This window comes from Cynocephalus volans, chromosome 3, assembly GCF_027409185.1.
Source record: "Cynocephalus volans isolate mCynVol1 chromosome 3, mCynVol1.pri, whole genome shotgun sequence".
Taxonomy (NCBI): Eukaryota; Metazoa; Chordata; class Mammalia; order Dermoptera; family Cynocephalidae; genus Cynocephalus; species Cynocephalus volans.
This window is the reverse complement of record NC_084462.1, coordinates 35,106,680-35,529,108: the sequence shown is the minus strand read 5'-3', so window position 1 is coordinate 35,529,108 and position 422,429 is coordinate 35,106,680. Positions and strand designations below refer to the sequence as shown.

At 41.3% G+C, this 422,429-nt stretch overlaps 1 protein-coding gene and 1 pseudogene across 1 annotated transcript; one reads left to right on the top strand and one right to left on the bottom strand.

The window, feature by feature from the left end:
• Window positions 1–95,700: 95,700 nt before the first annotated feature.
• Window positions 95,701–405,435, bottom strand: OCA2 (OCA2 melanosomal transmembrane protein). The gene is made up of 23 exons (XM_063091522.1): window positions 405,248–405,435; window positions 377,595–377,693; window positions 373,865–374,026; window positions 370,953–371,031; window positions 364,665–364,737; window positions 358,100–358,260; window positions 356,033–356,115; window positions 354,754–354,907; window positions 332,109–332,180; window positions 330,482–330,547; window positions 327,596–327,652; window positions 326,407–326,531; window positions 324,279–324,417; window positions 297,157–297,289; window positions 281,066–281,213; window positions 279,041–279,098; window positions 276,742–276,850; window positions 257,909–258,036; window positions 212,606–212,665; window positions 211,869–211,973; window positions 196,293–196,386; window positions 190,650–190,743; window positions 95,701–95,785 (listed from the first exon to the last, which is right to left on the bottom strand). Exons 1-23 carry the CDS (start codon window positions 405,433–405,435, stop codon window positions 95,701–95,703), a joined length of 2,472 nt encoding a protein of 823 aa, XP_062947592.1.
• LOC134373872 (serine/arginine-rich splicing factor 12-like) lies at window positions 283,464–284,246 on the top strand (annotated as a pseudogene).
• Window positions 405,436–422,429: the final 16,994 nt, after the last annotated feature.

The following is a 422,429-nucleotide window of genomic DNA, read 5'->3' as shown; positions in this document are numbered from 1 at the left end:
AGTGTTGGTGAGGATGTGGAAATACTGGAGCCCTTGTACACTGCTAGATGTAAAATGGTGTGGCTGCCGTGGAAAACTGCGGTGGTGCCTCCAAAAATTAAAAAAGAGTTACATATAATCCAGCAATTTCACTTCTGGCCATGTGCCCAAAAGAAATGAAAGCAGGGACATGAAGAGACATTTGTTCACCCATATTCATAGCAGCATTATTCACAACAGCCAAAAGGTAGAAGCAACCCAAGTGTCCGTCTACGGATGAGTGGATAAACAGAATGTGGTTTAAACATCCAGTGGAATATTATTTGGCTTAAAAGGGAAGGAAATTCTGACACGTGCCACAACAGGGATGAACCTTGAAGACATTATGCAAAATGAAATGAGCCAGTCACAAAAGGACAAATACTGAATGGTTCCCCTTATATGAGAGACCCACAGTGATCACATTCACAGAGACAGAAAGTAGAGTGGTGGCTGCCAGGGGCCGGAGGAGGGGGACTGGAGAGTGAGTGTCTAATGGGGTCAGAGTTTCAGGCTGGGGTGACAAGAGTCCTGGAGACAGTAGCACAACAACGTGAATATACTTAATGCCACTGAACCACACATGCACTTAAAAATGGTGAAGATGGTAAATTTTATCACAATTTTAAAAAATGATATATTTTATAATATAAAATAGAGAAAATTAACTAATAATTGTCTTTAATAAAGGTAAATTATATATATATATTAGAAATAGCAGAAATGATGTATATTTTCACAAATATTACATTATATGATAAACTATGTACACATAATTAGGGGCCCCAAACCACCGATCCTCAGTGCTATATAATTTATACATTATGTCAGTTATCATAATCCTGATAGACGATAAAATTGATGTATAAAGAATACGCTTTCAAAATCCAAACACACTGGGGCTGTCCAGTTAGCTCATTTGGTTAGAACACAGCGTTGTAACATCAAGGTCAAGGGTTTGGATCACCATACAGGCCAGCCACCAAAAACAAAAACAAAATCCAAGCATGGGCAATAAATATAGTTTGAGAAAAAAGTTAACAAAAAAAAATTGTCTTCCTAGCATTTATATTGTTTACAATTTCTTTTTTTTTTTTTTTGTCGTTTTTTCGTGACGGGCACTCAGCCAGTGAGTGCACCGGTCAGTCCTATATAGGATCCGAACCCGCGGTGGGAGCGTCGCCGCACTGCCAGCGCAGCACTCTACCAAGTGCGCCACGGGCTCGGCCCTATATTGTTTACAATTTCTGAATATGTTCAGTTTCCTTCTCCACAGTGAAAATTCCTTTCTAAGTGTACCTTCCTTGGACTCCACATGACACTGATTTTGACCATTTCCCTTCATTAATCTCCTCTTCTGACATTTTTAACATAAATGAAGAAAACTTCCCCCAAATCCTTGTAACTTATCAGTATGTGTTGGTTATGCTTTTCTTATTTTGCGTTTATCTCATTCTGTCTTGAAACCTCATTTATCTCCATGGAATACAAATAGATCTCCTCATCTAACTTGGGCAGCTGTTTAGTCTTTCAGAGATAACAGTTGTGGTTGTAGAGCAAAGAGGCTGGCTTGGATCTGTGTCTTGATCTCTTCCAGCTGTAAGAGCCACAATATACTCTTCTATTGTATAAATGAAAAGGTAATTCTTGGGCCTTTCCACGTACTCGGGCATCTTCCTGAGTGGTGGATTTCAGGGACCCAGAGAGCACATGTAGTCAATAACAGCCCGGAGGAGGAGGAAGCCTGCTGGGTCTGGAGCCTGACTTCGGGTTTCTGTCTGTGTGACACTAAGCCAGTTATTAAAGCACTCCAGCTTCAGGTGTCTCATTTGTAAAACAGAGATAATAAAAGCACTTGCCTCCCAAGGTGTTTTAAGGATGAAATGAGTTCTTGTATATTTTACAACACTCAGAATTAGTGTCTGGCACATAAGTGCTTATAAGTTTATTAAGTAAATTTCTCATTTATGGAACTTAACCCAGCAGAAGTATTCTACACATCATTCATTTTTTAAAGGAAAAAAAAGGACATAGGACCACTCTTTGGGAAAGTGTCATCAAAGCCAACATAGATTGTGAAAAAGATACAAATGAAATGTTCTTGTTAGATTCCATTTGCACGGAAATTACCAAGTGCGATACACATACTTGAGGATGGCCTCAACATTAGGTTGGGAAGTTTTGTCTCTTAAATGAACGAACAGGATCTCTTTCCTAGGAAGATGTTAGGTAACACATTATGAATGGTTAAACATTTTCACTCCTCAAGTTGAAGATGAATTATCCTTCAAGAATACCCACTAATACAGCATGCTCACCCTTTACTTGTTTAAATTGCCAAAGCTAAGCACACTGGCATGTTTAGTTGTGTCACTTGCATATGAAAACATATTTTATTAATGACTTCTTAAGACTTCATCCATCCTTCCCAGGATGTCAAGAATTTTATGGAGAAAATTATAAAACCTTACTAAAAGACAGGTATGAATAACTGAATGAACGGAGCAAGTGATTACGTTCATGGGCAGGAAGAGGCAAGATAGGGAAAGAGGTCATTTCTGCAAACTCAATGTAATTCCAATTAAAATCCCTACAGGGTCTTTAGTAGAAATTGATAAACTAGTTCTAAAACAGTTATGAACAGGATGTAGTCTGGAATACTAAAACAATGGTAGGGTGGACTTAACTTCCCAGTATGGAAATGGATTATAAAGCTATGGGGATTAAACAATATAGTATTGACACAGAATCATCAGATCAGTGGAATGCATGGCCCCCCAAATAGAATTATGATTAATTTGGGAATTTGATACAGGATATGAAAAAGATGTCATTTAAAATCACAAAGAAATGAGAGATCATTCAGTAGAGTTAGTTAAATTGGCTACCCATTGGGAAAGAAAATGAAATGACATTCCTAACACATCATCTATGAGATGAATTATAGAGTTAATGTGAAAATAAAAGCTACTTAGAAGGGAAGGTGGGCGACTGTCTGTATTAGTTTGAGGAAAGCAAGGCCTTCATATTAAAGTAGCACTAATCTTAGATGAGAAAGTATGACTTCTTCAAAACCAAAAACTTACACATGAATTAAGGCACCATGAATACATAATAATCAGATTACACCTAAAAGAAAAATTTTTAAATTAAAAAAAAATTAATTAATTTAAAATAATAAATAAATAAATAAATAATTTGAAAATTTTAAAATATGGAAAAACAAAATCAATCCAACAGGAAAATCTGCCAAAAGAGAGCCAGAGGCAGATCATAGCAGAGAAGACGAAAATGGCAGATAAGCTCATGGACATATTGAGACTGTGAACTGTCAATGGGATGTAAGAACAGGGACATCTAGGCTGGTCAGCTGGCACGTTCTCCTCCCATCACCTCAAAGGCCAAACCATGCCACAGGGTAGGAAGTGGAGCCAGGCACACCTCTTGGCTCTACCTTTAACAGCAGCCACATGGTGATAATTGTCGGCATGCTCCTATGGCTTTGCTTTGACAAAACACAGCAGATGTAAATATGTTTACCCAAAAGAATAAACAGGTTATCGAATGTTCATATGCAGGTGATTGTGAGGAGGGAGAATAAGGGTGTGACTGTCCCTTTCCACTTCAACAGGCTGTGAGCAGAGAGCATGTGGTGCTGCTGTGGTGAATACGGAGGTCAGTGTTTGTAACGCCAGGGCGCCAGTGACTGTCTCAGCCAGGACAGCTGCAGGAAGTACACTACTACAAACTGAAGCCTCTTATTTCACACTGGACAGGCAGTGTGCAATGCCCTACATTGATGAAGCAGTGGCATACACACAACACCAGAGCTGAGAAGGCTGCAAGCAGACACACTGGAACATTAACAGTGGCTCCTCTGGGAACAGCATAAGAGCAGGGCAGCTCACTAGGAGCCCTTTACTGCTCAACACAGGTCCCTTCTATCCTGTTACCTCTGCCAGGAGAACCTGTTATTCAGCTAAGCAAAATAAATTGATTTTTTAAAATATGAAATAAAATAAAACAAAATGAAAGGATTGCAAGCCAACAGTAAGGCAAAATCTCCAAAAAGACAATTTTCAAAAAGTTTTTAATAGTTAGTTCTAAAATTCACGTGGGTTTACTTACATAATAATATTAGTTAGGACTCTCATTTCATTTGCTTCCAGAGTGGATAGCCAATTATTACACATTGTGTGTCTATTTTTGGAAGTAACCTTAATCTTTTGCAGGTGCTGTCCAACTGACGTCTTGCAGTCAAAGAGTTAGAGCACACAGGGCACCCCGAACCAGGCACCAACCCAGCAATCTGTGTCACCCTCTGCGCTCTCTCTACTTGTACCCCTTTTTCTTATGTTTATGTGACTTGGTATTAAACATGCAGAAAAAAATTAATGCATTTAAAAATATTGTTCCTAAAGGAAATAAAGAAACAATGATATCTCTCTGGTGTTAAAAGGTATTGTAAAGTTATACATAGCAGCAAGACAAAGATCTGGGTCTGATAAATCCTGAAACCATCAAGGCAAGTGGAAAGTGGGATTGGGGTCTACTCAGTCCCAGAGGTCAAAGTTGACAGCTAGAGACACGGGGACAACTTAGGAACCAACTTTACCACAGAAGAGCAAACAAGCAGACCTTCCTCTGCAGTCAAGCTGGTCAAATAACCTGGAAAACAGCACACACAAAAAAATTGTTGCTTGATGTCAGGGATACACCTTGAGAAATGTGTCATTAGGCCATTTCATCACTATGAGAACATCATAGAGCTCTCACACAAGCTTAGATAGCATGGTCTACTACACACCTAGGCTATACGGTATGGCTGCTATAGTCTTCTGGGTCCACCATCGTATATGCAGTCAGTCATTAATGGAAACATGAATATGCAGCACATAACTGTATTATATACAGAGAGAGAGAGTCATTTTGTGGCAAGGAGTTACCTAAATCTAATCTTCATGCATCAGACAGGACCCCAAGCTGTCTCTTTGTAAGGTGATTTCTGCTTAGGGAAACTCGGGGTGGGGCAGGGATACTTAAGTCAGGCTCCAGTCACATCCATGTTTCTAAAGGAAAAGTTGTGTTTCCTCTCACATCACAGGCACCAAGCAATCTTTCTAGGACAAGAAGTCAGATAATGTCACTCATTATTTGTCTGACCAAAAATTTATGAGTGCATTAGTATGATTCTTTAAATGAGGATATCCACCCCAAAGACAGACCAGAACCATAATGGATTTACAAAAGAGCAGATATGGGAACAGAAACTAAAAGTGATTCTTTATGCAGGTCTCAAAGGATTTATTTAAGCATCACCCATTTCCTGTCAATCGACTCTGATCAGTTAGTAAGAGTTTAATTAGCCAATTAAGGATAAAATTATAGGTGCAATTCTTTTTCCAAAACTAATAAACATGGTTCCAATTTGGATTTTAAAGGAAACCACATTCATATCCAACAAACCATGGTAGCAATTACTGCTAAATTTTAATTAGTTTTTTCCTTATTGGATGCCCAACCAAGGGGAATGATTCATATTGAGCTCATTCGATTTACTCCATGAAGACAGAGGTGCACTGCCAGGAAGACGGTCACCACTTCCAAGGACGTGGGGCACTTCCAGATTAGCCAGGGCAGGGAACTGAACAGGTTAGGGTAGGTACTGGGGTAGTCTGCTGGCTCCAAATAAAATTTAACCTGCTAACCAATATTCCCCAGCATGGGTGGCAATAATAGCTCTCTCCTTATAGACAACTTTGAGATTGGGGATGCTATTGACCCTCCACCAGTATAAGGCCATCTGAAGCTGCACCTGCCTTCTCTAGATTCTGCCCTTGCTTTCCCCCAAATCTCAGAAGGGATGCTTCCTGTGGCATGCTGCCTTTCCTTATACTGTTGCAATCCCATGAAAGGCCTTCCCAGCCTCCCCCACACAGCTGAGATGATGCCTCCTCCAGAATTCACCTTCCTGATCACTTGAATGCTGGCATCCCATAGCACTGAGTGAGACCAGAGTGATCTCCATCCTCTATCCCACCAGCATGACCTTGTGTATCAGTGGGAGGTACGAAGATAGCTAGAGCTCTTGGCGTTTGTCATGTAAGTTCTCAGTCCCTCATTCCCCCAGCATCTCCTCATTAAGGCCTCCACAACCCCTTGACCACACTCAGTCCAGTGGTGAACAGGCCAGCTGCTGAGCTGGAGGCAGAGGCAGCACTGCAGATTCCAGTTGGCCCACGGCTGCCACTGCTGTTGTCCCCTGCTCATCCACATCACCTGCTAAGGACCGGCATGCACAGCCACATGTGATGCCTGCTGGCCCACGTGCCAAGCACCACATGCCTGCCCCTAAGATGACCACATTTTCAGTTCCATACCCATGTGAGAACATTAGTACAAAACGCACAACTCCTCTGCCAGGGGACAGGGTCTGGAGAGGCATCCGGCCACAGGTATGTTGTGCCAAAACTGGATCTGTCCCACAAATCTTTCACGTCAACAGATGAGACCAAGTTTCCAGCCCAAACCTTCCTGCCTCCTGAGGAATTTCCCTTCAAGTTCCTTGAGCTCCTTTCTTGCCTGCAGAATCTGCTCAGAACCACTTGGGATCCTCTCTCATGGGTTTCCCTAATTTTGATTCTTATGTAAGAAAACTGGAGTATCCTATAAAAGCTTTTTCTCCAAAAGGCTCTGAACTTTTTTTGGTCAACTCCCACCACTCACCCCCCTTCCCACATCCCTCATGCCAAGGAAAAAGACAACTCTGTCTAAGCCACTCAAAGCCTGAGCGAGCACACACACACGTGCACACACACACACACACACACACACACACACACACACACACACACAGTAGGGCCTGCCTCTGCCTAGGTGAGTTTCTAACCTCTCTTGCTGACATGGGAGAAACTGGCACAATTTCCAGTCCACCCTCACAGGGAAGCAGCTACAGTTCAACATTATATTCTAGAAATGCTCACTTTCTCACCCCTACCAGACTCAGTAATCTGCAAGGCTGGCCTGGGTCTTGCTCATCTCTGTATCTCCAGAATTGAGTGCATTTCTTGAAACAGCAATTGCTTGATAAACATTCGTTAACATGAACTGATCAATGTTCAATGGGAACATAATTAAACTGTGTGTATATTATTAGTTTTCAACACGTATTTGTGTTCACAATCTGAGTTACATCACTTGGATTTCCTCATTTTTACACAATCTTAGCAGACTGATGTCACTGTCCTCTTTCTCACAGACTCAAATGAAAAAGAACCTAGAATTTCTCTGGTCCAAGCCCTGTTTCTCCCTCTGATCCCGGAGTCACTGACACCCTATTGGCTGTCCCTGGCATCTACAGCAGATTACACCAATTACTTACTATAAGTAAACAATGTGGTTTTTATTTCCAAGTATTCCTGTAACCTTTTTAGGAAGCCAGTATATTTAAACTTAACTTTTTAAAATACTCCAACTTTTAAAAAATCTAAGTGGTTTTTTCAAGAAGAGACAAATAATGTAAAGATATCCCATGTTCATGGATTTGAAGAATTAATATTGATAAAATGTCCATACTACCCAAAGTGATCTACAGATTCAATGCAATCCTTATCAAAATTCCAACAATATTCATCACAGATACAGAAAACAATGCATATGGAACCACAAGAGATTCCAAATAGCCAAAGCAATGCTGAGCAAAAAGAACAAAACTAGAGGCATCACACTACCTTACTTAAAAATATACTACAAAGCTACAGTGATCAAAATAGCATGGTACCAGCATAAAAACAGACACTTAGACAATGGAAAGGATGGGGATCCCAGAAATAAATCCATGCATTTACAGGCAATAAATTTTCAGCAAAGGTGCCAAGAACACACAACGAGGAAAGAACAGTTTCTTCAAAAAATGGTTCTGGAACAACTGGATATCCACATGCAGAAGAATTAAATCAAACCTTTATCTCACACCATATACAAAAATCAACTAAAAATGTACGAAAGACTTAAATGTAAGACCTAAAGCTATAAAACTACTAGAAAAAAAACCACAGAGAAAAAACAATATGACATTGGTCTGGGCATGCTTATGATTTTTTAGATATGACCCCAAAAGCACAGGCAACAAAAGCAAAAATAGACAAATGAGATTACATCAAACTACAAATCTTCTGCACAGGCATTGGGGGGCCAAGGGCCTCAGCCACATCCTCTTGACACCTGCACCCAGCCCAGTAATGACCACTGAGCTGCCACAGAAAGTGCCCCAGGCTCCCAAGCCAGGGTGGTGGGGGGCCAAGGGCTACAGCCACACACCCCTGACATTTGCATCCTGCCCAGAAATGACTGAGCCACCCCTGGAAGTCCCTTGGTCTCCCCTGCTGGAATGAGGGGTGTGCCACAGGCCTCAATCATGTCCCCCTCCTTACTCCTCTTTCCATCCTATTTCCCTCCAAGCCCTTCTCCTCTCCTTCTCCTCCTCAACTGCTCCACAACAACATCTTAGAATGAGACATGGAGCCAGGAGAAGCTGAACCCAACCAAAATTAGGCAAGGCGCTGCCACCACCCCGGGGCCCCACTGGGGTCCTGAGATATGGAACTGGGGGAAGCCAAACCCATCTGCAACCAGGCAAAGAGCATACTAAAAACACCATTTCCACATGGGTAGCCCACATAGCACTGCAGTTGCCATGGCTGCCACAAAAGCAGCCAGTCTCTATAGCAGCAGTACAGCCGCCATGCAGATGTCACACCAGATTCTCAGCTGCATTGACACAAGGAGAGGCACCAGCAGAGACCAAAAGGTAAAAGAGAAGAGGTCCTCTTCTCCACAAAGCACACTCCAGAGTAATAGAAGAAGCATCTAATTTACGATAATAGAAGAGGACTTGATCACACCTGTCTCATACTGGGCAGATCATGTAGGCAACAAACAAACGGAGGAACAGTTAATCTATCAGTTGTAGAGAGCAAATCTATGGTTATTAGAGGGGGAGGGAGAAGGGAAAAAAGAAGGGGAAGGGGAGAGATTGGATAAGGAGCATAAAGAATAAGTATGATTTGGAATACTGTGGTAGCAAAAAATTAGAAACAACCCAAATGTATATCAACAAAATAGATAGATAGATTGTAATGAGAGAGAAACTCATACAATGAAATACTTCACAGAAGTGAAAAAGAAAGAACATCAACAGATAAACATTGAAAACACAATGCAGAGCCAAAAGTGTTTACAAATACTATCATCCCCAAAATATATAGGAATATCATTCCATTGATGTGAACAAACTTCACATAAAACAAAATTTTTATATTTGTCAGTCCAAGCAAAAATTCTGCCATATAAGATAGACAGAAGTTTACTTTTATGACCATCATTGTAATGCCAGGAAAAGAAATTCTCTTTTAATTGACAGATTAAATACATCAAAACAAAAATACAGAGAATATTATATAGTACCTTATATTGAGAAATTGACCTATCGTCCTTACAAAACAGAGAATGTGTTTTTCCTGGGTAAAAAATGGTTCTGAAGACATAGACCAAAGAATCAGTATAACTGAATACCTCATATGAAGGAAACCACATGTTATCAAGCTATGGAAGTCTACTGAAAAATGAACAGGTGTCTTTTTTTTTTTTAAGAAGATTAACACACCAATCATCAGGAATCAGCACCCCGGGTAACTGAATATCGTTGCCTGACTTTGGTTCATACTTTCCAACTATAGTTGTCCTTTCTTTTATCAAATACAGTAGCATTTCTGATAGCTGTGGATCTTCATTGAGATTAACAAGATTTGGCAAATGGTTGTCCATTTGAAATGTAATTCCTGCTTTCTGTTAGAAGTAAAAGGAAATCTGATCTTAACCACACAGATGAGATTGTTAAATTCACCTAAAATGAATAGTCTATGTTAAATATTGAATCATTCTATGTGAAGTCTCAATAAGTTAAATGTTTCTTAGAAAAAAAAAATCTTCTGCACAGCCAAGGAAACAGTAAAGAGAAAAACTACAGAAAGGCAGACAATATCTGCAAACATACATCAGATAAGGGATTCCTTAAATATATAAGGAACTCAAACAGCTCACTAACAAGGAAACAAACTAATTTAAAAATGGGCAAAGGAGCTGAATAGACATTTCTCAAAGAAGACATACAAATGGCCAACAGGTATATGAAAAAATGCTCAACATCACTAATCATCAGAGAAATGCAAATTCCAACCGCAATGAGATATCATCTCGCACCTGTTAGAAAGGCCACTATCAACAAGTCAAAAGATAACAAGCATTGCTGAGGATGTGGAGATATGGGGACCCTTGTGCACTGTTGATGGAAATGCAAGTTAGTACAGCCATTTTGGAAAGCAGTATGGAGGTTCCTCAAAAAATTAAAATAGAACTACTCTATGGTCCAGCAATCCCACTACTGGGTATATATCCAAAAATACAATCAGTACATCGAAAAGGTAGCTGCAGTCCCATGATTAATGCAGCATTATTCACAATAGCTGAGATACAGAATCAACCTAAGTGTAATGTAATATATACACAATGGAATACCATTCAGCCTTTAAAAAAAAAAAAAAGGAAATCCTGTCATTTGTGACAATATTGATGAACTTGGAGGACACTATGTTGAATGAAACAAGCCAGGCACAGAAAAACAGATAAGTGAAATCCAAAAAGGTGAACTCAAAGAAGTGGAGAGTAGAATGGGGTTGGGGAGATGTTGGTGAAAGAATACAAAATTTCAGTTCAACAGGGCAATAAGTTCAAGAGACCTATTGTGCAACGTGGTGACTACAGTTAATAACAATCACTAAGAGATTAAATTTTAAGTGCTCTCACCACAAAAAAATGTAAGTATGCGAGGTAATACATATGTTAATTAGATTGATTTAGCCATTTCACAATGTTATGCATATTTTAAAACATCTTCTAGTACACAATAAATATATACAATAAAAGAAGAAAACAAAAAGGAACAAAAAGTGATTCAGAAAAACAAACAAGTAAATTTAAAATGGCCTCTTCTGATATAGGACAGAAAAGCAAGCCTTACAATTGATTAATTGTAAATAAGTTCTCTGAAAGTAAAGATTGTGGCCTTTCTTTTCTTTTATAATTTCCCCAAGCCCTTAGAGCGGTGATATATGCTTCTGTAAAGCAGTCCCGCAATAATTTGTTGAGAAAAATTACTAGAGTAGAAAATTAAAGATTGTCAAATATTTTCAATAAAATGGAAAACTTCAGCTACCTTAGGCTGTTGGTATCCTAATTATTCTTCCCAGCTCCTTCCTTCCGTTCCCTTTTTCTGTCTAAACCCTGCATTCTTGCTTTCTTCCCCAGCCACATCTGGCTCTAACAGGTGCGAGGAATGTAAGACAGCAGCTTACATTGAGGGTGAGCAGCTGAATTGGAGGGTATATTCCTGACCAAAACCATTTTTAGCCAAATTATTGAGGTTCACGAACTGGTACTTTTGAGGGAAATTTGGCAAAAAAGCTATAGCAAAGCCTTTGGCAATAAAGCAGTGCTAAATAACGCAACAGTGCAGAGAGCAGATATCAGGTCATTCGGTTTGTTTATGGACCTTGCTTATTCAGAAGAGTGAGTACATTCCTTGTAAAAAGTGAAAACTGTGTGCCTCAGTGAGCCTCGGACCACCTGTGCCTCACTGCTGGCCAGCATGTTTCTGCTCTGAGTTTTTACTGATCACCCCTGCACCCCTTTTTCAGAGAGCATAAGGAAAAAGAAATGTCTTATGTGACCTCCCCCATGCTATGAGGTAAAATTACTTAGTTCCAGGAACCAAATTATTCACCGTAGGAAGACACATTTTATTTTTACAAATGAGCTTATTTTACCATAACTTCATTTCATAACTCATCACAACGTAACTTCTGAGTTATTGCTGAACCGAATGCATGCTGAGTTCTGTAACAAATGGAATAATCAAATTGTCAACTTGCTACAGCTCTAAGGTAGCATCATTTTAAACAAAACAAAACAAACTCTTGACCTACGCCTGTGTGCGTGTATAATTTCTCTGCACATAAATTTCCTCTACGTTCCATACAGTGAACAGATGACTAATTAATTATGCGTAATGATTACTATTGCTATTTCTCCTAACTCTGTATTTGAAGAGGGCTTTCATGATTTTTAGTTTCCTTCACTTTGACATTCTTTCAGAGTGTTCTTGCTTCCCCCAACACTGCAGATGCCAACAGTCTGAATCGAATGTCTGCTGCTAGGATACCCCAGGTATAAGAAGTATCTCTGTATTTCCTCAGCCCCCTCTTTCACTCGAGAGGGCTCAGAAGTGAGGCTTCCCTCTGCCTTGCGTCCTAAACGCCCTCTGGCAGCTCATCCCAGATGAGCAAGCGAGGAAAAGGCCCAGCTGGTTTCCAGGTGTGGCTCCAGAGCCAGGCTCCCAGAGCACAGCAACATTACAGGGAAGATCATTGCCCTGGATATATATATATCATATATATCTCAAAGAAATTAAATTTGTACTCCAAAAAAAACCTTCCATAAAGAAATCTCTGGGACTGGAAGAATTTCCCAGTGAATTCTACCAAATACCTAAGGAAGTCGTAATACCAACCTTACACAATCCCTTCCAGAAAATAGAAAAGGAAGAAAGTACTTCTCAACTCAGATTATGGGGCCAGCATTACTTTAATACAAGAACGCAAAAAAGACATTAGTGGATAAACTGGTGAAATTCAAATGATGTATGAAGTTTAGTTAGTAATATTGTACCAACGATAATTTTTTAGTTTTGATAAACATACATGGTTAAGTAAGATATCAACATTAAAGGAAACTGCACAAAGGGCATTGAAAAACTCTGTTCTCTCTTTATAAATATCCTCTAAGTCTAAAATTATTTCAAAATTAGAATAAAAAGTTTTTTTAAACACTCTTTGGGGTAGGCATATCCATCACTGTTTTTCAGACAGAGGAGTTACATCTTAAATGATTAAGCAATTCATGTAAGGCAGACCCAATATTTAAATCCAATTGTCTGACTCCTAAACCTACGCATGTAAATCTGCTATTTTCCCTAGAGCTACCAAAAACACCTTACATTTTATAGATCAAAAGAGGTTAAAACATTTTATAAAGTTTATTGCATTTGATGGTAGTGATTAACCTTGTTGGTGCTGACCTGTAATGCGAAGTGTTGCTGTAGTCTAATGGCTTGTCCACTATTATCATCTTAATTTTTAGGTGAGAACCAGTCGAGGCCATGCAGCAAGAAATTAGGACAGTTAGCTAGGCTTAGAATTGAAGCCCCTGATTCCAGAACCCGAGCTTGCTTTGGTTTATTATTCCAGGTATTTGGGTATTCTGAAGGTTAATTATATGTGTCAACTTGGCAAGGCTATGGTGCCCAGATATTTGGTCAAACACCAGTCTACATACCACTGTGAGGGTGTTTTTTAGATGAGACTAATATTTAAGTTGGTGGACTTTGAGTAAAGCAGATTTCCTGCCATAATGTGGGAGGGCCTCATCCAACCCATTGAAGCCTTATGAGAAAACAGGCTAAGATCCTTGGAGGAAGAAGAAATTCTGCCTCCAGACCACCTTTGGACCCAAGCTGCAGCATCACCTCTTCCCTGGGTCTCCAGCCTTCCTGTCTGCCCTGCAATTTTTGCATTTTCCAGACTACATAATTCACTAGGCCAATTCTTTAAAATGAATCAATATAACTATACACACACACACACACATGGATATACACATACACATGCATATGTGTGTACATTTTGTATACAGATATGTATATGTATGGATATAGATTTATTTTAAGGAACTGACTTACAATTATGGAGACTGGCAAGTCCATATTTTGTGTATATATACGTATATGTACACGTGTATGTATATGCATGTATGTACATCCTATTGGTTCTGTTTCTCTGGAAAACCCTAATACAGATTTCCATAGTAATTCTAACTGGGAAGAAAGCCAAACATCATTATTTCCACCTCTCCCAGTAAAGATTCTAACACCCACCAGCAAACAACCTTTGGCTCAGGCAAGCAAAGCCAGAGCAGTGGGAGGGCAGGACAGGGAAGAGCTTGCTGTGATCAAATGCGGGTTTGTACACATGTGGCATGTGAAGGGCACATTGTGGTAAAGAGGGTGCAGGGAAGCAGATAGGAACGAGGTGCCAGGCTGAGCCCAATGCGGCAACTGCCTCAGGTGCAGTTGGAAAGACTATCTAATGCAGGGCCAGGGCAGTGGAGTTGAATAGACTAAGAGAACTAGCCCTAAACAGAGGGACTAAATCCAACAGGCATGTTTCAGACTCCAATCCTCTCCTCTAAGCACAAGACTTACATATCAGTTTGCCCACAGCCCTCTCTACAAGATATCTTGCAGGCACCTCAAACCCAGAAACTCCAAAACCACAATTTATCTACAACCCTTTTTGCTTTCCTCCACAAGTGTCAAAGTCTCAGTAAACGGCCCTTCCACCACTCACATCCAGAGCCAGAAAGGTGGGTGTCCCCTTTACTCTTCCCTCAGCTCCTTTGTAAGTTTCTTCTGAAATGAGCACATTTTCCCACCTCCACGGCCCCAGCCAGCATGAGCCTCAGTCTTGTCCCCAGCACAGGAGGACACTAGACTGTATGCATACAAAAAATTAACAGATAATTAGACAATACTTACATAGTGATTAATAAATATAATTAATATTAACATGTAATATAATAATATGATTATATAGAACATTAATTCCTTCCATTTTTCCTTTAGGATAAATCTAATATGTTTAACATGCTCCAATGTGAAGGCCACTTCATCTCTTCAGCGTCATCTCTTCTAGATCTTTCCTTTGTTCTGGACATTCCAGACACCTTTTTTTTTAGTGAACACACACACACACACACACACACACACACACACACACCTTTTTCTACATAAATGCAATAATACTGTTTTGTACCTTGTTTCTTTTTTTTCCTATTTTTTTTCAATTTTATTTATATTCACTTTTGTGGGGTACAGTGTGTTGTTTCAGCACATGCATATACTGCACAATGATTCACTTAGGGTAGATAGCATAGTTTTGTGCCTATTAGTCTACCCCTTCTTCTCCTCCCCACCCACCCTCTCCTCCTGGTCTCTAGTAAACATTATTTTACTTACTACTTCTATGAGAACCACTTTTTTTTAGAATCCACATATGAGTGAGACCATGTGGTATTTCTTTCTGTGCCTGACTTACTTCACTTAACATGATGGTTTACAGTTCCATCCACATTGCTGCAAAGGACAGGATATCATTTCTTTTTATAGCTGAATTGTGTATATATCACAGGTTTTTTTTTATCCATTTATCTATCGATGTACATTTAGGTTGATTGCATCTTTCAGCTATGTGAGTAGCATTGCAATGGACATGGGAGTGCAGTTGTCCTTTTGATATACTGATTGCACTTTCTTCTGGTATATTATACCCAGTAGTGGGAGAGCTGGGTTGTAAGGTAGATATATTTTCAATATTCTGAGGAAACTCCATACTGTTTTCCACAATGACTGTACCAATTTACATTCCCACCAACAATGTAGGAGAGTCCCCTTTTCTCCAAATCCTTGCCAGCATTTGTTATTTTCTGTATTATTGACAATAGCAATTCTAGCTGGGGTGAGATGATATCTCATTGTGGTTTTAATTTTCACTTTCTTAATAATTAGTGAGCTGAGCATTTTTTCATGTCCTTGTTGGCCATTTGTGTGTCTTTCAAGAAATGTCTATTCAGGTCCTGTGCCCATTTTGTAATTGGGTTTTTTTTTTTTTTTTTTTGCTGTTGAGTTATTTGCATTCCTTACAAGTTCTGCCTACTAGCCTTTTGTCTGATGTGTAGTTTGCAAACACTTTCTCCCACTCTGTAGGCTGCCTCTTCACTTTGTTGGTCATGTCTCTTGCTGTGTAGAAGCTTTCGTGTATTTTTGCTTTAGCTCCCTGTGTCTTTGTAGTCTCATTCAAAAGAGTGCTGCCCACTCCCATTTTGTGTAGTATTTCCTCCATGTTTTCATCTAGTAGTTTCATAGTTTGGGGTCTTAAATTTAGGTCTTTAATCCATTTTGAGTTTTTTTATCTGTATGGTGAAAGATACGAGTCTAGTTTCAATCTTCTGCATGTGGATACCCAGTTTTCCCAGCACCTTCTGTTGAAGAGGCTGTCCTTTCCCCACTGTATATTCTTCGCACCTTTGTTGGAAACCAGTTGGCTGTAAGTGTGTGGGTCAGATGCCTTTTGTACTAACCCTAGTCCTTGACCTTAGCACGATGGTTTACTCGAACAAAATGTCTTTTCCCAAATCTTCAGCTAGCTTCATCCTACTCATTGTTCAAGTTTCCAAGAGGCATCATTGGCTCCCTTTTCTAGTGGTGTCTGCTTATGATTTACTCTGGTAGAAAACTGCACTTCATTATGACACTCACCTCTGTTATTAGTGGATCAGTGTCATTACTCTTCCCTGATGGTCTGTCATGTCTTTCAAAACAGAAAACAACAACAGTAACAAGCACAATGTCTCACACAGAGTAGATACTCAATAGGCATGTATTCAGAAAAACAAATTGAATTATTGAACAGGTGGATTACATAACATGTGATTATGAAGTTTTATAAATTGGGTTTGTACATTTAAGATGAGTTAAAGAAAAGATAACCAGTTTCAACTTAAAGTTAATGTATAATAACAAGTAAATAGTATATAGTACATTTGTATAACTGTATAATACATGCATAATTTGTATAGTACATTTGTGTAACTGTGAGTCACAGCTTTGTCCCAGCATTCCACACATGAGAAACAATGGATAGGTGTTATGAATTTTCCTATCTGAAAAATAAAGAAAGTAAATACCAATTAAAATGAGGATTGCAGGCACATGTTCATTATGCTAGATCATGTGGATTGGAATTTTGCCTGACATAATATTTTATACTAAGCATCTTCTCCTTGAATAGTAATATCATTTAAGTAACAGTAAAATATATGCATAGCACTTGTCAGTATTCGTTGGATTTTAATTCATGCTTGTATACAGAATAATTAACAGGCAATTAAGAAGATACTATGAAAATAAAGATAATATAACCCAAAATCATTACGGCAGATATGTTTTACTCCAGGTCACAAGCACCAAGTCAGACCCATAGTCACAGGTACTTTGACTCTCTGACCATATTTCTTTTGAGGTAAATAGATTACAAGCAATAACATAATTTGTATTTGGACTAGGTGATTGGGTTGATTTTATGATTAAACATGTGTTCCCTGTGGGACTATAAATTCTATAAAGACAGAAACTCTGTACACTTCCCTCATCATGGAGTCCCCAGGGCCTAGCACAGTGCCTAGCACATTGAAGGGTTTAATAAATTACTAGTTAAATACATGAAGAATAGTTTTCAGGTTTTTTGTTTGTGTGTGTGTATATGTGTGTGATAATTTAAAAATTTCACAATAAAACCCCATTTGCTCAATACCTAATTGCCAAGATTAGCAAAGCTAAGCAGAGTAGTTTGCAGAGAATATGGAGCTAGTGCTCATGCTCATGGAGCAAATATCTTTAAAAAATAGTAAGACCATTCTACCAAACCTTTAAAGAAGAATTACCACCAAATCCTCCTCAAATTATTCCAAAAAAATTTAAACAGAGGCCATTCTCAAAAATTCATTCTATGAGGCCAGCATCACCCTCATACCAAAACCAAAGACACAACAAAAAAAGCTACAAGCCAATCTCCTTGATTAACATAGACACAAAAATCCTCAGCAAAATATTAGCAAACAGAATACAACAGCACATCAAAAAAAGGTATACAACATGATCAAGTGGGATTCCTCCCAGGGATGCAAGGATGGTTCAACATATGCAAGTCAATAAATGTGATACACCACATCAACAAAATCAAGGACAAAAACCATAAGATCATCTCATTACACATAGAAAAAGATTAGGCAAAATTCAATATCCCTTCATGATAATGACTCTCAACGAATTAGATACAGAAGAAAGTATCTCAACACAATAAAAGCCATATATGACAAAACCATCACCAGTATCATCCTAAATGGGGAAGAACTGAAAACTTTTTCTTTAAGAACAGGAGCAAACAAAGATGCCCACTCTCAACATTCCTATTAAACATAGTATTTGAAGCATTAGCCAGAGCAATCAGGCAAGAGAGGGAAATAAAGGGCATCCAGATTGGAAAAGACAAAGTCAAACTGTCCCTGTTCACCCCATGGATGACATGTTCCTATATATAGAAAAACCCATAACCTCTACCAAAAAACTCCTAGAGTGCATAAACGAATTCAGTAAAGTTGCAGGATACAAAATCAATATACAAAAATCAGTAGCATTCTTATACACCACCAACAAACAAACAGAAAAAGAAATGAAGAAAGAAAGCCATTTACAAAAGCTACCAAAAGAATAAAATACCTAGGAATAAATTTAACCAAAGAGGTGAAAGACTGCTACAATGAGAACTACAAAATTCTGCTGAAAGAAATTAAAGAAGACAACAAAAGATGGAAAGATGCTCTTTGTTCATGTATTGAAAGAATTAACGTTGTGAACATCTCCATACTACCCAAGTGATCTACAGATTCAATGCAATCCCCATCAAAATGCCAATGACATTTTTCATGAAAATAGAAAAAACAATCCTAAAATTCATATGGAATAACAAAAGACTCCAAATAGCCAAAGCAATTCTAAGCATAAATAAATAAAAAATAAAACCAGAGGCATTACACTACATGACTCCAAACTCTACTGTAAGTCTATAGTAACCAAAACAGAACAGTGCTGGCATGAAAACAGACACAAGTACCAATGGAACAGAATAGAGAAGACAGAAATAAGCCCACATACTTACAGCCAACTGATCTTTGACAAAGGCACCAAGGACATACATTGGGGAAAGGACTCCTTCTTCAGTAAATGGTGCTGGGAAAGCTGAATATCAGTGTGTAGAAGAATAGAACTCGAACCATACCTCTTACCATATACCAAAATCAATTCAAAATGGATTAAAGACTTAAGTATAAGACCTGAAACATATGAGAGAAAACATATGAGAAACACTTCAGGATGTAGGATTGGGCAAAGATTTTATGAATAAGACCCCCAAAACACAAGCAACAAAAGAGAAAATAAACAAATAGGATCATATCAAACTTAAAAGCTCCTGCACAACACAAAAGAGTGAAAAGACAATCTATAGAATGAGAGAAAATGTTTGTAAACTGTACATTTGGCAAGGGACTAATATCCAGAATATACAAGGAGCTCAAACAACTTTATAGTAAAAAAGCAAATAATCCAATTAAAAAATGGGCAAAGGTTCCAAATAGATATCTTTCAAAGGAAGACATACTAATGACCAACAGGTACACGAAAAAATGCTCAACCTCACTAATCATCAGGGAAATGCAAATCAAAACCACATTGAGATATCACCTCATGCCAGTTAAACTGGTTTTTATCAAGAAGAATGAGAATAACAAATGCTGATGAGGGTGTGGAGAAAGGGGATCCCTCCTACACTGTTGGTGGGACCGTAAACTAGCACAGCCATTATGGAAAACAGTATGGAGGTTTCTCAAACAACTACAGATAGAACTACCACACCATCCAACAATCCCACTTCTGGGTATATACCCAAAGGAATGGAAATCATCATGTTGAAGGGATACCTGCACTCCCATGTTCATCACAGTTTTATTTACAATAACCAAGATATGAAACCAACCTAAATGTCCATCAACAGATGACTGAATCAGGAAAATGTATATCTACACAATGGATACTATTCAGCAATAAAAAAGAATGAAATTCTGCCATTTGCAACAAAATGGATCTTGGAGAAAATTATGTTAAGTGAAATAAGCAAGACACAGAAAGAGAAATACTGCATATCCTCATTCATAACTGGGAGCTAAGAACGAAAGAAAGAAAGACCGCAATAAAATGTTGAACTTTCAGAAGGAGAGAACAGACCTATAGTTATTAGAGGTGGGAAAGGGGGAGGAATTTAGGGAGCAATTGAGTAAGGGACACAAAAAGTAATTTGTATTACAATTTGTAATGCCAAACACATTAATAATATCTATTTGATCACATACTGTACATAAATACTGATAGTCAACTCTGTACCCCATAAATATGTATAATCAAACAGAAATAAATAAATAAATAAATAACAATAGGACCACAACCTACCAGGATACTCTGTTTCTCTTCTTGTCTCTCCTGGGCTTCTTAGCTTCTTTTTCTTCTTCAGGTACAGTGGCCACCAGTAGCCTCCAATTTGGCATTAGGCAAAAGGCAAGTCTCATTTTCTCTCTTGAATTTGAAAAACCCTATCAAAACTCTGATAAGCTGACTTACACACACCTCAATGAACCACATTGGCCATAGGAATGGGGCACTCTGATTGGCCCGGTGGAGGCATGGCACTGTGATGGCAGACCCAACATAACCAAAGAAAATAAAATTTTCCAGAGGAGATGAGGTGCAGGACACAGCCCAAAGTCAATGTCCACTACATCCCTTCTTTGCAGTGCCTGAGTGAGACCCAGGGTAATGACAACAGATTGAAATGCAAAATTCAATCAGGTAAGAAGGGCAAATGTTTGTAGAGTAAGCTACAATGGGTAGCTGATCTAAACACAGTGATGTGCATTGTCTTAATGAATGCATGGCACTCTGACCATTCATAGTCCTCACCTAGTCCTACACCAAGGAAGTGAGAAAACCTAATTATTCTCTTTGTGTCAGCATTATTATTCCAGCCAGCCACATGTCTGGACAGAAAGCTCATTGTGGAAAATACTTGTGATCATTTATTCTGCAGCCCTTAATTTTCATCTGACTTAAGTGGGATGTGGTCTCCCTGAAGCTGCTCTTGACACTGAGCAAACCTTGAACCCCAAAGATGGGATTCACACAGGCAGGTCCCCACTTTCTTCCAATGAAGGCAGAGATGCATTTGGACTTGGGCACACAGATGAGAGATAGTCTAAGAAGGTTGACAGCCTCCAAAATGAGAAATTCACTGAGGCAATGTCTGATCATGAAAATGAATTTTAATGGGCTTATAATTTTGATTAAAAGATTCCATCTTATCAAGTGTGACTTAATCAGAAAATTCTTTTTAGAAAAATGAAAATATGGAGAGGACAATTTTAAGATATAAGATAAGATATATTATTAAGATAATTAAATAATTAAAATAATTAAGATATTTTATATCTTAAAATAAGATTAAAATTAAGATTAATTAAAAGAGGGGAGATTTAATCCAGGACTATATGAGAAAGTATGGCTTCAGAAAAACAATGGAAATTTCATCAGCTAGTAGGCATTCAGAAAAGCAAAAACTAACCAAAGAACTTGAATGCCAAATATTGTGATTTAGTAATTTATTAAGAAGCACACGTGTTTAAATTATATAGTAGAAGTGGTCCCCCATTAGTGAATGTGCTATGTTCTATTTGTAACTTCAGATATCTAATGCTTAAAATTTATAAGGAAAGTGTTTATTACAATCTTGAGATCCTCAAGTCAGTGCATAAAAGCATAGTTTGGCTGACACTACATGTCCATAATGTCATGAAAGCCCAGACATCACGTATGAGTCACTGCATAATGGATTGTCCAAGCTAGAATCCTTCTGAGAGTGAAAGGAGCTGTTCATAATCATGTCCAGACAGCAGACTCTCCCAGGAAAACAGGGATATGTGGCCAATTTTCTTGGAATCAGAAAGCTTGGGAACACTGACCACTCTGTCCTCAGATTGGACACTCCTAACGCCCCCAAGCATATCGAAGAATCAGATGCATTCCACAGTGAGGAATGTGTTTAATCATAATAAACCTAACATTCCAGATCTGCTTGATGACGAAAACTTCATTTCCATTTAGGAGATATTCACATCTTCAAGGCACTCGTGCCCATCAGAACACAATTTCACAAACATGGCATGAGATGTCCATCAGGAGGATCCAGCCAGAGCAGAGTGGGACTGGGAGTAGAGAAAGGACTGGCAGTTAACTCAGAATGGAGCATTGAACCTAAATGTAAAATGCGACACTATAAGGCTCCTGGAAGTAAACATTGAAGAAAAATCTAGAAGACCGTGTGTTTGTCAAAGAGATATTAGATACTGTAGGAGAGGAAAATTTTCCCCTGTACCTTTTTAGGGTCTCTGGTTGTGCCTAAGAGTTAAACTGACATAGACAGATTAACAGGAGAAAAGCATACAAATTTTAATTTTTTTATGTGTACATCGGAGTCTTCACAAGGAAAATGAAAACCCAAAGAAGCAGTGAGAGTTGAATGCTTACTAGTAGTAAAAGAGTAGCAGGACAAAGAGTCACAAATTATGAAAACATGGCAAGACAAAAAGGGGCTTGGGCAAAGGCAGTGAATGGTGGAAAAGTGACTAGGAAGATAAGGGTTAGCTCAACAGGTTTGTTTCTACAGATTTTCCCTGTCTTTGGTGATAAGAATGTTACTTTTCTTTCTGGTATAGGAAGGACATCTTCCATATAGAAGTTATACCTTCTGCTTTTAGGAAGAAAAGGGGGAGTCAGAGACCCTTCTTGTACCTGCTGTTTTCCAAGTGCCTTTAACTCAAAATAAACCTTATGCAGAAGTGGCACATTTAGGGTGACAAAATATGCCACCCTTCAATACAACTGCAATCCATGATCCATGAAAGAATAAACTATAAGAAGGACTTCATTAAAATTAGAAACTTTTATTCTGTAAAACACTGTTAAAAGAATTAAAAGACAAGCCATAGACTGGAGAAAATATTTGAAAAACACATACCTGATTTGTATCCAAAATATAAAAGAAAACCTCAACTCTTAAAACTTCACAACAACAACAACAACAAAATCCAATTTATTAGTCAGGATTCTCTAGAGAAACAGAACCTATGGGATATATACAGGTATACAGAAAGAGATTTATTATGAGGGATTGGCTCATGTGATTATGGAGGCCGAGAAGTCCCATAATCTGCTGTCTAATGCCAATGGTGTAGTCCAAACCCAAAGGCCTGAGAACCAGGGAAGCTGCTAGGCCCAGCCTGAATTTGAAGGCCTGAGAAACAGAAGCTCTGATGTCCAAGGGTAAGAGAAGATAGGGTCCCTGCTCAGAGAAAATGAATCTTCCCTTCTTCCACTCTTTTGTTCTATTTATTCCCTCAATGGATTGGATGATGTCCACCCACACTGGAGAGGGTTATCTTCTATACTCAGCCTACCAATTCAAATGCTAATCTATTCCAAAAACACCCTCACAAACACACCCAGAAATAATGTCTTACCAGCTACCTTGCCCCAGTCAAGTTGACACATAAAATTAACCATCACACCCAATTAAATCATAGGTAAAAGATCTGAAAAGACACCTCACTAAAGACAAACAAGTGAAAATAACCTTATAAAAGATGCTCAATATTGTTTGTCATTAGGTAATTCCATACTAAAACAACAATGAGATAACACTACACACCTGTTAGAATGACCCAAATCCAATATTAATTGCTTAGGAGGATGCAAAATGGAGCAGCCACACTGAAAGACAGTTAGGCAGTCTCTTACCAAGCTAAACATATACTTACCACTATTTCTATCAATTGAACTTCTAGGTATTTATCCAAGTGGTTTGAAAACTTATGCCCTCATAAAAACCTGCACATGAATGTTTATACCAACTTTATTCATAACTGCTGGAAACTGAAAGTATCCAAGAGGTCTTTTAATAGATGAATGGATAAACAACCTGTATTCCATCCATATAATTAAATATCATTTAGCAATGAAAATAATAAGCTATCAAGCCATGAAAAAAAAAATGGATGAACTTTAAGAGTGTATTGGTAAGTGAAAGAAGCCAATCTAAAAAAGGTTACATACAAGAGTACTTTGAAAAGTTCATGGAAAAATAGAATTAAAAGATAATTCTAATCTTTCCACGAACTTTTTGAAGACCCCTCATACTGTGTGATTCCAATTATATGACTTTAGGGATAAAGCAAAGACAGTAAAAAGATTGTTAGGACAGGAAAAAGATCATTGGTTGCCAGGAGTTGGGGATGAGGTGTTGAATAGGTGAAGCACAGGGCATTTTTAGGGCGCTATTCTGTATGATACTGTGATGGTGGGTACATGACATTATGCATCTGTCAACACCCCATTAATTGTAAAGCACAAAGAATGAACGTCAATTGTGCAAACTTAAAAAAACATTTTAGGAGGTTGTGGAATCCCAGGATGGAATCCAGAACTTGGAAAAACAATCTAAATGTTACAAATGTATGAAACAACTTCACTGAAGAGGGTAGGAAGAAAAAGTGTGGGCCTAATTAACTTTGGAAATCTTAGACTAAACGCAAAAGGAAACTGCATATGAGCACTGTTACAACCCACAGAAGCACAGGGTAACAACTCTAATACTGCACTGCATGTGCACCAGTACTAAACAATTAGGAAAATGGGTGGCAGATGGTGGGAGCCAGGATTCTCCCTGTTGGAGTGGGAGGTTACCAATCAGCAAGGGGAGGAGGGCTAGGAGGTCCATGTAGGTAGAACTGGGTTAGAGTTATAGACATCAGTATTAACTCATGTTTAGCTTAGTATAGATATCAATGGTTGTGGAAGTATATACATGGGTTAGTACACACACAAGTATTTCTTCACTCTGTCAGCTGATAGGGCCTAAAATCAATGACACTCGGTAGCAATGAGCACACCTGATACCCAGATCTTGGTTTCTATTATCATTCTGCAATAAAAGGAACAGGACTCCTTAGAGAAATGGCTTGTTCTAGGCATGGGGCAGGAAACAGAGATGATGAGTCTGGAGAATCTTTTAGTGCCAGAAACTAAAAAAAAGCGAACAAAATAATGGGGTATGTCAAAGAGACACAGCATCCAACTGCAAGACCTGCCAATGTCCAAAGCTGGAACAATTTTCACAATAAAATAGTGTTAGATTGCATTTAAAATCAATATCCATGAGCCATAGTGATATAAAGGGTGAATAGGTAAATTAATGATGGGGAAAACACAAATCCCCTATGCAAATACAATCGCTAGAAATATAAGCAGACACTCCACCCTCAAGAATGTGGTGCATAACTCTCCACTCTTTAAGTGTGGGTCACATGTAGTGACACAGTTGGAAAGATTATAGTATGGAAATGGGGCAGGGAAGACTAACTTTTCAGTGGAGAAAACTGACGGTACTTGAGCCAGATAATCAATGTCAACATCAACAGTGGAAGTTTATGTGAAAGGCCCCGAGAACAACAGACAGTTTCAGGGACTTGTTCCAAACCAGCAGGTGTCCTCAACAAGGACAATGTGGAGCTACAAGGCTTTATGAGATTCTGGCTTCTTTTCTTCCATTGACCTTCTAAGGAAATGTGTTACCAATACACACAAACTATTAGGAAAGCTAGACCCTACCCAGAGAACAAAATGATCTCCAGTGTCTTTGAGACTTGCCTGGCTTCCCACGGACACAGATAAGTGATCCCACACAGTGACAGCACCTGTGTCTGCAAACAACATGTAGCCCACTTGTTGGAGCCATCTTGCTGCTCTTGCCCACTAAATAGAATGCATCTGCATATCAGAATCCAGGTCGGAAGAGGATCTTGGAAGAGCCTGCACCCAAAGTCCAGCATGACATCATTACCCCCTGTAACCTCCAGGCATTCCAGAGGTGAACAATCACTGCTAAATGGGCCTGAAAGGATTTTCAGTTTTGCAAATTGTAAAACATCCTGATGTTATTGTTTCTCAGACCATGCAAAAAAAGAAAGCAAAATCCCAAAATTGCATCCCATCAAAAATAAAAACAAAAAGACAAAGGGCATCAATTCATGGTAGAACAGGCAAGGCATCCAGCAGCAGGTCACGATGTGCTCACACTATGGTGATGATAGTAACAGCCCTGAATATTTACTGTTATTACACCAAGTGTTCTTTACGTATTATCAACTCCACTTTGAGTTAATCCTCACAAAGACCACACAAAGGAGGCCCACTTTATATGCACATTTACAGATAAGGAAGTAGAATTACAGAGGGTAAGAAATGTCAGCTGGTGGGCTGCGAGGCCAGGACTCAGGTCTGACATCTTTGATTCTTTCTGCAGATGCTGGAGTCTCAGCCACTGCTCTCCAGTTTTCCCAGCTGTTCCAGCCTGTCATCAGTTGTTGGCAGTAGGATATTTTGTCTCCTCAATGTTACAAATATCATTGTACATACTTGGCTGAAAATAATCAGAAACCAAACAATAAAATACATTCTAATGCACTGATAAAAAAATAAAGATGCAGATTGAAAATTCACTCCATGCTGCACCAAAATTATCAATAGTTGTATAACAAGTGATTGGAACTTTTTATTAGACAAATCATTTTCTACAAATTTTTGGTAGCCAAATCCTTAGTGCCAGACTTTCCAAACCAAAAGCTTCTAACTGTTTCTCTATCAGAGAATAATGCACTTCAGCACCCTTCCAAAGTTGAGACCGGAATCCTATAGGTGTTCAGAATCAGTCCTGTCTCTGCTACAAACCCCATCCTGACCCTTCTTGGGTTATATGCACATCTAATTCAAAAGACTTAGTGGGATCAGCCACTTGTAAAGCCTGTCCTTACTGTATTGCCCTCTTTGTAGCATGGTAGGCCCATTCACTTCCTCAGTCCAATCCCAGGGGGCTCCTTTCTTTGTCAATGCATACAATGGGCATGCCATTTGGGCCATATGGGATACAAAAGCTCTCCAATACCCCAAAAGTCCCAAATATGTCTGTAGCTGAGCTACTGTTGTGGGTTGAGGGTATGCCTATATCTTGTCTATAATAGCTTCTGGGATGACTCTTGTCTTACCTGATCAAACAACTCCCAATAATTTGACAGACAGCCCAGGTCCTTGCACTTTGGTTGTGTTCATGTTCCACTTACATTGTTCTAAATGGCCTAGCAGCACTGGAACTGCTCCAGTTAAATTTTCAAGAGAATCAGAGGTTAGTAACACATCATCAATATAATGAAACATTGAAACTGTGCAAGGCCTAGTCCACTTGGCAAAGTCCCCAGCCACTAAGCCATAACAGATTATTGGGGTACACGGGTAACCTTGAGGCAACACTTGAAAGGCCCTTTGTCTTCCTTCCCAGGTGAAGACAAATTGATCTTGACTATAAGCTGAGATAGAGATAGAGAAAAAAGCATTTGCAGGGTCCAATACATAACGATAAGTTCCCAGCTGATTTGTCAGCTGATCCATTAAATCATGAACCAAAGGCACAGCTGCGTGCAGAGGAGGCAGTACTTTGTTCAGTTCTTGACAATCCAGTCATCCTCCAGGTTCCATCAGGTTTTTCACTGGTCACACCGGGGTATTAAAGGAGATACGTGCAGGATGAATGATGCCAACTTTTTCTAACTCCAAGATAGTGGCACCTGTCACTGCATGTCCTCCCGGCAGGCGATACTGTTTCACATTGACTACACATCTTGGCTTAGGTAATACCTGTGGGTCATGTTTCACATTTCCCTGCAACACAGGCTTTACTGTATGGATCTGCAGCCAGAATTCTCCAACTGTTGTTTGCAGATGCAACCCATATAGTACATCTATACCCAAGATGTATTCAGCTACTGGGGACATATACACAGTATATACACAAGGGGGCAATCTATGCCCAGTGGCAAAGACACAGCTTTGACTTTAATAGTCTGTCCTCCATAGCCATCAACATTCTCTGTAGCCCCCAGAAACTAATCTGGGTTGTCATGTATCAAGCTACATTCTGTGCTGGTATCCACCAATGCTAACACACACTGCACATTATGTCATCTACCTCTAGGTCCCACAACCGTAGGAGCCAAGCAGCTAGGGGTTTGGCCTGTTTCTGCTGACACTGTTTCCCCAGGTCAACTAGTGGGTTGCCTACCGGTACTCCACCTGGTCCCATGGGCGGCTCACGTTTCATTTTCTGATGAACAACAGGTCATGCTAGGAGACACACAGGTTCTCCCAACTCACCCTAGATTCATCATAGTCCTCAGCTTCAGGAATGGGGGTGACCCGTTGCTGTACTGCAGTCTGCAGCATGTCTGCCTTTTGTTTCAACTCTCAAAGCTGTGCCACATCACGGAGGGCCTGGTCCACACTGGCTCACAGTGCAGTGACCCACAGCCAGCCCGTCCTGCCAGCTGCTCTCCAGGACTCCTCATCTTTCACCATGGAGCCCAATAGCTTGAGAGCTTTTGCTATGCTCTCAGGGACCCGTGCACTTGGTCCCATGTTTCCAGTGGAGCCCAAGTCCACAGGAACATGGCCTCCACGTACCACAGGCTTGAGGGTAGCCACATTTCTTCCCCCTCCCAAGGGGCTTGTGGCTCCCTTACCTGCTCAGAATGCTGCTAAATATGCCAGTTGTCAGGCTGGATCACAGATCCTTCTGCCTCTTCCTGTGCAGGTCCGTGAGTCAGGTAATTGAAAGAAGATTCTGACAGCTTTAGTCATGGTATACACACTTTATTTCAGATGTAATCTACACAGACATGCTTTATTCTCAGACACAAGCTCTGCTGGCCAGCGGTTCGGAGCAGTTGTCTCTTTTTTAGTTTACAAGTACACAGTAGTGGCCATGAGCCAAAAATTACATAAGCACACATGTGCAGTTACACTACTCATATAACCAATTCAGTTTACATGCTAAAATGTGCTGAATCATGTCCTGCCTGATAAGAGGTGAGGAAGCCTGACTAAACTGTTTCTATTTTCCTTACAGTGACATAACACCTGGCTTGCACTGACCCGGCCACATGTAAGCACATGTCTCATTCACAGCACGATGAAAGTGGGAGCCACTGTATCCAGGAGAGCTGGGAGGCCTAAAATTCTACATGGATATTTGTAATACAATGCAGTGTAAACCAGGAAAATACCACTCACCATTCTGGTTTGGTGTGAGGACAGAAATAATAAATATGATGTCCTACAGCTGTTCTTGGCACCCAGAACACAATCAATAAATAGTGGTAATGTTATTTTCCTCTCCATTTGCTCAACTGTCAAATTCTCCTCTGTTATATATCCCTACTCTACATATATTATAGAGCTCTCGTGAAGATAAAATAGCATGCCAAGCCTCAGAAGGCTCAGCAAAGCTCCTCACATTTAGGAAGGTAAAGCACTATCCCTATGACCATCACTCAGAGCTCATGTCTTCAACACTCAGGGACCATTACTGTTGGAAGGCAGCCTTGTAGCAGACACACAGAGCAGCCACCAACAGGTAATGGAGGAAACCTGTGCACTCCCAGGCTCATGCACAAAATGAGCACGTTGGAATTGTACTTGTGAAGGAGCTTCCAGCATGAACATTTCATACTCCACATGCACATTACATACTAAGTGAAGTAGTAAGCATGTCGATGCTGATAGCAAACGCTCCAGCCCAAGACAAGCACACAGAGCCTGTGTAAGCAAGTTCTCAGTGGTCAGCACAGGAAGAACCATGGTATGCCTGTCGACCCACAGCTTCTGCCCTGGGGACACTGAGACCTGGTGACAGGCTGCCAGCTTGGACTGCCAGAAACCGAGGTTGTATAATTCCAGCCTTTCCCAGAGCCTAGGCTGGATGTGCTCCCATGGGAAAGAGAAGCTGGACAGGGCAGTCTGTCACTTGACAGCCACAGAATTAAGAAGTGGCCCTTTATTCTCCTGGAATTCAGAGCAAATACCAAGTACACCCATTGGCTCAGTGTGGCGGGGGCTGCCCCTCCTGGGGTCTCCCAAAGTTTCTGAGATGCTTCTATGGGCCACTGTGGTCCCCAGACCCCATCAGTGCAGCTTCCTCCACCCCTCCGAGGCCCAGATCCCACAGGGCACTCTGCTCTGAGAAGTCATGTGGGGTGGCCTGAAGAATGAGTATTAAAACGTCTGTTAAGGTCATTGCACCTGGGCCACAGAGAGCTGCTCCCAGGCTCACAGGAACTCAGCTCCTCTCCCTCCCGGGATGCCTCCCGCATTCCCCTGCCCTATGGTGTCCACCCCTACCTAGATGGAGAGGGACTGTGAGGAGCCTGTGCAGGTCAGCGCAGCCTGACAACAAGCCTGCCATGTTCCCCTGTGCTGATGGGCTCTGTGAATCAGGAGCGAGAAGCCTACACCAGCATGCATCCCACTGCAGAACGCGTGGATGCCCCGTAACATGCACTGGGCACCACAACATTTCCCTGGATTCTTCCTGGTCTTCTTCCTGTGTTTTCTCTTAGCCTGATTTGCTCACTTCCTTTTCCTCATTCCTCAAAGTTCTATGCATTGATGACAACTGTTCCAAATGTGATTGTTCAGTGAGGCCATATAGCAACAGGCAGACATTTCACAATCAGGCAAAAGAGAACATTGCTCCAGCCCTCAGAAGCTTCCTCTCCTCCAACTCCTTGAAAAATGTGTTGCTGAAAGTAATTTGATCCTCCTGCCTTCTGTCGTTGGGTGGCCGTTACCCATGCTGGGTCTTAACTTGAGGTTAAGAACAGAGTCCAGGAGTCTCTACTTTTTTCCCCTTTGTCCACAGTCAAACTGGCTGCACACACTGTGCACCCCGGGTGCTCTGGGAGGGGCACCAGGACATGAACTCTCATCGTCACAAATGCCCACGAGAGAGTGACAGCACCCCATGCAGAAGAGGAGGACACAGACTCTCAGACTGAAGGCTCAGCCAAAGGCCCAGGCTCCAAAGCCCATGCCTTCCACTAACTGGAGTAGAGGCAACCACTGTGAACACAGGGTCATCCTCACTGGGGAGACCCTAGTGGGTGTCTCAGCCAGGAGACCAGGAAACCTGGCCCAGCCGAGAGCCCTGGAAAGCCATTTGCCCTGCTCCCTGGGGCCTACCAAGAAAACAAGTCTCATCAAAACCCAAGCACAACTATGAGATGTGTTTCCTTAATCTTATAAAAATCACATACGTTTGGAACTGAATGCAGGTCCAATCACATAGACTATTTGTGAACCTGGGTCTGTTTCAGCAGTTTGATCATGGTTGTTTTCTTGAGTCCTCATCCCCACTTCCTCCCATCTCATCACTGAGATGCACACATTGAATGTGACATTCTAAGCTGCTGAATGCTGGCCCATAATGACTTGAATTGGTGCAGTGACAAATAATGGGAATCTCTCCTGAAGTCTTGACTGACCAATAAGGAGATAGACTTGTGTAGACTTGTTCTAGTGGGTCCAGGAAGAGTACTGCTGGGTCCTGGGGCATTGTTAAAAACTAACTTTCATAAAAAGGCAAAATCATGATTCTCATACATTCATAAAATGACCACATTAAGGAATTTATTTAACTCATTATCAATGAGGGAACTAGTAAGATGTTATAACCAAGGAGAATCCAAGAACACATGCATGCATAGATCAGGAATGTTGACAGGAGTGTGCCAGTAGGGCCAAATGGCCTCCCCATTGTGGAGAAGAAGTCCACCACTGAACCTCCACAGGACTAAGTTCACATGGCTGCAGACAGGATGTGCTTTGCATTGCTATCAGTAGTCTACAACTTACCGAATTGTGAAATAGTTCCTTAGGAGCAGGACCAGATACCCTGGAAGAGTGAGCCATAGACAGGGCACAGTTTCCCCGAAGCAAATCAAGGTCATAGTGTCAGTGTTGAGATCTGTCTCAAAGCCCCAGGCCTGCCTCCATATGTGGCAGGGGCTATGATTAGGAGTCTTTGCCTTTATATTTTAAAAAACAATCCTCCACATGATTTGGATGCACATTTATGGGGGAAGAACTGACCTGCAACTTACATTCTTTACAGTCTCTCTTCCAATGTCCCTCTGTCTATAACCACAGCTGCCTCTCTGAGGCCAGGTTTATAGTGTTTGATAAACTAAAAAACAACGTCTCTGACCAGGTTAGCTAAATTGCTTTTTTTTTTTCTTTTTTCTTTTGGTTATGAATATTTGGGGGATACAAAGCTGATTGTCACCACTCGTGCCCAAGATGTGATGGCCAGATCCATACTGGCACATGCCCATTGCCACAAATTGTGATTATACCCATGTCCCCCACCCCGATCTCCCTCCCCAATTCCCTTTCCCCCACTCCACTTTATATCCCTATGTATGTTCTCTCCCTCTGCAAGTCCAACACACCACTGTGGTCTTTCTTTCCTTCCTTCTTTCTCTCTTAGCTCCCACTTATAACTGAGCACATGCGGTATTTATCCCTCTGTGCTTTGCTTATTTCACTCAACATAAGTTTCTCAGGTCAGCTAAATTGTAGTACCTTGGGAAATTTGGGATAAGTGAGCAGTCATATCCACATGTCCTGAAAAACGTTATCATGAGGCCATTTTAAGTTAAGAAGCCAAACATGCAGGCACCAGAAGAATGCTGACCCAGAATGCTTCTTGTAACCCTTACTCCAGATTCTTACATGTAGGATGTAACCAGTAACAATCCAAAAATCTATATATGTGTACTAGCCAATAAAAAAAAATGATGTAATGATTAGGGTGCTGTCCTCCTCTCTTTCTCCTTTGATTCTCCCCCTCCTTGTGATTAAAAAATGCTGAGCTCTGCTGGCCCCTTTGGAGTGCATTTCTCAGGGCAACCTGACCTATGCATTTTCCACCTACAATTGTTCTATTGCCTCAGTAAACTCTATGCTTACATATTCAGACCTCAGTTTCTTTTAGGTCAACATATTCTACATATGGTGATAAGAGGGACATCTGGGATACTATACCACTGCTCAAAATTGAATTTGATCTTAAGTCATGCAGTTCCATCAGCAGAGATTAATCTGCCACACCTCTATAGCAGTCCACTTGGAAACATCCATGGGATATATTACTTTAGTCAATAATGTGAGTAACTAACATTTAATGGTGGCTTACTATATGCTACACACTTTACAGCTATTATCTCATTAAATAATCATAACACTCCTAAGAAGTGGTTATTATTATGATTATTCCCATTTTACAGATTATGAAACTGAGACACTGTGAGAAAAGACACATAGCCAACATAAAACTGTGAATTCTACAGCACCAGTACTTGTGGTGTGATTTCTTATTTAGACTGCGTTTCTCTTGGGTAGAAAGAGCCTCGTAAGAAGATGCATTTGTGCTGGGGAGAAGAAAAAGGAAGAGACAGAAATGCACAATTCCCCAAAGACAAGCCTTCCATGCTCCTTAGAGCAAGACGGCCACGAAACCAATGGCCCAAACAGCAATCAGGCTGTCCCATGCATGTGCAATCAGAGAGAGAGCAACACTCCAGTGGCAGATCAAAGCCCAAGCAGCAAGCACCTGAAACACTGCCTGCCTGCCAGGCCGTTTGATCATCAAAGACCAAAGACTTGAAAAGGCTGCAGGTTTTAGCTATGTCTGTGTTTCAAAACAAATGTTCTTCTCGAAAGTATGTCTTAAAATGACCTTCAGCTCACAGAGTGATTCAGAAGAGAGGAAATGAAAGGTGGTCACGTAAGCAAAAGAAAATAAAGTAAAATAAAAGCACTGATTTATCCAAGCTAATACTATCCTTCTGAGAAACCTAGGAGCATTATTAACAGAAGCATGTTACAAAAGCCTCCCCAGACCTGTGCTTCTCTAAGGAGCTGCTGTGCCTCTGTCTAAATGAAGCTGCCAAATGAAGACTGTTATGTGCTAAATATAGCACCAGACAGAGAAGGGAAGGGAGGAAGTGTTGGCCACAAAAAAGCCACTCAACAAATTTCTGTTGGAGTAGTAGGAATGTATGATAATTGCACCTCCAGGCTAATCTTTATCCTACGGGAATTGAATGAATTATCCTATTACTTTCGTATGAATGAATAAAAGCCTTTTTTTAGTTGAAAATTTGAGCTCTTAGTTCAGGGCTAAGAGCTCAAATAGACTACTGTAACTCAAACTAAAGTCAAATCACCTCTGCACACAGCATTTTCATGGTGTGTTCTTTGAAAATGATGTTAAATTCCAGGCATTCTGTCCATCATCCCTCAAAATGAAATGCTATTAGAAGAAAATATCGTGAGTTTTCAGCACTTTCCTTCCCAGTTTGAGCAAAGATATATTTTTAGTAGACACGATGAGTACTTTAAATGAGCTTTAATCATAGAAATGACTTGTAGGTGCCCTCACCAAACTGCTACCTGTCACCTGCTTCTCTCCCCCCACCCTATACACAGCACGTTGACAAGGGTGGGAGTCTGAGAAAAGGGATGGGCAGCGGGCAAACTGCAATGGATTTAGGAACATACTAATGAGCAGGCTTTGTCCAATGGGGTCTGTTCACAAACACCTCCTTTCAGATCACCTTTAGTGAATGCCCAGCACCACCCCCACCAGGCGGGGTCACTTCCTACCACCAGGGCACTGTTCCCTTTGAAATCATTCATCTACATGTGCCTCCAGTTGCCTAACCCTGCATTTCCCCAAAAAGCAATAGTTTGGCATTTGCTGATACAGCACCTGCAGTAACATCATAGACCATAACTACTGCCAAGAACAGGAATCGACTGTATGCTGTGTGTTACTTCTGCTTTATGAATTTCAAGGTAACTGCAAGTTTGTTACTTTCAGACTACCAAGCCTGCTGTTTGTGTGGGGGAGAGGGAGGCTTTAAAAAGAGGTGGTAGAACTTTGGAAGCAAGTAGATTAGCAATGTGCAAACCATTTCCAAATAATGCAACATTGTTCATTTTGATGTTTTGACTTCTGTTCTGAGAAAGAACAGCAGGTAAACACAGGCGAGAAAGGAAATTCTCACTGTGACACAGCCCCAGTTTTTTACTTTGCGGTTAATGCTGCATATTCGTAGAAACTAAGTTACTTGCAAGAAACTCAGGTTCAGGATATAAGCTCCTTGTGCACCTGCATGCCCACCTGCTGGCTGAGATGCCCTGTCACGCCCTGGCCCAGGCTGCTGGAGCTATGTGAAGCCCACAAGCACTGCTCAGGCTTAAGATACATTTGCAAAGCCCTCACTGGTACCCTCTGCCTGCCCATCTTTCATTTGTGCCTACTTCCATCCATCCCTCCCCCGGTATGCACACTCTCTGTCCCATAAATGTGGTTTTCCTCCTGGCAGCAGCTTCAAAGCCAGCATTCCCACCCGTTCCCACCTGACCTAGCATACCCCGTTGTTGGCCATATCCTAGTCAAGCTGCAGGCCCCTTGGACACTGTGAAAAAGATTTTGTTGTGTGAGATGTAAGAAATAGCAGCAGCATTAGAGTAACAGTTATGCATTAGATCAAATTTTCTGCATATATGCTTTTTACTAAATCCCATCTGTAAAGCTAGATCTTGTCCTCAGAAGACGGAATGATGTCCATACATGTCAACCCCACCTAAGCCTTCACAGCACAAGTTTGAAAACTTTTCTATCAAACATAATTTTTACTTGTGTTTATCTGGTCCTGTTATGCTTAACATTTGTTTCAAAGCAACTAGAGCCATTCGGGGTTCAAAACATATTCATTTGTACTCTTGTTTGTAAAGAAATAAGAGAAAAATAATCTTCTGTAGACAGGAAAGAGAAACAGAAACTGCAGATACTATATTTTCAGGTAGCAAAGGGAAGGATGCCGACATTTCCAGAACGTCACTAAATACTGAGGAGACACAAACCTCCCCCTGCACAGGCCCGTCACTGCACACACCACAGTCAGATTCCAGTGGAATAATTTGCACCAGAGGCTTATTTTTCAGATTACGTCAACAGCAAATTCACCCTTCGTGGCATTTTGGATAATCTCCCGTTAGTGGCATTCAGTCTTAGCTAAAAAGGAGAATCGGAACGTGAAGCGTATGTGCTGTTTTTCATCCGTGCAGACAAGTGGAAGCAATAAATGTCTGGGAAATGCAATGTGAATTTCATAGGAAAGACCAGTGAGGACCAAATCCAAAATTCCAACTTGAAATGATTTAACTGCCAATCCAGCAGATACCACTTTCTCATATGAGCCTGCTAGCTGTCCATAAGAAATTCTTCATCATGGGATGAAAGCAGCTGGCACCAGGACAGGGGACTCTAATTTCCTGCACTGTCCTGTGGTGGCCCCCTAAGACTGGCCCACTGTGGGGCTTCTCTGTGCATTTCCAACATGTTTTCAGATGCTAGTCTTAGAGGGTCCTGAACCATAAGATGCAAAGGAGCTGCTTAGAAGCAGAGCTGGAATGTCCTTCAAGATGAATGTTCAGGACATGGGGCAGCACCGGGTCCTGCCCCACGTGGAGGGCATGTGGCCATCAGGGAGGGTCTGCATTGCCCTGGTTTCCCTGGAAGAGCACCAGTGCTGGGCCTTGTATCTGACTCTACCACCTGTGGTCCAGTGTTCATGCCAAAGCCTTTGAGCTTAGAATCAGAAAACTGGAGTGATGAACATTCCTACCCCACACCACCACAAGGTTCCATCAGATCCCTCAAAGTGCTTTGTGAGTTGTGCAAACTTGGAAGGGCTGCAGAGGCCGGTGGTGGACATGAGGGCAGCCACAGGGCTGGGACTGTGGGCCCTAAACTGTGCTTAGCCCCAGAGCCCTTTGCTCAAATGAAAGCAAATGCAGAAGCACAATGTGTAAGATAAGCACCCCAGCTTGTGGTGGGAAGAGTGGGGGCTGGCTGCTCACCTGCCTGGCCACTCCCTGGCTCTCTGCAGTGCCCCAGGGTCCTCAGTACACCAGGTCACCCCTATATTCCCACTTGGCCAGCAGAGTGGCCTTGGGCCTCACGTCCATTCTTACATTTGCTCTTTGGCCATGTGAATCTGGTTGTCCTTCTTTTCCTGGCCAGTCCAGTGTCCTGAGAGCCCCCAGCTAACATGGGTCGGGGTTAGGGTTAGTGACTGAGGAAGGTCTGTGTTCCAGATGATGCCACTACGGGCCAGGTCACTGAGTCTCTACAGGCAAGAAGGCATCTTAGGGACCACATGAGCCCAAACAACTTTTGTTTGGCTGAGAAATGACTGTTTCATTAAGCCACTGGGTTTGAGGTTGCCTGTGGCCACAGTATTACCAATTTCATAGCAACTGACGGACAGGATATGTGGCACATGACTTACCATCCACTGTGGTCACCTTGCTCCTTCCCAGCCTCCCAGTCTTTCATTCGCTTGACGGCAACTACCCACTCAGACTCAAGTGGGCATCTGCAATATCAGATGCACCGTCCCTACTCTCATCTGTGAACTTTGAGTAGAAAACTTAATTGGAGTGCTTGAAGAAAAGAGATGTTTCAAAACAATGTTACCCATTTAAGTATCATTAAGTGCCAAAGTACAAAGTAAACATCAGAGCTACTCACACAAATTCACCTTGTAACAACCTAGTGCGTCACTACACCTAAACCAGCATGGACAGAATACGGCTGGGAAGGGAGGCCTGCTATGAACTGGTCCCTACAGCTTATCAGAAAGTACATACTGCAATTGCACAGTCACCTAGAGCTGCTCGAGGACACAGCTTTTCCAAAGTGTGTATTTACACACTGCTACGTAAGTTTCTTGAAATATCTGAAGGAACCAAGTTGAAGCTGGGAGGACAGAGACCATCCCTGGGGATGGTCGCCGTGGGCTCCATCTCTGCGCTGACATCAGACTTGTTCCAGAAGTCTTCTCCTTTGCTCATCTGCTGCCAAGCAGACCCCACGGGAATTCTGACAACTCTGCAGCGTTCTCTCCAGTACTCCAAGACCTTTCACGTCATCTTCTCACAACGTATATGACAGAAGATCTTATTACTTTTCTTAAACACCTCCAGACCTCCCTTTGAGCTGAATTGCTCTGTGGGGCTCGCTCTTGCCACTCTTTAACTTATTTGCTCCACCCCATCGTGGATTTGAACAGCCCTTCGTCCTTTTCGTCCATGTTATGCCCTTCAAATAGCTGAGAATGGTTTTTCATGTGTACCCCTGCTCCTCTTCCTCTACTCAGGCTGAATTCTTCTTGGTCAGGAGCTTCCTTAAAACCTAGCTGACCTCAGACACTGAACACAAAAGTTACAGCTGCTGGAATCCTCACAGCTGTAGGGAAGTTCAGGCCCGTCCCCAGGAGGGAGCCCGCTGGCTCTATGCCTGTGCCCAGTGTCCCTCAGTCCAGCTGCTCCCTGCTAGCCTGGCAGTACACAGCCTGGCCCTGCTGCAAGACAGCAGCCTGGGGGTCAAACCCAGAAAGTAAGGAAGTGGGGCAGACAGGGAGGTAATGGGCCCAGCCCAATAGTGACGTCAACTCCTGTCTTATTGGGGACAACAGCTTCAGACAGCTAAGCCCGACCCTTCATGGAGGGGGACAGATGATGCTTCCCATGAAGGAGAGAGGCTCTCAAAGCTCAGCCCAGCAAAGGCCCAGCCACAGGAGAGAGGCAGAGGCCCCCACCCACCCCGCTGCAGGGGAAAGGCCACCCCTGTCCTCCCAAGAGAGCCCGGCTCTGCCCGGCCTCAGCAAGCACGTGGCCTCTGCACCCCTTCCCCCATTAGCCACGATGTGTGCACCCTGCTTGCCACTCCCCTTCTGACTCCTGCTGGCTCAGCCACCACAGATGCCCTCTTTTCTGTTCTGTGTCAACTAGACACAGCATGCTATCCCTTCCCTTGATTTAATTTCCCCTTAATTAATTAACCACCACACACAAAAATCACCCAAAGCCTTGATGTGTGGAGCCAACTTTTATACTTCACGGAAGATCTGGGGAGTTGGAGATCATTAACAGTGATCTACCTAAAATCACAACTGGCCACACTTAGTCCAAATGCCATTTCCATCTTCTTTCTCCTCTCTCTTCCCTTCCTCCCTCCCTCCCACTGTCTCCAATTACTGATTTATGTTAGAGGACATCAGTTCTGCGACCCCCTCCCCATAAATTTTTTGTTCCTCTCTTGCTGACCAACCTTCGCACCTCACCTGCGTCCAAGCATTCCCACAGTGTTTTCCTAAGAGGAACTGGGCTATGTATAAGGAAAATACTCGACACCCTCTGGAAACACAAACAACTGATAAAAAAAAATAAGCTGACTTAGAAATGGAAGTAGGACAATACATTAAAACAAGTGCCCGCAAGCTGACTGTGCCACACTTTGCACCAAGGGACTGGCAATTTCTCACGTGACGAATGCAACACTCTTGACCCCTGAGTTAAAAGGCAGAGTGCTGCTTCCATCCCACACGTGGTGCACAGAGGAGAGTGCCACGGTGCTGAGGTGGACGCTGCATGTCCTCTGCATCCCGTTTTCTCTAGGAGAATCATCGTGGTGGTGGGAATCAAAGAAGAATCACCTGAAAACACTGTTTGGCTCATTTGAGTGCGAGTGCTCCTTCCATGTGCAGACAGCGCCTTTCACTGGATCAGTGACATGTGCAGAGTGTGCGTTAGGACAGGGCTGAGCACTGTGCATGGGGCGCTGGTGCTCCGAGGACCCTGCACATGGCTTGAATTATCTGGGGGATTTGGTCAAATATTCACAATAAAATCTATGCTCCTCAAATCTATTGCAGCACAATGGGATATGCCGTTTCCTGGCGGCACAAATAAAGATGGCCTCTAATTTGCCTCTGGTTTTTCACTTTGCTGTCAGCCAGCTGGTAGAGGAGCATTGAACCGAGTTTAACAGCTGAAAGAGCTTATCTTTCTAGAAGCCGAAGCAGGTACCTGAGCGGCTCACTTTTGTAAGGGAGAATACAGCTATCAGACCCCTGTCTCCAGTGTGAAGGCCCGGAAGACTAGTGCTAATGTGCAAACGTTACCCGAGCAAGTGTAACTTGGTTTCCACAGCTGGGTTGAGGCGGGCAAGACTAACTTCACCAAAGTTTTCCGCTAGGCTGAAACCACAGTAGATGAGCAGTCCACTGAGTATAAATCCAGCCCCCATCTGTCCACTACAGCTGCAAGCTAAGAACGGTTTTCACATTTCCAAACGGTTAAAAAATATCAAAAGAATAATATTTTGTGACACATAAAAATGACATGAAATTCAAATTTCAGTGTCGAATAGAGTTTTACACAGGAACACAGCCACACCCAGTGCTTCACATGCACAAATGCTTCTGCAGAGCAACGCAGAGTCCACTGGTCACCACAGAGAGCCGCGTGGCCCACAGGCTTAAAAGACCTACCATCTGGTCCATCACCGGAAGAGCGCACCCTCCTTGCCCGAGGCTGTCCTCTGAACGGCGTTCACCTCTGTCCACAGCAGGTGGACATTCTGGCTGCGCCCCGGAGCTCCACCTGCGTGTCCAGTGGCACCTGCACCTCTGCGGCACTTTTTCTCACTGGTCCATCCAAATGAGAGGGAGCAAAGAAAAAGGAAGGGCTGACGCTGAACCACAGTTCTCATCAACATGATGAGATTGTGACCGAGATCGAAGGCTTTCAGCCACAAGCAGGCCAGACAGGCCCACCAGACGCCGTGGGGTGGAGGCCAGCACGGCGACACAGAGGGCCCAGCGCTGAAGGCACAGGTGCAGGGTGGGCCCACAGAGGGAAGGGGACTCCAGGAAAACAAGAACGCACTGCTGGAGTCATGGAAAGTGCCGCTGACTTCAAATGGAAACCAGAGATTTTACTTTAAAATGTCAGATACATAATTCCCCATTTTTTGATTTGCTATTTTGGCTAATCCCAATCTCTTACAGTCATTTCAACTCCACATTTATTTTTCTTCACCTTTTCTTGCTTTGAAGGTGCCTACGTGTTTGGTTGGCTTTGAAAGGGCTATTCGAAGAGGAGAGAGAAAGTAAAGTAACTCACTGAAGATAGTGTGAGGATTTTACAGGACAGAAAAAGAAAATGCTTCAAAACAATCTCCTCAAATGGAGTTGTTCCTGCCCAACAACTGCCTTCAGAGTGTGTGTTTTTTCTTCTAAGCTTTCTAAATGTTTAAAGAAACCTACTCAGTCAGTCACTGCTGCCATTTGGAAATGTCAGAATGTCTCGCGCTTGTTTTCCCTGACCCCAGCAACAAGAAATACCACACGCACACCACACATTACACACACAGACACACACCATACCACACACCATGTTTACATCACATACAACACACACTCACACTACACATACATACAACACACAAACCTCACATACACATACACTGCTCTTACATACCCTGCACACTCATGCGTGCACATTACATGCACACAGCCTGTATACTATGGCACACCACACATATACTCTTTGGTCTCTATAAAATAAAAATAATCCTAAGAGCATTTCCCCTGCTGATATAGAAAGAGGCACAGCAATGACCCATGGTGACAAGAAAAGATTTGCAATTTTGGCTTGTCATGACGAAAGTGAGAGCGTGTGCTGAATCCTTTTTTGAAGATGCTGGCTTATCTCACAGCATTAAGTGCCTTTCTTGTGCTTTTGAGAAGAGCACTGAGCACAGAAGTGTGACAAAGGGAGGGGCACTGGCAGGTACCCAGAGGTGACCAGGCTCCTGAGAAGGGGGCACTTCTGAAGGCAGCTCTGTCTTGGTTTACTCGTCCTGGGTTGGTCAGCTACAGAATCACCATGGTCTAAGACAGGAGCCTATCAGTTCAGGTATCCATCCCCTGGGGCCAGAGCTGCCTCCAGGGCCAAAATGTCCCTGCATTCTAAGGGGCCTCCAGGAGAAGGAAGGCTGCGCCTACCCCGCCCTCAAATTGCTTTGACCCGCTTGGCACTCGACAAGGGAGACCTGGCCAGGCAGCGAGGTGGGGGGCTGCAGGAGTGTGGGCACCAGGTGGCCCCGAGGAGGGCAACCTCCATCTCCTAGAAATAAATGCAGTGCCAGGAGTTACTGCAGAGTAAGTAAGAGGTCTTTGCACATTATAAATCACCTGGAGATGTAGTCAACTTTTATTCCCCTTTGCCCCTTCCCAGCTGTGTTTTGGGTTTGTTGGGGTTTTTTTTGTCCCCATAAATATCCCGTGTAATCTTCATGTGTTTATTATCTATTACATTCTCCTGCAGCAGAACATAAACCCCGCAAGAGCAGCGTTTCCTCTTCTGTGTACCCAGATCCCAGAACTGTGCTTGATATTCAATAGATGCTTAATGAATACTTATTGAGAGAAAGAGAAGAGGGTGTTATACGTTATAATAGGAGAAAATGTCCAGATGAAAAACAAAAGCTCTAGAGAGGCCGAGCTTCCTCCCCCCAGCAGGCTCTGGGAGCCCCCAGACAGGCCCTGGGGAGCCTGGTGTGCGGTTGCCAGGGCAACACCCCAGGCCACAGGCAAAGGCAGCTGACATCTCCTGGGGGCCGAGCAGCCACAGCATTTGCAAGAGGACCGCAGGAAACTCTTCTCAAAAATCTCCAGGCAAAAGAAACACCGAGAACTGCTTTGATTCTTTTGCCCCTCTGATGTTGCCATATCTGCATGACTTTTGCTGGTGCTTAAAGATCTGCGGGCTGAGAGCCCAGCTGCTTTTCCTGGTCTGTTCAAAAGCCTCAGACCCAGCCATCTGTCTGACACCACCACCACTAGTAGAATGCAGACCTCCATCCCATAGGTGGTTGGGTTTGCAATACAGCACAACATATGAATGGTGAGGTGTTTGGATGGCCTGGAAGACTGGGTGTGGTGGGCAGAGCCCTGCTCCCCTCAATGGCCGGGTCCACCAGCATCTGATGTCACTGGGCATTGTCTGCAAGACCAGCCTGATGATGCCAGAGGATGGATATGTGCCCTCCATCCCAGGGATGGGGCCAGAAAGTGAATGGGAGAAGCTCTTGGAAGGTCCTGCTAGAGAGAAGAGGAGACGCAGGTGCAGCCACCATCTTCCACTCCATTGGCTTTCTTCTCCAAACTGTTCTGTTCTTGCTTTGCACCATTTGTTCAGTATTGGTTAGGTGCGACTCTGGGTGCTCAGACGCAAAGAGGAGCCACGGACGTGCATCCCAGCTGGCTGTGGGGCCAGGCAGGAGCACGTGTCGTGGCAAGGACACCAGGGAAGGAACCCACACAGCCTCTCAGAGAGCAGGATGCCTGCGCCAAATCTTGAGAGAGGAAGAGGACCTGGCCAGACAACCACACATGAGGACTTCTGCAAGCATTCTTCTATCCATTAACTACTAACCTCTCTATCCCACTCCTCTCACCCTTTCCAGACCTCTAGTAACCACTATTCTACTTTCTATTTCTATGCAACCAACTTTCTTAGCTTCCACATATGAGTGAAGACATGCAGTATTTCTCTTTCTGTGCCTAGTTCCTTTCACTTAATGTCCTCCAAGCTCATCTGTGTTGGTGCAAATGACAGAATTTCATTCTTTTTTTATCGCTTTCCACTGGCTGAAAGCATGCTGAAAACAAAGTCAACTGGGAAATGCAGAATCAAACAGAATTCAGCAGGTTTCCTTCTGACAGGACTTCCTTATACTCTCAGTATAAGTGACATGGAATACCATGTCACTGGAACTCTCAAAGGGGGACCTATATCTCACATTGGACTTGCACACCATTGGCCCAGCACTCCTATCCACTCTAGGAATAGCTACTGAAACGTGCCCTTTGCTAAGGAGACTGGCTTCAGAGGGACACCAGAGAATGAAATGACATTGCAGTGGATCAGAGCGACTGGGTATAGACCGTTGGTTTTTGAATCTCATTGTTGGTGAAGGGACAGAGAGATTGCTAGTTTTGGGTTGGGTGGCTGGATTATGAATGTCTGTGGAGATGATGGATCTGGGAGAAAGGAGGGATGAAAGAAGACCAGAGATGGAAGACAGCAGAGGGATAGCTTAGTAGGGTATGCACCCAGAGGGGTGGAGACCAGTGGGACAGACTTTGGGACCAGAGGGGTTGAAATGCCGCTCTGATTCCCCCCAAAACCATGGACAGGGTGGCCAAGTTCTTGGTGGCTGGAGAGCCACTGGTTGACAACGTGGCTGCATAGACAAGTTATGAGGATAAAGGTGTCAACAGAATTCACGTGCTCAAAGCAATGTCTAGGCCCCAGGTTGGCAGAGGCAGACTGTAAGGATGGGTGGTCAGCCTGCAGCGGGAGGCTGTGGGAGCTGGGGTCCACAACAGAGTGTCCCTAGCGCATCAGGGAGATGGAAGGGTGAGCTCTGAATGCAAGCAGGCTTTGACAAATGGCAGGCGCCAGCCACAGAGGGGGAGGCTGCCGGACCCATGCACTGTCTCTTGAGGAAGGGGGCTTGCTGCCGTGGGAGGTGATCAAAAGGTACCAAATGACTGTCCACCTGGAGTAGCAGTGAGGGAATTCTTACACTGGATGGGGCTGTCTACTCTGATGACAGTATTAATGTAGAGATATTTCTGATACATTTTCTACCCAAATAAAGACATGAGTTTATTGTAAAAATATAAGATCTGTGTGATCACACATCTCAACAATTAGAAGGGAATTCATAAAGTTCATGAAAAAAATGGAATTAAAAGATAAAATGAAAAACATAAAGTTGATTTCTCAGCATAAGCTCCATCAAGTTCAAGACACTTTAGTAAGTGATGATACCAGCCATTTAGTCCATCCATAAAGAACTGAGGGTCCTGGGAATTTAACCATGTCAATACAGTCTTTTTTACATTATTAACTGAAGAAAAATAGGTGCCTCTTAAAGACTTTTTACGATTAGGAAACAAAAGGAAGCCAGACAGAGCCAAATCAGGATTGTAAGATGGATGCTGTATTAGTCCGTTTTTGTTGCTTATAACAAAATACATGGAACTGGGTGATTTATAAAGAAAATGAAATTTATTGCTTACAGTTTCTGAGGCTGAGAAGTCCAAAGTCCATCTGGTGCTGGTGACAGTGACCCAGGGGTCTCACATTGCAAGATGGTGGAAGCAGAGAGAGCAGAGAAAGACAGACTCTCCTCTTTTAAAGGCCTCAGAATCACACCCCTGACCACTATTTTAATCCATTCACTATGGTATGGTCCTGCAATCCAATCACCTTTTCAAGGCTCCACCTTTCAATTACCATAATAGGATTTCCCACCCTCTTAACAGTCATAGTGGGGGCTAAGATTCTAATACATAGAACTTGGGAGGACATAATTCAAGCTCCAGTGAGTTTTGGGGGGACATCATTCAGTCCACTACAGACGCTTAATGATTTCCCATAGAAACTCTTACAAAATTGCCCATTTGATGAAAGGAATGAGCAGGAGCATTGTCGTGGTGGAGAAAGACTCTATGATGAAGGCTTCTCAGGGGTTTTTATGCTAACACTTTAGCTAAATTTCTCAAAACACTCTCATAATAATCAGAATAATATCGTTCTTTGGCTTTCCAGAAAGTCAACAAACAAAATACCCTGAACATCAAAAAAAAAAAAAAAACCACCAAAAACTGTTGTGATGATCTTTGCTCTTGACTGGTCCATTTTTGCTTTGACTAGACCACTTCCATCTCCTGGTAGCCATCATTTTGATTGTGCTTTGTCTCCAGGATAGTACTGGTAAAACTGTGTTTCATCTTCTGTTATAATTCTTCAAAGAAATGCTTCAGGATCTTGATCCTACTTGTTTAGAATTTCCATTGAAAGCTCCTTCTTGTCTGCAGCTGAGCTGGGCACAATAGTTTTGGCACCCATTAAGCAGAAAGTTTGCTCCAGTTAAATTTTTCCATCAGAATTATGTAAGCTGAACCAGCTGAGATGTCTGTGGGGTTCGCTATTGTATCTGCTGTTTCATCCCCAGTCCTCTTCAATTAGGGCATGAACATGATTAATTTCTTCCTCACAAATTGATGTGGATGGTCTGCCACTGCAGGCTCCATCTTCAACATCATCTCATTCCTTCTCAAAACAAATTATACATTTGGAAACGGCTGATTTCTTTGGTGCATTGTCCTCACAAACTTTTGGTAAAGCGTCAGTGATTTCATCATCTTCCACCCAAGCTTCACCATAAATTTGATATTTGTTCTAGCTTCAATTTTAGCAGAATTTATGTTACTCTAATGGGGGAGTTCTCAAGCTGATATCTTGTCCTTCCTAGTACCTCAAATTAGATCCTGTTCAGGCACATATAACAAGTTAGTACAAGTTTATTTTGTTGCAAAAAAAAGTTTTGCAATCCATGCATAGGTTTTTCATAATACATATTTTTCATGAACTTTTTGAAGACCCCTTCTACTAATATATCCAGGTATATCATTTTAGAATTTGTTTTGAAAATATTAAGTTGTACTGTTATTATTTTCATCCTTTCTTTACTCACTACATTAAAAACGTCTTTTCCTTTCAATGGGCACTTACTTTAAGGGTTGCTTATGAGTCAACTGCATACACACAATAACTTTTCTGTCAGATATGTTATTCCTAGATTTTCCCTATTATAGACATGTGGGGGTGAGCAATTTTGTTCAGAATTCCTTGATTGTTTACTGCTAGAAGTTCAGAAGTGGTTAGCTGGGTCAAAGAAGATGCATATTTCAATGTATTCAATACTTTTTTCTTTTCCTATTTATTTTTATTAAATCATAATTGATTATACATATTTGGGGGGTTCAACATTGATGTATGTTGATCAAATCAATATTATAAAGCATATACATTATTACAAACATACTTATTCTTTATGCCCCTTATCCAATCTCTCCTTATCCCCCTCTCACTATCTCCTCCCCCCTCTGATAACCCTAGATTTCTTCTCCCCTTCTGAAAGAGTAATGGTTACTCGGTTGATTTGTTACCTAGATGATCTGTCCAGTGCTGAGAGAGATGTGTTCAGGTCCCCCACTATTATCATAAAACAGATGCTTCTTCTATCACTCAGGAATGGGCTTTGTGGAAAGAGATATCCTCTTGTTTTTTCTGGTCTCTGCTGGTGACTGTCCTTGTGTCATTGCACTCAAGTGGCTGGTGGGCCATCTGCATGGTAGTTGTGGCATCTAGCTGCTTTTGCAGCAGCCATGGCTATTGTGGTGGCTGTGGTGGGCCACCCACATGGAAGTGGTGTTTTTGGCGTGCTCCTTGCCTGGTTGCAGGAGGAGGGGTCGATCCCTGGTTCATGCTTCAGGATCCTGGCCAGACCCCATGGCAGTGGTGGCATGCCTGGTTGCAGGAGGCAGGGTCAGCCCGCAGCTCCAAGCCTCAGGGCCTCAGGTGGGCCCCATGGCAGTGGAAGCATGCCTGGATGCAGGAGGAGGGGTCAGTCCCCGGCTCCATCTGTTTTTACATTCTAAGTTGTTGCTGTGGAGCAGTTCGGTGGGAGGAGGAGAGGGGAAGGGGGAAGGAAATAGGGTGGGAGAAGGAGGAAGAAGAGGGGGCATGATTGAAGCCTGTGGCACTCCCCTCATTCCTGCAGGAGAGACCAGAGGACTTCCAGTGGTGCCTTGGTCATTGTTGGGCTGAATGCAGAAGTCAGGGGGCTGTGGATGAAGCCTTCAGTCCCCCACCATCCTGGCTTAAGAGACCAGGGGGCTCCCAGTGGTGGTTCAGTGGTCATTACTGGTCTGGTTGCAGGTGTTTGTGGGGCAAGGCCAAGGCCCAAGGCCCCCTACCATCCAGCTCTGGAGCCCAGAGTGCTTCCTGCAGTGGCTTGGTGGTCATCACTGGGCTGGTTGTGGGCATTGAGGGGCATGGTTGAGGCCTTCAGCCTTCCCCGCTCTCTGGCTTAGGGGCCCAGGGGGCTTCCAGTCCTTCTAAGTTTTATAGGTGTTCTTTGGTGAAGTGAGACCTTTCCTAGTTAATGTCAAACTTTGTCTCTGGTCTGTGGGTATTTTGATTTTTCTTTCAGTTCTGTGTTGGATTATTTGCTGTTCCCACCACTTAAACTCTGTGCTGGAAGTAATTTTTTGTCCTTTGCTTACTTCTAAGATGGGGGAACTTCCTGTGGGGACCAGCACTTGAGTTCTATGGTTGAACTAAATTGCTGTTTTGCTGATGATTCTCTGGGGAAGGCTTTTTGTGCAGTTCAGGTTCTAATGGTTGACTTCGTAGGTACTTCCAGGTCTTGTGAGATCTGGTACACCTGTATTGTATGGAAACTGTGGTCTGGACCTGAGTCTTTTCAGCAAACTGCACCCCCTTCAGTTCTACATTCCTGATGAGTCTACACAGAGTGGGCCTGTGCTGACTGGGGGGTAGATTAGCTGTCCTTGCTGTGCCCCAGTGTTTCCCTGGTGGACCCGTCTCCCCTCCCACCTGCACTCCAAACACTTCCAATGGGACAGGCCATGTGCTAGTCCCTTGCAATGACTCACTGGCCTCTGTGTGGCTCCTTCCTTCTATTTCTGTAGCTCCTCAGCCCTACGTGGGTCCATGGGAACCCTGGTAGTCGTCCTGCTGGCATGAGGGCCACCAAGGCTCTCCTCTCCGCTGCCACCTCCAAGCAACTTCATAGGAAGAGCACAGCTGTGGCTTTTTCTAGCTACTGTCTGTGCACTCACCAGCTCCAGCCTTGAAATGGCCAGGATTCAAAATGGTGGGAGCGATCCTTTCTTTCTCTCATCATGGCTTCTCCCACCTTCATGCACCTGTAGGTCTCTCCTCCTCTTCCCCTGAGCTCTAGCAACCCCAGGTTGGCTGTAGTTGCTTTTTAATAGTTGTAAATTTGTTGATTTGTGGGAAAGAGTGATGCTGGCAACCATCTATTCTGCCATCTTGACCAAAAGCCTGTATTCAACATCTTTTAATATATTTTGCCAAGTTGTCATTTAGAAAGCATGTAATTACTTGCCCTCCCAACCACAGATTCCTCGTCATCTCTGCCAATTTCATAAAATAAAAAAGGGGGGGCATCTCAGAATAGCTGTGTGAAACATACTGTACAGATACTATTATTATCCTTTTCAGAAAGAAGAAAAACAAGAAGCCTAGAGAGGATGAGTGACTTTACAACTGTCACACAGCTCTAAATCCATTCAAGCTTTGTTCTTTTCACTGGGCCTTGAGCTTGTGACAAAACCAAGGCAGTTTCTTCACGTTTGGATTTTAGCTTTTTTAACATTGACAAGTACCCCACACTTCCCCTGATTCTAGTGGGGAACTGTCCCATCTTTTTTTCCCTCTTCTATTGCCTCCTCGGCCTTTCCCTTCTTCCCTTCACGTTCTCTCTCACTTAGATTATTCCAGAACATTTCAGTTGGTAGAAATAATAAAAGAATCTGGCATTTAATAAGTGCTTTCTATGTGTCAGGTACTGTGCTGATAAGAGACACCTTCCCCTTTTCTATTTGGAGTGGAATTGAGCACATTTTTTCACCTAATTATCAGATATTGATGCCTTTTATGAAGGATCTTCCGGCTCTCGCACTTTGTCTATCTGACTCTCAACACAGCTCTGTTGTGGGGATGCTGTCCACACCATGCTGAGGATGGGCTGGGGTCCCTCAGGTCAGGCCCCCAGCTCCATGTGCATAGGGTGAGGGGAAGAAACTCTGCAGTGCCCTTGTTTGCCTCCATCACAGCTACAGGGGTTTAAACTACATTTGGGGGCCAAGTGAAAAATAGAATCTTTCTTCCAAGGCCTGTCCAAGCCAACGTAAGACATAACCTTTCCTCTTAAGGACTTGCAGTCTTGTCCTGGGAGCAAGACTTGACTCCACCTGAACTCAGGTTATAAGAGAGATGTTACCGCATTGAGAAGCCACATGCAAGCATGCATAGTCAGTGTCGCAGAGGGACAGGGAGATGGGCTGAGAGTGGAGGGAGGCTGGCCTCTGGAGCCCTCAGGGAATACTCCAGGATGGGGGCTTTTCCAGGGAGAGCAGAGACAGCTCAGCACAGGCCTGGACAGGGATGGCTTCTGGAGGACCATACAGCCTTTCATGCAGGTAAGGGAAATATTGATACTGTGGACCGAAATTAAAGTTGTTGAGGCAGAAATAATTTCATGAAGATTTATTGAGAACCAAATGTGAAGATCATCCCGGGAAACACAAACCAACAAAGTTGGGAAGTGCTGCAGGAATCTGTTACAAGCACCAAAGATTATACGGGGATGGTTACCAAGGGGAGGGGACCACCATAGAGTGGAGTTACTCCATGCTCATTGGTGGGTCTATATGGAAGTTACAGTCATTGGCTGCAAGTCACATCAGGAAGTTAAAAATGTCTTGTGCAGAGTCAAGCAAAAAGTCTTCATGTGTCAGCTATTTACAACATTTATGTGACTGCTTTCAGTCAGCACGTCATACAGTAATCAGTGCGTTCCAGCTCCCGCCACATTCTGTCCTTACCTTAAGAACAAGACGTCCACCTTGAGATCCTGAGACTTGACCCAGGGCAGAGACAGGTTGGGAATCTGCTTCAATTCCCTCATCACAAGCAAATATGTCTGTGTGTGGCAAGTGTCTACATGTGAGACGTCTACATGTAAGATGCTCTGGCTAATCTTAGAGATAACTTGGAAGTGACATGAATTCTTTGTTTAAGAACAGGATGTCTCACCAAATCACGAGCCTTCTGAGGCAACTGATATTTTTAGAGAACTGCTACATAGCTCAGTCAGCTATAAGTCGTCAGCATCAGCCTCTGGGAATCCCACGAGCCCAGCCATTCATGCCTAAACAGCAACCCCGCAGAGCATGTCCAAGCTCCCTTCTGCCTGCATGAAACCTCACACTCTCCTCGAGAGAGTCACAAGGCCAGGAGGTGGACTAACTCTAACTCCTTATCCCCAGCACCGGCATGTTCCTTGCCAGATGCTTGGTGAGAAACCCCAGCACTCTGTGGCTGGCTCAGGGAGGACAGAGCCGCCAATGCCAGCCACAGAGAAAGGAGCTATCTGCATTGTCACCTGGCATGAGGAGAGACCAAGGAGGAGTATGTGGCCGCAGAAGCTGCCCGCTCCCATGGCAACCCAGCTTCCTGCCAGCCTTCAGTTTAGCTGCGTTCACTATGACTGAAGAACTGAGAAACCAACCAGCCAACATTAACAGTTCTTGAGACCAGGTTGTGTTTTTGTTGCAGGAAGTGACAGCTAAGGTGTGAGGATGACCCACCCACCGCATGTGCCCCTGGCCACCTGCTGAAGCTCCTCAGTTACCTGTGATGATTTCCATGGCAACCGTGTTCTGAAAACTCTTTTTTTCTTTTAATTATCTATTTCTCTCAACTAAAATAAAAAAATAAACAAAATCTATGTCTGCTGTTACTGCAGTTTATTGAAATTCTTCTTCCTAAAAACTGCACAGGTTTAGTGAAAAGCACCAGTGGCTATCTGGGAACTTCAATCCACAGACATCGGCTTTGATAATTAATTCAGAATAATTTGTAGATAAAACATACACAGAGGTTATTTGTGAGCTGGCAACATTTTCTTCAATTATTTCAACCTTCCTTGCAGTCCTCCCTCCTTCATGAACACCTCCACAAATACCCACTCTATGTGAGCTGGAGAATGAACGGACACGTGCATGAATGAATGCTCTCAATTGCACTCCAAGAGACTTACCTTTGAGTACCTCCTGGTGGGCTGCTGAGATCACCAGGGGAGTATATAACACAGCTGTAGAAACTGTCTTCAGAGTTCCAAGCTGGAAAGATGGCAGCGTTCTGAAGGTGGAGGGTCGTAATGATCACACAACACTGTGGATGGATTTAATGCCCCTGAACTGTACACTGAAAAACGGTTAAGTAGGTAAATTTTATGTTACGTGTATTTTACCAAAATTTTTTTTAAAAGAATGCTTTTCTTCTCAAAGTTCAACACACTTCATTTTCTTCTAAGTTTGGAAACTGAAACTTCTCAGTCTGCTCTAAACCTGTCTTTAATTACTCTCAGTTGGACCCGATGCCAGTTGTAGCTTTTCCGCAGTAACATTTTAATTTGTGGAGCGTTAAACTTGGGAAGAACAGCCAAAATTCCCATCCCGCAGTGCTGCCCCCCTGAGGCATTTCTAACATCAGATCTTCTTTTTCAGTCAATTCTCAGTTAACTGACATGCATTTCAGTGTGACCGATGGAGACCACAGGAGACAGAAGTCTCTGACACGGGGAGACCAGGCACTCACCACCGCAGGGGCTGTTGCGCTCCTTGCTTGCAGGCGCTCTGCTCCCCCTGCTGCCTGGCCTCAGGGGACACTCACTAGCCTGCAGGCAGCTGCCTACACCTGCCCAGCTGGGCAGGACACACGTGGGAGGCACAGGTCCCCTCAGACAGCTCCACGCAGATCACAGAGCCCATCATGCAGCAGACACCATCCTGTCTGCGCCTCTCTTGACCTGATCGGCCAGGCCCGTTTTCATACTCGACATGAATGGAATCACACTCTAGGTGCTCTTTGTGTCTGGAGACTCATCTGTGTTGGTGTGTGTCCATGTGGGTCATTTATTCTCATTGCTTGGCACTGTTGCATTGTGTGAAAGTTTCTACTCCACTCTATTTGGACATGAGGGAAACTTCCCGCTGGGGCTATGATGTGCGGTGCTGCTTTGAACAACTCTACACGTCTTGGGAGAATATACACACATACGACCTCTTGTAATATTGGTAGGTAATAAGTTAAACCTCCCCTCCTTGGTTTTGTTTTGTTTTGTGTGTGTGTGAACACTCTGGGAACTTCAATGCACAGTTATCGGCTTTGATAATTAATTCAGAATAATTTGTAGATAAAACATACACAGAGGTTATTTGTGAGCTGGCAACATTTTCTTTCGATTATTTTTTTTCGATAATTTTATTTCGATAATTTTCCTTAATGTTCTAGGCAGCTATGGCTTGATTTTATCTTTTTTGGTTTCCCACAGTTACCAAAAAAAAAAAAAAAAAAAAAAGCTTGCCTTGAAATAGCATTTTTACAAGTGTATTTCGAGCAGTTCAATATTATATGTAATTATTAATTTCTGACACATAGAAGCCAATTTCTACTCTAGCAAATCGTGACAATCCATTTTCCCAGAGCATCTTCATTAGAATGCTGTTCCCAAACGCTTGTTGAGGTCACCCAGAGACGCTGTCCGGTGAGTGGCGAGTGAGTTAGACCGGTCAGTGGGTGATTCCGTGGCCGCTGCTGATCAGCGGGCATCAGTGGACGGCCCGTCCCAGCGGGCCTGTGTGGTCGATCACAGTTGCCCAGCGGCTGCAGGGAAGTAGGGTTCGGGCCTCCAGGGTAATCGTGACTCGCTCCCCGCTCCTCCTCCGACTGGGGATGAGGTGCAAGGCCGTGTCCTTCTCAGGGAGGAGCTGCCCCGTCAAGGCTCCAGAGCACAGAGACCCACTCCGTGCCTCAGCAGCCCCGCAGTTCACTCCTGGTGCGGGGAGGCCCCTGCAGCTCTTCAGCTTCCAGAAACGCAGGCTCCGGGGGGGAGGCTGCAGGGTCCTTGGGAGAGGTAGAGGGGCAGTACAGGAGCGGGGTGCCCGCGCCCGCCACCCAGCCCGCCCAGCCCGGCGTTCTCCACCTCCCGTCCGCAGCTGGCCGCCCCGACCCCAGCCTTTGCAACCTGGCCAGTCATGAGAGCGGACCAGCCCGCACCGCCTCTTTGCTGCAACTCTGCGCAAGCCCCATCCGAGCGAGGTGAAGGCATCACACACGGCCTGAAACGGCCCTCAGTACCCTCAACTCGTCCAGCTGATCACCCCCTCCTGACGTGCTCTGCACTGGCTCGCCCCAGCACTGAAAACTCTCTGGCTCTGTGCGTCGTGGAGCCGACAACTGACACACGACATGCAACAGCCTGTGTTCGTCTTCGCCTTTTGAACTCTGGTCCACATTTTGCCTTGACAGCGTCATAAGCTGCATATCCTGAAAGAGACCCCAAACACCCTCTCTGCCTTGTTATTTCATCAAACTATCACCCCTGTGAGTCTGAAAAGCTTGCAGTTTTGTCCTGAACCTTATTAAATGCGGCCCTTCAGCGTCTATCAGCCCACCTGCTCGTCCCCTTTGTGCTGTCACGGTCGTCGCACGGTCTATGCGCTGTTGCACCCATTAACGGGTTGGTAAGCACTGCTTTACAAATTTCTCTTTTAAATCATGTAGGAAACAAAAAGAGGAGCTACAATTCAGAAATACAATAATATTGGCATTCATATTACCTGTGTAGTTACCCTCGCCAGACTTTTTTGCTTCTTCGCATGAATCTGAGTTACTGTCCCAGCAACTTAGGTGTCCACTAACTCACGGGCTTCCACTGCAGCCTGAAGCACCGCCACCAGCATATCCTGCCAGACAGGTGCAATAGCAACAAACTCCCGCTGCTTTGTTCTCCTGAAATAGTATTTATTTCTTCTTCGTTTTTGAAGTACACTCTTGCCAGATGTAACATTCTTCGTTAACAAGTTTTTTTCTCAGAGCTTTGCATGTAACATCCCATTATCATCTGGCTTCCACGGTTTTCTCTGATGATCTTACTGAGGATCCTCAGTATGAAACAGGTCACTTCTCTCATGTGACATTTAAAATTCTCTTTGTCTTTTGCTTTTGACAGGATTATAACATGTCCAGTTGTGGATCTTTTTGAGTTAATCATTCTTTTTCTACTTCAATTTATTTTTAATTGTATGTATTGGTGGGGTACAGTGTGTTGATTCAAAACATGCATATATTGTACAATGATTTACTTAGGGAAGACAGCATATCCATTACATAAACATTTATCATATCTTTGTGGGGATTACAGTCAAGATCCTCTTTTTTACCTATTTAGAATTATGCGATATAATTTTACTAGCTCTAGTCAGCCTGAAACACCAGGACTTATTCTTCCTATCTACCCACAACTTTGTACCTGTTAATCCACCTCTTCACCTCCCTCCACCCGCCTCACCTCCCAAACTCTGGTAGCCATTGTTCTACTCTCTACTTCTACGAGGACCTCTTTTTTAGATTCCACATGTGAGTGAGAATGTGTATTTATCTTTCTGTGCCTGACTTACTTCATTTAACATGATGGTTTCCAGCTCCATCCATGTTGCTGCAAATGATAGGATATAATTTTTTTTTATGGCTGAATAGTATTCCATTGTGTATACATACCAGTTTTGTAATCCATTCATTCATTGATGGGCATTCAGGTTGATTCCATCTCTTAGTTATTGTGAATGGTGCTGCAGTGAACATGGGAGTGCAGGTGTCTTTTCAGTATATTGATTTCATTTCCTTTCGGCATATGGCTGTAGGATGGCTGGATCATAAGGTGGATCTATTTAGTTCTTCGAGGAACCTCCATTACTGTTTTTCACAATGGCTGTACCAATTTACGTTCCCACCAACAACGTGGGAGGGTTCCCTTGTCTCCACATCTTCACCATCATTTGTTATTTTCTGTCTTTTTGATAATAGCCATTCTAACTGGAGTCAGGTTATATCTGATTGTGGTTTTAATTTGCATTTCCCTTATGATTAGTGATCTTGAGCATTTTTTCACATGCCTATTGGCCATTTGTATGTCTTCTTTTGAAAAATGTCTCTTCAGGTCCATTGCCCATTTTTTAATTGGGTTATTTGTTTTTCTGCTGTTGAGTTGTTTGACTTCCTTGTATATTCTGGATATTAACCCCTTGTCTGACGTGTAGTTTGCAAACACTTTCTCCCATTCTGTAGGTTGTCTCTTCACTTGGTTGATTGTGTCCTTTGCTGTGCTGAAGCTTTTTAGTTTGATGTAATCCCATTTGTATATTTTTTCTTTAGTTGCCTGTGCCTTTGTGGTCTTGTTCAAAAAAATGCTGCCCACTCCCATTTTGTGTAGTGTTTCCCCCATGTTTTCTTCTAGTAGTTTCATAGTTTGGGGTCTTAAATTTAGGTCTTTAATCCATTTTGAGTTGATTTTGTGTATGGTGAGAGAAAGGAGTCTAGTTTTAGTCTTCCACACGTGGATATGCAGTTTTCCCAGAACCATTTGCTGAAGAGGCTGTCCTTTCCTCAGTGTATATTTTTGGCACCTTTCTCAAAAATCAGTTGGTTGAAAATGTGTGGGTTTATTTCTGGGCTCTCTATTGTGTTCCATTGCTCTATGTGTCTTTTAATGCCAGTACCATGCTGTTTTGGTTACTATAGTTTTATAGCATACTTTGAGTCAGGTAATTTAATGCCTCCAACTTTGTTCTTTTTGATTAAGATAGCTTCAGCTAAATGGAGTCTTTTTGGTTCCATGCACATTTTAAGACAGTTTTTTCTATTTTAGTGAAAAATGTCATTGGTATTTTGTTAGGGATTGTGTTGAATCTATAGATTGCAATGGGTAGTATGGACATTCTGATGATATTAATTCTTCCAACCCATGAGCACAGAATATCTTTCTAGTTTCTTTTACCAATGTTTTATAGTTTTCATTATAGAAATCTTTCACCTCCTGGATTAAATTTCCTCCTAGGTATTTCATTTTCTTGCTAGCTATTATAAATGAAATTACTTTTTCTTTTTTTGACTGGTAAGGTGATCGCAACCCTCAGCACAGTGTGGTCTGCACCACACTCAGTCAGTGAGTGCACCGGCCATCCCTATATAGGATCCAAACCCATGCCCTCGGCACTACCAGCACCGCACTCCCCCGAGTGAGCCACGGGGCCAGCCTGGAATTACTTTCTTGATTTCCTTTTCAGATGTTTCATTATTGGGGCATAAAAATGCTGTTGATTTTTCTATGTTGATTTTGTATCCCACAATTTTACTGAATTCATTTATGTGTTCTAACAATTTTTTTTTATAGCATCTTTAGGGCATTCTGTATATGTGATCATGTCATCTGAAAATAAGGGTAAATTGACCCCCTCTTTTCCAATTTGCATGCTTTCTTGCCTCATTGCTCTGACTAGAACTTCCAGTACTATGTTGAATAAGACTGGGGAAAGTGGGCATCCTTGTCTTGTTCCAGATCTTACAGGAAAAGCCTTCAACTTTGTCCATTCAGTAGGATATTAGCTGTTCATTTGTTATATATGGCCTTTATTATGTTGAGGTACATTCCTTATACACCTAAATCTTTGAGTGTTTTTATCATGAAGTGATGCTGGATGTTATCAAATGCTTTTTCTGCATCTACTGAAATGGTCACCTGGTTTATGTCCTTCATTCTATTGATGTGATGTATCATATTTATCGACTTGTGTATGTTGAACTATCCTTGCATCCCTGGGATAAGTCCCACTTGATCATGGTGAATTATGTCTTTAATGTGTTGCTGGATTTGGTTTGCTAATATTTTGTTGAGTATTTTCACATCTATGTTCTTTAGGGATGTTGGTCTGTAGTTTGTTTGTTTTTATTTTTCTTGTGTCCTTTTTCAGTTTTGATATGAGGGAAATACTGGCCTCATAGAATAGAAGTTTGGAAGTATTCCCTCCTCTTCAATTTAGAAGAGTTTGAGAAGAATTTGTTTTAGTTCTTTAAGTATTTGGTAGAACTTGGCAGTGAAGCCATCTGGTCCTGAGCTGTTTTTTGTTGGGAGACTTTTTATTACTACTTCAATCTCATCATTCAGTATTGATCTGTTTAAGTTTTTGTATTCTTCATGGTTCAACCTTGGTAAGTTGTATGTGTCCAGAAATTTATCCATTTCTTTGAGTTTTTTCAGTTTGTTCATAATAATTTCATGATCATTTGTATTTCTGATATTACTTGAGTCTTCTCTTTTTTTCTTCATCAATCTAGCTAAAGGTTTATTGATCATCCTTTTGAAAAACCAACTCTTCACTTCATTGATCTTTCATATTGTTTTTTAAATCTCTAATTCATTTATTTGTGCTCTGATATTTGTTGTTTCTCTCCTTCTGCTAACTTTGGGTTTGACTTGTTCTTGTTTCTCTAGTTCCTTGAACTGTAATGTTAGGTTGTTTCTTTGGAGTCTTTCTACTTTTGTGATGTAGGCATTTATTGCTATAACCTTCCCTCTTAAAACTGCTTTTGCTGTATCCCGTAGGTTATGGTATGTTGTGTTTTCATTTTTAATTGTCTTCAGGAATTTTTTAATTTCATTTTTTATTTCCTCCTTGACCTATTCTTTATTCAGGAGCATGTTGTTTAATTTCCAGGTATTTTTTTACAGTTTCTAATGTTCCTTTAGTTACTGATTTCTAGTTTTATTCTGTTGTGGTCTGAAAAGATAGCTGATAGGATTTCAATTTTTTTTTTTTTGAGACTTGTTTTGTGGCCTACTGTACGGTCTATTCTAGATAATGCTGAGAAGAATGTGAATTCTGCAGCTGTTGGATGGGATGTTCTATAAATGTCTGTTAGGTCCAATTGGTTTAAAGTGGAGATTAACTATGATGCACTTGGTTAATTTTGTGTCTGGATGATCTTTTCCTTGTGGAAAGTGGAACCTATGTCTCCTGTTGGGCCTACTAATATTTGCTTTTATATATCTGCATGTTCCAGTGTTGGGTGCCTATATATTTAAAATTGTTATATCTTTGTGTTGAATTGATCCCTTTATCACTATATAATGACCTTCCTTATCTTTTTTTACTTTTCTCAGCTTGAAGTCTATCTTATCTGATACAAGGATAGAATATAGGTAGTATATAATATATATTACATATTTATATAATATGTGAATATAATATATAATAGTATATTATATTATAATAATAGTATATTATATTAATAGTATATAATAGTATATTATACTATATAATAGTATATTATACAATAGTAGTATATAGTATATATAATATATAAATATAATACATATCACATTATTTATATTTTTGTATATTATATTATATGTATTAATATTATATATATAATACATAGTAGTATATACTATGTATTATAGTGTAATAATGTATACTATAGTTATAATTACATTAAAGAATAATAATTTATAGTATATTATATAAAATATAGTATATATCATATGTACTGTATATAAGTATAGCTCTTTCTGTGTTCCTATTTGCTTGAAATATCTTTTCCACCCCTTCACTTTCAGTCTATGTGTGTTTTTCTAGATGAAGTGAAATTCTTATGCAGAACATATTGTCAGTTCATGTGTTTTATAATCCATTCAGCCACTCTGTGTCTTTTAATTGGGAAATTTAATCCATTTATGTTTAAAGCTATTATTGGTATACAGGGACTTATTATTTCCATGTTGTCACTTTCTCCTGGTTGTTTTGTAGATTTTTTTTCCCTGTCTTGCTGATTTCATGATTCCTTTATATTTTGATTTCACTCATTTTTAGTATATTTATTACAGTTACTGTTACCATGAAGCTTACAAAAAACATGTTATTGTTATAACAGATTATTTTAAACTAATAGCAACTTAACTTTGATCACTAAGGGAAAACAAAAGAAAGCAGACTATGCTTTGGCATCATTCTCCCCACTTTTTGACATTTTGTTGTTTCAGCTTACATTTTTAATATTTCCTCTTAGACAGTTGTTGTATTTGTTACTATATTTAATAGGTTTGTCTGTTCATACTAAAGATATAAGTGGTTTATTCACCACCCTTACAGCATTAGAATATTCTGAATTTGTCTGTGTACTTACTTTACTAGTGAGTTGTATACCTTCAGATGTTTTGTTATACTTAGTATCATTTTCTTTCAGATTGAAGAGCTCTCTTTAACATTTCTTGTAAAGCACATGTAGTTTGATGAATACCCTTAGCTTCCATTGGTCTAGGAAAGTCTTTATTTCTCCTTCATATTTGAAGGTTAGTTTTGCTGGATACAAAATTCTTGGTTGACAGTCTTTTTCTTTTAGCACTTTGAAGATATCATCCCACTCTCTCCTGGACTGTAGAGTTTCTTCTGAGAAATCCACTGAAAGCCATGTTAGGGCTCCATTGAAATTACGTGTTTCTCTTCTCTTGCTGCTTACTTTCTTTGTCTTTCTTTTATGATAATTTCATTATAATTGCCTTGATGTATTCCTCTTTGGATTGAATTTCGTTGGCAACCTCTGAGCTTCCTGTACCTGGATGCTGTAAACTTTCTTCATACTTGAGAAATTTTCAGCCATTATTTCCTCAAATATGCTTTCTAAATCTCTTCTTCTTTTGTCTCTTTCAGGCTGATATGGATTGTGTCCCCCAAGTTTTATGTATTAGTAGCTTGATCCCACTGTGACTGTTAAGAGGGTGGGAAATCCTATTATGGTAATTGGAAGGTGATTAGATTGTAGGACCATGCCTAGTGAATGGATTAAAAATGGTGGTCATAGGCATAGCTCTGAAGGCTTTAAAAGAGTGCATAAGGAACTATCTCTCTCTCTGCTCTGCCATTCTCTCCACCTGACAGTCTGCATTGCTGCAGAGTCACCTCACCAGGTGTGTTCCCTGTACTGTGGACTTCCATGCCTCTGAAACTGTAACCAATGAATTTCATTTTCTTACAAATCACCCAGTTCCAGGTATTTTGTTAGAAGCAACAGAAACAGACTAACACACAGGCACTCCAATTACATGAAGGTCATTTCACTTGATGGTGTCCCATAACTGCTGTGGTCCTGCTTTATTTTTTCTTATTCTTTTTTCTTTTTGCTCCTCTGTGTAATTTTGTATATTCTGTTTTTGAATTCACTGATTCTTTCCGCTGTTTGGCCAAGTCAGCTTTTGCAGTTTTCTATTGTGTTCTTCAGTTCAGATAGCATTTCTTTATTTCTAGAATTTCTATTTGTTATTTTTAGATAGGATGTATTCCTTTATCAAGTTTCTTGTTCTGCTCCTGGATTATTTTCCAAATATCATTTAATTTTCTATTTGCATTTTCTTTCAACTCCCTGAACACCTTTAAGAAGATTCATCTAAATTCTCTAACAGACATTTCTTAAATCCACTGTTATTCTTGTTCCATTGTTGGAGCTTGTTGGCTTCTTTGATGGTAACATATTTCTCTGTTTTTTCTCAATTTTTGTATCTTTACATTGATTCCTGCACATTTGAGGATACAACTACCTCTTCCAGGTAGTGGAACACCTTTGTGTAGGTGTTCTTTGGTGGTATTAGACCTTTACTGCTGAATATCAGAAATTTATCTCTGGCCTGCAGTTTTGGGTTTTTTTTTCTGTTCTATGGTGGAATTACAGCAACCACCATCACTTAAACACTGCACTGAACCTCATTTGCAATTAATTCCCAGGTTGAGGATGACTTACTGCAGAGACCAAAACTTGAACACTGTGCCTGAGCTAAATTGCTACCTTGTCATTGTTTATCAGTCTGGGTAAGACTTTTTTGTGCAGATAGGATTTTAATTTTTGGCCTTCTAGTCACTTTTGGATCATGGGAAGATTCCACAAGAGCAACTGGACTGTGTGGAAAATCCAGCCCAGGACTGAGTCTTTCTCATGCATTGTACTCCCTCAGGAACTATCACACTGGCTATTCTCCACTCTGTAGTGCCTGTGCTGATCAAGATGCAGATTAATTGTCATTATTGTGCCTCAGTGCACCCCTGGTGGATCAGAATCCCCTGGCACTCCAAATGCTTCTCATGGGGCAAGCACTAAATCAATCCCTCATGAAGACTCACACACTACTGGGCAAATGAAATACCCACCTCTTACTCCCTTCTCTCACCTCTGAGACAGCAGGTCCAGTGGCCCTCTCTGTACAGTGCTATGCTGGTTTGGGAGTGCAGTGTAGCCTTCCATAGTGATCCCTTTCTCCCACCGATTGTGTCCCCTTCCTCCTATGCAGGTGCAGGGGAACTACCTGGGCTGAAGAAATGGGATGGGGTTTTCTAAAGTGATATTTTTTTTCCAGTGGTCACAGCATTCATCTCCCCTGTAGGCTCCAAGTAGCTTCAGGGAAAAAAGCACTGTAGTGGTTTGCAGACTCAAGGGAGCTGCTTTGTGCACTGTGCCATGCTGGCCTGGGGAGCAGCCAGGGACTTTTGGAAGTGACCTTCCTCCCACCCACTGTGGCTTTCCACACCTTTGTGGACTCAGCAGGCCTCTTCTCTTCTCCCAGTTTCTAGTGACCTCAGGATGACAATTCTGTGCTTCAATTGTTGCTAGTTGATTTCTTGTTGAGGGGAGTTGGCATTAGCCAGGGATTCTCTGGGCAGCCATCTTAATGATGTCATCTGAAGTTTATTATTCTTGAAGTTTGTTGAGCTTCTTGGATGTGTACATTTACATCTTTTATTAAATTTAGAAAATTTTGAACATTATTTGTTCAAATGTTCTCTCTTTCCCTTTTTTTTCTTGCCTTCTGGAACTCCCATTACATGTATGTAGTGGATTTTCTCTTTCAGTTATTAGACTTTTCAGCTCCAGAATTTCTGATTGCTCCTTTTCACCATCATTTGTCTTTATTAACAATGTCTATCTGTTGAGAAATTATTCTCCTGATTTCCATTATCTCTTTGTCCATGATTTTGTTATATCTTTGAGCATATTTAAGGCAGCTGATTTAAAGTCTTTGCTCAGTAAGTCCAATTTCTGTGCTTCCTCAGGACAAATTCTTTTCATTTCTCCTGTGAATTTCTTGTTTCTTTGTATGCTTCATAATTTTTGCTAAAAACTGGACTTTCTAAATGCTGTAATATGAGGAGAGAGACCCCATAGGAGGCTGTCATGGTAATCAAGGCAAAAGGCGAGGCCTGAAGTAGGTCAGTGGGCTGGAGAGAGGGGAGAGAATGGATGTGGTATGTAAATGGGTCATTGGAGGGTAAAGAAAAAAGAGTCTAGAATAAATCAATTAAGATTGGGTAGTGGGGGCTTCTGGTCAAGATGACAGAATAGACAGTCACCAGTGTCACTCTCTCCCACAAATCAACAAATTTACAACTATTAAAAAACAACTACAGCCAAGTTGGGGCTGCTAGAGCTCAGGGGAAGAGGAAGAGCGACCTACAGAGTGCATGAAAGCAGGAGAAGCCACAATGAGAGAAAGAAAGGACCACTCCCACCATTTTGAATCCTGGCCACTTCAAGTTTGGAGCTGGTGACTGCATGGAGCAGGAGCTAGAAAAAGCCTCAGCTGTGCTTTTCCTATGAAGTTGCTTGGAGGTGGCAGGGGAGAGGAGGGCCTTGGTGGCCCTCATGCCAGGGGGATGACTACCAGGGTTTCTGTGGACCCACATAGGAACGATGAGCCACAGCAACATAAGGAAAGAGCCACACAGAGGCCAGTGAGTTATCGCAAGGGACTAGCACATCACCCATCCCATGGGAAGTGTTTGGAATGTGGGTGGAAGAGGAGACAAGTCCATCAGGGGAACACTGGGGCACAGCAAGGACAGCTAATCTGCCCCCCTGTCGGCACAGGCCCACTCTGTGTAGACAGGTCAGGAATATAGAATCACAGGGGGTGCAGTTTGCTAAAAGACTCAGGTCCAGACCACAGTTTCCATACAATCCAGGTGTACTGGATCTCACAAGACCTGGTACCTACAAAGTCAACCATTAAAACCTGAGCTGCACAAAAAGCCTTCTCCAGGGAATCAGCAGCAAAGCAGCAATTTAGCTCAGCCACAGGACTCAAGTGGTGGTCCCCACAGGAAGTTCCCCCATTTTAGAAGTAAGCAAAGGACAAAAAATTAGTTCCAGCACAGAGTTTAAGTGGTGGGAACAGTGAATAATCCAACACAGAAATGAAAGAAAAAACAAAATACCCACAGATCAGAGACAAAATTTGACATTAACTAGTAAAGGTCTCACTTCACCAAAGAGCACCTATAACACCTAGAAAGACCAGAAGCCCCCTCGGCCTCCAAGCCAGGGAGTGGGGATGGCCAGGGCTTCAGCCATGCCCTGCAACCTCCACAACCAGCCCAGCAATGACCACTGAGCCACCACAGGAAACACCCCGGGCTCCCGAGCCTGAGCAGTTGGGGGCCGAGTACTTCAGCCACACCCCCTGACATCTGCATTTAGCCCAGCAGCAAACAAGTCACTACTGAAAGCCCCCGTTCTCCCCTGCAGGAATGAGGGGGGTGCTACAGGCTTCAACCACACCCCACTTTCCTTCTTCTCCCACCCTGTTTCCTTCTCCCTTCCCCTCTCCTCCTCCCACACAATTGCTCCATAACAACATCTTAAAATGTAAAAGCAGATGGAGCCAGGGACCCACCCCTCCTCCGGCAACCAGGCAAGGAACAAGCCAAAAACACCACCTCCATGTGTGTGGCTCACTACAGCCACCACAATAGCTATGGCTGCCACAAGAGGAGCTAGATGCTAGAACCACCATGCAGATGGCCCACCAGCCACTCAAGTGTATTGATACAAGGAGAGTCACCAGCAGAGACCAAAGAAAAGAAGATGATGTCTCTCTCCACAAAGCCCATTCCAGAGTGATAGAAGAAGCATCTGCTCTACAATAACAGTGGTGGAGCTGAACACACCTCTCTCAGCACTGGACAGGTCATCTAGGCAACAAATCAACAGAGTAACCATTACTCTTTCAGAAGGAGAGAAGCAATCTAGGGTTATCAGAGGTGGGACAGGGGAGGGGGACAGGGATGGAGAGAGATTGAATAAGAGGCATAAAGAATAAGTATGATTTGTAATAATACATATTCTAATAATATTGATTTGATCAACATATGTCAACATTGAACCACAAAAATATGTATAATCAATTATAATTTGACAAAAATAATAAAATAAAATAAAACAATCAAAAATAAATAAATGAGTATTACCATAAATAAGCTTCTTCTCCCTCCTCAGGGTTTTTGTTGTTGTTGTTGCCTGCTGATATGGGTTGAATGTTTGTCCCCTCCAAAGCTCAAGTGTAAGATTGATCCACAATGTGACAGTGTTAAAAGGTGGGGCCTTTAGGAGGTGATTGGATCATGAGGGCCTTGCCCTCATGAACGGATTAATCCATTAAGGGATAAATGGGTTATCATGGATGTGAAGTGGTAGCTTTATAAAATGAGCACATGAAAATGCTCTTGCCATCCTAAGCCATGTGATAACCTGCATCACTTACAGACTTGTAGAGAGTTCCCAGCAAGAAGAAGGCCTCCACTGGATGCATCTTCTGGATGATGAACTTCTCAGCCTTCTAAACTGTAGGAAATAATTTATTTTTTCTTATAAATTACCCAGTTTCAGGTATTTTGTTATAAGCAACAGGAAACAGATGAATACACCTGCTCTGGGTTGTAATTGATAACTTTTCTAAAGTATTTTTGTAAAGGCTATATTCTTTGTCATGTGTGGTCTCTGACATTTCTGTTCCTTTAGCTAATAGTCAGTGTTTTGGACAGAGATTTCCTCAAATGCCTAAAGCCCAAAAACAGAAACAAAAAGCCACTCCTGAACTTTGCAGAATGGCTCTGTGTTGAACGCTTTGTCAATGCTCAGCTCAGCCATTTACAGCTCTGTCTTAGCCTTCCTTACCTGCTCACACTGACCTTAAACGTAAGCCAGAAGTGGATGCTTAGAGTCTTTTTGAGTTTTCTCTAAGCTTGTGTCCTGACCTGGGCATGCATGTGGCTTTCTAAAGCTACTGGGATATGTGGGTGCTTTTCAATATCCTAATTGACCAAAGAATCTCTCTTTCAAGCTTTACATCCCTCACTTTTGGTATGTCTTTTTTTTTTTTTTTTTTTTTGGCTGACTAGAAGGGGGATCTGAACCCTTGACTGGTAAGTCTTTCTTTTTGCCTAAACTATAGTATTTTTTGCCTTGAGGGAGTTAATGGAAAGAAAGAGAAGCACCTTGCATCAGTCCTTCAGGTAGCCCCTAGACAGATCAAAACAGAGAAAGATAATTCTTTGAGAAAGTTCTTTTGTATTCCCTCTGGAACCCATGACCAGAGTCCCACACTGGAACATGAGCTGCCACCTTTACAAGCACTGCCAAACTGTGGAGGAAGGTAAGGCAAGGGAGAGTAAAAATACAACAAAGCTCTTCTCCTGTTTTTATGTGCCCCGCCCCCTTAATTTTTTCTATTCAGTTTCACTTGCTTGGTGTAGATTTTTGACAGTTTCCTAGAATTCAGACAAGGTAGATTCTAACAGTTTTTCTTATTATTTCAGTATTTCTGTGGAGGGTTAAGCCCTTAGAGTTACACACGCTACCATTTTTGCTAACATCACTCCAGAAGTGAAATCTTATTGGAGGAATGTCTGCTGCTTACCTAGTGCATTGTGTTAGGCAATATAATGGGCACTTAAATATTTCCATACACCAATACCCAAAACCTGTGAATGTTGTTACATGATAAAAGGGATTTGCAGATGAGATTAAGATTACTAATCGTTATGCGGGGGAAATTTTTCTGGGTTATCTGGATGGGACCAATCTAATCACATAAAGCCTCTAGAAACTGAGAATGGCCCTCAGCTCACAGCCAGCACAAAAAAGGATTGCCTTCATCCAATACCCATCTCAATACTACAATTTCTGGTAACTGAATTCTGCCAAGAAACCAAATAATCAAGGAAATGCATCTTCCCTGAGAGCCTCCAGAAATTAATGTGGCTGCCAATACATGGATTTTAGTTTAGTGGGACCAGTGCTGGACTTCCGATCACAGGACAAAAAGATAAAGAATTTGTGTTGTTTTAAGCCATTAAGTTTGTGGTGATTTTTTAGGGCAACAAGAAACAACTCATACAGATTTTTGGTACCTGGAACTAACAAATACTTAAAAGTGCAGAAGTGAATTTTAAATTGGGTAATGGTCAGAGGTTAGAAGAATTTTGAGAAAGATGATAGAAAATGCCTTGATTGTCTTAAACAGACTGTTAGTAGAAATATGAATGTTAAATACTTCCAATGAGGGTTAGAAAATTAAACCACATTGGAGAATACCTAAATCCTCATGAATAGACTGTTTATAGAAATATGGACATTAAATGTACTGGTGATGAAAGCTTGGAAGGAAGTAAGGAACATGTATTATGAATTGGATGAAAGGCAATCCTTGTTACACAGTGGAAGAAAGCCTACCTGAATCGGGTCTTACAGCTTTATGTAAAGTAGAACCTGTAAACAATGCAACTGGATATTTAGCAGCTAATATTTCCAAGCAAAATGTTGAAAGTGTAGTCTGATATCTTTTTGCTGCTCATAGTAAAATGCAAGAGGAAACATAAATTGAGGGGAGAACTGTTAAACAAACAAACCAAAAAACTAGCACTTGATGAATTGGGAAGTTCTCAGCCTATCTGGATAGTGAAAGACATTAAAATTAAGGGATTTACTATCAGGAAACCATGCTCTAGCAAGATGACTGAAGGTAAACACCTTAGACAGATCAAAAGGTCAACATTTTTAGTCACATGAAGGCTCTTTCAAAACAAGAAGAGTGTGACTCACAGATCCTCTCAATCAAGAAAGAGAGCATCTATGAAGCTTAAGGACATTGTCCCCAGCCCTCTCAACAAAAGTCAAAAATTGAGGTGAGATTATTTAGAAAATATCTGTGGAAAAGCCTCTTATCTAATGGAATGAATTCCCATGGCATGCACAGGAGACCCACAAGATTCTTGAGAATTCCACATCAGCAGAAACAGTGACAATTTCTATTGAAGGAGATGAAGAGAGTATAAAATTAAAGAAGCCTGTTGAATTGAAAGAAGCATTTGGACTCCCCAGATCCCACACACAGTAAACTGGATGATAAAATTACTCAGCTGAACACAGAAGCTACTTTTCATGAAAAAGGAAGTATGAATCAGAGGGGAGAGCTCAGAGTGTAGAGGGTTGAGTCACAGGCCCAGAAGGTGGAGCAACAGAGGATTATTTTCAAGCCTTGACACTTAATGGGGTATGCCCTGGTTGGATTTCAAAGTCATATGGGACCAGTGACTCCTTCCTTCTTTCCATTTTTTCCCTCTTTGAATGAGGATGTCCATAACCATTATCCTATGCCTGTCCCACAACTATATCTTCAGAGCAGATAACTTGTTTCTTTATCTACACTGGTTCACAGATGGACAGGAATTTTGTCCTAAGATAGAGCATACCAGATATTTACCCAAACATAATTTTGATAATGACATCTGAGACTTCTGAGCTCATATATTTAGACAATATTTTTAGATTTTGAGTTGACTTTATAATAAACTTGAGAGAAAATTAGAACAGGATGAATGTACTTTGCAATTGCGATGGGTGTGAATCTTTGGGATCTAGAGGACATACTGTGGTTGATATACTAATAGTCCCCCAATGGGCTCCGTGACTTAGTCTTGGACCTTGTGAATATGTTATCTTACATGGCAAAGGGATTTTCAGGTGTGATTGAGTTAAGGGTCCTGAGGCGGGATATTATCTTGGATTTTTTGGTGGGCCCAATCTAATCACATGGGTCATTTTCCCAGCAATGATCAAAATGAGGTGTAATGGGAAAAGGACGCAGATGCTGTTGCTGGTTGTAAAGAGGAGGAGGGACCATGAACCAAGGAGAGGGAGAGACTTTAAAAGCTGGGACTGGCCCCCAGCTCTCAGACAGCGTGAAAACTGGGATCTAAATTCCACAACCACGAGAAACTGAATTCTGCTAACAAACTAAATAAGCCAGGAAATAGATTCTTCCCTAGAGCCCCCAGAAAGGAATGCACCTCTACCAAGGCCTTGATTTTAGACTGATGCAACCAGTGTTGGACTTCTGATCTACATGACTTTAAGATAATACATCTGAATTGTTTAAGCCACTAAGGTTGTGGTTGTTTATTATGGCAGCAATAAAATGTTAATGCACATATTTTCAGTAGGACAAGTAATAAAAACTTTTAGGCGATTATTTGTACTGGGTGTGTATATAAAACCTTCTACCATCCCCATAAAATAAAAGATGGAACACAGATGTTTTCTTTTCTTAGACTTACAAATGCTCAAAATTCATGGCCATACATTGCTGATTATCTCTCTGATAAGACACAAAAACGTACTTTTCTAGTCTCCTGTTTCATCCATCCATCGAACATATTATTGAGTGCCCACTAAATGCCAGGCAGTGTGCTGAGTGCTACGGAGACTGCAATCAACAGTATCAATGTGGTTTTGCCACCTTTGATGTCACAGACTCACAAGAGGATAGATAACACATTGAGCAGTGATAAATATTTTTTTTCAATATTCTCATCCACTCTCTTCAAAAAATCTTGATTTTATTGACCTTTGAATTTCCATACTTTTAAAGACTCCTTCCACTTAATTCCTACAAACCTGAATCTACATTTGCCCTAATATTTCCCTGCATGATTCCTTTGCAATTATAGTGGATCTCGAATTTTAGCGTGAATTAGAATCACCTGGAGAGCTTGGAGAAATTCCAGCCTCACTCCCAGACTTTCTTATTCAGCATATCTGGGCAAGGGGAGAGGAGATTCTAGCAATCTATATTTCTAATAGTCCCTCAATGCTGCTAATGCTGAAGGTGGAAACCACACTCTGAGAACCACTGTTCCCATCAAAAGCAACTGAACCAAAAAGGCCACATACTTGCCTATCCACATGAACATGGTAGATAGACTGGAGGCAGCTTTCTTGTTACTGAACTTGGGATGGATTCAGCAAACCTGAGCACTCGGTGTGCACCGTGCATTCCATTTGCTGGGTGGCAGAGTGCTGGTGAGCTCCACCCATCTTTTTTATTCATAGCAATAGGATTTCCTGTTTTTAGCTGTATGCACCACCAGCCACCATAATGATGCTATTTTCCAGAATCCCTTGAAAGCTTGGTAAGTCCATGTGACTAAATTCTGAGCAATGGAAAGAGCCATATCCTTGGGGGGACTAATGCTAGCCCATGTTGGATCCTTTCCTTCTCCCTGCTGGCTGGAGTATGGGCATTGTAGAAAGTCATCTTAAGGGTGGCACAGGAGGAAGCCAGACACTGTCATGTCAGCACAGCCACCACACCAGCCCAGCATGACCTGCATGAAAGATAAACCAATTTCTGTTTTGTCCAGCCTCTGAGATGTTGGGTCTCTGTTACAGGTAGCGTAGTCCAATTTAATCTCTCTACATAATGGAAACCAGGCAAGAGTGAAAGAAATCTGACAACGCACAGAACCCAATTCAAACTTATTTTCTTTATACTTCTCGCCTTGTTTCCAGGAATCTGGGAAAGACAAACAACTTTTACTTTGGTACTTAGCAAAAAGGAAGATTAAGAAGGACTATAGAAATGAAGATTTTAGCAGTATCCACTGGGTCTTTGTGGGATTAATTTTTGTCCAAGGTGTGAGGTAAGGGTCCAGTTTCCTTCTCATTCCCAATGAGGAGCCGATGGACCCAACATCACTTGCTGAATGTCAGCGTGCAACGGCAGCTCTGTCTTGTTGCTAGCTGATCATTGTGGGCCTGCCTCTGAACTTTCCACTCTGTTCCTGTCTCTCTACTGAATCACACTAATTTAATATTTTTTCAACTTTTTATTTTGAAATTATTATACATTAAGAGGAAGTAGCAAAAATAGTACAGGAATGCCTAGATACCCTTTTCCCCATTTCTCGAGGGTAACATCTTACATAAATATACTGCAATTTCAAAACCAAGACAATCCACAGATCTTATTCAGATTTTACTAGCTTTATATGCATTAATTTCTGGGTGTATAATTAATTCTACGTAAATGTAATCACATGTGCAGACTTGCATAACCAGTACCACAGTCAGGTTACAGGTCTGACCAAGCCCACGTGGTTTCCTTGCACAAGTGCCCTATAGACACCTCTCTCCTCTGTCCTCAGCCCTGGACAACCACTGATCTGTTCTCCATTTCCACAGTAGCATGTCTCTCCATACGTTTAAGTGATCTTTGATGTCTTTCATCATCAATTTGAAGGTTTCAACATACAGATTCTGTACATGTTATATTTGTATTTGAGTATTTCGTTTTCTGTGGAGCAATTTTAATGGTAATGTATTATTAATTTCAATTTCCACATGTTTATTACTCATATATAGGAATGCAATTAACCTTTTTATTTATCATGAATCTTGCAACCTTGTTAAACTCACTTATTATTTAAGGGTTTTTTTGTTTGTTTGTTTATTTGTTTGCAGGTTGCTTAGGATTTTCTACAGAACCTCATGTCATTTGTAAAGAGGAACAGTTTAATTTCTTTTTTTTCCATTCTATATGAACTTTATTTCTTTTTCTTGTCTTATTTCACTGCCTAGAACTTTCAGGACAAGGTTGAATAGGAGTGATGGCAGACAGCAAACACCTTGCTTTCTTCTTGATCTTAGGAGGAAATTACTCAGTCTTGCAATATTAAGTATGTTAACTGCAGGTTTTTTGTAGATTCTCTTTACGAAGTTGAGGAAGTTCCCCTCTATTACTACTTTGCTGAGAGATTTTATCATGAATGGGTGTTGCATTTTATCATATACTTTTCTGCATCAATTTCTATGATCACATTATTTTTCTTCTTTAGACTTTTGATATCATGGACAACACTGATTATAAAATTGAACAAACTAGCTTTTCATCTCTGGAATAAATCCCACTTGATCATGGTGTATAACTATATATTGCTGCATTATATTTGCTAATCTTTACTTGAGGATTTTTATGTTTTAGATTCATAGAGATATCAGTCGATAGTTTTCTTTTCTTGTACTGTCTTTATCTGGTTTTGGTATTATGCTAATAACCAGCCTTGTAATATGGTTGGGAATAATTCCCTCCTCTTCTGTTGTCATAAAAGAGACTGTGTATAGTTGATGTTCATTATTCATTAATTATTTGGCAGAAATCTCCAGTGAAATCATCAGGGTCAGATGGTTTCTTTTTCTATGAGCCTTTTAATTACAAATATAATTTCTTTAATATTATCATAAGGCTATTCAAATGATCTATTTCACGCTTTTTGAATTTTGGTAGTTTTTGCTTTTGAAGGAACTGGTTCACTTCTTTAAAGTTGCTGAATTTACGAGTGAAGGTTGTTTATGGTGTTCTCTTATTGTCCTCTGAATGGCTGTAGGGTCTGTCGTGCTTACTCTACTGTAATTCCAGATACTTGTGATTTGTGTCTTCTCTCTTTTTATCTGTGTCAACCTTGCTAGAAGTTCATCAATTGTATCGGTATTTTTTGAAGGCCAGCTTTTTGTTTCATTGATTTCCTCTATCATTTTTCTGTTTTCAATTTTGTTGATATTTTCTCTGATTTTTATTATTTATTTACTTCTGCTTGCTTTGAATTTGCTCTTCTTTTTCTAGTTTCTTGAGGTTGGAATTTAGATGATTGACTTGAGACCTGTTTTCTTTTCTAATGTAGGCCTTTAGTGCTATAATTTTCATCTCAGTAATGCTTTAGCTGCATCCCAAATATTTTGATATGTTATACTTTCACTTTCATTCAGTTAAAATTTCCTCTTTAAAACAAGCAAAGAAACATTTAGTCTTCACAAGTCAGTCCTGAAGACAAAAATACAGCTCCAGGTCTCTGATCATCTATCTCCTGGCTCTAGTCTGGCATCTCAGTTTCGGTAAAAACAGTTCAAGGATACCTGTCCAGATGTTGTCTTTGATCCTTAAAGCCTAATGCCCCTGATTTATGTCTGTTCTTATTGCTTAAGTTACAGCTCATGCTTGCTCAGCTGATTCTTTGTACTCACTTCCTTAATTGTTAGTTGTCGAGCTGGCTCCCAGAGTCGGAATCACTCTACATTCGAGGGCCAAGGCAGCAGCTCCCTTTTATCTAAAGTACCTGCTCGGCTTCAATAGCAGGCCCCGAGGGACTTTACATCAATTTTGTTGGCCATATTGCTACACTCTACCCTCCTGGCTATCCTAAGCTCCTGGAAACCTTGATCAGATACTGGAACCCTGATTTCTTTAGTGCCTTAGTCTTGCAATGACTACAAGGAAGGGGAAATTTTTGTTTCTTAATTTTTAGAGATATTATATATCTTATCCCTCTCCTCCCTCACACACAAAAAAAGCACAGCTCTGTGAGACAGGAATTTTCCTAATATGCATAGGAAAAAACTAGGGCTCAGGTAAAGTCAATCAGGAGCTCAGTATTACCCTAAAAATGGCGCCCAGTTTTCCAGGTTCTGTAAGTTAATGTCAGCTCCACTCTGTAAATTAGAATATGCCCACAAATCTCCAAAATATGGAGAACAACAATGAAGGCACATAAAATCCTCCAGAGCTCAGGCTAGCAGCTTGACTACTAGTAGCTTGACTAGAAGACAAAGAATACTGTGAAATGAACTCATATGTAGACAGTGAGATAAATACCCTGAGCTAACAGAGCCTGCCATGAAACCACACTGGGGCAGTGTCCTTCAGGGACTCCATGGAGGGGGAGAATTGAGTGGGGTTTTAGTGGGAACAGAACCCACAAAGGATACAACTCAGGCAAATGGAAGATATACACAGAGCAAGGTGTGGGGGGAGTTGGGTACACAGAGCCTGCATGTCCTCTGCAGGCACACCGCCCTCCAGCAGCTGGAAGCTCTTCAAACCCCATTGCTTAGGGGTGTTTTATGGAGGCCTCACTAGGTGGGCATGATTGATTAAATCATTGGCCATTGGTAATGAGCTCAATCTCCAACCCCTCTTCCCTCCCCTGAGGTCTTGGGTGGGCCTGAAATTTCCAACCTATAATCATGCCTTAGCCTTTCTGGCATTCAGCCCTACCCTAAAGCTATCCAGGGGTCCCAGCTTCTGTCTCCTCAGTAGCATGTAAAAGACTGTTATGACTCTAGAGATTCCAAGTTTTTAGGAGCAGTGTGCCAGGAAACAGGGACAAAGTGCAAATATTTATTTTTATACTATATCACAGGGATGTTGGGAGCTGAACTATGGCAGCAGCAACAACTACCACCTGAGTCTAAAACACACAGCAGAAAATTGACACAGAGGACGGACAGTATGAGTGAGCACTAGAATGTTTTTGAGCCATGCATAGCTCAGCCAATTCTAAAGCCCATGCTTTCTCAGCATTTTTATTAATATGAATTCATAAATTTCCTACTTTTGAAATCAAACTTCAATTTTCTATTATGTCCAGCCAAAGTTATCCTAAATGTATCCACAGTCCCTGTAACTTGATCCTGTGTCACTACACTGTGATTATGCTGGCTGGAAGGTAGCCTCAAATTCCTTATGTGCATTTTGCATTTTCACCTGATTTTGCATTTGATTATAACATTATCCTAAAATTCTAAAAGCAATGATGGCTTTTTAAGCAATGTCTTCAAAAATAGTCTCATAAAACTCATATACTTTGTCATAAAATTACAGTGGATCTCTGAGCTTACAGTACCTGTTAGTTTTTAGTGGTGAGAAAATTATTTGTGTGAAAATATTATTAAGCAAGAATAGCTATTCTAGCTGTACCATGTATACATAACTTTCGAATTACATGTCTCTTTTAGAGAAGGAAATGTTAATGGTATTTTATTTTGTGGCAGGTGTAGAGATTTCTTCTATGAGGGATTTGGCCTCAGCCTGCAAGTAAAAGGAGAAAAAGAACTCAAAGGAAATGAATATATTGTGATGTTAATGTAAAGGTATTTATAGATAAACATGCTGAACTACTATTTCTGTCCTCTCATTCTCCACTCCCTTGTGCCTGCTGCATCAGAGACGCTTCCCGTCTCCTTAAACGTCCCCAGCTGAATTCACCATCCTCAGTTCTGGGTGTGGGGCAGGGCACAGGTAGCACAGCACATACCATGTGCTTTTTCTGGGGACAGAAAAAAGTGATCCTTTAAATAGATGGAGAGAATTCTGAAGGCCTATTTAAATATTATATATATGCTAACACCATTTAATATAACAGGATCCCTATTGTGAGTTCTTACTTTCAATCATGTTTATTCCATCAATAAACATTCCAGTACCAAGAGGGTTAGTCACTTTTGGCTCGGCTTTTGGCTGGAGTGTCATCTACACAGTTCAGCGTCTGGCAGGACTCCGGGACAGGGGCCCTGCATCATGGAAGGATGGGCTCGTTGATGAGCAGTGGGCTCCATGACAAGAGCCGATCCTATTCCAAATGCCAGGAGGTTAGGTTGTTCACAACAATCACGTTCCACTTCTGAATGAAAAGAGCTTCCTCCCCCAATAAGTGAGAACATGTGGTATTTCTCTTTCTGTGCCTGACTTGTTTCACTTAATATAATTCTCTCAAGGTCCAACCATGTTGTTGCAAATGGCAGTATTTTCATTCGTTTTTATAGCTGAGTAGTATTCCATTGTGTAGATGTACCACATTTTCCGTATCCACTCATCTGATGATGGGCATTTGGGCTGGTTCCAACTCTTGGCTATTGTAAAGAGTGTTGTGATGAACATTGGGGAACAGGTGTACCTTCGACTTGATGATTTCCATTCCTCTGGGTATATTCCCAACAGTGGGATAGCTGGGTCGTATGGCAAATCTATCTGCAATTGTTTGAGGAACCTCCATACCATTTTCCATAGAGGCTGCACCATTTTGCAGTCCCACCAACAATGTATGAGAGTTCCTTTTTCTCCGCAACCTCGCCAGCATTTATCGTTCAGGGTGTTTTGGATTTTAGCCATCCTAATATATAAATTCACACACACACACACACACACACACAAAAAGAAAAAAAAACGGGGGGGGGAAAGAAGATATAACAACCACAATTACTTGAAGTTGATTCGACAAGCAAACAGAAAGGACATTGTTGGGGGGGAGGGGGGAGGGAGGAGGGAGGGAGGTTTTGGTGATGGGGAGCAATAATCAGCCACAATGTATGTCGACAAAATAAAATTTAAAAAAAAAAAAAAGAAATTAACGAAATAAAGATCAGAAATAAAATAGAAAAAAGAAAACAAAGAAAAGAAAAGAGCTTCCTCTAGAACTTATACTTGAAAACAATGGCTATAAACCTGACTTTAAGGACAATGAATTCCACTGTGCATGGAAGTGTATGAAAATGGTAGGGAATGAAGATCTGGCTCTTTTCACACTGGAGGGACGGAAGGAACAAAAGCACTGTATACTGATGTGGGGATGGTTTCCTACCTTCAACCCCCGTCGTGTACTGGACACTGAGGGACAGGGACCGTAGAGAGTCCCCTGCGGGGGAGGCGTGGTCCGAGCAGGACCGAGGGGGCAGCCCGTCACACGCACGTGTTTGAAAGCAGAGACGGAAGACCCGGGCAGGTGACGGCAGGGGGGTGGCTCCTGAAATGAGACTCCACGTTGGGAAGGAAGGAGAGAGTCGAGCATCCCCGCCCCCCAGGGAAGAGCGCGCTGGCGGGCGGCGGCTCGGCTGCACTTGCCCTTCCTGCCGGCGTCTGCGACGGGCCACGCGCGGCTGCTCTCTTCCCTCAGAGGTCCTGGTGCACTAAAATCTCACCCACGGTTTGGGGGGATGATAATAGTCATTGACTGTTTAGGTTTTGCCCAACCTGAAGAACGCACTGTGATTGGCATTTCTATTTTCAAATTGATCACCTGCAGCGCTCTTCTCTGCTCACCACAGAAAACTGGAGCAGGATATAATCACGACTGTGCACGGAAAAGCAAAAAACGTGGGGGAAGCACCCTCAGCAGGGAACCCCAGAATCCACGAGCGCATCTTAAAGGACTGGTTGCTAACCGATCTGATTTGGTTAAAATATCTTCAGAATACCTAAGAAGTTTTTGCTTTACCTAGACTTTCAAAAGACACAAGATATGGTTAAATTCGGAGGTTTAGTTTTCAAAAATTTCTTCATATTTTCTTCTACACGGAACTTTTTCCCCTTTGAAAACGGAAGTGGGATGGAGCGGCGCCCGTCCGTCCCCAGCCCGCTGGGCGGCGCCTCCGTCTTCCTCGCGACCCCCCGCCTCCCCCTCCACCCCCGACCCCTGCCCTCCCAGCACTTCCCAGGACGGAAGCCCCGGGTGGGGTCTTCGCGCTGTTCACTGATGTGTTCTCAGCACTAAGCGCTAAAACTGCCTGGCACGTGGTAAGTGTTCACTACGCATTTATTGAATGATTTTTAATTCATTAATAATGAGAACCGTGCATAAAAGCAAACATCTCCATATTGATTCATCACGTTTTTATGCATCTTTAACATCACTTAAAGCATTAATATATTATAAAAATATTGTTTAGAATATTACATATTTAAGTGTCTTATTACAGTTATAAATATACATGTTATATTCATAAAATGTTAAAATTATAATTTTAAAATGGTGTATCACGTGTAAAATTTGCGTTTTCAAAAGAATTTACTTCTGCTTCTTGCAATAGAGTTGTTTCTGATGGAAACAACTGGAGGACAATATAAAGGCTGGACGAGATATTTTTGCTAAGAAGCAGCAGGACAACATGAATTCAGAGAGCTGAATCCCAAGAGAAGGGGAGGCATGTGGGGGTGAGAGCAGGGCTTCCAGCAGTTGTTCCTCAATTCATTGCAGATTCTAAAGTGGCCTCTGAAAGGCAGGAAGGAACAGAAGGGAGTGGCTGAAAGGTGGAGAGGCCCAGTGTATTTTTCTGGAGCCTCATGGGGCTAGGAAGATAAGCAGGTCTATCCTGCTAAAATCATTCTTATATAAGAACTTACTACATAACATCCCTTGAGCACCCCTGGTTATCTTCCAATTAGCAAATCCCATCAGCTTGTTTACAAAGCAGTCTGGTTGGAATAAAGAAATAATGGCCCCAAGTGTCCTCAGAGAAAGCAGGGAGCAAGTTCCCACCTTCTGTGAAATCCTCCCCAGAGGGAACTTTCCTATCCATTAAAGTTACAAAAATTCACAGCCAACATCATATTTAACTGTGAATATTGAAAGCTTTTCCCTGAATTTGGGAATGAGATAGGGATGCCTGGGCCTAACCAGTGCAACAGTTTAAAAAGTGGAATAAGAGGATAAGATTGGAAAGAAATTTAAAATGCCATTATCTGTGAGTGGCACACTTATGTAGAAAACACAAGAACTCATTCAGATATATTATTAGAATTATTCGTTAAATTCAGCAAAGTTGCTAGATAGAAGGCCAACATACTAAAAAATCAAATAATTCTGTTTATATCAGAGTATTAGTCCATTTCTGTTGCTTATAACAAAATACTTGGAACCAGGTAATTAATAAAGAAACAGCATTTATTGCTTACAGTTTCGGAGGCTAGGAGGTCCAAGTCAGGAATACATCTGATGCGGGCTTTCTTTTCAAGAAGAGCAGAGAGAGAGCTAACTCCTCACTCCTCCTTCTAAAGCCCTCGGATCCATATCCACACCCAGCATTAAACCATCAATGGATCAATCCATTTACTAGGGCAGGGTCCTCACAATCTAATCACCTCTTCAAGGGCCCACCTTTCAATTATCATAATAGGATTTCCCACCCTCTTAACATTGTCACACTGGGGGTTAAGTTTCTAATACATGGACTTTGGGGACACAATTCAACCCACAGCAACCAGCAATAATTAGAAAAGGAAATTTTAAATGAATACCATTTACAATGGCATCAAAGAACATCAAGTTATTAGTAACAAATCTACAGAAAGATATGCAAAACCTCTCCACAACAACTATACAAATCATTCTTCAAAGAAATTAAAGAAAACCTAAATAAATGGAGGGATGTATAATGCTCATGAGTATGAGTCTTTCAAAATTTATTTATAGATTCCACACAGTCCCAATCAAAATCATAGAGGATATTTTTGTGGAAATTAATAAGCAATATCAAAAATTTATGATTTTGTTTATGAAAATGACAAAGGCAAATAGTCAAGACAACCTCGAGAGAGAAGGACAAAGTTGGAAGACATACATCAGCACATCTGGACTCACTATAAAACTACAGATATTAAAACAGGTGGTTGTGTGTTGCTTTGCCTCCAATGGATTTGTCACCCCTCTTCCCCCGGGTGACGGAGCCACAAAGGATTACTCAAAGCCCATCTCTTCCAAACAGTGAGAAGCCCCAAAGGGGTTAATCTCCCAGAACCCTCAAGAGTGAGGCATTCCTTCCTTGGGAAATTAACCAAGAACTGCAGTTCTAGCCCCGCATTTATTCTCGAGACCAGGAAGTTACAGGAAAAGAACATAGGTGGGGTTATAGTTTAACAATATAGGCTGGTAGCATTCAGTAAAATAAGCAAGGCAACATTCCATAATGCAATTTGCAAGAGGTTAAGTTGATCCACCAACAAAAGCTTGATCATAGCAAACATTCTCTCTTCTTACAGCAATTTCCCAGTATCTTTACATATCAATCAGTAACTTGTCTCTTCGTTAGCCAGCGACCTTGCTGTGTTACAATTCTTTATCTTACAACAGAGACTATAGCCTGGGGAAAACTTCCTGTCTTTTAAAAGGTCAACATTTTATATGTACTTTTAAGAAGTTAGGTTAAACCTGAAACTGCAAGGGTTTGGAAAACCAGTCCCTGTGAAATACATTTGCTTTATGTATACTCCACAGTGTTGGTTTGAGGATAGCAAAATATATCATTGGCACAGAATAGTCCAGAAACAGGAAGAGGAAAGACAGTCTTTCAATAAAAGGTCAACCAAATACTAATGTCAAAAAAAATTATATATATACACACACATATATGCATATATATATATATATATATATATATATTTCCTTGAGTCCTACTCACATACTCACACCACACATTAAAAAAAATCCTAAGTGGATTGTACAACTAAACGTGAAAGGTAAAACAATAAAATTGCTAGCAGATACAATGGGAAATTATCATGAGAGTGGTGAGCAAATATTTCTTACTTTGGACACAAAAAGCACTAAGCATAAGGAAAAAGATTCATAAATTGGACAGAATTAAAACTAGGAACTCGTGTTATGTTTGCATACGCCCTTGAAAGAGTAACAAGGTGGTCACAAGGGCACAAGATAAAGCAAATATCCAACACAGGTCTCAGATCCAGAGTACTTAAAGACTGCAGATTAGTATGAAAAAGACAGACAACATAACAGAGAATGGGCAAAAGGCTTGAACAGATACCAAAAGAGGATGTGCTCAACATCATTAGTCATCAGAAAAATGCAAATTAAAACCACAGTGAAGTACCATTACACACTCACCAGAATATCAGGATGTTTAATAAGAAAACCCAAACACCATCACATACTTCACAGAACAAGGAGCAAGTGGAATCTAATATTCTGCTGGTGAGAGTGTAAAGTAGCATAATCACTTTGGAAAACTACCTGCTAACATTGAACATATGCTCACCGTAGGGCTGGGAAAACTCATTCTTAGGTATATACCAGCCAGAATATGTACATATGTACACCAAAAACAAAACTAAAAGCTATGCAAGAGAACATTCCTGATATAATTATTAGTAAAACCTGAACACCCAGCAATAGTAGAATGGGTAAATGAACCGTGGCATCTCCCACAATGGAATACTCTGCAGAAACAAAATGAGAAAACTCTGCTACATGCTAATACATCGACCAGCCTCACTGGTAGCATTGGCTGAGGTTTCCAGTCAAATTGGAAGAATCGAGGGTCCTCAGAGTCACTCTCTCCTACAAATCAACCAATTTATAACTATTAAAAAGCAACAACAGCCTAGCTGGGGCCATTAGAGCTCAGGGGAAGAGGAGGAGAGACCTACGGAGTTCATGAAGGTGGGAGAAGCCATGATAAGAGAAAAAAATGATTGCTCTGACCATTTTGAGCCCTGGCTACTTTAAGTCTGGCCCTCGTGATCACACAGAGCAAGAGCTGTCAAAAGCCACTGCTGTGCCCTTCGTATGAAGTTGCTTGGAGGTGGCAGGGGAGAAGAGAGTCTTGGTGGTCCCCAAGCCAGCAAGAGCACTAACAGGGTTCCCGTGGATCAACATAGGAGCAAGGAGCCACAACAACAACAAAAAGGAGCCACTCAGAGACTGGTGAGTCATCGCAAGGGACTGGCACACAGCCCGTCCCTTTTGGAAGGGGTGCGGGGGCTGGGGGAGATGGGCCCACCAGGGGAACATTGGGGCACAGCATGGACAGCTGATCTCCCTCCAATCAGCACAGGACCACTCAGTGGAGAGTAGTCAGGAATGTAGGGGGTGCAGTTTGCTTAAAAGACTCAGGCCCAGACCAGAGTTTCCACACAACACAGGTGTACTGGACCTCATGAGACCTGGAAGTGCTTACAAGGTCAACAATTAAAACCTGAAGTGCACAAAAAGCCTTCCCCAGAGAATCAGCAGCAAAGCAGCAATATAGCTCAACCACAGGGCTCAAGTGCTGGTCCCCAATGGAAGACTCCCCATTTTAGAAGTAAGCAAATGACAAAAAATTAGTTCCAGCACAGAGTTTATGTAGTGGGAACAGTGAACAATCCAACACAGAACCAAAACAAAAAACAAAATACCCACAGATCAGAGACAAAGTTTGATATTAACTAGTAAAGGTCTCACTTCACCAAAGAACACCTGTAAAACCTAGAAGAACCAGAAGCCCCCTGGGCTCCCAAGCCAGGGAGGGGAGACGACCATGGGCCTCAGCCAAATCCCGCTACCGACTTCTGCACTAAGCCCAGCAATGACCACCAAGCCACCACTGGAAATGCCCTGGGATCCCTAGTCAGGGTGGTGGGGGCAGAGAGCCTTAGCCACTGCCCCCCAATATCCGCAACCAGCCCAGTGATGACCATCAAGCACCACCAGAAACACCCTGAGCCAGCAAGCCAGGGTGGTTGGGGGCCAAGAGTTTCAGCCACACCCCCCTGATATCTGCATCCAGCCCAGCAACTACCAAGCTGCCACTAGAAGCCCCCTGGTCTCCCCTGCAGGAATGAGGGGGGTGCCACAGGCCTCATCCATGACCCCCCTTACTCCTACTCCCACCCTATTTCTCTCCCCCTTTCCTTCTCCCCCTCCCCACCAACTACTCTGCAACAACATCTTAGAATGAGGCATGGAGCTAGGGAAAGCTGAACTCAGCCACAACTAGACAAGCTGCCACCACTGCCCTAGGCCCCGCTGGGGCCCTGGGGTCTGGAGCTGGAGGAAGCTGAACCCAGCTGAAACCAGGTAAAGAGACCCCCAAAACACCATTTTCACACGGGTAGCCCACCATAGCCAACGCAATTGCCATGGCTGCCGCAAAAGCGGCTAGTCTCTATAGCAGCAGTCACAGCCACCATGCAGATGTCACACCAGACTCTCAACTGCACCTACACAAGGAGAAGCACCAGCAGAGACCAAAAAAGAAAAAGAAGAGGTGTTCTTTCTCCACAAAGCACTCTCCAGATGAATAGAAGCATCTGATTTATGATAATGGGGCAGACTTGATCACACCTGTCTCAGTACTGGACAGATCATCTAGGCAACAAATCAACAGAGGAACAGTTGATCTATCAGATGGAGAGAGCAAATCTATGGTTATGGGGAGAGGAGAAAGAGGGGAGGGGGGAGAGGGGAAGGGGAGAGATTGGATAAGGGGCATAAAGAATAAGTATGATTTGTAATAATGAATATGCTAATAAAAAATAAATTTAAAAAATAGTGTTGGCTGAAGGTCAACAGATATGAAAATGACACAGTTCACAGACAAAACTAATCTACCATCTTAGAAGTCAGTGGTTTCCAGAGGACACAGAGGGAATGGGGCTTCTGGGTAATGAGATTTTTTGAAAATTCATCAAGCTGTATATTGTGTTTTTTCATATGCATGTTATACATCCATATAAAAGTTTATTTAAAGTTATTACATCATCAGAGTGAAACATCTAATTGTATATTGCTTAGGATCTGGAAGAAGAGACAAGCAGTGTCTTGTCCAATTCCTCTGGTCTACAGGTCCAGACAGTGAAGCATAGACACTAAGCGGCATGTCCAAGGCTGACTCGGCGGCAGAGCTGGCGTATGAGGAGGTCCCAGTGTTTTGTGGTACGTGGAACCCTGTCCCCTTTTGCTGCCTTCTTGAACCACCAGTGCTCTCTTCAGTTTTACATGCCTTAGCCATAAAGGATGAAAAGTAGTAAATCCTAGAAATAGATATAGAAAGGAAATTCCTTAAAGAAATGTGCCAGCCTCTGCTGTCCTTGAAGGAAAAGACTAAAAGAGAGCTAGCTCACGGTTCCTTCTACTCCAGTGCTATGCAGGACCCTGTGATGTGATTCAACCTCCCAGATCTAAGCTGTTCCTTGGAGAAGCAGTGATGACATGACTGCACATTGACCATCACACTCACCAATGACACCACCATGATGCTCTGCATGGAGCCTACCTCATGCATAAGTGCCCTGATGAAGAGCATTGTCATCTCAGTTAAGGAGGCCGCCTCTTCCAGAGAGCTGGTGAGTGTCACAGACATCACGGCCAGCTGAGGACATGACTCAGGAGCACAGAGGCACAGGTGAGATTTGCATTTCCGGTGGTTTCCCTTAGCACGTTAATGTGTAAGGTGTACATTGAATTGTGTGGTCATTCTCTTTTGTGCTTGAGTAACGAGAAAGTGAACTGGACTCTGTCTTCTACCTTCCTGTCCTGAGACACTGCACTTCTGCCTACATCTGCTTTCACAAACGCAGCTTGCAGCACCCAGTGTGCTGTGGCTGGACGTCTCTTATGGAAATGTTCAAAATCAAAGGCCAGTAAGGGTGGCATTTTCTGAGCTCTGTGGCCCTGTGCTTGGCTGTGACTCCTTCTGCTTCCAGCAGGACCGGCTGTGAGTGTTCTTAGGTGTGGAAAGACAAGAAAGGATCAGGAGGCCCTGCCCACCAGTGCAGAAGCAGCCAAGGAGGCAGGGCCACATCCGGACCCTCACCCTGGAGGGAAGGTCAAGAGCATAACTGTTCTAGCCCACTTGTCCAGCTGGTCACATCTGCTCTCACAAGGCCACACAGGGCTGTCCCACAGGCTGCCATCTTTTTCCCTCCTCCCCTAGGAGAGTAGGAGGAGAGTGGAGGGCGATTTGATCCCACTCATCAATTAGAATAACATGTGCAGTGCCAAGGGTGTCCCGGACATTTTGTCGTGTGCTGGTGATGCAAAGGTGACTTAAACACAGTCCTGGCTTTTCGGCCCACAGCTCAGGGAGAGCACAAACTGGTGGACACTTGTTTTACTCAGTGTTAGTCATGGCAAGGGGAACCAGCAGATGATTCAGATCCTGCTGAGAAGCAGCACCCTCCTCCCGAGTGTCAGCACAGCGTGCAGCTGGCTGCAATGAGGCCTCGGTGCACCCCTCTCGGTCTCTGTCCCTGCTCAGTCAGCAAGTGCGAGAGATGCTCTCATCCTCGACCTATGTGTCTCCAGCCTCTGCTTCCCTCGTCATCCCATTTGTAATCACAGAGCAGAGGACCTGGAAGAGGCCCTGGAGCTCACTCAGCTAGTCATATGCTAAGCAGCAACAGAGGACGTGGGCAGCTAAAGACTACGGCAGCTCTGGGTGTGGCTCCCAGCGGGGCACAGGAGAGAAGGCTCCCACCAGCCTTGTTCACAGCCCAGCTGGCATCTCAGCCCTCCTTATGTCTGAGCCTCTGACCCTCGCCAAGATGGAAAATCTCTATTTTAGGTTGTGTGAAATATAATTACTGCTTTGCCAGCTCAATCCTTCTAAACGGAGATGTTTGAGAAACACGACCCTTACAAACAAAAACAATTCCTACTGTCAAATTGAAAACAAACCCAAACTTGGATAAGGAGAGACTTTACCCAAAGGATTATTGCCCTAGAGGAGGGGGCTGCTGCTGTAAGGGGAGCACTTTGGCCGTCAGATCTGCAAGCATCTCAAAGGCCAGACAGAAAGGGACTTTCTTCTATAGGGAGAGGTGGACATGGCTAGAAAGAACAGGGTGTGGAAGAGAGAGGTGAGTGGGTGTCGTGACCCCACAGTTGCGCAGGAAATGTCCACGGGCAGGCACAAAGGGGGTGGTTCGCATCTGCAGGGAGAGAGAATCCTGACTAGACTGGCTGAGTTATTGGGCATTTTGTCCAGATTGGTGAGTGGGGACAAAGTCCAGCTAAGCATTTATGGGGGTCTGTGTCTGGCCTTACCCCAGATAACGGCGGGGGGTGGGGGAGGGGATTTGGGAGTCTTATCCAAGTCACATGGTGGAGGGTGGTTCTTTGCAGAAAGCCATTTCCCAGAGCACAAAAGGGCAGTTGGGGCACAAGGGCTTCTTAACCATCTTTATTTCCAGGGCACAGGGTTCAGGGCAAGTGTAATAGCATCACTGTGAATTGTTTCAAATTGCTTTTTTCAAATGTCTCACATGAATTGTTCTGAATAACATATTGTTCATTATTGTTATGTGCTAAGTGTTAATCATCCTGCAAAGCAGCTCAGAGCAACAGCAGCAGCATCTTAACCAAGCTGCTTTTTCTAAGCAACTGGACACTTAGATAATGATTCAAACATCCTCCTATTGACTTTTTCTTTTGCTGAAAATGATGATTTTAAGAATTCCACATTGAAGACTTAGCTGGGCTGCTGATGATATGTGTTTGCCTGGAGGCGGTGGCTTGGGCAAGGTGGAGGCAGAGGGGACAACGCACCTCCTGCCCCCTGGTGGAGCAGGGCTTGCTAGACAAGGGTGACAGCCGGCGCTGCCAAGGCAGCCAGGAGCAGCAGGAATGGAAGCTGCAGCCTCTCGGGCTGCATGTTGCTAGTCAAAGTCACTCTCAACTGCTTGAAGCATGGTGCTGACAAATTGCAAAGTGGCTATGCCACTGCAAGACCAAGAGCACGCCTGGGGAAGGTCTGTTGTCAACACTTTTGTCCAAAAGCTGGATCAGCACAGCCCAACTGTGCCTGTGCAAGGGGCAGGGCTGAGGAGGAGGGGAAAAAAGCCAGTTATCTCCCACCCCTAGAGTCCCACCCCAGGCTGCACCCTGAGAGAAGGAAATGAACATGGTGATGTGGCTGAGGCCACCGAGGTTCACACACACAGACGAGGCAGAGCCAGGCCACATCTGCACTGTCTGCAGAAGCACAAGGGACGGGCCACAGAGAGCAGAGCAGGGGGACAGCTCGAGCCGACCGCTCACCATCTGGCTTGGTCACTGCAAGAGTCCTTTCGGCATCTAAAACTCTCCTTGCACGTGTGACAGAATCTGTAACAATCTTTATTAAGTTGTCTCCATACCTAAGGCTCTCGGAGGAGTCTGGATTAAGGACAGTGATGGCTCACGTGGCTGCGGCTTCAGGGAGTGAGGAGGTGGAGTAAGTGATGAAGGATGGGATGCTTCTCAGAGGCCCCTGGAGGATGAGATGTCCTCATGAGGCTGTGTTAGATCAGGCACTTAATTAGAAAGCTCATTTTTAACTCATCCACAGCATAAAATGCCATCAAGGTAGACATTCTGAAAGACTTCAGTCGACGTTTCAGCCTCTGCTGCCCTGCGTCATTCCATGAAACTCACTGCAGGGTGACAGCAGTGCACCCAGCACACTCTGGACACTGGTCTGTTCTTGTCATACACGGTCTGCCCACATGTCAGGTATGGAAATACTGTGGGGTCCCAGACAGGCCATGAATTGGCGAGTTCATCAACTAAAGGTCTGCTGTCCCTAGGCCAGGAGTCCCATCATCACACGACAAGTGGACAGCATGTGACAGTGAGTTCCATTAGCCACAGCAGGGCAGGAGGCTGCCCTCCCCCTGCTCTCGGCAGCCTCCCCCAAGACAGCTCACCTGCCCCCTCACCCGGCATCACTCCTCCAGCCATCGCTGAGCACACTGCTGACTTCACACCTGCACATCCCAACCAGTTGCTTCCTTTAAGAAACGCTTCCCTAAATCCATTTTCCCACATGAAAGTTCTCGTCAATTTCCTGCCACTGCAGGACCCATAAAAGACTGTGAGAAAGAGGTTGAAGGTCAACAAAGCCAGTCCTCAGCAGGTGGCCAAGCCCACTCACGCAGCAACCTCTGCCTCATTTCAGTGTCTCTTGGTGCTGAGGAAATGCTGGGGTACTGGGGCAGGAAAGTTAAAAACAATGACTGAGATCTGGGTGCCCTGGCTCTCTCCCCCTCAACCTGGGCATCCCAGAGGTTTGCATCACTCAGGGCGGGGCCACGGAGGGAGAAGGAGCTCTCTGCATAAGTTGAATTCATTAAAACAAGATGTGAAAACAAAACAATACTGAGTTTAAAGTGAGCAAAGGCAGGACTGTGGGCACGTTATGCTGACAGTGGAGACTGGTGGGAGCAGGCCTGGTGAGAGCAGGGAGGGAGGGGGAAGAGGACGGGAGGGGGAGGGGAGGGGAGGGACGGAGGAGGGCTGCACTGAGCGTGGGAGGAAGACAAGCCAAAGGGCCGGGAGAGGGTGGAGAAAAGGATTCACCTTCCCCGGTTTTGCTGAGGGTTTTGCATTGGATCCTTTTGTTTTTCTCTCAGGATGCCAATAAAGATTTACATTTCATATTCAATTATTCTCAGTTGCTGGATGAGTTTTACTTGAATGTTGCTCTGTTGAAACAGGATGACCAGGGGTGTCCTGTCCACACAATTGCAGCTGACAAGGCCAAACACACACCCTTCAAACTCCTGTTGTTCTGCTCATGACTGATGAGCTAAAGTTAAAACTGTTCCCCGTGATTGAATAGCTAATAGTAGAACTCTTTGTCCCACTAAGGCTGGCTACCTACAGAGAGAAAAACATTCCCTGTTCAGATAAGTGGGGAGACTTCCCCTTTTGCAGAACAGCCTTAACTGTAAATCACCCCCTGCACCGTGTACCCTCCCTGTGATTGTCTGAGGCAAAGCTGCCCTCTGCAACACTCCCTACCACGTGGCCCCCATGCAGCCAGCCTCCTTCCTTGCCCAACCTTTGTCCTGTGCAGCCACGAAGACAGCAGTGTGTTCCAGAACAGCTGAGATGTGACCAGCCCCTTTCCACATCCCCATTCATTCACCCAGCTTTTCTTCCAATCAGCAAATATCTAGAGTCCCCTCTGGGCCTACAGTCCTACAGGATCAGACCCCAGGCTGCTCCCTTGCCCATTCTGCTTGGGCAACACTGACCTCCTTGAAGTGACAAGACCCCACCTCAGAGCCCCATGTCCTGAGCACTCTGCCGAGCTGGTGCACTCTCCAGATTTCCTCCTGGCTTCCCCCGTCGCTTGACATTTCTGCTTGGATGTTCCCCTCGACCAGCCTACCTGAAATGGCTGACTGTGTTTTCTTCCCAGAACCTACCACTCCTCGACGTATTTATTTAACTTACTGTCTCTTCTGCTTGAAGATAAACACCATCAGTTCAGGTGTCTAGAAAACCATCTGGCACAGGGGCAGACTCAGTAGGTGTCCCCCCCACCCCCAACTAACCACACTGTGAGGAAGGGTCTCTGCCCTGCCTGCACAGCAGCACAGGTGAGGCACTACAGTGGCAGTGGCAGTGGCACTGGCACAGGGCCAGGACTCCTGCTGGGAGTGATGACAAGGAGAGAATTTTGATAATATAAAGTGCAGCAAACGTTCCACAGAAAAAGTCAGAAACATGAGTAAGCATTCAATTGGCACTCCTTATCCTAGACAAGGCTACTCTGCGAAAAGGTAGAAAGCTGCTGAATCATGACATCTGAATTTATAATAGCCAGTTCTGGGCATATTTAGCCAAAGGTTTCAAGACCCAGGTGACCATGTGCTCACTGGGGAGCAAGTGTCCAGATGATGTGGGCCACCTGGTGGGCAGCAGGCCTGGGACCTGTTGGGAGGAGCCGGGAGCTGTGTTCTCAGTGTAGGGAACATGGGGCAGCCAGTGTCTATGCCAATAACCCACAGAGGAATGAATAGGGGGTTCATCTAAAACCTGGTTACCTAGAATTGACTTTCTTCCATTTGAAATCAAAGAATAAAACTATGGTTACCTTAACCTAGCTTTGCCATTTGATTTTTTTTTTTTTAAGAGTATTTTATTTTGATCATGTGGATTCTTTCTCAACAGTAAATGAGGATTTTGGTCTGGACAAGATGGGGTAAATTTGTTTCTGCCTGGTCCTCCCCACGCACTACAAGTACCCAATTATGAATATTGGAAACAACTTGAGATGGCCTAAGGAGAACTCTGAAAGGAGGACAGAGGAGGGTGAACTGTTTTGGGAACCAGGATGGAAGGAACACCAGAGTGGTGGGGGCAGCCACACTCTCCACCCAGCAGAAGAAAGCAGCCCAGGCACAGTACTTTCTGGCCCAGCCCAGGTGGGCCCTCTCCTCTGTCAGTTTGAACAAGACCTACCTGTAACACCAGGTGAGCCTGGAAGAACCTACCAGGAAAATCAACCTAAATCCTCACTAACAATAAGTGCCCTCTTTCCTCGCCAAACCTGAAAAATCCCCTCCCCAGCCCAGAGACACTGTGAGGCCGGGGGCACCTGCAAGGGGGATCCTGCCCTCAACTCACCTCATCTAGGAAATGCTCATAGTCTGGAATGCTCCCCAAACAGGGAGAACAACATGAAAGCAAGTCAGAAAACCCATTCCTCCATCTTTAGGTACAAGGTGCCAGCCAGGGAGACCTTCTTCCATGTCCTGAGCAGCAGCTGCTGGGATGAGTGAGGGCACTGATATCACCAGGCAAAGCAAGCAGACCAGATGACATCACTCTGGACCACAGATGGCCACAGACCACAGCTCACAGATGTATGCCAGGACCCTCAGGCCAAACTGAGCAAGAGTGGGCACACACTAGACAGAAATGCTAAATGGGGTCCATAGTCTCCTAATGTAATAGCCAACATTTCTATTATATAATTGGGAATCATGTGTCATACAATGAACCAGAAAATCTGAACTTAGATGAGAAAAGACAATCAACTGATGACAGCACCAGGAGAAACCAATTGTTCAAGTTGTATGACAAGGATTTTAAAGCACATTTTACAAAATGAACTCAATTAGCAATTACAAATATATAAATCAAACTGAAATTCAAGGACCGAAGATATAATAATAAAATACTTGCTTAATGGGTTCAACAGTACAGTGGAGATGACAGAGTATAGAATCAGTGAACTTGAGGACAATCAATAAAATTCATCTAATATGAACAACGAAGAGAGAGCAGACTGAAAAAAAATGAACAGAGCCTCAGGGACCTGTGATCCAACATTTGTGTCATTGGAGTTCCAGAAAGAGAAGAAAGAGCAAATGGCACTGAAGGAGTATTTGGAGAAATAATGACTGAAAACTTCTCAAATTTGGTAAAAGAAATAAATCTAAAGATCCAAGAAGCTGAGCAAACCTCAAAAAGAATAAACAAAAAGAAATCCACACTAAGCCACAACATAACCAAACTCCAAAAACTAAAGAAAAAGAAAAAAAATACTCTTGAAAGCAGCAAGAATTTCTCTTTTCCTATGGGGGAAAACCAATTTGAATGACAGATGATTCCTCACCAAAAACCATACAGGCAGAAGGAAGCAACTCAGCATTCTTCAAGTGCTGAAAGAACTGCCTACCAGAATCCTATATCCAATCAAACTTTCCTTTAAGAAAAACGGGAAATAACACTATTCTAAAATGAAGAAAAACAAAAAGATTTTGGTGAAAGCAAATCTGCCTTAAAGAATGACTAGAAATTCCTTCTCATGAGTTCTAGCTACTGCAACAAGGCAAGAAAAAGTTAAGGACATAAAAATTGGGAAGGCAGAAATGAAAATGTCCCTATTTGTAGATGACATGATAATCTACATAGAAAATACCAAGGAATTTGCCAAAAAAATCCTAGAACTGTAAGAGTTCAGCAAGGTCATAAGATACAAGATCTACACACACAAATTAATCACATTTCTACATACTAAGAACATATGGAAGTCAAAGTTAAAAACACAACACCTTTCACTTCAAAAAAATATTTAATTATAAATCTAACAAAACTTGTCCAGAAATTATATGCTGAAAACTATAAGATGTTGATAAAAGAAACCAAAAAGGACATAAATAAATGGAGAGACATACTATGTCCATGGCATGGAAGACTCAAAGTAAAAATATCCATTCTCCCCAACTTTATTCACAGGTTTAACGCAATTTCTACCACAATCAGAGCAAGGTTTTCTTATAGGCATAGACAAGCTTATCCTAAACTGTATGTGAAAAAGCAAATCTGACAATAGCAAAGCAAATCTTAACCAAGAGTTAAGGGGGAAGAATCATCCCTCCTTTCTTCAACATTTAGTGACTGCCCCTGGGCCAGGTGCCTCACAAGCTGATATTTATTTGCCTCAAGACTCATCCCAATGCCCCGCCCTTTCTCCAGGGCTCTTACAAGATACCAACACATCCTGGATAGAGAAGTAGAAGATCTGCTTCAAGACATTATCCTGTCTATTGACAAAGTTACAGAACTCCACCACTCTGTCTGGAAGCTCATAAGGAATTGGAGTCTAAGGATATTACACTATGGAGGATAAAATATAAGGCTTGAATAGGCCAAGTTCAAGGATGGGTGCACTGAATTGAAATTTGAGATCCAACATGTTGCCTTGAGCACTTGGAAGAGTATGTATGGTTGGTTAATTCTTGACACATAGAGAAAGGAGACCAGAAGCTCAGACTGACTGTGGGCAGCTGGCTCAGCTGCCCTCTGGCATTCTCTGCAAGAGACTCCCCTTGGCATTTCCTTCATCTAGGCATTGAGAAATGTGTTGTTGGGGCTTGGGGGATCAGTGTCCTTGGACATTTCTGTGATGGCTGTCCCCTGGAGACACTTGATGACAGTAGGGGGTGCAGAATTGTGTTCTCTTTTTTCATGGGGCATAATGGGATCCCAAGGAGGCACAGGCCAGGGAAATCACAGTCAAGGTGGGCAAAATTGCCACCACAAGCTTCAGAGATCTATGCCAAAATATAAATTGATTACGGAGTTTATAGTAATGAATTATATGGGCAGTTTGACATATAAAGCTGGAAAGAATCTGGTTCTAGTGAAAAGAAGTCTAACTTGTCATCATAAGAAGGATGAATGACCTAAGCCACATCCCAGACCTACACATGTTCCTATCCTCACAGGCCTTTGATTGAAAGGGGCCAAGTGCCTGTGAGGAAGAGTCTTGAGACATGCTGAGGACACCCCCTCAGAAATTTCAGAGATTAGTGCCAGTGACTTAGAATTATCCCTCAAAGTGAGAGACAAATTGTTGTACGTGGTACTCATCACCAAGAGAATAAAAAGATTTCAAATAAGCAACTTAATGATGCACCTCAAAGAACTAGAAAAACAAGAACAATCCAATCCCAAAATTAGTAAATGGAAAGAAATTATTAAGATCAGAACAGAGCTAAATGAAATAGAGACACCCAAAATAATAGAAAAGATCAATGAAACAAAATGTTGATCTTTTGAGAAGATAAACAAAATAGACAAACTAAATAGGCTGACTAAAAAAAGAAGAGAGAAGACTCAAATCACAAAAATCAGAAATGAAAGAAGAGACGCTACAACCAATACCACAGAAATACAAAGAATCATTAGAGACTATTACAAACAATTATATGCCAACAAATTTGAAAACCTGGAGGAAATGGATAAATTTCTGGATACTAACTCATCACCAAAAGACTGGATTAGCTGCTCTGACCCATCACCAGGTAACCTCGTAAGGCTGCAGGTTTGGGGGCCGCAGCAAGCAGAGGCTCCTCACAAGTCCAGGCTGCTATGCAGGCCTTATGGAACAGCACAGCACACCTGCAGGGGCCCCATGTGTCTGCAGCAGACACAGACACTGCAGGGAGAGGTTGGCAAGCCTCAACAGGAGAATCATATCCAGACCTCAGGATTTGGATAAAGTCCGTGCCTTCATGTTCTGACTACCTGTCTCCACTTTACAAGCAGCTCCTGGCTCCAACTGGGCCCTGGTACAGATTGAAGATCTGACTGTGGGAAATGGAGAGACTAAGTAACTTGAACTGTGTGTCATAAACTAAGTGCTGTCTGTCTTACTCACTGAACCATTGAGCTGGACGTATGCATTGATCTTCTCTTACGAAGAGTGTCGTGCTTATGAGACTGGGCCCACGCAGGTCAGGAAGGTGCACAGTAGCTGGGAGGAAATGGCCTGCTTCCCGTGGCAGCTGTTTCTGCTGCTCTGCCACCTCTCCCTCCAGCCCCGCCTGCGTGGGGCCACGTGTCAAAGAGACGCACAGCCACTGACACAAGCTCAGGGAGAAAAGGACCCTTGTGTGAGAAAGAGAGCAAACGGACTCTTCATCTGGACTTTCACATGAATTCAGACTATAGATGTACGTCCTCACAGGGCTTGTGGCATCAGGCACTCCTGCATGGGGAGTCAGGAAAACTGCTGCAGGAATGACAGACTGTGGTAGCCTGACATTCATGGCAAAGCCACCCTCTGTCTCCTCAATGTTGTCTTTTTCTATCGTTGTGAAACAGCTTTAATAAGCACTGGATTGTGCCCCTACTAATTGTAGAGACGGTGTCAGGAGGGAGTATGGACGAGTCTCCCCATCCCCTGAACAGGAAGGCTGATGGCACGTCCTAGGACTCCTTTATGCAGATGTGACCTTTTCATGTATCGAGGAGCAAGCATGGTGGATGGAGCTGAGCAACTTCCGACCGCTCCTCCTGACCCACTTCCAGCCACCTCTTCCTGCTCTGTGTCCAAACAATCTACTTACGTGGTCAGCACCAGCAGTTGCTCTTGCACTGTGGCTCTGGCGAGTCCGCCAGTGGGAAGGACGGGGAGGAAAGGAGCAAACTCAAGACGATTCCCACAACCCCCTCCCTGAACGACCCTCAGCAGGTGACTGCGCTCCTGCGTGGTCCCTCTCCACACAGCTCCCTGCCTCTCCAGGTCCTCCTGCGCCTCCTCTCCCTAGCCCCGAAGGACTGCCCCATGCCTGGCTAAATTCCCTTTCAGCTCTTGCTCCTGCACTAGGGAAACATAAGAGAGCCAGGCAGGGCCGAGGGCCGTCTGATGTGTGTGATCTTTATTTTAAAGTAAAACCCATCAGCCCAGAGGAATGATTTACCTCAGCAACATTCAAGCGCTTAGATGAAGGGACAGAAGCGGCAGAGTGGCACCTGTGTGTAGGCAGATGTTTTAAGAGCAGAAACAGAAAGCTAAGTTAGGAGGAAATTGACATGGGAAGTTAGAAAAAGAGGAGCGGCCAATAAAGTGGAGGGCTGGGGGGGCAGGTATTCTAGACGGTAACCTGGAGCAAATGCCTGCAGAGCGGGAAGCATCAGAGAGTGGAGATGAGGGACTCCCGCACGCGCAGTGACTGCGGACAAGCTCGGGCTGGACTGCGGAAGGGCGTGGAGACGAGGAAAGACGGGAGGAAGGAATCAAACAGCGACGAGGCTGAACGTCAGGAAGGCTGCGGGGTGTGAGGGAGAGGGAACGAAGAGGACCCAGGAGTGGAGGGGAGAGGCGAGGTGACGCCTTATAGGAGAGGAGATGCGGACGGAGAGAGCACAGTCGCGTGCTGGAAGCGGCACTGCCACCAGGCAGGCGCCAGCGCCTCCTCCGGGCGGGCAGGGAAACGCGGAGGTGTGGGCGGTGCCCCGCGGTGGAGAGCAGCGGGCGGGCGTCGGTGAAGGGGCAGGGCAGGGCCGCTGTTGGCGCCTCCCCGCACACGTTGGCGCAGCGGCACACGCTGGCTTCTGTGGGAGGCTGTCCACCACCAGATTTGAAGATAAAATAGGGTTGCTTGGCACCTGTGTTGTCAAGGAATCCAAAGACGGCTTATAAATCCGAACAGCTCCGCATTCTGATAAGCTCTCCCAACCTTTCAAGAAGGAAGCAGGTTGCCATTTACAAAGGCCAACTCTAAACTGTAGAAAGGGCGCACCTACCCCGGGGGTGCCAGTGACAAGAACGGGACTAGAAAGGTCTCTTACTTTCCTGTGCTTGGTGCCTTGAGCATCTTAAGCCTTTTGAAGTCAGATACTTCATACAATAATCACTTCTGAGCAGAGTCCCTGGTAAACACTTTCATTTCACGTGTCACACACAGAAGATGGGATCTGGAGGAGAGGTTCTTCCTCTGAGGCCCCCCATGATATGGAGGCGGCGGAGCAGACCAGACCTCAGCTGCGGCGCAGGGCTCCCTCTTGCTCTGCTCTCACCGTCCTTTCCTCGCACGGAATGCTCCGCAAAGGAACCACATTTAATAGACATTGACGGAACCACCAGAGTCCCGCGGGGAGAGAGGCTGAGTGACTGACCACACTTCCGTGCGCATGCACCACCTTCACTGTGCAAATTATTACTCTAGGCTGCTAAATATGTAAAATATTTAAAAGACTCTTATGATCTTCTGCAAGTCAAACTTCTGGACTTCTAATTAATAACTTAAAAACTCCAGAGAAAGTTTAAATGGATAAAATGTAATTTTACACAATGTGAACTACTGAAAACTGACACAAATAAATTCCAAAATGTTTTGCCAAGGAAAAGTTTGTTTTTAAAATATATAAAATGTTTCTATACAAGCAGTATATGTTTTCCCAGAAAGAGACTATATATTCAGAGGGCATACACTTTGAATGATTATTTTAACGTGAAATGCAATTACATAAAGGAAAACTGTATATAGTCTCAGAGATGACAATTAAATAGCACAAGCTATTTGGGGTGGATCTATGTCTTTTTCTACACAGAGTAGCAAGAAGTGTCTTGAACTATACATATTTCCTATAGGGGAATCTTGGGTAGGCTATCTTGTATGTCCTGTGTTTTGTCCTTGGGAAGAAGGGACATATAGAGGAGGCCACGATTCTCCAGCTTTTACCCAAACAAGAGTGTGAGCACCAGAGCTCTACTCCAGGGCATCTCCATTCCCTAGCATCCCCAGGGTAAGCACCTTTTCTTTCTGTGGAGTAATCTTGAGATAGTTTTTTGACTGATGTTGGTTATGCTTCAAGTTTCCCTTAGTCTTCAAACGATGGTTTCTATTAATTCCATCCCACCACAACATGCGCAACAAGGAGATAACACATCCCGACTGTGCAGGACACAACCATCATTGGGAAGCCCAACCTGAAATACAAAGAGAAATGGGTTATGGCATCTGGTATCCACTGAATACTGTGAAATATGAACTCATTATTATACTATGTTATTGCAAAAAAATATGGCCTTAGGATCTTTATAATTCATGAAGTTCATAACCTTTTATTTCTAGAAATTGAAAATTTAGTTTAGCCTAGACTATGTGGATACATGCTTCTATTAGATATTCCTCATTGTGTGCAATTTTATTTGAAACCAGCTTAAAGTTTTTTCTGAATTTTTACTGGACATTTGGAGCCTCAGCTTGTTCACCTATAACATTAGATGGCTGGTCTTTCATTTACACTGGCAATGTGGTGCACTGGGCTACTATTTAAATCTCAGGATGTTTTCTCCAACTTTGTCAACTTCCAACTATCCTTCTCTGGAGATTTCCCAGAGAGGCCATATTCCCATAGCCTCCCAAAGTCTTTCACACATAAAGCTGGGCAGAGTTTGAAAGGTAGGATGGGAAAATAAGGAAGGGAAGAGGGGAGAGCAGGATTTTCTGCTGTGTTTGATGATGTGTGAGATGACTGGATAGGCACACGAAATACAAAAACAGCCATAAGAAGATGAAGGTGCCCCTCACTGTATGCCTCCTTCAATGCACCTGTTTCCATGAATTCAATCCTAACTTACAAATACTGATGGATTCCCGTTTGGCTTTTGGAATCCATGCTCTGTAGCCTTTGCTTAGTGCTGCTTTGTCACTAAGATAAGTCTCTGCAAAGGTTACAGTTGTGGTTTCAAAAGTCTTAAAAAGTCAGCAGCAAGAGCCTAGTGTGTGATAATTGCAATAATAAGGATTATGACATTCTTCCTTCCCTCGACATGGGTGTGGGAGGAAGCTACTCCAAAAGAGCCGCAGCAAGGTTCTACCCACAAAGCTATAATTACGCACAGAAACTGCATCCAATAGTGGAATGGCTCCCTAAATTCTTCAGTGGATTTGGACATTTCAAGAAGATGGTAGGATTCTCTTAGCTTCTCTTCTGACACATTCCTTTTTACAAAAAAAATAATAATAAAGGATAAATAAATGAAAGATTTCAGGAAAACTAAGTTTCTTGAGATTTATCAACTTTGTTTTTGAACACAGCTGAACATGTTTGCAAAATGTCAGCCCTGGTTGTTGAACTCTGGAAAAACACAACCCATGACAGACAGCATCTGGTCAACTCCAGGCATCACAGACATCACAAATCTTCATAGAAATACGAAGCAAAGGCTTTGTTCCACTGACACGGATTGTGTGGGATGAGTCGATGTCAGGCAAGATGCTGAATATCTCAACTGGGCTCTGAGACACTGGCCATATTTTGGAGCGAATCTGCCTTGCCGATGGATGGAGCCCATAGGAAGCAGACCTTGCTCTTGGGGAGCCCATGCCCAGAGGAAGTTCCTCGCGGGTTGTGCTGCCATGCTCCCAAGTGAGAGCCTCAGTATCTCAGGGATGGCACCACCCTGAGAGGGGCACGGCCTGGGGTGATGAAAATAAAATAGCAAATATAAGCCCTAACATCAATAATTACATTTAATATGGAAGGCTTAAATATGACAACTAAAAACAGAGATTATAGAATACATTTAAAATACAACAACTCCCAATCCAACTATGTATTTCAGAGCAAAGAAAATTTCCAGGGCAGAGAGGGACATTGCATATTGATAAAAGAGTTAATCCACCAGAGACTATAGTAATCCTAAATGTATATTTGCCAAACAAATGAGCTGAAAAATACAAGAAACAGGAACCAACAAAACTGATGGGAGAAATTGGCAAATGGACAAAATAGAATGTCGATGACAAATCCACAATTAGAGATGAGACTTTTACTCTCCTCTCAACAACTGATAGAATAAGTGGAAAACAAATTCAGCAAGGATAGCAGAGAACTCAACGATATCTTCTAACACTTGAATCTCACTGACATTATACAACACCCCATCCAACACCAGCAGAACCCACATTCTTTTCAGCATCTGGGAAACATTTAGCAAGATAGATCATATATATCCCAGGTAATAAAACCTCAACAGATTTAAAGTAATCAAAATCATGGAATTTATTTTTTTGACCATATGTAATCAAACTAGAAATTGATTATATAAAAGTACAGAAAAATACCTGAGTATTTCAAACTTAAGTAACATACTCCAAGTAATTCAAAGATCCAAGTTATTGTCACAAGGGAAATAGAAAAATATGTAAAATTGAATAAAACTGAAAATACAACATGTCACATGTTGAGAAGGAAATTCATAGCATTAAATGTTTGCAGAGAAAATATCTTAAATCAATAATTTAAGCTCCCACCTTAAGGAAATAGAAAAAGAATATAAAAATAAACCCAAAAGAAGCAGAAGAAAGGAACCAGTAAAGATAAGGGCATAAATTCATGAAATCAAAAACAAAAAACAGTAGAGAAAATCAATGAAACGAAGAGCTGATTTTTTTAAAAAGATACATAAAATTAACCAACTTCTAGAAAGCCTGACAAAGCAAAAAGAGAGAAAAGACATAAATGATCAATATCAATGAAACAGAGGATGTCATTATATCCCTGGCAGGTAGCAAAGGGATAGAAGAGGGTACAATGAACAACTCTACACATATAAAATTAACAAGGATGAACCAGGAGGAGGTGAGAAAGCCCTGGTGCTAGGAGGGCCACTGGAGTACAGGCTGACCAGACACCCCTGTGTGTCCTCTCAACAAGGCACAGAGTCTCGGGCAGGCTGTCCAGGGCAGCCAGGGAGCATTTACTGTTCACTGAGCTTCAGAGGAACTGATCAGCCCTGGCCAATGCCAACACTGACCACAGAGTTCTCACTAAGGAACCCCAGGATACAAACTCCAACCTAGCCAGTGGGAAGAGAGACTATGTGTGTGTGTCTGTGTTGGGGAGAGAGAGAGAGAAATGGGGTGGGGCGGATTTACATCAAATGCCAGCTGTAGAGTTTTAGATCCTGGCTTCATCATCTGCTAGTTGGGTTCTGACATGCCAACAAAGAATACTTACATTCAAAGACATTCGCACATATAGTAAGATCCCTGAAAGAGCCCCTAACTCATAAAGAAGCACACAGTAGGAGTTTCCTGAATGCAAAACATGCTTTTCCAGTCCAGGAAGAATTCATCTAGGTAAACTGCCCCCTTATTTTAGAACAGGAGGCAAGGAATTACAGTTGCCAGGCCAAATCTGGCCCACCATGTGTTTCCATAAAAAAGGTTGTATTGGAACACAGCCTCTTCCATTCATTTACTCACTGTCTGTGGTTGCTCTGAGTTAGCATGGCAGAGAAGAACTGAGCAGGTGCCACAGGGACCATGTGGTCCACAGAGCCTGACGTGTGTACTGTCACCCTTCACAGAAGACATCTGCTGCCCCTAAGAACATCAAGTCCCGTGAAGGTGAAGATACTTGTTGGCTTCTTATGAGCACCACCCAAAATACAACGAAGTCCAGACCGTTCAGCCAATAGAAACATACTGTAAACTACTATGTGGTCTCAAATTTTCTAATTCCACATTTTAAAAATAGTAAGAAGGTGAAATTAAGTTTAATAATATTTTTTCATTTAACCCAACATGTCCAAAACATTATTTTTCCATATAATCAACATAAAATTTTAATGAAATATTTTAATTCCTTTTTTATTCCAAATCTTCAAAATCCAGTGTAGTTTCTAATCACAGCATGCTTCAGTTTGGACTTGCCACATTTCAAGGCTTGGTGGCCACAGGGGTTGGGTGCTGTCCTACCGCACAGTACCTCTAGGAGGGCCAGTGTCCCACTGAAAGCATTTGGAAAGGCAGGTGTACAGCTGAGAGCCGACACACGGCACACTCTTGGGGTGGATACCCAGGGAAGCCTCTGTGAGCAGGTGGGTCTGAGATAGGCCAACTTGGGGAGCAAACACAGCCAGGCCAGGAGGGCTCCCCACCTGACACACCTCTGCCAGGCAGGAAAGTGCACTGGGGCGGCCTCTGCCTTCTACACTTCAGAAGTCTGAAAAAATTCCTCTAATATTAGGGTCCAGACAAGTGATGAAGGTGTTTACTGTCCACAAGTTGGTATGCACCTGAGAATTGCGTGTTGGAGGGGCCTGCTGCTCCCTGCTGGATGAGCTGCGCCTCCACCCAGCCAGAAGCCAGCTAAAGGAGATTTATTTCGAAAGAGGAAGTAATGACTTCCTGTCGCTGCCATATGACACTGATGCTCCAAGTTAATTAGGAGCCTTCCATTCCTTGGATGATCCATTTGTTACACTCCTCGAACCTCCCAGAAAAGCAATGCCTTCCCCAGGATGCTTAGGAAAGCATATTTGCTCACTATCCCACATCGCATCCTGCTGTCCTTCCCTCTGGCATTATTTCCAGTCCATCCTGGCTCTAACATTACACTGGTTACAGAAAACAGACAGAAACACTTGAGTGTCCAAGCATAAATCAAGACGGGAAATGTCAGATGTCCAGACATACCCTGCATTGCATGTGTGGTATTTAGTTTTAAGTTAATAATATGCCTGAGCTGACACATACTTCTCCAAGGAACAAAACCTTCCAGTTCGCTGGGAAATGGGCTGTCCTGAACCATCCCCGGAGCATTTCCACAGGTGCTTGGCACACTCAAGAGAGACCTGCTTTTTAAAAGGAGATGTTTGGTGATGAAGTCTCCCACTTGAGTTTTAGACAGAAACGATTCTTCCTGATTATTTTTCCTTTCCAAAAGGCTTTTATAACTTAATCAAAAAGCCATTTTGCTGTTGGCTTTCTGTAAAGGTGAGGCCTGCTTCTGCGCAGGAGGACAGTTTCTGCATCTAAAGGCCCATGGAGGCTGATCCCAGCTCACACAGGTTGCCCTACTTCCTGCAGCTGATGGGCCCCTGGAGATCTGCACTTCTCAGCTCTTTGGCTTGTCCTTGGTCCCTTAGGCCTCAGGAAAGAGGTCCCTTTCTCATCTTGAGCCCCATTTGAATGGCCTTATGACTCATCTCCTGGGTTTCCTTTTCATGAGGAAAGGCTGGAGAAGTCTCCTGCCTCGTGGGAGCAAAGCCCCATCACTGTGCCTCTCACAGAAAGAGAAAGAGGCCTCCTCCAGTGGGCAGGAGTGAGGCAAACTTGCGCGGGGGCCACAGAAGAAAAGCACATTCAGGGTGGGGGGGTGTAAGGGGGGCTTTTCCGTGTCTGCAGGGCCCTCCCCATCACATTAGTTAGTGACTGGCTGCCAGCATCAGTCTCCAGAGCAAGGGCTGGGGAGGGTGCCAAGAAGCAGTCACAGAAACCATGCAAGGAGCAATGCCTCAAGGTGAAGCAGCCAAGGGGAAAAGGAAAGACGCCCGAGGGTGAAAGGCTAGTGTTTGCTTCCGTTCCATCAGGACAGACACCTGCTGGGGTGGTTTCTTTTTTACTCATTCAGAGTTATGAAATGTACCTGTCTTCCTTAGCCAATGAAAGAGAAAGACATTGAGCACACCATCTGTCTTGGTGATCCACTTCCTAAGAAAAGGCTCTCTGCTTTCTCAGGACTCACTGGGTGCCCTCGCAGCCCCCCACCCCCACCCCCGGGCTCCCAACCAGCTCCATCTTAGGCCATCCTCTGGGCTGCGACTCTCACCTCTCCTCCATCAGCCCCGCAGTCGGCCAGCCTCTCACTTCTTTAAACAGTTCCCCATGTTGGGGAAGCCCTGTTACTCCTGCTGAAGGTCCCCACTGAACATGGATAGAGTCACCCAGCCCCGTGGACACCTGGCACCATGTGTAGGTACCCACAAGTTTCTGTCCTCGTCTAAAGCTTCCCAGCCCCTTCTGCCATATTCCCATCTCCAGAATGTGACCTTCCTTCTTCACACTTTTTGAAGAACATTATGCTTATCCAAGTTGACCAGCAGCGACTATGGTCATCTCCACGTGGTGAGCTCTTTCTCCTTACCTTTCTGTCCTTCTTTCACGAGTTAAGCGCAAACTCTGGGTCACATCTCCTCAGCCCTTCTCTAAGAACCTTCTCCACCAAATGCCTTGTTCTCTCACACCTTTGATGCCTCCCAGTTGACGGGCTTCTCCTACTGGCCTATAAATACCACCAAGTCTTCCTTTGTCACAGTAGATCGTCCCTCACTCCAACCCCTCTCAGATCACCTACACCTTCATCATTTACACAGCACTGTGTGGGGGATAATATGTTGATAAGGTAAAGAAAGGATCACTTGGTCCCTGCCTGCAAGAAGCCCACAGTGAGAAAGGCAGATATAAAACCAAATTAGCGCTACACTGTAATGAGGGCCACACGGAGGCCTGTGCTCCACACTGCAGGGAGCTCCAGAAACAAGCAGTGCTCCCGCCAGGCAGTCCCCACCGGCAGACACGGGGCTGAGCAGAGCGGAAAAGGTTTTCATGACAAACAACTTTGAGTTTGGTGTTCAACAGCGAATAGAAACTTCATAGGCGAAGAAGAGAACAGGCATGGGAAAAATCAAGAGAGTATTCATTTGTTCTACTACTTTCTAAAATAATTTTAATGATTTATATTTTTCCAGAAAAGCAACCATTTTACTAAAATTCTAATTTTAATTAGCAAATATATATAATATTCTAATATAACTTCACTCTTCTTTCCCTCTGCTGCTATGGTCCCTTTTTACACACTTTTTAACACACTTTTGCTTTTCCATTCTTTTTCTCAATTGATGCCCAAGCTTCATTTACACTATCAGTAATGTTTACCCTTAAAATCACCTCCTGCCTATTTCCACTATTTTTAGTCTTCTACTTCAGTAAGCTTGGCTTTATGTTGTTTGGCTCTTAGCTCCTTTTCTCCTGTGTTACTTTGTTCATGTATTATTTTCCCTCAGTTTAAGAATAATTAAAATAACTAAGGCCAGACTTTATTCCTAAGTACAGCTCCAAGGCCTGCCGTTAACTCTGCAGTGGTGCTGTGGCTCCTGGGATCTGAATGAGCTGCCCGTACACCCTAGAGGGTGGGCAGAGCAAGGCCTCGAGTGTGAGTCATGTTTTGCTGTGTATCCTGAACAAGTAGTCAACCTCTCTGAGCCTAACCTTCCTGTAAAGTAGCATTTTCTGCAAAGGAACTAAGAAATAAAGTGCATAAAGTGGTGCTTTAGTACCTTGTAGTGCTAGTACTTCATAAATGTTCTTGAAATGATGTACATTATCACTGTTTTTCTTACTGCTACTGCAAACTCTATTAATACTACAATTACTATTCTACTACTACTATTATAACTTATTTTGATTTATTTTCTGGAAAGTGGATCACTTGTTTCCTCTTATTTTTAATTTGCAATTAATGCACTGTAGTCAGAGACCAGCTTGAAAAGAATCTGTTATGAAATCATTGTCTTCATAGCTTAATATATGATGAACTTTTATAGCTGTTTTGTGGACTCTTGAAAAGAAGGCATATTCTCCATAGAAAATAAAGAAGACTATATATCTAATAATTCAGTTCTCAGAGGAAGAGCATGTCATATGAAAGTCTTCCATTGCAATGAAGTTTATATTCATTTCTCCTTTTATTTTCTGACTGAATTTATTTTATATATTTTGACGCTTTATTTTTGGCAATTAAAATATTGACTCCGTCCAGTTGAATTTTTTAATATGAAGTCTAATTTATATAATATTATATATATTTCTACCTTTTCTATTATATCATTTCAATTGTATTGGCCAGACATATTTTTACTCATAATTTTATTTTTGCCTCATATATTACTCTAATTTCTGTTTTTAAAGCAGAATCCACCTATAAATTGATTGTTAATCCCTACTTTTGATTAATCACTTTTTAATGCTGTTTGGCTTTCCTTATATAATCTTAATTTATGTTTTGTGCTTTTTTATTTTTCCTTTGTTTTGTTCTTTAAAATTTTTATTTATAAATTTGCTTTTATCAATAGTTATTTAAAATTTTTAATTCTACTAATACTTTTAAATATTTAATAATAAAAAATATCAAGAATAATTTATATATATCAATAACAAAAGATAAATATATTAACCAGTATCCTTTGATCCTCCTATGCAAGACAAACAGAATAGGAAGTTTTGATTTCTCTCAATAACATCTCAACATATTTTATGGTATTCATTAATTTAATGAGATTTTAGACTCCAATTATATTTTTTAAATTGTTATTATTTTCAGTATGTATCTTCAGTTCAGATACATTTTGATTATTTAATTCAGTTTGATTTAGTAGTCTATTTACAAACAATCATTATTTTATATCTATATAAATGTGTTTAACTGATCTTAATGTTTGTGATTGGACATTTTCTCACCAAAAATTACATAACATCAGTGCTCATCTATGGAATACATATTTGACTAATCATTTTCAGGAAATGATAGCAGTAGTGTCTCTTCTGAATCCCAACCCAGGCCCCTGTCTCCAAATACGAACATTCTAAGGTCCTGAGGTACTGGAGCTAAGGGCTTCAACACTGAGGGAACACAATTCAGTCTATAACAATGTACAACACTAAAGCCCTCATGTCCACCCTTGAATGGGGCTACTTCCTGGCTTTCTTTTTTTCTCTCTGGCTTGCTTCAGCATTTAATTTTAATCCTTGACATCATAATGTGCTCCTCAGCCTTTATAGTCTGTCAGTCATAAAATTCTAAAATTTTTGTTTGGGTATATATTTCAGGCCTTTTTCCATTTTTATTTTATTTATTTTTTAAGTTTATTTATTAATATTATTTTTTTAGATTCTATGATGTTGTTGTGGAGCAGTTGGGGGAGAGAGGAAGGAAATAGGGTGGGAGAAGGAGGAAGGAAGAGGGGCAAGATTGAGGTCTGTGGCACCTCTCTCATTCCTGCAGGGGAGACCAGGGGGCTTCTAGCTGTGTCTTGGTCACTGCTGGGATGGTTGTGGGTGTTGTAGGGGTGTGGCCAAGGCCCTCGGCCCCCCACTGCCCCAGCTCAGGAGAGCCCAGGGCACTTCTTGTGGCAGCTTGGTGGTTGCCACTGGGCTGGTTGCAGATGTTGGAGGGGGGCATGGCTGATGTCCCCAACCCCTCCCCCGCCCGACTTAGTAGCCCAGGGAATTTCTGGTCCTTCTAGTTTTCATAGGTGTTCTTTGGTGAAGTGAGACCTTTATTAGTTAATATCAAAAATTGTCTTTGGTCTGTGAGTATTTTGTTTTTTCTTTCAGTTCTGTATTAGATTATTTGCTGTTCCCACTACTTGAACTTTGCACTGGGACTAAGTTTTTGTCCTTTGCTTACTTCTAAAATGGGGGAACTTCCTGTGGGGACCAGTACTTGAGCCCTGTGGTTGAGCTACATTGCTGCTTTGCTGCTAATTCCCTGGGGAAGGCTTTTTGTGCAGTTCGGGTTCTAATTGTTGACTTTATAGGTACTTTCAGCTCTCGTGAGATCCGGTACACCTGGATTGTGTAGAAACTCTGGCCTGAGCCTGAGTCTTTTCAGCAAGCTGCACCCCCTGCTGGTCCATATTCCTGACCGGTCTCCACTGAGTGGTCCTACACTGACTGGGGGGCAGAGCAGCTGTCCTTGCTGTGCCCCAGTGGTCCGAGTGTTCTACTGGTGGGTCCATATCCCTATCACCCATGCTCCAAACCCTTCTGATGGGGCAGGCCCTGTGCCAGTCCCTTGTGATGACTCACCGGCCTCTGAGTGGCTCCTTTTTTCAGTTGTTGTGGCTTCTCATTCCTATATGGGTCCACAGGAACCCTGTTAGTAGTCTTGCTGGCCTGGGGGCCACCAAGGCCCTCTTCTCCCCTGCCACCTCCAAGCAACTCCATCCAAGGGGCACAGCAGCAGCGGCTTTTGTCAGCTCCTGCTCCATGCACTCACCAGCTCCAGCCTTGAAGCAGCCGGAACTTGAAATGGTTCAGGTGATTCTTTCTTTCTCTCATCATGGCTTCTCTTCCTTCATGAATTCCGTAGCTCTAGCGGCCCCAGCTTGGCTGTTGTTGCTTTTTAATAGTTGTAAATTTGTTGTTTGTGGGAGAGAGTGACACTGACAACCATCTATTCTGCCATCTTGACCAGAAGCCTCCCTTTTTCCATTTTTAAATAACTTTCCCCTGCTCTCACTGTGGCTCTGGCCTGTAGTGCTGCCTGTTTGGGCAGCTGCATTAACCTTCCTCATGGTGGGGTCATTGCCTGCCCCTTTTCTTTACTTCACTCTACACCTTGCCCCTTCCCTCCCCCTCCTTCCTTCCCTCTGTTTTATCTTCTTGCCTCTTTCCCTCCCTCCTTTAAATCTTTTAATTTTGTTTGTGTACTTTACCACCTATAATTACTTTATCCTCTTATTCATCATATTAGAAAGTAAGACGATTTTGACAACCTTAAAAATAACTTAAATGTTAAAATTAGAGTAAAGTTCTAGGCTTTTAAAATGAGAAAGTACCTTGTAACCTTGTCTAAACCTTCATTTTACAGAGGAGGAAACTGAAGCCTGAGTAATAAAGTGATGTGCTGCAGTTAATTCCTTAAATACATATTTTTGAGCACCTACCATGTGCGGGGCACTATTCCATGTGCTGGCGATATATTGAAGTGGAAAAAAACGTGCAGAATCCTCTGTTCTATTGTGACCTATATTCTATTTTGAAGAATTGGGAATTGAACTCAATTCTTTCTCTTGCTCTCTGTCTTTGCATCTCTCTTTCCTCCCCTTCTGTTATATCGTAATAGTCCTTTTATATTTTCACATATACAATGTCCAAGAGTGATGAAAGAACATGTATGTTTAAATTAAATCTATAGTTGGTAAGTCTGTTTCTGGGGGAAACAAGGCCCCAGTGGAGTAACCTCAATGAGATGAAATAAAAGAAAAAGACAGTTTGAGCTTCCAGATTACATGCCTCTGTGACAAAATACAGCTGTCTAAAGAGAAATTTAAAAATGCAGAGTCTCCCAATAGAATATCACTGGGGGTATTTTCTAATGCAAGTTAAGGAACAGTTGTATCACAAATTTCATTGTCAGGGACATATTAGATTTGTTGACAAAATCAAAAAACCACAGCAAAAAAATGTCCAAAAAGTGACATTTCTAAGAATGATCAGTCCTGTAAACATCTGTTGTTTGTTTTACTGGTAGTCAACTCTTCTCTCTCATCTATGAAAAAATCTGTCCAAAGGCTGACTAAGCAGAGCTGTTGTGTGTGTGTCTTGAAGGGCCCTGCCTCAGCAGAATGGAGACCAGAGAGAAGCTGACCCTTGCTGTCCCTGTAGTTCCTAATTCAGCATCCTTCTCCCTTCCAGTTCATCATTCTTTTCCCTCATTGCTTCCCCTGAATGTGCCACTGGGAGCTCCATCTTTGATTTATTTGCTCACTTAGTAATATACATTGAAAGCCTATTATCCCCATAGGGGCTGTAAAGAAAATAAGACAATTCTTGCCTTCAGTACTTAATACATTTGTAAAGGAGACAGACCTGTAAACAACTACACTAACACAATGTGATGTGTGTGATTATTCTGAACTTATTCTTATTAGCCCTTGTTTATTAAATAATTTATCATACATTTATTACACTGGACTCTGGGATAGATCTATAGGATTACAGGAAAATGCACAAGGTGTACTCAGTAGCACGAGGCATAGGCATGTGCCTAACTGGGACCAGTAAGACTGCATACCCTGTTGTGATGACCGACAAATATTCCATTAAGAAGGCATTGTTCAATGGACCTTGAACAGTGAGCTGGTTACCAGCTTTCAGGGTCTGAATGGGAGGGCACTCCAGGTGGGACCCAGAGCATAACCGTGAAAGTCATCCTGGACAACACATGTGAAGGTGAATTATTGTAAAGAAAAAGAGGGGCCAGGTTGGGGGTTGGGTTCTGGAATTTGTTTCCCCACACCATATGCTTTGATTTAACGGGGGTATCAAAGTGACTCCTATCCTGGTAAGTCAAATGCCCATGCAGGACTTCAAGCAAGAAGAAAGCTAGAAAGAGCATCACTCCCAATTTTGTAATGAAAGGTCCAGACAAACCACAAATTAGAAACTTCTACTTCTGGGTAGCTGAGCACGTAGAGGTTACTGGAGAGTGCTGCATCTGGGGAGGGCATGGAAGCTCTGAGCCCCTTCCCATAGGCCTTGCCCTCTGCACTATTTCATCTGTATCCTTTTTAATATCCTTCATAATATTCTGGTAAAGATTCATTCCACCACTTAAAGCCTGAAAACATTGGACTATACATAGTCGGACTGCAAAGTCCCCACTGACAGATGGCAGGAGCACAAGGACCTTCAGGGGCCCAGCCCCTGCTGACACATGTCATGAGCATGGGGTGATATTGTGCAGGTGGCCTGACACTGCTGCAGACACTGCTGCCATGTGGGTGGCCTGCCACAGCTACCACCACAGCCACCACCACCACCACAAGGGTGGCCTGCCACCACAGCAGCAGCCACCATTGCTGTGCAGGTAGCCTGTCAACCACTAGACTGTACTGACACAAGGAGGGTCACCAGCAGAGCCCAGGGAAAGAGGTGAGCAAGTACAGACCCATGCCCCAGTAGCTAAACCCACAGGGGGAAATATACTGCTCCCTATAGTAGCATACCTGGGGGTGGGAGGTGTGTGCACAGCTCCTTGATCCAGGGAGAGACACATGGAACCCTTGGATAGTACAAGAACTCAGGGGTCATCTCATGCCAGTTAGACTGGCTGTTATCAAAAAGACAGAGAATAACAAATGCTGGTGAGGATGTGGAGAAAGGGGAACCTTCCTACACTGTTGGTGAGACTGTAAATTAGTACAGCTATTTTGAAAAACAGTATGGAGTTTTCTCAAACAAGTACAGATAAAACTACCATACGATCTAGCAATCACACTGCTGGGTATATACCCAAAGAAATAGAAATTGGGTCAAAGGGAAACCTGCACTCCCATGTTTATTGAAGCTCTATTTACAGTAGCCAAGATATGGAAACTTCTAAATGGCCATCAGCGGGCAACTGGATAAAGAAAATGTGGTATATATACACGACGGAATACCATTCTGCCATAAAAAAGAATGAAATTCTGCTATTCATAGCAACATGGGTGAACTTAGAGAAAAATTATGTTAAGTGAAATAAGCCAGGCACAGAAAGAGAAATACTGCATGTCCTCACTCATATGTGGGAGCTAAAAACAATAAAAAAGGGAAAAAGACACAACAATCATAATAATTCATTGAATTTTCAAAAGAAGAGAACAGAACTGAGGCCACCAGAGGTGGAAAAGGAGGAGAGGTAATGAGAAACTGGTAAAGGGCCACAAAAAATGATTACAATGTGTTATGTTGAATACATTAATTATCCTAACTTGAGCATCACATATTGCACACAGGTATTGATATTCAATACTATAAACCACAGATGTCTATAGTCCATTATGTTTCAGAGAAGGAAGGAAGGAAGGAAGGAAGAAACTTTTCTTGGACCCATCAGACAGCTGAGGTGTTGGAGCAACTAACCAACCTGAAATCTAAAGAAAGGCAGGCACCTGCAAGAGAAACAGTATGAGCACTTGCTTACCTGGGCAGACACATACCAGATACCACCACGACCAGTTCAGCCAAAAACTTGTAACAAATTGTCAACGGCAGAACGTGAACTAGCAAGAGAATAGAGGAATCCAAGGCTGCAGGTGAAAGAGGGCTTCACACTCACTTGTACCCTCTTCACCACAGACCTCACTGAGTGCTCACAAAAAAGACCTGCAAGAGAATACATTCCTGAGCAAGCATTCTGGTGCCACAGGCCTGGCAGATTGCTAGCATTTGCTCCCAGAGGCATGCCCCCAGCCTGGACCTTCCTCCAGGATGTGCTTATGCACCAATGCCCAAAACTGCTGGGAGAAGAGCAGCAAGCACTATCCCTCCAGAGCACTGATGAAAACCTACTACAGCCAGGGGAAGGGAACAGAGGCAACATCTTAGGTAGGGGAGTAAAGGCAAGAATAGCAGCTGGACTGAGATGTGTGGTTGGGTGGATAGGGTGACAAGACAAGGCTACACAGTCAAGACCCAGGGACGCAGTGCCTGCTAAGAAAGAAGCTCAACCAGAATAACAAGAACACATGACACCACATCCATGCAAGGTGAGCACGTACTGAGCAACAAATAATGGTATACAAGTAACTTCAGAAATAAAAATGAGTCTGGAGAAAGGTGCTCTCTGAAAACAAGTGCAAAGAAAAGACCTAAAAATGAGGATGGAAAAGGCATTGATTAAAACCCTCAGGCCAATGAATCTCCACACTAAACGCAAGGAAACAGCAGAGAAATTTGAAGATTATGGCACACTGAGCGTAACCATAGCAACAACAAATCAAACTAATTGAACTCCTAGCTAGACTGAAACAAACCCCTACATTAAAGACCTAATAGAAAGAAAGCTGTATTCATTTCCATGCATAAATGAATATTTGCCTTAGCTTCTACTAACCACCTTTTTAAAAAAATTGTGACATTAATAAGCTATAAACACACACTCTCTCTCTCTCCTCTCTCTCTCTCTCTCTCTCATGAGATAATGCAGTTACTAAAACCAGACTCAAGTATTGGACTTAGAAATTTTACATAACTGTGATTGATATGTTAAAAAGCCAAATGGAAGGCCCCACTGAACCACCACGTGGGCCGTTCAGGTGAGCACACAGAGGATCTGAGTCATGCTTCACCCAGGGTGACCTACGCAGCTGCAGCTCCCACCGACACCTGAGTGAACTCCAGAAGGGCTTGCAGGCCCCAGCAAACCACCACATGGGCCTGCCAGATGAGCACACACACAGAACAGAAGCCAAGGCAGCCCACCACACACTCAACTGCATTGATAAAAGAAGAGTCACCAACAGAACTTACAAAGAGAGGAGGAAGACCTCCCCTCATAACTCCAGAGTGATAGAAAAATTAAGTGTTCTACCAGATGCCCAAACATCAGTGTAAAAATACTAGAACTACAAATAAACTAAAAGATGTGACACCACCAAAGGAATATGGTAATCCTCAAGTGCCAAACCCCATAGAACAAGAAATCCTCAAAATGTCTGGAAAGGAACTCCAAGCACTGATTTTAATAAAACTTCAAGAAATAAGAGAAGAATAAACTAAAGTCCACAATGAAACAAGAAAAAATATCCAGGATATGAAGGAGAAAATTTGCAAAGAGATTAATAACTTGAAAAAGAATGTAACAGAATTTCTGGAAATGAAGGATTCCCTCAATGAAATAAAAAAACAGAACAGAAAGATGAGCAGAAGGCTAGAGCAAGCAGAAGAAAAAAATCTCAGAACTCAAATATGGTCTTCTTAAAATAACCCAGGCAGACAAGAAAAAGGAAAAAAAAAGAATTTTTAAAAATTAAGAAAATTTAAGAGAACTAGCAGACAACCTTAAGCACACAAACATCTGAACCATGGGTATTCCAAAAGGAGAGGAGAAAGGAGAAGGTATTGGAAACTTATTCAAGCAAGTAATAACAGAAAACTTCCCAGGTATCTGGGCTGACCTTCAGATCCAGGAAGCCCAAAGATCCTTAAAAAAGATGCAGTCCAAAAAGATCCTCTCCAAGACACATGATAGTCAAACTGGCAAAATTCAAAGACAGAGAATTCTAAAAGCAGCAAGAGAAAAGCATCAAGTCACCTATAAGGGAGCCCCCATTAGACTAACAGCAGACTTCTTAACTGAAACCTTACAGGCCAGAAGAAAATAAGATGGTGTAATCAGAAGACTAAAAGAAAAAAATTGCCAGCCAGGAATTCTATATCCAGAAAAATTATCCTTCAGAAATGAGGGAGAAATAGTGTATTTCCCTGACAAACAAAAATTATGGGACTTCACTACCACACAACCAGCCCTGCGAGAAACATTCAAAGGAATCCTGCATCTGGAATCTGAAAAATGATAACCAATATCACAGGTTCATAAGAAAGAGCAAAACCCACATTTAAAACCAAATGCAAATGAGAAACAGAAAGAAGCTGAATCATGTCACCTCAAAAATCCAACTAATAATGAAAATTAAAAATAAAAGTGGAAGAAAGGGACAAATGATGTTTAAAACATCTAAACAAACAGCAATATAATAACAGGAGTAAAGCAATACTTATCAATAACAACCCTAAATGTAAATGGATTAAACTCCACATTCAAAAGACACAGACTAAGTGACTGAATTAAAAACCTAGACTCAACTATACTCTGTCTTCAAGAGACCCACCTCAACTACAAAGACAAACACAGACTAAAAGATAAGAGATGGCAAAAGATATACCATGCAAATGGAAACCCAAAATAAGAAGGATAGCTATTCTTATCAGTTAAAACAGATGTCAAATCAAACACCATAAAAAGAGATAAAGAAGGCCTTTATATAATGACAAAGGGATCTATCCAGTAAGAGGACATAACAATCATAAATACATACGCACCCAACAGTGGAGAACCTAGATACGTAAAGCAAACACTCTTAGACCTAAAAAACAAGACAGACCCAAATACAATAATAATGGGTGACCTGAACACCCCTCTCTCAGCATTAGACAGATCTTTCAGGCAACAAATCAACAAAGAGACACAGAATTTAAACTACACCTTAGACTAATTAGACCTGGCAGACATCTACAGAACATTTCATCCTACAATTAGAGAATATACATTCTTCTCATCAGCATATCAAACATTCTCCAGGATAGACCACATGCTAGGTTACAAATCAAGTCTTAGCAAATTTTTAAAACTGAAATCATCCAAAGTATCTTTTCAGACCACAATGGATTAAAACTGGCAATCAATAACAAGCAAAATTCTGGAAACTACTCAAGTGCATGGAAACTGAACAACAGACTCCCTGAATGACCTATGGGTCCAAGGAGATATTAAACAGGATTCAAAAAATTTCTTTAAACTAATAAAAATACAGATATATCATATAAAACTTATGGGATACTGCAAAAGCAGTACTAAGTGGGAAGTTTGTTGCAATAAACATTTACATCAAAAAAATGGAAAGTTTTCAAATAATTGACAACACTATGCCTCAAAGAACTAGAAAAACAACAACAATCCAATCCCAAAAGTAGTAGATGGAAAGAAATAATCAAGATCAGGGCAGAACTAAATGAAATAGAGACCCAAAAAACAATACAAAAGATCAATGAAACAAAAAGTTGGTTTTTTGAGAAAAAATGAAAAGGGAGACATTACAACAGATACCACAGAAATATGAAGAATCATTAGAGATTATTATAAACTAGTGTATACCCACCAATATGAAAACAAAGAAATGGGTCAATTTCTGGACATACAGAAACTACCAAGATTGAACCAAGAAGAAATAGAGAACTTAAACAGACCAATAATAAGCAATGAAATTGAAGCAGTAATCAGAAATCTTCCAACAAAGAAAAGCCCAGGACCAGATAACTTTACAACTGAATTCTATCAAACCTTTAAAGAAGAATTAATACCATTTCTCTCCAAACTTTTCCTGAAAATTGAAATAGAAGCCATTCTTCCAGTCATTTTATGAGGCCAGCATCAACCTGATATCAAAACCAGATAAAGATACAACAACAACAACAAAAAAAAAACTTCAGGCCAATATCCTTGATGGGCATAGATGCAAAGATCCTCCAGAAAACACTAGCAATCAGATTACAGCAACACATCAAAACAATTATACAGCATGATCAAGAGGAACTCATCCCAGGATGCAAGGTTGGTTCAACATATGAAAGACAATTAATGTGATAAAACATATTGACAAAACCAAGGACAAAACCTGTATGATTATCTCGATACTGAAAAGGCATTCAACAAAATTCAACATCCCTTCATGATTAAGACTCTCAGCTAATTAGATATAGAAAGAAATCATCTCAATACTGTAAAAGCCATTTATGATAAACCAATTGCCAATATCCTCCTGAAAAAGAACAGGAACAAGATAAGGATAACCACTCTCACCACTCCATTTTAATGAAGTATTGAAAGTACTAGCCAGAACAATCAGGCAAGAGAAAGAAATAAAAGGACATCAAGATTGCAGAGGATGAGCCCCCAAGAGACACCCCAGCCACCACCAAACCCCAGGACCCAAGGCAGCAGTGCCAAGACCCAGCACCCCCTGCATGGGACCCCACACCACTGCTAAGTGAGTCCCCAACCCCAAGAGGCCCCAGCTGCTGCCAACCCCTGGAACCTGAGGCAGCAGTGCCAAGACCTGACACCCTCTGCACAGTATCCCAGGCCACTACCAAGGGAGTCCCTGCCCCTGATAGAGGCCCCAGCAGTCACTGACCCCTGGGACCTGAGGCAGCAACAGGCAGCTGAGTGTCAGCAAAACTCCCTGATATTGCTCCAGACACCAGGGTGGAACAAGTAGACTGAGATAGCCTTTGCCATAATGACTAAACAGCAACAGAGAGATACTAGAAATATGAAAAACCAAGAAAGTACAACACCACCAAAGGAATATAATAACTCTCAAGCCCTAGACCCTATAGGACAGGAAGCCCTTGAAATGACTGACAAGGTGTTTGGGAACAATTCTAAGGAAACTAAATGAAATACCAGAAGACTCAGTTAGATGACACAATGAAATGAAACAAAATATACAGGACCTGAAGAAGGAAATGTACAAAGAAATCAATGCCCTGTAAAAGAATGTACCAAAGCTTGTGGAGCTGAAGGATTCATTCAACAAAATAAGAAACACAACAGAGACTTTAACCAGCAGGCTAGAAGAAGTAGAAGAGAGAACGTCTGACCTTGAAGATGGCTTGTTCAAAATAACACAGGCAGACAAACAAAAGAAAAAAAAAGAAAAAAGAGTTTAAAAACTGGAAGAAAATCTAAGACAGATAACAGACAATCTTAAGTGCTCAAATATCCAAATAATGGGTATTCCAGAGGGGGGAGAAAAAGGAAATGGCATTGAAAACATATTCAGCAAAATGACAGCAGAAAACTTCCCAGGTATAGGAAGAGACACAGATCTTCAGATACAGGAGGCTCAAAGATCTCCCAACACATTAAACCCAAAAATGTCCTCTCCAAGACATATAGTCAAATTAGCAAAACTCAAAGACAAAGAGAGAATCTTAAAAGCTGCAAGAGAGAAGCATCATGTCACCTATAAGGGAACCCCTATCAGACTAACATCAGACTTTTCATCAGAAACCCTAAAAGCCAGAAGACAATGGAATGATATATTCAAAATACTAAAAGACAAAACTGGCCACCTTAGAATACTTTACCCTGTAAGGCCATCCTTCTGAAATGAAGGACAAATAATATATTTCCTAGACAAACAAAAACTGTCAGAGATCACTACCCCATGAGCAGCCTTACAAGAAATTCTCAAGGGAGCACTGGGTCTGGTACCTGAAAAACAACCATCATGACCATGAATGCTCAAGATAGAAAAAAACCCACCAGTAAAATAAAATGTTAATAATAAAAAGAAGAAAACGTTTATCCCATATTCCAAGAAACCAACAAATACAGAAGACAATTAATAAATCAGAAAGAAAGGAATGAAAGATATTTAAAACAAAAATCAATATAATGCCAGGAGTAAATCAGTATCTTTCAATAATAACTCTTAATATAAAAGGTTTGAATTACCCTCTCAAAAGACACAGACAGACTGAATGGATAAAAAGATGGATCCAACAATATGCTGCCTTCAAGAGACCCACCTCACCTGTACAGACACACTTAGACTAAGAGTGAAAGGATGGAAAAAGAAATACCATGCAAATAGAAACAAAAAAAAGCTGGAATAGCTATTCTTATATCAGATAAAATAGACTTGAAACCAAAAACCTTAAAAAATGATAAAGAAGGCCACTATATAATGATAAAAGGATCTATCCAACAAGAGACATAACAATCATAAATATGTCTGTACCCAACATTGGAACAGCCAGACTTAATAAAGCAACCATTATTAGACCTAAAGAAAGAGATAGACACTAATACTATAATAGTAGGGGAGCTGGACACACCAAGCTCAACATCGGACAGATCATGTAGGCAAAAAATTAACAGAGAAACACAACACCTAAACAACACTTTAAACCAATTGGACTTGGCAGACACATACAGAACACTTCATCCAAAAATGTCAGAATACTCATTCTTCTCTTCAGCACATGGTATATTCTATAGGATAGACCACATGTTAGGTCACAAATTAAGTCTCAACAAATTCAAAAGAATTGGAATTATTCCATGTATTCTTTCAGACCAAAACAGCTTAAAACTAGAAATCAATAACAAACAAAATACTGGAAACTATAAAAATACATGTAAATGACACAACATTCTACTTAATGACATATGGGTCAAAGAAGAAATTAAATGAGAAATCAAAAAATTTATTGACACTAATGAAAATAATGACACTTCATACCAAAACCTGTGGGACATTGCAAAGCAGTACTAAGGGGAAATTTATTGCACTAAATGCTTACCTCAGAAGAATGGAAAGTTGGCAAGGACACAAACTAACACTTCACCTGAAAGAACTAGAAAGTCAAGAACAATCCAAACCCAAAGTTAGTAGATGGAAAGAAATAATTAAGATCAGAGCAGAACTAAATGAAATAGAAACCCCCAAAATGATACAATGGATCAATGAAACAAAACATGTTGTTTTTTTGAAAAAGATAAATAGAATTGATGAACTATTAGCAAGGCTAACTAAAAAGAGAAGAGAGAAGACAAAAATAACAAAAATTAGAAATGAAAATGGTGAACTTACAACTGATACCTCAGAAATACAAAGAATCATTAGAGACTACTATAAACAACTATACACCAACAAATTTGAAAATCTGGAAGAAATGAACAAATTTTTGGACACACACAAATGACCAAGACTGAGCCAAGAAGACATAGAAAATCTGAACAGACCAATAGCAATCAAAGAGATTGAAGCTGTCATCAGCAGTTTCCCAAACAAGAAAAGCCAAGGATCAGATGGCTTCACTGAAGAATTCTACTAAACCTTTAAAGAAGAATTAATGCCAATTCTCTACAAACTATTCAAAAAAATAAAAAAGAGGCCATTCTCCCAAACTCATTCTATGAAGCAAACATCACCCTGATACCAAAACCAGACTAAGACACAACAAAAAAAGAAAAATACAGGCCAATATCATTAATGAATATAGATGCAGAAATCCTCAATAAAATACTAGCTAATAAAATACAGCAACACATACATAAATTTATACACCATGATCAAGTAGGATTCATCCCAGGGATGCAAGGTTGTTTCAACATACATAAATCAATAAGGGTGATACACCACATCAATAAAATCAAACACAAAAACCATGTGATCATCTCTATAGATGCTGAAAAAGCATATGACAAAATTCAACATATATTCATGAAAAAGACTCTATAAATTGGGTATAGAAGAAAAGTATCTCAACACAATTAAAGCCATATATGACAAATCCACTGCCAATATCATCTTGAATGGAGAAAAATTGAAAGATTTTCCCTTAAGAACAGGAACAAAACAAGGATGCCCAGTCTCACCACTCCTATTCAACATAGTACTGGAAGTACTAGCCAGAGCAATCAGGGAAGAGAGGGAAATAAAGGGCATCCAAATTGGAAAAGATGAAGTCAAACTGCCCCTGTTTGCAAATGACATGATCCTATATATAGAACAGCCTAAAGACTCTACAAAAAAGTTCTTCGAGTTAATAAATGATTTCAGTGAAGTTTCAGGATACAAAATCAACATGCAAAAATCAGTAGCATTCCTATATTCTAACAATGAACTGGCAGAAAAAGAAATCAAGAAAGCTAGACCATTTACAGTAACCACCAAAAAAATAAAATACCTAGGAATAAATTTAGCCAAGGAAGTGAAAAATCTCTACAAAGAGAACTACAAACCACTGCTGAGAGAAATTAAAGAGGACACAAGAAGATGGAAAGATAGCCATGCTCTTGGATTGGAAGGATTAACATGGTGAAAACGTCCATACTACCCAAAGTGATCAACAGATTCAATGCAATCCCCATCAAAATTCCAATGACATTTTCCTCAGAATTGGAAAAAACAATCCTAACATTCATATGGAAGAACAAAAGACCCCAAATAGCCAAAGCAATCCTGAGCATAAAAAATAAAGCTGGAGGCATAACACTATCAGACTTTAAACTATACTACAAAGCTACAGTAACCAAAACAGCATGGTACTGGCATAAAAACAGACACACAGACTAATGGAACAGAATAGAGAATCCAGAAATCAACCCATGCACCTACAGCCATCTGATATTTGACAAAGGCACCAAGACTACACACTGGGGAAGAGACTGCCTCTTCAGGAAATGGTGATGGAAAAACAAACATTCAAATGTAGGAGAATAAAACAAAACCTGTACTTCTCACCATATGCCAAAATCAACTCAAAATGGATTAAATAATTAAATATGTCGTAAGACCATAAAACTCCTTAAAGAAAACATAGGGGAAACACTCCAGGAAGTAGGATTGGGTACAGAGTTTATGAATATGACCCCAAAAGCACAGGTAAGCAAAGGAAAAATAAACAAATGGGATTATATCAACTTAAAAAACTTCTGCACAGCAAAAGAAACAATTAACAGAGCAAAAAGACAACTAAGAGAGTTGGAGAAAATATTTGCAAAATATACATCTGACAAAGGTTTAATAACCAGAATATACAAGGAACCCAAACAACTTAACAGAAAAAAAAAAAACATGTAACCCAATTTAAAAATGGGCAAAGGAGCTGAATAGGCATTTTTCAAAGGAAGACTTACAAATGGTCAACAGGTACATGGAAAAATACTCAACATCACTAGTCATCAGAGAAATGCAAATCAAAACCACACTGAGATATCATCTCACCCCAGTTAGACCTGCCATTATTAAAAAGTTCAAGAATAACAAATTCTGGTGAGGATGCAGTGAAAGAGGAACTCTTCTACACTGTTGCTGGGACTGTAAACTAGCACAGCCATTATGGAAAACAGTATGGAGTTTTCTCAAACAACTACAGATAGAACTACCATATAATCCAGCAATTCCACCACTGGGTATATATCCAGAGGAATGGAAGTCATGTGGAATGGATACCTGCACTACCATGTTAATTGCAGCTCTAAAATATGTAACCAACCTAAATGCCCATCAATGGATGACTGGATAGGGAAAATGTGGTATATGTATACAATGGAGTACTACTCAGCCATAAAAAAGAATGAAATTCTGCCAATTGTGGCAACATGGATGAGTGTGGAGAAAATTATGTTAAGTGAAATAAGCCAGACACAGAAAGAGAAATAGCACATGTTCTCACTTATTACTGGCTGCTAGGAAGGAAGTAAGGGAAGGAGGAAGGGAGGGAGGGAAGGAAGGAAGAAGGAAGCAATGAAGGAAAGAAAGAAGGACCACAATACATTTAACTTTCACAAGGAGAGAACAAACCTAAGGATGCTAGAGATGGGGGCGGGGAGTTTGGGAAGTATAGGTTGGGCAAATGGCATAAAGAATTATCACGATTTGTAAGAATGAATATGTTAATAATAAATTTAAAAATTTTTAAAAAGCCAAATGAGAAATGTGGACAACATTCAAAGTCAAATGGGTAATTTGAGCAGAGAGATGCAAAGTATAGAAAGACTCAAATAAAATGCAAGAAGTAAAAACCATATTTCAAAAGATGAAAAATGCTTTTGACAGGCTCACCAGTAGACTTCACAAATCTAAGAAAGTAATTAGGAAACTTGAAGATAGATTAATAAAAATTATCCAAACTTAAACATGAAGAGAAAAGAAATAACAGAACATCCAAGAATTGTGCGGCAATATCAAACCATCGAATGTATATAATTGGAATTCCAGATGTAGGAAAAAATTAAGAAATGTGCACTAAAAAACAAGCAAGATCCTTTCAAAATTAGTGATCCCAAACCACAATTACAAAGAGCACAGGAAACAAGGGGAATAAATGTCAAAAAAGCAAACAAATCAAAGCCAAACCTAGGTAAACTATATTCAAACTCTTCAAAACTAAGACAGAGAAAATCTTGAACACAGCTATATAAAGCAACCACATTACATACAGAAGAACAAAAATAAAAATGACAGAAGACTTCTTGTCAGATTATGCAAGCCAGAAGATGATGGCATGACACCTTTAGAGTACTAGAAAGAAAAATGTATCAACACAAAATTCTATACCCAGCAAAAAATACGTTTCAAAAATATTGGAGACCCAGCAATCCCACTCCTAGATACATATACAAAAGAATTGAAAACATATATACAAAGAAATTCAGGTGCACACATGTTCATAGCCACACTATTCACAGCAGAAAAAGGTAGAAAAATCCCAAATGTCCATCAGGGCATAAATAGATAAACAAAATCTACTCTATGCAATGGAATATTATTCTGCCATTAAGAGAAATAAAATAGAGCAAGATGATGGACTAGGAAGCTCCAGACCCTTGCTCTCCCATGGAAATGCTAAATAAACAACTAGAAGTTAACTAACTTTATAGAAGCCCCAGAAATCAGCCAAAGATCTATATCAGTGAAGCAAATAATCAAGAAAAGGTCGCATTCACAATGGTAGGAAGTTGTCTAGTGTTTGTTTATACTCGCACTTGCCCCACACCTTCCATGGCATAGCATGGTTTTGGGGAAGCAGAAGCCTGATCCCAAGATCCCTTCCATAAACCACAGAGTTGGAAGACTGGTTTTGCAACTTTCTAACCTGTCAAGAGCTGCCAAAGGGACTGGTCTCTGTGGTGCCTAACTTGGAGTTCAGATAGCCAAAAGTGACACAGCTTGGATGTCAGGCTAGGAAAAGCCACCAGAAGCAGTGGGCTCAGCTCATGAAAGCTGCAGGGGGGACTACAGACTAGCAGACACCTGAGGCAGGAGATTTCTGGTAGAGGAATACAATAGAATAGCTAAGGACCTGAGGAAATGCAGGGACTCAGGAAAATTACAACATTAAAAAGCAGCCAAAAGTATAAAGGGGAATTAGAAAAAAGCATATGCACAGAGCCAGGGGATATGCATGTCAAGAAAAGCATGAGAAGATCTTAAGCTTTCATGCTGAGCTTATTAATAATCTTCCCATGCATGGAGCCAGTCAGTAGACTAGAGGAGGTGGCTATTTTTTCCAATGCCCAATTTTCAAAAAACATCACAAATCATACAAAGAAACAGAGCTCAGAAATAACCCCTCACATACATGATCAAATGATTTTTGGCAAGGATGCCAAGATCATTCAATGGGTGAAAAAACAGTCTTTTCAACAATGGTGCTGATAAAACTGGATATATCTGCATGCAAAAGAATAAAGTTGGACCCTTACCTTATACCAAATACAAAAATTAACCAAAATAAATCAAAAATCTAAACCAAGAGCTAAAACTATAACATTCTTGGAAGAAACCATAGAGTAAAAGCTTCATGACATTGCATTTGGCAATGATTTTTTGGATATAACATGAAAAGCACAGGTAACAAAAGAAAAAAATAGTTAAACTGGACATTATTAAAAATTAAATCTTTTGTGCATCAAAGGACAAAATCAATGAAAGGAAACCCAAAGATTCGGAGGAAATATTTGCAAATTATATATCCAATAAGAGGTTAATATACAAAATATACAAAGTACTTCTACCACACAACAAAGAGACAAACACCCAGACTTAAAAATGACAAAGGGCTTGAATAGACATTTCTCCAAAAAACATATAAATATAACCAACAAGCATGTAAAAGATGCCCGATATCACCAATCATTAGGGAAATGGAAATCAAAACCACAATGAGATATCACTTCACACAATCAGATTGGCTATTTAAAAAGAAAGAAAGAAACTGGAGAAGAGTGACAGTGAGATGTTGGAATAGATGATTCCCAGTGTTGCTCCCCTCTCCCCACAAACAATCAATTCATAACTATTAAAAAAGCAAAGACTGCTATCTTAGGACCACTGGAGCTCAGGGGAAGAGGAGGAGAGACCTGTAGAGTTCAGGAAAGCATGAGAGGCAATGGTGAGAGGGAGAAGGGACTGCTCCTATCATTTCAAGTCATGACTGCTTCTGAGTCAGCCTGGTATTGGGTGGGAATTAGCTGCAGCACATGGATCAGCTCCCAACAGCTGGCAAAAGCTGCAGCAATGCTTTTTGCATGAACTTGCTTGGAGTCTGCAGGTGAAAAGAGGGCTTCAAAGCACACAACCCCAGGCCAGAGAGACCACTGGCAGAGTTCCCCTGGGCCCACATAGGAGTGACAGGTTGCAGCTACTGGAGAAACAGGTCAGTGAGTCACCACGAGGGACATGTGCATGGCCTGCCCCACAGGAAGAGTTTGGAGTGTAGGGGAAGGGCTGATCCATGGAGGGAACATTGGAGCACAGCAAGGAAAGCTGGTCTAAGTGGAGATCAGTCAAGGCAAGGAACTGCAGAGACAGCTCTCAGCAGGAAAGACTCAGTCAGGGGCTGGAATTTGCACACAGCCTAGCTGTGTCTGTGATGACCTCGCAAGACCCAGAAGTGATTAAAAAAAAAAAAAAAAAAGCCAAGATTAACATCAAATCCACACAAAAAGCCTTCCCCAGAAACCATCAGCAAAAAAGCAATTCAGCTCAAGTGCAGACCTCAAGTTCTAGTCCTCACAGGAAGTTTCCCCCAATTTGGGAATTAACAAATTGGGACAGCAAATTAGTCCCAGTGCAGAGTTTAAGTAGTAGTGGTGGCTATTAGTCCACCACAGAATGGAAAAAGAAAATGACAGACCAGACAAAAAGACCTAATATTAACAGTAATGTCTAACATTTCTAAAGAACACCCATAAAACTCGAAGAGGTGGCTGTCTTCTCAAATGCCCAGAAATCAATGTAAAGACACAAAGATCAGGAAAGAATAGACAAATATGACACAACCAAAGGAAACAAATAAAGCACCAGCAATGGACTCAGAAGAACAAAGGATTTATGAAATGTCGGACACAGAATTCAGAATAACCCTTTTGAGGATGTTCAGAGAGTCATGAGAAAATACAGATAGAAAATCAAATGATATATGGAAAACAATCCAGCAGCAGAATGAGAAACTTGATAAAGGAATAGAATCAACTTTAAAAAACAAATAGAATTTCCAGAAATAAAGAACACATTATCTGAATAGATTACTTGAAAGCTGCAAAAGCAGACTTCATCAAACAGAAGAAAAAATCATGAGCTCAAAAATAGAATATATAAAATTTCCCAATCAGATCATCAAAAAGAAAAAGAATAATAAAAAATTAAACAGAAATACCATAAATATGGGACTCCCTCAATTGAAATAACCTCCAAATAACTAAAATGGCCAAATGAAAAGAAAAAGCAAGAGACCTACAGAGCATATTCAAGGAAACATATAGGATCATGTATCTGCAAACAGGGACAGTTTGATTTTGTCTTTTCTAATTTGGATGCCCTTTATTTCCTTCTCTTGCCTGATTGCTCTGGCTAGCACTTCTAACACTACGTTAAATAGGAGTGGTGAGAGTGGACATTGTTCCTGTTCTTAAGGGAAAAGCCAATCCAGAATGATATTGGCAGTGGTTTTGTCATACGGCTTTTATTGTGTTGAGATACTTTCCTTCTACACATAATTTGCTAAGAGCATTTATCATGAAAGGATGTTGAATTTTGTTGAATGCTTTTTCTGCATCTACTGAGATAATCATATGGTTTTTGTCATTGATTTTGCTGAGGCAATGTATCACATTTATTGACTTGCATATGTTAAACCATCCTTGTCTCCCTGATCATGGTGCATAATTTTTTTGATGTGTTGCTGTATTCAGATTGCTAGTATCTTGTTGAGAATTTTTGTGTCTATGTTCCTCAAGGATACGGCCTATAGTTTTCTATTTTTGTTGTATCTTGGTCTGGTTTTTGTATCAAGGTGATGCTGGCCTCATAGAATGAATTTGGGAGAGTGGCTTTTGTTTTCAATTGTTTGGAATAGTTTGAAGAGAAATGGTATTAATTCCTCTATAAAAGTTTGGTAGAATTCAGCAGTAAACCCATCCAGTCCTGGGCTTTTCTTTGTTGGGAGACTGCTAATTACTGCTTCAATTTTGTTGTTTATTATTGGTCTGTTCAGGTTTTCTGTTTCTTCGTGGTTCAGTCTTGGTAGTTTGCATGTGTCCAGAAATTTATCCATTTTGTCCAGGTTTTCAAATTCATTGGCATTTAGTTGTTTGTAATAGTCTTTAATGATTCTTTGTATTTCGATGGTATTGGTTGTAATGTCTCCTTTTTCATTTCTGATTTTTGCAATTTGGGTCCTCCTCCTCCTCCCCCTCCCCCTCCTCCCCCTGCTCTTCCTCCATTAGCCTAGCTAGTGGCTTGCCTACTTTATCTTCTCAAAAAATCAAATTTTTGTTTTAATTATCTTTTGTATCTTTGGGGGGGTCTCTATTTTGTTTAGTTCTGTTCCAATATTAACTATTTCTTTCTGCCTACTAACTTTGGAATTGGATTGCTCTTGTTTCTCTAGTTCTTTGAGGTGTAGGGTTAGATTGTTTATTTGAAATCTATTTCTTTTGATGTAAATGTTAATTGCGATAAATTTCCCTCTTAATACTGCTTTTGAAGTATCTGACAGGTTTTGATATGATTTGTCTTTATTTTCTTTGGTTATAAGAATTTTTTTAATTTCCTGTTTAATTTCTTATTGGAGCCATAGGTCATTCAGGAGCCTGTTGTGGTATTCTTCACAGAAATATAAAAAACATTCCTAACATTCATATGGAATGACAAAGGCCCTGAAAATCCAAGGCAACATGGAGCAAAAGTAAATAAACAAATAAAGCCAGAGGCATGACATTACTTGATATCAAATTATACTACAAACCTACAGTAACCAAAACAGCATGGTACTGGCATTAAAAATAGACACTTGAACCAACAGAACACAATAGAGAATGCAGAAAACAACCAACAGACCTACAGTCAACTGTTCTTTGTCAAAGACAACAAGAACATACATTGGGGAAAAGATGAATTCTTCAATAAATGATGCTGGGAATATTGGACATCCATATGTAGAAGAATTAAACTAGACCTACACCTCTGGCCATAAATAAATGGGATTATATCAAAATGAAAAGCCTTTGCACAGCAAAGGAAACAATCAGCAGAGCGAACAGACAGCCCACTGAATGGAAGAAAATATTTGCAAACTATACATCTGACAAGGGATTAATATCCAGAATATATAAGGAACCCAAACAACTATACAGTAAAAAAACAAATAACCCAATTAAAAAATGGGCAAAGAAGCTGAACAGGCACTCTTGGAAGGAAGACATACAAATGTCCAACAGGTACTTGAACAAATGCTCAGCATCACTAATCGTCAAGGAAATGCAAATCAAAACCACATTGAAATATCATCTCACTCCAGTTAGACTGGCTATAATCAAAAAGATGGAGAATAACAAATGCAGACAAGGATGTGGAGAAATGGGAACTCTTCTACACTGTTGGTGGGACGGTAAATTAGTATAGCCACTATGGAAAACAGTATGGAAGCTTCTCAAACAACTACAGATAGATCTACCATACAACTTCTGGGTATATACCCAAAGGAATGGAAATCACCATGTGGAAGGGACACTTGCACTCCCATGTTCACTGTAGCTCTATTTACAATAGACAAGATATGGAACCAACCTAAATATCCACTGACAGATGGCTGGATAAGGAAAATGTGGTACACATATACACAGTGGAATACTACTTAGCCATAAAAAAGAATGAAATTCTGCCATTCACAGCAACATGGATGAGCTTGGAGATAATTATGTTAAGTGAAATAAGCCTGGCACAGAGGGAAAAATACCACATGTCCTTCCTCATAAGTGAGAGCTGAGAGAAAGAAGGAAGGAAAGAAAGACCACAGTGGTGTGTTGAACTTGCAGAGGGAGAGAACAGACCTAAGGTTGCTGGGGTGGTTAGAAGGGGTAGCAGGAGAGGGGCATTGATGAGAGGTTTGGTGGGGGAAAAGTTGTAATTTGAAGTGGTGGGCATGCTCATAGCATTGATTTACTCACCACAACTTGGGCACAGGTGCTGATAGTCAGCTCTTGCCCCATGAATATGTACAATCAATAAAATAAAAAAATTAAAAACTTGAAATAAAAAAGAAAGATAATACAAATCTAATGGAAACTATAAGTCATAGAAATAGAGAGCAACATTTTCATTAGACAGACTCCAAGCATATAACAAGATGATTTATATTTACAAAACACACAATACAGAATGTAACATTTAAGAAAAAATTATGTGGTAAATAATATGGCATTCATATATAAAATAAATGTTTTTTGTGTTCAGGAAAAAAAAAAGAAAAAGAAAACAGTGACAGAAAATCTCCCAACTATGGAGAAAGATGACAGCATCCAGATATAGGAAGCTCAGAGGTCACCAATCAAAGGCAATCTAAAGAGGAACATCCCAAGACACATCACAATCAAATTATGAAAAACCAAGGACAAAGAAAGAATACTGAAAACAGCAAGAGGAAAGAAACACATAACATTCAACAGAACCCCAATATATCTCTTGGGGGATTTCTCAGTAAAACTCTGCCAGCAAGAAGAGAATGGGATGATATATTCAACATGTGGAAGAAAAAAGACTGTCAGCCAAGAATTCTGTACCCAGCAAAACTAACCTTTAACTATGAAGGAGAAATAAAGTCTTTCCCAGACAAACAAAAGCTAAGGGAATTCATCAATACTAGACCTGTATAAAAGAAATGCCAAAAGGAGTTATTCAGGCTAAAAGAAAATGATGCTAAAGAGTAGCATGAAAATATTTGAAGGTAGATAACTCGCTAGTAAAGTAAGTACACAGACAACCTCATAGTACTCCAATATTCTAAGGATAATGAATAAACCACTTATTTCCTTTGTATGAAGACTAAAGGACAAACCTAACAAGACAATAACAAATACAACAACTGTATGAGCAATAAGAAATATTAACAGCTGTAACTTGAAATAACAAAATGTCAAAAAGTGGGAGGGATGATGCCAAAGCATAGAGTTTGCTTTAGTTTTTCCTTTTTTCCTAGATATCAAAATTGAATTATTATTAGTTTAAAATAATATGTTTTCAGTATAGCATGTTTTTCATAAGCCTCATGGTGACCACAACAGAAAAACTTATGAAACATACTAAAAATAAATAGCAAGAAATCAAAATGCACTGCTACAGAAAACTACCCAACCACAAAAGAAGACAGCAGACCAGAAAAAGAAAGGATGAACATAACAACCTGAAGAAAAGTAACAAAATGGCAATAACTAGTCCCTATATATCAATAATAACTCAAAATGTAAATGGATTAAATTCCCAAATAAAAGACAGATTAGCTGAATGGATTATAAAACAAGAACCAACAATATGCTGCCTATGAGAAACTCACTTCTCCTGAAAGGACACATACTGACTGAAAGCAAATGTATGGAAAAAGATATTTCATGAAAATGGAAAGCCAAAAAGAGCAGAAGTAGCTCAACATGGGAAGAATTGTCATCTAAATAATACTAAGTCTTCCAAATCATGAACATAGATCTTTTTTTATTCACTAAGTTCTTCTTTAATTATTCTCAGCAATGCCATGTGGGTTTCAGTGTATAAGTCTTGCATTTCTTTTGCTAAAATTATTCCTATTTTATTCTTTTTGGTTCTATTGAATGGAATTGTTTTCTTACTTTCACTTTTAGGTTTTCGTTTCTGTTGTTGTTAGTTTATAGAAATACAACGGAATTTTGTATATTGATCTTGTACCCCACACACTTACTTGATGTGTAAGTTTTGCATTTCTTTTGCTAAAATTATTCCTTTTATTCTTTTTGGTTCTATTGAATGGAATTGTTTTCTTATTTTCACTTTTAGGTTTTTGTTTCTGTTGTTGTTATTTTATAGAAATATAATGGAATTTTGTATATTGATCTTGTACCCCACATACTTACTTGATGAATTCATTTAGTCCTATCAATTTTTAATACAATTTTTAGTGGGTTTCACGGGATTTTCTACTTACAGTATTGTGCTGTTTGTAAATAAAGACAGTTTTACTTCTTCCTTTCCAAACTAAATGTCTTTATTTCTTTTTCTCGTGGTATTACACTTGTCAGAACCACCAGTATAGTGTTGAATACAAGTGGCAAATTCCCAATCTGGGAGAAAGCATTTATTCTGTTACCGTTAAGTATGATGTTAGCTATAGAATTTTTTGTATATAGCCTCTACCAAGTTGAAGAAGTTGCCTTCCATTTCTAGTATTTTGTTTTTATCATGAATGGGTGTTAGATTTCGTCAAATGCTTTTTCTGTTCCTACTGTGATAATCATGTTTTGTTTTGGTGTGGTTTTATGCCCTTTATGCTATTAACATGCAGTATTAGATTCATTGATTTTAAAAGTTTAAAACAATTTTGCATTACTGGTATAAATTCCAGTCATGATCGTAATCCTTTTATATGTTACTTGATTTTATTGGCTAAAGTATTTTTTTTAATTTTGTTTTGTTTTGTTTTTGGCTACTGGCCAGTATAGGGGTCAAACCCTGTACCTTAGTGTTATCAGCACCATGCCCTAACCAACTGAGCTAATCAGCTAGCTCTGATTTGATTTTTTTTTTTTTTTGAGATTTTTAGCATCTATATTCATAAAATATTCAACCATAGTTTTATTTTCTTAGAATGCCTTTGCCTGCTTTATGTATTAGGACAATACCAAAAGCCCCTCCAGATTTTTTTTTTTTTTTTCTTTTTGACCTGTAAGGGGATCGCAACCCTCGGCACAGTGTGGTCTGCACCACGCTCAGCCAGTGAGTGCACCAGCCATCCCTATATGGGATCCGAACCCGCAGCCTCAGCGCTACCAGAGCCTCACTCTCCCGAGTGAGCCACAGGGCCGGCCCAAATTGGTGTATTTTTTAATTTCAATGTTTGATAGAATTTAACAGTGAAGCCCCTTAGGCCTGAGCTTTTCTTTGTAAGAAGATTTTAAATTACTAGTTTAATTTACTTACTTGTTATAAGACTATTCATATGTCATAGTTCTTATAGTTCTGTTTGGTAATTTGTGACTTTCTAGGAATATGTCTATTTTATCTAAGTTGTCTTGTTAGTATAACATTGTTCATAGTGTTCTTTTATAATACTTTTAACTTTTGGAAGACTGGTAGTAATGTTCCCTCTTATTTTAGATATTGGTAATTACTGTCTTTTTTTCTTTTATTAGTCTCACTGAAAGTTTGTGAATCTTTTTAAAGAATCAGTTTGGGTTTCACTGACTTTCTCTATTATTATTTATATATTCCCTATTATGTTTATTGTTTCTTTTCTTCCAATTGATTTTCATTTAGTTTGCTCTCTTTTCCCCTACTTTCTTAAGGTGAAAGTTTAGATTATTATTTTGAGATGTTTCTTCTTTTCTACTACAGTCATTCACTTCTATATCCCATAAATTTTGATACGTTATGCTTACATTTTCATTTAGTTCAAAAGATTTTCTAACTTTCTTTGTGTTTTCTCTTTTGATCCCCAGGTTCTTTAGAAACAAGTTATTTAATTTCCAAATATCTATGCATTTTCCCATATGCTTCTGTTGCTAATTTCTAATTTAATTCTATTATGTTAAGAGAACATGCCCTGTATAGTTTCAATCCTTGTAGATGTATTATTACTTGACTTATGGCCTAGCACATGTTCTACTCTAAAAAAATATTCTTTGTAAGCTTTAAAAGAATTTGTATTCTACCTTTGTTAGGTTGAGTATTCTGTAGATGTTAATCAAGTAATTGATACTATTATTATTATTATTATTTTGTCCTTTTTTGTGATTGCGCTCAGCCAGTGAGCAAACCGGCCATCCCTATATAGGATCCGAACCCGCGGCGGGAGCGCCACTGCACTCCCAGCCCCACACTCTCCCAGCGCCGCACTCTCCCGAGTGAGCCACGGTGTCGGCCCGATACTATTATTCAAATTTTCTATATACCATTGCTGATTTTTCTGTCTAGTTGTTACACACATTATTGAGAATAGGTTATTGAAGTCCCCAATTATTTTTTTTGTTCCTATGTATTTGGGGGGTTTTGTTCTTAGATTTGTATATGTTAACAATTGCTATATCTTCCTGATTTATTGACCATACTAAAAATGTTCTTCTTTGTCACTAGCAGTATTGTTTTGTCTCAAAATCTATTTCCTCTGACATTAGTATAGCCATTTCAGCTTTCTTTTTTCAATTGCCTTTTCATTTTATTAATATTTTTTTACATTCTAGGATGCTGTTGCGGAGCAGTTGGGAGGTGGGGGAGAGGAAAAAGGGGAAGGAAATGTGGCAGAAGGAGGAAGGAGAAGGGACAGAATTAATTCCTCATTCCCAGAGGGGCACTTCCTCATTCCCAGAGGGGAGACTGGGGGACTTCTAGCAGTGGCTTGGTCATTGCTAGGTTGAATGCAGATGTCAGGGGGGTGTGCCAAAAGCCCTCGCCCCCCCCATGCCCCAGCTCAGGAGAGCCTGGAGTGCTTCCTGTGGTGGCTCAGTGGTTGTCCCTGGGCTGGCTATGGGTGTCGGGGAGGCATGGCCAAGGGCCTCAGCCCCCCACCACCCTGCCTTGGGCAAGCCTGGGCACTTCCTGTGGCAGTTCAGTGGTCACCACTGAGCTAGTTGCAGGTGGGGGGGGCATGACTGAGGCCTGAGACCCCCCACTGACCTGGCTTGGGTTATCCTGGGGCACTTCCTGCGTCATCTCAGTGGTCATCTCTGGGCTCGCTTTGTGTGTTGGGGGGTGTGGCCAAGGCCCAAGGCACCCCACTGCCCCAGCTCAGGAGATCCTGGGGTGCTTCCTGAGGCATCTCAGTGGTCGTTGCTGAGGTGGTTGCATGTATAGGGAGGGTGTGGCCAAGGGTGAGGCTTGTCCCCCAACCTCAGAACTGGTTGTGGGTGTCGGGGGACATTGCTGAGGCCCCCAGCCCTCCCTGCTTTCTGGCTTGGTAGCCCAGGGGACTTCCAGTCCTTCTAGTTGTTACAGATGTTCTTTGGTGAAATGAGGCCTTTGCTGTCAAACTTTGTCTCTGGTTGTGGGTATTGTTTTTTCTTTCAGTTCTGTGTTGGATTTTTTGCTGTTCCCACCACTTAAACTCTGCACTGGAACTAACTTGTTGTCCTTTGCTTACTTCTAAAATGGGGGAACTTCCTGTGGGACCAGTACTTGAGCTGTGTGGTTTAGCTAAATTTCTGCTTTGCTGCTGATTTCCTAGCAAAGGCTTTTTGTCCAGCTCAGGTTTTAATGGCTGACTTTATAGGTACTTCTGGGTCTAGTGAAATCTGGTGCCCCTAGATTGTGTAGAAACTCTGGTCTTGGCCTGAGTCTTTTCAGCAAACTGCACTCCACGCAATTCTATATTCCTGACCAGTCTCCTCTGAGTGGTCCTACAGTGATTGGGGTGCAGATCAGCTGTCCTTGCTGTGCCCCAGTGTTCTCCTGGTGGGCCCGTCTCCCCCACCACCCACGCTGCAAACACTTCCCATGGGACAGGCTGTTTGCTGGTCCCTTGCAATGACTCACCAGCCTCTGAGTGGCTCCTTTTTTTGTTGTTGTGGGTCCTCAATCTTATGTGGGCCCACAGGAACCCTATTAGTGGTCTTGCTGGCCTGGTGGTCTCCAAGGCCCTATTCTCCCCTGCCACTACCAAGCAACTTCATCTGAAGGGCACAGCAGCAGCTTTTGCCATCTTCTGCTCTGTGCACTCAGCAGCTCCAGCCTGGAAGTGGCTGGGGATCAAAATGGTCAGAACAGTTTTTTCTTTCTCTCATCATGGCTTCTCCTGCCTTCATGCACTCCACAGGTCTCTCCGCCTCTTCCTCTGACTTTTAGCATCCCCAGCATGGCTGTTGTTGCTTTTTTAATTTACAAATTGGTTGATTTGTGGAAGAGAGTGACACTGGGAACTGTCTGTTCTGTCATCTTGACCAGAAGTCTTCCATTTTAACTTTTTAATGTTTGTATGGTTTATATTTTTCCTTCCTTTTACTTTTAGCCTATTTGTATTTTTTAATTTAAATTTGAATCTGGCTCTTAAATCCAAGTATGTCCCCCGTAAACAGATTATAGTGAAACTTTTAAAGAAAAATTCAGTTTGGCAATATCTACTGTTTAACTGGAATATTTAATACATTTGCATTTAATGTAATTGTTTCTATGGTTGGATTTATGTCTGCTGCTTTGCTGTTTTCTATATATCTCACACCTTTTTGTTCCTCTATTTCTCTTTTACTACCTTCATTTTAAACAGATATTTTTGGTCTACTGCTTTAATTTCTTTGATGGTATTTTTACTTTTTGTTTTTAATTTGTTTTTAGTGATTGCAGTTGGGATTTGAATATGCATTCTAATTAACACAATCTGCCCCAGATTAATACTAACCTAATTCCATTAAAACTTCGATATTTCATTCTAATATAGCCCATTCTCTCCCTCTTCCTTTGTGCTATTACTGTAATGTACATTGCATTTTTGTATGTAATAAGACCCAAAACATAATTTTATGTTATTTTTATGCAATTTTCTTTTAAATCAGTTAACAGAAGACAAAAAAAAAGCTTTTATTCAAGCTCTTCTATATATCTATGTATATACCTTCTCCAGTGCTCTTTCATTTCCTTTGTGGATTCAAGTTATGGTCTGTTGTAATTTCCATTCGTTCCTTTAGTATCTCTTTGAAGAAACAAATTATTGATCTATGTAGCAACATGGGTGAATCTTAAATGTATTTTGGTAAATAAAGAAGCCAGACCCAAAAAGTTATGATCCATTTATATGACATTCTGGAAAAGGTAGAACTGTAGGATGGAGAACAGATCAATGGTTGCCTTGGGTTGCTGGTGGGAGAAGGGGTCGTCTATATAGGGGCAGGATAAAGGAATTCTTTTTCAGGTGGTAGAACTTGTGTTTCTTGATTGTGGTGATAGGTAAGTGATTGTGTATTATTCAAAAGTCATAGAATTTTATATCATGAGACTGGATTTTATTGTATGTAGTATAAAATATAAAATGTAAAATTTTGAAAATTCATTTTTTTGTAATATGGATGAGGAAGAGAAACAGAGAAGATTCAGATGAGCAATTCAGGGCCCACTGGACTATCAGGCAGGGTATTAGGGCACCACAGGATTGTTTTGGAGAATATGGGGAAAAAAGTTAAGAATTTTTTATACCTCCATTTTTCCCCCAAAGGAGAAAACATCTGCAAATGTTTCATTGTGGTGTGGAGTAAACTTCCAAATGTGAAAGTTTCTCAAATCCCTCATGGCCCCATCTCCATTACTCTGTTTCTACTCTGTTTGATGAGCTTGTGAGGAGGATGACTGACCTAAGCCCAGGTTGTACTGTCTCAACTTCTCATTGCCTCATAAGCTACAGTGAAAAATATTCACACTCAGTTCATGCCTTTACTCAACACGTGTTGAGTGTTCATTATAGTCATGGAGCCAAATATTGATAACAAAAAAGAAGCATATTAAACATCCCCACCTTCTAAGTGTTTGAAGTATAGGAGGAACTCATAGCAAATCTAAAGTGGGAATGTTCTTTCTTTTAGTCAGCTAATGTTTGTCATGCACATGAATGGACCAAGCACTGTGACATTTCAACAGAACCTCAGAATGAGCGTGGCTGTTGATCTGCTTGCTGAATCCAACTTTCTTTTTACTACTTTATCCTTTACATGGTACTGGAAATCTATGACTAAAAATTAACTACTGGTTTGGCTTTTCAGTGAAGCTTCTCAACTGCAGTGAGTTTGCAAAGCTTTTCTTGGGTGGCCCACCCACCACCCAGCCTTGTCTCCCATGTGAGTCACATGCCCCCACCATAGCTACCTCCACCTCCATGTGGTTCTTCTGGAACCATCTGTAGGCTCCAAACCTTCCCTAGATATGCACCCATCACAGCCAGGTTAGGAGCTTTGGTTTATCACCCCTCCGAATCCAAGCCATCTCATGCACACCTCAATTATGCCACCTAGCAACCTAGCACACTGGGCTGTGGTCACAGTGTCTATGTGTCTCCCACTATCAGAGGGTAAGCTCCTTAAGGTCAAGGAAAGGGCCTAATTTGTCTCTAATTCCCATGGACCAGTAAAACTTGGCTGAGTTCCACTGACTTGAGACAACAAAAGTCTCCACCAAGGATTATTAATGAGGCTGGACAGGAGGACACAGTGGAAAATTGGTGCCCTATGTGGGCCCATGACTCTTGCCCAAAGGTCCCAGACAGATCTGTGGCTGAGTGCCAGCATCCAGCATGACTTTCAGAGGAGGAACAACCAGGGCACTTTGTAGACAGATCCCCGGGCTGTTTACAAAACTGGAATCTCATTTTTATAATCATTGACAATGCCAATTTATCTTGTTTATCCAACTAGCTTTGAATAAAGCAGATCTGCAACAGAACGAACAGAGTAACTACTGTAGCCACAGATCAACAGGGCTCTGCTCTTCAAAGCCAGCATCTTATATTTTAGGACGCTTTGGCTCAGCTGACACAGAAATTTATCACGTGTAGCTCAGCTAGGTTTTGAAAATATAAAGCTGATAGCAGATTAGTATGTGACATCTTATGACTGTCTGGTAAACTATTACTAAAATCTGACAATAATAATGTTATCTATACTCTTCAGAGATGTTGAAAATGCCCACCTGGTAAAAACAATGAGCCAGCCTAGCAAAAGAAGATCACGTGAAAACAGCCTTCCACTATATTAAAAAATAATTTCAGATGAATCTTAGCTGGACATTTTCTCCTGTCAAGATGTTCAGGATTTGGTTTTAAAAATAAAACAGTGATCCTTCAGGTACTGCATTTATTAGTGAAATAACTTCTACAGGAGTTTTTAGCTATGAAACTTTATTTGGAGTCCTTGGTTTAATTTTTCTGTGCACAGAATCACAAGATTAGAGAGCAGAGAACTACCTCCAGCACCATGTCATTCAGCTCTCCACCACGTTCACAGCCTCATCATTTATCTGTTCATTCATTCCATGAGCTTCATCATTTATTCTAACCCACCATTCCTCTAGTTACTGGGAAAGAAAAACTAGATAAGGAGACTAAAGGTCAGGATTGTGACCTAGTGGACAGATTTGACACCAAGGTGGGCCTCTCTGCCTCCACTGTGAAAAGACCCTGCCCACTTTCCCATCTTGATTCTCAGCATGCACTTTCCCCAGATCTTCCTGTGCCTGTGATCTCTGACCCTAGCAGAGCTACTCCACAGGGACGAGGCAGCCTCACTGCACAGACACAGGTCCAACTCAGCAGCACACTGCTCCACCTGGCGAAGAGAAAGAGCTGGGTCACTCCTGAATAATCGGGAGTCTCACTGGACCTCAGGACCATGATGTTAACACAAAGTCAACAGAGACAACAGGATCTGTACATTTCTAGATCATTTTACAGGGTGTGTGGGCCTGCCCACAAGGTGACCCTTTGTAGGAGGAGCTCTTGCTCACCCAGAGGGAGACTTGCCCTTCATCACAATGCTTTCTTGTGTTTTGAGGCTGTTGGGAGCTGGCCCTCAGTGGGCTGTGTGGGTGAATGTGCCCACCCATAGGCTCAGAGGCCCTCTGCAGCATTCAGGGAGGATGACCCACGGCCACAACTCCACTGCTCGTATGTACTCACCGAAGAGGCACCTCACACACCCCCACCCACTCATGCCCACCTATGGTGGGACTGTGGAATCAATTCAGTCAGGAGAGGGACTGGCAGGGATGAGCCACACTCACTTATAGACGTGCAGTTGTGTCCTTTACACACCTGCTCTGACGTCACTTTTCCTAGAAATTCCCCAGCGGGTGCTTTAAAGGTGGGCAGCAGGGAGTAAAATAAGCCCTACTGGGTCCTCACTTGTTTCTGTCTCTTACTTGATCTTGTGCAGCTTATTTAACCTTCAATTCTCAGTTTTCTGGCTGTTAAATACAAATCTCTTGCGTGGCTGTCTATTGTGTGCCAAGCGTGTTCTATGAGTTCCTACAGTCATCGAACCTGCATGGCAGATGTCAGGATTGAATGAAATGGTGAGGTAAGGCCAGTCACAGCTGTGGTCCCCTCCAGGGCTGTGCCTCTGAGCTCAGTGGCTTACATGGATGACCCATTCAGAAAAAGAAACAGAAAGTCTAGCTCAAGCTCCTAGAAATATACATAATACTGCAAAACACACATCTGTCCCCAAAGTCCTTCTAAACACTGAGACGTCAGTTATAAGTGTCATCTGGTGTATGTTTACTTTTTGTTAGTTAGGGAACAAGGTTTTCCAGCAGAGCAGGGTGGGCCATGGCAAGTGAGCTGCTGAGGCCCCATATGCCTTGCAGTACCCATTTACTTTACCTTGGCTGGAGAACTTGTGATTGAAGGTTAGTCAGATACGTGTATACCAGGTGGACCTGGGGGATTCACCAGAGGCCAAATAAAAGGACTGTGTGTGCTGGGGTGGAGGGAGTAGGATTCTGTAGGTTTTCTAGAGAAAATCCTCCCCAGGGGAAAAAAAAGTCTTTGCTTAGTAAGTCAGATCTTCAAAGAGCTTGAGTACAGGAGGAAGAAGAAAATCTGTGTGTGCTGAAAGCTTTAAGAACGTGTGCATTCCTTGCCCCCACAGTGGCCTTTTTTTAGAGGCATGGCCTAAAGCCATCCTGAGTCCCAAGGTGGAGGACAGGTGCCCTGGGTGGGTTGTGGCTTAGTGCAGAAAGCCTCGGGGTGCAGCTCCTCCTGAGAAGGCATGGAAGGCAACTGCACATGTGCTATGTGGGGGTGCTGCACGGGGGATGCAGGCTGGGGGCCGCAGTTCTGGGACTTGATGCTCCCATTGCAGGAAAAGTGGATTATGGAACTCAACACTTTGAGGCAGATTTGTACACATGGTCTTCCTTGCCCTAGGGAACAATTTCAAATGAGTTGGGGGTATCTCAGTAAATAGCAGGATTACAGCGATGCCTATCTTTGGTGTTAATTACCCCTGCTGGGCCAAAAGTTGCAGTGATGACTTAAGAAGTTCCCAGGAAATAAATGTGTTCAGATGCTGTGGACTACTGGTGGCTGGAAAGCTCTTATTGTAGGTGACATGAGTTTAAGCAAGCACATCTCCACAGCTTCTGACTGCTGTGCTCCAAGTGGTGCTGAGTCCTTATTTTATATAGGATTTTAAATACTTTACATAGATGTTGTAATTGTTCAGAGTAGACTGGGCCTTTTCACAATAACTATTTAAGACAAGTTTTTCTTTCTTTTCAAATGAATTTTTAATCCATTGAAAGCTCCTCCCATCCCACCTCCCACCCAGAGCTTTCCTGTCTCAGTAAACCACTGTTGACCCAGTTTTCCCAACCCATACAATCAGCAGTCTCCTGGAATGCTTTCCTCTCTCCCCTGCCTTGCCCACTTCACTAATTCCTCAATATGACAGCCAGCTCTACATCAACATGTGTTCCACGCTCACCCTCACTCCCTTAGCGAATGCTCCACTCCAGACCAGCCTCATCTCTTCAACAACCATCTCTCTGCTTCTCCATGGCATTCAAGATCTTTTAAAAACATGAACCAGAGCAAGTTTCCAAGACCTGACAGCAGGGTGGGTTGTTGAAAACAGAGCTCCAAGGAGTAGGTCCCAGCTGGGAGCCTTGCCCCACTGAGGAAAGAGCCGACCCCTCCCTGTTCTCCTGTCTCATAGGTTCCAAAGCTGTCACTCAAGCCATGCTCAGCAGGGTTGTCTCCATCCATACCACTGTTTGTGTGAGAGGAGGAATCTTCACAAATTATAGGGCTATATCGTGGAGGCATATTTCATTTGTAAAATTTGTAACTTAATAGAACGTACTTACATAATATGAATTTGCACATAAGAAAAAAAATCAACAGTTGTTCTAAAACATATTCTTTTTGTGCCTTCAGCAGCATCTTAATTGAATTTCATAGTCTTTAATGCTTGTACACAATCCCTAGTCTGGTTATGGACTCATGGACGGGATAAAGAAGATGCTCTAGCACTCATGGTCTCTGCAGGATGACAGTGAGAGGGCTGACTCACACATCTTCCCTCCAGGCTGAAGAATGGGCAGCACTTGGACATCCATGCTAATTTATTTTCCACTCAGACATGTGCTTCTGAGACATCTATAAGTGAAGGCACAATGTGATGGGAAAGGCTTGGACATGGGGCAGAAAGAGCTACAAAGGCCCTAGCCTGCCTCTTGCCATTGGAGGGGCTGCCATCAGGTTCCCACCCACTACGAGCCCCAGTGCCCTCAACCTGGCAATGGGCCAACATGACACCCAGGACACTTGTGGGAAATAGCAAGTCTGGGCACTTAGGATAGTGCAGGCGGGGCAGGTGCTCAGTGAGGGTTGGTTTCTCCACCATTCATAATAGGGCTAAAAACGGATATGCTGGAAGCTGCATCTATCATCACCCAGAGCTCTTCTCCTCCCAACTCAGATGTTTCCTAGCCCCACCTCAGAAGGAAAATTGTATGAAAAGTTCAGCAGCAAGTGAAGGCTGGCAATGCCTCCCATGCCTCCCTTTCCTCCCTTTCCTCCCATGCCTCCCATGCCTCCCATGCCTCCCTTTCCTCTTCAAGTTCCCCTGGCTCCTTTCACTCCTGTGTGTCCCATCCAGTCTCAAGTCCTGGGGCCTGGAACATACTAGCAACCATCTCTGAGTGGGGGTGTTTTTGTCCTACAGATGGAGAGGATTCTCTCAATCTCACAGGAAGGAGCAAGGAGAATAATCCACTTTACTCTCAATGACAATAATTATGAGCTATATTATTACTTTTCTTGAATTACTCCACAAATATTAACTGAAAGCCAGGGGTGTGCCAAACCCTGTGGTCTCCTTCTTCCTTCCATCTCTCACATTGCCCTGATGAAGCTTGACACCCCCCTCCCCCCAGGAGTAGCTGGTTTGTAAGTTAAAAAAAAACCTTCATCCAAAAGGCCAGCTCTCAACATGGAATTTTAGGCTTTAGTCAGTTCAGGTGGGTCGACAGGAATTTGAAGCCACAGACACTAAACATCAGAGCCCTACAGGACACCTTAAAATAACCCTGTCTTCTGGCTGATCACCAAGTTCTCCAGGTGGACAGCAACCTCTGGGGGCAATGCAGGCTTATTATATAGGGCATAAACCTCAACCCCCAGACACAGAGAGGAAAGTTAAAACTGATGTTGGCTCTACTAGACCTTGACCTTAAGAGAAGGAATAGCAAAGACTGTGAGACCATTTATGTGAAGAGTAAGGCGCAGCAATTCTGTTCTAGTTCATGCATGTGATGTGTGTTCAGAAACTCAAAGCAGGGCCAGCGTGACTGAGCAGGTAGGCCTCGCCACCACCAGACCCCATCCCCAGCCCAGCTGAGTGCACGCCAACCAGAGAGGCACCCCCTCGGAGAGCCCCGAGACCTGCGGTGACCACTTACTCAGTGGCGCCAGCATGCAACCGAGCCAATAGGCCTCACCGCTGCCAGACCCCATCCCCAGCTTGGCCGAGTGCATGCTGACCAGAGAGGCGCACCCCCTGGAGAGCCCCAAGACCCACAGTGACCATGTACCCAAAGCGCCAGCACGCGACCAAGCAGGCACTGAGACAGCCATGTCAAACGGGCAGCTCTGGCAGGATCCTACCCAGACAATGGTGTCAAACCAGTGGACTGTGAAATCCCTTGCCACAATGACTAAACATCAAAGGAAAGACACCAGAAATATGAAAAATCAAGAAAGTACACCACCAAAGGGTAATAACTCTCAAGCTCTAGATCCTATAGAACAAGAAGCCCTTGAAATGTCTGACAAGGAATTTCGAGTGATAATCCTAAGGAAACTAAATGAGATACAAGAAAACTCAGCTAGACAACACGAAAAAACAAGGAAAAGTATACAGGACCTGAAAGAAAATGTACAAGGAAATCAATGCCCTAAAAAAGAATGCAGCAAAGCTTGCTGAGCTGAAGAATTCATTCAATGAGATAAAAAATACAACAGAGAGTTTAACCAGCAGGCTTGCAGAAGCAGAAGAGAGAACTTCTGACCTTGAAGATGAGCTGTTTGAAATAACACAGGCAGACAGACAAAATAAGAAAAAAGAATTAAAGACATTGAAGAAAACCTAAGAGAGATAGCAGATAACCTTAAGCACTCAAATATACAAGTCATGGGTATTCCAGAAGGCAAGGAAAAAGGAGATTGCATTGAAAACATATGCAACAAAATAGCGGCAGAAAACTTCCCAGGTATAGGAAAAGACACAGATCTTCACATTCAGGAAGCTCACAGACCCGAAATGTATTCAACCCAAAAATGTCTTCTCCAAGATGTGTTATAGTCAAATTGGCAAAACTGAAAGACAAAGAGAGAATCTTAAAAGCCACAAGAGAGAAGAATCAAGTCACATATAAGGGAGCCCCAATCGGACTAACATCAGGCTTTTCATCACAAACCCTAAAAGCCAGAAAGGAATGGGATGATATATTCAAAATACCAAAAGACAGAGATTGCCAGCCAAGAATACTTTACCCTGCAAGGCTATCTTTCTGAAATGAAGGGCAAATAGCACATTTCTCAGACAAACAAAAACTGCAAGAGTTCGCTACCACATTACCACACTTACACGAAATTCTCAAGGGAGTACTGGGTTTGGTACCTGAAAAATCACTACCACTGCCATAAAAACTCAAGAAAAATCAAAACCCACTAGTAAAATAAAACTGCCAACAATTAAGAGAAAAAAAAAAAGTTTATCTACAACCCCAGAAACCAACAAATACAGAAGACAAACAGTAAAGCAGAAAGAAAGGAACAAAAGACACTTAAGATGTCCAAACAAAAATCAATAAAATGCCAGCAGAAAATCAACACTTTTCAATAACAACTCTTAATGTAAACGAATTAAATTCCCCAATCAAAAGACACTGACTGACTGGAATAAAAAGGAGGACCCAACTATACGCTGCTTTCAAGAGACCCACCTCACCTATTAAGACTCACATAGACTAAGAGTGACAGGATGGAAAAAGATTTACCATGCAAACAGAAACGAAAAACAAACTGGAGTAGCTATTCTTATATCTGATAAAATAGACTTTAAAAAACATAAAAAGAGATCATGAGGCTTACTACATAATGATAATAGGATTCGTCCATCAAGAAGACATAACAATCATAAGTATATACACACCCAATGTCAGAGCAGCCAGATTTATAAAGCAAACTCTATTCGAACTAAAGAGGGAAATAGACACTAATACCATAATAGCAGGGGACCTGAACACCCCACTATCAATATTGGACAGATCATCTAGGCAAAGAATCAGCAGAGAAACACAAGATCTAAACAACACTGTAGACAAATTGAACTTGGCAGATATCTACAGAACATTCCATCCAACAACCTCAGAATATTCATTCTTCTCATCAGCACATCGATCATTCTCCAGGATAGATCACATGTTAGGTCACAAATCATGTCTCAACAAATTCAAAAAAATTGGAATTATTCCATGTATTTTTTCAAATCACAATGGATTAAAATTAGAAATCAATAACAAACGAAATTCTGGAAACTATACAAACAAATGTAAATTAAACAGCATTCTACTTAACAACATATGGGTCCAAGAAGAAATCAAACAGGAAATCAAAAAATTTATTGAAACTAATGAAAGCAATGATACATTATACCAAAAACTGTGGGGTACTGAAAAAGCAGCACTAAGAGGGAAATTTATCAGATTACATGCTTTCTTCAGAAGAATGCCTAGATCGCAAGTGAACAACTCAATACTTCACCTTAAAGAACTAGAAAAACAAGAACAATCCAAACCCAAAGTTAGCAGATAGAAAGAAATCATTAAGATCAGAGCAGAGTTTAAAGAAATTGAAACCCAAAAAATGATACAAAAGATCAATGAATCAAAAAGTTGGTTTTTTGAAAAGATAAATAAAATTGACAAACCATTAGCATGGCTAACTAAAAAAAGGAGAGAGAAAATCCAAATAACAAAAATTAGAAATGAAAAAAGTGATCTTACAACTGATACCTCAGAAATACAAGGAATCATTAGAGACTACAATAAACAAGTATATGCCAACAAATTTGAAAATCTGGACAAAATGGATCAATTTCTGGACACACACAAACTACCAAAACTGAGCCAAGATGATGTAGAAAATCTAAACAGACCAATAAAAATAAAAAAGACTGAAGTTGTTATCAGAAGGCTCCCAACAAAGAAAAGCCCAGGACCAGATGGGTTCACAGCAGAATTCTACCAAACATTCAAAGAGGAATTGACACCAATTCTATACAAACTATTCCAAAAGATTGAAACAGAGGCAATTCTCCCAAATTCATTCAATGAAGCAACATCACCCCAATACCAAAATCAGATAAAGATACAACAAAAAAAGAAAACTACAGGCCAATATCCTTGGTGAATATAGATGCAAAAATCCTCAATAAAATACTAGCTAACAGAATACAGCAACACATATCCAAAATCACTAACCATGATCAAGTGGGATTCATACCAGGTATGCAAGGTTGGTTCAACATATGCAAATCAATAAATGTGATACACCATATCATTTAAATAAAACACAAGGACCATATGATCATCTCTATAGATGCTGAAAAAGCATTTGGCAGAATTCAACACTCGTTCATGATAAAGACTCTCTACAAGTTAGGTGTAGATAGAAAGTATCTCAACATAATTAAAGGCATGTATGACAAATCCACTGCCAATATCATCCTGAATGGGGAAAAGCTGAAAGCTTTTTCCTTAAGAACAGGAACTAGACAAGGATGCCCACTCTCACCACTCCTATTCAACATAGTGTTGGAAGTACTAGCCAGAGCAATCAGAGAAGAGAAGGAAATAAAGGGCTTCTGGATTGACAAAGATGAAGTCAAACTGCCCCTGTTTGCAGATGACATGATCGTATATATCAAACAGCCTATAGCCTCTACAAAAAAACTCTTGGAGTTGATAAATGATTTCAGCAAAGTTGCAGGATACAAAATCAACACACAAAAATCAATAGCATTTCTATTCACCAATGGTGAACATGCAGAAAGAGAAATCATAAAAGCTAGCCCATTTACAATAGTGACCAAAAAAATAAAATACTTAGGAATAGAGTTAACCAAGAATGTGAAAAATCTCTACACTGAGAACTAGAAACCACTGTTGAGAGAAATTAAAGAGGATACAAGAAGATGGAAAGATATCCCATGCTCTTGGTCTGGAAGAATCAACATTATGAAAATGTCCATACTGCCCAAAGTGATATACAAATTCCATGCAATCCTCATCAAAATTCCAATGACATTTTCCTCAGAAATGGAAAAAACTATCCAGACATTTATATGGAATAACAAAAGACTACACATAGCCAAAGCAATTCTGAGCAAAAAAATAAAGCTGGAGGCATAACACTACCTGACTTTAAACTATACTACAAAGCTATAATAACCAAACAGTATGGTACTGGAATAAAAACAGACACACCGATCAGTGGAATTGAATAGAGAATCCAGAAATCAACCCACACACCTACAGCCATCTGATCTTTGAAGAAGGCACCAAGCCTATACACTGGGGAAGAGACTGCCTTTTCAGCAAATGGTGCTGGGATAACTGGATATCCATATGCAGGAGAATGAAACTAGACCCATACCTCTCACCATATACCAAAATGAACTCAAAATGGATTAAAGAATTAAATATACACCCTGAAACAATAAAACTTCTTAAAGAATACATAGGAGAAACACTCCAGGAAGTAGGATGGGTACAGACTTCATGAATACGACCCCAAAAGCACAGGCAACAAAAGGAAAAAATAAATAAATGGGATTATATCAAACTAAAAAACTTCTGCACAGCAGAAGAAACAATTAACAGAGTTAAAAGACAACCAACAGAGTGGTAGAAAATATTTGCAAAATATACATCTGACAAAGGACTAATATCCAGAATATACAAGGAATTGAAAAAACTTTACAACAAAAAAACAAGTAACCCAATTTAAAAATGGGCCAAAGAGCTAAGAGGCATTTTTCAAAGGAAGATATACAGATGGCCAACAGACACATGAAAAAATGCTCAACATCACTCAGCATTCAGGAAATGCAAATCAAAACCACACTGAGATACCATCTCACCCCAGTTAGGATGGCTAATATCCAAAAGACTGTGAATGATAAATCCTGGAGAGGTTGCAGAGAAAAATGAACCCTCATGACTCTTGGTGGGACTGCAAAATGGTGCAGCCTCCACGGAAAATGGTATGGAGGTTCCTCAAACAATTGCTGATAGATCTACCATATGACCCAGCTATCCCACTGCTGGGAATATACCCAGAGGAGTGGAAATCACCAAATCGAAGGTATACCTGTTCTCCAATGTTCATTGCAGCACTATTTACAATAGCTAAGTGTTGGAACCAGCCCAAAAGTCCATCATCAGATGAGTGGATACGGAAAATGTGGTGTATCTACACAATGGAATACTACTCTGCTATAAAAAAGAATGAAATACTGCCATTTGCAACAACATGGACCAAGAAAGAATTATATTAGTGAAATGAGTCAGGCACAGAAAGAGTAATACCAAATGTTCTCACTTATTTGTGGGGGCTAAAAATAAATAAATAAATACGTAAATAAACTGGGGGGAGGGAAGAAGACACAACAATCACAGTTCCTTGAAGTTGATACAACAAGTGAACAGATATGAGGTTGTTGGGTGGGGGGAGAGGGAGGTGAGAAGGAGGTTTTGGTAATGGGCCACAATAATCAACCATATTGTATATTGACAAAATAAAGTAAAATTAAAAAAAAAAAAGAAAGAAACACAAAGCAGGCAAAGCACCATCTGTATATACAGTGAATGTTATCACCTTTTGGAAGGAGTTAGATGATGACATTGCAGCTTAGGTCTCTAGAACAAAAACTAATGCTACAAGTTTATTTTCTGGCTGCTTGCCAGTAGGCAGAAAATGCTACAAGTTTGATCTGTAATATTTAGTTTGTGAATGGGTAGTATTTGGAATAAGGTTAACCTGAAGTTGGATAAAAATGTTTGTCAGAACAAGACAGAACCAGTTTCACAGAGACAAAGCAGAAAAAGAGCAGCAGAAGAGTGTGACTGAGGACAAATGGTAACAAGACTGAGGAGGGATTAAAAACAGGAGTTCCCAGGAGCAGCCTAACTGACTCATACAGGCCTTTGAGAGGCTGGAGATGGTTCCTGTACTGGCCACCCTTGAGTCCTTCCTGACTCCCTCGCCCAGGCCTGACTCAAATGGTCCTCTACTGGGAAGCCAGCCAGGTAACTGCTTTACCTGGGAGTTTACCTGAGAGGGAGCCAGGCTCAGGACAAGGGGGCATGTAAAGGCAATGGGGTGCATGCAGAGCATTAAAAAGCAAACATGAAACGTTTTGGTTTAACTTACTGATCAGTCAGATTAAGAAAAAAAGACACCAAAGTCTTTTAAGATGAGAGATGGGGTCAGAGACGAGAGCCTGCAAGAAGAGGAAGGGCCAAGCAATGGCCAGCAGTTTCCCCCCTCAGCTCACTACAGGCTGGCATGGAGCTTTAATGAGCTCCATGGTTCTGATGCCAAGACTTGTGTGAAATAATGAACGTCCAATTTTTGGTGATATTTTCTCACCAAAGGTTAAAAATAACTCTACAGTGGGAAAGAGGTTTTGTTTCTTCGTTTGGTTTTTTTAATGTGATATAACTTTAATCTCAGGTTTGTATTTTAATTTCAAAATTTTTTGTATAGAGGTATTCCTCTACTTGTGATGGAGCTATGTTCCAATAAACCCACTGTAAGTTAAAATCGCTGTAAGTCGAAATGCATTTAATACACCTAACCTAAGAACATTCTAACTTAGCCAAGCCTGCCTTAAACATGCTCAGCACATGTACGTTAGCCTACTGATGGGCCAAATCACCTACACAAAGCCTGTTTTACAATAACGTGTTGGCCATCTCATATAGCTTCCTGAAAGTGACACAGAAGGGCTGTGTGGTACTCCAGGCCCTGGAGTACTTTCTCACCATTGTAAAGTTGAAAACCTGCATCCAAACATCCTAAGTCAGTAATGATAACAACATAGAAGAACCTTCACATTGCAGGTGGTCATGACCCAGAAAAATGTAGATTGGACATCCTCAGTGAAGGGAGAAAGGGCTGTTACATTTTCTTTCTGCCTCTTCCTCACTCCCTAATAAGACTGTCAAGAATTTTCTAAAGTTATGGAAGTCTTCCTGAACTTGCCTAAAGATCTGAAGAAAAACTTTCTGTCATTAAAATAAACACACACTCAAAAAACACCATTGAAGATGCCCATTCATTGATTACATTTGGGTTTGAATGTTGATCCCAACATTTAAAATGGCAGTGATGGTTATAGGATTTTGTGCCCTTCTTTAAAAATTTGCAAAGCTTTGGATTTACAAAGCATTTAACAAAGTTAGGCTAGTAAGTACAGAGTCACAACATAGCTGCACAATGGCTTAATTTAAACAAATAAACAAAAGGCTGCATCTTTAAAGAACTCCATTTAGAATATAGTTTCCTTGAGAACAGCCCAGATGGGCTTTTAAATAGAGAGAGACCAGCTGCACATATTGTCAGATCTGCATTACAATTGTATCTCAAGAAAACCAAACAATGTTTTCATTAAATGAGAGAGCTCTTAATAAGCAGCTTTTAAACAGATGTTTATTTCTCATTATTCTACAAAATGGAAGCCATTTCTTTGCAGTTGTCAGGCAGACTCTCTGGAGAGAACAGGGGTGATAATGGCCTCTGCATTTACAGAGAAGGACCAAGTGGAACTAAATTTGGGGCAACCCTCAGGGTTCCGCAGACATCATTACTTAATATATGCTAAACAGTTACTCTATTCAGGCACATAACAGAGAACACATCATGATCCTGAGTCTCAGAGGACTTTTCCTCTAGTTGGAGGAAAATGACAACAAACAAGTGCCTATACTCTCTATGAAGTGGAAAGTGGTAAGAAGGAAAACAGGGCAGGAAATGAGAATGGGGCTCCTACTGTAATTAAAGTGGTTAAATGATCTCTGGTAAAGTGACATTGAGCAGAAACCTGAGATAAGTGAGCAGTCAATCATGTGCCTAACCAGTGGACACAAGTTCCAGAGAGAGGTAATAGCCAACAAACCCTGGAGCAGTAGTGGGCTAAGAAGCCTCAAAAGCAGTAAAAAAGCTGGAGTGAGGAAGGGGAGAATTCCAGGAGATATAGACAAACAGGAAAGGGCCAGGGCACATGAGACCTCACAGGCTGTAAGGATTCAAGTCATGCAAAGCATGTTATCTAGCCATGGAATTAAATTAGATGTCAATAACAGAAAGATCCTTGAAGAATGCCCAAATATTTGGGAAATAAATAATGCATTACTAAATAACCTGTAGTCAAAGAAATCAAAAAAGAAGTAGAAAGTACTGTATTTTTAATTGAATGAAAATGAAAACACAATGTATCAGAGTTTGTAGACAACACTAAAGCACTACTAAGGAGGAAATGTATGACACTAAACACCTACCTACATTACAACGTTATCAGATCAATGACTTCAGCTTCTACCCTACGAAACTTGAAAAAGGAGAAAAGTTAGAGCAAATAAGCATAAGAAAGAAAATAATAAAATCAAAGTATAAATCAATGAAATAGGAAACAAAAACAATAGAGAAAATCAATGAAATCAAAGGCAGTTTCTTTCAGAAGATCAACAAAATTGATAAACCTCTAGCCAAACTGATGAGGAAAGAAATAGAGAAGATACAAATTATCAATACCGGGAATGACAGAGGTGGCAGAACTACAGGTCGTAGAGATATTTAAAAGATAATAAGAAAATAATATGAACTATTTTGTGTCAGTAAATGTGACAACACATAAAATGAACAAATTCCTTAAAGACACAATTATCAAAATTCACTCAAGAAGAAAGAGATAACAGGAATAACCCTATTCTATTTTTTTTTTTTAAATAAAATCATAATGAAAAACATTCCCATAAGACAAACCACAGATCCAAATGACTCTACTGGTGAATTGCACCAAACATATAAGGATGAAATTACAGTAACTTTACATGAACCATTCCAAAAAACTGAATGAAAGAGAATACTTCCTAACTCATTCAATGAGGCCATAATTACTTTAATATGAAAACCAAAAACATTAAATGAAAAGGAAACTACAGAACAATATCCCTTATAAACACACATGTAAGTTTTCTTTTAAAAAGTTTTGCAAATCTAACAATATATTAAAAGAATAATAATGCATCATGACAAAAAGTGAGGTTTATCCAGGAATGCAAGGATAGTTTAACATTTAACTTTCAGTCAAAATAATTCATTATACTAGCAAACTAAAAAAAAAAAAATCATCTCAACAGACACAGAAAAAGCATTTGTAAAACTCAACATCCATTTATAATAAGAACTCACAGCAAACCAGGAATAAAAGGGTAATTCCTCAAACTGACAAAGGGTATTTAAAACATGCATACACACACACACACACACACACACACACACACACACACACACACCCCTCTAACACCATACTTTATGGAGAAAGTCAAGTGCTTCCTAACTAAGATAAGGAACAAGACAACATATCTGTTCTCACCATTTCTATTCAACATTTTACTGAAAGTTACAGTCAATGCAATCAGGCAAGAAAAATAAAGAAAAGGCATACAAATTGGAAAGAATGAAGTGTGTTTACTTATCTGCATAGCAAATTTGATGTAATCCACAAAAAAGGCTACTAGAACTAATAAGTTTAGCAAAGCTGCAGGATATAAGACCAATATACATACATCTTTTATATTTCTATATAAAGCCAATGAAAATCAGAAATTGAAATTTTAAAAAATATTTACAATAGCATCAAAAATATGAAATACTTAGAAAATCTGACAAGAGATGCAAAACACTTGTATACTGAAAATGACACAATATTGCTGAGGGAAATAAAAGAAGACTAAATAAATGGAGACATATACCTTATTCATGATTGAAAAAATTAATAGTGTTAAGAAGTCAATTCTCCCCAAATTGTTCTATAGATTCAAAGCAAGCCCAATAATAATAACATCAGGCTTTTTTGTAGAGGTTGACAAACTGATTCTAAAATTCATATGGAAATAGCCAAAACAATGATGACAAAAAAAAAAAAACCCAAAAAAACCCATGGAGGAATAACAGTACCTGCTTTTAATAATCATCATAAAGTTAGAGTAATAAAACACTGGGGGGCCTCCAGAGAAGGATCACCTACCAAACAACTGAATGGGCAAGACAGGAGAGCACCACCACCACTGCCACCCAGTCCCACAACCCAGCCCTGGCTCTAGGTGCCAGCCCACACACCAGCCCTGAGTCCCCAGAAAAGGCATGCCAATCAAACAACCATGCAGATGCCCCAGAGGAGCACTGCCCCTGCTTCCTACTCCCACGACCAGGCCCAACTCCAGGCATCAGCCCATGCACCTGCCTTGAACCCAGAGAAGGCACACCCACTTCAAACTCAAGTGCTTGGATACAAGAAGAGTCACCAGCAAAGCCTACAAATAGAGGAGGAAGTCTTTCCCCTTACAGCCCACTACAGAGTAATAGAAGAAACAAGTGTCCTAGCAGATGACCAAATAACAATGAAAAAATATTAGAACTACAAATAAACTAGAAGATATGACACCACCAAAGAAATATACAGTTAGGGTTAGTAATTCTCAAGTGCCATATCACACAGAGCAGGAAACCCTTGAGATGTCTGAAAAAGAATTCTGAGAGCTGATCTTAAGAAAACTCCAAGAGATAAAAGAAGAATCAATTAGAGAACACAACGAAAGAAAAAAAAATATCCAGGACATGAAGGATGAAATTTACAGAGATTAATACCTTAAAAGAGAATGTAACAGATCTCCTAGAACTAAAGGATTCACTCAGTGAAATTAAAAAAACAGAACAGAAAGCTTGAGCAGCAAGCTAGAGCAAGCAGAAGAAAGAATTTCATACCTCAAAACTGATCTTTTTGAAATAACCCAGGATGACCAAAAAAAGGAAAAAAGAATTAAACAAAATGAAGAAAATTTAAGACAGCTAGCATACAACCTCAAGTACACAAACATCCAAATCATGGGTATTCCAGAAGGGTAGGAGAAAGGAAAAGGCATTGAAAGCCTATTCAAGGAAGTAATAACAGAGAATTTCCCAGGTACAGGGAGAGATGCAGACCTTCAGATCGAAGAAGGCCAAAGATCCCCAAACAGATTCAATCCAAAGAGATCCTCTCCAAGACACACTGTATTCAAATTGGCAAAACTCAAAAACAAAGAGACAATTCTAAAAGCAGTAAGAGAAAGGCATCAAGTCACCTATAAGGGAGCCCCTATTAGACTAACAGCAGACTTCTCAACTGAAATCTAACAAGCCAGAAAAAAATGGGATGGTATATTCAAAATACTAAAAGCTAAAAACTGCCAGCCAAGAATTCTATATCTAGCAAGATTATCCTTCAGAAATGAGGGAGAAATAGTGTACTTCCCAGATAAACAATAATTATGGGAGTTCACTACCATAAGACCAACCCTGCAAGAAATATTCAAAGGAATCCTACATCCAGAATCTGAAAAACAATAATCAGCATCACGTATTACAAGAAAGATTTACCATTAAAACCAATATGCAAACAAGAAAGAGGAAGAAGCTAAATCACGTCACTTCAAAAATCCAACTAACATCAAAGATGAAAAATAAATGAGGAAGAAAGGGACAAATGATAGTTAAAATACCTAGACTAAAAACAATATAATGTCAGGAGTAAAGCAATACCTTTCAATAACAACGCTAAATGTAAATGGGTTAAACTCCCCATTCAAAAGACACAGATTGCCTGACTGGACTAAAAATCTAGATTCAACTATATGCCGTCTTCAAGAGAATCACCTCAACTATAAAGACATACACAGACTAAAATTGAAGGGATGGAAAAAAAAATACCATGCAAATGGAAACCAAAAACGAGCAGGAGTAGCTATTCTTATATCATATAAAATAGACTTCAAACCAAAAACCATAAAAACAGACAAAGGCCATTATATAATGATAACAGGATCTATCCAGTTTGAAGACATATCATAAATATGTATGCATCCAACACTGGAGCACCCAGATATGTAAAGCAAACACTATTAGAACTAAAAAAAAGAGATAGACCTGAATGCAGTAATAGTGGGTGATCTAAACACCCCCCTCTCAGCATTGGATAGATCTTGCAGGCATCAAATCAACCCAGAAACACATGACCTAAACTCCACCTTAGACCAACTTGACCTGGCAGACATATACAGAACATTTCATCCAACAACTACAGAATACACATTCTTCTCATCAGTGCATGGAACATTCTCCAGGATAGATCACATGTTAGGTCATAAATTAAGTCTTAGCAAATATTAAAAAATTGAAATCATTCCAATTATCTTTTCAAACCACAATGTATTAGAACTGGAAATCAATAACAAGCAAAATTCTGGAAACTATACAAGTACATGGAAACTAAACAACAGACTCCTCAATGACATATGGGTCTGTATTGTCTGTTTATGTTGCCTTTAACAGAATACCTGAAACTGAGTGATTTAAAAAGAAAACAAAATTTATTACTTACAGTTTCTGAGGCTAGGAAATCCAAAGTCCATCTGGTGGTGGTGACAGTGAATCAAGGGGTCTCACATTGCAAGATGGTGGAAGCAGAGAGAGCAGAGAGAGAGAGAGAAAGACAGACTCTCTTCTTCCTTTTAAGCCCTCAGAACCATGCCCCTGACCACCATTTTTAATCCATTCACTATGGCATGGTCCTACAATTCAATCACTTCAAGGATCCCCCTTTCAGTTACCATAGTCAGATTTCCCACCTTGTTAACAGTCACAGTGGGGGCTAACTTTCTAATACATAAAACTTGGGTGACACAATTCAAGATTCAGTGAGTTTTGGGGGTACATAATTCAATCTGCTACAGGGTCCAAGAAGAAATTATACAGGAAATCAAAAAATTTCTTGAAACTAATGAAAATAAAGACACATCATACCAAAACCTGTGGGATATTGTAAAAGCAGTACTAAGAGGGAAATTTCCTGCAATAAATGCATACATTAAAAGAATGAATAGACTCCAATTTAATGACCTGATACTATGCCTCAAAGAACAAGAAAAACAACAACAATCCAATCCTAAAGGTAACGGACAAAAAGAAATAATTAAGATCAGGGCAGAACTAAATGAAAAAGAGACCCAAAAAACTACACCAAAGAACAGAAACAAAAAAGTTGGTTTTTTGAGGAGATATATAAAATAGGCAAACCATTACCTAGGTTAACAAAAAAAAAGACGAGAGAAAACCCAAATAATGATAATCAGAAATAAAAAGGGAGACATTATAACCGACACCCCAGATATACAAAGAATCACCAGAGATAATTACAAACAACTACACACAAATAAATATGAAAACCTGGAGGAAATGGATAACTTTCTGGACAAATTTAAACTTCCAAGACTGAATTAAGAAGAAATAGAAAACCTGAACAAATCAACAATAAGCAAAGAGATCGAAGCAGTAATCAGCAATCTTCCAACAAAGAAAAGCCCAGGACTGGATGGCTTTACAGCTGAATTTTATCTAATCTTTAAAGAAGAATTAATACCTCTTCTCTCCAAACTTTTCCAAAAAATTGAAACAGAAGCCACTCTCCCCAACTCATTCTATGAGACCAGCATAACCCTGATACCAAAATCAAAGATACAACAACAAAAAAAAGAAAATTACAGGCCAACATCACCAATGAACATAGATTCTAAAATCCTCAACAAAATATTAGCAATCAGAATATAGCAATACATCAAAAAAAAAAAACCGATACAACATGATTAAGTGGGATTCCTCCCAGGTATGCAAGGATGGTTCAACATATGCAAATCAATAAATGTGATGCACAAAGTCAACAAAATCAAGGACAAAAACCATATGATTATTTCAATAGATACAGTAAAAGCATTTGACAAAATTCAGCATCGCTTCATGATAAAGACTCTCAGTAAATTAGGTGTAGAAGGAAACTATCTCAACAGGATAAAAGCCATTTACAACAAACCAATTGCCAATATCATCCTAAATAGGGGAAAGTTGAAAGCTTTTACTTTAAGAAGTGGAACAAGACAAGGATGCCTACTCTCATCACTCCTATTTAACATAGTATTGGAAGTACTAGCCAGAGCAATCAGGCAAGAGAAAGAAATAAAGGGTATCCAGATTGGAAAGGATGAAGTAAACTATCCCTGTTTGTAGATGACATGATTTTGTATATAGAAAAACCTACAGATTACTAAAAAACTCTTAGAGCTGATCAACAATGTCAATAAAGTTGCAGGATACAAAATTAACACTCTCAAATCAGTAGCATTCTTATATTCCAGCAACGAAGTAGCAGAAAAAGAAATCAAGAAAATGATCCAGTTTGCAATAATCATCAAAAAATAAAATAAAATAAAATAAAATACCTAGGAATCAATTAAACTAATGAGGTGAAAGATCTCTACAATGAGAACTACAAAACCCTACTGAAAGAAATTGAACACTACACAAAAAGATGGAAAAACATACCATGCTCTTGGGTGGGAAGAATTAACACTGAAAATGTCTATTCTACCCAAAGCAATCTACAGATTCAATGTAATCCCCATCAAAATGCCAATGTCATTCCTCACAGAAATAGAAAAAGCAATTCTAACATTCATACTGAACTTCAAAAGACCCTGAATAGCCAAAGCAATCCTGAAGGGAAAAAAATGCTGGAGGCATAACACTACCCAACTTCAAATTATATTACAAAGCCATAGTAACCAAAACAGTGTGGTACTGGGATAAAAATAATCAGATCAACAGAACAGAATAGAAAACCCAGGAATCAACCCACAGACTTATAGCCAACTGATCTTTGACAATGGCAACAAGAACATAAATTGGTTAAAATACTGCATATTCAATAAATGGTGCTGGGAAAATTGAACTTCTATAAGTAGAAGAATGAAAGTGGACCTACACCTCTCACTGTATACCAAAATCAACTCAAAATGGTTAAATACTGAAATGTAAGACCCAAAACCATAAAATTACATAAGGAAAACATAACGGAAACACTACAGGAAGTGGGACTGGACAATGAATTTATGAATAAGACCCCAAAAGCACAAGTAGCAAAATACAAACAAATGGGACTATATCAAATTAAAAAGCTTATGCGCAGCCATGGAAACAATCAACAGAGCAGAAAGACAACCTACGGAATGGGAGAAAATATTCGCAAACTATTTATCCAGCAAGGGATTAATATCCACAATAAATAAAGTACTCAAACAACTATACAGTAAAAAAATAAATAATCCCATTAACAAATGGGCAAAGGAGATGAATAGACACTTTTCAAGGAAGATATCCAAATGACCTACCAGTATATGAAAAAATGCTCAACATCACTGGTCATCAGAGAAATGCAAATCAAAACCACATTGAGATATCATATCACCCCAGTTAGACTGGCCATTATTAAAAAGAACAAAAAAGGGCCGGCCCCATGGCTCACTCGGGAAAGTGCGGTGCTGATAGCACTGAGGCCACGGGTTGGGATCCTATATAGGGATGGCTGGTGCGCTCACTGGCTGAGCATGATGCGGACGACACCGAGCCGAGGGTTGCAATCCCCTTACTGGTCAAAAAAAAAAGAACAAGAACAACAAATGCTGGTGAGGATATCGGGGAAGGGGAACTCTTCTACACTGTTGGTGAGACTGTAAATTAGTACAGCCATTATGGAAAAGAGTATGGATGTTTCTCAAACAATTACAGATAGAACTGCCATATGATCCAGCAATCCCACTACTGGGCATATATCCAAAGGAATGGAAATAGGCATGTCGAAGTGATACCTGCACTCCCATGTTCACTGCAGCTCTATTTACAATAGCCAAAATATGGAACCAACCTAAATGTCTATCAACAGATGACTGGATAAGGAAAATGTGTTATATATTATACAATGGAATACTACTCAGCCATAAAAAAGAATGAAATTCTGCCATTTGCAGCAACACGAATGACTCTGGAGAAAATTCTGTTACGTGAAATAAGCCAGACAAGGAAAGAGAAACACTGCATATTCTCACTTATAACTGGGTGTGAAGAAAGAAAAAAAGAAAGAGAGAGAGAGAGAGAGAGAGAAAGAGAGAGAGAAAGAAAGAAAGAAAGAAAGAAAGAAAGAAAGAAAGAAAGAAAGAAAGAAAGAAAGAAAGAAAGAAAGAAAGAAAGAAAGAAAGAAAGAAAGAAAGAAAGAAAGAAAGCAAAGACTTAAGCAATTCCTTGAACTTTCAGAATACTAGAGATGGGGGTGAGGTGTGGAGGGGGGTTTGGCAGGGGTAGTTTGGGTAAAAGGCATAAAGAAAAATCATGATTTGTAATAATAATATGCTTATAATAAATAATAATTTTTAAAATGTGGGAAAAAAATGTGTGGTATTGGCATAAATACAGACAAACCAGAGTTTGGAAATAAACTCACTCATATATAGACAACTAATTTTTTGAAAAAGGCAATGCAGTGGGGAAAAGAATCATTTTCAACAAATGCTGCTAGAAAAATTGGATATCCACGTACCCTCTCCCCCCCCCAAAATACCTTGATCCATAACTCCATCAAGAGATTAATGAATAAACAAATTACGGTAAATCTATGGAACTAAATATCACTCAGCAATACAAAGGACCGAACCACTGAAAAATGAAACAACATATGTGAATCTCAAAATAATAATGCTCTTATAAGATACAAGACAAAACAAGAGTATAAACTGTATAGTTCCATTTACACAAAACTCTAGAAAAGTGCAAACTAATCTTCAGTACAGAAAGCAGATTCACAGCCTACAGAGAGATTACCAAGGGGCAGGAGGAGCTGTCTGGATAGAGAGATGTGATGGGCAGGTTATTACTGGATTGTGGTGATAGCTTCATAGGTACACATTATGTCAAAACTTACCCAATTTTACACTTTAAATATTTGAAGTTTATTGTATGTCAATTATACCTCAATAAGTCTGCTTAAAGAAATAAAAAGAGACAATGGCAGAATATAGCAAAATGTTAAAAACAAGAACAAAAAATGTTTTCTGGGTCCCTTCCAAAAAATCGCTAACAAACCCACAAATACAATTTTAACTCAGAAATCATTGGAATGGCAAACTGTGACCCTCTACTTCTGCTTTCTATAAAGTATTTTAAAAACTGAACAATGAATTTTGCTCACTGTGAATTTTAACACAAACTGCACTTAGCAATATTCATACATGAGGAAGGCAAAATTAACCATGTTTCAAGTTTAGGTTCCTTGTATTTAAATTGTCTTCTTGGAACTTAAAGAAAAACAGTTGTCCATTCTGAGTTTGTAAAGTAGAAAGTCAGTATGGCCCAATTTCATGTGGATGGAAATAGAATTGTTTCATGTGCATATAAAAAAGGAATTGCCCAAAGCACTCTCACACAGAATGTTCTTTTTTTATTTTCATTATTTACACTGCAGTTTTATTGCCTAAGGGGCTTGGACAAAGATAGAATCACAAAATGCTAGCATCACAAAGGACTTCAGAAACCATCTGGCTCCTCTTCTATTTTGGGTGAGTAAACTAAAGCCCAGAGAATGGAGGAGGATGCCTGGGGAGAGGCTAGACATGTGGCCCCAGCTCCACTCCTCCTCCCTTTCGCCAAGACAACAAAGCCACCCAGGCCCTGGAACCAGCAGTGTCACAGAGCCTAACACACAATCATGGGTGCTAGGGCTCGCTGTTCCTCATGAAAGGCATTCATTCATTCATCCAATTAATACATATCTACTTAACACCTGTCCTAGGTTCACCCCTCACCACAATTATGACACAGAACCTCACTGAGCCTTGCACTTTAGCAAGATACACAGACATTAAACAACTTACTGCATAATTATTTAGCTGTACCTGTCATCCATGGCATGAAGAAGCACTTGCAAGGGAAACCCTCCCCTGGAGGGATGTTCAGGGTCAAGAGGCGCCTGTGTCACCCTGTGCAAGACTTCCCACCTCCCCAGCGGGACAGCCTCTCAGCCTCTTCCCACTCTACGCAGCCTGTGCTCCTGCCATAGCTGTCATGGCCCTGCCCAGGCTAGAGATCATCTCTGGTTCCTTTCCTGCCCACTCTTCAGACCCGCATTAGCAAATCCCCTCAGCTCTACTAGGAACACATGCCCCAGCTCAACCTAGCTTGTGCCTCCCAGTCCAGGTCACCAGCATTCCTGACCTAGACAAGGGGAGTCACCCTGACTGGCCTCTGGCCGCCACTCCACCCATTTACAGAGTGGCCAGAATGGTGCTCACAACAGTCCCATCACACTCTGCCCGAACCCTTCTGATTGCTTCCTAGAATACCAAGAAAAAAAAAATCAAACTCCTGGCCAGTCTCCCCACCCACACTGCAGGGCCTTTCCACTTGGGAATGCTCCACCCAGCCTCGCTCCCGACATCTGCTGATTCACCCTCACTTCTCTCAGACCAAAGAGCATCTCGGAGAGCCCTTGCTGACCTCTCCTCTAAAGAAGCCCCACCTGACCACAACAGGAATTCTCAAGCACCTCAACATGCCTTGTGCTCCTCAACAGCACTCATTGCTACTTGTAAATGCAGGTGAGCGTGCACACACATGCACACACAAGCACATGTGAAGGCATGGAGTGATAAGTGCTGTCAATACACGTGCACTGGGGGCTAAGATCGAGCCAGCCCTGCCCTCAGGAAGCCGATGGTCCATACTCCCTTGGTTTATGTCTTAATGCCCAGGTTATTTAAGCAGATTAAAGAAACATTTGAAAAACTGTGCTCTAGAGAGCCCTTCAGTAAGTTGGGTGGCATGAGTGATTTTCTTTCCTGACAATTTCTTCTTTTTTATGGGGGAGAAGATTATTTTTAAAGTTCATTTTCTTCAGGGGAGTGAAAAAGGCCAAGCAATAAATCCACAGCTCTGCCACCTACTTCCAAGTAAATCTCCAGTCCATAATTTGTTAGTGCCCCTTCCATCAAAAGAACACATTAAGAAAGACTCTGTCTGCCCAAGTAAAGGGATGTGCAGACTGTCTGGGACGTGTGTAGATGCTAAGAAGGCAAAGGCGACTGTCTGTCTTACATCACTAGATACCTCCCTCATGTCCATCTTTGCCCTGCTTTGAAGACACAGTGAAGGTGGGGGCAGGGGCAAGGGGAATTACTCCAGGAGACACTCACTTTCCCCACTCCACATATGAGCAAAGCAGAGCTGGGCTTCATGAACAGAGGTACAGAGCACAAAACAAGGCAGGAAACAGCTCCTTTCTGCTCTAGAAAGGCCATGCTTGATGGAGGGAATGCAAAAACTCACGCGTGCTCAGGTTGGACAGGCAAGGGCATAAGTCTCAGCAACAGTACAAGGATTTGGGTTAGAGAAGTGAAGCCTGGGGATGATGAGCTGGCTATGGGAAGAAGTCATAACTTTCCTGCCTTTGGCCCAGGAGTATTGAACTAGGACCTGGGTGTTGGGGTGGAGAGAGCAGAAGGGGGAGGCAGAATTCTCTTCTTTATCAAGAGAAACTGTTCAGCTGCAGAGCTGTCTAAACACAGAGCCGGCTTTCTCAGGAGCCAGAAGCCACATGGTAGAAATTAGAACACAGTGCATGGGGTGGAGGGTGGGTTGGGGAATGATCTGTACATTTTAGCACAGCGCTGACATTCTATGACTCAGGTTTGTGGCCTGAATATTTAGAAAAATGTACCAGGATTGACAGAAAAGGGGAGGCTGTGTCTTCAGCACAATGGGGCATCAGGGAGCGTAGGTCTTACAAAATTGGGTCTGAGCATTGAGCAGGAAACGAGCTGGGGGTGATAAGAAGCAGGCGGGGAGGAGTCCAAGTGGGAGGCTGTTCCAAACCCAGGCTGGCCTGTGCTTGCGCCACGTGCCGGGAAATGGATGCCCTACCCTGTCCCTCTTCTCGATCTCCTCCTACTGGGCTGATGGGGTCAGGATGCCGGGGAGCAGGCCATCCTTCCCTCCTCTTCACCCCAGTGCCATCATCTCTCCCGTTGTCACTGGGGGGGGGGGGGCCACAACCAGTGTCCTCCATGCCATTTGCTCACTCCATCCCCCAAAGGGCTCCAACACTGCAGCTCCTGCCTCTTGCCCATGCAGGCCCCTCTTCCACCTTCTTGTCCCTAGATCTCCTCACTTCCTCGTGTTACCCTCCATTGTGGGTCATGCTGATGCTTGCTGTTCTGGGGTATTTCATTTACTTTGAAAACATTGGCTTTTCCCCCTTTTTGGTGCTTCCCACTTTAGGAGAACTATTATAATTCAAAAAGTTATCATCTTTGAAGCTTAGAAACTCAAATCTATTGATTTTCTTTCCAATTTGTTGGAAATGCTGTGACAAAATCTTTCTCTCTGCAGGGAAACAAGATTGCTGGTTGTCTGGTTTGGTAGTATCCATGACACTCAGTAAGAGGGTGACATGCATTGTCTGGCTTGGTCATTGTGACCTCGCACAAGTCATGTAGAACTCAGCTTCCTCACCTGTAGGATGAAGCTAGTCAGACCTGGACACTGGACCTCCAGGTGACTGTGGCAACTGAAAAAGAGGGAGCACCAGGCACCATGGCCAGCACCAAGGTCAGCACCAGGGCACAGGAGACCTCAGCAACAGGAACCCTTCCCTGCACCAGCCTGTGGCCAGAGGACTGGATGGTGATTTCATAGGCCCAGTATCACTTCATTTTTATATTCTTATTTCAAAACACTTTTCAAAATGATCTCAAAGCTGGATTAGGCATTCCATAAATAATTCCATAACTAATGTTCACAAAAAGTTGAGTATATTTATGAACTGATGTTGTATCTGCAATGAAGCTGACGACTGAGCCATGAGATAAGTGGAGGAAAGGCCGAAGGCTCATCATCAGTCAGGGGATGCTGGCATGACAGCTTCCATTCATCAACATCCACCACAACCTGCTGCCCGTAAAACACCCAAACTCTTTTTAACAACAAAATATAGGAGAACACACATCCAGACCCTAAGTATTCAATTCTGAAGTTGTAAGTGGTTTCCAGAAGAAAAACATTTGAGAGAAAGTAATTTCTCTTGGTGAGTTATGACACAAAGAGGAAAATCACACCCACACCCATGACAGGCATGTGGGCAAGCGTGCTTGTGTCCCTCATTCCCTCACTGACGTTCTCCTCCACAGATACCACAGTGTGAAAGCTCACAATAAGTTTTCATGTTGACAGAAAGAGGAATAAAACTCTTTTTAAAAAAAATCTTAATCTTATTTTAATCTTATTAAGAAAAAGATTAATTAAAGATGATTACACTATAAACTGCATTTTGAAATGATGGGTTTCCTTTTGTCCCATGGGACTGCCATTTTAGTTAAACTACTATTCATCCCAAGTTCAGAACATAAAATACTTAGCCTCCTTTTCTTTTTCTAAAATTTCCAATAATATCTAATGACAAGCAGTAAGCCATCTTTTGCTTACAGGAAGAAATGTGACGTGAAGTTCCCTCTTACCTCAGCTTGAACTGTGACTGTCTGGCTGACTAGAGGTGAAACAATAAGGCTTGCCACGGCCCCAACCCAGCTGGTCAACAGTTGCTCTGTGCCTAAGATGCCCCTATTCTGTCATAAACATACTTTTCTCCAAAACAAGTTTTCCCCCACAGCCCACTGTGGAGGCTCCAAAGACTTCCAGCTGCCCCTTCCCCAGTCTGGGTCCTGCCCCAGTGCCCCTGCCCCCTGCCACGTGCAGGCACAGAGGAAGAGAGCAGTGCGGGCTCCCCTGATCAGGAAGGGTTACGGCTGTGAACTCCAGTGCTTCTCTGGACAGGGAACAAAGAGAAAGGGGAGTGTTGCAGGTTCTTTGGGGCTAGCACTGCAGCAGGAGCATGGCAGCAGAAGGCTGAGTCCACGGCAGCTCCTGCGGCTGCCATCGCCCCACTATCCCCACATCTGGATATGAAGTGTGGGGCCTGGTTCTCCTCAGGGTCCTGGCCAAGTGGGAAGGGCTTCTACTCTCTCCTACCCTCCACCCTCCTGAGCTCAGCAGGAGGGGCTGACCCACTCCCATCTGCTTCTTTACCTGCATCCCCTACACTACACACACAAACACACATGCACTCACACACACATTAGCGCACACACACGCACACAAACACATGTGAATGCAGACACATCACAAAACATGCACACAAACACACATGCATGCACGCATGCATGTACATACACATCGACACACACGCGTGCACACACAGCCTAGAAGGGAAGAGTGGACATAGTCAGGCTCAAGTGACACAGAAACTGGAGAAAATGTTCTTAGTCTTTCAAGTCACAACAAACATTTAATTTTAAAACGGGCAAAAAAGAATAAAAACCATGAAATAGGAAAGGTCATTAAAGCTCATTAAGGGAACTCTTTCATCTTTGTTCAAGGCTTCTCAGCTAGGAGGAAATACCTATCAGATCATTAAACTTGTAATTACAGTGGTGCCTAGTAGGACACTGAAATTCATGACACAGAAGAAAGAGACTTCCTACACATATTTCATATGCAAAAGGTTGGAAATAACAAACCCAGTGTATCTTGAGAAAGCACTGACCAAAGATTATGAAGAAACTTCCTAAATCTGCAGCCAAGAGGAAACAAATAATGATATGTTGCATCTTTTAAAATCTCTGGAGAAAAGATAAAGGTAGGAGAAAATAGAGTTTATTTCAAAAAATAAAAAAGCAAGAAAGAACATAAAGATTTTATAAGTAGAAAGAGAAGAATGTGATATTAAGTAAGCATGAAAAATACCAAATTATACTGCAGAATATAAATACATAAAATATGTAGCAATAAATAAAAAAATTGAGATATGTTTAAGAGATATAGTGATGACTATCGACAAAAGACAGATGAAGCTGATGTTGAACACTTGACATATTTAGAATAGTAACAAAATTACTAAAAAGTCTTCAATCACCCATTGAATATTTATGGAAAAGCTCAAACCACTAAAACCAAAACAAAACAAAAACAAGATGCAGAATAGCATATACAGTAGCCTTTTACAATAGCCTTTTAAAAAGAATATATACACACTTGCATATTCATTATAAACTACTAAGGTTAATTATCTCTGGGAGGGAGGAAGGGAAAAAACTTTTTAAAAAGAACAGGAATCAACATAAAAGTTCAGAATGTTCATGAAAAATCATTAGAAGATATAAGACTACATCTTTTTCCAACAGCCCTAAGAAATCACTCATGCTTGTGTGAAGTTTTATACCACTGCAATTGTGAACTGTTTTCAGACGTCTGCTCTCAGATAGAATGTGGCCATAGTGGGTCATTACTTCATTTGCTCATCAGTGAAAGTGGATTTCTCAGGGGCCCCAGGGACCCCGATGGTGAAGAGCCCCTCCCAGACCCCGGGAGCACACTCCACAGGACTTTCCCCTGCCCCTTTTTCCTCGTTCCCATAACTCTTCCCTCCCCTATCCCTCAGGCCCAGGAATGGGTACATCCTCCAGCTACTAAGTTCTCCCTTTCCCACATCCTTATAAATATTTCTTGCGATGTATTCTCCTGAAATTTCCCCCTTAGGGTACCATCTGTTTCCTGCTTGGACAGAGCCTACAGAAACAGGAGGCTTCTCTGTTCAAACACTTCCGATGCCAGCCTTTGAGTGGCGTCATAGTGAATGGCACCCCTATCCGTTCCTCCAACCCCAGCCTTCCTTGGCAGTGACTGATAAGATGTGCTGATGACACCGCTCAGGCCTCACATCTCTTCCCAGGTCAGGAGCTCCCCAGGAAGGCCTTTACCTTTTTCGCACCACTTGTCTGCCCTGTGCCTCCTCCCAAGTCCCTCACAAAGCCAAGGCTGCAGGCCCAGGACAAGCCATCCCTCCAGGTCGGCATTACTAAACATTCTCACTCTCCTGACTATCAGTGTGAAACCCACACTATCCTGTCTGCATTTTTAGCTTTCTTTATTTGTGTATATGACAAATCTCCTCATCCTGGACACAAGCCTCATGAAGGAAGGGTCTGCACACAGAATTTTAGGATCCTTATAAGTAGGGCACTGAACTTTTACATACTTGATGTGAATTACAGATGTGTGCACGTGTGTATGTGCAACTGATATTTTGATTCTAATTAAGTTAGTAATCTAACTTCTAACAGAATGACACACTTGGAAAGATGTTTCAGAAGTGACATTTCTAAATCCCAAGAAATGTACTTTTAATTTCTTTAGGACTAAAAACATCAATTTAACATTTATCAGAAAACTTACTACTATATTATGCATTGTTAGGCACTAAAATATTTTTAAAATATCGTCTCTAATCTCAAGAGATTTACAGTCTAACAGGAAAGCAAAGACACATAAAAGAAGACAAAATGTGGTGAAAACCACAAAAGAGTTGTCACACTAAAGAAATTAGCAAGTGCTGGAGAGTCTGGAGAGGCTTCTGAACGTGGGAGTGACTTAAGAGACGTGTAAGCTAGACACTGTACAGAGTCGTGCTGTAGGAAGGCAAATCAGGCTTGGTGGTCCAGCTGGACATAACTGAGTGAGAGTCACTGAAAGACCAGGGAGGCAGCTGTTGGGAGAAGACTCTCCAGTGGTCTCCTGCATTTCTGCATGTCTTGCAAGCAGAATTAACTATCTTTGTTCTGGGCTATGTTTTCAAGGATGTGTGTTTAGCAACCAGCCTTGACATACAGAGATATTCCCTCCAGAGTAAAGGGCAGGGATGCTTACTGTCCTGTATAATAGATTTGTGTTTCTCAAGCTCAGAAGTCCTTTCCTGACACAAGTCACTGCACATGCAAGTGTTGCCAGACCTGCTTTGAGTCGCCCGTGGGAGTTAAGGCTTGGGGTACTGGCCCCAGGTGGGCTTATGCCTGTGCTGCCTGCTGTGCCATGAGTAGCAAAGTCCTTTGTGTTTGACCCCAGAGTCTCTTTTCTTCTGCCTACATCCATCACACTGTGTCAGGCTGACTTGTTAGCTTACAAGTAGGGTGACAATCCAGGCCCCTTAAAGTTCCCGATAGAGGCTAGTACAATACCCTTACAAAAGGGAATCAGAATCACTCTGTTTCCTCACTGCACAATATGGCTAATACTACCTATTTTACAGGGCAGCTGTGAGGACTAAATAGGGAATACATGTGAAGCTTCCACCCAAGAGAAGTTACCCAACCCTCTGTCATCCAGCAATTCACTCATTCAACAAGTCAAAGTAGCAGGAATAGAACAGGAGAAAGGGGGCAGGCTGAACTGTATTTCAGGGGTAGAATGTAGAAAACATCAGACAGATATAGATGTCAAATAAAGATGTCCAGGAGAATGGAGGAATTATATGGAGTCACCAGAGACAGGGAAAAACTTCAGAAGAGGGTTATAATACTCTTGGGGACTGCATTTAGCAGGCTTTGGGCTGGAATGCTTTGTACGGCGATAGTGGCTAATAAGGAGCCTATGCCTTAACCGACCAGATGCTATCTAATCACAAGGACTGTATCACCTTGCATACCACTGATTTTGAAATTGCCCATTACTCTGTCAGAACACTCCCTAAAAGTCTTATAAACCTCCTGCTTTCCTTGGGGAGAATCGATCTGGCTCAGTCTCCCCTCCACATTAGTGGAACTGGAATAAAGCTTTTTGGCTGAAACAGTGCCTGGCTCGGGTCTCTCGCTCCCTTTCTCCATCTCACCAAACCTAACAAAGGGTAGATGCTAGAATCATCCATATGGTAAAGGGATGGAGTCAGAGACATCAGCATGAACTCAAGTTTAGCTTAATACAGAGAAAGTGGTTGCATTAGAAATGTTCATAGATCTATGCATACATGCAGGTTAGCAAAACACATATATTTCTGTGTTCTATCAGGTGAGAGGATCTAGAATCCCAGTATCAGTGAACACACCTGGAGCCCAGATCATGGTTTATAATACTATTCACCCATAATAGAGACCAGGGCTCCTTGGAAAAATGGCTGGTTCTAGGCTTGGAGCAGAAAATATACAAGATGAGCCTGGAGCATATTGCAATTCTAGAAAATAAGAAAGTGCTGAAAGAAACCAAACCAGAAGCACAATTGTTGAGGGTAACATCAAAAGGATACAGGAGCCAATGGAAAGAGCTCCCAGTGGTCAGAATTGGGATGACTTTAGTAAAAAATAAAGCAATACTGGATTATAACCCAAAGCATAAAATAAATATCCATGAGTCCAAACACATAAATAAATGACTGAAGAAGCAAATAATGGGAGAGAATACACAAACCTATGTGAAAGATTTCTTACCTGTAGATGCTCCACCCTTAAGTTATGAAGCATAACTCCCCCCCAACTTAAGTCTGGTTTGCTTACAGTAACTTCCTTCTAAAGAGTACAGCATGGATGGGAAAAAGGAACTTTGCAGTGGAGAAAGCTGACAAGCACTACTTCAGCCCAGTGATCAAGTTAACACCAATAGCCATAAGTCCCGTCGACGGTGTGGACCCCTGATATGATGTGACAACAATACTTTAACTCTGTGTTCTTTCTCCCCAAAACCACAAATGCAGTCAAATCATGAGAACAATGTCAGACAAATCCCAATTGAGTGCCATCCTACAAATCCATAACCAATATGCCTCTTTGATGACATTCAAGGTCATCAAAAACAAGGAAGGACTGAGAAGCTGTCACAGCCAAGAACAGACTTGGGAGACACTATGCCTAATGTAATATGGTATCCTGCATGGGGTCCTGGAACAGAAAAGTGCATTACAGAAAAACCAAGGAAATCTAAATAAAGTATGGACTGTAGCTAATTTAAAAGAAAAACAATATCTTCCATTACTTTTAGTAAAAAATGGCCTCAAGTAAGGCCCATGAAGTGGAAAAATAAATAATTTGGATGTGTAAACCATATCCAGAAGAATAATTTCTCAATATTCTGGCTACTCTTCCTGGTTACACACTTTAAGTGGCAACGCACCTTTGAGATTAACTATCAACTAAAACATTTCAAGATGTTGTAACATAAGTAATCAATATGTGTGTGGGTGTTTTGTCCTGGGGTTGCTAGATCAGTCAGCACAAGAGAGAAACACAAGCTGTTCTCCTTGGAGGAAAATGAAGGCCCCCTTCTTCTACCAGAAAGAAAACAATATTTTGAAATAATGCCTCAAATGATTTGTCTTTGATAGTCTGTAAATAATTATTTTTAAAATGCAAAATTCCTTTCAAAGGCCATGATTTCCAAAGCCTATAACAACACTGGAGAAGCACCAGTTTTTATTTGTTTGCTCTGCATTAGAGAGTTTATGTACATTCTTGAGATGGTTATTTTACCCAAGGTAAGCAAGACTAATTAGTTTGTTTTCTGGTAATGCTGCTGCTATACCTGAAATGTTAAACCAGACAAGTACTTGCACAAGACAACAGAGAAATTAAACCAACCATCTTCAGATGTAACAACACACACATGCCTATTTTCACATGTACACCCACATAGGAACACACATGCACCTGCCTACACACAAGGGATGCATGCATACAGGCACAATAATGCATATACAAGCACACTCACACAGCTGTGCATGTGTTTACACCAAATAATTTGCACATGCACACATACATGCACATTCACACTTACACACAATTGTGCACACATGCAGACATGTGGGCCACATGTGTACATTCACACTTACATACATGTATGTCTACACACCTACATACCGATGCACACACATAGGCTCACATGCATACATGGACTTACCTACACATGCGCATATATAGACACAATATACATGTAAGCACATGCACACAAATAAGCTCACATGCGTACGTGTACATTTGCCTTTCACTACACACACACACATTCACACGCACACCCAGCACACATGCTCACATATGCACATACTCACACTTATATCTGCATCTTAAGAAAACCTCCTTACATATTTTGAAGTACTGTGGATCTGGCAACTTAACTCTGTTATAGCATGAAAGCAGCCACAGACAGCACTGAACAAGCATAGCCGTTTCCCAATAAAACTTTAGTTACAAAAACAAGTGACCAGCAATGGGCAGTCAATCCCTAGATAAAGTAAATACAAAAAAAGAAAAAGTACATCTCTTGTACATGGATCTCAATGGGTTACCTTAAACTAAGCAAGCATGCCCAGCCCCAAAGTCCCATCATGAGTTCTCCAGTCATCACGCTCCCCAGGAGAAATCACTATCCAATTTTCCAACTGCATGCATGAATAAGTTTTTATGTATTTTTACTTTATGTAACTGAAATCTTATCTGTGCTCTTTTGTGTCTAACACCCTTCACTCAATAGTATGCTCTTGATATTCTCTTTCATATTGTTATATATTATATATCTAATTTTTATTGCTGCTATGAATATTCTAGTACATTTTTTAATGAAAATATAGCTGCATTTCTGTTAGGGGTATCCCTAAGAGTGAGACTGTGAGTTCACAGCAAATGAAAATATTCTTAATAGAAACTATCCAAGCCACTTTCAAAGTGATGGTAGCAATTTACATTTCCACTGGCAATGTACATGAGTCTAGTTGCTTCATATCCTTACCAACATTTGCTACTTTTTATCTTTTTCAATTTAGTTATTCAGATGGCTGCTGTATAATATGGCATTGTGGTTTTAATTTGGATTTCCCTTGTAACTAAGGAAGTTCAGCACCTTTTCATATGATTATTAGCTATTTGATGTCCTCTTCTGGTGAAATGAGAGTTAAATATTTTGCTCATTTCTGTATTGGGATGTCTAGGGTTTTTTCATATTGATTTGCAGGAGCTCTTTATATGGTCTTAATATGAATCCTTTGTTGGATATATGCGCTGTAAATTCTTTCTCTCACTTTGTAAGTTGTCTTTCCATTCTCTTAATAGTAACTTTTGATAATCAAAAGGTCTTCAATACAGTCTGATTTATCTCTTTTTTTCCTTTGTGGTTAGTGCTTTACGGTTAATGCCCTGCTGCAAGTTCACTAACATCTTTTATATGTTTTACTTTAAAAGATTTACATTTTACCTTTTACATTTAGCTCTGCAATCCACACAGAAATGATTTTTGTGAGTGGTTTGAGGTAGACATCAACATATATTTTCTTCTCATATAGATAGCCAATTGACACAGCACAGGCTATTAAAAATAAAATTATTTCTTTCACTATTGAATTGTGGTGTTACCCTTGTCATAAATCAGAAAGCCTTATAAATTTCAGTCTGTTTCTTGCCTCTCTGTTTTTTTCCATTGGTGAGTTCTATCTTTGCACCAATACCACGTTGGCCTAATCATTAGAGCTTTGATATCTTGATACCTTGGTATCTTTGATACAAGATATCTGCAAGTACAAGACCTCAAGCTTTGTTTTACTTATATGCTGATAAAAAAAAGAAAGAAGGAAGCAAGGGAGGAAGGAAGGCGACAAGTCATGAACTTGTCTGAGTAAGTCATATACTGATTATAGTGATTATTTCATTTGCTGCTAAAATGAGAGTTAACTATTTTCCACCAAAATAATACATCATAGATAAAAATTAATTTAAGGCATGTTTACCTAGTGCTGAAACAACCAGTTGACACAGGGAAAGCACTAACCATACAGCAAAAGATAAAAAAATTTTAACTTAGTTTTTTAGTTTTTAAATCAGTTATTTTAGCGTCTTCCAGATACCATCTCTACCACAAGCACAGTTATAATTTTAAATGGCTAATAAATGGTACTCAGAAACACCTTTATTCAATTAGCAAAATTAGCACTCCCTCCTCCAAAAAAATCTCTAGATTCTATACTAGTTCACAATACTGCTAATTACCTTTGAAACTTTCAATGAATTAGTTCTGTAGCTACAACAATGAAAATAAAATGTAATGTTGACTTATTTCCTAATCAAAATGTTCACTTAAAAAGCATTTTGAAGCTTTACACTGTAATATGAGGGAGCTTAGAGTGGATATAAATTTGTATTAAATAAGATAATGAATCTCATCAGCAGACTTAGGAATACGAATCTATGCATACTACATAAACTTCTCAAGTTCAATGGGTAACCTAGCTGTTCTAGTATCAAAATACATAATGAAATCATTTTACATAGTGGTGTTATTTTTAATTTTCTTTTCAACTTTAAGGTGCTGAAAAGTGTGCCATTCGAAAGGATATGGAGAAATTGGAACCCTTGCGCATTGCTGGTGGGAATTTAAAATTGTGCAGTTGCTGTGAAAAACAGTTTGGAGATTCGTTAAAAAATTAAACATGGAATTAATTACCTATACTTAATATTACTGAACTATATGATTAAAAATGGTTCAAACAGTAAGTTTTATGTTATGTATACTTACCACAATAAAAAAGCAAAAAAACAAACAAACCAGTGAGAGGTAATCTCTGAAAATATTATTAGTGGGCCGGCCCCGTGGCTCACTTGGGAGAGTGCGGCACTGGTAGCGCCAAGGCCATGGCTTCGGATCCTATATAGGGATGGCTGGTGCGCTCACTGGCTGAGCGTTGTGCAGACCATACCATGCCAAGGGTTACGACCCTCTTACCGGTCAGGAAAAAAAAAAAAAATATATATATATATATATATATATTATTAGTAACCCAAATATTTGAGGCTCAAACAGACACCACCGTGTACTCATGGGATGCTATGAGGAAAATGGAGTTAGTTTAGTCAGGCCTTCTTGCCCTATATCCAGCTGGATATGATTCAGCATATCCATTGTAAACAAGTTACATAAGAGTAGAGTTAGCGAGCGTGTGCACCCGTGTACCCCTTGGCTCATTGCCACTATTGTGTACTTTCGGTATAAAAGGCAGCAGCTCTGAACCGCTGGTCAGCAGAGCTCACATCGGAATAAAGCATGTCAACGTTGCCAGCAGCTACCTGGTTCTTCTTTTGATTACCTGACTCATGACCCGCACAGGATGGGGTAGAGGGATCTGTGATCCATCCCGACAGGTGCCTAAACACATGCACGAGGAGCCCTTTCGAAGGGCTCCCACCCTAGTGCCATAGGTTGTCTCACCCTAGTACAGGGAGGCTCAGTGGAAAGGCTCGCCCTGCCAGCACAGGAGCAACTGTGGGCAAGGATGAGTAGCACTGAGGGAGGTGAGGAGGGGCCCAGGGCTGGTGGGAGTGGGAGGGGCAGGGTCCAGGCAGACGGACAACATTGGGGCATGGGGGCCCAGGAGTGGATGGCAGGCTGCTGCATACATGAAGCTCCAGACATGGCTCTGCCTCTATGTGGGCCATCTCTGGAACAAACCCTGGCTGGCCATGGTGATCTCAGCTTGCCCCACTCCCCCCATCAAGGCTTCACCACAGCTCCTCCTCCAGAGCAGTGCCATCCAGCTTTACCCTGTCCCTGTGAAAGGCAGTCAGCCAGGACCAGGGGAGATGATGAAAACCCATGTCTTCCTTAGCCTCACAACACATTACCTGAATCTGTGCAAGAGATATACCTACTAAACTCTATCATATTTCAGGAAATAAAATGATTTTCAGCTTCTTAATTCCAGACTACCAACTGAGTGTGAGAGCTGAGAAGATTGCAGAGAAAGCCAGCCTGGACTGAGCATGTAAATACACAGAAGCTGCAAAAGCCATCATCAGGAGATTTTTCATATAGGCCTGCAAGAATCTGCACTAATGTCTACCAAAAATGGCAAGCAACTACCTGCCCTTTCTTTACACAGCACGGTTTCCTGGGAGACAGCAGAAGCTAACCCCTGAAAAAAGCATTCTTCTTAGTGAAGGTGCATTGTACCAGGCAGTTTTCTGAGTGTTTTTACCTACATGAAAGAGTTATTGCGTTTCATGCTTGCAATAGCACAATGAGAGGAGTCAATTATAGTCTGGTTTTACAAAGCACAAAGAAGTCAAGGAACCTCCTCACGCACACACAGCAGCAAACACTAGGACAGGGTCCAAGCCCAGAGGCCAGGCCCTCAGCCACTGCACCACCACAGCTGACCGGTGCCAGTGTAAGCAGCGAAAGGGTGGAGACAGCTGTGCTTCCCTCGCACCCTCCTGTCTGCCTGCCCCTCTCCTCTTAGCCCCTCTCTGCACAGCTTATTCCTCCTTTCTCAGCAAGTGCACTCAAGCCTCCTCTGTGCCTGCAGCCAGAGTCCTCAGGCCAACTCCACATTCTCAGGCAAGAAATGCACTTTGGCACCTGGCTCCCACCAAGAACTGGGAAATCAAAGTCTGATTAAAATTTTTAAAATGCAAATTAAATGGCAAGAAACCTTGAAATTTATTCTCAAAGGTTATTATTAAGCTGAGATTTGGAAGGAAGACCCTGGTGCTCAGGTAAGTCTCAGTCTAATATAGTGAAAGCAGATTCAGGATACCACCTTCTATAGAAGAAGGCTCACAGAGCTGGGGAGTGCAATTAGCATGCCAGCAAAATCCAAGATGCACGTAATTGTGCCATTGCATATTTTATTTACTCTTTGTAATTCCCATAAGTACTTAAGAGAAAAATACACATTTAGTTGAGAAAAATACAAAGGAAACCATTATGATGCTGTGGACATGCTCAACATGTCCAACTTACTGGAAGGTAGAAACAGAACAATTTAAATTCTGGAAAGGAAGGATATTTTATTTTAAGCTTACTGGAAAACTCATGCAATATTAATATATTGCAAGAGAGCTGAATACAGAGATATTTAAAATAGGCATTACCACATTGTTGTTTTAATCAGGAGAAAGTAAATCATGTTTAAAAATGTAAATTCAGATTTCTGAAATTTATTTTCCACCCATGTTTTTGCTTTTTAGGCAGGTTTTTCACATCTCTTTATATATAGAAACTGAGACACTTGAAATAAGGTCATTGGATAAGATGATCTATAGCACAAGGCACTGCATTTTTATTGTAAATTCTATACCTATAAGTAGATTTTGCTGGACATGCCTTGTGACTTGAACTTGAATTTTTTCTTATGCATTTCATATTGCTCTTGTGAGTGGTGGAGTAAAAGATTAACCTGAATATGGTAAAATGAGGCTACAGCACACAATTCCACCCCTGGATTGGAATTGGGGTATTTCTGCTCCTGTGGCCCATACCCCACCCCCTGCCAACCCCCACCCATCCTGCCCACAGCTTTCTCCTCTTTTGAAGAGCACCCTCTCAGCCTGCTGTCCCTGTTGGGGACTTACAGTGCCAAAGTTCCCAAGGGTTTTTTCAAACTCTCCAAAGGACACATGCTAGGAAATGAGTGCCCAGCAGTGGCACTTCCTACCCCAGCTAAACCAGGGCTCCTACCAGACCATAGTTCCTTCCCTCCAGCCCTGCACACAGCCATATTAGCTCTGCCCCTCCTAAAGCAGGTTGGTTGCCCTGGGAACAGAGAACTTCACAGAGCATTTTGGAAAGAGGCAGAGGGAGGAATTCTCCCCAAAACATTCAGCTATTTCTGTTAAGTTCCTGAAGTGCTGTCAAGTGTAGCTAGAGACTTGCATCATGGCCCAGACAGGAAGAGGCTGGTAAAAATCACAGTGCTTTCAAACTGAAAGTAACATCACAAAATCCATTTTATGAAAAATGTCCATCAACTATGATTGTAGAAAATAAAGTGATGATTTATCTGAGAAAAACTCCTATTCCAAGTCTGGGAAGATGATTGATTGGAATCAATCCACAGCAAATAGTAGAGGTTGAGAGCTCCTGGGAGGTGTCTGTCTGGGGTTGCATGCTTCAGAAAGGAGACCTGGTTCTCTGGAGCATCAACCGAGATCACAGGCCAAATGCTGGGGTTATGCTGCCCCTCAAGGGTGCTAGGAGATGCCCTGAGACAGAGAAGTCAGAGAAGGGCTGCCCTGGCCCACCTGCTGAACATTGTCCTGAAGACCAGTCATCCACTGGGAGCTGCCCGAGAGAAACAGCAGCTCATGCTTGGTGAGGTAGTAATTGAAGTAGAAGGACCAGGATTGAGATGTGAACAGGCAGCTCCTATTGATTTAGAAGGGAAGGAAGAGTAGATCAGAACTGCAGCAAAGGCAGTAGCATTAGAGTGGATAATAGATAAATGGATAGATTATAGGTAGGTAAATAGATACATACCTACATACATACACACACACATCGAGAGATAGATAGATACATACATAGCTTGGGACAAATGAAAGATATTTTCAGAAATGTGAGGAAATGCCTAAGGACTTGATGGGAGTCACACCACTTCTCACCTAGAATTTGAAGCATCAGATGCTCACTTCTCAGACTCCCTTGCAGCTAAGTTAAGAGCAAGGCTTAGGCTTTGTTGTCTGTCATGAAAGACATTTGCAGCCAATAGCTTTTTGGCCATTGAGAAGTACTGAACTGCACTCTTCTGTTTATGTCTAGTAAGAAGTTACTAGATATGCATTTTGTTTGTGGAGACTGTTTCAGAAAAATATTAAAGAAGTCATAGAACTAAGGGATGGCCAGTTAGCTCAGCTGATTAGAGTGCAGGGTTGTAACACCAAGGCCAAGGGATTGAATTTCCAAACTGTCCAGCTGCCAGAAAAAAAAAAAAAAAAGATGTCATGGAACTAATCTGATCCTCACTTCACCTTATTCCACTATGCCAGGGCATTCAATCTTTAGTCATTTAAGTCTCTTAAGTTACTTTTAAGGCTTTTAAAGTCATTTTAAATTATTTTAATTTGCTCATTTTTTCTGGGTACCATAAGAGTTGGAATTAGGAATTCTCTGCCATTCAATCAATAATATACTAAAAACAATTTGCATAAAAGCAATCATTTAGGCTACAAATGGCCCCATTGTATTTCCTTCTAGTTGTAGGGAATTTGATCAATGCAAAGTCATAGGGGAATTTTCCATTAGACAACTCCATGATGCCATTTTTTAATCTTATATTTTAGCATATAAAGTTTTAGAGTATAAACACTGACAGTGAATAGCTTCCTCAGCAGACTTTCACCCCTGCTTCAATGAACAATCTCTGTAGAAAACTATTCCGTTGTCTGTGAACACCAAGTTGGCCCACCACCAAGCAAAGCAGGAACATTAAGTGCCCTTTTACTGGTGTTGATATAAGAAAGACATCTCTGAGCCATTCTAGCAAATTATTGTACCTGAAGAAGAGTTTTGGGAATCCTGATTTTGTAGCCAAGTTGGACAGAAGTAGTAGTAACCTGATGTTTGTGAATGGGGTCTGAAGTGAGGGCAGTCTTGTGGGACTGAGCCCTTAACTTGTGGAGTCTGACGCTAACTCCAGGTAGTGTCAGAATTGAATTGAGTTGTAGGATACCTACTTTGTGTCAGAGAACTGAGCAATAAGTTAGCATGTGGAGTAGAAAAAAATCACTTATTAAAGGTAGCAGAATTTTGCTAAATCAGCTTCTCTTTTACCTGTCTTCATAGGAACCAGTGGCTCCTGTCAAGGTCGGGGGTGTAGCCATCATGGAGACAAGGTATTACACAAATATACGTACATCCTTCTGACAAGCAATGTCTCCTAACGACTTATCCGGCGAACCACACGATAAGCCAAAGTGGGCAACTCACTATCCAAATCCCAAATCTAGGAGGCCCAAAGGCAGAAAGGCCCCAGCTCTTGATACAGCCTCCTCCATAAGAAAACAGGCCCTCTAGCTAGAATGAGACACAGAAAGCAAGGATCAGTTTGTGATCAGACACTGACCTGACTGAAACAACTACTGTTAGTGAGAGTTCTTGAAAAATATCTGCACATGGCAACACATTTCTTGGAACGTTGCACCACTTAGTACTCTCATAGTTAAAAGTGACAGAAAATCCAGAAATGGCTAAAGAAAAAGGGTATCTATGAGGTCATATGAGCTGCAAGTCTCAGGAAAAATAAAATGAGGCGGCAGTTTGTATTTTCAAAATCTGGCTGCACTAATGCACACACTCATCTTACAGTCTGGACACTGACACTCCTCCATCAAGAAGCTCTTTCCCCTGAATCTGGGAGAGTCTGGGACACAGAGTTATGGAGAGACACCTCAGATATGCCAGCCAGGCCAGCCCCAGCTCTGTGGGTCTCCACAGCCCAGGCATCAGACACATAAGCAAACAAGTTTCAAAAGACTCCAGACTCCAGCCTTTGATGCCCCTGATGATTCCGAGTGGAGCAGAAACAAACCAGCTCCTTCAAATTCTATGAAGACGGCAGACTTAAGAGTGAAAAAACTGATGCTTTAAGCCATCACAGTTTGGGATGCCTTGTTGTGCAGCCATAGTAACTGGGATAGGTGAAGTTACCAAGACCCTTCCCTTGGCTCTGGAGCCTAAGGCTCAGGCCCTGTTCTAGGCTCCCAGCCATGGCATGCAGTGGTGCTGGCCTTTCATCTTACCCCAGTGAGTATGATGGACTTCATTCTCCAACACCGCAACAACACTCACAGGAGTGTGAGGGGTGGGTGGCTTTGACTCTTCCTTCATACACATAATCTGCCTGCTTTGAGAAGACTGAGGCCCAGTTCTGCTCTAACCAGGTGAGAGCTGATGAAAATAACCTTTATTTTTAAAGAAAAATAATTTATGGATGTGACTGACTTTGAAATTTACATTCAGAAAATACTGATCTCACATTCACAACTTTAACTCTCACTATGAAAGAGAGTATATGGCTTCTGGTTCAGTGAGCTTACAGCATCATAACCAATACAGAGATTACTCTTTACAAAAAGCATCCAATATTACATTAGTATCTGCTCTGACCTTTGAGAAAATATTAATGTCTAGCTAGATATCCCTGAAGCAGCAATAGAATGAGGGCTTTAGGAGGCGAGCCGAGACCTTCAGAGCACCAGGGGCTCAGTCTAAGGCCCTGGAGGGAAGGGAAGAGCCAATAGTCCAGCAGCCGCTGAGGTGAACCAAGACCCATGCAGCACCAGGGGCTCAGTCTATGGTCACAGGAAGCTGGAACAGGAGCCAAGGTGGTGTAATATACATACCACCACACCTTCTGTCACCACAAGGACAGTTCACCACCACAGGAGCAGCCAGGACCATTCTACAGGCAACCTACCACTCACTCCACTACACTGATATAAGATGAGTCACTAAAAGAGCCTGCAAATAGAGGAGGAAATCTTGATCCTCATAGCCAATGCCAGAGTAATAGAACAAGCAAGTCCTCCACCAGATGACCAAACATCATCAACAACAAAAAATACTAGAACTACAAACAACAAAGAAGATATGACACCACCAAAGGAATACAGTTATGCTAAACTTCCAGACCCATAGATCAGGGAATCCTAGAAATGTCTGAAAAGGAATTCCAAACAATGATCTTAAGAAAACTCAAATAGATAAAAGAAGACTCAATTAGAGAACACAAGGAAACAAGTAAAAATATCCAGAATATGAAGGAGGAAATTTACAAAGAGATTAAAAGAGTGTAGCAGAACTCCTAGAAATGAAAGATTCACTCAATGAAATAAAAAACACAATGGAGAGCATGAGCAGCAGGCTAGAGCAAGCAGAAGAAAGAATTTCAGATCTCGGACATGATCTTTTGGAAATAACCAAGGCAGACCAAAAAACGGAAAAAAAGAACTAAAAACAATGAAGAAAATCTAAGACAGATAGCAGACAACCTCAAGCAACCTAACATCCAAATTGTGGGTATTCCAGAAAGGGAGAAGAAAGGAAAAGGTATTGAAAACCTATTCAAGGAAATAATAATAGAAAACTTCCCAGATATAGGAAGAGATGCAGACCTTCAGATCCAGGAAGCTCAAAGGTCCCCAAACAGATTAAATCCAAAAATATCCTCTCCAGGATACATTGTAGTCAAATTTGCAAAGCTGAAAGACAAAGAGAGAATTCTAAAAGCAGCAAGAGAAAAGCATCAAATCACCTACAAAAGGAACCCTCATCAGACTAATAGCAGACTTCTCAAATGAAACCCTACATGCCAGAAGAAAGTGGAATGATATATTAAAAATACCAAAAGTAAAATCTTCCCAGCCAAAAATTTTTTACCCAGCAAGGTCTCCTTCAGAAATGAGGGAGAAATCGTGTATTTCCCAGACAAACAAAAATTGTGAGAGCTCACCACCACATGACCAGCCCTGCAAGAAACTCTCAAGGGAGTCCATCCAGAATCTGAATAATAATGATCACTATCACAGATACACAAGAAAGAGCAAAACCCACCATTAAAACAAAAATGCCAGCAAAAAAGAAAAAGAAGCTAAATCACACCACCTCAAATTTCCAACTAACACTGAAAAAGACAAATAAAAAGGGAAGTAATGATAAAAAGATATTTAAAACATCTAAACAAAAAAGCAATTAAATGACAGGAATTAAAGAACACCTGTCAATAACTACCCTAAATGTGAATGGGTTAAACTCCCCATTCAAAAGACACAGACTGACTGACTGTATTAGATAGACCCAAGTATATGCTCACTTCAAAAGACCCTCCTCACCTGTAGAGACACACACAGACTAAAAGTGAAGGGATGGAAAAAGATATACCATGCAAATGTAAACCAAAAATGAGCAGGAGTAGCTATTCTTATATCAGATAAAATAGACTTTAAACCAAAAAACATAAAAAAGACAAAGGCCACTATATAATGATAAAAGGACCTGTCCAGCTAGAAGACATAACAATCATAAACATGTATGCACCCAATACTGGAGCACCCAGATATATAAAGCAAACACTCTTAGACCTAAAGAAAGAAATAGGCCTTAATACATTACTAGTGGGTGACCTGAACACCCCTCTTCCAGTATGGGACAGATCTTCCAGGCAACAAATCAACAAAGAGACACACAATTTAAACTACACCTTAGATCAACTGGACCTGGCAGATATACAGAACATTTCACACAACAACTAAAGAATATACTTTCTTCTCATCAGAACATGCAACATTCTTCAGGACAGACCACATATTAGGTCACAAATCTAGTCTCAGCAAATTTTTACCAACTGAAATTATTCCAAGTATCTTTCCAGACCACAATGGACAAAAACTGGAAATTAATTACAAGCGAAACCCTGCAAACTATGCAAACACATGAAAACTAAACAATAGGTTCCTGAATGACCTATGGGTCCCATAAGAAATTAAACAGGAAATCAAAAAATTTCTTGCAACTAGTGAAAATAAAGATACATCATACCAAAACCTGTGGGATACCACAAGAACAGTACTAAGAGGCAAATTTATTGCAATAAATGCTTACATGAAAAGAATGGAAAGACTTTAAATAAATGACCTAACACTACACCTCAAAGAACTAGAAAAACAACAACAATCCAACCCTAAATGAAGTAGACAGAAAGAAATAATTGAGATCAGAGCACAACTAAATGAAATAGAAACCCCAAAAATGATACAAAAGATCAAGAAAAAGTTGGTTTTTCAAGAAGATAAATAAAATAGACAAAACATTAGCTAGGTCAACAAAAAAAGAAGAGAGAAGACCCAAATAATAAAAATCAGAAATGAAAAGGGAGACATTACAACTGATACCACAGAAATATGAGAATCATTAGAGACTATTATAAACAACTATATGACAACAAATATAAAAACCTGGAAGATATGGATGAGTTTTTGGACACATACCAATTACCCAGACTGAACCAAGAAGAGACAGAAAACCTGAACAGACCAATAATAAGCAACAAGATTAAAGTGGTAATCAGCAATCTTCCAACTAAGAAAAGCCCAGGTCTGGCTGGCTTTACAGCTGAATTCTATCAAACCTTTAAAGAAGTAATACCAATTCTCATCAAACTATTGCAAACAACTGAAACAGAAGCCATTCTCCCAAACTCATTCTATGAGGCCAACATAACACTAATACCAAAACCAGATAAAGATACAACAAAAAAAGAAAATTACAGGCCAATATCCTTGATGAACATAGATGCAAAAATCCTGAAAAAAATATTAGCAATCAGAATATAGCAACACAACAAAAAAATTATACATCATAATCAAGTGGGATTCATCCAAGGGATTCAAGGATGGTTCAACATAGGAAAGGCAATAAATGTGATACATCACATCAACAAAATCAAGAACAGAAACCATATGATTCTCAATAGATGCTGAAAAAGCATTTGACAAAATTCAACATCCCTTCATGATTAAGACTCTCAGCAAATTAGGTATAGAAGGAAAGTATCTCAACATAATAAAAGCCATCTATGACAAGCCCACCACTAGTATCATTCTGAATGGGGAAAAACTGAGGGCTTTTCCCTTAAGACAAGGATGCTAACTGTCACCATGTCTATGTAACATAGTACTGGAGGTAATAGCCAGAGCAATCAGGCAAGACAAAGAAATAAAGGGCATCCAGATTCGAAAAGATGAAGTCAAACTGTCCCTATTTGCAGATGACATGATACTATATGTAGAAAAACCTAAAGACCCTATCAAAAAACTCCTAGAGCTGTTTAATAACTTCAGTAACATTACACGATACAAAATAAATGCCCCCAAATCAGTTGCATTTATATTGTCCAATAATGAGCTAACAGAAAGAGATATCAAGAAAGTGAGCACATTTACAACAGTGACGAAAAAAATAAAATATCTAGGAATCGAGTTAACCAAGGAGATAAAAGATCTCTACAATGAGAACTACAAAACACTACTGAAAGAAATTAAACAAGACACAAAAAGATAGAAAGACAGTCCATGCTCTTGGATTGGAAGAATTAACATTGTGAAAATGTCTATACTACACAAAGCAATCTACAGATTCAATGCAATCTACAGATTCAATGCAATCTCCATGAAAATACCAATGACATTCTTCACAGAAATGGAAAAAACAATCTTAACATTCATATGGAACAACAAAAGACACTGAATAGCCAAAGCAATCCTGAGCAAAAAAAAAAAAAAAGAAAAAGGCTGGAGGCATAACACTACCTGATTTCAAATTATACTACAAAGCTATAGTAACCAAAACAGCATGGTACTGGCATAAAAATAGACACTTGGACCACTGGAGCAGAATAGAGAACCCAAAAATCACCCCGCAGGATTACAGCCATCTGATATTTGACAAAGGCAACAAAAACCTACATTGGCAAAAAGATGCCTCTTCAGTAAGTGGTGCTGGGAAAATTGGATATCCATACGCAGAAGAATAAAACTAGACAGGCACCTCTCACCATATACTCAAATCAACTCAAAATGGATTAAAGACTTAAGTATAAGACCTGAAACTGTAAAATTATTAAGGGGAAATATAGGTGAAATAGTTCAGAAACTTGGTCTGGGCACAGACTTTATGAACATGAGCCCAAAAGCACAAGCAACAAAAGAAAAAATAAACAAATGGCACTATATCAACCTAAAAAGCTTCTGCACAGCAAAGGAAACAATCAACAGAGTGAAAGGACAACATATAGAGTGGGAGAAAATTTTTGCTAGCTATGCATCCAACAAGGGATTAATATCCATAATATACAAGGAACTCAAGCAATTACACACTAAAAAAAACAAATAACCCAATTAAAAAATGGGCAAAGGAGCTGAATAGACATTTTTCAAAGGAAGACATACAACTGGTCAACATTTGTACTCAGCTATAAAAAAGAATGAAATTCTCCCTTCTATCTGTCTTAGCTCCCACTTATGAAGGAGTACATATGGTATTTATCACTCTGTGCTTTGCTTATTTCACTCAATGTAGGTTTCTCCAGGCTCACCCATGTTGTTGCAAATGGGAGAATTTCATTCTTTTTTGTGGCGCAGTAGTATTCCATGGTGTATATATCACAGTTTCCTTATCCAGTCATCCATCGATGGACATTTAGGTTGGTTCCATGTCTTGGCTATTGTAAACAGAGCTGTGATGAACAAGAGAGTGCAGGTATCCCTTCAACATGAAGATTTCCATTCCTCTGGGTATATACCCAAAAGTAGGATTGCTGGATTGTATGGAAAATCTATCTGTAGTTGTTTGAGAAACCTCCATACTGTTTTCCATAACGGTTGCACTAATTTACAGTCCCACCAACAGTGCAGGAGTGTTCCCTTCTCTCCACACCCTCGTCAGCACTTGTTATTCACTGTATTTTTGATTACAGCCAGTCTAGCTGGGGTGAGGTGGTATTTCAATGTAGTTTTAATTTGCATTTCCCTGATACCTAGTGATGTGAAGCATTTTTTCATGTCCCTGTTGGCCATTTGTATTTTTTCCTTTGAAAAATGTCTATTCAGCTCCTTTGCCCATTTTTTAATTGGGTTATTTGTTTTTTTACTGTGTAATTGCTCGAGTTCCTTTAAAGCCTCTCTATAATCAGTATGTTTCAATAAATCTCAAAAGGAAGCAAAATGAGGTAACAAAAGCTTCACTGGAGGCAAAATTCCACAACAAAATTTAATTTGTCTTTATGTTTAAAGAAATGATAAAAGTATACATTATCAATTGATGAAGCAACTTTTAATTGATCCATGTAAATCACTCAGGTAGTACTGAAATGGTGTGGTCTGGTTCCTCACAGAGGAATGTCCTGCAGGCTGTATTTCTGTCCAGTGAGAGATTTCAGTATTAATATAATCTCATCCAGAAAATAATTTTCTCCAAAAAGAGCAATAAAATCTCATCCTTCCCAGGAAGTGCAGCAAAGAACATCCCACAGGAGAAAGGGGCATGGATGAAAGAAGAGAGATGCAGAATCTAGATTAGTGATATCACTACCTTCAAAATGAGAGCAGGGGCTTCTCATAGCCACAGTAATGACGGCCACCAAATTCCATATCTCTCCACACTGTTCACCATAAACTCCACAGATCAACAATAAATGCAAATTAAATCACAAAGATCCAAGCCTTTCAACATAACTAGAGACAGAGTGCACCATAAACTTCACATTACTTGTCAGTAAAGAAATAAACACCAATTCCCAGCAGAGCTGTCTCTCATGCTCCTGTCCCAAGCCTTTACAGAGAACCAAAGGAATCCAGAAAAACTTTATGAAAAAGAGAAGAAAACAAGAAGGTTCCTAAAACTGAGAAAAACAACACCCAGAAATAGAAAGGCCATCCTAACTGTAAAACTACTGGAAAATAATCCTGGTTGATCAGTGCACAGACTACAGAGAAAGCACATAAACATACACAGGGCTCCAGGTGACAGGCTGGCAAGCATCATTTCTGGGGAGAAGACAGCAGAAAGGAAAGCTGGTGGGTGTGCCATCAGTGATGGGGAGGTGGAGGTGAAATGCAGCAAGAGGAGGAAATATGGACTCTTGTGAGACAAAGAGAACCAAAACTTGATGAACGTGCACCACATCTACAAATATAAATAAATATATAAAAGCATCCTTTACAGAAACTGCAATCCACTATACTGAGCAAAGAGGATCTCTTGAATTAGGAATCTTGGAACTGACCCCAACTTGCAACCTTGTCCATGAAGTTCACGGACAGAAACAGACTTCACCTGGAAAAGGCTGGCATTCAAATAACACAGAACATAGCAATCTAAATACTGAAGCCAATAAAGATTTCTCAAAAAAGCCAAATGTAAACTAGAAAAAATAAAACTGCACTACAGCTCTCTATACTGAATTGCATGCCCTAAAATAAGCACTTGGGGATATGAAAAAAACAACTTGAATGAGAAACCCAAATGCTAAGAATAGAAATAGACAAAAACATGAAGAAATAAAATGAGAGATCAAAGAAAAAGATTAAATCATGTCAGAAATGAACATTAAATTACAAGGTATCCCAGAAAGAATTTAATCAAATGAAAATGAAATAAAGAATATCAAAGAAAGAAAGAAAAAAAGAAAAAGATAGAAAACAAGAGAATAAAAATAAGTAAATTAAGCAGTAAAATAAGTCAGAGAGAAAGTGGTTGAAATGGAAGACAAGCCAATAAGACTCAATGTAAAGTAATCCATGAAACAATAAAGCATAACAAATACTTAAAACTATCCAAGAAACTTTTCTGAAACTAAAAGATACAATTCTACACATTAAAAGGGCCCATGGGATATCTGGGAATAGTTTAGTAACATTATTAGACTTCAAAGATTAATTTTAAAATCTTCCAGGCCTGTAGTGAAGTGATCAAATAACTTACAAAAGTAAGACGATTAGGCCACTACCAGACTTCCCAAGACATGTACAAATGAGGCAATAGTGGAGCAACATTGTCACAAAACTCAAGCTATGTGTGAATCAAGGACTTATTAGATAGGAAGCCAAGTTCTCTGTCAAATAAGGCTACAGAAACACAGTCTTCAACCTGCAAAAATTCAGGGAATACTGTACTCAGGAACTATTCTTGAGCTCTTCTTAAAAATTAACTTCACCTGTCAAAAGACTAAAAACACTTCAGCACAAGGACCAATGGTGAGCGTCTAAGACAAACAAGCACGGAACAGTGGCGGAAGAGTAATCTATAAATATTACATGTTTTGAAAGCAGGAATAATTCAGTTAATAAGTGGGTGGAGAAAGAAGGGAAAAGAAAAGTAGAATAAACTTACCAATGGTCACGTAGGCAATAAGTGGAAGTCAAAAGATATCTTTAAAGATAGACAAACTCAATATTTAGGATTAAAGAAAAAAACAGAGGACTAAAGGCATTTGAAAAAAAATGACAACAGAGGTAATCACTAAAACAAAACTATAAACCTTTCTAATTACAAAGAGAAATTTTAGAAAATAAAAGAGCAAAACATATATAACATAGAGAAACATAGCTACTAAAATATAATATACATAGCAATATAATGAAATCATATGGCAAACATGAGTTTTATCAATAAATGTGCATGGGCTAAACTCATTATTAAAAGAAAATGACGTTTTTATTTTGGTTCACAAAGCAAGTTCAAACAATATACTGTACATATGAGATACACTTAAAACAAAATGATTTAGAAAGGCTAAAAGCTAAGCAAGGGGTTATGATTCTAATATCAAAGTAGAATTCAATCCAAAGAGCATCAAGTATGACAAAGTGGGATACTCATTAGTGCTAAAAGCTTCCAACTGATGGTGAAGATAGGACAGTAATAAATATGTAACCACCAAATAACATAGGAATCATCTTTTAAAAATAAACAATGAGGGCTGGCCCTGTGGCTCACTCGGGAGAGTGCGGCGCTGGGAGTGCCAAGGCCGTGGGTTCAGATCCTATATAGGGATGGCCGGTGTGCTCACTGGCTGAGCGTGGTGAGGGCAACACCACGCCAAGGGTTACGATCCCCTTACCGGTCATGAAAAAAAAAAATAAATAAATAAATAAATAAAAATAAACAATAAGACACTCAAGGAGAAATAAATAGAAACACACTTATACTAGGAGACATTTAACATGCCATTTTCAGTGGACAACAGATGAAGTGGATAGCAACTAAGTAAGGACGTAAATGACCTAGCATGATGTATTAGTCCATTTTGTGTTGCTACAACAGAATACTTGAAATTGGGTGATTTATAAGAAAATGAAGTTTATTGCTTACAGTTTCTGAGGCTGAGAACTCCAAAGTCCATCTGGTGGTGGTGACAGTGACCCAGGGGTCTCACAGTGCAAGATGGTGGAAGCAGAGAGAGCAGAAAGAGAAAGACAGACTCTCCTCTTCTTTTAAAGCCCTCAGAATCATGTCCTTGAACACCATTTTAATCCATTCACTACTGCACGGTCCTGCAATCCAATCACCTCTTCAAAGCTCCACCTTTCAATTACCATAACAGGATTTCCCACCCTCTTAACAGTCACAGTGGGGGCTAAGTTTCTAATACATAAAACTTGGGGAACACAGTTCAAGCTCCAGTGAGTTCTGTGGGGACATAATTCAATCTACTACACATGATCACTAGGTAGATTTTATAAATATGTAAGTTTGCACAATGACAACCGAGAACACTCCCCGTTTACAAGTACACATGGAACATGATAAAATTTGGTCACAAAGAAACCAGAAGTAAGTTCATAAACTAGAAATTATTAAATAAATTTTAAGAAAAGTTTTTCAAACTAGAAATTGAAAAAACTTCTATCAAATAACCAACTTTTGGATGAAAAGCAAAAGTCTTATCAAAAATTCTGAAATTCTAAAAATAATTATAATGTAAGCACTACATATTAAACTCTGTGGAATGTGGTATATTTACACAATGGAATACTATTCTGCTATAAAAAAGAATGAAATTCTACCATTCACAGCAACATGGATGAACTTAGAGAAAATTTTGTTAAGTGAAATAAGCCAGGCGCAGAAAGAGAAATACTGCATGCTCTCAGTTATATGTGCAAGCTAATAAAAATAAATAAATAAATAAACAGATAGAAGGAAAAAACAAGACACAACCACCACAATAATCCTTTGAACTTGTTAAGCAAAGTAAACCAATCAGATTGCTGGTGGTGGGAAAGGGGGAGAAGAAGGGGGGAAAGAGAGGATTTGGTAAAGGGCCATGAAAATCAATTACATTGTATAATGATAAAAAAAATTATGGCAAATAAAATAAAGGAATAAAATAAATGAAATAAATTTGCAATTCAAAAAAACTAGAGAAAGAACAAAGTAAAGTAAAAGAAAGCACAAGGAAGGCAATAATAAAGATAAAAGCAGAAATAAATGAGGTAGAAAATAGAAAAGTAGACCTAATAAATAAATAAAAATCTTAATTTTTGAAAAATAAAAATAGACAAATCACGAGGTGTTAATCAAAAATAAGTCCAGAGATAAGAAATGACAAGGTAGAAATAACATTGAAATAGACAAAATGTAAAAGTAAGAAACTATTTTCAGACCTCAATACAATATTTTTATTATGGCAATTTATAATTCTTAATCCATCTATTCTAATATTTCCAATCCTGAAATTATAATCCAGTCTGCTGCTTTTTTTCTTTTAGAATAGTTCTGTATAACTATGCTAATCATGACACTGAGGTATGGGGAAGGATAGCCGTGTAGACCAATAGACCTAGTAATAGATATACAGAAATAAACTCAACCAATTTTTGACAGAGTTGCAAAAGCAACTCAGTAGAGGAACCACAGACTTTTCAACAAATGATGCAAAAGTCACTGGACATCCATAGGCAAAAAAGAAGAACCTTGATCTAAACCCCACATCTTATACAAAAATTAGCTCAAAATGGAATATGAACTTAACTGTAAAATGTAAAACTATGAAATTTTTAGGAAAAAAAATAGGAGATAATATTTGGAGTCTAGGGCTAAGCAGAGAGCTCCCATGTTGTTATGTTTTTGACACCAAAAGCATGACACATAAAAGGAAAATTTGACACATTGGGCCTCAACAAGATTCAAAACTTTTGCTTTGTAAAAGAGCCTCTTAAGTAGATGAAAAGATGATCTACAGACCAAGAGAAAATGTCATAGAGCTTTATTCATTATAGCCCCAAACTGGAAACAACTCAGATATCCTTCAATGGGTGAATGATTAAGCAAACTGTGGTACATTCATACCACAGAACGCAATAAAAAGGAACAAAATATTGACTCATGAAACAACCTGGATGAATCACTAGGCAATTATGCCAAGTGAACAAAAGCAATCCAAAAAGGTCACATATTGTATGGTTCCATTTATACAAATTCTTGTAATGACAAAATTTCAGAAATGGAAAATAGATTAATTGTAGAGTGGCGGTGGAAGGGAAGTAGCTATAGCTAAAAAAGAACACCATGAAGGGTCCTTGCAGTGATGGAATTCCTCTGTATCTTGACTGTATCAACTTCAACATTGTGGTTGTGATTTTGTGCTATAGTTTTTCAAAATTTTACTACTGGGGGTTTCTGCGCAAAGGGTACAGAGAATCTCTGTATTGTTTTTTACAACTGCACATAAGTCTACAATGAACTTGAAAGAAAACATTTAATTTTTAAAAATGTTTTTAATGAAACCAGAAAAAGTCTAAGTAAAAAAGAGGTAAAGTTTATCTGTTTTGATATGGACTATCTAAAAGCACTTTGCAAAATTTTAAATACAAAAATAACCTTTAAAAAATATGATATACTTATCAGAACTGCTTCCATTAGATGCAAAGAGAGCTTCCAAAAATAGGAAAAATTTTAATCTCTCAGGAGAAAGACACTGGCAAAGGATATGAACAGAAAGTTTATGAAATAAGAAATGCAAATATCTAGTACTTATATGAAAAGAATTTAATCTCAGTAGAGTTAATTAAAACAAACTGTGAATCTAATTGTTAGCCTGCCAGATGAACCTCAATTGTTTAAAACAGTACTCATGAGTTTTGGGAGTGAGATTCAATAAAATGGGTAGTAGGAATATTCTGGGTGCCAGCTTATGAGTATTTATCTGGATTCTTAACACATGGTTCACTTAGTCAGCAACTGCATGTCAGGAAACTTACCATCAATGATCAGAAATGAAACGAAATTTCATCTGTAAAGGTATTTATCACACCATTGATTATGATAACAAAGACAGGAAATGACCCAACAAAGGTAAAATAAATGGGGATATATCTGTATATTATAGGCATAAATATACTCTATTTTTGAAGAATAATTAATGACCTGGTATAATGCTCACAATATATCACGAAGAATAAAAGGTAGAACACAGTGATTTAAAAATTTTGTTAAAAAATAAATATGTATCATATAGTAGGCAGGGAAAATGTTAGAAAACACACTAAATTATGATCAGTGGTTATTTCTGGGTAGCAAAATTACAGGTTATTTTTACATTTTATTCTTTTACATATTTTCCATTAACTACATATTTACATAATCAGAAAAATAGTAATTTAAAAAAATAAAGCAGCAAGTCAACATTTTGCACTGTGTATTAGAAGAAGATAACTTTTATGGAAAGAAATTTTTACATGAGGTAAATACAAGCCAAGTTTGTGCATTTGCAATTGCAAATTAAGCACTTCATACAGGTAAGGGCCTACCACAGCTGGATGACCACTCCACGGGAAAACTGTATTGATTTCCGTGGAGTGAAGACCTGACAAGAAGGACAGTCAGAGCCAGAAGAGCTGGAAATGGCAAAAGCAAGGCATGGCTCCTGACCACTGTATTAGTCTGTTTCTGTTGCTTATAACAAACTATCTGGAACTGGGTAATGTGTAGAGAAACAATATTTATTGCTTACAGTTTCAGAGGCTGGGAAGTTCAAAGTCCAGGAAACACAGCTGATGAGGCAACTCTACAGTAATGCAGGGTGTCACATGGTGAGAATGGCTGAGCAGAGAGAGACTAACCTCCTCCTTCACTCTCTCTTAAAGCCACCAGAACCACTCCCATTATTCCAAGAATGCATCAATCCACTCACGAGGATACAGTTCTCACAATCTAATCACCTCTTCAAGGCCTCACCTTTCAATTACCATAATAGGATTTCCCACCTTCTTAACACTGTCAGAGGGGACCAAGCCTCTAACACATTAAACTTTGGGGGGGACACAATCCATAATAATCACTGACCACAGAGACATTCTTTCCCCATCTAAGAAGATGGTTGTGATTCATAAGGCCAGGGGCTAATGAGTTTGGGAGGAGACAGCTGGCAGTCTTGCCCAAGCTTTCTAAGGCCACCAAGTTCCTGAAGGTCATCCTAACCTTTCACCCTACAACTGCACACACACATGCACACGTGTGTTCCACACACTGCACACCAAATGCACGGCCTGTGTGAAAAGTCCAGTGTACACATGCATCACCCTCTGGAGCTGAACAGTGGGCACTTTATATGTCCCAAGTGGCAGGACAACAGCCCTCTCAGCTGGGCAGATGTCCTGGTTATTATTCCAGAGTGATAATAGGGAAAAGAACAGGCTGGGGTGTGTTGTTCCCTAAAAACCCTCTTTTTAAAATAATGATTTTAATACCAGGCCTCCTATGCCTACCTTTGAGACCAACCAGTGTCGCAAAATGGCCATGAGGCTTTCCTGCTCTCTGAAAGTAGTGAGGAAGTAGAGGGCCAGGGTAGCACATGCTTGGGTGACCAAATCAGAGACCAGAGCATCTGAATGACAGCCTTGCAGCTCTGCAGAAATAAGGAGCCAGGCCCAAATGAGGGAGTGCCCCACTCAAGTGCTCACCTCTGAGTCCCCTGCCCTGGCTGTGCTCTAGGTCTGGACCTTCAATGATTATCGGGTAAAGAGAAGAAGAAGGCAGTGCAAGATGGGCCACCCTGCTCAGGCCACTGCTATATCCACTATAATGAATGCTGTTCTCATTAAGATAATTTGTGTTTAAGTGACAGGACTATTCCTTTTATACTCAGCAGAGGCAAATAATTCTAAACAAGAAAAAGTTGGTAGGGCATTGGGTGTCGAACCTTGTTCATTGGTGGCAGAGTCAGCAACATGCCCAGATTCCTGCTGGGGATATACATTCAGTGTCCCCTGGGGCTCGCTCACCAGCCAAGCGCCTCCTCCCTTAACACAAGTTTCCCAGAAGTGTCATTCAAATTGATGCCTCAGCAAAATTGCCAAGTATTAGTAGTTTCTCACAAGCTATGGAAATGGCCAATACAGTAAGTCTGCCAAAAGCCAGCATTCTGTTACATGTAGAGACTGCTATTGGTCCTCACCTGGGTATAACTGCCAGGGTTCTCTAAGCAGCACATAGCAGAGAAACACGTGTCTAGGGCAGGAGTCACTGCCTCCACAGGCTGGAGGTCCCTCTATCACTCAGCCAAAGCTGAGGTTACAAATCTTTACATGAGGCTGGTTCTGAGAACCATCGCTGTGTGTTAACAAAGAACTTCTACAGAAATCTTGTTCAATGCCAAGTGAATGCAGTTCATTTTGACAGCACCATTTTACAGGGGCCACCAACTTCCGTTCTGCCCACTCACCAGCTTGTAACATGCAGATGTGCACCATAAGCATGGGCATGAGGACAATCAGGACCCCAGAGTAGACCCTGCTCTCTTGGAACAAGTCCGCCTGTGCAGGCACCTGCTATGCTCTCCAGCCCTGGGCCTTGTCTCTGGAAAGCCTCCTGATAGGTGCCCAAACGGGGAGCTCCCAGGCCACCCTCAGTACAACCACCACATATACGTGGGTCCTTGCCAGCTTTTCTGCTGTACAATCTGGGAGGGGGTGTAAGAATCTCGTTATGCACAGTCTTCATGGAAATCAAGCACAAGTCCCCGCTGGGATTTTCAAGAGAATAGTGATGTAAGATACCAGGCAAGCCCACATGCTTTTCCTGACCACCTGACTCAACCTGGATCATTCAGAATGTCTGAATCATCCTTTGAAGTTACAGAGCTAATCCCAGCAATAAATTTTTTACGTGTTTTTTTCCTGAGCTAACCTCACCTACACGAAAGTCTCTTTAATTGCTAAAAAACATGCTTATCCTGGTATTTAACAGTATGTGTTGGTGTTTTCTTTTAATTAAGCTTAGGAGATAAATAGTTAAACGAAAATTTTAAATAAGTTTTAAAAGTACCTGAAAAATTCCATGAAAGAGAATCCATACCCATGCTGCTCTGCAATTCCCGCACAAACAACATTTGCTGATGCTCCAATCAAAGTTCCATTACCTGAAATCAAAGTTTAAAATATAAAATAAAATCTCAGTTTATCCTGGAAATAGCCTCCTGTTCTCTTTTGTTCTATAATATTTGTAGCATCTCACAGGCTTTGATTTGATGATTACATTATAAGCATTATCCAAGCAACTGCTTTGCAAATATCTAGAAACATATGCGCGCGCACACACACACACGTGAGCAACCAGAAAATACATTCCTGCTTGTAAATACCATGATTCATTTATGGATGGGATTATGGCTGTTCTGTTCGATAGAAAAGAGGAAATACGAAGGAGAAGGGGCAAGTCACCATGGAACCAGGTGGCACATATCTTTTAGAGAAACATGCATGCAGGGCCAACCACCATAGTGAGATGTGTGCTCTATGGAGCAGTGGAATGAAGTCTCAAGGGAAACCACCTGCCTCAGGACTCCAGGCTCAGACACCTACCAGGAAATCCTTCCAGTGGTTTCAGCAGATGAAAGGGTAGATAAAAGCAAGAGGGTAAAACTACTTTACTGGGCATTTGTCACCAAAGAGCATCTCCTTGACATAAAAGCCTCCATAGGCAAGGCTTTGTTGACTGCGCACACAATGTAGGGAGACATTCTGTAGACACACGTGCATGTGCCAGTCCTTGTGGCCTGGGTAGGTAATAGGGCCAGGTCTACCCACGCCACACACACCCCTATGGATGGATGAATATATGCGGCCAGGCCAATGAGCCTCTTCTATTCCTCCAAGCCATGGTGGTCAGTGTTTGGGGACAGGCATGGCTCAGGCCTAGCCAACTTGCTCAGTTCTGACATCTGTGCTTAAATTGTGGAGGAAGAGACTCTTTCTACCGAGGATTGGTGAGTTGTGAGATGCTGCTCTGAGGCTGCCTATAGCAAGTCAGCATGAAGAAACAGCCTTTCTGAGACTGGACAACATAGATAACAGAGCATGAAGGACCAGTGCCCCAGTGAAGAAACGACGGCACAGAGAGGCTGAGCAGAGCAGCATGCCAACGTGTCAGGGCTGGGAAGGGCAAGCCCTAAACTTGAACCCTGTGTCTGACTCAGGAAGATCAGAGACAGCAGGATTCAGCTGCCTGAGGTTTCTGAAGGGTCCGGAGCAGGCAAGGATGTGCACATCACAGCAGCATGACCCCAGACAGCCTCCTCTGGGTATCATCGAGCAGATGCTCCTATCCCATTGCCCTGCCTGCCAGCCCAGCACCTGTCCTGGGTGAGAGACCTGCCAAATGAGACTCAGAACCATGCCACGCCACCCTGCCTGGCAATCACTTCCCATGGTCTGACAATTCTCCTCCCACAGGGAAGTCAGTACTCCTCGGAGGGGCCTGTCCTGCCCAGCCCCATGAGAGAATGCCTCTTGGTGCCAGGATAGTTTCTGCCCTGCACCCCCAAATACTCCTAACTCCAGGACATAACAAGAGCTCCACTTCTGGACAAAATAGAGCTCAATGTGTGACCCCAGTTCACATTCAGCAATCTGTGTGAGCTCTAAAAATAAAATGCAGCATTTATTTTCTCTCCATTAAGGATTTATGATTGAAAATCTACCCTTCTAGAATTAAAATGGCACTTTTGCAGGCAGGAACTGCCTGGATGGGGAGCATCTCATCCTGCCTGCAGCGTGTGTGAATTCCTGATCTGCGATGAACTGTGTGCCAGAAACACTGTCCACTTCCTTTCTCAGTTGCCAAGGAGAACTGGCTAAGTAGGCTGTTTTGCTCCTGAAATAGGAAGCAATAGGAAGGAGGTTTTTCTAGAGTCTAAGGGGAGGATAACATGGGGTCCCCGGCCGCACTACAACGTGGATGTGTGAGAAAGGCGAGGGGTAAGGATGAGAGGTCACAGGGAGGGGCAGCAGCCCAGGCATTCTCCTCAGAGAAGGAGTTGTGCAGAGACATGAGCAAGGGCAGGGCTGATGTGGTCGTGGAAGCCTTCTCAGGAACACAGCATGGATGGCACTAGAGGGACTTCTGTCCCCCCAAAGTCCTCCCTGCACCAGAGTATGTCCTCAGAGCTCAACCTGCCTCCCAAGGTCCCGCCTTCTTGGTCATCCCTCTGCATGAAGACATGTGGCTTCAGAAGTCCCAGACCTGGGAGATGGGATGTTAACTCCGTAAGTCTCACTGAGCCCTGTATCCCTTAAGAATGCTTCCAGTTACTGGCAGCAGACCTGACTAACATCAGCTAACCCCGCAGGGTGTCATCTCCTCCTGTGGAAGGAGCAGCTTGGAGGCAGGAGGCTGGCCAGTCTCCTAATGTCGGGTGGGTCTCCACAGTTCTCTTGGGGCTCCTTCATGTCATAGGATGGCATTACAGCTATATCTAAGGCAGGGAGGCATGGAGGAGAGCTGGCACCAATGTGTTTTTATCAGAAGGCAAAAGCTATATCAAATAGCTCCAAACAGACTTCCTTGGTGTCTTATTGGTCAGCAAAACAGGACAAGCAAAGCAGGTATGCTGCTAAAGTGGCATGGCAGTGGGCACAGTGGGGGGCGGAAGATGGGGGGGTGCTGAGTCAGCCCCCAGCAGGTCCTGCACAAATGTGTTGGAAGTAAAGGATGTCCGTCAGTATATCAGGAAGAATGCCAGATGTGGGTTCAGAAGGCCTCAGGTGAAGTCTCAAGTTTCCTCAGCTTTGTGATTTGAGCAAATCATTGCCTATTTCTATTATATTAAAATGTTTTTGGGGCCAGCCCCATGGCTCATTTGGGAGAGTGCAGTGCTGGTAGCGCCGAGGCTGCGGGTTCAGATCCTATATAGGGATGGCCGGTGCACTCACTGGCTGAGCATGGTGCAGAAAACACCAAGCCAAGGGTTGCGATCCCCTTAATGGTCAAAAAAAAAAAAAAAAAATGTTTTTGGTTTTGAGGAAAGGAAGACGCAGAACAACAGGGAGCATTCAGCTCCCATGTGACAGGCAGCCAGAGGTGGAAGCAGGGAAAGAGGCGTCTGCTGCAGGGCTCCGTGGTGCCCTCAGGACCTGCCATCCCCACCTGTGTGCCCTGCACACTCAGCCAAACACAGAGCTGACCACACTCGGGCTGTGTCCAGAGGAAGGAGCAGGACCAGGGACGTCATTACCAGAAGCCCTTCCTCCACCTAGAAGACACCCACAAGACTCCTTGATTACCAATGGCTTTGCCTGCCCACCTCCACGTCAGTCACTGGCCAGGTGCAGGAATCTGTCTGCCTGTCCCTGACTAGCACCAGCAGGAGAAGAGATATAGGGGAGCCAGCTACATCTGTGTCAAGTGGGGATACTGCCACCTCCCGAGGCATCTCACAGGGAAGTTCTGGGGTCCACAGAAAATTAAGAATGTGAGTGCACCATTCAGATGCCAGCAGTTTGCAGCAGTTTATTAGATACTAGCAGGGTTGTGATGGCACCCAGTGTGGCAGGGGCTCCATGTGACAGGGAGGAAGAGGTCCTGGTGTTGCTACCCCAGCTCAAGCCTCCTTCCCAGTTTCCACTGTCAGAGAAGTGAATGCAGGCTGGTGTGTGCACACGAACAGCTGCTGCTATGTGGGCACGTCGGGGCTGTCCTACATGGGAAAATGACATAGGGATCTAGAGGCAGAATGACAACAGTTCTCAGGATTATTTCCCTGCCTTGTTTCTGATGAACACTGCAAACTGAGAATCTCCAGATTAATCTGTGTCAGTCAGTGCAAGCTGGATTCAATGGGCCATGCTCTCAGACCAGGAATGATTTTCCACTTGACAGAAAACATAAAAATTAACTCTATGTAGGGTGTTCCCTTTGGCAAGTTGAAAGCCACCTGTACTTTGAGATGTGAAGATGGCCTAAGGACAGCAACAGCTTCAGCACAGCCATGTGCCGCCTGGACTGTGCACAGCCTTAGGACACCCATGGTCTTTATTCCCATTGCTATCCACGCTCACATTACTTCACCCCCTCAGTCTCTCTGCCCTGGGATCTCACCTACCAGTGAGCCTTTGCACACAGACTTGCCTCTGCCTCTGCTTTCTAGACAACCCAGGCTAAGGCAAAGATTTCTTAAAGACTTAGCAGAGTTGTTCTTAGCTCTTAGTAAAAAAAGCAACCAAACAGAGTTGGGGTCATAACAGTAAAGAATTTTTTTGTTTCAAACTATCTAGCGAATCACCCCCCATTTATATATCAAACTATTTTTCTAAATCTGACTCAAAACTTCTGTTTAAAGAGTTCTTCAAAAGGCCAAGCCTGAGGGAACAGGGAGTTATAGTTTCACGGGTCTGGAGTTTCAGTTTGGGGTGATGACGAGTTCTGGTGAAGGATGGTGGTGACGACATCTGCACAACAATGTGAACGTGCCGAGCACCAACGAACTGTGCACCTCGCAGTGGCTAAGTAGGTCAAGAGGTCCCCAAAGGAATGAGTGTAGAGTTAACACTGAGCACAACTGGGCATCTGCTATGCCAGGAACAAGCACCATTAACTTTAAAAGATCCCAAAACTTAAAACCTTTATTATTCACTACAGCTGTGTCCCTGTTTCCAAACGTGCTCATGCAGTAAGCATTTAATCCTATTATAGGTTATTAGCCTATGAATGGTCTATGTTAATGTCTCTCCTTGAGAATCTCCTGCACACGCATCCTACATGTTTTGGGGAAATCAGAACTAGCCCAGGAGGCTTCTCACCCTATAAGACCCTACTCAAAACCTCCCTTCCTGGAGAACCTTCTCATACCTTTCCCTCCTATCGCTCCTTGGTGCTCCCCGAGCTCTCTGGGCATACCACTGTTAGAGGACATACCCATCTATGCTGTAACCGTAGTTTAGGTGACTATCTACCCCATTCAAGAGAGGGATGATCAATGAATGGTCCAGTACAATGTCAGGTTACAGGAGATACTCAGTAAGTGAGAATGAACAAAATCCACATAGGGGATACATTTCCAGGTGTCCCTGGATCTGTCTCTATGGCTGAGGTTGAAGACAGCTATGAATGGAGTTATTGATTTTCCTGGGGCTGGTTCTTAGAAGGGAGAAATTTTAACAGTTCTGCACTCTCATAAGAACTTGAGGTCTCAATTCCTGAATAAGTTGAATTAGCCGTCTCCAGAAATTATAGAAACTTCACAGATCACATTAATCTCCCTTCACAAACAAGGAGATAAACTAACCAGAAAGTTACCGATTTAATGGTCAGAGATCAATCAAAGAATAAAGAAGACTGGCTAAGCATGCCTGGTTGTGAGAATAAAACTTAAAATGTATCTGGTGTGTTTATCTGTGATTCTTCACAATCCTCCTGTCTTCCCAAAGGTGATAGGTTTTCTAAATGTGAGAAGAACTAACTCAGCTCCCTCCAGTACAACCTCATCCAAAGCCCCTGTGTTTGGTCACTAGAGATCAGTCTCTCCTGACACTCTCTCTAATTCACTTTTCAATTTCTCCAAAGTATAACCCTCCCACCTGCCATTGCCCAATTGCCAACTCAGGAAATGTACTTTCAGTCTGACACGCACTACCTGTCACTTCAGGCTTGACCACAGTGTGAACACACCTCGCCATGCAGGTGCCCCCTTACCTCCCAGGCAGGCACCCAGGGCCAGGGCATACATGAGCGGCAGTGCAGGAAGGCTGACCTCAGGGTCTTGGCTCAGGTTCAGGAGCACAGGAATCTGCAGAGGAAAAAGACATTGATACCACATACCAAGGAAGCTCAGAGGAGCTGCCATACTGTGACTTACAGAATCCAAAGCACTTTATCAGAAGTCAATAGGATATATGGAAGCAAACCAATGTGAATGCTGCAAAAACTTGAGTTTGAACCTGTCTGTACATCTTTAATTCCAGCCACATGACCAAATGGTCCTCTTTGTCCTCTGCTGCCTCAGCCGCTGCTGTGGATCTTAAGTGGGGTAAAGTCACATACTGTAGAGTCTAACACAGCGCCTGGGAATGTAACAATCTAACCAACACTTACAAAACCCTGCACGTTCTGTGCTACCTCCAGGCATGTACCACCTTACTTAGTCCTCAAACTTCCCTCTGGTGTGCTGTTATTCCTTCAACTGACAGACGAGAGGCACCAGAGCACAGATCCAGCAAGCAGCCAAGCCAGAACTCAAACATAGATCTCTGATTCCAAACTGCATGCTGGTGAGCCTGTGCTGAACTGTCACTCTCTACCAATCATCCTGACACTGATGACACGTGGAGCATGACAACAGGTGTCAGATTCTACAACTGGGAAGTATCATTCTCTAGTAAGTCATTCCAGCAGCTGGTGCACCTTTCCGGCAGAGATAAATGTCACACTGTTGGAATCAATAAAACATGTAGTGGCTGTGAAATTTTTATAAGTTGTGTTAAAAAAACATGTACCCTTGTGGCTTACGTTGCTAATGAAGAACAGGCAAGCACTTAGCCACTGAGCCTGCTGGAAGGCTCGGGGAGGATATAGGTCCATATTGTCACTGCCAGGCACCTCAGGGCAGCCCATGAGGAGCTAAGGAGGGACCCTGGACCCACTGCCTCAGGGCAGTTGCCGTGTGTCAATCTCTCTAAAGAGCAGGCTCCCCACGCACTGGGTACTGTGATGTCAGTACAAGGCCAGCCTCCGCCCTACAAGACCACACGTGTCACTGGTACAGAAAAACAAAGAACAACTAAGCACAGGAAGCTGGGGCCTCATCAGAGGCACTGAAGTACTGAAGGAGGAAGGAGTGCCTTCAATCCTAGTGATGGTAAAAATCCAGGAAGTGCTCCTGTGCTAGGAGGTGCATCACCCAGTGTGAGAGAAAACCTACCCCATGGTCAAAACTGCATATTTACAAGTGCCAAATTCTGTGCAGAAAGTATGCTATGAAATTGGTTTGAAATCAATCCCTCTCTGGGATTTGCAATTCAGATGAAAACCAGAACCCTAAACTCTGTCTCAATCAGGGATCTCCCTATAGCTCTTGTGGTGTGACCTCCCAGTCCCTGCCTTGGTCGAGCCCCCACCCTTCCCACAGCATGAATGGGATGGTGTCTCCCTAGCCTCTCACTCACCATTTGCCCCTTCAGTTCCATCCTCTATGCAGCCAGCAGTAACCGTCCTGTCTTTCAAATCTGACCTTGCCACTGGCTCCTTGAGCCCTCGCCTCCCATCTGAGGCAAGCCTACCTGTGCAAGGAGGCTCTCCTCTGCCTCAAATGCTCCAGTCTTCAGAGGCCTGGACCCAAATGCTCCTGACCACTGCTGCACCTCTGCCCATGGACACTTCCACTTCTGTCCTCACGTCAGCCTCCCACTCAACCCATAAGAGGTTTGGGCAAGCTCCTTTGAAAGCACCCCCAAATCCCAGACTTGGCTGCTGTTTTATGACACACTGTTCCCAGAGGCCCCTTCCATCATCGCATTTAACTCACATGTTCCTCCTCCACAGGACATGGCCGTACATGCTCACTTATGTCTTAATTCACTCAATAATTATTCATGAAGAACTACTTTGTGTCTGATACTCTAGATACAGGGGATATAGCAGTGAATACAACAGACAAAAATCCTTGCTCTATAATACAGAGATTGTATTATAGTGGACAGAAAAAAAAAATTTTAATAATGAATAAGGATGGCACAGAAAATAGCAAAGTAGGAAGCTCCAGAAATCCATCCCTCCAAGTAACTGTACTAGTTTCCTAGAGCTGCTGTAGCAAAGTACCACAAACTGGGTGACTTGAAATAACAGAAATTTATTGGCTGAAAGTTCTGAAGACTAGAAGTTAGAAAACAGGTGTGAACTTGCCCATGCTGTCTCTGATGGCTCAAGAGGAGACTCCTTCCTTGCCTCTTCTAGTTTCTGGTAGCTGCTGGCAATCCTTGGCTTACAGATGCAACATTCCAGTCACGTGGCTGACTTTTCCCTATGTCTTCCCTCTGTGCCTATCTGTGTCTATGTCCAATTTTCCCCCTTTTATAAAGACAACAGTCATATTAGATTAAGGCCCACTCTAACAACCTAATTTTAACTTAACTCTGTAAAGACCATATTTCCAAATAAGGTCACATTCTGAGGTACTTGAGGTTAGGACTCCAATATATCTTGAGGAGACACAATTCAATCCAAACCAGTAACTATTTTGGAACTCAAAAGTGTAGTTAAACACTTTCATCAGCCAGGAAAGAGATTGATAAAGAGACTTGTAAATTTTGGTGAATTTTGGCCTTTTTCATAATGGCTACCATTTACCATCTCCCTGACCTATCTCAGGAACCTGTGGGGTATAGCAGCTCACATTTCTGGTGTGACTTGCTGATACCAGAGTAGGCAATAAAGACCTTGTCCTCCAAAACTTAGGGTTGGGGGTATTGATTGCTGGCCACTGCTTTTGATCACTGAGGGGCCAGTACAGAGGCCGGCAATTGTTTGAACCCCCAAGGGATGAAGTGCCTTCCAGGGGGTTTAAAAAGACAGTACTTGTTGCTCCACCTCACCCCTCTTTGGGCAGCCAAAAATTTAAGGAAATCTTTGTCAGTCCACTAGTTGACTGCAGAGATAATAGAAGAGAAACTTCAATGACCACACACAACAAGGAGTACATATGCTGCAAAAAAAGTCTGAAAATGTCACAAATGAATGGCCCCACCCCTCAACAAGCAAGATCTAGCAATTCTGAGGAATGAAGAATTACATCTGCAATGTTACCATAACAACATAATACTCAAAATATCCAATTTTTGACAACAACAAAAAAAAATCACACAACATACAAAGAAATAGGAGAGTATGGCTCATTCACAAGAGAAAAAGAATTTGACAGAAATCATCCCTGAGAAAGCCCAGACATTAGAATTATCAGTAGAAGACAATAAATCAACTACCTTAAATATGTTCAATAGCTACAGAAAATCATGGGTAAAGAGCTAAAGGAATTCAGGAAAATGATGTATAAACAAAGTAAGATTAATAATAGACAGAAATTACAAAAAGGAATCAAACAAATTTTGGAGCTGAAAAGCCCAATAACTGAAATTAAAAACTCACTAGAGGAGTTGAATAGCAGATTTGAGCAGGCAGAAGAAAGGATCAGTGAACTTAAAGATAAGACCTCTGAAATTATCAAGTCTGAGGAACAAAAAGTGAAAAGAATAAAGAAAAATGAACAGAGGCTGAAAGACCTGTGGGACACCATCAAACATACCAACATATGCATTATAGGAATTCCATAAGGAAAAGATGAAGAGGAAGGAGCAGAAAAAATATTTAAAGATATAATGGCCAAAACATTCCCAAATTTGAGGAAAGACATGATTATACAAGCCCCCCAAATTAAATAAACTCCAAATAGGATAAGCTCAAGGATATTTATACTGATGCATTATAGTCAAATTATCAAAACTGAAAGACAGAGAGTTTTAAAAGCAGCAAGCAAAAAAGAAACTCATCATGAATAAGAGATAATCAATAAAATAACAATTGATTTCACCTCAGAAACTATGAAGGCCAGAGGCAGTGGGATAATAAATTTAAAGTCCTAAAAGGAAAACAAACAAACAAACCTGTCAACCAAGAATTCTATATCTGGTAAAATTATTCTTCAAGAATAAAAAAAAAAATTAAGACATTTCCAGATAAGCAAAATCTGAAGGAATTCATTACCAGTATACCTGCCCTATAAGAAATGTTAGAGAATATACTCCAGGCTAAAATAAAAGGACATTAGAGAGTAACTCAAAGTCATTAAAAAAATAAAATGAAAGAACATCAATAAAGGTCACTACTACATAGGTAAATATAAAAGCCAATATTATTGTATTTTTGCTATGGCTTGTAACTTCTCCTTTTCCTATATGATTTAATAGGCAAATTCAGAAAATAATAATTACAAATCTATGTTAATGAGCATATAGTGCATAAAGATGTAATTGTGACAATAACAATAAAGTTGGTATTATTCAAACCAGGTTGTTATAAATTTAAGATTTCAATTGTAATTCCCAAGGTAACCACTAAGAATATAGAAAAGCAAAAAAGAAAGGAATCACAATTGCACACTACAAAAAATCAACTAAATTTTTTAAAAGGCAGTAATGAAGAAATTGAGTAATAAAAAACATCTAAGATATGCAGAAAACAAAATCTCCTTTATCAGTAATTATATTAAATGTAAATGAACAAAAATCTCCATTAAAAACCAGAGATTGGCAGATTGGATTAAAAAGAGGATCCAGATATACATTGTTAACAAGAGACTCACTTTAGGTACAAAGAGGTTAAAAGTGAAACTATGAGGGGCCGAGCCCGTGGCGCACTCGGGAGAGTGCGGCGCTGGGAGCGTGGTGACGCTCCGCCGCGGGTTCGGATCCTATATAGGACTGGCCGGTGCACTCACTGGCTGAGTGCCGGTCACGAAAAAGACAAAAAAAAAAAAAAAAGAAAAGAAACTATGAAAAAAAGATATACCACACAACTAGTAAACAAAATAGAACCGTGGTGGATATATTATTGTCAGATAAAATAGAATTTAAATAAAAACAGGTTGCGAGAGACAAAAAAGGGCATTATACATTTATAAATAGTTCAATACACAAAGAAGATATAACAATTATAAATGTTAACACATCTGACAACAGAACCTCAAAATGCATGAAGCAAAAATTGACATAACTGGAAGAAGAAATAGACATTTATACTACAACATTTCACTTTCAATAATGGGTAGAACAACCGGACATAAGATCAACAACAAATAGAGGAGTTTAAAACACTATAAACCAATCAGACATAACAGACATAGAGAACACACTACCCAACTACAGCAAAATACACATTTTTCTCAAGTGTATGTAAAACATTCTCTAAGATAGACCACATGTCTATCAATGAATTTTTAAAAATTAAAATAATACAAACTATCTTTTTGAATCACAATATAAGGAAAGTAGAAATCAATAACAGAAGGAAAACCATAAAACTTATAAATATTAAACAACCAGTGGGTCAAAGGAAAAATCACGAGGAAATCTAGAAAATACCTTGCGATAAATGAAAACAATAATGCAATGTACCAAAATTTGTGAGATTTCGTGAAAACGGTGCTAATAGGAAAATTTATAGCTGTAAATGCATACATTATAAAAGAAGAAATATCTCAAATAAATAACCTAACAATACAGCTTAAGGAACTACAAAGAGATGAGCAAACTGAACCTAAAACTAGCAGAAGGAAGGAAATAAGAAAGATTAGAGAGGGCTCACTGGTTAGCTCAGCTGATTAGAGTGCGGTGTTATAACACCAAGATCAAAGGTTCAGATCCCCATACTGGCCAACCACAAAAAAAAAAAAAAGAAAGAAAGATTAGAGAGGAGATAAATAAAATAAAGAATAGAAAAACTAGAAAAAAATCAACAAAGCTAAACATTGGTTCTTTGAAAGGATCAACAAAGTTGCCAAACTTTTATCTAGATTGACTAAGAAAAAAGAAGATGCAAACTACTAAAATCAGAAATGAAAGTGGGTACATTATGACTGATTTTAAAGAAATAAAAAGGATTATAAGATAACACTTTAAAACAAATTCCTAGAAATATACAATTTACAAAAACTGACTCATGAAGAAACAGAATATTTCATTAGATTTATAACTAGTAAGGAGATTGAATCAATAATCAAAAACTTCTTAACAAAGAAAAGTCTAGGAGCAGATGGTGTCACTGCCTGAGGATTCTTCCTATTCAAGCAAGTGAGGTTGAAAAGATAAGGTTTAAGTGGAGAAAGATTGTCAGGGAATTCTGTCATTACACTGTTTATAAGGTTTCCTATACAGTCTTTTGGGCAATGTAGCAGATACTTAAGAAAAGCTGCCAACAAAGCAGGTACAAGCTCAGGCTCCACAGTCCCCTGAACTGGATATGAGAGAGAGGAAGGACAGAGAGGCAGGTAAATGTGAAAAGAGCTTCTCTGAATGGAAATATTTGTTAAAATATTGAAATATCTCCATGCTAATTGATGGACAGCCACTGCCCCAAGACCCCAGTGCCTCCCACTGCCTCAGCCCGGGCCCTCCTTCTGCTTAGTGAGGGATTAACACTGGCAAAGAGGGGTAAGGGAGGGGGTTTCAAGCTTCCTGCTTCAGAGTCTCCATGTCTGCCCTGACTGCACTATTGATGAAGCATCAGCATTAAATTGACTTAATGATGTTAAGTATTGTTTAATAATATCACTGCTGATAACATTACAATGAAAGGGAGGGCCCAAGATAGAGAGCCAAGGAAAACTTGAAATAGTAAATTTAATCCTCCAAAAGCCCTGGGGTGCTTTCCTATGACCTGGCCTTGCTTAAGGTGGAATGTTCATTGAAGTAGTGTCCGGCTGACTTGGAGAGATAAACTCATCTATAATCTAGGTCTTCCCATTCTGGACATCGTGAAATAAGAAAAAATTCAATGGCATGATCCTACCAGTTATAAACTAAGTATTAGAATTTTATGAATTATTTGCTGTTCTTCCCTGACCACTGGAAGAAGAGAAATATTATGAACAAATATGAATAGAGCTTCCTACCTGCTGCTCTCAGTGCATAGCTGACAATGTGAAAGTAGGAGAAACAACCCACAAACTAAAGATACACTTTGGAGAGAAAAGACCATGAAAAAGACAGGCTTTGTTTTTGTCTCTTTAAACTCACTTCCCTTGAATAATAGAATAATGCTCATACCCTGGACAAACACAATCCCAGCCCTCCACCTACTGCATGGTTAGCAGCATTCATAGTCCTCAGAAATGGCGACTGCATCTGCCAGCCCTGTGACCCTCCTGAATTTTCCACACATTTAAATCTCCATGCATGAGTGTCCTGTTGACCTGGCAAATGCCTTCAGCCAGAGTTGTGTCATCACACCTGACTGAAACTAAGCAAGAATGTAGGCAGCTCAGTAGCAGAGAAGACTTGGCACAATAAGGGGTGTCTGGTTGGAGCTGACCCCAGGAACAGTACAAGAAACTAGACCCCGTAGAGCAGAAGGTGCTCAGATGCTGGAACTCTGTAGGTCCACGTGAGCCAGGCCAGACCATAGAAATTTCAAGATGGTGAGGAGGAGAGCTTGTACTTCTCACTACGCCAGCAGAAGGTGCAGGGGACAAAACATGACTGCAAAGCTTTCAGGCATGGGCCAGACTCTTGTGCCACCCACATACTCTCCAAGTCAGACCCTGATTTCAGAGGGTGCCATGGCCAGTCAGAGGGGACCCTTTGTAGGCAAGAAACCTAAATCACTGCCAAAAGATCCATTCATATCACTGCATCTGCCAGAGGCCAGAACTAGTGGGAGATATCACTATCCATATGGATTTATTATGAGGAGTTTCCCTGCATAACTGGAGGGCTGTGCAGGATTCCCTACATCCACGGGGCAGGCTGTGTGGAAGGGAAGATGACAAGTAGCTGGAGTTCCATGGGCACAGGCTCAAGTTCATTATAGGAATCAGAAAGGAGGGTCCAGAGAAGAGAGAATCTGCAGACCTTGGCAGTGTCTCCAACACTAATGGACTCAAAGCCTCCATTCTTCTTCTTTTTTTTTTCCCATTTTAAAAATCAATAATAATTCCTTAATATAACCAAACACTAAACATGTTTAAATTTCTACAATTCTCTCCCCCTCCCTCTTTCACACAATCAATTTGTTTACATCAGGATCCAAACAAGTTCTGCTTGTTGCATTGGTTGCTATGTCAGCTGTCTCAAGTTTCTTTTAATCTATAGGTTCCCCCTTGATCTAATTTTTTCTCCTTTACCCTATAAAGTTTCCCAAGGTCTGGATTTGCTGGCTCCATCCCAGTAGTGTCATTTAACATATTCCACCTCCCCCTGCATTTCCTGATGACTGGTTGCTGGATGCTGAGGCTTGGTCTCACTCAGGTTAGATTTGGCTTCAGAGGTATATATTCTTACTGCAGGAGGCCCATTGTGTCTGACTCTCTCTCTGTGATGTTAGCAGACATTGATGATCATTTGCTAGATCCATTATTTCAATAGAGGGCTACAAAACACCATATTCTAATTATTTTATTCCCTCTTTATTTACTAGCTGGCATACTTCAATAGACAGAAATGCTCCCTCCTCAGCTATTCATGGTTACCCTGAGGAACAATTCATGTAGGAAAAAAGGATAAATGCTTGACTCTTCCCTTTTACTTACTAGATTTAGAAAAATGAATTGTTTCCATATCATCTTCCAAAAAGACTGAGAGTTTGTTTGCTTTTGTTTCATTATCATTACGGTTTTTTGTGGTGGTAAGATTTAGTTTCTTTCGCTTTCTCATTTTTATTCTACCAATGGGTTTTGTTCTTTCTTGTGTATTTGTGGTAGTGATTATCATTTTTTGGATTCCATATGCAGGCCTCCCTTGAGGATTTCTTGCAGGGCTGGATTCTGTGTTGGCGGACTCCCACAGTTTTTGTTTGTCTGGGAAATACACTATTTCTCCCTCATTTCTGAAAGGTAGTTTTGCTGGGTATAGTATTCTTGGCTGCAAGTTTTTTTGTTTTAGTATGTTGAATATATCATTCCACTTTCTTCTGGCCCATAGAGCTTCTTTTGAGAAGTTTGCTGTTAGTCTGATAGAGACTCCCTTACAGGTTACTTGGCAGTTTTCTCTCACTTCTTTTAAGATTCTTGGTCTGTGAGTTTTGCCAATTTGCCTGTAATGTGTCTTGGAGAGGATTCTGGGGGGGTTGAATCTGCTTGGAGAGCTTTAAGCCCCCTGGATCAGAAGGTCCATGTTTCTTTCTATCCCTGGGAACTTTTCCATTATTACTTCATTGGACAGGTTTTTCATGCATTTTCATTTTTCTTCCCTTCTGGAACAACCACTGATTCGAATGTTTGTACACTTAAGGCTGTCTGCCAGCTCTCTCAGATTTTCTTCTTTTTCGAAAATTCTTTCTTCTTTCTTTCTTGTTTTTTTTTTTTTTTTGTCTGCCTGGGTTATTTCAAAAAGACTGTCCTCGAGATCAGAAAATCTTTCTTCTGCTTGGTCTAGTATGCTTCTTAAGCTATTAGTTGTGTTTTTTTATTTAATTGAGTGAATCTTTCAGTTCCATGAGTTCTGCCACATTCTTTTTGAAGATATTAATCTCTTTGTAAATTTCCTCCTTCACATCCTGGATTTTTTTTTTTGTTTCACTATGTTCTCTAACTATGTCTTCTTGTATCTCAGTGAGTTTCCTTAAGATTGCTGCTCAGAATTCCTTTTCAGTCATTTCAAGGGTTTCCTGCTCTGTAGGGTGTGGTATTTGAGAATTGCTGTATTCTTTTGGTGAGGTCATATTTTCTTGGGTTTTTGTATTTCTAGTATCTCTATGTTAACGTCTGGTCATCTGGTAAGAGCAGTTGCTTCTTTTATTACTCCATAGTGGGTTTTGAGGAGAGAGATGTCCTCTTCTTTTTCTGGTCTCTGCTGGTGACTCTCCTTTTGTCAGTGCAGTTGAGTGTCTGGTGGGCCACCTGCATGGTGGCTGTGGTCACTGCTGTGTGTCAAGCTGCTTTTTCATCAGCCATGGCTCTAGTGGGCCACCCACACAGAAGTGGTATTTCCAGCATGTTCCTTGCCTGCTTCCAGACATGCTTCTTGCCTGCTTCCACACAGAGGGGGCTGCCCTCAACTCCTGCCTAGCACTCTGGGCATGCTGCTTGCCTCTCAAAGCCTCCATTCTATTTCCAACCTTTCTGAGTGACCATGATGAGTCAGTAATCCCAGAAATTCCCAGGGCTGCACATAAGCAGATGTATCCAGATGCATGTGAAGACCTCCAGGCCAGCAGTGACCATCATACCCAGTGGCTGCCATTGTAAGGCAGATCTGAAGAAGGAAACATCTTCCACTGGGGGAATGTAAAGGGCTGTATTTTAGGGAGACTGACTTCCAGTACAAGACAGGAGAGAGTTGAGAGGGACAGCTGTTATCAGTGTGAAAGAACCACACAGGCAAAAGCACAGGAGACTCTCAGAAATCCACTGAAGATGAGGGTATATCTTGGGTGGCTTGGCAGGAGGGATGTGCAGAGAAGTTTCTGCAACTCTGAGGGACACAACCAAGCACTGTGTCCAATTGGGGTGTCCAATCCCCTCAGTAACAGAGAGTAGCTGGAAGACAGTAGGCTGGGGGTGATGTGAATGAAGAGTTACTTTAAAAAAAATTAATCTATTCCACTTAATCTACTTTTTAATTCATTTGCAAACACTTGCTAACTATCTTCTTTGTGCAAGGCACAATGCTAGTGAATGAAGATACAAACACAAATAGACAGAATTCTCAGACAGTGGCAGATGTATCTTGACAATCAGTTTGATGAATAACTTGGCAGAATACGTGCACAGCGCTATGGAAGCCCCAGAGGGAAAGCAAAGCTCTTCACAGGAAAATACAGACACACTGAGGAGGAGGCATTTAAGTAGGTATAGAAGGAGACTTTGCAGGCTCTCCTATGTTTGGGGAACTCTATTCCAGCTCCCAAGGCAAAAGCCAGAAATTCACTTTCCTTGCCTCCTTTGCAGCTAGAACAGGAATGGGACATGGGATCCTCTAATTAGGCACACCTGCTGAACAGGCTGGTTTAGAGAACTTGGTGGAGGAGTGTGAAAAGGCATACTCAGGGAAGGGTGACAGGTCCTACACTCAGCGGCCTGCATGATGGGAATGAGCCTGAGCACTCATGCCAAGTGTGAAGGTTAATTCTAGATGTCAACTTGGTTAGATGAAGGAATGCTAAGAAACCTGGTAAAGCAATTTCAGGTGTGTCCATGAGGGTGTTTCCAGCAGAGATTAGTATGAGAGTCTGAGTGGCCCGGGTGTGAAAGACCCACCCTCAGTGTGGGTGGGAAACATCCAATCTGCTGGGGGTATGGAGAGAACAAAAGACAGAGGAAAGAGGTGAAGCTCTCTCTCAATCCACTGGAGCTGCGATACACTCTTCTCTCCTGTCCGTGGACGTCAGAGCTTGAGACTCTTCAGCTTTTGGACTCCAGAACTTACATCAAGGACACCAACAGCTTTCCTGGTTTTGAGGCCTTTGGACTTGGACTGAGCCACGCTACTGGCATCCGGTTTATAGACAGCTTATCATGAGACTTTTCTTCATAGCCACGTGAGATAATTCCCCTAATAAATGCCTCTCATATAATTATAACATATCCTATTGATTCTGTCTCTCTGGAGAACCCTGACTAATACACCAAGCCACAGAAACTATGGCTTCATGGGGCAGCCCCATCACACTCCCATTATGTCCTTGAGAAATTCTCAGAAATTCCTGGAACTGTGTACTATTCCTAGATAAATTCCTTGCCTTCATTAACTATAATGGGTTCTGTTGATTGCAACTGTTGATTGAAATGCTAATACCACTATGTGTATTACACTAGGAATAAAATCAGTACTTTCCAAACTAGTTGGGGGTGGGGAGAGAAGGAAGGATGCTATTTATCAAGAGAAGTCAGAAAATAAAAGAGAGGAAAAAAATAGAATCAATAAAGAATAAGCATTATACATGGAAAGCCAAAATAAAATGGTGGTAATAAATCAAGTCCATCAGTCATTGCAATAAATGTAAACATGTTAAAACTGTTTTCTTAAAAGACAAAGATTATCTGCTTAGAATTTTAAATATCCATTTGCATGCTGCTTTTCAAAATGTAACAAATAAAGGATTTTTTTTTTAAATGTTAAAAACTAAAAATAAAATATTGGAGAAAGATGAGCCAGACAGAGTCTCAGAGCAGAGATGCAGAGAGACCTTAACAATGTAAAAGAAACTAGCCCCCAGAAAGTTACACAGATAATAAAACTTCAATGCCTAAAACAGTCATGAAAAATGCAAAAATGTGCTGATGTACAAGGAGAATTAGATCAATTCATAAAGTGATCTGCTCTATCAGAACAGATTGATTAGAAAAGCAACAAGTGATCTATGGAAGATCTAACAACATGCTTGAATGCACAGATATGTATGGAATTCTCCTTGCATACACCTGAGGGAATTTGAACATTTTATCTTCTTTGCCTCAAAGTTTCTTATTTGTTTTATTTTTAAGAAATAAAACAGTATAGATAAATTTGAAGTTCTCTGGTCCTCACCTCAGCCCCCAGGATTGTTTCCACCCTTCCCTCTACTGAATTTGGGTGATATCCACTTTTTCAGTGGCACACTGTGGAAAGGGCTAAGGGAAGGAACTTGGTTTATGTGTATCAGCATAGGTGGAAACCAAATATTGAGTGATCAAAGCAGCAACAATATGCATAAATTGACCTGCAGCTTTTTAAAGCACGTTGCTGGAGCAAAACCAGCCACATGCTTAGTCAAAGATTTTTGGGGGGTGGGGTTCTAAGTATGAAATCCTATAGACCTTATCCTCTGACCACACACAATTGATATCAAGATCTCTAAGAGATGTCTGCTCCCCTATGTTGATTACAGCGTTATTCAGAATAGCAAAGATACGAAATTGACCTGTCTACTGACAGATGTGTAAATAAAGAAAATGTGGAATATATACAATAGAATATTACTCAGCCTTAAAATGAAAAAAAAAACCCTGCTATTTGTAACAACACAGATGAACCTAGATGAGATTATGCTAGGTGAAATAGGCCAGTCACAGAAGGACAAATACTGCATGATTGCCCTTATGTGAGGAATCTATAATAAACTCATAGAAGCAGAGAGTAGAACAGTGGGTGGCAGGGACTGGGGGAAGGTGGGAGTGGGGAGATGCTGATCAACAAATACAGAGTTTCAGTTATGCAAAATGAATAAGTTCTAGAGATTTGCTGTACAATATAGTTCTTATAGTTAACAATACAGTTTTGTGCACTTTAAAGTGTCAAGAGGATAGATCTCATACCACAAAACACACACACACGCAAACACAAGAAAATATTCAGAGGTGATGGAAATGTTTAGTACCTTGATTGTGGTGATGGTATCACAGGAATATGCATATGCCCAAATTCATGAAAATGTGTACATTAAATATGTGCAGTTTTTCATATATATAAATTATATCTCAATAAAGCCAAAAATAAAAAGTGGTGCAAAGACACTCAAAAGAAAGGAGGGAAGAAGGAAGTGAGGGAAAGTGACAGAGACCTCGATGCCCACCCACTTCCCAGACTCCTTCACTTGGGCAGGGCCATGTGTCTGCTTCCGGCCCAATGACTGTGATAGGTCACTTCAGTGCCACTTCCAGATTAAGGTGGCACACCCAAGTGGCTCTATATGTCTCTCCTCTGATGCAGCCACATGGACACCTCCTTCTCATGTGACACAGTTACTCCATGGAGATTTATGAGCTCTAAAGATCTGCAAGTCACCTTATGCATATTGCTGTTGCTTCGATCACTGGAATTTGTTTTCTGTCCACATTGACACATGAACCAAGATCCTTCCCACAGCACCTTCCATAGTGTGCCATTGAATAAGTGGATATGACCTAAATTCATAAGAGTATTTCCCTCAGGAGATGGAAGGCTGAAAACAATCCTGGGGTTTGAGTGAAGAAACAGAGAACTTTATATTTATCTATAGTGTTTTATTTCTTAAAAATAAAACAAACAAGAAACCCTGAGGTGGAGGATAAAATGTTCAAATTTCCTCATTTTGGGTGTACATTTGGGTATTTGTTTACTATCCTCACTGATTCCCCTGATTTACTTTTTAAAGTTAAATTTTAAGTAGCCATTAGAATTTGGAGGATAAAACTGTGAAAACTGTCCTACTTTTAGAAATAGTAACTTCCTAAATAATAAATTTAGATTGGAGCAACCTAAATTTCTAACACTAGGGCTCCTCCAATTCAGTTGCAGAAAAGACATGGGTCCTGAAACTTTGAAGCCTCCACAGAGGCAGGACTTTTCAGCTACGAGGGCCAGGTGGACCATACCATGTGGCCACACCAGGTTCGGATGCACTGAAACTGTTTCATCTGAGAATGGAATAAGTGCACAAGGTGTTTGCGTTGTCTCAGGAGCCGCAGACCCGTGTAAGGGCAGCTCTGCCAGAAGGCATTAGCCTGCCTGGGGTGCAGGGAGAAGTAGTGCCTGCTGAGCCGAAACTGAGACACTTAAGAACAGCCTCATGACCTCTCTGTCTCAGGACTTCAGAAAGAAATAACAACAGCCATAGAGTTAGTTTAGAATTGCCAAACTCAGATCCTGGAAGAAGAGCAATAGCCAGGCAACGAGACAGTCAACCTGGGCAGAAACTGTGAATTCCAGGCTGTGAGTGATGCAGATTCCCAGGTGGGAATCTAAGAAATCCAAGGTTCTGTGTATGAGAAGTGCCGCTGCTGAGCCTGGCCCATGCTCTTCCCACAGCCAGTTTGCTGCTCCAGTCATTGGGGTCCCATTATTCCAAACACGCTAGAGGGTGCTGGAATATTTTGGGAGCCCGCTCACATGAACTGTTATGTAGGGACAAAGGGAGCTCTCAAGATCACAACAACCACAGAGAGAACTCCCCATCTAGTGACCTGCCATGAGGAGTGTTCACTGCACTCCTGTTCCCGTGCCCAGCACACCTGGGACCTCAGGTGTTTTGACAGGACCCAGCTTTTTGTATGCAGGCCCCTGTTCCCACCTTTACTTTGTCACACCAGGGTTCACAGTTCCTGCCGTAAGGAAACCAATGATGGCAGAAAACACACCAGGAACAGGGCTCATCACCCCTATACAAAGCCTGTGATGTATACTTCCAGTCTTGGCTGGGCTTCAGGACCACACAGAGAAGAAAAGATCCTGCCCAGGCCAAGCACCAGAAGCGTAATAGGCTAGTTAGATTAGCTTCTGCATTCGTAGGGAATAAAGATGAAAGCCTCTGTCTTTGGTGTCTCAAAATTATCTTTAAAAAAAAAATGAAGAAACAGTCTTTTCCAGGAGGGGTGTCAGCTCTCAGTCAGACTTTATCCCAAACCAACATCACCCTGGACGTGTCATCCACTCCAGCTGCAGACCCTTGGTTCCTGGCCTGTGATATGGGCTCCTAGTGCTCCCTGCCCCACTGCCTTAAGCTCTGCCCACATTCTGTCCTCTAAACCTGCTGCCTTAGGAAGGACAGGTGAGCCCCAGATTGCATCCAGGCTGAAGTGGAGCCCTCAACACACAGAAACGTGTGACTCACCATTGTGGTGGTGAATGGGATGTTGTCGATCAAGGACGACGCCAAGGCTGAGACCCACAGCACAAGAGTGATGGCGGCTGCGAGGCGCTGTTCCTTTGGGACCATCTGGAAGGAGCAGATGACAGCAGTGCTGTTTATCAACAGCTGGCTTGTTAAATCACACACACCTAGGATCTGATCCAATGACATGTGAGACTTGGAAGGGACTGGAGGGTTGCTAGTCTTTCCTCTTACACATGACAGACAAGACCAAGGCAGACACAGATGTGAACACCAAGGCCACAGCTATACCCGAGACATTGGTAGGTTTCCACCAGTAACTGAGGGTAGCAATTTTCAACCACAACCAAGCCAACTAGCTCCATGGGGAGGGAGGCAGAGCATTCCCATTCCTTATCCATGTCTGATGGCTGCACGTCCTGGTCATACCAACCTGCTGGCCCAGCAGAGCACTGGGAATGGGACATCTGCAGCATTCATTTACTGAGACTCAAGTTGACTGCTCTCCTTCCCAGACAGGTTAAAACTAAAGGCTAAATGCAAAATAGCATGCATCTGTAGCCATACATTCTTTGAAAATAATCTCCCTTCATCTCTAGGCTGCACAGAATAAAACAGGTTCCCTGCCATACTTTTTTCCATAATTAATGTGACCTATTCTTACCAGATTTTTTTTTTCTTTCTACAAAATCAAAGAACAGTGGCTGGAGCACATTCTATTACAGCATTTAATGTACCTTAATTAGCAAAGCAGTCTGTTCTCCAACATATTCTATTAAGTGGAGATGTGCCAATGCCTGGAAGAAATAGATGTATATGGTGAGAATCAACTTAAAATGGAGAATATAGGCAAGACTTTTTGAAAAACCACGTCTTCAAAATGGAAAGAAGTAAACATTATAAGGTAGGCCCGGACTCGCTTCTTGTAAAAGATCAGACCCAAGTACCACAGGCTATTAATAATTTACTATCTTATATGCACAATGAACATTCACAGAAAAAAGTACAATTGCAGAGGCAGGAATTCCTCTTTGATTTGTGTTAATGTCCATGTTAAATTTAAATTCCATGGAAGACAATCTCTTTAGTTTAAGATCTATGTATAAGGGTACTGTTTAATTGCACATAATGAAATGCCACTCCATGTAGAAGGTTTTTCAAGTAAGATGCATTTCCAATTTCCTTATGAAATTAAACAACACAGTTAGGGTTTTAAAAGAATAAAAAGAAAATGCACGGTTTATATAACCTTCAAAAAAAAAAGGAAAGGTTATTTAACTGAAACATGTAACTATTTTCACAGTACTAGACAGATGCAGAAAATTGTATCCAGGGAAAAGGAAGAAAGATTAGAGGAAAGAAGATGGAAGTGCTGGAGCTGTTCTGCTCAGGTGCCACCATGGTGCCAGCACAGGAAGGGATTCTCTGAGACCCATGATGGGGAGGGAACCAGATGTGGGGGCAACTTAGCTGCCCAGGACTTCCCAAGTGTGTGGCCTTTACACTGTGATTTGATCATTCTAAATGACTATAAATATTGAAAACATGAGCTTGACCACGTTCAAATACAATGTTCAATCAAGTTTGCTTTTATATCAACTAAATCATAAAGATAATCTATTTAGAGCAGGGTTTCTCATCCTCAGCACCATTGACATCTGGAGCCCAATCATTCTTCATTGTGGGAGCTGGCCTGAGCATTATAAGACATTGAGCAGCATCCCTGCCCTCCACCCACTAGATGCCAGGAGCATTTCCTCCCTACCAGTGTGACAATCAAAAATGTCTCCAGGCAGGGCCAGAGTCCCCTGGGGGGTAAAATCACCCTGCATTAACAACCACTAACTTATCCTTTATTAAACTAAACAAAATTTTAAATTTGAAAAAAAAAACAAATGTAGCCACAACTTTTATTTTGTCATATACCTCTAATTCAAAGAAAAATCAGAGGTCTAAACCAGATTAAAAATTTTTGGCCAAATACCAAATAGAAATGGTTCTATGTGTACATGCCCCCCACCCCTCCCCCACATCTTGATGTGTGCCTGTGGACAACTATATATTTATATATCTAATGTGTAATTATCCCAAATATTGTAGTCTATAGAGTGCAGTAAAATAAAGTAAAATTTTCAGAATACTTGAACACTCCTCTCAAAATCACTCATCTTTGATTTTTTTAAAAAGACAAAATATGAGGAAAATACAAATATCTTGAACTCTTTTATGAAATAGCAAATGAAATAACTATCTAGCACTTCCCACTATTAAGCATAAAGTAAATATACTATATTTTACACTTCACAAACTAAAGTTTATGTATAGTTGAAGATTATACACAGCTCTTGTCTCCTCCATCAATTTATACAGTGAAAAGATGACCGTGTAATATAAATCACAACATGAAATATCATTATTCATCTGTCACAGAAATGCTGACTCAGCAATGATCTGCCATCCTGGCGCCACTGTATTTCAATATAGTTAATCATTATTACCACTTCTTTCAAAATGATGGACTAGGAAGTCTAAGGGTCCATTCTGCAGCCAAACAAATGCACCTTGAAAGAAACACATTTTTAGTGCACTGAATTACTTGATTAGCAAGACAATGTAAGGTTCTCCAAGGAATCTCTCTTCATGAAAATGTCTCCTGCAGCTGGCTGGAACCTGCAAGACCTGGGTGGCAAGGAGGAACAGAATTGCCTTGAAGCATAAGGCTGATCAAGCAGAGGAGATATGAGCCACAGTGAGGCTGTAGAGTGAAAAAAGGATTCTTACATTGAGCTGAGATCCTTGAAAGACTAAAATTATCCCCTGACATCTAGCAGAAGAAGACACAAGCAGTTTCTGAAAAAAAGTATCCCAAATGTAGGCCCTCAGGAGTCTCAAAGATTAAGATCAAGTAATAAGATTATAGTCTAGAATCATCAAGGACACAAAAAGATAAAAAAACATGAATGAGAGCAGAAACAACCAAAACAGATTTAGATAGACACCCAAACTGAGAATTCATAGTTACAGAACACATTTTTAAAAATTTGTTTAAAGAAACTAATGGTTGATAAGTGTAAAGTACCAATTAATATTATTGGCCCTTGATGAGTTAAGGATGAAGGCTGTCATCTCTAGATGACACTAAGACACTACAAATACTGAAAAGGTATTCTATTTAAAATAGGATTTTAAATAATTCTCAACCAAATCAAACAGGTAAGAAAAGAGATTGAAAATAAAAATATAAAAGTAGGACTAATAAAAAGATGGCACATTTAAACCCAAGTGTATTAGTAATGTCATTAAATGTAAATAGAATAAATGCTTTACTTAAATGTTGAAGATTGTCAAACTGGTTTAAAATATAAAACCCAAGCACATACACTCTGCCAAATACAGCTGAAACACAAAGGTATGGAAAATTTGAAAGTTAAAAGATAGAAAAATATATAGCAAGCAAATTTTAATAAATAAAGGCTTTGTAACTCTTTTTGTTCATCATAAAGTTAACAGTTCTAAAATTAATATGGACCAATAACACAACCTCAAAAAATATAAAGCACAAATAAACAGAACTACAAGGACAAATACACAAATCCACAATTATTTTTAGGAAATTGGCCAATGAAGTAAAAATAAGTCAAGAAATCACAATGGAAATTTAAAATAATTTAGAATTAATAAAAATGCAAATACAATCAAAATGCATAAATACTTGAGGCATGCACCTAAAGCTATGCTGAAGTGAAATTTATAGTCTCAAATATACATACTAGAAAATACAAAACTTTCATGTTTCATTCTAAGAATCCATTTTCAGAAGTTGAAAACAGATTATGATTGAACCCCAAAATGTAAAGAGAAGAAAATAAAAATTGTAAGAGCAGAATATAATAAAATAGAAAACAAATAAACAATTGACAGTTTTTTAAGACTAACAAAACATGTATAACCATGGGAGTGTGGTAAGTAGCAAAGGAGTAAGGTGGTGGAGAGACAGAGAGACACCAATATCAGCAACGAAAAAAGATACTACAATAAATAGATAAAGGAGGGAAAATACAAAATAAAGAAAACACAAAAAAGCAAAATAAATTCTAGCATTCTTTTCGTTTTTATACACTATCGAGTTGATTCAGTACCATTTTTTGAGAAAATGTTTCTTTCCCAATGAAATGCTCTGACACTTTTATTTAAAAATCAGTTGATCACATATAAATGTCCTATCTTTTTCTGGGCTCTCTATTCTGTGCCATTGATCCATGTCTATCTTTTGCCAATACCACACTGTTGTCATTACTGTAGCTTCATAGCAAGTCATAAAATCAGGTAAGTGCCCCAATGCTGTTGTTCCATATAAAAATTGCTTTGATTATGCTAGGTATTTCAGATTTCTAAATAAATTATGTAATTAAATTGTCACTTTCTGCAGAAAAGTCGGCTTCTATTTTGATTGAAATTGCATTTGAATCTACAAGTCAATATGGGAGGAATTCCCAGCTAAATAATACTGAGTCTTCTGATCTACACACATGGTTATATCTTCTCCACTTATTTAGATCTTTTCAAAAAATTTCTTTCAGAACTCTGTTTCCATTTTTGTTTGTTTGTTTATTGGTATTGAGGTCTTGATCATACTTTGTTAGACTTATTCCTAGGTTTTTTTGGTACCACTGTAAATAAAGCTATTTCTTAGGTATTTTTCAATGGTATGCTGCTAGTATGTGAATATACATTGATTTTTGGATATTGATCTTGCATCTTATGAGCTTGCCAAATTTATATATTAGTTCTGGTAGTACTGTTTTTTGGTTTTTTTTTTTTTTTTTTTTTTTAAGATAACCTGGGATTTCCTACACAAACAATCATATAGTTTGCAAATTGGGACAGTTTTACTTCTCGCATTTCCATTTTTCTGCCCTTTCTTTCTCTGTAATGCTGCACCACAAAAACTATGTCCTCCAGTGCACTGAATGTTGAATGGGAGTGGTGCACATAGGCATCTTTATCTTGCTCCCCATTTCAGGGAACAACAATGAAGTTTTTTGACATTAAGTATCAGGTGACTTTAAGTTTTTCAAAAATGTCTTTTGTCAGTTTGAGGATTCACAGTTGGATGAAACTTTTTATCATGAATTTGAATGCTGTCAGTGCATTTCTGCATCTATTGAAATGATCATATGGTTTTTCTCCTGTATTCTCTTAATATGGAAAGTTACATTAATTGATTTTTGAATGTTAAATCAACCTTGTACACATGGAATAAACCCTTTTGGTTATAATGTATTATTCTTTTTCTATATTGTAGCATTTCATTTGACATCTTGTTTAGGATTTGGGGATCTATGTTCATGAGGAATGCTGGTCTGTAGTTTTCTTTTCATATAACTTTAAACATAACTTTAGTATCAGAGTAATACTGAACTTACAAAATGAGTTGGGAAGTGGGAAGTGTCATCCCTCCCTCATTTTCTGCAAGAGATTTATAGGATTAGGATTATTTCTTACTTAATGATTAAGAGAATTCAATAGTGAAGCCATCTGTGTCTCAACTCTTCCTTGTGGAAATACTTTTAATTACTAATTTAATTTCTTTACTTGATATAAGTTTAGTCATATTTTCTTTTGCAACTTGAGTCACTTTTGGTAAGTTACATTTTTCAAGAAAGTTTTCCAGTCAGTGCGAGAGGGCAGGGTAACAGGGGGACGAGAGGTGCCCAATGTGTGATCCTCCCATAGAAAGGGATGAGAGCAGAGAAACGACAACTAAGTATGGGAGACAGAGCATTGGTGGAAGAGTGTGGGAGGGCAGCAGGAGCCTGGTAAGACCTTGCGTAGCATGAAAACCAGGGTGATGTAAAGCAGAAAGAGGCACATGGCTTCAGCCACCACCATGTCTCCCAAACCAGGATCCACCACGAGGAATTCTCCCTTGTGACAGCGAGAATCTGCTCAGTTGTGGGCACTTTCCAGAGGTAACTCTCCTCTTGCTATTGTGTGATCCCGCCCCAGCCACTGCCATGGTTGCCTAAGCCACTATCTAGTCCCAGAGCTGTGGCCTTTGTCCCAGCACAGGAGATCACCTTGTACAACACACTCCATTGCACAGCTCATGCTGCCTACTTGGCACCAGGAGCCTGCACAGCCCTACCCACCCATGTGGACCCAACCATCTAGCCACACTTGCAGCCCAACCACCTGGTTGCCCATGTAACCCCACCCAAATGTGCAGGACCTGCCATCTGGCTGCCTGTGTGGCACCACCCAACCATGTGGGCCCAGCCATCAAGCTGCCCACGTGGTCCCAGCCACCACAACTCATGTGGTCACACCTGCATGTGTGGGCCCAGCCATCCAGGCCCACATGACCCCACCCACCTGTACAGGCCCAGCCATGCACACAGCCTCACCTGCACACATAGCTACCAGCATCCCCCAGAGATATTGAGTCTACCTAGAACTACTGAGTCTACCTGGAACAACAGAGTCTACCCAGAATTACTGAAAACACTGAGTCTACCTGGAACCAAAACTCAAATATCCCACTCAATGAGCAATATATAACAAATCTATAGAAGGAAGTCTCTTCTCAAAAGCCACCCCATAGTAACAAAAGAAGCAACCAAGAGATGACTAAGCATCAATGTAGACATACTAGAAATAAAAAGAAAAAAATAAGAAAATATGAACCACCAAAGGAACACGATAATTCTCAAATAACAGACCCCATATAAGAGGAAACCCTTGAAATGTCTGAAAGGGAATTCTGTGTAACAATCGTAAAGAAACTCAATGAGATACAAGAATACTCAGTTAGACCACGCAATGAAATGAGAAAAACAACCCAGGATGTAAAGGAGGAAAAATACAAAGAGAATAATAATGGAAAAATTCCCAGGTATTCATAGAGATATGGACTTACAGATCCAAGAGCTTGAGATCCCCAAACAGATTCAATGCAAAAAGTTCCTCCTCAAGTCCTCAAGACACACTGTAGTCAAATTGTCAAGGTCAAAGACAGAGAAAATACTAAAAACAGCTGTCTTCAAGGGTCTTGCCTCAACTGTAAAGACACACAGACTAATAGTGAAGGGATGGGAAAAGATATAACATACAAATGGAAACCAAAAATGAGCAGGAGTAGCTATTCTTATATTAGATAAAATAGACTTTAAATCAAAAACCATACAAAGAGACAAAGAAGGCCATTATATAATGATGAAGGAATCTATCCATTAAGAAGATATAACAATCATAAATATGTATGCATCCAACACCAGAGCACCAAGATATATAAAGCAAACACTATTAGGCCTAAAGAAAGAGACAGACTCCAATATGATAATAGATGGAGACCTGAACACACCTCTCTCAACATTAAACAAATCACTTAGGAAAAAATCAACAGAAAAACACAGGATTTTAACTACACTTTAGACCAACAGTACTTGGGAGATAGCTATAGAACTTTTCATCCATCACCTACAGAATGTACATTATTTTTATCAGCACATGGAACATTCTCCAGGACAGACCACATGTTAAGTCACAATCAAGACTCAACAAATTTTATAAAATTGAAATCATTTCAGGTATGTTTTCAGACCACAATGGAATAAAACTAGAAACTCTAGAAAATATATAAACACATGGAATTTAAACAGCATGCTCCTGAATGACCTATGGGTCCAAGAAGAAATTAAATGGGAAATCAAAAAATTTCTTGCAGCTAATGAAAATGAAGACACATCATACCAAAACCTGTGGGATACAGCAAAAGCAATACTAAGAGGGAAGTTTGCTGCAGTAAACACGTGTCAAAAGAATAGAAAGATTTCAAATAAACAACCCAACACTACACCTCAAAGAACTAAAAGAACAAGAATATTCCAAACCAAAATTATCAGATAGAAATAATTAAGATCAGAGCAGAACAAAACAAAATAGAGACCCCAAAAGTGATACAAAAAGATCTATGAAACAAAAAGTGATTTTTCAAGAAGATAAAGTGGACAAACCACTAGCCAGGCTAACTAAAAAAAGAGGAGAGAAACCTCAAATAACAAAAATCAGAAATGAAAAAGGAGACGTTACTACTGACACCAGAGTAATACAAAGAATCATTAAAGTCCATTATAAACAACTATATGCCAACAAATTTGAAAACCTGAAGGAAATGGATAAATTTCTGGTCACATACGAACTGCCAAGACTGAATCAAGAAAATAGAAAACCTGAACAGGCCAATAACAAGCAACAAGATTGAAGCAATAATCAGCATTCTCCCAACAAAGAAAAGCCCACGACTGGACAGCTTTACTGCTGAATTCTATCAAACCTTTAAATAGGAGATAATAACGATTCTCTTCAAAGTATCCCAAATAACTGAAATACATTCCATTCTCCCAAACTCATTCTATAAGGCCAGCATCACCCTGATACTAAAACAAGATGAAGATACAACAACAAAAACTACAGGACAATATCTCTGATGAACATAGATGCAAAACCCCTGAACAAAATATTAGCAATCAGAATACAGCAACACATCAAAAAAATTATACACCATGATCAAGTAGAATTCATCACAGGAATGCAAGGTTCAACATATGTGAGTCAATAAATGTAATACATCACATCAACAAAATCAAGGACAAAAACCATAAGATTATTTCAATAGATGCAGAAAAACATTTGACAAAATTTAACATCCCTTCATGATAAAGGCTCTCAGCAAACTCAGAATAGAAGAAACGTATCTTAACACAATAAAAGCCATATATGACAAACCTATAGCCAATATCATACTGAACGTGGAAAGCCTTCAACAGGAACAAGGCAAGAATGCCCACTATCAACACTCTTATTTAACACAGTGATGATGGAAGTATTAGCCAGAGCAATGAAGCAAGAGAAGGAAATAAACGGCATCCAGATTGGAAGGACAAAGTCATACCTGTTTGCAGATTACATGATCCTCCTATATATAGAAAAATTTAAAGACTGTACCAAATAACTCTTAGAGATTATTAACAATTTTAGTAATGCTGCAGGATACAAAATCAACATGCAAAAATCAGTAGTTTTTATACTCCAGTAACAAACTATCAGAAAAAGAAATCAAGAAAGGAATCCCATTTACAATAGTCACCAAAAATAAAATACCTGAGAATCAATTGAACCAAGGAGGTGAAGGAGCTCTACAACAAGAACTACAAAACACTACTGAAAGAAATTAAAGAGGACACAAAAATGATAGAAAGACATTCCATTCTCTTGGATTGGAAGAATTAACATTGTGGTAATGTCCATATTACCCAAAGCTATCTACAGATTCAATGCAACCCACATTAAAATACCAATGACATTCATCACAGAAATAGAAAAAAAAATCCTAACACTCATATGTAACAACGAAAGACCAAGAATAGCCAAAGCAATTCTGAGCAAACAAAAAATAAAGCAGGAGGCAGAACACTACAAATTATACTACAAAGCTGTTGTAACCAAAACAGCATGGTATTGGCATAGAAACAGACACCTGGAACAATGGAACAGAATAGAGAACCTGGAAATCAACCCACATACTTACAGCCAACTTATCTTTGACAAAAGGAACAGGAACATACATTGGGGAAAGACTCCCTCTTTAAAAAATAGTGTTGGGAAAATTGGACATGCATATACAGAAGAAAGAAACTACACCTGTACCTCGTGCTATATAATAAAATCAACTCAAAATGGATTAAAGACTTAAATATAAGACCCCAAACCATAAAACTACTAAAAGAAAACATAGGGAAAACACTTCAAGATGTAGGACTGGGCAAAGACTTTATGAATAAGACCCCAAAATCACAGGCAACAAAAGAAGAAATAAATAGGATTGTATCAAACTAGAAAGCTTCAGAGGAAACACAGCGGAGGAAACAATCAATAGAGCAAAAAGACAACCTTCAGAATTGGGAGAAAGTATTTGCAAACTACATATCTTGTAAGGGATTAATATCCAGAATTCATAAAGAACTCAAACAACTTAACAGTTAAAAAGATAATAATAATCCAATTAAAAAATGGGCAAAGGAGCTGAATAGGCATTTTTCAAAGAAAGTTATACGAATGGCCAACAATTACATGAAAAATAGCTCAACATCACTAATCATCAGGGAAATGCAAATCAAAACCACACTGAGATATCATCTCACCCCAGTTAAACTGGGTATTATTAAAAACACTGAGAATAACAAATGCTGGTGAGGATGAGGAGAAAGGGGAACTCTTCTACACTGTTGGAATGACTGTAATTTACTACAGCCATTATGGAAAACAGTATGGAGTTCTCTGACACAACTACAGATAGAGCTACCATATATGATCCAGCCATCCCACTCCTGGGTAGATACCCAAAGGAATGGAAATCATCATGTCAACAAGGTACCTGCATTCCCATGTTCACCACAGCTCTATTTACAATAGCCAAAATATGGAACCAATCTAAACGTCCATTGACGGACAACTAGATAAGGAAAATATGGTGTATATATACACAGTGGAGTACTATTCAGCCATAAAAAAGAATGAAATTCTGCCACTCACAGCAACGTGGATGAGCTTAGAGAAAATTATATCATGTGAAATAAGCCAGACATAGAAAGAGAAATGCCACATGTCCTCACTCATAAATGGGTGGAAGGAAGGAAGGCAGCCCCAATCATCTGGAAGCAGACAAGGGGCATGCCCAAAACACCACATCCATACAGGTGGCCCACCACCACTGCCACCACCATAGCCATGGCTGCAAAAAAATTGGCTTGACACCATAGCAGCAGCCACAGCCACCATGCAGGCAGCCCACCAGGCACTTGACTGCATTGACACAAGGAGAGTCACCTGAAGAGATCAGAAAAAAAATCCCTATCCTCAAAGACGATTCCAAAGTAATAGAGGAAGCAACTGCTCTACCAGGTGACCAGACATCATCTAGTAGAGATACCAGAAATATGAAAAGAAAATATGACACCACTGGAGGAATACATTAATTTTCAAATACCAGACCCCATAGAGCAGGAAAACCTTGAAATGACTGAAAAGGAATTCTGTGCAACAATCTTAAGGAAACTCACTGAGATATAAGAAGACTCAGTTAGACAACATAATGAAATGAGAAAAAAAAATTCCAGGGTATAAAGAAGGAAATTTACAAATAGTTTAATATCTTCAAAAAGAATGTAGCAGAACTCATGGAACTGAAAGGTTCACTCAACAAAATTTTTAAAATGGAGAGCTTAAACAGCAATCTAGAACAAGCAGGAAAAAAATTTTCTGATCTTGAAGATAGTCTATTTGAAATAACCCAGGCAGACAAAACAACAACAAAAAATTTTTTAAAAAACAAAGAAAATCTAAGAGAGCTAGCAGACAACCTTAGGCACACAAACATTCCAATCATGGGTGTTCCAGAGGGGAGGAGAAAGGAAAAAGCATTGAAACCTATTCAATGAAATAATAACAAAAAACTTCCCAGGTATAGGGAGAGATATGGACCTTCAGATCCAGGAAGCTCAAAGATCTCCAAACAGATTCAACCCAAAAAGATCCTCCCCAAGACACATTATAGCAAAGCTCAAAGACAAAGAGAGAATCAACCTTAAAAAAAAAAAATGAAGAGAAAAACATCAAGTCACCTACAAGGGATCCCCTATCAGACTAACAGTAGACTTCTCCACACAAACTCTACAAGCCAGAAGAAAATGGGATAATATATACAAAAGACTAAAAGAAAATTACTGCCAGCCAAGAACACTATATCCAGCGAGGCTATCCTTCAAAAATAAGGAAAAAATCACATATTTTCCAGTTAAACAAAAACTGTGGGAGTTCACCACCACACAACCAGCCCTACAAGAAATCCTCAAGGAGGCACTGGCATCTGACATCCAAAAAATGATAATAACTACCATGAATACACAAGAAAGAACTAAACCCACTGGTAGAACAAAAATGCAAATGAGAGAGAGAAAGGAACTAAATCTTACCACCACAAAAAACCATTTTGACAATGTAATAATGCCCCTGCTTTATTTCTGATCTTAGTAATTCAGTCCTCTCTCTCCCTTTTTTTTTTTTTTTTTTTTTTTTGTTCAATCTAGATAAAGGTTTGAAATTTTTTTTAATCTTTTTAAAGAATCAACTTTTGGTTTTGTTGATTTTTGCTATTGTTTTCTAATTGTCTATTTCATATATTTTGCTGTAATCTTACACTTGCTTCTGGTTTAATTTGCTCTTTTTATATTTTCTTAAGGTAAAAGTTTACAATACTAATTTGAGATTTTTCTTATTTTTAATACAGTTATTTACAAGTATAAATATTCCTTTAAGCACTGCATGAGCCCTGCATCCTATAAATTTTAATATGTTATACTTCAATGTTTATCTCACAGTACTCTCTAATTTCCCTGTGATTTTTCATTATACCGATTGTTTATTTAGGAGAGTGTTGTTTAATTTCCACACATTCGTGAATTTTCTAAATTTCTTTTTGTTATTATGGCCAGAGAGCACATTTTCTATGATCTTAGTCATTTTAAATGTATTAAGACTTTTGTAGCGAAAAATTAAAAATTACAAAAAATACTCCAAATAAAACAAAATATAATTCTAAAAAAGTTCAAGTAACACAAAGGAAGAATAGAGAAACAAATACTAAAAACAGAGAAAACAAATATAATAAACAATTAAAATGACAGACTTAAGCACTATCATCTATAATTATCTTAAATATGAAATGCCTAAATATATCAATCAAACTACAGAGATTGGCAGAGTGCATTGAAAGAATAACCCAAATAAATCCTTCTTGCAAGAAACACTTTGAATTCAATGACTTAGGTAGCTTAAAAGTAAAATAACAAAAAAAAGATAGATCACACACAAAAAAAATTTTAAGCAGGAATGACTATATCAATATTGGCTAAGTAGATTCAAAGCAAAGAAAATTACTAGAGACAAAGACTGTCATTCAGTACTAGTAAATCAATCAATCCACCAGGAAGACATAATAATCCTAAATGTGTACGAACCGATCAATATAGCAACAATGTACATGAAGCAAAAAAACTGGTAGAGTTGAAAGGAAAAAAATTAAAACTCCATGTTTATAGTTGGGTACTTCAACAACTCCCTCTCAGCAACTAATAGAACTACTAGATAGAAAGTCATTGAAGATACAGAAATACTGAACAACACTGAACAAGCAGGATTTAATTCACATATATATAGAACATGCCCCCCTACAACAGCAGAATAGATGTTTTTTTCAAGTTTCCATGGAAGATTTATCAAGGTAGACCATAAATCAAATCTCAACAAATATCCCTAAACACATGGAAACTAAACAATACACTTCTAAATAATCCATGGGTCAATGAAGAACTCTCAAAGTAGATTTTAAAATACATATAACTGAATGCTAAAGAAAATACAACATATCAAAAAATATGGGATGCAACTGAAGCAGAATTCAGAGGAAACTTTACAGCACTAAATGCTAACATCAGAAAAGAGGGAAAATCTCAAATCAATAATCTAATTTCCTATCTCAAAAAAAAAAAAAAAAACCTAGCAAAAAAAGAACAAAATACACCAAAAGTGAGACAAACGAAAGAAGCAATAAAGATCATAACAGAAATCAATGTTATTCAAATGGGAAAATAATAGAGAAAACTAATGGGAGATTCTTTGGGAAAAAGATAATGAAATTGAAAAAATTATAGCAAAACTGACAAAAGTAAAGAGAGACACAAATCAAGACCAGAAGTGAAATATGGAATTTTACTGCACATGTGGCAACATTAAAAATTTATATGAATACTATCAACAACTTTACACTCACAAATCCAACAACTAAAAGGAAATAGACCAATTCCTCAAAAAACCAAAAAAATATCAAAACTTAGCTTACGTAAAATATATAATCTGAATAGCTCATTAGCCATGAAAGGAGTTGAATCTTTAATTTAAAGTTCCTTTAAAAAAAGAAATTTCAAGACTCACATGTTTCACTAGAGAATTTTACTGAAGGAAGAATTAATATCAATTCTATATGATCTTTTCCAGAAAATGAAAGATGAAGGAACACTTCTCAACTCATTTTATGAAGCCAAAATCAGACAAAGCTAGTATAAAGAAATAAAACTACAGATCAATATATTTCATGAACTTAGACACAAAAATCCCCAACAAAATGTTAGCAAACTGAATCCACAAATGTGTGAAAAGAATTACACACCATGACCAAGTAGGATTTACTTCAGGTATGCAAGACTGGCTCAACATTTGAAAGTCAATCGATGTAATCTGCCATATTAATTGGCTGAAGAAGAAATATCGTATGATTTTCCTCTGAAGTCTCCAGAAGTAAGACATCCCTGCCAACAGCTTGAGTTTACAGACTTCCTACCCTCAGAACTGTAAGAGAATAAATTTGGGTTGTTTTAAGCCACTAAATTTGGGGTAATTTGCACAGCAGTAGTAAACAAATGTACATGGCAAAAGGGACTTGGCTGATGTGAGTAAGTTAAGGTCTGGAGATGGGGAGATTATCCAGGCCACTATGGGTGGGCCCAATCTAATTGCAAGCGGTTTTGTAACTAGGTTAGAAATAAATACATATTGTAAATAAGGATTTCCCTTCCCATCCTACAAGACTTTAACTAGCCCCATCATTCACTGAATTACAAAATTCCTTTTCCAAGCCTTGGTTTACCACCCAGTGCTTTTGACATGGAACTCATTTTACTGTGAAGGTAGCGCATCAGACCAGAATTCAAGGTTTGGCTGCACTATGTGCTGCAACCCAAAACTCTGCAAAGTTGGGAAGCCATCCTACAGCATGCAGAATCTGCTTTAAACAAATGACCGGTGAATGTCACTATCTCCTGCACAGCCCAGTAGAACTGATCAACCAGAAATTTGCTCTGACTGAGTGAGGTCAGCTAAATTCCTAAAGTCTTTGGAGGTCTGGAATAGTCTTGTGGTAAGAGTACATCCTGGAACAGTTGCCTCAGAATGTGCTTCAATTTGCAGGCCAGATTTCAGTATTTTTATAATAACACAGAAAGGGAGAACAAAAGGGAAGAGAGGGTACAGTCCCTTAATCAGCACATCAGTTTCTACTGATTACACAGTAATACATAGGATAGTGATTGGTCTTTAGTCACATTTTACATACAGATTTAGGAGTAAGGGTCACAGTAACTGTTACCAAAAGACTATTCTAAACCTAAAACCAGACTTACTCATGCCTGAAAAGACTATACATTAACTTAAGAATGCTGCAAATGTATCTTGTGCCCCTTACTCATAAATTGGTTTCCTGTGTAACTCAATCAACATCATTCCATATCACACAATAGATGATGGGATATTGTTCAGCTATTGTGCTGGGAACATGATTTTCTCCTGGACAAAGACTAAAAATAGATCCTAACAGGCACAAGTGGAGAATTGTACTGGGATATCCTGCATTTGCCAGTTAGACCTTGGTTAGTGCCTGCTTAGAGGACTAAGTAAATAATGAGACAAAACCAAACCATAATCAAATCAGAAATTCACAGTCTAGGTTGTTAAATTATCTGTTAACAATGTCTAAAACCAAATTTTAGTTACACTTAATTCTATTTGCAAATCCATGATTGAGTATGTACAGAAATCACTAGTCAAGAGAAAAACATCAATATACGTCTAAGTAATTAGATAAATTTCAAAACTCCTACCATTCATTTGGTGAAGAAACCCTAATAGATGGAGTAAGTCCATGAGTGACACATACGTCTTGCTAACAGAACCAATAATCACAGCCTTGCAGGATTTGGGACTTTCAAGATGAGGTTCTTTAGCAGGCACACTAGAACTGAGCCCCAAGCTTTCAATATTGAGGTGATGGCTAACTCCTACTGGCCAACCTCTACTGTCAGAACCATGCAAGGCAGCAGGAAGCTAAGGAGATACAAACCTGGCCCTACTCAATGCTGCAAAGAAAGCCTGCTGCCTCAGCTTTCATTTGCACAGAAGGAATTTGATGTGGGTTCAATGTGTCTCCCAAAGCTTCATGTATTAGAAACTTAATCCCCACTGTGACAGCATTAAGAGGGTGGGAGATATTATTATGACAATTGAAAAGTGAGATCTTGAAAAGGTAATTAGATTGTGAGGACTGTACCCTTGTGAATGGATTGACCTATTCATGGAGTACTGAGTGTGGTTCCAGTGGCTTTAAAAGGAGAGTGAGTGAGAAGCTTAGCTCTCCCTCTTGCTCCTGCCATTTTGCCACGTGACATCCTGTGTTGCTGTGAAGAGTCATCATCAACTAACAAGACCCTCACCAGATGTGCTCCCTGGACTTTGGACTTCCTAGCTTCTGAAACTACAAGGAATAAATTTTATTTCTTTGTAAACTACCCAGTTTCCTCTGACATTCCTAAGCACACACTGCATCCAGCTTCCTGCACACAGGGGCACTCTTCAGGGTTACCTCCATCTCTGGGGAGTCATGCCTCCCACAAAGAGTAGCTAATGTGAAGTGTCAACAAGGAAATTCGGAGACTTTGAGTTTGGTGATTTAGGAAAGCCTTGGGGAAGTGACTCTTCATCTGAAGCCAGGAAGGGCATCCTGTGTGTGGGAAGAGCCAGTGTCCTGTGGGTGAGGCCTCAATGATGCAGTGCAGTGGATCTGAACCCCATAAGCAGGCGCCAAGGAATGGAATCACAATGCTTTTAGGTATAGTGCTATCCACCAAGTCAAGATGAGGCACACGTGCACACGGCATGCATATGCACACACACTGTCTCATTCATTTTCCAAAAGAAGCCAGTCTTCTCCCTTCAGAAGTTGGCTCTCTTTACTCCCTGGGAGCTGTGCATTCAGAGCCACCTACTCCTATGTGGTGGGCACGGAACCCAGGCTGCCCTGCTCCCTGTGGGTGCAGCGTCAGGGACCTGGGGGTGGATGCAGTGCTGGGAGTAGGTCTCTCTATGAGACGCTAGATGGGGCCAGGTTTCTCCACACAATCCAGCAAAAAGCCTGTCTGGAAACAAAGCTGATCAGAGCCCAGGTGTCAGTGGGACAGAGAGGGAAAAGGCCACAGTCCTGACAACATCCTCCCAACCCTTGATCCAGCTGTCCCTGGAGTTAAAACTCATCTACTGGACTTTCCAAGAGTTTCTTCCATTTATTACCAGTTGAGTCTACTCAACAAGTATAATGATTCCCTAGTCCCCTGAGACAGTGCTTCTTCTTTTAAGAGAGTATTTAATTTAAATAACTTTTTCTAAGGCATTCCCACTCCCTTGCTATTTTATCCTGGCATTCTTTCTTTTCGTTTCTTCTTGAAAGCATCAGAAGCTTTATGTGTGGCCATTTGCAAATGTTTATAGCTTGCTCTTCTTCCACTTATAGCAAAAACCCCACCCTAGATGGGGATCTATTGTCGGGTCTGCCGCCGGCCAACCCGAACAGCCCTAGCCTCGTTCCTTTTGGTGGGCTAGCGAATGGCCTGGATTCCTCTTTCCCTCTGGTCCCCATTGGAAGGAGACGGGAGAAGAGAGCCACGAAGAGAGGTGAGCACAGTCGCTGGCCCCAACCAGCCCGTTAAAGGACACTCAGACGCAGCAGGGGTTCTGTTGAGCAGTTCTGTTTATTATCACACAAGCACTTGCTTTTAAAGGCAAATGGGGAAGGGAGGTTTTTACATCCTCCAATCACCTTAAAGGTTACAAGAGCATGCATCTTATCTCAGTGCCTAGCTATTGCAATCACACAGTGTTCACAAGCGTGGAAGCGCGTATTTGGCCAATAAGGGCTAAGGCAAGGTTCCCGCAGACACCCCCACCCTACTTCCTCCTGGCGCTGTCTTAGGCTGCCATGTTAATATGCCCTTGCGGGCCCATAATGGCGCTGCTTGTAATGTCACTTAAGGTGGCGTTAGTTTTTAAGGGACGACAATCTATGTCCCAGGATAACCTGGATCCTGACACTACCCCAGTGCCTGGCACTCTGAACACACTAGGCCAGCTCAGGTGAGACAGGTATGTGAGGCCAGGAGGGGTCCTGGAGAGGGGGACGACCACCAGCAATAGCTGGAGGGGAAAAAGAGTGAACCCCCATCCCTGAGACAGGCTGCCATCTACCTGGGACACAATGTGTGTCTGGAAACCCAAACTGGAAGGAGCACACAGGGGAAGCTGGATGGCTGGTCCCCTGTGCAGCCTCCTGTGCAGGGCCTGCTCTCCCTGGCTCTGACACCTGCTCACTGTGGTGGCCTACAGAGCTGGCATCGTCCACAAGACCTCCAAACCCTTTGGGAGCACTGAAGAGCCATCCCAGGAGTGAGATCATGGTTCAGGGAGACCCTTGGTGGCTTCTCAGCAAGAAAGGAGGCCAAAGAGGAGGTAGGGAGGACTGCTCCACACCCTTGAGAGAGGCCTTGAGAGAGCGAACAGAGGGTCACTTGCGCCCCCCTGTGCTCCCTCTCTTCACTGGGCTGTGGTGAGCATTGAGTGCCAAATGCCGAGGATGACAACACAGGGCTCGGAGTAGACCTCTGCCTTTGTGTTCTGGTACTGTTAACCCACGAAGCAGACTTTAGCATGAATCCCAACTCTCAGTAATCACCCCGTTTTTCACTGTGGGTACAGGGGACCACACAGCTGTTCTGATCTGCTCTAAACCCCCCCACGTGGGCTACTGAGGTGCCTCATGGTGCCTGCGATGTCCTTCCTCTCTTCGCACTGTCAGTCACTCTCTTCCACTCCAGGATCCACGGAGTCCCCCTGCACAGGTCCCACTGAGACAGGATAGGGCTAGGGCCAAGGACCAAATCAACTCCATTTTCCCTGCAGAGGACATTCTGTTATTTTTCCACTCCTCAGTCTTGAGACCTCCAAGGCACGTAACTATGCCACATGACCTGCCCTGATATAAACTGAGATAAGAGGAGAACAGATATTTACTGAGTTGCAAAACCCCTTGCCCAAGGGCTGTTAAAAAATAACTTAGCTTTTTAAAAAACTTATTATTATCTACCCATTCTTTCTTTTACCATAATTGTAAAAATTATATTATAGATTAACCTTAAGACCCCTTTAGGAGTTACACGCAAGATGCTCCTGGAACCTACCTCCCTCACAACCACCATAAAAATACCAGAAATCATCAAAGAAAGATGTCCACATCAATTGAGTTCTGCCTTACAGACAAATTTTGGCACTTAGAAACACAATTTAAATCCAACTGTCCTTTTTAAACTAGAGAGTTTTATATTTTATCTGTCTCATTTTTAACATTTGACACAAAATCTCTTAGATCCTTATGTTTCAGGGTTTTTTTATGTACGCATCTGTACATGTGTTTGTGTATTGTCTACATGGTACCAAATTGGCTTATAAATAATGTGAACTCATTGAGTAGGTAAGCATAGATGCTTTTCAAGTTCACATGACTTTAGTTTTTAAAATTGTTGATAAAGTAGATGTGTTTCCAGAATTTGATTTAAATCTTTTTGCCGAGATTTGTCTTTTGGTCACCCCAAATTTATACTGTCTCTGATATTTTAAGGTCATAAAACCAATGCTTTTGTGGTATGTTTGATACTTGCTTAATTTGTTTATGAACTAAAAGCTGTAAGACAATTGGCTGCTGGGCTTTCCCCAAAGCCCTGCACATGTCTTGTTGTTAGGTTGTCTTTGTTTTTAAGCCTCTTGAATTCTGGGGTCTAAATAGATGGCCATGGTGAGGCTGGGGGATATAACGTGTCCACAGCACATGGGCCATCAGGTGCAGGACAACATCCAATATGGTCTCCTCCTTATCTCAGCTCTGTCTCCTGGCCATGCTGGGAGGGGCTATATCCTTTAGACACTGTCATTGTGAACTATGTCCTCTGTGTTGGGCTCCACATGGCTGCCCTGAATGCCACATGGGTACCTGGGACCAAGGACAGCTGGGGAAAGCGGACGCACGAGCAATATCCCAAAGGCCTTAATTTATACTGGTTGATAAAATTGTAGCTTGGCATAAGTAAATTAGACAAATGTGAATGGGTTAAATGCTCATAAAGGAAATAGTAGTGGTTTCAAAAATTCTTTTCAGTAATTTGAAATCTTAAAGTCATGTTACATTGATACATTAAAATACGGCAACATTAGTTACTATACATAAGCTTAAGTTTATATACTTTGGCATTTTGTTTTTATGCAATATAAAAAATAGTTAAGTATATTTGGATCTATTAAAAAAATTTTAAAACATGTCTCTTCAGAAATTAGAAATGGTTTTTTATTTACAAATGTTAATATAAAACAATTCAAAATTGCTTGCTTACTAGGTTTTTCACTGGAAATTGAGGTTACTAAGAGTTCATAGTTAATATACATAATTCAAACTGCTAGGTATAAGAAAATTTTATATTCAGTGTGTTTAAGGAAAGTAGGATGGGAGGAAAGTAAAATATGTTTCTGGTAAAGAGTGTTATAAAAGGGCATAAAGATATGGTGGTGTTTTGTTAAAAGAAAAACTTGTTTAGGATATTTAAAGGGTATTGCAAGTTAAAAGAACAAAAACAAATGTTGTAGACATAACTGAATGGATATAATTTGGAAAAAATTGTAAGAGCTCATAAAAAGTTTACAGTAATCTTGTGTTGTCAAAACTGAGATTGGATATATCTGTTTATAATTATTTTATTGAAGTTATCTGTAATAGTAACAGTACACTGGTACAAAAGTAAAATTTGTTTTTTCTTTTAAATAAGATTTTTATGTAATATTAATAGCAGATGGTAAAAGATTTGTCTTCACCTTTTGAGCAAACTACAAAAAGTAAACAGTACGAGAGAAAGATGAAGAAAGAGAAAGTATAGAACAAAATAGGAAGTCTGAACAAGTGGAAATGGTTTGTAAAGGGTAAATTTGTGAAAGGAATTTTAGGTGTGATAAACCTGGCTAAAACTAGAAGGGAATTATCTATACATTTTCTAAAAATTGAGCATAAATATCAAAAGTACACTGATCCAAGGCTAGAATTTGCTCCCCTATGTTGGAACAACAGAGCTTTCTTAAAGCACTGATTTGCTCATAAGTGGTAGAAAAAGAAAAGAAAGAAAGAATTACAATAATACATTAAACTTACAAAAAAAATGAAAGAACAGAACTGTGGTTATTAGAGGTGCGGGAGAGAGGGGGAGGAGTAGGCAAGAAACTAGCTAAGGGTCACAAAAATTGATTATGTTCTGTAAACATGAGTACACTAATTATCCTGATTTGATCACCACACATTGTACACGTATTAATATTCAATTCTGTACCCCATAAATATATATAATCAATATAAATAAATAAATAAATAAAATTGTGAGAGGTTTTTTTCTCTTAGGTGACTGTCCCAAGAAACAGACTCTGTGTTTTGCCAAGACAATTTCTTGTGCTTTGTGCCTTTGAAAGCATTTATCACTTTGGTTTTATTTCAGATCCTATTTAATTCAGTGTTTTAAGCCTTTGTTACATGACAAATTTCCCAAAACCAAATTCCAAAAATTGTCGTTTTGACTTGAACTAACTTTGATGTTGCAAGGGACCCGGAACTTCTCAAAAGATCTATAAAAGAGAGATATCAGGGCTGACCTCGTGGCGCACTCGGGAGAGTGCGGCACTGGGAGCGCAGCAATGCTCCCACCACAGGTTCAGATCCTATATAGGGATGGCTGGTGCGCTCACTGGCTGAGCGTGGTGCGGCCGGTCACGAACAAGCCAAAAAAAAAAAAAAAGAGAGAGATATCAAAACTAAGTGGACTTATCTGATAGGTTAAATTAAAAGTGACTTTTGAGTTATATAGATATGTTGATATGTGTTCCAAAATTGTATAAGGTTCTTAGAAATCTGTGTTTTAGTATAGGCTATCAGTCATAATCTTGGTTAAACTATAGTTTTAAAGTATTATGTCTTCAAAAAGTTTCATGGAAAAAATAGAAAAAAAATCTGACAGATATAGGTTCCTAATAACTTTGAGTTCTTATTGTTGAACTGAATTTTCAAAATTCTGATGAAGAAACTGATGGGTTCATGAAGCTGCTAACCAAAGTCCAACTGAGCAAAAGTTAATTACATAAAACTGAATAAACCGATAAAGAATTATAGGTCTTTGTAATTTCTATATTTTGAAACATTCCTGTTTCTTTTAATGTTTTGTTTTCCAGGTTTATGCAAACCTTTTAAACTATAACAACTTCGTAAAGTATATGCTTATGAGCAAAAATAGAAACATTTACTTTTCTCTGTACTTGATCCCTCCAGGATTTGGAAACTATTTGTGAGTATTCTTATTCAAATAACTCTACTGCCATGAAATAAGTTCAATAAGAATTTGTTCTTCTTGTAACAGGACACAATTGAGACGCTGATTATTTTACCAAGGCTTTGATGGAAATATCATATTTTTAGACATGACCAGACTGTCTTACAGAATTCAGGTTGACCTTTTATGGAGCCAATAAAAAGCCCCCTGGAAATACTGGCCTGATACTTTGTGTACAGGATTACAGGGTTCCTGGCCTTGCAGTAACAAAAGAATGTAGCTTTCTGAAAGGCCAGAACCTCAATAATTTGGGGACCTACAGAAGAGAGGAATTCACCTGACTCATAAAGGTAATTAGAGAGTGAATCAAATCCTTGGCTTGGCTTCCTAAGACCCAAGAGGCTTTTGAAGGTCTAATCTGAGATACTTTATAAAAGTCCCAGCAAAGCCAACTCAGAAAGACCCTATATGATAAATCATTATTCTTGTTGTACTTTATACAAATAACCTGGCCAGAATCTAAACTTATTTTGTAAACAAATTAGTCTTGTGATAAATATCTTTGGCAAAAATGAGAAACTTGGGAGAGAGAAAATTATGTTTCAGAAGGAAACTATAGTGCACCTGTTATTAGATTCTAGTCCTGACTTTCAATCTGTTAGTAAAACTTGTATCTTCCAGGCTACAACAGCTCCACATCAAGATGACGGTGGCACAAGGGTTCCAACCTGTCCCCTCCCAAGAGGAACCGAGTCCCTATAAATCACTAGATCAGTCAGCAAGAGATCTTTACACCCCCAACATGTAGGCAGGGACTACGCCCATGGCCAGCAGGAAGGAGTTTCAGAAGAATGAGGCTTCCAGCCCCCTTCTCCTGATTAATAAGGAGGATAAAATCTCTCAGGGGGAAATGAGACAGGATAGGGTGAGGCCGGTGAACCAAACTGACTCCACTTCCTTTCCCTGCAGAAGACACTTTGTTACTCTTCCACTCCTCAATCTTGAGACCCCTAGGGCATATGATTACCCCATGGCCCTGATAAGAGTTATTGAAAGAGACTGGTCAGGTGTAACCATCCTGATATAAACTGAGATAAGAGGGGAACAGATATTTACTGAGTTGCAAAACCCTTCCCCATGGATTGTTAAAATATTATGGTTAACTTTGTTTAAAACTTATTATTATCTGTCTATTATTTCTTTCCCTGTAATTGCAAAAATTAAGCTATAGATTAACTGTAAGACCCTTTTAGGAGTTACACACAAGATACTCCTGGAACTGACCTCCCTTGCAACCACCATAAAAATACCAGAAATCATCAAAGCAAGATGCACACGTCAATCAAGGAACTGCTTGCTTTTAGAAAACTCTTTCCCAACTTCCTCCAGGCAGCTAGCCTGACTCCCCCCTGTGCACAAAGCTTCAAGGAGACCACTATAATGACCCTCCTGAGGTAGCGATAATGAGCAACACAATGCCACCATCTTGAACCTACTTAGCAGGCACAAAGATCAAAGCCCTAACTGAGCATGCACCCATGACACAACCAGGAAAAGCAGAATGGACCACCTCCAGAGGCACAGAATGATCATGCTGGCCTGCATCCCTTGCCCTGTAAAGAACAGCTCCCCTCAGGGGGCTAGATTCCCTGTAGCTACCTCCCTTATGCATAAGTCTATCTCCTCTTTTAATAAAGCTTTGCTTGATTTACTGCTGGGTGCATTGTTCATTTCTATGACCTTGAGACCCATGAGCCTAATTCAGTACTGTCCTCATATCCTGGTTATAAAGGACCTAGGTTCACAAACTGTCAACTGGGAAATGAAAATGAAGATTTCAATAATGTCCCACTCCCCGCCCACTCACTAATTAGGAGGCACTTTCTGTAACTGAGAATCCCTTGTTGAGAGCCATCCTTCTATAGGAAAGGGCATGGGAGCCTGAGGAGTGATACCCCTTGTTCAACAGGCTGCAAGGGGGTCCCGTGTATGTGACACAGCTCCGTGGAATTTCCTGTTTGTTCACCTTTGGCTGCTTGACAAGGCTTCCCAAAATTAAACAGCCTAACCTTTTGGCTTAGTATGGCTTTGGGAGGTTCCAAGGGCCCTGGGGTTTCTCAAAGGACATGTTAATAATATATCAAAATTAACTGGTTTATTTAAAAGGAATTGTTAGTATTAAAGGCATTTTTGATGTATGTCCCCGGCATGGGTTGGCTTGATTTAATTTTGTTGTTGATTTTTCCTGTCAGTGGTGTGTGCATTGACCCATAATTTTAGAATAACAAGTTCTATAGTTGTGATCATGCTTTTGTGCATGTGGAATAAAGTTATTATGTTGGATTTCTATCCACATCCCCCAGGGAGACGATGGGTCCGAGTGCAGTGGTGTTTACAACTATTTGATCATAACCAGTTACAGATTTCTTTGTTTTTCCCCATTCCCACAGTTTCACTTGATTTACCAAGAACATGTTGTTTCCCTAGTAATAATAAGAATGATATAGTGTGTTTTTGTTAGTTTGAGTAGGATCATTTAACTTTTCACTTTGTCCCCTGTGCCGTTCCCAGAGTCTATTGGCAGGGAAATAAAAGGTTTCGTTATAAAATAAGTAAGTTAAATAGTAGAGAAACACAAACAAATTTTGATATTAATAGGTTTTGTTTAAATCAGTTTGTAACACAAAATTTGTAACAATAATATAGAAATTTAATAGAGATTTATAGTTAAATTTTATAATATTCATGTTATAAACATTGTGATTTTGATTATAAATTTAAATGATCAATATAGAGTATAAGCAATATTAAATTGTTAACCATAAATAATCAATGTTATTAAAACTAAGTAAGATTAAAAAGGTGTTAAATTGTGAGCTAAGAAGGTTAAGGTTTACAATTCAGACTGAAAGTCTGACATTTTAAAACCAAGCATGTTGCTATTGTGTAGTTTCCTGGACACAAGCCACAGGCCTTGGGGTGAACTACTGATGCATGAGTAGATGTTTTTGTCAGGGCATGAGTGCTTTGGAACATTTTGACCTTTCCTATTCAATAGAAATGAAATAAAAAATGTTTGGATTAAAGATAAATCATTATGTACAGGATTAAGTAAAAAAATATAAATAAAGGCAAGATGCATGTGGCTGTTGTCCACACTTGCACTAGACACTTGTGGTCCGCCTTTCTCTTTTTTCCTCATCCTATTCCACATCACCTATTCAGGTCCAATGAATCCTGCAGAGCTGGTCTCCAGCAATCCCTGAAAAACATGAGGCTTACCCCAAGAACGTGGTGGCACTGTCCTCCTGCCCTTGCTTCCTGCCCCTGACTCCTTCCAGAAGCAGGCTCAGGGTAGCCTAGCAGGCACAGAAAGCAATCCTTAGCTCCTTTGTGGTGGTTCAGAAGTATGGGAGCCCAAGGTCCTGATTTTTAAACTCTAGAAAAAAACTATTTGCACTTACATTACCCTGGCTCACTCTCTCATGTGCAGGAATTAACTTTTAAGATTTGCAGAGCATTTCTTATGTATAAAAATGTGTCTTCTTCTTCTAGAAGAACTTTTCAATGAATATTTCATGCCACAGTATTTGTAAATCTCTTTTTTTTTTTCCCCATTGGAATAACACATAGCATAGAAATTCTTCCCTATGCAAGAAACTGTTCTCAGCCTTTAACGAGGGGATCTTTAAAAAGATGAATGCAGAGCCTGGGTGAGTGCACACCGAACAGAGAAGCACCCCCTGGAGAGGCCCAAAACCCACAGCAACCACACACCCCAAGGCACCAGCACAACTGAGCAGGTAGAGTCACTGCTGCCTGACACCCGCCCCAGGTGGGCAAGTGCATGCCGACCAGAGAGGCCCAAACCATCTGCCCACAGGCACTGAGGCAGCCGTGCCAAATTGGCAGTCCAGCAGGATCCTAGCCAGACAACAGTGTCAAACCAGTGGACCATGAAATCCCTTGCCACAATGACTAACCACCAAAGGAAAGGTACCAGAAATATGAAAAATCAAGAAAGTACATCACCAAAGGGTAATAACTCCAAGCTCTAGATCCCATAGAATGCCAGGAAAAAGAATGTAGCAGAGCTTGCCAAACTGAAGAATTCATTCAACAAAATAAAAAACACAACAGAGAGTTTAACCAGCAGGATTGCAGAAGCAGAAGAGAGAACTTCTGACATTGAAGATAGGCTATTTGAAATAACACAAGCAGACAAAAAGAAGAAAAAAGAATTAAAGACATTGAAGAAAATCTAAGAGATATCAGACAACCTTAAGCACTCAAATATCTGAGTCATGGGTATTCCAGAATGGGAGGAAAAAAGAGATTGCATTGAAAACATATTCAACAAAATAGTGGCAGAAAACTTCCCAGGTATAGGAAGACACAGGTCTTCATATTCAGGAAGCTCAAAGATCCCCAAACATACTCAACCTATAAAAGGTCTTCTCCAAGACATGTTAAAGTCAAATTGGCAAAATTCAAAGACAAAGAGAGAATCTTGAAAGCCACAAGAGAGAAGCATCAAGTCACCTTTATCAGGGAGCCCAAATCAGAATAGCATCAGACTTTTCATCACAAACCCTAAAAGCTAGAAAGGAATGGGATGATATTCAAAATACTAAAAGACAGAGATTGCCAGCCAAGAATACTTTACCCAGCAAGGTTATCCTTCCGAAATGAAGGGCAAATAGTATAGTTCTCAGACAAACAAAAACTGCGGGAGTTCACCGCCACACAACCACCCTGACAAGAAATTCTCAAGGGAGTACTGGGTTTGGTAACTGAAAAATAACTACCACTGCCATAAAAATTCAAGAAAAATCAAAACCCACTAGGAAAATAAAAATGCTAACAATGAAAAAAAAAAGTTTATCTACAGCCCAAGAAACCAACAAATACAGAAGATAAACAGTAAATCAGAAAGAAAGGAACAAAAGACAATTAAAACATCCAAACAAAAATCAATAAAATGCTAGGAGTAAATTAACACCTTTCAATAACAACTCTTAATGTAAAAGGATTAAATTTCCCACTCAGACACTGACTGACTAACTGGATTAAAAAGGTGGACCCAACTATATGCTGCCTTCAACAGACTCACCTCACCTATAAAGACTCACATAGACTAACACTGAAAGGGTGGAAAAAGATATACCATGAAAATAGAAATGGAAAACGAGCTGCAGTAGTTATTCTTATATCTGATGAAATAGACTTTAAACTAAAAACCATAAAAAGAGAGAAAAAGGGCCACTACTTAATGATAAAGGATTCATCCATCAAGAATACATAACAATCATAAATATGTACACACCCAATATCAGGGCAGCCCGATCTATAAGGCAAGCTCTATTAGACCTTAAGAAGGAAATAGACACTAATACCATAGTAGCAGGGGACCTGAACACCCCAGTATCAATATTGGACAGGTCATCTAGGCAAAGAATCAGCAGAGAAACACAAGATCTAAACAACAATCTAGACAAATTGGACTTGGCAGATAGCTACAGAACATTCCATCCAACAACCTCAGAATATTCATTCTTCTCATCAGCACATGGATCATTCTCCAGGATAGATCACATGTTAGGTCACAAATCAAGTCACAAAAAATTCAAAAATTTGGAATTATCCCATGTGTTTTTTCAGATCACAATGGATTAAAATTAGAAATCAATAACAAACGAAATTCTGGAAACTATACAAACACATGGAAATTAAATAGCATTCTACTTAACGACATATGGGTCCAAGAAGAAATCAAACAGGAAATCAAAAAATTCATTGAAACTAACGAGAACAACAATACATCATACCAAAATCTGTGGGTTACTGAAAAAGCAGCACTAAGGGGGAAATTTATCAGATGAAATGCTTTCTTCAGAAGAATGGAAAGATGGCAAGTGAACAACTGAATACTTCACCTTAAAGAACTAGAAAAACAAGAACAATCCAAACCCAAAGTTAGCAGATAGAAAGAAATCACTAAGATCAGAGCAGAACTTAATGAAATTGAAACCTAAAAAATGATACAAAAGATCAATGAATCAAAAAGTTGGTTTTTTGAAAGATAAATAAAATTGACAAGCCATTAGCACAGCTAACTAAAAAAAGAGAGAAGACCCAAATAACACAAATTAGAAATGAAAATGGTGATATTACAACCAATACCTCAGAAATAAAGAAATCATTAGTGACTACAATAAACAACTATATGCCAACAAATTTGAAAATCTGGAGGAAATGGATAAATTTCTAGACACACACAAACTACCAAAACTGAGCCAAGATGATGTAGAAAATCTGAACAGACCAATAACAATAAAAGAAATTGAAGCTGTTATCAGAAGGCTCCCAACAAAGAAAAGCCCAGCACTAGATGGGTTCACAGCAGAATTCTACCAAACATTCAAAGAGGAATTGACACCAATTCTATACAAACTATTCCAAAAGATTGAAACAGAGGCAATTCTCCCAAACTCATTCTATGAAGCAAACGTCACCCTTATACCAAAACCAGATAAAGATCCAACAAAAAAAGAAAACTACAGGCCAATATCCTTGATGAATATAGATGCAAAAATCCTCAATAAAATACTAGCTAACAAAATACAGCAACACATACGCAAAATTATACACCATGATCAGGTGGGATTCATCCCAGGGAGTCAAGATTGGTTAAACATATGCGGATCAATAAATGTGATACACTGTATCAATAAAATCAAGCACAAGGACCATATGATCATCTTTATAGATGCTGAAAACGCATTTGACAAAATTCAGCACTTGTTCATGATAAAGACTCTCTACAAGTTAGGTATAGACAAAAAGTATCTCAACATAATTAAAGCCATGTATGATAAACCCACTGCTTTTCCCTTAAGAACAGGAACTAGAAAAGGTGCCCACTCTCACCACTCCCACTCAGCATAGTGTTGGAAGTACTAGCCAGAGCAATCAGAGAAGAGAAGGAAATAAAGGGCATCCAGATTGGAAAAGATGAAGTCAAACTGTCCCTGTTTGCAGATGATATGATCCTATATATTAAACAGCCTAAAGCCTCTACAAAAAAACTCTTGGGAGTTGATAAATGATTTCAGCATAGCTGCAGGATTCAAAATCAACACACAAAAATCAGTAGCATTTCTATTCTCCAATAGTGAACATGCAGAAAGAGAAATCATAAAAGCTAGCCCATTTACAATAGTGACCAAAAAAATAAAATACTTAGGAATAGTGTTAACCAAGGATGTGAAAAAAATCTCTATAATGAGAACTAGAAACCACTGTTGAGAGAAATTAAAGAGGATACAAGAAGATGGAAAGATATCCCATGCTCTTGGACTGGAAGAATCAACATTGTGAAAATGTCCATACTACCCAAAGTGATATACAAATTCCATGCAATCCTCATCAAAAGTCCAATGACATTTTTCTGAGAAGTGGAAAAAACTACCCAGACATTTATACGGAATAACAAAAGACCATGCATAGCCAAAGCAATTCTGAGCAAAAAAAATAAAGCTGGAGGCATAACACTACCTGACTTTAAACTATAATACAAAGCTATAATAACCAAAACAGTATGGCACTGGCATAAAAACAGACACACTGATCCATGAAATAGAATAGAGAGTCTAGAAACCAACCCACACACCTACAGCCATCTGATCTTTGACAAAGGCACAAGCCTATACACTGGGGAAGAGATTGCCTCTTCAGCAAATGGTGCCAGGATAACTGGATATCCACAGGAGAATGAAACTAGACCCATACCTCTCACCATATACCAAAATGAACTCAAAATGGATTAAAGAATTAAATATACACCCTGAAACAATAAAACTTCTTAAAGAAAACAGAAGAAACACTCCAGGAAGTGGGACTGGGCACAGACTTCATGAATATGACCCAAAACGTATGGGTAACCAAAAGAAAAATAAACAAATGGGGTTATATCAAACTAAAAAGCTTCTGCACAGCAAAAGAAACAATTAAAAGAGTTAAAAGACAACCAACAGAGTGGGAGAAAATATTTGCAAAATATACATCTGACAAAGGACTAATATCCAGAATATACAAGGAACTAAACCAACTTTACAACAAAAAAACAAGCAACACAATTTAAAAATGGGGAAAGGAGCTCAATAGGCATTTCTTAAAGGAAGATATACGAATGACCAACAGACCCATGAAAAAATGCTCAACATCACTCAGCATTCAGGAAATGCAAATCAAAACCACACTGCAATACCATCTCACCCCAGTTAGGATGGCTAATATCCAAAAGACTGTGAATGATAAATGCTGGAAAGGCTGCAGAGAAAAAGGAACTCTCATCACTGTTGGTGGGACTGCAAAATGGTGCAGCCTCCATGGAAAATGGTATGGAGGTTCCTCAAATAATTGCTGATAGATCTGCCATATGACCCAGCTACCCCACTGCTGGGAATATACCCAGAGGAATGGAAATCATCAAGTCAAAGGTATACCTGTTCTCCAATGTTCATTGCAGCACTGTTTACAATAGCTCAGCGTTGGAACCAGCTCAAATGTCCATCATCAGATGAGTGGATATAGAAAATGTGGTATATCTACACAATGGAATACTACTCTGCTATAAAAAAGAATGAAATACTGCCATTTGCAACAACATGCATGCACCTAGAGAGAATTATATTAAGTGAAACGAGTCAGGCACAGAAAGAGAAATACCACATGTTCTCACTTATTTGTGGGAGCTAAAAATAAATAAATAAATACACAAATAAACTGGGGGGGGGCGGGGAGGAAGACACAACAATCATAATTCCTTGAAGTTGTTATGACAAGTGAACAGATATGAGGTTGTTGGGACAGAGGGGTGAGGGAGGTTTCAGTAATAGGCCACAATAATCAACCACATTGTATATTGATAAAATAAAATAAAATAAAATAATAAAAAAAGATGAATGCAGTTTGCTGGCTATTTGGGAAGAAAACATTAAATTTAACACGATGCATAGATGTGTTTAAACTCTCACCTTTCCCTTTATTCAGCTTCAGAGTGAATCAAAGTCACAGCTTGGGTTCCAATTTCATTTAGACTCTGAACCTTTTTGGAGATGCCCTTCCTGCTGGAGCAACACCAAGGGACATTAGCTCATGGGCCGTAGTGCAGCTTCTCACATTCACTCTTGCAATATCCACCTGCACCCAAGCCCACTGATGCAGATTCAGGTGGACAAGGCAGAGACCCTGCCCCCCAGTAGCTGGCGTGGCCATTCAGGGGAGGATCCTAGGAAGTCAAGGACATGAGCAGTGCTGTAGGCTGGGAGCCAGAGCTGGAGAGGAGGGATTCCTCAACCACACTGGGACTTAAAAGCTTGGGAAGCTGAACCACAAGAGATGCTTCAGATGTGCTTTGAAAGATGGAGAGCTTCACAATGCAGAGTCTGGGATGTATTCCTGACCCAGAAAAAGGGCAATTTTAGGCAACTCTGCATCAGAGATCAGGGGGCCTGGGGAAGCCAAGATGGGAGGTGCTGAGGCTGCTGCAAACCTCAGCTCCCAGAGCAGAAGAAAGTGAAGCTCAGTCCTACCCATACAGATTCAGTGTGTAGGCTGGAGGTGGGGCAGAGATGATGGCCAGCAAGTGAAAGCACCTGGCACAGTGGCAAACTGATCATCAGAGCTCAGTAAATGTGATTTCAAGTCCTTTCTACTGCCAGTGGCCCATCTTCCCCCACCCCTGGGGAAGCTCTAGAGCAAACAGAACAAGTTGCAAAGTAACAAAGACAAGGCCAGACCCAAGGCACCAACTCCTCATCCTCCCATGGCCTCCCACACCCTCTCCCCACCTGCACCAGCCTGCTGGAATAGGAGTCTGTGTTACATCTCCATTGGCCTGACCTGTGGCCACCACAGCACAGTGTTTGCTGAATGACTTGGAGTTATTCTCTTTTAGAATCTGGCAACATGGGTAACTGAGGATAAGAGTAGTAGTAAAACTGCTTCTCTCTCAAAATTTCCAAAAGATGAGAAGTAAAAGAAGGGAAAAGTAAAATCTACACAAACCATGCCTTCCACACAACTTGAAGATAGAGAACACCAAAAGCACAAAATATCTGTAACTAAGAAGGGAAAACACGACCAAACTCCAGCCTGCTATCTCACACTACTGTTCCACTCCACCCAGCCATGAAGCTTTATAGCAAATAAAGGCAGACAAACCTAAAGGAAGACAGAGGTAGTCTGGGGTAGTTGGCAAGGACCATCAGAAGTGACCAAGGAGAAGAGAAAAATAGAGAGTAGAACAATGGTTACCAGAGACAGGAAGAGTTAGGAAGGGGGGTCTCGGGAAAGGTTGGTAGACTGATACAAAGTTACAATTAGACAGGAAAAAGAAGTTCTGGTGCCCTAGGAGGACAACAGCTAATAATATTATATTGCACATTTCAAGCCAGAAAAGAGGATCTTGAATGATATAACCACAAAGAAATGATAAATGTTTAGGTGGTAGATATGCTAACTATTCTGATTAGATCATTATACAATATATGCATGTATTTAAACAACAAACTGTACCTCATAAACATGTACAATGAAAAAAATAAAATTTAAGTTAAAAAAAAAAATTCTGCCTCAAGACCAAGGAGAAGGGATTCCAGGTACTGATAGGGCCCTCCTGGTAACATGCAGCTTTTGGAGGAGAAGAGCAAAGAGGAAGGGAAAAGCTCCTTTTGCAATTGAGTAATTAAGGGGAAAAGAAGAAAAGAAGGCAAGCGTGGGGTCCTGCAAGTCAAAAGTCAACAAGACTATGCTCTGCTGACAGAACAGGGCACCATAAAATTGGAATCTGGGGTAAAAAACAAACCCAAAGGCATTAAATGAACAGAGAAGTCGGGTCATACCTAAAGAGCTAGTGCAAAAGTAATCAAAAATTAAATTTTACACATGTCAACTGAGGAAAACTCCCCTCCAAGAACAACCATAAAGTAGAAAAGGAAGAAAAAGAAAAACCCACACTTCAAAATGAATTAAGTATGTTCAAGCAAGCATTTAAAAATACAAAAATCTACCTTAAAATCAGAAAACAGAAATGGACAAAAAACAGGGGAATAATAAAGAGTTGACTAAACTCAGGGGTGAAGTAAAAGACGAATACAAAGTTTTCTCAGAAACAAGGAAATAAATTACAAGATGCCCAAGGTACAATAGACATAAATAAACCAAGAGAGTAAAAATGAACAAAAAAATAAATAAAAAGGGTTGGAGACACAGTAGTGGAAATGGAAGACAGGCAACAAAGAATAGTATTTGTTTATTGGAGTCCTTGAAAAAGAAAAGCAAAATAGTGGGATGGAGCTAATATTTAAAACTAAAATCTCTGACACATGTTCTAATAAAACTATTAGATTTCAAAGAAGATAAAATCATCAACCTTCACTGGCAAAAACAGAATCAGACAGACATTAGACCTTTCAAAATCAACATATAAGACAACATTGGAGCAGCATTTTTTTAAAAAAGTAATCAATGAAAGTGTAAACCAAGGATTTAAATCCAGCCATGCTGTCTTTCAAATAGCAAGCCTACAGAACAATAATTTTCAACATACAAGAACTTATAAAATTCAGCATCCATTAGTCCTTTCTGAGGAATCTTTTAGAGCAAGAAAATGTTTTCTGTGAAGAGCCAGACAGCATACTCTGTGGGCCATATGATCTCTAGTACTCAAAGCACAAAAGGAGTCATAAACAATAAGTAAATAAGTGTTGTTATGTTCCAATAAAACGCTTGTAAAAGCAGGCAATGGGAAAGATTTGGCCCACAGCCTATAGTTTTCTGACCATTGTACTAGAGAATTGGCTTCATTCAACCAATTATTACTGGGAAAACCTCAGCAAAAGGACTGATGGTCAACATTTAAAAATATTTAAACGTATGTCTGAGATTAAAACAAAGATATGGGTTAGGTGTAAGACTAATAGACAAACTTACATATTGTGATGAAGCATAAATAATGAGAGGAATTATTAAAAATGGTAGGAAATGGGGCCGGCCCCTGTGGTGCACCCCGGAGAGTGCGGCGCTTGGGAGCGCAGCAGCGCCCCTGCCGCGGGTTCAGATCCTATATAGGAATGGCCAGTGCACTCACTGGCTGAGCGTGGTGCGGCAGACACCACCCCAAGAGTTGCGATCCCCTTACTGGTCACAAAAAGACAAAAAAAAAAAAAAATGGGAGGAAATGGAAGAGAGAAAGATGAAAATAGAAAAATCTGATTATTTTCTAGGCAGTAAGTAGGCAATAAAGGATAATGAAAAACATTGGAGCTGGGTGGTTAGTTCAGTTGGTTAGAGTACAGTGCCAATAATGCCAACCAAGGTCAAGGGTTTGGATCACCATGCCCACCAACTGCCAAACAAACAAATGATAACAACAACAACAACACACACACACAAAAAAAAAACCCTGAAAAAAACCAGAAAGTAGAGGTTAAATAAGAAAATGAGGTGCTAATGGCATTTAAAAAGATATAAATGTAAGTATTAGAACAAAAATACAAAGAACCTTCCCAAATATCAAAATACCAAAACTAAATTATCAATAGGAGAACAAAGAATACGTATTTGTAGAGAAAGGAGCATAGCAAGAACAAGAATTTAATACACATAATTAAAAATAAAATGTGGGTGTTAAGACTAAAATTTTAAGTCCTATCAATAAATGTCAATAGTCTTAACTTACCTATTAAAAGAAAGGGGTTTCAATTTGGCATAAAATAAGACCCAACTCTGTGCTGCATATAGGAGATGTGCTCAAAACAAGGTGATCCAGAAAGACTTTTTAGAAAGGAAGAGACAAAGGTATACCAGGCAAGTGGAAACCAACAAAAAGGCAGACATAGCCATTCTTTTATCAAATGTGACAGTAATGCACATTTTTTAATGCTAAAAGCCACGATTCAAAATGAAGACATACTTACTAAACAACAGAGCAACAGCCTTTATGAAGCAAAAATACAAAAGACGCAAGGATTAAAAGTCAATACACGATAATAGAAGACATAAATATACCAGATCCAGTATAAGAGCAACCACATGGACAAAAAGGAGATAAAAATTTAAACAACATAATCAATAGAGCAGATCTTATAAATTTATATTGAACTCTAAACCCTGAAAATAGAGAGTACAAATTCTTCCTTAGTGCCCATGATATATTCACAAAAATTGTTGATATATTAGATTACAAAGAAAACATCAATAGCTTCCATAAAGTAGAAATATTCAAGAAAACAAAAATAGAACAGAACGAAGAATGAAAACTCTTTGGTCAAGCAGAAATTAATGACATAGAGAATAGAAAAATAGATTAATTAATAAACCAATCCTGATGGTTGTTTTTTAGAAAAAGTTAACAAAATAGAAAAACTACAATCTAATTTAATGAAGGGGTAAAAGGGGGAGAAAGCACAAATATTCAAAATATGGAAGTACTAGAAGGAAACAACCCTCAAAACAGGAAATTTTTAAAAATCATAAATAACTAATTTGGAGAATTCTGTGAAAATAAATTTAAAAACCTAGGTGAAATGGATAGTTCCCTAAAGAAATGCAGATTACCAATATTGGCCTCATCTGATTTAAAAAGCTTAAACTGACCTATTTCCAAAGAAAGAAAAAGTTATTGAAGAAATAACTAGCTCACTCCCCCCGAAAAACCAGGCCCAGATGGTTTTACAGGGGAATTGTACCAAACCTTCAAACACCAAATAGTACCAATGCTTTATAAATTAATCTAGATTATTGAAAAGAATGTACATTTTCCTAACACCTCTTAGGAAGCAAGTGTAACACTGATACTTAAACAAGTTAAAAACTATTAAAAAAAAAAAAGAGTACTACAAAACAATATTGCTCATGAATATCAATGCAAAATACTAAATGAAATATTAGCAAACAGAGTCCATACCACATTAAGAAAATAATATATCATGACCAAGGATGATTTATTCCAGAATTCAAGGTTGGTTCAATATTAAGAAATTCATTAATATCATATACTCTATTACTAGATCCAGGAGAAAAAATAACATGATTATCTCCATAAATGCCGAAAGAAAAAAATCTTTGACAAAATTCAACACCCATTTATGATTAAAACACTCAAGAAAATAGGAATTGAAGTATACTTTCTTAATGTGATAAAAGATACATATACTTAATCCTAAAGTCAATATCTTATTTAATAGGGAGATACTAGAGGCATTTCTACTAAGATCAGTGTGTCAGGGGTCTTCAAGACCACCACCACATTTGGAAATTTTCTAGAAGAACTCATGGGACTCGGCATGTAGTTGTACACTTGACTAAGATTCATTACATCAATATAGTAATGACACACAGCCAGGTGATAAGGGAAAAGTCAAAGGTGTAGTCCACCTGGATAAGGATCCACATGAGACATCTGTGTTCTCTCCCTCCCACGAAGGGTCACACAGAACACACTCTCCCCCGCAATAAAAATGTAGCCACATCTGTGTGATGTTGCTGCCCAGGGAAACCCACTACAGACTCAGGTTTTTACTGGGGGGCCAATCACATAGACACCTCTGCTTAACACACAGTGACATTCCAGACTTCAGAAGGAAAGCAGATTCAGCATAAACCAACTGTTTGTGTGAACAGTCTAGGCATAGTAAACCACACTTGTCAGTAAGGGAATCAGGGGAATACTGCTGAAATCTAAGTTCCCAGATGACAGCCAGGAGCCAAACTAGCAAGCATATCTTCCTGCAGATGACAGTCTTAGGCCTGTGTTAACCCTTTATCTCTGCTACTATTCAACATTAGGCAAGGGATATCAACCAGAGATATATTAACTTACAAATATCAATGGCCTTTGTATACACAGAAAATAAACAAGAGGACATATTGGTAAAGAAAACCACATGTATAATATAACAAACATTTTTTTTTTTTTTTTTTTTTTTGGTGGCTGGCCAGTATGGGGATCCAAACCCTTGACCTTGGTGTTATAACACTGTACTCTAACCAACTGAGCTAACAGGCCAGCCTAAAACGTGATTTTAAAACTTTACTGAAAAACACAAAAGTAGGCTTGATCAAATACAAAGACACATCCCATTCTGGGATTGGATGAATCAACATTATACAGATGACAATTGTTCCTATGTTAAAGTATGAATTCAATGCAATCCCAATCAAAAATGTCAACAAACTATTTTATGGAGTTAGACAAGTTAATACTAAAGTTTATATGAAAAAAGAAATACACAAGAATATCCAAGAAATCACTGAAAAAGAAAAATTACAAGGGAGAGATGATTAGTCCTACCAGACATTAAAACAAACTATAAAGCCTCAAACAGTGTGGTGCTAGTACATAAACAGACAGAACATGGAATGTAATAGAAAGCTCACAAAATGGTCAAGCACATATGGAAAGTTAGTATATGATAAAGGTGGCATCTCAAATCACTGGGGTGAAATGTCCTTTTAAAAAACGGTACTGGGACAACCAGGTAGCCATTTGTAAGAATAAAATAAAACTAGGTCCATATTTCACACCATATGCAAGAAAAAACTCCAAATGAGTTAGAGATTTAAATGTAAGAAGTAATGGGTAATTTCTTCTTTAACCTTGATGTATGTAAAGACTTTCTAAATATCACTGAAAATCCAGGGGCGTAATTAATAAATTCGATGATGTAAAAATGCCTTAAATTTGCATGATCAAAAATAAACAACCACACATCATACAAAGTCATAAACTATGAGAAAATAACTGCAGTATGAACCACAAAGAGCTGATATCCCTAATAAATAAAAAACTCTTTAAAACTGAAACAAAAAACTCAATAGAAAAAGGGGAAATTGACATAAATGCACAAATGACCAAAAAATATATAAAAATGGCTTTCAAACATAAAAAAATGTCCAAACTCACTCATCATTAAAGAAACACAAATGAAAACAGCACCAAGATACCATTTCTCACCAAACTTGCACTATAAAAAAAAATATGACATCACATTCTGTTGGGAAGATTATAGGAAAATAGGCACTTACATAAATGTCAGTGGGAATGTAAACCAGTGCAATGCTTGTGGAGGGAAGTTCACAATAACTATTAAAATGTGCACTTACCTCTGACGCAGCAATCTGACTTATAGGAATTTACCTTGAAGATATACCTCCAACAGTACAAAAATATTCACTGTAATCATAAAAGGTTAGTAACAACCTAAATGCCTCCATGTAGAAGGAAGTTGAACAAACTATGGGTCATTCACAAAATAGAGTACTATACAGCTATAAAAAAGAATGAGGAAGATATCTGTGAATGGATTAGGAGTGATTTCCAAGTCATACTGTTAAGTTTTTAAAAAGCAAAATGTCAGAGATTATCTTTACTGTGATACCCTTCATGTAAGAAAGAGGATGCAAAAAAAAAACAAAACATATCTGCATCTGCTTATTTGTGTAAAAAGAATACAGAAGAAATAAACTAGAAACTAAATATATTAGTTACTTACAAGAGGGAGTTGAGAAAAGTGGAAAGATAAGAGAATGAGAACATGACAGCGAGCAGATAATATAAGCTTTCCATGAACCTTTGAAGTACCCATGTACATTTCTGTATGACTTTGTTTCTTAGAAGCACATTAACGTTTGTGTTTCAAATACCTCCACTACCAAATAACTGCGTTACAAATGAATAACACAAACATACTGCAGAAAAAAACTAACCTAAGAATATTTGGAAAAGTATTTTGACAGGCTACTACTGTAAGGCTAAACATAAAAAGAGCTGTAATATTATAATTGAATTGATAAATCTGTTTCATATGGGGGTATGGGTTAGCAATTCTGTAGCTAGGCATAGGCTATGAAACAAATAAGTGAATATATATTGTAGATAATGAGAGCAAGAAGCAAACCTTGTGGTGTTGGGTTGGAATCTGAGGAATCAGTATGAGCTTTTTAATACAAATACAGATGGATTGATATAAATAGATACAGATGTATGGATGTGTGTGTTAGTATACATTCACATATGCCCAGCTATGCTCACTGAGAGGACTTATAATCAGTGACACTTAAATCATAACAAGCACACCTAGCACACCCAGATCTTGGTTTCTAAATGCCATTCTCCCATGAAAGGAATGAGAGCTCTTTGGAGAAGCAATTGATTCTAGTCCAAGGGCAGGCTAAATACAAAATAAATCAGGAACATTTTGTGATGCCAGAATATGAGGAAATGCCTGAAAATAGATTAGTGCATGTCAAAAGTACAGAGGAGCCAAAAGGACACTGAAGCAACTCCCAATAGCCAAAATTAGAACAATGTGAGCAACAAAATAAATAATGATAGTATTGGATTATAATCTATAAATAAAATAAATATCCATGAGTCTTTACTGATATAAGTAAATAATTAAATAAATAAATGATAAGGATAGCTGTTCAGTACAGATTAATAATTAATTAATTAATGTAGAAGGAATGGGATAACACAAAATCACCATTAGGCAAACACTACAGTCACAAAGGTCACTGGCAAAGAGCTACTGATAAATGCTAAAATCAGCAGAAAAATGTTTGAGGAGAAACACAACGTTAGCATAGTCTCAAACTATTTCCCCACAAGAATATTCATCAATCCTCCACTTCACAGCAGAGAAACCTGGCAGACACTACATTACCCAAGTGATCAATGTTAAAACAACCAGTAATAAAACATACCAATATCAACCCCTGATATTATGCACTTCACCTCTGTAATATTCTGATCTGGGCACATCACCTCTGTAATATTCTTGCCAAAACTTCGTAATCTCAAATTGTCATGGGAAAACATTAGACAAACCCAAACTGAGAAATATCTACAAAGTAACTGACCAATACTTTAAAAAACTATCAAAACTAAAAAGACTAAAGAATTATCACAGATTGGAGACTACAGATACACAACAACCAAATGAAATGTGGGATTCTGGATAGTATCGTGGAACCCAAAAGGACATTAGGGGAAAAAAACTGATGAAACTGAATAGTATCTGTAGTTTTGTTATTATTATTCTACTAATGTTAATGTCCTGGTTTTGATAATTTTATTATGGTTATATGACTTCTATTTAAATTTTTTACTTAGAGGAAGCTGGATGATGGGTACAGATGGACTTTGTACTGTTTTCACAACATTTCTGTAAATCTAAAATTATTTCAAAAGGAAAAAGAGTTTTAAATATTATAACATCCCCAAAAGAAAAGAAATGCATTTTACTACAATATCTGAGTACTGTTAGTCCTTAGTACACAGAAAGTATAGTTATCTGATTTTATTTATTTATTTTTTTTAAGGAAAGCATTTCAAGTAAAAAAGGAAAAGATTAAATATATGAGGGGTCTTCAAAAAGTTCATGGAAAATGTATATTATAGAAAAACTAAATATGAATTGCAAAATTTTCTTGCACCAAAATAAACTCATACTAACTTACTGTAGCATGTCTGAAGAGGATCTAGTTTGAGGCACTAAGTAGGATAAGACCTCAGTTTGAAAACAGTCCACATTAGAATAACACAAATTCTGCTAAAATTGAAGCATAAATAAAGATCAAATTTATGGTGAAACTTCGCTGAAAGAATTGTGAAATCACTGATGCTTTATGAGAGTTTATGGAGACAATGCCCCAAAGAAATCATCAGTTTACAAACAGGTAATTCATTTTAAGGGACAGGACAATGTTGAAGATAAAGCCTGCAGCAGCAGACCATCCACATCAATTTGCAAGAAAAAAATTAATCTTGTTTGTGCCCTAATTGAAAAGGACCAACAGTTAACAGCAGAAACAACAGCCAACACCACAGACATCTCAGCTGGTTCAGCTTGCACAATTCTGACTTAAAAACTACAGTTGAGTAGACTTCCCACTTGATGGGTGTCAAAACGGTTCTGCACAGATCAGCTGCTGACAAGAGCAAAGCTTTCTACGGAAACTTTAAACAAGTGGGATCAAGATTCTGAAGCATTTCTTCAAACAACTGTAACAGGAGATGAAACATGGATTTACTAGTACAATCTGGAAGACAAAGCACAATCAAAGCCATGTCTAGCAAGAGACAGAAGTGGTCCAGTCAAAGCAGAAGCAGACCAGTCAAGAGCTAAGGTCATGGGCTCAAGACATTTTGCTTGTTGACTTCTGGAGAGCCAAAGAATGATAACATCTGCTATTATGAGAGTGTTTGTAGAAAGTTAGCCAAAGCTTTAGCAGAAAAATACCCAGGAAAGCTACATGAGAGAGTCCTTCTCCACCACAACAATCCTTCTGCTCATTCCACTTATCAAACAATGTCAGGTCCGCCGCCGGCTGACCTGAACAGCCCTAACCTCGTTCTTTGGTGGGCGAGCAAATGGCCCGGATTCCTCTTTCCCTCCCGTCCCCTTTGGAAGGAGACGGGGGAAGAGAGCCGTGAAGAGAGGTGAGCACACTGCCGGCCCCAACCTGCCCAGTTAAAGGACACTCAGACGCGGCGGGGGTTCTGTCGAGCAGTTCCATTTATTATCACACAAGCACTTGCTTTTAAAGGCAAATGCGGAAGGGAGGTTTTTACATCCTCCAATCAGCTTAAAGGTTACAAGAGCATGCATCCTATCTCAATGCCTAGCTATTGCAATCACGCAGTGTTCACGAGCGCGGAAGTGCGTATTTGGCCAATAAGGGCTAAGGCAAGGTTCCTGCAGACACTCCCACCCTACTTCCTCCCGGCACCATCTTAGGCTGCCACATTAATACGCCCTTGTGGGCCCATAATGGTGCCACTTGTAATGTCACTTAAGGTGGCATTAGTTTTTAAGGCCCGACAAAACAAGGCCAATTTGGTGAGAATTTTGATCGGAAATCATTAAGCATCCATCTTACAGTCCTGATTTGGCTCCTTCTGACTTTGTTTCCTAATCTTAAAAAATCATTAAATGGCACCCATTTTTCTTCAGCTAAGAATGTAGAAAAGACTGATGTGCCATGTTTAAATTCCAAGGACCCACAGGTTCTTTAGGGATGGACTAAATGGCTGGTATCATCACTTACAAAAATGTCTTGAACTTGAAGAGGCTTATGTTGAGAAATAAGTCTATATATTTTAATTCCATTTTGCCATGAACTTTTTAAGGTCCCCTCATATAAAATACCTCATCTTAAACATTAATCATTCTTAAAATATTATAATCCAAAAATGTCTTGCTTGCTCTCATTGATGATTATTTCCCCACGTGTTTTGCAGTTTTAGATTGTAAGCTCATATTTGTTGGTTCTACCTATGGGAATACTTAATACATCTTTCTCTTGAGCTGGTAAATCTTTGTTGTAAGAAGTGGGTCCAAAACTCTGCCATGAAAATCTTCAGATATTTAATGTGTCCATTGGGTCAGATCAAGACAAGTCCTGCCTAACACTTTCATTCTAAAGTTTCTTCTTTTAAGGGCAAACACTTCTACATTGAGCTTGTTTATGTACTCCATGTATCCAAGAGTCATGTAGATAAATCTAATACAGGCAGATTTTAAGTTCTCTTAATATTTTAAATAGGATAAGTAAGATAACATTCCTTAATAGAGATTATGTCATTGGTTAACTTTAAAGGCTGCTAAGTTAAGGGAAAATGTTCCATTTCCCAAATTTAGAAAAACTCAAAATTTATCTTGAAGTCTAGGATAAGATATCTATAGTTTTCCTCATACTAACTCCTCTATGGTTTGACGCAATTTCCTAGAAGACAGTCTGATCTTGGTAACAAAAGTCAGCATAACATAGCTTAATGGACCCAACTGTCTCCAATTGCTTTCCAAAAATAGAATACTCCTGACCCACTGTCTATGCCTCAGAGTGGGGCATGTTTCAGAACCAGGGGCAACATGAAACAAGAGGGATTACATACAAAGTGTATGCTGGAGAATTTAGGTCCAAATGGCAGGAAAAGGGTGAAGAAACCCTCAAAATCTGGAAAGGTCAGAGGTGGGCATCAGATAGAAGGTATAAAATAAGGGATTCAGGACTAGGACAAGATAAGGGTTAGCCAGTCTGAAGAGAATGGTAGCAGGGGAATTAGGGGTGTGAGACCTGTATGGTCCAGAGTTTTCCTAGGACCTCTGCATACAATACCTCACACTCTTCTGGGCTAATAGTGAACAGGTTGATCATGAACAGGTTGAATCAACCTTTTAACTAAAATTATTAATAAAAAAATAATAATTGGAGAAAGTATTTTTAGTGCCAGCTATGAACTCAACATGGGCTCAGTACTTTAAATACAAGATCTCATTGGTTCTTCACCAGCCACACTGCAAGATTAATATTAATAAACCTATTTGGGAGGGGGATTTAATGAGAAATTGATAAAGGGCCACAAAAAATGATTACATTGTGTAATGTTGAATATACTAATTATCCTGAAAAATAAGTAAATAAAAAATAAATCTATTCTAAAGGTAAGGAAATTGATGCTTAGAGGTATTGAATAACTTGCCTAAAATTTCTTAGCTAGGAAGTGGCAAAGCTGAGATATGAACATGGGTGTGAGGAAAACAGAAACAGTTTAGTCAGGCTCCCTCACCTCATATCAAGCAGAATATTATTCAGCACATTTTAGTATGTTCACTGTAAACAAATTATATACGAGTAGTGAAACTGGGCATGTGCACCTATGTACTCCTTGGCTTGTTGCCACTATTGTGCACTTGAGTATAAAAGGACAACAGCTCTGAACCACAGGGGCAGAGCTCGCATCTGAAATAAAGTATGTCCGTTGTGCCAAAGGCTACCAGAATCTTTTTCCAACTACCTGACTTGTGAACTGCACAGGATCAGGCAGAGGGATCTGTGATCCAGCCCGACTACTGGTGTAGCCTTCAGAATTACAAGCAGGTAAGGGAGCCACAAGCCCTTCGGGAGGGGAAGGAAATGTGGCCACTCTCAAGTATGTGGTACCTGGTGGCTGCGTTCCTGTGGACTTTGGCTCCACTGGAAATGTGGGACTAAGTGGATGGGTCCCCCAAGAGCACAGAAAAAGCTCTCAAGGTGTTGGGCTCCATGCGAAAGATGAGGAGTCCGAGAGAGTGGCCAGCAAAATGAGCTGGCTGCTACTCAGTGCACTGCAAGCCAATATGGACCAGACTTCCAAAGGAGGCAAATAATGTATGCCTAGTGAATCTGAAAGATTTTATGGCTACTTCCACGGAGACAGATGGACTGTTCTCTTCTGATTACATAACAGGCCGAGGTGCTCACCTTTTGGGGGCAGACAAGGACCACAGGCCTCATATTGAACTGGCAATACATTGGTCTGAGACAAATGTGCAGCGTGTGTTAGCATTGGTGGATACCAGCACAGAATGTAGCCTGACACGTGGCAAACCAGACAAGTTTCCGGGGGCCACAGTTAATATTGATGGCTATGGAGGACAGACTGTTAAAGTCAAAGCTGTGTTTTTGCCACTGGGCATAGGATGATTCACCACCACCACCCCCCCATGTATATACTGTGTATGAATCCCTAGTAACTTAATACATCTTAGGTATGTTGGAGAATTCCGGCTGCGGATATGGACAGTAAAGCCTCTTTCAGAAGGAGAAAATAAATCTAGGTTTATCAGAGGTGGGTGGGGTGGGTGGGGAGAGACTGGATAAGGGGCATAAAGAATAAGTATGATTTGTAATAGTGTATATGCTAATAATATTGATTTGATCAACATACATCAACATTGAACCCCCAAAATATGTATAATCAATTATGATTCAATAAAAAAAAAAAAAAAGAAAAAGAAAAAGAAAGAAATCCTATTATGGGAATTGACGGGTGGAGCCTTGAAGAGGTGATCAGATTGTAGGACCATGCCATAGTGAATGGATTAAAATTGGTGGTCAGGGGCATGGTTCTGAGGTCTGTCTCCGTCTGCTCTGCCATTTTTGCAGTGTGATACCCCTGCCATCACTAAAGTCACCACCAAAGAAGGCCTTCACCAGACATGTTCCCTGGACTTTGGACTTCCTAGCCTCCAAAACTATAAGTAATAAATTTTGTTTTCTTACAAATTACCCAGTTCCATGTATTTTGCTACAAGCAACAGAAATGGACTAATACACTACATTAGTAAGCCCTTGTGTTTGAGAAGGACTCAAGTTTATAAATGAAGACTCAAGATTAAAAGTATTATGGGTAATTTTGTTACAACAATTGTAACTGGAATAATATATATTGTTCACTTTTTTCTATGTGATAGTCTTTTCCATGATAACATAGAAACAGTAACTCAAATATTTCACACAAAAATAAATAGATAGATGATCAATGTAAACAGCGTTACAAGTCATTTTGCTCCAAACCCAACTTAGAGCAAATTCTACTTTACAGCAAATGAAATTAGAACAAGTTTACAAACCACACTCAAAGAAGAAAAAAAAAAAGCAATCAAATAAACAATTTTGTTAGAAACATTTAGGTGGCTGAAGTAAAAGCTGGTTAACTTAAAATAGACCAATTACAACCTCCATCATTTCCCACTTAATAAATATGTGGAAAGACACAGATTCAGCCTTTCTTCATTCACTAAATAAAATGCTGAATACAAAAATCGAGTAAAACATCATACTGCAAAAGTCCTAAAGTCTTACCTCCATCAGAACAAAGAGTGCTGCAAAGAACAGAAGGGTTGCCCATTCCACTCTGTGTAGAATTACCTCAAAATCATGGACATCAGCTAAAATTAACAACCAGATGGCACCCAGAATAGCAATCCATCCTGAAAAATAAGTAAATGGACATATAGATATAGTTCAATTGTTAACAAACCAATTAACTTTTTATCTTATGATTGCTTTTATTCTTTATTGAGTATAACTGATATACTGCAAACTGCATAAATATAAAATATACAATTTCTATTTTGGCTTATGTATGTACTCATGAAATCAACACCACAATCGCAATAACCATCACTCCCTGAAATTTATTCACGCCCGTGCTCTGGTGCTTCCTCCAGCTCCTCCTGTCAGCCCCACATACTCCCAGTAAACCATTCATCTTTTCTTTCGCTATAGATTGGTTTACATTTTCTATAAATGCAGATTTTCTATAAATGATACAATACATATGTTTTGTCTGATTCTTGATGGACAATACATCCAGACAGAAAATCAATATTCAGCATAATTTTCTAAGATTCTTCAATGTTGGTGTGTGGATCAATGATTCACTCTTTTTTATTGTTTAGTAGAACAATACTGTATGCATATGCTACAATGTACATACCATTCACCTGTTGATGGTTTCCATTGTTTGGCCATTATAAATGAATGTGCTATGAACACTCATATACAATTCTTTGTAGTACATATGCTTTGAGTTCCCTTGGGTAAATACCCAGGAATGTGATGGTTGGATCATATGATAGATTAATATTAGAGAACGTTATATGGAACATTTGTTTTAAGAAACTGCACAACTGTTTTCCAAAGTGGTTGTACCATTATACAATCCCACTAGCAGTGTATGAGAATTCCAGTTCTTCCACATCTTCACCAAGACTTGGTTATCCTTTTCGATTTTAGACATTCCAGCAAGTGTGAAGTGGTATCTTACTGTGGTTTCAAATTGCATTTCTCTAATGACTAATGATATTGAGCATCTTTTCACATACTTATTTGCCATCCATACATTTTTTAATGAAGTTTTTGTTCAAATACTGTGCTCATTTTTTTTTCTTACTGCGTAGAGCAAATGAAACCCAAAATAAGCAGAAGAAAAGAAGTAAAAGATCTCAGCAGGAGTCAATGAAATAAAAAATGGAAAAATGTTAGAGAAAAGCAATGATACCAAAATCTGGGTTTTTTGAAAAGATTGATAAGATTGATAAACTTTTAACCAATCTGAGTAGGACAAAAATTGAAAAGACAAAATTGCCAATATCAAGAATAATATCAGTGACATGATACAGGTTCTACAGATGTAAAAAGCATACTGGTTTCCTGTAGCTGCCATAACAATTTATCACAAATGTAGTGGCTTAAAATAGCACCTATTTATTACATCACAGTTTTCAAAGGTCAGAAGTATGGTGGGTCCACAGCTGGGTATCTGATTAGAGTCTCCTCAAGACAAAGGCAAGGTGTTGACAGGGCTGCATTCTTTTCTGCATGCTCTAGGAAAGACTGTTTCCTTGCTCAGTCAGGTTGTTGACATAATTCAATCACTTGCAGCTGCACAACTGAGGTCCCCATTTCCTTGCTGGCTGTCACCCAAGAGCTGTCCTCACCTTCTGGAGGCCACCCAAATCCCCTGGCTCATGCCCCCCTTCCTACATCTTCAGAGCCTGCAATGGTGAGTCAAGTCTCTATCACACTTCAAATCTCTCCTGCCTCTTCTTCTGTCACATCCAACTGACTCTGCTATCTCCCACTTCCATTTTTAAGGGCTCATGTGATTACATGGTCCTTCCTGGATAATAAAGGGAAATCTCTCTCTATCAAGTTGCTAAGTTTTATAACCATAATTCCGCCTGCAAAGTGCCTTTGCTGTGTAACATAACACGCAAGCATTAACACCACATTGAATTGGGAGGGGATCTTCTGTCCTACGAACATGAGACATATCTCCATTTATTTACATCTTCTTTAGTTTTTCCTAAGAATATTTTGAAGAAATTTCTGCACAAAAGATTGCTGGAATTAACAAATTGGTTCTAAAATTCATATAGGAATGCAAAGGACCTAGAATAGGCAATACAACTTTGAGAAAGAAAAACAAAGTTGGAGAATATAAATTACCTCACTTCAAGACTTATTTATTATATAGCTACAGTAATCAAAACAGTGTGGTACTGCATCAAGACAAATCAATCATTGGAGAGTCCAGAAATATACCTACACATTCACAGTCAATTGATTTTTGACAAAGGTTCAATGGGGCTGGAACAATTGGGTATCCATACACAAAAGAAATTTTACTTTGATATGTTCATAAATCATTTACAAAAGTTAATGCAAACGGACACAGTTCTAAATGTTAAACTTATAACTATAAAACTTCTGGGAGAAAACAAGAAAAAATCTTTGTGACCTTGAGTTAGGCCAAGGTTTCTTCAATACAATACTAAAAGCATGACACTTTTTGTGGACCATAAAATTTGATATTAATTGGACTTTATCAAAATTATGAATTCATGCTTTTCAAATGGCACTCAAGTAAAAGACATGCCACAGACTTGGAGAAAATATTTGCAAATCATCTATTTAATAAAGGACTAATGTCCAGAATACATATTTTTAAATTCTCAAAATTTAACAATAAATAAACAAACAACCTAATTAAAATGGGGAATATTTTGAGCAGACACTTTACCAGAAAAGATATGAGTGGCAAATGAGGACATGAAAAGATGATCAAACATCACCAGTCATTAGGGAAATGCAAAGTAAAACCACAATGACATTTCACTCTATACCTTAGAATTCCTTAAACTTTCACTTCAGGCTGACGCCTGACCATGTTGAAGGAGTGTTCCAACACAGAGCCAATCTGTAAAAGTGGGAGAAGTGTTTTTGCTGTTTTTTGTTTGTTCGTTTTTAGCTCTTTGCATTCAAGGAAATCTCTGTCAAAACACTAGGTGAACACACTAAGCAATCACTAAGGAACATAGATATCAGTGGTCACACAAGACAAAACACAGTCTTCAAAAGTTTGGGAAAAGTCACAAAACATATGGACTACTACAGCCTTTAATGATCCAAAAAAAATCTGAGAAAGGGAGAAAAGCTGATTTCCAGATGTACCACATTATAATATTCAAATGTTCGATTTTTAACAATAAAAATCACGAGGCATAGAAAGAAACTGGCCAATGGAATAGAATAGAGAGCCCAGAAATAAACTCTCATGTTTATGGTCAAATTACCTTTGGCAAGGTCATCAAGACTACTAAATGAGGGAAGAGAAGTCCCTTCAACAAATGGTGTTGAGGAAACTGGACATCCACATGTAAAAGAATGAAGAATGAAGAATGGAACATTACCTTACACCATATACAAAAATTAATTCAAAATGGGTTAAATACTTAAACATAAAGCCTAAAACTATAAAACTCCTAAAAGAAAACATAGAAAAAAAAGATTCATTAAATTGAATGTGGCAATGATTTCTTGGATATGATACCAAAGGCACAAGCAGCAAAAGCAAAAATAGGCAAATGTGACTACACCAAACTTTAAAATTTTTGCATCAAAGGATAATCAACACAGTGAAAGACAACCTGCAGAATGAAAGAAAATATTTGCAAATCATATATCTGATGAAGGGTTAATATCAAGAATATATAAAGAACTCTAACAACTCAACAATAAAAAGCAAATAACCCAATTTTTAAAATGGGCAAAGAACCTACATATATATTTCTCCAAAGATGATATACAAATGGCCAAAAGCACATGAGAAGATGCTCAACATCACTAATAATTAGAGAAATTCAAATCAAAACCTCCCACCCATTAGAATGGCTATTATTGAAAAAAAAATTAGTACTGTCAGGGATGTGGAGAAATAGGAAACTTGTGCATTGTTGGTGAGACTGTACAATGGTGCAACCACTATGGAAAACAGTACAGAGGTTCCTCAAAAGATTAAAAATAGAATCACTATATGATCCAGCAATCCCACTTCTGGGTATATACTCAAAAGAATTGAAAGTAGAGTCTCAGAGAAAAATTTGCACATCTATGTTCAAAGCATCACTACTCACAATAATCAACACAGCATGTGGAAGCAACACAAATGTTCATTGATAGATAAATGGATGAAGGAAATGTGGTATATATGTACAATGGAATATTATTCAGATTTAAAAATAAAGGAAATCCTGTCAAATGCTACAACATGGATGAACCTTGATGACATTTTACTAAGTGAAATAACAGTCACAAAAAGACAAGTATCATAATTCCACTTATATAAGGTATCTAAAGTAGTCAAATTCATAGAAACAAAGTAGAATGGTGGTTGCAAGGAATTGAAGAAAGGGGAAAGGGGGAATGTTTAATGGGTATAGAGTTTTGGATTTGCAAGATAAAAAAGTTCTGGAGATCTGTTTCACGACAATGGGGATATACTTAATATTAGTTAACTGTACACTTAAAAAATAGTTAAGAAGGCAAAAAAGAAACAATCAAACAAAAATTCTGGGGCTGAAATAACGAAAATGAAAAAATCACTAGAAGAGTTCAACGGCTGTCAAAGAGAATTGATATACTTGAAGATAGGACAATTTAAAGTATTGTCTGAAAACACAAATAAAAAGACTGAAGAAAAGTGAATACAGCCCAACGAATCCATCAAGCAGACCAACGTATGCACTATGGGAGTTCCAGGAAGAGAAAGGAGAAAGAAAGGAGCAGAGAATATTTAAAGAAATAATGGCTATGGAGAGTAGAAACAAAATAGAGAAAACTGATGAAACTAAAAGTTAGTTCTTGCTAAAGACTAACAAAATTGATAAATCTTTAGCTAGACTGAGGAAGAATAAAAAAAGAAAACACAAAAGACTAAAATTAGAGATGAAAGTAGGGACATTACTACAGATCTTACAGAAATAAAAAGGATTATAAGAGAATACTATGAACAATTGTACAACAACAAATTAAATAACCTAGAAGAAATGGACAAATACGTAGAAACACACAAATTTTCTAAATTGACTCAAGAAGAAATATAAATATCAAAAGACTTATAACAAATAAAGATATTGAATCACTAATTGAAACTTTCCAACAGAGAAAAGTCTAGGACCAGATACCTTCATTGGTAAATTCTACCAAACATTTAAAGAAGAATTAAGCCAAACCTTCTCAAACTCTTCAAAAAAAAAAAAAAATAGAGGATGGAGCACTTACTCACTCTTTCTTTTTTTTTTTCATTTTTATTTATTTATTTATTTATTTATTTATTTATTTTATTTTTTTAAATTTTATTTTGTCGATATACATTGTGGCTGATTATTGCTCCCCATCACCAAAACCTCCCTCCCTTCTCCCTCCCCCCTACCCCCAACAATGTCCTTTCTGTTTGCTTGTCGTATCAAATTCAAATAATTGTGGTTGTTATATCTTCTTCCCCCCCCCAGTTTTTTTTTTTTTTTTGTGTGTGTGTGTGTGTGTGTGTGTGTGTGAATTTATATATTAATTTTTAGCTCCCACCAATAAGTGAGAACATGTGGTATTTCTCTTTCTGTGCCTGACTTGTTTCACTTAATATAATTCTCTCAAGGTCCATCCATGTTGTTGCAAATGGCAGTATTTCATTCGTTTTTATAGCTGAGTAGTATTCCATTGTGTAGATGTACCACATTTTCCGTGTCCACTCATCTGATGATGGGCATTTGGGCTGGTTCCAACTCTTGGCTATTGTAAAGAGTGCTGCGATGAACATTGGGGAACAGGTATACCTTCGACTTGATGATTTCCATTCCTCTGGGTATATTCCCAACAGTGGGATAGCTGGGTCGTATGGTAGATCTATCTGCAATTGTTTGAGGAACCTCCATACCATTTTCCATAGAGGCTGCACCATTTTGCAGTCCCACCAACAATGTATGAGAGTTCCTTTTTCTCCGCAGCCTCGCCAGCATTTATCGTTCATAGTCTTTTGGATTTTAGCCATCCTAACTGGGGTTAGATGGTATCTCAATGTGGTTTTGATTTGCATTTCCCGGATGCTGAGTGATGTTGAGCATTTTTTCATATGCCTGTTGGCCATTTGGATATCTTCCTTAGAGAAATGCCTATTTAGCTCTTTTGCCCATTTTTTAATTGGGTTGCTTGTTTTCTTCTTGTAAAGTTGTTTGAGTTCCTTATATATTCTGGATATTAATCCTTTGTCAGATATATATTTTGCAAATATTTTCTCCCACCTCACTCTTTCTATATGGTCAAAATTACCCTGATTCCAGAGCAAGATAAAGGCATCACAAGAAAAGAAAATTACGTACCCACATCTCTTATGAAGAGAGATTCAGAAGTCCTCAGAAAACACCAATAAGGTGAATCCAACGGCATATTAAAAGGATTACATACTCTATAATTTATACACTATATGAATTATATGCCACATATGTTTACTTCAGTAATAAACAATGTTTTTATTTCAAAAAAAGAAAAGGGATTATATACCATGACCAAGAATGCAAGAGTAGTTAACATAAGAAAAATCAATATAATACACCATTTTAACAGAATAAAGGAAAGAAACACAATAATCTCAGTTGACAGAGAAAAAGTATTTGACAAACCAAAACCTCTTCATGATAAAAAAAAAAAAACACTCAGAAAACTAGGACTACAAGGTAACTTCCTCCATCAACATGATATAGGGAATTTATAAAAAAAAAAAAAAAATTCACAGTTAATGTCATACTCCATGGTATAAAACACCGAAAGCTTTCTTCCTAAGATGAGGAACAAGACAAGGATGCCTATTTTTACCACTTTTATTCAACATTGTACTGGAAGTTCTACCCAGAGAAAATAGGAAAGAAAAAGAAATAAAAGACATCTGAACTAGAAAGGAAGAAGTAAAACTATCTCTGTTAATAGATGACAAGTTCCTGTATATAGAAAATCTCAAGAAATCCACAGGAAAGCTACAAATTCAACAAATTTGCAGGGTTCAAGATCAATAAACAAATATCTATAGTGTCTCTATACACCTGCCATTAACAATCTGAAAATGAAATTAAGAAAGCAATTCTGTTTACAATATCACCCAGAAGAATAAAATACCTGGGAATAAATAAACCAAGAAGACTTGTACATTGAAAACTATAAAACACTGTTGAAAGAAATTAACAAAGACTTAAATAAATGAAAACACATCCTGTGTTCATGGGTAGAAAGACTTAATGTTTTTAAGATGTCAATAGTACCCAAGGATATCTACAGATTCACTACAATCTGTATGAAAATTATAACAGCCTTTTATCATAAAAGAAAAAGCTGATGCTCAAATTCATGTGGAATTGCAAGAAGTACCAAATAGTCAAAACAATCTTGAAAAAGAACAAAGTTGGAGAATCCACAGTTCCCAATTTCACAACTTACTCCAAATATACAGTAATCAAAATAGTATGGTACTGTTATAAGGATAGACACACAGACCAATGGAATAGAATCGAGAGTCCAGAAATAGTCCCAAAACATAGTTCTGGGGCCAATTGGTTTTTGACAAGGCTGCCAAGTCCACTTAGTGGGGAATGAAACATCTCTTGAACAAATGGAACTGGGACAACTGGATTTCCACAAGTATAAAGTTGGACTCCTACCTCACACTACAAACAAAAATTAACTTCAAGTGGAACAATGACCTAAATAAAAGAGCTAAAATCATAAAACTCTTACAAGAAAACAGAGGTAAACCTATGACTTTGAATTTCACAATGAATTCTTAGATAAGACACTAAAAGCACAAGCAATAAATTAAAAAACAGATAAACTGAACTTCAAAATTAAAAGCTTTTGTGCATCAAAAGATATTATCAAGACAGTAAAAAGACAACCTACAGAATGGGAGATGATATTTACAAGTTATATATCTGATACCTATTTAATATGGAGAATACATAAATACAGAAAACTCAACAAGAAGACAACCCAATTTTAAAATGGGCAAAGAACTTGAAAAAAACATTGCTTCAAAGAAAATGTACAAATAGCCATTAAGCACATGAAAACATGCTCATCACCACTAGTCATGAGGGAAATGCAAATCAAACTACAATAAGATACTATTTTACACCTATCAAGATGGCCACAATTTTTTAAATAAGAGGAAGAAAGAAAACATCAAGTAGTGGTGAGGTTGTGGAGAAACTGGAACCCTCCTATATGGCTGGTGGGAATTGTAAAATGTGCAACCACTGTGGAAAATAGCTTGGCAGGTTCTCAAAAAGCTAAACATGGAATTAGCATATGACCCATCAAGGATTCAGATACTTGTACAGCAAAGTTCACAGTAGCATCATTCACAAAAGCCAAAAAGTGGAAACAATCCAAGTGTTCATTAACAGATGAACTGATAAACAAAATGTGATATATATACACAATGGAGTATTATTCAGCCACAAAGAGGAATGAAGTTCTGATACATACTACAGCATGAATGAACCATAAAAACATTATGCTGATTACAATAAGCCGGACACAAAAGGAAAAATATTGCACAATTCCACTTACATAAAATCTCTGGATCAGGCAAATTCATAGAGACAGAAGGTAGATTAGAGGTTACCAGTGGCAAGGGGAGAGACAGGAATGGGAAGTTATTGCTTAATCGTTACAGGGTTTCTGTTTGGGGTGATAAAAAGTTTTGCAGATAGATGAGATAGTGGTTATGGTTACACAACATTAAAATTAATGCCACTGAATTGTAATTATGCACTTAAAATTGTTAAAATGGCAACCATTATGCTATATATATATATATATATATATATCACACATCACATACGTTACGTTGTATTGTCTTTTTTTATTTTTATTTTTTGTTGTTTTGTTTTGTTATTTTTTATTTTTTATTTTCTTTACTTCATATTGTATACACATACGCAATGTTAGGTGATATATAACAGTTGTCATTTTAAATATATATAAAAATAAGATGTGGTTAGGAAGTATACTGTCTAGCATGTGGGAGGCATATCAGAAGACCTTATATAGCATGCAAAGATATTAGGACCTCATTCTGTAGAAGGAGAGAAGTCACTAAAGTTTTCTAAGCAAAGGAGCTGGGGTAGCCTGATTTTTCCACATGTGCCTTACCTGACTCATTACTTTTCTTTGAATATTCCAGATCACCTACCACAGTACAGAAGACAAATGGACGATTGCTTACCTGACCCATCACATCTGATTATTGCTCCTCTAAAGACAGATCATCATATCTTTTCTTTAAATTTTCAGTAAGAAAAAATCTCCCCAAGGCCATGTTCCCTAGGTAAAGCTTTCCCACAATCGCAACAGCATGCTACCATCTGCTGTGCAGGAAGAACCTCTCTCTAAGAATCAGTAAATCAGAAGTTATTTTCCATGATCCTGAGAGAAATTTCAGTCATGACAGGAAGATGGAAGCCCCTCTAGAACTCTTTTTATATTCTACTTTCTGTTATCATTTCTGGAGGCCTGAGTTTTCGTCCAACCAAAACTCCTGCTGTTGCACTCATCAATGCAGCTTCAGAAGAGGTTCCATACTCACAAAGCTTTGTCTTGTCAGAAACATTCCCTGCAATAGCCTACAACTGAATGAAGACATACTGTGTCCCTGCAAAACCTCAATTTCTCCCTTAATTTTAATCGCACTGCCTGCAGAGCCAGCGGCACTAATCAAACTGCCTGTGCAACAAGTGTATCTGCTTGGTAACGCCTGGCCCCTTCACTGAGGAGTCAAAGTGGCACCTTCTAATAGAGGGCCCCCAGGTCACTCTCGGCAACATTCCATTCTCACTAAGCACGGGCTTCCTCAATTACTTTGACAAAGGATGAAGAGTTCTTCTATAGTGCTGGAAGGAAAAACCACTGATGGGAACACGCAATTCCAGTTTCATGTTCTATTACAAATTCTATGTGCCATTGAGACAACTCTTCTAAAAATTAAGTGTGGTTGAATAGAGATGGAGAAGGATAAAAAGTATTATTTACCTGACCTGTCTTTATCCTGTGGAGCTTCTATTAAACCTCTCTTTGAGTATGTATTATTAGCCATTCCTCAAAGCAAACTTTGCAATAAGTGGCTTTGTATTTTCATTTGTATCTGCAACAGAGTCAAGTTTCAATGCAGAACAAAGAGCTAAATGAGCCTCTTTCCCCGATTCCCAAAGCCCTGGGCAGGATGGTTTAAGGGATAGTGGGACAAGGACTTACATCAGTCACTCAGCAACCTCCGTGGCACAGGCACCTGAAGGTCTCTCAGCCTCAGTGAGGAAACTGAGGCTCCCAGAGATTAACTTATTTTCTTCAGGCTACAGAGCTTGCTGGGAGCAACACCAGGATTCAGTTCCCAGCCTGTGAGAAGTCCTTTCCATCCACCAAGTTGAATTCCTTTCATGTGCTCAGTCTTTAAATGGAATGCTTGCACCACTCATAAAAAATCTGGTTTATTTATCTGAAATCTCTCCCCCATAATGTGGTTTACTATACTGAGAAATGTACCTTAATTTTATTCTATCCGAAACCTTCTAATCTTTTATAAAGACTGCATTGCACATGTTCTTTGCCCTGGACATTTTGCAGCTGCCTTTGACCAAAAGCAATACTGTCCTGATGAATCTACCACATAGATGCATCCCAGAGAATAGCTCAACTGCTGCTCATTTCACATTCATCCTTCAGCCAGGAAAACTCACAAATGACCATGCTGTACAAAGTACCACCCACCCTGCCTGCCTCCCTTTCGGGAGATATCTCATGAGTACTGGCCATCAACTGCCTAGAACAGGCCAAATGAAATTTATCCCAAGTAATCAAGAATGTTCAGCTGCACAGCTACCCTGTGCTGTCTGTGGGGTAGTTCTAGAGCTCTCATTGAAGCTGTCTTTACTCAGGCATTAAGCCTCCAGTGTGCAAACCCAGTACCTCCTCCTGGGGAGCCCCCAGCCCACAGTTGGGTGGGTGAGTAGGACAGGAAGCAGAGGATGAGCTGGTTAGATGGTCAGAAGGAGCTGACTAACCAAGGGGTTGAGTTCTATTATACAGCATGCATAGGGAAATTGCTAAGGGACCAAAAAGAGGGAGCATCTAACTACCTAATGCAATTATTTCATAGACTGCACAGGTTTTCTCTCGTGAGACAATCTCTATTCTTTCTAATTGCCCTTTAAAATCCAGCAAAAGCAAGACCACTTTTCTATGCTTCTGTTTTCCTGAACTGCTCAGAATCAGCCTGAACTATCCATTCCCATCACACTCAGAAATGCACCAGCCGCTATCTCTGAGGTCTCTGTGTGTATTAACTGATTTGATCCTCACAGCAACCTATGGTGATACTGAGGCACAGAGCAGGTGCCCACAGTCATAAAGCAACTGAATGTTGGAGCTTGGCTTAGAACCAAAAAGATCTAGGTCCAGATCTGCCCTCTCCCTGGTAGATCCAGGGAAGTGGCTGCCAACTGTCCAAGGTTCCAGCTGTGGCTGCAACATCAACACTTGCCATGAAGTTAATGGCTTCCTTTCAACACCTGGAGGCTTCTACATGGTTTCCAATCAGGGTTAGGAAATGCCATAATTACATCATGTGAGTAGTTTAGAAGAGCTGAGGCTGGGAAGAACAAAGGTCGTCGAAACATAAGTGATTCTATTTCTAAGCATTTTGCTTCAAATGATGTCTTCCACCAATCTTGACAAGCCAATGGAGGTGCACGGGACCCTGCTGACCTGGCCCTCCCCATCTATTCTCCACCATCTCCACCGCTCTCTGCCCTGGAGGCTGACTGGAGTGGACCACATCAAAAGGTTCTCGTGCCCCAGGACTCCAGGTGGGCTCTGCCCTTAACAACATAGGATAGATTTGCCTGTTTCTGAGTTCTTCTTAACTGGAGTCCTATAGTTTGTACTCTTTTCTGACAGACTTTTCTTTGCTCAGCACATTTGTGAGATTTAGTCATGTTGTTACAATTGCAGTAGTACATTCTGTTTTTTTATTTCTTATAGTTTGCCAGCTTATGATTACCTCACAATTTATTTATCCATTCTAGGGGTTGAAAGATATTTGAGTTGTTTCCAGTTTGGGGATATTATAAATAGCTGCTGCTGTGAGCATTTCCAGATGTCTTTTGGTGTGCATATGTACATATTTCTACTGGGCATATAATTAAGAACAAAACTGCTGGGCAGTAGATATGCATCATCCTAAGCTTTAGTAGACACTGCCAAACCATTTTCAAAAGTTGTTGTACAAATTTACAATCATATCAGCAATAGGACACCTCCTGTCACTCTACAACCTCTCAACATTTGGTATTGTCAGTCTTCAATTTTAGCTATTTAGGTGCAGTGTAATGATATCCCATCACAGTTTAAATCTGCATTTTACAGATGACTTATGAGGTTAATCACCTTTTCATATGCTTATAATTTCAGTAATTTCAATATCCTCTTGTGACGTGTCTATTCAGGATTCCAGTCCATTTTTCTACTGGGTGTTTTGTCTTTATTGATCCATAGCTATTCTTTTTATATTTTAGATGTAATTTCCAAATGCAATAAAATATATGTTTTTTTTCACTCTCTGGCTTCTTTTGCACTCATTTAATAGTGTCTTTTGAAAAACAGAAGTTCCTCATTTTAAGTTAGTTGGAGGTATCAACCGAATCCTTTCCCATCAGCACCATTTATAACTGATTTAAGAAGCTCAGTCACATGCAATGTCTTTGACGACATAATATGATGTGATGAAGATACACATAAGGATCCCTACTTTACAGAAGAGGCTAGTGAACCTTGGAAAGATTAGGTCCTCTTAAACCAAGTATGCAACTTGGGGATGGAAGTGTATGAACTGTGATGGAGGGAGCAGGGGGGATACGCCTGCCTAGACTGACATACCCCCTGAGATCTGATGAAGGTTGGGAGTGGCAACCAAATATCCTTCTCATCACAGAGAAGAGCATGCTCACCCCCCTGCACAGAGTGGCACAGCCAAGACTCCAGGTACATTGCTTGAACCCAACCAGGGGGCTGAACCCAGCTTATCTTTAATAAAAGTGGGAAATCTATAAGTTTGCTCTGTATCTATCCCATCTCAACCTCTAAAAATGAAAGGGAGAAAACTGGAGCAGTGGGGGGAATTGTACAGCCCTACAATATGGCATTAGAAAGCAGTAACTAAAACTATCAAGACACTCAAGGGTTACTGCGCTTGGAGGCTAGCAGGCTTCTTCAAATACTAGGACCTCTAATGAAAACACACACACACACACACACACACCCACACACACATACACAGAGACAGAATTCTTGTCCTTAATATATACAAGCACCAAGCATCCAGGCTGTGCCGTGAAAGCCAGCTCACTCACATTGTCAGACAAAAACAGAGGCAGGAGAAACTCCTGAGCTGGACTGAGACATGGCTCCACCAACACACACACACAGCACATTTGGGTGTGGGTCCCTGTGGCCTTGGGAATGGTGACCTGGACCGCACAGTCTCATGGAGAAGACAGCTGACATACAATGATATGTGACAGCTATGCTAGCATCAGACACCAAGGTGCCACAAGGGTCGCTGAGGTCAATCCATACAGTCTGCTGAGGCCATGGGTGAACCAGCCGTAGCTTAACTCAACATTGGAGCTGTTCTGTGGGCCTCTGTCTGGATGCTTTCTCCTTCCTGAGCCTGTCCCCCAAGAGGTCCCACTGTCCCTTGGGTCTGTCAGCCCATTATCATTATAATAATCCTATATTTTGCTTAAGACAGATCAAGTAGATTGCTTTATTTGTATGTAAAAATACTTTCACGAGGACAACAATAAAATTGCTCAACAATAGGGACACCAAGGGACACATAAGACCAGCAATTTTAAAATCATAATCAGGGAAATAATTACAGAAAAGTTGCCTCAACTGAAATCTAATCAAACATATTGTGAGATAATCTGGGGATACATTCTGAACTAATTATCAAAGAAGGACACCTAGAAAGCTGATAAGGTTATAAATTATAAGGTCAAAGATAACATTTTAAACTTACCTCACTGATTCTTTAGGATTTCAGAATTGTGGATAACTGATTATGAACCTATGAATGTTTAGAAGAGCTCTACTCACAATCACCACAAACTGGAAACAACCCAGATGTCCTTCAATGGGTGAATGGATAAACCATGGTACATCCATACCCTGGAATACCCCTCAGCAACAAAAGAACAAAGTACTGTGCATGCAACAACTTGGATGAATATGAAAGGCATTATGCTGTGTGAGAGAAGAAGGTCTCAACAGGTTGCACATGATCTGATTCCACGTATACAGCACTGATTCCACATTTTCACATTGAAAAGACAAACCTATAGCTATGGAGAACAAATCAGTCCTTGCCAGGACTAGAGGCAGCGTGCATGACTACAAAAGGATAGCACAAGTTTTTTGCGGATGGAATTTCTCTGTATTCTGATGTAGTGGCAGTTATATAAATCTACATATATGTTAAAATTCCTAGAACCTTACACCCAACTGAAAGGTCAATTTTGCTCTGTGAGAATTTTAAAAATTAAAAAAAAAAGAAATGAAAGTCAATGTGTTTAGGTTAAGATTCTTAAATGAAGGAAAGTGTTATATGATGTCACATTTTGTTACATAATGCATTCTTATACATTACCTCGTGTTATATAATACCACATTGTGTTTTTTTTAAAAGATGACCAGTAAGGGGATCTTAACCCTTGACTTGGCGTTGTCAGCACCACGCTCTCCCAAGTGAGCTAACCGACCATTACTATATAGGGATCTGAGCCCATGGCCTTGGTGTTATCAGTACTACACTCTCCCAAGTGAGCCATGGGCTGGCCCTCACATTGTGTTTTATAATCTCACATTGTGTTACATGATGTATGCAGTATTAGATGATGTCATATGTTACATGATGTGTATTGTGTAATATGACATCACTTTGTGTTATATATCACCTTGTGTTACATTATGTTATGTGTTGCATTGATAAACATGATATACACTGTATGATTACATGGTATACATTGTATGATATGACATCGTGTTGTGTAACACAATGTACATCATATGAGACGACATCACCTTGTGTTATATGACATTATGTGTTATATAATGTCATCTTGTATCATATGACATGTTGTGATACACAATGCAAAGTGCTACATGACATCTTGTGTTATATGGCATCAAGTTGTGTGATATGATGTCACCTCATGTTATGCAACATCACATTGCATGATGCTCAACTTATGCAGCAGGTCACATTCAAAACAGAACATCACCAAAGACAAATGATCACATGCTCTACTGTCCGAAGCCCGGGAAAAATCTTGCGTCTATTTTGCCCCATTCCTATCAGGAGAGTTACTGTAACTAAGGAAACTGCATTCTAATAAAATATATGCTAATCAAACTTTTCTAATCAACCTAACCTATCATGATGAATAGGATCCTCAGACAAAATCACCTGTACACAAACCCTAACTGAAAAGATTTAAAAGCAGAAAAGAAATAAGCCCCTCAGTCAGAGATGCAACAACTACACAAAAAGAGATGAGACATCTTCATAAAAAGGATAGACTTCCCAGGCTAAAATGAAAAGTTTCAGAGTAATTAAGTCCACATAGTTAAAGATATGACTTTAAATTTTAAAAGTATTGCTCTTAATTCAAAGATTATTGCCAAATGCTAACAAAACTGCATGTAAGCTCTCAAATATTTTCAGTTTTTGAAATGCCTGTTATATTCCTTTAAAGTGGAATCTCAAATAAAATTAGAAATAAAATAATCTTTGAACACCCAAAAGAATTCTTTAATGGAACCCCTCTGCCCACAAAACACCAGTTTTAGTATACTTGTTTAATTATCAGCAGTGACCACCTAACATTCTTGTAGTGATTAAAGGTTTATAATGTTAAAATTACATTACATCTGAGTGTAACTAAAAATAATTATGCTGCAACAATTTCTAGATGTAATCAACCACGTGCAATTGAATTCCGTGACACTGTTACCACGCTAGTTTTGGCATTCTCCATTGCTTTATTGGTATTCTATGTGGATTGGCTCTCTGGTGTGGATAAAGAACACCTGTCAGCTCAGAACCAAGCCCAGGCCACCTGCCAAGTTGGACTTGAGGTTATTTAGGGAAATAAATTCTGAAAGGCTGTGAACATATGGTAAAAAGATGGACACCCAGTCAAAAGCATGTGTTATGTATGGGAATCTAGAAATGTGGCTCTTTCACATAAAACAGAAAAGGGAACAGAGTCATAACCTAAGATTTCTAAGCGTGACTTCTGATCAAGATGACAGAATAGACGGTACCCAGCATCACCCTCTCCCACAATCAACCATTGCAACTATTAAAAAGCAATAAATGCCAAGCTGGGGCTGCTAGTTCAGTGGAAGAGGAGTACAGACCTATGGAGTTCATGAAGTCAGGAGAGGCCACAATGAGAGAAAGAAAGGACTGCTCCAACCGTTTTGAGCCCTGACCACTTCAAGGCTGGCCCTGGTGAGCAAGATGGAGCAAGAGCTGGCAAAAGCCACAGCTGTGCCCTTCATATGAAGTTGCTTAGAGGCAGCAGGGGAGAAGAGAGCCTTGGTGGCCCCCAGGTCAGCAAGACCACTAACAGGGTTCCCATGAACCCACATAGGAGTGAGGCGCCATAGACAACTGAAAGAAGAAGCCACTCAGAGCGGTGAGTCATCACAAGGGACCAGCACATGGCTCATCCCATGGGAAATGTTTAGAGTGTGGAGGGTGGGGAAGATGGACCACCAGGGGAACATCGGGGCACAGCATGGACAACAGATCTGCCCTCCAATCAGCACAGGACCACTCAGTGGAGACTGGTCAGGAATGCAGAACTGCAGGGGATGCAGTTTGCTGAAAAGACTCAGGCCCAGACCAGAGTTTCCACACAACCCAGGTGGAACAGACCTTACAAGACCCAGAAGTGCTTACAAGGTCAACAATTAAAACCTGAGCTGCACAAAAAGCCTTCCCCAGGGAATCAGCAGCAAAGGAGCAATTTAGCTCAACCACAGGGCTCAAGTGCTAGTCCCCACAGGAAGTTCCTCCATTTTACAAGTAACCAAAGGACAACAAATTAGTTCCAGTGCAGAGTTTAAGTGATGGGAATAGCTAATAATCTGCACAGAACTGAAAGAAAAAATAAAACCCCACAGATTAGAGACAAAGTTCTGATATTAACCAGTAAAGGTCTAACACCACCAAAGAACACCTATAAAACCTTGAAGGACCAGAAGCCCCCAAGCTCCCAAGCCAGGGCAGTGGAGAGCCGAGGGCCTCAGTCATGCCCCGCAATGTTCACATCCAGCCCAGTGATGACCACCAGGCCACACCGGAAGCACCCCAGGCTCCCAAGCCAGGGTGGTGGGGGGCCAAGGGCCTTAGCCAAACCCCCCCAATGTCTGCATCCAGCCCAGCAATGACCACCAGGCCACCGCTGGAACAGCCCGAGGCGCCCAAGGCAGGGTGGTGGGGGTCTGAGAGCCTCAGCCATGTCTCCCCAAAGTTCACATCCAGCCCAGCCACAACCAAGCTGCCACAGACCTCAACCATGCCCCCTTCCCCCCTTCTTCTTCCTCCCACACTATCGCCTGCCCTTTCCCCACTCCTTCTCCCCCACAACTGCTCCACAACAACATCTTAGAATGTAAAAAATAAAAACAATATATAAATAAACTTTTTTAAAAAATGATTCTAAGGCCAGCCAGGAAGCTAAGAAGGAATGACATGACAGTAACTACTGGTCCAGCCACTTCACATACTCAGGGGGCTCTGCTTTCCACAGCAGCTACACTCTTCAAGTGTGGCAGTAAATTAAATTTTCATAAAAGATTAAGATAAAAAATAAGATATTTTAATATCATAGCAGAGCTCACTTTTGAAGGAAAGTAAGGTTTTGGTTAAAGAAAAGACTTGATAGCACCTCAAATTGATCTTTCTCATAGACCTAGACTTCCACATGGGGAGGGTTTCAGAAGTGGTTTTTGTTTTGTTTTAAATAATGACACCAATAGAGGTAAGTATGAAATCAATGATAAAAGCCTAAGGAACGTGAAGAATGTTTATGGAAAGTGGAAGGATGCTGAGCATTAACAGGGTCTGGGGTGAGCTCCACCTGAAAAAGAGCCCTGTCTCAGGTGGGGACAGCCCCAGCCTCAACAGCATGCTGTAAAAAGTGTAGAGGCCTGAGAGTGGCAGTATGGCGAAAGGGAAAGACGAGAATGGGGAAACAGATGCACTGTTGGACAGGAGAGTGGGTCTGTGCAGAGCTCTTGCAGTCCTCAGCCCTCGCACAAACAGGCTGTCATTTAATCATCACGTTGAGCAGCATGGGAGGCAGAACCGGCCCTGCTGATGTGACTCCCTGTCTCCTCTGGGAACAGTACAATAGAGATGACCGTACCTACTCCATATCCCTTCTAATGTTAGACCCTGGAGGGGCCGAGGACCTAGCACCAAGTTGGCAGGGGCTGGAGATGCATGTCTCTCTCCCTCTCTTCCTGGAAACAAAAGGGAAGTAGGGCAGAAGGCTTGCTTCTTTCCCGTGGAGGCTGCCCACCCTCCATCTCAGCCCCCGCTGGATGCCTCACCAGCACAGCTGCTCGCAGTTAAAGTAGGTATCTGGGAACGTGCTTTGAAACCTTGCCATCCAGACTGTGATATCAACTACAAAGCCTATCAACACAAACTAACAAAAAATTAGACTCACCAAGATCGAGATACACGGCAGGGACAAATGAATTGAGAAAGAACGTGAAGATAACAAATCCCAACACCGTCAGGCATTTGGCGAGCAGAATCCTGTCTGATATCCTGTGCTGTGAGAGAGGAAAACACAACTCATTTATTCAGTATAACCTTCCGATCCCTGCAAAGTGTCCATAGTCCTACATGACTCACATCACTACAAATTTCTCCTTATGAGAAGTATAACATATTGAAATTGGAAGAAACAGTAAGGTAATATGTTAAAAGGAAAATAACAGATTCACGATTACACCATTCAAAATCTTTATGAAAAATAAACACAATAGATGTAAAATGTAGTACAGTCCTTTCATAAAACACCTGACTAAATAGCTTTTCAATGTAACTGCAGAGTGTTAAGCTGCTCCCAGCCCTGCCCCAGTGTTGGGTGAAATGACCCAAACAACCTCCAGTGACCTGACCCTTCAGGACACCTGCATTTCCACAGGTGCCTGTGTGGTCACAACGCTTTAGTTCAACTTTCTCTTTCCTATTATGCAAAGCCATGTCACAGTGACAATGAAGTTAATGTGCTCTTGAAATATCATGACTCCTGCATAAGGCTATAAGGCTCTTGCCATGTTTTTTCATGTAACACTCACAAGGACCCTGGAAGACAGGTGTCACCACCCCCAGCCCTGATCAGTAGGTAACACCTGTGGGAATCTGCCCAGTCAGTTGGGGGCAGATTCCCACGGGCAGATGGCTGTATGGGGTCCTTTCTTAAGTGTTGTCCCACCAGCACATCTGTCCATCTATCTGTCTATTCTATCTAGATTTAGATAGATATAGACAGATATAGACATACAGAGATACAGAGATAGAGGTAGAGACAGAAATGGATTTTCTCTCATTTCTCTGGCCACACAACTGAAGCTGCTGCCATCAAGAATGCAGGTACACCCTTCAGGCCACAGCAGCTCCGGCTTCATCCCTTTAGGAGGCTATGGGGCAAGCTGCAGAGCATCAGCCCCCCTTCCCCGCCCACCGCAAAGGCTCACGTTCTGGCCGGTCCCCACTCATCTTCCCCTTCCCATGCCAAGGAAAGCTGGTGTTGTTACGTGATCCTGTGATGTAGAATTAGGAGGAAAGGGGCATGGTAGAAAAAACCCAAAGCTCTTAGAGAAGGGTGTGGTCCTCACCAGGTATGAGGGGAGGCACCACAAACCTTCCCTGAGGTCATTAACCACAGAAAGTGGGTATTACCAGGGCTAGGGCTAAGACTGGAGATGGAGAAGCAGGCAGGTGAGAGAACATTCCAGCACACTCAGCTGCTGTAAGTGGAGGTTTCTTTTGGGTGTCTGTCAGATTTGCTAGGGTCATCTCAGTAAGAAGTCTTAGATGCAGTCAAGGGATATTGCCAAGTCCCTTGCCTCTCCTTTTTGTCTTCCCCCAATCCTCATCCACCAGGCACACAGAGAGGCACAGAGCCTCTCCTCCAGCCAGTAGCAACAACACGGTCTAGCAAGGCAGACAGAGTCTGTATGAACTTGGAGCCCAGAAGAGTGTCGTAGCTACACCCTTCTTTTCTAACCCCCACCATCTGCACGGGACAGAGATTGTGAAGAGAGCGCACAAGCCCAAATCCCCTAAAGAACGTATTATACACCAGCACCCCAACGTCTAAATTTCCTTTAGTAAAGGACAAAATATTCTTGTCATAATTAGAGTAGGTGGTCAATCTCTCTCTAGAAAAGAAACTACATGGATTTGAAATTTCACTAAGATACAAATGACTCCTAACAGGTATTGAGCAGAGGTCTCTTGGCCGGGAGAGAGGCCCTATGTATCCACAGGTGGGCTGAGGAAGTCTGCCACAGCAGAAAAATAAGCAAAAGAACCCAAAATGAGCTCTGCCTGCAGAAGTCAGAGCCAGATGGCAGGACACCCACACATCCCATGTGTGTCCCCAGAGCTGCTGTATCTCACATGGCACCTCACTGTTCTCCAAACCAGCCCTCAAGGGGAGGACAGGGCTGGGGTCACAGGCACCAGCAGGGGGCCCTGTGATGTCTCTCCCAGGCCTGCCTGAAGGGCATCTTGAAAGGCATATAAAAATTTTGACTTTTCCATTTCTTAACAAAACAAGCCTACCATGTCTGAAAAACATTTTTCCCATTAACTCTATGTTTTGTGTACAATTACAGAAATAAAGAGAAATGACGCTCAGTTATTACTTTGTCTGCGGTAAAGAAGAGAAATCGATTGCTGTCTTCTTCAAGAGGTGAATGAGAAATCCCTGAGAGAAGAAAGCGCGATACCTTTTTTTGTAGCTCCTGGATATTGGTCTCCCAATTTTTATCTTCCTGTGAGATTTGTCTAAAAGAGAAAAGGACAGACTCATTATCTGCCTAGTTATATTGAGCAGTGAGATTGACAGAACCAGGACACCATTCACGATGTGACACCGGGTGCAGCCATGCAAGGGACATAACTCATCAGGAAAGGTGTTTGGTGGAATTGGGAGAGATGTTCACTCTATATTTCCAAAGAAAAACAATGAGTAAATGATCCGAATGCTGAACAAAGTGTGTGTGAGTACATGCGCATGACAGCACCAGCACAGGAATTGTCATGAGTGCGCCAACAAGGCAGTGGCCCTAAGCCCCTGTATGTTTCTCTCTTTATGTACTTTCTACCTTTATGAAGTTCTGTTTCCAAGATGAGGACATTGTACCTTTACAATGAGCTTTTACAACTAAAGGAAAAAATGGTGAAATAAATGCCACCTGCTTTAACGGCAATTTTTATCAATTAGAGATCAATTTTGAAGTACTTCTATGTCTTCTTCCTTCCTTCTCCCACGTGCCTTTCCTTTTAGCCTTTCCAACTTGGCCCACCTTTTCTGGTTTATTTTCTCTCAGGCCAGTTAGGGAAAAGCAGCTGCACTGTGGAGAAGGCAGTCTTAATGAGCACTCACATGTTCCAAATGAGTATCAAGGGGAGCCAACCACACAGCCAACCCGGGCCCTGAGGGAAACCACAGCAGAACCAGTCAAGTGATCCTGAGAACAATTTTTAAAAATGAAACGTAAAAGCAAGACTTGCAGAGCTAGCGCTTGCCTTAGATCACCTTCATTCTAATCTGCTCCTCAGCCAACACCCACCCCAGGCCTCAGTTTCCCAACTGTGATTAACACAGGACGAGCTGATGGAAACGTGTTAATTATCTGAACCCACTTACTTTTTTGCATTTGTAAGTCTGAGACACACGGTATATCTCAAACACCCCATGCCAGTATGATTCACTCTCATATCTTTAATTTTCAGAAAGTGTCTCCTTCCTATAGCCTGAGGATGCAGGTCCTGCTTCTCCAGCACTTCTGGGTGGAGGTGGGTCCTGGGCTGGGATGCAGCTACACCAGGGCAGCATCTTTGGGTTGTGTGAGTCTCTGTGTGTGTGCCTGCGCCCCTCTCCTACTACTACAGACCAGACCTTGAGCCAGCCCAGAGGGCCAGCCCTCAGCGGTCGGCTGGCTTCTGCAAACTGCAGCACACAAGACCATTCTAGATTTCATTCACAAGGATTCATTTTCCCCCTGCCTCTATGGATTCCTCATCTCTATGCACTCTCCAGCTCAGGCGTAGGAGCAATTCAACACCCCCCAGGAGGCAAAAGGCTCCTGCTTTTCCCATCACAGCATCCAGAGTGAACACACGCTAGAACTCAGCATCTCAGCAAAGCGGAAAAACTTACCAATTCATGGTTACCCCTTAAGTCACACCATTGATTAAAAATGAGTGCCAGGAAATACATTGAGCAGGATTTCAGTATTCTTTGAGGTGCCTGAAAATCAACTACTGACGAATATTTTGTCCAATTAATTTGTTACATTAACTGTTTTGATTCTCATAATGCAACAATTGCAATGTAGGAGGTGGAACAGTCCAGAGTGAGTTCAATACCCAGTGTCACCCTTTCAGAGTTATATCACTGGGCAAGTTGCTCAAATTTGCTGAGCCCCTTGATTTTGTGTCCTTAAACTGTGCTAATGCCAGCTACACCCTGCAGAGCTAAGTGAAGTTTAGATAAAATAACGTATCATAAGAGGTTCAGCACAGTATACGGGTATCTAAAAATGACTCATTAGTCTACAGCTAGTGTCACTAGTTTGTACTGTCACAAAATGCTCTGAAGAACAAACATTTTAACTCACTTCATTTGTGTATCGTATGACATTTGGACACCACTGGAGTGGTAGTACAACAGGGTGTTCATGCAATCCCACCATCAAGCACAACCACTAAAGATGAGAACCTCTGCTATAAAACAGCCTGCTTGGTACCTGTGGAAGGTGTGCAGCCTTCGGGCCAGCAGGCACTCCAACGCCAGCACCTTCCCTAGCAGCAGGTCACGCACAGCCGTCTCCTCGCGGCTGGCTGGGCTGATGCGCTGTGCAGTCAGACGCCAGACGTGAATCTCATGCTTTAGTTCTGCAGAGAAAGGAAGGTGACGCTCAAGTCTTCCCTGACCTCAGACATCAGCAACACCCCCCTCTGCTCACCACACACCCCAAACAGCACACACACACCAACGACATGCAGGTAGCCCATGGCCAACCCAAAGCAGTGTCTTTTCAGCATATGAGTTATTGTAATGGAGCCAGATGACAAAGTTAACTTTTAAAAACTAACATAGAAGTGAAGTAACACAATTTCAACCCTTTGGGTAAAGAATAAATTCCTTTCTTAAAAAGACACATCAAAGCTAGCACCCAACAGCCTTGTCCATTTCTTGCAGGTATTAGTTCGGGTCCTGCTTTCAGCCAAAATCTAGACATTGCCTATCTTTGAGGGATTCCAGAAACAGATCTAGTGAAAATCAGAAATACAAGTGTAATTCTCAACAGGTAGGGCTTAGGGCTCTCCAGTTGGAAATTTGGTGAGAGGCAGGAGATGGTGAAAGCTCTCCTCAGTGAGCTGAGCTAGAGTCTACCACACAGGTGAGAGAGGTAGACAACCTGATGAAATGCTGAAGTCAACAGACTGAGGAGAATTTTTACCCATCACTGAATTCAGACACCTTCTGATATGGAAGTGCAGAGAGAGATGATCTGTCTCTTCATTGCCTAATAATATTTCATGAAAGTTCACATTTAACTTCTATTTTACCATTATAAATGCTACCTAACTTTCTCAAAATATATATGAAAAATATAAGAAAGCACAAATTTTTCATAAATCAACCATTACGTGCAACATACTATATTCCTTAGTAACCCTGTACTGGAGTCACCTCCTACCAATCCAACCCTGGTTAATCATAAAACACTGCTTGTTCTATCTATCTATATATCTGTCTCATCTAAGAAACAATAGATAGGTCAAGGAAGATGATAAAACCTAGATGAGACAGATTAGATAGATAGATGATAGATAGATAGATAGATAGATAGATAGATAGATAGATAGATAGATAGATAGATAGATAGATAGATTGATTGATAGATGATAGATAGATAGATAGATAGATGATAGATAGATAGATGATAGATAGATAGATAGATGATAGATAGATAGATAGATAGATAGATAGATAGATAGATAGATAGATAGATAGATTGATTGATAGATGATAGATAGATAGATAGATAGATAGATAGATAGATAGATAGATAGATAGATAGATTCTTTCTTTCAAATATCCATGGTTCCCCAGGGCATGCAGGATAAAGGCAAAGATGTCCGTGGAAGACTCAAGATCCTCGAATGAACAGCACCATTGTGAGCTCTGGTCCCTCCACATAAGTTTCAACTCTGTGCCATAGCCACATAAGTCTCTGACCAGGAGATATCATTGGATGCCTTATCTCAGACCACTCCATCAGCTCCTATCTTCCTGAGCTTCTCAACCAACCTCCTACAGTATTACTTAAGGTGCCACATACATGTTTCAAGCAGGCAAAGACAGTGCCATGTGGGATTTGCTCTCTCACAGGACGTGGTGGCTGCCAGGGAGGCCTAGAGGAGTTAGCTCAGAGTTAGGAATCTCAGGGGAAGAAGGTGAGTCCAGGAGGAGAAAAATGGAATTATATGAGTATAAGGTTTCTATAATATTCATTTAAGTGGTATATCATCACTCAAAGTTAGTGGTATGACTATCACTAAAATCATAAAACAGAATTATAGCCAAAAAAATGCAGCCAAAAGAAGAGATAATATAGGATATTTTAAAATACTTGATTAATTCTAAACAAGTCATAAAATGAGAAAAACGAAAATAAAGAGAAAGCACAAATAGAAAACAATAACATGATGATACACTTAAATTTAACCATATCACTAATCACATTAAATACAAATGGTCTAAACACACCAATTTAAAAACAGAGATTACCAGATGGGATAAAAAAGCAAGACCCAACTATATGCTGCTTACAAAGAGAAAACAAAACAAAAATGTAGAGAAAACCTATACAATCAAAAGCTATATAACCAAAATTGATAAACCTCTAGCCATACCAATCAAAAGAGAGAGAGAAGACACAAATTATCAATATCAGGATAAAGAGAGGCGACATTATCAAAAATTCTATAGCCATTAAAAGAATAGTAAATGAATATTATGAACAACTTTATAATAATACATTCAAAAACTTTAAGGAGCTGCTGTGGTGGCAGCTGCAAGAGATGGAGTGAGCCCAGCGGCCACACGCAGACCCAGAGAAAATGGAGGAAGCCACTATGTCTTGCTACACGAGGCCCCCCAACACCTCCCTGTTCATCAGGAACACTGTGGATGCCATCAGGCCTGAGGACTTGTGCTGTGAATTTGGTCGATATGTCCCTGTAGTAGCTATTTACATTCCACTTGACTTCTACACTTGCCACCCAAGAAGATATGCTTGTGTTCAATTTGAAGATGTTCAAGATGCTGAAGATGCTCTTTATAACCTCCATAGAAAGTGGGTATGTGGCCATCAAATTCAAATGCAGTTTTCACAAGGTGATTGCAAAACACCAGGCCAAATGAAATTAAAAGAACATCATCCTTGTTCTCCAAGTGATCATAGGAGATCAAGAAGCCCCAGCCAAAGGAGAACTCAAAGAAGCTCTTCATGGGGAAGAAACAGGAGGTGGTCTAATGGCCTTAAAGAGTCTCAACACAGACGATTTCCTTATACCTAGTCTAAATCTTATTCCAAATCACTACCAAGGCAGTCTACCTCAGTAAGGCAGTCAAGAACTCCAAGAAGGAATTCTGGTTCTAGAAGACGGTCAATGTCCAAGTCCGTACAAAAAAGGTCCAAGTCAATAGAAAAATCACAATCAAGTTCACCTCAAAAGCAGACTACCTCAGGAACAAAATCAAGATCACATGGAAGACATTCTGACTCCACAGCAAGATCCCCATGTGAATCTCTCAAAGGGTACACCAATTCTGAAACTAAAGCACAAACAGCAAAACATTCTCATTTTCGGTCACATTCCAGATCTCAAAGTTATCATCATAAAAACAGTTGGTGAACAGCAACTGAAGAGCACTACATATTCTTTACTATAAGTTATTAAACCTCTCATTATCCTAAATAAAAATTCTTCAATACTTACAGAAAATGTGAGTTGATATTAGTTACTTTGGGCATGTGGAAGAAAAAATAAAAGCTCTCTAGCTTCGGATTAATAAAGATTTGGTCTCAGTTTAAGGGCCCACACCACAAATTATGATGTATCACATGTCACCATTTTATGGAGCATATTTTGTTTACATTGTAGCAGAAGGGTTATTTTCAAAGGAAATGTGTAAAATTTAACTAATTTATAAAATTCTACTTGGATACTTTTAGAAAAATATTTTTTACTTTAAAGTACTTTCCTGTAAAAAGTAATTATTACTGCATAATTGCATAGGGCAGACTTAAACTGTTTGACACCTATGTCTCTTTTGTGTCTTATTTAAACTTGGGCCAATTTCTGGTGATATTAGTTCATATTACAAAATTTGACATCCAGAAAGTAGAATTTATATAGACATCAAGTATTTAAAAGATGCATTCTCTCTTGAGCTCAAAGAAGGTTTTATTTTTATTGGATGGAACAATATAGGTAAGTTGACATGAAATTCTGTCCTGTACCATGTTCACTTCAGAAATGTCAAAACACGTGAGAAATACTGGAATTTGAAAGGTTTGACACTACTTTAAAAATTGTGGTATGCAACACTCACAATCCAAAAATATTCATATTAAGCCTTACATATTTGGACAGTGATACATTTTGTATAAAACCATATTTTATACCATTATTTCTACATACCTACTTTTCACCAGCTGTTTAATTTTTTTCCTTTTAAAGCTCTAGCTCAAGACTTTAAATTATATAGAATAAGTCTTATTATTTTTGAAATAGTGTTTAGTACTTTCTATTAAAAAAGACTTAAAGACTGCATCTTTAAAACTTTGTAGTATTTGAATTTTGCATTACACTGCCTTTCATTTTTTTAAACCATATAACTTTGTAGATATTTATCACTTTTGTAGTTGTTATAGTTAAGAATTTCTTTTAAAATGTGTTTGTAGTTTTCACAGGGTTTTGGTAGTATTTGTGATAAAATGATTTTGCATATGATTATCATGGTGTTATATTTATAGAGCTCTACTTGTACCCCTTGTTGAATTATTCTCTTGAGACTTAAAAGTTCTCAACCCATACAGTTAATATTTGTATCCAGAGTGCTTAAGAAAAAAATCTGTCTTATCTTGTATTTTTAGTATATAGGAGCCAGTGTTGCTTCTATTTGTTTTGAATACAAATTCACTTTTCTTTGCCTTTTAGATCCTATATGTAAGAAACAACTTTTCAAAATAATTTGTATGCTGGTAATACTTGGACAAATACCATAAATTCATGTATATTGTACTTTCTGAATAGATTTTCTCTATTTAATCATAGCAAAATTTATTTATTTCACAACTACAACTCTTTGGAAGTGTTCAGCTATAATGAAATTCAGTTATAAAATTTTTTTTTAAAGTGCACAAGTTTCTTGAAAGATATAAACTACCAGTAATCTCTCAAAAAGAAATACGGCCTGAATAGCCAGCCCTATATACATTAAGAAGTTTGAATTTGTAATTAAAAATTTTTCCACAAAAATATCCAGACCTTTAAATGTCCTAGCACTCGGCAAGACAGCTGACTAGAGGTGGCCAGCCCTCACTTCTAATGCATAAAAAGTCCAAAGCAACAAGTAAATAGTCACCTGTAGAGAGTCTAGGAGAAAACAATGGAATCCAGCAAAACAGTGAGGAAAACCCCCCCAACTTGAAACTCGACATGGCAACACAGACAGGGGAAGCACATGATCAAGACCAGCACAGAGACTAGAGAAATTCTAACTGCTGGGATAAGGTAGGCCACGGGGAAGAGGTTGGTGGCAGGTGCTCCCACCTCAAATGTCTGCAAATCAGGCTGCAAAGTAACCTAATGGCCCTCGTGGATAGTGAGCCCAGTGTTAGGAGCTGCTAAGAGCCCACATGACTGTATTTTTCCAAAGGGAAGTATACACTAAGTACTCCCCACCTCTCTCAGTCCCAGGCTGCTACTGGAAGTCACCATTTTGGGATAGAAGCCAGGGAAGCTCAGAGTCCCAATGACCCAGCATCGCTGCCCACCCCAGCAGAGAGTGTGGGGGGAGTACACAAGCCACCTGGATCCATGTCCTCCTTCCCCCAACCCCCACCCCCTCAGGAGCTCAGAGCCCTTTCAGAATCAGCACCCCAACTCCTGCCTCATCAGAAAGCCAGCAGGGACTTCACTGCTTCCCAGCACTGGCCACCTGGATCCAGGCCCTCCTTCCCCAGGAGCTCAGAGTCCCACTTCATGGCGTGTACCCACCTACACCAGTGGAGGATGTAGGGAGAGTGTGATGGCTGGCTGCTTCAATACACACCCTACTTCCCCCAGGAGCTCAGAGCCCCACCCAACTCAGCAGTTCCCCTACCAGCAAACAGGGACTATGCTAGTCCCTTGTACCCATCACCTGGATCCACACCCACTTTCTTTTTTTTTTTTTTTTTTCCATGTCATACCACAGCAACTTTATTTATTTATTTATTTATTTATTTTATTTTATTTTATTTTATTTTTTTAATTTTATTTTGTCGATATACATTGTCACTGATTATTGCTCCCCATCACCAAAACCTCCCTCCCTTCTCCTTCCCCCCTCCCCCCAACAATGTCCTTTCTGTTTGCTTGTCATATCAACTTCAAAAAATTGCCACACCCACTTTCTCTGGAAGCTCAGAGGCCCACCTGACACAGCAAGCCAGTAGAAAGGATTCAGGGAGCAAGATGGCACTTACTAACATACTCACGCAGAACCTAATGCACAATGCCAACCCAACTATAAATACACAACACTTCTACAGGTAAGAGTCTCTCCCCTCAAAAACTGTTCCAAAAATTAAAAGAAGATACTATACCACCAGATGCCCAGTCATCAACACAGTGATATGAGAAGCATGAAGCAGGGAAATGTGACTCCCCCAAAAGAAGACAATAATTCTCCAGTATTAGACCCCATAGAACACAAAACCAATGAAATGCCTAAAGAGAAATCCCAAATGGCAATTCTAAGGAAACTCAACATGATACAAGAAAAATGATAAAAATCACAATGAAGTCAAAAAATCAATCCAGGACATGTATGAGAAATTTAACAAAGAGAAAGAAACCATAAAAAAAGAACAAAGCAGAAATCCCAGAAATAAAGAATTCATACAACAAAGTAAAAACTACAATCAAGAGCTTAAGCAACAGGCAAGAACAAGCAGAAGAAAGAATGTCTGAATTAGAAGACAGACTTCTCGAATTAACATAATTGGACCAAAAAAAGAAAAAAAGAATTTTAAAAAGTGAAGAAAGCCTACAAGATCTATTAGACAAGCTTAAGCATATAAATATCCATATTATGGGTGTACCGGAAGGGGAAGAAAAAGGAAGTCATTGAAAGCCTATGTAATGAAATAATAGCCAAAAACTTCCCAGGTATTGGGAGAGATATGGTCTCCCAGATCCAAGAAGCTCAAAGATCCCCAAACTGATTCAACCCAAAAAGGATCTTTATGAGACATACTGTAGTCAAATTGTCAAAAGTCAAAGACAAAGAATTCTAAAAACAGCAAGAGAAAAGTGTCAGATCACCTATAAAGGAATCTCCATCAGACTAAAACAGACTTCACAGAAACACTACAGGCCAGGAGAGAGTGGGATGGTATATTCAAAATGCTAAAAGAAAATAACTGCCAGCCGAGAATAGTATACCCAGCAAACATATCCTTCACAAATGAAGGAGAACTAGTGTCTTTCCCAGACAAACAAAAACTGTGGGAATTCACCCTCACAAGACTGGTCCCACAAGAAATCCTCAAGGGAATCCTACATCTGCAATCAAAAGAGCAATAACTATCATCATGAATACATGAGAAAGAAAAAAATAAACACTAATAAAACTGATATACAACCAAGAAAGAGAAAGAAATTCTATCATATCACTACAAAAAAAAAAAAAAATCAAACAGCAAAGACAAGTAATAAAAGAAAAAAGTAACAAAAGATATATAAAACAACCATAAAAAATAAAATGTCAGGACTAAGGTGATACTTTTCAATAACAAGTTAAATGTAAATGGATGAAAATCTTCATTTAAAAGATACAGACTGGCTGAGTGGATTAAAAAACAAGACCTAACTATATCTTGTGTACAAAAAATTCACTTCGCCCATAAAGACACACATAGACTCATAGTAAAGGGATGGGAAAAGACATGCCACACAAATAGAAACCAAAAATGAGCAGGAGTTGCCATATTTATATCAGAAAAAAATAGATTTTGCCCTCCACCCAGAAGCAGGTGAGAGGGAACACCCAGGGTCCTAGACCAGGAGCCAAGAGCTGCAGCCACCTCTGCCAGGAAGCAGGTGAGAGAGCACACCTGGGGTTCTAAACAAGGAGCCGAGGGCAGTACCCCTCCAAAAGCAGGCAAGTGAACATGCTGAAAACACCATTTCTGCAAGGGAGGCCCACCACAGCCACTGACAAGGTTGAGTGTCCTGTGGGCTACCTACACAGTGGATGTGCCTACTGCTGTGGCACTGAAGTGCTTTTTTGGAAGCTCAGAGGCCCACTTGACACAGCAAGCCCCCCCACACCAGTAGAGAGGGTTCAGGGAGCAAGCTAGCACTTACTAACATACTCACCCAGAGAGCTGGCAGACAACGTTAAGCACACAAACACTGCATTGTGGGTATTTCAGAAGGGGAGGAGAAAGGAAAAGGCATTGAAAACCTATTCAATGAAATGATAACAAAAAAACTTTCCATGTATACGGAGAGACATGGACCTTCAGATCCAGGAAGCTTAAAGATTCCCAAACAGATTCAATCAAAAAAGACCCTCTCCAGGACACATTATACTCAAACTGGCAAAGCTCAAAGACAAAGAGAGAATCTTAAAAGAAGCAAGAGAAAAGCGTCGTCACCTATAAGGAAGCCCCTATCAGACTAACAGCAGCCATCTCAACAGAAACCCTACAAGCCAGAAGAAAAAAACTGCCAGCTAAGAATACTATATCCAGCAAGGCTATTCTTCAGAAATGAGGAAAAAACAGTGTATTTTCCAGACAAACAGAAGCTGTGGGAGTTCACCACCACACAGCCAGCCATACAAGAAATCCTCAAGGGAGCCTTGCATCTAGAATCCAAAAAACAATAATCTCTACCATGAATACACAAGAAAGAACAAAATCCACTGGTAGAACAAAAATGCAAATGAGAAAGAGAAAGAAGCTAAATCTTACCACCACAAAAAGCCATAGTGACAATGTAATAATGCCCCTATTTTATCTCTGATTTTAGTAATTTTGTTCTTCTGTCTTTTTTCTTGGTCAGTCTAGATAAAGGTTTGCAAATTTTGTTGATCTTTTTAAAGAATCAATTTGTGGTGCTGTTGATTTGGGAATAGAGATATTGTTTTTTTCATTCCTGATTTCACATATTTCTGTTGTAATCTTTGTTATTTCCTATTTATATTTGCTTTTGGCTCAGTTTCCTTTACTTTTTCTATTTTTTTAAGGTAGAAGCTTACATTACAGATTTGAGATTTTTTTTTGACTGGTAAAGGGATCACAACCCTCAGCACAGTGTGGTCAGCACCACGCTCAGCCAGTGAGCTCACCAGCCATCCCTATATAGGATCCGAACCTGTGGCATGGGAGCTACCAGCGCCACACTCTCCCAAGTGAGCCATGGGGCCAGCCCAGATTTTTCTTATTTTTAATACAGGTGTTTACAAGTATAAGTTTTCCTCTAAATAAAAAAATTCATTCATTCATGAATTTGCCTCTAAGCACTGCATGAGCCCTGCATCCTAAAAGTTTTGATATATTGTGCTTTGATCTTTATCTCAAAGTACTCTCTAATTTTCCTGTGATTTTTCTTTTTACCCATTGCTTATTTAGGATAGTGTTCTTTAATTTCCACATGTTTGTGAGTTTTCTCAATTTCCTCCTGTTACTGTGGTCAGAAGTCATATTTTCTATCATCTTAGTCTTTGAAAAAAGAGAGAAAAGAAAAAACTTAAAAACAAAAAGTTCATGGAAAGATCGTTATTATATTTCAATTCTATTTTTCCATGAACTTTTTGAGGCGCCTTTGTGTTTATATTCTGTTTTATTCATTTTTTTAATGCAATTTATGTTGCTGAATTTGGATTTTTAATTTCTGTTCTTGATTTCTTTTTATTAAGTGAAGGTGTTTTACATAGAAATTAATTTGCCTTTGAAAAGTTTATTCCCCTTCCTCTGCTGAAATTAATTTCATATTTGCATACTTTTGGAAGACTTGAGAGATCTATTTAAAATAACTGTAGAGATTATAAAATGAAACTAATGTTTTACATCTCCAGATATTGTGAAAATTTGAAGCCCTGCTTTCTACAGAGTACTTTGTTATTCATCTGTTACTCAGTTTATGTATTTGTTATTTGAAAAAATGAATGTGTATATCCTTGTAAAAATAAAAATAAATAAAAATTAAAATAATTCCAAAAAAATAAGGAATAATGCAACACCTTGACAAAAAAAGAAGAAAAATAGACTTTGAACCAAGAACTATAAAAAGAGACAAAGAAGGACTTTATATCATGGTAAAAGGATCAATACAGCATGATATAACAATCATAAACATATATGCACCCAAAATTTAAGCACCCATATATATAAAGCAAATGTTACTGGATCTAAAGGGAGAGACAGACCCCAATATATTAATAGTTAGGGACTTTAACACACTTTTGTCATCATTGGACACATCCTCTAGACAAAACACTAGCACAGAAATATTACATTTAAACAGCACTTTAGACCAAATGGACTTGACAGACATATACAGACCATTTCATCCAACTGAAGAACATACATTCTTCTCATTAGCACATGGATCATTCTCCAGCCTAGAAGACATGATAGCCACAAATCAAGTATCAGCAAATTTAAAAAGATTGAAATCACATCAAGTATTTTTTCAGACCACAATGGAATAAAAACCAGAAACTAACAACAGACAAAACTTTGGAAACTATATAAACACATGGAAATTAAAGAGCATGCTCTTGAATCACCAATGGGTCAAAGAAGAAATAAAGCTGAAAATCAAAAAATTCCTTGAAACAAAAATACAAGCACAACTTAATAAAACCTATGGGACTACTGCAAAAGCAGTACTAAGAGGGGAGATTTTTGCAATAAGTGCTTCTATCAAAAAGTTGAAAGATCCCAAATAACCCTAAAATGATACCTCAAGGAACTAGAAAGCAAGAACAATCCAATCCCAAAATCAGTAGACGGAAAGAAATAATAACGATGAGAGCAGAACCAAATGAAATAGAGACCAAAAAAAATTCTATAAAAGATCAATGAAACAAACAGTTGGATTTTTTTTAGAAGATAAATAAAATTGACAAACCATTAGCTAGACTTACCAAGAAAAGACCCAAATATCAAAAATAAGAAATGAAAAAGGAGACATCACACTTGATTCCACAGAAATACAAAAAATCATTAGAGATTACTATGAACAGCTATATGCCAAAAGATGTGAAAATCTAGAAGAAATCGATACATTTCTGGACACATACACCCCACCAAGACTGAAACAAGAAGAAACAGAAAGCCTAAACAAACCAATAAGAAGTAACAAGATTGAATAAGTAATCAACAGTCTCCCAACAAAGAAAAGCCCAGGACCAGATGGCTTTACGGCTGAATTCTATGAGACTTTTAAAGAAGATTTAATATCAATTTTTCTCAAACTATTCCCAAAAATTGAATCACAGAGTATTCTCCCAAACTCATTTTATGAGGCCAGCACCACTATGATACCAAAGCCAGACAAAGGCACAACATAAAAAGAAATTACAGGCCAATATCCTTGATGAACTTAGGTGCAAAAATTTTCAACAAAGTGCTAGCAGAAAAAATATTATACAGTATGATCAAGTGGTATTCATCCCAGGGATGCAAGGATGGTTCAACATACACAAAACAATAAATGTGATACACCACATCAAAAAAATGAAAGATAAAAACCATATGATTATCTCAGTAGACAAAGGAAAAGCATTTCATAAAATTCAACATCCTTTTTTGATAAAAACTCTCAACAAATTAGGTACAGAAGGAAAGTATCTCAACACAATAAAAGCCATATATGACATACCCACAGCTAACATCATCCTCAATGGGATAAAGTTGAAAGCTTTCCCTCTAAGAATGGGAACAAGACAAGGATGCCCACTCTCACCATTCTTGTTTAACACAGCACTGGAAATTTTAGCCAGAGCAATTAGGTAAGAGAAAGGAATAAAGGGCATCCAAATTGGAAAACAGGAAGTCAAATTGTCCCTGTTTGCAGATGACATGATCTTACATATAGAGAAACCTAAAGACTTCACCAAAAAACTCTTAGAGCTGATAAATGAATTCAGTAAAGTTGCAGGATATGAAATAAACATACAAAAGTCAGTAGCATTTCCACACACCAATATACTAGCAGAAAAAGAAATCAAGAATGCCATCCCAGTGACAGCAGCTTTGAAAAAAGTAAAATATCCAGGAATAAATCTAACCAAGGAGGTAAAAATCTCTACCAAAACACTGATGAAAGAAATTAAAGAGGACACAAAAAAATGGAACAACATTCCATGCTCATGGACTGGTAGAATTAGTGTTGTGAAAACATCCATACTATCCAAAGCAATCTACAGATTGAACACTATCACATCTACAAAATCATCTGTATCAAATTACCAATGATATTCTTCACAGAAATAGAAAAAGCAATCCTAACATTCGTATGGAACAACAAAAGACCTCAAAAAGCCAAAGCAATCCTGAGCAAAAAGAGTAAAGTAGGAGGCACTACACTACCTCATTTCAAATTATACTAAAAAGCTATAGTAACCAAAACAGCACGATACAGGCATAAAAACAGATAACTGGACCAAAGAAGCAGAACAGAAAGCCCAACAACAAACCCACATACTTACAGCCAATTATCTTTGATACATATATTGGGGAAAGACTCTAAAAACATACATCAGGGAAAAGACAGCCTCTTCAATAAATGGTGCTAGGAAAACCAGATATCCATGTATAGAAGAATAAAACTAGACCCCTCCCTCTCAACATATACAACTCAAAATGGATTAAAGACTTACATACAAGACCTGAAACAATAAAACTTCTAGAAGAAAATGTGCTCTAGTACACAGGACTAGGCAAAGACTTTATGAATAAGACCTTAAAAGCACAGGCAACAAAAGTTAAAATAAACAAATGGGATTACATTAAACTAAAAATCTCTACACAGTAAAGGCACAATCAACAGAGTGACAAGACAACCTACAGAATGGGAGAAAATATTTGCAAACTATGCATCCAACAAGGGATTAATTTCCAGAATATACAAGTAATTCAAACAACTCAAAAGTAAAAAATTAAATAGCCCAATTAAAAAATGGGCAAGGGAGTGCAATAGACATTTTTCAAAGAAGATATACAAATGCTGCAATCATCACTAATCATCATGGAAATGCAGATCAAAACTACATTGAGATACCATCCCACCACAGTCAGACTGGCTATCATCAAAAAGACTGAAAATAACAAATGCTGGTAAGGATGTGGAGAGAGGGGAACCCTTGTACATTGTTGGCAGGATTGTAAATTAGTACACCCAAAGTGGAAAACAGTATGGAGGTTTCTCAATTAGAGACAGAACTACCATATGACCCAGCTATCCCACTACTGGGTATACACCCCATGGGATGGAAAGCATCATGTTGAAGGGATACCTGCAGCACCAATTTTGTCGCAGTTCTGTTCATAATAGCCAAGATACAAAACCAACCTAAATGCCCATCAACAGACAACTAGATAAATAAAATGTAGTTCATATATACAATGGAATACTACTCAGCCTAAAAAGTAATGATATTCTACCATTCACAGCAACATGGGTAAGCTTAGAGAAAATTATGTTTTAAGTGAAATAAGCCAGGCACAGAATGAAAATATTGCATGTCCTCACTCATATGTCACAGCTAAAAAAGAGAACAAAACAAAACAAACAAACAAAAACAATAATAATAATAAGTTGAACTGTTAAAAGAGAGAGAACTATGGTTACTAGAGGCAGGAAGGGGGGGGTGAGAAGAGATAGGCTGATTAATGGACACAAAAGTACAGCAAGATAGGAAAAATAAGCCCTACTGGTGTACAGTCAACCCAGAAATCTATAATCAATAATGTTTTTCTGTATGTAACCAAATGACTAAAAGGAAGGAGCTCAAATGTGCACGTCACAAAGAAATGATAAAGTTTTACAATGGTGAATAGGCTAATTACCCTGAATAGATCAACACACATTGTATACATGTACTGAAATATAACTATGTACCCCATAAACATGTACAATCAATACATTTCAATTAAAAAAATTTTTTTTCTAAGTGTGCTAGCAAACATGTAAGGAGAAAGTAATCGCTATTCTATATACACTCTTTCAAAAAATTGAAGATGAAGAAATACTTTCCTGCTCATTCTGTGAGGAACAACAAACACCGACATCATAAGAAAGGAAATTGCATACCAATATCCATAATATACATAGAGACAAAAATTCTACACAAAGTATTAGCAAGAAGCAGCATTACCTGAATACTTGATGACCAGAGGGTCAGACTCTGGTGGTCATTGGTGCCTTCCCCTGAGTCAGTCAGTCATGTTCTTCCCATTATGAGCACTTAGAAGGCTGGCCTATCCTGGCCCCTTGCAATTGGGGGGCAGAGTGGAGCCACACTATGCTCTCTGCCTAGCCACCAGCAGCTCAGTGTTCTGAGAATAGAGACAGGCCACTGCCAGCCCACAGTGGGTGGGAAGCCAAAGTGAGGAAGAAAACAGAGTTACTTTTTCACTGCAGCATCACCAAGCCTGCTCTGACAGGTGCTCTGCACACACACCTGCTAAGCCCAGATCTCTGGGGGAGGGCTTGGGAATCTGTAGCTTTACCAAGCACACCTAAACTGGAGACTCCCATGCACAACGGTGGTCCAGAGCACTCCCTCTGACTCCACACAGCCCACTCTATGTCAACTTACAGCCTGTCTGGCACTGCCATGGGGTTTGCCCAGGTTTGTCCACTCTCAGCTACTCCTCCACCTTTCCCTAGAAGCTTTTCTCTGTTCCTTTCTCAAGAAGAGTAAGGAATAGATTATATACAGACATTTATTTTCTACACTTCCAAATCTGTATATCCCAAATTCATCTCAAGATAAGATTCTCCAAGAAAGCTTACTAACCGTACATAATTCCTGGAGACAGAGAGCTTATTAACTATACATAATTCCTGGGGATGGGCCTGGTCGTTTGCATATATAACAATTGTCCCGGATCACCAGAGTGGTCAGGGAGAGGCTGGCATAAGTGAATGGGATAACTGTTAGCCTCAACACTAACGCACAGCTGTGCACACACAAGCTTGAAGAGAGACTGATGAGCCATCATGATCACAGTCTCCCTCACTCTCCATTGGTCCAATCCTTTCCATCATAAAACCAAACCTATGTGAAATAATTTCAAAAAGTTCATGATCAATTGTTTCAATAAAAATAAAAAATAAATAAAATTAAAGGTTTTTTTAATTTTTAAATAATTAAAAATTAAAGGTTTTTTTAATTTTTAAATAATTAAAAATTAAAATATTTTTAAAAGTTCATGGAAGGATTTGTGTTCTTTTAACTCTATTTTTCAATGAACTCTTTGAAATACTGCCTAAAGAAGCAGTTTCTGCTTATTGTCCCATTTCTCTGGTAGAGGTGACTACATTTTCCCAAGAATAAGCTTGTTTTATACAGATGAATTTTGAGAAAGTATGGGATACATGTTTTCCTAAGCAGATCAAAGATACTCAAATTCTGAATGAAAGTCACACATGAAAGGAAGATAGATCTGCCTTGGACAGTCACCATCTAAGAAGTTGGAGCACAGCACGACCATACTCTGATCGCATGGAAATGGAATTTGGTTATCTTATTAAAGATTTTTAAAAATCAAGGTCCTGTAAAGCAGAGGACAGAGGAATAACAGCATGAGAAAGATAAACGTACAATTGATAAGCTCAAGGAGGACATGAGTGAACCACATCTGAAATCATCAAGAAAGCAAGGCACCTTCATCCCAGAGCACCAGTTGGCTGGCACCTCTGTTACCTGAGCAACCTGCACAGCATTCACATTCACAGCACCTGTTTCCCAAATAATCTATTGCTCCTAATTAATTCTAATTGGTAATGTTCTCCCTAAAATATCTACTAAAATTTTTGAGAAAAGTGCAAAGCAATAAGATGGCCAGAAGCCCTCTTCCCATGGCTGGTGTCTCACCAGTGTGCCCTCGATTGGCATGGCACACTGTCCCAGCTGGACTGTGTTGCCATAATTGTAATCATATTTAACACTCAAACAATGACATACTGTCTTAGCACTACAGTCTATATGCTAGGTTATCTGTACTGCACACATGTGGTTTGAGAACATCATGACATGTGAGTTGCATATGACAGCCATTATTTCCCACCTCTCACCACATTACACTGTACAAAAAACTAAAGAGGCTCAGCTCATGAATTTTAAGGCCCTGAAACAACACTGTATACAGTGAGGCACACATGGACATCACCAATACTGAGCAGGCAGCATACCAACGACAGACACTTCTCTACATGTGATAACATCCACCTGTTCATAAGAACTTCCCCTGGGGAAAAAGAAATTATGGTAATGAAATCTGAGGCTGTATGAGAAGGTGCTTGTACTCACCAACAATCTCACTGGGTTCCTTGTTATAAAGCTTTCTGTTCCAGTAAAGGAGTCTGAGAAGTGGAAAGGAGACCAGGAGAACAAGGCAAATCCCAACAAACATGTGTGCTGTGAATCCTGCGAAGTCCAGGCCCTGGAAATAAAAAAGGGGAAATGGAATGACAGGCAGGCCTCTCCTCTGCACAAGTGGAAGCTCCCCACTTCAGGATGAAGGGAGGGCCTCGGAGGTGGGAGGTACATCAGGGCTTCTGGGGGGCAAGGGTCCTGAAGCCCAGCACAAAGCCCAGGAAAGAACATTTGCTTCTAGTCACAATTTTGAAAAAGTTTAAGGTTAGTGTCTCTCATGTCGAAAAACCAATTCTTACATGAATGATAAGCCATCATAGGAGGAAACAAAAACAGGCTATCACTTCTAATTCCAATCTTGGCTTGGTCAAGTGCCTACACCACTGGAATGACGCATTACCCCAGGATTTGGTGAAAAAAACTGAGGAGGACAAAACATTAAACTATGTGACAATATTTGCCTATTTAAAGGTAAACTGTTTTTTAAAAAACATTTCATTTAAGCCCCTGCCATTGATTTGAGAGAAATACCTCGTGGCTGGAGAGCATAGCCCTCCACAGGCACCCAGTGCATCAGGGACAAGGCCGCCTAGGGTGCTGGGACCAGCCCTGAAGGACTCAGGCAGGAGTATTTTCCTTCCCCTCATGCTTCCTTGGCCTGCCTATGGGGCTATATGCCATGGCCAACACTGAGGTTGTCTTTATTTGGGGGCAAAATCCCCACTAGGTTAATTCGTCCAGGAATAAGCGAGCAGCATCACTGGTTGGTTTTGCTCTTTTATTTACTTCGTGCTTTTATACCTTCAGCAAATATGTCTGGGTACCCCTGGGGCCCCCATATGATAGATGAAGGCCCTGTTCCTATGAAGGTGGCCATCTGGTGTGAATGCAAGGTCTTTTCTGTAGTGTCCATGAATCCCTGATGCCACAAAAGGAGGTAAGAAGCACAGTGTCCAAGTATGACCCAGGGTGGGAGGGACCACATGGTGAGGCTGGGTAGTCACACAGAATGTGGGCAGCCCAGCTCTGCCTTAGGGCTGTGGGATGCACTTACACAGGCTGAGGAATATCAGGTCTCATGGGTGTTAGTGAGGACCCTGATAGACCATGCCCAAGACAGGAATTGGGAATATCACCTTCTGAAGGCCTGGCTTGGAAGGAGTGATATAAACTATATTAATGTTTCCTTATTAAATTTTTTTTCTGTGCCCCTCACTTCTAGAAAACATCTGAAACTACTGACAGCATTTCTAAATATACAATACAGCTAGAAGTCATTACCAATAAAGTTGTATCAAAGTTGAGGGCCTACCAATGCATAAGAATCTGAAATTCTTAATCTCTTGCACATCTGTTGGTTGTCCTGGGAAACAGCATTACAAATGACAGATGGAACTATATAAGCATTCATAGGTAGACAGCAGGGAGCCCTACAGAAGTGGGACTTATGGAATACTTTGAACAGCCATATAAGAATTCACACATTTTCTGATAGCTCATCAATGAAGGTATTATCCTAAACTTTTTGTTCATCTATAGGGGAACAACCCATAGCCTCCCACTTCCCGAACAGAACACAAGAGACAGCCCCAGGCAGCCCTTCCACCACTGAAAAAGAAGGCAAGAGCATGCCACAAACACCACTTCCAGGCAGGTGGTCTACCACAGCCACTACCAAAACTACTGCCACCACAAGTATGGCTCAAAGCCACATTAGCAGCCAAGACAACCCTACAGACAGCCTGCCACACACTCAACTGCACTGACACAAGTAGAGTCATCAGTGGAGATTATAAATAGAGGAGGAAGTGTTTTTCCTCCAAGTCCACTCCAGAGAAATAGAAAAAATAACTGGTCTACCAGATGACCAGACACCAACATAAAGGTACTAGAAATACAAATAAACAGAAAATATGACACCACCAAAGGACAACAGTAATTCTCAAATACCAGAAATGAGAGAGCAGAAAACCCTTGAAATGATGAAAAGGAATTCCAAGTAACAATCTTAAGAAAATTCAGAAAGATAAAAGAAGACTCAACTATAGAACACAATGAAAAGAGAAAAAATATCCAGGAAAGGAAGGAGGAAATTTACAAACAGACTAATACCTTAATAAAGAATGTAGAACTCCTGGAACTGAAGGATAAATTCATGAACTAAAAGACACAGCTAAGAGCTTACGCAGCAGGTTAGAGCAAGCAGAAGAAAGAATTTCAGATCTTAATGACAGTTTTTATGAAATAATGCAGGTAGAACAACAACAACAGAAAAGAATTAAAACCAATGAAGAAAATCTAAGAGAGCTGGCAGACAACCTTAAGCACACAAACACTGCATTGTGGTTATTCCAGAAGGAGAGGAGAAAGGAAAAGGCATTGAAAACCTTCTCAATGAAATAATAACAAAAAACTTCCTAGGTATATGGGGAGACATGGACCTTCAGATCCAGGAAGCTTAAAGATTCCCAAAGAGATTAAACCAAAAAAGATCCTCTCCGGGACACATTATAGTCAAACTGGCAAAGCTCAAAGACAGAGAGAATCTTAAAAGAAGCAAGAGAAAAGCATCAAATCACCTATAAGGGAGCCCCTTTCAAACTAACAGCAGCCATCTCAAAAGAAACCCTACAAGCCAGAAGGAAAAAACTGCCAGTCAAGAATACTATATCCAGCAAGGCTATTCTTCAGAAATGAGGAAAAAACAGTGTATTTTCCAGACAAACAAAAGCTGTGGGAGTTCACCACCACACAGCTAGCCCCACAAGAAATCCTCAAGGGAATCTTGCATCTAGAATCTGAAAAATGATAATCACTACCACGAATACACAAGAAAGAACAAAACCCACTGGTAGAACAAAAATGCAAATGAGAAAGTGTGGAGGATACTAACATTTATAAAACAAATGTATTTCACAGGGCCTAGCTTCCAAAGCCCTGTAGCTTCAGGTATAGCCAAACTTTTTACAATTACACATAGAAACGTTAAGCTTGCAAAAGACAGGAAACTTTCCCCAGGATAAAGTCTTTGTTGTAGATAAAGAATTGTAACACAGGAAAATTGCTGGTTCAAGGACAGATGTCCTTGGTGTAAGTTAACCTAGCGATTGATATATTAAGAAAGTTACTTGATTGTTACATACTGAGGAAATTGCTGTAGGAAAAGAAAGTGTTTGCTAAGAACAAGCTTTTGTTGGTGGATCAACTTAACCTTTTACAAATTACATTATGGAATATCACTTTATTTCACTGATGTTACTAGTTTCCATTTGTTAAAACTATACTTAGCCATAATTCTGCCCATACCCTTGTGTTCTTTGTAATGATTAAATCAACCGAATTTTCTTGTGAAATTTCCTTGTCTTTACAGTAAAAGGGAGAGACTAACTTTGAATTGGGGCTGTCACATTCAGCTTTCTCCACCTAATGGGGAAATTACTGAAGTGCAGTCCTTCCAGGCCTCTCAATGCATACATAGTGCTTTGAATAATCAAGAAATTCTTTTTTTTTCATCTCCATTACATAGAAATAAATGTAACAGAAAGAGAAACTAAATCTTACCATGACAAAAAAACAACAAACATTGAAGATAAATAATGAAAGGGGAAGGAAGGAGCAAAAGACATTTAAAACATCCAAACAAAAAGCAGTAAGTTGCCAGGAGTAAGACAATACCTGTCAGTAACAACTCTCAATGTAAATGAATTAAACTCCCAACTCAAGACACAAACTGACAGATGGGATTAAAAAGCTAGACCCAACTATATGCTGTCTTCAAGGGATTCACCTCACCCATACAGACACACACAGATTAAAAGTGAAAGGATAGAAAATATATATACTATACAAATGGGAACCAAAAATGAGCAGGAGTTGTAATTCTCATATTGGATAAAATAGGCTTTAAACCAAAAACCACAAAAAGAGACTAAGAAGGCCACTATATAATTATAAAGGGATCTACCCAGCAAGAAGACAAAACAATCATAAATAAGTATGCACCCAACACCGGAGCACCCAGATATATAGAGCAAACACCATTAGATCTAAAGAAAAGAGATAGACCCCAGGACACTAATAGTGGGAGAACTGAACACCCCCTTCTCTCGGCATTGAAAGATCATTTATGCAACATATCAACAGAGAAACACAGGATTTAAACTACACCTTAGACAAAGCAGACCTGTCAGATATCTACAGAACATTTCACCCAATAACTACATAATATACATTCTTCTCATCAGCACATGGAACATTCTCCAGGATAGACAACATGTTAGGTTACAAATCAAGTCTCAGCAAATTTTAAATAAACAAAATCATTTGAAGTATCTTTTCAGACCACAAAGGATTAAAACTGGAAATCAATAACAAATGAAACTCTGGACACTATACAAATGGATGTAAATTAAACAACACATTTCTGAATGACCTACAAGTCCAAGAAGAAATTAAAGAGGTAATCAAAAAATTTCTTGAAACTAATGAAAATAAAGACAAACTCTGTGGGATACTGCAAAAGTCGTATAGGAGGGAAGATTATTGCAATGAAGGCTTACATCGAAAGAGTAGAAAAACTTCAAATAAATGACCTAACGCTACACATCAAAGAACTAGAAAAACAAAAACAATCCAATTACCAAAGAAGTATACAGAAAGAAATAAGATCAAAGCAGAACTAAATGAAATAGAGACGAAAAAATACAAAAGATTGATGAAACAAAAAGTTGGTTTTTTGAGAAGATAAATAAAATATACAAAGCATTAGCTAGGTTAACAAGAAAAAAAAAGAAGAAGAAGAGGGCAGACCCAAATAACAAAATCAGAAATGAAAAATGAGACATTACAAGTGACACTACAAAAATGCAAAGAATCATTAGAGACTATGATAAACAACTGTATGCCAACAAAAACCTGAAGGAAATGGATAAATTTCTGGACACATAAAAAATATCAAGACTGAATCTAGAAGAAATTGAAAACCTGAACATAGCAATAACAAGCAATGAAGTGGAAGCAGTAATAAGCAGTCTCCCAACAAAGAAAAGCCCAGAACAGGATGGCTTCACTGCCGAATTCTACCTAACTCTTTAAAGAGAAAAATAAAAATAAAAATAAAGAGAAATTAATACCAATTCTTTACAAACTATTCCAAAAAATTGAACAGAGGCCATTCTCCTGAATTCATTCAATCAGGCCAACATCACCCTGATACTAAAACCAGACAAAGATACAACAAAAAAGAAAACTACAGACCAATAGTCCTGATGAATACATGAGCAAAAATCCTCGACAAAATATTAGCAATCAGAACACAGCAACACATCAAAAAAATTATACACCATGATCAACTGGGATTCACCCCAGGGATGTAAATATGGTTCAACATATATGCACGTCAATAATTGTGACATACCTCATCAACAAAATCAAGGAGAAACACCATAAGATTATCTCAATAGACAGAGAAAAAGCATTTGACAAACTTCAACATCACTTAATGATAAAGGCTCTCAGCAAATTAGGTATAGAAGGAAATTATCTCCACACAGTAAAAGCCATATACAACAAACCTACTGCCATTATCATCCTGAATCAGGAAAATCTGAAAGCCTTTCCCTTAAGAATATGAACAGACAAGGAAGCTCACTCTCACCACTCTCCTATTTAGTATTGAAGGTACTAGCAGAGCAATTAGGCAAGAGAAGAAAATAAAGGGAATCCAGATTGCAAAGGACAATGTCAAACTGTCCCTGCTTTCAGATGACATTATCCTATATATAGAAAAACCTAAAGACTACCAAAAACTTTTAGAGCTGATAAACAATTTCAGTAATATTGCAGGATACAAAATCAACATGCAAAAGTCAGGAAAATTTTTATACACCAATAATGAACTAGCAGGAAAAGAAATCAAGAAAGCCAGCCCACTTACAATAGTCACCAAAAAAATAAAATAAAATACCTAGGAATCAATTTAACTAAGGAGGTGAAATATCTCTACAATGAGAACTACAAAATACTACTGAAAAAAATTAAAGAGGACACAAGAAGATGGGAAGATATTCCATGCTCTTGGATTAGAAGAATCAATACTGTGAAAATTTCCATACTGCCCAAAGTGATCTACAGGTTCAATGCATTCCCCATCAAAACACCAATGATATTCTTCACAGAAATACAAAAAAACAATCCCAATATTCATATGAAACAACAAAAGACCATGAATAGTGATAGAGTTTGGATGTGTTGTCCCCACCAAAACTCATGTGGAAATCTGATCCCTAATGTGGCAGTGTTGGAAACTGATTGAGTCATGGGGGTAGATCCCTCATGAATGGATTAATGCTCTCCCTGGGGTAGGGGTGAAATTAATGAGTGAGTTCTCGCTCTATTAGTTCCCATGAGAGCAGGTTGTTTAAGAGACCTTGGCACCTCCTCTCTCTCTCTTGCTTTCTCACGCCATGTGATCTGCTTGTACCTGTCACTTTCCACCATGAGTAGAACCAGCCTGAAGCCCATGCCAGATGCAGCTGTCCAAGAATCATAAGCCAAATGAACCTCTCTTCTTTATAAAGTACCCAGTCTCAGGTATTTCTCTTATAGCAACACAAAACGGACTAAGACAAATAGGCAAAGCAATCCTGAGCAAATAATAAAATAAAATAGAATTTGTAAGATAGTGGAGTAGTTGGGTCCTGGTGTCGCTCTCTCCCAAAGAGTGACCAATTTGCAGCTTTTCAGGAGCAGTGACAGAGGACACAAAATCTGTGCTGGAATGGACAGAAGCCACCCACTGTGAGGCCCCAGTTCACGTTGCTCTCCATTTCGCAGAGAGACTTTAGAGCTTTTGGACCCACACACCCCAAGCCTGCCAGCCAGAGAAGGCAGGTAGGGCTTGGGTGGGACTTCTGGCCCAGGCCATCCCATCTCCGTGAGATGGCCTGAGAGGCTCCAGGATCCTAAGTCCCAAGTCAGATGAGCTGGTGAACCCACGTGGGACGGGACTTCCGGCACAGGCCATCCATCTCCATGAGTGACCTGAGAGGCATGGGTTCACAAGCCCCAAGCCAAATGAGCTGGTGAAGGCTGACAGGGTGGGAATTTCAGCCCAGGCCATCCAGTCTCTGTGAGTGACCTAAGAGGCTCCAGGTTCCCAAGCCCCAAGCCAGACAAGTTGGTGAACGAAGGCAGGACAGGACTTCTGGTGAAGGCTGTCTGTCTCCGTGAGTGACCTGAGAGGCACAGGCTCTCAAGCCCTGAGCAAGACAAACCAGTGACAGCAGGTAGGGTGGGATTTCCGGCCCAGGCTGTCTGTCTCCTTGAGTGACATGAGAGGCTCTGGACTCCCATACCACCTGCCAAGCCAATGAAGGCAGGTGGGGTGGGACTTCCAGTCATGGCTAGTTTCTGTTCTCCAGAAGCAGCAGACCCTTCACAATCCAAGCCAGACATCAGGGTGAAACGAGTGAATTGTGATAACCCCAACCACAATGACAAAACACCAAAGGGAAGAAACCAGAAATATGAAAAATCAAGAAAGTACACCACCACCAAAGGAAATTAAAACTTACAAGTGCTAGATCCTATAGAACAGGGAGTATTTGAAAAAACAGACAAGGAATTTAGAGTAACTATTCTAAGGAAACTAAATGAGATACAAGAAAACTCTGTGAAACAACATAATGAAATGAGAAAAAGCATACAGGATCTGAAAGAAGAAATGTACAAAGAAATCAATACCTTGAAAAAGAATGTAGCTGAGCTTCTGGAGCTGAAGGATTCATTCAACGAAATAAAAAACACAACAGAGAGTTTAACCAGCAGACTTAAACAAGCAGAAGAGAGAATTTCTGACCTCGAAGACAGGCTGTTTGAATTATCACAGGCATATCAGAAAAAACAAAAAATAAATTTTAAAAAATTGAAGAAAATTTGAGAGACAACTGACAACCATAAGTGCCCAAATATCCAAATCATGGGTATTCCAGAACGAAAGGAAAAAGGAAATGTCATTGAAAACATACTCAATGGGATAATAGCAGAAAACTTCCCAGGTACAGAAAAAGTCACAGATCCCCAGATTCAGGAAGCCCAAAGATCACCAAACAAATCTAATCCAAAAAGGTCCTCTCCAAGACATGATAATCAAACTGACAAAAATCAAAGACAAAGAGAGAATCATAAAAGCTGCAAGAGAGAAGGGGGCAGTCACTTACAAGGGAGCCCCAATTAGAATAACATCAGACTTTCCATCAGAAATTCTAAAAGCCAGAAAAGAATGGGATGATATATGTAAAACACTAAAGGACAAAAATTGCCAGCCAAGAATACTTTACCCAGCAAGGCTATCCTTCCAAAATGAAGGACAAATAGTACATTTCTCAGAAAAACAAAAACTGCAGGAGTTCACTACGACATGGCCAGCTCTCCAAGAAATTCTCAAGGAAGTACTGGGTTTGATATCAGAAAACAACCATCACTACCATGAATACACAAAAAAGAACAATACCTACCAGCAAAACAAAAATACTAATGATACAGAGAAAAGATAGTTTATCTATTATCCCAAGAAACCAGCAAATACAGAAGACAAACAGAAAATTTGAAAGAAAAGAACAAAAGATACTTAAGACACCTAAACAAAAGTCAGTATAATGCTAGGAGCAAAGCAGCACCTTTCAATAATAACTCTGAATGTAAAGGGACTAAATTCCCCATTCAAAAGACACAGACTGACTGACTGGATTAAAAAGATGGACCCAACAATATGCTGTCTCCAAGAGACTCACTTGACCTGTAAAAACACAAGTACACTAAGAGTGAAAGGATGGAAAAAGATATATCATGCAAGTAGAAATGAAAAACGAGCTGGAGTAGCTATTCTTATATCAGATAAAATAGACTTTAAAGCAAAAACCATTAAAAGAGATAAAGATGGCCAATATATAATGATAAAAGGATCTATCCATCAAGAAGACATAACAATCATAAATATATATGCACCTAACGTCAGAACAGCCAGATTTACAAAGTAAACACTATTAGATGTGAAAAAAGAAATAGACAATAACGCCATAATAGTGGGGGACCTGAACACCCCACTCTCATCATTGGACAGATGATCTAGGCAAAAAATCAACAGAGAAACACAAGATCTAAACAATACTTTAGACCAATTGGATTTGGCAGATATCTACAGAACATTCCACCCAACAACCTCAGAATATTCATTCTTCTCATCAGCACATGGAACACTCTTCAGGATAGACCACATTTTAGGTCACAGAGCAAGTCTTAACAAATTCAAAAAAATTGGAATTATTCTGTGTATTTTTTCTGATCACAATGGATTAAAATTAGAAATCAATAATAAATGAAACTCTGAAAAGTATACAAACTCATGGATATTAAACAACATTCTACATAATGACATGTGGGTCCAAGAAGAAATTAAACAGGAAATCAAAAAATTTCTTGAAACTAATAAAAATAATGATACATCAAACCATAACCTGTCAGATACTGCAAAAGCAGTTTTAAGGAGGAAATTTATTGCATTAAATGCTTACTTCAGAAGAATGGAAAAATGGCAAATAAATAACCTAACACTTCACCTTAAAGATCTAGAAAAACAAGACCAATCCAAACTTAAAGTTAGTAGATGGAAAGAAATAATTAAGATCAGAGCAGAACTAAATGAAATAGAAATGAAAAACAATACAAAACATCAATGAAACAAAAAGTTGGTTCTTTGAAAAGATTAGTAAAATCAACAAACGTTAAGCAAGACTAAGAAGACAGAAGAAACAAATAACAAAAATTAGAAATGAAAGAGGTGATATTACAACTGACACCTCAGAAATACAAGGAATCATTAGAGACTACTATAAACATCTATAAGCGAACAAATTTGAAAATCTGGAGGAAATGGATAAATTTCTGGGTGCACACAAATTACCAAAACTGAGCTAAGAAGATATAAAAAATCTGAACAGACCAATAACAATAAGAGATTGAAGCTGTTATCAGAAGGCTCCCAACAAAGAAAATCCCAAGACCAGATGGGTTCACTGCAGAGTTCTACCAAATATTCAAAGAGGTACTGATACCAATTCTCTACAAACAGTTACAAAAGATTGAAACAGAGGCCATTCTCCCAAACTCATTCTATGAGGCAAATATCACCCTGATTCCAAAACCAGACAAAGATGCATCAAAAATAGAAAACTACAGCCCAATATCGTTCATGAATACAGATGCAAGAAGCCTCAATAAAATACTAGCTAACAGAATACAGCAACACATACAGAAAATTATACACCATGATCAAGTGGGATTCATCCCTGGGATGCAAAGTTGGTTTAAATACGTAAATCAATGTGATGCACCACATTAATAAAAGCAAAGACAAAAACCACATATCATCTCTATTGACACTGAAAAAGCATTTGACAAAATTCAACATCCTTTCATGATAAAGACTCTCTACAAGTTAGGCATAGACAGAAAGTATCTCAACATAATTAAAGCCATATACAATAAGCCCACTGCCAATATCATCCTGAATGGGGAAAAGCTGAAAGCTTTTCCCTTAAAAACAGGAACTAGACAAGAATGCCCACTCTCACCACTCCTATTCAACATAGTGTTGGAAGTACTAGCCAGAGCAATCAGAGAACAGAAGGAAATAAAGGGCATCCAGATTGGAAAGGATGAAGTCAAGCTGTTCCTTTTTGCAGATGATATGATCCTATATATTGTACAGCCTAAAGCTTCTACAAAAAAACTCCTAGACTTGATAAACAATTTCAGCAAAGTTGTGGCATACAAAATCAACACACAAAAATCAGTAGCATTTCTATACTCCAACAGTGAACAGGCAGAAAAAGAAATCAAGAAAGCTAGCCCATTTAAAATAGGCACCAAAAAAATAAAATTCTTAAGAATAAAGCTGACCAGGGATGTGAAGAATCTCTACAAAGAGTACTACAAACCACTGTTAAGAGAAATTAAAGAGGATACAAGAAGATGGAATGATATCCCATGCTCTTGGATTGGAAGAATTTACATTGTGAAAATTTCCATATTACCCAAAGTGATCTACAAACTCAGTGCAATCCCCATCGAAATTCCAATGACAGTTTTCTCTGAGATGGAAAAAACTATCCAGACATTTATATGGAACAACAAAAGAAAACACATAGTCAAAGCAATCCTGAGAAAAAAAAAAAAAAAAGTAAAGCTGGTGGCATAGCACTACCTGACTTTAAACTATATTACAAAGCTATATTAACCAAAACAGCATGGTACTGGCATAAAAGCAGACACACAGATCAATGAAACATAATAGAGAACCAAGAAATTAACCCATATGCCTACAGCCATCTGATCTTTGGCAAAGGCAGCAAGTCTACATACTGGGGAAGAGACTGCCTTTTCAAACAATGGTGCTGGGAAAACTGGACAATCCTATGTAGGAGAATGAAACTAGACCCATATATTTCACTACATACCAAAATCAACTCAAAATGGATTAAAGAACTAAATATACACCCTGAAACCATAAAACTCCTTAAAGAAAACATAGGGGAAACACTCAAGGAAATAGGAGTGGGTACAGAATTCATGAATAGGACCCCAAAAGTACAGGCAACTAAAGGTAAAATAAACAAATGGGATTATATCAAACTAAAAAGCTTCTGCACAGCAAAAGAAACAGTCAACAGAGTACAAAAACAACCAAAAGAGTAGGAGAAAATATTTGCCAAATATACATCTGACAAAGGATTAATATCCAGAATATACAAGGAACTCAAACAACTTTACAACAAAAAAACAAATAACCCAATTTAAAAATGGGCAAAGGAGCTGAGCAGACATTTCTCAAAGGAAAATATATGAATGGCCAACAGACACATGAAAAGGTGCTCAATATCACTCAGAATCCAGAAAATGAAAATCAAAACCACACTGAGATACCATCTCACTCCAGTTAGGATAGCTACCATCCAAAAGACTAAGAACAATAAGTGCTGGAGAGTTTGTAGAGAAAAAGGAACTCATATCCACTGTTGGTGGGGCTGCAAAATGGTGCAGTCTTTATGGAAAATGATATGGAGGTTCCTCAAACAATTACAGATATATCTACCATATAACCCTGCGATCCCACTGCTGGCAATATACCCAGAGGAATTGAAATCATCATGTGAAAAGGATACCTGTACTCCAATGTTTATTGCAGCTCTATATACAACTGCCAAGAGCTGGACCAGCTGAAATATACATCATCTGATGAGTGGATAAGGAAACTATGGTACATCTACACAATGGAATACTACTCTGCTATAAAAAAGAATGAAATACTACCATTCGCAACAACATGGATGGACTTAGAGAAAATTATATTAAGTGAAATAAGTCGGGCACAGCAAGAGAAATACATGTTCTCACTTATTTGGGGGAGCTACAAAATAATAAATAAATAAACACAGAAACAAATAAAGGGTGGGGGGAAGAAGACAGAATGACCACAAAAATTCCTTGAACTATTTAAGCCAAGTACACAGATACAATGTGGGGGGGAGAGGGGAGGTGGTGGAGAGAAATGGGTAAAGGGGCATGAAATTCAAGTACAATGTATTTTGAGAAGGAAAATTAAATAAATTAAATTTTAAAAATAAAATAAAATAAAGCTGAAAGCATAACACTACCTGACTTCAAATTATACTACAAAGATACAGTAACCAAAACAGCATGGTACTGGCATAAAAACAGACACTTGACCCAATGAAACTGAATAGAGAATCAGCCCACATAGTTGAAGCCAACTGATCTTTGACAAAGGCAACAAAAACATACATTGGGGGAAAGTCTTCCTCTTCAAAAAATGATGCTGGGAAAACTGGACATCCATAGGCAGAAGAATAAAAGTAGACATGTACCTCTCACCATATACCAAAACCAACTCAAAATAGATTAAAGACTTACATATAAGACCTGAAACCAAAAAACTCCTAAAAGAAAACATAGAGGAAACACTTCAGGAAGTATAACTGGACAAAGACTTTATGAATGAGACCCCAAAAGCACAAGCAACAAAAGAAAAAATAAACAAATGGGATTATATCAAAGTAAAAAGCTTCTGCACAGCATAGGAAACAATCAACAGAGCAGAAAGACAATGTATGGAATGGGAGAAAATATTTGCAAACTATACATCCAACAAGGGATTAATATCCAGAATATACAAACAACTCAAATAACTTCACATTAAAAAGAAAAATAATCCGATTCAAAAATAGGCAAAGCAGCTAAATAAACATTTTTCAAAGGAAGATATACAAATCGCCAACAGGTACATAAATAAATGTTCAACACCAGTAATCATCAGGGAAATGCAAATCAAAACCTCATTGAGATATCATTTCATCCCAGGTAAACTGGCCATTATTAAAAAGGCTGAGAATAACAAATGCTGGCAAGGATGTAGGGAAAGGGGAACTCTTCTACACTGTTGGTGGGACTGTAAATTAGTACAGCTATTATGGAAAATAGTGTGGAAGTTTCTCAAACAACTACAGATAGAACTACCATATGATCCAGCAATCCCACTTCTGGATATATACCCAAAGGAATGGAAATCATCATTTCAGAGTGATACCTGCACTCCCATGCTCATCACAGCTCTATTCACAATAGCCAGTATGTGGAACCAACCTAAATGTCCATCAACAGATGACTGGATAAGGAAAATGTGGTATATATACACAATGGAATACTACTCAGACATAAAAAAAAAAAAAAAAGAAATTCTGCCATTTGCAGCAACATGGATGAGCTTGGAGAAAATTATGTTAAGTGAAATAAGCCAGACAGAAAGAGAAATACTGCATGTCTTCACTTATAAGTGGGTGTTAAGGAAGAAGGAAAGAAGGGAGGGAGGGAGTAAAGAAAGAAGAAGGAAAGAAAGAGAAAGAAAGAAAGAAAGGAAAGAAAGAAAAAAACACAACATATTGAACTTTCAGAAGGAGATAAGTCTGTGGTTACTAGTGGTGGGAAACGGAGAGGAAGAGGGGGGTTAGGGAGAAATTGGATAAGGGGCACAAAGAAAAATTACAATTTGTAATAATAAATATGCTAAAAATATTGATTTGATATCACATATTATAAACAAATAATGATAGTCAACACTGTACCTCCAAAATATGTATAATCAATTATACTTAAACAAAATTTTTTTCAATTAAAAATAAGTAAATAAAATAAAATTCATAACCTAGATATGTTTGAAAAAGGTTCATGATAGTTTTGGGGGCTCATGAAAATGTTTAAACTTCCTCTAAAATCAGAAGCCAAAAAAAAAAACTTTGGGGTCAGAGAAAATGGGTTAAATGTAATCCTAACATATTTGTCTTTATATCAACTCAGTCATGAAATGTAATTGTGGAAATTTTTAGAAAAAATGGCCCATGAAAGCAGAAGTACCTGTATCCTGAGTAATTCTGGGTCCCTTTGAAACATAGTAACTATAAAGTTTTGCCCTATCAGAGATGGTGGAGCAATTGAAGATAAAAAAACGATGAGTAGATAAAACAAAACAAAAAGCACTAAGGAGATCCAGGGAGTGCTTCCACAGCAAAATAACACAGAACTAAGTGGAAGTATTAGGTTGCTCCTAGAGTTGTACCAGATGGACATATCAAGTAAGAACAATGTAGAAAAGAAAAATCCAAACTGATAATTTTAAGAAACGATACAGACATATGCAATGTACAGCAGGATGGAAATGTTTCCACTAAGCTGATTCGGTGCATGTAACTGGACCTCCCTCGTGCTTTTACATACCTCTCCTTAATGTCCCCAGTAACAAAACCACCCACCACCAGACTTACAACGATGCAGGCTTAAATGCATTCTCCCTTTCTTCTTGCAAGGTGCTGCTTCTATTTTGCCCTTCTCAGCCTTGCTTTGTTTGGGCTCCACTCTGCCATTTCCTTTTTAATTTTCCACATTGTCCTCATTTGATGGATTAAGTGGCCTAATGTTGAAGCATGTAAAACAACTAAAAGAAGAACCCCCAGGATCACACTGGAACATTCGTAGCTTCATACACCACATATGGTGGGAGGGGAATGCAGCTGAGAGACTCCTGTCCCCCAATGCCATTTTCTAGAACAACACTTTCTGGCTATCTCTGTGACTAGTCAAGATAGTCCATTGGGTTGTAAGGAGATGGTTCAAACCAAAATGATTTCTTGAATCCTTCTAAGGGAAAAACTCAAATTCTTAAGTGTTTGGCTAAATCTATTAAATGTTTTAGTAAAATACACACAGTGTAATTAAAAAGAAAAAAAGAAAAAACAGAATCCTATTCCAACACCTACACTGCAGGAACGGGTGTGGGTCACACGGTTCATGAGGGATCCACGGAGAGGCTGGCGGCAGGTCCTGGGGCAAGGAACTGAAGCAGGTGAGACCCTGGCCGACACAGAGGCGGGACAGCCCGGCGCAGGCACCGGACAAACCGCAGAGGAGGAGGGTGACCGAGAGGGAGAAGGGTCAAAAATGAAGCACCCTGGGGCCACAGATATTGACAAGGCAATGGAGACTAATAAGTGACCAGAGAGACAGAGGAGAAGCCAGCCGCGCGACACTGTCCGCGTCGCCACCCGCTGGAGTGGAAGAAATGGAGGCCGGGGAACAGCCCACGTCCGTCCAGAAGCGCACAGCACATGGCACGGTGGGAAGCCGTGAGGAAGGTCCCAGCTCGCACAGCGCCCACAGCGCACGGTATGATGGGAAGCCAGGTCCCAGCTCGCACAGCGCCCACAGCGCACTGTATGATGGGAAGCCAGGTCCCAGCTCGCACAGCGCACCGGACGCTGTAGGAAAGTTGTCTTCCCGGCTGTAAGGTGCCCGTCAGAAGCACGAGAACGCCTTGCCTAAAGAGATTTTTCAAGTGTTGTTTAAAAGATAGTTGAATAGTTTTGTCCACCACTGGCAAGTCTTCCCAGAGCAGGCATAAATGAGCAAATGTAACCAGCAAAGAAGGACTGTCCCCTCAGCCTGTTGGGAGATGGAAGGACAGCGGGTAGTTGCACGTGGGCTCCTACAGTGTGCGGACTCATGATCACCACAGGGAGCTCTGGTGGATGGGGAATAAATGGTTGTGCACGTGGTGAGTCCTGGAGGTCTTCCCCACTCACATATTCAGTGCGGGAAACTCCACTAACAGACTCATCCCAAGAGATCTGAGAGAACTTTCCTCAGCTCCTTGTAACTTCTGCCTAATCCTCAGAGAGTGTGGATGATTTTTCAAGTTACTTCTGTACTGTTCCAAAGTCTAGTACTGATTTATTGTCCATCTGAATTACATATTAAGATTAACTTTCTTTGTGAATATTTAAAAAATTTATTTCAAACTTAAATTTTATTTCATAATCTGTTTTTTCCTGTTTTGAGTTTGTTGATAAACAGCCAAATAGTGCAAAATAAATATGATCATCATGGGATGCAAATGTATGGCTGTGTGATCATTATTGATAATGCGGCTTTATAAATTAATCTCTGTTGAAGACACTGTCCCTGAAACTATGAGTTCATTTGTGTCCCCGTGCAAAGAAGTATTCCATTATCCTAACTATTATAAAATGAAGGAAGGTCACTATTGATTATCCACAGAAGGCCATTCATTAGAGACCTTTCCTGGGAGTAACAGTTTAACCCAAAAATTCAGGGAAAGTCATTAAGTGAAAGACAAGAAATGCCATCTTCAGTAACACAAGGATCACCCCAAGACCATGTCCCCAAAGGGTGTCACTTTGGCACAAATCTGTGTGATAAGCCTGGGCTGTGCCTCAGTGCACACAGAAAGGTTGCTTACCTCCAGGGCCATCTTTGAGTACTTTTCCAAAAACCTCACCTTTCTCCCCTGCAGTCAGATTAAAAGCTGGCCATTTTAGAAGAGCATGTCAGGATACCGTGGAGAAATAGGGGGATGGTCTGACAGACTGCTCTTTGCCTTCAGACTTCTACGTGACCTGGTAGAGACCCAGGGCCTGTCTTGAGCATATTTTGTTCAGAGCACTCACACCTAGGACTCTAATGGCAGGCTTAAAATGATGCAGGGTAACTCAATTTGTATCCAAGAAAAGACACCATGCCTAGGATTTTACATTAATACTAATGTGATGCCAGTCAGAGACAGTTAAGCTGTTGTAACACTAATGTGTTGTCATAAAAAAAAAAAAAAGAAACAAAAAAAGAGAAAAATAACAGAAATTGAAAGCCAAGTTCTAAAAATAGTCTGACACGATATGGTAGCCACACACTCACTTGAACTATTTCTGGAACTATTCTACTGCAGCTTATGTTCTCTAGAAATTTAAAACTTTAGGATTTACATTTATGTCTATGATCCAGTTTGAGTTAATTTTTGGATATAGTGGGAGGTGTGAATTGAAGTTCATTTTCCTATATGAATATCCAGTTGTTTTAGGACACTTTGTGGAAAACACTATCCTTTCTCCACTATGAATTAGCTTTGCATGGTTGTCAAAAAACAGTTGTTCTTGTGTAGGGCTCCCTGCTTTGTTTCATTTGTCTATTTGTCTACCTTGATGCAACACCACACTGTCTTGGTTATCGTGGCTTTATAATAAATCTTGGAATCAGGTATTACTAGCCCTCCCAATTTGTTTGTTTTAGGCCATTCTGGATACTTTGAATTTCTATATAAACTTTAGAATCAGCTTGTCAATTTCTACCAAAAAAAAAAGCTGCTGTGGTTTTGATGGGGATTATATAAATCTATAGATCAATTTAGAAAGAAGGGCTATCTTAACAATATTGTCTCCTGATCCATGAACAAAGTATGTCTCTCGATTTATTTAGGTCTTCTTTAATTACTCCCTGCAGTATTTTGTAGTTTTCAGTATGTGGTCCTTGCATACATTTGGTAAGGTTTAGCTAAAAGTTATGAGGGGTGTTCAAAAAGTTCATGGAAAATACATATTATAAAAAAAAAACTATGCATGGATTGCAAAAGTTTTTTGTACCAAAATAAACATGTACTAACTTGTTATAACATGTCTGAACAGGATCTATTTTGAGGCACTAAGAAGGACATTCCTTCAGTTTGAAAAGAGCTTCAGCAAAGCAACAAGAATTCTGCTAAAATTGAAGCAAGAACATCAAATTTATGGTGAAGCTTGGGTGGAAGAATGGTGAAATCATTGATGCTTTATGAAAAGTTTATGAGGACAATGCCCCAAAGAAATCAGCAGTTTACAAATGGATAACTCATTGTAAGAAGGGATGAAAAAAAAAGAAGGGATAAGACAACATTGAAGATGAAGGCTGCAGTGGCCTTCATCATCCACATCAATTTCTGAGGGAAAAATTAATCTTGTAAATGCCCTAATTGAAGAGGACTGGCAATTAACAGCAGAAACAACAGCCAACACCATAGACATCTCAATTGATTCAGCCTACGCAATTCTGACTGAAAAACTACAGTTGAGCAAACTTTCCACGTGATGGGTGCCAAAACTATTATGCCCAGATCAGCCCCAGACAAGAGCAGAGCTTTCAATGGAAATCTTATACAAATGGGATCAAGATTCTGAAGAATTTCTTCAAAAAATTGTAACAGGAGATGAAACATGGCTCATCAGTGTGATCCTGAAAACAAAGCATGATCAAAGCCATGGCTACCAAGACATAAAAGTAGTCCAGTCAAAGCAAAAGCAGACCAGTCAAGAGCAAAGATGTTGAAGGCATTTTGCTTGTTGACTTTCTGGAGGGCTAAAGAACAATAACATCTACTTATTATTGAGAGTGTTTTGAGAAAGTTAGACAAAGTTTTAGCAGAAAAATGCCTGGGAAAGCTTCACCAGAGAGTCCTCCACAACGACAATGTTCCTGCTCGTTCCTCTCATCAAATGAGCAGTTTTGTGACAGTTTCAATGGGAAATCATTAGGCATCCACGTTACAGTCCTGATTTAGCTTCTTCTGCCTTCATTTTGTTTTCCAGTCTTTAAAAATCTTTAAAGCACACCCATTTTCCCTCAGGTAATAATTTTAAAAGATGGCATTTGACATGGTTAAATTCCCAGGGTGCTCAGTTCTTTAGGGATGGACTAAATGGATGGTATCATCGCTTATGAGAGTGTCTTGAAGGAGCTTATGTTGAGAAATAAAGTTTATATTTTTATTTTTATCTTTTAATTCCATTTTCCATGAACTTTTTGAAGATCGCTTATTTTATATATTGATGCTATCGTAAATGACATTTTTATTTCAATTTCTAATTATTCACTCTAGAATATAAAAAGCCATTAATATTTTTACATTGATCTTATATCCTGCAGCCTTGTCAAATTTATGTATTATTTGTAGGAGCTCTTCTGCAGACTGCATCACATTTTCTATATGGATGATCATGTCATCTACAAATAAAGACCACTTTGATTCATCCTTCCCAATCCAGATGCCTTATATTTCTTTTCTTCTGTATCACCAGCTACAGCCTCCAGTAAAATGCTGAACTGAAGTGGTGAGAACCGACATCCTTGTCTTGTTTCTGATCCAAGGGGAAATATTCAGTTTTTCACAATTAAGTATGATGCTCCCTAGGTTTTTCATGGATGCTCTTTATCAGGTTGATGAAGTTATCTTCTTTTACTAGCTTATTGAGAGATTTTATGAATAATGGATGTTAGTATTTGCCAAATGGTTTTTTCTGTATCTACTGAGATAATCATAGGGTTTTATTGTTTAGTTTGTTAGAATAATAAATCACATTGATTGATATTTCAAATATTATACCAATCTTCCATTCCTGGACAAATTCTACTTGGTTATGATATATTACACATTTTATATATTATTAAATCAGATTTGCTGAGTTTTTAAAAAATTAAATCTATGTTCATAAGAAATATTTGTCTATATCATCTTCTATTCTTATACTTGTTTTGTCTGGTTTAGATATCAGGGACTCACAGAATGAGTTTGGAAGTATTCTCTCCTCTTCAATTTACTGCAAAGTTTTGTGTAGAATTCCTCACCTGCATGCACTGATCTGAGCACTCTGCTGAATACTTGAGGGGGACCCTCTGAAGACTTAAGTGGTTCTCTCTCTGGGCATCTCTGCCCTGTCCAGTATTTCATCTTACACGCTGTAGCTGCCTTGGTCTCCCCAGACTCTGGTTCCATCCTCTCAACTCAGAGAGTCCAGTATGCTTCACGTGGGCTCACTCTCTCTACACTGCATCCTTAAAACCCCTTTAGCCAGTGAGCTGGAGTGATCCTAGTACTCACTTCATTTTCCCCTGTCTCATAGGGATCACTGTCCTTTATTGCCAGTGTCCAGTATATTGATTAACATTGTTTCATGTATTTTGTCTGGTTTTGATTTGGTTTGAGGTTCAGTTTGTTTTTGTTTGTTTGTCTGGCTGTCCCAGGCAACAGAGTAAATCCAGTCCCCATTACTCCATTTTGGCCAGAAGCAGAAGCTGTGCTAACTTTTTTATTCATATATATCTACATACAAACATTCTAGGAGACTATGTGCACCAAAATATTAAGAGGATTTATCTCTGGGTGGTGAAATTATGACGGTTTTTGTGTGTACGTGATTTCTGTTGTCTACAATAAATGTATTACTGTAGAATAAATACAATAAAACAATTTTTTGTCTAAAAATAGTTCTTTCCCACACACATAAGACCCATCCTGGATGACAGGTGCCCCTAGAATAGGTCAACAGGTTCTGTTACCTTCTGATGTTCTCCAGGGTAACATGCTCATGACTGCACAACAACTAAGCTGTCACAGCAAGACTGGAGAGGTGTTGCCAGGTGGTTTCCCAAGGTAAGCAGGAAGTACAAAGCCTCATGAAAGGATCCAAGTTATACCCAGAATCTCTAAACATGGTGGGCGCACAAAGTGGACATCAACACCTTAGAGCCATGAGTTCTCAAAGATTTAAATATTTTTGTGGAAGATAGCACAGACACACAAACACACTGACACACTTCACATACATACACACACATAAATATGTCATCTACAATAAGTAACACCAATTCGGAAGCATTTTAACTGATGCCTCAAAGAAGGGAAATCAAGAAAATTCTAACAAGCAAAGAAAGATAAATGAAAATTAATGATGTAGTTCTAACTTTAACCCTATAAGTTATGCAAAATAACCATTTCACTCGGCAATACTTTGTCTTTATTTTAGTGTACAACAAAATTATACATTAATATTTATAGAGGCTTTCAAAGAATCTCTAAAGATCTTGTTTTCTGACTCTTAAAAAATAAGTTTTAAGTTCTTCATCAGTAAATGCATCTATCCTAGTTGAGAAGGGAATCTCATATCTCTGGTGAGAGGGGATGGGTCATTTTGCTCATAATGTTAGTTGGAAAAAAATCTCAGTTCCTACCAATATACATTCATGAATCACTTCACAAAGGGGATATGTTCTGTAAAAAGGCAGTTTTGTCATGTGTGACATCATCATTGAGTGTACTTACAGAAATATAGATAGTATAGCCTACCACAGTAGCCACTCCACAGCCAACCTCACTATAACAGAAGAAGCAAACCCTCTGCCAAATGACCAAACATCAACAAAAAAATACTAGAAGTACAAACAATCAAGAAGAAATGACACCACCAAACAAATACAGTAATTCTCCAAAGTCAGACTCCATGGAACAGGGAATCCTTGAAATGTCTGAAAAAGTATTTCAAGCAATGATCTTAAGAAACCTTGAAGAAATAAAGGAAGACTCAATTATAGAACACAATGAAACAAGAAAAAATATCCAGAATATGAAGGAGGAAATCTACAAAGAGTGTTTTAATACCTTAAAAAGAGGATAGCAGAACTTCTAGAAATGAGAGACTCACTCAATGAAATAAAAAAAAAAAACTGAGAGCTTGAGCAGCAGGGTAGAGCAAGCGGAAGATAGAATTTCAGAGCTTGAAGATGGTCTTTTTGAAATAACTCAGACAGACCAAAAAAAAAGGAAAAAAGAATTTAAAATAATGAGGAAAATCTAAGAGAGATAGCAGACAACCTCAAGCACTCTAACATCAGAATCGTGGGTATTCCTGAAAGGGAGGAGAAAGGAAAAGGTATTGAAAACCTATTCAAGGAAATAGTAACAGAAAACTTCTCAGGTGTAGGGCATGATACAGACCTTCAGATCCGGGAAGCTCAAAGGTCCCCAAATAGATTCAACCCAAAAAGATCCTCCCCAAGACACATTATAGTCAAATTTGCAAAGCTCAAAGACAAAGAGAGAATCACAAGCAGCAAGAAAAAAACATCAGGTCACTTATAGGGTAACCCCCATCAAACTAACAGCAGAATTCTCAACCAAAACCCTACAGGCCAGAAGAAAGTGGAATATATATTCAAACTACTAAAAGAAAAAAATTGCCAGCCAAGAATTCTTTACTCAGCAAGGCTCTCCTTCAGAAATGAGGGAGAAATAGTGTATTTCCCAGACAAAAAAAAAAAGTTGTGGGAGTTCACCACCACAAAACCAGCCCTGCAAGAAATTCTCAGGGGACTCATTCATCTAGAATCTGAATAATGGTGACTACTACCACAAATACACAAGAAAGAGCAAAACCCACTGTTAAAACAAAAATGCCATCAAGAAAGAGAAAGAAGCTAAATCATCCCACCTTAAATCCCAACTAACATTGAAGAAGAGAAATAAAAGGGGAACTAATGATTAAAAGATATTTAAACCATCTAAACAAGAAGTAATTAAATGACAGGAATTAAGCAACACTTGTCAATAACTACTCTAAATGCGAATGGACTAAACTTCCCATTCAAAAAACACAGACTGACTGATTGGATTAAAAAGCTAGACCCAAGTATATACTGTCTTCAAGAGACACACCTCACCTGTAGAGACACACATAGACTAAAAGTGAAGGGATGGAAAAAGATATATCATGCAAAAGGAAACCGAAAATGAGGAGGAGTAGCTATTCTTATATCGGACAAAATAGACTTTAACCAAAAAAACATTAAAAAAAGACAAAGAAGGCCATTATATAATAATAAAGGGATCTATCCAGCTAGAAGCCATAACAATCATAAACATGTATGAACCCAATACTGTAGAACCCAGACATATAAAGCAAACACTCTTACACCTAAAGAAAGAAATAGGACCTAAAGAAAGAAATAGGACCTAATGCATTAATAGTGGGTGATCTGAACACCCCTCTCTCAGTATGGGACAGATCTTCCAAGCAACAAGTCAACAAAGAGACACAGGATTTAATCTACACCTTATACCAACTGGACTTGGCAGATATTCACAGAACATTTCACCCAAGAACTAAAGAATACATTTTCTTCTCATCAGCTCATGGTACATTCTCCAGGATAGACCACATATTAGGTCACAAATCTAGTCTCAGCAAATTTTTAAAAATCGAAATCATTCCAACTACCTTTTCAGACCACAATGGACTAAAACTGGGAATAAACAATAAGCAAAATGCTGGAAGCTATATAAATACACAGAAACTAAATAATAGGCTCCTGAATGACCTATGGGTCCAAGAAGAAATTAAACAGGAAATCAAAAAATGTCTAGGAACTAATGAAAATAAAGATACATCATACCAAAACCTGTGGGATATGGCAAAAGCAGTACTAATAGGCAAATTTATTGCAATAAATACTTATATCAAAAGAATGGAAAGATTTCATATAAATGACCTAACATGACATCTCAAAGAACTTGAAAAACAACAACAATCTAAACCTAAAGGTAGTACAGAAAGAAATAATTAAGATCAGAAAAGAGCTAAATGAAATAGAAACCCATAAAAAACAATAGAAAAGATCAACGAAACAAAAGTTTGGTTTTTTGAGAAGATAAATAAAATAGATAAACCATTAGCTAGGTTAACAAAAAAAAAAGAAGAGAGAAAACCCAAAGAACAAAAATCAGAAATGAAAAGGGAGACAATGCAACCAATACCACAGAAATACAAAGAATCATTAGAGACTATTATAAACAACTGTATGACAACAAATATGAAAATATGGAAGATATGGATAAGTTTCTAGACACACAAAAACTACCAAGACTGAACCAAGAAGAGATAGAAAACCTGAGCAGACCAATAACAAGCAAGGAGATTGAAGTGGTAATTAGCAATCTTCCAACAAAAAAAAGTCCAGGTCTGGATGGTTTTACAGCTGAATTCTATCAAACTTTTAAAGATGAGTTAATACCAATCCTCCTCAAACTATTCCAAACAATTGAAACAGATGTGACTCTCTCAAACTCATTCTATGAGGCCAACATAATTGATACCAAAACCAGATAAGGACACAACAAAAAAAGAAAAATATAAACCAATATCCTTGATGAACCTAGATGCTAAAATCCTCAATGAAATATTAGCAATCAGAATGCACCAACATATTTAAAAAATTATACACTATGATCAAGTGGGACTTATCCTAGGGATGCTAGGATGGTTCAATATACGAAAGTCAATAGGTGTGATATGGCACATCAACAAACTCAAGGACAAAGACCATATGATTACCTCAACAGATGCTGAAAAAGCATTTGATAAAATTCAACAACACTTCATGATAAAGATTCTCAACAAATTAGGTATATATAGAAGGAAAATATCTCAACACAATAAAAGCCATTTATGACAAGACCACCACCAGTATCATTCTGAATGGGGAAAAATTGAAGGCCTTTCCCTAAAGAACAGGAACAAGACAAGGGTGCCCACTCTCAGCACTTCTATTTAACATAGTACTAGAGATACTAGCCAGAGCAATCAGGCAAGATAAAGAAATAAAGGGAATCCAGATTGGAAAACACAAAGTCAAACTTTCCCTATTTGCATATGACATGATAATATATGCAGAAAAACCTAAAGACTCTATCAAAAAAACCCTAGAGCTAGTTAATAACTTCAATAATAAATGCCCCCAAATCAGTAGCATTTATATATCCAAATAATGAATTAACAGAAAGAGAAAGTAAGCCCATTTACAATCGTCAAATAAAAAATAAGGTACCTAGGGATCACTTTAACCAAGAAGGTGAAAGACCTCTACAATGAGAACTACAAAACACTTATGAAAGAAATTAAAGAAGACACAAAAAGATGGAAAGATATTCCATGCTCTCAAATTTGAAGAATTAACATTGTGAAACTGTCTGTAATTCCCAAAGTGATCTACAGATTCAATGCAATCCCCATCAAAATACCAATGACATTCTTCACAGAATTGGAAAAAACAATCTTACCTTTCATATTGAAAAACAAAAGACCCCGAATAGCCAAAGCAATCCTGACCAAAAAGAATAAAGCGAGAGGCATATCACTACCTGACTTCAAATTATACTACAAAGCTATTATAACCAAAACAGAATGGTACTGGTATAAAAATAGACATTCAGACCTGTAGAGTAGAATTGAGAACCCAGAAATCACCTCTCAGGCTTATAGCCATCTGATATGATAAAGGCAACAAAAATATATGTTGGGGAAAAGACTGCTACTTCAACAAGTGGTGCTGGGAAAACTGTATATCCATATGCAGAAGAATGAAACTAGATATGCATCTCTCACCATACACTAAAATCAACGCAAAATGGATTAAAGACTTAAGTATAAGACCTGAAACTGTAAAATTACTAAGGGAAAATATAGGTGATACACTTCAGGAATTAGGTCTGGGCACAGGCTTTACGATCATGAGCCCAAAAGCACAAGCAGCAAAATAAAAAATAAACAAATGGAACTATATCAAACTAAAAAGTTTCTGCACAGCAATGGAAACAATCAGCAGAGTGAAACGACAATGTACAGAGTGGGAGAAAATTTTTGCTAACTATGCATCTGACAAGGGATTAAAATCTGGAATGTACATAGAACTCAAGCAATTGTACAGTAAAAAAATAAATGACCCAATTAAAAAATGGGCAAAGGAGCTGAATAGATATTTTTCAAAGTCATACAAATGGTCAACGGATACATGAAAAAATGCTCAACATCACTAGTCATCACGGAAATGCAAATTAAAACTACATTGAGAAACCACCTTACCCAGTTAGACTGGCTATAATCAAAAAGATGGTGAATAACAAATGCTGGCGAGGGTGTGGAGAGAAAGGAACACTCGTGCACTGTTGATGGGACTGTAAATTAGTACAACCACTATGGAAAATAGTATGGAGGTTTCTCAAACAACCAGATAGGTCTTCCATACAATCCAGCAATCTCTCTTCTGCGTATATACCCAGAGGACGGAAATCATCATGTTGAAGGGATACCTGCACTCCCATGTTCATTGCAGCGCTGTTTACAATAGCCAAGATATGAAAGCAATGTAAATGTCCATCAGTGGATGACTGGATAAAGAAACTGTGGTGTATATATACCATGGAATACTACTCTGCCATAAAAAAGAATGAAATACTCCCATTTGCAACAACATGGAAGAACCTGGAGAAACTTATGTTGAGTGAAATAAATAAAGCACAGAGGGATAAATACCACATGTGCTCACTCATATGTGGGAGCTAAGAGAGAAAGAAGGAAGGAAAGAAAGACCACAGTAGTGCTGTGATCCAACAGAGGGAGGGAACATTCCTAGGGCTACAAAGCAGAGTGGGGGGGATAGGGGGAGGGATATTGGGGGATAAGTGGGTGGGGACACAGAAAAAAAAGCAATTTCTGGTAATTTGTATCTCATGAATATTCATAATATAAATAAATAAATAAATAAAAATTTAGCAGGATGAGAATGAAGTCCATTTCAGATAAATTAACTCTACACTGGAGGAAGAGTCACCTAACATCCCACCATTGAGATGACCAATACCACTTACTATGAAGAGCTGACATGGAGCATGCAGACTTCTGACGACAGTGTCCATGCTGGGCAGTGGTAAGTGGGCAAATAGTGTGGAGTGCTAAGTTGAGTGCACTTATTGGAAGCAACCCTAGTATAGTGGTACATACCATCTTCCTCAACTCCTGGTTGGAAACAATAATGACATTTGGCGGGTCCCCGATGGCGGTGGCAGCTCCTCCAATGTTTGTGAAGATCACTTCTGCAATCAGGACTTGTCTCGGATCCAGGTTGAGCACCTCACATAGTCTGTCACAAATGAAAATGAAAAGTAATCCCCTGTCCACATCAGGAAAAGCCCATGTGCAACCCAAATATTTTTTAAAGCACTTGCGTGCACAAGGAAGACATGTGCACACACACACCTGTGAGAAGGGCAAGCTAGGGGGATGAAAACTGCAACTTCGCCCTTGGGCTACAGCTGACGCTGAGAGTCACATTTCTTCCAAAATCTGACCCACCCCCCTCTGAACCATCAGTGTGATAGTGCACCACTCCCCACCCCCTGCAGGCCTGGAGAAGCGCAGTTCCATGGGCGTAGGCCCTGGTGGGGGGAAGGCCCTGGTGCAGCGAATGGACCCTCAAGTCATTGACCAGGCCCTCAAGTCAGGGTGGGGGCAGCACAGAAGCGGCAACAGCTCACACCAAGCCCGAGCCCACTGCATCCCTACCCACCTCCTCTTCTCAACACCCAGGTCGCAAGTTCTCCCTGCACCCCTCTTCTTTAACTACTAACTGTCCCTTCTTTCTTAGAGAAGGAGCACATGCTACAGCATGGCTCTCCACCCTGGCTGCACCTTAGATACGTCTTGGGATCTTTGACAGTCCTACAGCCTGGCCCACAGCAGACCAATCCTGGGGAGCGGTCCTGGGCAGCAACATTCTACAGCTCCCCAGGTGGGTCTGGTGCACACTCCATCGAGAAACGTTGCTCTAGAAGAAGTGCGGAAAGCACATCACAGCATCCCCCACCCTGCCCACCCCACACAGAGAGGCCAGGCCTGTGTGAGGCCCTGCTGCCCCCAGGGACCTCCCTCATGGCCCTGCCTCAGCTCTGAGCCTGACCAGCCACACAGCCTACTTCTGGGTTGGAGTGAGGAGCCAGCAGCCCATGGAGCTGTGTGAAAGTCTGGGGACAAGGGTCAGGAGTAACTCCACAGATGAGCCTCAGACCCTAATCGGCAGCAGCACTCAGTTGAGGAAGCTCCCAGGATCTGCTCAAGCCAGAAAATAATTCATACACACCATCAACATTGCCAGACACAGCACAGAGACACATCCAAACTAAATGGGCCTAGCTGTGTAACTACAGGGATTAACACTACTCGGTCCAGACAAAGGCATAGGAACAAAGTTATGGTCAGATAAACAGTGACTCAGAACACTAGCACATGAATCTTGAAAGGTGTAATTTTTCGACTGATAAATGGAATCCTGCTCTAACAAAACTGCAAAGCCAGTTCCTGAGCAGTGAAGATATAAACAAAGCCCAGCAGGGCTGAGACAATCCTTGGCTCTCCGGGCTGTCGGGGATGCTGGAAACAGAGTGCCCCAACACCTCAGCCCTGGAATCCCACTCCACCAGGGCTGCCATGGGAGAGAGGGGTGACACACAGGGATCTGGGGTGTAGTTTTCAAACCAGGGTCAGCAGCAGAGTTGTGCTAGAGCCTGTGGAGGATGGAATTAAAAGAAAGGAATTGAACTGAATTTTTCTTTCCCAAAGTTACCCTGCAAAGCCTTGCTAGGCTGAGCCCAGGCAGTCCTGTGACCTTGCAGGTCTCTGACAAGCAACCAGACAATGGCTGTTCATCCCCCATTCCCAGCTGTGTCCCCACAAGCCCCCAGATGGGCAGGAGCTGTCACACAGGCACGTGTGTGGCCTGCAAGCCAGCCGGGGGAAGGTGGTGATGGAGGAGCACAAGATCTACTGGCACTGATGGCTAGGGATGAAGGGTCTTGTTTACCTGTCCCCTGTTTAGGTGTGACCTCCAGGAAAGCAGCACCTGTCTCCTGACTCCCTGCAGGCATTCATGCCACACTGCTTTTGCAGTACCACTGCTTGCAGGGGCCCCACAGTCACACAGAGCAAATGCTGCTGGACTGGAACACAGTGACGGGAGGGCACCATCACCTGCCTTTCACGGATGTGGAAATGGAGCCTTGAGCCAGGCTGTGCCACCAGAACACACACCTGCCCTGAGCCGGCTGTGATGCCCACGGCAAAGCACACTGCATACCTTATGGTTACTGGAGTGAAGAGAAGCATTGTGGTGACATTGTCCAGGAAGGCAGACAGGATGGCAGCAATGAGACACAGCATGATGATCATGGCCCACACTCTTCCCCGGGACAGACGGTATGCCTGGACGTACACACGCAGGAAGGAACAAGCCAGAGTCAGTGGGTTCCTAGAACAGGTGCTCCTTTTCATTAGCGGCTCTAAGGAACAGGGATCCAAATGCAGCCCACACTGGATGGTGGGTCAGGACTTAGACCCATGGGACCATATGACTGCTGAGACGAGACAGCGATGGCAGTCCTGGCACCACAGCTCCTCCCCTTCTTCACAGTGCCCCCATGATGGTTAATTTGTCACAAGGTCATAACCTTCAAAACCTTTAATGTCATCTACTGTTTTGGTTAGACAGCCTGGGCTGCAACATTTGGGATCCATGTGACCCTAGTGTCTGCCGACCTTTGGGGACCTGTGGGATACTTTTAGTACCAAGGTATTGGGAGGAAGAGGCCAGATGTCTCCCTGGAATGTAAGATGGTACATGAACATGACAAAAATCACAGCACAGTTCTATCATTCAGAGTTTGAAAAGGGCTTTGTTGAGTAAATAATTTTCTAAAAGAACTTTCCAGTTCCAAAAAAATATCAAGCACAGCACCAGCCTTTGCATTAGAGGGAATGGCAAGGCCTCCACTGGCCAGCCCTGAAGGAAAGAACCAGTGCAAATTCCAGAGGCCAGGACTTGCTGGTGCATCTCCCCAGGTTCCAGTTAAGAAGTGAATGTGTTATGTTCGATATTTAGAAAGTAACCCCTGAAATTATTTTGCCAAAAAGCAAAGTAATCAGAAGCTGATGGCTTGAATTATTTAAATAGTCTAATATGCAAAACAATTTTCGATAGGCAGCTTTCACTGGCCAATTTAGATAATATTACACAAACATTCAACCTGAGTACTCTTTTCCTTTGTCTCCTTCTTCATTTGTTTATTGAGAAGCTGAAGGCGCTGCTCAGAGCCATACAACTCAGCGCAGCAGCCACAGCCAGCTTTGCAGGAGCAATTTTGAAAAGGAGGATGGAATCTTAAAATATTTGCTTCAAATGATAGTTTAACTTACTAAATATATAATTTCAGAAAAATAAATATATCGATTAATTAGTACATAACTATCAAATGCAACATCATACCTACCTTTACAGCACAATAATCAAAAAATCCAGTTTCTGAAAAGATGGCTACTAAGATCATCTATGGGGAAAGAGAAAGAGACAAGGAGAATCTTTTAGCAGAGCACCAAATTCAAATGACGTCAGAGTGATCAGTTGTGGATGTGAGCTCCGGCCTCTCAAAGCTCCCACGTCACCAAGCCCCTCGCTCCCCTGCGGAAAGACCATCATCTCCTAATACAGTCCGTTTACCAACTTCTCGAATGGAGCCCCTTGCTAGCGGTCTTGCAACTACCATGTTTGTCCAAGGATTTGTCCCCAAGGCACATTATTTTCCCATCTAATACTCACAACAAACATCAGGTGTTACTATTACTCTGTTTCATAGGCCAGAACACCAGGGGCCAGAGAGGCAAGGCAGCCTGCTTACAGTCACACAGCCGGGGGCAGGGGTGGTGGCGGGCCAGCGGGCAACCTTCTGCACCTTCCTGTCTACCTGAGCAGCACTGAGCTCAGAAATTTCAAAATTGGCTTTAATTTTATTTCCTAAAATACTAAACTGATTTTTGTGTCCTGGTTGATCAACACACACAAATCAGAGCAGTTGTACTGAAGCGTTCCTCCCTGGGTTCTGCACGGCCCAGCGTGCCTGCTCACTTGTTTCGTTCTTCTGGTGACAGTGAGTTGGTGAAGACAACCATCCTAGATACTAGAACTAGGACATTAAAAGTAACGCCCATTTACTCCTAATTCATTCAGCCACGCATCTCAGCCAGCCTGCACTTTCTGGCAGCTTCTCTCTTTCGCCACATCTGATGGCCATTACCATGTGTAGAATGAGAAGATGCAGGCGCAGACACTGATTCTGCCCCTTAGGAGCCGTTCAGCCTCAAGCACAAAGTTATTTAGACCTCTGTACTTCCGTTTTCTCGCCTCACCTCTGAACATTCTCTACCTTGCAATGTTGCTATGAAAATTCAATATAATGAGGTAAACTTAAGTACTTGGTAAATAGTAGGCCCAATATCGCCTTTCTAATAAATTGTACAAAACAAAAAATGTCCCCAAGTCAGTCTAGACTCAGTACAGGTATCTACTATGTCTAGAGTGGCCATCGATGTTCATTCTGCCCCAAGAGGCCACTGTGGGGCTGCTTGTAGAAAGAAGGTGGTGCTTCCCACAGCAATGGATGCCTCACGGAGCATGAACATGCAGGTGGGGATGGAGGCCCGCATGCTCCCACTGTCATGGGAAGCTGTCTCACCACCCAGAAGCTGCTGGGACTCAGGGACGGGGTCACTGGCCCCATGGAACTAGGGCGGAAGAGGCAGGCCCCTGGTTACACTGTCCCTCTTTGCACCCCTGAGGTTCCAGAATCACAGAACCGACAAGTACCTGCTGAGTCAGTTTCAAATGAGAAAAAAGTTAAACCATTTTATGGGCTGATTTGTGCCCCCCTCCCAAATTCGTATGTTAAAGTCCTAATTCCCAGTACCTCAGAATGTGACTATACTTGTAGAAAAGGCTTTTAAGGAGGTAACTAAGTTAAAATGAGGTCATTAGAATGGGCCCTAATCCAATATGACTGGTGTCTTTATAAGCAGAAGAAATTTGGGCACAGAGACACATACAGAGGGAAGACCGCGTGAAGACAGAGAGAAGGCACCATCGACACTCCAGGGAGAGAGGCCTCAGGAAAGACCAGCCCTGCCCACCCGTGGTCTTGGACTTCTAGCCTCCAGGACTGTGAGAAAATAAAGGTTTGTTGTTTAAGCCACCCAGGCTGTGGTCTCTGTTATGGCAGCCCTAGCAAACTAATATGTCACTCTTTTTTTTTTTTTTTTTTTTTGTCTTTTCTGTGACCGGCGCTCAGCCAGTGAGTGCACCGGCCATTTCTATATAGGATCCGAACCCGCGGCGGGAGCGGTCGCTGCGCTCCCAGCGCTGCACTCTCCCAAGTGCGTCACGGGGTCAGCCTGTCACTCATTTTAAAAAACAAAACATATAGACTTCTGGTATGCCTTCCTTCTTCCATCCAGACGCCCACAGTCGATACGCTTCTCAGCATACAACACAAATATGAGCTCCTCTTTAACGCACGTTCAGAGCACCAGCCTGCCTCCCACATGCCCCGGAGAGGACAGCAGCACTGCTCTGCTCACACTGGAGTATCAGGGCCCTGCCTGACACTTGCCAGCCTTAGGAGGGATGGAATGCTAGCAAGGAAAATGAGACATAAGAGGACAGTGGCCTGCTGTACACAGAGGGTCTTCTAGCCCAGCCATGATGAACCCTCCCTCAGACCACTGGGCTGTTTGGGGGTCTGTTCAAAGACGCATGAGCCATTCCCTCCACTGGCCAGGCCCTTGCCAACTCCACTTACTCTAGTTAAATTGGCTTATGACTCATGCCCACACTAGCCCATTTGTGTGTTTAAAGTTTCTTTCCTATACGTTGACTGGGGGATATTCCTCACAGCACACAGCACAGAGCGGCCACTTGACATTATGCTAAATTAGCAAACACCTCATCTATTACTTGGGGATAATTTCTTCCTTATTTATATAATTAAATGTACTTTTCCAATCGCTGAAACTACCATATGTTTCATTTATTTGGGTTAATATATTTTTTATTTTAAAGGCAGTAACTCAAAAAAATTGCTAACTTTTGTAAATGGCAATATTATTTCATTGTCAGACAGGCCGTAAACTGAAATTCTCCAGCTGACTAACCAGAGCACCAATCATTGCACTCCTCCTAACGAGGTTAGCTAGACCTGTGCAGACACCCTTCAATCAAGCCTTTGTCAGCCTTTACTATAACGGAGGATTGTCAGCAGCAGCAGCAAAGGAGAAGGGCCCAGGCGACGGCAGGTGTGGAGCCATGCCGTGGGGAGGACTGTGATTACCATGCCAAACAGCAGTGCCAGGGTCTCGAAATCAATCCACTCCACCACCAGGGTCAGGCTGGGTCTCTACAATCAAAGCACAAATTTGCCAGTTAATCCTGTGCATCACCCTCCTGGTGATAAGGTCTAAAACTGCACTGCCCTTTACTGCAAACACACTCATCAGCCCAGAGGTGGAAATCACACCATCCACTTGCCTTTGAAATTGGATTACATAATTGCTGAAAACCACTCGTGGCCAACAAGCCTGTACAGTAATAAAAACGTTTTTTTTTTCAAACCCTGTCCCTGGCAACTCCATGAAGAACTGAAGCCTGGATTGCAGGCCTGGCCCTTGAGGCTACCTTCTTCGTGGAGTCCACATACGTCTTCCGTAACGTGGACGGCCTCCCATCCTAGTCTCCATGTGCCCCCCACTCACAGGGGGCCGTGGGGCATGGCGAGTGCCACGTGTGAGACGAGGACGCTGCCAGTGTCTGGCTGTGGTGAAAGTGCCACACAGCGGGTGGCCCGTGGCTTCCCACAGCACGTGCCTGACCTGCACATTAGTGATCTTCAGAACAAAAGAGACGACCACTACACTGCTCCTAATGATTAATAACAATAACGGTGGTTTTACGTCAAAGTTTTATGGTTCTAGAACATTTTACCTTTATGGTTATCATTTGTTTATACCAACTCTAGCCAAGAAAAAGTTCAGGGCTCACAAGCTGGCTCGGTTAGTTAGAGTACGGTGCTGACAACACCAAGGTCTGGGGTTCGATCTGTACCCAGCCAGGCAAAAAAAAAAACAGTTTAAGTTCTTAATACTGCTTTGAGGCTGGGCCTCCATTCAAAATTTAAATTAAAAAAAAAAAAAAAACATAATAAATAACCAACACCCCCTCTTTCACACACACACACACACACACACCCCTTTTTAAAGTGGTTATTATTCTTTGGTTGATTGAATGGCTTCTAGAAGTTTTTACCCTCAGAATAGCCCATTAAATTCCAGAGTTGTTTTCAAATCCAGTTCTGTGTGTTGTCACATTTGGGTGGGCTTAGTTCGGTTCCAGGGTTGCCCCTCACATGACTCCGGCCTCCATCTCCAGTGGGCACCCAGCCTGTCTTGCATCCCTACATTAATTCCCCATGTCCCTGCCAGACGGGCCACGCTCAGACCCTGACAGGACACCATCACCCCTGCACGTGCACCTCTAGGGACCTCCTGACATCTGTAGGACAGAACCCCATCCCCACTGTCTCCCACCCCGTGCTCCAGCTAGGAGGGTCTCCTCCAGTTCCCGAGGGCTGACAGCACTCAGAAGCAGTCCTACCACCACTTAGCTGCACAGCCCTGGGCGAATGCACAACCATGACGATCCTTTCCTCACCCACATGGGGAGTAACTCTTCTGGAATGTGTGTGTGTGTGTGTGTGTGTGTGTGTGATAAAGTAAAGCAAAAACAACCCATCAATGCTGTAAAGTTTGTTAGTTCATACCTCAGGCATGGTTCTTGGGTGAAAATGTGGAAGTAGCACATAGAATAAGGTAAAATGCCAGCCAAAGCCTAAATCCTGGGACATCTTTGAGTCTGACATTCTATCACATGGGAGGCCAGTGACCTGGAACATTACAACTTACGTCGCCAACCACAGCCAGCGCTGCTAATGCCACAAGGGAGCCCAGCATGGCAGCCAGAGTTCTGTGGACGATCTAGAAAGAAATATAGGAAATTACCGCACTCCAGTCCACATGGGATTCAGCACACACAAGAGCCTGTGTTGACATGAGTTTCTGTCTATTTCTGCCATTGTAGACCACATCTATTAAAATTATAAATTAATCATAGTTCTTGATGTCTTGGGGTCTGGACACCCCACAGACACATACAACCACCACCAGTCTGCCTTCTGAAGAAAGCTGCTTTTATTTCCTGTCTGATAGATAACCCTGATAAAACAGTAAACTGTCATTAATTATTTATCATATACTCCCAAGCCAACTGGGCCATTATTTTAACGACATAAACCAATTATGTTGTTCCCAATTATGAGACTGTTATGAAACCAAAGGTACACACCAAACAATCTGAGACTTCTTCAGTGTTATCACTGAACCACGAAAGTATTTAATTACACATAATTCAAACAGATGTAGAATTTCTAAGACAAAATATGAGGAAAGGCAAAGATGTGGAGAAACTGGAACCCTCACACACTGCTGATGGGAATGCAAAATAGTGCAGCTGCTGTGGGAGACAGTGTGGCAGCTTCTTAAAAAGTTTAACATAAATGTTACCCAGCAATTCTTCTAGGAATCTACCCAAAGAAATGAAAACACATGTCCACATAAGGCATGAATGTTCATAGCAACAATATTCGAAATAGGCATAAACCGGAACCATGTCAAATGTCCATTGGTAGTGATTGGATAAACAAAATGCAGTACACTCCACGACCCAGAACTGACACATGCTGTGTGATGTGTGAATCCAAAAGCATGGCATGTGAAGTGAATGAAGCCAAACACAAAAGACTGAAAATTTTATCATTCTATTTACATGAACTGTCCAGGAGAGGTAAATTTAGAGAAAGAGAAAGATCAGGGTTGCTAAGGCTGGGGTAGCAACAAGGATGGACTGAAAACAGGTCCTAAGGATCTTTACAGGGTAATGGAATGTTCTAAAACTGGATTGTAGTGAAGGGTCCAAAATTAGTTTTACTAAATTTAAAGAGATTAATTACTCACTTTCAAAGGGTGAAATTATGGTATGAAAATTATACCTCAATAAAGCTGTTAAAAATATATTAAAAGAACTTGCTAAGACTCAGCAGAACTTGCCAAGACTTAAGCAGACATTATTCATTTCTTAATACTCTAAAGTGGTTTTCATTCAATTATTTTATGGCTTCCACCAAACAGAACCTGACTTCCTTTACTAGTAATTACCAGAAACTCAAATTCTGATTAAAATAATTCATTTGTTATTTGTGCTACTAGATTGAAAATTAGTTTTCAGGTACTTTTACACCAGGTATTTGGCTTTTCACAGTTTAAGTTTTTAAGAGTTGGTGTATTTGTTTTAAATATAAATCTCTAAAATCCAATAAATATCTACCAAATTCTAATAATTCCTTCCATTGGTGTTCTGTTTAGTATCAGCTTACAACTGGTTTCACAATACTTTTATGTGATGCTTAGGGTGGCCCTAGGCAGTAGGTAGGGCAGGAATTAATTCCCAACTTTACAGCTGTGGAAACTGAAGCCAAAGCTGGGCCATGAGGGTGAGCGAGCCTTTCTTGGCACTGGGGCTCCTTTCCCCACCCCACACAGAGTAAGGCAAAGGCAGCTCCAGCAATGATGTGTTTTGGGGGGATGGGGTTTGCATTCAGTTAACACTTCATGAGTTGAATGTGTGGTGACAGCTTTGGAAACAGGACCGGGAGAAAAGAGGAGATAAAGACACTACGGACTGGAGACGGAATCTGCCCCATGTAGCCCTGCAGTCTCCACCTATGGCACATTCCTTTCTTCAAATTTAACCTTTTGGTGACCTTTGTCTGGAGGGAAAAGAGACTTTCAGTAAAGACTGCTAGTCGCTGGTCAGCTGTTTTGGACAGGGGCAGAAATAACTAACTTTTATTGAGCTCCTACTATATACCTGACAATGGATTAAATGCTTTACATATATCAACGCACGTATTTTTCTCATGTATTTGTGAAGTAGAAACTATCACTGCTTCATTTTACAGAGGAAGAAACAGAGTCCCTAGCAATGCTGGGCAAATTTCCCCATGCCACAAAGCAAAGAAGATACCGAGTTGGGGTACAGTCCCAGCATTTTCTTACTACAGGGCATCTCCTATCTCCTGGAGGGGCCTTACTTGCCCATGTAAAATCTGAAAATTGCATTACACACCTCAGCGAGCCCTCGGATCTGGAGATCAACAGAGATCATGAAACCAGGTCCTAGCAGACTGACACATGAATGGGCAAATGCAAAGCAGGAAACCACAGCCACAGTGCTTAACCACGTCAACTCTCAGGAGAGCTGGTGGGTTGGTTGTGGTCCAGCTGACACCCCAAGCACTACCGCCAAGCTCATCTGAGCCCCTGCCACCATTAGTTCCTTTCTCTTTGTGGACCTGACTCTCCCTCATCACATACCAGCATGCAGGTGTCCCACACATGAACATCTCTGGTCCACGGTGAGTGTTTAGGACATACCCCTCCCTCTGACACCCATCCCCTACCACCAGCTGAGGAGCCCCAAACATCATGTAAGAAGAGAAACGGTCTCTTCCCATTAAAAAAAAAAGGAAAAGAATACTGATGATCAGCCTCAGGTGCATGGCATAAAACGTTTTATACTAAATGGTTCTATACTTGTAAGAAGATGGGTTCATTGCTTCAGAAAGGATTATAGATATCCCTAAATTTCTATGCTGAAGAAAAAGAACTTTTTACATAAGGAATAAAAAAACAATTTCTGGGAAAGGGGCCAAAAAATGGTAAAAATAATTATTTAAAAAAAAAATTTTTTGGCGGCTTGCCATATGGGGATCCAAGTCCATGACCTTGGTGTCATAAGACTGTGCTCTAACCAACTGAGCTAACTGGCCAGCCCCCCAAAATAATTAAAATTCTTAAAAGGTACTTTAAAATATTGTACAGAGGTCTTCTTCCTACACATGTGCTGGAAAATACAGCATGCCTCTTCCTACATCCAAACCGCTTCCTGGACACAGAATGCACCAACCAGCCTCCCAGGCTCAGCTTCACAAACATAGCCTCACAGACACAGCCTGGGCAACGTGGCCACCATTGTACAATGCACACTTCTTGTGAGTTGGGCCTAAACTCTGTGCTCTAGTGTTTCTTTGACAACAGTTGAGCTGTGAGCTCCTTGAGAGTGGCAACTGTGCCATCTCTCTCTTGGTTTCTTCAGTGCTCTGGAGCGCAAACAATATATGTTGAGCACAGGAGGAGCAGAAAACTAATGGACAGGGCCCCCAGGCAAAAGGCCAGCACCATCCCCATATGAAAAAGGGAAGAGCTCTGGGACAGCTGTAGAGCTGGCTCTTTTTGAAATTAACATCTCCAATATCTTCATACAACATCCCTTTCATAGTCACGCAAGATTTCAGACTTAGCCAGTCACCTCATAAACTCCAGATAGGAGGGCCTACTGAGAAGATGGAAAAAGATATTTCATGCAAATGGTAACTAAAAGTAGGCAGGGGTAGCTAAACTGATACCAGACAAAACAGACTTTAAGTAAAAAACTGCCTCTAGAGACAAACAGGATCATCATATAATGATAAAAAGGTCAATTCAGCAGGAAGATATAACAGTTATAAATATGTACACACCAAACATCAGAGCACCTAAATATATAAAGCAAATAGGAACAGATCTAAAAAGAGGAACTGACAGCAGTGCAATAATAGTAGGGGACTTCAATACCCCATTTACAATAATGAACAGAACATCCAGACAGAAAATCAATAAAGAAACAGCAGACTTCAACAACACTATAAACCAAGGGAACCCAACAGATACATAAAGAACTTTCCACCCAAAAGCAGAAGAAAACACATTCTTCTCAAGTGTACTCAGAACATTCTCCAGGATATATCATATGTTAGGTCACAAAACAAGTGCTACCAAATTTTAGAAGATGGAAATCATATCAAGTATCTTTTATAAACACACTGGTATGAAACTAGAAACAAGTAACAGGAGGTAAATTTTTAAAAATTCACAAATATGTAAAAATTAAACAACATACTCTTGAATCGCCAATGGGTCAAAAAAGAAATCAAAAGGGAAATCAAAAAGTATCTTGAGACAAATGAAAATAGGAACACAACATACAAGTACCAATGGGATGCAGCAAAAGCAGTTCTGAGAAAAGTGTATAGCAATAAATGCCTACAACAAAAAAGAAAAAAAGATCTCAAATAAACAACTTAACTTTACACCTCAAGGAAACATAAAAACAAACTAAGCTCAAAGTTAGCACAAAAAAAGAAATAATAAAGATTATAGCAGAAATAAATGAAATAGAGACTACAAAGATCATTGAAAAGATCAACAAAATTAAGTTGGGTTTTTTTCAAAAGATAAACAAAATTTACAAGCCTTTACTAGACTAACCAAAAAAAAAAAAAAAAGGAGAACAAAATTAAATAAAATCATAAATGAAAAAGAAGACATTACAAATGATACTAGAGAAATACAAGAGGCTACTATAAGCAATTATATGCCCATAAATTGGATAATCTAGAAGAAAGAGGTAAATTCCTAGAAACATACAACCTACCAAATCAAGAAGAAATAGAAATTCTGAGCAGATCAATAATAAGTAAGGAGATTGAAGCAGTAATCAAAAACCTCCCATCAAAGAAAAGCTCAGGACCAGATGGCCTCACAGGTGATTTCTATGAAACATTTAAAAAGGAATTAATGCTAATCCTTCCCAAACTCTTCCAAAAAATGAAGACTTCCAAACTCATTTTATGAAGCCAGCATTACTCTCATACCAAAGCCAAATAAGGACACTACATGAAAATAAAATTACAGGACAATATCCCTGATGAATATAGATGCAAAAATCCTTAACAAAATAGTAGCAAATTGAATCAAGCAGCACATTAAAAGGATTATACACCATGATCCAGTGGGATTTATCTCTGAATGCAAGTACGTCTCAACATACACAAATCAATAAATGTGATACACCACATTAACAGAATGAAGGATAAAAAAAATCACATGATCATCTCAACAGATGCAGGAAAGGCATTTGACAAAATTCAACATCCTTTCATGATCAAAATTCTCAAAAAAGGTATGGTATAGAGGGAATGTATCACAACATAATATAGGCCATATATAACAAGCCCACAGCTAACATCATACACAATGGTAAAAAGATAAAAGATTTTTCTCTAAGGTCAGGAACAAGACAGGGATTCGCACTCTTGCCACCTCTATTCAACATAGTACTGGAAGTCCTAGCCAAAGCAAGTACAGGAGAAAAAACATGAAGGGAAAAACAAAAAGACATTTAAGTTGGAAACAAAGAGGTTAAATTGTCTCTATTTGCAGATGACATGGTCTTATATATAGAAAACTCTAAGGACTACACCAAAAATCTGTTATATGTAGGAATACATTTAACCAAGGAAGTTAAAGAGTATATATACATTGAAAACAACAGGACATTAATAAAGGAAATCAAAGACACAAGTAAATGAAAAGATATCCCATGTTCATAGGCTGGAAGAACTAATATTGTTAAACTGTCCATACTACACAAAGCAGTCTATATATAGTTCAATGCAATCCCCACAAAATTGCAATGGCATTTTTCATAACAATAAAAAAAAAATCCTAAATTTTATATGGAATCATGAAAGACCCCTAATAACCAAAGTAATGTTGAGTAAGAAGAAATAAGCTGAAGGGATGTCCCGAGTCAGCCACACCAGAACAGGCATGTGCCACAGGACCCCTAGCCCAGGCCAGTGTCTGCTGCCCATAGAGGCCTGAGAGCCACCAGGCCCACACACCCCAAGTCAGCCACACTGGAATAGACAGGAGTCATGGGACCTCCAGCCCATGTCTGTCCCTGCTTCTTAGAGAGGCCCAAAAGCCATCATGCCTACACACCCTGAGTCAGCCACACCAGAACGGGCAGGCACCATGGGACCCCCAGCCCAGGCCAGTCCCTGCCACCCAAAGAGTCCTGAGAGCTGCTGGGCCCACACACCCCGAGTCAGCCACACCAGAACAGGCAGGTGACACAGGACCCCCAGCCCAGGCCAGTGTCTGCTGCCCAGAGAGGCCTGAGAGCCACCAAGCCCACACACCCCAAGTCAGCCACACCAGAATAGACAGGAGTCATGGGACCTCCAGCCCATGTCTGTCCCTGCTTCTTAGAGAGGCCCAAAAGCCATCATGCCTACACACCCTGAGTCAGCCACACCAGAACGGGCAGGCACCATGGGACCCCCAGCCCAGGCCAGTCCCTGCCACCCAAAGAGTCCTGAGAGCTGCTGGGCCCACACACCCTGAGTCAGCTGTGCCAGAACAGGCAGGAGCCATGGGACCCCCAGCCCAGGCCAGTCCCTGCTGCCAGGAGAGGCCCAAGAGCCACCAGGCCCACATGCCCTGAGCCAGCCATGCCAAAACAGGCAGGTGCTGCCGGACCTCCAGCCAAGGCTAGTTCCCACTGCCTAAAACTGGCAGTCCCTTCAGGATCCAGGCCAGACTTCAGGGTGGAATGAGTGGACTGTGATACCCCCTGCCACAATGACTAAACACCAAAAGAAAGATAACAGAAATATGAAAAATCAAGAAAGTGCATCACCACCAAAGGAAAATAATAACTCTCAAGCTCTAGATACTATAGAACAGGAAGTCCTTGAAATGACTGACAAGAAATTTTGAGCAACTATTCTAAGGAAACTAAATGAGATACAGGAAAACTCAGTTAGAAAACACAATGAAATGAGAAAAAATATACAGGGCCTGAAAGAAGAAATGTACAAAGAAATCAATGTCCTGAAAGAGAATGTAGGAGAGCTTGTGGAGCTGAAGGATTCATTCAATAAAATCAAAAACACAACAGAGAGTCTAACCAGCAGGCTCGAACAAGCAGAAGAGAGAATTTCTGACCTTGAAGAAGGCTGTTTGAATTAACACAGGCAGACCAAAAAAATGAAAAAAGAATTTTTAAAAATTTAGGAAAATCTAAGAGAGATAACAGACAAACTTAAGTGCTCAAATATCCAAATCATGGGTATTCCAGAAGGGGAGAAAAAAAAATGGCAATGAAAACATAGTCAACAAAACAATAGCAGAAAACTTCCCAGGTATAGGAAAAGTCAGAGATCTTCAGATTCAGGAGGCCCAAACATCCCCAAACATATTCAACACAAAAAGGTCCTCTCCAAGACATGTTATAGTCAAACTGGTAAAACTCAAGACAAAGAGAGAATCTTAAAAGCTGCAAGAGAGAAGTGGCAAGTCACCTATAAGGGAGCCCCAATAAGACTAACATCAGACTTTTCATCACAAACCCTAAAAGCCAGAAAAGAATATGATGATATATTCAAAATACTAATGGAAAAAAAATTGTCAGCCAAGAATACTTTACCCAGCAAGTCTACCCTTCCAAAATAAATGACAAATAGTATATTTCTCAGACAAACAAAAACTGTGGGAGTTCACTACCACATGACCAATCTTACAAGAAATTCTCAAGGGAGTACCAGGTTTGATAACTGAAAAAAAACCCATCACTGCCATGAATACTCAAGAAGGAACAAAACCTACCAGCAAAACAAAAATACTAACAATACAGAGAAAAAATAGTTTATCAACCACCCCCAGAAACCAACAAACACAGAAACAAACAAAATCAGAAAGAAAGGAACAAAAGATATTTAAGACACCTAAACAAAAATCAATAAAATGCTAGGAGTAAATCAAAACCTTTCAATAATAATTCTAAATGTAAAAGGATTAAATTCCCCAATCAAAAGACACAGACTGACTGACTGGATTAAAAAGATGGACCTAACTATATGCTGCCTTCAAGAGACTCACCTCACCTGTAAAGACACATATAGACTATGAGTGAAAGGATGGAAAAAGTTATACCATACAAATAGAAATGAAAAATGAGATGGAGTAGCTATTCTTATACCAGATAAAATAAATTTTAAAGCAAAAACCATAAAAAGAGAAAAAGAAGGCCACTACATAATGATAAAAGGATCTAACCATCAAGAAGACATAACAATCATAAATACACACACATCCAATGTCAGAGCAGCCAGATTTACAAAGTAAATACTATTAGATCTAAAGAATGAGATAGACACTAACACCATAATAGTGGGGGACCTGAACACTCCACTCTCAACATTGGACAGATCATCCAGGCAAAAAATCAATAGAGAAACACAAGATCTAAACTAAATTTTAGACCAATTGGACTTGGCAGATATCTACAGAACATTCCATCCAATAACCTCAGAATATTCATGCTTTTCATCAGCACATGGAACACTCTCCAGGATAGACCACATGCTAGGTCACAGATCAAGTCTCAACAAATTCCAAAAAATTGAAATTATTCCATGTATTTTTTCAGATCACAATGGATTAAAATTAGAAATCAATAACAAATGAAATTCTGGAAACTATACAAAAACATGGAAATTAAACAACATTCTACTTAATGACATATAGGCCCAAGAAGAAATTAAACAGGAAATCAAAAAATTTATTGAAACTAATGAAAATATTGACCTATCATACCAAAACCTGTGGGTTACTGCAAAAAGCAGTACTAAGGGGGAAATTTATCTCATTAAATGCTTACTTCAAAGACTGGAAAGATGGCAAATAAACCATCTAAAACTTCACCTTAAAGAATTAGAAAAACAAGAACAATCGAAACCCAAAGTTAGTAGATGGAAAGAAATAATTAAGATCAGAGCAGAACTAGATGAAATGGAAACTCGAAAAATGATAATACAAAAGATCAATGAAATAAAAAGTTGGTAGCTTGAAAAGATAAATAAAATTGACAAACCTTTAGCAAGGCTAACCAAGAAAAGAAGAGAGAAGATCCAAATTTAAAAAATTAGAAATGAAAAAGGTGATATTACAACTGACACCTCAGAAATACAAGGAATTATTAGAGACTACTATAAACAACTATATCGCAACAAATTTGAAAACCTGGAGGAAATGGATAAATTTCTGGACACATACAAACTACCAAAACTGAGCCATGAAGATATAGAAAATCTGAACAGACCAATAACAATAAAAGATATTGAAGCTGTTATCAAAAGGCTCCCAACAAAGAAAAGCCCAGGACCAGACAGGTTCACTGCAGAGTTCTACCAGACCTTCAAAAAGGAATTTACACCAATTCTCTACAAACTATTCCAAAAGATTGAAACAGAGGCAATTCTCCCAAACTCATTCTATGAGGCAAACATCACGCTGATACCAAAACCAGACAAAGATACATCAAAAATAGAAAACTACAGCCTAATATTCTTGATGAATATAGATGCAAAAATCCTCAGTAAAGTACTGGCTAACAAAATACAGCAACACATACACAAAATTATAGACCATGATCAAGTGGGATTCATCCCAGGGATGCAAGGTTGGTTCAACATACGCAAATCAATAAATGTGATACATCACAACAGTAAAAGCAAAGGCAAAAACCATATGATCATCTCTATAGAAGCTGAGAAGCATTTAACAAAATTCAACATTCGTTCATGAGAAAGACTCTCTACAATTTAGGTATAGATGGAAAGTATCTCAACATAATTAAAGCCATATATGATAAGCCCACTGCCAATATCATCCTGAATGGGGAAAAGCTGAAAGCTTTTCCTTTAAGAACAGGAACTAGACAAGGATGCCCACTCTCACCACTCCTGTTCAACATAGTGTTGGAAGTACTAGCCAGAGCAATCAGAGAAGAGGAGGAAATAAAGGGCATCCAGACTGGAAAGGATGAAGTCAAGCTGTTCCTTTTTGCAGATGATACAATACTATATAATGCACAGCCTAAAGCTTCTACAAAAAAACTCCTAGACTTGATAAACAATTTCAGCAAAGTTGCAGCATACAAAATCAACACACAAAAATCAGTAGCATTTCTATACTCCAACAGTGGAAATACAGAAAAAGAAATCAAGAAAGCTAGCCCATTTACAATAGCCACCAAAAAAATAAAATACTTAGAAATAAAGTTAACCGAGGATGTGAAAAATCTCTATGAATAGAACTGTAAACCACTGTTGAGAGAAATTAAAGAGGACACAAGAAAATGTCCATATTACCCAAAGTGATCTACAGATTCAATGCAATCCCCATCAAAAGTCCAATGACATTTTTCTCAGAAATGGAAAAAACTATCCAGACATTTATATGGAATAACAAAAGACCATGTATAGCCAAAGCAATTTTGAGCAAAAAAAAAAAATAAAGCTAGAGGCACAACACTACTTGACTTTAAACTATACTACAAAGCTATAATAACAAAAACAGCATGGTACTGGCATGAAAACAGACACATGGATCAATGGAATAGAATAGAGAACTCAGAAATCAATCCATACACCTACAGCCATCTGATCTTTGACAAAGGCACCAAATGTACACACTGGGGAAGAGATTGCCTCTTCAGCAAATGGTGCTGGAAAAATTGGATATTCATATGAAGGAGAATGAAACTAGACCCGTACCTCTCATCATATGCAAAAATCAACTCAAAATGGATTAAAGAATTAAATATACATCCTGAAACAATAAAACTTCTTAAAGAAAACATTGGGGAACACTTCAGGAAGCAGAAATGGGTACAGACTTCGTGAATATGACCCCAAAAGCACAGGCAACCAAAGGAAAAATAAGCAAATGGGATTATATCAAACTAAAAAGCTTCTGCACAACAAAAGAAATAATCAACAGAGTGAAAAGACAACCAACAGAGTGGGAGAAAATATTTGCAAAAAATACTTCTGACAAAGGATTAATATCCAGAATATACAAGGAACTCAAACAACTTTACAGCAAAAAATCAAATAATCCAATTAAAAAATGGGCAAAGGAGCTGAATAGGCATTTCTCAAAGGAAGATACACGAATGGCAAACAAACACATGAAAAAATGCTCAACTTCACTCAGCATTCAGGAAACACAAATCAAAACCACTTTGAAATGCCATCTCACTCCAGTTAGGATGGCTAATATCTGAGAATGATAAATGTTGGCGAGGTTGCAGAGAAAAAGGAACTCTCATACACTGTTGGTGGGGCTGCAAAATGGTGCAGCCTTTATGGAAAACGGCATGGAATTTCCTTAAACAATTACAGATAGTCTTACCATATGAACCAGCTATTTCACTGCTGGGTATATATCCAGAAGAATGGAAATCATCATGCTGAAGGGAGACCTGTACTCCCATGTTTATTGCATCACTATTTACAATAGCCAAGACTTGGAACCAGCCCAGTTGCTCGTCATCAGATGAGTGGAAAGGAAACTGTGGTTAATCTACACAATGGAATACTACTGTGCTATCAAAAAGAATGAAATACTACCATTTGCAACAACACAGATGGACTTAGAGAAAATTATATTAAGTGAAACAAGTCAGGCACAGAAAGAGAAATACCACATGTTCTCACTTATTTGTGAGAGCTAAAAATAAATAAATAAATATACAAACAAATAAAGGGAGGGGGGAAGAAGACACAACAATCACAACAATTCCTTGAACTTGTTAAGACAAGTGAACAGAAATGATGTAGTCGGGGGGGGGGAAGGGAGGGGGAAAGAGGAATGGGTAAAGGGACAGGAAAATCAACTACAATGTATATTGAAAAGTTAAAAGAAAAAAAAAAGAAAGAAGCTGAAGGCATCACACTTCCTGATTTCAATCTGTATTATGAATCTATAGTAATCAAAACAATGTTCCTAGCATAAAAACAGACCCATAAAATAACAGAACAGAATCAAGAGCCCAGAAATAAACCCACACATTACAGTCAATAAATATTTGACAAGGGTACCAAGAATACACAACAGGGAAAGGATAGTGTTTTCAATAAAATGATGTTGAAAAAACTAAATATCCACATGCAAAAGAATGAAAATGGACCCTCATCTTATACCATATATAAAAATTAACTTGAAATTGATTAAAGATCTAAATGTTAGACCTGAAACTGTAAAATTTCTACAAGAAAACATAGTGTAAAAGGTCCTTGATGTTGATCTTGGGAATGATTTTTTGGCTATGACACCAAAAGTACTGGCAACAAAGGGAAAAATAAGCCAGTGAGATTATATCAAACAGAAAAGCTTCTGCACAGCAAACAATCAACAACATGAAAAGACAAGCTACAGAATGGGAGAAAATATTTGTAAATCATATATCTGATAAGGAATTAATATCCAAAATCAATTCAATAACAAAAACCCAAATAACCCAACTAAAAAATGGGCAAAGGACCTGAACAAACATTTTTCCAAAGGAGATGTACAAATGGCCACCATGTATATAAAAAAATGCTCAGCATCACTAACCATCAGAGAAACACAAGCCAAAACCACAATGAGATATCGCCTTACACTTGTTAGAATGGCTACCATCAAAAAGACAAAGGTAAGTGTTGGAAAGGGTGTGGAGGAAAGGGGACTCTTGTACACTGTTTGTGGGAATATAAACTGCTACAGCCATTATGGAAAACATTATGAAAATTCCTTCAAAAATTAAAACTAGAACTACCATACCATCAATCCCACTCTGGGTATAAATCCCAAGGAAAGAAAATCAGTATCGCAAAGAGATAACTGCACTCCCATGTCCACTGCAGCATTATTCCTAACAGCCGAGATATAGAAACAACCTAAGTGTCCATGAATGGGTGAATGAATAAAGAAAATGTGGTATATAAGTATATACAGTGGGATATTATTCAGCCTTAAAAAAGAAAAAAATCCTGCCGTTTGAGACAAAACAGATGAACCTGGATGAACCTCAGTGAAATAAGCCAGACACAGAAAGTCATGATGTTGTTATATGTGGAATCTAAAAAGTCAAACTCATAGAAGCAGAGTGTAGAATGGCGGTTGCCAGGGGTTGAGGGACAGGGAGGGAGGGGTGTTGGTCAAAGGATACAAATTTTCAGTTATAAGATGAATAAGTTCTGGGATCTAATGTATAGCATGGTGACTATAGTCAATAATACTGTATTGAATACTTGAAATTTGTTAAGAAAGTAGATCTTGGCTTTACTTTTTGTTTGTTTTATTTTTGGTTTGGAGGTTTTTTTGTTTAGTTTTTTGTTTTGGGGGGGGTTTTTTGGCAGCTGACCAGTATGGGGAACTGAACCCTTGACCTTGGACTTACAAGGCTGTGCTAACCAACTGAGCTAACTGGCCAGCCCAAGAGCGTAGAACTTAAATGTTCTCACCAAAAAAAGAAAAAAAAGGTAAGAATGTGAGGCGAATATGTTAATCAGCTTGAACGTAGAATCATTTCACAATATATACAAATATCAAATCACTATGCTGTGTAAATACAGACAATTTGAATTTGGGAAGTATGAGGCAGATGTTATTCATCCTTGAAAAAGGAAATTCTGGCATTTGCAACAACGTGGATGGACCTGGGGGATATTCGTACCTGAAGTAAGCCAGACACAAAGACAAATGCCACATGCTCTCACTTACATTTGGCCACGAATGGCTGTGGGGGTCAGGGCAACAGAGAGGAGAGGAGTGGTGGGAGATGAGATGCCAGCACCCAGGCACTAGGGCCACACAGTCATTCCCCATTTAAAACATAGCCAACTACCAAACACACACACACACACACACATTTTTCTTTCTTCGGGGGTGTGTGAGTGAGAAAGGATAAAGAACAGTGAGAGAGAGTGAAGGGAACGCTGCAGAGCAACACTCTTCAACACGGCACAGGACCCCCGGCAGGTGGAGGAACTCCAAGCACCCCATTTGTGCGTGTGTTCGGTTGCTCTCGTCTCACCAGTGAAGCAGCAGCCAGAGCACAGGCTCTTCACCTCTCAACACATTCCAAGGCAGGTCGCATCTGCCTTTTCTTTTCTTTCTTTCTTTTTTTTTTTTTTATAAAGCACTACATAGAACTTTTTTTAAAATTGGTTTTTAATTGGTCAAGCGTGGTTGTTAATGCACATGACATTAAAATCAGTGAAAGCTTCATGAAAGATAAATTAAGACTGTACAGAACTTCACAAAATCTGCACACAAATGCATTCTGCTTAGAAGTTTTAAATCATTTTTAGAAACAGCTTTGTGAGCTGAAATCATTCCTTGTGCTCTGTCTGTACTGTGTGGTATATACAAAAACCTACAGTGCGAACTCTTCTCAGTGGTGCTCAAAGAAATGACATCCATGTGACACAATACTTTTTTGATTTATTTTTACAAACAATGCAAGCAAAGCCATTCCAAAATGTTAATAAATTATTGTGGGCAATGCAGGTTCTGACAGCTTAGGAAGGTATCATGCCAATCACTGGGCCTCTGTCAACACAGGCAATCACTTTCATTGATGTATTATAAGCAGATTTCAATGGTAATAATAAATTTTCACTTTAATTGCATGTCCTGTCATCAAGCTAAAGACATAAAGCACTTCAGTTATTCCGTTCTACAAATAAATACCACATATTTGCTATTATGGCAACGTTTCCTCACACAAGTGCAAGAGAAAAGAAAGAGGAGGAGAAGAAGCAGAAGAAAACGAGCATCACCAAAGGCCCCACAGGAACCCAAGTTTGATATTTTGGTGAGGATCAGTACTTGGAACCTAACCTCACCCTCACTGTGAATCAGTTTTCTCTGACCCCTGCCTCACCCCTCCACCCTCCAATGATCCCAGATACGTAGAACCTATCATGATCTCTGACCCTGCTTGACCTCTGACCCTGCACCATCACTGCCTTGCTGGGGCCAAAGCAACTTTCAGCTGTTGCTTTGCTGGCACTCACATCACATGGCAGACAGATGGAGGTTAAGTGTGTTCCGAAGATCCCAAGTCCCTTGAGCTGTTGATAGCATTAGCCAAACACACGGGCTCCTGGGTCCCACAGTGCAGGAGGCGCTGGCAAACACAGATGCATGTGCGTCTTTCGGCAGCCTCTCTCGATGTCTCTATGTTCATGTTTGTTGTCTCTCTCCTAAAGGGGCACACACTCTATATTGTTTCTGAAGCGCTAATTTTTCAGAAACAATTAGAATCACCTTTTAATACATTTCAGGAAGGAAGAGATGAACAGCCGGCTGCGGGGCAGGCTGCTCGTGCTCACAGCCCTGCTCCCCGGGAGCTTCGGCCCGGGCATGCTGCCTGGGGACCACATCCACCCGCTGATGCCCTGAGGCCTCTCAAGCAGCCCCAACCAATGCCACACCTGGGCAGAGGTTCAGAGGGGCCACTGACCTACTGGTTGGCCTCAGCTGTGGGTATACACAGAGGAGACCGTGAGAATGCGACCTGGCCTGTCCCACAGCATCCTAAGCACGACAGAGCCTGTTGTAACCTACTGAGGTGTGTGGGTAAATTGCTGATACAGCAAACTTTGACTAATACAGAAACTGGTGGAGACGAAGGAAAAAAAGCACAGGCAAAACACTAAGATATGTAGATGCATGGGGCTATGAGGTGTGAAGCACATTTGGGAACACGTGTAGCTTTCCCAGCTCTGGCTACAGACACTTTCCTGCTATTTGAGAAAAGCCACAGCATTGGGAGAAGCATAGGCTCCAAAGGCAGCCACTGAAAATCAAGCCCTCGTTCAGCCTTTCCCAGCTCGGGGATTTGGGCCAAGAAATGACTTCTCTGTGCTTAGATATCCTCTATAAAATGGGGGTGATGACGAATTCTGCCTCAAGGGGTTGTCTGTACCACACATCGATTTCTCAGAACGGTTTTTCCCCCTGCACATGTTGGCTCCTCTGGGCATCAGCATCGCCACCAATCTCTTTGAAGGTGAAGCCCCCTCCCCTCACAGTGGCCCTTCACGCAATGGCTTCCTTTGCCCTCCATCCAACCACTCACCTCTTATGTGATCTGGCTTCAAACAACAGCATGACCCAGCTCCCTGCCTGCATGTTCAGGAATAACCAGGACATGCAACAGAGAGAACCACCCAGGACTACTGGCCCTCGAAAGGTTTGACTTCCTTCAAGACCAGTAGGCAAAATACTTGCCATTTTTCTAAGGAATTATGTGGCTGCCCACTTTGAGAAATCTTGAAATATTGGATTGTGAGCTTGTCAGAAGAAACAGTGAGCAGCACTGCCCAGTGGTCAGAAGACCCGTGTCCAATCCCAACTCCTTCATTGCAAAAGTGTCTTGGCAATTCAATATATTTGTCTGTTAAACAAAGGGGTTGTATTACATAATCCGCCAGTTTTCCTGCAGTTTTGAAGGAGTCCTTTTCAAAGAAGGAAAGGAAAAGTATCTCTTGGAAAAGGTAATGGAGAAAGTTTGCCAGATGCTACAGGAAGCGGTATGTCCCATCAATCAGCAGTAAGGAGAAGATCACAAACAAAAGGCAATGAATCAAGGGGCAGAGCCATTGGCCATGGCTGTAATTTAAACCTCAGCCTTGCAAACTATAATGAGAGCAAAAATTAGTAAAACTTAACTTGGAGGTTTCTACTGAAAAAAATAGCTTTGTGGTAAGTACACTGCATTCTGAAATGCATCTCCCTTCTCTCCAAATACACTTCCCATTTCTGTAAATTAAAGTGGAGACTCCCTAGAAGACATAAGATGTTCTCTATTCATCTCTCTTGAATTTAATTTCACACTTAATTTTAAAACCAAACACTGCATGGACTTCTAAATTAAATATGAAAGTACCCAAAGCAATGAAACATGATCTTACACAAAGGCTGCATCATTTTGTTTTAATTAGATAAAGTGGGTAAAGGAAAGAAACAGCCTGTGTGTGTTTCCAGCAGAAAGAAGCTTGTGGTGGCAATCCTTCTTAAAACATAATTCCAGGGGTTGGATGAAGGACACTTGGGGGAAAAGTATTATCTCCTTTATTCTGTGAAATATTTTTCATTAAGACTGCATCAAAATATTTAACATGATTTTACACAGTATAAGGACACAGAAGCTCTAGCTGTGACAATGGAATTTTTAGAATGCTGCATTGGGAAATCTCCCAAAGCCCAATTATAGATGCAAGAGTTACAGACACAAGTGCAAGAGTCAGCAAGATTGCTCCGGCTTTGTTCTTTGGAGCTTTCAACAAGAACAACTGTACAAGCATGAGAAATACAACCCCAAGTCCTCAGGCAAGAAAATGCCAGACAGGATTATCGGCAGGACCAGAAGTATAAATAATCTAAGGGATTTCCTGGAAAGATTTCATACCACCTACCTATTAAAAGACCTTAGGGAACCCTGGCTGCTCCTTTGTTCCCTCTCAGTCACTTATGGGTCAGTGGAGCACAAAGTCAGGAGTGGACAGTGCCCCCTACCCAGGAGCCAGTTTAGAACAGACCCAGGGGATGTCAGCATCAGTCTCAAGTATTTGAAGACACTCTGGAAACATTTTGTTTAGTAAATATTTAATGAGCATCTGCCCTGTGCCATGCAGTGTCCAAGGCACTGAGAATCGACACTGCACAAAGTGAGGCCGAACACTTAAAGCAGAGTAGGTGAGGAGGGACCAGGGACAAGGCCATGGCCTAAAGCAGGAGCCATGACACTCCTGGAGAGCAGCTGGCAGCAGCAGATTGGGAGGGCGGGCAGGTGGGTCTGCAGGCTGCCCCAGGCACCTGAGTGAAGTGGGGTGCAGATGGCAGCAGCACAGCCTGAGGGTGCCTTCCTGCACAGTGTAGAGACCTCAGGTTCTGGACAAACAGCTCTGCTCCAAATTAGGACAACTTCTGAGTCTTCGCCCTATGCAATTCCTACCCCTAGAGTAGATCCTGGGAATGCTGCAATGTCGACTCCACTTCAGAAGAACCCACAGGGCTTCCAGCCCTTCCCTCAGAATGTGGATCCTCTCCAGTGAGGGCACCCCTAGGGAATTCTGGAAGCATAGCAGTTACAGAAACACTAAGTAGAACATACTATTCTCTTAACACCTCTGCAAACTTCTCCGCCTTCTACATCAAATTATAGACACAAAAAAGGACAGTGTGGGGGTTTCACAAGTTGTTGCTTGGCCTAGTTACATAAATTTGTATTAGCAAATTATATTATTGTTATAAAACATGAGAAAAAATCATATTACTTCAAGCCCACAGAATATTCATCAAGGTAGACCATAAGCCTGGGCCATAAAAAAATCAACAAATTTGAAGAATTGAATATAGAGTAAGTTCTCCAACCATAAGTGAATCAAACTATTATTCACTAAGAGAAAGACAACAGAAAAATCTCCAACATTTCAAAATTAAACAACATGCTTTTAAATAATCTATGGGTCAAAGAGGAAGTCTCAAGGAAAAAATTTTTTAAATAAAGAGAATAAAATGAAACCAAAAACACAACAGATTAAAATCTGTAAGATGCAGCTAAAGCAGTGCTGACTGGGGTAATTATAATAATAAGTACATTTAAAAAAAGGGATTGTGCCAGGTATGCAAGTCTGGTCCAATATTCTAAAATAAATTAACATAATCCACCATATCAAACAGCTAATAAAAAAGTCATATGATCACATCAATCGACACAGGAAAGGCACTGACAAAATTCAAACCCCAGTTATGGTAAAAACTCTCAGTACACTAAGAAAAAAGAAGGGCATTTTCTCAGTTTTATGAAGAACATCTACAAAAACCCTATAGCTAATATTATACTTAATGATAAAAGACTGGGTAGCTTTTCCCTTTTAGATTGGTAACAAGACAAAGATATCCACTTTTACCACTCTCATGCTAAGCCACTTCAATAAGGCAAGAAAAAGGAACTAAAGGCATACAGATTATAAAGAAATAAAACTGTCTCCATTGCAAATGACATGACTGTCCACTTAGAAAATATCAAGGATTCTATTGTTTTAAAAAAACTCCATGAACTAATAAGTAACTTCAATAAAATAACAGGATACAAGATTGACACACTCACAAAAAAATTGCATTTATATGTACTGACAATGGACAAGTAGAATCCAAAATAAAAAATTCAGTACCACTTAAAATTGTTCCAAATAAAAACAAATACCTAGGTATGAATTTAACAAAAAAATATGGAAACAATATAATGAGAATTATAAAAGTAATAAAAAGCCCAAATTATATGGAGAGACATACCATGTTCATGGACTGGAAGGCCATTCTAAAATGTATATGGAAAGAGAAATGCCACAGAAGACCCAAAACAATTTTAGGGAAAAAAAAATAAGTGGAAGGAATCACTCTTCCCAGTGTCAACATTTACAATATAGTGGAAGTAATCAAGATAGTGTGGTACCAGTAGAGGGATAGACACATAGTCAATGAAGCAAAATAGAGAACTCAGAAATATCCCATAAATATGCCCAATTAATTTTTAACAAAGTAGCAAAAGCAATTCAGTAAAGGAGGGTTAGGTTTTTAATAAATGGTGCTGTGGCAATTGAACATCCATAGATTTAAAAATGAACCACCACCTAAACCTCATGAAAAACAAAAACTAATTCAAAATGGATCCTTTAAACATAAAAAGTAAAACTATGAAAATGCTAGGAAAAAAATCTTTAGAATCTAGGACAAAGCAATAAGTTCTTAGACTTGACACCAAAAGCACAATCTATAAAAGGAAAAAATTATAAACTGGACAGAGAGAAAATATTGTAAACCATATATCCAACAAAGCCTTTATATCTAGATTACATAAAAGAACACTCAGACTCAACATTAAAAAAACCATTCAATTAGGGAATAAGCAAAAGGCACGTACAGACATCTCACTGAAGAAGATATACCAATGGTAAATAAATACATGAAAAGGTGTCCAACATTATCATCATTACACAAAATAAATTGAAACCACAATAAGCCATTACTACACACCAATAAAATGACCAAAACTCTGTCATAGGCAGGTACAGGTAGATAGCCATGACAGAGGGGCCTTGGCCAACCAATGCACAGAGCAGACCACTGCAGGGAACCCTGCTGAAGGAGTCCCAGGAAGTGGTTAGGCAGCATGGGAAGGAGTTCTGAGAGGTCTCTGGCTGCTACACTTGATGTGGCAGGATCTGCCTCCTGAGGTCCCATATCAGCCAAGGCCCACCCTGAGACCCTGCAACACACTCTTCTGTGTGTAGCTGGTTTCTGCTTTTTGCTTCTGCAAGGGTAGAAGCCATGTTGAACTGGCCTCTTTACAGGACTTTAAAAATCTCAGGATGGCTGTTGACAGAAAGGGAAAGTTTTTTTCTGAATGACTATTAATAACAACCATCAATTGACAAAGATTAATAAATCTTTACAAATTATGTAATTTTCAAAGGTTGTACAATTATTCAAAAATGGTGAACATATCCTAGACTAACAGAAAGGCTTTTAAAAAATCACCTGACATTGGACTGTATTTTTTTAATTAACAGTGACTAACTGAATAAAGCACATTGAATACATTATATCCATAAATTCAAAATGATGCTCAAAAATGGGAGAAAAAAGTGAAATAAACTCAGTGGACACCACTGGAAGTTGCTAAGGCAACAACTTATTACCATGAAAATTAATAATTAAAGAAAAATAATTTATCTTGTGTTTCTGGCTTGAGCCATTTCACATTAACAGAACTGGGTGAGAAGAAGGTCTTCAATACAGAATAACTCATTTATAAACGCAGATGGAATGGTAGAATTAGAGTTTATTGTAAATGCTAATGAAATAACTGAGTCAGGCAGTGTCTCCTGGTGGACACTAAAATCATCAGGACTAAAGATGACAGGGAGCTTGACAACCAACAGGGTGAGCCATCACCACATACACTCACTGAACATTCCTGCATCCCTGAAAATGGGATGTCCAGATACACGTTCCTCCTCCAAGATGCAATTCAAACTCCCTCCACACCTGTGAGGTATGTGGGCCCCAAAATTGAACCTGAAAGCTTCAGATCTAAATTGTAGTCTGTAAGAAACAGAGGGAATAGAGTAACAAGTTAACCCCATGAGGAGCCCATCAACCCAATCCAAGGTGCATGATATCCCACAGAACAACAGAACAGGATTTTCAGCCAGATCATGGTGAAATAAAGACTTAACCTGGTCTAAGGACTCCCTCGTTAGAAGGGCCTGCTCTCAGGTTGGTCCTTGGCTGCCTTCTGGGTACTGAGCTTTTTGAATGTTCCCTATGTTCCAACTGAGGAGGTTGCTTTGTGGGCCTGGGGCAGTGGCATTCTGCTGTACCAGCACACCTGGGCTGTACAAAAGTGTGATTTATAGGGACACCTGCCTTCCTTCTGGGTGGGCTGAGGGTGCCTATCAGACCAGCCCCAACAGAAACTCTGGGTCTCAAGCAGGCTGCCCTGGACAGATACACTGCACACATGTTGCTGTCTTTTGCTGCTGGAGGGAGGGGCGTGTTCCGTATGGCCCCTCCCAGGAGAGGAGACCTTTCAGAAGCTGTTCTGGATTCCTCCAGGCTCAGCACATTCCACTGCTGGTCACGGTAATAAACCCCAGCCCAGAGTACAGCTGCCTCTGAGTCTGCGAGTCATTCTAGCAAACCACAGAGTGCCTGGGTGGTCATGGCAACCCCCAAACAACGATAATATTGATTAAGCAGAAAATAAAGAATGGAGGGAATAATGCTGGTCTAGAATAAAAGAGACATAAGAGATACAACAGCTAAACGTGTGAGTGGACCTTGTTAAGCAATCAGGAGTTTATTGGAGTCAACATTCCTCACCAGGCGGACCACACAACCACAAGCAAAGTTGTGGAACTTTCCCGGTTGTTCCTCCTGCCTGCCCTCTCCTCAACAACTCCATGCCTATCCCAGGCTCACCAAAAGAAGGACTTCTCTGGGTCACATCACCCACTCACCTTCCAGACCCCACTCGCTGAGCCAACATTTCTGTCAGCATGCTGCTGTGAAGTTTGGTTTCTCAATTAAACCGACAACGGACCTGCCCAGCCCAGGAAGTGTTTGCCCTTTGCCTTGTGCTATTGAAGGTATAGCCCTGCTTACAATGTCAAACATCAGATTGACAGGACTTAAGATCACTTGTAGAAATGCCCATTAGCCAAGATGATGAATGTCACAGACAATGATCCTTCCCCACACATAGCCTGAGGGCGTCCACATCCTCTTCAAGTGCACAATCCCGCAAAGCAGAAAGGGGGTGTCTCAACATGCCCATCCTACAGATGAAGACCCTGAGTCTCAGAGGGTTCAAACTTGTCTCCTCAAGGTAACCCCTCAAGGTCACACTTGGAGTGAGGAGCAGAGAGGGGGTAGAAAATCAGGTGCATGTTCCATTTCCTCGGGTACACTTTTGCTTTCCCCCCAAAATTCATCTTGAGCATTTCAGTTGCCAAAATTCAGCAAATATTCCAGTACAGTTCCATTTTCTACCTAGAACCAGGAAAATGCTGATTTTTAGGAATGACACTATCCCAATTTGACTAAGTGGTCAGCACTGAGCCCCTCCAGAGCGTCTCACAAGTTACAATATCCTTACTGTGGGCACAGACAGCGCAAGGGGAGCAAGTATGAAAGTTACCTCAAATATGATGAGCACGTAGACCCCCGCGAGGATGGCCGCAGCGATGGCCACTTGTGCCTCTGCCCCTGCGGGAAGGTACCGATGAGCCAGCAGAAGAGGAACCACCCGGGTCTGCTGCAGGGAGGCACGAATGCTGATGGACACCATCTCTCTGCAGAAAGAAGCAGAGACCTCCAGCTGACAGGGAAAACAAACCCTAGGACAATAACTAGTGTCACTCCTCAATGTCTTTTCTGGTACAAGTCAGCCATGGCCATGACTAGAGCCCAAATTGATCTCGGTGTGACTCAGCCCAACGCCGAGACATAGAGCACAGCCTCCCTGTGGCCATGCCTGGCCTGTCGATCAACGCAGGCCCCTCTGCCCTGTGCACAGCAACCACCCCCCACAGACACCACACCACAGTGAACCAGGGGCAGGGGCCTGCACCATTGATTTTAGCCATTTAATTTCCTCTCTTCCTCCTCACCACATGCCTGACTGCTTTACCGGCTAATACAAAGCCAACTGTTTAAACCTCAGTCCTTGACAGTGGGAAAAAGCACCTCATAAAAGGAGCCCGTGAATAATCAAGAGTTTGTCAGTAACTTTATGGACTGAGCTGTGTCCCTTCCAAAATTCATATGTTGAAGTCCTAACCCCCAGTACATCAGAATATGACTGAATTTAGAGATAGGGTCTTTAAAGCGGTAATAAAAGTTAAATGAAGTCATTAGGGTGATTCCTAATCCAGTAGTACTAATGTCCTTATGAGAAGAGATGAGGAAAAGACACACAGAGGGACAACCACATAAGGACAGAGGGAGAAGATGGCATCTGCAGGCCAGAAAGAGAGGCTTCAGGAGAAACTAGCCCTGTCGACATCTCGATCTCAGACTTCAAGTCTCCAGAACCGAGAGAAAATAAATATCTGATGTTTAAGCGACCCGGTCTGTGGCAGCCTGAGCTGATGAATACAGTACCCATGTGTACTGACTGAATATGGGAAAAAGAGAAAGAAGGCTAAAATTTCCTAGCATTCCTCCTTATATACCTTTTCGAAATTAATGAAATTAGAACATCAACGAAAAAAACACAGTTTGCCTCAATCCTGCCATGAGTGCTGTTACTTCCTGACACATGGCGTCACAGGGCCTTCCAACAGCCTTGCCATTCATTGTCTACACAGCACAAGCACCTTGTCCAAGCCACATAACTCATCCAGCACTATTTGTGCCAAAACTTGGTGAGCATGTCCCAGAAACTGCCCCAAAGCTTCATTCACCTGCGAACCCACCTGCTCAGTATCTCGAAGGTCCTGCTCACCACCAAACGCTCACTTCTGCCTGGATTTAAAAACACTGTCCAGTTGTGAGTGACCTGTAAAAGCCAAAGCATAAAATCAGAGTAAAGCTTTTTACCTGAAGTGTTCTCTGGGACCTGGCACTATTCAGTTTAGGTACAGTCATGTGCCGTGTAACAACGTTTTGGTCAACGAGGGACCACATGTAAGGCAGCAGTCCCGTAAGATTATACCGGCTGTACCACAGAGCCCAGGTGTGTGGTAGCTGTCCCATCTCGGTTAGTGTGGACACACTCCACGATTTTCCCACAATGACAAAATCGCCTAATGGTGCATTTACCAGAACTTGCACCCATTTTCAAGCCAGGCATGACTGTATTCGTCTGGAATAAGAAAAAGAGAGAAGACCAGCAAAGCATTTCATACAGCTCCCATATCGCACGACAGATAACACAAGGAGCTAGTCCAGGTTGTGTGGAGCTGGAAGTTTCCACAATTCAGAGAGCTGTTTAAGAAAAAGAATACAGAAGTGCAATACAGAATGTGTGTATGAAGGTACAAAAGGCAGAGAAGTAAATACTGTCTTATAATGGAGAGGAAATCACCACAAGTTACTGGAGACTTGGGGAGGCTTCCGAGGTGACTAACGAGAATGCCTTTCTGAGAACCTGCTTGCCACAAAAGCCACCTCAAAAAACCCTGCACCCCCACGCCCACTGCAGGAGTCCCTGTGTGGGAGGCCCCAGATGAAACTTTCTTGTCCCGAGTGGAGAAATGGAGAAGGACCAATGGAGGGGGCTGGACCTGAGGGGATGTCGAGGGAGAGGGAACTTTCCATGGGAGGACACCAATCTCACCCAACAGTCACAGAGGAGACTGAAAATAGGGACTGCGAAACTGTCCACAGCAGAGAAGCACATGCATGAGAGAACAGAATATCTCTGAGAACACTTCACTGTCTGGAAAGAGTAAATCAAAAAAAAAAAAAAATCTTTATCTCTTGTGTCTTTTGTGTTTCTGGAGCAGGATTTATATGTGGTCACTCACAGTGCTCACTTCATTTGGATTATAAATATGCACCTGCTGAGAAGGCTGCTAGACAGCAGTTGCATGAGGCCTGCCCTGCCCCATGCTCAGGGACACAGGCAGACAGAGGCATGCCCCTCGTCATTACCAAGGAGCCCTTGCCAACAGGCTGTGCACTTCACAGGGGCAGCCAGATTTACATCCTAACACCATGGGCAGAGCAATCAGCTTAGAACAGTGGTGCTGCACTGGCCTTTGCCCAGGTCACTGCATTCTCATTCATCACTGAGCCTTTGCTCCAAGAACATACCCTACAGGGCAGGAAAACCGAGAGGGGCATTAACTTATCTTAGATGGCACAGCCTCATGCACAGCAGGGTTTTCTATTGCTGGTTATAACAGGGGAAAGCCATGAACTAGGGATATACTTCTATGCATATGTCACCATGATAATCCAGTAGAGTCACCGAGGCCAGGGTTTGGGGGATGGGCCAGCTGCATGCAGAGAGGCCATGCCTGGGCATCTAGGCTCTGGGCCATCACAGCAACTGCTGCCGCTGGCTCTGCAGGCTGCGTGTGGGCTGCCCTAGTGGCACAAGGCTCAGAGACAAGGCTGAGCACACGGGCCTGCCAACACAGATGCGGAGGCTCAGGGACTATCTGCACAGTCTTTGCAAGTGTCCGGGGACACAAGGGTCTGTGTCTTCTGCACTGCAAGGGAAGGCCTGGATTTAACTGCACTTTACCAACAACAAGAGAACTCCTTTCAGATATATAACACTTCCCTGAATGGCGCAGTAAAACGGTTCTGAATAAAGCACTCGCAAGCCCAATTTTACTGCAATGGCAAGAATTTTATAAATTATTTAAAGAAAAGGGAAAAAGAGAATTTCAAAGACACAGCAAAAGGGGCAACGGTCTCACTAACAGTGCGTCACTGCCTCATGGCTCCCAACAAATCCATTCAAGAGGAGACAATTCATAATGAGATAAAATGAGATTTCACCGTCCTTTCAAATAACTTATCAGTGTAACCTGCTGTGGCCGCCCCCGCCTGGAGCCTGAGGCATCTGCCTGGGTCACCTCCACCACAACATGCTCTTCTCTTCCAGGACGACTCGGCCCACTGGCTGCCAGGGCCCCCGCCAGGTCCACCTGGAGCAGCGTGGAGTCCACGTGGCTGCTGAGGTTCACAGCTGCGGGTGCGTCAAGGACACAAAGCAAACAGGGAGAGCCTAACATCCCCAGCCACCCACCAGACACACACCCTCCTTGGACAATGCACAGAGGAATGTGCACCCCAGATAAGCTACTTACCCTGATCTGGTCATTACACATTGTATACTTGTGTCAAAATATCTCTCTGCACCCTGTTAACATGTACAATTGTTATGTGTCGATTAAAATAATAAAATTTTTAAAAATAATTTAAAATGCATATTTCCTCCAACTTCCTTGTACCCAGGCCGCTTCTCACATCTTCAGCCCTCCGTCCTGCACAGGCAGCTGGTTTTGCCTGTTGTAAGCGTGCTTGGCGTTCTCTGGTCTAAGGTCTCGGTGGTGTCTCCTACTGACTCTCGTCTCTGCCTCCACTTTTTGCAGCCATCATAGAACTCTGACCCAAGGTCCTGGCCCCACGGTGAGCAGCAGGCAGGATGCTGCCTGAGAGAACAGACAGACAACCCACGCCCACACCCAAACCCTAACTACTGGGTCCCTGTTCGTAAGGTGAGGAATCACAGAAAGAACTGAAAATAAGAGGCCTGAAGCTGGCTGAACCAGTGACGTCCACTGCAGTGAGAAAACAGAAACTCCTCCAAAGTGTGCTGCAGGGCTCTTGGCTGGGGAGAGGCTCCTCCCACCTCCACAGTCCTCTCCTAACTCTTTCAGAACCTCCAGCTCTGCTGCAGACAGGGGCAGGGTGCACCTAACAGTGATGTGGCTTCCATACAGCGGCCAGCCCAGTCATTTTGATCCAGAAGAGAAAACTGCTGTAGGTGGAAAAATAAATTTCACAATTTTTTATTCTTTACACCAGGTCTCAAAAGTCTTTCAGCAGCAGCTCACTGCTTTTAGGATGATTCCATAACCAATTCCTTTATTCTTTCTTAAATCCCTAAAAGAAGCAGGTGGATTTTGAAGGCGGCTTAGGGCGAAGCAGAACTTCACTGTAGCCAGAGCATCTGGAATTTGCACTCAGTGCTGGGGAGTGAATAGTTAGTCCTGTTTCATTGTTTCATTTTTCCTTCTGCAAAACATACTGGTTAAAAAAAAAAAAAGAGGGCCGTCCCCGTGGTGCACTCAGGAGAGTGCAGCGATTGGGAGCCCAGCGGCGATCCCGCTGTGGGTTCGGATCCTGTACAGGAATGGCCGGCGCGCTCACTGGCTGAGCGCGGTGCGGGCGACACCAAGCCAAGGGTTGCGATCCCCTTACCGGTCACAAAAAGACAAAAAAAAAAAAAAAAGAAAAATCCTGGTAAAGAGAATGTTTTATCAGCCCTGCTGACTGTATAAGAGCCCAGTATAAGCAAGCTGCCCCCAGGCACTCAGCTGAATAGACCCCCACACACCTATGCTGCTACTTGGGTTCCAAAAAGGACAAAGGAAGATGGAGTCACACAGCAGGCAAAATGTACTAAGAAGAGACCCAAAGAGACACTGCTGTTTCTGCCACACCTGAAATTATTCCTGTCCCTGTCTTTCCCCAGAGCAGATGGGATAAGGGTAGGGATTACAAAGACCTTGCCAGACCCAGGAGGAGGCACAGAGCCCCATGGAGGCTACCATCAGAAGAGCAGCTGGCTTCTCCCTCTAGTATTTAACAAGTGTTCATGGAGAAACTACTGCATACCAAGAATAAAACAAGGCCTTCCTTCGTCCTTGGGGGTCTCATACCCTAGAGCGTGAGTGCACACAAAAAAATCCAAGGGACACAGGACCACACTCTCCCTTCCTGTTCCCTCCTTCTTCCAGATGCCCACCAAATGCTTAGGGTTCAAAACCCACCCTGATGATCTGGTGTTAGCAGTGACTTCTAGACCCCAGCAAGCAGGAGCCTTGGGCGGAGCCATGGCCCCATGGCCTGCTGTGATCCCTGCCTTCCAGCCATGCGCAGCTCCCTGCCTCAGTCTCCCGTACTCTCCCCACCAAGACATCACTCATACTCCTCCTCTGTCTTTCCCTGTCCCCTGTATCTTATCTCTACCCAAGTGGACTCTACCACTCCTTCGTGCACACACACTGTTATTAAAATGTTTATCCATGCCATATTGCAGTTCATCTTAGATTTTTCTCCCCAACTGGTCTAGATCCTCAATGGAAGAAATTACATCTTATTCATTGTATGGCTAGGGCAATTTTTGGAATCCTGCCCATGTAACCAATTGTATTGTCGGGTTAGGGCTCATAGACCCTTCGAACGCATTGTACAGACTGAGTCACAAACCCCTCATATGCCAGGCTGGGTCACCAGACCCCTCACATGCAGGTTGTTGGGAAAATACAGGAAAATGGTCAGGGCCCCTCAGATGTTCAGAATCTTGCCAAGCACTTGATGTAAATATGCACATGCGCCCAGATGTTTCTTGGTTATTGTCTAATGTAATTGAGCATGTGCACCCAGGTGTCCTGGGTTATGGACTTAAGTATAAAGGACGAGTGGCTCTGATCCATGGCACCCCCCACCCCTGGGATGCCGCTACTGCTGCTGGAGGCTGTTGCTGCCAGGGCCCCCGGGACCCTTTGAGAGCTGCTGCCACCACCAGACCTGTAAGCTGCTGGACCTGTAAGCTGCTGTTGCCGTTGCTGAGGACTGAGCTCATGTCATCTGCCAACAGCTCCCAGGATCTTTCCCAATTATCTAGCATGGACGTGCATGTGAGGGATCTGGTGCCCCAGTCTGTACAATAGGCTTGAAAGGTCTGAGCCCTAGCCCTGACAATACAAATGGAAACTTAGTATAACTAAAATAATGAAACATTTTGGCTTTAGTTAGGATTTGCCTTACTCCACAACTGGCATAGTCATGTAGCTTTACACAGGTCCACAAGCTAGGTAATTGGGAAAGATTCTGGAAGCCCTTGGCAGATGACATGAGCTCAGTCCTCAGCTTCCTCAGCAGCAGCAAATGGCCTCCAGTAGCAGTAGTGGCCTCCCTGTGGCCCCTCGGGGGACCCAGGGGCAGGGCGCACCATGGATCAGAGCCACTTGTCCTTTATACTTAAGTCCGATAACCCGGGACACCTGGGTGCACAAGCACACTCACATTAGACAATAACCAAGGAACACCTGGGCTCACGAGCATATTTACATCAAATGTTCAGCAAGACTCGGAACCCCCAAGGGTCCCTGACCATTTATCTTCACTTTCCTACATTCATTTTGCTACTTCCTTGGAAAATAATGTAGTTCTCAACACATTAGATGTCCCTAATCAATATTTGGTTAACTAATAATATTTGCTTACAGCATCATCCTTGAAGTCCTCCAAACCTGGGCCAGAAAGAGATGTGGAGGAGAGAAGACGGAGAAATCGCCTCCTTTCTCCAGCTGCGTCAATGACAATCATCTCAACATTCCCCTTCCCAAACCAAGCCACCATCCCAGAGCTAACTCCCCCAAAGCAGGTCACAGGCCCTCATGTGAGAGAAGCCCCCATGCCCAGAGGAAAGGTGCTTCCTTATCTCTGAAGATGGAGGGACACCGAGAAGAATCTGAACGAGCAGGCCTTGCTGAGTTTCCCCAGCTTACTACCTGGGCCCACACCCTCTCCACCCTGCATCAACCTCACATAAAAACACTCAGGCTCATCTGTTTCTTTGGGTCTTCACTTCCTTACAAAGTCTCCCTGTGGAGTAAAACATATTAAATAAACTTGTGTGCGTCTCTTGTTAATCTGTCTCTGGTTAGTCTAATTTACAGAGCACCAGCTGGAGAAGCTAGGAGGGTAGGAAGGAAAGAAGAGAGGGAGGGGGAGAAAGAGACAGAAGGAGAGAGAGAGGGAAGAAAGGGGGGAGGGCAGCCTTCGTAACCTGAGCTACAGGTTTGGGGCCTCTATTCATTTGCCTGATGACCTAGGAGCCTTTGACAGGTCCCCCCTATGACAATCACAGACAACGATGCAGGGACAAGAACTCAGGTACCTGCAATTACAGGCTTCTAAAATAAACCCTGCAATTACTGAGCTGGCACAGCCGACTGTCACCAGGAGACACAAAAGTTCACAAGGGAAAGGTAGTTTTGTTATTCCCAGCTAGAGGAGAGTCTTGTCTTCTCCAAGCCTTTCTTGTCACAACAGACGCCCCTGGTGTCCCTCGTCCAGGCCCTGTCCAGGGGCCAGCCCGAGGTCAGAGGGGAGGGTGCAGGGTTCTTCACTCAGAGGGCAACCTTGAACATGCCGCTGTTGGCCTTCCAAGGCCAGCCCTAAATCGCCTCCTGCCTCAGGTCTGCACTGAAAGCACTTTCTGAGACTCACCCTGGAGGACCCAGCAGCACCTTGCTCTCTGGGGAGCCCAGGAGAGGACTCTGCGATGCCTGAGCCTAGCTGGCACCCACCTCCTCCCCAGGCAGGCCCAAGGAGCAACTCTAAGCCCCCATCACACCTTCTAAGCCCAGGGTCTTGGGAGAGAGGGTCCATGAGCTTTGGGAAAACCACAGGAACCTTGTTCATTTTTCCAAGGAGCTTGTGGGAAGCTCGGATCAGTCCTCACAGAGGACCAGAAGGACCACTGGGCAGGGTCCCTACCTTCTCACCAGGCCCCCTCCATCTCTCCCACGTCTCTCTCTTTATCCAAAGGCCACTCAGGGAGCAGGAGAGAGAGCTCCCCATCACCCTGCTGCCAGGAAAGACTGCCTGCCAGCTGCCTGCTGGGAGGGGCTCAGGCGCTTGGGTCCTGGGCAGGGCCTGATGCACTCAGGCTGTTTGGAAAGGAGCTCTGCAAGATGTTTAGGATAACAGTGACTCGTTACAGTAGGTGGGATGAACAGTGGGCTCCCTCTCCCTCCCGTGCCCCTCCCCCTCTCTTCCCACTCTCTTGTCTCTCTGAGAGGCACCAGCTCCCAGGATCCACCACGGACTCCCACCACTTTGAGCAGCACTGGGGGCTTTACCCGTTTCCATGCTTAGACATTTTAATCTAAATGTCTATTCTAAGAGAGGCTCTAGACCTCCAGTCTCAGCTGGAATATGTAGAGAGCTGGAAAAAACCCTCTCCTGCCCTTTAACCCAGAAAAGGCTGGACAAACCTAAGTTAGGATTTACTGTTTATTCCAGAATGAGGCTTCAGGGCAAACAACTAACCTGAAATCTACAGTGAGACGGGAAACTGCAGAGAGAAACAGGATGGGCTCTGCTTGCCTGGGCAGGTGTCACCACTGCACTTTTAAAGCAGGTAAGGACCAGAACATTTTAAAATTGCTCAAGATCAAGTGCAGTGTAGTTGAAGACCCTGGGAGTCACAGATAGGGGTGTTAGCATGTTCTTACGGGCTTTTGCTCCAGGAACCCCAGCAGGTGAGGGAAGATGGGAAGACTAAGGAGAGTCCTGAGAAAGCATCCTCCAATAGTGCTGGCTGGGAAAGGAACAGCAACCATTGCCAACCTCCACCCATGACCACCCTCTGTCTCCCCTGGGCAGCAAAAATGTTGATTTGCCTGGGAAGCGCATCAAACCCAGTCGCCCAAAGGTGCAGTGGAAACCCTGCAGCTGGGGAGGCTAGGAGAAAAAGGGGGCTTTACCCCGAGGGAGTGCTGGGACAGGGCGAGGCCTCCCGTACAGGCAGCTGGCGGGAGACCCAGCAGTTCCACGTGTCTGGTGCACCTGACATTACCACGGCAACCACAAACCTCACCACTCCCGACTTCTGACTGGATTGACACAAACCCCCCAGCTAATGCCTACAGAAGTTCAGGTGTGCTCATCTCCAAGCTTAAAAACTACTGACCTCAGTATCTACTATGCAGTATCCAGTCGTCCCTCGGTGTCTGTGGGGGATGAGTTCCAGGACCCCCACCAATACCAAAATCCGAGGATGCTCCAGTCCCTCGTATAAGATGTCATAATATTTGCATATAACCGACACACATCCTCCCGTACACTTTAAATCATCTCTAGATTACTTCTAATGTCTAATATAATGCAAAGGCTATGTACATAGCTGTTATACTGTATTCTTTTATTTGTGTTTTTTATTGTCATTTATTAGGAGTTTTTCCCAAATATTTTCAACCTGCACTTGGTTAAGTCTGCATATGTGGAACCCAGGGATACTAGGGCTGGCTGTACTATACAGCATGTCATGTCTGGGTTTTAAAGAAAGATTGGAGGCTTACAGAAAGGCAAGAGAAAACACAGCATAAAGAGCACACAGAGACAAAGCAACCTCAAAACCAGGTGGCACAGGCGGGTATAGAAACAGTGAACCTGTAGAAGAGGGAATGCAAAGGGCAGTGTGGAGAGGGGCGTGCAGAGGGTCCAGGAACTGACTGGGTTGTACCAAAGCCCCGCCCTCGAGAAAAAGGTGGGGCAGGAGCGCCCTTCAGCAACACTGTAGCAGTTCTCCAGTGTCCCACAACTGACCCTCTCCGTTGACATTTTGGATACAGTAGCTTTCCAGTGGTGACACAGCCAACAACTGCCAGAACTTTCCTTGATCTGGATACAGGCTGAATAAAATCTGTAACAATCAGAAACATTTAATGGTAGACTTGTGGTATGAAAGCGATAGGACTTAAATAATTTTGAGGACAGATATAAATAGAGACATGATGATGGTGCTGGTTTATGTATTCGGAATTCACTAGCTTACTCTGAGTAGCTTTTTCTTAGACGTTAAAATACTCTGACTCATTACACTATGTTCAGCTATAAAGGGCCTTGGTTTTCACATTTGCCAGTTTTCAGGATTAAATACCCCGCCACAACATTAAACTTCAAAGACGGATAAGTGTGGTTTCCTCATACTGCACAGTAAAGGAATACAACCTCTGTGATAGTCGTACAGGTCTGTGGAATTTGCAAAGCACCTTTGTGATATTGAGAAATAGTATTTGATCTTTGTCCCTGTTTCCTGGCAAATCCTTGAAACCTGCAAAATGTTGAGTGTCTTTTGGATGCTAATGAGCTGACTGGTAGCTGACAGCCCCTAGGTAGCTTCAAGATGGGGCTGGTCACAGAAAGACCAAGGCAGGAATTGAGGGTTGGGAATTTCAGCCCCAGCTGCAACGTCTGGGGATGGGGGAGATTAAGTTGATCACTGGTGGCCAATGATTTAGTCAATCAGTCTGGGAGGTGGGAGGGCAGTGCACCCCAAGTCAGGGAGGACCAAAGCTCCTGCCCTCGGGACCCTTCGAGACCTTACCCTGTATATCTCTTCATTTGTTATTTGTATCCTTTAAAATATCCTTTGTAATAAACTGGAAAGCACAAGTGTTTCCTGGAGTTCTGTGAGACTCTAGCAATTAATGGAACCCAAGCAGGCAGTTGTGGGAACCTCAGTTTACAGCTGGTGGGTCAGAAGTTCCAGAGGTCCGGGCTTGAGAGTGGCATCTGGAGTGGCGGGAGCAGTCTTGGGGACTGAGACCTTCCTGTGGGATCTAACTGCTATCTCCAAGTAGATAGTGTTGAAATTGAACTGGAGGACACCGAGCAGGAACACTGCTCAGAAGTCTGCAGCAGAAGTGTTTGCTTTCTTGGTGTTTTGGGAAATACCCCCACATATTTGGTCACAGAAGCCTCCTGTGTTGATGGTGGTGTGAAAGCAGAGAAAATATCTGCACAATCTTGTACACCATCAAATAACGAATTAAAGTGATGACAAAATCACAGATTATAGAAGTTCAAATCAAATTCTTCAAATTCTTTTTCTTTTTTTTTCTTTTTGTGGCTGGCCAGGATGGATCTGAACCCTTGACCTTGGTGTTAGAACACCATGCTCTAACCAACTGAGCCAGCTGGAGCCTCAAATTCCGTTTTGGAGGTATCCACACATCACCAAAACTCCATCTCCCAGAAGAAGGCTAAAGCCTAGATACAGAGCTTTGGTCAGCTCTTCGGGGACCAGGGGAGGCCCGACCCACCCGACTCCTCCTTAGAAATCCAGTGCAGTTATCAGGCCCTGCTGAGCAGAACCACTCAGTCGTGAAGTTTTAGAGTTCAATATAGTTGCTTGTTGTTTCCAGCACAGGTTTTATTTCTCCAGGCCCCTGCTCTCCTCCCTGTGGGTTACTTAGGGGCTGACTGTACTCAGCTCTGCAGCCAGCCCTGACTTCCAGCTCCACCCTCCCTTTCTCTATGCCTCATGCAATCCTGCTCACATGCAGGGCCCCATCTGCGTGCCATGCATACAGATCATGAAGCCAGCTACTGGCAGGCATACAGGGTCATGTGCACTGCTTCCCATCACCATGGCTGCTGAATGGGACAGCACACCCAGCCCCAGCCAGCCCACACTGAATCACAATCCCACACCCTGTCATGGTGGCAGCACCTACTACCCACTGTGGCCTTCCAACAATTGCCCACGCACATCATCTTACACCAATGCTCAAAAGTGGCACACACCTGAAGTAACTCTCCAAGCATAGACAGGTCCCCATCATGGTCACAGACCACAATAACCCACACATCTCACACAGATGTGTGCACACACATGCACACACACATTCACACACCCAGCCGGGCACAGGGGATCACACACCCATGTGTACACCCACATGTACACACACACAGCCAGGCACAGGGGACTGATGGAGTTTGGACGTGTTGTCCTCTCCAAAACTCATGTGGAAATTTGATCCCCAGTGTGGCAGTGTTGGTAACTGATTGGGTCATGGGGGTGGATCCCTCATGAATGGATTAATGCTCTCCCTGGGGGAGGAGGGATTAATAAGTGAGTTCTCACTCGATTAGTTCCTGCGAGAGCTTGTTGCTTAAAAAGACCCTGGCACCTTCTCTCGCTCTTGCTTCCTCTCACCATGTGATCTGCCTGTACCTGCTGCCAGCTGCCTGCCACTTTCCACCATGAGCAGAAGCAGCCTGAGGCCCATGCCAGATGCAGCTGTCCCAGAATCATAAGCCAAATAAACCTCTCTTCTTTGTAAATTACCCAGTCTCAGGTATTCTGTTATAGCAACACAAAACAGACTAAAACAGGGGACCATGCACCCATGTGCCCACAAACACAGCCAGGCAAAGGACCACACTACACACCCACATGCACACACACATATTGGAGTGAACAGGACTGAAGCCATGTTGGGACCTAAAACCACCTGGGCTGCTGTATTAGTCCATTTCTGTTACTTATAACAAAATACACAGAACTGGGTAGTTTATAAAGAAAATGAAATTTATTGCTTACAGTTTCTTAGGCTAAGAAGTCCAAAGTCCAGGAAACACATCTGGTGAGAGCCTTGGTGGTGATGACAGTGACGGCAGAGTATCACATTGTGAAGTGGCGGAGCAGAGAGAGCAAGAGAGAGAGAGAGACAGACTCTCCTCTTAAAGCCCTCAGAACCACGCCCCTGACCACCATTTTTAATCCATTCACTATATAGCATGGTCCTACAATCCAATCACCTCTTCAAGGATCCACCTTTTAATTCCCATAACAGGATTTCCTACCCTCTTAACACTCACAGTGGGGACCAAGTTTCTAATGCATAAAACTTGGGGAACACATTTCAAGCTTCAGTGAGCTCTGGGGGAACCTAATTCCATCCACTACAGCTGCAAAAGGGGGAGAGGGAAGATTTTAAAGAGGACATTTTTTTCTCTACCCTGTTTCTTCCGACCCCCTGACTTTCTTACATTGCTTTGTAAATGTAAGGAAATAGCTTAAGTGATTTTATTTTCAGGAAGAGCTTAGCAAAGGGTGTTTAACTGGCTCAACCTGTTCCCAGAGAATCCTTGAACGGGCAGCATCACGTCACTTTTGAGAAATGACTTCTCAAGATGGTGGTTAGTCACTAGCCCTTTGTTCTCTTCATTTCCTGGTTCTTCTCCCTTCTCAGGGCTTTGGCAGGCCTTTTTTGCAGGCTTATCCTGAGCCATCAGGCAAAGGAATTCCTCACAAGGGGATAATAAATCTCAGGTGAGGTCTGGGAAGACTGTGCATCCTGTAGTACTCAGCCAGTGAGGAACTGGGGGAGGGACTCGTGCACTAGGGAATAAATTGCTTGCTGTAACGGTTCCGTGTGTGCCTGCCCATCAGACACCCGACCTTGCAAGACCATTATTAAAGTCTCATTTTGAAATAGAGCTCCCTACACCCCCATAACGTACGCCATCTGCTTCTGTAGAATTGCTTGCTTAACCTAAGTAACTCCATTTTACCCCCATCTGACCTGCAGACTACCCCCCCCTTCTGCAAGAGAAACTGTTGATCTTCTCATAGAAACAAAAGCCGTTGCATAGAAACAGGAGTCATGCACAGTAAACTATTACATGGGAATGGGAACCATACACAATGAACTATTACATGGGAACATACACAATAAAAAGTTGTACACTTGATTGCTCTAACGGCTCATTCTTGGCTTCTGTGACCTAGCTCCCTAGCTAGCTTTGTGCACCTGGACAAACCCGTGTGCCAACGGGATGTAGTTTTTGCCTTTAAAAACGACACAAGACCAAGGCCCAATGCCGCTCTTCCTTGGTTGCTCCTTGGGAGATGGACGCTGGCCAGCTGGAGTGAATAAACTGCTCTTTTCTGCATAAGTGGCGTGTAAGTGCCTTTCTTGTGGGAGGGTGCCTCACAGCAATTTCACTGTACCTTGTGTCTCCATATCCATTCTTTGGCATTGGATGGGTGAGGTTATTTCTCACACTAACTAGGAGAACAAGGCTGAGAAGCCAATCAGTACTTTACAAAGCTAACAGTTCTTTCTCTTAGACTTGTAGAGTTTTGAGAAGTGACCAAGGCCAAATGACTAGAAGCTGACCTTGGGCACCAGCCAAGTTATCAGAGCTCTGTGAAGTGAAACTACATAAAAGACTGCAGAAAAGATGATTCTACACTGAAGAAAATCAAAATCTTGCAGAGTCCTGAGACAACAATGAAGATGAAAACAGAAACCAGATGAAGCCCTGGCGAGACTCTGAACCTGACTCATAGATATGGAGTCCTCCTAGTTCACCCAGCTTGAACCTGCAAAGCTGCACATACTACCCAGACCCTGAGATAAAGAAAGAGTCTTGATGAGACCTTGCACCTGAGACCTTGCATGAAGCCCTCTCTGCTCACATCACCTTCCGTCCTGCTTTTCACCTCCCTTATTCCATTCCCCCAGCCCCTCTAAAAAGGCCTGGAGAAACTTATGTTGAGTGAAATAAGCAAAGCACAAAGGGATAAATACCACATATACTCACTCATAAGTGGGAGCTAAGAGAGAACAAAAGAGGCAAAGACAGACCACAGTGGTGGGTTGGACTTGCAGAGGGAGAGAACATAACTTGGGATACAAACTGGAGGGGGGTGGGAGGGATGTTGGGGATAACTGGGTGGGGAACACAGGGTACAAACGCAATTTGTGGTAATGGGCATGCTGCCAGTATGAATCTGGCCTTCACATCTTGGGCACGAGGGATGACAATCAGCTCTGTATCTCATGAATATTCATAATCAATTAAAAAAAAACATCAGTCAATCTAAGTCTTTGAGATGGGACAGCCTACCATCTCCTTCAGCTGAATACATCTGCTTTTCTAACACCAACCATTTGACTTTTTTTTTTTTTCTTCTGAAGAGGGCAGGCAGCCAGACCGATGTTCAGTAACACACACAGCCAGGCACAGGAGACCACACACCCCCATATACACCCATGTGCACACACAGACAGGCATAGGGGACCATGCACCCACTCATTGGACAAATACAGTTTGCGTGCCTGCTATGTGACCCTCGCTTAGTTTACATCAGGCCAAAACCACACCAGTGCTGGCAGTGAGACGCATGGTCTGACATGTCAGGGGGCACGCTCAGGTTTCCCTGAGCCCCTGGCTCTATGGCCCTCCCTGTGGGCCCTCCACAGCTCTTCCATGCCCCTGGCTAAGTTCAATTTGTCCTCAGCCCCACGGCCAGCCCAGCAACTGCTAGTATTCTTCCAGTTAGGAAGAGATACCACCTCTACTGCCTGGGGTTCACCAAAATACCCCTCACCTTCCCTTCTTTCTCATACCTCTGCCCACAAGCACATCTGAAAGTGATTTGGCTCAGGATACCTCTATTGTGAATGTTAATGTGTTTGAAATGATGGGGATGTATGGGCAAATAAGATCAGAGAAGCCTCTGCAGGTGCTGACCGGTTAGCTCTGTTGGTTAAAGCACAGCCTTATAACACCAAGGTCACAGGTTCAGATCCCTGTACTGACCAGCCACCAAAAAAAGAAAAAAGCCTCTGCAGAGCTTCACTCTTTCCCAAACAGGGTGGCCAGCTGGGTGTGGGTCCTGGGCACCACCTGAAAGGGGCACTGAGACATCCCTGGGGCTGCCCATGGTCAATGGATATGTCCCAACACAAACAAGGAGTGTTATTGTGTGTTGTTAAAAAGAGGATATGGTAAATCACTTGCCATGAGAAGTGAGACCCAGAGCAGGCTAAACTGTCTTCTGCAGAGCAAAGCCAGGTAGCCCAGCTTCTCTTGCGTGACTGGGGACCATGGCAGAGGAGCATTGCTAAGGGCAGGACTCTATCAACACCCCCCAGCCTGCCACCCCCATGTACCCTCAGTATCTGCTCCAAAGAAAGGTCAGAGAATCAGGCAGAGTGCTGAATGAAGGGCCCCACACCTCATATCTGCTATGCCCAAGGCACTGGGGGCTGTGCCTGTCAACAACACCCCTAGTGCCTCCACCGACCCCCAGCAGCACGGGGGTGGTGTGGTACTCACGGAGCACACCACCACAAACACAAACAGGCCCGTGATTCTCAGCCACCGCACACAGCGCCTGCAAGAGAAAAGGTGGGTGCTAAGTCACATGGGCTGACAGTTCTATTTGCATGTGCCCAGACTTACCAAACGTGACACCTTTCAGAAGCCTTGAGTAATCTCCACCTCAAAACATGTGTATTTTTAAATTCTTTCTGTAACATGGTATGAAGGAGGGTGCTACTGACCAGTAAATCTACTGCCTCATCAAAAGGAGCTTGGTGGAGGTTACCAGGGGGACAAAGTTAACACCAAGCATTTGCATGTGTCTTCTTACTGAGGAAGCTAAAGATCAGTATTTGAGGCTCTTCACTAGCCTTTTAAAGACTCCAGTTTCCTGGGGGGAAAAGTGAATTGAATGCCTTATCTTGACTCTCCAATCATATTTATCAATTATTTCCCCTTAAGTTTTTTGGAAAGTGGGAATATGAATTGATCATCAAATATAAAAACACAAATAATTTGAGAAATAAACTGCAGTGCTGTGACTGGTTATACTGGGAGAGCCTTTTAAGAACTCCTTAGCAATAATAACAGACATTCAGCCATGCGTTCAGCCCCCACCAAGGACTTCCCAGTCCAATCTCTATTACCCACTTCTTAACCATGGCCCCCAGACCCAGCCCACAATCTGAGGTCCCTCTAGTCCCATCAGCATCCTTGCTGCTCCCAGACTGGACCACGGGCCTTTACCCCTCTGAGACGCATCCATCTGCGCTCACTCAGCAGCCAGATCCCATCTCCTAATGACACTATCACAGCCAGCCCCAGGGCATGCTCTCCCACTGGCTGCTCCTAGAGGGCAGGCCCCTGGGTGTTTTTGCTCTGCTGGGATATAACCAGTGCTTGATGCATGTTTGTAGAATGAAGCAAGAAAGTCTGTGTTGGGACATCTTTTTATTACTCTCCTCACTTTGAAAACTTTTCTGATCCTTTGAAAATGGTAAAATCTTGTTTTGCATTCTCTTAGATTTAATGAATTTGAGGAATAATCATTTCATGCTTCCAAATTATGGTTCAGCAGCTCCTACTTAAATGGCAATCAAAATGACACTTCTTTTTAAAGCATGAGGCATTAATTGAGCTATTCCAAATACAAATTTCTTTCTACATAACTAACATATACAGCAGAGCTGACAATTCAAAATAACATATTTTTACAAGTTTCTTCAGTCATGCATAAAGAATTGCACTAAAGTCACTCAGTTCAGTGGCAAACTTGAGGCAACTATTTCATGAACCACAGAAGATAAAACAACCACGGAATGTAAAGACTTGAATTACTTGATTCTATTTTTCCACATTGTGGGGCAGTTGAGGAAATGGCATCTTCTGGAACTGTTAACCAGGCAGCTGGGAAAGGGTGTTAACAGTGTCAGTTCCTACCCCGAAGACCATGGGGCCAGATCCCTATTCAGATAAATTCACATGACTCACATAATTTCATAGGAGATTCAACAACCAAATATTTGTTGCACCTACGAGGAGGGCTGAGACCCTGAAGATGGTTGGGAGGTAGAGAATAGGGCCTCAAATCCCTGCCCCTCCTCTTGGCTCACAAGCTGTGTGACCTTGGGTGAAATCCTCATCCTCCCTGAGGAACCCTCTATCTACCTCCCAGGATTGTTGGAACGATCAACAGGGTAACTGGGTCATGGTCCCAGTTCACAGCAGGGCTCTGAAGGTAGGCCTCTTTGAGCATAGGAGCTGCACTTCAAATCCACCCTTCAGGACTGGCTGAGGGCCCAAGCCACACTCCAGTCACATCCAGGCCGGCAACTGAGCCAGCTGAGATGCCCAGGGTTCCTGAGACAGGAGCAGAGGGCCAGGCACGCCCCCACCCACAACCAGATCTTAGGATATACTTATTAGCCACGTGTGTTTCTTTGGAGTGTGTGACTTCTCTGTTCACGTTCTTCACCAAATTTCTGCTTAGATTTTTCTAATTCATTTTTAAGAGTTCTTTTTGCAATTTAAAAAAATGTAAACTTCGAGAATACAAAGACCTTGTCATATTTTCTCCTTTTTGTATTCCATGCTTGAAAAAAACACTCTGAAAGAATAAAGATGAGTCTGTTAAAAAAAAAAAATCCACCCTTCAAGTAATTTCAGAAAAGACTGGCTCCCAAACACAGTGAAATGATAGCACTAATATCTGACAGTGACACAGAGCTTTTTCACTTATCTAGGGCTCTGACACATATCTTAGCAGAAGCCCATGGAAGGTCATGGGGCAAGTGGGACATTAGGTGATAGGAGATGGTCGCTCAGCTACTTCAGGGCAGATCCAGAATGGGGACCACTGTTCCTGGCTCCCAAGCCTTCTTCTGTCCCTGGAGATGCTGCTTTCAAACACTTTGCCCTCAAAAGAACCCTTCCTTCAAAAAAATATGAGCCTGAAATGAAGCCCAGCAGCTAAAGTCAGAGCGCTCCTGCCCTGGCAGGCACCATAGTACAGCAAAGGTCCTCGGGAGGACACGGGAGGACGCTGCATCCCTCAGCTGCAGCACAGTAGACCCAAGCCTTGCCCAGCAACTACAAAGCTCAAAGTCTGAAACAGCAGGGGGACTCCTGAAGTGCAAAGCTTCGGTTTAAAAGCCTGACAGCCATAAAGCACCCAACCACAGGAGCAGGAGGAGGGGAACGCAGGATGTGAGTTGCTCCGGTTTGCGATGGGGTTTCCCTGCTGCCTCACGGGCTCCACACCAATTTGCAGGCCACCTTAAATGTCTCCCCAGACCCAGGGGAAAGACAGGTAACCTTGAAGGGCAACCTGGCCAAATGTGAAACACCTTCATCCTCATCTTCACCTGGCAGGTTTGGAAAGATGGAGTGAGGGCTGGTCCCAGGCCAGCGGGCGGGAGCCTGCCTACCTCAGCTCTGAGAGCAGCTCTCCCTTCTCTGGGGAGGCGGATGCAGGCCAGCCAGACATCTCTCTGCTCAGCAGGTGGCCTCGCTCCCACTCGGCCAAGCTGGTTTCCCAGGATTCTTTGGCACCGGTGAACTCTGGATGGTAGATGGGCATGCACTGCGACCTGAAAAGCAGGGGTTCTGTGGTTATTGTTGCTGAAATTGTAGCATTTCCAAAACAAGATTTCTGCTCAGAGGCTCAGAGGTGAGTGAAGGAGACACAGCAGCCCACTTGTCAGGACCACAGGGTCAGTGGGCAGGAGAGGGAGGTTCCACAACAATATCACCAAGTTTGTAATGTGCTGGGGACCAGGGGACACTGAACAGGTGGTTCGGGCTTCTGGAAGTTTGTGTGCAGAAAGAAGAGAGGAGGCTAAAGTCTTGGCCAGGGACATTGCTCCCAGGAGGGAGTGTCTGTAAATTATCCTCCAGGTCAGCTCTGCTTAGGCAATTCCAGAATCAACCAGCTTTGTCCCGAAAAGAACTTTCAACCTTGAGGGAAATAGAATGTTCTTGTGAATCATACATACAGGGTTTCTCAACTTCATCACTATTGATACTTGGGCTGGATTATTCTTTCTGATATGGGCTGCCTGTACATCACAGAACATTTAACAGCATCCCTTACCTCTATCCTTAGATGCTGGTAGCACCCCAGCCCCCCTGTGACAACCAAAAATGTCTCCAGACAGTGCCAACCTCAGCCCTGTCTGAGAAGGCCCAGCCCAGGGAGGAAGCCTGTCCAAGCTGTGTGTGTGTGTGGGTGTGCATGCATGCTATGTTGAAAGGGACCCTAGCCAGAAAAACAACCATCTTTGTGGTAACTAAGACCAAGCAGAACATTTCAGTCAGCCCTTCACTTGGGAACTGATAATCATCAATTCCTTGAAGTTAGCAGAAGAATTGAGAGACTGACCATAGGGCTGAGACTGCCTGGAGATGAAATCACCCCCTCTTATGTTGATTGACTTCAGAGGTTGTGCACCTACAGCTAAGGACTGAAAGTAAGTTTCTTGTTTTTCTTACCTCTCTAATCAGCTGCAAACAAGAGGAGATATAAGAGACAGACAAGACAACCTTGCTGATTATAAACTCTCCCTCTTACTTAAAGGAAAACTGCATCCACATTAATTAGAGGTTCAAGTCAAGTATTCTCATATTTTATATTTTTAACTAGAGGTCCGAGTCAGGTTCTAATGAAGTTTGGCTGAGGTTATAATCCTTGAGCTCTCCCTAGTAGATAAGAACTCCAACCCCAGGATAACATCAAGGGCCTGAAGCTGACCAGTCCACCAGCCTCAGACTCCATGACAATAAAGTACCCAGTCCATCATGGGACACTGACATCTGACTCAGACCACCAGCTGATCCCAGCCTCCCCCTTTTCTTGTAGGACAAAAAACCCTTACCTCGTCCCCTTTTATAAACCCCAGAACAGACATCAGAAGGCAGGATGATTTTAGCCTGGTCTTCCACACGTGGCAGTTACCGGAATAAACCTTCCAATCCTTGCACAAACTTTTGGACTTAAGAGTCAGTTTTTTAGGCTTCCAGTCAAGATGGCAGAATAGACAGTCCCTAGCATCTCTCTTTCCCACAAATCAAACAATTTACAACTATTAAAAAGCAACAGCAGTCAAGCTGGGGCTGCTAGAGCTCAGAGGAAGAGGAGGAGAGACCCATGGAGTGCATGAAGGCAGGAGAAGCCACGATGAGAGAAAGAAAGGATCGCACCCACCATTTCGAGCCCTGGCCACTTCAAGGCTGGCCCTGGTGAGCACATGGAGCAAGAGCTGGCAAAAACCACAGCTGTGCCCTTTGGATGAAGTTGCTTGGGGGCAGAAGGGGAGAAGAGGGCCTTGATGGCCCCCAGGCCACCAACACCACTAATAGGGTTCCCGTGGACCCACATAGGAGCAAGGAGCCATAACAACTGAAGAAAAGGAGCCACTCAGAGGCTGGCAAGTCATCACAAGGGACCAGTGCATGGTGCGTCCCATGACAAGTGTTCAGAGTGTGGGCGGTGGGGGAGATGGGGACACTGGGGCACAGCAAGGACAGCTGATCTGCCACCCACTCAGTGGAGACTGGTCAGGAATATAGAACTGCAGGGGGTGCAGAAAAGACTCAGGCCCAGACCAGAGTTTCCACATGACCCAATTGTACCAGATCTCATGAGACCTGGAAGTATATACAAGGTCAACAATTAAAACCTGAACTGCATAAAAAGCCTTCCCCAGGGAATCAGCAGCAAAGCAGCAATTTAGCTCAACCACAGGACTCAAGTGCTGGTCCCCATGGGAAGTTCCCCCATTTTAGAAGTAAGCAAAGGACAACAAATTAGTTCCAGTGCAGAGTTTAAGTGGTGGGAACAGTGAATAATCCAACACAGAACTGAAAGAAAAAACAAAAACCCCACAGATCAAAGTCTGATATTAACTAGTAAAGGTCTCACTTCACCAAAGAACACCTATAAAACCTAGAAGGACCAGAAGCCCCCTGGGCTCCCAAGCCAGTGAGGGGGGATGGCTGGGGGCCTCAGCCATGCCCCCCAACATCCACAACCAGCTTAGTGATGACCACCAAGCTGCTGCTGATAGCACTACAGGCTCCCCAGCTCGGGTGGTGGGGGGCGATGGCCTCAGCCACACACACACCCCAACATCTGCACCCAACTCAGCAACAACCAAGCCACTACTGGAAGCCTCCTGGTCTCCCCTGCCATAATGAGGGGGGTGCCACAGGCCCTGATTACAACCCCCCTTCCTCCTCTTCCCACCCTATTTCCTTCCCCCTTTCCCTCTCCCCTCCCTTCCAACTGCTCTGCAACAACATCTTAGAATGAGGCGTGGAGCTGGGGGAAGCCAAGCCCAGCCACAGCTAGGCAAGCTGCCACCACCACCCTGGGGCCAGGGGCCTGAGGCATGGAGCTGGAGGAAGCTAAGCCCAGCCATGACCAGGTAAAGAGCACACCAAAAAAACCATTTTCACACTGGTAGCCCTCCATAGCCAATGCAATTGCTATGGCTGCTGCAAAAGCAGCTAGTCTCTATAGCAGCAGTCACAGCCACCGTGCATATGACACGCCAGACTCTCAACTGCATTGACACAAGGAGTGGCACCAGCGGAGACCCAAAAAAAAGAGGTCCTCTCTCTCTGCAAAGCACACTCCAGAGTAATAGAAAAAGCATCTGATTTATGATAATAGGGGAGGACTTGCTCGCACCTGTCTCAGTACCGGACAGATCATCTGGGCAACAAACTGACAGAGGCACAGTTAATCTATCAGATGGAGAGAACAAACCTATGGTTATTAGAGGGGGAGGAGGAGGGGGAAGATTGGATAAGAGGCATAAGGAATAATTTTATTTTTAACAATGAATATGCTAATAAAATATAAATTTTTTAAAAAGTCATTTGTTTAGTGTGAGAGGGCAAGCTGAGCCTGGTCTGCTGGTAACAATGTCATCATTGAAGGCTGATGACAGTGATCATCAAGCCCACTTGGAAATTCATAAGCACGGAACACAACCACTGGAGTCATGGACATCTACTACAATGAATTGTCAAGGGTCTGGCAAAGACCAAACAGGTCAGGTAAAAATTCCCATCTCGGGAAGAAGTTATTTAGTGTAGGTGCCAAGGGCAGTGCTCATAAATTTCTTAATTTCATAAGAAGGAAAAAAATCTCACCCTGTGTCTTGTGAGGCATTCCTCAGCAAAGGAGTGTTTTCTGTAAAGCGGGAGTCTTCAGAGCTGGAACTGAAGAACTGGGGCAAGGGCGACTGAGACCTGAAAAAGGAAACTGAGTCACCAACACAAAAATGATGAAAGTGCTCCCAGTAACTGGGAGCTAGATTCAAGAATACACCAAGATTCAGTGATGAATTTTACATGGGAATTTGACTAAAGTTCTATCTGAATTGTAAAAATCTGGAGTTTTAGGAGAAACAATTAAAAACAACTCTCCTACCCAGCCTAAATCAGACTGAAAATGCAAAGCAGAAATGCACACAGGAGACCAGACGCTGTCACACTGGCACTTAGACTCACTTCAGCATTAACAATAGATTCAGGCCACCTTTGTCATTCTATGCAGAGCTTTCCATCAAGAAAAGCATTCCAAGTCTGATGGGCCCTTTTATGTGCAGAAAATTCTATTTCCTAAGATTGCAACATGTTCACATTTAAAATATCTTAATGGTTTCTGTTGGAAGACCAAGCATGAAATGGTAACTAGAAGGGTCACAGTGGCCTGTCCACCAAAGAAGGGCCACCATAAATATGCCATCCAAATTAGGATGAGAAGGGAATAACTGCACAGGCCCAGCAAGGTCCACCAACACACATGGTCACCCTCATTAAAAGATACACGATGTGAAAAAGCAACATCGAATGGTTGAGAATGCGTCATTTCATGGGCAGGGACATTGCCATACAGATGTTCACCTGGGGAAGTGACAGTGGAGTAGCACTCCCATTCACTCTTTCTCCTTCAAGCATTCACCTGTGATGTACACAACAAGACTCTGGTCTTATGGACAAATAAAACCAGGGTCCCAGAGTTGTGTCCAAAACACCCACCCTGTCAGAAAAAGTATCTGTCAGAAAGAGCATCTGTTTGGGCCTGCGAGTGTCCCCTGGGTACCATCTGTGGGGAGCCCTGGCCACTTCCTATGGAGAACACAGATGCCTGCCACCTCTGTCCTTGGGGGCTTTAACCGCCAGTGGTGGAGAGCATGGCAGGGGACAGAGGTGGGGAGTAGATGAAGGTGGAGAGGTGCACGGTGAATCCTCCCCAGGGGATTTAACACCTAGTGTGCTTTTAGCTGCTCAAACTGGCTTAAACAGCGAGTTGAGTTCCACCCTCTCCCCATCCCCATCTCTAGAAGGTGTCTTCTGTTGCTCCCTGGGGTGGTGTGTTAGGTGGTATTACTGGGAGAGCTGCTACAGCGACTTCACTCACATCAACCACCCCGAGCTTCCATTTTATCAGCCATGTAATGTAAATTAAAAGAAAATAAACATGCAAAAAATTTTATAAAGCTTGATTACACTAAATAATGAGATGTAAACGGAAAGCACAGAGTTCGGTTATTGATTCAACTATTTTCATTGTACTGTGAGCTCCGTATGAATGGCTGTCATGGTTTTTGAATCTTGTTTTATCTGCAACCATAACTGATACCCAGTCCCATGTAGATTCTTAATAAATATTTGATTATGAATGAGTTAAACCCTGGAAATCATAGCTTATTTGCATGTGTCTTGGGTTGAATGTTCCCCCAAAACTTAATCCCCACCATAACTGCTGAGGGTGGAAAGTCCTATAATGGTAACTGAAAGGTGGGGCCTTGAAGAGGTGATTAGATTGTGAGGACAGGGGCAGCCAGTTGGCTGAGTTGGTTAGAGCCAGCCTTATGGCCGCACGGTCATGGGTTCATATCCTGGTATTTGTCAGCTGCCAGAAAAAAAAATTGTAGATTCTGAGGACCATGACTAGTGAATGAATTAAAAACAGTGGTCAGGGGCGTGGTTCTGAGGACATTAAAAGAGCACATGAGAGGTTAGTTTCTCTCTGCTCCACCATTTTCTGCCATGTAAGACCCTTTAGTCAGTCGGCACCACCAAGGCCTTCACCATATGTGTTCCCTGGAATTTGGACTTCAGACTTCCAGCCTCTGAAACTGTAAGCAATAAATTTTGTTTTCCTATAAATCATCCAGTTCCAGGTACTTTGTTATAAGCAACAGAAATGGACTAACACAGTATAATATTGGCTTTTTGACTCACATGAAAGTTTTCTGAATCACTAAATCAATAGTGTTCTTAGAATCACCCCTGACTCTCTGAAGAGCAGACAATGCTCAAGAGAGCAGGGGCGTTATTGCTACTTGAAGGCATAACCATGTGGTGTAAGAGCCACACACGGCTGCACCGCCATGGGACAATGCAGAGGATTCGCCTACTTGCATCTAAGGAGGAAAATTAAAGATGGGGAAAAGTCAGAAGTCCACTTTATCTTCTCTGCATGGACACATCTGGCTGATTTCATCATTTAACATTTAACATTTTAACATTTCTGTTGCACTTTTGTTATAGGATGGCAGTTCCAGGTTCTTGGTCAAACCGTGAAGAAAAAGACTTCACAGGGCTGAGAAAAGCCCACATCGCAGTGAGCAGGAAAGGAAGAGGGACAGACGGATGGAACATTCAAAAACAGTACTCTGTTGTAAAGTAAAAGTGCACACAGAAGAGTGTGTGGGCAACCTTGCCAGTGAGGAAAGCCCCTGGATTCTTAGGGGGAGGGTTTATACATTGTCCTCTGTTCAACTTAGTTATCTCGTTAGTGTTTCCCATGTTATTAAATATTCTTCTACAACATAATTTGGATGCCAGCCATCATATTCCATGACATGGATCACCACATGAAGCTTGACCCTTATCTGTTGATGGAAATTTAGGGGATTTCCAGGTTTTTACCTGGACAAGTAATGAACCTGTGAGTCTTTGTGTGCCTCTGATTGCTGCCTTGGGACAGGTTCCTCGGAACGGAGTCGCTGGGCCAAGAAGTTTCTTGATGCCCACAATAGTAGTCTGTTTCTGTTGCTTATAACAAAATACTTGGAACTTAGTAATTTGTAGGAAAATGAAATTTATTGCTTACAGTTTCTGAGGCTGGCAGGTCCAAAGTCTACCTGGTTGTGGCAACAGTGACCCAGGGGTCTCACATTGCAAGATAATAGAAGCAGAGAGAACAGAGAGAGTAACCTCCTCATTCACTCTTTTTTAAAAAGTCCTCAGAACCACGTCCCTGACCATTTTTAATCCATTCACTACTGCACGGTCCTACAATCCAATCACCTCTTCAAGGCTCCACCTCTCAATTGCCATAATAGGATTTCCCACCCTCTTAACAGTCACAGTGGGGGCCAAGTTTCTAATACATAACACTTGGGGGACACAATTCAAGCTTCAGGGAGTTTTCGGGGAACATAATTCAATCCACTACACCCACAGACTCTTGCTGAAGAGAACCTGTGTCCCCACTGCTGTGCCTTTCAGCTACAGGCAGGAACAAATCCCTATCCCCACCAGTCCCCAGTGACAGCCATGTTTTAAGTGTTCAAGCAGTAAGTTTTAAATAGCCAGATTGACGGGTCTGACGCAGGAACACCACTGACAAGAAACCTGCTGCTGAGATTTTCCCACCAGCCTGTGAGGTGGGTCCAATCTGTTTTCCACACCTCTTCCCCCGCATCTTCAACAGTATCCTCATTTCCAGACCCCATGGTTCTTTCTAGATGCAAACACTTGATATGTTTTGTCATACATGGAGGGAAAAAAAATAGCTAAAAATGTTGAAAATACTGAGTACCTAATACATTAGTGCTTCCACGGGATTTACATTTTTAAAGGCTGGAAAGATGACAGAGTGCATAGGACAGGCTGGGGAGGTGGCGGTTTGCGTGTCAGAGGTGGAGGAAGAGGTCTGCTCTCAGTCTTCCTCAAGCCCTGGGCCATGGAGGCACCATGGATGGGGCCGCGGCTGAGGTCAGCTCTGCTGGGTGGGCAGACACAGAGCAAGGACCTGCGTGATGACTAAGCCGACACCCACAGAATCTCCATGGGACGCCTCACCGGGGTCACACGTGGCACATTCACCAGCAGGCAGGAGGGTGGGGCCAGGTGCAAGTGGCCTCAGCCATGCAGAGCCGGTCGGGGAGCCACTCCCAGGGCCAGCCTGTGAGTGGGACAAGGGAAACCAGGCAGAAGGCAGAGCGAGGGTGAAGGGCAGCCAGTGGCCCCTCAAGCCCAGGTCAGGAGGTCTGGAACAAGGAAGATCCCTATGGTTGGTAGCAGTGGGGATGAGGTTTGGGAAACCCAAACTGAGTGGTGGGACCCTCCCTGTACCCAAGAGTGCGATGCAGCAACCAGGACAGCCCTCGGGTGGGAAGCAGACTGAGCAGGATGGCCACCCCAGGGCAGGGACAGGCTGCAGAGAGCAGAGACAAGGTGCAGGCCTTCCTGTGGGGCCTTTCACTCCTTTGTCCCAGTTACTTGACAGTATCTCCAAAGTGTCCTAAGAGAAAAGGCCTTCTCCTCACCTTATTATTACCAGGATTCCACGTGATAGGTATTCATAACAATCATGGTGATTTAAGTGTACTTTCTATGTCCAGGCTCTGTGCCGAGCCTATCACCTTCATGATCTCATTTAATCCTCATGATAACCCTAAAGGTGGATATTATTATCCCCATTTTAAAAGGAGCAAATGGGACTCAGAGAAATCAAGCCCTGGGCGGATCCCTGATGCCAACCCCCGACACTTCTCTCCCACCGGGAGGCAACACATCTGAGGTGGGGACGTGCCAGGCAGGCAGACTCTGCATGATGCACTATAAAGGGCCTTGCAGAGAGCACAGCGTCACAGCGAGCCCCAGCCCAGCCCTCCCCAAACCCCTCTGGCACACAGGCAGACAGCAAGCTTCCACATCTGTCTCTCCTCTTTCCCTCTCTCTTTCTCTCTCTTTCTAATGCTTGTCTGTGGCCTGTTTTCATCCTGGCTTCATTGCCCAACCTACCTTTCCAGAAGAAAAAGCAAGCTAGCTGGTAGAAGTAAAATTAGTTTTTCCCCAAAAGTAACTACACAGAATACAGCCAAGTGTGTTGTCCATTGGGCAATGATGGAGTTTGGATGTATTGTCCCCTCCAAAACTCATGTGGAAATTTGATCCCCAATGTGACAGTGTTGGAAACTGATTGAGTCATGGGGGCGGATCCCTCATGAATGGATTAATGCTCTCCCTGGGGGAGGGGGGTTAATGAGTGAGTTCTCGCTCTATTAGTTCCTGCGAGAGCTCATTGCTTAAAGAGACCCTGGCACCTTCTCTCTCTCTCTCTCTCTTGCTTCCTCTTGCCTTGTGATCTGCTTGTACCTCCCAGCTGCCTGCCACTTTCCATCATGAGTAGAAGCAGCCTGAGGCCCGTGCCAGATGCAGCCGTCCCAGAATCATAAGCCAAATAAACCTCTTTTCCTTATAAATTATCCAGTCTCAGGTATTTCTGTTATAGCAATACAAACGGACTAAAACAGGCAAAAAGCAGATCTGAGGGAGACACACGAGCAGGGAATCTGCCACCTGCTAACATGGGATTCTTCAGAAGGCTTGGGAGAAGACTGTGATTCCTCACCCAGTCCCTCACAGTCCAAATGTATCTGGAGGTAAGGTCTTTACAGAGATGATTAAGTTAAAATGAGGCCATTAGGATGGATCTGAATCCAATCTGACTGGTGTCCTCCTAAGAAGAGGAGATGTGAGCACACAGAGACACCTGGGTGCATGTGAAGAAGCACCAAGAGGGGGCATCTACCAAGGAGAGAGACTTAGGAAACCAGGCCTAGCAGCACCTTGATCTTGAACTTCCAGCCTCAAGAACAGTGAGAAAATACATCTCTGTTATTTAAGCCACCCCATCCATGGTATTTTGTGATGTAACCCTAGCAAACCATACCTTGAGACAATACCATACCGTTGCTATTAATTAATTAATAATTCCTATTAATTAATGAAAATGAAACACATGCTATTAAAACTTGCAGGATGCAGTGAAAGTAGTACTGAAAGGGAAATGCACAGCTGTAAATGTTGACAGTAAAAAAGAAAGACCTCAAATCAACAAATGAACTTCACCTTCAGGAAACAGAAAAAGAACAAACTAAACCTGAAAACAAACACAAATAGTAAATATTAGGGAGGATATTAATAAAACAGAGAATGGAAAATCAATAGAGAAAATTAATGAAACCAAAAGTTGGTTCTTTGAAAAGATCAACAGAATTGACAGATCTTTAGAAAGACTCAGAGAAAGAGAAACTCAAATTACTAAAATCAGAAATAAAAGCAGGGATATTACTATTAATTTCTTTAAAAATAAAAAGAATTTTAAGAAAATACTATGAATAATTGTATGCCAACAAATTGGATAACCCAGATGAAATGGACACATTCCTAGATACAAGCAAACTACTGAGACTAAATTATGAAGAAATAAAAAAATCTGAATAGACCTTTAAACTAGTAAAGAGATTGAATCAGTAATCAAAAGCCTCCCAACAAAGAAAAGCCCTGGATGAGATGGCTGTATGGGTGCATTCTACCAAACATTTAGAGAAAAATTAACACCAGTTCTCCTCAAACTCTTCCAGAAAATTGAAGAGGAGGGAACATTTACTAACTCATTCTACAAGGCCAGCATTATCCTGATACCAAAGTCAGACAAACACTACAAGAAAACTACAGACCAATATTCCTGATGAATATTGATGCAAAAATCCTCAACAAAATACTATAAATCAAATTCAGCAGCATATTAATAGGATTATACACCAAGTGGGATTTATTCCTGAAATGCAAGGATGGTTTAAAATAGGAAAACCAATCCACAAAATACATAACACAGTAAAGAAAGAAAAAAAAACACACATGATCATCTCAATTGATGCAGAAAAAGTATTTGACTAAGTTCAACGCTATTTCATGATTTCAAGAAAACAAAGCAAAGACAAAAACAGCAACCTAGGGACAGAAGAAAATTACCTCAACATAATAAAGACCGTTTATGGAAAACCCACAGTTAACATCATACTCAACAGTAAAAGACTGAAAGCTTTTCTCCTAGGATCAGGAACAAGAGGAGGATGCCTGTTTTGCCACTTCTATTCAACAAACCATTGGAAGTTCTAGCTAGAACAATTAGGCCAGAAAAAGAAATAAAAGGCATCCAAATTAGAAAGATGTAAAATTTTCTCTATTTGCAGATGACACAATCTTATATGTAGAAAACTCTAAAGATTCCATTTTAAAAACCGTTAGAACTAATAAACTCTTCAAAGCAGAAGGATACAAAATCAACACAATGGTATATTCACACAATGGGATTTTGCACAACAATGGAAATGAATGAACTACAGCTAAATGGAGAAACAGGCATAAGTCTTAGAAACATACTGTTGCCTGAAGAAAGGAATTAATAGAATATACACTGCTGCAACTTTTATAAAGCTCAAAACCAAACAATACACTGTGTAGGACAAATTTATGTGGAGATAGATGGATAGATAGATGAGAGAGAGGTACATGTGCACACGTGCGTGCATACACACACACACATACGTGCGCGCGCGCGCACACACACACACACACACACACACAGGAACTATAAATACAAAGCTCCAGAGAAAGATCCCATGTTGGGAAGCAGAGGGACGGGGTAAAGAGGAGCCAATTGGTGGGTGAGCACACAGGGGTCTGTGAAAACTAAACTTCATAATTTATTCACATGTTACAAATGTTATTTTGTCTATATCCAATATTATATTCTATTTTTAAAGGAAGAACGAACTTATTGACTTAAACAGAAGGGAAAGTTGCACAGCAAAAAAATGTTTACAGAGATGATTAGGTAGAAAATGAGAATTCAAGAAATGATGTACTGTACTGAAGACTGTAATGAAATCCTGAAATACCAAATGAGAACTAACTATTTCTACTTATCATTTCTAGTTAGTCTAGAGAATCAAGAAACCCTTATTTTTAAAACTTAAAGCTTTAAGAAATTAGGAGGGAAAACAGGCATAAATAAGAATACTGAAGTCTCAAATGAATCACCAAACCAAGATGCCCTGCATATTACACTGAAGTAGAAAAAGAAATCGAGTGCATTCTTTACAAATAAATAGTTCCTCTACTTTCTCTGTTTGCCAACATAATAAAATCTTATTCATTTATATTCCACTAATCTTGAAAGTGTCTCCTAACTGAAAAATATGTTGGGGTTGATGTTAACCTTTGTTTAAACAATTAGTTTCATTACAGATGGTGCAAATTAATATTAAAAAAGAATGTTGGGCTTGTCAGTTAGCTCAGGTGGTTAGAGCGCAGCTTTATAACACCAAGGTCATGGGTTTGGATCCCTCTATAGACTAGCCACAAAAAAAAAAAAAAAAAAGGAAAAGAAAAGAATGTCTAGAGACTGTTTTAAAAACTGCCCCAGAGGATTTGTGAGGACAATTAACACAAGAATTGTTGAATATGAATATTACTAATCACAAAAAAGTAAAACATTTACAGGAGCACTTTTAGGATTTACTTGAATGTAAGAACATCAGGTGTATTTCAGGTCTTATATGAATTGTTCTTTCCCCTAAGGAAAATGGGTTAAATAGCTAGTGTCCTAACAGTCTGATTTTTGAAATTTATCATTCAATAGAGAGGGGAAAAGATGTGTTTAGGGTGGTAGGGTAGTGACAGGACCCAGTGGGACACAGGGAGCAGACACACTGGTAATATAGCCAGACATGTATGGCTGTTCTTAGCCAGCTTTCCGCAGAAGCTGATGACTGTCCAATAAATGTCAAAAAATCACAATGAAAAAGACTGATGCCCATTTTTTCCAGGGCTTAACAGAAGCAGTAAGATGGAGTCGATCCTTAGGCTTAAGTAATTTCTCAGACATAAAAGATGGAATCCTTCCTTTTCAAAGCAAATGGATGGATTGGGAAAGACTTCTGTTTGGAGTAACACTGCACTGTAATAAACTACTTTTCAAATTTCAACCCAATGACCAATTAAATCAGTATTGGAAAGGCTGTTTCCAGTCAGGAAAAAACTCAAGAGAAGGAGTCAGACTAACATTCACTCTTGTTAGCTGGAAAGCCCAGAAAGTTCATCATTAACAATGAAGGGGCTTGTGACTGGGCATTTTTATTACACAAAAAACAAAATCAACCCTCTTCCCAAAACAAACCAGATGAGCTACGTGTTTTTGAGGAAGATAATATAAGACTCTGCATGTTAATGGAAGGTGTGCAGGCTGTGGGTGGAAAGCTATCCTACCCCAGCTGTCATCCTCTCACAGAGACACCAATGAAAGCTTGAGTCCTGGGATGAAGAACATTCTGCATTGTCAATAGGGAAAAGAGACAGGACTGAAAGAGCCTCATATGTTACTATGTGAAACCTGAGACCGTTCCATTTTGCTAGAGTAGCTCCCTCAAGACCATTGAACAGCTTCTGCTAATGTTTTTCATGTAATATGTGTATGCATACCACTTGAAAAGGGATGAATATTTTTAAAAAATTATTCTAACCAATCACTAATTTGAAGTCACTAAAACTTGAAGGCATCCTCTTGAAGAGCAGGACAATAGATGACAAACTGCATGAAGCCAAGGGCAAGCTGAGTCCCCATCTCATGTTCCTGGTGGACCCTGCCAGTGGCACACTTGGGTATACGTCCTAAGCTCTTCTCGAGACACCACTAGCCTTCCTGGGAAGAGGATATTCTTGTCCTGGTGGCCTGGTGTGGACCTGACCCACACATGGATGGGGACTCGCCACAGAAAATGACGGACAGCACCAGATTTCTCTGCAGATCACAATTCTCTTTACCAGGAGCTATGCACATTTGAACAAGCCAAGTATTGAAAGGATTTTCTGTCCACTTGTTCTATCAGTTAATGAGAGAGGGTGCTGACATCTCCAGACATTTCTTCTTGTGTTCTATTAGGTTTTTGTTCACGTATTTTGAAGCTCTGTTATTAGTCCATAAACATTGAGAATGATGTCCTTTTGACAGATTTTATCATTACGGCCTTCTTGATCCCTCACAATATTCTTTGCTCTGTTACCTACTTTTTCTGATGTTAACGTAGCCAGTCTGCTTTTCTTTGTAGCAGTTTTAGCACTCTGTCTTTTTTTCATCTTTCTACTTTTAACCTATTTGTGCTTTTATATTAAAAGTGAGCTCCTTTATAGGTAACACACGGTTCAGTCTTGTTTTTTTCACTCAATCTGACAATGTCTGCTCTTTTTAATTGGGGCGTTCAATCCATTTACATTCACAAGTAACGTGATTACTGGTAATATTTAGGTTTAAATCTACCATCTTGCTACTTGTTTTCTATTTGTCTATATGTTCCTTGTTCCCCTTTTCCTCTTTTTCCACCTTATTTTGCACTGAGTACTGTGCTGTGATTCCATTTTATCCTTTTGTTGGCTTATTAGCTATAATTCTTTGTTACTTTAGTTGTTGATTTAGGGCATCACTACCTAATGTTAACTTCTCACAGTGTAACTTAAAATGAAATTACACCCATTGCTGTATAGCATAAAATAATCATACAGTCATGTGCCACATAACAATGTTTCAGTCAACAGCAGACCAGATATATAACAACCATGGTCCCATAAGATTATAGTGCTGTACATTTTACTGGACCTTTTCTGTGTCTAGATATGTTTAGATTCACCAGTACTTGCCATTGTGTTACAACTGCCTACAGTACTCAGTCTAGTAACATGCCACACAGGTTTGTAGCCTAGGAACCACTGGCTATAGCACACAGCCTAAGCGTGTAGTAGGCTGAACCATCTAGGTTTAGGTAAGTACACTCCATGATGGTCACACAATGATGAAGTCATCTACTGATGCATTTCTGAGAACATATCCCGTACATACATATACACACATGAACAACCATACACGTCTACAGTATACGACGGTACACCTCCAATCGTGTGCTTCCACTTCTGTCTTCCCATCCTTTGTGGTATTGCTGTCATACTTTCACAGGTGATGTAAAACTCACTACATTTTTACTATTTTTATTTAGATGATCAATCATCTCTTAAAGACAAGAAGAGACGTACATATTCACAAACCCATGGGCACTTCTGGTGCTCCTGTTCTTGTGTGCAGATTCGTTCTCCTCTGAGGGACTTGGAGCTTATACCCCCCTTGCCTGGCTGCACTGTGCACTCACCTTTGTTGTCATGTTAAACAAGCAGCTATGAAGTGGTGCGTTAATGTATCTGCCTCCTCCTTGACTACACCACGAGCCCATTACCCAGCACAGCACCTGGCACACTGCACAGAAAACACAGGAACTACTTGAATCCAGGCTTCCAGAATTTCTCTCCAACAAATTCTTCTAAGTTGACAGTCACAGTTTCCTCTAAATTCATATAGACTAGTTTCTCACATGAAGTATTATGCTACAGTCACTCTTAACAGACCTAAAACATCCAGGTGATATCAGGTTAAGTGATACCGAATATTCACACCAAGACCAGCTAGTCTTGAGGACTGCCCCTTGCTCCACCACAGACAACCCACTGTTCACCAGTTACTGCTATGAAATGGCTGCATGGTCAGGGACCAAGCGTCCCATCCCTTCCATCTCAGTGGGGTCACAGGACCAAGTTCCAGACAGTGGCCAGGGGAAGCACTGTCTCCCTGTGCATCTTCCACTCTCTCTTTCCTCTCTCTTCTCCCACATGCTGACTGGGTGTTACATGCAGTGCCATCCTGGAAGCCATTTTACCAGTCAGGATGCCAGAAAGAAACAGGTGGCTTGCTAAATCAGAATAATTCAGGGGAGCTTTAGCAAAGGGAACATGTCAAAATTGTGGGCAGAGTGCAGGGAAAACACACAGTAGACGTGTTACCACCTTGATCTGAAGGAGACAAAGGGAGAGGTAGTTGCCAGAGCCCAGAAGGAAAGAGTCTAGCAGAAGGGCCATTTTGAAATGAACAGAGGTCTCTGGTTGAGGATACAGCAGCCACAGGGGCCTTTCTGGGAGATTAGAAAACAGAGGGCTGAAGAAATAAATACCCCAATCTCATCATGCCATGCTCCCATGGGCTGAACACAGCCAGAAGCCAGACCAGGAAGCTCTAAGAAATCCACAGAGGTCAGTCTCCCAGAGCAGAGAGCAAGGGAAGAAGGTGGGGGGGACAGGGCCATGAGCATCCATGTCCTGAATAACCCACAAACACACACGCGCGACTATCCTCATTGCCAAGTGAACTTCACATGAGCAAGAAACAAACTGTTACTGTTTGGGAGTTTGGGGTTATTCCTTTTACAGTGGCCTGTAACACTGTGTATGACCTCTCATATTTCCTTTATGTGACTCAAGAAAAACATTCCTCAAACATTCCTTTGCTGATTTAATGGACATGCATTGAGAATAGACGTTTGAACAGTGCTCGATGGGGTGGGGTGGGATGCGGTGAGAGTCAGGAGAGGGACCGTCTCTGCTGACAGCAAGCTTAAGATGTGGGGGGAGAGAAGACAACAGGCTCACATGATAAGAGGCAGATTCCACAGCTGTGGGAGGAGCAGCAGGAGCTGACACCATTTAGCATTTCCCAGGAGCCAGACACAATGGGCGGGCACCCTGGAGGCTGTGCACATCCACACAGGGTCGAGGCCACTGTCCCCATGTAGGGTAAATGCTGGACATAGTCCTGTTCCCCCTTCCTGTGCATACCAGAGTTTCCCTTCCCTGCTGGGATACTGGTCAAGGTAGTTACCCAAGGAAAGGAGCCTCTCCTTTAAGACAAATGTCCCCTCTGAGACAAACGGAAGACTGGAGGAAGCGGGGACCCTAAGTAAGTTAGCACACCGCTGCTAAAACACTCTGGTGCCAGGAGAGTACGAGGAGATAAACTTACCTACTCGGCCAGATCTCCCACTCCTGCTCTGAGTAACCTGAGCCGGGTGAGGGGCACATGAGCTTGCAAATGACCCCTACTTTAATCTGTTCACCATATAACTGTTGTATGGAGCCCGTGGCAGCGCAGATTTCCAGCTGGCTGGCCGCTGTCAGCAACTCCCGAAAGTCTAATAAACCCATGTCTTTACCTATTGTAACACCGGGTGAGTTCTCTGGAATAGGCAAAACACTAGGCGAGTGCCCTGTCAGATCTGGGGCTCCCGCGATACCCCCTAATGGCAACAGTCTTCCTGTCATCTTCCCATTTAAGGATAAGGTCACTGGGAGGAGGGGGAAAACCACTCAGAAAGCCAGGAACGGAAGAGAACTTCCTCACGTGATAGACGCGGTTTAGGAAAAACCCGCAGCTAACGTTCCCTCTGAGAGCGGTGAACTGCTTTGCTGCTGCTGCTTCAACATTGCAGGGTTCGGACCGGCAGCCAAAAACAAACGAACGAAATCTGTACCTGTGCCATCCCCCACCCCCTCTCCTGTCCCCATCTGGAACCCTCCCCCCCCCGGTACCCTGCCATCCCGCACCTGTCCCCTGCCATCCCGCACCTGTCCCCTGCCATCCCGGGGCGCACCAGGGCGGGGCCGGCGGAGGCGAGGAGGGCACAGGGCACCGCGAGGGTCTTCGGGCTCTCGGGGTCTTCCAGCAGGGGACGTACTGGATGACGGGCATGTGTCACACTCTTGGGGGACATCCTAGCTCCCTGGCTTGCAGCATGCCCACGTGTCCAGCGGGCTACACCATGGATGGAGAAATCTCCGCCCGGCCTTCTCTTTGCTCTCAATGCCTTCCTGGACCTACCCCGCAGGCGGGAAGCCCACCCCCGGGAGCGCGGCCCACAGGCTGTGGTCCTCACACGTCATCGGTGTGCCCACGTTGCCCTGCTGCAGCCCGGCCCTCCAGCACGTGCTCGTGCAGACGGTGACAGGGCCCTGCAGCCACTGCGCACTGCCCGGGTCTCTGCGCTGGAACCCAGCCGTTCTACTTCCCAGCGGGTTCCTGCAAAGCCTGCCCTGCTCAGCGCAGACCCACTGCCTACATTTCACTACCGTCTTCCTTTGATCTCAGGCACCAAAACTTCCCCTTGCAAATCAGGAGTCCCCGGTTGCCACAGATATCAGAGAGACTGTGAATTATACACCAGATGGACCCAATTAACTCCCAACTAATGTGACTGGGGAAGAAAATAGCTCATTAGAAACTTGTAAACTAGCAACTCTCCCAGCTGTGTTCTAAGTACAGTACAATCACAGATAAAAATAATCAGCAATTTGCAGAGCAGCTGTTCCTGACCCTTCTACACTTGGAGTCAAGCAGGCTCAGCGTCAGTCTAACTGGAGCACTGCAGGCCTCCGGCTAATCAACCAAGGGCGAATCCGCAAGTTAAAAAAGGAAGTCAGCAGAGCTGGCTGGGAAACACAACAGCAAATCCATAAACCCTCAAAATAATTCCACCCCTCAGATACTCCATAAACTGTGAGTAGACACAAAGCAAACAACACTATAATTCTACTCCATAATACTACAATACTATTTCTACTTTTTTTTTTTTTTTTTGTCTTTTTCGTGACCTGTACTCAGGCAGTGAATGCACTGGCCATTCCTATATAGGATCCGAACCCACGGCAGGAGCGTCGCTGCGCTCCCAGTGCTGCACTCTCCCGAGTGCGCCACGGGCTCGGCCCTCCACATTTTTTTTTACAGAAGTCTAATGCCCCATATTAAAAAATCTCACAGGCAAAGATGAAATTCCAGGCTGAGAAATGTTAAATTCCAGAGCTGTTCCACAAAGGGGAGTCATGAAAAGGCAGGTCTGCTGGCCTGTGCCTAATCAGGCATGAGACTCAGCTGTGAACAAGCACAACACGAAGAGAAAACTGTAAGAAGCACACAGAGCGACAGGCCAGTGACTGCCCAGTAGAGTGGCCCCATGAGGTCTCCCGCAAGGAATTCCAGGCGGTCTTAGAGACAGGGTAGAATGTTAACATGTACACAGGAATAATAAATATTAAAAAGGAGACGGTTTTCAAAAATGAGACCCAAAGGGAATTCTGACATAGCCCATGCTAGCATGTGTATGAAAGTATACTGATGTTGATAAGTTGAAAACTGCTCTAGCGTCAATAACTGAGGGCCGCTAAATCCCCACGGCCCTGGGAGGCTGGGTATGTGGCAGTAAAAATGCCCCCACGTCCTGGAACATTGCTAAACAATTTACTTCAGGCTGAGAGTCCAACATGGTGTCAGCTCACAGAGCTATGAATCAACATAAAGAATGCTGAAATGGACAACGTAACCCTTACTTTTGGATTTAGCAGTTGTTTAAAGAGCAAGACATAACCATCAACCAATCGCTAATTCATGTCGTGCTAGGAGACGGACGTAAAGCCCGACTGGGGGGTTCTCCCTTCTGCTCCCCATCTTTCTCCCCTTTGTGTGATTATAAAAATACTGAAGCTCTGTTTCCTTGGAGCACTTCCCAAGGTACCTTGGAGGTGTTGCAGTCACTTACATTGGCTCAAATAAACTCTTTAAGATGGGCCTCAGTTTCCCTCCTCAGGTAGACGATGTAAAATCACCAGTATGAGCACTGTTGGTTTGAAGGGTTTGTAATCACAGCTCCAACAATATGGTGACTGCCCCTAACATCACTGGCACCATTCCTCAGCACACGTTGGAAAGCCACAGAGAGTACACGGCAGCCACGTTCACCCTCACACACCTGGGAAGGAGGGTGCCTCCCAGGAGGTACAGGAGGGCAGAGGGGCAAGGAACCATGACCTGACCTTGGCAGCCCAACCAAGATGAAGGTGTCCTTCCCTCATCCCAAAGTACGATGGCACAGTCCTCTCCCAGCTCCACGGCCAGAAGTTAGGCCCCTCAACATGCATGACTACTTCCAAGCATTTCTCATGGTGTTGCCCACACTGCCCAAACAATGGCCATTGTGCTGGGTGCCATGGCTTCCACCCTCCAGGCTCCCCACACAAGCCTGCACTCTAGCTGGTTAGGCCTCTGGAGTCCAGACCCACCGCACCCACCTCACGGTTCCCTCCCAGGACAAGATCTACATTCTGAGCACTTTGCACACAATGCCTGTGGCAACCAAGGGGCCGGGATTGTTGTTACATCTACCTTAAAATAAAGAGCCTGAGACCCTATGAAAGCAGCAGCCAACACTTGAGCCCAGGTTTCTGGGTGCTGATGCCTGCTCTCAACTGCTGCCTTCTGGGCTAGCAGCCACCCACCCTGCAGCACCAGCCCACACTCCCCTTCTTGTACACTCACAATAGCTCTGGCTGATAGAACTCATTGTGTGCATGTGTAAATGAGTGCATGTGCATGTACACATATATAAATTCATGAGGTATGTGTGTGCTCTCTGCACCCTGGTGCCTCACGGATTGTCAGATGCCACTGTTCTGCAGGAGCCCACAGACCTCTGGCTCCAAGTTCAAACTAAGTGGACAATGAGGATGTAGGGAGTGGCCTGCCTTAGCAGGGCTGTCTGTCCCGGGGGGGAACCACCCTCCCATCCAAATCCTTGTCTCCCCATAGTGCCCTGTAGGGCACAAACAGCCCAGGCTTGTTGTTGACCAGTACCCAAGGGGAGACAGTGAAAAATGAAGAGACACACTTTATGGGATCAGGAGGACATTACAGGATACTGACCTGTAAGGCATCCTAGTTTAGTTTAGGTTCCTTTTTATAAGCCAGTGAAAATATCAAATTGTACTGATTAAATCAGTTATGTCTGGTAACAAGCTATTTATAGAACATTTTCAGCTGCCAGGACACTTGAAGATTCATAGCTAACTACTTATCAACAAAATAAGAACATACGTTTCTCAAGCTTCCAGGGTCCTGGGTTCAATCAAAGGTAAGACATCAAGGGGAGGGAGAAGGGGGAAGTAGGCAAAAGGGATGCCAGCCTTGCTGGCTTCCCTAGAATAGCAAGGACCTTGTCAGCTTGCTATTCAGTACTCCACACAGGCTTCCGCCTGAGACCAAGCTGAGCTCATGCTTCTCCTTCCTTGAAGAAATGACCAGAAGAAAGAACAGCTCTGACTCCCCAGGCCCCTCGCCTGGGACAGCCAGCTGTCCGGGCAGGTCCTCCCTCACCACATGATGCTCTGCACCACCTCAGGACTCTGCACCACTTCAGGACTCTGCAGAGAGTCCCCACCAGGATGAAGCCCCTCACCAGCTGCACCCCTAGACCTGGACTTCCCAGCCTCCAAAACTGTAAGAAATAAATTTTGTTTCTTTATAAACTTCCCAGTTTGGGGTATTCTGTTATAAGTGACAAAAATCAGACTAAGACGTCAAGTGATCAAAGCGAACACCGTGAGCAATGGGAGAAAATAAAATCCAGCACCAGCTGAGAGGGTGCGGGAAGGAGGGCATGGCCTGAATCCGGGCAGGAGGACACCTCAGGCCACCTAAAACCGGCAGCCTTCTGCAAAACACCTGGACTCTCACCTCCAAAAGGTGCAAGATACAAAAGCTAAGAAGAGACTGAAACAGTGTTCCAGATGAAGGAGAGTGAAGAAACCATGACTACATGCGGTGTCTGATTCAGAAGTCGGGCTCTTTGCTACAAAGGAAGGATATTACTGGGAGAGTGGCAAAAACTTGGCTGGGGTTTCTGGGTGAAGGTATACAGACCTTTGAAGGCCAGTGGGGAAGCTGGAGTGAGACTCTCTGGGAAAGGAGGACATTCAAAAGCAGCTGTGTACACAGGGTATCTAAAAGGCCACACACACGGCCAGGCAAGACACATGCTCAGAAATTTTCTGAGAAGAACGTGAACTTTCACCTCAAGCTGATTCCTGGGCTCAGAGCAACCCTAGCTAGGTGGTGAAGGCCTTAGCACAGAGCCAGCCTTTGAAGACCAGGAGAGAGGGCTATTCTCTCTTTTCATGCTTTTTGGTTTTGGTGTTTTATTTGTGTTTGCTTCAGCTCCTGGCATTCAGGGAACCTCTTTCAAAACATGAGCTGAACATGAGCTAAAGGAACAGACACTTCAGTGATCACACAAAAGGAACAGTCTTTACAAAACAGTTTGGAGACGTTTCAAAACAAAGGAAGCACAACAGCCTTCAACAATTTTATGAAAACAAAAATCAGCAAACTCTGAGGAAGGGGGAGAATCTGATTTTCAAAGTTACCATATTATAATAGTCAAATGCCAAATTTTCAACAAAAAAGTCACAGGGCATAAAAAGAAAAAAGAAAGCATGGCCCATTCAAAGAAGCAAAATAAATTTATAGACAGTGCCACTGAGGGAGCAATCAGACATACTAGAGGAAAACTTAAAAACATCTGTCATAAGTATGTTCAGAAAAGTAGGGAGAACACAGGCAAAGGACAAAAGGGAATCAGGAAAATGACATCTGAACAAAATGAGAATATCAATAGAGGGAGAGAATTTATGAAAAGGAAGCAAACAATTCTAGAGCTGACAAGGACAGCAACAGAAATGAAACAGTATTGTGACTAGAAACAGCAGAATTGGCATCATTTCAAATTAAATTGTTACAAGTGTATTTCAAAAAATTCATGGAAATATTCATATTATTTTTTAATTCTCTTTTTCCATAAACCTTTTGAAGTACCCATGTATAACTTTCCAATCCTACATTCCTCCCATGCTCTGCCACAGGTTAGACTGCACTAGTGTACCATTTCTCACTGGAGGTGCGTATCTTTTCTTAGATTTCTAGCTAATTAGTAGGCCTGTGACTTCAGTTCTCTGATGTATTAAAAAAAAAAAAGGTGTGATTTTGGATTATCTGGCTTTTTCTCATTTTTAGAGTGTGAATGATAGTCTTTCCAGCTTTCCACCACTTAAGCAGAAGCCAGATATCAACATTATTATTTATAATGCCCATGATATTTATTTTCATTAAATCCACAGATTACATTAATCTATATAATAATTTAGGGAGACTATTTATCTTCTTTATACTTAGCCTTCTTATCTAACTATATTAACCTATCTCTCCATACAGCTCTTTGATTTTTCTGCTAATTTTATATTTTGATTAATAAATGTCATGTGTCTTCTTCAGTAAGAGCATTTCCATATATTCCTATTTATTATGAAAGTGATGCATTTTAAAATAATATTTTATGTCTGGTTATCACACACTGTTACTTCACTGTATAGTTTCAATAGTTTTTCAGTTAATTCTTGTAGAATATTTTACAATTGTTAATTATGAATAATAATTATCCCATTGCCTCTGTCATAGTTCAGGCTCCCGTAACAAATGACCACAGGCTAGGTAGCTTATAAACACCAGAAATTTATTTCTCATGTTTCTGGAGTCTGGACGTCCAAGGTCAGGGTTGGGTTCTATTGAGGGCCCTCTTCTGGGATGCAGATGGCAGACTTCTCATAGTGTCCTCACACAACAGAAAGGGGTGAAAAGACTTCTCTGGGGCCTCTTTCCTAAGGGCACTCATGTCATTCATTAGGGCTCCAGCTTCATGACCAAACCACCTTCCAAAGACCCCATCTGCTAACACCATCACGTTGGGAGTTAGGATTCCATTAAATTAACTTTTGGGGAGACACAATCAGTCAGGCCATTGCAGCCACTTTAATATTCTACCTACTGCTTTGGTCACAATAGAGAAAATAATACCAACCTACTCTGACCCACTGTTTCTAGGATCAGACATCAGACCCCGTTGTTTCTTTCTTTCTAGTGCATTATTTAGTGGTTTGTTGTCTATTCGCAAAATTTTGCAACCCATCACCACTAATTGTAGAACATTCTCTTCACCCCAAAAAGAAATCTTATATCCATTAGCAGTCACTCCCCCATTCCTCCTTTCCCTCCGCGCTACTAATCACTAACCTACTGCTATCGGCTGAATGTCTGTGTCTCCCCCACACCCACCCAGAAATTCATATGCTGAAATCCTAACTCCCAAGGCAGTGGTGTTAGGAGGTGAGACTCATGGGAGGTGATGAGGTCGTCAGGGTAGAATCTTCATAAATGGGATATTACTGCCCTTATAAAAGAGGCCAAGGGAGCTACCTTGCCCTTTTCACCATGTGAGGACACAGCAAGAAAGCCTCAGCTATGAGGAACAGACCCTCACCAGACACCAAATCTACCAGCCTTCCCAGCCTCCAGAGCCATGAGAAAGAAATTTCTGTTGTTTATATGCTGCCAGTTTATGGCGTTTTGTTATAATAGCCTGAATGGACTGAGACACCTACTCTGACATTTCATATAAATGGGATCATATAACTTACGGTCTTTTGTTTCTGGCTTCTTTCACTTAGCATAATGTCTTTAAGAGTCATGCAAGTTATAGCATGTATCAGAACTCCATTTGTTTTTCATGGCTGAACAATATTCCATCGCATGAATATGCCACATTTCATTTATCCATCCATCAGCTGATGGACAATGGGGTTGTTTCTCATTTTGGCAGTTAGGAATAATGCTGCTCTGAACATATGTATACAAGTTTTGTGGGGGCATGTCTCTTCAATTCTCTTGTGTACAAAACGAGAAATAGAAATGCTGGACCATATGGTAACTCTATGTTGAACATTTTGAGGAACTGCATACTGTTTTCCAAAGAAGCAGCAACACTTTACATTCCCACCAGCACTGCACAAGGGCTCCAATTTCTCCACATCGTCCCCAGCACTTGTTACCGTCCATCCCTTTTACTGCAACCATTCTATTTGGTGTGAAATGGTATCTCACTGAGGCTTTGATTTTTGATTTGCATTTCCCTAATCAACACTGATGTTGAGCATCTTTTTACTTGTATATCTTCTTTGAAAAAATGCCCATTCATATCCTTCTCATTGGTTGGGGGCGGGGGTCTTTCTATCATTGAATTGTAAGAGTTCTTTATATATTCTAGATACTAGTTCATTATCAGGTATGTGGTTAGCCAGTATTTTCTCCCATTCTGTGGGTTATCTTTTCACTTTCTTGATAGTGTTTCTTGATGCACAAAAGTTTTTCTTTTTGATCAAATCCAATTTATCTATTTTCCTTTTGCTGCTTGTGCTTTTGGTGTCACAGCTAAGGTATCTTTCATAATTCAAAGTCACAAAGATTTATAATTATGTTTTCTTTTAGGATTTTTATGGTTTTAGAACTTACATCTAGGTCTATGATACCTTTGGAGTAAATTTTCATATATGATGTGAAGTAGGGGTCCAACTTCATTATTTTGCATGTGGATATTCAGTTATCCCAGTACAATCTGTTGAGAAGACTATTTCTCCATTTTAACCATCTTATCACCCTTGGTGAAAATCAATTGACTGTAAATATAGAGTTTAATTCTGTACTCTCAATCCTCTTCCACTGGTCTACATATCTATCCTTATGCTGGTAACACAGAGACTTAATTACTAGAGATTTGTAGTAGATTGTTTTGACTATTCTGGATTTCTTAGCTACAAATTACATTTTTAAAAATTACATATCCTTCAACACAGATTTATAATTTCTTTTTTATGAAACTGTCATTTAAAGCAGATGGGAGGGCCGGCCCGTGGCTCACTCGGGAGAGTGAGGTGCTGATAACACCAAGGCCACGGGTTCGGATCCCATATAGGGATGGCCGGTTAGCTCACTGGGTGAGCTTGGTGCTGACAACACCAAGTCAAGGGTTAAGATCCCCTTACCGGTCATCTTTTAAAGAAAAGAAAAAAAAAAGCAGATGGGAAAATGAAAGAGTTACATACAAAAGATAACATTTATACTGTGTTTTATATTTTCCTATGTAGATTCCTCTACCAGCACTCTTTTTTTCTTCATGTGGATTTGATACACTATCTAGTGTGCTTTTATTTCAGCTTGAAGGACAGTATTTTTCTTCCAACACTTTATATACATCATCCCACTGCCTTCTGGCCTCCATGGTTTCTGACAAGAAATCAGCTGAGGATCTAATTGTATTTGACAAGTTCCTTCTCCCTTGCAACCTTCAAGATTCTCTTTGTCTTTGTATTTCAACAGTTTGGTTATAATGTGTCCTACTAAGTCTCTTTTTGATTTTACCTTACTTGGAATTCATTGATCTTCTTGAATTTGTAGATTCATGTCTTTCACCAAATTTGGGAGGTTTTCAGCCATCATTTCTTTAAATGTTTGTGCTGGCCCTTTCTCTCTCTTTCTCTTCTCTGTCTATAACTTCCAAAATCCGTGTTGTTCTGCTTGATAATTTCCCACAGGTCCCTTAAGATTTATTCATATCTCTTCATTCTTTTTTCTTCCTGCTCTACATACTGAACAATTTTAATTGTCCTATCTTTAGGTTTGCTGGTTCTTTTGTCTGCCTTCTCCAGTCTGCTGTTGAATCCCCTTAATGAGTTTTTCATTTCGGCTATTGGGTGAATCTCAAATGCATTATGCTAAGTGAAAGAGCCAAACTCACTGGTTCCATTTATATGATATGCTTGAAAAGGCAAAATTAGAGGGACAGAAGACAGACCAGTGGTTACACGTGCTGGTGGGGAGAGGGAGGGTTTGTGGGATGATAGACATGTTCTATAGCTTGATTGTGCTGATAGTTATGCAATTGTATGTATTTGTCAAAACTCATAGATCTACACACCATTTCTGCTGAAACTATACCTCAATTAAAAATATATAAACAATAGTTTCAAGCAATATGCAACAACACTGATAGTACTTACAACACATTGTTACATTAAAGAACTAGAAAGTAAGATATATTCTATGAACACAACTATGTAAAAACATGTACTACATGTTGGAAAAGACCAGAAGGGAATACAGATAAAGGAAAGTAGATAGTAATCATTGTGTTAGGGTCATTTTTTCCCTTCAACTTCTAAATTTTCAGCAATATATTTATTTTCATTTGGTAATAATGAAATACAGTACCAATCATGACAGATGTAAAAAGCTGTCTTATAGTAGCATATTAGTGCATTGCTGTTGCTTATAACAAAATACCTGGAACAGGGTAATTTATAAAAAATGAAATTTATTGCTTACAGTTTTGGAGGCTGGGAAGTCCAAAGTCCAGGGAACACATTTGGTGAAGGCCTTGTGGTGGCAATAGTGACAGCAAGGTGTCATATTGCAAAATGGTGGAGCAGAGAAAAATTCCTCATGTGCTTTCTTTTAAAGCCCTCAGAACCATGCCCCCGACCACCATTATTAATCCATTCACTACTGCAGGGTCCTGCATCTAATCACCACTTCAAAGCCCCACCTTTCAATTACCATAATAGGATTTCCCACCCTCAATAGTTCCAGTGGGGATTAAGCCTCAATGAGGTTGGGAGGGCATTCTGCCCCTGATCCCCCAAACTCATGTCCTTTTCACACACATATATGTTCATTTCATCTCCAAAGTCTTAACTTGTTTCAACTCAAAAGTCCAAAGTTCAAAGTCCCATCTATGAATTCAAAACAAGTTATCTACTTCCAAGACACAATGTTGGGATAAACAAAGGGTACATATTCACATTCAAAAAGAGAGAAATAGGCCAAAAGAAAGGAGTAACAGGTCCTAAGCAAGTCTGAAAGCCAGCAGGGCAGGCATTAAATCTTAAGGCTGAAGAATCATGCACCTTGACTCGATGTTCAATGTATTCTGCATGCTGGTGCAGGAGTTGGGCCCCTAAGTCCTCAGGCAGCTCCACTTCTATGGCTTTACTGGTCTCCAGCCATGCTTCAGCTGTTGCAGGCTAGCATTGCATGCTGGTAGCTCCACAGTTCTGGGGTGTTCATGGCAGTCCTACTCCCACAGCTCCACTAGGCATGGCCTTGTGGGGGGGTTTCTGCTGCAACTCTGACCCCACATTTCCTCTTAACATCACTTTAGCAAAGACTCTATGTGGTGAATCTGCCCCTGAATGCTCTGGCATTCTGGAGCCTGCAGACCCAACACCACATGGACACACCAAGGCTTCTGGCACGTATCTTCCAAAGCTGTGGGTCCAGCCACACCTGGGGCCAATTTAGCCATCGCTGGAGCAGCCAGAACAGCTGTGATGATGGTGCTGGAAGCAGATTCCCAAGGTGGCCCTGGGTAGTGAGTGTGTGGAGGGTGCCTCATGCCTGTTCCCCAGGACTATTCTGTCTCCCTAGACCTCAGGGCCTGTAATGGAAAATGAAGCCTCCAAGATCTCTGAAATGCCTTCAAGTTCTCTTTTCCCTTCTCTTGTACTTTCTTCTTTACTAATCTCTTCTGCAAACAGTCACTGGGCTACACCACTGAATTGTTCTCCTGAAAATGCTCTCTGCTTCTCTACCGCATGGCCAGGCTCCAAATTTTCTAAATCTTTACACTCAGCTTCTCTTTTAAATTCTGGCTTTATGTCATGCCTTTGACACCATAACTCAGCATAGGCTGTTACAAGTAGCCATGCAGCTTCCTGAATGATTTGCTACTTAGAAATTTCTTCCACCAAATACCCAGATTCACAACTCTTAATTTCCAACTTCCACAAGTCCTAGGGTAGGAACACATTGCAGCCAAATTCCTTGACAGTTCACAGCAAGGGTGATCTTTGACCCAGTTTCCAATAAGCTCTTTCTTATTTCTATCTGAGACCTCCTTAGGATGGACTTTACAGTCCATATTTCCATAAGCATTCTGGTTGCCACCGCTTAACTAGTCTCTAAAAAGTTCCAAACTTTCCTCATCTAGGCATCTAGGCTTTTTCTAGCCTGCTCCTTCAAGTTCTTCCAGCCTCTCCTCAACACCCAGTTCAAAAGCCACTTCCACATTCTCAAGTATTTGTTATAAGCAACACCCCACTTCTCTGGTACCAATTTTCTGTATTAGTCCATTTCTGTTGCTTATAATAAAATACTTGGAACTGGATAATTTATAAGAAAATGAAATTTATTGCTTACAGTTTTGGAGGCTGGGAAGTCCAAAGTCCAAGGAATACATCTGGTGAAGGCCTTGATGGTGGTGACAGTGACCCAAGGGTCTCACATGGCAGAAAATGGCAGAGCAGAGAGTGAAAAACTCTTCATGTGCTTTCCTTTTAAAGCCCTCAGAACCACACCTCTGACCACCATTTTTAATCCATTCACTACGGCATGGTCCTACAATCTAATCACCTCTTCAAGGCCCCACCTTTCAATTATCATAATAGGGTTTCCCACCCTCAACAGTTACAGTGGGGATTAAGCCTCAGTGAAGTTGCGGGGGAGGCACATCTAATCTACAGCAAATAGTTGATCTTAATTATTTTTATATATCCTTTCAAATTTGCTTCTTCATCCAACTTTCCATCAAATACATTAATGCTAAGTGGAAAACTGAAAGGTAATTAGTTAATGTTGAAATTGAAAATTTTAAGGTCAATTTATTACTGATTTGTGAAAACAATTAGAAAAATTAATTACATTTCCCACTGCTTAGAAATAAATCTTCCTACACAATCTTGCCTAAGAATAAATGTGTAATTTTAGTTTGTCAGTCTGACAAACAATTGTATTTAAATATGTCTATTAGTTCTTGTGTGCTATTTTAAGATGAAAAGGGACATTGATTCGAAATTTTCTCAGATTTGAGATTCCAAATCAAGCTGTATTTAATTAGTCAAAGAGAATGAGAAAGCGAGAGTGGAGAGAGGAAGGAAGGCTGTGTATAACTCTGCCTTTCCTTTTTTTTTTTTTTTTTTTTTGAAGAAAATTAGCATATTAGACCAAAAAAAAATTAATCCTTAACTTGAAAATTTTGTTTGTTCTGTGTCCTTACAACTGTACAGACAAAATGTATTCCTCTAACTTGGGAGGCCTCAGGTAGCAAAAGGGCGAAGTCTTCAGCTCAGATGGGTGGAGAACAGTTCTGGGCTGGAGGTACCGAGCAGGCCCTTATCCCAAAGACCAGGGTCAGGTGCCACCAGAATGAAGTCTGTTTTCCTTTTACGTCTTTGTGGTCGATTCCCTCTGTTATAGGAGGACCATTGTCAAAAGAGGGTAAAATCATGACTCTCATACAGATATAAAAAATGAACCTGTGTCAAATATTTTGTTTCACTCAGTGATTAGAAGAAACCATTAAGATGCAAAGAACCACGTATATGTGGTCAAGGAGGGATTCTGGACTGAACTGACAAATTGTCGCGAAGCTGGACGATGCATTTCACAGACACAATTCAAGTTCATTTCTAGGGACAAGAATCATTTGTATTGTGATCAGTTTTCTGATCAGTTACACACAATGAAAGATGCAGATAACCTCGAAGGACCCCAGACCTCACTTAGCTTCCTACAGAAGACACCAGTCATCTTTTTGGTCCATTTCAAAGTGTTTCACAATTGTTCCCTCCTCCACTCTTCATCTTTGCGGTAGGCAGCATGCAGCACGGCTCCTGGTGACCCGCCTCCTGGTGCTTACACCTTCTTGTGCTCCTGTCCCCTTGGGTGTGTGTCACTTCCATGACTAGGTTACAAAAGACTGTGTCTCACGCCTGCCCTGGTGGAGTGGGCCACCCAGTGAGGAACTGAGGTTTCCGGTTCGGTTTGGCTCCTCCTCCTGCTAGAGCATAGAGTGCTCACACGGTGAGAGCAAAGGTGGCATTGTCTGCTGGTCCCCAGATCCTCACAGGCCTCCTCAGCAAGGGGGTCCTCATCCATGGCTACTGCCTCCTAGCTGGCACCTCCACTCTGAGCCCAGCCAGCCAGTCCTCAGCCTGCGGCCTGGATGTGACTCATCCACAGGTCCCTCTGCCCTGCGGAGGAAAGCCCCGGACCAGCTCCTAGACACTCCCTGCTCTGTCCCCCTCTCAGGGGAGGTGGAAATTTCCATGCTCTGTCCTCACAGTATGGGGGACAGAGAGGTCAGGAAGAGCTGGACAGAGGCCCTCCTTTTGACCCCAAGGCTCCCCTGATCTGACTGCTCTAGCGAGCCGGAGCCATCCTGATACCCCCTCCCTGTGCCCTGGGCAGGCCGTGAGGCAGCAGCACCTCCAGCCCACCCCTCACTCTTCTGTGACACCTGCCCACACTCTCCCTCCTACAGCACCCGGAGTCACGCCCACGTGGTCAGACCTCCTGTCTACAAAGTCCAGGTGGCCTCCGCAGGCCACCTCCTGGTACACTGAAGGAAGAAGTGAGGTAAAAGAATTTGGAAAATACTTGCTCTGGTTTTCCTTAGCAACACCTTGAGCAATAGGTATTACTCGTGGGGACAAGCACACCCCAATCTGCAGGGTAATCAATATATCCTGACACAGATAGACATAGACAAGTCCTCATAGGATGCTGCTTTTATTATTATAAGGACATGTGTGTGGACTGCAAATTATGAATTTGGAGTGTGAACATTAACATGTAAAATCTGTATATTGTTTTTACATGATCAAATATTTAAAGATTTATGAAAAAAAAATTTTATGTGAATCCAGATTTTTCTGACTTAAAAAACAATATTCAATTAATTCACTTGCTATATTTATAGAAATAAAGTATGTTCTAAAATATACATATATGTCTTCCAAAACCATATAATACTTTTAATACCTTAAGTAATATATTAAACTCTAAGTCTTCATGCCACAAACTCTCTTCTATTTTTATTATCTTTTGGAGCTAAGTTAAGTTTGTCCTGTTTTAGAAATATCCCTAATCCAAAACAGACCACGAAAGTGATCTAATGCTGGAAAGTTTCTTAGAAAACTTCTTGAAAATTTTCCCACAAAAAATGTGAGGGAACTATGTTCATGGAAACCCGATATTTTGTGAATTCCACCTTTATGTGATAAAACTATTTTAAACTCACCTCTTCTCCATGAGGAATGTGCCAAAATCCCTGCCCGCAGGAGCCCAGCAGCTCTGCCTAGCTGCCACGCTGGCGCCCCCTCCTGACCTGCGGTTGCTGGGTCCTGCAGGCCCTAGCCCCGACGCCAGGTGCAGCTCGACCTCCAGCGCTCCGGAGCCCAGCCGGCCTTCTTTGTTCTCTAGATGCATGTTCCACTGCCAATCTTCTCTCTAGGGCCAGCCAGAAAGAAAGCACCACTGGTGAAAAGCACACCAGGAACGTCGTTTGCACCTTAGGGAACACATACTTACCAAATGGAACAATAGGAAGGCCACTTATGATGAGGCCCTTCTAGTGTTCCAGCACTCTAATATCACAGGGGAAAACGTGTATGCTTATCTCCAAGGACAAACATTCCAGCATACCGCAGACTAAGTATTCAACCACAGAGGCTTAGTTATGTAAACTGCAATATGCACATAGTACGCAACGCTGTGCAGCCTTAAAAATGATCTAGAGAGATGTTTATTGATTCTGGGAAGTGTTAAGGATATGGAAAGGACAACTGACACACTGTGACGTTTTTATTGAAATAAATATGTGTAAATTACATGCATAGAACAGAAAACCAGAAAGATAAACCCTCCGAAACATGGCTACCTCTGAATTGTACAGATGACTGGGGCTTTTTTCTTTGTCTTTGTCTATGCTGTGGTTTTTATATTTTTTGCACCTAGCAAATTAATATTTTTGTGATGAGAAGATAATAATACCTACTATAAAACTGAGAAAAAATACTATACTGTATGGTGTGCTACTTTTGAAATTGTATTTGAAGAAACCCAAGCAACCAAGGAAGTCTATACATCCTTTCTACTACTGTTATTGCCCTGCTTTAACCAACCACCAGTACTGAAAATGATGACTTACAAACCAGTTGACCAAAGGCAGATTGTGTTGGTAGAACATACTTGTATCAAAAAGTGAAATAAAAGCAGTGTGTTGATTTTATGCAATATTTTCACTGGTCAGAACAAACTACATACACACATACAAGCTACAAAATAAAAATTGTGTGATTTCACTGATTCCACGTACATGTGAGATGCTTCAATGTTTTTATTTAAAACTGACATTGCACAATATAAAGATGACTAGTAAAATTCATGTGAACAACTTAAATTTTTAATTTTTCTTTGCTTAGAATAACATTAAATAGGAATTATAAAACACCATGACAAGTCAAGAGAGAGACTATGCAAGAAAGGAAAATGCTCTATATTTTTGTACAAATAATGGCATTTTTTCCCTGGTTTTTGAACAAGGGGCCCCACAAAACTAGGACCTACTAAGAGTTTAGAAAGGGGTCCTCCTTGCTTTCTGTGGCCAGTTCCAGAGTACCATGTTCTCCCCTCTCTAAAACACCCTGGCTGCTTTAGGACATGCCACTGGAACCATCATGGCATGAGTGCTTGTGTCCCCTTCCCTCACCATACCCTCTAATGTGATGGTAGCAGGAGGTGGGGTCTTTGGGAGATGATTGGGATTAGATGAAGTCACGAGGGTGGAGCCTTCCTGAATGGGATTGGTGTCCCTGTGCATCCAGAGAGAGCCTGCTCCTCTCCCTGCCGTGTGAGGACATGGCAAGAAAGTGCTGTTTATGAACCAGGAAGATGCCCTCACCAGACACCGAAGCTGTGGGCACCTTGATCTTGACTTTTCAGCCTCCCAAACTGTGAGAAATAATGTTTGTTGTTTAAGGCACCCACTTTGTGGGGTATTCTTATGTCAGCCTGAACAGACTAAGACAGGAATATACCACGCACCCTCTGTACTACAGATACCCACCGTCTTCCTGGCCAAGTCCTTTCATTCCTTGAAGATTTAGCCCTAGCTTGCTACTTCTCTCTGCCCCCATCTCTCTCTCTCTCTCTCTCATTCTCTCTCTCTGTCTTCTCTCTCCCTGCCTTTCTCTCCATCTCTGTCTCTGGCTTTCTCTGTCTCTCTGTGTCTCTCTCTGTCTCTGGCTCTCTCTGTCTCTATGTGTGTGTCTCTCTCTGTCTCTATCTCTCTGTGTCTCTGTGTCTCTGTGTCCCTTCTCTCTGTCTCTGTGTCTCTTTCTGTCTCTGTCTCTATGTCTTTCTATGTGTCTCTCTGTCTCTCCATCTCTCTCTGTGTCTCTATCTCTGTCTCTGTCTCTCTTTGTCTATTTCTCTACCTCTGTCTCTCTGTGTCTCTCCATCTCTCTCTCTCTGTGCGCCTCTCTGTCTCTCTCTCTGTCTCTCTCCATCTCTCTCTCTTCCCACCACTATGTTTGTCATTATTTTTTGGCTTCGACAGCTACAGAGATGGTGCTTCCCCTCTGGCATCTCAGGGACAAGGCACCCCTTGGCAGGAAGCTTGCCCCACTCCCACGTCTTTACCAGCTGGGACTCTGTGGTCCTGCAAACACCCTCCTCTATACTTGCCCTGACTCATTCTGTCAAACTCTCCTGATAATGAGTTTTCTACTGCTTCATAATAAATTACCAGAATCTCTGTGGCTTAAAACAATACATATTTATGATCTCAGAGTTCCTGTGGGTCAGAGGTCAGTGCAGGCTCAGATAGTTCTTCTGCTTAGGATCTCAAGGTATCATCAGGCTGTGTTCTCATCCAGAGGTTCAACTGGGGAAGATTCTGTGTCCAAAATCACTTGGTGCTGGCAGAACTCACTTCCTAGTGGCTGTAGGACTCAGGGCTCTGGCTTCTCGCTGGCTGCTAGCCAGAGGCCACCCTCAGCTCTGAGAGGCCACCTTCGGCTCCTGCAGTTCCTTGCCAGGTGGGTCTCCTTGATGTGACTGTTCACATTATCAAGCAAGAAGGAGAGTTTCTAGAGTCTGCTAGCCAGGCAGAATTTTATGTAATGTAACATCATCAGGGCAGTGAGACCCCACCACCTCTGCCACATCCTACTGGTTGGAAGCCAGTCACGGGTCCTTCCCACACTCAAAGTGAAGGGGGGTCACACCAGGATGTGGGAGTCATGGGATTCCCCCAGCGTCTGTCTGCCATCCATGGAAAAACCCCAGCCCTGTTTGCCCACTCTGTGCCAGCACCTAAGCAGCTGAACGTGACCACAGGAAGCCCTCCATACTGCTGCTGTCATGTGTGGGACTCGCAGGTGACAGCACCAGTCCCACTGCACCTCCCCAGGCCGTCTGCACCCTGCTCTCCTGCCTCCCTCCTTTCCAGTCACTGCTGCCGACTCTGCCTCTTCTTCCCTTCACTGACTGAATCAGCCAGGGTCCGAGAGGGAAACAGAAGCTACCCTAAGCACCTCACCCTGGAGAAACTAACCAGAGGCCAGAGATTAGCAGCAGCAGGAAACCTCCACCATGCCATGGCAGAGGGCCAGAAGAAGAACGTGAGCCTAGAAACCAGGGTGGGCCTTTCTGGAAGGGGCTGGGCCTCAGAAGAGATGTCCCAAAGCAGAGTGGAACGGGGAGGAGTACTGGCTTCCTCCCCACCTCTCCCCCAATCTCCCAGCAGAGTCTCCTGTTGGTTGAACCCAGCATGGAAGCCACTGACCCGGGAGCCTGAACTGGAGTCAGACACAGATTCAGAGAACCAGGAACGTCTCAGAGAACAAAAGTCCCAGGACTGGCACACAGACAAAACTAGAGGCAATGAGAATAAAATACCCAGCCTCCCAAGAACACACCTGTCTGCACCCTCACCGGGTACACTGGAGCCCACCTGCTCTCACCTGCTCAGACTACGTTACTGTAATTCTCCCCTCTCTCCTGAATCCCTCAGGCCAGCATGCAAACACACTGTCATATCTGACTTGTGCTTCCAGCAATGGAAATGGACTAATACAAATACGGTGTAAAAATTCTTAATAAAATATTAGCAAAGAGAATTTTGCAACATATAGAAAAAATTATACACCATGTCCAAGTGGGGTTTATTCCAGGGATGCAAGGCTTATTCAGTATTCACAAAGCAATCAATGTTAAACATAGAGTTACCATATGACCAAGCAATTCCACTTCTAGGTATATGCCCAAGAGAAATGAAAACATATGTTCACACAAAAACTTGTGTATTAATTTTAATAGAAGCATTACTCATAACAACCCAAATACCCATCACTAATTAACGGATAAATAAAATGCAGTATATTCATAGGATGGAAAATTATTCAACAATAAAAAGGAATGGTGTGCTGACACATGCTACACCATGGATGAACTTTGAAAATATTATGCTCAATGAAAGAAGCCTGTCACAAAAGGCCACATATTGCCTGATTCTGTTTATATATGAAATCTTCAGAATAGGCAAATCTGTAGAGACAGAAAGTAGATTAGTTGTTGCCTAGGGCTGTGGGCGGGGGACAGGGTGGGAGGGAAAAGAGGAGGAACTGCTGTGTATGGGGTTTTATTTGGGGTTGGTAAAAATGTTCCAAAATTGATAGCGTTGATGGTCATAGAACTCAGTAAAAATACTAAAAACCATTGAAATGTACACTTTAAGTGGGTGTGTTGTACAGTATGTTAATTGTATCTCAGTAAAACTTAAAAAATCAGTTGATGTAATCTACTATATTAACAGGCTAAAGAAGAAAAATCACATGGTCATCAACTGATGAAGAAAAAGCATTTGACAAAATTTAACACCCATTCATGATTTTCAAAAACAAAACTAAGAAAAATACGAACAGAGAGAAACTTTTCCAACTTCATAAAGAACATCTACAAAAAAACAACATCATAAGGTGAGAAACTTGAAGCTTTCCTGCTAAGATCGGAAACAAGGCAAGGACATCCCCCTCTCACCACTCCTAAAGAACTCTCAAAATACAACAGGAAAAAAAAAATCCAATTAGAAAATGAGCAGACATGAAGAGTCACCTCACTGAAGAGTATGTACAGATGGCAAATAAGCACGTGAGAAGTGTTCAACGTCACTAGCATTAGGAAAATGCAAAGTAAAACTACGACGTCACTATACACCTATCAGAATGGCTGAGAAAAAAACATAGAGACACCACTAGACGCTGGTGAGGGTGGTGGGAGAGGGGTTCACTCATACATTACTGATGGGAATGTGAAATGGTACAGCCACTCAAGAAAGCAGTTGGACAGTTTCTTCACTGAAATTGCAACGACCATGCCACCCAGCAATTGCACACCTGGACATTAATCCCGGGAAAACGAGACCTCAGTCAGTCTGGGCTGTAAACAGTGGCCACTCTCTGGAGAGGTTGACCTCCACACCCAACCTGCCCCGAGCTCAGGCCCACATCCACAGCCTCCTGCGCCCCAGCTCAGCACTGCCCGGCAACCCTGCGCTCACCGGGCCCTGCTTCCTGACGCCTTCCCTCTCTTTCTCATGTATTCCTCGTCTGATTCTCCCAAGCACATCCTAAGTGCTCCTGTTGGCACCTGGTCACCACCTGTCACACGGATGACTGGAGCACCCCAGTCCACAGCACGTCCTCAGGGGACCCCAGCACCCCCGTCTCTGGCTGCACGCCCCATGGACCCACAGCCGCAGCAGGGTTTTGCCCTATTGGGCCCCAGGTGTCTGCCCGGCTGGGGCCATCTGGTGTTCACCCGAGGACCCCACAGAAAGCACCCAGCCCTGCTGGGCCGGGCCCACCTCCGGCTGGGTTCGGCGGGAAAGACCCCAGAGTGAGCGGGAGAGGACCCCGGGGCGGCCGCGTCTCAGCAGCCCCGCCACCTCCAGGCGGCTGCGCCCAGACCTCCTTTCTGAGCAAGACTCACACCGAATTGACCAAGCAGTCGCCAAATTTTAGAAAGAAAAAAAATGATGATTGTGGCATTTTCTGGGGCGAAAAAATTGATGGTTCAGACCCAGTAGAATCTCCAGTCTTCACATCCCAGTCTATGCCGTCGTCTCGGATGCTGCCCGCCCTCCCTCCGCTCCCCCAACACCTGCCCGGGCTGCGCTCTTCGCCCCAAGGTGCTCCTCCCGCACGTGTGCCCAGGGCGTGGTGGACACCGCTTGTGGGGAAGACAGCGCTGCTTGCAAGGGTGGCCAGAGGCCAAGGCACAGCCACAGGCCTGGGCACTGGGCGTGGCCCTGACTCCTGCCGCTCCTGGGGAGGGGACGCGCTGCTACCTATGGGCCCTTCCTCACTTGGTTCACAGGGGCGTGGCTTGTCCGCAGAGGCGGGGCCGTGCGTCCGTGGGCGCGGCTGTCCGCAGGGGCGTGGCTGTGTCCGTGGCGTTTGATGCACACCTTCCAGTTCACCAAGCCCAGGGAGCGTGCAGGCGGAGCCCTGGAGCCAAGAAGGCCTGAGGAGGCCCCCTCGGTGGTCAGCCTCCTCTTCAGCCCGCCCTGGGCCGAGGGCAGCACAGCCCGCTCCCAGCTCCCTGGCGCCCCCGCGCAGCAGAGGCCTCTCCCACCCGACCCCGGGGTAGGTTTGCTCCCTGCTGTACGGCTGTGCTGGTTGGTGGCTGTCCTTCGCCCATCCTGCAGATCAGTTTGGGAACTGTCTCCCCTGCTCCGAAAAATGTGAGGGCAGGTGGCAGCGGGCAGCCGGGCTGAGCCCGCAGGCGCCTCGCGCTGTGCCTGCAGCGGCCGCGGGCCGGACACGCAAGGCCCCACCGCCGTGTGGCTGGCAGCCCCGCGGGTGCCCAGTGCGCGGGCCACGTCGACACCAGACGCCTTCTGTGGGGTCACAAGGGGCTGCGTCGTGCAAGGCACCGGGAAATGCCCCCGCGAGTACCACCTAGCAGGACAACTGCAAACCATGACAGATCCTTCACCAAAACTCCGGAAAACCAACAACCAGCGAGCGAGGTGGCGCAGCCGCCGCCCAGAGGAGGTAATAGATCTGGTGTGTGGAGTCTCCTCCCACGTTTCCAGCCTACAGGAAAAGCGCACACAGGATGGTCCCCTCCTCCGGCTGCCTCCATAATGGACTCCAGCCTTTAGGTACTCCTCCCACCTTCCTGGTATCTCTTGTCTCCACCTTTTCCCCGCAGTTAAAAGACTCTCTCTTCCTTCTCCCAAGAGCCTCATCCTCACCTGTGGAAAGGTGACCCCCAAGCTCTCCTCTGTGGCCCAGGCCACTGTGTCCAGCCACCTTCTTGTCTCCCTGGACTCAAAGGTGCAAAAATGCCCCCACAGTCTTGAAGGCCCTTTCCCGGGGCCTCTGTGGCTGATCCTACCATCCATCCAAGGTACACCGATCCCAACTGGGGGTCACACATACACAATTCACTTTTACCCTGCAGATTCATCCCCACACAGTGCCCCTCCCCTGCCCTGGCCAGGCAGCCACCTCTCAGCAGACAGGACTCAGCAGTGTCTTTCATGAGCCCCCTAGGTGTTCCCCACCACCCAGCCACAGTGATCTTTCCATAACATACATCTGACCACATGGCCTCCAGCTTAAAACCTTACCCTAACACCTGCCACTCCAGCATATCACAAAGACCCAGCTGTCTCAGGTGTGGACACTGCTGGGTCTCCAGCAACAGCCAGGGCCTCCCTCCTCCCAGTAATGCCTGATGTCCCTAGACTTCAGCCAACCCTGAAGGGTCTTGGTCGCCTCAGAGAACAAGAGCAGTATCTGCATTTGCTTTTCATCATTATAATAAAACCTCAATGCTCCTTAGTCACCCCCACTTTACACCTGATGTGAACAACTGCACTCAAGAGTTTGTACACTAAATCTGCAATAAGAAGCAGTTTTTGTGCAACCCTTTACAGCCTACCCAGAGTTTTCACCTCTGTTTTCAGATTTCCTTCCCATTAGGTCTTACATGAATGCTGGTATCACCAGATGCATTCAGCTCCCAGGCTCCCCTCTCTGGCCGGCCCTGGCCCAGGGCCCTACACAGCTCAGGGCAGCCAGCCAGCAAACCTCAGGGAGTGGCATTTCCTAGAGGGTTTAGGTAGACAGCAGCTGCCCACACCGCTAACAAGTCTCCTGTTTGCTTTTCCTCAGAATCACCTACCTAAATCTATTTGTTGTAGAACTGTCGCGTTGGGCTGCAGGTGCTCTCAGAGAGTGTGGCAGCTTTACAAGCAACAGGATGCCAGGCCCCAAGGCTCGGATTCACCCTATGGGGTGGGAGCACCGGCCGCTAGTCCTGAGCCCCTGGCCCGGGCTCTGTAAACCCAAAATGTCCACATACAGGACGCCTGTGCTTAACGTCCATGTCCTTGAAAAGAACTAGCTACATGAAAGCCCATTTATGTCTCCGTGTGTGACCAGAGTGAAGAGAAGCGGCTTTGAGGGATTTAATGTTTTCGCCCCAGTTGCATTCCATTCCAAAGACGTGCCTGACTACCCCGCTCATGCGTGTGAAGCCCAGCGGGGGGCACACCCGCCCCAGGGTCAAGCAGAACCCCCACCGTCAGAACATTTCCAAGCTCCTCTCCTCAGGACCCCCAGCGCGCCCGGGACAGCTCCGTCCTGGCGGCCAGCGAGGCGGGGGTCTCAGAGCAGAGGCCAGGGCTGCTGCCAGGGCGAGCTCCCCGCTCACTCAGCGAGGCGTGCGGGTGCAGAGCAGCCGTTCCACCCGGGCTTGCTGACCTGCCCGCGCCCCGCGCCCCAGCGGGGCGCTGCCGTCTTACCTGAGGGCCCGGGGCTCCTCCCCGCAGAGTGCAGCCTGAGGTCCCCACCGAGGGCTCCGAAGGCTGAGTGCAGCACAGGCCCTGCGCCCCGAGCTCTGAGCCGCCCCGCGCCCTGCCCGGTCCCGGCCACGCCCCCACCCCGGGGCGGCGGGCAGGACTGGGCGGGGCGGCCTTGGCCCACCGGCTGCGGCCCCAGAGAGCTGGCTGTGGCCGGAGCCAGAGCCGCCTTGCGCGCCTCTGAAGGCTGGCTGCCGGCCTCACGCTCTGCTGCGTCGGGGAGAACGTGCACTGAGTGAATGTCCTGCTCTGCGTCTTGACAGTTCTCCATGAGAGCTGATACTTGACCGGTTTCTCCTCGCCTGTCCTCCCTCCAGTCCAGGGCCTTAGCCAAGGTCACACCGTGGAAAGCGCCCTCTCACACGACACACACTCAGACACACACAGACCCCCACAGAGATGCACAAACTACGCCGAGACACACAGAGACAAATAACAAACACACACGGACAGACACATACACACAGGGTGTTCTTTGTGTAGCAGTTAAGTGTTTGGGGTGGGATCAACCTCACACCCCAGCTGCAAGAACCGGCCCTGCGCGACCTTATTTATGGAGGAAATCCCACTTCCTCGCCAAAGACTGGCTCAAAGAACCAGATCTACGCGTCCCAGCCCTGAGTGCAGCTAGGGGGACAACAAAGCCCTCAAGGAGCTGGACAGAGTCTCAGAGACTGGGTACCCACACCTGGGCAAAACTACTCTCTGTCTCCCGGCTTAGTTACGGCTAGTCAGTCCTCTTGGTTGTTGAAGCTAGGTCCAGATGGGATTTCCCTCCCTGGCAGCTGAGACCGAGCACTGAATGCAGATGGCGACACTGGAAGGCTGCCGAAACCCAGCAGTGGCCCGAGGTGCCATGACAGGGGGCTGGATTTCTTCAGTCACAAGTGATTGGGTACAATCTCAGAAATGTAGTGGTTTCTGCTTAGCTGGGCAAGAAGATTTGGGTCTAAAACAAGATAAGACCTTAGATATGATTTTTCTGGGATGACTCTGGAAATTCCTAAAGGAAATTCCAAACATACAGGCTCCCTAAATGTTTTTGGCTAATAGAAGCATCATTGGCAGACAAGAAGGCCAAAGGCAGTTATTTTGAAATACAGAACACTTGAATGTGTAAATTCTGCCATATCTGTAATAGAACCCCTTTGCTTACATTTTTTGCAGCGGTGGGTTTTGTGCAGACGTGTGTGCATATTTTATGTGTTTGTGGGTGACCCAATGAAGGCACGCCTGGCCTCTGCCCTCGACAGAGTGCGATTCAGGGGAAGGGCGGTCCAGGAAGGTCAGACAATCTCAGAGTTAGGCAGGCCTGGGTAGCGGCCCAGGGAAAAGCTGCCTCCCCCAACCACAGCAGCCAGGGAGAAGAAAGCAATTCCTTTCTCAGCCCTCCAGACCTCTTCAGCTGCCCTTTAGAAATCCCTCCCCCATGGGTCCCCATGGCCACCCACTGTGCAGGCCTCTGCAGTCCTCAGCCCCTGCTTACTCTGACTGCATGGCTCACAGGTCCTACTCACCCACTCCTGCCCACAGGTGGCTTGGAACAGCATACCTGTGCGCAGAACATCAAAGAGATGGCCAGGGAGGCTTCCTCCTGCCTCTTGGCCCAGGGCAGAGTAAACTCAATGTCCAGCCAATGGTCCTGAGAAAGGGAAAAAAATCCATGCCAACTCACATGGGTTCTCTTTATCTACTGCTGTGTAACAAACCACTCCAAGTTTAGTGGCAAAAATAGCAAGCCCTTTACAACACCAAAAGCATAATTCATAAAGAACAAACTGGTACACTAGACTTAATCAAAATTTAAAACTTTGGATCTATGAAAGACTCTGTTAAGAGGAGGAAGACAAATCACATACTGGGAGAAAATATTTGCAAGAACATTTCTGACAAGAACTTTATCCAGAATGTTTAAGAACTCTAAAACTGAACACTTAGAAACCAACCCAATTAAAAATGTGCAAAAGATCTGAGCGGACACTACACTGAAGAAGATATACAGATGGCAAATAAGCCATCTGTAAAGACACTTGAAAAGACACTCAATATCACTTGTCATTAAGGAAATGCAAATTAAAACAACAGTGAGATACTGCTGAGAGTGGCTGAAATCCAGAAAAGTGCAATATCAAATGCTGGTGAGGAGCGCAGAGCAATAGGGACTCTGTTCACTGCTGGTGTGAATGCAGCAGGCTCACCACTTTGCAAGACAGCTTGGCGCTTTCTTATAAAGTTAAACATACACTTACCATATGACTCAGAAATAACTCTCCTAGGCATTACCTAACCGATTTAAAGACTTATGTCCACACAAAACCTGCATGCAAATGTTGATAGCAGCTTTATTCATAATTTCCAAAAACCAGAAGTAACCAAGATGTGCTTCAGTAGGTGAATGAATGAACAAATTGTGGATTAAATACAAGAGTATTATTCAGGAATAAAAAGGAATGAGCTATTAATTCACACACCAACATGGAGGTATCGTAGATGCATTTTACAAGTGAAAGAAGCCAGATCAAAAAGGCTACGTGCCGTATGATTCTGTTCATATGACATTCAGGAAATGGCCAAAATGATAGGGATGAGAAACAGAGCCGTGGTTGCCAAGGGTTTAGGGAGGAAAACGTGTTTGACCAGGGGAATCACTGGAGAGTCTTTAGGTGATGGAGCTAATCTGTGTGGTACCGTGGTGGCAGATACACAATTCTACACATTTGTCAAAAACCAGAGAACTCTGTAGTACAGAGTGAACCTTAATGTATGCAAATAAAAAAATCAACCAAGAGGTCAAGAGATTTCAGTGTGTTACAAATATATGACATAACCTCACTGAAGGTCATTGGAGAAAAAGGTGCTGACCTAAGTAACTTTGGGAGCACTGTTTTAACTGGAAACTGTAAGACAGATAACAAAAGAAACTGAATGTAAGATGTAAGCTCTGTGTTCTAGCTGGTAGCACTGTTTCTCGTGGGGTTATGGTTTTACAATTCTGAAACTGCCATACATGTTGACCAGAATTTAACAAATGGATAAATGGAGAGCAGATGCTGGGAAAAAACAGCAAGCATTTGATCATGTTCCCAGATTCTGTGGGTCTGGAATTCAGAAAGACAGTGGGAACAGCTTGTCTATTCCCCAAGACAGCCAGGGCAATGTGAAGGCAGAAGTGATGTGGGTCTAGGAGCTGAGACATCTGGAGCTGCACTTGCTTGCTCTGGAGTGGGTCTGAAGGCTCCACCATGTGGCCTCTGTGCTGACTCCTGGACTTCCTCACAGCATGGCTGCTGGGGCTCAGGAGATGGGAACTGGAAGCCACCCGTTCTGTAAAGCCTGTGTGCAGGATGGGCAGGCATCACTTCCTCTATGTCCCATTGGCCAAGCAGTCACAGAACCAGGTTTAAGGGAACAACACAGAGACCAGTTCTGGATGGGAGGATGTCAAAGAACATTGGGGCCATGTTTTAAAACTACCACAGACTACACCCTAGCTGAGGATGCAGGAACTGAACAAGGAAGGCTAGATGCTAGCAGTGGGAGGGATCCTGGATTTAAATACTGCACTTTAAAGGAATTTTAAAGTATGATGAGCTGTGGAGCCACAGGAATTCTCATTTGTTGGGATGCAAGATGGTGCAGTCACTTTGTAGGACAGTTTGGCAGTTTCTTACAAAGCTAAAACACTCTTACAATACATCCCACAATCAGTCTCCTTGGTATTTACCTAAATGAAATGAAAAATTATGTCCACACAAAAACCTGCACACAGCTCTATTCATAACTGCCAAAACTTGGAAGCAATCAAGATGTGCATCAGTAGATGAATGGATACACATACTCTGGTAAAATGTATATTGAGAAGTTAAAACAAAACAAAACATACTCTGGTACACCCAGACAATGAAATACTACTTATTCAGTGCTATAAAGAAATGAACGATCAAGCCATGACAAGACATGAAGGAACCTTAAATACATACCACTAAGTGAAAGAAGCCAGTCTGAGAAGGCTACACACTGTATGATTCCAACTATATGACATTCTAAAAAAGACAAAACTATGGAGACAATACAAAGATTGCTAGTGATTGGCAGGGGTTGGGGGAGGGAGGGATGAGCGGGTGCAGCACAGAGGATTTCAGGGCAGTGAGACTACTCTGTGTGATACTATGATGGTGGATCCCCATCATTACACGTGAACCTGATGTAGACTATGGGCTCCAGGTGATGATGTGTCACTGGAGGTCATCAGTTGTAACAAATGCTCCACCCTGGCAGGGGATGCGGACGGTGTGGGTGGACAGGGGTGGATTCATATAGAAAATCTATGTACCTTCTGATCAGTTTTGCTGTGAGCCCACAACTGCTCTAATCAATGATGTCTATTTTTCTTCAAATGAGCTAGAGGGAAATAAGAAGTCCTAGTTACGTATAGGGAAAGAAATAAAAAACCTTTGAAAAGTGGCTGCATGGGAGGACACTCCAGGGCTGGCTCAGGAATAAAGATGATGTACAGGCATCCTCCTCAGGGGTGTGTCCTGAAGGGCAGGTTCTGTGGCCTGGAGGGGAGGCGGGTGTCGGTGTCAGGGAGGGCGCCTGGGAGGAAGCGTGGGGTCCCGATGGATGTGATGAGGGGTGATGAGTGATGACAGAGAGTGATGAGGGCACCTGCTCTCAGGCAAGCCCCTGAATTCCACTCTGTCTCCCCACGAGGTTTTCGGGAAAGTTCTTAGGGATCCCGAGGGGTATGGGGGCAGGGGAGGGCTGGCTCTGGGTGATTGGGACACCGGAGGTTGGGGATAAACACAGTGATAGCACATGTGACCCTGGACCCTGTTATCTCTTTCTCTGCACACTGGGTGAGTTGGGGGTGTGGGTTCAGAGTTCTGTTCACCTCCAGGAGAACTGGAGCCGGGTGCACCCTGTCCGGCCTGCCATGGAGTGGCACAGCCCTCAGTTTGCGTCCTGGTGTCTCAGGAAAGCCATCTCACTGGCACTCAGAGCCCAACTTGGGTGAAAGACCTGTGATCCTGTGCAGCTAGTTTCCAGACATGACGGAATCCTTCACTTTTTTAAAGTGCAGACATTGAGGAGTGAGACCCCAGCGACCCAGGTTAGGATTCAATGGCCACACTGGCTGCCAGCGGGCCTGGCCCTTTCTGGTGTCATTGGCCACCGCAGCATGCCCCTGGCGGTGACCAGGGATGACCTAGGGCCCAGACCTCCTACTTTCCGGTGGGATCCCAGGGCAGGCCTTTCAGGGCCTTCCTTGTTTCTTTCTCGGGGGCCCAGCGTCCTCCCCTCCCACCCTCACTGTGGCTCCCTGCTGCGTGTGTGCATGCATGTGTATGTGTGTGTGCATGTGTGTGCCATCCATCATACCCCTCACCCAGGAGCGGGGGGTGCCAAGGCACACGCCACACTCAGCTGTGCCCATGCCGGCCAGCGAGCATCCCACCCTTGGGCCTGCTCCTCTGCGGGGTCCTGCATGTCAGGCAATGACTGGGATATCACTGCATCAAAACATTATTGTCCCTCAGGGGAAGGAGGGGACCCAGGCCCTGGCATTCCCACCAGTGTGCATGGTGCGGGAAGCACCCAGCCACAGCCCCACAGGGAGCTTTCGCAGGGACAAGATGACGCCAAATGCCTATGGCCACCATGATGTGCCAGCAAGAGCCAGTGCAGGAGGCCAAGGATACTCTGGCCCTGTCACCCCAGCAGAGCTTGGGAGGGTCCTAGTGACAAGAGACGCGCCTTAGCAAAGAGCTTTGCTGTGAAGTGTGCATTTCCCTGCACAAAAATGAGTGATTAATCAGGCTTATGTTAATGCTAAGAACGAGAACTAGGAAGGATCACAAGACCCCGGGCCACAGGGCAGAGTTAAACTCCAAGGAATGTCAAACGCACTGCTGCTTTGGTGGGTTAATCCTGTGTGGAGGGGACACTGCAGTCCACATGTGAACAGTCAGGCTGTGAGGTGGGCCCAGGTGTCCCGGGGCTCAGGGAGCCCATTGCTCCACTAAGTTGATTCATAGAATCTCAAGGGGGATTTCACAATGACCTTCAGCATTTCAGAAAGGAATGTCATGCCTCAGACTTATCCCTTCGCTTCCCCAAACGAGGGTGTTTTATTTTTTGTTGTTGTTGTTTTTTGTTTGTTTGTTTTTTGCAAGTCAAGACAGCTCACAGCGCATGGACTTAGGAAGCACTCTGTTATTCCTGGATGCTGGCTGAGCGGGAGGGTGAGCCCTCAAAGCCTGCAGCATCCAGTGGTCACAGTAATGCCGGCAGCCATCCTCGCTGATGAGTGAAAACCGCAGGGCAGCGTGGTTTACTGGTGGACTTGCCCACATACTGCCGCCCATCCTCTCCTGCTCAAATAGCCACTCAGGCAGGTGCGTCTGCTTACAGATGTTGAGCCTTCCAGAAGTGGGCCTGCCAGATTTTGACCCAGCCAAGGCCTCGTGAAGTGCCTTCCAGGGACAGCAGAGCCAGAGGACACTTCTGAGGTCCTAGATCCAGCTGCAGAGTGGGGGATGGCCCACTCCCCGCCCACCTCACAGTCCTCCACACTGGGGCCTGCGTGCACTGGCCTGATCCCAAGGCAGAGACACATGTGTGGGACCCCATTGCAGTTCAAGGAGCTTGCATGTGGGCTCAGGAAGGAGAAGCAGCTGCAAAGCAGATAACACACAGTTGAGGGTCACGTGGGCTGTGCACAAAGATGAGAAGGTAACTGCTGGGCAGGCAGGCAGCAGCAGAGGCAGTACCAGGCTGCCCCCTCGAGCAAGTCCCGGAGGAAGGGGACAGTCACCCCTCAGGTACAATGTTGGGGACCACCTATGCAGAGCAAACCAGAAGCACAGTATGAAGGTCTTGTAAATCTGGGCAGGACTGCAGCTCCGCACACGTTGCAAGTGCACATCCCACTGCCAGTAAGAAAAAACTGCCTAATCAATCCACAGTCAGCAGGTGGAACCTCCCAACACAATTAAGGAGTCTTTGTCAGTGTGACTCTAGCACAGCTGGGTCTGTCCTTCCTACAGTTCCCCTTTAATAGGCTCTGCTGCACAAATTTTGACCTACCAAAGTGAGCCATTACTTGAGGGTTAGTGAGCTGAACAGTTAGACTGAAGACGACATGTCCCTGTCCAGAGTCCTCTTTGGCAAAGGTGAAGAAGCCATTACTGTGAAAAGCAAAGCCCCTCTTTTTTTTTCCTTTTGAGTAGGAGTAGAGTGGTATAAGAGAAGGAAATAGACGATCCTCCAGTAATCCTGAAGTTAAAAAAAAAAAAGAAAAGGAACTCAGAGGAATATGTCTTAGGCAATTGCTCCTAACACTACAAGAAAAAGTAGAAGCGTGACTGTCACAACACTGTGTCCCACACCTCTGCTGTGGCCTAGTGTGTCCTCTCTCTGGAGCAGCAGTTTTAGTCTTGGGACCCTTTTATACACTTAAGAGCTTACAGGATTCTCAGTAATTTCTATCTGGGTTGTATCTATCAACAGTTACCACACTGACAATTAAAACTGAAAATATTTAATACACTTAAGAAAACCCATTACTTGCGAACATGAATATAATCTTGAAAATTTTCTGAAGCAGAAAACTGCAGTGAGAAGAATGGCACTTACTGACATTGATCTCTTCACCATCCGCATTAACAGAAGACAGCTGGGTTCTCATTTCCACTTCTGCGGGCCACATATTGTGGTATGTTTGGGTAGAAGGATGTGAAGAAAATCTAGCCTCATGCAGATACTTAGGAGGACCTTGTGAACGCCCTGAAAGGGATTCAAGAACCCCAGTTGTCCTCGGCCAAGACTTTGAGAAGCGCAGTTCTAGAGGCAGAATACATCTGCCGGTCCACTGATTTTGGGGTTGGCCACTTGGCTGGCTTTGGCCAACAGAATGTGAGTGAAAGTGACAGTGTGGTTCTGCCCTCCTGCACCTGTGTCATCACCATGATGAGACGCGCCCAGGTCCACAAGAGAGGCCTGTGAGCACAGCCCTACCTAACCTGAAGTCCAGAGCATCCAGCCAAGGTCAGCCATGCCACGAGCATGAGAAATAGATGTTGCTTCTTGCATGTCCCTGACTTTGGGGGTAATTTTGTTATGCAGCAAAAGCTGACAACAAAAGAGTTAGTGGTTGGAAAAAAAAAAAAGAAATACCATACCGCTTATGAAAACTTTGAGCCAAGGTGAAAAATAAGACTAGATCTTGACACTCGACTATTTGGATATGGGTAATTTCCCAGAAAAAAAACTTTCACTCTTTAGATCTTCTATGCCAGTGCTAAACATTCTGTCCCTATATAAAGAAACTGTCTCCCAACATGAAATACATACGTTTGCCTTGATCTGGTACCATTTATGTCAAGTTCTAGTGCACTAGACCTGTCAGCCAATGTTCCTACCCAGTTCTCAGTTCCTCCCTTTGCAGAGTTTACTATACACAAGCAGCTCAAAACTTACCCTGTGGCCAACTGAACCAAAGGCACCAGTGAGCCCAGGCCATGGGAACAGGACCAAGACTGCA

Excerpts from the sequence above, each read along its gene's own strand:
- OCA2 (XM_063091522.1), bottom strand. The coding sequence starts at position 405,435 with ATGCATCTAGAGAACAAAGAAGGCCGGCTGGGCTCCGGAGCGCTGGAG. Across the intron at positions 332,181-354,753 it reads ACGTGCTCATCATATTTGAG|ATCGTCCACAGAACTCTGGC; the intron begins GTAACTTTCATA and ends ATTTCTTTCTAG. Across the intron at positions 326,532-327,595 it reads TTGATTATTGTGCTGTAAAG|GCATACCGTCTGTCCCGGGG; the intron begins GTAGGTATGATG and ends GTGTACGTCCAG.